The 439,152-nt window shown below is 40.8% G+C and overlaps 5 protein-coding genes and 1 long non-coding RNA gene across 9 annotated transcripts; 5 read left to right on the top strand and 1 right to left on the bottom strand.

The window, feature by feature from the left end:
* Positions 1–9,823: 9,823 nt before the first annotated feature.
* LOC120434813 lies at positions 9,824–16,557 on the top strand. The gene is made up of 2 exons (XR_005609377.1): positions 9,824–10,078; positions 16,465–16,557. It is a non-coding gene; the product is annotated as an uncharacterized LOC120434813 (long non-coding RNA).
* Positions 16,558–27,614: 11,057 nt separating this feature from the next.
* Positions 27,615–34,178, top strand: rpia (ribose 5-phosphate isomerase A (ribose 5-phosphate epimerase)). Its single transcript, XM_031742066.2, has 9 exons — positions 27,615–27,850; positions 28,791–28,851; positions 29,067–29,122; positions 29,257–29,316; positions 29,547–29,611; positions 29,692–29,760; positions 30,923–31,064; positions 32,222–32,321; positions 32,416–34,178. The coding sequence occupies exons 1-9, from the start codon at positions 27,668–27,670 to the stop codon at positions 32,511–32,513; spliced, it is 834 nt and encodes a 277-aa protein (XP_031597926.2). The 5' UTR covers positions 27,615–27,667; the 3' UTR covers positions 32,514–34,178.
* A 1,285-nt stretch (positions 34,179–35,463) lies between these two features.
* On the top strand, positions 35,464–63,879 carry eif2ak3 (eukaryotic translation initiation factor 2-alpha kinase 3). 2 transcript variants are annotated; one of them, XM_031742057.2, is made up of 18 exons: positions 35,464–36,152; positions 44,443–44,572; positions 51,155–51,349; positions 51,479–51,609; positions 51,805–52,072; positions 52,211–52,376; positions 52,731–52,856; positions 53,113–53,235; positions 53,335–53,564; positions 54,960–55,072; positions 56,409–56,531; positions 57,197–57,346; positions 57,826–58,375; positions 58,483–58,656; positions 58,946–59,119; positions 59,217–59,318; positions 59,995–60,057; positions 61,144–63,879. In XM_031742057.2, the coding sequence occupies exons 1-18, from the start codon at positions 35,845–35,847 to the stop codon at positions 61,324–61,326; spliced, it is 3,309 nt and encodes a 1,102-aa protein (XP_031597917.1). In that variant the 5' UTR covers positions 35,464–35,844; the 3' UTR covers positions 61,327–63,879. The 2 variants fall into 2 exon arrangements, with proteins under 2 accessions (XP_031597917.1, XP_039459144.1); XM_039603210.1 differs by lacking the exon at positions 35,464–36,152 and adding an exon at positions 36,507–36,655.
* A 3,175-nt stretch (positions 63,880–67,054) lies between these two features.
* atrn (attractin) lies at positions 67,055–193,783 on the top strand. Of its 3 annotated transcripts, XM_031742051.2 has the most exons (29): positions 67,055–67,538; positions 77,641–77,724; positions 81,529–81,642; positions 81,736–81,864; positions 84,689–84,885; positions 88,182–88,350; positions 89,855–89,945; positions 90,980–91,229; positions 91,615–91,798; positions 92,626–92,780; positions 96,911–96,995; positions 98,936–99,156; positions 101,512–101,633; positions 104,175–104,313; positions 105,354–105,535; positions 107,447–107,666; positions 108,144–108,332; positions 110,432–110,677; positions 111,225–111,362; positions 113,951–114,044; positions 115,120–115,172; positions 117,252–117,346; positions 118,638–118,716; positions 119,277–119,434; positions 127,554–127,615; positions 143,662–143,740; positions 172,789–172,896; positions 183,837–183,951; positions 186,834–193,783. In XM_031742051.2, exons 1-29 carry the CDS (start codon positions 67,300–67,302, stop codon positions 186,956–186,958), a joined length of 4,122 nt encoding a protein of 1,373 aa, XP_031597911.2. In that variant the 5' UTR covers positions 67,055–67,299; the 3' UTR covers positions 186,959–193,783. The 3 variants fall into 3 exon arrangements, with proteins under 3 accessions (XP_031597911.2, XP_031597912.2, XP_031597914.2); XM_031742052.2 differs by lacking the exons at positions 172,789–172,896; positions 183,837–183,951; positions 186,834–193,783 and adding an exon at positions 162,811–163,314; XM_031742054.2 differs by lacking the exons at positions 143,662–143,740; positions 172,789–172,896; positions 183,837–183,951; positions 186,834–193,783 and adding an exon at positions 136,729–137,040.
* A 9,799-nt stretch (positions 193,784–203,582) lies between these two features.
* gfra4a (GDNF family receptor alpha 4a) lies at positions 203,583–361,386 on the bottom strand. The gene is made up of 9 exons (XM_039602997.1): positions 361,105–361,386; positions 360,909–360,986; positions 246,747–247,028; positions 240,326–240,406; positions 228,165–228,504; positions 224,545–224,654; positions 222,710–222,844; positions 211,507–211,676; positions 203,583–207,447 (listed from the first exon to the last, which is right to left on the bottom strand). Exons 2-9 carry the CDS (start codon positions 360,964–360,966, stop codon positions 207,301–207,303), a joined length of 1,323 nt encoding a protein of 440 aa, XP_039458931.1. The 5' UTR covers positions 360,967–360,986; positions 361,105–361,386; the 3' UTR covers positions 203,583–207,300.
* A 30,430-nt stretch (positions 361,387–391,816) lies between these two features.
* Positions 391,817–396,348, top strand: LOC120434981 (uncharacterized protein K02A2.6-like). Its single transcript, XM_039603662.1, has one exon. The coding sequence runs from the start codon at positions 392,091–392,093 to the stop codon at positions 396,099–396,101; it is 4,011 nt and encodes a 1,336-aa protein (XP_039459596.1). The 5' UTR covers positions 391,817–392,090; the 3' UTR covers positions 396,102–396,348.
* Positions 396,349–439,152: the final 42,804 nt, after the last annotated feature.

Raw genomic sequence — 439,152 nt, 5'->3', positions numbered from 1 at the left:
CACCAGAAGGTAGGGGTGCTGGAGTCTATGAGTCTGGGCTGTCACTCACTTTCTTGCAGTGACTTTGGTGAATCCAAGATGGTCTCTCTGCTATCTTACAGGCGGTTGGTGTGGTGATAAGCACTTGGTATGGGCCTTCCCAGCGGGCGAGCTCCAATTTTTTCTCTGGAGAACTCGAATCAGGACCCAATCACCTGGCTTCAACCTGCAAGATACTGGAGAAGATTCAGAAGGCAGTTTATTGTTCAAAACAATATCTTTGTTTTCTAGTAGCTTCGACATCCATTCTGCTAGTGTGGTCTCTCTGATTGATTTATCTAAAGGTTCACTTGTGATTGGCAGTGGAAATGGTCTGCCATGAATGATTTCAAAAGGCGTAAGTTTTTGTGAACCTTGTGTTAATCTCATCCACATTTTTACTAGGCCTATGCACTCTGGCCACGGCCTTCCTGTTTCTTCCATACATTTTCTAAGTCTCTGTTTTATTGTGCCGTTAGTTCTTTCCACTAATCCTGCACTTTGCGGGTGATAAGCACAGTGATTTTTGATGCTGAATCCTAGTGCTTCAGAGACTTTGCTGATTACCTCATTGACAAAATGTGTCCCATTGTCTGATCTTATCAGAGTGGGGATGCCATATGTTGGAACAAAATGGCTGCATAGGCATTTTGCTACAGAAATTGCATCTGCCTTTTTCACAGGATAAATTTCTGGCCATTTTGAGAACACGTCTATAATCACTAGAGCGTATTTTTGAACCTTGGCTTCATTTAGGTCAATAAAATCCATGTGAATGGTATGAAAAGGATGAGGTGGTGTGGGAAAATGACCTCTTCTTGGTCTGAGGTTTCCCTGTGCATTATGTTGTTGGCAAATCATGCATGTTCTGACAAATTCTTTTGCTGAATTTTCGAAATTTTGAGTAAAGAAATTTTTAGAGATTATATCTACCATCTCCCTCCGGTTGACACATGAGTGGAACCGTGTGTCACTAATGCTGCTGTTTTGTGTAGGGATTTTGGTAGTGTTGGATTACCATTACAGGTCATCAAATCATTTTTTAGCTGTGCACCACATTTTAACCATTTCTGTTGTTCTGCAGTTGGTGCGGCTTTTTATTCGTTTTTAAGCACATCAAGTGGTATTTGCATTGAGGATTCAGACATTAATGTGTCTATTATTTGTTGTGCTGCTGCTTTTACGGCTTGATCTGCAAAGTTATTGCCTTTAGTGACCTCTGAGTTGTCTTTCTGGTGTGCAGCACATTTACATAATGCTAACTGTTTTGGCAATGTTATCACTTCCAACAGTGCCTTTAAAAGATTTCCATGTTGCACTGGATTTCCAGTAGAAGTAATCATACCTCTATTCTGCCAAATTTTTGCAAAATGATGTACTGCTGAAAAAACATACTAACTGTCTGTGTGTCTCTCTGTCTGTCTGCGTCCTTGACACAGTCAGCTCCTTTTATGGGCATGTAGTTCCTGTTACACACACACCACAGGCACACATATTTCCTGTTTCTCCAGACTAACCAAACTCTTTGTTGAACTTTCCATATAGCGACAATAAGTGTCCAACATTTGAGAGTTGTCTCACATGTGTCGGGTAAGACAAATTGGCTTAGATTTAAAATTGAAGTCACTGCATGGGGCACTTTGATGATTAAAGTGTGTCCTAAAACAATGTCAGCTGACTTTTTACTGCCTCTGCTGCAGCTACACCGGCCTGCACACAACAGAGTCTAATTTGCAGAAGTAAAATGCAAGCAGACGTTGTTTTTCTCCAAATGCCTGTGTTAAAACAGCTTTCATGTAACCTGCACTTCCATCTACATGTAAGTAGAAAGGCTATTTCCAAGTTACTGAATGCTTCTTTTTTTTTTCCTCTGTAGATACAGCGCTACATATTTTCTTAAGGCATTTTGGACAATTTCTATTTCGTTTTAAAATAATTCATATATCTCATACATGTTACATATGTCAAACTTCTAAGTTGGGAAAAACTTTGCATTGCTTACAGCTCGTAGCTCACAGCTCTAAAACTAGGCATCAGTAAATCATGTGCCTAATCATTTCGTGTCACTGTGATCCACAAGTATGATCACAGATTTGTTTTCCAAACCAACAAAACAAACAAACAAAAGCTTTTAATATCATGCAGCTTCTGCTCTGAAAAAAAAAAAATTAATACAATATAAAAGGTGTGTATCTTGCTCATTAGCTTGGTAGTATAGGTTTGCTCTTCATCTTAACAAAATCTCATCTAGGATGACAGGTTTACAAGCGGGTCAAGTGTCTCTATGCACCTAATTAGATTAGGTATTTTCTTTATTTTCTTCATCTCATATGTCATTGTACTGAGTTTGAGCAAACCTTAAGCTTGATGCAGACTACTTTTAACAATTATCCACCTCACATCACAACTGACTGAGGTGCCTCTTCATATTAATATTATTTCATTATTAATGTTATTATCTTTTTATATAACAGCAATAGTATATTACAATATTTTATTTATATTTTATTTTGCATCCATCGAGGGATGGGGGTGATCTGCAGTTTCACCCCTTCCCAAGCTGGAGACATTTACCTTTTCACACACTTTCCTTGGCTGAACAATGACACAGCCGTAATATACCTTATGCATCTCTCTATTTATTTGTGTGAATTATCTGGTTTCATGCATTCTATCCATTCTAGGCACGGTCGCCCTGCCAACTATGTTTCATTGTTAATATCAGTTTACAGGTTGTTATCCTTCTATTATCAATTTGAATACATTAGATAGGCTCTAATTTAATTTAACCTTTTGTTTATTCCACTTCATTCCTCTTTCCATGCTTTAAAACATTACACCTCTTGTGTACGCTTTGTTTTCTTTTTAGCATCCTTTTCAGTATTTATTTCTGCTTGGAGGGTTTCTTATAATTTAGTTATACATTTTCCCTCCCACGTGGGACATTTAGGTTTTCTTTGGATTTCTCTATCTATATGCACTAATTTGTCCGGGCGCCTGGACATTTTTTTTTTCTCTAACCACTGCTCGTCAGCAGTGAGTTTTGAAGCTTCGTTACCCATTTTAATCCTTTACAACTACACAACTGCGGCACCTTCTCTGGCACGAGAATCGAGAGAGGTAGTTGACACGGCCTTCTACTTTCAAGCTATTCTTGAAAGCGGTGTCATCTTTATGTGATAAAACACGACCTTTTCTCTCTTCACCAGTACTTGGGTAACAGTAAACAAATTAATGGAATAGTTCAGCCTCCTTATTGTGCTGTAAAATCAACTTATTCCATCAACACAAAAATAAAACATATAATACCTTTATGCGCGCGCTGACTTTACCCACTACGGGGGAGCTACCAGTCCCAGACGAGCTCTATCTTTATTTTAAAATGCTACCAGCCTCTCTGGGCGAGCTTACACGGTTTTACGCAACGTGTCTCAGAGTGTCAATATTCACCTGCTTGTTGATTCACTGCCGGTCTCTCAGGTCCGCCTCAACGACCCCCACCGTCGTGGACCACTTCTAAAAACGCTGGCCAGAACCCGAATTCACGTTTCTGGTCTTTTATCCTGCACCTAGACAGGAGCTGTCGACAGACTTCAGCGCGGGCTTCTCACGACGTCAGGACTCGATGAGGTTTTCCCGTAGGATCACACAAAAGTGTTATGTTAAATCCGGCTCGGAGGACCAAGAAATGTAAGGAGTTTTCCTGTAATGCAACTCAGATTGGAATAAATGACACTCAGACAGGTTTTACAAATTAACGTGCACGGGAGAGAACCGGACAGGCGCCGTTCCTTCGCTTGACCTCAGTTGCTCTCGTCCGCTCTCCCGTAACACTGCTCTTTTATTGTGGTTACATGAATATGCATAGGTTCATTAACATATGACGTATACCGTGTGTGTGTGTGTGTGTGTGTGTGTGGGGTCGAGAGCTTGCACAACGTAACTTCTCTAGTAAAAAAGAGCAAACACATCTAGAAAACCTTAAACAAAATGTACTTCTAAACATAAACATAATAAAATCTTTCAACAGCCATACATACTACATAAACAACATATATAAACAGATTTTCCAATATAATATTTACCTTTGAGTTGTTGGTGCTTTGTAAATGGAAATCTCCAGAGACGAGAAGATGGAGCAGGTTTGCAGTCCTGGTTCATTCTGCTCCTGCATTGTGGTCACCAACATACAGCAATGTTAAAGCTGCTGCCTGAGTACTGAAAAACAAATATTAATGCTGCAAATTATTTCTCTTAAAGGATGTAAGCTGTACAGAGTACTGGACATATAACTTTGTGATCATTAACATGAATTCAGATTAGTTTTTTAACCTGAATATTTGAAACAAACTCTGTAAAAATAAAAATACAGAGTCGGTGCTAAAAAAAATAATTAATTAGTGGGAAAATGACATAAGAAACCCCCATAAATTTTAACTTAATCTGCCTGCTCTATCTGCCATTCCCGAACAGAGATAAACAAGTTTCACCGTGAGTGCAGCTGCCAGTCAAAGAATCAAACTTATAGGAAAGGAGACCCCTTGAATATAAATGATGAGAACTATTGATAGTTAAAGAATCTTTGGAGAAATTTTTATTTTAGTCTGACCCCAGTCCCATCTGCTAACATGGAGGAGGTGGGATTTATGACCTATACTGCAGCCAGACACCAGGGGGCGATAGAGACGTTTTGGCTTCATTTTTGGGGAGCTGTCGCGTCGTCCATGTTATGAGTTGTATGAAAGGTCAAGTTAGGCGTGCAATGTGATATGAGGTTGTACTTAAGCTCTCAAGGTTACGTGACAGAACAAATTCATTTTAAATAACTCATGACCAAAACTAGCAAAATTTGGCATACACAATGAAGTCGGTTCCTAGACGATGTATTTGGTGAAAAAACTGATTATGTGAGGGTAGCCAGTAGTAGCCTCAGTGTGGGTACAAAGTTCTCTCCGTGAATACAGTGAAATGACATTAAAGAATCATATAGAAATATCAGTGTTTCTTCGTGTGTATAGAAAATGTACAATGATTTAAAGTAAAACCCAGGGTCAACCCTGAAGTTACCCACATAAGCTTAAAGCCTTTCTTCACAGTATAGAGGCCTATGAAACAGGATTTTTGACTTATCCAGATAACTTCAAAGCTGATCCTAAAGTTATCCAATTTTTTTAACAGCGTGACTTGACACTATACAAGGACATTTTAGGTTTAACATGATCTACTTTCATGTAATGAAAACGCTGAAAGGCGTTTAAAAGGAGGAGGTGCTGAGGAAGCCTCCGTTACTAACGCCGTTAAAACGAGTATTTTCAGCAGCAGACTGAAGGCTGACGCATTGGCTGCTCTCACCGTTGTCGCGCGCCCGCAGGTAAAGTTAATTAGTTAGTTGAACTGAAAACTTTCAAATAATCCGCTTTTCTGTCGCTTGGAACATTTTTGGCGATGTCAACAACAAATCCGGAGGAGCAGTCGCTGGGGGCGGGGCCGATGGAACAGTAATTTCCGGTGACGTCATGGGCTTGCCTTTGAACCTTTGAACTTTCCTTTGACGTCGCCAGCTCCAAACCCCTTAAATACAACAGTCCTGCTTACTTTTTACATGCTTTCACAGTGGAAGGTGCATTTCAGACGCGTTCAACTCAAAACATACCAAATTATCATTTAACTCATCCCACAAAATATATAAAAAATGGAAGACAAATACTTAAATACTGAGGACATTGAGGAAATCACAGCAGCACGTCTTTATCCTCTGATCAAATCTTTTTTTGAAAATTTGACGGCTGTGCAGTGGCATACCATTAGATCAGGAGACTTGGACATTGCCACTAAGAGTCTTCTAGGAGAGCTCATTGTAGGGATAATTGAAATAGGTGTGAAACACTTTGAAATGATGACTCAGAATGCCAACACTGAAATATCAGAAGATGGTGTTTTGAGCAAAATGAGTACCATAGTTCCGCAGGCTTTTGCTGAAGCTTTGGAAACGGTTCCTCAGGCCGACAAGGAAAGTACTGAAAACTTCCAACATCTGCTTGCTAAGGAGGTTGTGCTAAGTATTATATCTGCACAGTCTTCTGACAGCAAAACAAGTTTTGGAGAACGTGAGCACATCCTTCCTCCAAAACGGCTGAACAAAATGATCCATTTTGCTGGGAGAATGATTAGAGCTTTCATCTCCAAGATGAATTATTTCAGCACGAGCACTGATACCAGTAGCTCCAGTAGCTCCAGTGATTCAGATGAGGACACTAAAATGTTAGATAGTCCAAGTGTTCCAAAAGAATATCTGGATCAAGGATATAAAACACCCACGATAGGCCCCCAGGACAGCTTAGATAGTGAATTTCTAGAAACTGTGAAATTTCACATCAAAAATGCTGCTGATAATTTTATGCAAAATTGGAAAAAAATTATGTCTCCTCATTATAACAAGGAGCAACCACAAACAACTGAAGAGATTGAGGAAATTGCAAGACAGCTCACATTCTTAGTTGAGGCAAAGATTCAATGTTCTCTAGAGCGTGGTGAAGTTACCACTCCCGCATCATTTGCAGAGAAATGTAAGCAGTCGCTACAAAACAACGCAGGTAAGCTCAAAACATTCTTTACGAAGCAATTTGCAAAAGCGACAATTCTTCGCATTGCCAAAAACACCAGGGCTAAATTCCAGAGAAAGGAGAAAGTTGAAAGCAGTGAATCGGTGGAGGAGCTTGTTAATGATGTCGACTTGCTGCTTCAGACTGTAAAAGATCGTAATTCAAATGAGTTTGAACTATTTAAACAAATTTCGATCGGCAAATCTCTGGAGTTCACCCAGGCCCTCACAGACATGCTAAATAAATATGCTGTAGGGGACATGGGACCTGAAACTTTACCTGATTGTTTCAGAACAGCACATGTAAACCTACAAGTGAAAGTTTTCTTGGCACTCATGAGATGGTGGTTATGCACCCAAGCTGAGAGCCATAGTCAGAGTGTAATGCTTGCAATACTTGGGACTCAAGAACCACAGACAGAACCACAGACAGAACCACAGACAGAACCACAGACAGAAACACAGACAGAAACACAGACACAACCACAGACACAACCACAGACAGAAACACAGACAGAACCACAGACAGAACCACAGACAGAAACACAGACAGAAACACAGACACAACCACAGACACAACCACAGACAGAAACACAGACACAACCACAGACACAACCACAGACAGAAACACAGACAGAAACACAGACACAACCACAGACACAACCACAGACAGAAACACAGACACAACCACAGACACAACCACAGACAGAAACACAGACACAACCACAGACACAACCACAGACAGAAACACAGACACAACCACAGACAATGGAAAGTATTCCAGTTGTAACGTCCCAACCAAAACCTGAGCCGTTTGTACTAGATGATCCTGTACACAAAGCTTACATTAAAATAGTCCTTCATAAATTATTTAACCGCATAGCTAAAAAATTAAAGATGAAGTGCACTTGTGTAGGCTCACAGAAGATCCACACCTGGCTTTTGGAAGAAGTATGGGGCGAACTCAGGGATAAAAAACTTACTATAACTCCACAAAACCTAAAAAATCTGGAAAAGTACATTCTTAGAGACTTGCGCAATTTCTTTGGGAGTGTCGAAACTGTTCAGGTTGCTCTGGAGTTACAGAAATCCACAGCTGTAAAATCATTACACAATGCTTGACTGAACATCTGTCAGACACAAAAAGAAGCCAAATGCCATTGTCAGGTTTTTCACTGCGTTGACCAAAGCCATCACCAAGCCATTTAGACGCACAACTTGAAGTGGTGGTTTTTAACATCAACTTAGTATTCATCTTGAAGGAAAAACAGTCATCTTTTTCCTTGCAGATGAATACCGAAATACATAACATCAAAAATGTCGTAGCAAGAGAGAAATTTGATTATAACTGGATTCAAATCCCCCAACCGGTCTCGGCAGATGGCCGCCCGCCTGAGCCTGGTTCTGCCGCAGGTTTCCTCCCATTAAAGGGGGTTTTTCCTGCCCACTGTTGCCAAGTGCTTGCTCATAGGGGATCATAAGATTGTTGGGGTTTTCTCTCTTGCATTGTAGGGTCTTTATAATATAAAGCACTTTCAATCAGCTTTTGTTATTGGGCCCTATTTAAATCAAATTGATGAGCAATTTGAGAAAATTTTCCAAATCAATAAAACAAATTCTAAATTTTAACTTGTATTTCTGTCTCTTTTTATTTTCTGACTGTCATTGGATTGTCTTTTAAATGAACATCTACTGTGATTTTTAAATTAAAATGCATTGGTCCTTGTATATAATAAAAATATTGTTTCTTACAAATAAATACTGTTAAATGAATAACTGCTCACTATCAGTTTTCAGGAAATGAATAATGTTGATCATTTTTCTATTAATGGAAAAATGGAAAACTTCTGCTGACATATGAGCTGTTTATTTAAAAAAGGACAAAGCCTTATATGCCATTGTAAGGAGTTTTCCTGTAATGCAACTCAGATTGGAATAAATGACACTCAGACAGGTTTTACAAATTAACGTGCACGGGAGAGAACCGGACAGGCGCCGTTCCTTCGCTTGACCTCAGTTGCTCTCGTCCGCTCCCCCGTAACACCGCTCTTTTATTGTGGTTACATGAATATGCATAGGTTCATTAACATATGACGTATACCTTGTGTGTGTGTGTGTGTGTGTGTGTGTGTGTGTGTGTGTGTGTGGGGTCGAGATATGACCCCGTGAAGACTCCCCAAAGCTGGTGCCAGGAGTCTAGCGGTCCATCTAAACAAAAGGCTCTTAGACTAAAACAGATACAGAGTAGGTGTCCTCCTATACCATAAATCAGTAAGAGGAGGTACAACCTCTCTCATGCTCCCAGGATGTGTGTGTGAAAGTCAGAGAGCTCTGGAATGCACACAAAGCTTGCACAACGTAACTTCTCTAGTAAAAAAGAGCAAACACATCTAGAAAACCTTAAACAAAATGTACTTCTAAACATAAACATAATAAAATCTTTCAACATTCCCTCCTGTTGTTTGATCTTTTCTCCTATATATATATATACATATGTTAAGGGAAAATCCCAAACAGAAATCTGCCAATTGTAAACAGAAACACAGTGAGACAAAATACTTAAACACATGTACATGGGTGAAGTCTCAAGTGAGAATCACACAGTGTACTTCTTTATTCGTGCATTTATAGTCACTGGTGACAACAGTGAATACGTCTATTCATAGGCAGAGGAATGTTAGTGCGTAGGGAGTGAAGATAAGAGTGGTTGAGGTGTGTGTGTGTGTGTTGTGAGATTCAGAAGGACGTGGCCCCTCTTCTTGTTAGGGAGCGCAGATAAAAGTATCCAGCTGTCCTCTTCCTGCTTGTTCAGCTATTATCGCTGTGAGAAAGAATTTATAAAACAGTCTTGTAGTGAACAACAGTCTAAGTCATCAAAAGGTCAACATACAGTATTCTATCATATGCAAACTTATATCATTAAAAGCTTATACTGACTACTAAGTACAATTTTCCATTGACATTCCCTCCTGTTGTCAGTATAACTTTCAAGTGAGATATCAGTATGTAACATCTTGTTGTACAGTTTCTATCACACCATCATTAATCACACAAAGTTTTCATGTTCCAACAGGTCAGAGTCATCATCATCATCATTTGTCACGGCTATGTATGCAGCAACAGTGGAAACAATTATACGGTTAATCATGAGTTTTAGACATGGCAGGATACATGTTACAAAACACAAAATAAAAATGAAAATACAAAAAGGGATAAATAGAATAAATAAGAATAAGAATACAAAGGAATTGCAAGTATTTCAAGTATTTCAAGTATTGAAGTCTATTGCACCGTTGGTTTTTAACAAAAAGTATTGCACAGTGAAAAGGGAGTAGTAGTCTTTTTAGCAGTCACTTGTATTATTTACATAATCCTGATTTTGGTCCTGCTGGATCTGTCTCAAGGCGTTCAGGGCATCAGTCATGTTTGATGAGTGTACATTGTCTGATGTGTGTGTGTGTCATTTCTCACTCAATCAACAAGTGCACATCTGTTCAGGTGTGTGTTTCTCTTCATTTTGAGTCAGTGTGTGTAGATGTGTATGTTTGCGTGTTTATCACTTTCCTGTTCTGGTGTTTTGGGTAAACCATGGCCTGAAGCGTGCCCTGGGGTCCTGCCCTCCTCCTTTTCAGTCCGGTTGCGACCATTGCTGCTGCTGTTCAAAGTTCAGTCTGTCCTGGTCCTGGCCCCAATTGGGGCAGTCCTTTCTCCAGTGTCCATGCTCACCGCAGGTGAAACCTGCATCTTCTTCTGTGTTTTGTCCATTCTGAGGTGCCTTTTGACCTCAGTTGCTCCTCCTGTCTCTAGCACGCCCTTTCTTCTGCTGCCCGATCATCCGGGTGGCAGTATGAAGTAGGCACGTTGTCCACACAGCCAGGCCATTCCCTGCACCCAGTAGGTGCCGTTGCTGGGCGCGGACGTGTTTACAGGTGCGCCCTCTCCGTTGGCTGCGGTTTGGTTACAGTTGGTGGTGTTGCCTAGGGGTCTGTTACCGTTGTCTTGTCGGTAGCACATGGAGTGGTTCTTCCCTGGGGTTTGGTCCAAGAACACTGGGAAGTGAATGGACGTGTTCCGATTCGTCACGTTGAAGTTGATCCAGAAGAGCCGGTCACACGTTCCGTTGTCAAGTCCAGCGTTTTCGACGGTGATTACCTCGTATCGGGGTGGTCCCTGAAAGATACTAAGAAGGTTAAGCGAATAGATGATAGAGCTTGTCTCATCAATGATGATTTTCTTATGCTGATAGCCAACGCCCGAAAAGCTGGCGGCACGTTTGGCTTGTGTTCTGTTCTTTATTGTCCTCGAAAAGTGCGAGGAGTCCTGCTAGGAGCAGGAGGACAGCTGCTAGACGGCGAGTGTCTTCATTCAATTCAAACAATTCAGATCCTCGGGTTTAGATACTGGCGAGAAGTCAGAGGGCGGGAAGTACCCAATCAGCTTTATATTCACCAGGTAGATAGCACCATAAAGGTAGAGGGGTGCAACAATCATATGACCCCCTGGGAGTCAAGCACTTTGGCTTGCAGTGACTTTGGAAGGAAAAAATCCAAGAGGAAGTCTCTCTGCAGAACCAGGCTCAGGAGGGTGCCATCTGATAAGCACTTGGTTGGGGTGAAAGAAGGAAAACAGGATGAAAGACATGCTCTGAAGAGAGACAGAGATCATAACCCAATGACCTGGCTTCAAGGTCTATTGCACAGATAGTGAGAAGTGTTCAAAAGGCAAGATATTGTTCAAAACAATATCTTTGTTTTCTAATAGCTTCGACATCCATTCTGCTAGTGTGGTCTCTCTGATTGATTTATCTAAAGGTTCACTTGTGATTGGCAGTGGAAATGGTCTGCCATGAATGATTTCAAAAGGCGTAAGTTTTTGTGAACCTTGTGTTAATCTCATCCACATTTTTACTAGGCCTATGCACTCTGGCCACGGCCTTCCTGTTTCTTCCATACATTTTCTAAGTCTCTGTTTTATTGTGCCGTTAGTTCTTTCCGCTAATCCTGCACTTTGCGGGTGATAAGCACAGTGATTTTGATGCTGAATCCTAGTGCTTCAGAGACTTTGCTGATTACCTCATTGACAAAGTGTGTCCCATTATCTGATCTTATCAGAGTGGGGATGCCATATGTTGGAATAAAATGGTTACATAAGCATTTTGCTGAAGTTTCGAAATTTAGAGTGTAAAAGTGTTTTGGAGATTATATCTCCTATCCCTCCTGTTGACGCATGGAGAGTAACTCCATGTGTCACTAAAACTGCTGTTTTGTGTAGAGATTTTGGAAGTATTGGTTTTCCTTCACAAATCATCAAGTCATCGCTTAGTTGCGCTCCGCATTTCAGCCATTTCTTTTGCTCAGCTGTGGGAGCTGCTTTTTGTTCATCCTTTGTCAGTAAAATTGTTTCCCTTTGTAATTTCATAGTCATTCTTCTGATGTGCTGCACACTTGCAAACTGCTAAATGTCGCATCACATGAGGAGTTTCCTCCCATGTAAACAGATGTGTGCCATGATAAAACCTTCTCCACACACTAGAAACAAAAACTAATTTCAACCGTTGTTACATCTTATTCACTTATTTTATAATACAGTTATTTTTTCAAATCTAATATCAATCAACTAATTTGCATATCAGCTTATAATGCGCTAAATTGACAGGTCAACAGAAATGCACGTTCAAAAGATTATCACAAAAGAGAATTTCCTCCATACAGTAAATTACTTGTGTTGCATCAATCAAGCAGAAAGCATCTCACAATTTATTGTATTACCAACTAAATTTATTGTCTGATCACTGCTTGGTCATACCAGACTCTCTCTGTGTCTTTATTTTTCCTTCTCTGTTTTCACAAACGTTTCACCTATTGTCCTGCAAGCTGGAGAGTTAAATGTCAGTAGTGGGTAAATTCAGCAGTTGATAACAAAACTATTAAGTTTTTTCCTGTTTTAGCACCAATGTGAGATATAGAGGTGCACATATAGTGTGTGCTCTAGTGTAAGCTGCTCTTCATTGCATGTATGTGTGTTAGTACGCTTGCATGCAGGGCCTCTGGGCCTGTCTCACCCAAAAGGGCATTTTCTTAACAGTTGCCTTTCACTCGCGTGTGTTAAGAAAGGCAAATGTGCTTGTAGCAGTTGTGAGATTATTATGCTGTCATATATTACATTATACCTGTAATCAAAATGAGTGAATCATGATACTGCTGTAGGCCACATCATACTTCTTGTGTAATCATGATGTAGTTTTAGTTTGCATCACACTTCTTAGTTAAAAGAATGTGAAAATCATTAGATTTATTAGATAGGTTTGTATTATCCTATACTGCTGATTTACTGTGAGTGAGTTACACTGTTTCATGACATTTCATACTGCCGAGTTATGAAGAGAATATTGTATTCAGAGAGAAGGCCTCTCTTTTTTTTTTCTTTGTGATAGTAAAGAGAACAGAGCACATGCCACGGGAGCGTCACCCCCACCCTTGGTGGAAGCAGAAAAACAGGGAGCCAAGGTCATAACTCAGGCTCACAAAGAGTCAGAAAGAATGTGAATACTTAGTTTTTTGGCTGTGGCGCATTTTGTATGGCTTCTTTTCTTTGTTTAGTAGCTTTCTGCCTTCACCTGAGGGTGTGCCCTAAAGCATGTGACTTCAGGTCTCCATAATTGGAGTTTATTTAAAGATAAATAAGATGATTTCATATATTGCTCGCAGATCATGCACTAAATGGTATTTTGCAGTATTAGCTGTCTTCACCACTTAGACAAAACATCACTCTTTGTTTTATTATTATTATTACTATTATTTTAAATTCTCCTTTCTCAAAAACATAAAATGAAATTGTAGTTGTTCTTTGCTGAGAAACACAAAACCTCCCTTTTTCCCTTTTTTTTTTGTCAAAACAAGAAACTAAGTTTTAACTTTTCTGCCTTGTCACCTAAAACAAAACAGACAACCCAGCTCTCACCTGGCTCTGGACTTATCATCATCAAGGTCGCATGGTGAGAGCTACTTCAGAAGTTACAGTACTCATCACTCAAGCAACATTTCAAAAAAAACAAAAGAAACAAAAACAAAACTCAGCACACTACACAGAGAACAACAACAATACACAACTGAAGGTGTTGTTCTTGTTTGTTCTCCTTGAATTTTAGAATAAAGTTATTACATCTGCATTAGTAAATCATATGCCTAATCATTATGTGTCACTGTGATCCACAAGTATGATCACAAATTTATTCATTTTTCAACCCAACAAAAAACAAAACAAAACAAAAAACAAGTTACCGATGGCTTGAACGCTTTACACACGAGTCAGGATGCAAAAAGGCTGCTGCCAAAGACAAATCAGAAGCGTGAGGGAAAAAAACTGAGCCCACAGACAGCTTCATGTTTGAGCTTTAATAGCGGTTTCCCTCCCTCTGATGTGTTCTTATGCAGCTCCTGCTCTAAAAAATGTGTAACCTGCTCATCAGCTTAGCAGTGACCGTGTATTTAATTCAGCTTCTCAATTGTGTAGCTTTAGCTGTTGTATACAGGGTTTTTAGGTGTTAGTATAGGTGTGCTCTATATCTCAACAATGTCTCATCTAGGATGACAGGTTTTCAAGCAGGTCAAGTGCCTCTATGCACTTGATTAGTTTAGATATTTTCTTTATTTTCTTCATCTCATATGTCATTGTACTGAATCTGAGCAACCTTAAGCTTGATGCAGATTACTTCTAACAATTATCCACCTCACATCACAACTGACTGAGGTGCCTCTTCATATTAATATTATTTCATTATTAATGTTATTATCTTTTTATATAACAGCAATAGTATATTACAATATTTTATTTATATTTTATTTTGCATCCATCGAGGGATGGGGGTGATCTGCAGTTTCACCCCTTCCCAAGCTGGAGACATTTTCCTTTTCACACACTTTCCTTGGCTGAACAATGACACAACCTTAATATACCTTATGCATCTCTCTATTTCATTTAATATGTGTTTGTGTGAGTTATGTATTTTCTTTCATTCTATTCATTCTGGGCATGGTCTTCATCCTAACTATGTTTCATTGTTAATACCAGTTTACAGGTTGTTATCCTTGCTATCACCAACTTGAATACATTACAGTTAAGTTCTAATTTAATTTAGCCTTTTGCTTATTTTATTTTGTTTTTTCTGTCTCTCTCTTTCATCTGTCTGGCAGCCACAGTGGTTGCAGCTAATCATTCTGTGTCGGGCGTTCTCTGTGTCTTACAATCGCGTGCAAAATGTCCCTTTTTTCCACACTTCCAGCATGTAGTGCTATAATTACTGTTTGGTGTGTATCTAGGTCTGTCTCTACCTCTTGCTCTTCCCCTACGCATTCCTCTCCCTCTCTTTTGGCCTCTGAAACCTCCCCTGTAGCCTCCACTAAAAGCTGTGAGAACAGTGTCAGCATCGAGGGCAAAAACTGAGACCTTCTCTTTCCGTTTCACCACTGTCTGTGCATGGTTAACATATTGAAACGCCTCATCTGCTGTGCCCGTATCTTGCGTTACCCAATTCTTTTCTACATGAGACCTAATGGGTGGTAGTAATCCTTTAATGAAAGTGCGTTTAAATAGTTTTTTATTTTCCTCTTTCTTTTTCTTATTTTCAGTTCTCCTTTCAGCTTCAGTTTCCCATGCTTGGAAAAGTTTATATTCTTCTTCACGTTTTAATTTCTTCTTTGGGTCTTTTTCAGAATTTTTTTTTTCTGTTTTTAAGGCCACTTCTAGTTGTGTTAATGCGGAGGGGCTACATTTCCCCTCCCATGTCGGGCATTTTGTTTTCTTAGGATTTCTCCATCTACATGCACTAATTTGTCCGGCGCCTGGACATTTTTTCTCTAGCCACTGCTCGTCAGCAGTGAGTTTTGTTGTTTTATTTCCCATTTTCTTATTTGTTTTATATGTTTATTTCTACTTATTTTATTTATTTCTTTATGTATTTAGCGCTTAGTAATACACACACACACCTGCGGCGCTTTCACTGGCACGAGAACAGAGAGGTGGCTGACACGCCTTCTACTTTTTGAGCTATTCTCAAAAGCGGTGTCGACTTTATGTGATAAAACACGACCTTCCTCTCAGTTCACCAGTACTTCAGCGACCAACAGTAAACAAATTAGTGGAATAGTTCAGCCTCCTTATTGTGCTGTGAAAATCAACTTATTCCACCAACAAAATGAACAATAAAGACAGACAATTACGCGCGTTCCTTAACCCTTTTGGGGAGCTCTCAATCAAGCTCAATATTTATTTACGTTTTCGATTTCACGCAAACTTTAACCCTTTCGGGGAGCTCTCAATCCGGACAAGCTACTTTTTCGTTTAGGTTTCGTTTTCGATTTCACGCAAACCTCTTTTGTCTCAAAGTTATCTGTCTTACCTTAAGTGGTGGTTTCTTCAGATGCACCCGATCAGCCCCCGACGGTGCGGACCGCTTGTAAAACGTTGGCCAAGACCCGAATTCACGTCCCTGGACTTTATCACACACCTAGTGCGTGAGCTGTCGACAAACTTCAACGTGGGCTTCTCGCACCGACGGGATCTGGTGAGGTGCCTCCTGTGGGAGCTGCTTTAAATAGGCCGTCCCATCCGGCTCGAACGACCAAGAAATGTTAAGGGAAAATCCCAAACAGAAATCTGCCAATTGTAAACAGAAACACAGTGAGACAAAATACTTAAACACATGTACATGGGTGAAGTCTCAAGTGAGAATCACACAGTGTACTTCTTTATTCGTGCATTTATAGTCACTGGTGACAACAGTGAATACGTCTATTCATAGGCAGAGGAATGTTAGTGCGTAGGGAGTGAAGATAAGAGTGGTTGAGGTGTGTGTGTGTGTGTTGTGAGATTCAGAAGGACGCGGCCCCTCTTCTTGTTAGGGAGCGCAGATAAAAGTATCCAGCTGTCCTCTTCCTGCTTGTTCAGCTATTATCGCTGTGAGAAAGAATTTATAAAACAGTCTTGTAGTGAACAACAGTCTAAGTCATCAAAAGGTCAACATACAGTATTCTATCATATGCAAACTTATATCATTAAAAGCTTATACTGACTACTAAGTACAATTTTCCATTGACAACATAGCAACTCACTAACACTGTATCAGTCTATGGCCACTTGTAAAACATTTTTAGCCAGGACATCATTAATTAGTGGGTTTTGTGAATATGTTATATCCAAATGTCTATCTCATTATCATCTTCTTCATTCTGTGGTAGGGTGATGTAAGCATTAATTGAAGCAGTTACCATTTTTGACACGTTCTTCAAACAAGGTATGACGCATGAAGTAAAAAGACACAATAACAATAGTAGAACACCAACTAAAACAAGTCCTTTAAACAGCAGGGATTTCCAAGAGCCGCTTAACAACCACGTGAGCCAGTCTTCTGTGTTTGTGACGTAGTCTTGTTGTTGTGCATCCCTGAGTTGTCTAAGTATGTTCAGAGCATCAGTCATGTTGGATGAGTGTACATTATCTGGAATGTACGTGCAGCATGTGTTGTTAAAGAGGACACATAGTCCTCCTTTTCCGGCCAGTAATATGTCTAGAGCCACTCTGTGCTGCGTTACTGAGATTCTGAAAGCATCTACTTCCTGTGCCCACCCAAGGAAACAGGGCATGAAGTACTTTCTGTCCAGTGGTCCAGAGTTTGAATTCCTGTGGGACATCGGAGCCCCATATTCGATCGTGTGGTTTTGGACCGGTGTCAGTTGAACGCCATCATCTGTTGCGTTGGGGGGCACGCTTAAAAGTCATAGCTGCATCGGCATTGTCCTTCCAGACTATACTGCAGTTCTTGGTTTGACCAAGTTTTGTCCTTCCGTATGAGAAGTCGAAACATATCGGGTGACGTTCTTCACTCTGCAAGAAAGCTGGAAATGTCATTATTCTTTTGTTTGACCCGTTCACCCAGTGCGCTTCATCACACGTCCAGTTTGTAGCTGTTAGGTTATTCACGTCGTAGGTCAGCAGTGAAAACGCTAGGGCTCTCACTATAAACATGTCTCTATGTGAACAAGTTCCATTTATGACTTTCATGTGAATGCACATGCTCGTTTCAAGTGACGGAACCTTCCCATAAATAATTGCATGGACAGAAGTTGCAGGCTTGTGTGAGCAAACAAAGTAGTTCTTTTCTGTCGTGCGGTTGTATACATATCTGTACCACGCGTTGTTCATCCAGGGATGATTGTGGTCCTGCGTCATCTTGTCCAGGTGTGAGTTGTCATGTGTCCAAGCTTTCTTTGTTCGTTCCCTCGGATCCATCTTCAGTGGGATGAGACATCCTGCCACTAGGACTGTCAGAGTTAGTGAGATTAAGAGCGACTTCATGTTTACCTGGCTTACCTCACGTCTCAGGGGACTTAGGCAAGAAGAAAAAGTGCGGGATATACCCAATCGGCACTTCCTTCACCTGACGAATCACCCGAGGGTAAGGAAGTCAGTGTCCGGTTAGTCTATGCTCTCGCTCACTCTTTTACAGTGGCTTTGATGGATCCAGGACGGTCTTTCTGCTATTTTGCAGGCTGTTGGTGTGGTCAGGAGTACTTGGTAGGGTCCTTCCCAACGGGGTGAGCTCCCATTTTTCCTCTGGAGCACCCTTATCAGGATCCAATCACCTGCCTTCAACCTGCAAGATACTGGAGAAGAGTCACACAGCAGTTTGTTGTTCAACACAGTTTCTGTATTTTCTAGCAACTTTGCCATCCACTCTGCTAGAGTAGTCTCTCTAGCTGATTTGTTTACTGGTTCACTCAGTATTAGTAGTGGGAAAAGGTCTTCCATGAATTATTTCAAATGGCGTCAATTTTTGTGAGCCTGCCTTGTGTTAATTTCATCCACATTTTCACTAGACCTTTACATTCAGCCCATAGTCTCCCTGTTTCTTCCATGCATTTTCTCAGTCTCTGTTTTATCGTGCCGTTAGTTCTTTCCACTAGTCCGGCACTTTGAGGATGGTAAGCACAGTGGTGTTTGATACTGAATCCTAGTGCTTCAGAGACCTTGCTGATTACTTCATTAACAAAATGTGTCCCATTGTCTGATCTTATCAGAGTGGGGATGCCATATGTTGGAACAAAATGGCTGCATAGGCATTTTGCTACAGAAATTGCATCTGCCTTTTCACAGGATAAATTTCTGGCCATTTTGAGAACACGTCTATAATCACTAGAGCGTATTTTTGAACCTTGGCTTCATTTAGGTCAATAAAATCCATGTGAATGGTATGAAAAGGATGAGGTGGTGTGGGAAAATGACCTCTTCTTGGTCTGAGGTTTCCCTGTGCATTATGTTGTTGGCAAATCATGCATGTTCTGACAAATTCTTTTGCTGAATTTTCGAAATTTTGAGTAAAGAAATGTTTAGAGATTATATCTACCATATCCTCCGGTTGACACATGAGTGGAACCGTGTGTCACTAATGCTGCTGTTTTGTGTAGGGATTTTGGTAGTGTTGGATTACCATTACAGGTCATCAAATCATTTTTTAGCTGTGCACCACATTTTAACCATTTCAAATCAAAATCAAAATCAAATCAAATCAAATCACCTTTATTGTCACATCACATGTGCAGGTACACTGGTACAGTACATGCGAGTGAAATTCTTGTGTGCAAGCTTCACAAGCAACAGAGTTGTGCAAAATACAATAACGTGCAACAAGCAAAATATAAAATGGTTAATCTAAAAGTAATAAATATATGTACCATATATAAAGGTATATACATTACTGAATGTGTGTACTAAATATGTTTTTTTCACGTGTGTGTGTGTGTGTGTGTGTGAGTGTGTATATACATGTTTTACAAATGAAATAGAGTAAACAATAAAATAAGATATATAAAATATAAAATATACAGAGGTAGGTATGTGCAAAACAGTGGCATTAATGTACAGTATGGAGTGCATAATGTTGAAGTTCCAGTAGTGAGGGTGAGGTGTCTATGACGTGTTCAGCAGTCTGATGGCCTGGTGGAAAAAGCTGTCTCTCAGTCTGCTGGTACGGGACCGGATGCTGCAGAACCTCCTTCCTGATGGAAGTAGTCTGAAGAGTTTATGGCTGGGGTGACTGTTGTTCTGCAGTTGGTGCGGCTTTTTATTCGTTTTTAAGCACATCAAGTGGTATTTGCATTGAGGATTCAGACATTAATGTGTCTATTATTTGTTGTGCTGCTGCTTTTACGGCTTGATCTGCAAAGTTATTGCCTTTAGTGACCTCTGAGTTGTCTTTCTGGTGTGCAGCACATTTACATAATGCTAACTGTTTTGGCAATGTTATCACTTCCAACAGTGCCTTTAAAAGATTTCCATGTTGCACTGGATTTCCAGTAGAAGTAATCATACCTCTATTCTGCCAAATTTTTGCAAAATGATGTACTGCTGAAAAAACATACTAACTGTCTGTGTGTCTCTCTGTCTGTCTGCGTCCTTGACACAGTCAGCTCCTTTTATGGGCATGTAGTTCCTGTTACACACACACCACAGGCACACATATTTCCTGTTTCTCCAGACTAACCAAACTCTTTGTTGAACTTTCCATATAGCGACAATAAGTGTCCAACATTTGAGAGTTGTCTCACATGTGTCGGGTAAGACAAATTGGCTTAGATTTAAAATTGAAGTCACTGCATGGGGCACTTTGATGATTAAAGTGTGTCCTAAAACAATGTCAGCTGACTTTTTACTGCCTCTGCTGCAGCTACACCGGCCTGCACACAACAGAGTCTAATTTGCAGAAGTAAAATGCAAGCAGACGTTGTTTTTCTCCAAATGCCTGTGTTAAAACAGCTTTCATGTAACCTGCACTTCCATCTACATGTAAGTAGAAAGGCTATTTCCAAGTTACTGAATGCTTCTTTTTTTTTTCCTCTGTAGATACAGCACTACATATTTTCTTAAGGCATTTTGGACAATTTCTATTTCGTTTTAAAATAATTCATATATCTCATACATGTTACATATGTCAAACTTCTAAGTTGGGAAAAACTTTGCATTGCTTACAGCTCGTAGCTCACAGCTCTAAAACTAGGCATCAGTAAATCATGTGCCTAATCATTTCGTGTCACTGTGATCCACAAGTATGATCACAGATTTGTTTTCCAAACCAACAAAACAAACAAACAAAAGCTTTTAATATCATGCAGCTTCTGCTCTGAGAAACAAAAAAAAATTAATACAATATAAAAGGTGTGTATCTTGCTCATTAGCTTGGTAGTATAGGTTTGCTCTTCATCTTAACAAAATCTCATCTAGGATGACAGGTTTACAAGCGGGTCAAGTGTCTCTATGCACCTAATTAGATTAGGTATTTTCTTTATTTTCTTCATCTCATATGTCATTGTACTGAGTTTGAGCAAACCTTAAGCTTGATGCAGACTACTTTTAACAATTATCCACCTCACATCACAACTGACTGAGGTGCCTCTTCATATTAATATTATTTCATTATTAATGTTATTATCTTTTTATATAACAGCAATAGTATATTACAATATTTTATTTATATTTTATTTTGCATCCATCGAGGGATGGGGGTGATCTGCAGTTTCACCCCTTCCCAAGCTGGAGACATTTACCTTTTCACACACTTTCCTTGGCTGAACAATGACACAGCCGTAATATACCTTATGCATCTCTCTATTTATTTGTGTGAATTATCTGGTTTCATGCATTCTATCCATTCTAGGAACGGTCGCCCTGCCAACTATGTTTCATTGTTAATACCAGTTTACAGGTTGTTATCCTTCTATTATCAATTTGAATACATTAGATAGGCTCTAATTTAATTTAACCTTTTGTTTATTCCACTTCATTCCTCTTTCCATGCTTTAAAATATTACACCTCTTGTGTACGCTTTGTTTTCTTTTTAGCATCCTTTTCAGTATTTATTTCTGCTTGGAGGGTTTCTTATAATTTAGTTATACATTTTCCCTCCCACGTGGGACATTTAGGTTTTCTTTGGATTTCTCTATCTATATGCACTAATTTGTCCGGTGCCTGGACATTTTTTCTCTAACCACTGCTCGTCAGCAGTGAGTTTTGAAGCTTCGTTACCCATTTTAATCCTTTACAACTACACAACTGCGGCACCTTCTCTGGCACGAGAATCGAGAGAGGTAGTTGACACGGCCTTCTACTTTCAAGCTATTCTTGAAAGCGGTGTCATCTTTATGTGATAAAACACGACCTTTTTCTCTCTTCACCAGTACTTGGGTGTCCAACAGTAAACAAATTAATGGAATAGTTCAGCCTCCTTATTGTGCTGTAAAATCAACTTATTCCATCAACACAAAAATAAAACATATAATACCTTTATGCGCGCGCTGACTTTACCCACTACGGGGGAGCTACCAGTCCCAGACGAGCTCTATCTTTATTTTAAAATGCTACCAGCCTCTCTGGGCGAGCTTACACGGTTTTACATAACGTGTCTCAGAGTGTCAATATTCACCTGCTTGTTGATTCACTGCCGGTCTCTCAGGTCCGCCTCATCGACCCCCACCGTCGTGGACCACTTCTAAAACGCTGGCCAGAACCCGAATTCACGTTTCTGGTCTTTTATCCTGCACCTAGACAGGAGCTGTCGACAGACTTCAGCGCTGGCTTCTCACGACGTCAGGACTCGATGAGGTTTTCCGTAGGATCACACAAAAGTGTTATGTTAAATCCGGCTCGGAGGACCAAGAAATGTAAGGAGTTTTCCTGTAATGCAACTCAGATTGGAATAAATGACACTCAGACAGGTTTTACAAATTAACGTGCACGGGAGAGAACCGGACAGGCGCCGTTCCTTCGCTTGACCTCAGTTGCTCTCGTCCGCTCTCCCGTAACACTGCTCTTTTATTGTGGTTACATGAATATGCATAGGTTCATTAACATATGACGATACCGTGTGTGTGTGTGTGTGTGTGTGTGTGTGGGGGTCGAGAGCTTGCACAACGTAACTTCTCTAGTAAAAAAGAGCAAACACATCTAGAAAACCTTAAACAAAATGTACTTCTAAACATAAACATAATAAAATCTTTCAACAGCCATACATACTACATAAACAACATATATAAACAGATTTTCCAATATAATATTTACCTTTGAGTTGTTGGTGCTTTGTAAATGGAAATCTCCAGAGACGAGAAGATGGAGCAGGTTTGCAGTCCTGGTTCACTCTGCTCCTGCATTGTGGTCACCAACATACAGCAATGTTAAAGCTGCTGCCTGAGTACTGAAAAACAAATATTAATGCTGCAAATTATTTCTCTTAAAGGATGTAAGCTGTACAGAGTACTGCACATGTAACTTTGTGATCATTAACATGAATTCAGATTAGTTTTTTAACCTGAATATTTGAAACAAACTCTGTAAAAATAAAAATACAGAGTCGGTGCTAAAAAAAATAATTAATTAGTGGGAAAATGACATAAGAAACCCCCATAAATTTTAACTTAATCTGCCTGCTCTATCTGCCATTCCCGAACAGAGATAAACAAGTTTCACCGTGAGTGCAGCTGCCAGTCAAAGAATCAAACTTATAGGAAAGGAGACCCCTTGAATATAAATGATGAGAACTATTGATAGTTAAAGAATCTTTGGAGAAATTTTTATTTTAGTCTGACCCCAGTCCCATCTGCTAACATGGAGGAGGTGGGATTTATGACCTATACTGCAGCCAGACACCAGGGGCGATAGAGACGTTTTGGCTTCATTTTTGGGGAGCTGTCGCGTCGTCCATGTTATGAGTTGTATGAAAGGTCAAGTTAGGCGTGCAATGTGATATGAGGTTGTACTTAAGCTCTCAAGGTTACGTGACAGAACAAATTCATTTTTAAATAACTCATGACCAAAACTAGCAAAATTTGGCATACACAATGAAGTCGGTTCCTAGACGATGTATTTGGTGAAAAAACTGATTATGTGAGGGTAGCCAGTAGTAGCCTCCGTGTGGGTACAAAGTTCTCTCCGTGAATACAGTGAAATGACATTAAAGAATCATATAGAAATATCAGTGTTTCTTCGTGTGTATAGAAAATGTACAATGATTTAAAGTAAAACCCAGGGTCAACCCTGAAGTTACCCACATAAGCTTAAAGCCTTTCTTCACAGTATAGAGGCCTATGAAACAGGATTTTTGACTTATCCAGATAACTTCAAAGCTGATCCTAAAGTTATCCAATTTTTTTAACAGCGTGACTTGACACTATACAAGGACATTTTAGGTTTAACATGATCTACTTTCATGTAATGAAAACGCTGAAAGGCGTTTAAAAGGAGGAGGTGCTGAGGAAGCCTCCGTTACTAACGCCGTTAAAACGAGTTTTTCAGCAGCAGACTGAAGGCTGACGCATTGGCTGCTCTCACCGTTGTCGCGCGCCCCGCAGGTAAAGTTAATTAGTTAGTTGAACTGAAAAACTTTCAAATAATCCGCTTTTCTGTCGCTTGGAACATTTTTGGCGATGTCAACAACAAATCCGGAGGAGCAGTCGCTGGGGGCGGGGCCGATGGAACAGTAATTTCCGGTGACGTCATGGGCTTGCCTTTGAACCTTTGAACTTTCCTTTGACGTCGCCAGCTCCAAACCCCTTAAATACAACAGTCCTGCTTACTTTTTACATGCTTTCACAGTGGAAGGTGCATTTCAGACGCGTTCAACTCAACACATACCAAATTATCATTTAACTCATCCCACAAAATATATAAAAAATGGAAGACAAATACTTAAATACTGAGGACATTGAGGAAATCACAGCAGCACATATTTATCCTGTGATCAGATCTTTCTTTGAAAATTTGACGGCTGTGCAGTGGCATACCATTAGATCAGGAGACTTGGACATTGCCACTAAGAGTCTTCTAGGAGAGCTCATTGTAGGGATAACTGAAATAGGTTTGAAACACTTTGAAATGATGACTCAGAATGCCAACACTGAAATATCAGAAGATGTACTTCCACAGGCTTTTGCTAAAGCTTTGGAAATGGTTCCTCAGGGCGACAAGGGAAGTACTGAAAACTTAGAACATCTGCTTGCTAAGGAGGTTGTGCTAAGTATTATATCTGCACAGTCTTCTGACAGCAAAACAAGTTTTGGAGAACGCGAGCACATCCTTCCTCCAAAACGGCTGAACAAAATGATCCATTTTGTTGGGAGAATGATTAGAGCTTTCATCGCCAAGATGAATTATTTCAGCACGAGCACTGATACCAGTAGCTCCAGTAGCTCCAGTGATTCAGATGAGGACACTAAAATGTTAGATAGTCCAAGTGTTCCAAAAGAATATCTGGATCAAGGATATAAAACACCCACGATAGGCTCCCAGGACAGCTTAGATAGTGAATTTCTGGAAACTGCTGAAATTCACATCAAAAATGCTGCTGATAATTTTTTTCCAATTTTGGATCAAACTAAAGATCCTCAATATAACAATGTGCTATCACCAACAACTGAAGAGATTGAGCTACTTGCAAAACATCTCACTCATTCAGCTGAGGCAGTGATTCAATGTTCTCTAGAGCGTGGTGAAGTTATCACTCCCACATCATTTACAGAGAAATGGAAGCAGTCGCTACAAAACAACGCAGGTAAGCTCAAAACATTCTTTGCGAAGCAGTTTGCAAAAGCGACAATTCTTCGCATTGCCAAAAACACCAGGGCTAAATTCCAGAGAAAGGAGAAAGTTGAAAGCAGTGAATCGGTGGAGGAGCTTGTTAATGATGTCGACTTGCTGCTTCAGACTGTAAAAGATCGTAATTCAAATGAGTTTGAAATATTTAAACAAATTTTGATCGGCAAATCTCTGGAGTTCACCCAGGCCCTCACAGACATGCTAAATAAATATGCTGTAGGGGACATGGGACCTGAAACTTTACCTGATTGTTTCAGAACAGCACATGTAAACCTACAAGTGAAAGTTTTCTTGGCACTCATGAGATGGTGGTTATGCACCCAAGCTGAGAGCCATAGTCAGAGTGTAATGCTTGCAATACTTGGGACTCAAGAACCACAGACAGAAACACAGACAGAACCACAGACAGAAACACAGACACAACCACAGACAGAACCACAGACAGAAACACAGACACAACCACAGACAGAAACACAGACAGAAATACAGACACAACCACAGACACAACCACAGACAGAAACACAGACACAACCACAGACAGAAATACAGACACAACCACAGACACAACCACAGACAGAAACACAGACACAACCACAGACAGAAACACAGACACAACCACAGACAGAAACACAGACACAACCACAGACAGAAACACAGACAGAAATACAGACACAACCACAGACACAACCACAGACAGAAACACAGACACAACCACAGACAGAAATACAGACACAACCACAGACACAACCACAGAGAGAAACACAGACACAACCACAGACAGAAACACAGACACAACCACAGACACAACCACAGACACAACCACAGACAGAAACACAGACACAACCACAGACAATGGAAAGTATTCCAGTTGTAACGTCCCAACCAAAACCTGAGCCGTTTGTACTAGATGATCCTGTACACAAAGCTTACATTAAAATAGTCCTTCATAAATTATTTAACCGCATAGCTAAAAAATTAAAGATGAAGTGCACTTGTGTAGGCACACAGAAGATCCACACCTGGCTTTTGGAAGAAGTATGGGGCGAACTCAGGGATAAAAACTTACTATAACTCCACAAAACCTAAAAATCTGGAAAAGTACATTCTTAAAGACTTGCGCAATTTATTTGGGAGTGTCGAAACTGTTCAGGTTGCTCTGGAGTTACAGAAATCCATAGCTGTAAAAATCATTACACAATGCTTGACTGAACATCTGTCAGACACAAAAAAGAAGCCAAATGCCATTGTTAGGTTTTTCACTGCGTTGACCAAAGCCATCACCAAGCCATTTAGACGCACAACTTGAAGTGGTGGTTTTAACATCAACTTAGTATTCATCTTGAAGGAAAAACAGTCATCTTTTTCCTTGCAGATGAATACCGAAATACATAACATCAAAAATGTCGTAGCAAGAGAGAAATTTGATTATAACTGGATTCAAATCCCCCAACCGGTCTCGGCAGATGGCCGCCCGCCTGAGCCTGGTTCTGCCGCAGGTTTCCTCCCATTAAAGGGGGGTTTTTCCTGCCCACTGTTGCCAAGTGCTTGCTCATAGGGGATCATAAGATTGTTGGGGTTTTCTCTCTTGCATTGTAGGGTCTTTATAATATAAAGCACTTTCAATCAGCTTTTGTTATTGGGCCCTATTTAAATCAAATTGATGAGCAATTTGAGAAAATTTTCCAAATCAATAAAACAAATTCTAAATTTTAACTTGTATTTCTGTCTCTTTTTATTTTCTGACTGTCATTGGATTGTCTTTTAAATGAACATCTACTGTGATTTTTAAATTAAAATGCATTGGTCCTTGTATATAATAAAAATATTGTTTCTTACAAATAAATACTGTTAAATGAATAACTGCTCACTATCAGTTTTCAGGAAATGAATAATGTTGATCATTTTTCTATTAATGGAAAAATGGAAAACTTCTGCTGACATATGAGCTGTTTATTTAAAAAAGGACAAAGCCTTATATGCCATACATACTATATAAACAACATATATAAACAGATTTTCCAATATAATATTTACCTTTGAGTTGTTGGTGCTTTGTAAATGGAAATCTCCAGAGACGAGAAGATGGAGCAGGTTTGCAGTCCTGGTTCAGTCTGCTCCTGCATTGTGGTCACCAACATACAGCAATGTTAAAGCTGCTGCCAGAGTACTGAAAAACAAATATTAATGCTGCAGTAATTAGAATCAAACTTATAGCAAAGGAGACCCCTTGAATATAAATGATGATAATTAAAGAAAGAATCTTTGGGAAACAAAAATTCGAGGACAAATTTTTATTTTATCCACTAACATGGAGGAGGCGGGGTTCATGACTTACACTGCAGATCTATTTTGTTTGAGGGGAAAGCTGTCCGCGGCGGATCTGTCTGTCTCCGTGTCTTGTGGGCCGGGTCATGACATTTCAGGGGTGGGTCTCCTTCAAGAAGCACGCAGCTGGATTTGTGTGTGTAGCATCCCGGAGGCTGGTGGTTCCCAATAACTATAAGCACGTGTGTCTGTTCAGTCAGTCTGCAGCTAACATGGCAGAGGAGGCGAAGAAGCTAGCTGCTTACGCCGCCGTGGATAACCACATTCAGGTACAGCAGGCTCTGTTACCGTTCACTCTCTGCTAGTTTGTCGCTTACTATAAACAGGATTTGAAACAGTAGTATATAGTCTTATCTGCGTGTTTAGCAAAGTTGGCTAAATATACAGCTACAAACCAGCTTAGTGATTTGTTACCGTTATCTAACTTGCACGGTTTGGAAGCGAATTAGCTGTGATAGCTAGCTAACTTTGCTTAGCATTAAGCAGTGCATGTTACAACATACAGTAAGTCGCTAGCTAAGCGGTAGCTGTATTTGACAGAGCCGTACACTGCTGATTTAACACGGCATAAGTCTCAGAACTGTAAAGGCTACGTGACTGCCCCATGTGTACATTTCTACATGAACTAACCGCATCATGACCGCTCACCAAATGTCACATTAAAGTCTCGACGGTATCCATTTGGGCCAAACTAATGATGATATGGGGGGTTCCATATTAACCTTTTACTGTTGTGCATTTACACTCCTGCACCTCCCCTCGCCTCTGTGTTCAGGGTTTAGAAAATCAATCTCATGAAGCAAAACGCTGTTGAGCAATATAGAGCAAACAAGTCTGCTTAAGAAGTGAGCTGTCTGCACGTTGGGTTGAATAAAAGACTTGAACAGAAGAGCCAAAACCAGCAGGTCTGAAGCACATGCACGTGTCCAGGCTGTTCTAGTGGGAGAGGCTTAGATGAGACAGGAGAGAGCTTTCTACCTGCTGAAACCTAAAATCTTGGTATCTTGTGTTTTAGTCATTTTTAGTATGCCAATACAGGAAATAAACACTCAGCATTCCTAACAAAGTAGATTCATGATATGATCATTATTATTATGACTGCAGTAAATTAAACTCTTACACATCTTTTGGTGTTGTTTGTTTTTCTCCTCACATGCTCAGGATATTTAGCCTCACTACATTTGTTTAACTTTATTTTTGTTTTTCTAGAATAATCAGGTTGTTGGTGTGGGCAGCGGGTCAACTATCGTCTACGCTGTGGATAGATTAGGTGAGGGAAACATAACCTTTGACTGTACGACACAAGATAATACACCATCTCTACAGGAAGATTTGAAGCTCTGCTCCAGTTGTGACACAGAGCAGAGTTTTTTTTCTGTCTTAACAACACAAGCAAATTCCTAAATGCAGCACCATTTGGGTCTTTATCAGAATTCATCAAATAAAGCACTAATGGCCCTTGTGTTTTATCCCTCCCTCTTCTAGCTGAGAGAGTGCGTCAGGAGAAACTCAATATTGTTTGTGTTCCCACCTCCTTCCAGGTTGGTTTGCATATTTCACAACAGTGTGGAGCAATATGACTTTGAAACATCATTTCCCCTTACTTAAAACTGTGTGTTTTTTCTTTCCTCTGCGCTTTTGTTCTGCTGTTTTTGGGGTTTTTTTTGTCCCACAGGCTCGTCAGCTGATTCTGCAGCATGGCCTCACTCTGTCAGATCTGGACAGGCACCCCGAGGTATGATGAGCTCATTGGAAATCAATCTGAAAGCCCTGATTTCCTGTCTATCTCTGCTTACTATCAATAAAAAAGGGGCAAAACCCAACCAAATAAATAAAACATGATTGGGAGAGCTGACTAAAGCATTTCCTACATTTAGGGAATGGTTCAGGAGTTTCTTTTGTATATACCGGTATCTGTGCTCAGTGGTCTGCTTGCATAAAAAATCGCCGCCTTTGCTTTTGCAGCTGGATGTGGCAATTGATGGAGCAGATGAAGTGGACGAAGACCTCACGCTGATAAAAGGTGGAGGGTGAGTACAGTACAGATGTCTGATTGCAAGCAGCGTCTTTCCTGATTTCTGTCATTCATCTTTTTCTTCTTCTTTCCCAGTGGCTGCCTGACTCAGGAGAAGATTGTAGCCGGCTGTGCTAAACATTTTGTTGTAATTGCCGATTACAGGTGTGTATCGGTGAACCTAAATGTCAGATGTTAGAGAAAGTGTGGTCATTCAGAGGTGTAGTGTTACGTATTGAAGTAGCAGAACACAGGTTTCCATGTGTGCACTGGAGTTGTTGCTTGTTTCCAAGCACATGTAAAGACTGTAATAGCAAAATGGTCAAACTTTAGCAATTCATATTTTATATATTTATGAGATGAACCAGAGTTCTCTACACATAACAGGCAACTTGGCAAAAGATGTATTTTAAATTCTTTCGCTGAATCTGTGATGATGTTTGTACCATCCAAGTGATAACCATTGAGCTTTTAAACGTGGCCTATCTTGCCTAAGAGTTAAGGCTGTTTTGAATGTTGTATGTTTCCATTTTCCCAGCAAAATATAAGGGAATGAAAGGGGGTAGCTCAGTAGTGTACTTTATTTTTACCAGGGTTGATCAAATTACTTTGTTACAACAGAAAAAATGAACCACACAGGACTTAACCTGTGCATGATTCCAAACATCCACCATATAAACCTGACCTGACCTTTAGGATGTACAGGACATAAAACATTATTAATATGAAGATCTTGACTATCTGGGTATAATTAAAGGTGCACACTTGGGCTTTTTAGGGTGATGGGGTCTGGCCACCCTGCCAGGCGGGTGAGTGATATGGAAACCCACGTTTGCAAATTTAACTTGAATGAGGAGATGTAAGACTTTCAAATTCTTACCCAAAAAATCTTGGGACAAGTTTAAATCCTGGTGACTTTGACCTCAGGAACCATGTAATTCTACTATTTATTAAAATATTGTAGAATTCAGACATCTGTTGAGGTGTTATTAATCGTTATGTTTTGGCAGACGGTTCAATATGATAGGAAAGTGTGTTTGTAGAGTTACCGTGTACGAGTGCTTGTAATTCCAAGACAGCACCAGTTTTACCACAGCAATCACAGCTTTGAACCAGTGATGGAAATGTGTCCTTTCATTCTAAGTAAACTGAGACTCGCTGCTGCCACATCAGCTATCACAGCCACATCCGGTACTAAATAAGACACTTTAAGTATTAAATATTTGTGTTTTCTTTTACTAAAATAAAAACGGGTTTTAGACTGATCTGTATCTATGTGAGGATCATTCGTCCAGATTTGATTCATTCCCTTTCTCTACAACTCCAGGAAGGACTCCATAGCTCTGGGCCAACAGTGGAAGAAAGGAGTTCCCATTGAGGTTATCCCCATGGCGCATGTTCCCATCTCCAGAACGATAGCAAAGCGTTTTGGAGGCGAGGCTCACTTAAGAATGGCTGTCAGCAAAGCAGTAAGTGGACTGACTCTAACATCTGTGACATCTCAGCTGCACCTCTTTGTTTCATTGCTCACAGCTTTGCTCTGGTTTTCCTCCTGGATTTTCATTCCGTGGATCTTAAACTTACCATTGAACTTTTAGCATTAATCAACAGTTAAGAATTTAACTTTAAATTTAGCCATAGGCTGTGTATAAAAGAGACATTTCAGTGGCAGCATATTGGTTAATAACCTTTGTTTGCTCTTGGTGACTTGTGCCTGTTGTTTGTCCCGACCAGACTTCCATAGGTGCTACACCGCAGTGACTGATCCCCATTTTCTACTTTTATTAGCAACATTTTAACCCTTCCCATAAAACGGAATCAAAAATGCTGCCGTTTATATCAGCCTGATGTTGCCTGTGTAGCTGGCCTGAGTGTAAAAGGTGATTTGAACCCACAAACAATAACCGTGACTTTACATTTTCTATATGTCATTTACTGGACTTGGTGAAGCGGGCAGCACATGGTTAAAAGGTTTTTGAGTAACTTTGAGGAAGACCTAGTGAAGACTGCTCACATGCTGCTGTGGACCAGATCATTGGCTGCAGTGCCTGTAGTGTCAATCCAGTGCAATTAACTAACTGCGTGGCCTTGTGAGTCGGCTTCATTAGAGGCTTGTGACAACTGTGTGAGACTGAGGAAAGTTTACACTGAAATCGGAGGGCAAAACCGCCTACACAGGCACTGTAACTGCCTCATTAACACTCTGCAGACTTTAATGATTTGCCTCCTACTCGGTTCTTTCAAATGAACAACATCCAGCGAGAGACGGGAGCCTCTGTTTATTATTCCAGCTCTTAATGTTTTCATTGCTCTTTTTTTTTTTCTCCTTTTTTTGTACTGTTGAGCCTGGAAACTGTTTTGAGTGCTAATGAGTGGGACAGTTTGTTTACTCACAGATCCTTGACTCAGACATGCTGTTATTTAATTAAAACTTCCTTTATAATCGTGCACGATCACTTAATAATTACATGTGGCAGACCACGCTCGAGCGTTTTGTAAACTGCTAAAGAGAATAATTATATTTCCAGCACCCGAGATAACACGCTTTGCGTGTGTTCCCTTGCTTTGCTGCTTCACCCCATGAAGGGCTCGTGGAGTGACTTGGTTATGTATTTGTGGCTTTCAGGGTCCCGTGGTCACTGATAATAGCAACTTCATCCTGGACTGGAAGTTTGAGCATGCTCAGAACTGGAAGGAAGTGAACACTGCAATCAAGATGATCCCAGGTGAGGAGCTTGGGACGTGTCTCATTCTTGCTGTAAGTATATTGGTCCATCCATCAGTGTTCAGAGTGCTCAGCCTGTCTCTGTGTGCTTACAGGTGTGGTAGAGACCGGGCTCTTCGTGGGGATGGCTGAAAGGGCCTACTTTGGCATGGAGGACGGAAGCGTGCAGGTTCGGGATCCTCCGGTCAACTGAGTTTTCCACAATTGGCACCATCTCACTGTGCTCCTCTTTCTGAATGACCTCACCGCTCCCACAAGTGCTGCACAGCCAGATTAGGAGTGCCTTGACATTAATAATAAAAAAAAAAAAAAAAAAAAAAAAAGAAGACATTTTTAAAGGAGCGAGAGGGGGGGAGAGAGAGAGGGGGAGAGAGAGAGAGAACACGAACTAGTTTCCCTGCTTTTGGAGGGATGGCAAGAACTACTAATGAATATCCAGATTTAAGCAGCAGGAAGCATAAAATGATCTAGTGCAGCTATGAAGTCTCTGGAACTGTGTTACAAAGATGCACAATATAAAGGTGGGGTGTAATGTAAGTTTCCTTGTTGAAGAAGCCTAACATGACAAAACAACACAAGCTGTTACCTAGTCCCTTTTAGTGACACTATATGGGTGTATTGTATCACTGTAAATACATCAATATTGTGACACTATGTTGATGTATTTCCATGACTGCAGGTTACAGATTACGGACTAGAGGCCACCCTTGTTGAGGTGTATAACGGGTATAAAATCTCTGCATTTCGAGTCCACTGTGTCACAACACTGTAAAGTTGCTTTAGCAGAGCTGTAGGTGTAAGTGTTCATTTCACTGGCTGGTAGGAAGCAGCTATCTGGTTTCCTGTCCTGAATGAAGACAGACTGGGAAATATATGTGGTTTCCTTTGAGGTTCCACAACTGTTCCTGTAAAGTTAGACTAATCATTGAACGTTAAAGTCCTCAGACTCACTGTTTGTCCAGGGAAAAAAAACAAAACTAATGCACGTACACATCTCCTTCCTCTGTGTCTGTTCTTTTTGTGCCTGTATGTCACCTGCATGACGGTTACTTATCCTTTACACGAGTCATCTGGTCACTGAATGCCTCGTCCCACTAACATAACTTGAAGTAGGTAATGATGGTGTACAGTCATGCTATTTAACTTTGGCGTGCTGTAGATTATGTAAATTTCACTAGGACCATGAGTACCTTTTGTGTCTTGTAATACCAAAGTAAGTGTTCTTTATGATTCAAGTAGCAAAAGTTTATTACATTTTCACAGTTGAATGCCTTTAAAATATATTCTTTTAAGACAGAAGTGTTGTCAGTGTTGGTGAAACTGTACATCTTCATAGTTCAGTTTATAGCATGGAGTCTGTCCCTTGAAGAAATGATCCCTTATGTCATTTTGTGGCCAAGTTACTGTCTCTGCCTGCATCAGCCATCACATGTTGTTCTTATGGTTTTCAAATTCAGCTGTTTCTTCGACTTTAGACTCACTATTCCTTACACTGTGGTTTCATTTTTGTGAATGTGTTTTTGTTTTAATGTATAAAACTGAGAGACTCTGGAGATGGGCAGAGCTGTGAAATTCAAGATCAAGTCATGCAAATGCAGTTAGTTGGCAAATATGTTTAAAAGCCACTGTGAAGTGCCCACACTCGGATCCTATTCTAATGTTATTCCAGTCTTATAAATCAAATTCAAGTGGCCTGGAGATGAAAGGTTAAGCAATCTGGGAATGTGTTTGGAATATTTTTGCACCAGCATATTATTTTTTTTCCCCCCATTCTTTTCTTTACCAGTTGACTGTGATTATTATTTTTGCTGCAAAGGTTCTAATTTCTTTGTCAACCAATACAGGACCAAAATTATAACCCAATGTCTTGTTTTATTTTTTTGTGATTTTAGTGTGAGCATAGTTGTTGCCACTTATTTCCCTTTATTTAAAGCTATTAACCAATAAGTGTGATTTCTGAACATGAATTGACTTTGGCCTTGTCAGTCACTGTACAACAGGTATACAAGGAACAAAATTTCATTACAGTTGGTTAAACATGATGAAATATAATAACCATGTTAAAATATGTTAAAATTGCATAGCGGCAGAAATCCTATAACATGCAAGGGTAGGGACAACAGAGCATGAAAGAGGGATGAGGATGCAGTGATGTCTGTGCCTCGAAACAAGCAGCGCTTGGGTGCAATGTCTTAAATGGAGGGAAGACGAGCCTCAGTGATTTTCTTCCACCATCCTCGCCTCTCTTCAGTCTTGGGTGGCCCACAGACTTCATAGTGTGGTTGGTGGTCATGTGTCAGTCATCAGCGTGAACAGCACAGGGCTCAGGGTGGTGTTCTCCAGGTGTGCACGGCTTCAGTAAAGAGCAGAGGAGATTGTGTAGGCAAACTGGAATGAATATAACAACGAGATGTGCTCGAATTTGTGCAGCGTGCAGGAAAGTACCACCATCCTATTTGACCACAGGGAGGCGCTAGAAATTCAACCTGCTTAGTGTGCTTAAGGTAGTTTAATGCCAGCACAACAAAATGTTCTATATACAGACTATGAGCTAATACCCTTATGTACAATAAATAGCTAAACGCGTCTTTTGTATATTGAGCAACTGTAAATGCTTTGACATGTTTACAATAACTTCTTTAATATATATATTTATAACACATAAAACAAAAAAATATATGTTCTGTAATGTCATGGAAAGCTTTGAGCTTTTCTCCTGTGACTGAGTTATAGACGTTATGTCATTGTTATCTCTGTTTAAACGAAACTGAGAGCGATAACTCGTGACCGGGACCAGGAACTGCACCGATCTTGTACACTGAAGCCACGTTGATGCTTTCATGTTGGCTATCTTGACAACAATTCATGAATGACAGCCTAAATATCCAATCTAGTTGTTCCATTCAATCACCCAGGACGCAAACTGACCAATAACGTCCCTGCCTGTCAGACTAACCTCTCTTATTGGTCAGACTACGTCAACTCGGACCAATCACAGACCCGCTATGGAATTCGCCATCGAGGACATTTTTGCGTCACCTTTTGCTCTGGTCGTCGGGCAGCCGTCAATGCGCTTGCGTGGCTGTGACAGACAGCGGATTAGCCAATGCAGTACACTGTTTGGGAGGCTGGGACTTCCTGAGCCCACCTCTTTGAGTGACAGATGGGTGGTGCAATGGTATTCTGCTTAGTGTGCGAGTCTAGATGGTTGACAGCAAATTATCCAACGAGAGGCGGATTCATGAATTTTTAACAAACTCAGGGATTTCACTAACCAATCCTAGTGTAGAAACAAGGCGGGATTTAGCGTTACCAAGGCAAGTCGAGTCCAGTATAAAGGCAATAACATGGTTTCCCAGTGGCTGTTTATGTTTACTTAAAGAACATCTCCGAAAAGGGCGTTTTAGAAGACACAGCTTAGTTTTCTGTTTTAACTACAGTTTTTTGGACCTTAAGTTTTTTTATGTTAAGATTTACAAGGCCAGTGGCATGTAAATCTAATCACTAATGTGCCAGTCTTACAAATGGAAAGGGGGCTTCACTTTGGAAACGTGAGCATTTCCCTGGTGCTCCTCTTGTTGCTGAAAGCGCTCATCGGATTCGGGACTTCGCAAGCTCAGGGCTCCGCCATCGGGAGGGTGCCGCAGTCCACAACCGGGGGTTCAGGTTCGACCGCGGCGGAAGATGGTGCAGGAGTCATGAAGCGTGGCTTGGAGAACGTAGGCACCTCGGTCATTGGAGCAGACGTTACCGTGGAGGACGACGACAATGGGTCAGCGGCGGAGGCAGACGAATCACATGGAGAAAGTAACGGAAGCGTCAGACAGACGAGGTAATTATAAAAAGAGTTAGGCACCAACTGACAGTAAGTAACTACACATTCATTATCTCACAGCGTTTCTCTAGCGCCTACAAAATAAGGACGACCCCTAAAATAACAAACACACAAACTAGTAACGCCTCCCTCCCCCAGTTTATTTGTAAAGTCAGTTTAAACTTTTTACTTTTTTTGTCAAGCGATACTTTTTCATTAGTATTTCTCCGCCGAAGCGGCGCATTCAGAAGTTACTGGGGAACTGTTTGTTTGTGTCCACTTTGCTCATAAACCTGTTTTTACTGCGTGCTATAACAGGCAGCCTTACAAACGGTGCCAAGAAAATAATGCGACAGAAAGGTTAAGTGCAGTGTCATAGCACAGAACAGGAAAATGAAGTGTTTGTGAGCGAGTTTGGTATGGTGTCCGATAATGGACGCACACCGTAGCAGATGCGCTTATGCCCAGCTAACTACAGCTAGCTCTGTGTTCATGTTTTTATCTGGTGTCGGCAGTTTTTGGTAAGTTGCTAACATTTGGGTTACATGTCAGGGCAAAACGCGCTCGAGATAACTGACAGGAAAGTTTGGTGTACGACGAATAGCTTCTTCATGCAGGCTATGGAGAAAGTGGCTTTTCTATAATCTGTTGTTATTTCCAACCGCGAAAGAGGAACACGTTATGAGCTGAAGTGCCATGGTTGCTTTTGGGGGTTCGCTGGAACTTTTGATTATCTCTGAGGAGAAATACAGGCAACTATGAGCACATGCTGTCCTAAGCTCGGTTGAGTTTATCCGAAAAGAGATCTGAAAGCGTCCCCAAGTTACATTGAATGGAATTTATGTTCCAAGTGAAATGCAGCTGCTGCTTTCTTTGCAGATTTAAAATGCAAGATTCGTTTATTATAAAACGATAGAGCAGGAGAACAGTGGTAACTGGTAACCTCCCCTCCTGTCTGTAGATAATCTGCTTCACATTTTCATGCACCAGTCTGTTTATTATGCTCTTAACAGTTGAGTTGGACACTTTGCATAAAGCGTTTGTGTTGATCTTAGCGGTTTAAAGCTGTAGCAAAGTGGCCCCGGAGAAGAGGCATGTAAAAGTATGCAAAATGACAAGCTGTTGTTTGTTTGACAGAATAGGAGTTCAGGTTTGCTACACCTTGCTGCTGCTGCTGCTGCTGCTGGGTGGGTGGGTGGGTGGGGGTTTCAGACACACCTGAGACCATGCTGCATGTCATTGCTTTAACCTCAGACATGAAATACAACCCTAACGTGTTTAGCGCAGTTGCATTTTCACATAACACCTTGAAAAGGCATGCGGCACTGCTGAGAAAGTCCCCTGGAAGCCGCCAGTGAAAAGTTTACAGTCTGACACAGACCACATGTTTACCCAGTCCTGTTAGATTACTGCTGCTGCTGCTGCTTCCCAAAGTGAGATGCAGTTCACACTGCATCTCGCAGTGGGGAGGGCATTGATTTTGTCTTCCTTGGTAAACAGTAGGTTTGACGCCCACCTTAGATGTTTGGCGCAGTGTGTTCCTTTTCTGTTCTTTCATCTTATTTTTACCTTTACAAGTCCATTACACCCACTTTTTGAGTGTAATATAGCTCCTTGAATCAGGATTATATCAGCACGCTTTCTTGCTTTAGGTATCCAAGGTCCTGAGGTCCTGTAATAAATTATTCCCTATGTATTATTCTGAATACGCTGTCTGTTTTCCTGAGGGAGTCATAACATCGAAAACCTTGTTAAGGTCGAACCTTTTGAAGATGCGCGGTGTCGTTTCATCACCTTAATGTTCGAGCTTGCTGCCATTGTATCTACTTGACGGCTGAAACGCAGCGTGCCGCCAATTTTCTGCCAACCTTTTTTACACCTCAGGCTCACTTTAAAGTTTTCTGACAAGACCCGAAGCGCTGCGTGTTAGCCCTGGGTGTTCGATGTGCTATATAAACAATGCTCTTTCACAGCAGGGAGCTACTCGGCATGCTGTGTAGTCTGTCCCACCATACTCAAGTCAAGAGGTGTAGTTACTTGGGTGGGAAAAATGAAGGATTTCACAAAATCTTTCGGCATACTGCCGCACTCTTTTTACACCCTGCGCAAAGCCACAGTTTTACCAGGGTAAACTCTTGGCATGAGGGCAACACAAAGGCTCCTGCCTGGCATCTGCCGTACAATATCAAGACGAACGTAATTAACAGGTAGAAGCAGAATATTCCCCTGCCAGTCACCTCAGCTGCTGCAGGAAAACTCCTGAGCGTTCACCCTGGTGCTGGTCACACCCTTCCACTGCTCGCTTTCTCCCTGCCGTGTCACACTCTCTACTTGCTTTCTGTTTGCTCTCTTACATATTTACAGGCTTTTTCGCCACAAACTACCGGCTTTTTTCTTTTCTTTTTTTTGTCACCTTATATAAATAAGTCTTTTGGGCAGTATGTTTAGAAGTTGTGGACTAATGGTCCCTCGACTTTAATAGTTGTTGTTTGTAAGGTTTTGTTTTTCCGGGGTCACAGCGCAGCAAGCCCGATCACACTGGTCTCTCGTTTGCATTTGTTCTCTTTGTCTCTCACCCTTGAATTTAAGTCTGCCCCTGCTTCTTCTCTGACACCCTCCCCTTATCCTGACACTCACATGCTGTTTTTTAATGTCATCCCTTGAGTATATACACTGCCGAGTGCTCCATTTCCATCTGTCCGCCTACAGAGTTGTTGCTGAACTTTAGAAATGTCACAAGAAACAAAAAAGAGTGATTTTTAGGTAGGTTTCTCTTGTAAAGGGGCTAATTTAACTAAAAAATAAACAAATAACAGTCGCCTTAAATGTCAGAAAACACATTTCCAGGAAGCGTGGAAATTGCCTGTTTTTAAAGGAAGTTGTTTGAAATGTGTTGTTTATATTTATAATAGAGATTTATCCATCCAGTGTAGTGACAGTGAACTGATATTTGGTTAAAAGGAATGTGAAACAGTGAAGTTGAACATCTCTCACCGTTAATTAGGTCAGCTTTTTGAAAACATTCTGCGACCTTTTGAGACTTTTATCTGCTTGACTTTACCTTTCCAAGTCAAACAGACCAGGTCCTGTGGCAATAAGTGGCACCCTGTACTGCTCTGGATGTAACCACTCTTTCTACTTTTCAAGCATCCCAGTAACTTTAGTGCTTTGTTAAAAACATCATAACTCTCACATCTGGATCCCATTTTATATAAAGTATAATAGACCTCAAGTAAAGCCCTGCTTTTCTTTTTGTTGTTGTTGTTGTTTTCTTCTTTCTTCTTCTTCTGATTGAGATTTTGGAGTCGAGCACTTCAAAGACAAACTCTTGAAAACCAGTCAGCGCTCAGATGTCAGCGTTTTTCAATTTCTGTCATTTATAAAAGCCCCTCCTTCCACTTCTCTCTCCTGTAATCTATAAATATTGTAGATGTTTGCTTTGATCCGGCATTCAGCGTACGATGAGCCTGCTGTTGTGTCGGCTGTCGCTTCACCTTTAACGCTTTCATCCTCGTGCTGTAAACGTCGCCCTGGAGACGTGGTGTTTACGTCTGTCTCGGCGCCCGTATATGTGTACATATAGGATTTAACCCTTTAGTGTGTGTAATGTGCGAACGGTGTGTGTGTTTGCCCTGCCAAGTTTAAAGCCTCTGCCAGCAAGTGCTCCACGGGGCCCTTCAGCACCTTCGGGAGCACTTGGAGGTGAGAGGACAGCAGCTTTGTTTGAACGTGCTCCCCCGACTGCCCCCACCCCACCCACCCTCAGGGCCCCGTAGCTGCAACAGCTCTTCTGGGCCGCCGTGCTCGCAGGCTGGCTCCCACCAGCCTACTGCTTAGCAACAGCCAATCGGCCAAGCTGGGCGACTTGGCGGCCAATTGCGTCGTAGACGGGCTGGTGCTCAGAATTTGAGTTGACTGCACGGGTCTGGCTATAGTTAGGTAAAGGATGAAGTGAAGAGTTTTTATTTTTTTAATTTTCCTCACATTGTATCTTTAGTCTGCTCTGTGTAACCAGGGAGCTGCTGAGTGCGTTTTAATAATAGACACTACTGTCCCCAAAAATAACAGGTCGCGATGAAGCTGATTGAACTCCATCACTGGAGAAGCTCGTAATTGATCGCGCAATACTGGCTTCTTTAAACTCAGCACTTGTTTTGCTGCAGAGGTCTGAATATATAACTCCACTTACCAAGCTCACAGTGGCTTTAAACGAGCTTATATAAGATCTTTTTACCTGTTTTATCCTCATTGTCTGTTCCTTATGTAACTATGTTTTGTTTTTTAAGTGCTGTCTGGTGCTTTTTAATGCTGACCTTTAGAGTCTTTGTTTCTGACCTCCTGACTCTCTCTGCACTCGATGAACACAGTCCGAGATCATAGAAGATGCTCACATGTACAGAGGTAGAAACTGTAAACACTCTTTTTAAAGTGTGACTGCTTAACAGCAGTGTTGTTCGAATCCGATTATCAGAATGAGTGAATTTATTAGGTCAGTGGCTATTTCGGTAAGTCGGCAGGACCCCCGTCTAGCAGCACTGCAGTATGGGTGGGGCAGAGGCAAAAAAAAAGGTGCGATACTCTGAGAGAACGGGAGCGAGAAAAGGAGGGAGGGGAGGATGAAAACTCCAGAGTTGGCTGGTAGTTAGCAGGACCACGCTGTCTTGTTTTCACTCTCAACAGCTCCTCACTGCTTAGCAACAACGAATCACATCCGCGGATCGGAGCTGCGCCCCAGCCAATCGGGTGGCAGGAGCGTGGCGCCATAGAGTTTATATTTTACCACGTGTGAGGCTGGAGAGAAGAGCGCACTTGTGCAGGAGAGAAAGGAAAAGAGAGGGAGAGAGATAGTGACACTTTTAAATGGTGTGTGTGTTTTTATGCTTGTACTAGAAGTTGTTTTTTTTCTGTTAAACCACACCCTTTGCTCTCTGTGCTGCACTCGCCATGCATGTATGGCCAACTATTCGCCACAGCTCTTCCACTTGAGGCCACTAAAGGCTTTCTCCTGCTGGGACGAAGACATACAAACATGATCACTTGTTTATTTAGCAGGTCCAGGGGACAGTTATGTAAACCTTCAGATCACATTAATCTGTGATTAAGCTCTGGTGTTATGTGACCTTTCATGAAAGATGTCACCTTTGGGTAAGTGGCATTTTGATGTCATGACAAGCACATTTGCGACACCCTAAAGATGGACTTTGCTGTCTCTTTTAAAGCGGGCAGCTCCGCTTGCGTTGCCGTTGTAATCAACAATGTCATATTTAGAGCTTTTCTGTGGCGTTGCCCGTCAGACAGTGCACTGTTTAAAGGAATGCACATGACCCATTTTTTTTCCTTTCCTCCTGCTGGTGCAGCTGTGGTGGTATTGGGTGCGGCCGGCTCAGAGCCGCATCCATAACTTTCTCACCACGTGCTCCCCATGCTCTCATATTTTTTTTTTTTATTTTTTTTTTTTGCTCTGCCTCTCAGTGGCTGTGGAGTTCTGCTGCTGCGCTGCTGCCGCTCAGCCGAACTCCACAGCCCGGGCTGCTTTGCTGTTGCATGGTTACAAGCATCCGTGCCCCACCATTGGCTCGAAGTCCGCAGAGCTCGCCACCCATTGGCTAAACGAGCAGGGAAAAACAGAGCTTCCATTGGCTGCTGGGACACGCCAGGCTTGCTGGGATTGGCCCGGTTCGGCGGCTCCTCGCATCCTTGGAGACTCAGCCTGTGTAAACATCCTGGTTGTTTCCTTCAATGGGAGTGTGTTTACCAGCAGCTCAGCTTTGCCGGTGTGAGCAGACTGAGGCCGAGCGTCTCTGAGGAGTAGAGTCTGGTGAGAGCGAGGCTAATTGGCTCCCTGCTCCGCCATACGCTCTGTGATTGAAGAAGCAGTCGGGACTATTATGACACTTTTGACAGCATTACAGGCGAGGACGCTAACAACCCTCAGTGTGTTGGCAGCCTCACTGCACTCTCTTTCCCTTTTTTCTCCTTTTTTTAAAAATTTTATTTTGTTCAGTCTCCATTCAAACATCATCTTCAGTGTCTCCACCGCCTGCGTCTGTCACAGCTGGCAGCAGCAGCCCCACAGGCTACATGTTATCCCTTTGGTGATGAGCAGTGCTGCAGCGTCTCAGGGCTCAGACGTGGAAAATAAATTGCCTCCAGCTCTAAATGATACAGTAGGGCTATTTGTTTTGTGTCACAGTTTTTGGTTAACTGCTATTTTCATAGCTGCTCCCTCCCCCACAGCTTGTTTTCTCCATCTCTATCCTGGTACCTAAGTTGTAAAATTAAGTGCCTCCCCCAGCCCGCACCCTCAAACCTACTCATTCTTATCCTTTATCTGGAGTACAAAGAGTCCACAAAAGCCTTTGATCTCCCTCACCGAGTGAAATTCTTATATCTCCTGATTACTCTTCTTCCATCTCTGAAGTTGAACTTGAGCGACTTCTTCATCACTTTCTACATTCACAGCATGACTCCACTGTGGTGGTGGTGGTGGTGGTGGGGGCGGGTCTGGTCGAGCGAAGGCCGTCGAAAGCTTCCGCCCTCTCAGAGAGTCGACTGCTTAGCAACAACCAATCAGCCAAATATTTTTGGCAGGGTCTCGCAGCCAATTGAGAGAGTGAGAGCGGGCTTTAGCACTCTGTTTTTATTGGTGGCTTGGAGGATTTAAAAAAAAAAAAAAAAAAAAAAAAAAAAGAAAGGGGGAAAAAAACCCAATGTTTTTCTCAGTACTCTACTCTTGAGCGCAAGTGGCGAAGCTGATAATGCTCGGAGCAGATTTGGAGGAGATAATCTTGGCTTCGATAGGCCCGAAAGACACATGGCCCATTACTGTTAAGCGATCTTATTTGCATTTTTATGCAGACTTGCAGTCTTGCTGTTCCACGGCAGCGCGTGCAGCTCCCCGTGAATGTGTCAGCGACTGCGGCGTAACAGAAGAGAAACCTTCCTAAAATTGATTTGCACTCTCAGAAACAATCAATTTGTTAGTTGTCCAAAAGCTTTAACATCCTCCAACATGCTCCTTCCCCTTCCTGACTGAAGACTGTTCGATAGCAGAAACCAATAAGGCATTATGGCCAATCATTAGCAGTCTAAGTGATGGATGCAGTGGATGATGCTATTATTAAATGTACTCAAACTAGTTGATAGCTGTCACTGTGCATGTAAATGAACCAAACTGGATGTGACAGCGCAACGTGGGAAAGTGAACACATGTAATATTGTATTCACTAGTTTCCCTCAGCAACTTCTGTCTAGTTGCCCTTGAGGGAGATGGTTGAAATCCCAGTGTGCTCCGGTGGCCAACAGAGGGAAGCTGCCTGGGTCCCAGCTGTGTGGATGTGAGAGCAGTGGGTTCTCAGAAACTGCATGTGTGCACAGCAGACCCTCGCCAGTTAAATAAAGCTAAATGCCCTGTTGACAGCAGCTCCTCGAGACAGATACAGATCAATAGCTGGGATGTAGCCCCCACCGGAGCTCTGGACATGATTGACAAGCAATGCGGCAGAAGACCTAAGAACTGGGTGGAGGGGTGGGGCGGGATGTCTCAATAATGTTTCAGTCAGGCTGTTACTAGCAAAATAAAGAGAGGAAAAGAAAACAGAATTGTTATTAAATATTGCTGCATTTGCACATAAATGGGGAATAAAAGTAATTTTATTATTATTTTTCTTACCTTAGATAAACTAATTTGGTATAGCTATAGAGCTGGGGTAGGATTATAATATTATCATAACAATAATTTATAAAATCTTCTCTCCTGTTGGTGAAAGACTTTAGCCCCTTTGACATACTTGATAGATATGATAAACCATAAAACAGACATCACTGTCAACTGAAAATTCATGGTTTCACACAGTCACAGTGTGTGTGATACATATGGTGATCATCCTCTGTAGTTAGTATGCCCCCCCACCCCACAAAAACTAAAACAAAGGAGTTTGTCATGGCACAGATGTGCTGTTAGCTGCTGTTGAAGGTCACCTTGATTCCTAAACAAGTGCAGACTAGAAAAGAGAAGACACCCCTTCACAGTTTGCCCTTTAGTGTCTTGTCTGTGAAGGGTTAGAATACCCCCCCACACACACACACACACACACACACACTGATAAGACTGCATTAAAGGGCAACGTCGGCTTTAATGTTTTTTCAAATTTAAAATCAGCTCGCAGAGTGCTCACGAGTGCACAGACGAGCCTTAAGCAGTCTTTTCAACAGCGGTATATCGGCGCCTTTATGTTGATGTGCGGTGATAGCTCTATGAACCCTCATTTGGAAAGTATTTGAAAGTATGTGTATGTTCCATCCACAGGTCTCTGGTAATCATCAGTACCCTGGATGGACGGATCTCTGCTTTAGATCCTCACAACCAGGGCAGGAAGCAGTGGGACCTAGATGTCGGTTCAGGTTCCTTAGTGTCCTCCAGCCTCAGCAAACCTGAGGTAAATCAATGTCTTTGTTTCCCTACTTTCTTTTCATTTCAGTGGAAAATAGGAGGAAAACTTGGCTTTAGTCTAAATGCCACTGCATGAATTGAAATTTAAATGCCAGCCTTAAGGAATAAGCAAAGGTCAACTTAAGCCACTTACACAGGTTAAAACACCTTTGTTTGTGTTATTAATATCTACTAAAAGATGATTTCCACAATCTGCATGTCAGAGGGAGGTTAAAGATTCAGTCTCATCTCGGTCTCTTCCTCAGGACAAACACTGTCCCTCCTGGCTCTCTCTCTCTCTGCAGACTCCAAGACTAGTAATTGAACTCTCTGCACTTTAAACAGTCAGCCAAGGGTTGTTGTTGCTTACATACATTTCATATGTACACACACACAGCGCAATAGACACCAGACATGCTTCACACCCCCGCGTAAATCTGAGAGTAGCTGATTCGCCTGGAGGATTAGCCTCTTTGTTGACTGTAGTAGTTTACACATACAAGCGCAGCAAGACCCTCGCCTCTACATGTATACTGAAGCTTAAACCGCCCACACAGACGTGCTGAAAGTGAAGTGGAGCCCAGAGCGAGACCAGAGTGTTGCATGCTAGAAACATGCCCATGGTTCACTTTGATGTGGACTCGCTCTCTGCGAGAGTTTTGCCTCAGGGAAAAAGCCTCTGATACTAACAAGGGTCTGGGTGGCTGCTGAGATCAGTTTAATGTTAGTCTGCTGGTGCTGGTAAAACATGTCTGAATGTAAGGAACTCTGACTGCTTCATTACTGAGGTAACAATAACAGAGCGATCCAGACGTAGTTCATTAAGTTTAAAACATTTCTGATATCCTGTTTTTCTAGGAGTCGCGTTGCAGCTTGCTTTAAATGTTTCCTAGAAATTTCTTTGAGTATGTGGTGTATAGTACAAATATATATATGTATATGTATTTATTTACCAGCTGATAAAGGAAATACAACTGGTGTAACAGTGTGTATAAAATGAAGGTGTAAAATAAGCAGCTGCAGTCCCAAAATAGCAATTCAGAGTTACTCACTGTGGGAGAGTTTCATTCAAATATTTAAGGACCTTCCATAATGAATGGGTGAAGTGATACTCAAGCATGTGTCATTCAGCCTGAAAAGTCTGAATGACACATGCTTATTTTTTATTATTATTTTTGGTTCCAGCTTTTAAAACTACAGCTGCTGACTTCATTGATTAGCAACGCTACAATTAGAAGAAGGGAACTAATCACTGAAATCAGCTGCTATAATGCTGGGTTGCATTTCAAAGGCAGTCTTTAGACTCGAGCATCTCGTGGGCATCTGGTTAAAACATGCCGTCTGTGAGAGTTGGAAAATGAATCGAGCTTCATTACCATTTTCTTTCAAAATCTGGGATTCTTACAAGTGTAGAGAACCTCTAGAGATTCTGTGATGCACATACAGTATGTACAGTATGCATAAGATAGCTTCTCCACCAGCGTCATCGGAATTAACCCTTTTAAATTTGAATGACTAGATGTCCTGCATGGTTCTCTCCACGCTGAGGAGAATCATGAAATTGTTTATTATTCACTTTTAAAACTCAGATACTGGCAAACTATGTAAAGAATGTTTTCCAGCTGGGTTGACGATATATGATGTTAATTTGGTTTAAAGTGTATTGTTTACAACATTATTTGCACAGTTACAAAGGCTTTTAGTTCTCTCATAAATGAATGCAAACTTTTCTAAATATAAAGAATTAAAAGCAGTTATACTCACTGTAACACTATGTCGACACTTCATAAGAAGTGTCATGAAATTCATGGGCATGCACACATGTAACATCCTCCTGTCATCTTCCAGTGTGCTTCTGTTGTGATGGAGTATTGTGTGTGTGTGTGTGCGTGTGTGTGTGCGTGTGTGTGTGCGTGTGTGTGTGCGTGTGTGTGTGCGCGTGTGTGTGTTTTCTTTTTTTCACCTGTTGGCTTTCATTTGGCTGACGGAGCGGAACGAGGAGAGATGCCTGTCAGCTCTGAACTCGGTGACTCGCTGCGATGTGACGTCACTTGTTGTGATCTGTCGAGTGTGGGCTGTTTGTGTTTTTGTTTTGTTTTTCGTTTGTTTGTGTGTGTTGGTGTTGTTTGTTTGTTTTTTGTAGTTTACTTTATATAAGTTTTAATCCAGCCTTACCCTCGCTGTCCTTGTTTACCTGTGATTCCTCTCTCTGTTTTTACCCTGGGGTGAGGGGGTGTGGGTGGGGGCAAAGGCAGGTGGGAAGCATTGCCAGTTGCTCCTGCAACCTCTATCCCCCCACCCTCCCCCCACCTGCCTGCCTGCTGAGTGCTAAGCAACAATTTCAGTGGTGCTTGCCGGGTCCCTGAGACACCACTCTGCTCAGTGATCAGAGGCTGGGGGGGTTGGGTCTCATGCTATGCTATTGGCTGGCCTCCACACACCGGGCCGGAAACAGCCAGTCGCCTGCTGCATCTTGTAGAGTGTCTTTTTTTTTTTCTTTAAGTAATAAAATGAGGGACAGAGCCACAAACAGCATTGTCTGCAGAAAAAGCAGCCATCACTTCAAAAAGCAAAGTTACCCCCGAGCTTAGAGGGGGGTTCAAGTGTGTGTGTGTGTGTGTGTGTGTGTGTGTGTGTGTGTGTGTGTGTGTGTGTGTGTGTGTGTGTGTGTGTGTGTGTGTGTGTGTGTGTGTGTGTGTGTGTGTGTGTGTGTGTGTGTGTGTGTGTGTGTGTGTGTGTGTGTGTGTGTGCGCACATTGGGGGTAGGTTAGACAGTAGAGTCGGTGCCAATGTGGAGTGACTCACGCAGGGGGGGGGGGGCTAAAGGAATGAAGAAAGAAGAGGTTGGGTGATTAGGGAGGTGAGGTAATGCCTCAGTCCAGAGATGATGTCATCACATAATAGACACATGCTCACTCCAACACACACACATTCTCTCTGCTGGCATGCAGTGCGAATGAATGAATTGGGAGAATTTGATTGATTACAACACAGGGACAAATACTCGCAGTAAATCTCCCAGAGCCGCCTTCCAGCTGCTCTGATTTAGTTTTGATTGTTTTGCTTCGTGTGTTTTATCTGAACCCCCGGTGTTAGCGTTTCTCTTGCGCGCTCGGTCTGCCACCTTTAAGTAGAGCAGTAGCCTCGTGGACCAAACATGGCATATTAGCGGTGGGTAAGAGGCGACACTGTTTGACAGGCTCACCGGAGCGTAGGCAGTGACTTACACACACAAACAATTGCGCACATTACGGCTCCCCACACTCCCCCCACCCTTAATCTACCCCCCACGCCCCAAGGGTGGAATATGATGGTATGATCAGTGACATCAAATAATCATCAAGCACATTTGGATGAATGCCTTCATGAAGAAGTGGTTATATAAAGAAAAATGATAACTATAATTTGAGCGTGCACGCTGGAGGCATGGAGTGGATGTTTCTTTTAGCCAGCAGATGAGTATCTTAAATAAGTGAATGGCTCTGGTCTCTCAGTAATGGTGCATATTTTTCTTGAATGAGTCTGACTTACAGCTCTTTAAAGATTAATAAGCTCTTAAAATTCATAGTAAATGAGGCAAAAAGAGAAGGAAAACGTTTGTGCTGAGAAGTCAGTTTTTTGAATTTTTTTTAAAGTTAGACTCTTGAATATTTTATCACATCCTACAAATTAAATGCATTTAATCCAAGACCTTGTTATTTTAATAACCAATAGTTTGACTATAAAAGATACTGAAGTTCTCCCTTTAAAAAAAAAAAAAAGACCAGGGTAAACCAGGAGACAAAGACATGGGAACAAAACAGATTGTGAAGGTGGGATGTTGATCTTACACAATTCATCAACATGAAATGATATCTTTATACTTTGGTGATCATATAATCAAGTAAGGGCTGGCAGAGATTATAAAAATACTTTCCCATCCGTAAAGCTTTTTTTACTTTTCAAATAACCTTATTCTAACTGGTGGAGCGACAGACTGTTGTTTCAATCAAACATATTGTGAGTTATAGCGAGATCTCTGTAATCCTTATGGCTCAGATTTTAATTGGCAAATTTTCCTAACAAATATATATCAAGGTCGACTGAGTGGTGAGTAATACCAGGAATCTCTGATAATGTTATGCAGGTCTGTTGCCAACAACATCAAAATTTGTGACACTGCCAGCTGGTTTGTAGGAAGCTTCCCTTATCAACATCGTGTGTTCATCTAAATCTAAATATTTCCAAATTAAATAATGAAAGCCTATTTTTTTTTTTAAATTACAAATACATTAAAATGTACAGTTTCAGACAGAAGGATCATTGTAGGCAGCATACCCCGGTAATAAAAAGAGAGATGTTAGCAAAGTCACTTAGCTGTAAATACCTTAAGAACCCAGCTCAACTCGTCTTAATCGTTTAACTGCCAGCTTTAAGTGCCATTCATCATTAGAAAGTTGTCAAAGTAAATCACACCACAAAACTTCTGATTCAGTTCAATTTGATTTTATTTATATAGTGCCAAATCACAACAACAGTGCCTCAATGCACTTTAGATTATTAGATAAAGACCCTACAAGACCCTACACCTAATACTGAAAAACACTGAAAACCCCAACAATCAGATGACTCCCCTATGAGCAAGCCCTTTGGTGACAGTGGGAAAGAAAAAACTCCCTTTTAGCAGGAAGAAACATCTAACAGCCAGATATTAATAATAACAAATGATTAAATGTAGCATGGTGCATAAACATGCAGAGTGAAACACAAGGTGCACACTCAGTGATACCTGATAAAGTAACCCTGAAGGAGCTCTAAAACTATACCACTTGAGATCTAATGATTTTTAAGTCCTGTTAAATATTAGTTTAATAAATAATTACATTTCTAAACAATAATTAGGCATCTCAGCTGGGTCCTTAAAGCTAAATTTACTGTGATTAATGCAGAAAAAATATGCTTAAGCACTTTTTATAAAGTTCTTTACAAGTAAAAGCCACTGGAGAAAGTTTTACAATAAGTCTACGATAACGTAATTGACTTGCAGTAATTTGCTGAGCTCGTGGTTTGTAGGGCAGTCACTCGGAGTATAAATGGGGACCGTGTTTCTGACTTGGAGGACATTGGCAAGATGAACAGCTGAGATGAAGCTAACTGGGCTGGATCAGAGAGATGGATTAAAGCATCAGGAGCAGTATGACTCATCCACGGCTATAAGAATACCCCCCACCCCCGGCTGTAAAGCTCTTTGCCCCCCCCCCTCGCCTCAGTAGTACCAGTGTGGTGTGATGTGATGGTCAGATTGCTAACCCTTCCTCCTTTCACTTGCTAAATTTATCCCCATCTTGTGTCTAAACCAACCCCTCCCTCTGAAAGAAAAGATGACATCACCGCTTCTCCTGCCTGTGCTCTCTAATAAATCAAACTGCCACACGTTGCTCCCCGCTGACATTTTTCTTAATCCGCCACAAAGCTCTGACTTTTTTCGAGTCTGATAGGATTTCCGAAGCAAGGCTACTGACTGATTGGTTGTAGTTTTAACCTCAATAGCACCTAATTAGCATCAAGAAGGCCAAGAATTGGACCCCAAACTGCTGTTATGTCACTCATCAGTTTGTTGATAGAAGTGAGTCACAAGTTGGACATCGAATGAAAAAGACTCTTTTGACAGCTAAATCTGCAGAGGTTAAATCAGGATTAGGGTCAGGGTTTTGGCAATGATGTCATCCTTGTTGAACCAGCACCTAATAGAACACACACACACACATACACACACACACACACATACACAGTTGAGGGTAGCACACTTTTATAAAGATTCAAGTTAATTACTGAGGCTTTTAGTTGTATAATGGTTCCACGTCTGTGGATTGAGTCCAAGTGTGTGGAGGCCGAAGCTGCTGCTGTGTGGGTGGATGTGTGTCGGCCAGCACTGTCTGTGTGGCAAGTGTTTTTGTGTTTTTTAAGGATTGTCTTTTTAAGCTGGGAAAAAAGAAATAAAGAAATACATAAAAACTGCAAGTTTAAAACAACCGTATGTACTAAAGGAAAACTGCGTGGGCCAAAAAACCCCAAAACATTTGAAACACAATGTTAGAGGAGTGCTGTTAACTTATGCAGCAGCTGTAGAGCTTTTACAGTATTTGTAAAAAAAACCAAACAAACAAACAAAATTTATTTTTATTATATATATATATATATATATATATATATATATATATATATATATATATATATATATATATATATATATATATATATATATATATATATATATGATCCCTATGAATTTTTATTTTTATTTTGTTTTATTAGTAGTGGTGTTTTGATAAATTGTCACTCATTGTGGTTTTATACAGCAGCCACTTGGGGGCTCACAGGCAGTTATTTTGTTGCCAAATTCATAACAAGTATGAATTTTGATTTTCATTTGCAACGCTGACCTGGCAATTTAGAGATTGAATTTAAGATGCTTATTTTAAAAAATATCAATATAAGTAACTGCCAGATCTTTCCTGTTTTCAGAAGTTCCTTTTATTTTATTTAGAGCGGTCTTCTTCTAGAAACCAAAACTAACCCGACTCTGTGTTTTGCTTTGTTTTTTTTGCAGGTGTTTGGCAATAAGATGGTAATACCTTCCCTGGATGGTGCCTTGTTTCAGTGGAACCGGGACAGAGAGAGCATGGAGGCAGTGCCTTTCAGCGTCGAGTCCCTGCTGGAGTCGTCATATCGCATCGGAGAGGACACAGTCCTGGTCGGGGGGAAATCCCTCACCACCTATGGCCTGGGGGCCTACAGTGGCAAGGTCTGTGAAACAATTTCAAGTACAACCTGATAGGACAGGTTAACACGTGTCAAATCTATTAGCATACTAACCAGTCCGGCGCAGTAGGATAACCGGCTTTTGTAATTTCCCCCCTGTTGCTTTCCTCAGCTTCGGTACATCTGCTCTGCGGGGGGCTGCAGTCGCTGGGAAGAGGATGAGGTGGAGACCGAAGATGTGCTCCTGCTGCAGAGGACTCAGAAGACTGTGCGAGCCATCAGGCCTCGATCGGGGATGGAGAAGTGAGTCAATCAAAGCTAAATCACAGAGCAGCTACTGATGTTGTTTTTATTAACAAAGTTGGCTATTTAGTCACTAACAGTAGCGAACAACAAGTAGTAGTAAGTAGAAGGAAACCACAGGGTAACATGAAACGTGAAAGACCAGAAACGGCAGGGATTTTTATTTAAATCATGCATCTTCGCTGTTTGTGCAAGGTGGAACTTTAGTGTCGGAAACTTTGAGCTGAAACTCGTTCCGGAGATGCAGCCTGGAATTACCTTCCTGGAGGGTGAACTAGCAAATGGTGACAGCTGGAAGGAGAGTCAGTGGGTCATCGCTGATGAGCCAACAGAGAAACGGCAGGCCGAGAACCACCAGAATCAAAACCAGCATTTGGACCTAGTTATCAAAGTGTCTGTTCCTGATTGGAAGGTCATGGCTTTCAGCACCGGGCCTGATGGACAGCTGGTCTGGGAACATCAGGTTAGATGCTTAAAATAAATCCTCTGGTCACTTATTTATTAGCGAGTTTTAGTGCTTTAATGGAGTTCAGTGTTTCGTGACTTTGACTGTGGAGCTCATTAAAGTATTTCTACTCATTCTGTGCCGTGTGTTGTGTAGTTCTGCACTCCCATCGCCTCAGCTTGGCTGGTGGGTGGTGGTAAAGTTACGCCAATCAGCCTGTTCGACGACACCACCTACAGCAGCCAGTCCGAAACAGAGGAAGATGAGGAAGACGAAGATCCAGGGAAAGCGCAGGAATCTGCGGAGTCCAGCGTTTACCTAGGTAACTTCTTACACACGGGCATATTTAAACAAACTGTATACCAGGGGTGTCGAACTCCAGGCCTCGAGGGCCGTTGTCCTGCAGGTTTTAGATCTCACCCTGGGTCAGCACACCTGAATCAAATGATTGGTTCGTTACCAGACCTCTGGAGAACTTCAAGACATGTTGAGGAGGTAATTTAGCCATTTAAATCAGCTGTGTTGGATCAAGGACACATCTAAAACCTGCAGGACACCGGCCCTCGAGGCCTGGAGTTCGACACCTGTGCTGTATACAGATGCTTCACTATTCCTATAAGGGTTAGGAACCAGTGATTGTGGTGCATAGATAACTGTGTTGGCTGTTGGTTTTCAGGGATGTTTCAGGGGCAGCTCTACCTTCAGTCATCAGTAAAAATCACTGAAAAATTCCCCTCCAAAGCCATCGGTTCAGAGAAGGACATAATTCCACTACCCACTGTCAAATGGAAGCCTCTAATACGTAAGTTTGCTACACCAAAGGGACTAAATTCATGATTACATGCAGAGCTAGGGTAGAACGGCCAAAGCCCATCTTTAAGCACAAAGTTACACCGTGTTCCAAGAAGTATTTGATGTCACATGGACACAATCTATCACCATGCTCCCTGTAGCCTGAAGCTTTGCCCTTCGTTCTTCATCGTCCAAAACCTTTTATTCCATTTTGTTCAGTCTTTCTTGTGAGATACAAGAAGTTATTCATCTTGTCCTTGATGCAGATTCTCCATCTCGGACACCGGCTCTGGTCGGCTCTGATGAATTCGACAAGTGTCTGAATAATGACAAGTTCTCCCATGACGAATACAGCAACGGAGCCTTGTCCATCCTCCAGTATCCATACGGTAAGAGTTTAATTGTGCACTGTTACGCCCTACACACATTCTAGCTGTTAGAGTTAAAATGGTTTGAACCAGACTGATTTTTGCTTCTTCTTGCTCCAGACAATGGCTACTACTTCCCCTACGGCAAGCGTTACCGAGAGAAGCGTGAGACCGCCATAAGTCTGATAAATGGAAACGGGGCAGGAGGTGAGAATCGAAGAAGAAAGGATCCCGTGCTGCTATTACCCTGGTGGAAGGAGATTCTGGGCACCATCATCTTTTGCATTGCCACCACCACTTACATTGTACGCAAGTTTTTCCACCCTCCTGCTCCTGTGGCCTACGTGAGGGTAAGAGCCAAGACACAGTCTGCAACATTAATGCCGCACTGACGGTGCCTACTGGTCATTATGTTTTCCGTGTAATGTTTGTGACATTTTAGACCTTTTGTCACAGTTACTGTTGTGATTATGAGCTGGCATGGATGACAAAATTATTTCTTCATCAGGAAATATCCTTCTATCCATGTTCTTCCACTTATCTAGTTCAGGGTTCCGAGGGGGCTGGAGCATGGATGGCTTGATTGCTTAAAAAGTTAGTTTCAAACAAGAAATGGATACTGTTAGTTCTACTGTGTGATCAGAAAGTGTTCAGACTTCCTTATGAAATCTAAAAAAGATTTACTTCCCTTTTAATTTCTCAGAATCACTGTATGTCCCTGTATCTTTATTGAGGTAGACTTGTGGAAATTCATTGGTTGGATATGATTTGGTCAGATACCCTCCTGTCTAATAGGCTCACAAATGCAAAAAGCCAGTCATTAATTTGAAAGAAAAGCCTGCTGAGCTTTGTGTCATCACACAGATCTGGGAAAGGCTGCAATGCAGTTTCAGCTGGATTAAAGGTCCCAAGAGGAATATTTGAAAGAGTAAAAAAAATAAGCAGTGAGGGAGAAGAGCCTTGGTAAAAGAGTTCATGGAGAAATTGATGGTCACTTTGTCTGAACTCCAGTGATCCTATGTGAAAATATGAGAAAAATCAGAAGAACAATCATCACTGCAGCACTCCACCAATCAGGGTTTTTTAGTGATTGGTGGAGTGCTGCAGTGAGTGGCAGGAATTTTGTCATGGTGGAAAGACGCAAGAAAGATTGAAAATGTGACTGACCTCAATTCTGTCACGTATGAAAGGAACCAGTTCATCAACAGTATCACAGCAGGTAAACCCAGTGGTGGCAGCAATGTGCTTCACAGCTGTTTTTCTGCTGAAATGACAGGAAAACTAAAGCTAAACTGTGCAAAGGGCAGCGATACCTTCAAGAAAAAACCAGTTTGCTTCAGTGAGGCCTCGCACCTGACTTGAAACTCCCCTTTAGACAGAACAGTGACCCTAAGCTTGCAGTCAACACATCATTGATTACTCTACCAATGTTCCTCTGCCAGCCCTGATTTGATCCCAGTCAAACTTTTAACACCTGAACCTAGCTGCTCACTCATGATCCCCATCCATGCTATCTGAAAGCAAGAAACTTGATCTAGTGTTTATGTGGGATACTTCTTTTTGTTTTCATGTTTATAGGGGTTAGCTGTATACATTTCCACCCTCTTTTTCTTGTGACTGTTAAATCTTTAAGTGTTTCTTGCCCAATACACCACAAACAAGTTAAGCTTGTTTTTTTTTTCTTGTTGTTTGTTGTTTGTCATGTTTTTAACACGTTGTTTCCGACATCCTCCTGTCCCTAAAAGCAACGGAAAGAGTCGGAGACACAGTGCCAGACAGACAGCAAGTTTGACCTTGAAGTTGTGGAATCCAAAGAGCCGGTTGCCATGGAGACCCGTTCCAGCGAATATGTGTCCAGGTAAGGCGCACCGTTAAACAAAACGTGTCCCGTGTCAAAAATATTTGCAATGACTCGGGAGAACTTCACGTGACAGTGTGCCGGGAGTGCTCTTTACAGTTCAGTCAGATGCGAGCATCACTTTTTCAAGGTGTAGCTACAGATTCGGCACTGTTACCATGGTGACCAGTGGTCTTCCAACCTGCCTTGATAGGACAAGGCAGAGATGGGCGATATGAATCGTAGTAGTTCATGATTGGGTAACTCAGCTGTTTGGCATCAAATGAAAATGGCCTCGGTCCCCTCAGACCGCACCCTACAACAGCAGCATCTGCCTCAGGGTCAGAGTGTCGTTTTACATCACTGTCAGGACATTGTCAGAATTTCTAAATATGATCAGGAGCCGTAATTTATGGGCTGCCGCTGCCCTCCCGCAGTGTGATCGATGAGGGTTTTTTCGTGTTTACATCTGTGAGCCTCACCCTCCTGGAACAGAAGTGAAAAACTGATTTTAAGCTGCAAATTTCTGTCCTCTTGGTGTCACCACTTGCACATTCTCTTCTTTTTGATCCACCCGAAAATGACAAACACCCCACCCCACCCTACCCCCTCCCCTTCCTTCAAAGCTGCTGCTGCTGCTTCTGCAGTCCATGCAAATCACTTTTGCCGAACAACTTTCCTTAAATAAAACCGGCGGCTGTTGCAGCAGCTGCGGCGGGCATGAGTCAGGATCATTAGGAGGCAGATTGGGATCAGGAACCAAGGCTTGAATTGCATGCTGCCCACACACATCCTAATAAGAGCCTTTTAATCCCCCTGAGCAAACTGAGCAGGGATGTTTTGACAGGGTGGAGGGGATGGAGTCGGTGTGCGCCTGTGTCTTACGCAGCAGTAAACACAATGATTTTGCATAAAAAGAACTTTATAATGATGCTTGCTGGAACTGTTTGACATGCCAAACCGTGAGATACATGTAATATGCAACACTGTGACAGCTGTTGCTTTAGTTTAAAGGAAAGCTATGCACACTATTTTGAAAACTTCTGCAACTGCAAATAATGTCTTCTCTTTGGGAGATTAAGTGGGAAGTAAACCTGCCAGAAAGTCATAAAGTATAAGTTTCTCTTTGGTTTGTAGAAATGTATTTTTGCTGACCTTAAAGTGGAGTGTGGCCAAGGCACAGTGTAAAAACAAAGCACTTATCTTACACACTGGTTGAAATTCCCTCTCTGATAATTGGGATTTATAATTTAATAGGGCTTCTTCTTGGTCTTTTTTAAATTATCAGAGATCCAGATGATAATTTTAAAGCCACGAGTCGTCTTTCTACACTGCTAACCAAAGTGTCTCTCCTCAGGTACCTGACAGACTTTGAGCCAGTGCAGTGCCTCGGCCGCGGGGGGTTTGGCGTCGTGTTTGAAGCCCGCAACAAAGTGGACGACTGCAACTACGCCATCAAAAGAATCCGCCTGCCCAATAGGTAGCGCATCTCTTGCTAGGCTGCGCCAGACTTCCTTAGCTGGAGGCTATTAGCTCTTCCTTTATCTCTGTTTTCTCTAAAGCTGTTAAACTGAGTTATGTAAGCAGCAGCCCACTGGTCCAAACACAGAAACCCATGCAGAGGAAGCTGACATTTGAGAACAAATATTATCTGTGCGCTATAATTTATGCTGACAAGCATGGGTAATAAATGTTTAGCTGCAGTAGCTCTGTGTGTGTTTTTCTTTTAGTCCTGTTGTTCACTGATGCAACAAAGCTCAGATGTTAGTCTCCTTCACACAGTCTGTTCCAGCCGGGACTGTTCCACCTGCCTTGCTTGACTTTGACACTTTAAAAAGAATGGGGAGCCATTGTTGTTGTACCTTTTTAGTCAACAGCATAGACACCGTGGTTGCCACAGTGTGCTAGATGCCATGGCTCCTTTTTCCCCGATTGCTGAAACACTATCTGAACGTGCACACTGGGTTTGCTTTACACCATCTTTGCCTGGTTCTACATAAATAAGCAAAAGTGGCACTACAGCTTGATCCTTGTGTGAAAGGGGCTAATTATTTTCAGGCCTGCTGTACTTATTGAACCTTTGGTGGAGACTTGTGGGTTATTACAACCTCAGTGTTTTGTTTTTTTGTTTTTTCTGTCGTTCAGGGAGCTGGCCCGGGAGAAGGTGATGCGAGAGGTGAAGGCTTTAGCAAAGCTGGAGCACCCGGGGATCATTCGCTACTTCAACGCCTGGCAAGAGAGCCCTCCTGAGGGCTGGCAGGAGGAAATGGACCAGAGGTGGCTGAAAGATGCAAGGTGAGGCAGATATTTTTAAACCTTTTGTAGCTCAGCTGGCTGAACCAGCGTGCGGACATCCAATGAAATCTAGCTGTCCCCTCTGGAATCATTAATTAGTGACATTTGTGACAAATGGTGGACCACACATCTTCATCCCACTTGGCTAATTTGATTCACAGATGTTAAAATGCCACGGGATAAAAAAAATCTTGTGCAGATTAAGTATTTAAAATTTAATTTGATGTCTGCTGTGTGCTGCTTTTAATTGCTTTGGTGGATAAGTATTAGAACCATGTCCCCGTGAACTACACCTGTAATATTACTACTGTGCTGTTTTTACAGCTCACATGACAAAAATCTGAAAGAACTCTACACTGAGAGCACCTTCTGCCTGTTGTTCACACGTCCTTATTTAACTGCTGAAATGATTGGCACACATGTCTTCTGTTTGTCTTGCATCAATATTGGGAGAAACAACAATCCTTTTTCCCTTTCAGTACAACTGACTGGCCAATGAGCTTCCTCGATCACATGGAGGCTCTGTCAGTCAAAGTACCCGTGTCCAGCTCAGTGTCCCCTGTCCTTGGGCCTCAAGGAGACGCTCATGAAGCATCAGCCGAAGAACAGGTGCTGTTTTCCAGCAGTGCAGGCAGCATTGTGGGCTTTGGCGCCGACCTGTCCTTCCCCCCGCTGCTGGGTCATGACAGCCTGATGTCCGAGAGGGACAGCCAGGCCGACCCTGACGCATCAGACACCCCCCACTCGTTCGAGCTCTGCCCTCCCCGCGGTCCCAGTGACTGCACTTCCTCTTCCTTTGACATTGTGTTCGAGGATTCGGGCTGCGATCGAGATGCCGATGCAGACACGGACTCTGGCTCTGGCCCAGCCAGTCCTGGCACGGTGACGGAGAAAAACAGTTCGTCCTCGTCACACACCAGACGACAGGAGTCCGTCCCCCCCGCCTCTTCCTCTCCTCCTCGGCCAACCTCGCTCGCCCTGGCTCTCCCCACAACTCCTCCAAGTCAGCGGGTTCAGCCTTCACCAAAGGTTTGTGAATAGTTTTGGGTTGTTGGTTTTTTTTAACAATATATGTACTGTTTTTAAGAGTGCCGTGTGAAATTGTAATGTGCTGAATCCTCTCACCCCGTCTCCAGGTCTACCTGTACATCCAGATGCAGCTCTGTCGGAAGGAGAACCTGAAGGACTGGATGGCTCAGCGCTGCCTGCCGGAGCAAAGGGAGCACAACCAGTGTCTGGACATCTTCCTGCAGATTGCAGAAGCTGTCGACTTTCTGCACAGCAAGGGGCTCATGCACAGGGACCTCAAGGTGAGCATGTACACATTGTCTGTGCGTGTGTGCACGTGTTATGAATGGCAAAATTCTAAATTTAGATCTTCTGTGATTTTGCTGTGTATATAAAGCACAGGGAAAAAATATCCTGATTGCAGCTTCAGTTAGGGAAGAAAAACTTTCCTTCAGACTTGGCTGGATGAGAGTGTTGTGTTACTGTGTTTGTTTTATGGGCAGCATGCGAAGTAGAGTTTTGTAAACCACTCTGCTGTCGTCATTCTTTGTGTGGTGCGCATGATGTAACCTGTAACTGCTGCTCCTGCAGCCCTCCAACATCTTCTTCACTATGGACGACGTAGTGAAAGTGGGAGACTTTGGCCTGGTGACAGCGATGGACCAGGAGGAAGATGAAGATGAACCAAGCGCCCTCACGCCCGCCCCACTCCTCACCCGCCACACAGGCCAGGTCGGCACCAAACTCTACATGAGCCCAGAGCAGGTGAGGAAACGCCGTTCATTTTTAAGAAACTTTTCATTCTTGATCACCTGCTTCTGCAGTCAGGACTAATTATGTGCTTTCCTCTTTGTCCCTGCAGCTCTCTGGAAACTCCTACTCTCATAAAGTGGATATTTACTCTCTGGGTCTGATCCTGTTTGAGCTGCTGTATCCTTTCAGGACTCAGATGGAGAGAGTGAGGGTGAGTCAGAAAACACATAACCTTATAAACCTGGCTTATTATTACTTTATTTTAGGATCTGTAAAAGGGTTGTGAATTACATTGTAATTAGGTTTCTTAAATAACCAAGAGATGATTATTATAGTAGGATGAAATTGTATTTAAGATGATCTAAAACTGGTTTGTTTGAGTTTCTTTGCAAATGCTGCATATTTGTTGTCTGGATCCTGTTAAACATCTCAACATCAAAAACAATTTTGAGATTAAAAAATAATGAAAAACATCTGCTGTTCATCTTATTTACTTGTTCTTACTGAACTGTAGTGCCTGTGAAGGAGATTTTAAAAAACATAAGAAATGATTCAATGACCGGATGATTCGGATTGAAATGAAATGATCTCATTTTGGCTTCAGTAAGAAGCCCAGCTGGCCAATTGTGTGTAAGCTAGTGAGGCCGATTATCTTTCTGCCTCCTGCAATGTCATTATGTGTTGAGAAATCAAGAATTCCCGATTGCTGATTATTGTTATTTCTCTCATCGTTGCTATTAGTTTGTGTTGGCTTTCCCCACGAGTGCTCACGCACAGGCATGCACAGGCAGTTTCTTAGTAGCCATGAAGTCTTTGTCTCAGCAACAAAGGAGCTGGTGAGCCATTAGTACAGCTCCGCTCACAGGTGTTTACATCCTTTCTTCCAGACACTGACAGAAGTGAGAGTACTGCGCTTCCCAGAGGTTTTCTCCAAAAACAATGTTCAGGAGGTGAGTTGCCATCTGCTGCCACCTAGTGGCCGTACATATGCACTGCATCTGCATCAGAAATGTAAGATCTACAGGATTGGGAGGTTTCTTCTCATTAGTGGTGCCAGCAGGACTCCAATTCATAATTTGAGCTCTCTATAATAATATTAAGGGCCCTAAAGCTAATTTTAGCAGTGCTTCATTTTCAAAAGCCTAACAAAGATTCTGTTGTCTGAGCTTATTTGCTTCCAAACACATAAAAGTTACTTTTGTCTAATTCCTTATTCACAAGGGGTCGCCACAGCGGGTCGCTCCCCATGTTTGATTTGGCAGATTTTCACGCTGCATGTCCTTTCCTGACGCAACCCCCAAAGGATGACATCAGCAAAATCCATCACAGCCAGAGTGTCTATTAAGTGCCGGAAATGTTGGCAAATTAATTCGAAACAATCCAGCTTGCAATATATTTGCATCATAGCAGAGGAAGCTGTCAAAATTAATCAATGAAAGAATCCAAGGGAATGTTGTTACAAGTGTTTAAGTGAAAGTCTTCTGCACAATGCCTGCAGGATTATAGCTTCTGTTGCCACTAGCTCTGATAATGAAGTCAGTCACAGATTTAAATAGACTATAAAATAAATGAAAATCAGTTTGCACACTGAAAAGTTAACGGCAGCATGACTCATTTGCTGATTTATATCAATACTCAAATTACAATTAGAATGACTTATTTAATCAAATACACAGATGAGCTTTTTTTTTAATTACCACTCGGTATTAAGCATGGGACTGACCACCGAACTACAAACTGAGGCTGTAATTTGTTGTTTGGTTGGTCCTATGATCTTGTTTACCTGTTTTCTTTGTAATTAGATTAACATAATCCCCGAGCATAATCTGTGATTCTCTGACACTGGAAATTACTTCTTACCTGAGTGTCTCACTGTGCTAGTAGTAGTTGTATGCTGTAGTATTTAAAGTTGTTGTTGTTTTTTAATTATTTCATTTAATATTGTATTATTCTAATGTTTTATAAGCAAACCAGTTGAAGAAATGGATGATAATGTTATGTGACAGATTTTTACTGTCCATTTCCTCTCTGTTTAGCTGGCCATGGTCCACAGCATGCTGTCGCCGAACCCCAACAAGCGTCCCGAGGCGGCTGATATCACAGGGATGCCCCTCTTCCAGGAGCTGGAGCTGCCTTGCCGATTGGCCGTGAGGCAGCGCTCCCGCACTTACAGCGCCTCTTCCATGGGTCGCCCCTCACGCCAGACATCGACTAACTGAAAATCGCACCTTACAACATGTGACACCCACCCCACCCCCACCTTGTGGTCTGCCACCCTACAGAAACCCCTCGGTGCCCTGCCATCCCGTTGCACTTCGGACACAATCACACTGAACACTAAGAACAGCAGATGTGCTGGATGGCGTCACGCTCTCTTTACAGTAGTGAGGCACAAATCCTGCACAGCTACGTTTCTTAGTAAATACACATGCCGTTACAATTTGTCGCCTAGGCTTCCAATTTTAATCTCGCTTACAAATGAAGGGATATTTTAAAAGCGACAGCCGTTCTGTAACGTTCACTGCCAGGCTTGGCTCGAGTGGTACTTAGTACTTGCGAATAATTCTCAGTGGCTATTTTAAAATATCCCTGATTACTTGACGGGCAGTGTTTACTGCATCCAGACAGCTCGGAGTAGACTCGGCTTGTGATTTATTTCGCAATGTTTACCTGTGATTATCCTAAAGCGTTGCTGTTCTCCTGACTTTGACATGGCGCACTTAAGAAATGGAGATGATTGACAGACGAGCTAAGAACATGCTGCTTCCTCCCAACGTTCAGCCAGTGTTCACTCACTCACGCTACACCTCAGGTATCAAAACCAAGAGGACACTCCAAAGGGGCCTTTGATGCTTGATCATCCTATCTACTAGTGATTTGTACTGGTCACTAGTACGAGCACTAATTGGTGTTCTGACACCCAACATGCCTGATACGGGAGACCAAAAAAAAGAGACCACTTTTTTTTTTCTCTATGTTTTTGTTTTGTTTTTTTAATGCAAGAAGGTGATGTGTTGCATAGAAAGAGTTTATGAGTCCTTTCCATCAGAAATGACTTGCCTTTAGAAAGGGCCTTTGGCCCCCTCTGAATGAATGCTGAGCCTGTGGCTCTTGTCCTTTTGCATGTACCTGTTAGGAAAATGAAGGGATGAATGTGAGTTTATCTTAAAGCCAGTGATTGGACAAAGTTTTTTTTTTGTGTGTAAATTCTACACAATGACTCTGAGGTGCTCAATCATTTTCTAACACCTCCTCTTTGCTCTCTGTACAGAACTGAAGAGAAAACCCTGTTTATATGCTTTTCTTTGTAATTCTGAAGACCAATCTTGTACATATTGTTGCTTGTAAATGGCTTTTTCATTAAGCAACTGTAAGATAGTGTGATATACTGTGAGAGAGGAAACAAAGAGGAGACGATCTCTGCCATTAATGGATAGCTGAATGTTACTGCGTGACCTCCAGAGACGAGATGATGGTGGTTGCCTCTTTGAAATTATTCTCAGTGTTTGTTTTCACACGTTAGGGGACCCAAGTGGAAGGGGTTTGCCGTGCTTTGAGCACCGGAGGAGAATCTGCATGAACCAGAGTGCCATTTGAAAGTCAGTTAAGTGTACTTTTCTTCGCCGGATAACTCGCCTCACGTTTTTGGAATTGTGCTACTGTGCTCCAACCCCATCCAGCTGGTGTTCCCAGTGAAGCACAAAAACACAAATACTGAGGTCTGCAGCCCTCCTGTGATGCAGGAAAATAGCATTTAGCTAATAAGTCGATACTGTCGATACCCCTCTACACTGTGTACTGGGGGACCTGGACCTGATGTTGGTTATGTGATCCACATTTTTTTTTATGTGCATTAGAAGTGCTGAATCACATGACCCATTTGTAACTACACACACTCACTAATTGTAACATGCTTTCAATGATTGTACTTTTTTAAGGCTCTTGTCTTTTTTTTTTTTTTTTTTTTTAAAGCACAGTTTTTTGATTATCTTCAGGGTTTTTGATTACTGTAAAATCCTGACTGTTACAGGAAGTCATAGTGATGTTTGCTTATCCATCCACTCAGCTCACTGAAGATGAGCCATTCATGTCCAAGCCCAATTCTCTCTACGATGATTAAAACAAACTGTAAACCCACCGTGACAGAGGTGGAAATTGCTTTAAGGACTGTATAAAGAAAGTGTTCTTTCTTCACACCTTTTGTAGACTAAATGTTTCATATCTGATTCAGACATTTGATTCAGGGCAAATTCTTCTCCCGGAGAAAACGTTTCGTCCCCTGTTTTAATTTCAGAGTGAACTGTGAATATTCATGAGCAAGGACGGGGACTGTAATCACCTACAGCAGGAGGTGGCTTGTCAACCTTATACCATTAATACTGAAAACAGCATTATAGCGTATTGTCAGAGGTTCCACGCATTTCCCTCTTTTCTGTCAATCCAAGAAAATGTGATTACACTGTAGGTCTTCTCTCACGCTTTGTTAAATCGTGTTTCTCCTCCTTCCACTCCAGCCGTCCGGATGGTTCCGTTGAAAAGTCAGACCCTTCTCCTCGGCGTCTGATCTCTCCTCCTCGACATGTAGTTGCGTGTTCTTGTGCACAACTCCCATGTTAAATTGTAAATATGTTCATTTGCTTTATTTATGTTTTTGATGCCGTGATCAATCCTTTTGGGGTTGGTGTTATTACGAATGCGCTTCACGCGATGGAGTGCGTTGGAATATGATGACTTCTTAAAAGTCTAAATTTAATAAACTGTTCTATACCGTTTGTAAAGTTTTGTGTCCTTCGTCTGCAGTCTCTGGGTCAGTGTGTTGTGTGTGTTTTTTTTGTTTGTTTTTTTGTTTGTTTGTTTTTTTTTTTTTTTTAAATAACGATCACCTGTTCATCCGTCGGGATGACTGCTAAGAAATTCATACAAAAACAGGAATATTTCTTGAGGCAGCAGGCCTGTAAATCATTTTGCTGTCTCTTACTTGACATATTTTCTCACATGTATATGATGCACTGGAATAGAAGAGATTACAAAGTGACAGAGCCCACCTAATGATGTGTTTTCATACATTTTACAAAGTGACTCAAAACTGCAAAATAAGAGTGATGACAGTATTATATCAAAGTGACGCCAGCAAGGCTGTAAATCTAATAAAGATGAATTCAATATAGCCTTAAAAGCAGAGACAGACAAAACTGTATGACACCTGAAATATTTTCATGATGCTCCTCCACACCTTATTTGTTGTGCTTTACAAACAGCTAACAGCTGGAATCTCCTGTTTCAGTGCAGCTGGCCAACAAGACAATTACTGCTAAAGAGATGATGAAAGTGGACAGTATATCCTCTGTTTCTTAGTGTAAAACTCATTGTTACAGACGGGTAGCACAAAAGTGATCCCCTCAGTTAATGATTCTCTCACTAGTTAGCTAAAATAAACTAATGTAAGTCTATGAGCCGCAACCAACAAACCATCGCAGTGATGTAACGTTCTCTATGGCATAAGGTGGCGCTACACATGTTCTCAAAATTTAAACATCACCAAGATGTGTGGCCTCTGGTCTTCAGTAAACTTGGGGGTTGCGGATGGCCTCCTGGATCCAGCTCAGTCTGCCTGTGACTCCTGGAGGGCGTTATTGTGGCTTCCCAACCTCATTATCGAGTACATTCGTGATAAAGACATACACACACACACACACACACACCAAAAGGAATTTGTCAAAGTCAAAGTGTCCAGTTCCATTCAGTGCAAAAGAACAACAATAAATATATGAAGAGTAAGAATAAATATACGCTTTGAGACTGAGGTAAGGGGAGTACATAAACCCGATAAAACGGATAGTTTAACAGTCTAAAAATGTACAATTTACAATTGAGATATAAAGTGACCTTGAGTGGTTTTAAATATATGTGGATATATGTATCAGTGCTTTTTCATATTTTTGTGTTCCAGGTGCTTCATCTTTGTTTTTTCTTAAAGGTCCAGCAGTTGGGAAACATTGTGCATTTCTATTTGTACTCTATCCTTTGGTTATATTTCCCCCTATTTTCTCCCCCCCATCTTTTTTCTCTTCTGCCTGTCCTTCCTTAGACATCGTCATAGTATACCACATAACGTAATAACTGAAATAACACAAATAGAAATGAATGAATAAACAGATAAAAGAAATATATGAACAAGAGGAGCCTATAGAGATTTATACAGCTGATCTTGGAAAAACACAATGTGTTTGGCACAACAGTGCATTCAGATCATAAATCTTAATTGCAAAAGCTGCTAGATAGGACAGGATTAAAAACACAAACGAAATTTACCAGGTCATTCCATATAATACAGTGTTAGAAACTAGTTTTGATACAGGACGAACACCTTGAAGATAACCCTTATATCAAATTGTGTATAAAGGGAAGGCCCTTTTTTTGGCGTAACTTGATGTAATCAGCCACCTACAGATAAGGATAACAATGTGCTTTAACTTTGTAATCCTCAACGCTTGTAAAATCAAGTTAAAACTGAAGGTTATCTTCCAATAAAAAATTCAGCAAGGCTTTTTAGCTGTCACTGAGAAAGTATGGTGCCAAAAACAAATCAGGTTAGTCTCAGAAAGAGAATTGTTGATGCTCAGAAAGCAGGGGATGGACATACAAAGTTATCACAAGGTTTCCAAGTGTAAAGAACCGGAGGGAGAAGTATCAACAAGAAACTCAAAGAGAGCCACACATTACAGAAGAAGCCTGGCAGAGGTAGGGAGAAGAAAATTTCAAAGACTCTGGAAACTAGTCAGAAAAAAATGTCAAATAACCCCATAACATCTGCTAAGACATGAGTGAATGATGGGAACTGTAGTCTCAAAGAACACAATCGCTAAAACTCTGCACAGGAATGGACTATGAGGTTATAGACAGAAGAACATGAAGGACAGCCAGGAGAAAGATTATGAGAGATGAAAAGTATACAGCTGTTTGGATACGGAAAATGAATGGAGAGGCTTATCGCCCTAAGAAGACAGTCTTCACAGTGAAGCACGGTGGTAGAAGTATTATGGTGTGTCCAGATCATAAAGCAGAGCTCGCAGGAGGCATTCGCCCATCTGGTCTTTAAATTTCTTTTGGACTTCTTGTTCTTTAGATTATAAATCCAAGTGAAACTTTTGCATTTTGTTTGGGACCATTTATCAGATATACAGAGGCTCACTTGTGGTTTAGGATTCTGCCTTCAGTATCTTGCATCAGCATCCTCTCTCTACCACAGCATGTAAGATGATTTGTGAGATTCCACATCTCGGATTAGAATTCAAGGTTAACAGTTCTCACGAGTCTTAGTTTCACAAGTTATAACTAAAAACGTTGTCCTGTTGTGTGTGCAAAGCATCATGGAAAGTGTAGTTATAGTACTATAACAGTCATAGTGGTATACATTTTTCCTCGTATTCAATGACGCATGACTATAAAGTTTTAAGCTATTGCCAAATAGGGTATTTAGCTTAACTTAAGCTTAGAATATGTCCATAAAATCATAAAATTTAAGAAGCAATATTGTGAAGGCTTATCTGGTACACAATTATCTGATTTAAAAATAAATAAATGAATAAATAAATAAACCCAGGAGATGAATTTAATGTCAACAGCTGCTGTTCTCAGGAGTATAAGCTTTTAAATCGTAAATACTGAGATTTTAAGTGAAATATGAGCTGTAATGGGAGCGAAACATTATAAGGAAAGGTCATATTTCTTATAATATTATTATTTTGTATTAAAAATATTAAAATAAACATCGAGCTACGCTTAGAACACGAGCAGCAAACGGACGACGGTGTTTATTTTAGAGAAAAATAATAATAAAGAGAAAGCCGCTAAAGAGCTGTCTGGGAAAACGAGAGGACTTTTCCTGTCTTCCAACATAAAAGTTTAAAGCCCTGCGCGCTCTGCCTCCTTCCGTTGCGCATTTCCGTTGTCGTGACGTCACTTCTGGATGTAAATATGCGGCTTGGTGCGGCGCTGGGAAACACAACCACTGGAAAGATGTAAACCAAGTAACCGGCGAAAACCAGGTTCAGCGAAGACACTAAACCTTCCCTCCAGGGAAACCGTACCTCTGGTCCAATAAACGGAACTACATCAACAGGTAGCTCGTCGGCTCGCTATCTCCGAAGTCAGCGGAGCGCCTGCATCTAGCAGCCATCTTTTGTGAGAGAATGTACGGGGCGACGCGGCGGGCCTGCTCGGGCTCTGGTCGGGACCGGAGCTTGCTGATGCTGACCACCGCGCTCCTTCTCTCGGTTATCGGGCTGCTGTCCGGCTTGCCTGGCTTCACCGAGGCCAAGGAGTGCGATAAGTCGTGTATGAACGGCCAGTGTAACACCGCCACTGGCGAATGTGTATGTTTCCCCGGCTGGGTTGGGGACCAATGCCAGCACTGCGGAGGGCGATTCAGGTATAGTAAAACACACTGGCAGATTATAGCCTACTGTTAGCAGTGACATAAGCTGAATGTGGAGTCTACGTCTGCCTTGTTTTGCGCCAAATGTTTGCTAATTCAGACCTGACAGTCCTTGTCTGGAGATGGCGAGCAGCCCACACTCGAGGCGTTCAAGTACCGGTCTGCTACTGCCTCTGCCCCAGCTACAAGCGAAGCGGTTCCCCCCAAAGGCCACAGTCCTCCTGGTTTAAATGCAGCATGTGTTTGCTGAATGGTTCAAGTGTGTGGGTTGGACGGCTATGCCTGTGTGAATGTGGTATTTAACATTTGACCAACATTGAGCTTCAGAGCTTTTTAATCCGAATTAGTGTCACATCTTGCCACTCATTCACGCAGATCGGGAGTATTCTGGCCAAACCAAAGTCACATCATCAGCCTGTTTTCGTACACACCATTTCTGGGCTAAGATCACCTACCAGAAAGGACAGAACCATGAGGAGTAGCCGGGCTGCATGTAGAAAATCTGACAGCACAGACAAACGTGTCATCTATTTTTATGTATTATCTGCCCACCAAAACCATTTTGACTTGTAACCACAGTGCACTCTCTGCTAGCCTCTATTTTTTTTTTCCAATCTAACAGAGTAATTTATCTCTAACTGAACTAGACTGCTGTTCTGTTGGTAGTGTCCCACGTTTTCAGGCCAGTAGGTGAGACGCTTTGCATTCTTCAGCTTCACGGGACTCTTTGAAAAGCTGCCTGCATGGTGTTTGGCCCACTGAAACGTTCAGATAACTGATATTGTGTGCTGATGCCAGGACAGCAGCAGCTCAGGGTCAAAGTATAGAGGGTGGGTGCACACTGAAAGCACTTTGTGTTTTTACAGCTGAGCTGCCCAGGTTAGTGCTGTTGGCGAAACTCATGCAAACATCTGAGAGGTGGGAGGAAGGTACCACTTGACAAACCCATTAACGCATCATCTCTCGCTCGCCCCCCACTCCCCCCCTCATATCTGCCCACATCCGTGTTGGCTTTCTTTAACTCCGATTTAAACCATGAGTGCCACTAGTTTGTGTGCGAGTGTGTGAATGCCAAAGCTGTAAATTTGCGAAAGTTGTAAACTGGCAATTATTACCGCTTTGCCCGTCCTCCGTTCCCATTTTACTGTCACTTTGCATTACTGGAGTTTGTCCTCTGATCTGGAAATTATCCTGCAGCATGAGCTTGATGACAGCTTCACTCGGAATCAGTCACGACTATATTATTGATCACTTTCCATAGGATCACGCCCTTCTGCTCATCCTTCAACTATGACATTTAGCAAGCACAGAATAAGAAAAACAAATTATTATCCCCAAATTATTTTTTCCTTGACAGAGCTCAAATGTGACCTCTTGAAGTAATTTTACACTTCTGCTTTCTTTATTTTCGCTGTTAAGCAAGGCGATCATGTTCTGATGTGCAAGCGTGTCTGTGCAGCTAAGAACGTGTGAGCCGGGTCCACCCTGTAGGCAGCTGATTTTCTTCTCTTTTTTCGTAAAGGGAGTCCAGAGCATTTTCTACTCACTTTTATTTAATACTGTGTCATGCTGCCTCTGCTTGTGATCAGTCTTGCCAGGTCATAAAGCAGAGCCAGCGGGAGGCCTGCTGTGTTATGCGTGCTCAGAAGTCGGTCATGATGAAGGGAAGGGAAACTGGAACAATTTCCACATTAGTGCAGCCGATTGGTGAGCACATCTGAGCAGGTGAAATGGAGGCTGAATGGCTGGTGAGCTTCTAATGTTTCAGTACACTGGGCTTAAGTGGTCTCTGGGTGAAATGGCTCATCTTGGCTGTGAATAAAAACTGTGATTCTGTTGCACTTGAGTATCAGCCTCGACAGTCTATCAGTGTGGGAAATCATCGCTGACCACCAGCTGCATTCTGGGTACCCGGCTCTAAGAACGCTGGGTTTGAATGGAGTTAAACTCTGTTTATTAATATTAATGATTTTTTTTTCTCATTAGTTAGTAATGTGTAATAGAGAAGAGGCTAAAGTCAATGGAATTTGCTTATTTTGTCCTAAACAGCTGACAAACCCAATGGTTGGCTTTTATGTAGATCTTTATTTGTACACCGCGCTGTTTTAATGTAGGGTGGTGGTTGACTGGCATGCATTAAAAGTATAAGACATACTCTTTCAGTCGCCCTTGATCAAAATACCAAAGCTTTGGCTTCTTTTTCAGGACTGCTTTAATACAACCCAGGGGGTCAACTGCTAGGATGAACCTCCCTATGGGGCTCATTAAAGTTAATCTGTTTTTTTCTAAGGCTGCTACGTTTGTCTTTTCCAGCTTCTTTTAAAAGCTTCATCCTGGCATGTAAGTGACCATAGCTAAAACTCTGCTGATAAGTGGAAAAAAACAGAGATCTCTCTTTTCTTCACAGTGCTGCCAGACTGGTTGTGGTGCTGCTTGTCTGACCGTGAACTTCGCTAATAGCAGAACAGGGCACTCTTTTACAGTGTAATGTTCAGCGGTCAGCACTCCTGTGTCAGTGGGTCCAGCATTAAAAGCGATACTGAAGCCACATCACCCTAGGCTAATCATCTTGAAGTGGAACGGTAAACGTACTGCTGCTGTGATTCCAGATTTGCTTGGAATCGGCACTGTGTTACTTTGTTAACGCGGTCAAAGGGCTGATAGTTTTTCACGGAGAGCCTGTGGTCTGAGCCCGTGTTTAGCATACAGACAATGCTACCATACAAGGCTCGGTGAATGCTGGTAAAAGCAGCTTTCTGTGGCAGGGCTGCGCCAAAATGGAGTCCCTATTCTAGCTATGAGGGCCAAAAATCAACATGAAGAAGGGGGTCGTTGTTGTTGTTGTTTTGATATACACTACTGCGCAAAAGCCTTGAAGCACCCGTCATTTCTTTCGTTTAGAGTGGTCTTAACATTGGGTCTCCAGGCTTTCTGGGTTTTTCTTTGCACATCCTTTTCACTCATTTTCAGTCCAGTCCTTGTTCATGGACATTTTCAGGGGATTTTTTATTTTTGGAGCCACTTAATGGTGACTTATGAATCATCCAAGTATTAAAAAACCACCCAAAACAAGGGACGCACCACTGTTGTCTGCACATGACGGAAAACTTGATTTGTATCTTTAGGTGCTTTGTTACTAGCAGCCTTCTGGGAAAAAAACACAAAATTAATTCAAATTTCATTACATAAATCTCTGAAAAATCCCAAAGATAACAGTTTGATAGAAACGGAATATTATTTTTGCACAGAGCTTTGAATGTTCTTCAAGAAGCCTTGAAGGACTATTGAAGAACTTGAGACTACTCATTTCCCATTTTCCTAGTTATAATTTAACTTTGTTTTCCATGGACATTTAATTCTGTTATTCCCCTGTTTTGGGTCAGGGAAACTTTAGTAATAATCCTACTGCATCACCAGTTTATGTACATTTTGTTAACCTTTGGTAGTGTTGACTTCAAAGTTTCAGGCAGCCACCTTCTTCCACATGCGTTTTAAATTTCTATCTGAGTTTAGGGCTTTGTGATAGCCACTAACAAAGGACAGGTTCCTTATTTAATTCTTCATATCTGAAATTAAAACATTAAATTACAAATGCTTGCTGTCTTTAAAACACAATAAAATCTATTGTTCAACTATTCTACTGTACGCCCCTGGGTGTGCGAGGTCCACAGAGGATTAAAGCAAATGGATAATTAAAAAAAAGTCTTTTTAAAAATCTGTTAATAGAAGAGTTTTTATCTTTAGCTTGAGACTTTATCACAAACATTTAACTTCTTATTTTTAATAATTTCTTCTCTGGCAATTCACTTCTTACGTGTGGACATCTGCTTATGTTCCTCCTTTGCAAACAGGAGGGACCTGTCAGTTTTTGATAACTGATAGTGAATTAATTTTTCTTTAAAAGTCTTTGGGAAGGTTTTGTTACCCCTACAAGTGTTGATGCTGATAAACCTAATGTTTATTTGTAAGTATCTTATTAATATTTATCAGAATTTTATATTTCAAACACATTAAAAGCTTTTTTCCGCTCAAATTAAATTTCTCCCTAAGTGTTTGTTTTTTCTTGGAGTCCTCTACGTTTGTGTTTTGTAGTGGGCTCATCTCCCACAGCAAGCAGCCCACAGCTTGATAGCACCTTCACCATGCTGGGTTGGTGTTCTCTTTTCTTCTCCAACCATTATGAACGCCGTTATGACCAAACAGTCTAAGTAGTTTCATCAGACGAGCAATAAAAAAAATAATTGTAAGATCTTTGTTTGCATGAAAGGTCATGATACAGGACTTGTTTAATTCTGAACACAGATACCTGTCCACCTGACTTACCGGTATCTGGAATCTTGATAAGGTGCCTTTAAAAATCGTTCTCAGAGACAGATTCGCCTCCTTTCTGAGTACTGTAATGGCTGCAGATTTCTACTTTTATGCTGTTGTTTGCACACCTGGGACCTTCAGTCACTGTAAATTGCTTCTAGGGTTTTTTTCCTCTAGTACATTTTGCTAATTGTATGATTTCATTTAATAGATGAAAGCAAATAGTTGACAGGAAATGAGTGGAGCAAGAGATTCGGAAGATCAGTTCATTAACTGCTGTAGCTGATGGATGGATGGATGGATGTTCTTCCTCTCCTGCCTGACTGGAGCTGTTAAACTAGGATGCAGGCTCACTGTGTTAGAGAAGCTTTAAAAAGCTTTAAAAGCTAATAAAGTGACAGTTATAACTGTAACTGTAAGTTGTAGCTACAATTCTTGCTTGTCATATTAACGACTGTAGCCATGAGGCTGATCTCTATCACATAGTGTCTACAAAAGGCTGCTTCATGCCTGTTGGTTCGAAGACTCTTAGAGTCACACGAATGCGCTTTTTATTAGCATAACATAAAAATGTTGCTGAGATAATTATTTATTTATTTTTCCATAGAATGGGGATTCACAGCCAGTTTTCTTACGCAGCAGGATGGGGTGGTGCATAAAGAGTCTGAGAGTCTGATGCCTGTTCATGTTCTGGCACCGGCTTGAGTACCAGTTTTGGTTTCAATTAATGTGGAACCCACACCAATCAACAGAGTGTCTGAATTGCCTGCTTATTTTTTAATAGTTTTCTGTAAAGAGTGCATATTGAATCCTAAGTGCTCTCATAGTGCCACCCCCCCCTCAGGGTTTGGGAGTTCTTGCTTATTTCTCAACCTGAAAGTGGCTGCTGGAAATGCTTTAATGTAATTTGGGTGAACTGATAGCAGAGTAGTTGGGGAATATATTACGTAGGCTCGGATGCTTGCTTGCTTTCCCCACATTCCTCACGTCTTACTCTACTACACGTATCTAATAAAAGTAAAATGAGAGCAATATTAGTGACTGTGCTATGATTTAGTTTCCTGACCTCCTGCTGTAGTCCTTTGGTTTTTCACTCGTTCTCACGCTAAGCTTTCTCATCAAATAATGACAGTAATGGAACTGCTGAAATGACAGATTAATAGTCGATTGTGTGTTAAAGAGCCCCTTTGAAGTTTTCTTAATAAATGTTTGCAACTGCTTTGTAATAAATGAAACCTTTTTTCTATTTTCCTTTTTTTTCTCCAATTGCTTTTCTCTTCAATTGTATGAGTTGCCATGATCTAAACTGCCCAGTGTGTCCTTTTATGTGTTAGTGACTGAATGAATTTTAAAATTTACATCTATTAGGATTTTGTTTCAAAGAAACAGCAACTTTAAAAAGACTCCCTTCCATTAATGCACTGCTGATGTATGTGTGTATCTTAGTGTTAGCTGTTGGTCATTTTAGTTTCACAGTTCAGTCTCTTGTGTAGCTTAAATATTAGTCGATTAGCCCCTCTTTACAAAAGCCACCTCTCCTCCAGTTAACTAATGGCCACACTGCTGTGCTACTGATTTTTGTTTCCTTTAAATGTCGTGGTAAATTTCTTCCCGATGACATTCAAAGTCATATCAAATTTTTAAATCATGACCACCTTTGTGTAATGACATAATCCAATGAAAATGTGACATCGCCCTTCTAATATTCTGTAATCGATTTAAAATCTCATACAGGCCGCTTTCTTCTCTCCCCACAGAGTCTGGAGGGAAAACCTTTTTGCCTCTGTAGCATTTACACTCTGTCTGAGCATGCCTCTCCAGGCTGTACCACTGAAACACGACTGTTGTCGCCTTTGAATAAGCAGTTGTTTGCTTTGCTGTCAAGCTGCACCACTTTGCCTTTTGCAGACCACTTGGCTCAGCTGCACGAATACCATTTGTATTAGAATAGACTCTGTGAAATGAAGCATTTAATCTAATATCAATTTTTGCCACTAGCAGAAAGCACAGACACCAAGAGACTTTATCTTAAAATCAGGGTGTATTTTGTCTTAAAGTAAAGATAAGGTGTTGTTATTTCTAATATAACTGGATGCTATAATGTGGCCAAGGGCTAAAAGAACCTCAATACTGTTTTTATACTTTTAAACCCCTTTACAGTATAAAAATACCATTTGAAAATATATTTTTTTATTGCAATTTACCAGGTCCTTTTGTATAGTATAAGCTTTAACAAAAACAAGGAATTTATAGTGAAACAACTACCAGTTCAGTTCAGTGTTTTGCTCCCAGGTATGCTTTAGGTACACAGTGGTGTCCTAAATTACCCTTCCCATGTCCCAACATAATACAAACTCAGAGGTCGCAGCTGATAAGCTGTAAATGTGTAACCTAATTCCTGGTATGTCGCTTTTACAGAAGCATCTAATGGGATACAAAATATATGAAAATGTTACATCACAGCCAACAAATCAGTATTTATTAGTTTATTCACCAAATAATTTGACTCTGAAGCTCTTTTAAACAATATTTAAATTTAGAATTTTGTCTCTTTGTTAGCATATTTGGTTGCTAGCTGAATAGCCGGTGATCCTATTTAGAGAGAAGTTTTCCTAATTAATCAGAGATTATGAATATTTGTCACGATTATTCATTAAGTTTATGACAAAATGTAAATGTAACACATCTTCAGATCTATATAAATCTTTGTAAGACAAAATGACTGAGAGGAGCACTGCTTGCACTTTTGGATTATCCTAAATTTTGCAGACAAATAATAATAATATAAGGTTTTTCACTCGACTGAACCTACATGATGAATGTGACTAAAACTCGTAGCAAAGTTCATGCATCAGTTAGACTCCTATTTAGTGTCTTTTCAGCCTTTCAGATATGTTACTTGTGTTGCTTTGAGGTGCAGACGCACAGCTCTCTTTGAATATGATTTCTTCTTGGTTAACTTGCACTAAATCTTGCACTAAAATTTCCAAACAACAGTAATGATCTGCTTCAAGGGGCAAGCTCTTTGCCTTCTACTGTGCCACACATTTGCATTTGTTGTATACTTGTCCAGAAACTTTGCTGTGCAGTGTGGAAACGGCTGTGATTGGCCCATGCATGCATGTGGCTGGGCAGTGATTTAGAGTGCATTTGATTTGCTTTGTGTTTTAAAACAGCAAAAGCATGCTCGATCATGCTCATTTAATTATTAGAAGCCAAAATGGTGATCAGGCCTAAAATCCAATTAATTGTGCAGCTTAATCCTAATATATGTGTTGACCCTCAGTTCCTGTTAGAATTAGTTTCAAGTTGGTCGCTCATTTAGAGGCATAACACAAAGCCAGTCCTATCACTCGGTCACTGAAGTGTCACCCTTCACTTCCTCTAATGTTGTTCGACTGTAAGATTGATGAGTTTCCCTTTGGTTGCAGATTTGTTCCTGTTGTTGTTTTTTTTAAGATATTGTTTGCCTTGTAAGTTGGATAATTGTGTTGTAGCAGCAGTACAGTATGTTAACTGCACATGCATCAGTGTGTTGAGTTCATGACCTTCTAGAGCTTCTCCCCCTGTGAGAGTGATGTTTGTCTGCTAGCTGCGAAAGCTGAAAGTCCCTGTTGGCCTGGCTTTATTATCGCTGATCTGTAATTACAGACATGGTGTACAGGTTTGCAAACCACAGAGACCCGGTCTCTGTTCTGTTGCTGTTTCTGTTAAAAACTTTCATCCACAAGTTGCAGCGACAGCACAAAGAGCATTGTTGTCATATAGTGTCATGCATTTGGCCTGTTAACCGCCCTTAACAACACCCTTAGCCTTGGACCATGAGCCTCCAATTCACACAGCTGGGACTATAGGCCTGCACCTCAGCAGTAATTGGAGCAGGCTTAAGTCTTCAGTAACAAGGACGTGCAGCACTTCTTGTTGCCTAGCTACAAACAAACCTGAGTTGTGCAATACGGAATCTCCCCAAAAGCTCTCAATATAGAGATGATTGTAAAACAAAAACAAAAAAACGTGACGCTGTGAAAGGAGAACATCCTGTTTTTTGGTTTGTTTTGTTTTTTTTAAGTGAAAGGATATAAATACTTCTATTTTCCATTTTAAAAAAAAGACATGAAATTAAAAAAATCACTCATATTATAAGATACAAGTTCAGACCTGTAGCAAAATGTCAAACTTGCTCAGCTGTATCGATTGATGAATTTTGCTAAAAGCGTTTTTTAAAATGTTCCACTTGTGCTGCAGACATCTTTACATCGCTTCTTTAACTGCATGCGGGAGCAGTGTGTTCGCTGCAGCTTCCTCAGCAGACGTCAGTGTGAAATGTTGCTGAGAGACTGTTTTGGAACAAGAGAGCGACTGGGTGTGTTGGCAGACTCCTCGCACCTTGAGACCTACATCAGTAATGATACAATGTCTGTATGCATCTAAGTGTCCCTTGCGTAATTCACCTCCCGACCGGTGCTGTGTCATGAGGCTGCAATTGAATTGGCAATAACAGGCCGTATCCCATACTGTACCATTAGTGCTTGTGCATCCCCGTCATGGTGTTGGCCTCAGACAATAATTTGCTGCGAGCTTTAATCATTCTCAGCCTCTTTGCTGTCCTATTTGTTGCTTGCTCAACCACGGTGCTGCTTGAACTAACGTGAAGAAGTCAGTGTTTATCTGCACACTCTCTGCTTACTGGCTCTTTTCTAACCTCTTGTTTCATGTAGTCATTTCTAATGACTGCAAAGTTTCAATTAGCAATGCATTTGAAGACGTATATCTTAAAAAATAAGAAAAAAAAATGCATCAGTTACATGCATCATTTTCCTTTCCTTTCCGTTGCTCATACCGAGGCTGCTTGTAATTGCTCGTTAAAGTGATACAGAGCCTTTTTTAGCTTCTTTAAAATTCCCATCCACAAACAGTTTACTTTGGAGAGCATTGTATCTTCACTTGCAGTGAAGACCTTCCACGCCAGTGATATATTAGTATGTGTTAGTATGTGAGTGAGCGAGTATTTATCTGTGCTGCTGTAAGTGTGTCGTGCATGCATGAAACGGACCGACATATGGGATCGATGTTGCAAGCCTTATTTACACATTAGTACTGCACTTTTTAAATTGTATATCTACATATGGTACTTTTCCCATACAAACTTGAACCCCAAGTTGAGAACAAGGCAGCAAAAGTTGTGTAAAAATGCTACAAAACGGAAAGGTTATTTGCAACTAGATAAAGGAGAGCTGCTAGAGGGATTGAGTCTTTAAAAAGAAAGATGTAAAGAATAATGTTTTCTCTTGCAAAGAATTTGGATTTTGGAGACAAAGCTGGATAATGCGTGATCTTCAGCACTGCTCAGTTCTGTAGTGGGAATCGCTAAAGAACACTACATAAAGCGGTTATCTGTGAACTATTACCAGGCCCATCCTGAGTCTGTGATGTTAAAAGTCCACCAGAAAAATGTAATGTAGTGCAAAATGTTCACAGCAAATTCCAAACATGCTAAAGTTATGATTCATAACAATACAAAAACATCAATCCTCACATTTTAAAAGCCGGAAATTGAAGCAATTGTTTGATAAGCAATTTTCTTTTCAATTGAAGTTTTCCACGAAGTCTTTCAGCGGCAGATTTTCCTAAGTAATTCAATTCCAGGACAAACATATAGCTATTCTAGGAGTTCCGTGAGGCTGTACATGGGCGCAGCCGTGCTTTCAGCTAAATGTCAGCTACTAAAAAGTTACATGTTCACCAGTAACCTTGGACCTCTCTCTCTTTTTCCTGTTCCTTTCAGACTGACGGGGCCCTCTGGTTATCTGACTGACGGCCCAGGAAACTACAAATACAAGACCAAGTGCACCTGGCTCATTGAGGGACAGTAAGTACAGTGAAAGACAACGCCATGGGAAAGCAAGTTCTTCTTCAGAGGCGCCGAATTAATTAGCACAAGACACATTTGTGCCATGTCCTAAATAGCACTAGCAATAGGAGTACTTTTTCAATTGACGTTGAACAGCTTTGAATACATTATATCATCCTGGACTGAAAAAACAAACAAAAACAACATTGGGAAAACTGGCACAATCCTATTGATCATCGGCTTTTGCCATTAGGGGAAAACAGTGGGAAGGACCCCTAAAAACGTTGAGACTGATGGGATTAGGATTGTGAAAACTGAGGCTGCAACTCAATATTGCAGGCAGTATTTATAATGATTGGTTTGTGCACAGTATACATTGGAGACTCCTGCTGTGCTCCAGCTCTGGTAATGTGGATGAAAATGAATGGCAAAGCAAGTGTAAGAAATCCAATACGCCTCCTTTCTCTATCGTTTTAGTCAGCATATCCACGCCACCGACTATCGATTTAAAGCGACGATTTTGGATTTTTTAATTTATTTTTTGGCTTCAAGCTTATCCAAACTATAAACCCGCCGCTTGCATTTACATTCCAGGCAGATAGCCAGCACGCTCGTTCGGGGGAAGGTGGGGCTAACTAAGAGCGAACACGTAAGGCTCAGGAGATCGCGCTTCTGCTCGCCGCACACATCTTACATGGTTTTGAACTTCTAACCTTCGTTTTCCCGGATGGCTTCTCTAATCACCATGTCACCCTGGCGTCCAGTGTTTCATTACATACTGATGGCTCATTTTATATGCCATCTTGAGACTTCAGCCCATCTTCAACAAGAGGTTAATGTAGTGACATATGCGCTATATGCGTCACACTGACAAGAATATTCTTGAAGAGGTTTTATGAGCTTCAGATATGCTCTCACTTTGAACTTTCAAAAGCTCCCTCTGCAGCTAAGTATATCGAATCCATTTCTAGTGGCTTGAAGTGACTTTATCTCCTGAAAGCCAATGAAATAACTACTAAAATGTGGCTTTGCTCAATGCCTTGCTCAAAGGGGTCCCAGTGCTTCCTACTAAAATAAGGGCTTACATTAGATTAACAATTTACCAGTCACAAGTCCTCTGTACTCGAACCCCAGGGGCTGCTGCCATTCCCCAGTTTGTCTGCTAGGGGATTAAGGAGGAGCCATCGCTTCACTCTAATAAATATAATTATAAAGAGAAAAATGTGACTATTCATAACACATCCTGTATGTCTTAGTTTCTCATCGTAGATGCACTGAATGGGTCTTTGTGTTCTTCCCTCCTCTTTTGAATGATTTCATTTAGTGATGTTTTCCCAAATTTAGAGCAGAGGTTTTTTTTTTTTAAAGAATCTCATGAATGTCTTCAATCAAAAACAGATTAAGACAGCTTGTTTTTTCCTGTTTTGCTGAACACTGCCCGTGCATAAAAACACCCGGCCGCATATACTTGGTTTATTCACTGTCTCTGTAGCACACATTGTGCAACAGCAAAACTTGTCTACCATATCATTCGCTTGATGTAATCGTGTTTTGCTGGCAGACTGAATAACTAGGATGCACGCCGCTGTACGGTTTTTACACTTGATACGGAAAACATGGCCGATTTGTGCAGAACACTGCGATGTGATTCAAATATAAAGGCGTAGCTGGTGGTTGGCCAGTAAAAATGCTGCTGTAGGTGGTAACTGTTTCTACCATATCACCCAGTTAATTATCCACCTTTTATTGTCCTGAAAGTATCATTCAATTTTGGAGTCAATGTGGGTGTAGCCTTTTGCAGTCCACAAGTTCAGCTGTTTGAAGAGTGCAAAGCTAAATGTGACCCAATCAACAAGGATATATTGTTTTTATTGCACATATTAAAACTATGTAAAAAACAAAACAAAGCAAAAACCCTACTGTAGGTCCCATCTAATAAAAAAATTACACGTTTCCTGGAGAAACTGTTTGTTTCCAAACACAATTAAGTGCAATGGACTGGAAACGTTGGGGCACTGCTGGTCAAATGTTCTCTTAGTGTGAAAACCAGAGACAGAACATGATTTCCAGAGGGCTTAAAATTAAAGACGGCGCATTTCGTTAATTGTAAGCAAGATTGATTCTTTATTTCTGTCTTTTACAGTTTTGAATAACAGTGTGCAAAGTTCCCAAAGCGCTACTTCTTTAGTACTTGGAGCCACTTTTCCAAGTATCTGAGCTTGCAGAGACTTTCTGTAGCCAGAAGAGTCACACGATTCTTGTTTAGTTAATTTTTGTCTGGTGGCCTTGAATGCACTTCTCTTTTGTTGTCTGGAAACTCATTTGTTGTTGGGTTTTTTGTTTTTTTTTAATGACATGTAATTCAGGACACTGTGAGAGGCGTGCCAAAACCTTCAGCTTGTGCTTGTTAAGTTGTCCATTCCGGGTTTTTGATGCATTTAAGATTATAATGCTGCTGTTACCCTGTTTTTTATCTTTAGCGATTTTACATTTGGTGTGTTGATGCTGTGATTTTTAGAGGCTAGCCTCAACACAAACCCATAGTTATCTTGCAATGGGATCACAGCACTGAGAAATGCTGCATGCTTCCGTAAACATAACGCAGATAGAAAGCTCTTTAACTGGACACGCCACAGGCCTCGTTAGCGCCAGCGTTTGTATGTGTGCCATTCTGTCTGTCTGTAAACACGATAGCGTAGAGTTTTGGATGAATTCTGAGAAAACTTTGTAGGCGTGTAGAGTGAGCTCATGTTACCAATCTATTCAAATACGGCTGACATCCACCAAGGTCAAATTATTAATTTATTGGTCAAAAATTGACCAAAATCCAGGTCCCCACAGGTCTGAAGGCATTTTTGAGACTCAAAATGTGGTTTTAGTGTCAGGGTTACAATTGGGTTAGGGTTAGTGTTAGTGGCTAGGGAAAGGATTATGTCAATTAGATGTCCCCACAAGATATGAATACCCGACGTGTGTGTGTGTGTGTGTGTGTGTGTGTGTGTGTGTGTGTCATGTTTGACCTCTTCTCGACTTCTTCAAGGTCAAAGTGAAAATAATGGAATGTAGAACTCTTTAAAACCATGTTTTGTATTGACACCATATAGGCATATAGGGGCCGATATATGGGAATTAAATATCCTGTTACTTTGGACCTCTGACGTCTTCTACAAGGTCAAATCAGGTCAAACTTCTTATCTTCAAAACTGCTTAAATGCTGCTGCCTTTGTTTATATTGGCAAGATTTAGGAAGTGATACTGATATATGGGGATTATAAATATAACATTACAGTTTGGATCCAAATATCACCTCAAAATGGGTTCTGTCTTTAAAGAAAGTATTTTTAAGACAAAGAGAATGAGCTGCCTCGTTAGTTAGAACTATACTGTGGAATAATATTATATAATGGGCTGAAATAATTCATGCCCAGTTATCTACAGATCAATACCTCGTATCCATTACCTCCTCCACCTACATAATCTTTGTGTAATCAAAGTAAACATCTGTCATGCTGTACTTGTTTGAGTTTTACTGCACTGCAAACTTCTTAAAGTATATTTTAAAAGAACAAAGAAAACCAAATGAATATATAAAAAATAAAAACTTCTGCCCAGAGAGTGAGCTTCCTTGGCGGAGGTTTGCGCTCAGACAAGTTTGGATCTGCTAACCTAAAAATCTTGCGAGCAGTTCCCGACCTCTGCTCAAAGAAACGGGTATCTGAAAAAGACGGGCTATTTTTTCAGTCTGGTCTGTCTTCGAGTGCTCGGCATAAGGTTTGACATGTATAAAGCTGTGAGGTCTGAGAACTCGTCTGTGTTTTACAGGCCCAACACCATTCTGCGATTACGGTTCAACCACTTTGCTACTGAATGCAGCTGGGACCACCTCTACGTGTACGATGGCGACTCCATCTATGCGCCTCTCCTGGCGGCTTTCAGGTAAAGCTTCAAATATGTGACAGGTTTGGAGTACACTTGAGTATAAATGGTAATAAAAACACCTTAAACTCTTCTTTTGGGTTATTATTGCAGCGGTCTGATTGTTCCTGAGCGATATGGGAACGAGACCGTCCCGGAGGTGGTGTCTCAATCTGGCTACGCCCTGTTGCACTTCTTCAGCGATGCAGCCTACAACCTGACTGGCTTCAACATTTCCTACCGGTGAGAGAATCACTGAAAAAACAAAGTACCACATCCCACATTTTCTTATTTATTTTTAAACAAACAAGGATTCGGCTTTTCGCTTCAGGGAGGTTGAGGTTTCTCCGCTGACTGGCTGGACCACAAAACAAATACAGAAACTGGATGTGTTGTTGGCTTCGTCTGTCATTTCTTTCTTCTTCTTCATTTTTGATATTTTAGCTGGAGTGGCAGCTCCCGCATATCGACTTGTTCATAATCCTCTGAGCTGACTGTGCAGTCCTGTCATGCCTCAGGGTTTGCAACTCTCGGGGTCCGCAAATGCGTTCGTGCTGTCAGTCATTGGATAGAAAGTATCTACTAAATGACAAATGCCTGGATACTGAGCCCTGACAGGAGAGCCTCTGTGCAAATCATTTCTGTTTCACTGGCTGAGATTAATTTAGGTGAAGGACCCACTTCACACCCTTCCTTGGGACACGATGACGCATACAAACCTCTCACTTGCTACATGATTCAGCCGGTGTGCTGGCACGATTAGTGGAGAACATTTTAGCGGAGGATCATGTCGGGTTACTGCCGTCCATTTGCTGCAGTATGTGGTTGCAGCATCAATACTCCTGTAATTGTTCAGACACACTGTGGCACTTTTTCTGTCTTTTTGTTTGTGTAACCAACTATTTGGATCCTCCCTGCTTTCCAGGGACTGGACAGATAGAGTGGCCATACTAACACGCGTGTTATTAGCCACTGAACATCTCATCATGTAATGCAACCATTGATTTTATTTCAGCTTAAGATTTGTTATTGGCATTTTAACCTTTTATTAGACTGTCTCCATATATGTGGTCTTGCAGTATTTCTGTCGTTTGTGGAATTGATAATAAATTTGTCACAAAAAAATAAATAAAATTAATGGAGACCAGTAATTAAAAAGCTTGAATGCCCTTTTTTAATCCACCTAGTTTCCTCTGCTTGTCTAAGCAGAGTCAGATGCGGGATCTCTTGCATGTTTACTTCTTCTTTAGCTGTCTCATGGCTGTGGGTGAGGGTTGGAGCTTGGATTGGCTTGTAAACTGAACTGTTTTCCTCTCAGCTCACCTCCATGTTCAGCATATCTGCCGGGGACATCAATGCTGATGCAGCACCCTGGCTGACTTTTATATCTTTTATCTTATGCTCTAACTCTGTGTTTGGTTGCACTAATTTCAGCTGAAAGTACTGCAAATATTATTATACATAAGTAAAAGGAGTGAACTTTTAAGGCCGCTCTTTGCCTCTGTCGGTACTTTGGGCCTATGCCAGCAGTTCATTTCACTCCTCTTTAACATGCTTTTAATGGCTCCATTTGGTGTAGTGTAATGACGCTGCTCTTTGCACTGCAGTCTGGTATCGACGCTTTGTGCAGGTCCAGTGTTGAGTTGCTGTATTACTTATTGTAACTGTGCTACATTGCATGATTGAATATTATAACCTGAAATAATTCTGTTTTGAGTGAGCTTCCAACCTTCTAAAATAGAAATCATTTTGAAACAGTGCACTGGGCTGACATACCAGCAGACCTGTAATAAACCCTGAATCAGAGGCCAAAATTTAATGGAGACGCACCTAAAAAAATGTATTCAAATTTATAAGAGCAAAAAAACAAAAACAAAACTGTTTTAAACATTGTAAACAATTGTAAATGGCACAGTAGACCCCTGCTACAGTTGCCATAGCAATGGGACTGATGTTGTGCTGAGGACAGTTGGATGAAAGCAAAGTGCCCCCCTTCCAACCCCCCCACCTGCAGTCCTTGGTGTCTGGGAGAGATGGAGGAGCCGAAACATCAAACCATCAGGCACCGCAGGAACATGAAAGAATCACGAGCGCCTTTTGTGTCGTCGCTCTCAACAAGTGTGTTTGCAGGAGGAAAGAAACTAATGCCTCTGTGTCCAGCTTTGACTGGTAATACTTGTTTGTCTTAGTGCTTTTTATTTATTTTTTAAAATTTTTCTGCAGTTAGTAGAGCAATGTTTTAAGTAGTGTCTCATTTTGTGATATGGTGTTTGTGCACGAGCATGGTGCTTATTTCACTGATCTGCAGCTGTGTTGTACAGATGCATTTAATCTGTTTAAGCCTCTGCTGGCCACACAACACAATGTGGTATCACTAGGCTTCGGTGTACACCTGTAATGCTTCAAATGAAGACAGATTTTTATCTTATTAAAACTATATTCTCATTCATTATTTGTTAATACACTGGCCTGCAGCATGCATACTAATATCCAGTTATAGCTATATACCTCTGCACCACCGGACAGGCATTTGCATCTATTCCTGAGCAGCCAGCTGCCACAGTATGAGATACTTGCTTGCTTTTAGTGGATGGAGTGAGTGCTGATTCCTAACTAATTCATATTTTGATGTGACTGAAGAGTTGGCTCAAACTGTCATTGAGCTGTTATAATATAAGGAGCCTGTTTGACATTGAGAGCACCGGTGTTACAGTTCTACTGCAGACTGAGTGTATTTGCCATCTGCTCTGCAGTGCCTGGGGCAACTTTCTTTACCTCAGCTTCTAGCTCAGTGCTGTTTGAGTGTAGATATCCCTCTGAGATGACTGACAAGTGTTGAGACAGGTGCTTGACCACCTGATGAGGGAAGGACGATGCCAATAGCAATACATTCTGCTTTCCTTTGGGGGGTGTTGCATATTTTAGCTTTAAGCCCGGAGACAGCCGAGGCCACAGAATCAGAAGTAATGCAGTTGCTGAAAGGTTTTCCTGTTGTTTTATTCAGGGTTTTTAGATCGAAATTCCAGTTTCTCTCTCTGACTGTTTCCTTCTCTTTCTTCCTTCGAAGAGTGAACACCTGTCCCAACAACTGCTCTGGCCATGGAGAGTGTCAGGTGGGGAACTCCACTTCTTCTGTGTACTGCAAGTGCGAAACCTACTGGAAGGGGGAAGCCTGTGACATCCCGTACTGCCTGGCTGACTGCGGGGAACCTGAAAGAGGCAGTTGCAAGGACAAGACCTGCGTCTGTAAGACTGGGTGGCAAGGTAGGGCTGGCAGCTCGGCGGGAACACTTTAGCAGATGTGCGACTTCATTTTCACATATGCTTTGCTGGTGTTAATATCCACAGCAAGTTGGCTTCAGCATTCTCATACAAGCCAAATCGTCCTCAGGGACTAAAATAAGCCTTTGACTGGCAATCAACAATGCACAAAGGTTGAATCTGTTCATCTGGACGAAGCGTTTTCAGTGGGAGAAACGTTTCAGTCTCAGCTGACTGCAGGTTTCCCCAATCTTATAAACAGGACATTTGCACAATGACTGAAACCAGCCCACTGAAGGAACAATGGGCTGGGAGGTCAGTTCCTTCATCATGATTATGCAAATTCTCATGACCACTGATCAATGGCCATGAGTACCATTCACAGAGAGTTGGGGAATGGCTGCAATCACAGCATAGTAAGATGTTGACAGATGTACCCTTAGGCCCCCTCCTCGATTCAGAGATGGTCTTTCCCTTTTCATGTAAAAGGCCTCCTTGACTCCGCGCTCAAACCAGCGTTCCTCCTTGTCCAGGATGTGTACATCCTCATCATTGAAAGAGTGTCCACTGGCCTGTAGGTGTAACTAGACTGCAGAGTCCTGGCCTGACGAGGTAGCGCTTCTGTGTTGTGCCATCCGCTTCGCCAGAGGTTGTTTGGTTTCCCCGATGTATAAGTCCTGGCAGTCCTCCTGGCACTTAACAGCGTACACTATGTTACTCTGTTTGTGTCGGGGGACCCGATCCTTGGGGTGGACCAGTTTTTGGCGCAGCGTATTTTGGGGTTTAAAAGCCACAGAGACCCGGTGTTTAGAAACTGTTCCGATACTCCTGACACATACGGGATCACTACAGGTTTTCACTTAGTCAGCAGTTGACCTTCTCTCCTGGATTGGCTGGAGCTTTCTTTAGGCACCTTCCCAGCTTTGACATTGGTTCAGGTATGTGGATGACACCTGGGTGAACTCAAATCTCAGGACAGACCATCTCTGAATCAAGGAGGGGGCCTAAGGGTACATCTTTCGCCATCTTACTATGCTGTGATTGCAGCCATTCCCCAACTCTCTGTGAATGGTACTCATGGCCATTGATCAGTGGTCATGAGAATTTGCATAATCATGATGAAGGAACTGACCTCCCAGCCCATTGTTCCTTCAGTGGGCTGATATTGAGAAGGACGGATAAAGACTTCCCCCATGGCTGTTCATACTACACCAAAATAATTAAACTTCTTGGTTAAATACTTAGTTAAATACTGAGCTAAACTTCACACTGTGAGAAAGGAGAGTTTCGCTGGTCTGCATGACAGTTGTTTAGTCTGTTATAGGTAATGAAAAAAACATCTTTGGCTTATATGTTGAGACCTTTAAGGTACTGATGGCTCGTTCCAGTTAATTCTGATTTATGTATTTTTCTAACCTTTTATTTTTTTTTTACCATATCAGGACTTTGTGTTGATTTCTAAAAGCAAACTCAGTGTAAATTAGAGGAAACCTCAGTGCAGTCGAGCACTGAGCAGCTCCAGCAGAGCAGTTGGAGGTTTAGCAAAGAGAGTGTTTTCTTTCATCCGTCCAGATTTTGCCTGTTTATCTGGTGATTCAAACCGGTTCCTCTTTAAGCTTTAAGCCTCCCGCGCTGTTATTGAGGTTTCTGCAGCCCCCACGGCATCCATCTGCCGTCACCCGATGGACTTGAAGTGAACTTTTAGCACGATCAGCTTCCTCATAGTTCTGGTCGAGTCATGACTATTCACTTATTTTATTTGGTCATGACCCGACACCGCTGTATGCTTTTTGAGCCGGACCATATGGCCGCTCTAACCGCTCTGTTAGTTCTTAAACAGCTCCACTGCGCTGCTTTGCACAAGCAGAGACAACGGCTTAATTTAACCGCATTTATATCAGCAGCGCAGTGTGCTCACAATCTAATTACCAAAGCTGAGGGAGTTGAGAAACAGACTGGTGTTTTTCTTTAGCCTTTATTACCCTGTCATGGTGTTTTAGCAGAGGAATAGCACTCTTGGTGTACTTTATGCTGCCAGCTTCCAAATGAACTCATTTTCTACACCAGGCAGTGCAAAAAGCAGAGACAGATGCTTGTTTAGTCAAGCCACCCCAGTCTTTAATCTCTCTTTCACAGACCCATACACTTCAAAAGTAACATGTTTTTAAAGGTGGTAACACCGTGTTTGTTTTTATTTATGGAAATGCCACCGTGGTGTGAAAGTAATGTTGTTATTTAAGCACTGCAGGAAGAGGTTTGAGAATATTAGCTACTGGGAATTCATTTAGCTGCTGAACAAAAAGCAGAACAGGTAAAGTGACCTTGATTGTCGGAGTGAAGCAGAGAACTTCCTTTCCTGGCACACGATTGCATGTGTATTGTTTTTAAATGACCAGTCCAGCTGTGAACATCCGGTTTCTGCTGTGCGGTACAGTGATGTGCGCTAAATGGTTGGTAAATGTTTTATTCCGATGAGGAGTCATCTCATCGGGTAGGATGGACAGACTGTAGATGAAAAGGGTCATCAAAGAGCCCTCGGACCCGACCGCTGCCTGCAGGATTGACAGGAAAAGGCCAATCTTTGTATTCCTGTCCTGGTCTTTGTTTGCCAGAAAACTTTTCCCTTCATTCAGGAGCGATTCCGGTTTATGCTGGTGATATTGTTCTCGTCCATAAACAGAGGAAGGCAGCTCTGGCCACAGCCATCTGTCTTTTTAAAGATTTATTTTAGTGAAAACAATGAAGCTTTAATAGTTATGGTTTCCTCAAAGAATAGCCTCCACCATTAGCTAAAGCGTCTGCATCACGTCAGTGTTTCTCCGTATTGCTGATTCCCCAAAAACTTTATGATCAAGTTTATGGCAGCACGCCTGCTTTAGCCTCTTCCTTGAAATCTCTTTGACAATCAGGTAGATTGAAGCAGAAGTTTTGGCAAAAAATTGGCACGTAAGGCTAACTCTTTTATAGCACAGTCACACTCTTACTGTCAAATAAATAACTAAATGCGAGTACATGTGGGAAAAATATATTGTTCTGCATGTCCCCAATTTTTTTTTCCTTGGCTCTAAAGGAATAAAATCCTTGGAAGTTTTATCCTCTTAATGTGAAGACTTTTTACAAACAAGCAAACAAATTTGTTTTCTGCTTCTTGCTTTATGCTGATTTTATTTTAGTACAGTCATCTTTTTTGTGTCCCTGTAAAAGTAGAAAATAAAGGAATGAACTGAGTTAACCAAGCCTCCTACATCGCCGAGTTTCCTGTGGAGCCTTAACTCTGTGGTTTTTCCCTCCCCTCTCAGGTCCTGACTGCTCCGTCTCGGTTCCTGCCAATTCCTCTTTTTGGAGCCGAGAGGAGTACACTGAGGCCGGGCTGGCCAGGGCTTCCCACAAGGCTGTAGTTGAGCAGGGTGTCATGTGGGTCATAGGAGGCTACGTCTTTAACGCCTCCGACTATCACATGGTCAAAGCGTAAGTTGACTCCCCCAGCGAACATCTTCACTTTGATTTTTAGGCATTGGTTGCAGCTCTCGTCCAAAAGAGCTGCGAGACACTGGTTCTCCTTGTTGCTATGCGACTGCAGGGTTTGTTCTTTTCAAACACAGCGTCTTTTTTGGAGAATATTTGAGTATTTAAAACTTATGCCCAGTGTACTGAGGGCTAAAGCTGTACTTGGCTGTCAGGAAGAAGCCACAGGACTTCCTGCCTGAAAATCGACATGAAGAAGAACACAGCTCCGTACAGACAGTGTGTCTTGGACACAGACGGCATGTTATTAAAACCATAAAAATTACAGCACTGGCTCAAAGTTATCACCCTTAACTCCACCCAGGACAATCACACACATGCCCTCGGCTCAAGTTTTGGTTTATTAGATTGCCTGTAAGCCAAGGTGTGGGTTTTTTTCTTTTTTTCTTAAACTTAGATCATGTGACACTGTAAATGATCATTTTGTCCGCCTTGCACAACCTATTTAATTAGAACACATATATAATCTCCCTAAGTGTAACCGGTTACCTTGTACCCAGTGTAACAATGCTTTCTTACTGTTATACCTGAACATAAGATCCACTTTGACTGCCGGCCTGCTATCAGGCCTTGGCGATTCAGATATTTGTTATACACTGGTATCTTTCAAAGGTGCCGCAATCTTATTTTAATTATTTATTTATTATGACCCTTTAGTTTCCAAAGCAGAGGTCCTAAAACACTGAACTACCAGGTTGCCGAAACATGCACACATTCCTCAAATACTGTTGAATTTTGGAGATTTATTAAATCAAAGCACATTAACATGTGAAGACTTGAAGCCTTATGTTTTTGCCCCATCTCCCATGGCCGCCCCTCCCTGCGCCTGGTTCTGCTGCAGGGTTCTTCCTGTTAAAAGGGAGTTTTTCCTTCCCACTTTCAGCAACTGCTTGCTCATCTAATGGCCTTTACTTTACAGCAAAAGTCCCTTAAAGTGATGTTGTAATTTGGCTCTATATGAAAAAAAGATTTGAATTCAACATTTGGTTTCTTCAGAACTCAAAATGTCATGAACTATCACAAGATTCCAAACAAATATCGTGGGATTGAATGAAGCGATCAGTTTATATTCCGAAGGCCGTCTTACTGCGATGCCCTTACGTGCTGCAAAAACATTGTTTGCCCAGTACTACAACAACATAACTCAGGAACAGAAGGAGAGATTGATGTAAAACTGGAACTTAAAAGGCTGGCAGAGGCAAAAGCAGCGAGGCAGTAACTCTAATCTGTTTGCTGCAGGGCCGGCATTTACGATCACACTTTAAATCAGCTAAATGCATAATCTCATGCAGCGAGTCAAGTGATTAATAGGATCTTTGCTGCGCTCGCTCATGTTTGTTTGGTTACTTTGTGAAAGACTTTGAACAGACACTTTCATATACAATTTTAAAGTGAGCTGGAAAATCCTCCTGTAAATCTGAGCAAAACCGCTTCTTCGTTCCTGCAGGTATAACATCAGCAGCAAGACATGGATGAGCCTCGACCCCTCCGTCAACACTGTCACACCACGATACGGCCACTCGCTAGCCCTGCACGAGGTATGTAAAACGAAAGTCATTGAAAGGACAAAATGAGTGCATGCTCTAAACTACATCTTCGTACTGTGGTAAATTTTACAGACAGCCTTAGTGTGATTTGAACACAATACGTAAGAAGCTGTGAGCGATGAACTTACAACCTCCCTATTCTTTCTGTATGCCTTTTAGATAACCTTTTGTTATCTACAACTTAGATATAAATAAATCTCAGGGAGTTTTTATGCAGAAATGAGGCAGTTTCCTCTCTGCAAAAAGACTTTTAGGGACTCCTGGTGGAATAATAACAAGATGAGGAGGTCCATTAATGCATAACAGACAGAATTTAAATAATTTTAATTTACACGTCATGTACCATGACGTCATGGAACGTGACGTGTACCACCTCTCAGGACATTACTCATAACGGATTTATAGAAAGCTGCACATGATGCCTCAAAAGGTCTCTTTGGTTAAAATTATATGATGCATTAAAAAAATGTTTTGGCCTTTATGTGATAATAAAACAGTGAATACAGACTGGTAGGTGGGGAGAGAGAGAAGGGTAAGACGCACAGCAAAGGGCCACAAGCTGGACTCGAACATGGGCCTTTTACTCTGGCCATGTGTCATATGATTGAGCTAAACTGGCTCCTGCATTAAAATAAAATTCCTAACTTGGCTACACCTACGTAAATGTTCATCATGTCTACTTTTAGTCTGGAGCCAACACTGTCAAATGGCCTGCTCTTAATTTGAAGAGCCATTAGTCTGTGTGACCTCCAGACCATCTTCAGCTTATTCATAGAAGGCGAAACAGCAGGAGGCGTATTGTGTTATTTTTGTTATATCAAACAAGACATGAAAATAGTCATCTATTTGCTGGATTATAATAATTCTTCTTATATGTAACATGCGAGCGATGCAGACTCTGTAGCGTTGTTGCCGTGAGTTATTCCAATGAATTATAAGAAAGTTTAACTTAATTTGTTACCAAAATTCTGCAAAAAGTCCTTGGAGTGTGTATATAATCCTGCTTCACTCTTTGTTCCCTCCAGGGTAAGATCTACATGTATGGCGGAAAGATCGATGCTACAGGAAATGTCTCCAGCCAGCTGTGGGTTTTCCACATCCAGAATCAGACCTGGGTCCTTTTAAGCCCCAGGGCCAAGGAGCAGTACGCCGTGGTGGGACACTCTGCCCACATTGTGCCTCCTGTCCACGAGGGGGACGGTCCCGTCATGCTAGTTCTGTTCGGGCACTGTCCTCTGTACGGTTACATCAGCCAGGTGCAAGAGTACAATATTGGTAGGTTTTGGGCACTGTGAATGTGATCAAACTAAACTAAAAATAAGTGTTTACGAAAAGAGAGTGAAAAAAGATGCTTAAGAGGTCTCATAGTCATCTAAGACGCAATCTGCCTGAGAAAATGGGGTGAATTAATTTGCTGCTGAGGCTGATGGACAAGAGCACATCTCCAATTTGGATGTTATCATTACCTGAGCTATCAGCAATAAGAAGTGATGGCAGTCTGATATGTCTTTCACACTTATAATGGATTTGAGAAACAAATGCAAAGCCCAGCAGTAATGATCTCTAGTAAAAAATCTTGTATTTGAGTATTTCATTACGTTGTGAAAACTTGAATTTAGATTTTTATTGTCCAGTAAAATACTGTCATGTGACCCTCCAGCCAAGAACACATGGAGCATCGTGTCTACAGATGGTGCCCTGGTCCAGGGGGGCTATGGCCACAGCAGTGTGTTTGACCCCAGCACCAGAGCCATCTACATCCACGGTGGCTACAAAGCCTTCAGCGCCAACAAGTATGGCCTAGCAGGAGACCTGTACAAGTTTGATGTGGGCAAGAGGAAATGGTGAGAGATTTTCTGTTGTATCAGAGTTTTGTTATGAAATATGCTCGCTTGCTACAGTAGCAGGGTTTTCACACATGTACTGCAGCTCTGATCATACCCAGCGCAGTTACGTGCGAGAGTGCAAGCAGTTGGATCGGACATAAGCAGTCAAACTACCACCTCCTGAGTACAAAGTCGGCATGATGTGAATGTGTGGGTGTGTGAAAATCCCAGGTAGCAGTCTGGAGCATTTACTGCTAGCAAATGGGCATGACGTGTCCTGCCTGCGTGCACGCTGTACCGCAAAAGTAGCGTGAACACGTCTGAAGCTGACCAGCCACTGCGGAAAATATGTTGACCTGATGAGCCTCCAAATTATTTTTAATTATCACTTTCCAAACCTTTCACTGTAAGCATATGCAGGTACTTAAATGCCATTTACATTACAGTAATAACTTAAATGCACTGCCTTCTTTTACTGGCTGCACCTTTTCTTCAGCTGATACCCTTTTAAAAACTATTTTGGTAATCAGCTCTTTCACCTCGCAGAGATTTCGCCTTATTTTGATAGAATTAGTCACAGAAGTGCCGCGCAACCTTCACATGTCTAAACCTCTGCTAATGGGAGGAGGTTGCACTCTGAGGATGAAGCATCTTTGCACAAGCCAAGGTTCAACAGTCAGTACTTTAGACAAAGTTTGCATGTGTAAGGAAAACAAACTTAACTCTCTTGAGTTGCAAAAAGCGTTCACGTGATGACATTTTAAAATTAAACTCGCTGGTGCTCTGAAACTAAGGGCCGTATGGTGTTCAAGTGCTTAACAACAATCCAAACTGTGGCTGTGCAGGACCATTCTGAGAGACAGCGGCTTCTTCCGGTACCTCCACACAGCAGTGATGGTTAGTGGGATGATGCTGGTGTTTGGTGGAAATACGCACAACGACACATCCATGAGCCACGGCGCCAAGTGCTTCTCATCGGACTTCTTGGCCTACAATTTAGGTCAGTAGCGCACACACACACACAGCCTTTTTCCTTTCACTGAGGCTCTTTGCTGTCACCCATCTGCATGCATTCACACCTGGGAGCTGCTTAGTACAGCAGCAGGGTTCTTGTTGTCACTAGGAAGCTCAACTGGAGCAACAGAAGGTCAGATTTTTGCAACTTGATTTGCGGATTCAATAAAAACACAGCTTCTATTCATAACTGAAAAAAAGAATAAATAAATACTCATAATGTGATGTTGTTAAGCTTTCCAGCACTGTGGTGTTTTTGTCATATTCACACTAGTATTATTATCCTGGATTTCCGTATGAAAAGAGAGAAATTAAAGCTAACTGAGAGAGTGAAGGTGCTTTTTGTCTTCTCACTTTATTTATGTGCATAACAATCCTGTTCTTTATAATTCTTAATGCTTTGGAAAAGCTGAATCCTGTGGGGTTTTGATTTCAAAATAATTATTGTTCCTCCCGATAGCTTTTGATTTTCACTGTTTCAGAAGAAACACTTTGCTTTAAATTACCAGTCGAATGAGTTGGAGCCTGGAATTACTCCTCCGCTAAGGCGAGGGCTCTGGCAGAAGTACGCGATACGCACTCTTTGTTTGTCAGCAAGATCAAAAGCTGTGCAAAACTGCAAACGATATTTCATTAAATCTACCTGCAAAGGGGGAGCATAGGAAGAAGGGAAAAAAAAGAAACGAACCATAAAGTTTTGATGTGGCTCTGGATCATCTTTAAAAGGGGAAAATTGGGAATTTGCCTTGGCTAGGGATGCAAACTTTGTCCGTTTGCCCAGACAGTTTGTTTCTTGAAGTTCAGGCTCTTGAAATAATATCGCCTAAGTATTTGGAAGCTTCTAGCTCTTTCCTTTTGCTCATTTCAACATGACGGTATTAGGAAGTCTGTGGTGTTAGCCCCGCCCCTGGACGTGTGAGCACGAGCAGGTTTTCTTTGTTTTGTTTTGTTTTAACACCTGAGATATGTAGTTAATTGTCATCTGGGATTTTTCTCAGACGCCGTCATACTGGTTTACCAGTGATTGTACTGGAAGGCACACAAAGGTGTTTACTGCAGTTTGCTTTTCGTGTTGCAAAAATAAAGGTGGTTCAGAAGAGGCATCTTCAGCTTACAAGAAGAATAAACACCTGCTTTTGTGTCTAAATAATTAGATATAGGGAAAAAAGAGTTTATTTGGTAGTCTGTTTCCACGTGACCTTTAAAGAGCCACTCCTTTTGACTGGCTTTAAGGGGCTTTCCTGGACAAAACAGGAAGTCGCCCCCAGTAAGATCCAATCCTCTAACCCGGCGGTGCCCAGCCCCCGGGCCACGGGCCAGAGTCGTTTGGTACTGGGCTGCGAGAGTTGAGGCTTGGGTGTGAAATTTATGGTTTTCAGGGTTTTCATCACTAACTCGGTTTCCTTGGGTCTTTTCCTGTGTTGTAGTTGTGTGTCTTATTTTGAAAGAAATATTTACATGATACCATAGCGACCAGAGAGAGGAGGACGTTACTCTCAATGTTGTTGGCGCATTTCAGGAGGACTTTGCTAATAAAGTTACACAATTACACAGTGAATTCGCGTTTATTATTGTATTTACAAAATACCACAGTTTTTGTCTTGGTTGTATCTTTTTATTTTGTTGTATTTATCCGCGACACCTTAAAGGACGGTCTGTGTACATATTGTCTGACATTAAACCAGTCCGTGATGCAAAGGCTGGGGACCGCTGCTCTAACCTACCTGCTGTGAGGGAGTTATGATATTAAATCTGGCAATTTTTAATTAGTACGTCTGATGTGCACTTCTCATACAAATTAGTAATATAAAGGAAAACCTGGGCCTTAGGGTTGAAAACTAGCAAGTCCAATTTCATAGATCTTCCCTTCCAAGCTGCTCTGTGGGGATTTCAGGGTGTAGGTAAAGCAGGGTGGGCATTCCTATTCATAGCTTTGGGGACATAAACTATATTTATTCGTGTTTATTCATGCAGTCTCTTTTCTGAATGCTGTGTTGCAATTCTTCAGGATACCTTAGGTTTGTAAATTGTTACTTGACAGCAGACCCCCTTTGCAGACTTGTGTTGGCAGAGTAGAAAATCAGCTTTCACTTTCCTTTTACAAGTAAAATACTGAGATCCGAGTTGATTTTTGAGAACTAATTATAATCCTGTTTGAAGTTTTCCTCTTTGTCCTAATGTAAGCTAACACAGCTTTGTCACAAACCATCCCGGCTTCCTCATTTTGTTAACTGCCTATAGACGCTGTCGTAAATTGAGTCTGCCTCCTTCCGCAGTGCCGTCGCAAGTTGCTCATTAATAAGAGACTTCACTCTCTCTGGATGGGAGAATTCCCCGGAGGCTGAAAATTGCCCCGGGACATTCGAGGGTTTTCTGTGTCATTTCCATCATGATTGACAAGCAGTGAAACTATCTCTCACACACACACACACACACACACACACACACACACACACACACACACACACACACACACACACACACACACACACACACACACACACACACACACACACACACACACGTCCTCCCATCTCTCCCAGCTTTTGTTCTCGAGAATTGCAGGTTCGGACTAAGACATCCCTTTGTGGTATGAAGAAAAGATGACCAGGCAACGTGTGCCACATATGTTTTAAGTTACCGCATGCTGTGTCTTGCCTGGCGAAATGAGACTAGCTCGTCTGACCGTGGTGACAAATTGTTTTGGGGATTTCCCCAGAGATTATTTGAGTCAAACTTTTAGATTTAATAAACTTTAAGCCCACCAACCCCTCCCCTCCTTGTTTCTGACCTCTGCCTGCCACTCTTCATCGTCTCTATGATTTTGTAATTGGACAGAAAGTACTAGCTCACTATATTACTCCAGCACCAGCCAGCTGTAGGGTCGGTGTCAGCAGCCGCAGTGGTAATTACAGTCAAGATGGCCCCGCGTCGAGAACTAATTGTCTCTCCTTAACAAGCTGAACTCAATTAGAGCATTGAATTCAAGAGCTGTCCACTGTCCTGACATTGGTAAATCGTGTTGTAAAATAACCACCGTGAGGGGCAATGCACCACACCGCCAGCAGTGCCATCTTGTGACACCAGAGGGCACTGTCTGCTCGTGAATGTGGAGCTCTCACAGATGTCCGTCCATCTCCTCTGGGAGACTATGATGACTTGCACTGCATTGTACCGTGTGAATGTGATTTACCGCAGTCACTGTGCTGGCTTCTTAGGCTTTGACTTTCAAGCTCATTCTTTTTTTTCAGTAAGGTTTTATAGCTGCACATACTGCTACTGCTTTCCATTAAAGCAAACATAAAGGAATCAAACCATTCAGTTATTCATTTACCTGCTAAACACCAATATAGAAATTTAAAGGTCAAGACATCGCTACAGCTTTCTAGTGACTGAATTTCAAACTGTAGGTAGGGCTGTGACACAAACATGGGGCAAGATTATTAGAGCAGTAAGAATAGAAACATTTCTGCTTTTTCAATTCGGTGACAGCTGAGTTACAAGTTGCCCTTGCTTCATTTTAGTTACTACCCAAACAAGTTGGGTAGCACTAGTTTGGATAACAACATCCATAAGCATAGCTTCAGACCCACAGATCTGCATATGAACATGCAAAATCTGTGGGTCTGAAGCTTTCTGAGAGCCTAATCGTTTACCAGATTGGGAATTCTTTCACCTGCAAATTGCAGAAAGGACCCAGAATAACTGGTTAGTATGTTGCAGGTTCAAAACACCCCCATTGCAGTTTCCACCACCAAAAATGGAACGGCCAGGCTTAGAGACATACAAGTCAAATGTAGGGGTACCAGTGCAGACTGTGTTTGAACCATCAGACTGTTGGAAACTGGTCACTTACATCTGCTTATGTGGGTCAAACAAAACCATCACTGACTCTCTGTCCCCTCCTGCACCTTTTACCTGCCTTTACAGTCAGCTATGGCATTCCTCTACCTGTGATCAGTGTCTCAGTCACTTCAGCCACTAGCTTGACTGACACCAGAAGATGAGCCTCGCTAACCAGAGCGTGTCAGCGGAGTTTGCCACAGCTGAAGACATGTATGGCATAACGAGTGGGAGCAGGTGAAGAGTTTAACTTCTGTCTTCTTTTCATTGCAGCATGTGATGAGTGGACAGTGTTACCTCGACCGGACCTGTACCACGATGTCAACCGCTTCGGACACTCTGCAGTCTTCAGTGATGGGTACTTACTTACTTAATTGAAAACTCACAGGATTAAAAGTGGAAAATCCTCTGCAGTACATATATGAATCTCCTTAAACATGAGCTCCTGTATGATTTTTCTTCTTCATTCGATTCCTTTCCTGTTTGTTTTATTTATGATTTGACTTGTTAGATGGATGATAGAACAACCACAAAACCTCAGCAGAGGCTAGCAGAGAGGAAATGAGGAACACAAAAACGTAGAAAGCTGCCGTTTGTTGTCGAAAAACGATTAAAAAGGATTGTTGTTAAGAAAGAGAAGCTGAATTCATGAATGGATGCTTTGGCATCCAGAGTGAGAGTTGAGAATAGAACAAGAGATTTTCAAGTATTGGCAGCAGACTTTCTGTTCAAAATGAGTTCCTTTGTTGGCTCAAACCCTTCAAATACACGTCCTTTGCTTGATAGGGGACAATTGCAACACACGTGGGGTTATTGTTGCTTCTTAAATTGTGCTGAATTTATGGTGTAGCATAAGGAAATGGTCTTACACTGTGGCAGCACAGAGCGGGGACAAAGGGGAAACACTTGAAGCAAAGGAAAATGAGCAAACAGTGCATCACAGGGAAAAATCAAACCCTTGTTGCCTTGGGAAAAGCTGTGTGGATCCATACATGACATTTCATTATCAGTCTGCAATATGAATAGATTGTGATGGGGATGGTGCTGCGAGCAGAAGCGATGACTCATCACTAAATATGATCTGCTCTGCCAGCAGAGCAAGACGCTGCGATCCATATTAAATTATACATCCTGTTGTATAGAAGACATTAAATATTAACATTAATCACGACCCCTGTTTGGGGCAGTCCTTATATTACTCATGACTCCACTTCCTTGGGAGCAGTTCAAAGTTTGTTCATGCATTCATTAACTGTTCGAGTTCAGCACGATCAAAAGTTCACAGCAGTCAAACTGAGCTTTTTAAAAAAAAATTTATTAAGCAAAATGACGATAAGCAAGTTTACGAGATGCCGTATTAAGGTTTAAAAAACACGCTCTACTGCTGTAGTCCTGAATGTCAGGTTTGAGTTGTAATATTGTAGACAGAGACTGATGTACCTGCTCCTAACATTAACTTAAGTACTACAGCAAAACTCCACAAGCATCCTTTGGTCTAAACTTTAATGTAAAGGATCTGCATTTGCTTTCAGGCCCCCCCCAAAAAAACCTGGCACAGTCTTTCCTTTGAACTGCGTCTTGCTATCTCAGTGACTTTCTTTAAATTCTCTGTTAAAAAAACAGTTTTCATAATATTTTTTGAAAGAAAATGATTGGGAGGGAAAACACACGCTTTCACTATCCGTAAGACTTTTTCTCTACAATGACTCACATCTTTTAAATGAGAAGGAAAGAAAGTGGCTAACTGATGTAGTCCCCTGCAAGACTACCATGTTCTCCTCCTCCCGATCTAGGCACTCAGCAGGATGTCCTCAGCGTGCAGTTTGAAGTGTGCCCTCCATGATCCGGTGGAGTGGGGGGGGTGGTGGGGGGCTTTTGATCAGACTTGTGCAAATTACCCATCTACCCGGCCGGGCAGCCTGTGAATGGGTAATTGGTGGATGAGTCTGAGAGCATGCATACGCTTAGGCCCACGCTCACAGAGTAATCCCAGTAGCTGAACATAGGCCAGTGGAGAAACATGTTCAGAAACGACCTGGACCCATCATCAAAATGCACTCTAACACGCGCACAGTAGGGGGTCCTGTCAGGTCCATCTGCACAGGAAGGGAGCGCTTGTTGGGGATTTAGCAGACTTAAGAGGCAGGTTGAAGCCCAGAGAAGAGGAGGATCACTTAGAGTGTGCAAAAAGGGTTGAAATTGGGCAAAATAGTAGTAGTAGTAAATTCACTTGTCTTACTTCCTGAATCCCTTCCCTCCTGACGTCTATTTCGCCTCTTTTCATGTGTTCTCCTGCAGCGTTATGTACGTGTTCGGTGGCTTTAACAGTCTACTGCTCAGCGATGTCCTCACGTACACCTCGCCCAGCTGCTCGGCCTTTTCCAGCCCGACGTCCTGCAGCCAGGCCTGGCCAGGAATTCACTGCGTGTGGAACGCCACCCAAGAGGCCTGCCTGCCTTGGGAAAGCGACGTTATCGGCACTGAACAGCAGCAGCAGCCCTCCTGCAACACGAGATCATGTAGGTGACGTTACAGTTGCATTGAAATGCCACATCGGCATGGGAAGTGACACGTGAGGCTAATCCAAGATAATTTGGGGTTCTCGATGCTTTCCTTCAGTGTGTGCAGAACTCATCTGCATTCGCTTCACTGATGTCCGATGAGATGCATAGACTGCCAGAAACGGCATGTTTGTCATGAGCTGCCAACACAGTTCCTCACATCAAAGAGTGAAAATGAGCAAAAAAATATGTCACCTGGGTGTTTCCCTCTGTGTGTGTGATTGTGCGTGTTTGTGTATATGTGGAAAGTTTTGGAATGTGGAAAATATGGCCCTCATGCATCATCCAGAAACAAACAGTTATACCTATAACTTCTGTTCCCTGAAGGAGAGGAATGAGGTACAACACATAAGTATGGAACATATATACACACCCCATAGAGCAGCTAACAAACTGGAGTCGGACCACCAGCATCACCAGTGTGCAGTAGACCCAGCACAAAGGACACCATGAGCCATCAAAGGGGACCACTTTAAAAAAGCGGGACAAAGCGGGATCCTTGGTGCTGTACGCCAGTGAGATAGCTTCTATTATCCAGTGGGACAGCCTCTGTTTAAACAGGGGTCTACCTGTAGCCGGATTAGCGAAGCAGACAACGACTGGTCTCATAAACGCACATTCTGAGTGCTCTTAATGTTTGTACATAGCACACGTGCATCCTCTTCTGCTTCTTAGATGCAAAAGAAGAGGAGATGCTCAAATTCCATTGAGCTATAAGATACAGGAATGACCTTGGGTAAATATGCCGCATTCGGGCACAATACGACCCTGAGGCCATCAGGAGAAAACTCTGTGCAGGAGGGATGCACAGACAGAGCGTGAAGGTCACCTACTCGCTTTCCAGAAGCCAAAGGGAGAAGCAATGCAGTCTTATATGAAAGAAATTTTGTATACATAGACTCAGTGGGTTCAAAGGGGTCCACAAGGGGGCTCCAGCCCCAAAGACCCATGCAGGGACGCTGGACCTAACCACGGGTCTCAGGCGGCAAACCCTTTTACAAAAACTTATGGCAAGGAGATGAGCACCTGGTGTCACCCAGTCAAAACCAATATGATAAGCAGATATTGCTACATCTCCTGCAGGAATGTCAAAATACCCACAACAGAGCACTGGAATGGAGGTTTGCGCCGGTCCTAGCACCACTGCTTGAAGGTTTGGTTGAGGCTCTAGCACAACTGCCAAGGCCTTGGTGCTAACAGACTCATTATATCCAAGTGCCATGACTTTGTTGGCCATCAAGGGGCCACTAGAATCAGAGAGAGCTGCTATCGACACACTCTCTAGAACTGGAGATATTATTTCCACTAGGGGAAATGCATACAGGACTGGCCACTGGTGCGCTAGTGCATCCATGCCCAGGCATGCATTGTGGCCGATTATGGAGAAGAACAAGCATATTATGTAGATGATGAGATATTCAAGGACTTCACAATTTTATGTTGAGAACATTCTGAAATTGTTGTTGACAGTTTTTTGCTAATTGGAGAACCTCTGCCCACCTTCTGAGAAACTCTGGGTATAAAAACAAGAATTGACCTGGTGCTAATTAAATTAATTAGTTGCAAAATGTCCCACCAGCTGTTTCCTTTTAGGACCACTTACTTTTTTACTTTTACTTTTTACCAGTCTTTTTTTTTGCCTCCGTCCCAACTTTTTAAAGATGTATTGCTGCTCAAAAATAGCTAATATTTAGTAGTACATTTTCCCAGTTTCAACACTCGTTATGGTTTCTGTGTTCTGGATCCTGGATTCTGTTTTTGTTTACATTTTGTGTGATGTGCAAACTTGTTTGTTTGTTTTTTAATTGCATTGAGGTTTTATAACATTTTGATTTCTAATAATAAACATCCCCCAACACTAACGCTTGTGACACTGATGCACCCGCACACAGTTTCTTACATGTGAGCGTGCGCGTCAGTGAGGTAATCACGAAGGACAGTCCAACCTTCTCTCTCTGCTTCCCGTTGAGAGTTGTCTTCCCTTTGTTTGTCAATTGTCACACAAAGAGGAAACATCCGCCTTTCTCCTCGACACGGCTGTCTTATTTTCCGGTCTTGCTTCTACAGCAGTGCTGGCAGATGGAAACCGCTCCATGGCATCTCTTTGAGGCACATTAAATACAAGGGATGCTATCATGCAGTCAACACTGGATACCCCGAAAGAGACCGCTAATGTTTTGACTGAGCTGTGGTTATTGGCAGAAATAGTTACTGGTTGCTTTGACTTCTGGACTGACTGGAAGATTTCTGTCTCTGTTCTTATAAATTAATTAGTTTAAAAAAATAATGTGCACCCTGTTCTACATTTTGCAGACGGTGATGCTGAGAGATGTGACCAGTATACCGACTGTTACAGCTGCACTGCCAACACCAACGGTTGCCAGTGGTGTTCGAGCCAATGCGTGTCTCTCGGAAGTAACTGCACCTCTGCATCGGTAAGAAAACTTGCTCTCCACCCTGCTCAGAGCATTTGGGGACATCACATCCAACTCTGTTACATATAGGAGCTGAAGAGGTGCTTCTTATAAGCCTGGGAGGATCCAGAAAGCAGGATATATCAGGTTGTAGAGAAGGGGCCCGCTGGGTTTACTGCCTGCAGTCACCTCATTGCTTGGGGGAGAAAAAAAAACACTTTGTTGGACATTAAACACCGTTCATGGTTTTGTTGGACACCGGTGGTTTCTCTGCATGCTGCAGAACTTTAAAATCTGATGTTTACATGCGTGGATGTGTTTTCACTTCAGCAAACATTGCCTAACATTTTGTTGCCACGCAAGCTGAGTGCAATTTTGCAACTTATTGTAATACATGAATAGGTAGTGTTGTTATGATCCCGAGCAGTCAGAGGCTCTTTGAAGCACAGAGTAATGAATGCTCAGACACAATCGTTTCCCGGAGCCAATTCCAGTGCAGCTTCACTAATTTTGGTAACTTTTTGTTGCTTTCAATGGACCACACAAACGTTATTGTACCGAATCTTTATTTCATTTTTCTCCAAAGGTTATTTCATCTTAAAACACGCATGAGAGGGAAAAATACAGCCTGTCTCAGTCCAGCCCATGTGTCCTTAAAAGAAATCAAAATAACCCCCCCCCCCCAAATCTGATAGGTTATATTATGTTAATGACTCTTGAGGCAAATTACTTTGAGTCTACACTGCCATGCAACATGGCTCCAGCAGAGGACGCTCCATGTATGTGTGCAAACAAACCCTTTTTGGGGATTTTCTGTGATGGTCAGTAGCACCCTTCACACACCGACTGATAAATGTTTTGACTTTCCGTCTTGCAGCTCTGTTATAATGTACACTCACTGGCCGGTTTGTAAATACACCTGTTCAGCTGCTAAGTAATGCAAATATCTTAGTCCGCCAATATAACTGCAAGCTACTCAGTGCATTTAGGCATTTTAGACATGATCAAAATGACCTGCAGAAATTCAAAGTGAGCATAAGTGTGTGAGTGTGTCTGGGTGATTTGAGGGACTTGAATGGCATGCTTGTATGTAAAAGATCCAGTGAGCAGCAGTTTGGGCAAAAATACCTTGTTGATGCCTGAGGTCAGAGAACAGTGGCCACACTGCTTCGATCTGATAGGATGGCAACAGTAACTCAAATAACCAGTCGTTAAAACCAAGGTGGTGTGGCGTAATGGTGTTGGTGATATTTTGTTGGCACACTTTAGGTTCATTCATAGCAAGTGAATATTGTGTGAATGCCAAAGCCTTACCAGAGTATGGCTTCTGATTATAATCATGAGCACACAATGTGGTCCCTTTATGACTACAGTGTGCCCATCATCTGCTGCTTCCAGCAGGATATCACACCATGTCACAAACCTGAAATGATCTCAAACCGCTTTTTTGAACGTGACAGCGAGTTCAGTGTACTCAAGCGGCCTCCACAGTCATCAGATCTCAGTCCAATGGAGCATCTTTGGAGTGAGGTGGAACAAGAGGTTCACAGCAGCTGTGTGATGCTGTCACTGTCAATATGGAATTAAGGCACTTCGTCAACCCAGCACTAGCGGAGCGTGTCTAAGAAAGTGGCTCGAAAATGTGTTTTCATCAAATAGTGATGCTGATCTGTGCTGCGGTGGTATCTCAGCTTCTACAAGTAAAAACATTTCATCCATGATTACCACAATATATTTATTCATAATAAGAAGGTGAACATTAATATTTTCTTCCTTTTTACTGAAGCAGGTATGTCGAGTAATGGTTTTTACAGTTTGCCGTGAGTCCATATTTATAACATAATGTGTTTCATTAGGGACCTGAGCAGTAAGATTTAGGCTAATTTAAATGTTTATATAATATATAAGTGGATTGTTTTATGTAAGTAATGTGGGGGGAAGAAAGAAGAAACAGTTCTAAGATAAAATTCTTGTTTAATAAGAAAAAAAGGACTCGAGCTTTCTGTGCAAGCAAATATACTATTACTAAAATAATCAGCCATGTCTACTAAATGGATAGACTTGAGCATAATTCAGTGCTTTGTGTGAGAACTAATGAAACATTTTCATGTTTGCTGAATCTGGTTTGTCAATCTATGATCAGATTACTCCTCTGTTAGCCGCCGGCAGACTCGCACAGTTCAAATGTCTCTTTCAGCACTCTTATCTGCACAGTATGTGAGAAATGAGTCTCAATATCTCTGACTTCAGTTATTAAATAATCGAATATTTAAATTCAAATAGCTGTGTTGTTGGAAAAAAGAAGACTTTGATATTTTTTTTTTTTTTTTTTTTTTTCAGTACATCCAAATCTTTTTGAAAGAATGTGAAAAGATCTGTCTGGTCCTCGTATATCTGTTCCCCTTTATTCTGCGTGACTAATAAAAAATGCTTCCTTTTTTTTTTGTTTTGTTGTTTTTGTTTCATCTGAATGAAAATCATTTACGCATCATGAAATGTAATTGTTTGGCAGTTTGGAGTCCAAAGTGTTGATGTCTGTTGTTTTCGGGTTTCTTTTCTCAGGGGGCCATAGCCGAGTATGAAGTTTGCCCCAAGGACAACCCGTCGTACGTGTGCAACAAGAAAACAAGCTGCAAGAGCTGTGCTGTGGACCAAAACTGTCAGTGGGATTCTCGCAACCAAGAGTGCATCTCGCTGCCAGGTAACAGGGATGCTTGGAAGAAATAAAGCAGTTTAATTTGAAGAGATTGCAACAGCGCGCGCAGACACACACACACACACACACACACACACACACACACACACACACACACACATACACAGGCAAAAGGCAACACGAATCATGCTTAGTTTCTGAAACCTAGAGGTGCGAAACTGATAACAGAAGTTAAATAGTCAAATATTGATATACAGCACAGATAAGCAGGAAGTGCTGAACATATTCACCAATTTTATCTCTCTAGTTATCAAACCCAAGTTAACTTTTCATTTATCAGATAAAATCTGTCAGAAGGAAAGTCACTCCTACGCATGTTTCTTTACAATTATATTTTATTTTTCAGTGAGAAACTAAATAGATTTACGTAATTACTTCTGAAATCTCCATCCATCCATTCTCTTTGCTGGAGCCTATCCCAGCTGTTTTAGGGCGAGGCAGGGTACACCCTGAACAGGTCGCCAGTCTGTCGCAGGGTTAACACACAGAGCCAGACAACCATTCACACCTATGGGCAATTTAGAGTTACCAATGAATCTATCCCCACTAACAGAAAGACCCTGGCCTGATGTTGGAATTGAACTTCTTGCTTTGAGGCAACAGTGCTAACCACCAAGCCACCGTGCTGCCCCCTCTGAAATCTATTAAAAATTATTAGCCAAATGTTACACAGTGATGAAAGCTCTGTTTTGGTGAATGACAGACGTGTAGACCAAAGACTAAGAACAGAGAATAAAATTAAAAACACAGCAGAAATATTCTTGGTTTTAGTTACCTGATGAGGCATTGACGGACATGTTTGAAACTTTGGATGTCTGCAAGATGGAGAGAACTGCTTTCTAAAAGTTCTGTACTTTTATTATAACGCCTGTACTGCTTCTGACATACAACAATAATTAAAAAGACTGAAACTAATAAGAAAACTAAACTGAAGCTGGCCAGTTTTTCCAGTGGATATACAGTCAGCTTGCATATTAGCCTACCAGCTGTGTCAGAAGTATTGACGTCTACTCTCTCCGCTGCAGAGAACGTGTGTGGTGAAAGCTGGCACCTGGTGGGCAACTCTTGTCTGAAATTCATCACGACCAAGGACTCGTATGATAACGCCAAGCTGACCTGCAGGAACCACAACGCCGTCCTGGCTTCTCTGACCACGCAAAAGAAGGTGGACTTTGTCCTGAAGGAGCTGCAGATAATGAGCGTGGTGGTAAGGAGAAGGGGGCGATTGGAGGGGGAAGTGACCAGGATATTAATTATCGGATTAGAGAAAATGTGATATTCTCCTTGGGGAAATTGGGTCATCAGACCAGCAGAGAGAAAGATACCGATAAGACTTGAGATGCGCGGAGAGTGCCGGAGATAAAAATGGATAATTACAGCAAAAAGATCAAATCAGGCAAAGACTGAAGAATGATACACTACTTAGACAACTAATGATGTCGTCTACAAAGAGCATCTTCTTTGATATACTGTCTTGTTGAAAAAAGCGCATGTACACATTAGAAGAGTAACTCAATAACAGTTACACACTGGTTCAAAAAAAGACCACATCTGAAGTCCACTGTAAAAAAGATTTTTATTTCTCATGTTTTGCTCTGATTGATGAGCATAAATGGACTCTTGTGCACCTTCTCTAGTTTTTGCCCTTGGCTGTCTTTTCAGTAGCTTTTGAAATCTTGTCTTTTCCTTCTTAATGTGAATGAGCTCTGGTTGGATTCTTTTTTTTCTTTTTGTGTGTGTGTGTGTGATTTTTGAACCATTAAGCGTGAAACAAATCTCCCATTAACAGATCTCTTCCTCAGAGCTCAGACATCTCTTACTCGCTCCGTTAGAGCACATGCACAAAAATCTATCCCTGCGATCGATCAACCATCGCAAGCTGCCGTCTTTATTCTGTTCACGTATCCGCAGATATGGACGGACGCACTGTTGGGTATCGGGTTGTAAAGTCTGAATTCAACTTTTAAGTTGGTTGGGGTTAAAACTTCCTTAGGTTTGTAAAAATTTGTGCATTTACCAAACATAAAAGTTAGAAGATTTAACAGAAGTTTTATCTTCTCCAATAATAGAATTATCTGATTTCTTTTCCCCCTCATTTTGAAATGTTTGACATAAAATGATTTTATTACATTTTGCACATTAAACCATTAAGAATTCAATCAGTTCATTCATAAATAGACGAGAAAAAGATGCGTAGATAATGGAGAAAGTATTTTGTAACATCAGGAAAGTCCCTACAAAAAAAAGAAAGAAAAGTTATATAGCTCTTTGTAGTTTCTAATTACATACCAAATGCAAATACTGCCTCCTTTAACTTAGGCCACCCATGCAAAAAAAGCGATCCTGCAAAGTGCCTTGCAGCCACCACACGGCAAATCTAATGCTGAAGCTAAATAAGACAAAAGGGGTCTAAATCACAAAGTCAGGCTGGAATTAAAGAAGGGTCTTTCATCCATTCTAATGAAATCGTGTAGATTTCCCCTGCTGGTCTAAATTTGTTCTGGTGGTTGCTTTTCGGTAATCTTTGTGCTTAAGGGTAGAGAATAATGGAAGCTTAACCGCTCTGGAATAACATTGGTTTTCAATGATACGGGCGCAGAGATTTGGGAACAGGCTTCACGAGTCGCACTCCCTTGTTGTATTGATGGTGTACATCCAGTTCAGCAGTTCCAACGGTTTCCAGGCAGGTTTAATCAATCCGAGAAATGGCGATTGTATTCGATCTCAAAGGTACAGTTATTCCTCTCATGCCTGCGAGAGAGAGAAAAGTATTTTTGTTTACTACTATTGCAATATTAAAGCCATTGATTAGAGATGAGTTGGATAACGGAGCTTCTCAAGTCAACTGAGGTAAAGCTGCCTTTATTGCCACTGCGTCTGGTGCGGTGTGTTGCACGTCAGTATGAATGAAAAGATGCACCGACATTTTCTCTTTGTGTTGTAGTCAACATATGTTTTTTGGACTTGATTTAGTTATGCTGAAGATTAAATCAGTTTAAGTGTAACTGACGCTTAAGTCTGAGATGTTTTCTAGAAAAATCTGGCAGCAAACTGTTACCAAATTCGATCAGAGCAAAGAGCCATCGTGTGAAATCCTCCTTTGGTTTGCTGTTTACAGTACAAGGCCACTGTGACGCCGTGGGTAGGGCTCAGGAAAATCAACGTGTCCTACTGGTGCTGGGAGGACATGTCGCCGTTCACCAACACCACCCTGCAATGGCTGCCGGGCGAGCCAAGCGACGCCGGGTTTTGCGGCTACCTGGCCGAGCCGGCAGCCACCGGACTGAAAGCTCAAACCTGCATAAGCCCGGTGAATGGCAGCCTGTGCGAACGACCAGGTGAGCTCACTATGTTTATATTTTAAAGTCTGTTAATGCACATGTATTTTTAAATAACAGAAAAAAGAAGTTGCATGCATGAGTAATGTCATGTCTAAGAATTAGCTGAAGAGAAAAGGTTTTTTCCTCTGTAACCTTTCTGTCCGTGCTGGTTGAGGCTGCACAAGTAGATTGTCATGCCTGATGCTCATTTTTGTTGCAGATGCCTCATGTCTGCCTGATGAGGCTGTCATTAGGCTGATACTGGGTACACAAAAAGGCAGATGGACGCCTAAATGGATTTGTGAATAGCTATGAGGCTCATTATACCTCTTGCTGTAACAATGACACCTTTTAAAATTCACTTGTGTTCATTTCTGACCCTTTAAAATGAGCTTAAGAGACTTATAGCTGCTGGTTTATAATGCCCTGGAGTTCAGCAGAGGGCTGATGTCCCACAGAGGCATCCGTACTAAAAGAGTTTGTTGCATTGTACAGCCAACCACAGTGCCAAGCAGTGCCGGACACCCTGCGCCATGAGAACCACCTGCAGCGAATGCACCAGCAGCAGCAGCTCAGAGTGCATGTGGTGCAGCAACATGAAGCAGTGCGTCGACTCCAACGCCTATGTAGCCTCCTTCCCCTTCGGCCAATGTATGGAGTGGTACACCATGAACACTTGTCCACGTAAGAGATCATTTTCCCGTTATTGCAATTCGATTTTATTTCATCTGCCTACATGTTATAAAAGTATAGCTCCTCTATAGTTTCACTGTTCCTCCCTTTTTTGCCCAATGCCCTTGTACAGCCTTGGCCTGAGGGTCATTTCGTAACCAAACAATGAAGATGAGAAACCAATTAACCACATTAAAGTGGGACTGAGGATTCCTGACTAAAACCAAGTTTTAAAACCTTTAGCCGTTTAATGTAGCCCTTTACATTTTAAATTCTTAATCTCCTTTTAGTAATACTTTATTTAACAGAGTTATTTCTTAGAATGAAATATGTAATGAATTGAATTTCAAGGGGAGTAAAAGAGTTTCATTTAATTGCTCCACTTAATGACTAATTTATGTTTTAGTCAGCACAGCATGTTGGTGAACATGGGGAACAAAAAAATTAGTGAAATTTTAGGGTGGTTATTGAGCGTGCCATATGGGTGCAAATTGCCTGGTGTTTCCCATATTTCCTGTCTGATTTGACAGATTTATTATTTTTTTTAAATCAGTCATAAAATCATAAAGTGGCAAACAAATAATCTGAAAACAAAAGAAATGGTTAAATGCGTAGATGAGTTAGAAGAAGAGAGTGTAACGTTTTAAAGACTTTGCTTATTTCTTTATTTATCACTGCTGGGGGAGAGTTACTCTAAATGTAGGGAGCAGTAAAATTAGGCGCCCTTACCGTCGTCTTTGCTGCTGCAATTTGTAAATGTTTTGGATTCTTTTTGGAGTCCGATCAGCGGCGCATCACTGATCTCCTCGATCTCGGCGTCTCTCATTTAAAATCCCATTGATCGCACGTAAAATGTTTACTTTTAAGAGTTGCCAGCTCATGCTGGCTGCCCAGTCATTCTCCTACTTACTTTGAACAAATTGCAGCTGCTGCCATAGCAAAACACTCTACAAGAGCCCGACACTTGAAACCGTTGCAGCATTTCATTTAAAGCTCTGAAGCTGCAAGCAGCTACATGTATAACTACCAGCCCTTCAGTCGCGATTCATTAGTTGCAATTTGAGAAACGAGGAAAACCCGACGGAAAATAAAGCAATCTGAAATCTGTGTATGTAGTACTGTAGCTGCAGTTAATATACTCAATCATTCAAGCATATGCTGCTCTGGAGATCTTCACCAAACTTAAAAAAAGGCTTGTTGATTATTAGTCTGTAGAGTAGAGCAACTTTGGACTGTTTCGGGGGGTTTTAACCTCCATTTAGCTGAACAAATAAAATTGTAGCCCTCCACTGAATGGCGATGGGGATCGATAATCTGGTTTGATAGTTTGAAACCTGGTACTTTTTGGATTTCGTCTTTGCAGCAGAGAACAATTTTCTTTTATGAAACCTAGCAGGTGAATCAAGTTATTATAGCCATCGATGGATGAACTGCTCATGGGGTGAGAGATGGAAATTAAAGGCACACATTCATGGGTCTTGAATTGTCTTTATGTGGTAATTGTGCCATGTTGACTGATGATGATTACATGTTAAATGGTTATAGGGCTTATAGATAGCTTTGGAAACTCTCTTCCTTTCCAAATTAAGTGGAAATGAAGCCAGATTTTTTTTTTTTTGAATAGAACACACATTCAGTTTTTCTAAAGAAACTGTTTGACATTTTTGACAACCGCATTCTTGCCGGGTTATAGATGTGAAGATCAATCCAGCTGTTCACTTTGAAGCTAAAAGCAAAGAGGCTAGCTTTGATTTAAAGAGTGAAATCCGGTGAAACCAGCTGGCACAACCCTGCCAAAGGTCAAGAGCTAACATGATGTAACCTGTAATGTGTGAGGAGATGATATTACAGCCATTTCCTTCCAGTTCCAGTGTCTTAGCTTTATTTTAAGCTAACTCAAAAATGATCACACTATTGCTTGCTTCCACTGACGAGTGTTTTATTCTTATATAAGCATAGTTTTGTCGGGAATTCAGAGCTCTGATTGTTGAAATACTGATGGCTTTGTTTGTACCTACCAACAATCATTTTTAAAAGCCATTTTTATTTTTTACATTCTCAAATATAAATACCTTTTTAATCACCTGGTGCTGTGTTGTGTTTCACTTCAGCGGAGAACTGTTCTGGATACAGAACGTGCGGGCAGTGTCTGGACCAGCCGGGCTGCGGTTGGTGCACTGACCCCAGTAACACGGGCAAAGGTCAGTGCATCGAGGGTTCCTACCGCGGGCCCTTCCAGACCTCTGTCCCGGCCCCTTCCACCCTTCCTGGTCTGTCCGCCAATCCTCAGCCGGCCCTCAACGCCAGCATGTGCCCGAGCGAATCAAAGTACAACTGGTCCTTCATTCACTGCCCAGGTGGGAACGTAATCTAAGATATTAGTTCTGTGACATGTGTTTTTAAATGACATCCATGCCAATTATTTCACACACATATGTTGTGGGGATTACAAAAATGCTTGTCTGTTAAATCTGCATTGTAACAAAAAGCTAAATTAGAATTTATCAGACAAAAGGCATCCAAAGAAAGTATGTGTTTATGTTGCATTTTGGGAAAATGTGTTTCTGTATTGTCACTTTGGTTTATAATTGTTCCTCGTTATGTGGTACAGACTGGGGGACTGGCATTTGAAGGAAATACTCACTTAGCTTAATAACCATAGTGATCTTCTCATCTAAAATGATTGAAATGCTGCTTTAAAGAGACTTCTGGCTGCTCTGATGCCTCTTATGACACACTCGAGCACTGGACAACAAACAGCTCTGGACGTTTATTTTACATAAATTTACATAAATTTCTCTGCTCAGAATAATCTACTCATTCCTTCATGTTCTTTCTTTATCGTGCCCCCCTCTCGTCTCGGGGGGTGATGTTTATGCAGTATGTTTGTTTACTCTTTTGCAGCTTGTCAGTGTAATGGTCACAGCCAGTGTGTCAACGAAAGCATCTGTGAGAAGTGCGAGGACCTGACAACCGGCCGACACTGCGAGAGCTGCATCTCCGGCTTCTACGGAGATCCGACCAACGGGGGCAGCTGCCAGCGTGAGTATCCGTGGGCCGTTCGGTGCGGCGCTAAATCAGCCAGTCGGTATTTCGGCACGCGGCTTCATTTAACTTGTCAGTATTTTACAGTCCATTTTTATGTCAGCCATTTTCCTGATTCGTCGCTGCACCGTAAAGCCTTCCCAGGGATATTAAAGATTTACTCCTTTACAGCTAATGCTGACAGTCAGTCAGTCGGACAACAAATCAATTGTCTATTCCTTCGACAGGTTAATTTAGCTTACCGGTATATTACAGCCACAGTGTATGTTGTGTGATTTCTACTTTTTATGCCTCCCTCTGGTATGTACATATATTTATTAAGTTCTGCGTCTGTGACAGTCAATCAATAACCTGTCCTGTCTCCATCCAGCATCGCTATCTTGTCAGCGTGCCCCCTCGGGGACATTAAAGGCATGCTTTACTTCACAGCTAATTGGTTTGACTCAAGAGGCATTATGTGGACAAGTAAAAAGTACACAGTCAGTGCCTCAAAATGGAGATTATTATCAAATAATCAAGATGACACGTGTACCTAAATGATGATAAATCATAAGGTGGCTCTTTTCTTCCAAGTCCCCCACTGTTAGCAGACTTGTATGTATTTCACAGCTGTTTCTACCAAGGGGGTGAGTCATTTTAAGAATGATAAATGATGATGAATTAATGCAAAGGATGATGCGCATTAACGTTTGTGCAGGCGCCTTAAAATGGGTCTTTTAAAAATCACCAAGCCTAACAGACATTTCACACGTGTTCACAAGACGGTTCTCTCTCGGGAGATGGAAAGTTGTTCTTCTCCTGGAGAGTGCTGCCTCGTAGCTATGTGATGGGCCAGATTGCCATAACTGCTGTTGTGCCCGTGTTGTTAACATCATTTCAGAGGATGAGGCCTTTTTTTGAGTCTCTAGGTGGGAATCTTTGAGCTTTTCAGTTAGATTTCAAATCCTGGACTCACGGTGCTTCGTACACCTTCCACCCCCAATCTGATGACAGTGGTGGGAAAAACTGTCGCGTAGCCAATGATGCAAATTATTGGCCACAAGCTAGCTTAAAAAGATGTAAGAATTAGATGTTAAGTCATGGTCGTGGCTCTCAGTATGAGCTTTAAACAGCATGGGGAAGCTGAGAGGTGGTGCTGTGCTATGCTTTAGTTTTTAAAGCACAGATGTTAGACTGAGTAGAGTTACACAAACATGTATGTTCTTAGAACTTTCACATCTAATGCATCGTGTATTTACAAAATTATTATGAACAGCATGAGGTGGCTTCACCGCCTTACTTTGGTGTATTACAGACCAAGGGTAATGTATTTGTCAAATACTGTAAAACTGACTGTAATTCTGGCCTCTGGCTCTAATGCGAGTACTGTTTGGGCAACAACACATAAAGCAAAATCTAGACTTCCTGCTGCAAAACAGTCTAAAGGTAAAAACTATATCCTAAATCTTTGCTGTTTCCCATCCAGTTGTCCAGATTAGACCTTGTAGTAAAGGGCCTGTTCTGGCTCGTGGGACGCATGTTTGACAGCCTGGGTTTAAATGAACTAAATAATGTGCTGGATGCTGTTTAGCTTAATGTGGGTTACTGACCAAATGTTGAAGCTTACATATGTGCAGCTTACATGCACGGACAGCAATGATTCATCTGGAATGATTGTTATCAGAGATATGTTAAACATTCAGTCATTTTGTAAAAAATCAACTGTAGAACTCATAACTGTGTTTAATAGTTAAAATAAGAGCTTTTTCACTTGCGCAATATTATGAGAACTCAAAGGATGGGGACTAAACAGCTGTGTAGCCTTAAGAAAACCACTTCTGTGATATTAATCTGGTTCAGTTTGCCAGTGAGCTTGAAGACTGGACACTAGAGCAATGGAAAAGATCATGCAGTCATTTGTATTATTGTAGTCTTTACCTTACAATATATAGCTCCTTGAGGTGACTGTTGGGATTTAGCAGTCTATAAATTGAATTGAATTAAATTGAACTTTTCCATAGTGGTTTGTACATCAGGGTAAGAAGTGAACCATGAGGTGAACCACCCCTCATGCCTCATGCTCACAGCCTGTGGGGACGGTGTAATTATGCAGGGTCAGCTGGACCACCTGGATATACTGCACGATGGATTCTTTTTTTTCATCCAAGATATCACGGACATATTCCAAGATGACAATGTCAGAATTCATCATCCTCACATTGTTTGGTTCAGAGAGCATGAGACATTGTCACACATGGATTAGCCAGCACAGAGTGCAGACTTTAACCCCACTGAGAATCTTTGGGATGTACATGAGAAGACTTTATGCAGCAAAGCCGGTCCAATGAAATATTAGCATCGGACTTTGAATCCTCATCCTGACCACCAAGCTCACTATTATCAAGCAGGGCAAAATGGTTTAATACAGGAAGAGGCCATTAATGGAGTCTGTAGGTCTTATAGGTTATGAATGTGCTGAATCAAGTTTATCTGTCATTAGATTGTTGATATATGCGTATTATATTCACTGTACTGTACAAGTCTTGTGTGTGGTTGCTGCTGTGATAAGTAAAATAATTTATTTATCTTTTTATTTATTTTTTCAGCCTGCAAGTGTAATGGCCACGCAAGCATGTGCAACCCTAACAATGGCAAGTGCTTCTGTACAACCAAGGGCATCAAAGGAGACCGATGCCACCTGTGAGTTTCACCTTTCATGATGCTCGCCTGTCTCTCTGTCCTCTTTTTCACTCATGCGATGTCTGAAATCTTTACTGTAATATTTTGCACCCCTAGAATTCAGATTGCTTGTGGGGTACCGTAGACTTTATTTTCTAGTTTTTCTCTGTCCAACAGGTCCATTATGTGTTACACTGCATCCAGAGAATCTGACAGCACAAGAGTGGTACTGGTCTATAGCAAACCCTCAAATAGCTCTTTTCAACTTTTCTAGGAGTTTTTTTTCTTCACACGTTTTGAACAAAGGACTCTAACTTGAAGATGGTCCTTTGTGATAGTCCAGGATTATAGCTTAGCACTTTGGGGGTCAAAGCTGGTAACTGGTCAATCACAGCCATCAAGGCTTCTGCAATCTGTGTACCGTGAAAACAGCATTCAGTGACGAGTAAAAATGTGAATCCCTTTCAATGATTTAGTCAACTTCTCCAAAAATTAACAGCATACATGTATTTGTCAGTTGTTGAGCTAACCTAAGAATGAGCCTGTAAAACCATCAGCAGATTGGGAAATGGGTTTCCAATAATCAACAACCTTCATGTGCAAGATTGCTGAACCACATGAACTTCAGTGGGTTTTTTTCCTGCCCCGAAATGTTATTTTCCAGACCTGTAAAGCCACATGTTGAGATTTCAAAATGAAAAACTCTAACCATGGCACAGCGCAGCAGCAGCTGTTCATTAGCGCTTGCAGCTATATTTTTAGTACTTGTCTTAACCCTGGACTTCATTATCAGAGGGTTTTCCAAAATCCATTTAAAAAGTTGAGATAAGGTTTCACAAATGATTGGTCATCAGTATGAAAATGAGGCCTTTTTTTCGCCTTATTAAATTTCTTTAAAGATTTCGTAGGCACAAGTTTCCTGTTAATTCCCATCACGCTCACTCGGTCTCCTTTTAATCTTTTTTTTATTCTTTTACACTGTGGTGTTACTTCCTGACTGAAGGTTAACACTTCTCTCTTTCTTCTGCTCTTCCCTCTTTCCTTTCTTTCTGATGTTTCTACCATCCCTGTTCATCTTTCCCTCGCCTCTCTTCAGGTGTGAAGTCGAGAACCGCTACCAAGGCAACCCCCTCAAAGGAACATGCTATTGTAAGTGGAATTACAATTACTAACGTCAGTAAAGGGGTTTGTGTGTGCGTGCGTGTGCGGTGTCACATTAAGAGAGCACTATAAGGTCTGAATCTCTTCCTTGTTCATGTCAGTGGCAAGACAGCAACATGGCTCCTAAATCAAAGCAATTTGATGTTTAAAAAATAACATCGAGAGCCAGAGCTGCTCTTTTAAACAAGCCGCAGGTGGAAAGAATTGAAAGTGAGACACAGATGAAATTGCCAAAAAAATGCAGGGGAGCTTATAAAGGACCGTCTTGCTCTTTTTCCACCTGTGATAAGTCATTTTGCAGACAGAGTGCAGTACAGCGGTCCTGCCATTTTTAATCTTATTATCTGATGATAATGGAGGCTAAAGTGATGTCACGTTAGTCTAATCATCACTACTTTCTAACCCAAACAAGCTATAGATCATGTTGGACTGTATAGTGTTAAATTTTCACACTGATGGAGGAACTAGGTCATCCATTGTGCTGTTTTTAAAAAAATGTATTTATGTTTTTATTACCCTGTATTCTGCTAAGGTGTGAATATGTTTCTAAGGCATTTCTGTTAAGAGGAACATTAAGTGTTATCCATATTTACGCTGAATTAACTGGATAAGTAATTGGATAGTTTGTTAAAATCAATCAACTGTAAATTTATTCCTCATCAAATTATTAATCTATAATGGAATTTAACAGCCAGTATGCTCCGTGGTTATTCAAACACAGCTTACTTTTGGTAGCACCTGTTGGTATTTGTGGTTGCAGCAAACGCCCCCGTCATCCAAACACACTGCAACTTTAATAAAGAAGTCAGGCAGTAATTTGTAATTGGGAATTTTCAATCAGCCCGTTAGCCGCGGTGATCTGATTTTCTGCTTTGCACAATATGAGTCTATGTCCCCTCTGTGTTCGGTTACCTTGCTGGGAGCTTAGAGGCGTGCTGCCAGTGACTGCCAGCTCACTGTGGCTGCTCCTTCTTGTCCCATTACTCCCTGTAATATTTCAAAACGACCTGCTGTCAAAAAAATGCCAGCAGGGACTGTTGTTTTGTAGGCGCGTTTGTGGGGAGCAGTAGTGGCAAGCGCTCTGTTCCTGACACAAGCTGCATTTCCTGTTACTACCTAATAGTAAAAATAATCTCATGTCTGCCGGTTACATTCCTTTCAATGTGAAGCTGAAGCAGTTGGGAATGTTTCCTGTACTTAGAAGTTAATTACATTAGTGTTTTTTAATGACAGCATCATGTACTATTATTCAAATATCTATAAAGCTTTTGATCATTGTTATCATTGCTGTATGGAGAGGAAACAAACAAACAAATAAAACCCTCCAATTTTTCAAGTTTATCCCGGGATCATAAAATCCTGTTATACTGGTAGTTCAAAGCAGCATTGGGTTGGATTACTCTGATCTAACTGCGACTAAATGTGTTACTTTTTATAATTAATAACAGGTAGAATAGCATGAGGTCACTTTAAAGTAAGACCCTGCTGAGACCCAAAAAAACTCTCCTGCAGTGTCTCAGAATGAGGGACCGACTGGGGGGCGCAGTACGTGATCCAGCTGTTTAAACTGATTTTTGCCTGAAGTTGAACTTTTTGTTTGACTTTGGAAATTATTTGAGGTGGGATTATTTTGTGTTTACTTATTTTCGAGATTTGGCCCCATCTAAATCGCTTTTATCCAGATTATTTGAGTGGAACTGTAACTGCAGAATAACCCATGGCGTCTGAATGCATCCGTCTCCCCTGTTTTGAACTTCGGTGTTTTGTTGCGCTATCCTGAAAGTGACCTTCAGCTGTAATTTACCGCTAGCTGGCAGGCTGTCATGTAACCCATCCTCTGTCCTGACCTTCATCACAGAGCACGCTCCAAAATCTTCAGGTCTATCCAAGAAAGTCAATCCAATGTTTGAAACGGAGAAAGAATGGGAGTAATTTCCCGCCCGGAGCCCTGTCTGAAACCATGTTCTTGTGTGACTTTCAAACTAGACTGATTGAGTTGTTCTTCTGCTTCTTTTTGTAATCCCCACCACATTCCTCTCACGCTGGCGGCTCAACGGCTTCAAACAGACACGCTACTCATCGACTACCAGTTCACCTTCAGCCTGTCGCAGGAAGACGACCGCTACTACACGGCCATCAACTTTGTGGCCACACCTGAGGAGGTACGTGTCTAACAGTGAGCACCCCACCGCCACAGCAGCTGTCACTTCTGTGAGGATTAGAAAGTTTATAGTCGTTGTCGAACAAATAGGCTCACTTCTTTGTCATTTTAGGGATTACTTAGATGGTAGTTCAGTAGTTTACATGCACACTGATCGTACTGGACAGGCAGGAAGCGTGGTGATGGACATGAGCGTGACACCAAAACTAACTTAAATAAGATAAAATAAGATCAGTATTTAATAATCACTCAACAAACTGAGTCAACTGGTTTATTAGGTTCCCTGCAGGAAAGTTTCCTCGCTGATAAGCTCGTCATCAGAGCGAAGAGTAATGTGGCCACTCATCAGAGAGTCAGTCAAGCAGATGTTTTTACGGCAAACAAAAGCTTGTCCGGTCGTGTTTACCTGGCTGCAGCATCTGGGGCCAAAATTGAAACATAAGCATCTGATTAAATGTTCCAGATGGTATTTTTCCCCTGACAAAGCTTCTACTGAAGATTTACAAATGCACAATCAGCTACAGGGGAGGCTCAACTGTTACAATCACAACATATTTCGAGATATATTTATCAAATCCAGGAAACTTGTAATGAAGTTGAATTTTTAGCTGATTGAGTTGTTCCGCAGTTATTTAATAATTCAGAAACAAAAAAATGATCATTTACGAAATATAGAATCGAGCAGAACATTTCAAATTCAAGACAAAGTGGTGATAACATCTGTGATGCATATGTGTAACAATAAATAGTGAAGACATCTGGATTTCTCAGCGTCCAGCTTCAGCCGGCTTCGATGAAGCTGTTGAAATGTTAATTGTTGCCTTTTTTTCCTTAATAAATAATTGATTCATGAACGCTGGCTTTCAGTTAGTGAGTAAACATCAATTACATCTCAGCTTACATCTGTTTGACATTATTTGAGCTTCACTTACAGTGAATGTGATACATGCGGTGTTCAGCTGCGGTGCTTATTCAAACATTTGATTTGTTAATTCGGCCTTCCATTAGCTCTGCAAATTTGCTCTGGTCTGCAATACAGTAACTGCTTGTGCAGCTACAAAGTGATACCGGAGGAGTGAACAAAGTCGCTGCTCTGCAGTTACAGTAAAACGTAAGGGCTTTTCTGGTCTGTGTGTTACGAGCAGTTTGTTTTTCGTTTACTCTGGTGGTTGCAGTAAAAAACGGACTCGCCCATCTTTATTGAATTGTGGTTCGACTGCTATGGGGCACGTGGGGAAAATGACACCAGTAAACTGATGATGATGATGACTTGTCCATGTTTCTGTCCTCAGCCAAACCGAGATCTAGACATGTTCATAAATGCCTCCAAGAACTTCAATCTGAATGTAACCTGGGCCACCAGCTTCACCGGTAAGTCTCAAGAAAGCCCCTTATTAGTGTTGCTCAACCAATTAGTCAATGAGAAAATGATTGGCCAGTGATTTAAATATGTAAGCAAGTGTTTAAATTAAGGTTTAAAATGATAAATATTACTGCTTTTCTCAGACAAAGAAAGTGTGAAGATGGCTGGGTTTATATTCATGTAATAACAAGTTAATAACAAGGTTGTTTTTTTTTTGTCACCGTGTTCACAGCTGTTTAAAAAGGATATGAAAAGTCACTTGTCTTTCCATTGTAGTAATTTCTGGACCAGGAGATTTACAAATGTGAAGTAATGCAGATATTTCACATTTGTTGTGTCAATAAAATTCCACCAGACACTGGAGCAGAAATGAGAAATTCTCCTTTTCTTTTTGTCCTGTTTTGTTTTTTCTTTTTTTAAAATAATTTCCTCCACCATCTATAACTTTTGTATGATTTGACATGTTTGTCCTGTATTCCTGCCTCTTCCTGTTCTCCTTTCTTCTCCTCTTTTCTTTATCTCCCTGTTATTTCTCCCTCCATCTCTGTCCCTTGTTTGTGTCACCCAGCGGGCACCCAGGCCGGAGAGGAGATCCCCATCGTCTCTCGGAGCAACATTAAAGAGTTCAAAGAAAGCTTTTCCAATGAGAACTTTGATTTCCGAAACAGCCCCAACATTACTTTCTTCGTCTACGTCAGTAACTTCACGTGGCCCATCAAGATCCAAGTAAGCAACTCGTACACTAAACGATAACTGGTCCGTTTTTGTTACCATACATATTTGTAAAGCAGGCAGGTAAAGACAGGGTGACTACAGATTAATGCAATACTAAAATTCTGTTCAATTTATAACTCTATATTTATGATAAAGCTCCACTGTGAGCAATACATTTACATAAAAACTGACATGTATTGATGACTCAAATGCCTAAGAAGCGTGATTGATTGTCAGTTTATGGAGTGCTCTTATCTGGGCACATTTACTTCTGCCAGACAGAGTAAGTCATTCATGTGACATCTAAGAATCAGCGTTCATTCACTGGTTTGATGAAAGTGAAAAGAATGTTAGATATGACTCTTAAAGCCTTAAAATGAGAAGCTTGGTGTATGACAAAGTGTGAGAAGTAGAATTAATGGGGATGGCCGGAAACCTTAAATGTGACAGATAGAGAAGGTTGCTTTGTCTCTGTGTCACATAAATGAAAAAGGAGACGTCATCATCCATATTGCACTTAAATACACCACGAGTTTACCAAATGTAGCTTTAAGTTAAGCAGCAGTTCATACTACTCAGGGGATTTAAAAAATCCGGGCTTCTATGGCTCTTTGGAAGTAGTGAAAAAAAGTTGTTAAGATGAGGTCAGAAGTTAATGTATCCCATTGCTTCTGTCCAAAGCAAACCGAACAACTTACAATGAGATAACTCTGTGAAGGTTCTCAGTCATCCAGGTCATCAGCCAAGGTTTCAGGTGAAACCACTGTGAAACCTAGCCCCACCCTATCATGTGATTTACTGAGGTCAAAAGGCCCAGGATGTGAGTGGGTGTTAAGGCGTCTGGGAAGGGATCTCAAAACTGGATTATAGATGGCAGACGGGGTTCACCTGAAACCTTGGCTGGTTGTGATCCATACCTGTTTTCACACCTTGGCTCGTGTGACTAGGTAGAGCAGCGGTCCCCAACCTTTTTTGCGCCACGGACCGGTTTAATGTCAGGTAATATTTTCATGGACCGGCCTTTAAGGTGTCGCGGATAAATACAACAAAATAAAATGATACGACCAAGACAAAAACTGTGGTATTTTGTAAATATAATAATAAAAGAGAATTCACTGTGTAATTGTGTAACTTTATTAGCAGCGTCCTCCTGAAATGCGCCAACAACATTGAGAGTAACATCCTCCTCTCTGCCCCTTAATGCTCTTTAACCAAGTTAACCGAGTTAACGATAAAACCCCAGAAAGCCATAAATTTCACACCCAGGCCTTAATCTCTCTTGGCCCTGTGCTAAACGACTCACGGACCAGTACTGGTCCATGACCCGGGGGTTGGGGACCGCTGACGTAGAGAATCAATACAGGGCGTCCATGACCCTGTTGGGGACACTCCCGTAGGGCTTAAATCCAGGGCTCTTCACCAGTTGCTCTTAGAACTGAAGAAGCTTCTCGGATGAGAGGTGAAACGTCTTTAAGATACTTAAATAAGTCCAGAGGCTTTTCTTTCCAAGCTCCTTAGACAACTCTGAGATAAGCAGTATCCGCAATGCTAAAATAACATACAAACATGACACTTTAAAAGACAAAGACACCTTTATAGAGTTGTAATTTATTATGTGTTAGCTGTGAGTGTGTTGTAGTGGTTACTGACGTTTTTTTTGCCGTGCCTTTTTTAACTTTTACAACAATTATGTATGCCAACTTGAAATTTCCTCTGTCACCAGGACAGAGGAAATTTTGCTGACTTTGTTCCAGGCCTCTGAATTTCTCAGGTGTAAACCTTTCTTAGTTATTAAAATTAAACCAGCTTGGTGTGACTGTATAGACAAAACAGCAATGGTATTTAATTTTTGCACTTGTTTTTGTTATTGTGCAGCATGTAATGGAGCTGCATTGTTTTTTCAGAAAGTAAGCCTTTTCTTTTCACCTGAAATGAGTTCTTATTGGCTTTATTGCTGACATAGTTAGCAAAATGGTAATCAATACAACACTTTACGTCTCAGTACTCAGCAGCTTTCATTCAGATAACACTGTAAGACAGACTTGGCCCTGATTAAAACACAGCTGTACTCAGTTGCCTTACGCTTAACGACTGCGTTGAGTTTGAAATGCCTCATACAGCTCTGTATCGACATCCTTACACGTGTAGTTGTCACTAATGTAGGAAGTGGCTTGTTTTCTCTGTAGATTTGTAGAGTTCTAATAAAGCGTTTCAGGAAATTACATCTGAAAATGCGCCGTGTGCACATGGGTGTTTGTGCAGGGTGGTATAAACTCCTGCATCAATACAACCTGTTGGTGTAATAAATGAATGTTCTGCCAGGACTGCGCGCTGCTGGAGGGGGAGAGGCACTCTGGGCCTGGCTTTCTGTGCCTCTCCAAACAGTTCTGGGAATGATTTTCACTGGTTGCCCCCCTTGCAAGCTTCTTCCCCCACCTCTCGCCCTCCTCCTGTAAAAGAAAAATCCTGCCTCCATGTACCATATCCTGCCTTGTGAGGGCTTTTAGTTCTTTCAGCTTTAGAACACCCAAACTGCTGCCAACCAGCCTCAGGAGGTGCAGCTCCACAGCAGAGCAGAGAGCTTAGCTGACTTAGCTCCCCCCACACCCCACTCGGCCTCTCTAGGTCCACCTCACCTTCTGCCTTCCTGGGTGGGATCATGTAGAAGATCACCCCTATTTTGAAACTAAAACACAGGTCTGTTGCTGTGTTTTTTGGGTTTCTTGCCCCCTACTTTGCACTCATGGAGTTTTATCTTCGTCAGCGAGGTAACAGTTTCTGTTTTTTTCCTTTCTTTTCTTTTTTTTTAACCATTTCTTCTGACTAATAGTTCTTGATTTTTCCTTTGCCTTTTCTCGCTCTCCTCGCATTCAGCGGTCTGCTGCAGTGTGGCACTTGGATACGTGAGCGCGCTTGTGTGTGGAACCGTAGGCGGCGGGTCCTCCGGTGTTGGCAGGCAGAGATCGGCATGCTGGAAAATGGTTCATAAACAGCAACTTAGAAAGAGCAAGGGCAAAGTGGAATGTTAAGTTGAAACACATGCTGCATTCAGAGTGTGCAAACCTAAGCTCTCTCTCTGAGCTATACAGGGCTCTCTGTCTTTCTCTTGCTCCCTCTCTTCACACGCCACCTCAAGGTTGCTTCTGTTTGCTTTCACAGGGTTGGAAGTTGCGCTCGAACAGCAGGCGCATCTTTTCGAAGGGAATTTGTTTTTGCTCGTTTTACTTTCGCTTCACTTTGTCCGAACACACGGTTGAGCTCAAGCTTTTTGGAATTATTACACATTTCTTTACATCAGATCAAAAACTTCTAAAGAGCACTGAATTGGATTACAGGACACACCCCGTTGTAATTACTCTCACTTACCAAATGAGATCTTTCCCAGTGGTCGGAGTGAATTCTGTGATGACTTCATCAACCGTCGAGCTGCTCGGATCATCAAAGCAGAATCAATTGCAGGGAGATTAGTAAGCCCGGAGTTCTCACACACCTCTTTTCTCCCTTTTTTCCTGATGAAGAATAGATCAGATTTTAATGATGTTTGTAATGAAACACAAATCCAAGACTAATTACATTAAAGAGCTGTGATCTCCTGTTCCGTGCCTTAGTGAACATGTCATGATATGGTAGAGATTACAACGGCCTGCAATTTAATACCCCGCCGTGCAGTAGCAGCATCTGTAGCTATCAGCTGACTGCTGCTCTGCATATCTGTACGGACCCGTGTTGTGTTTATCTGGGCCATGCCTCGCTGCCTGGTGGGTGTGTCTTGATAGCGATCGCAGAGAGGTTGGAAAACAGAAGCAGCGGTTTTTGCAGTGACTGATACAACATAAAATTGTTACTGTATAAAAACTAAAGGAAAATGAAAACTTAAAAAGATACCATGCACATTAATATAGTGGTTATATATGAAAGTATTCTACCTTTAAAAAAAAAAATAAACATTTTTAACACTTTTAATTTAATCAGCAATAAAGTGCCTTGTAATCTGAGATGCACTAAGATAACAGTACTTTCCTGAGGAATACCACTTACAGAAATTCAGAATTGTGTCACCTTGCAGTAATTGCATAACTCATTTCTAGTTTGTAAAGCAGGTAATTTAGTCTTAATTTAGATTTAAAGACTAATTGTTAGATTCTTTCTTCCTTTTTAAGTTCCTCCTGGCGTGATCGGAGGTGTGGCTCTGTGTTTCTCTTTAAAATATGCCCAAGTTTCTGAACATATTCCTGTTCAGCTCAGAAGCTTTACTTCTTTTTAAAATCTGTCATTTTGGCAGTATGCTGGAGATCATCGTGCCAAATGTTCATGTGACTTGGAGTCATCTTTTAGGCTTTTTACTTTTTTAGCTTTCCCTTTTTTTAAAATCACATTGTTGCTGCCTCAACTTTCCATTTTGGTGTCTGTTTATCAGTTTAGTCATTCTAAATGATCGTGCTTGTTCATAAAATGGCAGTACTCCTTTGTTTTGGCTCAGAAACATTTTAAAACATTTGACACTGAAGTAAGTTTGCACAGATTTTACTTACAGATTTTGTTGTTTACTGTACATTTGAAAATCAGCCAGCTACTCATCATTTCCCAGCTAATCTAACTTGCTAAATACAGTAAAGTAAAACTGTTTACTGACCTTTGAGGCTTCACTTTGACTGCGCTGTTTTGAGAAAAATGTAAATTTTTCTGCAGTGTATGGCTGCAGTGACAGAGCTGCCATGCTGAGGTTTAGCAGGTATAGTGTTGTTTTGTTGATGATGGTTTTTTTGTGGTGTTGTTTTTGCCCTTGTATCAGGATTAAATCAGTCTGAGTTTGATGGGAGTATTATTACATCTCTAAGTATTTGGTCACAAACACAAAGCGCTGGACACTTGATTGTTCCTCAGAAGATGTCAGATTCATTAGTTGGTTAAGTCATTTCACACCAAAACATGGAAAGAGAGAAAACCCTCTGGTACTGCTACAGCAAAAGTCCAGAGTTCACCAACATCATCATACATCATTTTTCAAAGTATACACCAGGGTTGTCAAACATAAGGCCCTGAGGCCAGAATCAGCCCAGCAAAGACTCCAATGTGGCCCACTTTGACCCCCATCTTTGGAAAATTTGACAGCACCTATTGCCATTCACACTACACCAAATTAAGTAATAGATGAACAACAATTAAAACAGTGAAAAAACAGGAGCTTTCTTATCTCCTGTCAATTTCTATGTCTTTGAGTCCACCGAGTGTAACAAACAAGAAAAACAGGAGTTTTTGGTGAATTAATGTAAATTACTCTCCTGTGTTTGTAATTCCTACCATAAACTTTTCTGCAATTTTCTACATTTAATATTTCTGTTGATAGATTTCTTTTTATTTACTACAGCTGTTTGACGAGCTGAATGACCAGTTATATGTCACGATCAACAGCTGGTTTGTTTTCAGATGTAGTTCACACCGCAGCACGATAAGCATGTAAGCTGCAAGTCCAAAGTTCCACACAGTCCAGCACATTTAAAATGACTTTTCCCTCAGACCCCTTCCTTTATAGCAGAACCTGTTGAGCAGGCATCCCTCGCAATGATAACGACACTTTCCTTCAAAACTCCAATATACTTCAAGCAGCTGTCAGAATCCATTAAGGCAGAATATTTCCAATCCTAATGCCCGGCGGCAGGCTGACAGGCCCTGCTGTGAGATCCTTTACAACCCCTAAAGAGTCACCCTCTGCTGGGCACATAACTAGAGCGTCGCCCAGGCCGCCTGCTGCCACCTTCAGCCTGCCTGTCACTGACAGAGAACCGCACATTGCTGACACTTGAGATTAGCCGCTACAATAACTGTTATCGCACATCTTCCCAGTGCCACAGCCTCCTCGCACTGTTCAGAATCGAGTCGAAGCACTAATGGCATGGGGTGATGTCACTGCTTTTTCTTGCGCTGGACAAGTTAGTGTTGTCCTTGATGGGGTGGGGGGAGAGAATTATGAATCTCTAATCAACGAAAAAGAAAAAAAAGTAGATGGCTTTGTTAGGCCGCTGTCATAAGGCATGCTGGGTTTCAGTGCCCCGACCGACGGGGCTTCTTTGATAATTCTATGTTTCGCTCTTTAAAGAATTCCTGCAATTAGCAGGTTCATAAGCTCTCCGGTGCGTTTTTTTCTCTCAGGCTTTCATTTTTACCCCCTCTTTACATTCATGAAGACGAGGAAGTAAAATATTTCCTCCAAACATTTTTCTCTTAATTGCAAATAACCTAATTGGCTTCTTTAAAAATGGAATAATTTCCTGAAATGTCTCCGCAGGGTTTTTATTGAAGATGCATGGATGAATTTTAAAACTTGCCAAGTTTGACAATGCTGCATTACACTTAGTAAGAATAGCTGGAAGTCATCAGCCTGTATAGAATTTTGTAGGTTGAATAGTTGTACCCCGAATCAAACATTACCACCCACATGCCAATCGCATGTACGGTTCTAGAGATATGAAGGAAAAGGGTGATAACGAGGGGGAACTTTAGCTCATAACCTTGTCAGGAAGGTTGTAGGATGCTAAGTGCAGGAGTACAAGGTGTTTCTGTAGTATCCCAAGTTAATAGATATGTGACAAGACCCACTTTTTTTTTTTTTTTTTTTTTTTTTTGGTCAGTCCTGAGTCAACCTACCGTACTTTGGGGGAGTGCGTTTCAGATCATTCGGAGTCAGCTTGTATAACTTTCCTGGGTAGGTTTTGTGAAACCCAAACAGGGCTTGGAGTGGTTATGTTTCGGATAAAGAAGCTGGTAGGGGGTCGGGTATGTTTACTGATAATGGTTTGAAATGAAGGGGGACTGATAATGCACAGGCGAAAGAAGACATTTGTTGTAGAAAGCGTACATTACTTGTTGAAGGCTCACAGTCAGTGGCCTATTTGTACCTGGATAAACATCAAATCACTGATTTTAAAGCATTAGTGGCACATTTTGTCCATTATAGTTGCTAAACTACTCCAGTGTTGGTCGTCTATCCCGATTTGTGCTGATGTCATCGTTTTAAAACTTTTCCCTGAGTATACCGGTACCCTGAACTTAGCTTCAGTGTTCAACAGTCTGGAGCAAAATGATTACACTGAGGAATCTGTGCTCAACAGTAATCAACAGCAACACATTAGCAATCCAGATGGCGCTGACTCCACAAGTAAATTAGACCCCAGGCCGATCCCACAGCACCCCACACCCCTGTCACCTCACTGTAAAGCCCGGTGCCTTTGGCCTGGTTGAGGTCTGGTGTAAAGACACTGTAGATATTTTTGCAATCTGACCTGTCCGATTTTTTCCCCACCTATTGCATATTCATAGACTAATCTGAGTATGACAGGTGTTTTTTTGTTTTTTTTAAATTTTTTTTTTACCCCCCGAGGAACGCACCAGCTTTTCATACAAATTATAAGCAGTGAGGAGTTTTGGTTCAAGTTCCCACATAACAGAAACATGGCAGCAGCTACATTACCTCTGGTTTGCCAGATAGAGGCAGTGTTGTGTTGTGGTAGGAACAGGTGGATGTGAGGCATTTTGTTTGGTGGGGGGGTGTAGGCGTAAGAAGAGGAGGGGGCATTGGGGAGTTGGTACCTCACTGCCAATGTTACCCCTGGCAACCTTGATTAAGACAGGATTTTGTTAGCACAATTGCTCTTGTGATGATTACATAGTGAATATTTCTGCCCACATGTGCAGGAATGCTTTTTTTTTTGTGCAGGCTGTGGGCAGCTGAGAGGTCCGGCGGCTGGGTCGTTGTCTCTGACAGGCGTGTAGTCGGGAGCACAGATAAGACAACAGACTTGCAACCTCCCAGCAGTCGGGGATAGCTGTGTATGGGTAGCTTCAGCGAAGGAGAAATGTCACTGATTAAATGTTTTAGACACACTATGTCAAGGGATTTTGGGATTTTTATTATGTTATGCTTAAAGTGTTGATCATATACATGGTTCACAGCATGCAATGCAAACATGCATAGTGAGAGCTGCTCTCCTCAGATCTGCAAGGTCAGTTCTGGTCTAAAGCTTGATTTTTATTTTATTTTTTTTTGAATGTATAACGCTGACCTGCTTCAAAATGTCCCTATTAAAGCAGATTTCTGACTCACTCCTGTGCCCTCTGTTTCCTTTTTTAACAGATTGCCTTCTCCCAGCACAGTAACTTCATGGATCTGGTGCAGTTCTTTGTCACATTCTTCAGGTAAGCGGCCCTCCCCTGTCAACTCGCCCGCTCCTCCACCAGAGATACGTGGGCGTTAATGTGGCTGCACTCACCCTTAATGTGTACATACATGTGTCTGTGTTCAGTGTGAACGATGATGATGGATCACCAAAGCTGCTTTCCCCTTTTTATATCAGCCATTACTAGAAGAGGCATCACAGCTGACCTCTTCATAGGAGCTGGTTAGCTGCCAGCACATGCATACAGACACTAGTCATGCAAAAATGCTCATATCCTTTTTATTTTCTTAGCCTTTAACATTACCAAGATTCAAGCTGCTCTCAAACATTTGAAAATGCTTTCATTTTAAATTCTGCAGTGCCTTACACAGCCTGATGTACAGTATACAAACATTATTTTGTGGCAAACGTGTTAGTAAAATCTGCTGTTTGACTCTCCTGTTAATCACTGTGTTAAGCAATTAACAAATGTTCAAGAAACAGTGTAGCACCATTCCCCAAATAACCCACAAAATATGTAATATGATGAACCTCATTATGCCCTGCAAGGTTATTTTTAAAGTATGTGTGAGAAAGAGGCAGTGAGCTCGAGAGGAGTTGAGACGCTGTGGCGCTCTGGCCTGGACTGGTAAGGGCATCACAGGACAGCGGGGCCTGTAGGGAGTGGGGCAGTTATATGTAGGCACGGTACAAGGCAGCCGTGGCTAGTGTGAGATCACCCTTAGTATATGCTGTAAGACGTAATGAGTAAAAAATAAAAAATGGAGTCAACATTATGGTTGAGCCTCATTTCAGTTGGAGACTGAGAAGAACACTCTAAGAAGTGGAGATGACCTCAGTCATTTGGAGAATTGAAGATATTCTGTTGATGCTATTTTAAACTGCAGCTAAATGCTCATGTTTGTACGGCAGCTACTCACTTAAAAGATACATGAGCGTAAAATTCAAAAGAAGCATCGTTAGAATCAGAGTTAATTCCACATTCATAATGTTTGCTTTGCTTTGAAGTCAGCCACATACAGTAGCCCCTGTATCGGCTTACTTCTGCAGTTTATGATGCCGCGTTGACTCAGATGTTAAAATGTACGATGGCACAGAGACGGAACTATTTTTTGCCGTCTTGCACATGAGTTTGCACACATCTTCCTGTGATGTATCTGTTATGTTTGAGTGACTCACCTCTGTGTCTTGACTGGAATTTGAAATGAATTTCTGGAGTATTGTTGGCAGAGTGATGCGCTACTTTGTAATGATGGAGATGCAGTTTGGTTTTTTTTTTTTCCCTGGCAGGTCTAAAAATGTGCATATGTTCGGCTTGGACGAATCCCCGAGTCTGTACTCGACTTCTTCAGAAACTGCTGTAATGTGTTATCGATTCAAAAATGAGATGGAACAAAAATTGGATACACAACTGTGTCCTTGCATGCTCGACTGCATGTATGGTATTTCTCTCGAGTATCCAGCATGCGAGTTTGTGTTTGCGCGCCTCCAACCCAGAGGAGAATTGTAGGACTCTTTTCATGTTTGTGTGCTCGCCACATTGCGTTGAAGAAATTGCCAGCTGTTCTGAGTCGTGCTGTTTTTATTGATCCGGCAGCCATGTAAAGGAGGATAGATTTGATCGAGCTGCTTTGATGGATCCTTTTTTTCATTTTTCTGGCCGGCCGTTCAGCTGTTCAACAACGTGTTTCAGCATCAGCTGAATAAACCGCCTTTCTCTCCTGAGGTTTATTTTGGATGCGTTCGCCATTAAAGGCAGTAGGACAGCATTGTGCACCTCACTTCCTCTGCTTTCACTTAGAAACCCCGCGGTTACTGGATTGTGATGCTGGTACGTTTATTGACATGCGTCAGCATTTGGGTGTTTGCATGTCAGCAAAGCAGCTGTGTGTAGGAAGCAGAGGCACAGCGATTCATAAACAGAACCATCTTCCCGTTGTGCTCCCTATTTCTCTGCTCTTCCCCTTTCTGTCTCTCCTTCATTCGTCATTTTTTATATTCCCCCTCCTTCCTTCTAGCTGCTCTCTTTTCTTTTTTTTCCCTATTCCCTGCTTTTCTTGTCCCCTGCCTCTTTCTTATCCTCCCCATTTCCCACCTTCCCACTATGTTCTCCTCTTTCATGTCTGGCTCTCCCATCTTCCCCTTCTGTTTGCCTCCTCCATTTTCCCCCCTGTCCCTTGCCTAGTTTTCCCTCGTCTGTCTCCACAGCCCTCCCCACCATCCCCTGGCTTGTGTTTTTTTTACTCCTAGCCTCCCACCACTCCCTCTGACTTGCTCTTAATCCCACAGCACTGTCCTTTTTGATGTGTTTTGCCGCCTGCCACTGATTCAGCACAAGATGAGGAGACCTAAAGTTAGCAAGCTCGCAGCACCCGTGTCCCTGTTTGCTTCCCGTTCTGTGGGTGCTGCATTGTTTGCGTTGCGGGGGAGGAGAGGGATGCTAATTAACGTGAAAATTGTTTGCTCTCCTTCGCTCAGTCTTTCTCGGTGTCTTAATCTCTCTTTCTTGCTCCTCTCGCTGCCATGTTCCCTGTGGGGACAGATGAAGGTAGTGCCATTCTGTTATCTGCAGTGCCAGCACAGATACCCCCACGAGCGTTCTCCAGCCACAGAGCTGAACAGAAGAGATGCATTAAACATCAGCGTTAACAGCAAACAGCTGCTTTCACATACTCGTGTCCAGTCGTCCAGCGCTTTCTCACCTTTAGGCTTCCTACGTCGGTGCTCTTTAAAGCGGACAAACACTTTTTTTTCACCCCCCCCAACGTTTCAGATCGAGCAGAGTCAGGGTCTTTTCCAACATTTCTGAATAAGTTTAAGCTTTTTTTTTTTTTTTTTCATGAATGTTTAACAAATATGAATGTTGTCTCTAGCTGTGCAAATTGAATGTTTTCTTCCAGGCCTGGAAAAGCCCTGGAGAATGTGAAATTTCACAAAAACTTTTTTTTTCTTTTGGAAATGCAATGAAAATGTATTCTCACTTTCTCCCGAGCTGTCATGTTTTTAATTTTAAACTTGGCTGCTGCTCAAACAAGCAGTCTTTGAAGTAATAGTGACCTGAATGACAAATTTCTTGGCTACCAAACTGGTCGAGTAGAAGAGGCTAAGAGAACTGTCACAAAAAAATTGCAACATTTTAACATTTGCACACAGGAGCACATTCGTCATGGAAATATTAGTGCAGTTTTGGCTTCTTTTTATTTGGAAGTCTGACACTATACATCATATAACCTACATTTCTCACTCCTGCAAATGGAAAGCAAAAAGTTTTTTCTTAATACTTTATCTTATATACAAAGGAAACGTTCAGCAAAGGTGCGTACGACCCACAGAGGTTACATCTGTGTCTGTGTCTTGGGGAACTGATGGTACTTGAATAGATAATTAGCAAAATTACATAAAACCACTTTAATATCCTATTCAGCCAGATGCAGATATTTCAGTTCTACAGTTCCCAGCTCGCAGCAGAGAGAGAGATGGTGTTTTGAAGTAACTACAATCTGGCATAAAGAACAAGGTCAAGGCACGGCGATGAAACTGTCAGGTGTTTGAGACAACATTCAACTTGTTTAACGTGCAGTGAGATCGCACTTGTTCTGCTCTGGGAGCTGCTTTTTATTTTCGTTCCTGTGGAGACGAGAAAGTAACAGAAGAAAATGTTCTAGAACACTGACTGCACGTCCACCCGGCGCGGTGTTTACTTCTTAAAGAAAAAAAAAAACACGACTTAACCTCATAATGGTCAGTGCGGAACTGAGGCCTGATGTCCTAGAAAATTTGGCTTCCCTTGGGGGAGACTGCAGACATATCTCTCTGTTGCTTGACAGCTAATATTGAAATAACTTGGGCTATCTGGTGGGCACCTCTATCCAGCACTGGTTCTTGCATATATTTTAGCACGTGGCTGTTCCCAGTGGAGGCTAAACCCTGGTGCTAAGAGTGCTTTGCTCCCTTTGCTGCATATGAATAGGTTCACGAAGTCACTGAGTGTGAGTATAGCTAATAATCGCTGCTTTGAGCTCATCTTTTGTGGCACAAATAATATTTGAGCGAGCAGACAATCATCGTCTTGTTTAACCTGTTCACATTTTTCTTATTATAAATATCCTAAGTACCTGTCAAATCCAGTAAAATCAACAGCACCTGGCTCCAAATCTCATTTGTTATTGCTTGTTAAGACACACTTATCTTTGGAAAGTGACACTTGGTTTTTTCCATTGGAAATCCTGCTCGAGGTAAACACATTACAAATTTTGTAAATGACAGGAAACCTGGCTTGTTAAGTGGGGCCAATCGTGTGTTTCATATATTAAAATACGGTGTTCGCTCTGACGTCACTGCCAGCTATGAGATCCCCAATGAAAGGAGGTTTGTGGTGGGTTTCATTGCTGCTTTAATAGCTTAACAAATGCAAGAATTTTCAAACTTGAGCTCTAGAAGGTGTAAAACACTGATACAACCGCCCACTTAGCAACATTAATAGACAAGACTGGCAATATTTGGTATTTTTAATAACAAATTCTTTTGTCAGCTTTTGTCTGTGCAGGGTGACACAGGCTGTTTCTGTCCTACAGACTTGTATTGTTGTCTAAAAATGATTTGGCACATCAGTGAGTGAGTGACATGTTCATATTCAAACTGTTACTGTACTTATTTACACACCAGCACTTAAAAGTCACATGGACATGTCCTTGTTTTTGTTTTTTTAAGTTTAAATTCACCATAAAAGGGGAGAAAGCTGAATGCATGCACAAGGAGAACATGCAGGGTGGATTCAAACCCAGGACCTTCTTGCTGTGATGCAGCAGTGTTAACCACTGTGCTGCCAAGCTGCCCAATTCATGAAATCATTCATTATAAGTCATTAGTGGTATTTAATCAGATGTCTTTATCAATCCACTTTGGTGATGGCACAAAGGCTATTTAATTACTACAGGAATAAAAACAAAAGCATTTCCAATTATCTTAGCACTGCTAACATAATATTATATTATTTGAGAACGGTAAAGTCTAAGAATTGTAAAAGGACAGCTATCATTTCAGTTTGAATGACTGATTGGTGCCAATTTCTCTCTTCAGGAGGACAACAAACTGCAACAAAGTGTCCGTCAAACCAGTGCAGCTTCGTGAAGCAGCAGGGCAAATGTCTCCAGATAACCTTAACAAATTGCTAGCTAGAATGACAAATGCCCTGTTACCAAAAATACTCATTAGAGCACCTAATGCACATCAGTCCACAGCCTGCAGTAGTCTCATTCAGAGTAACATTTGCCTTAGAACGTATCGAGAGAGACTAATCTGTATTGGAGTATGTTGACAAAAAGGAAAGCCGTCTTTGAAAGCACCACAGAAATTCCCAACTTTAAAAATGTTTGCCAACATAACGGTGCAGCAGCAAGGATGACGGATCCACATGGAGCTTATGTGAATCAGCAACACGGAGTCACCCATGCGACATGTCATGCTCGGAGAGATTAATTATTAATATCGCAAAACACATTTTAAAAATCGCATTTCACCTCACTTTGCAGTGTGTTAGCATGGTTGTGCATTTAAAATGATTAGCGATTTGTTTCTTAACAGAGGGGAAATGTAATTTGCTTGGGACTGAGGCATTAAAAGACAGGGTACCAGCAGGCTGCCCACCCTGGGCCAAGTCTGGGTGGATGTGTGGGTGCTGTATGAATCATGCTGCTGCCACCAAGGAGACTTAAATTCTCTCCTCCGAGACAGACGAGTTTGACTGAAAATGCACATCAGAGTGAAGATGAGCTTTCACTCGGGGCTGGGTTTTTTTCTCTTTTTTTCTTCCTCTACATCAGAAACGTTATGTCTTTACAGATGTAACTCTGTCAAGTCACCAGCTGACAGCTTCCTTAGGTTTTGTTTGCTTTCCTGGACGAATATCTCAACACTAGAAATCAAAATCAACCAGAAGTGATTCAGAACAACTGCGAGATCTCGACTTTCAGCACTACCACAATCAGCATGCAGCAGCAGAAAGTGGGCAGCAGTGTTATTTGCACCCGCTGACCTTGTTCTAAACCATTTACCTGATTAAAGCAGAGAGGTGATTTGTGTCGTCAATCCCAGGTCTCTTCGGTCAGTATCTCAACCTTGCGTGTCGCACCGGCTCCCACAGTCAACTGACTCTCTCCTGCTCCCTCTGCCCTCCCTGTCGGGCCTTTACTCTCTTCTGCTGAAGCCGCAGCAGTCTAATCTTTGCATTTCACCACTGGCTCTGTGCTGAGCCTGTCCCAGTCGCACACCAGTTTGTCTGTTCTTTCTTCCCTTCTGCTTTTTTCTTATTTTTTCTCCCCCTCCATTATCAATGCTAACATAACACTCTTGCCTTTCTTGTACCTAAAGTTCTGTGTTTTCAGTATTCAGTAATCAGTTTTATTAATATTTTATTTATGTTTTGTTTGATGCCATGTGCAAACAAAACAAAAAACACCTTTCTTCTTTCATCTCAAGAACTCCTCTAAAATGAAGTGGACCTCAAATGCATGATCCATGCATGCATGTGTGTTGTAGGTGATTTTTGCTTTTGAGGCTTCAGCAGCACATAATTGGAGTTAAGTGTGTTGATGTGTTATTTGATAACTCGTCATATTTCTGTTGTTTCTGTGTATTTTGGTGCCCAGCGTTTAGCGAGTCACAGAAAGAAATAAAAGCAAGACTATCCTCTTAACTTTGGACGCAACCACACACACTCTCTCAGGGTTCTCTGCGTTGGCTCCAGACTTTGATAGGAACCTAATGGCCACTCTTGCATATGTTTGCAGCTGGAAGTGGATTGCAACACATCACAAATGATTCTGTTTTTGTCATCATCATCTCACTATTGAGCCTCTCAAACACATCTGCAGGTTTGGACGCTGGCACAGAAAGTCTCTCAAAGCACACGCTCGGTCTTTCTGTTGCACACTTACACACACGCACGCACACTCAGAAGCACTCATTGTTCATATATGAGGCAGCTGGCTGCTCACTAGCGCTATGTGCCCTCTGAGCTGAGTGATTGTCCTTCAAACCTCACAATGCAACAAGTGGCTGCGCTTTTTCTCCGCTGCGTCTTTAAAGCTTCAGACGGGAGCGCGGATGACTGCACGCGCACGGAGTTGGGTCAATATCATCAAATCCAAATGTCAATTTAAGCTGCAGCCCGTTAACTTAAGACAAATCATTCTCCATTATTATCCTATGACATTTGTCCTCATTGGCTTCACTGTGGAGCCCAGAGCATTTCTGTCTTCAGATTCGATCACTGTAATTGGTTGGAAAAGAATGTGACATTGACCCCAACAGGGATATGCACCGTGCAGAGCGTGCACTCGGCTCTCCCTCTGACACATGTTTGTGTTTGTACACAAATGTCCATCTGGATGAGCGTCTCGCGTCGCATTGACAGGACGGGTGATGGATGATTGACAGAAGCCCAGATTGTGGAAGAGTCTGCAGTGCAAAAACAGAACTTGGGTCATGCAAACTTTTGAAATCATTGAGCTGGATAATAAGGCCCTTTATGAATATTCAGCTATATTAATATAGCAGAAATATCCGGGGTCAGATATGTGTCTTTGGACCTCAGTGGGCTAAATCTTTACCCACATGATTTAATAATTTCTCCCTCATTTTCTAACACTGTAGGCGGCAGGCCAAAGGCTGATTTCTGCTTTAGGTTTGAAAATGAGCAATCCTGAGCGATGGAGTAATTCATTTTTTTCTTTTCTATCGAAACCCTCCAACCAGTCATGTTTTTGAGGAAGAAAAATAATTGTATAAATGAAAATGTTAAACTAATGTCTAGAAAAATAATCAGGCAAACACTAACCATTTCTATACCGCAAACCAATCAAGAGCATTTTCTAGCGTCACTTGAAATGCGCCTTCTAATGACATTAATTCAAATGGAAAGTCACCAAAGGGATCAGAGGAAATTAAAGTCCTTCCACTACCAGGTGAGTTGCCTAATTTAATTGAATCTAATTTAATATTAATTCATATTCACATTAATGTTTTATGTTAATACTCAATTCGTTCACATATTTGCATGAATGTAAAAAACTTGTAATTTTAATAGCAGTTGTAATAGTACAAATTGTGATTTTACCTTAAATGAAATTTAGGTTTGTTTTGCTGGAAGATGTCATGTTATAGTTTTTACTCATAAATGTAATTTATGTTAAATATTTTCGTTTTTTTCAAACAAATAAGTGCCGCTCTGTACGAGTTTTCACAGTACACCCCATGATTCAGTAGCTGCTTTCTGTATAAGTTTATCAATCTCTCACATTACTGTGAAATAATTTAGTCCCAGTGTTTCAGTCTGGTTGATGTTTTCACTTTGATTGTGTGATTGCGACAGCTGGTACAGAGGAGGTCCATTCAGTGACTGCAAAGTGTCCAGGTCCTGTGGTTGCAAACCCAAATCTTCACCCCTCCACCACCATGCTCGATAAAGTGCCAACACCATACATGGCTCTGTGCAATGCACACATTTCCACTTTGTTCCTGTCTGTTCGAAGGACATCTGTCCAGATGTTTTGTAGAAAGTTCGTTGACACTTTTCAACCTCAGCTGTGCTGCCATGTTATTTTAGAGGGAGGAGGAATTTTCCCAACAAGTCATACTTTCTTAGTCTTTTTATCCCATTGTACTGTAAACTTTAACCTTTAACATGCTAACAGAGGCCCGTAGAGACTCATGAGACTCGCTGGAAGATAGTGGCGTTGTGTTAACACATCTGAATGCTTCTGAGCTGCACACTGCCGAAACTTCTGGAGTTATGAACTTGCTCAAAGTTTCTTATGAGCATTTTATTAGCAGCATGCCTGCGACTCCCCCTTGCTATGCAAGTAGCAAGATTGTACTTAGTTTATCACAGGATTGCACAGAGCTCTGTAAAAACTGTACAGCAGTTGAAGTCAAATTGGTATTGATTATTTGCATTACTAGATGGTTCCTGTCTGGTATATCTACCTTGTTTAAAGCTCCTCGCATCTGTTTCCTCAGGCAGTCCTGGAATGAACAGACCTCCTCTGTCCAGACTCATCTGTTAGGCTGAAAAACATGACCATGATCTTATTTATTTATTTTTTTAACTAACTTAATATTCTTATATTTTAGAATCTAATGATGAGTGACGAAACGTTCGTCCCACTGAAAACGCTACGCCCCGATGAACAGAATCAACTTTGGGAGATTTACTTACCTGGGTGAGCGTGCATCAAGACGTCAGCTGAGACTAAAGAAGTCACTTGGATGAGTGAGGAAACGTTTCTCCCACTGAAAACGCTACGTCTAGACGAACAGAATCAACTTCTGGAGATTCCAATTTGAACTAATATCAAACAGTTAAACAGACTAAGGTTGCTTATATACTGTAAAGATGCTGTACTGTCTACATTCATTTATCAATAAAAGAAAAAAGTAAAAGTGCCTGTTTGTATGGTTTTAAACCGTTTGGAAACCAGCTGCTTTCTTGTGTTTCTCTAAACACACACTAACACTGGTTCAGACCCAGTGTAGTGTTTACCCACAGATTACTTCTTGTGGTGTGCACTGACAAGCAGATTCACTTTCACCCTGTAGGAACACCTGAAAAAAAGAAGCAGAGAGAGATACTGAACACGCATCCAAACCCGGCCTGTCTGTCCTAAGGGGCCTCCCCCGGCGCTCAGCAGGTGCTGCTGCCTGTGCTGTGCCAGAAACCCCCCCACTCTCTCCTCTCCGAGCTTTTTAGTCCTCAGTTTCTTTCTGTCTCTGGATTTCTGCCTTCTCATATTCTGAACGTGTGCTGCTGCAAAACTGCCTGTTTACCTCACTGCATTACTGTCTTCTCTTCTGTCTGTGTTATCTCCACATTTCTAACCTTCTCTTAATCTTCACCTCTGCCTCCTTTCCTCACAGCGTTGTTTTCTTAACTTCTCGCCCCTTCTCTCCATCCCGCTCTGCTTTATTTTCTTCCCACCCCTCTCTTGCTTTCTTAGCGATCTTTGCATCGATATTCATCCAGGCCAGGTCATCAGTGAGGAGCGAGAGCGATACAAGTGTAAGATGCAGCAGATAGAGTGCGAGAAGCACCTTGTGGCAAATCCCTCCTGGTATGTCTGTGAGAATCTGAAAGCCCCTCTGCGTCCCATTAATAATAAATCACTGAGATCAGTGAATTTGACTCAAAGCCTCCACTCCTCCTCCTCCTCACCACTTTCCCTCACCTGTAATAAGTTGGGAGGAGGGTACGAGGAATGTGACCGAGGCCACGACACGAGGGAAAAAGTCCCAAGAGGAGGGCAACGTTTTTGTTTGTTTGTTTGTTTCTCCTCCCCATCTGATCAGCCTCGTGTCTACCCCCTTCCTCTACGTCTAGCACATTTGCGTTCAGTGCTGCTTTTTTTCCCATAACAATGAGTTTTGGCAGGGTTATACAAGTAAAAGCAAAAAAGCTCGCAGGACAAAAGATGATGTGGAATTGGAGTTTTCATGCTGCGGGCCTCAGCTCAGGATTGTCTGAAATATAATGCGACTTGTTGAATAGCTCTCATTTCTACAGTTTATTACCTGGTGAGGTTTGATGGTGCAAAAACTCAAACTGCGTAGGTTTTTTCAAAGGAAATATCTTCCCTTTCTATTAATCAATTTCTAAATCCTTCTATTCCCTAAGAAGCTTTTTGTTTTCATCCTTGAGTTTGTCGCTACCACCTTAACCTGAATGACATCTCAGGCAGATGGTACGACACTCCCAAACTCGCATTTAGCAAGTTTGGTGCTGTGGTATTTTCAGTAAATATCAGCCCTCACATTGCAGCCCCAGTGACCAAACGTACAACATTAAATGATTATTTCCGCGGCACAATTAATCATCCTCTTATTGAACTTCCAGTTTCAAAGAAGCACAGTTCTAATTAGCTTCACCCTGTCATCTTAACAAGCTCTAAGAGATGAAACAATAACTGAGGGTGGCCAGTTTAATTATCAATTAATCAGTTAATTCACAATTTGGCATCGGGGAAGTCAACAGGGCTATGTGAAACAAGTGCAGCACACGGCTTTGGTTGCATGCTTCTCATTCTGCTTTCTTAGACCGTATTTGGTTTTGCCCTCGTACCGAAAATAACCGCTGCTTCCAATGTTAGAGCAGAGAGTAAACAAACGATCTGGAGCTGCACAGATTATACCCAAATTTGTATTCTGTGACATGTTCAGGTCCTCATTTTATTTCAGGTAGGTTAGCCTTCCTTTGAAGGGTCCCATCACCCGCAGCGCTGCAGGGTTTAGTGGCGACAAGTGCATGGCAGAATAGGACCTCTGAGCAACTGCTGATTAGTGTGTGTGGTTCAGCGGACAAAACTTATCAGTCATAGCGAAAATGAAATGCTGTTTGGCTAGTGAGCAGGTTTCATTTCCCACCCCGGAGTAAAAGCCAGCAGCAGGCAGACTGCAGGATTAGTATTCAGCTGGCTGTGGACAACAGAACCAGTGTGCTGGTGTTTGCCCTGTGGCTGTTGTCTTGCTGTCAGGTTAGCCAATGACACGTCAGAGCTCACCTCTCTGGCCTCAGCAGCCCATGGCTATAATACACTTCGCCTGGCTCTTTTTCCGCTTTCCACTGCCACTTAAATAGACGGCATCCATCATTTTTTTACCCAAAACACTCCAGAGCTTTGCACACAACTTTTTTTTTTTTTTTTTTTTGCCACCGTTTTAGCATCTTCTGTAATTTCATCAAACTTTGGACTGAGCAGCTAAACTTTTAAATTCAAGCTTGAAATGAGAAAATCCCAAATTTCTAAATGGAACAAAATTAAAAAATGCTCACTATATTCTCATTTTAGAATGCATTTGAAGGTAAAACTGCGATATAAGTAACCTGTTACTCTAGAATAAAATTGATATTATATATACATATATTACTCTTTTGTTATGTTGTTCTCCTTTAGAGGTTTTGCCCAGTATTTGCTTAAGAACTGGAAAAAGAAAAAGAAAGAAGAATGCCATTCCTGTCTGATATTTTTGCCTGAAATGAATCTTGGGTAAAGTAGAAAAAGCATTAACATCATCCAGAAATGCTGAATAATGACATGCTGACACTCTTGCTAAACTCCTGACATAGGGTGCTGTGAAAAAGTGTTTTCCCTCTTCTTGTTTTCTTAGTTTGTTCCGTATTTGTCATATAAATTTTCACTAACATGGTATCAAATATCATAAGAATCCATACCAAATGATCTTTTTAAAGCATTTTATTTTATGTTTTTGGAGCTGTAGTTTACAGTCTGTTCCATAAATCATAGTCAGTGTCAGAATGATACTTTCTGCTGTTTATAAAATTCAACTTAATTACAACTGAATACGATGAGTTTGATGAAACTGGTGATTTTAACTTGAATATTTGGTAAAATGTTGTTTATTAGTTTTGGGTGTTGTTTTAAAGTGACTTTTTGCTCATTGCACTAATTAAATTCAAACGGTTTTGTTTCCGGGAAACTGAAATAATCATTTAATGTGTTTAGAGAGTCAGTTTTTTTTCCTTCGTAAACTTTCAAACTTCGATTCAGTCACTTTTCTTTACACGTTAGATATCTGAGGAAACTGGATAAAAGAAATCGTACTGGTGAGTTCCTGCTACAAAGTTGAGTTTGATCTTTTCCCCATTAGGTATTTTTCAGTAGAGGGAACCTCCCTTGAACATGCCATCAGAGTGATTCTGTTTAACCTGCTTAACCTGGCTAGCTCGGTGCTCTTAAAAAGCATGAAAATAACTGAGACAGATCTCACAGGAAGTAGCAGATATTCAAACTGCGTTGATTTGTATTAATCTCGACAGAAGGAACAGAAATGTTAACACAATTGTGTTGTTAAGGCAACAGAAACTTCCTTGTACGTATGTGTGTGTGTGCACTGTTGAACCTGTAGCTTAGTAGGGTTAAGTTCACCCCACTGTCAGTTGTCTGATGCTTTTTTTTTTTTTTTTTTTTTTTCCCCCACGTGTTTTGTACTTTGTGTCATTTTGTTAATGGTGTTGCTGGAATCTGCTACACAAAGGCAAACAGATGCTCCGGTTAGATCACCATCTTCTAAATGTACGGGAATTCGCATAAATATAACCCCCGAAATTCGTAATCCGTTTGCTCAGAGTTACTTTTATTGAGACGTTAGAGAAGGTGAAGTGCGATTGTCACAGGTGGCTTTGGTGAGGCAGCATCTGCTGGTGAATGCGCTTTTCTATTTTCATTGAAAGTGAGAGATGCTGGTGTGACGTATGGGTTGAGGTGGGAGCTGAAGCTTGACTAACTTTCCCAGTTTCCCTTGCGGAGGTTGAGATCAAATGAAGCACATTTCTCTGTGTCTGTCTCCGTCTGCTTCTCTTAGTGTTTGTCTCTCCGGTGTTACTTTCGATTCCTTCAGTCTTTGTCTCTTGCTCCATTTTCTCCTCCTTAACTCTAAACTTTGTCCATTGTTTAGACTTTAGCTTACACTTTCCAATCTGTCTGTTTCACGTTGTCTTTCACCATCACTGTCCATTTTCTTCATCATTGTCTTTCCTTCTCTTCTTGTCCTTTGTGTCTCTCTCCTTTTCCCCTCCCACCCTGCTGAGCAGGGAAGCCTTTGATGTGAAGCCGATATCTATTCATGCAAGTCATTCATCAGCACCGTGTTGCTTTTAAAGCAATGAGCAGGAAGCCAGATCAATAAGATGGCTGAACGGATGGATCTCTTAAGGGGCTTCTTCAGCCCAGAGAGATAAGGGAATCTTTTTTTTCTTCTTTTTTTTAAATAAATGGCACTTTAAAGAGTCACACAGGGTGGGCGGGGGCTCGGATGTGGTCGGCAGCGATGAATAAAGATCTGACGCATCACAGCCACTATTAAAATAGGCAAAGGCATTTAGATGGAAAAAGTGGAAGAACTTTGGAGAAAACCCTGCGAGGGGTCTGACTGGAAGGCCCTCGTGTCTGAAGAAGTTATGCTTCAATGTGGACTAATTAAATCCACTTCAAAAGCCCAGAAAGTGTATTCACAAATATTCCTTATGTGATAAACAATAGGAAAAAAAACTACACTTGAGACAATAAAGCATAAATGTATTTATGAAAGTCAAAGCCAGTAGTTTTCAGTCTTTCAGACAGTTAGCTCAGAGCCCATTAATCATTGAGGACTCAGTCTTGTGTTGAATACTGCAGTATACAGAGACCTGGAGGCCGATATGCCACGGTATAAACTGGAAACACGGCTTCACTTACTTTGTACTGTTCTGTATTTTTAAATTAGATGTGACACATACTGCCATGAAGCTTGCCAGCTTTGTGTCTCTGATAGAAAATGCCTTTAGCTTTGACAAAACACCAGAGTATGCTCCTTTTTTAAGTTCTAACCTATTGTGACTTTTAAATATATGAAAATCAACATAAATATTACTGTTATTAATGTGCCAGTTTGAGGAAAGATTTATTCCTCATATATGAAAAGTGAGCCGTTCTAAATTACATGAGACTTAGTAATTAATGTCACGTATCTCTTTTTTAAGGGTAGATGGGTTTTTTTGTCTTTTTCTCCCGTCCTGAAGGAAACTGCGTCACGAATCACTCATATTTAGGCATTTTACAGTACACATGTGTCCTGTGCACTGTTTGTTTGTATATGTGTCTTTCTGGCTGCTGTTACAACCAAATTTCCCCTTGTGGGACAATTAAAGGATTATTCTATTCTATTCTATTTTGCCATCGTGCTTCTGATACCTTTGAATCAAGATCAGCAAGAGCCATGACAGGCTGAGAGTGAAGCTGAGTGCTAAAGATGTTGTCCCTGATGTGTTTACACGCACGCGCGCACACACACTCACTCCATCTTGTCTAAGTACACGTCTGGAAGCCGGGGAGAGCAGACACGCACACACACACTGATGCTAACAAACCATGTCACCCAGACATGTCACCACAATCATCATCACCTCAAGGTGTTTTTCTGTAGAGTGCAAATGGCGCTCAGCGTTTTGATTCTTTGTATATTTTATTTGTGTGTGTATGTGTGCGCGTGTGTGGAGGGGGGAGGGCAGTTCTTGAAATGAACCAAGAAAAACACATTATGTGTTCAAGAAAAAACATGAAAAAACATTTCACAAAGTGCTGAAGAATGAAAGGAAGCGAGTGTAGAGTAAAACGGAACAGAAACATAACAGGATGACAAAGATGGTACTTGATGTCAACACTTGGAGCTCGAGGGCATAAAATGGAAGTGTGTGTGTGTGTGTGTGTGTGTGTGTGTGTGTGTGTGTGTGTTGTTTAAAGGTATTTAAGCAGAAAATCATCATGTGTGACCACCCTCCTAAACAACCTGAAGAAAAGCACAAAGTGTACTCATCCATTTTTTGTTAACCTTTTGTTTTTTAGCTTGTTTCTGTTGACATTTAGCACGATCACCTTGTATCTTGTGAAGAAGTGACATCCTCAGCTCTTTTTCTAAAGCTGAGAATATATCTTACATATCGTTTTTGGACATCTATCTGTATCATTTTGATTCTTTTGATCTTGGAAAAAAAGGACAATATTTCCAGTAAAATGAAAATTTGTGTAACTTTATCAGCTGCCCATATTTGTCAAGCAGTTTTCCTGGATTTCCAGTACAGATGGAAAAGGCTGCAGTAATGTGTCAAATTGACTTCAAAGGTTGTGCGTATTGTGGCAGATTCATCGCTTATGATAATTAATCTTACCCTTCGAGTTTCAGACCTGTCGCTCTTTAATGCTGTTCGGTGTGGGCTGGCATCACCTCGTTTTATTTTGGTTTATTTTCCTCCCCTAATTGCTGTCAGTTTAAAATGCACACATGCATATGTTTGATGTCAGAAATCTGTTTGTTAATATATTTATCAGTGACAGAAAATAAAACTCTTAGTCAAATACTTCTTTCCTATAACGTTAACGTCAAATCATCCTTATAGCCTTTGATGAGAAGACAAAAGCTTATTTTTGTCTTCTCATCTCTTCATTTATCTGTTTTTTTTTTTTTTTTTTTTTTCTTTTTTAATATATTTTGGACTTCCTTTGTCTTTTCCCCGCACAGCTGCTTCCTGTCCCTGCTCCTGGTGGCTGCCGTAGTTTGGAAGATCAAACAGAGCTGCTGGGCGTCACGGCGGCGAGAGGTAAGACTGTGACTCCATGCTTACAATTGATTTTAAGCTGCCACAACCACATCACCTCAGTTCTGGTTAAAGTTATGCTGCTGTGAAAGTTGCTTTGTTTTGTGGATTATCCAGTGGAATAAATATATGAAGTTAGTTTTTGTCCACAATCACAAAGAAGTGTGATTGCATTGATTCTGTCATGCACTATATTGCCACAAGTATTCCTCATCCATCTTCACACGCATATAAACTTGAGGGACGTCCCATTCTTGATCCATAGGGTTTTATTATGTCGGCCCAACTCTTCTGGGAAGGCTTTCCACGTGGTTTAGAAGAGTGTTTATGGGAATTTCTGGACATTGTTCCAGAAGTGCATTTGTGAGGTCAGAAACTGATGTTGGACTGGTTCGTAGTCTCCACTCTCCTGTTGGACTGAGGTCAGGATTCTGTGCAGGCCAGTTAAGTTCTTCCACACCAAACTCACTCATGCATGTCTTTATGGACCTTACTCTGTGCACTGGTGCACAGTCATGTTTGAACAGGAAGGGGTCATCCCCAAACTGTTCCCACAAAGTTCAGAATGTCTTGGTATGCTGAAGCATTAACAGTTTCAGTGAAAGGAATTGTTAAGGGGCCCAACTTCTGAAAAACAACCCCATACCATAACCAATCCCTCCACCAAACTTTAAACTTGGCATAGTGCAGTCAGTCAGTCCTGGCACAGGTTCATCTATGAGATTGCCAGACAGAAGTCTGATTCCTCACTCCGGGGAACAGGTCTCCACTGCTCAGTGGTGTAAAGCACATATGATGCTTTGCTTTGCGCTTAGTGATGTCCAGCATGGATGCTGCTGCTTGGCCATGGAAACCCATTCCATGGAGCTGTTTATCCACTGTTCTTGATCTAATCCGAAGGCCACATTAAGTTTGGAGGTCTGCAAATTTATGCATCGCATTGTCAGTCGCTTCCACTTTATTTTTTATAATATCACTAACAGTTGTCTGTGGTATATTTAGTAGTGAGGAAGTTTCACGAATAAACTTTGTTGCACACTTGGCATCCTATCACGGTGCCACACAAGAATTCATTGAGCTCCTGAGAGCGACCCATTCATTCATAAATGTTTGTAGGGGAAGTCTGGATGCCTAGGTGCTTGATTTTATACACCTGTGGCCATGGAAGCGATTGGGACACCTGAATTAAATGATTTGGATGTGTGAATGAATACCTTTGGCAATATAGTGTATTTCAGGCCTGCTTATAGAACAAAATGCCTTGGTGTGCACCGGAAGCTAGTGACGGTGGCCCCTGCCTATGCAGCTACCCTTGGTCGTCTTTATAGGGGAAAGAGTTAAAGCAATCGACTCTACAGACTTTCAGGCAACACTAAACTCTTGGCTCCTTCCGGTATTATCAATGTGCACACTAAGTCATTTGAATCACAACAGCCCTGCAACCATTAAGTCTTTGGTTGTTGTTAATGTATTGAGGCAGACATTCATCAGTGGTCTTTCATAAAGCAGCAGGTATTAGCAGTATTATGACTCCAGTATTTAGAGTCATGCTTACCCCTGTCTCCCCAGGACACAGAAATAATCAGGAGAGAATATTAAAAGAGTCTTGGGTGTAATGCATTTTTAAACTTGACTTCTGTAGTCACTCATATTTCAATTAACCTTGGGTTTTATATCATTATAACATATAACATATCATCACGTGTTGATTGCAATGGTCTTTTTGGTTTAAAGTTACTGCTAAGACTAATGAAAATGTGCAATCATGCTGCAAGTTACAAGTCATTGCAAAGCCATCAGTGTCCTGTTAAGCAACAAGTAATCTCTATAGTTAGAAGGATTAATATATAATGAATACGTTTTCAAAATCATTTTTAAACATCAGACATATAAATCAACTTTCACTAGCTGGCTGAGGAAGAGTTGGATGGCTTACTAGTTAATTATCAGCAAGAATTCAGATTTCTTTTAACTTGTCACATCTCTCTCTGTAAGCTCGGTGTTTGCATGATTAAGACTCAACAAATGCTTAACTAACAGTCTGGCCTGACTAGCTGTTCAGGCAGATTGCCACGCATTGCATTTGCTTTCTGTATGTGGAAAACTAACGCGATGTGAGAAGTATGAAAGGTCAGTGCAGTTTTTGCATGTTGAATACTGCCTCGCTGGGAAAATGACAAAATGCTTTTTCATGTGTGCTTCCAGAAGGGTTTGGACCACCTTTTGAATGAGTGGCTGAAAGGTTGTGTGCTGGTGGCACTGTGTTTCTGCATTTTGTGTGCGTGTGTGCGAGTGCGTATGTGTCAGTGTCTAAGAGCATACACGCTAATGTTGTGCTTAATGTGAACTTTTGGTCTGTGCTTTTTACACTCGCCGTGTCGGTTGAAGTGCCTTTTGCCTGTAACATCGTCCGAAAGTGCTGTAATCAGCCTCACCTCTTGTGCCTCTTATCATCCCCCTTTTACCTGCACCCACTCTGCCCTCTCTTCATCATAAAACCACTGTTGTCCATCTGGATGCTGTACACTCTAACCTTTACACAAAATTAAAACTGGAACTTTGTTAAGAGGATTGGTGGTCACCTGAAAACTGTGGCCAGTGTTAAACTCCCCAACACCTGAAAAAGCTTGTAGGTTTCACTAAAATGCCTTTTGTAGAGTAAACCTGGGCTCATGTCAAAGTGATGGGGAAAATGGACTACTGCACTCACCTGCCTGCACAGTTTAAAGTAACCATCAAGGTACACAATGAGGTTTTTAACATTTGTCTTACAATAGGAAGATAAAGGACCCAATGTATTTACTCACAAAGGCAAAAAAATCTGCAAGTCATCTGCAAAACAGTGAAATGAAAGGTTATGCTGTGAAAAAAAAAAAAGACCCCAGTGATGATGACGTAATTTGCCAGTCATCTATTCATGACAGGCTAACCGGATAAATTATGCTCATTATACAGTACGCATTTGTACTAAATGCCAGGTATTCTTGTTATTAATAATTGTTCTTTTCTATTCATCTATATTAGCAGTTAATCTATTTTTTTTTTTTTTTTTTTTTTTTACCACAGTTATTAACCCTAACCCTATTACAGATATTTTACCAATCAGTAGTTAATGGAAGATGGTAAACATTATACAGTTGTTTTCTTTCTCTTTTTTTCCCTAAACTCATTATAAGCCCAGAGTAAAAAAGAAAAAGAAAAAAAAAGTTGCAATTTCAGCAAATGAAGCTCGGTCCTAGTGCTAGTTGTGAAGTCACATTTTGGTAAAATGCTGTGGGATGAGTGAGATGATATTCCGAGTCATACATCCATCTGTGAAGAATCTGCAGGAAAGATGAGCCAATTTATAAAGCTAGTTGTTGTTGCCAGGCAGAATCACAAATTTAGCTATGACATCACTGACTCAGCAGCCTTTTTATAAACCACTGTGGAGGAAAATCCCCCCAAAACTAGTGTTATATAGTGAGCTCTTCCTAGCACAGATGTCAACTTGAATTAGGATTGGGAAATGCTCAACAGGTTTGGGATCTAATACCCACCTCTCTCCACAACCACTCGGAATAGTAAGAATAGAGATTTCATTATCATCATTATTATTATTATTATGATTATTATTATTATTATTATTATTATTATTCTTCTTCTTCTTATTATTATTATCATTATTATTATTATTATCATTATTATGGATGACTGAGAACCTTCACAGACATCATTATTATTATTATTATTATTGCTTTTACATGAAAAATGTTTGGACATACTATTTTGGAGTCTGTTGACTCGTGGAGTTTATTTTATGCTGCTCATGCACACACTCACATCTCCTAAATTCTTGCCACTTATCTTCATCTAGTATTGCCATAACAAGTATCGTATAAAGAAACCGAAGATGACAAATTTCCATCAAATGTGACTTAATCTAGCAGCACAGGCAACCTGCCTTCATGCACGCTCATGTTCCATGTGAACACAGCGTGACACACAATTCACGCAAACAGAAAGCTAATCATGTTTTTCCACGAGGTCGACTGTCTCCGTTACAGCCGTTCGCTTCCTTGACATCGAGACCGTTCTGTTCTTTTCAGCACTGTCCCTCAAGGCTTGGCTTTCACATTTATCCTTGATTCCTCCATGTTACTTGGTGCTTGCATCAGCTGTACAGTGACACACATTTGCATCTAATTATGCCCACGTTCACCCCACTTAGGCCCGACGCAGTGGAAAGTGGTGGCCGTTGCATTTTATGTGGTCATTGCAGGGTCAGAGGAGTTTAAGCCGATGGCCTCGAGTCCTTTTATTTCCCACCGCTGGCTGCTTGTCATTTGACTTTAAGGAGTTTAAGCTCATTGTGCTGTCACAGGCATTGTAAGTCGCTCGGGATAACAGTGTTAGCTCGAGCCCTATAATGCAAATGTCACTGTGAGACTTTTTTTTCCTTCCTCTTTAAAGATGTGGCTGTAGGCACAGGGATTGAAATCAGCTTTTTTAGAATGACACGTTTGTCGAGGGAAACTGACTTTGAAACATTACATTTATTTTTAAAAATGTGTTTGTTAAGAAGAATTTTATTAACCCCATCCAAAAACTTCAATACAAAATGTATATTAGGATGCGATATTAATAGAGGTTATATATAAAGGTTATAAAAAAGGGAACATTTTAGCAGAAACAGAGTATTTTTCTTTTTATTCTTTAGCATGACCAACTATAATCTCGCAGTTCTCCAAAATTCAGTTTTTTATTCTCATTTGGAAGGCATCCAGGTGTTAATTTGGTGCCAGGAGTATTAATGACTCGAGGACTGTGTCTGAAGTTGTTGTTATTGTAGGCGTAGGCTAACACCTGCTAAGAATGTCGGTTCCACCTGTTGGTCACTGCGTGTGGCTTGTTTGTGCAGGTTTCAAAGTATTCAGATGTATTTCTTTCCTCATGTGTGTCTGCACCCTGCATCTGTTTGCATACATGTGCGTGCTTGCGGTGTGTGGTCTGTAGTGTCTGAATCTAAATCAAAGCCTTCCTTTGAGACCTGACAGTTCCTTTGAAGGAAGCTGGAGCTGCCAGATGGCATTAGATGGACCCGACCACAGCCGGTACCATAGCAGGCTCTGGCATTTTAGTCAGAATAAGCAGGGCTTGAGCAACGCTGTTAATGCAAGTTGATTATTCCTGTGGTAACATTTTAGCAACAGCAGGACTTAAATGGCTGTAGTTCTAAATTGATTCTCACTTTTATCTTTTTGCACTATGTCTATATTTACTGTCCTAAAGTTAATCGAAGCGACAGAGTGCTAAAATGAGAGTTACAGTTTTCTCTTTTGAGTGGCCAACAATTACGGCGTCACAGACAGGTTTCAGGCACAGCTTACGCAGGCCTGTAACAGACGCAAATGATTAAAGTTGTTTCTTCTCTTTTTTTCTATTCTTTTAGCAAGCTGGCTAATTAAAGCGAAAATCCAGCAAGCAGATCTATTGAAAGGGTAATATATCATGATGCAAAATACTGTAATAATGGTGCCACTTTCCCCTTCTTTGCCTAAGGACAGAATATCTAATTTCGCTAGATTGTAGCAGAGATTTTAGGCCAGAATTGGAGGGTTGAAAGACAGAATTTTCTGCACCTGGCTGTGTAAGAGTTGAGTCATATGTTCAGAGATGGAGCCCATTTTGAATAACGTTGTAATGCATATAGAGTGAGCCTTTGATGTTCATTGTCAGTTTTCCCAGTATTCTCTTTTTCACCCTCACTGGGATCTCATACAGTTGTATTCCCCTGGAGATCCTCCTCCACTGTAGCTTCCCAAAAATATCCTCATGATGACAAAGTGTGAATTTATCCAACATCCACTGTTGCACTTAACCAGATATATATCACATATAACTTGACATATATTAGACGCGTATTGCACCCTGAGGTATTGACAGAAATGCAGAGTGTGATAATGTCCCTGATCGTTTGTGCTGTGTTCCACATTTACATTACGCAAGACGCAGGCTGCCTGCAGGAAGAAGGCAGGGAGGGAGCAGAAATGGGATAAACGTCTCTTAGATACCTTCACATATTTATTATCAGCCATTAAGCTGCCCTCCCACTACTACCTCCTCTCAACTATGAAAAAGGAAAAAAGGATGTCAGTCAAGGCGCCGAGGCTCAGGCCCCATCATAAAATGAACCGCAGCTGCTACATAAGCTACAACGTTTAAACCTAAAGTTTCTTTTAGCGTTTTAGGTTACCTGACTCGGGTTAAACATAAATATAGTTTCTTGCTTGAAATGGCCATGGTTTCCCTCATCTCTTTGATGATTCGGTGAGTGGGAAAATACGCCGTCCACACATGAAAGTCTATTTTTTTAAAAAGCAGATCAGAGATGAGATCTGAGACCTTAACAAGACGTGACGATGTGAAAAAGCTATGATCTCTTATGTAAGACTTTTCACTCGTTTTATTGAAGGATATTACCTGTGAGTTGACATGTGAAAAAGCAACAAATGTGGCATTCAAAATATATAAGAAAGGTTCAAAACTGTGTGCATAAAGTTTCAGACGTTCAGATTTTTTGGTCACATTAGAATTTTTGCCTGAGATACCCAAGAGTGTAGCAGGCTATAATTTTTGCACACCTGTATAGATTTTGACCTTGGGCTTCAGGTAATTACATCCTACAACATTTATGTAAATTTTTATGCAATGATGGCTGTGAGCTAAAGAGTATTTCTAAAGTTTAAATACCTAGCTTAGGTAGTTTTACAATGTTTAAGCGCCTGTAGTTATCTAAAGTACTTTTATAGTAATGTTCAGAAAAATCTAACAGGATTTTTCAGGTTTGTTCCTGATTCCTCACACACAGTATGTCACGTTTTCACTGAAGCAGCACAAAATTAGGTTAATTTAAAATGAACTGCTGGCAGATAAAACAAAACAAGAAAAGTGTGAAGTATAAATAGTTTCAGATTCATTCCTAAACCTTTTCCTTACCTGTCTAACCTAACAAGTGCATAGTTCCCCACCTGACATATTTGCACACTATTAAAGTCTGAAGCACGGCTCGCTTGGGACCTTCCCTTGCCATCTCATGCCAGGCGTGAGGATGAAGAGCCAGCAATAAGGTTGTTAAATGGTTCCCTGGCTGTCTCCTTATGGCTGTGCCCTTAGTCACAGCAAACTGCTGACCCACATTTTTTGGGTGGGTGACTTTTTCCACTGGGCCCCCTCGTTTTGTCCTGTCCTCTCCTCTCCAGTCCGCCCCCGTCCGTTCCAAACTCTGTTGATGGAGAGAATGGTGACCTTTTACAGACGCCTTCGCTGACTCTGTCTGAAGCTTTCAGCAATCCCTGCCGCCTGTGCTGCTTCATGTACTTCAACGTGAGCACACTTGTGTACTCTCTTTCACTTTGTCTTCAGAATTGTGCATGAATACACAAACACACACACTCACCCACACACAGACTTACAGTATAATTTGACAGAGAGAGACATTTAAGAGGTTAAGGCCATGTAGCACGTTGAATATCAGCAGTCACCCTGCTACTGTACAAACAAAGGACCTCAGAATGTATTGAAAATCCATAAAACCGCTCTATGCAGTGGTCGCTTAGGGAAAAAAATCATTCGTTCATACTTGCTGCAAAGGTAACATATAGGGAGCTTAAAATCAAAACACTACTATTGTGGCTACTTTTAATTACATCGTAGTTGTCACACGGTTTAAAAATTACACATCAGTGTTGGCTAAATAAATACTGGCATTCATCATTGTCATTAAAACCATATTAAACTCTATGTAACTTCCCAAATTACCGAGTAGGAATGCTTCGGATGAAGGGATGAAATCCCAGATATCACAGTTGTCATTTTTCTTTCAGTGCACTGCATGATTGTGTTTTGTTGTACATGTACCGCAGTGCAGGCTAACAATGAAATACCAACATCATTCCTTAGGAAATATGCATAAAATCTATTCCATTTCTTTGCAGTAAACTAAGGCGGCTTTCTGCATTTTTATGATATAGAACTCTGTTTCTGAACCCAGTCCTGCACATCAAGCAGAACACAAAGGTGTGTGCTGGCAGTTAAGTCTGTAATGAAACTCAGTCTAGTGTACAACATCATCAGGAAGTTTGTAAATTGCATCTCCATAATCAGTCATGCAGTCATTGTTAGAAGCTTTCAAAACAACTCGCTGTTATACATGCGCGGTCACACAAGCCCACAGTCTCAAACACTCACCACCTTCGCTCCACTCTCACCGACGCCTGCGTTGACTCGTACATGCCGGCCTCACGTGCGAAAAAAGGTCTGCAGCAGATGGTTCGGTGTGAAAGTGCAGTAGAGTGGGAGAGATTGGCACACGTATCATCTGAATAGGCAGAAGCCTGGAATACAATGAAGATATCAAGGAGCCACGTAGGCTCCACACATCGGTTTTGTTTCCAGAATCATCTGTAATGATAAATCGGATCCTCTCCGCTGGCATGGCAGCTCCCACACATACACACCCAGGCCCAGAAGCAGATGGCTAGATGTGAATGCGGTTCACACATGAGCAAGGAAGAAAGGAAAAAACAATCTTTCCACCTTTACCTTGCAGCTGTTACCCCCTTACAAAGCACTTCCCGATGATGCTCTGTAATATATTATAATTTTAGAATCGTGGGAATGCACTGTAGCTTGGAGCCTCTTTGCTTCTGCACGCCAGGAGCGGTCCGCAACGCGATCCAGAGAGTATCTGTGCGCGTCCCCTGACGGAGCTTTAATACACAGAGCTTCAAATTAATGTGCCACATGTTTGCATCCAATAATTAGTGTGTAATAAATGAAGACCAAGCTAATAAAACTTAATTATATACTCTTACACTGTCCAGATTACATATGCAGTCTCTGCTGAGGAGAAACGTTCAAGTCAGCCATGTAGTTGTAATGTTGGAAAGCAATCAGAAATTGAGAATATCAAAAATATCTTTAAAAACATGAAGTCTGCATCAGAATTTTGCAACTGTGACAAATATTTATTCTCTCTCTAACTCTGCAACATCAACATGAGCGGGCGTTCTTGTTTATTTTGTTAATTTTCCATTTGTCCGTCACTATCATTCACTGCTAATGCTGACAGACTAGACAATATCTATGTTTGAGTGTTTAATGTCTGCTCTTCTTGGGACCTTCACAGCAGACTGGTTGTGCACAAAGTCACACTTTTTTCCTCTTTAAAAAATACAGTTTATTTTATAAATTCTGTATTCCTTTATGAAGCATTGTTGTTCTATTATTCTTAATAGGTGCGTTTTGTATGTGCAAAACTAAATGCATTAATTTGTTAGTGATGTTTTGCACAGTTTGATAATGAATCATGGGGCATTTGGAAAACATGTTTTCTTTCATTTTTGGCAGGAAATTGGCTCCATAAATATTACTTTTCTGTGTGTTGCTCATATTCTTTCCAAGAAATTTGAATCAATCTGTCAAAGTTATGGGTTCACATTTCGTTTGGGGCACATGTTTTGGTTATGCTGAGCAGGAGATTATTGAGACACCCTGGGCTACCTGCTCTCAGTAATTGTGCTCAGCTCATTATTGTTTTGTGGCACCTGTGCAAAAGGTTAGCGGTTTAGGGTGAACAGCCTCTTATCTTGTTCCGCTTCTGCAAGAATATTCATTTCTAATGCTGATGTTGCTGTTTATTGTTAAAGTGAAGGCTTTCTCTCATTGAAAACTGAGCTGAAATCTGTTGAATAAGATGCAGCATACGGCATCTGTACATCTGGTTTAACCCTTTGACATATAGCCAGGCTACAGGCCACCAGCTACATTGCAGTTTATTGTAATATAAAAACAGGTCTGTGGTGAGAATTTTGGAATGATAAACGCTCCCAAGTTGTAAGAAGATGTTTTTGTGTTGCTGGCAGTGTGGCAGTGTTGCTTGGCTTCAGCATAAGTGGAGTTTGATCCAGCTAAACATTATTAGTGTAGGACTAACATAGCCTGGGGAAAAGCAGAGATGTTTAATAATCAGCTCAGTTTTTTTTATCATCAGCCCAGACACTCAGTAAAAATGAAGCAATTTGAGTTCAACTTGGATCAGAACTTTCAAATCCAGCAAACTTGCATCTGTTACCCCCATCCCCCTCCCCACCTCCTCCTGCAAGGATCAGGAGGAGGAATTAGCAGCACATCCACAGCTCAACATCTGCATCACTCCTGTAATCCACTGACTTGGTCAATAATGTTTAAAGTGTTTAATTAGCCTGATCAGTAGTTTAAATGGTGGAACCTCCAGTACAGATCACCTGCAGTGCTTTGGAAAAGATCCACTGGTAATGTTTAACCAACAAAGACTTTTCAGTTTGTAATTTGGATTCCTCTCTTCATGTGGCAGTAACTGAAATTAAAAGCAGAGGGTTTGGGAACCAAATTATGACAGAGATAAAGGAGAATGGATAAAAAGAAGTCAAGTTGAAATGACTTTATTTATTATTTTGGCTTGAACGTGTTTTTATTGTCATGCTGGTCTCCAGCTACTACCCGCTCACTATGGTGCTAACTGGTATTTTATAGGTAATGAAATTCATACTTTCAGATTAATGCATTAGGCAATTCCAAAGGCTGATGGAGTGAATAGTGGCTGACCCGAATAGCTCTTTGCAAATGCAGATTTGCAGTGTAAACTTGACCACCTGAACTTTTTTGTCAGTGGCAGGTTGAAGATTAAAGATTTCTGCTCGGGTAGCTTAGTGTAGAATCATTTCTGTGTAATTTGTGGAGACTCCAAACAGCATAAGCTTTGTGACTTAAACAATAAAGGAGCGAAAGGCCTCCATGTCAATCACTGTGTTCTCGATGAAAGAAAGTCTGTTACGTTGTTTGAACACAGAGGTAGATTAGTGTTACTTTTGTGTACCCTTGAAAATGGATTCAACCATGCTTGCTCTCAGTAAGAATAATTGTGCCCTTGAAGGCAGACTTTTGAGGCCATGGTCATTGTTATGGCTCTGTGGTAGAGTGAAATGTTCTGGGATTGTGCTCCAGAAGTGCATCTCGGCTTTAGGAAATACAGGGCGCATTCATACGACTACTGTAACAATCCTTTGGGTTAAAAATGCCCCCATGCACGCAAGGAAAAAATTGTCTCTCCTCATGCTACTTCCTCGTGTCTCTGAAAAAACAGAAACACATGTAGAGTGAACAACTGACATCATAGCAGATTGCCACGTGATTCTCCGGGGAGAGTGTCGTGCTCCTGAAACATTAAGGATTGCGTAGGTGATAAATCTACTTTAGTTTAATAGCTCTTTCTGTTGTAAGAGTATTTGTCTGCTCACCGTTGACTACTAACAGAAAAAAACAAAAGAAATAAAAGGCTCGATTTCCCTTCTTTTCCTTTATGTAGCAAACATAGTCTTGTGAAGACAAAGAAGCCAAAGTGTCACCTTTTCCCTTTTTTACAGAATGAAAGCTCATTTCAGCTACAGTGTTGACAGAATTGTGTTGTTTGTCTCGGCTAGTATTGTCTCGCGTTGTTTGTCTCAGCTGTCAAGGATGTCCGGTTATCTCACCTTCCAGCAATTCAGCTGTGGCCATATCCACGCCGGACAAGTTCAGAGAGGGAGAAGGCATTGCCTTGTCTCACTCTCTGCAGAATGCTATTAAGGGGGGGGAACCTGTTCAGTCCTCCCCGCTCCTGCAGTCTGCATCCCTGCTGGAGGTGGGGAGATGGATTGCTCAAGGTGACCCCAACTGGCACACTGTCTGCTCAGCCCGACCGCTCTCATGCCACCATTCTTCACACTTACTCGTTCTCTTCTTTCGTCTCGCACGTTGCCAGTACCCCAGGCGGCATTCTTCAGAGCTGCCTCTAGCAGCTTCTTAGCTGAGAGCCCCCACCCCCGGCTCCCGAACCACGTTTTCCCTCTCTGCTGCCGTACGGCCTTGTGTTTCTCCATGAGCAGATGATGTAAAAGTCTCAGGCTATTCTCCTAATGGGTTAAAGCTGTAATACTGAGTTATGTTAATTACAGTCATTTACCAGCAAATACAAAAATGTCTCCAGACATAAATGAAAACTCTGGAAACTGCTTTTTGAAAAGCAGTGCTGTTCTAGGTTTGTGAGACAACATAAACATTTAAAATCAAAAGGAATTAGGCTATGATAAATAGCATCATACTATAACGAATGCAGCATATGCATGTATATATGTCCTGTACCCAATCTCCTCCTTAACGGGCGGCCCTATTTGAATGAAACTCTGCACAAACATTATCACACATACAGCTTTTAGCATCCACGTGTCCTTTTTTCACCCCAAACATTTGTTATAAATCCTAATACTTTCAATTTGCATACATAGATATATATTATGCTCATTCCTACCCCTGCAAGTGCCATCTAATGTTCTGCTTGTTTCACAGCTCACATTCAAGGCTCGCTGCCTATACATAACTGAACAGTGTTGTTTGATTCACCTCTAAATATGGAATAACTGTTCAGAGAAAGCACTGCAGAGCTGCCCCTGATAATCTAATGAGAAGACTAACTTGAAACTACTGATAATGAATTTTATACCATACAAGTTATAAACTCTTCACAGAAACAAGTTTGAATCCAGCTGCCTGCAGCAGGTTTAAAATGAAACGATAGGAAACCATTGTTATTTTTATGGACCTCAAGTTGTAAACTGTTACAAACATATGCTGTATGTAATAGCTGGCCTGAGCCATTGAGACATCATTGGATGGTTTCATTGCCTTCAATCTGTCTTTTTGCTTTTATCAGCTTTTTTCCCCCTTATTTAAACCAGGTATGACCATATTTGAATGTGACTGGAGACTTTTAAGCTAATGCTAGCTTGGTTGATTAAAAAGGCACTCATATAAATTACTTTGATGTTTAACCCTCTATAGCCCAATAGAATTTGATTACAATGCTCCAGTTTCCCAATAATTTCATAATAGAGGAGAAATCCATTCAATACTTTGAAACTATTGATATGTAAATCATAAATTAGCTTTAAGTTAGCTTAATCTGTATATGATAGATTTTCATCACCTCTTTCTCTTTTTCATTGGTCTCCTCTCGTGCTTATTTATTCCACAGTTACTTATTATTAACAGACCAGACATGTGACCCTTCTGTCTCTGAAAAGCTGACAATGAGCCAATAATAGCAACACCCGCAGCTAGTCCCAAGCTAACGTCATGTCAGCTAGCATAATTGCCAGAGTCTGACAATGTTGGCCCCACTTACCGCTAACAGCAGCTAACAGTAGCAAAATCAGCAGCTCTTACTGACACAGACATTTGGGTTTTCCTCAATAACTGACCTCCGTATCGTGCCAGCAGTCCATTGCGGGCGAAATGGAGAGAGCCCGTCCATGGTTGTTATAGGGTACTTAAAATGCATTAAAATACTAATTTAATTTTATAGTTTTACTGGGTTTTTTTTTATCTCCAAAGATGGTTTTCTAAAGTTTTACTCCTTTTGGGATTTTGTATGTGGAACTGTTTCTTCACAAAGATGTAAAATAAAAATGATTTCTCTTCTATGTTTGACACGAGAGTCTATGCAGATTGACTCACTTTCAGAGCCAGCCTCCGCTGACCATTTGATGAACTACAGATCTCTGCACCTTTTTTCTCAATTCTCTCAATTTTCCAGTCTCAGAGAGTGCTTCTTGGCGCATACTTCATAACGTTTTCAACAAGTAATTGACATTATTTTGACTGCACATTATGATGCAGCGAACCGGGGGCAAGCGGACATGTAGGGAAAATCTGTTTTGTGAGTACTGAGGCAGCAACATCAACTGTGCTCTTCCTTAAAGCACTGCAAGGCCCCTGTAGATTAACTAGAGAGATGCTTTAAGATTCTTTGAGAGATGTCTTCCATCTCCTTTTCTCTCCTGAGGTCAATGTTCGCTGCACCACCGCACAGAACAAAAGGCCTACTTCAGAGGTGATCAATCCTGAAGTGAGAGGTGGAGAGAAAGATGAGGGTGAGAGAGGGTAAGGATGAGTCACGGTCACTCAAAGAGGATTATGAGAATATTTAGGAAAACATGCCTCCCCCTTAAAGGAAAGGTCTCGTTAATGTGTATCCTCCACATAGTCAATCTAAGACTTTCTTTGCACTTGACAGGATGCGGATTCATCAAAATGTGATGAAAAAGAATCAAGAGCAGAGCTGCAGCGCTGGCAGCCAGCTATCTCTGCAACAGTGTTAGAAGACTCCTGCTTTAGCTGTCCGTGCCAACTCCAAAGCAAATATTAGCTTTGGTTTTTAAAAGGAAAATCACTAGCATGCAAATGATAGAGTGTGTGTGCAGAAGTGAAAGAGTACTAATAATACATTTGTGTGTTTGTACAAGTCCTGCATGAGTCCGGGGGCATATTCTGCATTCGTGAACAGATAAGGTTTGTTTCTACAGTGTTCGGGTGCAAGCGAATGAATACCAGATCAGTGTGTGGGTTGGCTGAATTGTATTTCAGCAGTGTATTCTGTGCAGTGCAGATTTTGCCCTCATGTCATTTTCATTTTCTGCGTATGTAGGAAATCTGACTGTTCGTGTGAACACGAGGCTTTTTTGTCTGTCAGTGTTCCCGAGACACTTCTAAATCCTCCTAATCTTAATTCTGCAGAGATGGTGCGTATAATTAGAGTTTGGATCAGTGCCAGTGTCTTATTGCTCACAATATACAGGCTGTCTTAGCATCCCAACCCTACTACACTGTGGGTGACCCCCATTTGATCTAGTAACATCTAGCGCCCCCTCCCACCCCTCAGCCATCCATCATGGCACTGGTACAAGCCCAGAACCTCTGTCAAAGTGCCGCTCCTGCACTTTTTAAATTCTGTTTCATCTTATTACAGGCTGTCTTTGCTTTCTTTACTTTTATCTGTTTCTTCCTCCTGCATCTGTCTCAGCTCCTCCATCTTTGTGCAGTCTTTGTTTTAACCTCCAAGGCACCTCGGTTTACTCTAGTCATCCTAAAGTCAGCAACTTTAATACGTACTGTGGATTCTGAAGTAAGGATGTTCATTAAACACAGAGCTGTGCCTCACCTCGGATGCTCTCCCTCTCTACAGCACATCTTTGCACAGAGCTTGCTGCATCTGTATTAAGGTATAATTTCCTAACATGACACGTCCTGTTTCTGTTTCTATATTGGGAAATCTCTGCTCACCTGTTTCCGTGCGTATGCTGTCTATGCCACTATTCCCATTCTTTCCCTGAAAGTCACTTCTGCACACCGACTGCTTCCCCTGTTCCTTCAATGCGTTGTTGTGTGTGCCATAGCTGTCAGATGATGTGATGTAGTGAAGCTAATCAGATTGCTTTTTCCAGCCATATGGTGTTTTGGTAGGCTTTTAGTCACGTGTTAGGCTATTATTGTGTTGTTCATTTATATTGGTAGTTTTTATTTATGTCTGCTCAAAGTACTTTGTCCTCTGAGCTGAAAGTGCTACAAATAAAATGATTTAATTTCCCTGACAATTTAACCCTGCGCAGTGCAGCATTTCGACATTATAATACTATTTTTTTTTTTTAAAGATGCTTTAGCTGCTTATGCTGACCACAGACGCTAGCCTCTCATAGGTTAAATATTAGCTACGATTAAACATTTGCTTACATTTGAACGAAACCTGTTATAATCTGGCCAATTGGCTGCTCTGCTTGCAAACAGTTAAGAACAGAGTTAACGGTACAGCGTAAAACAAATCCTAATACATAATCAAATCTAATATTCCACGCTAAAATCCAGACAAGTTCCCATTTAGTGCCAGCCAAGTTGCGAAGAGATTGGCCAGAGAAAACAAGTCGTGATGTTTTAAATGGTGTACTTGGCTTTATTGATTTGGTTGTTTACTGGTCAAATCTAATATGGAAAAAGAACGGAGGCATGCTGGAGCTGGGCCCGTTGTTACTCAGCCACCTTGATATACTATGTTCCCAGAACTGCCAATCCTCTGCTTATATACAGATCAAAAAATATTTAGAACCACACCACTGACAACGATTTGATACAAAAATGTCAAATTTGGATTCATCACTGAATAAAACCTGTTGCCACTGATTTTCAGTCCAGTTGTGTAATTCTCGGTGTTTCCCTTCATTAACAATGGCTTCATGACAGCTAATGTTCCACTGAGACCACTTCTGTTGAGGCTTCAGTAAACAGTAAATGGATTAACTGAAGGACCACAGTTCATCTGCTGTACATTGTTTTTGTTTTAGGTCTGCTACTTATTCTTTTGTCCCCTAGCAGTATGGTTTCCTCAAATTTTTATAAGGAGACACTGCACACCACAACAAATTGACAACAAATAAGCTCTTTGGAAAACACCTTGTTGATTTGTATGTGTTTTTCTGCAACAGGCTGCATCGTTAGGAAGAAAGTACCTAAAAAATTGGTTTATTTATGAGTTACATCTAGACACAGTGTTGGTTCAAACCTCGAGCTAGGTGCACTTTATACTTGAACAATTCATAGGTCAGTATTCCTCTGAAAATGGTCAGGTACGAGGACAGAGGGGAAAATGAGTGAAAAAGTAGCCAGTGTCCAGGGCAAAACTTTGAAAGACGGCTTTAAAATAAATTACAACAAAGTCTAGCTCCATAGATGGAAAATAAAAAAAAAAAGAAATGGTGTGTGGCTCAAGACTTTTGCACGTGACTGAATGCATTTTGATAAGTAAACTTGGCTTAGAGCTTTATTTATTGCAGACTCGTATCAAATGCTGTCCCCCTTTCTTCGCAGTAGTCAGTGTTTTGCAGTTAAACACATTTTTGTGATTTTGGTTTGGTTTCAGCACCTCACCATGAGAGTTCACATGAGCTGTTTCAAACAGATCTAGTGTGTGTGTGTGTGTGTGTGTGTGTGTGGTTCCTTTATCGATTGGTTAAATGCTCTTTCAGTGAATCTCAGCCCTTTGATTCTTTTGAAGGTTTCCAATGCTTCCAACACATTAACTTCATCTTTCCATTTCATATCTCAGGTGTCTGTTCAGTTTCCTTTTTTCTTTTCTTTTTCTAAATTTGAAAGGCTGTTCCTTTTTGATGGTGCACGCTGTATGAAGCAGTGCAGTCTTTAACAGTATACCGAGCAAACACTAACTTAGGATTATTTGGATGCGATGGACCAAGAGGAGAAGAACATGGACAGTGGGAGGCCAGGAGTGAGGAACAAGGAAGAGTTGGGTAGCGGGGGAAAAGAAAAGAGAGAAAGATGTACAGAGGGAGGGAGGGGGGGATCAAAGCCTTCTCCCATGTCAGTATTCACAGCGTGCATCTTCTACCCCCCACCTCACCACCGGAGAGATGGAACGATGAAGCGAGAGAGAGAAGCAGCAAGTAGCTAACATTCCTGCGTTGCTAAAGAAATCCCCCTGCCCGCTTTCTACGTTCCTTCCTCCCTCCTCTTCTTCGCTCTCCCTCCCCTCCCCTGCATGCCGCTCACTGCAGTTTTCCTTCAGTGATTCCGAAGGATGATTGAGAACTCTCTCTGTAACTGCGCTTTTTCTTCTTCTTCTTTTTTTAAACAGACGCATCAATAAATAAACGGTTTGGTGTAGTGCTCTACAGTGTGGTGCGGCATGTGTACTGTATGTGCATCTGTGATTGTACACAGTGTGTGTGCCTGTGTGTACGTTCTCTGCACTCGAGCGATCTAACACTCCATCCCCTCCATCTCTTCCCAGGGGCAAACACTTTGTACACCTTTGTCTTTCGTTCTCACCTCACTTCACCTCCCTCCTCCTCTATGTTCACTTCACTTCTGCTTCACCAACAGGCTTAAAATTTCTTTTTAGTCTAATTTCCCTCTTTCTATTCCTCTCCCACATCCTCCTTTTATTTTTTTTCCCGTTGCCCCCTCCCTCCCATATATGCATGCTCTGCTGACGCACTCAATCTCTTTGGCACAGTACTGCTCACTTTGAAAATGCTCAAACACAATTCCCTCAGATAGTTTCCGCGTGTGTGTGATCGAGCAAATACAAGTGTTTCTGAATTGACAGTTTTGTTCCAGAGATGCAATTACCATCTTTTAACAATATTGGTCAGCCAACAGATTATTTTAAAAACTTCTCACTATTTGCATGCGAACAACTGTTCAAGTGTCTGTGCAGTGTGAAAAGGGTTTTGCTCACTGGAATCCAAATGCAATTATAGCCCATTTCATTGGTTTCCCTTAGCTTTAAGAAGTGTTTGTGTCTTTTCAATTCATTAGCCTGCTAATTTAGTCTTTTAGCTCACTCTCATGCCTCTTATTAGTGGTGCTTCTAGCTGTAGCAGGTAGTTAGCTTTCAGAAAAAGAAAAAAAAAACATCCACAATATATTACAAGAGGAGTACAGAGAAGGAAACAAACCTGGCAACTAGAGAGTGGGGTTAGTGGGAGCACCTAAAAGGCCACACATCTCATCAAAAGATGGCTAAAAGAAAGTGAATATTGGACATAAATTCCCTTGCTGGATAGAATCATTGATAGAAACGGAGGGTAAAGTAACTACAGTACTATGGAAAAAATCTATACTTTGTTTTAAAGACACCAGACTCTTGTAGTCTTGAGCAATAGTTCTTCAGGCTTCTGAAAGTCTTTCAGAGCTTTGCTACTAACAGCTTTTTGCAAAATCATATACATCGGTCCCATTTCTTTTGCTGATTCTATAGAAAATGCCACAGATAACAGTATTTGAGAGGGATAATATAGTACTTTTTTAAATTTGGCATGATGTGCAAATAATGGGGAAACTGGACCTGTGAGGGACAAAAGAAGAAGTAGTAGGCCAAAAACGATCTACAGCAGATGAAAAATACATGAAAGCCATATCCTTAAGAAATAGGAAAAGATCTGACACAGGACCCGAGAGATGTGTTTGAAGCTGAAGCCTCATCAGACATTGTTTTTGGAAGGGTGGCTGTCAAGAAGCCATTTGTAATGAAGGGAAACAGGGAGAAAAGGCTGAGGTATACCAAATAAGACAAGAAATATGCTGAAAATCAGTGGAAGCAAGTCTTATGGAGTGGGGAATCTAGGTTTGAATCTTTTGTTTCTAATCATAATTGTTAATTGTTGCAGTCGCCTGGACCTCAACATTATTGAGGGAGTGTGGGATCACCTTGACAGTGAATGGAACAAATGACAGCCAACATCCAAGGAGGAGCTTTGACTGTCGTTCAAGAAGCCTGGAGAACTACTGTATTACTGAAGACTACTTAAAGAAATCATAAACACAGCTCAACACGGCCTGAACTCTTTCAGGCCGTGTTGAGAATAAAAGTGGTCATAAGAAATGTTGATTTTCAAGCTTGTTAGAATTATACAGAATATATTTTTGCATTATAGCTGCAAGCATTTACCATTTACTAGCAAAATATATAGAAATGAGGGGTGGTTGGAGGTTTTGTACAATTCTGCATATGTTTAATCACTAGAATATTGATTTTGGCTGGAAAATACTCTCTTCTGAGTTAATGTTGTACCTTGAGATTGTTTACTCCTACTTACTTACTTGAACTCTAAACAATAACTGTTTAGTTATTGCTCCTTGCTTAGTAAATGATTAATAATAACTGACATGCATCTTGTAAAGTGAATTGTTGGTGACCAGCTGATGAATAATTGTTTCAGTACATGCAGGTCTTACACTCATCCTAGTGCCTGTTGCTTTACTCAGTTGTGACTTTGGAATGAAATTCCCTCTGTGTGCTTGAGATAATTCATTTGCAGCTGAGAAAATACACACACATACATGAGTGGTCATGTGCACGTATCTCCAACCTGTCTGCATGCATGCCTGTGCGTGCCCACCTCTGTGCACTCATCTTATAACTAGGTTTATATATGCATAGTTTGCTCTGCCATAGTCAGATATTGCTCCCATCCACACACACACACTAACTGCCCTGCAGAAAACTAAGAGCCAATTTAAGAAGTAAGCGACTTGCACTGTAACTCCTCTGGCGTCTGGTTATCTTTGGAGTGCTGAGTGTTTGCTGTACAGCGGCTGCCTACTCGCAGCACATAATAAGATTTCTGCAAATTATAACTTCTATAGGACTCCTTCCTGGATGGTTATTTTACATATTCTGCTTTCTGCTTAACCTGATTATAGGTTAGAGACGGGGGCATGGACAGAAAACAATCAAAAAAACCCCAACAAAAAAAAGGGGAAACTCTTCAGAGGTCAGAGAAAATAGATTTAGGTGGAGGACCAAAATGAATAAGTTTTAAAAAATGCATCAAATGTAATTAGATTCAGTTTTATTTATATAGCTCCAAATCACAACAATAGTTGCCTAATAGTTACCTAGTTACCTAATGGAGAGAAAACTCCTAGCTATGAGCAAACACTTTGCAACAGTGGGAAGGAAAAACTCCCTTTTAACAGGAAGAAGCCTCCGGCAGAGCCAGGCTAAGGGAGCAATGGAAGATGACACAAAAGACACAAAATTTGGAAGAACAAAATTATGCCAATAGTCCATTAAGGGTCTGTATAAAATGACAGTACTACTTTTTGGTCATCATTTGAGCTTGATGACAGTAATGAACTCAGAATCACAATTCTAGCAGCTCACAGATCAACTCTTTGTTAGTCATTAGCAAAACAAGTGCAAATACAAAGCAAAGTTGTGAAGACTGAATATTACTTTCATCATGTCAAAACATAATTAAAGCTCGTTCATTTAAAAGATTAAAAAAAAAAAAAAACCCTGAATATTTCAGATGATGAATTGGTGAATACTTTTGTTTTGACAAAAACTGGTCATACAGACTGCCCTCTTAAACCCTAACTAAGCTTTAATAGTCTATTTCTAAAGGAGAATTTTTTTATTCTAATTTCCAACAAAATGTGCTTTAAATCTGGACTGATTAAACTTGTAGAAATCTGATTGTCCTTGAACACGAGCCTTTTGTCCCTGCTGTCATTGTCAAATTTAGATAAAAAAACCTTTGAGTTGCAGCAGCTCATTGCTCACTAGTGAGGCCCATAAATTGTGCATAGTTCCCAGGCGTACAATAGAAAATTCTAATTGTGAATATAATAATAAAACCACATAATTTGAGCTAAATGTCAATTTTTAAACAAAGGTTACCTGCATCTTAGACATGAGAGCAGGGTGTTTGCAGGTCGGTTGAGGGAGGTGGACTGAATCTATAAAGTTTGTTTACCACAACATTCAGATGCTCCTCCATCTGCTTTTTATCCAGTAAATCAATTCTGCTGCTTTGTGCTGTTCAAGGTGTGCTGTGCTTATGAAAAAGGATGTTGTCTGCATGCAGATTCTCACTTTCTCCGCATGCTGTTTACTACGCAGATCCAGACTATGATGTTGCTGCCTGGTTCAGCCAGTTGCATCAGTATGAACTACTTAAAATGTGAGAGAGCAGGGGGGGTATTCAATTTTTAACTTGGCCATGTTTGATTAGCTTTAAGTAGTTGATCCACACTCATTAGCCACTCTCTTAGGCACACCTTGCTAGTACCATGCTAGAACCCTTTTGCCTTCAGAACTCCCTTCATGCTTCATGGCCCAGATTCAACAAATTGCTGGGAACATTCCTCAGAGATTTTGGTCCATATTCACATGATGGCATCAAATAGTTACTGCAGATTTGTCAGCTGCACGTCCATGATTCACCATATCCTGAAGGTGTTCTTAGCTGACACAAATGGCACCTGGTGTGGACCCATCTGCTTCAAGGTTTCTCTTGTTGTGCGTTCAGGGATGCTGGTCTGCATAACTCTGTTATATCCAGTGGTTATTTGAGTTACTGCTGCCTTATCAGCTTTAAGCAGTCTGACCATTCTCCCTTGACTTCTTGTATCAACAAGGCATTTTCACTGCCGCTCACTAGATATTTTCTCTTTTTGGACCGTGCTCTGCAAACCCTAAAGATGGTGGTGTGGGGAAAATCCCAGCAGATCAGCACTTTCTGAAATATTTGGAGCGGACTGTGTTGCACCAACAAACACGCCACGTTCAAAGTCACGTTTATCATCTTTCTTCCCTGTTCTGATGCCTAATTTGAACTTGAGCAGGTTGTCTTTACCATGTCTACAGTATATAAGATAAGATAAGATAAGATAAGATAAGATAAGATAACTCTTTATTGTCATTGCACAGTCATACATAGTACACTAGTACAATGAAATTGGAAAACTGTCCTACGTCGGCAACAACCAACCATGTAACACAACACAACATGACACGATACGACACATCACAACGCAACACAAACAACACAACACAGTATAATAACTTAGTTAAAAAGAAGAAGAAGAAGAAGTGTATTTGTATTACTGTTATTATTGCACATTAATTATTATTGCACCTTGTTATAAATATAAATATTATTATTATTATTACTGTTTTTTTACCGTTGTTAACGGTAAGTCCAGGTAGGTAGCCAGTCAAGTTTAGCTATTTGCATTGACTAGGGCTATTGCCCTGTTGTAAAAGCTGTCCTTGAGTCTATTCGTTCGGGACCTCAGCAGCCTGAACCTCCTGCCAGACGGCAGCAGCTTAAACACCGGTGTCCTGGGTGTGTGCAGTCCCGTAGGATGCTGTGTGCCCTCTTGAGACAGCGAGTGCTGTACAGGTCCTTCAGGGAGGGAAGAGGATGTCCAATGATTTTTTGGGCCATGTTGATGACCCTCTGGAGTGCCTTTCTGTGTGCTGCGGTGCAGCTGGAGAACCACACACTGATGCAATATGTCAGCACACTTTCAATGGAGCAGCGGTAGAAGACGGTCAGCAGCTCCTTCTTCAGGTCATGCCAAAATGTTGTGAGTCAATGCCGTGTGACTGGTTTATTAGACATTTGCATTAACAAGAACAAATAAAGTGGCCAGTGAGTGCATAGTATGGCTGCAACTAACCATTATTGTGATAGTTGACTAATCAACGATATAAGTGTATTGGAATATGACACTGTGGACCCCACACAGCTTTCAGGTGACTGTTTTTCATTTTTATTTCACACACAAAAATGTTTCTTTGTGGTTTGGCAACATTTCTTTTCCAGGCAGTCAGCTTTGCAGCTGCACATTCCAAGCTCTCTCATCTCAGGTCACTAAAAGGAAGGAGACCTCGTTAGCACAATCATCTCCACCTGCCCCATCAGCCTGCACTGCCCCTTAAGCCCGCTGCACCACCCCTCCGCTTCAGCAGAGCCACAGACCACACCCCGTCACAGACGCATTGACTAATTTTTATGGTCGACATCATCGATTATGACCGTAGTGTATAATATAATCGATTTTTTTTTCTATTTGTGGGGTTTGCCGAGGTTTGATGACACAAGGAGCTCTGGTTTCTCCCACCATTGACAGAACACTGTTGGATAATGCTTTCTATGTTAGCCAGAAGACACTCTCACTAAAGAGTTTCTTAATCTCAAGAACAACAATCACAAAAACAAACAAACAACCACACACACACTAATTTAAATGGCTAATTGGCACACAGTTGGCTCTGTTAACAATAATACATGGTTATCATGAGTGTCATTCACTCCTTAATAGGCTCTCTCTCATTGTTTTAGGTAATTTTTTCCATTGCTCACTGATTTGTCGCCAAAAATGGGATCACATTCTCTTCAATTCATTCTAATTAAACCTAAAATGTTCCCATTTCGAAGACAAAATTTCTGGCTGGACTTATGCAGCTGTCAGGAAATACCTCTAAATATTATCTGCACTTCAGAAAGCATCGCGTACGAGTAAAGAAGCTGTGTGACCCTCGCTCACCCCAAAACGCCGTCACAACGAGCAGATGAGCGATTGAAGTGGTGCAACCGTCAAAATGCGTCCCCATCCGTCCATTTTCAGAACCGCCTATCCAGTTCAGAGTTGCGGGGGGCGGAGCCTATCACAACTCCCAGCAGCTGAAACAGCTGCTCACCTGTTTAATCTATAATCATCTTCCATCTCTGCTCTAGTTGCTTGACCAACATACACTTATAGGCTAAACTCACGTTTTCTACACAGGACAAAGTAGTTTTTGTGTTTGTTTATTTTCCTGCGCTGCACAGTTTTACATCTATTGCACACTGAGATGTCCACAGTGAATATAATCCAGGTCTGATAAAAAGCGGTCAGGAGCTGAAGCGAGTATTGCCGTCAGCTGTTTTGTAGTCATTCCTTGCAAGTATATTTAATACCTGCAGCTTCACACTGAAGTAGGATGAGTCTCCAAACACAACAGCAGAAGTGATTTTAATATTCCCTTTTTTGCTAATAAATGAACCCCAGCATGGGGACAGGATAAATGAGAATCTAATAGAAAATTATAATTTTTCTTTTTTTTTAACATCTTAGACAGATGAGCTGTCACTGTGTGTCAGTGTTACAGTTAAAGTATTTGCATTTTGATTTAGCATTTTATTTTTTGTAGAAATTTGATCTATTTACCAAATTCAGAATGTTTTCTTACCTTAAATTTTTTATTCTTGTTACAGTATCACAGCAGGTTACAAGAGCCATGACATTATTGTGCGTATACACTAATCAGCTGCATTAAAAACGCTTACCTAATGTTGTGTACATGATTTAATAATTGTTTTTGCCAAAAAAAGGAAGCAAGAAAACAAAGGTGAATCTGCCTGTCACTGCTCATAATGTGCACAGGCATGTGCACCTGTAACACGCCTACCCTGTGTGGTGAAATGTGAAAAATTCCCCACCTCTCTGCACGTTGCGTCGCCATGGAGCCCGCCATTCATCACACCCACAAAGGCTACATATTTTGGCTCTCAGATGTTTCACACAGCGGGATATCTAATCATGACAAATCGCGACTCAGCACAATGAGTTGCTCGTTTGCGTTCTCATTTGTTCTTGCGCTGTGGCTGCTGCAGTGGCAGTGAAGAGTGGGGGAAACTAAGACTGGGCACATCAGATGCTTAAGCCTGTTCTTTTTATTTGTGTTCATGGTAACGAGGCAACTATCTGCTTTTGTGTTTGGTTTCATTCATACTTTATGGGCGTCAGTCTACGATCATACGGCGCACCATTTCTATTTATAGGATCTGCTTGCAGTTTAGCTTGTCATGATTGTTTCTGGTTTCTTTCTGTTTGATCTGCAAGCTTTTTATAAACCCGCCCTCCTCGATGCTGTACCTCCTCCACAAAACGTCCTTTTATTACCGCCTTTTGTTAAGCAGTTTAATGTTTTTACTAATTTGCTAATATGCAAACTTCCTGTTGCCAGAACTATTTTTAAGCTCCCTTAACAAAGCTGTTTGATAACTTGTATGATAAACGAGCTGCGCCAACACTGTCGATTCATAAAACGTGAATGACCGTGTGGGTAGTTGGGAAATGTGAGGAAAAAAGGAAAACGATGAGTCATTCATGAAGGCAGGATCCAGGTAACTGTTAGGTTGTGTCTATCAGATGAGATGAAACCGTCTGCAGTCATTTCACAGAGTACTTCTGAAAAAGCACGTTCTCACCATCTGGTGTGTTCGTGTGTGTTTGTGCTCATTTGTGTTACATATTAAACTGAGTATGTTTTTAAATACATACCAGCTATTTTCTTTTATGCCAAACTAAAAATTTCTAAAACCAGTTATGATAACACAAAATGACAAGAATCCCAATTTCTCCCTCAACTGAAACCATTAATGTCTTTTTTTATTTAGTCAAAAACAGACTTATGAACTCAAGAAAACAAACAAAGATGAGGAAATTGCACTTTTTTTTTCTTCTTTGATGCATTTCTTAAGACTTGTCACAATTGTGTAACCTTTCTGTTCATTTGTCAGCTGCTCCCTGACTGACTGTAAATGTTACATGAGAAAAATATATTACGGGTGTGTGTCTTTTTAATATAAAGCTAGCGGTAGGCGACGGTTTGAAATGGGCTTTTTCATAAATATTTGAAACCTTGGCTCTGTAAAATGTTAATAAAGGAGAAAATCTACCTGCTAGTTTTTGTAAAGCTCACTTATTAGCATCTTATGTCTTGTTTCTTTGTGTAATAACTGTGGAAAGAGGAAATAGGACAAGTTATGGTTTATGGGGGGATTAATTGCCACAATATTTCCAGGCTGCAAGTCACAGCTTCCTACTTTCTTTCTGCTCGTCTTCAATCGAGAAGCTACCTGTGATAAGAAGGATACAGGAAAATAGACAGTAAAACACGAGCTGTGGGGTAGGTGATGGGTTGAGAAACTCAACATGACAGAGTCAGTGGAGCTGTTGGCTCTTTCTTTAGGTAACTGATTCCTGGCTAGAGCTAAAAATTAAGTAGAGAGTAGAACATTGTTAGTCTCATTTATTAAATGGCAAGAATGCTAATATTTCCAAAATTTTTACCATTTTAAGATAAAACCATTACCTTATAAGATGCAGCTCCCCAAAAATAAAGCTCCTCCCAGCCCAGCTGTTACAGCAGAGGAGATTTGGATATGGGCACACATCCACAGACGCATACGAGAATTTAATGAGCTGGCTTGTGCCACAAAGAGAATCCAGGACATTATATTTAGACCCCGTTTTTCTTCATTTGGCTTTACTATACAAAGAAAGAGACTTTCCCTCAAGCAATTTCTGTATCCCGTGTTAAGAATATCATTATAAGGCGTCGCATTTAGGGAGAAAACGCTAACAATGCCAATAACGAGAATCGACGTCCTCAGAGAGGATGAAAACACTCGGCATATTAATTGAAAGCTGTTGAGGGGTTCACAGAAGGATCAGCATCCTCCTGTCACACCAGCACCATGTGTGATTTCTACTCTGTGTGCGCTTTCAAGTTGAATTGCAGTCCTGCCCTTTACTTGCACCTCTTTTTTGGGGGGGGGACAAGAACCCACTGTAATGAGACAGAAGCCAAACTTCTAACTCCACACACACAAAGCTATGTTGTAGGTGTTTGACTTATTATATCCTGTATATAACAAATACATTTCAAACAATTGATTTTTTTTATCATTAATATTATTTTTGCTCTTACGACAGCTGCAGGTGTTTTTCTTTCACTGGCTTTGCTGCCGGGGTTCAGGTGCCGGTTCCTTGACAGTCGAGGCCGTTTGTTTCTACGCTCGTAGCGCTTTGGCTGCTTTGACAGTCGAAGACATGGGTGCATCACCTTGTTTACTGTTGTCTCTGGCTTTCCTCAACCTCTTGATCTGTATCTCTCCTTGCTTTGACCTACCTTTCTGCTGCTCACACTCTGTATTTTTCGCACCGCTACACTTCCCATCTCTCACCTTCCCTATTTCCTCTTATTGCAATCCTCCTTATTTCCTTGTCCGCTCTCATTCTTTAGCTTCTGTTTCTTGTCCGTTTTCTCCTCCTATTCCTCCTCATAATCACCTCCCTCCTCCTCCTTTCCCTTTGGCCAAGGTCCATGCTATAAATCAGAAGAAAATGAGCCTGTTCCTCTGTTTTGCAGTGGAGGAAAGTTACTGAAAAAGTTCCTCAACTGTACTTTTAAGGTACTCTACTTGTCAGTGATGGCTACCATCATACAATTTGTGCTTTTGACAACTATACGGGGAGATTTAGAAATGTTTTTCACTACCTGCAGTATTCTGCAGGTTTTACGTATAAATTATACTCAAGGATAACAAAGCTTGTTAGAAACCTTCTAATCGAGGGAACTTTACAAATAGTTTAGGCTACAGGCTTCTTGCCTTGTTAAATATTATTTATATAACATTATATGTCAGTTTTAAGATTTTATAAAATCTGCCTTTGGGTTGAAGAGTTCTGAATATTAAAACTTATTGATCAAATCAGCCTGCCGGTCTGGGTAATAAATTCTTTCCATGCTCAAAGATTCACTGATTTAACATTTATATTTACAAATGAATGAATGATGGATGCAACTCTGATTAAACACAGAATCACGCTGGACAAAAGTTCAGGCCTTCCACCAGGCAGCAGACAATTAAAGTTAGAAACCAGATGGTGCAATAGTGATGCATTTAAAAGAGGTAGATATTTCTCTCAAAGTCAGTCTTGTTCTTGTATTTGTGTGTGTGTGATTGAGTAATGTGTCTTCTTGCCTGTTTAATGTTTAAATGAGCTTCTCAGATGCTCGTCACATGAACTTTAAAACCTGATTCGGTGTCTGCTGTCACAGACATGTCAGCATTAAGGTGGATGTCACAGTCAATAAAGGTTTAATCCACGTTATCTGAACTGGTAACATCATTAGAGGTTGTGGTATTCACTGTGAGAATGTTACACCTGCCAAATTCAAAGGTGTAACACTCACAGGTGGATGTTCATGAGATAAATGGAGATCAGTCAAACAGGCATTGATTGATTTTATTGCAGGACTGTAGGATGGATTGCCAGGATTCAATTCAATTTTATTTGTATAGCGCCAAATCACAACAACAGTCGCCTCAAGGCGCTTTATATATACAGGAGATGACTACAAAGTGAAAATAGGTTGAATGAATGATTTAGTGTAAAGTCATTGTGCTAACCTTTACTTCACTGCATGGAAGAAAATGAGAACCTCTGTACTGGTGAAATTCAGCTCCATAGCGAAAAACTCACAGCTTGGTGAGCAGTGCTAGGGTTAGCTGTTATTTGTTACTATCGTACCTATGTTTCACCACAGTGTTTAGATTGACAGTTTCCAATTTTGTTTTGCTGGTGGCGTGGCTACAATTTGCTCGCTGAACAAAACGCACGAACCACTGTTCGAAAAGACCCGCCGAGTGTGAAATCAAACTTCACACAACTAAAGAATACACACAGAGACGTACACAGATCGTGGCTGTTCAACCAAGAGGATACAAATTAAATTAATGGCGGTCAAAGTGGACTTCTCACTCTTTTACTTCAGTGAACGATCTAAATGTTTTCTGCTAGCTCGGTTGTGTGTGTGTGTGTGTGTGTGTGTGTGTGTGTGTGTGTGTGTGTGTGTGTGTGTGTGTGTGTGTGTGTGTGTGTGTGTGTGTGTGTGAAAAAGTCATTTTTAAAAATAAAAAAAGCCCACCTCCTGATGGGCAGTTGTCTGGAGAATGGACAGTAGATGGTATTTATCTGTCACTGACCTTCGCATTACTCTCCTTCCTTTTTCTTAGCAACTGCTGAGGGAGATGCAGCAGATGGCCAGCCGGCCTTTTGCCACCATCAACGTCGCCTTGGAGACTGAGGAGGAGCCGCCTGACCTCATAGGAGGAAACGTCAAGGTGAGCGCAACCTTTTCTTAAAGCAATCAACACAGAACCCCAGAGATCTACTTCTCTTGTCTGGGTTGATGGTTTTACCGCAGGCAGGGAAGTTCCATCTATCTTTGCCCATGTCACTCATCTGCCTTCAAGTGGGAGCTCAGTCTTGTGTCTTTTGGCTGCTTTTTTGATTATGGTCAGTGAGAGATATACTGCTCGTCATCTGCTTTACGTCAATGTCGGCTCTGAAGAATTTTTTTAAGGAGATCTCATTAGTTTTCAGCAAGCCAAGAAGGCCAAATTGAGCTCTCTTATGAAGAAGAGTTTGAAGTGCATTGCAGGTCTAGTACATCTAATGAGGGTCAATGCAGTGTGCATTTGCCGGGACAGTGCGAGGGTTGGATGATGTTGAATGTGGGCTGCCAATGAGTAACACAGCACATTATACCAGTTATATCCAGGTTATGTGGGTAGCCTGTGAATTCTAATGGAAATGAATTGAGTTAACCCAGGAGTTAAACACATGCAGACAAGAATAAGGTTCTGCTGATTAAGACAGTACTTACCTCCCACATTGAGATATTCTTCATTTGATTAAAAAAAAATTTGACACTTCTCGTGCAAAGTGTTTGCAGACATGAAGATAATGAAACAATTAGGGGGTAACAATAAAATCATAATGTTCATCTTAGAAAACACCCTTGTTTCAGTGTGTTTGATGGACAAACAGAAAATAAAGGCAGCAAGTTTACTCATTCATATTTGGAGTGCAGCATAAAATCTGGTAAAGATTTCATTTTTATAAAGCTTTTTCTTTTTTCTATTTTTATTTGGGGGGGGCTTGTTTGTAAAGTCTATATAAATATATATTTATTTTTTTTATTTTGCTCTCTCTTATTTTATTTTACTCTGGCAAGTCACTGCATAGCCATTTTTTGCACATGCATGTACTTCAGCCATGACAGATACTTGTGCGAGAATGCAACCGTCCATTTCAGTTTGATCATCGCTCAACGGACTTCAGCATATGAGCTCTGTTGTACAGAGTCTGTGCGATGCTAGATTGCACCAATTTGTGCCTATATGAGAACATTGGTAATGATTCAGTGTTTTTACTGTTACCAAAGGGTTGCATCCTGCTACTTGCACACTCTCACATAACTCAAATGGCATATTTCCACTAGTGAGATTCCCGCTGATGCAGACCATCTCCTGTTGCGTGCTACATGTGGGAACCGAATACTTCAGACAGAGTCGTGACTTGATTATCCTGACAGTTTTTTGAGTCCATGTGTGAAAACATCACCCCCACCCCTCCAAACACACACACACAACATTCTGAATTATAAGTATGGTGAAAAGAAATCTGTGTAGAGAGAAAGTGCTGAAAGTAGTAGAAGGGTAGATTTAAACATAAAGGTCAAGGTGAGGTAGAGTTGGAGGTTTAGAAGACTTCATTATAGAGAGGAGTTTAACGTGCCGGCAGGAGAAGTCGGAGTGGATTTAAATGCAGATGCCGAGAATAGATGCAGTAGCGGAAAACATTTAAAAGTAGGAATCGTGCACTTATAGAAATTGCAGTTTAGTATACAACGGGCACAGAGCCGCAGGCAGGTATACCTGTGACTGTGCGCTTTGTGATGAATGACCCCTGAATGCAGATGCAGCTCAGAATTATAGGACTGTGCAGCAGGGTAGCTCAGGGCCCCTCGGCTCTGACAGGGTCCATGCATCTCAAGGGGCTTGGATCATGAGCACAAGGTTACTTCTAGCAAAGGCTGCAGGGCCCCTCGGGAAGATCAGCAGCTAATCAAACCCCTGCTTGAACAGAAACTATGCCGCCTCTTCACTTCTCCGCTCCTCTGTCCTCACTTCTTCTCTCCTCTTCTCATCTTTTCTTTCCTTTAAATGTTCCCTTTCCTACTGCCTCCTTCTTCATCCCTCTTTCTTCTTCTCTCCTTCTTTTAACCTCTTTGTCATTTAAAATCTTTTGCTGTTTTCTTTTCTCTTTTCTCTTCATTTTATTCATTTTGCGTTCTTTGCTTTATCATTTGCCCTTTCTTTTCATTTTTTTTAATGTCCTGTTTTCATCTCGTCTGTTAATCTCGGGCTTTTATTATCTTATTTCGTCTTTCTTTTGTCTGCTCTTCATTGTAATTTCCTTGGGTAGCCTCTTCCACTTTTCTCTGTTTTGCAGCCAGGCCTCACTTCCTATTTTTTATGCCCTCTCTCCCCTTTTAATGCATTCTTGCGTTTTCTTCATTTCGATTTTTTCCTTTTTTCCCCTTTACCCAGCAGTGGTTCTCGTCTCTACTTTTACTCTTTTCTTGTTGGCTTCCATTTGTCATTTCTCTTCTCATGTCATTTATTCAAATCTATTCAGTATATTTTCCAATTTCTCTATTTATATTGCTTCTTCTGTTCTTGTCTTCTTATATTTTGCCTCCAGTTTTGTCCTCCTTTGTTTTGTCCTCACTTTTCACTTTTTTCTCCATTTTGGCTCGTTCTGTCCTCTGCTTTGTATCTTGTCTTTTTCTTTTCGTCGCTCTTGTGCCCTGTCTGACATCCTCACTTCACTGTAGTGTTCTCCTCTAATTTACTAGCCCTTAACTGATCCTATCAGCTGTCTAGGATTTTTCTATTGGTCTTATCTATTTTTTTTCTTTTTTGTGTGTGTTTATATGCATTCTGTGTGCACTCCTGTGTGTTGCTGTGGCGGAGAAAAGAAAAGATGCTGCAGAATCAGACCTCTTCCTGCTCTGCATTACCTTTTCTTCTTGCAGCTCTGGTCTTTTTTTCCTGTTTCTTCTATTCTTCCCAGCCTGCTCTCCTCCTCTCCATCAGGGCAGGAGCAGCTCAGGAGCAGAGATCCAATTTAGATCTTCCTCCTCAGCTTTCTGTGCCTTAACCTGCTCAGACAGTGAGTGTGCGCTATCCTATCTCCTCCCAGCTCAGATTGAGCGACTCGGAGCAGGTTCTTCCCCTTGTTTCCATGCTGTTTTATCAGGATGCTACAGTTGTGTATTAAGGCCCACAATCAGAGTATACGGGAGGCCTGGTGCCGCACAGCAAGCTCAAGATCATTAAAGTTGTTTATAGTCGCGATGGGAAGTCCAAACTTGCTCCGCCGATGAGATATATTCACTCAGCTCCTGCCAAATGGAGCCTGCGGTCCCAGCATAGCAGGCAGATGATTACCTTTGTGACGCCTTCTGCTCTGCTTTTATTCATAGATACTGTGGGAAGAGAGGAAATCAGGACATGTGAGGCAAAAAAGTGTTCGCTACTCGGAGGGAAAAGTTTTGTTTTATCTAACATGTTTATGAAATGTTATTCTAAGCTGCAGGTCAGGTGTATTCTGCTAATGTTGGTGTCTTTACCTATTAAAACCCTACTAGAAGTAGTGTTTTCTGATCAGAGGAGAGTCTGTCACATTTCAGGCCTGATTATAGGACAAAATGACTGGTTGTGCATCAGAAGTTATGGAGCTACCCTTCAAATAACCTGGAAACTATTCTAATGGTCATCAACCCATGTCTTTGTTGAGATATACTGAGTTATCAATACTCGCCCTTAAAGGTACAGGTAAGGTCGTCAAATGCTGTCTTAATGAGGCAGAATCAATCAGTGCAGATCAGTGCTCAGTTATTTTTATTTGCTAGGGTTTGTTTGTTGTTTTTTGTTTATGAAAGACAAGATATTCATTGTGTACCTCAGGTCCTTTCTGTATTTCATTGTGACAAAAAAGGACCTTTCCTCCCAGATTCAATTACAATTACACATTTTTGATATCTGAGGTTATATTTCCTGAGGTGTTTTATGTTGTTTTGGCGGTAATCAGTGTTTCTGTTCTGGCACTTATATAAAAACCAACAAACAGAAATGGGCTGAAAGATGAGGGAGCACTAGAAGAAAAAGTATGTGCCTTTTGTTTGTTTGGCCACCACATCAGATACCTCAGTTAGTTTGGGCTTGTGTGTGTATTAAAGATGACAGCCATTGTTGTCTTCCACTGTCTTTAGTCTTCAAATAAAATTAGCATGCAGTTGGCATTACTGCACATACACTTCATTGACAACTGGGGTTGCGCTCTCTCTAATGTGATTTCACATCAGAGTCCTGTTTTAGTTTGAGTTAAGGTATACTCAAATGTAAAGTACTGTGCAGAAGTCTCGACCCACCCCTCATTTCTTTATATTTTGCTGCCAAGGAGCCAGACGTTCTTGTAATATGTTTTTGCAGGTGGTCTGGAGTTGTAATTCAGAAGGTATATCAAAGTGTTTGGATATTGGCTGCTTTTTCATTCTTCTTCAGTTCAGTCCTTGCACCTTGCACATTTTCAGAGTTTGTTGTTTAGGCCACTTTACACCGACAATGCGGATCGAGCAAAAAAAAAAAAGGCATCTAATTCATGGTGTATTTTCAAAAAATCTAAACTGGATCTTTAAATACAAACATAACACTGCCTGATAAGCATGAAAATGTTGCACCAACAAGGTGATTCTCAAAGCGCTGTTAGCCAAAAGTGTTGGTATGGCTACTTTAGATGACAAAAACAAGAAATCCAGCAAAGACGTGACACAGGACCTGAGAGCTGATCCATCTACTGTTTGATGAAGTTAAATAGCGAGAAAAGGCTGAGGTATTCCAGATTAGACAAGAACTGTACTGAAAATTAGTGGCAACAGATCCTATAGTTACATTTTTTGGTTCAAATTCAAATTTAAACCAAATTTAAACTTGGTTCATGTATGTATGGAGGAGGTCAGCAGTGAGGTACATCAGTGAGTGTCTACAGCCATCTGTAAAACACAGTGGAGGCTGTATCATGGTTTGGGGCTGCATTTCAGCCAGGGATGCTGGGAATCTTTTTGAGTTACGAATGCTGAAAAAAAACATCCGAATTGGCTCCACCAAGCAATATTTATTTTTCTGCATGACAATGATCTGACTGTAAGTGCAGTAAAAGCATTTTATGGAAACACAGAATTTAACATTATCAGTCACGGATTGTACTTGAACATTTTTGAAGCACAGTGGGATCAACTTGACAGAGAACCGAACAAAAGGCAGCCGGTTCAAAGGAGAGCTTTGAATCTCCATCAAGAATCTTTTGTATTTACTCATTTTCATTGTGCTCTAATATTAAAACCAGTTTGGGGATCTGAAACATGTAAATGTAACATTGGGAACGGGGCAGGTACTTTTAATTAGTATACTTACATGCTTTTTCCATTTATAATTGCATATTTCAATAAATTGCTGCACACATTGCCTATTTGCCCAGCAAAACATAAAGAAATATGTGTGGTTGGAGGCTTTTGCACAGTACCACACTTACATAAACTTCTCTGGAGGATTTAGTTCAAATCCATCACCATATGTTGCCATTACAGGGTGCCAAATGATTTTTGGTGGAAAGAAACCAACTCACTAAAAACTCAAAGTTGGCTCAGTGGTGCGGCTGTACCTGGTGAGTCACCACAACAGGGAGACTGGTTTGCTCTTGTTGCTGCTAGGGGAAAACTATCCCCTGGCTGCTGCTAAAGTAGAAACGAATGCAGTGGATGAAAGCGCAGCAGCATGCGGCCGCTTTGTATGCCCACATCAATGTGCACGTATGTGTGTTTTTGTGTGTGTGTGGGCAATTCTTCCTACTGGGCTAATTACTGGAGGTAATTTAACAAAACCTTTTGCCGCTCTGCCTGGCCACTCTAGATAACTCTCCAGAGTGGGGGCTGGTGAGGGAGGTTGAGCAAGGGGGAGCCGGCGGAGCTGGGGGAGAGCACTTCAACACCATATAACAAAGGCATCTGCTGGGGAATGTTATTAACATGCAGCTTCTGAAGAAGACCACAGAAAAAGACACCTCCTTTGGGGAACATCTTAGGCTAAGACAAAGCACGCTCAAAGAGTTTGAAAGGATGGATAATTGAATTTTTCAAGGTGTTGTTTTTTGATCCATCCCTTAATTTCTGCATAGGACAAAATAAAATGTATGTTGTGGAAGATAAATTAGGTGTGTTTGTTTGTTTTGGGGCTTTTGTTTTTTTCTGTTTTGTTTTTCTCAAAAATAGAAAGTGAAGCATCTGCCTAGTAGCGTCAAGTTGAAATTGAGGTTGTACACTGGATGCAGTACTGATGAACACCGCAATTGACAATGAAACAAGGCCTGTTGAAATCAAAATGATCCCATTGTCACATCTCACATCAGTCTGATAGCGAGTCTCTTCCAATACCACACTTATTCGCAGTGCCTACTCCCTCTTCGGTCTGAATATGAGATACCGGTGTTATAAAATGAGAAACGACACGAAAACAAGTCACAACCTAAGAGCAGCTTGCAGCTGCTGCGGTGGAAATTGGACTTGGCAGACGAGTCTTACGACGGCTCTAAGCTGTGAAATTAAAAGCTGCCAGTCTTTTTCTTCTTCTTTTTTTTTTGTTTATTTATTTTTACACAGAATACAGATGTGTTCAAGTCATCACGGCGCCACTTATTTTTCAGTTGTAAAAATACTGGATGAGAAATCCATTCTGCCCGAGGCGAAAACAGGCCCGTGGACTGGAGCAAACCCAGCCTGGTTGAAGTGCTTCTGGCAAGGCCAAAATAATTGTTTCATCTCTTCTTGTACCAAGGGATCGAGGAGCAAAATTAGCCAAGTGTGGTATTGCTCTACCTTATGCTGTATTGGTTGTCAGTTGTCGGTATTTTTATTCCCATTTTTTTAGCAATCCGTGTCAGCGGAATATAATGATGTTCTGGCACCGTGATTTTGAAAATGGGAAGAAATGATCCTTATAGTGAGTGCTTTGTTGTCTTATCTCGTTATTGAGTCATCACTCATTTATCACACAAAGCTGTAAGGGATATTAAGGTTGTTTTTTTTTCTTCTTCTTCTCTTTTTGTTGCCTTGAGGGAAAATATTGGCTTTTACTTTAATCAAATGAAAAATAGGATGCTTTTATCTGGTTCTCTCCCACCTCTCTTGTGAGTCTTTAATTTTGCTTTTCTAAAGTGCCTTTGGAGCGCTATAGACACCTCTGACTGCGTCCCACAGCACCCTTCACAAAAAGTAAATTGTCTACTGCATTTAAATCTTGTTTTTTTTTTTTTTGGTTTTCTTAGTATTATTATTATTAGCATTATCATTATTATTATTATTATCATCATCATTTGGCTGTTTTGTTTTAAAATTGTTAAAGTTTTTCTTGGAGCCAAATACAGTGTTTAAGGTGCTCCAGAGAACTGATAGTAATCCAAATCAGACCTGATTTTTATTTATTTATTTCAATAATCTCAACACTAGCTGACAAGGTCATCATACACATGCATTAAACATGATATCTGTGCTGCGAGTTCGACTGTATTTGCCACTGAAATCCACTCTTAGAGCAGGACTTGTACTTTTTTCTCTCAGCCTCTTTTTTTCGTGAACTCACTGAAAGGAAAGAGAGAAAGAGATGTGCCTATAAATAGTGTAATATGTGTAAGGGGAATTCCTTGATGATAAACTGATTGGTTCATACGTGTCATTTCAGACACAAGTGTCAGAAACTTGACAGCTTGCAGAGTTTAGCAGCCTCGTGTCTCACATGGGATGAAGAGTAGCACACTTAGTTTCCCCAGTAACCACAGATGTTGGGAGGCAAGACTGTTTACCAGTTTCAGAAATCATTTTTTCACGTTTAGTGAGCCATTTAGTGCTCGTTTGTAAGAAAAATCTTTTAGTCTTATTAAATGCAAACATATAAAAGGGCTGTGTTATGTGATCGCTATGGTAGCCCTGAGATGTCAAACACACACAGAAAACACCAGTAAAAACAAAAATTATGCAAAAACACAACAGAAATAGAATAAAACACAAAGAAAATGTAAAAGATACACAACACAAGATGAATAAAACACAGGAAGTTGGATAAAACACAAAGTACATAAAACAAAAACACTGCAGTATTTTTGGGGAGGCAATAACGTTACTGAACAGCTGTGACAGTGACATAAACCAAAACATGCAAAGTATTGCGAGACGTGTTTAAAAAACAGAGAGATTAAGCGCAGGTAATATGTTTCTATTCATATAATACTACATGTATCTACTACAGTAGATACATGTTTGCTATTAGCCGTTTACTGTTACCTTGTCACTTTTACAGCTGTTACGTTACATTATCGTCTCCCAAAAACACTTTGCTTGTGTTTTGTGAGATTTTGTAGCATTTTTTTCTATTTGTTGGTGTAGTGCGTTTGACCTTTCAGGGCCACCGTAGATGTCAGTGTAAACACTTTGATTTACTGCAAACAAATTAGAGCGTAGTTAGAATGTTTCATTTGTGGTCTTTTTGATTGCTTTGTTGAAAACGTTAAAAAAACAAACATTTTTTCTTAAAACATGACAGTTTTGGTTGTTTGTGTTTATTATATTTCAAATAATTACACGTCATTCAGTGTTTACATGTTCTTTTAAAACTTAGGGTTGATGTTGAAATGTGACAGTGAGCACCACCAAGGCAAGCGATTTAAAAGACAAACAAATAGCAAAAACAAGGGAGTGAAAGAGTGTTTTTCTTCTTTTTAATAGAAAACATTACATGGAATAAGGAGTTCTGTCTTCACCGTGATAAGCTGTTGTGAAGTTTTCCTTTGTCTGGGTCAAAGGTCATGAAGGAGACACTGTGGCACTCTATATGGATTGTAAAGCATTGTGGGATAAACTCCGTGATTTTAGCCTTTTAAAGTTATCTGTACAAGAGGGGGGTGGGGGTGAAGAAGGAGGCTGAAGGAGAAGAGAATGCAAAACAAAGCAGTGACCCATCCTATTATCTTTGGGCCTCTTTGTCTACATTAGTCAGATTAATTTCTCAAAGCCGTGCCACTGTTACAGTAATTTATTTATTGCATGTCAGAGTTGAGAAGCAGGCCACAGCTTTAGTGTGTAGGAATTTATTTGCTGCTGCTGGTTTGACTGCGGTGTGTCCCCCCCCCCCGCCGTCAGTTCTCAGGAAGGGCTTTAATGCTGTGTGTGTGTAAATGGGAGAGGAGAAAGTGCTGCAAGCTCTCATATACACACATTTTGTATTCTTAAAAAAAATCAGAGATACATGAGAGATACAATGACACACATGATGTTATGCACACACAGTGCAAAATGTAAAGCCAGTTTTTCTGTTTAGCCGGTTGTTATATGAACATAGGCTGAATCCATCTAGGAATACTAACTTATTTCTTGCATTAAATGGTGTAATTTTTAGAGGTGCATTTTGTTGGACAAAAATGATACAAATGACTGTTGAATGTAAGAGAAAGCTTGCAAGCAGGCCGCCATGTTGGTTTTTGCTCAAAATCTAGGAGCAGGGTTTGCGTTTGCATGGTTGCACGAGGCCGTAGAAGAGAGAGAGGCCCTGTCGATTATCTGTTACGACACCGCCCTAGTGGCCTGTCCATCAAGCGTCCAGTGCTGCGAAGCATTGCGATCTCTTGCGTGCAAGAACCCCCTCTTGGGACATCTCCCATAAGAGGGTACAGCTGTGTGAAAATGTTATGGGAGTGCCAGAGTGTCCTACCCAGTCAAATTGCAGTCATTGCTTTTAGAGAAAAACTGATATGATGGTTTATCCATGCATGAGGCCGACGTGTAAAATCACCAGCACATTTATTGAGTGTCTGGAAGGCATGATGGTATCCACTAAGGCGTACTGTATACAGTGCACATAACAGGGCATAAAATGCCCTTCTCTGTCAGGTTGTATCTGAGCACGGCCAATTGCACAGGCACACCTCCGAAAGCACACGTGCCATAAACAGACAGACACACATGTGTGCGGGCATAAACAAATACAGACTCCCTTCTGTTACAGCATCAGCTGAACTGAATCCCTACTCAGACACACACACACATACATACAGACACCCAGAGGCATCCAGGTCTTTGTGCCACTTCCCTAGCTACCTGTGAGACAGCCTGTGTATCCTGCTGGTATGAAAGGTAAGCCTCAGAGAGACGGAGCAGAGAATAAATGTGTAAAATGGGTCAGAGCCTGAATATCATTACTGCCCCGCTCCCCATGTGTATACTTACTGTGCCTGTGTGTGTGTATATCTGTATGTGTGAGAGAGACAAGCTGTGATGAATTTGTGAGTGAAAAGGCAAAAAGAGTGTGTGCCTAGTGCTGTATGTGCGTGTGTGTGTCACTTTAGCTGCATTCCCACTCGGGGAGTTAAACTCAACTCTCCAGAGTATAAAGACTGCCATGGGAAGGATCTCAACTTGTCTGTTTTGGAAGGTTTTGTGTTTGAGCACATTGAGAGGCAGTGTCAGTAGTGTGTGAAGCCATGCCATGGCCCAATTTTTCTTGTCCGGCTCAGGAATTCAAAACACAAAGCCAGAGAGACACAGGAAGTTATCTGTATGCAGGCAAGATGGTGGCATTCTCCATATCCATATCCTCTGTCGAGGTAAAACTATAAATATTGTACGAGGCTAGCATCAGCAGCAGATCCGGACAGTGTTTACAGGGCGGAGGGGGGGGGGACTCATCCCCCACATATGGATGAGTCGCTGATAAAAAGGAGATATTGGTATTAGAGAGTCAGGCGTGTCAGACGGCCTGCAGCGACCGGAGCGCGCCGCCGACTCAAATCTCCATTCAGGCGTCTTCGCTTGATAGCCACTCATTGCCAACGCTGCACACATGCGGCATTGTCATGAAATTGTGCTCAGCTGGGGATTTTGAAGGTTGGAGGGGTGGGCAATTTGTGCCTGCAGATCAGTAGTTGCATCTCAGCACGGGATAGAAAGGTGGGGTTTTTTGTGTTTCTGTGCATGTTGCTGACACAAACAAGAACAGCAACAGTAAAGCCTCTGTTATCCACGGCTTTGAAAATGGTGTGTGTTCACCAGGATTTGAGAGCCTTGTGATGTATAATACTTTTTTCTTCTTTTCCCATTTTCTTTCCACAGTCCGTCCCAAAACCCATCGCCCTCGAGCCTTGCTTTGGCAACAAAGCCGCCGTGCTCTCCATCTTTGTACGGTTACCCAGGGGCACCGGCGGAATCCCTCCTCCAGGACAGTCTGGTAAGACGCAGCCTTTAAAATCCTTCACTTGTTTTTCTTTCCTGACTTGTTTGTTTGATTGAGCCTCACTTTTTTACATCATCTTTCCTTGATCTGACTTCCTCCCCCCTCTGTTATGTACTGTAGCTTTGGTTTTAGTTGGTCCATGACAATTTTGAGCCTTTCAGTCTTTTTTCAACTTGGTTCACTTCCTCTTTCTTTTGTTATCCAACACCAACTTTATGATCCAGCCTCGAAAAAAAGTACTATCAGCATTTAGAAACAGAGCACAGTGAGAAGATGACATGTAAAAATTAAGAATTTAGAGATTTCGTGGTGTTCCTTTTTCAAAATATAAGGAGGAGAGAATATTTAAATCAAGCACGCAAACTGATTTGTGATGTGGTATTTGTGCTGATATTTAACGCTGGAAAAAAGCATGTATTGCGCCCTGTATTAGCTCACTTGCGGCAACAAAACTTCGAGCCACTCTTTAGTTTTTAGCAGTTGGAGAAAGGAGAGAACGGAGTGATCATGATGTGGATTTTGGACCCCATCCTGAAAATAATCAGGCCTGGGATGGACGTCAGTCTGGGCAATACCTTTATGTTAACAAACTTAAAAAAAACCCATTAAACCTTAAATTTAATTACACTCACATTGAACACTTGTGATTTCAGGACCATGGAGAGCACACAAGGTTTCACAGTGATCTCCTGAGCTATACTTGACCACATGACTGATTTTAGTGGTGGACCTACTCAACTTCAGCTGCATGCACTTTGGACCAGTCGCCAGCCTCTCACAGGGCATTCGCACTCTCATTCACACTTATGGGCAATTTAGAATCCCCAATTAACCCGACCTCACTAACTGCCTGTTTTTGGACATCAGCTGACTGTGCCTGTGTTTGGAAAACGGCACAACTGTTGTAAATTACTCGCAGAACTAACCACACCTCTGAGTGCTACTTGGGGATTGTGTGATTTTTAGTCACGGCAAAAATCATGCACATCCATCTCGACAGTGGTCTAACATGTTTACAGTAATTACTTCATGTAGCACCATCGTGTTGATGTGGATGTATTCATTTTTAAAAACGGTACAGTTTTCCTCAGTTACTGCTCTTCACTCCCTCCTTTTTTTTCCTCTTCCTGTAGCGAAATGGAGACTGCTTGTTGCTTTCTTACCTTCATCTACTTGGTGTGTTAGGAAGCATACTGCAGATATATCCATGCAGGCTCATTCTGTGCTTGATTCCTCTCTATACTCTTCTCATCCTCGTTGCTTTAAAGTGCAATCTAGTGTTTTTCCTGTTTCCCTCTGCTCCTTTCTTTCCCTTCCTCCTCCTTTTTTGCCCAACTTCTGACAGCACTGAGAATTGAGTCCATTACTTTCTTTCATCCTCTGCTCTGTCACTTGCTGTCTTTACATTCCCACCCATGCTTCATCTGTTTTCCTTATCTTTCTTTTCAAGATCCTCTGATAAGACCAAGTGCTGCTTCCCTTACCTTTTCTTAGTTTTTCTTTCCTGTTCTCTTTCTTTTACTGTCTCAATAATTCAACTTGCCTTTCTTTCAGTATTTTTTTCCTCCTCTGTGTTGTATAGCTCTTTGCCTCCCACAGTTGCAGTCCCCAGACCATCAGCATGCCTAAGGCCCTTATTAATTACCACATTGTCCTTTTGTCATAACAAAACTGCGGCGGCTCTCGATGGAGCTTTCCCTCGGGCAGCTTTTGTTGAGACCATGTTAGCCGTGTTCCTCCCATCTCCTCGTGCCCTGGGGGGGGGTCTACCGTTCTAATGCTTTTAACTTGTTCCCCATCCGGCCGTGTTGCTATCAGATCTTTAAACTGCTTTCAGTTTTCAGCATCCCAGCCTCACAGCACTCTTTAGCTCATTTCATAGCAACCAAAAGGATATCACCACTACAGATGATCACTGATTTCTATCTTCGGCTCATTTAGGTGATTTGAGCCGTCCTGCACCCTTTTTTATTTCTTTTTCAATCAATAAGAAACTAGTAGTAGCGGTATGATTTCTCAGCGTGCGATCCCTAGCGCAGCCGCTTTCTTTTTTTGCCTTCAGCTATGTTTACTTGATTGCAGTAAATGCATCTAATATTGGTGATAAATGGAGTTTACTGGTATTTCATGGCTCAGAGAATATTATTAAATGTTGATGAAGTGTGGTGTAAGTTAATGATTGCCAGCTCTGCACGTTTGTGTACGTGGTTGTGAGCTGGAACTTGTGTGTTTTACTTTCCACACATCAGCAGCTTTCCCCACATTACGTTGCTGCATTAAGAGTTAGCCTCATATTGCAAGTGTAGCCTAATTAATGCTGGGTTTTTGAGACCGTTACCAGTGCAACATTTCAGTGTCTTAATGTTTTTTCTTAATTATAAACGATCTACTAGCTGTTTTAACATGGCTTAGCATTTAACTTTTCTCCATCTAATGGAACCTATATGTATCGATTCCCTTGTTTATGGGTCAGTTTCTACTTTAATCTTGATCATTTATCCCCATTCCCAGCTCCACATTTGTATTCTTGGAGGTTAAAAGTGCTTACATCACAGTTTATCCTCTCTCTTAAACGTCACAGTGTGTTTTTTAGTTTTTTTTAAGTTGTTTTCTGATTGGCTGCCTCTCGCAAAAAAAAAAAAAAAAGCTCTTTGCTTGAGGTGATCATATTAGGGGCATCCCTTGTCTTTTGTGGAGCAGTGTGATTATTTGCACATGTTTGAAACTTTGGACATGTTTCATATGTTATACGCAGTTCACAGGTTGATATGAATGAAAATAAGGAAAAGCTTAATAAAAGTAATTCATGTTTGTAGTTTTATATCTTTATGTTTTTTAAGCTTTAACTAAATGAGTCCTCTTGTGTGTGTGTGCAGGTTTGGCCGTGGCCAGCGCGCTGGTCGATGTATCTCAGCAGATGTGTGTGGGGTACAAGGAGAAGTCTGGGGGACTGAGGAACCGTAAACAGCAGCCCACAGCGCAGCCATCCACCTGCATCTGACTGCATCCCCTGTCCTCTTCTACCATCCCAACACCAAAAGCTCTCCCATCAGCCTCCCCCACCCTCCCCTCGCCTCAGCCCCATCCTTCAGAGACTCCCACCAGCTCTGTTCTGGCAGGGAGAGGTGCATGCTGGGACGCAGGACTTGAACGTTTTGGTAAAGGGGGCCGAGACATCTGGCAGACTGCAGCTTCAGAGGTCTCCCCCTTCCTGTCCTCCTACAGGAACTTTGATGCTTGGAGTCCCCTCGAACTGATCGACAGAAACTAGACACAGAGAGGGGGGAGGGAGGGAGGGAGGAAGGGACAGAGCGGGTGCTGACCCCTCCCCTCCCCCTCAATGAAACATTTTACATTTGTCGACACCACCTCGTTAGTCGAGGCGGCCACGGCTTGCTGCTAGAAGAGATCCTTGTCTCGTAGTTTTTGACAAAAACAAAAAACAATACAAAAAAATCCAGAGACTTTGCGACCGTCTATGTTCGCATTTTATTTAAGTTATTGTTGTTCTTTGTTTTGTATTGTGTTATTTCAGAGGCAGGAACAAAACTGGACACGCTCGGTTGGACATGCACACACAAAAACGCATAACACACACTTCAGCAAGCCCTTGTACCCATTTGTAGCCCATTGTCACCTGCTGTCATGTTCACAGCTCAGCACTGAGGGCTGTTGTCACTGGAGTCCTGCACAGTTTGGCCTCCGAGCAAGCTAACAGCATGTTCAGTCTTCCTTTAATGAGGATCCACTGTAGGAGGTTGCCTGTGTAGCCAGAGCCCATTTAAAGAGTGTGTGACATTTCAATCGGCCTATGTGTCTTCTCCCGCTGCCCACTCTTGCGGTCTGTCTGGAGCTTCGTCTCTCCGTCTCTGGCCATTTGGCTGCCGAGCTGTCCGCCGTGCAAGGCAAGACCGCTGCAATGCCTCACCCGTGCTGGCCGGCTGGCTGCTGGATCGCCAGTGCAATTGAAGCTTTTCCAGCTAATTACTCTTCCAGTTGTAATGAAAGCCAATGGCAGTATTCAAGGCTCTAACACACACAAACACACACACACACACACAGCCAGTAGTAGTGGTGGGGTGGAGGGAGACCTCTGGCATTTAAAAATGGTCCTCGAAACCCATGTGACACCGGCTTCCTATAGATCTTGTGACTCTGATTGACTGAAATGATTTGGCTGATGTTAGTGACCGCTGCCAGGGCAACTGTTTAGCTCTGCAACTGTTGCCTGAGAAATCCATACCTTCTAATTACTGCTCTCATTTCCCGAAATGCAATGCATCCCTCCTACCCCCGGGATACCAGCATCTCCGCCGCTCTTATCGTGCCATTCGATTGCGATTGTTCCACATCTGTGATCTATCTACAACCTCCCAATTAGCCCATACAGCAGCGACGTCTGTGCCCTTATCGATGCGGCTACAGTGGAGCTGCTAAAGCCCAGCGTTAAAATGGTAAAGTGCGGTGTTTTTTATTTTTGTTAGCAGCCAGAATGCATGAGTCAGTGACTGTTTCTTTAAGAGCATCGTTTTTTAAAAATGGACTTTTGAATCGGCCTCCATGTCACAGAAGACCCTGGTTATTTATTCTGAAAGAAAAAAATTGTCTCTTGAAATTATGTTGTCGTCTGGTCCCTCAGCTGCTTTTCCCTGCACTTGTCTACAGTCTCCATCTAAAATATCGGGCCTGCTTTTAAAGCTGCATTACTTCAAGTGGGAAAATGAGGGAAAATGCAGAATAAAAAACCCCAAGGCAAACACAAAAAAACTGAGATTGGTAGATTAAAAAAGAGTTGTCACAACTTGGGTTTGTGCCATGTTTTGCTTTAGTTTCTCTTTCTTTCTTTGTTCAATTTTGCATATAGCTATACATAGCTATGTATCTTATTGTTCACATTTACAAGATATAGGTTGTGCGCTGCAGCACTTTTAGGCCTTTGACACATTTGTTGGTGTATCAACCTACAGGAAATATGCTGCGTCTCCTGCCGTCTCGGAAGGTTGTAAACTTCCCACTCTCTGGGAAGTGCAGCAATAGAACAATTTAATAGTTTGCATTTTACCCTAAAGAGCTCGTTGTGTTTAGTTCCCGGCTCTCACATGTGCTCAGCATACTAGAACTTCACACCGCCTGGTTAAAGGGCACACTTTTAGCACTGGGAAAAGGTCAGAACAGAAAGCATGAACAAAGCTGACATTCTGTAATTATAGAGTGCCGCGTGCGCTCGCGACTCCGCTTGGCGAGTGTTACGGCGCGGAGAAGCCGGCTCCGTTCGTGCTCATGCTTTGAGGAGTCAAAGCGCTTCACCTGCCGTCTTTATCAGTTTTCTTCTTTCCTCTGCTAGAATAAAGGGTTTGTTTTTTACCCAACATGGGTAGTTTGATGTTTCGTTGGGTTGTTTTTACAGAATAAAATCGTAATAATAATTATTATTTATATTAAACTGAGGCTCTGGATGTTGTAGGGCGTTTTGGTAATTATCAACTATTATTACATGAATGTGATGATCACAAAGAGTCCTTCTGAGTTCCACAGAGTATTTTTATTTAGTACTTTTTCTGTCTTTTTGAAAACACCTACCACGCTGTCTCAGAATGAAGTTCTTTGACCTCCAACCATTTGGAGGTGCAGTTCAGTTCAAGAAATTCTAATAAAATGTGCTATGTTGGCCACTGGAAGAAGAAAATTACGCTTTATGTGAGATTTGGCTTAAAAGTGAGACTTTACAATAACCTGTGAGGCAAAAGTGTGGCAGAGACACGAGAGACACAACAGAAATGCGGCTCGCAAACTCCCATTAACCGCCATCAAAGGTGCCGACGTGCTCCCGACACTAAAATGCCTGAACGGCACATGAACTACATCTCTGTCTTTCCTCTGCAGCGTCAGCAGCTCTGAGATCTGCCAGCACCTTTGCGTTTTTGATTTCTCTGCAGGTTAACTTTTTCACTCCGCAGCAGGCCTGTTTCTGTTTAACATACAACACTAGCTGTTCACGATGCTCAATCGCTTTACTGTACTCTCCAGTGACAGAACCTACAACGGCAGTCGTCTTCATCGTTGCAAATATGATTTTGTTGCATTGAATCTCTCCATACGAGTGTGGTGTACAACTGCTTCGACTGTACTGCAGTAATAATTTCATAAAGATTGTTTGTTTTGTTTTGTTTTCTATCAATGAATGTAAAATCTGTGCAGCCAAGGTAAATCTGTAAACTGTAACTCACCCAGGACGGTTTGTCGCCACTTTCTTTCTTTGGCCATGGGTGACAGGGCGGTGCAGTGGTTAATGCAGACGGCAGAGGAACTGCGGGATGATGGGTTCAGACCATTAAAGAGCCAGTTGTCACTTTGAAGTTTTTTTTTTTCTTCCTTTCTTAAGAAAGACACTGAGCTTGTAAAGAAGATGTGAGCTCTGCATGCCCAGTCAGCCCACTGTGATCTTCTTCTGCTTGATGGTTCAAACGACACGGATCCTGTGTCGGATGCTGATGTCTTTGAGATAATGTTGAATGTTTGTGTTTTTGTTTTTAACCTCTGTGCTGTGATTGGCTTAAAAACTCAAAAGAGACTAAAGTTTTTTGACATGTATATGAAACCTGTTTATCTGTAAACAAGTTTGTTGTCAGCAGCCTCACACCAGACTCCTACACAAGTCCCAAGCATTCAAAGCGATTAGGTAAATTTAGAAGTAATATTGCAGTTTCAACATTTATCCAGGGCAGTTCATCCCTGGTCCACCCACACGGCTGTTTTCATTAATTTTTATTTTGCCGATCAGGCATCTTCTCAGGACTGTGTTGGCGTGTACAGACTCCGAGTTGTGCGTTTGCCCCTGTTAGGAAACGACGGACATACAGCTTAATGGTAGGGCTGGACAGTATGACCTGATATCTAAAGCATGTCATTACTTTTATCACTTTAATAATAAATGTAACGACATGTTTCATGTATCATTAGAGCACGATGCCTCATTCTTGGTCTTGGCTAATTGCAGTTTGTCGGGTTCATAATTCTGGGCTTGTGGCCCAGACTGTATGCTGTAATTGGATAAATTTGGCCTGTGCGCGCATTCAAAGCATATTTAGCTCTACAAAACTTGAAGAGAAGTCCATTCAGCCAACTAATGCTTTAAAAGCCCTACTTAGTGTGCTTCAGCCATGCCGAGCAGCAAACGCATTTGCGCTCAGCAGGGTGAAGCTACGCCCAGCTGCAGCTACTGTTGTCCAGTTAGGCCGCCCCATGATAACCTCATCTCCCCCCAATGATGACTGATGGACAAAAAGGTCTTGCTGTTTTCATCTCAGCTACATTGTATCTTATAAATGACAACTAATAACTATTTTTTGAGATTAGCCACTTTCTGTGGTCTTCTGTCTGCATTTAGCTGCCTTTCGTTAGTGTTAAAAGCACTACCTTGGATGTTTAGTCAGTATCTTGCAAGCATGCTGAAGGATTTTACTTTTTCTTTTGCAAACCAAAATTTTAAAGGTGCAATATGTAGAACACCTTACTTTAGGGTAGCAGTGGGAAGGTTTTGCATTAGCATTAGCAGCTAGTCTAGATCCTAAGCAGCCTTGTTTTTGTTTCTTAGCCTGTCTTTCTTTAAAACTCACAATGGGGCACAAACAGTGCTCATGTCTGCCGTCTGCTGCTAAAAGTTCCCGGTCCTCAGTGTCTGTATAAAAGAAAAGTGTTTTTGTTTTTTGTTTTTTCTCTGATACTGTGCCGAGTGCAGACTGGATTCTTTAGTGCAAAGTGCAATTGTGTAAGAGTACGGGTCAGTGTTGGCAGGTTAGCATGCCAAATTCGGTAGATATGTGTGCTGTATAGACGTCTTTGGAAAAGTTAAATCTATACATATTGCACCTTTAAATGTCTTAACCTGCACAGCATGTTTTTGCTCTGATGCATTGCTGCTTTTTTTGTTTTCCTTTGTTTTTCCCCAGTGGATTAGCATCAAATCACTGGGACAGATGTGTTTGTGTACAGTTAAAAAAAAATAATAATGCTGATGCGTAGGGTACCTTTAAACACGGCTCCTGATGGAAATCGATTGCCTCCTGCAGTCGATGCTTTACAGAAAGGTTTCCACCTGCATACCAGTGGGGGTGGAGCTACTTTGTTGTCTGTGCAATCAGGATAAGCTAGCAGTCATTTCAGCGCAAAACTGGAAACTGTACTCAAAAAATGTTATATATCTGTAGCGGGAAAATTTCAAGTGTAAATACAAAACATAATCGTTCAAATTTCTGCTAAAATGATTTTTGGCAGCAACACGAAAAACATCCCAGATTAAAACCAGTCAAACATAACCGTTCTTTCAAATTACTAAGAAACATACCTGCACATTCATTTTCTTCCTCTCTTATTTACTTTTGAAGTCACATTTTAATCAAAACCTTTACTTGGAATATAATAGTTTGAATCTATCTGTAAGGCATTTATTGTAAAGCAGCTATGGGGGAAAAAGGGCATGCATTTGCTAATTTAGTCTTGCCATCCTTAAATAGTAAATGATTATACCTCTACGGAGCTGGAAGATGGCCTCAGTGTGCCCTATTTTGTTTGGTGGATTAGTGTTAAATATTGCTTGGAGGAGGGTTGTAAAGCTGCAGGAAAGCTGCTTTTTGTTTTCATCGGTCAAACATGGAATCACTGGCTTTTTTTCCTCGCTATGATGTGTTGAGGAATCTTTGCCAGCATTGCAGGAACGGTGGTGGATGCATGAGAATATATATGAAATGCCTTCTTTCTCTTTTTTAAAATCAGAAATCTAGCTCCAGTATGGGTCCCGTGTTTTTTGTAAGACCAAATTGATGCGACAAATCAAAACCTAAGAGCACAATACACTCCGTTTTAACGTCGATGTGGGCAGGCCGAAGCTAAATCTGTTGACTTTCTCCCCTTGGTCTAAACGCATTAAAGCCCAGCCCTGTTGGTAAACATGAACTTTAGCGTGTGCACTCTGCTGATGTCGCATTACGAGATTCCTGGGTCCTAAAGTTCAGATTCTCCAGCCGATTACCTCCCGCTACCATTCGGTGTTACCAGGGTGTGAAGTGCTCCTGAGCAGCTCAAAATATCTTAGAGGGAGTGTGGAAGTTTGCAAAGGGAAACATTTAAAGTGTGTACACTGTCACTGCCCTGTTTACCTGTCCATTTATTTTTGTTTTTGGTTCGAAGAGATGGGCAGCTTCCTCTATTTTGCTCCGCTTTCCAGGCCTCAAACTTTACTAGGGTAACACTGAAACTTTACAGTGGCCTTATTTCACTTTATTAATCTCTGTATTCGCTGGTAGAAATGTACAGCAGATACATGTTCATAAAGTGTGTTTAGTAACTGGAAACGTTCCTAATATTCACAAGTAGACACTAGCAGCATTAACCTGTACTTAAAATGCTGTAACACCTAGGTTTAAGCATCCGAATAAGGTCATTGTAAATTCAGGCATTACCCCCTCTATCGTTTTTCCTCCTCCTTCCTTTTTGTATAGAGGCATTATATATCTTGAGGAAGTAGGTTGTTAATATGTATAATTTAGCAGTTGCTGTTCTTTTGTAAATAATGAGAAAGTATTGTGAATGATATTTGTTGACTGGTTTAAAAAAAATCATTTATGGCGAACCTCTCTCGGCTTTTAAAAATGTGACTACAGTGCATATTTTGTATGTAAGACAGCAGAGTAGGATGAACAAGCATTACTAGAAGCTGATGACAACTACATGTAAAACTTGAGGATAATAGCTTACTGACCTTGTAATTATTGATGTACATAAAAGAATGACAATTTTTTTTGTCTATTATTAAATGTGGAAATCCAGCCATTGCTGTTTGTCTCGATAACTACGAATAATTAATTTCGGGATTCTCCTGCAACGCTTGTTTGAATGTGCTCGTTTGGTGCCAGAGGGATGGTGCTTCAGACTGTGCACAAATTCGGCTAAGATGTCTTTCAAGTAAGTACACTCAACTTGAAATGATTGTCTTTGATGCTGTAATTCCAAAACAAGCCCTTTTTGCATCCCCTAGAGGATGTAATGTTCGCCTCGCAATGAAAGGAGCCGGTATTGAAAAATTTATGTTTACAGCAGGGTGAATTTAAAAGTACTTGAGCTGTGGAAAATATGACAAATCAGCTTAGGGATGGATCAGAGTGAAGGCGGGGGTCCTCCTGTGCTGTAAAATTACAAAATTTCATCTCCACTCCCGTTCTAAGTTCGGAAATTTTAAAATGCTTTCCTGCCTGCGGCTTAATACGGGGTTTGCAAGGTTATTTCTGAACACACCACAACACTTCTTTTGATTACAGTAGAGGCAACGCACAGCGCCGTTCATATGGAAAATCAAACGCGGCATATCGACACAAACACCCCTACCAACTGTCGAGCACGGTGGTGGATGGATGATGATTTGGCTTTGTTTAGCAGCCACAGGATCTTTGCACCTTGCAGTCATTGTGTCAACCATGAGCTCCTCTGTATACCAAAGTATTCAGACTGAGGCCATCTGTCTGACAGCTAAAGCTTGGCCCAAACACTATCATGCAATGATCCCAAGCACAGCAGCAGATCTACAACAGAATGGCTGAAAAAGAAATGAATCAAGTTGTTCCAAAGGCCAAAGTCCAGACTTTAACCTGATTAAAGTGCTGTGGCAGGACTGTAGGAGAGCTGTGCATGAACAAATGCACACAAACGGCAAAGTTCACCGTTGTAAACAAAAGTAGGTCAAAATTCCTCTGCACTGATGCAGGAGTTTGGAAAAGTCGTATAGAAAACAATTCAAGGTATCGGTGCAAAAAGATGGTTTTAAAAAATGTATGTTAGTGCTGTGCAATACTGTAAATGTTGGTATTGATCCACAGGACCACTGCAGCCAATACAGCTGCTATAACCTAAAGACGGTTTGTGGGCTTCACATACTGAAGTTAGAGGATAGAAACAAAGTATTAATCCTACCGTGCTCCAGCCTTGGTATTGATACTATCGATATTTGAATCGATCCACAGGTTTTCCAATAGTTGGTTCTCAAGCTTGGCTTATGTTTTGACATGGTGTCAAATGTCTCGTGTTTGTTTCAGGTTGTCATTTTAAGGTGAATGCTGCCCTGGATTGTAAAATATTCCCCTGTTGGGTAAAAGCTTAGAGTTGACAGGAGGCATGCCTTCTTTTTACCATGGCTGTATGTTGTAAGACAACATATGCTGGTTAACCACGACAAAATACTTGTCCTGAACAAAAGCAAGCACAATTTTAAATTGAGATGAAGCCAATTTTGTCCTCTTTCACACAGTGTCAGTCTCTTTGAGATAAGACTTATGGTTTTTGAAGGGAATCCCACAGAATACAAAGTGCACTGACCAGAACTTCAACTGACTCAAGGTTTGGATGCTAAGTACTTTTATTACTTCAATATGTGGAATATATGTAAGATTTTACATACATAATGTATAAAGAATATAAAGAAAAAAAGAACAATTTTTAAAAGTTTTCAATTGAATTTTTTTTCTTTGAATAATTCTGATGACTTCTGGCTCTTTGGGACTGCTGCTAGCAGACAGAGGGGCATCGATGCTGCAAGGAAAGACCAATCATATAGAACATATGAGCTCGGTGATCCATCGGCTTTTTAAAATATAGCACCATCATCATATTTGACTTGAAAGCAGAACTTGAGTTACAGCATGAAAGTCCAAAAATAGGTGCATGTTCTGGAGAGCCTGGTGTGTTTAGGAACACAAGAAAAGGTAAATAAATCAGAATTTTATATATTTATTTTAACAAACAACCTTTGTTCTGCAGACAGTGCAGAAAATCTGGTTGTGTGCTGTATTTATTGGCAAGGTGGGATTCACCCTGGAAAGAAACCTCCTAAAAAGTCACACTAATGATGTCACACAGCTAGGATTTCCAGTTACAGCAGGATCATCGGACCTCACCCAACCCCAAATCACGAGTTCGTCAGCTCCCAGAAGAGGGGACTTTGGAGCTTCGAAGCAGCTAATATAAAAACCTGCAATACCCACTAAGCCTGTGGAAATGTGGTGAATGCATTCTTAGACAGCGCGTGCCTGTGCAAACCAAATAATCGGGGTGAAGTCGGCTTCCTATTAATAAACAATAATGTGTTCCATAAGTCATTGTGGCAAGAACTTGGTTGGAGAAACAAGCTATACCTCCAGGCAGTGTTAACGACCCCAACACTTACTCAGGTGCACAAATGCATCATAATGTAGCTCTTGCTGGGACAAGAGCTGGTAATAAAGTGACCACTGTACGATTAAAGGACAGATTTCAGTGCTTGAAAATACTTGAGCATGACACATTATGTGCATGTTGCATGCTCTGTCCTATTAGTTGGAGGTAAAGGGGGCTCTGAGGTGGTAGTGCAGACTGATAATGACCTACAGGCAGAGCTGCCACTGACAGGATGATGAGCCTGTATTCCACACACACGGTAATTTAAAGATGGGAACAGATGCGCTGTTTTTCAGCCTGTAATGTAACAGTTTTGTAGATGACCTGTTTGATGTGCATATGTGCGTTTGTGTTTGTCAGCATGCATTTATTTATCAGTCCTTTCTGAAGTGGTTGGATTTGGAGCATTTTTTCCCTCCAGTTTGCTTCCTTTCATGCAAGAATATTCCGTTTTCTAGGAAAGATAACTTTAGTACACAGCTCGCTCATCCTCTCGCAAATTAAAGTGAGTTATTCTTGTTTTAAAGGTTGTGTCTGTAGCGCTGTGTCTCAGTAGTAATGTACAGTATGCTGTATGTTCCTCCCTGCTTCTGCTTTGTGATGATGTAGAGAGTGCACAGGAAGACTCGGTTGGCTTTTAACAGCGTTTCCTCACCTTTTCTCCAGATAACGAGTCCTCGTCCCTTTGCTAAATCACTGGAAATATTCCAACGTTCCCCACAAGCATCGCCAATCATTTCCAAATGAAATTACAAAGCAACACAGCATGCCCTGCGATAATAAACCTATGACACAAACGGCAGGAATGTCCAATCAGCCTACTTTACCGCAAATCAGACCCCTACTGCGCCGCCCTGTCAGTAATTTGGTGGAGAGCCAGCTCTTCAGTTGAAGTCCAGTCCGGCCCAGGTGGCCTGGTCCATTTTTATTTCCTTTCACTTCCACCCTCTGCTGCTATTTGCTTTAAAAAGACAGAGAACATTAAGTGCCCTGTGGCCTATTAACAGTAAGCTGCAACAAAAATCCACAATACCTGTTTGAAGAAGTGTTTGAGTTTTTAAATCTAACCTGTTCTCAGAGTCCGCGGTGTGCTGGTATTTGCACTCAAAGTTAAGGAATAAAAGAAGGCACCATGTAAATGTTAAAATCATTAATGCAGTGAACCAAGCAAGGCTGAAAGAGCGAACTAAAGGCCGCTGTGCCACTTTTTCATTCTTTTTCCTTTGACAGTTTGGATTTTCTCCTACTTTCTTTTAAAAAAATAAATACATAAAGGATATACTTATGATCAGAGTATAGCATCAAGTCAGTCGGACTTCTGGGATATTGATCTGATCAGTTAAGTAGCAGAGGGGGTGTCCATCAGATTCAGCTGGGGACTAGAGAGGCAACAGTGGGACGATCTCAAAATCCAAAGCAGTGCTTTTGCAGGTGAAAAAATTGACATTTTTTCTTCCTCATTTATTCTGACTGTAGTACATCATGGCTCATCAGTCAGTGCCAAAAGGTCTGCTGTGTCTCCCAGCACAGTCTCGAGAGCATGGAGAAGATTCCAGCAGACAGGCAGCTACTCTAGGAGAGCTGGACAGGGCCGCAGAAGGTCCTTAACTCATGATGAGCACTGCCAGAGCTACAAAATGACCTCCAGCAGGACACTGATGTGGATGTCTCCAAAACGATCAGAAACAGACTCGGTGGCTCAACAGTGAGCCCGATTGGCATTTGCCACAGCATAGAAGAATTGGTGCCCCCACTGACCCCTTCTTCTTTTCACAGGTGAGAGCAGGTTCACCCAGAGCTGCCTGCTACATCGTTCAGCATGGCTGGTTTGGTGACTGCTATTAGGTCCACCCATTCTCTTTCACTTGTTCACTTCACAGTTGTGGAGGGCTGGATCCTATCCCAGCTATTGTAGCAAGACACAGGGTAGACCCTGTCACAGGCTAACACAGAGACACAAGCATTCACACTTACAGCTATGGACAATTTACAATCACCAGTTAACCTAACCCCACTAACTAGATGTCTTTGGACTGTAGGAGGGAGCCCATGCAGATGTGCAAACATGCAAACTTCACACAGAAAGATCCAGGACAGATGGTGGAATCGAGCCCAAGAACCATCCTGTTTTAAGGCAGTGCTAGACACTACCCTAGGTATTGGCGTGAAATCCTTCTCAGACCTTCTCAGAGGAACCCAGGACCCACTGGTGCAGTGGGTCCTGGGTTCCTCCTGGTGCACAGCATTGCCTGGCCTCATGTGGCAAAAGTAAGCAGGCAGTAGTAACTGGAACTGCAATGAAAATCCATCATAACAGCCTTTCATGTCACTCTGCTCCGTCAACTTCGACTTATTGTAACACAGATTTGTTACTTTTCCTAGTCTTGACTTGTTTTGCCAGGTCGCATAGTAGAGCATTTGTAGGTCAGGTTAGCTTGCACGTTCAATTCGTATGTCAGTCTAGCAGGTCCTGGATTGTCCAGCCGAGCTCGTATCTTTCAAAGGGGCCTCGCAGGTGTCACGATGTCTGTCTGTGGGTTAAAAGCGTCGCTTTAGAAAGACAAAAAGTTTTCCCCACGTTCAGTTGTCAGATTGTGATCCACCCCTCCCATCTGCTGCTTCAAGTAAGATAAAAACAAATGTTGAGAATTATTATTTGTAAATACACTTTTCCCCGGGCCTGTTTTCAAATAATCACTGCTATTTTTAATGCCGCGGTTGATGTTTCCGAGCCCTCGAGCTAAGCGGCGGCAGGAGAGGCTGAGTGTCGCTGAGCTGCTGTGTTCTCACCAGCAATTATTCATCACCAGTCTTTCTCCATCTCTCCTTTATTCTTTCTCTCCCTTTAATCTCTGTGTCTGCCACTCCCTCCCTCCTTCTCGCTGCTTCCTTCTCACTCACTCCATGTCTCCTTTTGTTGCCATCTCTCACTCTCCTCTTTTCACTTCCTTCCTGATCTGTTTTTTTTTCTTTTTTGAGTCATGGCCCCATCTTCATTTTTCTTCCTTTTCCCCCTCATGTGTTGTTCATCCACTCTTCTCATTTAACCCATTTTTTTGTGTTTTTTCTTGTTGCCACCCCCTTTTAAGATGCAGACGTTCCATGTCCCTTATTTTGTGTCCCTTTCCTTTCCTCTTCTCATCTATTTCTGTCTTTGATCCCTCAACTTTTTCCTCTCTCCTTCTTTTCCTTTCTTCTTTCCATACTTCTCCTTTCCATTTTCTTCTCTTTCATCTCCACGTTCCCTGCATCTTTCTCCCCGTTTCCCCTCCTTTCCCAGTTCCATTCATCTCTCTTCTCCTCTGTCCTCTTTTTTCATTCCTCCCATATTCCCTTTCACACACAGCTCCCTCGTCTCATCTTTCACATCCTTCCCCTTTTTGTTTGTCTTTCCCCTCCCTTCCTTTCTCCTTCTCTTCTCATGTCTGCCTCCCCTCCTTTTTGCTGTCCATCTTTCTTTGATTCTTTCCCTTCCTAATTATTTTCCTCCATACATCACACACTTATGTTCATCTGTCATTTCTCAACTCTCCTGCTCATATCTCCTCTTTCCCTGATTCCTGGCACCACTCTTCCCTTTGATGCTCCGTTCTTCTCACTTTTCTCTGATCTTTCCTTCCCTTAAATCCTTTCCTCGCTCTCTCTCTCTTTTTTTTAATCTCCTTTTCAGTTTCTCTCACTCTTCCTCCCACTACCTTCCTTCCTGTCATCTCACCTTTCCATCTCTCTTTCTCTCTCTCACCTACTCTTGTTTTTAATCCCTGTCACGTCTGTTCTCCTCGTTGTTTCGGTCTTCTCTTGCCTCTCTCTTAATCCTTTTTTTCTTGTTGTCCTCTTTTGCTGTTCCTTCTCTGATTTATTTCTATTTATTCCTTCTCTTTTCTCCCTCTTTCGTTTCCTAAATGTTCCCAGTCCCACTCACTTAATTCCTTTCTCTCTTCTATCCTCCAATGCACCTCCTTTCTGCCCCCTCCTATCTATTCATCTCTCACTCTTTCTCTTCTCCCTCCCTACACCTCTCTCCCGTCTACCTGCTCCGACCCTGTTCTCTCTCCGCCCGAGGAGCTCCTATACGGTGTAAACAGATGATTAGGTGCTGTCCTTTGATTCCAAGTCTTTGACTAAATCCATCCTGATCATTATGACAGGCTGCACACTCTGCTCTGTAGCAGCTGGCTGATAATGAGACTTTTATTTTTCCTCTCTTTCTTTTTTCCTCCTTCACATTACAGCATTGGTGTTTATGAAACCATCCTCCCCTCTCCTCCTCCTCCTCCTTCTCCTCCTCATCATCATCATCTGACTCTAATTCCGAGTAAGCAGATATTGTTTGCAGACTTTACATGCGTCTGCCCATTTTCGGGTCATCCAGACTTTATTGCTTTCATCAAACAGTCTAATGTAATTATCTCTCCTCAGCTTTGATTCGGCTGGTTTTTCAGCAGAGCTGTCAGGGACAATAACGTCTGTGGGGGGGAAAGAAAAAAAATCCCCCCGTCGTGTTTCAGATTTGCTGAACAAAGGTTACACGGTGAGATGGAATTCTCAGAAATGCTGCATTTGTGTTTTTCTGTCACAGACGTCTTTTTTCCCCTTCTTCTCGTGTGTCGTTCTGACACATTATGACAATTAGGAAATGTGTCTCAGGGAAGTTTCTTCCATCAGTCCGTCTTTAGTTTCCTTCTTTATGCTGGCTTGTCAGATTCTGACTGATGATGATACCCACCCTCCCCTCCCCCCTCTTGTTATGTTAAAGGACTTCACTCATTAATAATCTGCAGTAAATCCATCATGTGAGGAAAATCCCTGTTTGCTCATGCGCTGTAGCTCCCAAACAAAAGGCCTTTAATATGATAGCTGTTGTCCAAGATGTTGCCAGTAGTGCAAAAATGCCTGTAAAGTAATATGTCTGCAGCAGTGGATGAGAGGAATTTTCTAAGATCTGTGACGTCTGATTGGCAAAGCTTGCCCTTTGTGATATGACAGAATAACCTACACATAACAGTAGCTACAAGCAGAAATGTGTCATCATAAAATGAATAGAAACAACTCAGCAGTCACAGGTGACTGTGACCAGTGGGAAGCAGCTCAGATCAATCATGGGCTTGTTTGTCTTTATGATGCTGTTTTGTCTTGTAACTAATATGCTGAAAGTGTTTGGAAGCACCAATGGACACTGCAGAGCTCTGATTATCTTTAATACTTACTGCCACCATATTGCAGCACCGTTGCTGGAATGTGAGTGTTCATATTGCACATGTATTTCTTTCTTTATTTAAACATTTCTGTCAGTAAGTGTAGTAACTACCATTGTACATATAGATGTGATTTAATCCTGCGTATGCACATGCGTCATGTAAACAAACTTTTTAATGTGGAAAAATGGCAAAATTTGAAATAAAGATAGCTCTCCACCTGCAAAGCCTTCTTCCCTATAATGCTGCCACATTATGGGTTCAATAGGGTTTAAAAAGGTAAGTAGCAGCCAGGTCCTGCTAATCAAAAGCACTTGATTAATTGCTTATCAGCAAGTGTGAGCGCTTCTGTAAATGAAGATGTTTTGACAGATTTCTGGACTGGACATTCAGGTTTGTGTCAGCACAACGCTCCAATCTTCACTCGACTGGACACGCCAGCAAGTTCATCCTGAGCTCAGACTGTGCAATGATCAGAAACTGCAAAAACTACATCTCAAACTTACATCTCAGACTCTACAGGACTCAGTTAGCACGTTACATGTTAAAGTTCATGTTCAAGTGTGGCTTATTTTTGAAATATTGCAAGGAGAAAGGCTCTCCGCTTTAAAAAGAATCTGCCAACACAGTTTACTTCAAGTACTTCAAGTATCTCAAGTACTTCAAAAGTAGAGATGTTTGGTCAACATGAATAGCACCACATTTGGTGAAAACACAGCATATCAGCATAAACATCCTATAGTAATTTTCAACACAGTAGTAGAGAAGTAATGGTTTGGACTCGTTTGCAGCCACAGGTCCTGAGCACCTTATAGTCACTGAGTTGACCATGAACTCCTCTGTAAAAAGTAATCTAGAATTACATGCGAGGCCTTCTGTCTGACAGCTAAAACTTGGCAGAAATTGTGTCATACAATGATCCTGAGCACAGCAGCCAATCTACAGCAGAATGTCTGGGGTAAAAGGATGAAGGTCAAAACCAGACTTAACTGATTTCAATGAAAGGCTGTGTTGGGACCTTCAGAGAGCTGCGTATAGATGAATGACTGCAAACTTCAGTAAACTAAAGAGTGGGCCAACTTTCATCCACAATGATGTGAGAGACTGAAAGCCGTACTAAAGAAAGAGGCTCAACCTGAAGTGATTGTGCTGAAAGATGCTTCTAGAATCTTTTGAATGACGTTTTCACAGGACTCAAAACAGGATATGAAGCCAACTCTCCCTGGTGAAAGTCCTATACAGCAGTTTATCAAGCTTCTGAGACAGACCTGTCCGAACCAGGTGAGCCATCATTAGAAATATAAATCAGTGACCTCAACAGAAGCAAGATTTCTCCAGCTCAGACTAATTGATAAACAGCATTTTGATATTTCATTATGGATTTTATGGTCCAGTAGCAACAAAAACAGCTTGCTGACCTTTGATTTCAGAGAATCTGTTTCGTCACTTAGCATTTAGTTTGTTTTGAGCTTATTTTGATCTCTTTAAATGTAATAATTCTACAGTTGAGTTTAAGTAGCCATAAAGTGTCACAAGTCAGTAAGCACTCTTGCAGATATTTGTTTCTGCACTTCAGAAGTCAGTTTAGGACATTGTGCAGTACTTAGCTGGGCGTTGGTGGTCAGATTTTTAGCTTTTTATCAGCCTTCAGCACTAGCAGCAGCAGCCACAGACCTAACAGCTCCAGTATGTGGGACAGCAGGAGGTCTGTCCCACATAGCTGCTGACCCAAAACATGGAGAACGGCACCAATTACAGCCGCAATATGCAAAGCACAGGTGGCGCACACGTGCAGCTGGAGTCTCAATTTGGAAGGATGACGGGCTGAGCCTTTTTCTTTAGCCAAACAGCAGCTTTCAGAAGATGTTGTGAGGTGATTTCTAGTTATATTTGGCTACTGTCAGGCTTTATGGTGTGTGTGGGTTGCTGATTTTCCAAAAACCACAGCATCGAGTGTTTCTGTGGCTATTTCCAGCTGCAGTGTGCCTCACCTCGGCTGCCTCACAAACACATCCTTGCATTATAGCCTTAAGGTATAGAGTAGTTTAGAAGAAACACCAATTTGCTCTAGGTTTATTTACACCAGGGGTCTCATTTATTAAAGTTTCCTGATGCTCAAGTTTGGGCTCAAAGTTGTGCTTTGTAAAGTTTTCATGTCAGAATTAGCTCCTCGGTGATTTTCTCTGACATATCAAAAGCAAAACTTTGGATAAAATCCTTTTTTATTTTTACTCAAGGTATGAATTTTATAGACATCATATATATGGTATTCACCGTGTAGTATATACACTGTACTATAACATCTTTACAAATCACGCCCTGTGTGTGATGAAACATGGATTTTTAACTGGATGCCAAGGGGGAATACAGAGAGCTGAACTCAGATCGAGGTCAACAGTCACATCTTGTCAAGGGACCCAGAAATTTCTAGACAGGTGAAAAAAGTCCCCCCTTTTACAAGAAAGTGGTCAGAATTCACCTCCATTTACAATGTCATCTTTATTTCTGGAAGTGACACATGTCACATCAGGGATTCTGCCGGCGCAGACGAACAGGGAGCAGGTTGGTCGGTCACCTCACGGCACCGCGATGCACGCTGACTGATAAAACACAGGACAAATCAAAACAGGGCGCTCGGCTGGTGACACGTCATGATATGAGACAGAGGCTTTGTGCAAAGCAAAGGGGGCCCTCAGACTCGCTGATGTGTTGGAACGTACACAGATGAAGTTTTGGTGATTTTTCTTATGTGAAAACATAAAAGCGCCAGTTCACCCAAACGACAAAACAAACACACCTCACTTGAATGCAGAGAGGTGATTTCATGTGTCTGAGCACTGGGCACACATCTTTTTATCCTCTGCCAGACTCCACAGGAATGTGTCCTTCCATCAGCAGTTAGTCGTCATTAGTTACTGTGGATAATCCCAGATTAAAACAACACCAAACAGATACATTTTCTATCTGTTCATTGCTCCCTTTGCACCAAATTCATTAATGGGGCCTCTGCATATATAATATATAATTATACGACTTTTTTTTACACAACATTTTACTAATTTAAACAATAATAACACATTTTAATTCAACTTAATTAATTGTTAATGTAACATTTAATGGTGCTTAATTAATCATATTCCACTAAAACAGGAACTTTTGAGTTATAGTAAATACTTCCTCAGTAGGAGTCGTTAATTTAGTAGGACTCCTTCACTGACAGTTTGACTACCTGTCTTTAGGAAAAGGGCTGCAGGGCAGCTTTACCAAAATCCATTTATATACTGCTTATTCACAATCCATGGGAGGGTTCTTCTCAGTGAATCCGAAGCAGCTAAAGCGCCAATTGACATGCTCTGTGAGATCTGCCCATCTATAAGATATTTTTGGCTTCTAGTTCATCTTTAAGAAGTCAGTAAAAACAGCAAATAGTTTTTTAACCATTAATAAATCCACTGTAGTACAGTTTGAGTACCTATATCTTTGTCTGAAACTGCTGTCGGCAACACAATGTTTAGCATATTGTGGAGAGAACTGCCTGATGACTGTGCACGAGCTTTTAAGCATCTTCTGTTTGAGCTGACTTTTACCAGAAACTGCCTTCTAAAGTCTTTGTACCCTAACTGCTCAGCTGTAAACAACTGGCAAACATACCGACCAGCTGGTAAATGCAGTGAAGTATTTAGCTTATAAACACATTTCCCTTAAGAGCCACAATATCCCTAAATGACAATTATATGTAATTTAAATTAAAACGTCTTCCAGGGGCCAGACTATACTAGGTATACTTTTAAATGTAATGCAGATGAAATTTCACCCACCACCCTCTTTTACCCTCATAGTAAACTTTTTTTGACAACATCAAGAAAAACTGAAAATGAAGACATGTTTGGAAAGTAGAGTTATCGCAGAGCTGTTATACTGGATTGAAATGGATTTTCACAGGTATCCATAATGAACCGACCAGTGAGTATTCTCTTCTAAAAGCCGAGCATCGCATTAGTTCTGGCAGACTGCTAAGTCGAGCTCAGCTAGTAATCCTGGTTGCAGTGCCTCTGCAAGCTGCTTTGCAACACACCTCCACTGCAGCTCCTCCTTTTCTCCCCGCCTTCTGGCTGTTCAAACCTACGCACCGGAAGGGCAGGGATGTGTGCTCTCCCTGCTTTACGCTTTCCATGTAAGTGCATATAAATGGGCTGCACTATTTTCACTAAAGCGGTCTTCTATATATCCATGTGACTTTTTGAGAGTGAGAATATTTGTGATTTGAGTGAACTGGTTCTTTAAAATAGTACAACTGTTTCCCCACACCTGTTAAAACACATTGAAATGACATGAGCATCACTGAGGAAGTATAAACTTGTGTCCTTCTTGTAGAATTCGCCCGGCAAAGTGGAACGTCCTTATCTGGAGTTTCTTAGGTCCATCATTTCCTCATCGCAGCTGATTTTCATTGTGTAAAAATCAGCATTGTTTAGCAATGCAGGTGAATAAACTGTATTCTGTGGCAGTACTGAAGGTTGTCCCTACACCCCACAATATATTTCTGCTCTCGAGCGCCTCCTGTAGACATGTCTGCTCCACCACGCAGAGCTGTGCTTGTACAGTGCAAATTCTTCACCGTCCCACGCTGAACGTAGATTCCTGCAGGTAGCAGGCGAGTTACTGCTTCCATCCCACAAAGACAGATGCATCCAGCCATCCATTCAAATGTGCACTGACTAAAGCCAACCGTATCCCTCTTTACCAACAAAGCATGAATGGTCACACACTTGTCAATACATATCTGTATTTTCTGCACTTACTTTTGAAAAAATATAAACTTGTCTCAACATCTTTCCACTTCACATGATTGTGTCTTTTTTTTAAGTTCTATAAAAGGATCAGATCCAAGATATTTTGTAGGCCTTCACACTTAAAGCTTAATGAATGACTATATGAAGAGTCCCCTTCCAAAGTGAGGTATCCACCATTTGAAAAAACATGTACAAAGTACATTAAAGTAATGTAGGTCCTTGTGTGATGACATAATACACTTCTATCTTCTTTGAATGGTAAATTTTAAACTTAAATTTCCTATTTTATATATATTTATATATATATATTTATATATTCTTTGTTTTGGAAATGAACTCTTCATACCTGAAACATAGAGCACGACAACGATCAAAGAATTTTCACTGCGATTTGACTCGATGTGCTTCCATCTAACATCCCGGGTAGCAAAACGAACAGTTCGAAATTTAAAATGTGCGTTTCGAAGAAATAAAGAGCGAAGCTGAGCAGCCAGAGTGCCGCATGTGGACGAAAAACACACACACACACACACACTCCAGCTTAAATTTCGTGTAACACGTCATCACAGTTCATCTGCGAGAAAAGTCTTAACATTGAGTATTTTTCTTTTACATCAAGGAATGTTCAAGAACAAAAGAAAAGAAAAAAATTGTGCTGTTTTATATGTATATATTTAATAGTTTTCCTGCACTGGGTCATCAGTGTCTTTTGCTGTACACCTTCTGATCTCGCTGGCCGTTTTCACCGTTTGGATGTTATTTTCAGATGAAGTGAAGTCTGCTTGTATGTGTGTGTGTGTGTTGTGTGGAAAAGTTTATGTTTGGGCAGGTGTGAAGCAGGAAATGAGTTGTGTACTTCCTCTTGATCCCCTCCCCCCTCCACTGTAGTGGTACACACTCAGGTGTTCTTCGCAAGGGTGTGGGCTGCACAACACATCTGCTCTGAGTCATGATTCACAAATAGAGATTAAGTGTGATTTTTGTGACAGAAAGGGAGAGGGGAGTAGGGTAAGACGAAGCTGACCCTTTCCCTCACCGTCACGTGACACATAGAAAATGGCTGTTTTTTTGTTGTGTTTTTTTCATCTGGTGCCCCAACCCCTCCCCCTTGGATCTTGACATTTGTCTTTGGAGGCCGGGCAAACCGAGGCCTCTTACGGACTGGAGAGCACGAGGAACAGCAAGCCCAGGCCGAGCAGCGGCATGGAGAGGCAGACGGGCTCAGCTCCGTGGTCCAAAAGGCCCGGAGAGGGAAGAGTGGAGTCTCCATCGTCGTCCCACAATCTGTCGTTCTCGTTTACCTGAAAGAAAACATGTAAATCTGTGTCTGAAACATCCATTTAGGTTTAACAAGAATACAACAAAATCTGTTGAAACATATCTTCAGCGATTTCATGAGCAGCTATGTGGTTATAATGGCCAAATTTTCCACATCCACAGTTGAAAAATAAGATAAGCAATGCCAAGGACATAGCCACTTATCAACCTGATGCAATTTCACAGCAAGAAATGGCTTTTTTTGGCTGCAGACGTATTCAGAGTAAACTCTTCAATCATCATCATTTTTCCCCCCTTCATTCTCTTGATTTATGCAAACACATAATAGCTGTAACACTACAATTAATATCCTATCTGTGTGGCGTTTGCATATTCTCCTTGAGCCCGTGTGGGTTCCCTCCGGACCCTCCGGCTTCCTCCCACAGTCCACAGACATGCATGTTAGGCTGATTGGTGATTCTAAATTGGCTGTAGGTGGGAATGAGAGCGTGTGTCTGTCTCTCTGCGTTAGCCCTGTGATATACTCGACACCCGATCCACGAATACCCAGCCTTATGACAGCACGCATTAAATTCAAGCCCCACCGTGACCCTGAAACAGATAACTCATCTTGGGGTAAAATACTATTACATTTAAATAAACAAGTTTTAACCTTTCAACATCCATCAGGCCATTAGTGAGCTTATAACAGATAAACTGTGTCACCAATATGTATGAAACTATGTATTAAAAGGAAATTGGATAATAAAATCACAACTTCCTACTTAAGCATAAGCATTTTGAATTTAATCAAACAAACAAACAGGACGAAAACGCGTTAATTAAAATATTTAATTAGAAATTGGGTGTTTTCCCCCCACTCCTACCTCTCGTACCTCATTTGTGAGGTACTAAAGACTGGAGCTGTTTTGCTCAACAGTTTAAAAACAATGTGACAGGATATTGTTTGGTCATATCTGCTGTTACGACTCTGAGGCGGCTGTCCAGAATTAACTTACAGACACAATTAACTTTGACTGGTGTCAAGTCAGTCGTATGTTATCCAAACCTCATTTGACATTCGGCTATCAGGCGACAAAACATTTATGTTCAACAGAGTCTCTTTACCGTACTGTTAGCTCTACTGCGGTGAAAGGATGATACAGACTGTTGAAACAATTGCATGTGGGGCACACCGTTCAGAGGACTCGGGGCAAAAAGATATAATTTGGGTTTTGGCCATTTTTCTGCAGCTTTTCCCCTGGAACTAAGTAAGTGGCCTACTTATAAATTTAGCTTGTGAAGTTTATTTATATCTGTTGCCAGACTGTCAATTATGTTATCTACTGCATTATTTTTTTGGGTTCCCATTTGGAGCATAATGCATGGAACAAATTTCTTTTCCCTGATGTAAATTACATAATTTATAAATTTCTCCTCATTATTAAAATCTGCAATACTGTGTGCATGTTTAATGCAAAACAGGCTGTTCACATTAAAATTTATGTCCAACAGAATTCAGTAGTTGTTTGCTTTATGACTGTATTGTATAGACTTTGTTAATGGGGTTTACAGAACCTGGTAATGGTGTGAATGTAGGAGCAGTTTCTGTATGTTCAAGCTGACGGTGTACACACAGGACGAAAAGAAAACCATCCTGGACACTCCAAAGCCAGGGACAACTCAAACCTCACAGTTATCCGCTCCTTGGATTGTCGGATTTCTAGAGCTGCAAAGTCATTCTGCTGATTTTGCTGCTGTGTCCGTGTGCTATACAGTTGGTATGTAAAAACAACAATGGGCATCTACAGACTTTTTTAAACTCATAAGTATTTAAAAAAACATACAGTGATACAGTCATGATATCCTTCAATTTTAAGTTTCACATATCAGGACATAATAAAAATCAGCTGGTCCTTAGCAGGTTCTGAAGTTGTCTGAATACAAACTAAGAAAAACAGCACAGGACATATTACACTGTTACTGTTTATTCAAGAAAAACTAAACCCAAAAAATCTGCTTGAATCAGTCAAATAACTTAATTTTTTTCTGTATGACTTTTTCAGTCTCCCACATCATTGCAGAGCGATTTTGGCCTAATCTTCATTGCAACTTCCCACAATGGCACAACAAACAGGGTGAAGTCTTTCACATTGCAACATCTTTTTCTTTCTCAGCCATTCTTTTGCAGATTTGCTGCTATGCTTGGTGTGATTGTCTTGTTGCATGACCAAATTTGGGCCAAGCTTTAGCTATGAATTTAACTAACCTTAGCATTCAGAGGAGTTCAGGTCTTACTGTATGGCTGCAAAATAAACCCAAATCACACCCACTCCACCACCGTGCTTTACTGTTCACATGAGGTGTTTTTCCTGATGTATATACATCTCCTCTGTGGTTTCCTCAGATGCAACAAACCTAACCTGTGCTGTGTTCATAATTTGTACTTGTTCAGTCTTTTTCTAGTTTTACTGTCACGAACTTAAACATCTGACATGCTAACCGAGGGCGGTAGAGTACGAGATGAGTAGAGAATGAACAATGCTTGTCTAAGATCATTGCTGATGTCATCTAAATGGTTAGGGGGTGAGGGGGGAAAGAGAAAATAAAGAAAGCGTAGAGAGATAAGAAAAACAGATTAGGGAGCGAGAATAGAAAAATTCAATGACACGCTGCGTTTCTGTGGAAACACTTGGAGAGTGAAAAGTGGTGAGTGGAATTAATCAAGTGCATTTGATTAGCAGCACTGGCTGCTACTTACTCTCTTTAATTCCTATGGAAACAGTAAAGGTGTACTTAGATTTCCACGCACTGCTTTTGTATTTTTCCCTCAGTTTTTGTTAAATAATTAATGACATTCTGTAATACTTCATGTGTTATTGTTCATCTGAAGTTGTTTTTACCAAATGATGTCGATTTTTTTAGTCTCATTAACTAAAACCTTGATGTAGTTTCTTTTTTTTCCACCATGGCTGACCTGTTTGTCAGGATTAATGCTATTAAATGTTTTTATCTATGTGGAAGTGAAAAATGTATCAACAAAGAATTAACAATTAACCAAATGTTTGCTTTAATCTGAGATGTTCTCGCACTTTCTGAGTTTCTGGCTCGATTAAATTTCATTTTGTTTTAGTTGCAAATGAGTTTTTTTTTTGGAGTAATTCCTAAACAACATTACATTTTAAAAAATGTCTTTTTGACATTTTTAAGAACATAATTATTTACGTATAGATGCTTTGATTCACGTTACATGTTAATTCCTTGTTTTACATACATATTTGCACACTATGTCATCTGTAGGTTTGGTATTTTGTGCTCCAGTTTCATTTGTTTACCTTTGTTTAAATCAATTGATATCATTTACTCTCCATGTGTTCTTTTGTTTTGTTTTTTGCTTGGCTATGTGCTCAATCGATCTAATGACAACACTGCAATCAATAAAGTTAAAGCGAATGTTAAAGATGCCTCAGTTCACTCGTACCTCACAGGTTAGTCTCCGCTGAGCTGGAGAGGCCGGTCAGTGTATTGAGTTAATGAGTCAATAATAGCTTGTCACAGGATATAAAGCACATATAAAATAGAAACCGCAGCATGAGCATGCTTTATCGTTTATTGGACTCATATTTCCTGCAAAACTTCATATTTAGACATTAAAAATATCTTTACTCAGTGCCAATTACTATTAGCAGCCAATTTTCAGGCATATAGGGGAAAGGGGCAGTTTTTCCAGAGATTCTGGTATTTACTAAGTAAAAGCAAGCACACAAGTGATTTTAAAAGGCAAAGAAAAGCTTCTTGATTTTCGTTCTTGATGCTTCTTGACCCACTGAGGACACCTAGAATTCGGACGCTCAAATAAAGAAGTGAATTTTCTGCACGAGATGCCAAATAAACTCTCTTCATCTCAACTTCTCTGTGACCCGGTGCTGTGTGAAATATCCAGGCTGTGTAAATCCCATCCATCTGCCGCTCCCACTAAGTTAAAACAAACACTTAAAGATATCTGTGGCTTTATGACCCGACTCTCAGAGAGGCCGTCTCCATTAGCGCGTGTGTTTGGAGAAGGCCGTACATCATATTTTCAGTCTTCCATCTCGTCTCACCTGAGTAGGTATCTGTGCTCGCAGAATGTTCTGCTCTGTTTCCATAGCGATGCCCGGGGCAGTGGTTGCCAAGTGTGGGCTATGGTTGTCCGTTGCTGGACTGGACACTCCAGGCTGACTGGCCCCCGTTTTCACATCCGATCCGTTTCCAAAGGCCTGAATGGCATTTTCTGGAACAAAAGAGCAGCCGCAGATACACTGACACCACTGGAGCTTAATAGATACATTCATGCTGAAAAATCAGGAGACTTTGATCATTTTTACATGAGTCATCACCTCAAGTGTTCTTTTGCTTTTTTTTCCTGCATAACTCTTTTGATTGTGATTGGCCACTTTATAACTACGTACAAGAGGCCCAAAATTGCAAGGTGGTCAACTTTGCATTGTGACTCATCAGGCTTGTTGAGCTGAAGCATTAATTTCACCCTGGATTTGGCAGCTCAACGCAAAAAAAGAAAAAAGAAGCAGCTACCACACACAGGAAGGAAAACCTTAGTAGTTTAAAAAGAAACGTGTAAAATGTCCCTAAATAAGCAATGAATGCTTCAGCCACGGTTCACAGTTTTCAAATTTACACATCTTGGTTCTTTGCTGGGCCACCGGTGTAAGGAGCTACCTGTGTTATTCACACCTGGGGAATCAGTTTCAGTGTGTTATTCCTCAGGCGATCAAAAAAAAGCAAACTTGTGCTCTGTCTGGTGTTAAACAAGACAGAAAGAAAGAAAGTGTGAGCCAAAACTCACTTTTTTATGTAATAGACGTAAACAAACTATGGAAAAATGCCCGAGATACAGATGGAGGCTTTGGTTTTAATTACGTCAATCTGTGAGGCAAGGGCTCCAGCAAGTCAGATGTAATGCAGGAACATGTAACAGCAAAATGAGAACTATAATCACGTTATAAAATAATTATTAATTAATTGCCTGGTTGCTAAGTCTCTTAGCTACCACTTAGCTATTCTAGTGTACTGGTTTTCCTGCTGGTTTTCTCCAAACTAAAGATGTGTCCATAAATCTCACAATATTCACTGCTTATTATAAGGAAATCATTGCAAAATAAATACATGAATAAATAATGTGTTGCTTCTGGTTGCAGTGCAGGTTTGCAAGGCCAAAAAGTACCCACACTACACTATTATCACCTTGGTAAAGTTGTTCGTGTGAGACAGATGACTAAAAAAGAAGGGACTGGTAGTTAGGAAGTTATGGTGCGTGTAAGTGAAACTGACAGTTAGGAACAAATTATGGTGCATGTGGAGAGAACGGTGTTTAAGTAAGAGGCAAAAAATACAGTGTCTGTGAGAAGGAGTCGTATTATGTAGAAAATAGCGGGAGAAGCTGAATAAGGCAGATCTTGAGTAGCAGTGCATAATAACAGTTGTGCATGTGTCTTCTAATAAGTGAAATGATCACCTTTGTTGTTTTGGGGCTGGATATATAAATGATGTTAGCGCACAAAAAACACGTGCATGTTCTTTCTGCCACACAAAGTATTTATGACAGGAATAATGTGCAGACTACACACAACTCAGACCGCACACATGCTTTTTGGAGAGAGTCAGGTCTGAAAGGATGCAGTGGAGCTAGAAATTTAAGACAAAATTTAATATGAAAATAAAACAAACAAGTAGTCAGGGCTCGAGTTTCTTATATATATTATTTTTCTATTTGCAAACACACTTACTTATATTAATATGCATAATTTATCCACATGGACTTTACTGCAAAGAATTTAGTGTTCACTAAATTGTATGAGGCCACTGTTGTTATCATTATTATTGGTAACTGCGACACTATAAATAGCTGAAGCCATACTTAATGCTTCCCTTGTGTGAATGGATGTACTTTTTAGCCTCTCTTTTGTAGCACTCATTTGTTTTCTCTGAATTTACACAGTCTCGCACATCTTTATTGTTTTCATTGCCGTGTTTTATAACTTGTGGCACAAACAATGCAAATAATAGGCGAACGGAGTCTCTACATTTATTTTGAGGCCAGAGATGGGAGTAGAAATGAGGCTTGTGCACAGAATGCATATGCACATGTGACCCCAAGTGTCTGGAGGACTGAAAACACCTCCTGCAGCAATGGTTGGAGCCGGCTAGGAGTTATCTTAGCTTGACTGGCGCGGCTGTGTGTGTTGAATTCATTGAGAGAAAATTTGATTTACAGCATTTTTCTTTGTTGACTCAACGTTTCTGCGCCATATAAATTTAGATTTTTTTGTTTCTCCTTGCAAACATATCCCAGCTCCAACTTCTTAGTTTCACTTAATCAGGCTTCCCATAGCAACAACCCAGAGCCTTGAATCCTTCTGAGTTGTACTTAACATCAGATCTAGTCCTGGAACTAAAAGTCCTTTATGCTTTGTTTAAATTCATGCCTTGTGCAATGTATAATCAAGACGGACTTTATACTCACAATGTTTGATTTTATGCACAGTGATTGATTTTAAAGTAAGGTCAAATTACACAAAATTATGCAGCAGGATTTTCATATTTTCCAGTGTTTTCATTCACTCAGTAAAAACCAAGGACATACACTCTCAGACCCTCTCAACCTGGCAGGATTCTCTCTTTAGTAAAATAAGAGCACCACACAGGGTCATGGGCGGTGGAGCGCCAACGCACACAAACCATCACAATACGTGCTGAAAGTGCTCCACTGCAGTAATACAAGTGAAATGTGGAAATTAATCTCATGGTGAAATGTTAGAAATAGATGAGTGTGTTAGACGGTGGGGTTTTAATGAACAAACTGATTGGACAACATTTGTTTTTAATAAAGGACACACCTGTGGTGACTTGTAGGACAATGTTATGAAAGAGCAGAGCGGTGCTTGTTGATTAGCGAGAACAAGAGGGTTCATTGATTGGCATTGGTGGTTAGTGGCCCCGCACTTAACACTTGAGAGGAGAACGAAGGGCCAACGCTGTGCAAAGTTTCTCTATACGGCATAATTAAACTTGCCTCAGTCCCACTTGAGAATACACTGAAGTGCAGCGTCCTCTGCATGCGGCATCGCAAGTTGGGAATGTGAAGTAATGACTAAACACAGAATAGCAGCTGAGTCATAACATCCAATCACCACACAATGGTGAGGTTAAATAGGTTTTTATGCAGTAGCCGGCAGCAACAGTGAGCAATTATGTTTAACAAAAGCACAAAAAAGAAAAGTAAAAAGGTCTTTGATGCTTTTCTTGTCTTATCGACCACCAAAAGCGCTTTACAATTCAAACCTCATTCACCCACAAAGTGTTTTGATTTCATATTATCTTTATCGATATGGGGGTTCGGTATCGTGCCCCAAAGACGTCCGATTACAGGATGACCCGCTCTGTCATCCACTGACACCACCTGCCACAGCTTGTGTCAGTTCAAATGCAGATTTAATCACAATTGTAATGGTAGCATTTTCTTATAGCTGTAAGCTTTTAAAGTGTGTTTGATAGATGGTTGGGATTCTGAAGTACTGCATATTTATTTGTACTGTATAAATGTTGAATGGCACACAGCATTTTTAACTAGCTCACACCAAGTGGAACATTTAACATCTAAAGAGCCAGATACTGGATGTTAACATCACGTTTTCAGCAACTTCAGATGTGTAAAGTTATCCATCCAGCAAAGAAAAGATGCTGAAAATGATGCGCTAACAATCATAATGTTTAAAAACTGAAATGTGAAAAAGCACATCAGGTCTTAAATGTTATGTCCCTTAATGTGTTGGTTGGTTGAAAAGGGAAACTCAGCATAGGCACAATACCACACTGCTATACAGCTCTAGCATGCAAAAGGTTCTGTCCAAAGCCTAAATCAGCTCCTCATGCAGCAAACAATGAGTCATAATACTATTAGAATCTAAAATTTAGATACAGATTTATATGCATTGCAAAAAATGTATTTTCATTTTTTAAAACCAGTGGCGTGTAACACTGGTCTGTGTAGCTGAAGAGGATGTAGTACAGTATGGATCTCTACTCAGAACATTTTACAAGCCAATAAAACGTCACTCAAATGGAAACCACAGTGGAATGTAAGATTTCTACTAAAATGTAACTTTTGAAACAAATGTAACTTGACTTGAGTGTGGACTGCTACAGTGGTGTGAAAAAGTGTTTCGCCTCTTCCTGACTTTCTATATTTTTTCTATGCTTGTCACACTTAAATGTTTCAGATCATCAAACAAATGTAAATATTAGACAAAGACAGCAGACAAGGTCTATTCCACTTTGTCAGGCAGGTCCTATTTAAGGGATTTCTTGATGGAGAACAGGTGTGGCAGTAATCAGGCCTGGCTGTGGCTAGAGAAATTGTACTTAGCTTTCCAAAGATGTGATAATATGTTAAGACCCTTTTAGTTAAAAACTTTCTCAGTACAGTGTACAGTGTGCCCTAGTGAAGGACAAAGAAAGAGAGGAAAGCTTAAAAAACTATCAGCTGATTAAAAGTATTTTAAGAAGCAGGAAAAAAAACTATGAAAGACCTGACACATGACCTGAGAGATACACCTGGCCCTTCAGTTAATCTATTATTTGCTAAAGCATCACCAGAAAAGGTCTCAGTGGAAGGATGGCAAATGCAGATATGTTAAATTACACAAGAACTGGACTGAAAATCTGTGGAAACAGGTCGTCAGTATGTAAGGAGGCCAAGAAGGTTCAACATTGAGTGTCCAGAGACGTCTATAAAACACTGTGGAGGCTCCGTCATGGTATCAGGATGCATTCAACCAGTGGTTTTGGTAATTTTGTCAACAAGTGATTGAATTATTACTGCAGAAAAAGTATCACCACCCTTTATCCACCATATAATACCTGGAAAACATCAAATCTTTTGAGCACCGTGTATAAATTAATACCTGTAAACCTCAATGAAGTGAAGCAATGCTGTAAAAAAGACTGAGCCACAAAGATAAACTAATAAAATATCAATTACTTCAAAAAACTACTTCAAGTTAGTAGTACCAAAGGTGCTTCTGCAAGCTACTGAGTCATGGGGTGTACTTAGTTTGACAGAAGGCTACGGAGTCGTGTGAAAACTTACTTTTTCACACAAATATACATATCAAAGATCAGGCTTACATTATGTGTACTTCCACAGACTACTGCCTGCCATCCATTGTCATTAAAATCTCTTGTCGGCAAATTTATAATGACTAGAAAAATTCAGAGATCTTTTTCTCTTTTCGCAGGAGGATAGGAAACAGATGTTCAAATTTGGATGTAATTCAATCAAACAGATGCTGTTGATATTTCTGTTTGAATACTCGAGTGATTGAAACAGATAACATTTCCTACCTTCACTGTCTACCAGGAGTATGCAGTAAAATTACAGGAGCGTAAAATACAGACAGAAAAGTTTGGTTAGTAGAGCGTTGACACAGAGCAGGAAGGTGGAGAAAGTCAGAGAAGGCAGACATGGATACTGGACTATGAACTGGTTTCCTTTAATGTATTTAACACCCTCAAAAATCTGTCACCTTTCTCTAAAGGTTTGACAAAATGATGACTGATTATTTAAAAGCACCATAAGAAGCCTGTGACTGCGAGGAACATCACATTATGTTTCCTGTGTACAATTTACTGTCTGCTGGATTTATAAGGAAACTCATTACATCAAGTTGTTAGATTTATAGCAACCAGAATGAATTATGACCATATAATGAATTAATATTCTATAGGCATTCATTCTCATTTGGCTAATGGGTTACTCAGCAGCAATTACGTTTTCATGAAAGTCACTTCAATTAAAATATGCTCAAAATAAAGACATGACTGTGAGATCCATCAATTAATAGCCATAGCTTATACTGTAAGATGAATGTGAGCGTGAGACATGAAAAACCGTCATTTTCCAGCTGTTCCTGAGGGGGAAAAAACCCAGAAGCAACTCAGTGAATTTCAGTGATGTGAATTCAGAGTCTTCAGTGGAGTATCAGCGTGTGACGCACAGACATTGATTTCTCACAGGATCATAAACAAATTGATCGTTCCTCCTGAGATAGTTTGCCTCTGCAAATAAAATTCTGCAGCAGTCAATGCAGAGCCTTGACTCGAGCATCAGCATCGAGCACTGGAGCTGCTGGAAGGGTGACCTGCTTGTTCCTTTAGCCCTGCAGCTAATTAGAGAATGCATGTTGTAACAGAATCCCAATGAATCAACAGTGAGAAGAAATCAAACACTGATCCCATTTGAGGCTATATATACATATATAAGGCTGTGGACTACCATACTAACGGTGCTGTGGGTCATTAGCATTGGTAGGACAGGTGGGAAAGTGTGCCAGTGCGCTCAAAGCGTGCAGTTAGGGTTCGGCAGCGCACAGCAATTCCCTGGCAGGGTGACGGATGAGAGAAGCGAAGGATGCAACTCCAGCTGCTCGCCACCATGCCTCACCACCCGCCATCACGCAGACATGAAGTGCCAATTGATATCTTTAGTGGTAAGCTGTTGTGACAGTTTCTTTGTAAATGTTTGGCCATGGCTGTTTAAGCACAGCCATCTCTTCCACTTTTAAGTTTCCTCCTGAGGGCTTTTTTTACTCTTTCACTGACTTCACAGGTTCCCTGGGGCATTAATGCAGAGCCCATCCTATGCATGCCCCGGTTCTGTCCCCAAACTCCCCAACGTATTGTTGGCCACCCTCACTTTTCCCTCTTATAATACCAATTTAAGTTCCAAAAAAGATTTTACATAATTGCAGAAATAAAATTAGCTTCACCTCCATCTGTCCTCTCTTTTTTTTCCCTGCCACGCACAGCTTTCAGAGAATGAAGAGGTCCAGAGCTGCTGCTCTGCATAGTGATGCGACTATTACCGCCGCGATGAGGAGGTAAGGTGGGGTGACAGCTGTTTTTAAAACCTGACTGAGCTCGCTCCATACAGGGAAGGTTTTTTTTTCCAGCAGTTTCCCCCTCCCCTGTCTGCAAACAACTGTATTCTTCCCTGCCACTATTCTCTCTGTCCGCCTCATTAGTTCGGAGGCAGGAAACCAAATTAGGCTCAATTACAAAGTCATCAAAGGCCATCTGAAGTCCTGTCTCAGCAAGCAGGCCCAGCACAAGGGCGGGGTTGTGCGCAAAATAACGGTGGGTTCAGTTGCAAGAAATTTAAACACAAAAAAGACAAGGAGGATTTATTTAACCGATGATGATGATGATGATGTCGCTGTCCGTTCTGATAACGATCACTGAAGACAGGAGAGTCTTGCTCTGTACTCAAAATGAATAACAATTCTTTACACGCTGTGATTATATGAGAAACAAGGGAGAAAGCAAACACTGAGGAACTCTCCCAGGGCACATTCATTCCCCCAATTATTGGATCCAATCCAAACTCTCTTTGCCAATTCATTACGCACACTTTCTCCCCCCCAAAAGAAGTGTTGTCCGCCCGAGTATTAGAAGAGCGACTAAATTCCAGCTGAGATGAGTGTGACATGCACCGCTGGTCCTTTCCCATTAGAAACTTGTTAATCCTTATCATCGCATGTAGAATGTTTGACTTCAGCCGTTCGCTCAAGCCGTTTCCACTTTGGCCAAGATGCAGGAAAATGAGGCCAGTCACTCTGAGCTCTGTTTTTCTGGGTCTTTAAGGAGCTTACTGTAAACAGCACATGGGAGCTGCTATAGCAAGTCTAACTCCTGACTGCAGGATGCCCATGAGGAGTTTCACTGGACAGCAAGACATCCATCAGCCCGGTCTTACCTTTAATCTAATTCATTCTATGGAGAATTGGTAACTTTGAGTTTTAAAGCAAGATTTTAATAAAGGGCATCATGGTGGCACAGTGGTTAGTACTGTTGCCTAACAAGGTTCTGAATTCCACCATCAGGCCGGGGTCTTTCTGTGTGGAGTTTGCATGTTCTCCCCGTGTTTGCATGTTCTCCCTGGCTACTCCGGCTTCCTCCCACAGTCCAAAGACATGCATTTAGTGGGGATAGGTTAATTGGAAAGACTAAATAGCCCATAGGTGTGAATGCGGGAGCTGTGCGACAGACTGGCGACCTGTCCAGGGTGTACCCTGCCTCTTGCCCTAAGACAGCTGGGATAGGCTCCAGCCCCCGCCCCCCCCCCCCCCGCGACCCTAAAAAAGATACGTGGAAGCGAATGGATGGATTTTAATAAATATCCAAACGCCTGTTTTTTTAAAACTACTGAGCCACAGTGTACCTTGTTTTCTGTTAGTAAGGTTTGTTTGAATCTTCAAGCTGTGCAGTCTGAAACAAGTACATTTACGGGCTTTAATCACAGGTGTTGATGTAAATTTCACACTTAAGACCAAAAGCCAGGAAAAACAGAGCGATCATGTGACGGCAGAGGAGCAGAGATGCTGCAGTAACAGCAGCACAGTTAACACGCCGACATCATTGGATCACTCGTGGCAGGGTTTATGTTGCTGTAGTGTCTGGTTAAATCAGTGGTAAGAGGCCGTTTGTCTGACACCTGATGAGAGTTTGGTACTTGGCTGTTCTGTCACAGTTGAACATATGTATAAACTGACCCTGAATATCAGTTGCAGTTTGCTTTGTAGTGTCACTACAGTCACACAGTCCAACGTCTGGTGTCTGTGGTTTGTCACTGCTGTTGTTATTCACGCTGACAGCTTTGTAAGAACATGTCTGCTTTTGTTGTTAGAAAAAATATAATAACCCCAAATAAATTCCAGTGTGTGTGTGTGTGTGTGTGTGTGTGTGTGTGAGACACCAGCAGCTACAGTTTGTATTACTTTGTCACTAATGTCATTCTTCTGTCACTGGCGCTATCATTCATTCAGAGGGATGGTCCCGTATCATCATAGCTGTTTTGTTGCTGTTGCTGGATGAATAAAAGATTACACCGGATTGGTGGATAATTCGAATGTAACACCAGCTGCAGTTTATCAGCAGAATGCACTGCAATTAAGAAAACATGCTATTATTGTTATTTTTGTTTTCTGGCGTGATAAAACTCCCTGCGAGTCGCATAATCAAACATATGTGATATTTGTGTTAACCCATTACTTTGTGCCACCAGCTGTAGTGTTTCATTAGTGTCACTGGTCTACCGCTGCTATAATTCACAGTGCTGTTTATCTGACAGTTTAATTGTAAAAATAAATAAATGACTATTGACTGAAACGATAACAAGGGGGAAGGAGCGACTCTTTACTTCGTCGCTGATGTGTTCCTAGTATGAGCTTTCCCAAGAATACTTTTCAAACATGGTAAAAGCAAATGTTTAGCAGCACAGATGAGGGTAATAATCTAACAATAGTTTCCTCTATTAAAGGCTGGATGATTCAGATTTTATGTTTTGAAAATAACCAGGAATGACGCACAAATTTAAGAGGACCAAAAATAAAAAAAAACCTTCTTATTCTTAGAGGTACCAAATTTACAACATAAAAATTCTCAGAGATTAAAGTCACAAATTTGTGAGAAAAAACTAATTTTTTCTTCTGTCAATGAAGCAAATGTGATGCAGTTCCTTCGTTGTAACTTTTTTCACAAATATATCACTTTATAAACTCAAAGTACATGCATAGTACAGTAGTAGTATATATTTTTTTTTTAGTAAACTTACAAATGAAGTCTTTAAATGTGTTTTTCTCCCCCAAATATTACTCTTCTAGAAAAAAAAAAATCACACAAATACGCAGCCATAATTTGATGACTCAACTTTTGGCAGGTTGCTATTTCTGCTTCAAATTGCCCCGTTTTTATATTAAATTTTGAATTGTGCTCTGCCCTGTAAAAGTGGCTCTGGTGGTCTGCCGGTTGGCTGCAGTTTGAAAGGTTCATTTGTTTTAAGTCCCAAAGAAGGAGTGGGGAGTGGATAATAGCTGGCACTGTGTTACCAAGTTACACTGGTCAATTTTAAATGGACCATCCAACAGAAAAGTAAATGCATTATCACAACTGCCTTAATTATTCATGGCATTGATCCAACAAGGTGCTGGAAATATTCCTCGCAGATTTTGGTCCATATTAACATGATAGCATCACACAGTTGCTGCAGATTTCATCATCAGATCTCAGCTCTGTTGGACTGACAACTGGTGACCACCTATTTGAATACAGTGAACTCATTGTCATGTTCAAGAATGGTTTTATTGGTGCATTGTGTTCATAATGGGATGGACATGAGCAGCAGTAGTACTCAGGCACACTATGGGATTTTAATTGGCACTAAGTCACCTAAAGTGTGCCAAGAAGTCATTCACCAGATCATTACACCACCAGTAGCCTGAACCATTGACACAAGGCAGGATGGATCCATGTGTTCCTGCTGTTTAAACCAGATTCTGACCCTACCACGTGAATATCGCCACAGAAATTAAGACTCATCAGACCAGTGAACATTTTTCCGTTCATCTATTGTTTGGGTTTGGTGAGCCTGAGCAAATCACAGCCTCAGTTTCCCTTTCTCTGCTGACAGCAATGACACCCAGTGTAGTTTTCTACTGCTGTAGGCGATCTGTTTCAAGGTTTTACCAGTTGTGCATTCAGAGATGCTCTTCTATATACCCTGGTTGAAACACCTAGTTATTTGAGTTATTGTAGCTTTCCTATCAGCTTGAAATAGTCTCCTCTGACCTCTAGCATCAAGAGGGCATTTTCACCCAGAGAACTAACGCTCACTAGACACCTTCTCGTTTTCAGACCATTTTCTTTAAACCCTATAGATCATTGGGTGGGAAGATCCCTGTCGATCAGCAGATTCTGAAATAATCAGACCAGCCTGTCTGGCACCAACAACCATGTCATGTTCAAAATCACTCAAAATCATCATTCTGATACTTAATTTGAACTTCAGCAGGTCATCTTTACATTGCATCAACTCAATGCCTAAAAGTGTTGAGTTGTTGCCATGTGATTGGCTAATTAGATACTTGTTTTTAAGGGCCGTTGAAGAAGTCTACCCAATAAAGTGTATATTTTCACTTCAACAGAGTTCAAGTGAAAACGCAAGTAAGTAAAATACTGACTACCTCTCTGTCTGTTCTGTTTCTCATCTGTGTACAAAACAGCCTGACTCCCGTGTGGGTTGCAGAACATCAAAGGGATTTTTGCACCACAATAAAAGCGTCACAGATTATTCTGTTCACAACTAGACTTTCTTAATTCTCGCACTTGCTCTGGTTCTTAGTCTGGGTTGCAATTGCTTCTCTGTTGCCAGAGGTCTCTCTCTCTCTCTCTCTCTCTGCAGTTGTTACTTACTCAGGCAGATGTTGTCATGGAAAAAAGTGAGAAAGTCGCTGCATTGTTCCCTGTGGTTGCCACTCGCTGCGCAGGAGCACCAGGGTCCCACATTGGAGGTGGAGTTGTCAAGGTAGTTGGGAGTTATTGTGCTTCCTGTTGAGGGGAGGAGAGGTGGAAAACAACACAGTTCTGTATGTTTACAGGCGTACTGAGCCAACACATCTCCTCACATTACTATCTTTACGACGCAGTGATTGAATCTGACCTTAAGCGAGCTCGCATAAAAAGGAAGCGATCTCTTTGATTTAGCCGAACTGAGCGGAATATTTAACATCTTTCGCCGTCTTTTTTGTTATTCAAGCTATTCCGCCTGTCGCCCCGTGCTACACTCTGCTCGTAAGCGCCTCATAAAAACTGCAGTTTCCAAAGAAAAACCCCCAAAACTTGTCTGACTGAGAAGTTTGATGTCATTCGAGCTGAATTCTGGCTGATTTAATCTTGTTACGCTTAGCCTGATTATGACCTTACTCTGATTACGATAATCAAATAAAGGCATTTACATGGCAATTTCTATCATCCCGGCATTGCCCTAATCATGTTAAGACTGAGTTATTAGTGCGTATGTAAATGTATTCATTGAGAGGGAAAGTGAGAGGAATTTAAAAAGAGGAACTGATGAAAACGGAGTGAATGCACACAGGGACGCAGACGGGCAGGTTAGTTAGTGCCGCTGCCTGACACCAGCTGGGACCGAGTCAGGCAAAGAAATCTTACTGTATTATGTCTTGGTTTGAAAATAGCAAACACACAGCTAAAAATACTCTGTCTGTGTAACTGGTGATTATTCAAAAATGTGATTTTCATCGTGGGTGAATTTATCATACATACAGTGCAGCGCTGCTAGCTTATCCTCTTGATCTCTTGCAACCTTCCTACTTTGTTGATGTTACAACAGATCCAAGCATCCAAGTACCGCAGCAGTTGTTTAGGTTTTCTTTTACACTTATGAACTCCCCAAACATGCGCATCCACCACCGTAGGCAGCCTGGCAAACTCTGATAAGAGCAGCGGCCTGAGACACAAAATTCAGGCGCCGTCAGATTCTTTCTTTTCATTTTGAATCTTTTCAACCTTTCAGTGGGAAATGATTGGGAAGTCATTCCCCGGGAAGCCTTCTAGCTTGTATTTTTTAAAGAGGGTGAGGATAAAATTGCTGCACTTTGAGGGAGTGTGGCAAAACAAAACAAAAAAAAGTTCTGATTTACCTCTATTGATTTTTCTGGGACTTCCAAACAACAGCACCTCAGAGTTTCACTTCGTCTTGAGTTGTCTACAATGGCCAATCTGTGCTGCACAGCTTTCTGTCTCTGTCTTCCTTTATCTGTCTACTTCAGTTTCCAGCAAGCCCCCCCACCACCCTTCTTTTTGCAGTACTTCACTTGGGTATTGTTGTCCAATAATGACATGTTTGAACTGAGTGCTTTTTAACAACCTTTTGTGCATTATGTGATCCTTTGTTAAGTTTTTATCCGAAGCACAATAGGCCGTGTTCTGCGCCTCTACCCAGTCCCGCTCATTGTCACGTCAGGGATAATTCTCTCAAAACAGCGGTCAATAGTTGTAATTGCACTACTTATAATGCCAACGATTTGGCTGGGCACGCTGTAGCCACATTAATCAGCACTTCATCGATTCCTAAAGCGCGCTCCTCATCACAATCCTTGATTCATTCTTTTGAGCCCTGTTCAGTGCACTTGTCTGCTCTTGGCCTTCCTCCCTCGAAAACCTTTTGTTCCCAATCTATCACCGAAGGTGGGCGAGCCGGAGCTGGTGCAGAAAGATTTAGTTCTTACCTATCAGGCCGGTGTATGCGAGCAGACATTGCCCGTAGTTCTCCTGCTTGCAGCCACTGGCACTCTGCTCGGAGGGCTGGCAATCATGCTGGAACTGTGCCCAGCGAGACCTGTGGGAGCAATAACATGCCATCCATCATTTACTTGTGCTTGGCTGCCGCACACATCATGTCAATGAGTGGTGGCCAGTGCTGGTGCTTTCTCTCAGCAGCAGAATGTGGTTTTGAAAACCACCACGCTCATCTACCTGCTTGTACTCCCGTAACAACTCCCTCTGCCCTTCAAGATCTCCCGCTCTACAGCACTTCAACCCTACTCCAGTCACCCATGGTGACATTCATCCCCCTTTATTCTTTCTTCCTTCTTTTTTTTCTTCTCCCTGGCAGTCGTCTTCTGGAAGGCTGCCAGGCTGTAAAGAGTCAATGAGGGGCAAAGATAGGCCTTAGCTCTGCTCTCTTAATACTGTGGGTGCTGTCTGGCAGGCCTGGCCACGAGGAGATTAGACAAATATGGATCTTTCATATAAATACTTCCTCCCACAGCAGCTTTGCCTTCCCGCCTTACCTTTCCTGCCAGCCGCACAGACATCCAACCTCATCACCGTCATCGTGCGAGGCTATCGAGGCCATCATATTGCATCATTGGTCCCCGCCGACTGGCATTTGCGACGGGATCCCCTCAGGGCACCACAACTCTCCACTTTGCCCTCATTTGTCATGTCATTGTAATGATGTGCGTAAAACTCATAGGCTGTGCGCTAAGTGAAGGCATCCTCCGCAGGCAGCCAGTTAATGCCGGCTGACTGGTGCGCGATTGGTGGGCCGTGCGGGGGCCTTGAGATGCTCTATCCGTCGGGGCGGCAGTGGAGAATAATGCCTGATCGATAGCCGTGACAGATGAAGCCCTTTGTCTTCCTGACATTTGAAGAGGAACTAGATTAAATGCTGGCGACCATTTGCTGTCAGTAAGAGGAGGCTGACTGGATGCTTCTGAGAACTCCGTGTTCCTGGGAGAAACACGCCCTATGAATCCTAATGACCTCATAAGGCATTGTTAGTTTTCTGACTGGACGCTTTACAACCCATTTAAATTTGAATTAAATCCTTTGGTAGTCGCAGACACGGGGACATAAACGCCGAATAGCTACGCTTCCTCGGATGACTTACCGTGCCAGGAGGGTCACTTTTTCTGCAAACTATTTTCTGATCCTGATGATGTCTTCACTGCTGTTAATAAACATTTTTCTAAGCAACTTGCCAGGAAAACCATGCGTGAATCCCCAGTGAGAAAGACTGTTTCAATAATGACTATTTCACATGGCTGCTTCACTCGGAAAATGAATGCAGAATTTAATTGAGCTAATTAAACACAGTTAATGAGTATAACAATTGCATTAATTAAACACAACTGACTAATTAAATCTAAATGAACATATCACCCCAGCCAGACATATCTTCCAAGATATACACGACGCTATTTATTGTCCTGAGGGAAAGTCAGCGAGCGAGGCCACCATCAACAGAGCACTTCAAATTAAACCAGACAGCGGTGACGATGACGCCACATCTTGTACTCGGTCAAAAAAAATAAATCAACTTGAGGCAACTTGCAACTTAGCTCTCTGGGCTTGTCACCTGTCAGCAAGCTCGTCAGCTTAGTCACTAATGGGACAGTAAACCCTTACAGTTTACACTCAACGCCTCGTGTACTCTGGCAAAGGCGGTGAATAAAGCATGGCTCTGTTTCGTTCCCTCAGTGGTCAATAAGACTGGCTGTTATTGCTCAGTGTCGACCAAATGCACCAACTGTAGAGGTAGTTATGAAGTAAACTGTAGTCGGAATCAAACTTGGCGAGCCTGTTTTGCCGTCATCAGTATTTTCGTCCAATACTCCGTCCGTCGTCTGTGCTCCTTTTGCCCGTCTTTATCTTTTTGCCTTTTATTGGCCGCTCTCAGATATTGCTTTTTATTTGGAACTCTGCCTAGACAACCGGCATCCTGGAGTTACCTCTTCACTGCTGACATTGCGACTGGTGTTTTGCAGCCGCCATTTAATAAAGCTGCCAGTTGAGAACCTATAAAGGGTCTGTTTGTCAAACTGGAGACTCTGACGTACCTTTGTTCTTGCTCAGTTTTCCCACCACAGCCTCTCACTTGTCTTTTCTAGTAAGAGCCAGTTTTCCCAGTTATATAAAGGGAACATTATACATCGTTATGTGAGTTCTTTCCTTTTTTAGTGGGTTCATTACTTGTTTGTTTGGGCATTATGACACTAACTAAAACCACAGCAGGTGATGTTTTCGACACCCAACTAGAAGATGATAATGGTTTTTTCTTATAATAATCAATTAGCCTTTTAACAGGATACAGTTGCATTAGACTAACTGAGCAAGGATACTTACATCTATGTGCATGCTGCACTGAAAACACTGAATGATTTCCATAAATCTCCAATTGTTCTTTACCATTTGTCAACTCAGTTATATTATAAATCTAAACAAAAGTGGCTTCCTTCAAAAACAAAGACCTCCCTAAGTAGCCCCAAACCTTTTGAGCAGTACAATAAATCAGGTGTTACTTTATTCTATTTTAACTGTCTCGTTTTCTTTTTAGGTTAGTGGTCGAGGATCCTCTTTAACAGCACTGCAAATTTGGCTGCAAACGTTCACTGACTCACAGATTTAACCCCTCCACCACCTCGACATCCATCCGTCTGCTCCACACCCTCAGATTTCTGCGTGCAACACTTTTTCTAGGTGGAGGCTAGACACCAAACTTTAATTATATTGATGCTAATGATCATAAATAATAACACTGCTCTATGTCTGCTTGATGTGTGCATGGGGACTGTTTGCTAACACTTTAGCAAATCTCTTTTATGTGCAGCTTGTCTTTCAGCTAGTGGTCAAAAATTAATGGCTACAATTTCCATGTAAGAAACTACCGGTTGCATTATTCTTCTCATGACCTCGCTCGGTTACTGTGTGATTGTTATGGTATTCAGTAGCCCAGTCATTTAAAATGAATCAAGCTTTAAATTTTTCAGCATAAAAAGCAGAAAGTCAAAGAGAAAAAAAAGCTGGTGTTAAAAGCATACGACAAGGCAAGACTCAAATAGTTTCCTCAAGAGCCGACAGATCAAAGAAGATCTGCGATGTGTCAGTAACCTCAGGCGAGTGTTTACCAACAAGTTTAACAAAAGAACTCGATAAGCTGATACAGCCTTTAAAGCCTGTTTCTCCATTTAAGTGGGAATTTACTTTCAGCCTCTAACATGTCAGATAACATTTATCTCGGTTTTAAGTCTTGGAGCATCATTTTTAAGCACCGGCACCTTCTGAATCAATCCGTGTTTCTGTCCTGGATTAGTTATTTCAAGTGTTCTGAATAAGCGTCTGAGCAGGGTGTGATAACCATGACATGAAAAATTTAACAAAGTGATTTTACGTTTAGGTTAAAATATGGAAAAAGACCTTTTGTGAGCCTTTAATAGAAGCTGCAGTTGCTGAAAATGATTCTCCGTTTAGTGTGAAAAGTGATGTCAACTCCAGAAATTATGTGTGAAATGTTTTTAGCAGGAGGCAGCATGTAAGACCAGATTTTTTTCTTTCACATTTCTACCTGCACACATAGTCTGCCTTGCAGATCCGCAGCTGAGCCAAACAGTTGGGCTTTTCCTTGTCTTCGTAGGAGCAGGACGGCACGATGGTTTGCCTGCGGCGCTCTGCGCAGGCCGTGTCGGTGCAGGGACAGAACAGCAGCTCGTTGGTGTATTCAGGGGGGACGCGGTCGAAGAACTTCCTCAGCGCCTTGTTGCACTTTGCTCGATTGCACGGCCCCGAGCGGGCAGACGGCTGGATGCAGGACGAGACGTACTCCGTGCGAAGCTTCTGACACGTGTCATCTATGTTACACGCCTTGGCAGCGTCCAGGCAGCGGTTCACTGTCGTCACTTCAGACTCTGAAAGGAAGAAGGAAGACGTGAGTGAGCGGCAGAAAGGCTTACATCCTCGTGTGCAGAAAATCAAATCCCAAGCAATGTTTACAAATGATTTGAAGCACTAATTGGAGTTAGGATCGACTCGCCGGCCCTCACCTCTACACTTGGATGCAGAGCTGCATTTACAAAAAAAAACCCAAACCAAAACAAAACAAAACAAAACAAACAAACAAAAAAACCCGCATGTCTTGAAGAAGAAAATAAACCAAAATGATGATTGTATGTAATAGGCCTCCCTGTAATGAATAGAACATGAATGGTGTCTAAATGTTGTATGAGTGCGGGCACTGGATGTGTTTCAGCCAAGGCCTAATGGCTGAATATTTCATTCTGCTGGGTTAATGCAGAGTGGCAGCGCTGAAAAAGCTGCTCCTCCATCTCTCCAGCCGCACAACAAGGCCTGTAATTACTGTTCCTTCCCCCCTTCATCCATCTATCCATCTCTCCACCACTCCCTCCCTACATCTGGGCCCATTCCTCACTCACCTGACTCCCTCCTTCCCTCGCCGCCCTCCTCCCTCGCTATGTGCCTGCCACCCGCGATGCCGCTATCGCCCCCACTCCATCTGTCTCATCCCTTCCCCTGCTTAGCTCTCTCTCCCATCCATTCTTCCTCAACTTTGTCCATCTCTGCCTCCCTCAGTGCCCATGCTCCTGCTGACTTCTCGAGTAATGAGCCACCTTCTGTGGAAGCAGTGGAAACCCCTTTCATAAGCACCTTTTTTTCCATTGTATTATTTCCCAATCCATCATTATGTGTGTGCGTGTGTGTTTTTTTCCCAAGCGACCTTCCAGTCAATACGGCCATGATGACGCTCAGCTCCTCTGGCAGATAGTGCTGCTCATTAGTTTGTAAAGTGCCTGTAGTTGCGTCTCCTAGTGAGTTTGACTCTCACCAAGCTGTCATATAAAATATGAATGGCCTCAGTGAGCAGGCAAACAACCCATCGCAAAGCACAGGTTATTCCCAGCTTAACCAAGTAGCCAGCGGAGGGCAAGGGTGGAGTGCAGGTTGGAAAACTGGATCCAGTGTCTGCATACTTGGGGAGGAGAATATTCCCACACGCTTGAGTGTGAAATCCTTCACGCCATGGTTTTGTAACCTGTTATTTATTCAAAGGAGGCTCGCTGAGCATGCAGCACACTTATGTGTCACACACTTGCATCCTTAAGTTACCTACAGCCCGGCGCTGCCACCGGGCCGACTGTAGTTCGAGCATACCGTGGATTATTATCCAGTCTCAGACCAGATTCTGTAATGTTCAGGATTACGCGTCTAAATTTTAATTACGTGGTGCCAGTCTCTCTGTGTTTGGACAGTGACACATTCAGCTGCTTTGGCACCATTCTTCTAGCACAATAGATTTGAAAAATAGAAAGCAACTGAGCTTAAAGTACCTAAGCCTATGAAAATCAAAAAAATTTGTGTCCAAAAAAGAGAAAAGGAAAAAAAAAACACAATTGCAAACTGCATGTGGAAAAAAGTGACGTGGAAATGTCTGCAGTTCAAAGGAAGTAAAAGAAAAAGTGGATTATGCTACGTGAAACTTCTCAACTTCTTTTGTTCTGCGGTGAGCTTTGTTGCTTTTTCTCTCTTTAAAGCCACCAGTGTCTCTGACTGTGGTCAGATCCTTATTACACAAACATCTCACAAACAGAAGCTTTTTTAAAGACCACCCTAAAATATTACACAGTATAACAATGACTGTTCAGCTGATCTGGATGTAAACACAACACAAGCATTTTGTTCTTACCTTTGCTAAGGAGGTTATGTTTTTTGGTAGCGTATGAGTGCATGCATGTCACTTTCTGTAAACACAGTAGCTCAGTTCACTCGCTGGGCCCATGTCCTCATTTTAGATTTGACAGCGTTTTAGTGGTAAAGGTGAACGCTTGGACATGAATTGAGCTGCGGTTTGGGGAAGGCCTTGAAGGGGACTGGCGATGGCTCCCAGGCCTGGCAGATCCCCATGTACTAAATAGAAGTGAAGAAGTTAAAGAATTGAAAAGGGGAGGGAGGGAGGGGCACGTAAACGAGAATGACAGCTTGCAGAACTGGGAGAACCTACATAGATGAGAGCCGGAATGAGCGTGTTTGGAGGTGTGGTCCCGCTCCTGAAATTCCGATACATAATCTCCAAAAAGTTTATAATGGACTCTGATAAAACTTTGTAGGGGTGTAGAGTGGGGTCATATTAACAAGCCATTCAAATTTGGCGTAAATCCACCAAGGTCTTCAAGGTGAACTTAAAGATTTATTGGTGGAAAACAGACAAAAAGCCTCATAACTTAGAAACTATGATTCTTACAGATGTTCAATTCAATTCAATTCAATTCAATTTTATTTATATAGCGCCAAATCACAACAAAAGTCGCCTCAAGGCGCTTTATATTGTACAATAGATCGCACAATAATAAATACAGAAAACCCCAACAATCATATCATATGACCCCTATGAGCAAGCACTTTGGCGACAGTGGGAAGGAAAAACTCCCTTTTAACAGGAAGAAACCTTCGGCAGAACCAGGCTCAGGGAGGGGCGGGGCCATCTGCTGTGATTGGTTGGGGTGAAGAAGGAAAACAGGATGAAAGACATGCTGTGGAAGAGAGACAGAAATTAATAACAGATATGATTCGATGCAGAGAGGTCTATTAACACATAGTGAGTGGCTGGAAAGGAAAAACTCAATGCATCATGGGAATCCCCGGCAGCCTACGTCTATTGCAGCATAACTAAGGGAGGATTCAGGGTCACCTGGTCCAGCCCTAACTATATGCTTTTTAGCAAAAGGAAAGTTTTAAGCCTAATCTTGAAAGTAGAGATAGTGTCTGTCTCCCGAATCCAAACTAGAAGCTGGTTCCACAGAAGAGGGGCCTGAAAACTGAAGGCTCTGCCTCCCATTCTACTTTTAAATACTCTAGGAACCACAAGTAGGCCTGCAGAGCGAGAGCGAAGTGCTCTATTAGGGTAATATGGTACCACAAGGTCATTAAGATAAGATGGGGCCTGATTATTTAAGACCTTGTATGTGAGGAGCAGGATTTTGAATTCAATTCTGGATTTAACAGGAAGCCAATGAAGGGAAGCCAAAACAGGAGAAATATGCTCTCTCTTTCTAGTCCCTGTCAGGACTCTTGCTGCAGCATTTTGGATTAGCTGAAGACTTTTCAGGGAGTTTTTAGGACATCCTGATAATAATGAATTACAGTAGTCCAGCCTGGAAGTAATGAATGCATGAACTAGTTTTTCAGCATCACTCTGAGACAGGATATTTCTAATTTTAGAGATGTTGCGCAAATGGAAGAAAGCAGTCTTACATATTTGTTTAATATGTGCATTGAAGGACATGTCCTGGTCAAAAATGACTCCAAAGTTCCTCACAGTGTTACTGGAGGCCAAGGTAATGCCATCCAGAGTAAGAATCTGATTAGATACCATATTTCTAAGATTTTCAGGGCCGAGTACAATAACCTCAGTTTTATCTGAATTAAGAAGCAGAAAGTTAGCGGCCATCCAGGTCTTTATGTCTTTAAGGCATTCCTGCAGTTTAACTAATTGGTGTGTGTTACCTGGCTTCATGGATAGATAGAGCTGCGTGTCATCTGCATAGCAGTGAAAATTTATGCTATGTCTTCTAATGATGCTGCCTAAGGAAGCATGTATAATGTAAACAGAATTGGTCCTAGCACTGAACCCTGTGGAACACCATAATTGACCTTAGTGTGTGAAGAGGACTCTCCATTTACATGAACAAATTGGAGTCTATTAGATAGATATGATACAAACCACTGCAGTGCAGTACCTGTAATACCTACAGCATGTTCTAATCGCTCTAATAGGATATTATGATCAACAGTATCGAACGCAGCACTGAGGTCTAGCAGGACAAGCACAGAGATGAGTCCACTGTCAGAGGCCATAAGAAGATCATTTGTAACCTTCACTAAAGCTGTTTCTGTGCTGTGATGAGCTCTGAAACCTGACTGAAACTCTTCAAATAAGCCATTCTTCTGCAGATGATCTGTTAGCTGTTTGACAACTACTCTTTCAAGGATTTTTGATATAAAAGGAAGGTTGGAGATTGGCCTATAATTAGCTAAGACAGCTGGGTCTAGAGATGGCTTTTTGAGTAAAGGTTTAACTACAGCCAGCTTGAAGGCCTGTGGTACATAGCCGATTATTAGAGATAGGTTGATCATACTTAAGATCGAAGAATTAATTAATGGCAGGACTTCTTTGAGCAGTTTTGTAGGAATGGGGTCTAAAAGACACGTTGATGGTTTGGAGGAATTAATTATTGAAGTTAACTCAGAAAGATCAATTGGAGAAAAAGAGCCTAACTTAACATCGATGGTACTAAAAGTAGCTGTAGATAAGATTACATCTGTGGGATGATTATTTGTAATTTTTTCTCTAATGATAAAAATTTTATTTGTGAAGAAGTTCATGAAGTCATTACTAGTTAACGTTAAAGGGATTGTTGGCTCAGTAGAGCTCTGACTTTTGTCAGCCTGGCTACAGTGCTGAAGAGAAACCTGGGGTTGTTCTTATTTTCTTCAATCAGTGACGAATAGTAAGATGTTCTGGCTTTATGGAGGGCTTTCTTATAAAGCAGCAAACTATTTCTCCAGGCTAAATGATGATCCTCTAAATTTGTGACACGCCATTTCCTCTCCAGCTTACGAGTTATCTGCTTTAGGCTACGTGTTTGAGAATTATACCACGGAGTCAGGTACTGGATTTGAGGCCTTAGTTTTCACAGGAGCTACAGTATCCAGAGTCGTATGTAGTGAGAAGGTAAAATTATTAACAAGATAATCGACCTCTGTTGGAGTAGCGTTCAGATAGCTGCTCTGCTCTATGTTGGTACAGGGCATTGAAGATGATAACAGTGGGTGGATTATATTCTTAAACTTAGTTACAGCGCTTTCAGAAAGACATCTACTTTGATAAAGTCTACTCTCCACTGCTGTGTAATCAATTATTGTAAATGTAAATGTTATCAGGAAATGATCAGACAGCAGAGGGTTTTCAGGAAACACTGTTAAATATTCAGTTTCTATGCCATATGTTAAAACAAGATCTAGAGTGTGATTAAAGTGGTGGGTGGGTTCTTTTACATTTTGAGAGAAGCCAATTGAGTCTAATAACAGATTAAATGCGATGTTGAGGCTGTCATTTTAGCATCTACATGGATGTTAAAATCACCCACAATAATTATTTTATCTGAGCTGAGCACTAAATCAGATAAAAGTCTGAGAAATCAGAGAGAAACTCTGTGTAAGGCCCAGGTGGACGATAGATGATAACAAGTAAGACTGGTTTCTGAGTTTTACAGCTGGGGTGGACGAGGCTAAGCATCAGGCTTTCAAATGAATTAAAAGTCTGTCTTGGTCTTTCGTTAATTAATAGGCTGGTGTGAAAAATTGCTGCCACACCGCCCCCTCGGCCTGTGCTTCGAGGTTTCTGGTAGTTAGAATGACTCGGGGGTGTTGATTCATTTAAACTAACATAATCATCCTGCTGCAACCAGGTTTCTGTAAGGCAGAGTAAATCGATTTGTTGATCAATTATTAAGTCATGTACTAACAGAGACTTGGAGGAGAGAGACCTAATATTTAATAATCCACATTTCACTGTTTTACTCTTTGGTTCAGATGTGGATACTGTATTGTTCTTTCTTTGTGATTTTCTATGTTTAAGTTGTTTGTTGCTGGTTTTTGGTTTGTTTTTTGTCACATGTGTAATGTCAAAAGTACCATATAAAGAATTAAAATATCATGCCACATTTGACCTCTAACCTTCAAAGTCAATCTATTGATCTGAAGGTCAAAGTGATAATAATGCTAATTACAGTATACAGTGGCTTGCAAAAGTATTCGGCCCCCTTGAACTTTCCCACATTTTGTCACATTACAGCCACAAACATGAATCAATTTTATTGGAATTCCAGGTGAAAGACCAATACAAAGTGGTGTACACGTGAGAAGTGGAACGAAAATCATACATGATTCCAAACATTTTTACAAATAAATAACTGAAAAGTGGGTGTGCGTAATTATTCAGCCCCCTGAGTCAATACTTTGTAGAACCACCTTTTGCTGCCGTTACAGCTGCCAGTCTTTTAGGGTATGTCTCTACCAGCTTTGCACATCTACAGACTGAAATTCTTGCCCATTCTTCTTTGCAAAACAGCTCCAGCTCAGTCAGATTAGATGGACAGCGTTTGTGAACAGCAGTTTTCAGATCTTGCCACAGATTCTCGATTGGATTTAGATCTGGACTTTGACTGGGCCATTCTAACACATGGATATGTTTTGTTTTAAACCGTTCCATTGTTGCCTTGGCTTTATGTTTAGGGTCGTTGTCCTGCTGGAAGGTGAACCTCCGCCCCAGTCTCAAGTCTTTTGCAGGCTCCAAGAGGTTTTCTTCCAAGATTGCCCTGTATTTGGCTCCATCCATCTTCCCATCAACTCTGACCAGCTTCCCTGTCCCTGCTGAAGAGAAGCACCCCAGAGCATGATGCTGCCACCACCATATTTGACAGTGGGGATGGTGTGTTCAGAGTGATGTGCAGTGTTAGTTTTCCGCCACACATAGCGTTTTGCATTTTGGCCAAAAGGTTCCATTTGGTCTCATCTGACCAGAGCACCTTCTTCCACATGTTTGCTGTGTCCCCACATGGCTTGTGGCAAACTGCAAACGGACTTCTTATGGTTTTCGTTAACAATGGCTTTCTTCTTGCCACTCTTCCATAAAGGCCAACTTTGTGCAGTGCACGACTAATAGTTGTCCTATGGACAGATTCCCCCACCTGAGCTGTAGATCTCTGCAGCTCGTCCAGAGTCACCATGGGCCTCTTGGCTGCATTTCTGATCAGCGCTCTCCTTGTTCGGCCTGTGAGTTTAGGTGGACGGCCTTGTCTTGGTAGGTTTACAGTTGTGCCATACTCCTTCCATTTCTGAATGATGGCTTGAACAGTGCTCCGTGGGATGTTCAAGGCTTGGGAAATCTTTTGTAGCCTAAGCCTGCTTTAAATTTCTCAATAACTTTATCCCTGACCTGTCTGGTGTGTTCTTTGGACTTCATGGTGTTGTTGCTCCCAATATTCTCTTAGACAACCTCTGAGGCCGTCACAGAGCAGCTGTATTTGTACTGACATTAGATTACACACAGGTGCACTCTATTTAGTCATTAGCACTCATCAGGCAATGTCTATGGGCAACTGACTGCACTCAGACCAAAGGGGGCTGAATAATTATGCACACCCCACTTTGCAGTTATTTATTTGTAAAAAATGTTTGGAATCATGTATGATTTTCCTTCCACTTCTCACGTGTACACCACTTTGTGTTGGTCTTTCACGTGGAATTCCAATAAAATTGATTCATGTTTGTGGCTGTAATGTGACAAAATGTGGGAAAGTTCAAGGGGGCCGAATACTTTTGCAAGCCACTGTATACACATAGATTTGTATACAAATAAATAGGTATATAGGGAATATAGGGATTCTAAAACTCTGGAACTTTGACCTCTTCTCTCTTCTTCGAAGTCAAGTAAGGACAAACTTTAATAAAACGTCTTTTACTTTTAAAACTGTGTTTAAACGTCTTCTGCTTTGTGTATATTGGCAGGATTTAGGAAATGATACTGGCGTATGAAGATTCACACTATAGTTAACGTCCAAATATCAGATCAAATTTGACCTCTGACCTCAGTTTTACATTTCCCATCTGCCTTTCTTTTAAGTTGGGGTGACTGTAGCTCAGGAGGTAGAGCAGGTCACCCACTGATCGGAAGGTTGGTGGTTCAATCCTTGGCTCCTCCAGTGTGCATGTCAAGTATCCTTGGGCAAGATACTAACCCTAAGTTGCTCTCCGATGCATCCATTGGAGTATGAATGTGTGTGAATGTAGTTAGATTGCACTAAGTATAGATAAAGTGCTTGTGAGAATGGGTGTGAATGTGGCATGTTGTATAGAGCGCTTTGAGTACTCCGAGAGAGTAGAAAAGCGCTATTCCAGAATCAGTCCAAGTTGACCCCAAAATGTGTTTATATCTTTAAAGAAACTTTTGTCAAGACAAAGAGAATGAGCTGCCTTGTTAGTAAGAAATATCCTGTATTATAATAGTAGATAATAGGCTCAAGGTATTCATGTCCAGTTATTTACAAATCACTGCCTGTTATCCATTACCTGCTCCTACATAATGTTTTATAATCAAAGTAATCATCTGTCCCGCCTGTGATCTCGGAGTGCTTCTTGTTCCATTTTGTATCTAAAAGGCTGATTGACTTTACAAAGCTTGTGACAAACTTGAAGCATCACTGTGAGGACAAAAGGACTGCTCACACTCGGGTCAACGACGCATTAAAAAAAGTTTCTTTCTTGTTGCCCTACATCTGCTGCGCTTCAACAGAAAGCCTTTTCTCAGCACCACCGAGTTGACTTTAGTTAACTGATTAATTGTTAAAGGGTGAACTGCTCTGTTATTTGAATACTTCGCTAAATATGATGAGCTGCGACTCTGACTTGCATCTTTAAAAAGGGTCATTACTCTGTCTGAGGAGCGATGCTATAAGGGCAGAAAAACATCCATTAATCACGTCTTTGTTGTTTTGGCAGTTGACTTGTCTAGATGCATGGCACGGATGTCAACTATGACCCCTTGTGGAGGTACTGGAGCGAGATTTACCAGAAGGCGGTACAGTGCGGGCCTGGTGCTGTTGTAATTCACGTCAGCCCAGAACGAGAGGTACTGTTTTAAAAAAGCAGAATATGTATAAGGTCGCAAAACATGTGATCGCGCGTAAAAGGTGACAAGCACGAAACCTGAATTGTTTGGTCTTTCTTATGGTTTTTGTGTGCATTTCTTTACAGTCTTTACAGATGCAAACACAGTTTCGTGCAAACAGGTGAGCTCGGCTTATCCAATTTGCCTAATCTGTGATCTCACTAAATTATGCACAACAAGCCCGAAGAAAATGAATTGGTTAAGGAGATGAAGGTGAATGTTACAGCATGCACTATGCATTTCTGGGAGCCATGAATGCTGCTGAGCTGATATCGCCACTATAATGCACCGCTGAGATCCTTAGTGGGTTTGAAAAAAGCTGGCTGAGATGTTGTGGGAAGATCCATGAAAATGAGAGAAGCTGTGCAGAGTAGCTGTGCTGTGGGGGAGTACATGTCTGGTTACAGTATAGATTTGATACTTTTTTACTTTATACAAGTCACTGCATTCACAGGAGCCAGTAATTACTTAGTATAGTGTTCTTATAATCTTAAACCAGCTTATGTGCTCTGTGGTCTGCACTGTAAAGCTCCATTTAGAGGAAAAGCCATGCTCTGCATCTCTGTATTCAGTTGCATCGTTACCTGTTACATAACCTGAATTTACCTTTAAGGCTATTATGCAAACTATGGCCTGAACTGCCCTCATCTCAACGTTAAATGCGTTCCCATCCATGAAAATAGGATGTACAGTTTACCAGTGTCACCTTGCATTAGTTCAGGTTTGGAAACATGAAATTGGTATTTGACACTGATCCCTCATCGGTATTACTGGGTGCCAAAATATAGAACTATTTTTAATCTCATGATAAATACAATAAATATTACAGCTTGTTTGGTGTGGGAAGAAGAAACCTCCTGTGGCACAGAGTGCTTCCACTCCACACCTCACCTCACCTCACCTCTGTACATGACTAAAGTGTACTCGCCACATACCTAAATAGTACAAAATTGTGTAAAAACATAGAGACTTGTAATATTTATATTAATGTACCGGGCTCACAGGAATTAAAGTAACACTTGAAAAATACATTAGATCTCAATGGGAAACAAAAATCATGCCAGATATCAACATTGATATGGATTGAGTAATGTGTCAGGAACAAAAGAACGCCACATCGGTTAAATGAAATGGAAACCATTAAAGCAAGCAAGTTTAGTTTGCAAAAATTTTATTGCAGCAACTCAAAATTGTAGTCAGTAGTTTGTTTGGCCCCCACACGCTTGTATGCATGCCTGACAATGTCGGAGCATGCTTCTAATGAAACGATGGATGGTGTCCTGTGGGATCTCATCCCAGATCTGGATCAGGACATCACTGAGCTTTCTAAACACTCTGAGGGGTAACCTGGATGGACTGAAACATAAAGTCTCTGGAGGTTTCTTCATCCTCCAGAAGCTTCCTGCATACTCTTGCCACATGAGGCCAGGCAATGTCGTTCCCCAGGAGGGAATCAGGACCCACTGCACCAGTGTAGCGTCTGACAATTTCATCCTAATACCTGATGGCAGCCAGGGTGCCGTTAACTAACCTGTAGAGGTTAGTCAAACGTTCCCTCTGGCTTCTTCTGACCCTTTCACATCTGTCACATGTGCTCAGGGTGAACCTACTCTCATCTGTGAAAAGCACAGGACACCAGTGGTGAATCTTCTACTCTCTGGCAAATGCCAATCAGACACCACGGTGCTGAGCAGTGAGCACAGGGCCCACTAGAGGACATTGGGCCTTCAGGCCACCCTCATGAAGTCTTTTTCTGATTGTTTGGTCAGAGGCATTCACATCAGTGTCCTGCTGGAGGTCATTTTGTAGCTCTGTCAGTGCTAAGCCTGTTCTTTCTTGCACAAAGGAGCAGATACCGGTCTTGGTAATGGGTTAAGGACCTTCTACGTTCCTGTCTAGCCCTCCTAGATTAACTGCCTGCCTGCTGGAATCTACTTCATGCTCTTGAGACTGTGCTGGGAGACACAGCAGACCTTCTGGCACATATTGATGTGTCATCCTGGAAGGGTTGGAGTACCTGTGCAACCTCTGTAAGGTCCAGATATCACCTCAAGCTAACAGCAGTGACACTGAGTCTAGCCAAAATGCAAAAGTAGGTAAAAAAAAAAAAGTCAGATTTTGTGGTTTGTCTCATTGTTGCCACTCTAGTTCACCTGTTATTAATTTCATTAACACCAAAGCAGTGGAAACTGATTAACAATCCCCTCTGCTACTTAACTGACCACATCAATATCACAAAGGTTTAATAGATTTGATGATTGACTTTGATTAAAAAGTGTTCGTTTTATTCAGCAGTGCATATTTAACATTTCTAACATTAACATGTGCTTATTTTGTGGAGGTATTTTTTAAACTTCATTTCAGTCATTACTTAAGATTCACAGACTCTCTGAATATAACTGTTGTCAGAAAAACATAAAACACTTAACTTCACGTCCTCTGCAGTGGAAAAAAAAAGCAGCTTGTCAGTTTTGTGCAACCTCTGTCTTTTCCATTCCTCCAGCAGAAAACAAAGTGTTTTTTATATGAGTCAACAGCTCTGTCTGTCTGCCATTTTCTTTTTCTCGCCTCCTCTGTCTCTTTCTCCATGTAACCTCTTTTCTTTTCTTCCTGTTTCTGTCGTTACTTCACACTCTGGCTTTCAGCTCTTTACCCACCTCAGCTTTGCTGCTTCCAGCTGCATTAAGTAAATAGGTAATTAATCTGTGCCTTGGGGGCTAACAGCAGCACATACCCACCCTGCAGCTTGCACACAGGCTCGGAGGGAAGACAGAAGCAAAGTGAGACTGTTACTCATCAAACGCTTCACAAAACCACCTGCATATCTGCTCTGTCAAAACGACGCAGAATCACAACTTGATCTGTTATTACTCTGACACGTAGTATAGTATAACCCACTTAGCCTTTTTTTGTTCTTAAAAATGGATACTTAACTTACTTAAATGACTTTTTCCCCCTGGCCAGGCAGTAACTGCTCATTTGATTACCTGCAGCAATGGAGGCCAGACGAACGTAGTCAGTGCCCCTCTCCTCTGGTTCATATGGGTAGCTCTCCACCAGGCTGAGTCCTGCCAACACAGAGGAAAGAGAGTAGTTAGCTAAATGGCTTTTCTTCAAAATGTAGATTTTGTTTTTGCAAAGTCCTAAATCCCAGCGTGTAACACTGTTGAAGGATGTAGTGTTACTCATAAAAGCTATAAATGTGCACAAAGCTGCAAAACATGCAAACACCTCACATTTGTGTAAATTACCACAGGCTATTAGAAATTAGCTAGTTAATTTAAATGGCGTTTGTGTTCAGTGAGTGTAGCAATGGCGGGCTTTCTCATCCGGTCCCAAGCCCGGATGAGAAAGGAGGAGGGTTGGGCGTGGGGCTAGCAACCCCACCCTGTAAAAACTCCAACTGCTACGGAAACAGCAAGTGAATCTCATTATCGACTGAATCAGGGCGAAGATGATCGGCAACCCTCAATGACAGCAGTGGAGAAAAGCCCTCGGGTCGTCCACTGCCCAATGCGTCGACCAATTTTCGACCCAAGAGAAACTACTCGTTATGGAATATGGAATGTACGGACTCTGTACCAAACAGGTAAATTGGCCCAGCTTCTATATGAATTTGACTCGTACCGGATGGACATCTTGGGCATCTCAGAAATGCGGTGGGCAGGAAGCGGGAAGATGGTTAGTGATGGAAAGATGGTGCTCTACTCTGGCCATGCCCAAGACCATGCATGCGGCGTGGGCTTCATCCTCTCGCGACATGCAACAACATCATTGCTGTCCTGGAAGCCCATTTCAGACCGCCTAATCTTGGCTCGCTTCCAAGCTAGGCATGTGAAAGTCACAATTCTTCAAGTATACGCTCCAACAGAAGAGGCTGACGATACTGACAAGGATGGTTTCTATGCGATGCTCCAGGATGCCATTGACAACTCCCCGCGTCATGATTTGTTGATCGTGGGCGGAGATTTCAACGCGCAAATAAGCAGTAACCGGGACGGCCTGGAATCGACTATTGGCCCGTTTGGAATCGCAGCAATGACAAATGAAAACAGTGGGCGGCTGATCTCGTTCTGTGCGGCAAACCGGCTGACCATCAAGAACACCTTCTTCAGCCACAAGCGGATACACAAGGCGATGTGGAAGGCCCCCGGTGGCGGATATACAAGCGAGATCGACTACATCTGCATATCATCCCGCTGGGCATCCACCATTAGCGATGTTAGAGTGTGGCGTGGAGCCGACATCGACTCCGATCACTACCTGCTAATTGCCAAATGTAAACTTCACCTGAAGCGCCTCCAACCACGACTGCAGCGGCCAAGTCCTTTTAACGTTCAACGCCTAGATGCAAATACGGCAGCGGAATTTCAACTCGAATTGAGAAACCGCTTCCAGCTCCTTGCTGCGGAAGGAAATAACAACGAAAACCCAGATACACTCTGGGATGAGCTAAAAGAGGCTGTGGTCGGTGCAGCAGAATCAAAGATTGGTCGCCGACGGGGCGGCTTCAAGGAGCGCTGGATCTCCGACCATTCATGGGAACTTATAGATCAACATCGCTTGGCGAAGTCAGTTCGGGACCAGGTGGCCTCTGACCCACATGCTTCTGCAGACCAGCGTGAGAGGGCCATGGCCACCTACCGAGATCTTGCCCGACAGGTCAAACGCAGCTGCCGACGTGACAAGCGTGAATGGATCGAAGCTAAAGGCATCGAAGCCCAAGAAGCAGCCGATCGGAACGATACCCGAACCTTATATTGCATTGTACGAGATCTAACTGGGGCTCGTGGTGGCCGCGGTGTTCCAATCCAAGACAAAAATGGACGTGTCCTCCTTACTGCAGCTGAACAAGACCAACGATGGGTCGAACACTTCCGCGATACTCTGAACCAACCTGAGCCACCCCAACTGTTCGAGGCCGAAGACCTGGCCCCTTCCATGGACCTTCTTCCTGTCAGTATCGGACAAATCAGCATCACTGAAGTCAAGACAGCGATCCGACTCCTCAAGAGTGGAAAGGCCACAGGCCTGGACGAAATCCTCGCCGAAATGCTGAAGCATGGCGGACCCCATCTTGAAGCCGCCCTTACAAGACTCCTAAACGCCTGCTGGTCAACATCACATGTACCCGATGATTGGACAAAAGGCACCATCATCAAACTTCCAAAAAAAGGTGATTTGGGTGACTGTAACAACTAGCGGGGCATCACGTTGCTGTCGGTACCCGGGAAAGTGTTTTGCCTCGCTCTTTTGAATCGGTTACGACACGCAGTGAACGAACGATTGCGAGAAGAGCAGGCTGGGTTTCGGAGTGGCCGGTCATGCGTCGAGCAAATCTTCACCCTCCGCATGATCATTGAACAAACATTGGAATACCAAAGGAAGATTTCTATTAATTTCATTGACTTCGAGAAGGCTTTTGACAGCGTCCACCGGCCGACTCTATGGGCTATCCTACGCCACTATGGAGTCCCTCAGCAGTTTGTAGATGCCTTTCGTTGTCTCTACTCCAACTCCCGTTGCTGCGTCTGGACGGATGACGGCTGCACAGATTTCTTCAAGATCAATACTGGCGTCCGACAAGGATGCGTGCTATCCCTTTCCTCTTCCTGTTGGTAACTGACTTCATCATGCGACGATCAGTTGACCAAGCTGGCATCGGTGTGCCCTGGCACGAAACGCGTAATCTCACTGACTTGGACTTCGCAGATGACATCGTCCTGCTGGGCTCGACTCAGGAAGACCTCCAAAAGTTGACCGCGGCCCTACAGAGGGAGGCGACGAAACTTGGATTAAGAATCAGCGCCAAAAAAACCAAGGTACTCCGAGTTGGCTATGCACATGCCCGCATTCCTGTCATGATCAACCAACAACGTGCTGAAGAGGTGGAGAATTTTACATATCTTGGCAGCATCATCTCGAATGACGGGGTCTCTGATCGGGATGTCGATGCCAGAGTAGGGAAGGCAGTTGGTGTCCTGCGACGTCTCCAACCTATTTGGAACTTGACCTCCCTGAATGTTAGGGTCAAGATCAGAATACTGAACTCTATCGTCTTCCCTACTGCACTTTACGCTAGTGAAACCTGGCGCTCAACAAGTGCAATTATTCAACACCTGAACGTGCTTCAACAACGTGGCCTGCGGCGAATCCTGAGAATTTCCTACCGGGACCGAATAACAAATGAGGAGGTCCTACGAAGAGCAGGCACCCGCCCATTAGCCGATGTTGTTGCAGAAAGGCGCTTCCACTGTGCGGGCCATATTTTACGCCTACCCCCTCATTGCCCAGCTAAGATTGCCATGACATGGCGTCCACGCACTGGCAAGCGAAAGCAAGGCCGACCAAAGACCACATGGCGTCGAACATTCATGGACGATCTGAGAACTGTCGACATTGCCTGGGACGAAGCTGAAGCAGTCGCTGCTGACCGACATCGATGGAGATCACTAGCTGCCCGATGCGCCGCCTGGTGTAGGAGGAACTAAGTGCTAAGTAAGTAAGTTACAGAAGTTGCTAGAAAATCAACCACACGGTGCTCAACAACTTTATTAGACCATCATGCAATGTAAAGCTTAATGCCATAGCTGCCCTGAATGATATTTAAATGGAAAATTTAAATTAAAATAGTAAAAAGGCGACATGACAAAATCTAATGTTTACAAAAAAGGATTTTCTTTTAGTTTGATGCTAACAACACGGACTAGAAAACAATGTATTATGGTTAAGAAACATTCTTCAGCCGATTCAAAAGCAGGACTCCATGAGGGTAGTCGGGCACAGAGCAAAAATAAAAAGAGATTTAAGACCCATGAAAGATAACAACAAGCTAAAAATTCAAACTGAAGGCAAACAGACAAACAAAAAACTCTAAAAGAATAAAATAGGGTAAATGGAACAGGGAAAACAAGGAAAGGACACAAGGAAGGAAAGAGACAAAGTTGAGACAGGACTATAGGTGTAGATGAGGAGTCAAATTTACTTAGGATGGTTTGGGAGGAAGCCCCGGGGCAGACCCAGGACATGCTGGAGACATATCTCTTGACTGGCCTGGGAAAGCCTTGGTGGAGGATGTTTTGTGAGAGGAGGTGGAGGAGGTGGCCGGGGAGAGGGAGGTCTGGGCTTCTCTGCTTAGGCTGCTTGACCCAGCCCCGGATAAGCGGAAGAAGGTGGATGGATGGATGGATGGGTTCTTAACTCAGTGAAGTGACTCATAAGTGCAACTAGTCCAAACAATTTGTGGATTCTGTCGTCTGTGGAATGTAAAGTCTTTGGAAAGATCCAGAAAAACACAAGGAGAAAAAGGACCAAATCTTTGAATAACTGTGATCTTCAGATCCTTGTGTGAAGATTCTTTAGTAGATGTCGCTGCATGGACTCAGGAACATTTTTGGAAGCATCTGTCCTGAGTGCAGATTACTGCTGCATCCACAAGTTAAAACCATAAAGTGAAAACAACAACAATCACATTTTACCACATCTGATCTGATGAGTCTTGATTTCTGCTGTGACACTGGAACCGTAGGATCAGATGTTGGCATGAAGGACATGGTAACCTTGGCTGAAAATCTAATCAGTGGTTCAGGTTGTTGTTGTTGGTGTAATGGTTTTATTGGCCCGCTTTAGACATCTTTAGCATCGTTCACGTGCCACCTAAGTATTCCTGCTAACCCTGACTGTGCCATGTCACAAAGGTCAAATCATCTTAATCTGATTATCTGATGAAGAGTGACCAGATCTCAGTCCAGTAGAGCACTGATTCCCAACCACTGTGCGTGCTGTGAGAAATGATCAGGTGTGCCGTGGAAGATTATCTGGTTCCACCTGGTAAGTACTCGAAGTGACTGGCATGAGTAACGTGCAAAGCAATTACATTCTCTTCCACTAGAGGGCAGTACAACTACCTGCTCTAATTAAATGGGTTGCCAACTGCCAGTTGCATAATAGCAATACATAAATATTTGAAAAGAAAAAGTAGCCAATCTGTCCTGGGTCCTGAAGAAAATTCCGATCCAGATGAAGACCCTAGCATGAGTAGTGGTCAGAAGAAAGCAAAGAAGGTATACTGGGGACAAACTGTTCCAATTCCGCTATGCCTGGTGCGCAGGGGAAAAATGATCAATATGCTTTTAGTGACATTTTTGTTTGGTGGTGTGCTGTGTGATTTTTCTAATGTGAAATATGTGCCGTGGCTCCAAAAGGTTGGGAAACACTGCAGTAGAGCATGTTTGGGATATGGCGGAACAAAAGGTTCACATAATGGATGTGCAGCTGAAAAACCTGCAGGAAGTGCGTGATGCCATCATGTCAATGTGGTTTCAAATCTGTGAGGATTGTTTCCAGCACCTTGTTGAATCGATTTAAGGCACTTCTGAGGTTAAAAGGTGGTCCAGTCGCATACTAGCAAGGCGTTCCTAGGTGAGTAACAGTAAAAGAAGTTCATATATCTATCTATGCTACATAAAATGTTATTGACGTTTAAATAGCAATGAAGCGATGTTCAAGTATAAAGTACATGCAGTTAGAAAAATAAATATTTATCATAAGTTCTGAACTTTAAATGTAATCAATAAATATTTATTGGGGAGGAACAACTGCCCTACTTAAACGGACTTATTAATGTGTGGTTGACCAACACTCCATTACATAAAATGCACAATAGAGGCGTGGTTGCTTGAAAGCATGCATGTTGTTTTGTCTACGTGTTGCATGAAATTGACCTCATAAATGTTTTCTACAGACACTGATGGCTGGTTTATCCGTACTTACATTTACATTGTTGTCAGATTTGTTCTAGAGTTGAACTTTTTCCATTTGGTCTGAATGTAGAAGCATACGGATGTTACAGGGCCTCTGGATTTTAATGTAAACATATGATAAATAAGGGGTTCAGTGTTGGAAATGACAGTGATGTTGTAAAGCATCTGAAATAGCATAAATGTGATCCAGTGTGGGTGGAACAAAAGAAATCTGAGCTTCAGTTTTCGACACAATAATGACTCTTTTCATTTTCGCCTGGAATCTACTGTCAAACCATCTGGAGGTGGAAGTCTAATTCATGTGTACTGGGTGGCACACACTTGATAATCGCAGTAACATGATACCCCGACTTCTGCCCACCTCTTGTAATGCTAGTCAACTGAAGGAAATCCAGTTAGAGAAATTGTCCTCAAAAAATGGTCCAAAAGTATCATGAAGTTCCACATTTAGTATGATTCAAAGCAATACGTTTTAAGTAGCATGGTCTACATAACCAACAGTTCACTGTAACTATATATAGTTACAAGGATATTAATAATGAATAATAAAACAATGATTAAATGCACAGTTTTTGAAACAGCTTCTGGGTCCTGATCTGGATCCTGGTCCAGCTACTGGTGACCTTGGGACTAATGCAAATCTTACCATGCAGCACAGACTGATGCAGACTCCAGTAGATACTCAGGCAGTTCTTCTCCTTCTTCATGCCTCGTTTACATTGGCAGCCATGCAGAGGGGTGGACAGAAGTGCCGTCATGGCGTTCTCACACTGGTTTCGCGCCCCGGGCCCCAGTTTCACACTGCCGTCCCCTGCCACACACTGCCTGAGGGTGCGCAGTCGCGGGCTACAGGTGTCATCGCTGGAACAGGTGTCACCAGCACGCAGACAGTCCCTCCCGCCCACAGACAGGGCCATACGTGGGACTCCTGTGAGACAAGGGAGAGGACAGGTTAGAGTCGTGATGGAGTCTCGAGAGACGTGTAGATCTGTTTTGTCTTTGTTATTCTGTTCATGTACTGATAGCTGTATTAACCAGTTTTTGCTTTGCTAATCTGAAGTTATCAAAGGTGGAAACGCATCAGACAAAAGACTTTGACTTAGTTACTTCGAGGTTAGAGAGTTAACAGACAAAAGGTCAACCAACATATTTTGCCCTCCTGTTTATACAGGTGTAGCCACCATCCCCGTGTTTGTTTAATTATTGATCTCACTGGCTCATTTTCTGTACTCCCCTACAAAGCTGTTTTGATACTTTGTGAATGCATTACTTTCAAATTAAAAGCTAATTTAGTACGCACTCGCAACAGAGGATGACCTTCAGTCCTTAATATGAGTCAAGCTCCCGATAAAAGTCCACTTGTGCGCCCCTCATGTTTGTCATAAACTTGTAGTGCCCGTGTCCCATAATGTGAAACTTGTCGGCACACTATCATGAGGGATAATCAAAAAATGTTCATGGCTAATTTGTGCGCTAGAGTAGTTAAAGCTCTCCAGACTTACAGTGGGGATTCATAACTTTTTATATGCTCCTCCTGTGATGAGAGAGCTGACTTTGACGTGCGTAGCTGATGGGTTTGCTCCTTTAAGCGAATCAAAACAAACTGCCGTAAATAAATGCAAAGTATTTACGACTCGCTGGTTCATCTCTAAGACAAAGCAATTGAGCTGAATTTAATAATTGGATTACATTTTCGCATCCCTCGTCAGCAGCCATCAAACACGGTCAATGATTCCTCTTGCCAGTTAAAAAAAAAACAAAAAAATTACATTCATAAACCCGAGGGGTGCGCTATATTATTCATGAATTCATACACATGTCACATGAAATCCATCTGGTGCCACTGACTAGGTTTTGATGAAACTTGTATCTCACCAATACATTCTGACGTGTTCTAAATTACACTGAAGCGTTTCAGCTCCAGTCAAAACAAAGTGTCATATTTGTTACAGATTGGCCCAGAGAGGAGCTGTATTAGTTGTGGGGGGACAACATTTTTACTGTCTTCGGTTTTATTTCATGTGGCACTAATAACATGCAAGCTTTATTCCCCTAAGGACAATATTTATTTCCAGCTGTCTAAGAGCTCCTGCTTAATATTAAAAATATACAGTGCATGTAACATTAAATGAAACATCTTATTATTAGAGTAAAAACAAAAAACAAAAGCTAGAAGTGAGTGAAAAATGCTAAAAAAAAAAAAGAGCTAAATAAGAGTGTACAGTGGTGCTAGCCTTTTTTTGCCTCTAATTGGGCTCATTAATGAAAGGATCAGTAATGTTTTTGCCATGTAAAGTATCTTAAGCTGCAAATGCTAATGTTAGTCTGCTGACAATGCAAATTTGCAGAGGAACAAGAGGATATGAGTTTAGACATCTCCACTGTCTTATGCAAATTGTTAATTATTATCATGCTAACTGCTAACATGGATGTCATAAGTTTGTCAGGTTTGTAAGCAAAAGTACTGCGAGAGCTGAAACTTTAAATTGGACGATGGTGCAAGGAAACTTAAGAGTACAGCACCAAATTCTTTGACAATCAATTAAATAGTCGAGCTATTTTATTCAGCGGGTCACCATGGCGACTGAAGAGGAGAATGACAGAAGTCTTATTCTGTGGGTGCGACAATTTTTCAAGGCAATCCCTCCAAAAGTCGTCGAGATTCAGATTCCCAAGGATTGGACTTAAGTATTGTAAAGACTGACAATGCCACCTCAACACTTTCTGCAAAAAAAAAAAAAAAAAGATTTAAAATATTGTCTTTTAGTGACATTTTGTGTCTTTATTTGATAGTTGGAGAGAGAAAGGGAAATGTAAGGAGAGAAAGTGGCACATAGTGAAGTAATTGAACCTGGGACTTGCTGAATTTGTGCTCTAGCCACGCTGCTTCTGGGTTTCTCCACAAAACTTCATTTTTAACTGTCGTGGATATCCTGAAGTTTTAAACACTGCATATATGTCAGCCTGGATTTTGGTGAAAAGCATCTAAAACATCTCGATGCACCAAGAACACTTGAATTTCAGGGAATGGTGCAGCTATAAAATATGAACTTTTCCTGTTTGCGTATTCCAAAGTGAAATTTGATGGCCTAAATGAGACATACAGGCCAGTTACAGCTTAATAAAATTTTATTCCATCTCAGAAAAAAGAGGCAGAACTTTGCTAGTTTTTCACTAACTCACAAAACTGTCAGAATTGCTCATCCCTGTTTGACTCAGACTGTCACTCTCCCTGGATGGATCTCGGGGGTCGATCAGATAAAACAAAAGGTTACAACTTCTTTGGCTGAAGCCTTCCACACTCGTGGAGAAAATGGGCTAACTGCCACGTGCCCAGCTGGATACGTCTCAACTGTGCCGAGGAATCAGCTAATCCAGCAGCGGCCTGTCAATAAAAAACTTAGACAGCGAGGCAAGAAGCTTGTTGCTATGGGTTTTGGATGTTTGTGGATGCTGCTGAGAGAAAGCATCTGCCACTCAAGTGAAGAGCTCATTTTTGCTGAGGTCTTGACAGGCAGAACTTATTGTGCCAAACAACAACAACAGCAACTACAAAAGAACCCCCTCCCTCCTCAACAATCAGTTATTTCACTATAGAATCTTAAAATCGGATTTATCTTATGTAAAGCACAGGGAGGTGGGGGGAGAAAAAAAACTGCAGGGTGAGATAATGTCATTCGTTTTTGATGCAAATCAGCTCTGCTCGAGAGTTTTCTTGGATCAAAAGATGGTACCTGGGAAAGAAAAAGTGGAGGAATCTGCCTTATGTCAAGATGTTTCACTCGCTCTAAGAAAACTCTCAAAACGCAGATTCACTTTGGAAACATTACCTCATCCCCGTGGCGGTATTTCTTCACTCGAGGTGAGGAGAAACAATATTTAAACACATTTGGAGTTGCTTCATTTTGCTTCTCTCACGCGAGTGCGTTTGAACTGCAGGTGAGGGCTGGATTCGTGGGTGGTGTTTGTGTGACTGTGTGTGGGTGTTCTGGTTTAGAAGGTGGAGCAGAGAGGAAACTTAAAGCAGAGTTTTCCTTCTCATTGGCTTCAAGTATGGTGGGGGCGGTTGGGGGTGGGGGAGAGCTCCTGTGAGCAGTGGCAGTGCGAATCTTATTAAACTGCAACTAATCCAGTGTGGAGAGAGGTTTGATATTTGTCTGAGGAATTAAGCAGCACTCCAGATTGCCAGAGATAACTGTTTGCCTGGAAACAGAGCCGCGGCGCACCGGCAGTTCAAAGACAGACAGTCAAAACCAATTAGGAGAAATCAGTTGCCTTGTCATTCAAATTCGTTCCATCCTATATCCCTTCCTGTTTACCCCACCGAGGTAAATAAACTATTTGGGCACCCTCTCTCTCTCTCTCTCTCTCTCTGCTTTTTTGTTTCTTTTCCTGCTTTTCCACTGATTCCCTCTTTCACGCCATGCTTTCCCCACACACGCTTTTATCCACCCGCTTTTCTCTGTTTGTGTTCTTCCTGTCGTGGCCCCCTACCCGGCTTGCGCTAAAACACACCTGGTACAGTTCAAGGAGAAGATTCAGAAATTACAGAAACATTTTAGTAAATAAACGGGGTTTTTTTCCATGGAAAAAAATGAAGAAGCAGACAAACACAACATTGAATTTGCTTGTCATTCCTGTGATGTTGGGCCAATTTGGCTTTATTCTTAGAGCCGGAAACAGACACGAAGAATTAACAATGTTTTTTTTGACAGGGAAAGCATGGAAGCGCTCACATTAGCAATAACAGGGGGAGAAATGATCGTGTTTTCCATGGCAGCATGGCGGGCCACGAATTGAAAACAACCGTGGAAAGCACATCACGTGTCAATTCACAAAGCAAAGAATGAATGACTGCCATCAGCCGTTAGCCAGTATCCTTTAAAAATCTATGAGCTCCATCAAAAGCGTCGCGTTCTCTTATGTCACATGAAGGGAGCTCAGAAATGCTTTTTAATAACTGACGTCCATCACGGCAAGCAGTTCATGAAAAGAATGATTATGATTAAAGGGTGTGGAGGACAGCCAAGCCAATAATAAAATGATGTAGTATTCAAAACACGACGTTTGCTTGAACCAGAATCATGTTAGGATTTCCTAATGAGAGAGTCCAAGTAGAGACCACTCGCTGTCTGTTACAGGCGAAGGAATCCTTTTTAATTTCTCTGTGCTCTGAGCTTTTTACATCTTCTAATTTTGTTTTTCCATCTTCAGGGTTTTCATTTTCTTCTTTTTTAAAGTTTTTTTTCTACAAATACAGTGTTTGATCCATTGTTTGAATTATTATGGAAAAACAAAGCCAAAATGATGGTTTCAGGATAGCAAATGTGGGGATATTTTACTTTTATTTTATCCACCCACTTGTACCTGATATTGAACATCTTTTAAACTGGTTGGACGTTACAGGCTTTTGAGGACAATATGTTGGGGATATTTTGGAAACATTTTTTTTTTTATCTCAAGCTCAAGATACTTTCATGTTTTCATTGGGGCTGAAAAATAAAGTAAGCAAAAAGCTGCAGTTCCTTAAATATCATAGAGACTCCAAAGGTTAGTCAGTTCCCATAGAATCTGGTGTTAAAGTGACTAAGTTCAGAGAGAAAAATTAGTTTATGCGGTACAAGACATGTTCAAAATATCAGTAGCTAATAGTCTTTATAACATGTGATTTCTGTATAACTCACTAAAGTTCGGGGTGTAGCTCGTTTAGCTGACAGAGTCCTCACACAGGCAGCTATCAGGCAGAAAATCAGGATGAACGTGGACATAAAGCTGCGGCTTCCACAGACAGAGTTCCAAATACAATGGATGATGTCACGTTGTATATGTTCATCCTTTTGCAAAGTGCACCACTGCAGTCGCGAAACTAGTCACATGCATCGCTCAGGTGTGATTTTGACACCTTCTTCCACACGCAGTCTTCAAATCCTGAAGGTTTCATGGGCTCCTTCTGTGAACTCTGAGCTTTAGTTCTTTCTATAGATTTTCAGGTCAGGTGATTGGCTGGGCCATTCTAGCAGCTTTATTTTCTTTCTCTGAAACCAAATGAGTTTCCTTGGCTGTATGATTGGGATCATCGCCTTGCTTAAACATCCACTCTCTTTTCATCTTCATCATCCTGGTAGATGGCAGCAGATTTTTTTTATTGAGAATGTCTCAGAACATTTTTCCATTTATTCTTCCTTCAGTTACAGAAAGAGTGCCAGTGCCATATACTGAAAAACAGCCCCACCGCCAAACTTCACTGTTGGTCTGGTGTTTCGGGGGTGATATGCAGTGACTTTTGACCTCCAAACACGGAGCTCAGATTATATGTCACAGGCTTGTCTAAATGTTGTACGTCATCATGCTTTATCTTCAGAAAGTTTTGCCTTGTACCTGCTGATTTCAGGTCTTTTTGTAGCTCTCTACAAGTGGTCCTTGACTCTTGGACAACTCTTCTGATAATGTTTTTATCTCTTCTGTCTGAAATCTTGTAGGGAGCATCTGGTTGTGGCCAGTTTTTAGTGAAATAATGTTCTTTCTACTCCTGGATTATGGTCAATGGAACCTTCAGTAGTTCAGAAATTCTTCTGTAATCAATCTCAATATAAAATCAACATTTCTGCTCGAGCTCTCTAGTTTTACTCATCATTAGATGTTTCTAGTGTGACACCTTTTATAGGCTGTCAGTCAGGACTGAACCAGCTGATATGAATTTGCACTCATTGGCAGGATTGCTTTCTAATTACTGACAGATTCCGGCTGGTGTCATGACGTTACGTGCCTTTTTGCACCTCCCGTTCTTCATGTGTTCAATACTTTTTTCCCCTTATCATTGCATATTACTTAATTTATGGACATTATGGTTTGATTTCTTTGCATGTGTGGATTGGATGGGTTTTTACTGTCATCTGGTAAGAACTGTATGCCAATAACACCTTTAAAAATATATTTTAAATTGCTAGCGTGTTCAATACTTATTTTACCTGCAGTATGTTGTGTGTACTCGGTGTACTGTGAATACCGTGTGTGAATACTGTGAAAAAGTTCTGTATAAAAGGCTCTTCCCTCATCCTAGCGGGATGAGATGGACCAATTTCCAGCTTTTAAAAAGCACTTATGTTAATAGAAATGCCAGTGCTAGCTAGCTAACAGCCATTTTCATTCTTTACAATAACTGCATTGTGTTTAACTTCACACAGCTCTACCCTATGGAAGCTCAAGCACTAGTATGTGAGCAGTCTACTAACACAAGTGTCTGAATTAAGATACTCTAGCCATCAAAAACATTAGTGAAGCTTTAGCTGCCACATACAGCTTGCTGGAAAAACATTAATGGTGGAAAAACAAGTCAGCTGCTGTCAGTGCTGCTGCTGTTCCAAAATAGTGATATAAAGCAATAAGACTTATTGCTGCTACACTTGTGGGCCATGAAAGTAAATAGACATTGTGTATGAAACTTAATTTATCGTATTGAACTTGAAACTTTTCATGCCCAAGAGGTAGCAAAAAAAGCTTTCTTTACATACTGTTTAGAAAGACTATTCCCAATATCACCATACAAAACCCCCCACCAGAAACAACTGCCCAGTCTTTAATTCAGTATAAAGCAAGCATTCCACTCTTTGCTAAATGTTCCAGCTACAAGTTTCAAACACTGACGTAACAAAGATCTGGACCTGTAACTGATGACTGAAGTTTGTTTTCTCTATTTGAGCTGATGCAGCCTCCATGCTGCTTGTAGTTTTTTTATGCTTCTGGTTTGACTAGAAAAAATATCTTTTGCTTCATCAGTCGCGCTACAGCTGAGTGACTTTCTATAAGACAATATCATGAATCTTATTAAGGATAACAGCCTCTTGGATTGTTTGGTAAATCTTTGACAGCACTACCAAGGGACAATGCTTTTGTTATTGTATTGTAGCTCCCTATTAGCTAACTGTGCCTCCCTGAACACTTTTTAACCAAGATGACTCACAGTGTCTGCTGGGCTTTTCTGCTCTGTTGTTGCTCTTTTCTTCACAGCTACTAATAATGCCCTCTCTCCTCCCCACCAGTGCTGCCAAAAATGCAATATTCTTCCCATAAATGCATGGACACGTCAGTGTCAAAGATCCAACATGCTTGCATAAATGTCCGCATAGCAGTAAAAAAACCCCAAAAGAATATAAGCATGTTAGCATAACTTTAGTTTGTATTATGTTCTCCTTGGACAACAACTTGGAATGCATGATGAAATTTAGAGAAGATCCAAAGTACTCTGGTTATGATGCGGAATACTAATGCTCTTCCCAGATTCCTCAGTGACTAGTCCATCCCAAAGAATGTCAATATTATTCCACAGCTGTTTCAGAAAAAAAACATGCAAATGCAAGTTGGGCATTTTTGCTCTTTTTTCTCTATTTTTCTGTCTTCTTCAAATTCAAATGTGTATCATTTACCCAGAAAGTATACGGAAAAAAATAGCAAAAAAAATCAATTTTTTCCAGTGAGAAAGTAACTTTACCCCTTTAATATAATGATCATGCTTTTTGCCGAGACATTTATGTTTTGCAAGATAATATTAAATTGATTTTAGACTGAGCTTCAGTGATAGGAATGATGTGAAAGAATTTAATTATTATTATGCTAAAGTTAGATTACAAGATCAGAGTTTGAAAAGATATGGAAAAAAGGCTCAGTACTTCAAAAAGTACTGATACTAATATTGTAATAATGAATGTTGTATTTTTTTTAATGTGAATATGAATTACAGATACAGCATGAGAGAAGAATAATATGTAATAGAATTGACCACATTTAGCACTTTAAAGTAGAAATCAAGCAAACTGTTGAAGCCCAGTGGTAGACCTGAACATTTTACCTGTTTTCCCTCCACCACATTTCAGAGGTAAATGTATTTGCTCTTACATGGAAAGTCTGAAGTGTCCAGGTCCAAGCCAGCTGAGCAAACTCAGTCTGTTGATGATGAGGAGGACTATGTGATTCAGTGAAAATCCCCAGAAAAGCCAGACAGTGTTTGTCGACTACTTTTTCTGTAGGTGGCCAAACAGAAGAAATGAAGGCAATGGTGACTGATTTTGTTTTTAGAATTCTTCTTTTTGAAAGGCCGGTACAAACTGGGGGTAACTTTAAAAAAAAGGTAAAAGAGCAAAGTTGAGTTTGGGAGAACTGAGGGCTTGTGGTAAGACTAAGCAGCAAATTCAGCTGTAGACATTGTGAGGTCTTTGTGGGAGAGCAAAGAATTTCCATTCCCTTTTCCCACAAAAAGTTTTTAGATGTCCAGTGTTGGTCAGTATTTTCTTTTTCAATGGAGCTGAAAAAGCGAATCCTTGGACTACTGAGTGTTTGGTCCAAATTGGCTGTTCAGCCACTAGAGAAGTGATGCCAAGTTCAAAGACTCTATCTTATGCTGAATCCTTTCCATCTCTGGAAGCAGTATTAACTCCACTTGCCTACAGTTCCACCAAAGCAGAGAAGGGAGCAGATTTTCCTGATTGTTTTTTATTTCTGTATAAACCTCTGGTCTTTGACAGGAAATTGACATGAGACAGGCTGTCACTGGCTCTGCTTTCACTGCTCTGAGATCAGCTGCCATCTTTGCATTGTGTGGAAATGGCGCTAGCATTAGCAAGGAAACAAGCCACCTTTTTATTGTCGTAATGGATTAATTTCCTCTTCCTATAATGTAGAGAGTGCAATGTGGTAAGTAGACTTGGGGAGATAGGAGTGTCATTGTTTCTCCTTGCCTTTCTGTAAAAGTCACAGCACATCACAGCTAACAGTGGGTAAAGACTGGGGCTCTATCTTTGATGCAAGGATTAGCATTTGTAGCTATGTGTAGCTGTTTGTGTAGCAACGTCATCATTGCCACAGGATAGCATCATTACCACAGGACAGCACCCCTTGAAAATGTTTTCACAGCTTCAAGATTGTAAAAGGTGCAACTGTATTCACTTTGGCAGTTTCAGGCTAGCTATTTCATCTAAGCTAAGCAAGTTCTGCTTACTCCATCCATCCATCCATCCATCCATTTTCTTCTGCTCCCCTACTTACTGTAGTCATTATTATAAACCTTTCTCCCAGTGATGTTACCTTTAAAGGCTGGATGACATTTGATATTTGCTAATCAGTCTTTATTCTGCTAACTAGCCTATCAAACAATGTCAAGAATAAATAAGACCAATATTTAAAGAGAACAGCCTTTTATAACAAGTTAATGTACTCCCACTTCTGGTCCTAAGCCTGGATAAATGGAAGGTTTGCAGGAAGGGTGTCTGGTGTAATAATCAGCCCCAAACCAAAAACTTTTAACCTAACAATATTATTGTAATTGAGAGAACAACAAAATTGGAGATGCCAGAACTAAATCAAGCTAAAATCAACAACAGTCAAACTCAGAAAGCTACCTTTATATTGAGTTTTCTCAACATTTTCTTTTTTGCAGACTAAAAGGTCTGTTAAATACAGTCTCTTATATGTCCCAAATTTATTCACCAAAACTTTGACATACCCTATATCCCTGATTCTTCTCAGTCCTCCAGCAGCCTGTTTTGGCAGCTATTTGAATAAGATTTGCATCATTCATGACAGCCTGCTCTAACTGGCAAGAGGTGTCGCTCTAAGTTATCCTTCAGCCAATCAGAATACTGCCTAATAAATAATGGAAATTCCCTCACGCCATTTGCAATGCTGCAAGTAATAGCTTCAACTGGAAAGGTAAGACTATGTGGCATTCTATGAACCAGAGTTTGATCCTAAACGGGAAAGGGAAAATTAGAATGATCAGACTTATTTCTTTCAACTGAGATAGAAGTTGCTTTCATGACTAGCTGATAACAAAGGGAAGATTAGTCCATCCTAGCATGAATATTTATCCTCTGAAAAACTATAGAATGAATTTGTAGCTGTTGATCAACCAACAATATTACATGTCCAATGCTCTAACCATCAAATAACTTGGATAACCTCACCTCATCACCTCAATTCACCAAATATTTCAAGCAAAAGTCATAAGCAGGAGTGTGCTGTGGAAAGTGCCAATGATCCTGTGCACACAATAGCTGTCAACAAGACATCCTATGTTTTTTGTTTGTTTGTTTTATAAATGTGCTGCTCGACAAGAAGAAGCTGAACAAGCATGTTCAGAATCTTCTTGTTCATGTTGATTGAGAAAGCCTGGTACAAAGAAGGACCTTAACATCTGTTGCAGACCACGACGCTGGTAGAAAAATACTCTTAAAATGATGTCAGCCTGTGAGTAAAATGCCGCGAGAGGACAGATTGAACAGACAGTGTTTTCTTGAACTGGATATTTTTTGTAGTGCCAGGAAATCCATGAAGTGTCAGTCCAGATGTAATTGTTGCCAATTTTCTCAGTTAGAGAGCAATCTGGGGAAATAAGGCTATTTGTTTCATCTTTTGTCTGGGTGCTGTCACTCTGACCTTACAATCCTTACTGCTTTTTGGCTTTAACACTTGTAGACTTTACTGTGGATTGCTGTAACATATGGGATGTTGGGACAGAACCTTATTTCTACAAATAAAATATAAAATACAGATAAAATAGTGATAAGTTTAGTCCAAATTTCAAGTGAACCCTAAACACCCTACGAGGGCATCCTACGTGGTTGCTGCCCAGAAGTACATGAGAAGATGATCTTGGGGGGTTATGAGCAACAGATTGTGAGAACTTTTGACCACATCATTTATTGTTATGAATAAAACCTTTGAGAGAAAGGCATATTAGTAGACTACTTGGTGGAGAAGTACCAGTCTTTCTTTTCAAGAACCATTTTTGGCAACTTCTGGACAATTCAAGGAAGTTGTTCCCGGGATTTTTGTAAGCCTGTCTACTGTTAGTGTGCTGCCACTGATGAGCATAGTGACTGTAATGATATCATATATCATATTTTTTCCATTTCTAATGGCTTTGTTTTTTTTTCCCAAGCAGAGACTTTTCTAGTTCAACGACATCCACTGTTCTGATGATCACTTCTTGCCACGTGTGGCTAAAAGCCTGGATTTCATCCCTTTTATAAAGTGATAGAATGGCTGTCTAGAAAATCTCAGGTGGCACCTGAAAGACAACCTCAACAGTCTTCCCGAACACCTGCCACACCGAGGTTTTACAATTCCTTATCTGCCCTGAGTGCTAAAGCAAAGCTCAGAAAGCATCGGTCTCCGTCAGAGCTGCTGTTGTTCTTGGGTTCCCATTTATAACAAGCCCCAAACACTTTCTGAGCACAGCACAGGCAAAGACAAGAGTTTCCAAAAGAAAGTTTATTATGACACCCTGTCTCCAACCTCTGTCTGTGAAAAACAAAAAGATCCTTTGCACATTTGGTGTGGTTCATGATCAGTATGGATGGGAATCCATAGGCAGAGGTATTACAGTCTGTTGGCATTATTTTTCTTCCTTGCATCCACCTTTCAGTGCTTCTCTATTATAACTATTGTTCCCACTGGCATTTGGCACATTTTAAGGCGATATATTGTTGCTTTCTCACATAAAGGTTTTCATATTTCTCTAATGATATTTTTATTCTCATGAGCTGCTATATCCTCACCGTCCTCCAGAGACAAGGTGCTATAAAGTCTGATTGGAGCACAGAAGGAAGCATTAAAGAAAAAAAAATACCTACATTCTCTCACTTTCTAAATACACATGCCAAAATAGCTGCACTCCCCTCCTCCTTCCTGCATCATCGCCTATCTCTTCTTCTTTTTGTTATAAGAACACATGAAGCTGTGAATACACACAGACACCGAAATGAACAGAGCTGCTGTTTCTCCACTTGCACACACACACTATGTGCGGATTGCAAATAAACATCAAACACAGCACACTTGTACGCAGTCTCTTGTGTGTCGCACACAACCGCACATTCTTATTATTGTTTCATTTTTTTGCTTCTTCTTCTTCTTTTTTTTTTTTACGCTGCATGCACAGAAAAATAAAACGTCACGGCCAAAATACACAAATACGCCTCAGTATTCCTCACATGCCCTGAACATGCTCTCCGCTGATACCTCACCTCTTCGCTTCATCTCCCCGGGACACCCTACGTATGCATTAACTAGGGTCGAGCCAGAAAACATAGTTGTGTGTGTGCGCATGTTGCTACCTGTCTGCATCCACAGTTTTGTTGCTGAGGATTACAAATGTGCCTCTTTCCTGTCAGCATCCTCCTTGCGTTTTTCTGTTTACAGCATTTTTGTGCGAGCACGCTCTTACACAAATATTTGTGTAAAAACATTTTTTTTGTCTTTTTGTGCAGGTGGAAATAATTTCATTGTTTGAGTTAATCCCAAGTGGGCAGAACAACAGAAACAAAGCTTCTCTGATGCTTTGTTCAGAGTAACTTGAGAGAGCGAGACAAGCAGGGAACTACTTATTAATTTTTTTAAAACATTTTTTTTTTTTTTTTACCACAGGCTCATCATTTATCATCTTGTTGGGTCATCAGGTTAATTAACAAGGTTACCTAGGCAGCCCAAGGCTAGTGTGTCTTGCGTTGAAGCGTTGGTGCCACTGCACTGATTATCTGAACCAGATTTTTACAAGGCTTGAAAATTCATTTTGTCCACATGAGGAATTTTGTCTGCCATTAGCTTTTGCTTCTTACAGAGTTCATTTATGCCTTGGCTGCTATGACTATGTTATGTCACGTCCTGGTTTTGCAAATTAACAGATCCAAATTAACAAATTATAAGGAAAAAAAAGAGAAATTGGGAAAGACATCATGAACATAGGTGTGTCTATGCAGGGCATTAACACTTACTGACTAGTTCAAAGAAAATTGGATTAAAAACAATCTATGGCTTTTGCACAAGTCTAGTAAAGGTCTGCCTGCACTGCTTTATATTTGAGCTCTTCGTGCAGTTCTATTCGTTTCATCACTTCTGCTTCAGTTCTGTTGTCATCTCCCAGATCCAATAATCTTCTGTGAATCAGTCCCCTTTTCTTTAGGACTCAATGATATTCTTTGACTCTGCCTTCCGGACTCTCCTTCACATCCCCACCTGATCCCAGACACCATATTTCCTGTCTTTGTTGGGGGCGCCACTCTGCCATGATGCTTCATTAGAATCTGACCTTAAAATCCTTCATTGTTCAAACTTGATACCGCAGTAAAAACTTTACCTGACATGTGTGTGTCATTGAATCAAGCATAAAGGAGTATTTCCTCAAATCAGAACACACACACCCAGACTGGGAAACAGCTTAATGGAAAAAAAAAGATGTCACAGCACATAGCTTCCTGTATATGTGGGTGCATAGCTGCCCTAAGAGTCCATGCTGACCCCTGTCTGGCATCAAAAGTGCCTTACAATGGGCTTCTGAGTGTCAGAACTGGACCATGAAAGAAGATGCCCCGATGCAATGAATCATATTTTCTTTTACATCCATCATCAGGTGAGATGGCAGCACGGCAGTGTAAAGCTCTCGGCAATGTTCTGCTGCAAAGCCTTAAGCCCTGGCATTCATGGTGATGATACTTTGACACGTGCCTCCTACGACACACATAAAAACCCCCCACTGCAGACCACAGACGTCATTCTTGATGACAGCAGCGGGCAAGATAGCAGGAAAATGCACCCTGCCATATAAACTGCTCAAGAGTAGTTTGAGGAACATCACATAGTGTTTACTTCTGTGGGATGTGCGAGGAAAACAAGCCCATTCCCTGGTGGCCCACCTCACAACTTCCAAGACTTGAAAGATCTGCTGAACCTTGTTGTTGAGACGCTTTAAGAGGCCTTCTGGAGCTGAAGCCTTAACATGTCAGAACAATTTTAATGGCAATTTCCGTTCCCCCTGTCAGTGTTTTTAAAAATATATTTTGACAAATTTGCTAAAGGGCAGATTATTTTAGGAGGGAAGGGTGTTGTTAATCAACAAACATAAGACCTCATAAAAAAAATCTCTTTCATCTGTGTGGAAAAACAACAAGCTAACTGCTTCTAGGAACCAATACAGCACTACCTGTGTCAAACAAAAATAATAACGATGGGACACTCATTACTGGTGATGATGAGAGCAAAACAAAATAAGAGACTCAACATTCTCAAGGAGCAATCAGCCAACGTGAACACAATAACACAACCAAAGTGGTAGTCTGATTGTCACGACAATTTCTTGTGTTCTATTGCCCCCTGAGAAAGCACCTTTGATGACAATGAGTGAGTAGTTACGAGGTAACGCGTGTGTCATTGGTATAAAAGCACTATTTTCAAATGTCAGAAGCACAGTTTGAGGCCATGCTGGAAATGGTACTCCCACACTTAATGATGCAGCATAGTAAATATTCTGACCCAATAAACCCTGAGCTGCACTTCGCAAACCTTTAAAGCTGGGTCTTTTCATCTGATGTGTTGCTTATCAGTACCCTGCCACGTCGCTCATGTGGGCAATAGGCAGCTTATTTTGTGTATCTCTGTTGGTTTGTGCTGTGTGAAGCACTTAGAAGCAATAGAAGCTCCCCCCCCCCCCAAAAAAAAACCCCAGCAGTCGTACAGTACCACTGGTGTGATCCATCTTTTAATCACAAAAATTCAATTCCTCTCAGTCTGACACGTCCTTGTTGATAGGATGGTATGCCCTGGTGCGCTGTCCATGGTGCTGAACCTGGTGCTCACACAAACAAGGCTCTTGAAAAATGTAGCCACTCAGTGCTTCCTATGCATAGCTAAAGCATTCACTTCAGCATGTGCAAAATTCCTCAGTAGCAAGGTGGCCAAATGCTATCAGTCCTGCCAGTGTGTCTATTATAAGGGACAATGTTAATTTAACAGCATAACACATATATTTGTGTCTAAAAAGTGTTTGTGTCTAAAAAGTACCAGAATGAGGCCTTAATTTTTGTCATTTGTTGCTCATGTGGTGTTGAAAATGGAATTTTTCACAGTACTTTCAAGCTGTGACAACCATATTCCTCAATCAAAGGAACGTGCGATACACCTAACAAAACGAACACAACCCAGGCCAGTTCCAGACAAAGTTTCTTTCTGAAAGTCTGCAAAGCTGCTGTAATGCCATGCATTGTGTTTTTTGAGTAGTACATATAAGATGGAAAAAGGGATAGTCAGATAATCAGGCAGGCAGACTGTGATTTAAAGGTATTAACATTCCAGCAGAATGCTTAACATTAGTCCCAGTGACTACACACTGCACTCACAAGCATAGTACTCAGAATTGGCATTGTATTCACAGTAGTTTGAGCCAGTTTGACTTGAGACTGTAGGTATAAACCTCCCAGTGGTTCTTCACTTGTGCTGTGTGCATGTTACTATTTACTGCTGTTCCCACCCATACCACAAAAATGAGCCTGGCCATTTTTCAGTGCTATGTGATAGGTCTGACTATGTGTGACGGGCTAGTTAGTAGGTTACCTAAGTATACACCACACAGATAAAAGAACTACAAGCTAGTTGGCTTTGTATCCTTTTAAGTCATGTGCACCAACAATTTAAGATACAGTACACAGTAGCTGATCAGTTCAGTTACTCGCTATTGAAAAAAGCCATCAGTCAGTTCTTACGGAGAGCCATGAGTGCCAAAATGAATGAAGTAAATACATTATTAAATAACTAATAAATTATTAAACAACTCCTTAAACATGTCATTAATCATTGAACATTGGAAATTAATGAATAAATAATTGATTGCATTGTTTAAATAAAATGAACAGATTTTTAATTTATTATCCATATATTCAATTAATTGATTACTTTTATGAAAAAATTAATTGATGGCACATTTGATTAATTATTTAATGATGTATTTATTTAATTCATTTTTGCACTCGTGGCTCTCCATAATTACTAACTAGTAGCATGTTACCAGCATGTAATCTGCGAGTCCTGGTTTTTAGTTTCAGGATCTGAAGGATTTTATTTTTGAGCCCTTGTTTTCAGTCACTTTTTGTGCCTCACCAACCTTCTGCATTAGTGTGCAATCTTCCATTACACGCTACGAAATAATTATATTTGAAAGTTGCAGATCTTCGTGCTTGGTGTGAAATGGATTTAATACTCCGTGCTGCAGGCTCGAAAATGACTGAGTACATATAGATGTCGGCTTGTGAGTGCTGTGTTTCACTTTTAAATTCAGTGAAACTGATGGAGTATGCTGCGTGTGTGTGTGTGTTTACGTAGCTGGCTGTGTTTAGCTTTTCTGTCTGATCTTTGTAAAAAGTGAGTGCCTGCCCCTGCCTCTACATGTGCCTGGGTCAGATAAGGTAACGCAGCGAGGACACACTGATTGCAGGCACGAGCTGTGACTGCAGCACCGACCCCCAATTATAACTTCTACAAAGAGCTCTCCAAATGTATATTTTAACCTGCGGGGTAAAGGTCAGCAGACAATTAAAATCAGAGAAAAAAAAAAGAAAAACTAACCTTGAAACTGGCAAATGGATCTGTTACACAGTGAAAAATGGTTTTGAGCCGTTTTGATGGTGGCGTCATTACTGAGTTATCGTTTCCGTTCTCCACGGTGGGTGCCCTTATGGGCCAAGAATCTACTCTGCATTAATTACTGATTGTGGATGCCCGCTAATTAACAATGTCATTCCAAAAGATAAAAATAGGAAGGGCTTTTGATGTAAGCGCAAAGGCTCTGTGGTCACACACACTCCTTGGGACATGACCCGTGATGAGGAAGGTTGGTGAGCTGATATTTCATTATGGAAGGCAGCAGATTAAAAGACGCACCGATGGCTCTGGCGTCCCCTTATCTAAGTTAGGAGAGCGTTGTGTTCCATATGAGATCAGCATGAAATGATAATGTGTATTGACAGATTTTGCTTCTGTCTCACTCCAGCTACCTTATGCTCTGTTACACTTTCAGAGCAATATCATTCTGCATGAGCAGATCATCATTTTGAATCTCATGGCAGCATCCAATGGAATAGATTTGAGCTTTGGCTGGATTTGATGTCTCTCTGGAAGAGTGACTTTGAAATTGAATTTTGGCCAATTTTAACTCTGCTTTTTTTTCTTTCTTTCAACTAGTGCTAGTGATGTCAGTATTGTCCTGCAAATGTAGTCCAGTGAGTGGAGGGCGTCGCAGTATTAATGTGGTCCTTGTCACGTCGAGGAGAGCTTTCTCACTTTAGGTCTGTGGTCACGAGTTTGGAGCCCGAGGCATCTTTTTAATGAGGAGGGACACTGTGAGAGGGGCAAGCTGACCTGATACAAGCCTGGACCCAGCCAATACTTTGTCCTGCTACTCTGTATGTACACACTCACAAGGAGCGCAGACACAGAAACCCACAGACACGAATAATGCACGAGCCCCACAGAGACAGATCAAGTCAGACACAAATGACTAGCTAGGCTCTCTTTGTGTCAGAAGCAATTTGAAGTGCCTGTTGTAGACTGCCAGGTCTGGAACACACAGAGAAGCTTCTCCATGTTCACTCATAAAAAACATGCTGAGGGCTTCCATCTGCACCGGGGCTTCATCCACAAATTGCTTGTTGCAAGGGCGAAAAAGACCATTTTGTGAACAGTTAAGGTACAGCACGAGACATTAAATGCTTCGACTAAAATAAATATAGTGGTTTAAATAGAAAGTACGCTCTTGTTGCACGGTCCCTGTGGAGGAAAGTCCCCCTCTCTTTCCTTGTTACACAGGTAATTTGTTGCTACGGATATGATTAGCTGATTAATTGGTTTACCTAATCAAACGTTAAATATTAATCAAGGCGGTTTCAATAACTGATTAATCATTCCTGCGCTTCCATAAGCAAAGGCGTCAAACATTTGGTCGTTGTAGTATCCAAAGTGGAAGAATGTTCCTGTTCCTGCGTTACAGCGCTGTAAACTGAATCCCTTTGAACTTTGACCTGATGTTTACCTAAAGAAAATGAGACTGTTTAGAAGTAATTATTTTTTGTGTCCATATCAGGGCTAAATTTAAATAGAAACATAAACAGAGAAGGCGAACTTGTCAGGTCCCATATGTGTAGTGTTACGTACAGGACTGATTATTTCAGGCTTTTGTTTGCAGCAATTTTAATCTATTGGCAAACAAACAAAATGATCTGGGCAATCAAGGCTACGTGCATATGAAGAACACTGCAGCAAAAAACCCCCCAAAACCCTCCAATAATTAATTACTATATTCCTGCTCATGTAATTAAAAAGAAAAATTTGGCTACCCAGTCTCTCCTGTCCAGTTAGAGAGCTAATTTGAAGACTTTAAAGTAACTGCATTTAAAATATGCTACAGAGTATATTTTTCCAACCATGCTTAAGACACCTGGAGTGTGAATGAATTCAGATGACAGCCTTTAAATCTGTGCCCATAACAGACAACATGCTCTAGAGCAGCTGTGGAAGTGCACAGTGAAACTCAGACCAAAGCAGTGCTAACGATATTCACTGGAGCAGCGTTTGCTGTCGCTGTTGTGACAAAATCCTCTCTTATGGATCCAATAATGATGAAACTCCCTCTGTCAGGCGAGGTAACAGCTCCCTTGGCCTGAGTGCTGTGCTCTAACTATTCACTAGCAGGAGAGAAACGGGTCCACACTGACTCGACACGCAGTGCAGGAGAGGAATTGGAAGTGAGCTCTTTCTTGGCGCGGATGTGAGTGTGTAGGCGGCGCAGAGCTGCTGCTGTAGCTTAAGTCAGGCAGGGCACAGCATGCAGAGCTGCCTTACTTTACTCAGAGCCTATGAAAAGTCTTGTTTCCCAATCAAATATGTGCTTTTGAAAAAAAGGCAGCAAAATTGTAGAAGTGCATTTAAGGAACTCCAGTGAAAAGTCTCGTTAAAACTGTGCTTTTCTCTTTTAACATCAACTTCCTGTATAGCAGCCCTGCTGTATATATTTGCTGTGGCACTTGGCTTGTTTCATTGGCTCTTATGTGACGTCCCATAAACTATTACCGTATATCAAGGTGCGCTGTGGTTGTCTGCAGACACTGGTAAAGTGTTGCTGTCTGAAAACTGAGTGTTTCTAATGTCATCATCATCTTTATGTTTTGACTGAGATACTAAGGGACTTGTCACAGCCATATGATAGCAACTTGTAAGTCTCAAAGTAGACCCACCTCAAAGCCCAATTCTGTTATCCTCCATTTCTGACTCTGATGGGGACAATAATTTACAAAATAAGCCACGTTTTGTATTAAGAATGGAAACTAATAAGCTAATGAAACCATAAACTCATAAGGAAAGTCCTTATTGAAGTTACAGACAAAGAGTTGTTTTCCCATAGACTATACTACAGGCTCCTTTTGAACACCAGGGATCTTAAAGTCTAAGGAGCTTGGAAAGAAAAGCGTCTGGACTTCTTAAAGTTGCTTGAAGATGTTTCACCTCTCATCCGAGAAGCTTCTTCAGTTCTAGGCTCAAATGGTGGAGATTCCCAGATTTAAGCCCTGTGGGAGTGTCCCCCCCAGAGGGACAATGGACCCCCTAATGATCCTCTACCTAATCACATGAGCCCGGGTGTGAAAATGGGTGTAGGTCACAATCAGCCAAGGTTTCAGGTGAGCTCATTGTGAAACCTAGCCCCACCCTATCATGTGATTTCATGAGGTCAAATGGCCCAGGATGTGAGTGGGTGTTAAGGTGTAATGTGTCAGCAAAAAATGACAAAGTTTTGACGTCTTTGAAACTATTTGGATATTATTAAGAAAGTTTATAAAAACTGGAAAAAAGCAAGACACGTTTTATTAGTATTATAATAATATATGAACGAATAAATAAGGTTTGTTTCACTAACTTGCATATGAAACACTTAAGCAGCAGCAGTATGTAATCTGCGGAGCAGCTGAGCACATAGATCAAGTGAGCTTTTAAGAGCAGTGGTAGCGCTGGCTTTGCTCTGGAAAACAGTTTGGTGTTTGTCAGGATCTGTGTTGAGTCAGCGATCCACTAACTGCAAAAACACTTGTATTCAGCGATTACTGTCGGGTCTTTACGCATTACAATGTCTTATTTTATCATTTATATTTTATGCTTGTATTTAAAGTCCTTTCACACCCACTCGGTGCTTTCAAATTCCAGCTGATCTGTCTCTGATGTTGAATTACCGGAAAGATGTGGGGGTTTAATACCCAGTTCTCGAGCGGCTGACAAGAACGCTTTTGCCAAAACATCCTCTTTAGTGTATAACAGTGATTGGGAACTTTTGGACAGATAGATGTAGCATGAGAGAAAACACCTGTTATTTGGTGGTAAAGGGTTGTTAGAAGAATTAAAGCAGAAACATTAGGTTTTAACACCTCGATGCACATTTGATCCTTTCATAGATGAGTACAAATAACCCTTATGCCCCTTTTCTTTTTGTAATCTTCCACCCAAATATGACCCCAAACTCTCAGCTATGAAAAGCCTCATTGAGTCAATCATTTCCTTCTGTTTAAACAGTAAAGATTGCCTTCTGTGCACCACAAAGAGATAAAACTTTGATTATCTTTTCTATTGTGAATGCAGCTTTAGTTTATGTATGCAGATGCCTCACGGAAGCAATTCATGAGCTTGGAATTACGAGGTCCCATCTGCATGCGGAGGAGCTCTGCCATTACCAAGAGCGGGGGAAAAAAACGGAGTTTTGCACGTGAATGTTTTAATCATAAGTGGATATTTTCATCCTGGGTCTCTTTTTGCTGGACTTTGCCAAGGGGACATAGGAGACCAAGCCAGAAATAAAATACTTCAGCTCTTTTCCAAAGAAGAAGACAAAAACTAGAAAAGTAAATATTTCATTTTAAAGAGTAAATGAATGTGAAAATTGAACCTTTAACGTCCCTTGTGAATATCAATTTTTAAATTCATATCACAATGAGGAATCAATTTTGAATAAAATGCCAGCTGCCTTACGACGGCTCAGTTCATGTGGGAAAGGCAGATTGGATCAAGCTCTGGCTCCGAGGTGAAGTGAGAAAGCGGAACCCTGGACACCCTCTCCCACATCGACTCTTCTGTGCTGTGTGTCAACACAGAGAGCAGACTGGAGGCGATTATCCCACAGAGCCAAGCTGTGCTTGTGTTATTTAACAAGGTCTGCAGTTTCGATTCTCTGTTAGGACGCTGTCTGTGTTTTTATTTTATTTTATTGACTCTTATTTTCTGCATGTATAGGTTTGTAAAAAAATGATTAATCTCACGAAGGATTTGACAAATCATAACTACAAAGGAACACACACACACACAAAGACTGTTTCTATATTCCTGTATCAATGATTTGACATGAACATCTTTAGCAATGTGTCTATTTAGATTAGAAATTTTGGATAAAGACTTCACTCTTCTCGGCCACTCTGCATACTTCAGTCTTCATGGCCCGTAACGGAAGATTTTCTACTGAAGACGTCTGGCTTCAAAGTAGATCTCGGGGTGAAAATATGGGAGGATTAACGACTCCAAGGGTTTGAATGCCATATTTAATGCTTTACATTTCTGTGATGTTTTAGCCTGTAGCCTTTGTGTTGCATCGTAACAGGCCAGCAGTTATTGCTCATGCAGTGACAATGGATAAACAGACAACAGTTACATGGATTTTTTTTCTTTCTTTCTTTCTTTTTTTTTTTTTTTTTTTTACAGCTGCAGGAAATGCACGAGTCTGCTTGATATGAGGAAGCAGCTGAGGTTATAAGAAGCTGCTTTATGATTCCTGCACGGATTACTGACACCGCCAGAGAAATAAGGATAACAAGGATGTCGGTGATATGGGCCGTTGTTGCTGCTCTACTTTCTCTGTCACTTATGTTATCCAACGTGATCAAAATTACGTCAATCAAGATTTCATCTTTACTTAAGCCTAGAAAACTGAACAAAAATCTGTTTTTGTTGACACTTCTTAAAATGTGTGATCTGTCACTCTGCCTTTCCGGCTGTCTATTGTGAATCCCCCCCCTCTTGTCACCCTTGCTCAGGGTGTCTCATCCAAAGTCTCTATCAGCCATCTGCAGACTCCAGGGGTCCAGTCACTATCTCTTACTTTTATCTGGGACTCGGTTTTATGATGTCGCTTCTCATCAGAGTCTAACTGCCAAACATACTTCATTTCTGCATCTTCATATTTTTTTTAAAACAGATTTAGCTCTTTTCTTCCAACCGATCTCTCTCTCTCCTCCTCTCTCCTCCCGCCTGAATGCACTTTTGTGTGTGTTTTTGCTGCCATAGTATTTCCATATATAACCACATATTACTAGCACATACAGCATACAGAGGAAGAGTCTGGGGGCTGTGATCCTGCTGTGCTCATACACAACACAAGAGAGCTGCTGTATAAGAATTTGTTTTGGGTTTTTTTCAGGAAAAGGAAATATAGACCTATATTGGCCTGCTCGCTGTGACAAATGTTCTCCATTTATTGTGGAAAATATATGAAGAACAGTGGTTTTTCATAAGAGCTTATCTTTGAGACCAAACATTTTGTGTAATAGTGGAGGGAAACTTTCTGAAAAAGTGTAGACAAAGGCTTTGCGCTGCCATATAATGCATTTTTTTTTCTTGCAAAGTATATTAGAACCTTTGCACTTTCAGCTCCAAAGGAAAATAACTGATTTAATGCACTCAATTTACAAGAGTTAGTAGGGAAGTCTGATAAAATGTTCCCAAAAGATTTGACTGAAATAAGCTCTTAAAAGTGCTCCATGCATGTTTATTTATTTATCTTCCCCCTCACACATACACACATGCTCACATGCACACCCCAGCCCCAAAAAGGATGTTAGTTGCCGCTGACCCGAATAAAGCTTAAAGTTAATATTTTTACTATGAGGCCATGCCATGGGCTTATTCAAAGGAGTCCCATGGGCAAGCAATTTTTTCTACACTTATATAATTCAGGGATATGTAACTTTGATCTAAATGGTCAGAGGCAAACGTTGTGGTGAGATTGTGCTGAGCAGAAAATGGCTCGAGTGTGTGTTCATGTGTGTGTGTATCTTTACAGCCCCTGAACCGACATGCGTTTAGCTCATACAGATTTATATATGATGTAATGTCCCTGTAATAAGCATTTGTAGCGCTGAGGTGCCATTCTGTATGGCATTTTAGATCGTTTTAAATCAGGCGCTTAAATTGAAAAGGTTGGGCAAGGTTTGTGTCCTGGTGTTCATGTCACGGAGGCTGCCATTCCACATGAACGGGCATGTGGACTCTCTGCCGTTGGGGACTCCGTGTCAGTTTTGTTTGGCTTTGACTATCTGTGCAATTTGGGATATAGAGAGGTAGTTTTAAGTTAACCATAAACATAAAGGAAAAGTAGTATATGATGATAGGCAAATTAATTAGTTCAAATTGTCCTCTTGATACTTACAAGTTACTATGTAGCTTGCAAGTATCATGTATATATCATTCTGTTGCTAAGTTCTGTACACGAACGAAGTGGAAAAAATGCCACAGGCCTGGCAAAAGTCACCTGTAAGGCTGATTGATTGATTGCTATGGTTGATGATATTTGCTAGTAAAAACAATAGTGATTCAGACCTGCAAACTTCACGTAGCCTTCAGATTAGCTTAAGAACAGTGCATAGAGGGCTTCATAGAATGGGTTTCATTGCTGAGCAGCTGCATCCAAGCCTTACAACACCAAGCATAATGCACAGTGTCAACAGTCAGTAGTAATGCAGTAGTGTAGTACTGGTCTATAGAGCAGTGAAGATGTGTTTTCTGAAGTGACAAATCGTGCTTCTCTGTCTGGCAATTGGATGGAAGTGTTCAAGTTTGACGGCTGCTACTAGAACCATACTTGTCTCACTGCACTGTGCCAAGTGTAAAGTTTGCTGGACGGGTATTTTGTTGCATGGTTGTTTTTTAGGAGTTGGGCTCCCTCAGTTCCAGTGAAAAAAAACTCCTATCAAGACATTTTGGACAATTTCATGCTTTGTGGGAACAGTTTAGGGATGACCCCTTCCTGGTCCAACATGACTGCACACCAGTAAACAAAATAAGGTGCATAAAGACACGGATGAGTGAGTTTGGTGTGGAAGAACTTGACTGGCCTGCACAGAGTCCTGACCTCAACCCAACAGAAAACCTTTAGCATGAATTAGGGGAGAGACTGTAAGCTAGTCCTTTTTGTTGAACATCAGTGTCTGACGCACATTTGTGAGTGCCCCATTAACACATCCGTAAACATTGTGGAAAGCCTTCCCAGAAGACTTCAAGCTGTTATAGCTGCAAAAGATGGGTCAACATCATATTAAACCCTATGGATTAAGAATAAGATATCACTCAAATTTCTGTGCGTGTGAAGACAGATGAGAGAACACTGCTTGGAAAACAAAGCAATATATATATTTTATATATTTCAGGTTGCCTGAAAATTAAACAGTGTTAAACTGTGTTACTCACCGGCTCTTATTTTCATTCACACAAACTTTGAACAACTTTGAAAGCAGAGTCAAAGTTTCCATCAAGCAGGTGTAAGCAGCCTTAACACAACAACAGCAAACACAGAAAGATTATTTACAGAGAGAAAAAGCTGAAAAAAGAAATAAAGAAAGAGCAATTGATTTCCTTTTTTTTTCCAAGACGAGAAAATGTTCAGCCTGCTTGAGTTTTGTGATGATTTCAAACACCCGAGCACAGTTTAGAAACTTAAATCTTTGTCACTCTGGAAATTTTAGGAGCGAAAACTGATTGAAGTTCCTTGAATTTTTATGGGCACGGAACAGTTACGGATACTCAGGGAAGAGCACACAGAAAATGTTATCAGTTTCACCCCTATGGGTTTTCAGGAAAGCTCAAAATAAATGTGATGAATGTGATGCAGCGAGAGTCCATTGACCGCAGCCTGCAGCAAAACAGGTTTTTACAGCGAGGAGGAAGTAAACCGGCATCACTTACTGTCCCCGAAATAGCAGGAATAAAATTGCCCCATTTAGAATGCATGGATGTTCAATATCAACAATCATTCTCTTGTTTAAAATCGTTTTCCAATATAGGGTCGTAAATACCGACACTGTCACCCTCCCCCCTTCTCTCCTTGACACAAAGCAATATCGACTGTGAGCTATCGACCCCGACTTGGTCCCAAATCTGAGCGGGAGACAGACTTGTGCTCCTGCCAAAGCAATTAAAACCCCGGCTAGACTTTCGATGCTTTGTCTTTACAGGCTGGGGTATTGATACAAACACCAGAAAAAGTTCATTAAAAAAGATGCAACAAGACAGTGAGAGTAAAGAGTCTAAATCACACACAGAGACGCTTCTTAAAAGCTCACTATCTTGTCTTGAGAACGAGCCAAGATACTGCCGCAGGGCACTTCGGTTTAGAAGCGTGCACTGAAGCGCTGTACTGTGAGTTTAATATCAATCAATCCACAGCATATGTTTGATGCCTCCTGGGATTTTTAGCTGCTGTTTTATCTTCAACTGATTTAAACTGCTACGTCTGAGGCAACATTAAAAACATGCAGAATTATTGTTCATATGTTTCAGTCACCTGACATCACAGACGAACCTACAGAGGCCATGAACAGGGACCTCTGGAACTAGTTTTCATAGCGTATTGATCTGTGTTGTCTCTATGATATGGACTCCTGGGAGCCACAGGCTCATTAATCAAGCTGACACTTGGAGTGACACACGGAGCTGAGGCAGCAGCACCGCAGCACTGGGGCGCCACTATGAACACCTTTTCTTCTTTCTCCCCCTTGTCTTAATTTTTCTAGAAGCCTGTGAGCTGGAAGAAATGCCGATGTTGTAAATGGATACATGTCTCCAAATACTGCAAACCCCCTGCACCCTCCTCTCTCGTTTCACTACTCCTAACACCTTCAAGTACCTCTACCCTTTTTTGCACAAGGGCGATACAAAGAATTTAAAAGTTTATTCAACCTCATAAAAAAAAAAAAGGAAATTAACAACACTGTGCATGCTTCTGTATTCTTTCTTTATGGGTGTTTACAGCATCACACTTAAATATTGATACAGTGTTAATGGGGCAAGTTTATCAGGACTGGATGTGTTTTCTCTAAGAGCAGATCAAGTTTGAATCAAGATCAGTTTTATTATATCCTGCAAGTAAATCTTGCAAAAGCCTAGTTTTTTATGAACCATCTGAACAATTGTTATGCAGCAAAGTTGAAACTGGCTTACACTAATTCACATCCATAGTAAAGGCATTAAAGGATGGACATCATGTATGAAACTGAGACATAATAGTTACAGCTGTAGAAGATCACCACATTTGCAGTTATAATTCTGCACATCTGATTTACGTTCAGTGCCAGCATTCAGTTTCAATGCAGTGCAGCAGACAGAATTTGGATTCTGTCACAGATGTCACTGCTGATCCCATCCCCACTTCAACCAAATGAATTTGCCTAAATCACTCTTCTATTCATCCCTAAATTTAACCATCCTCTAGTTAAAGCAAAGTAAAATGACTGAGTGTCATCTGTTAAAACTGCCTGCTTACAGTGTCCCACCCACGCTGCTGCTTGAACTTAGAGGCCAGACTAAAGAATAAGGACCAAGTATTAAAAAAAATCCTCTGTAAACATCAGCGTGAGTCTATATTTTCTAACTGGAACTTCACCAGCAAAGAGCAACCTCAAATATAATTTAACAATGTTTACTGAAAGAGAACGGCAGGAGTGAGCAAAGATCTAGGCCAGAGACTGCGATTTGGGGAAGGACTCAGTGAGAACCCGGGCCAGACAGCTCCCCTGGGATTAACAAGAGGAAGCGAGAAACTGAGAAAGGTGGAGGGATGGTGGGGCATGAAAACAAGAACAAACTGGCATGTAGGACAGGAAGGCATTTATAGACACCCAACTGGAAGTGTATGCATTGTTGTCCTGCTCCTGAAATTCTCATTTCTGGTCATTTATTTTGAACTGGTTTTATTTCCTACAACATTAAAAACAGTAAATACACTGTTTATCCTATTGTCAACACGTGAAGTAATAAAACTGCATTGTATGTTTGTTGTATGTGGAAACTGGCCTACTACAAACAGATATTAGCTAAGCTGCTGTTTGATAAAAACATGAAAGTAAATTATGTTCAGATGAATGCTGCAGAGATTAAAACCCACACATGCATGTAGTCCCGATGTATATCACATTCACAGTTAGAATACGGTAGTCTATTGCTTATCTGTGCTTTTCTAATCTGTGAGCCACCAAAAATCAAAAGGAGCAAAGCCAAGATGAAGGTGAGGATTTCTCCCCTATAAACCTGCAAGATGAGGACAGCTATGGTTGCTAGGAGACAAATGACAAATCCCTCTGCATGTAGCTTTTTGTGTCTATAACACCCTTTTTTCTAGTCATCCCACACCCACACCCACGCATATACAGGTGTACGTATTCAATCTGGCTGACATTACCAGATGCCATCCTCAATCTTCCACCATCTCCCGTCCGACCATCATCCTTTTTTTGCATTTTATTCATTTTTATTTGTTCTCTGTCATTTCTTCTCCTTTTGTGAAGCGCTTTGGGACAAACCTGGTTGTTAAAAGCACTTTATAAATAGATTTGACTTGACTTGACTCTGCGAGGGAGTCACCGATATGAAGGAACATTGTTGGCTGTCACAACCGAGAGGCAGCTAGAGAGGGAAGTTTGGAAATCATCCGCGTAGTTTTGACAACTATGTAAAGCCTAAGAAGCAGCCACATCGAATGTACCACAAATCAGAAGTTAGAGGACAATATAAGCAAAGATTGAGGGCTAAAGAGTTGCATGAAGTTTGATGCAGATCTAATGAATACACAGTGAAGCTAAGTAGCCCTCCTTAAAGACTTCTTTCCAAGTACAGAATAACTCGGTGATAACTGGTGATGACTAAAATGTAAATAAAGACTTGTTAAGCGAAATAGATAGACATTAACTGCAACAGTGCGTATGTTTATTAGGAACAGGCCTAAAAAACTGTTGAGCCATAATTAGGGTTGGAAAATTCACAGGAAAAGGCATGAAGTTTCATGCTGTGCTAATTATGTTTATCTTATTGGCATAATTACTTTTAATACCTCCTGGTTTAAAAGAAAGAAAGAAAGAAGGAAAGAAACAGGCATATCTAAATCCCTGGTAGAAAAGCTTTTCTTAAAACAGCACCACAGTAGAATGACTCCATTCGGAATCTCTTGAGAGAAACGTCATTATAAACAACTGCGATCTTGCTTGTTTATTTCTACCCATCTGCAGCACAATGGGGTCCTGCAATGCAGAGACCATGCAGAGCCATGAAAATGCAAGTCTAAAATAGGCTGTTTTGTGCTTATTGATGCCGCGTCATGTTTCATCCCCATTCCCCATCTGTTTACAATATGACAATGAGAAGATTGTGTTCTGCTATGGTATCCGGCGCATCATGATTCACTGAATCACAATCTAGCAGAATCTATTGGAGGGGAGGATTTTAGCTAAAATCCTCCCCTCAAGAAATGTACAGATTTTATGCATCACAAGGCAGCGCGCAGGCTTTTTTTTTTGAGTCAGCCTGGAACAGCGGTTATTACTGACCTGAAATGGAGTACATCTCAAAATTGCTGCACAACAGATAAACAGAGTTTGGTTGGTGGACAAATAAGTAACTGGTGGTTTTGGCCCCAGAATTGACAAAGTTACGGTTTGCACTCTTTACTCTGCTGACAGTGCAGACAGCACAGAGAGAGCAATTTTGTTGAAAGGAAAAGGCAACGATGAAGAAGTAAAATGACTTGCTGGTACACTCATAAAACTCATGCGCAGTCTGTTTAAAGTTTATGCTGTTTTCTTCTCCACTTAAGCCACACCGCTGTCTGTTTATTTACAGATTCGGATCCCCACAGATGAAGTTATTGTTGGAGGATACTTTTAAAGCTGACAACTCTAACGCTGAACAATAAGGCTAATACTATCAATGCACCATGGTCCACAGACAGGGTAAGAAATTCACAAAGGACTGAGAAATGTACTTACAAATTACAAATTACAATAAGAAAGCATATAATAATACTGGGCTCTGAAATGATACAGTGTTATATTGGTTTGCTTCAGAGAGGGTTGACGCTTCAACAGACAATATTCCCAAACCAGTAAATGTAATAATTAAAATATCTGGGGTACATAATACTATCTGATATGAACATTAACATATTAAATGCAGTATGTTCAGGATATGTGCTTTTTTGCCATGTGATTGCCGATAGCACCAGTTTGAGAATCGAGCAGGTAACTATTAAACTCACAGTGAGAAAGTGGCTGTCGTGTGTGGTGGCCTCCCAGCTCTCCACCCACCTTTTTCTTGGTGTTTTTGTAAATGTATCTGTACAAAGCTGCGTTTGTACCAACAGGCAGGACTAAATGGACCCAATACTTTACTGGGGTTGCTGTGGCTCTGAGGATAGAGCAGGTCATCTATTAATCGGAAGGTTGGTGGTTCTGCATTTGGCATGCAGACTGTCTGCTCCGGTCTGCATGCCAAATAAGGTATTAGCAAGATATTAACCCCAAGCTGCTCTCTGATCCATCCATTGGGGTATGAATGTGCGTGAATATTAGATAGAAAGCACTTAGATACAAAACACAAGGAAATAAAGTGATTTTATTAATGGGTGAATGAGGCAAGTTGCATAAAAGCACTTTGAGTACTCAGGTATAGTAGAAGCGTTATATAAGAACCAGTCTATTTACCATTTACCACTGACATAAATGATCTAACTAAATTGGCTAGATAACAGTACCAAATATTTGAATTTCCATAACGTAGTTTAAACTTAACTACATGTAAAGCTCCTGGAACTTAACCTCATTTACTGTATGAGTTATACTTACCTCTGTAAGTACAGGGAGTGCAGAATTATTAGGCAAATGAGTATTTTGTCCACATCATCCTCTTCATGCATGTTGTCTTACTCCAAGCTGTATAGGCTCAAAAGCCTACTACCAATTAAGCATATTAGGTGATGTGCATCTCTGTAATGAGAAGGGGTGTGGTCTAATGACATCAACACCCTATATCAGGTGTGCATAATTATTAGGCAACTTCCTTTCCTTTGGCAAAATGGGTCAAAAGAAGGACTTGACAGGCTCAGAAAAGTCAAAAATAGTGAGATATCTTGCAGAGGGATGCAGCAGTCTTAAAATTGCAAAGCTTCTGAAGCGTGATCATCGAACAATCAAGCGTTTCATTCAAAATAGTCAACAGGGTCGCAAGAAGCGTGTGGAAAAACCAAGGCGCAAAATAACTGCCCATGAACTGAGAAAAGTCAAGCGTGCAGCTGCCAAGATGCCACTTGCCACCAGTTTGGCCATATTTCAGAGCTGCAACATCACTGGAGTGCCCAAAAGCACAAGGTGTGCAATACTCAGAGACATGGCCAAGGTAAGAAAGGCTGAAAGAGCGACCACCACTGAACAAGACACACAAGCTGAAACGTCAAGACTGGGCCAAGAAATATCTCAAGACTGATTTTTCTAAGGTTTTATGGACTGATGAAATGAGAGTGAGTCTTGATGGGCCAGATGGATGGGCCCGTGGCTGGATTGGTAAGGGCAGAGAGCTCCAGTCCCACTCAGACGCCAGCAAGGTGGAGGTGGAGTACTGGTTTGGGCTGGTATCATCAAAGATGAGCTTGTGGGGCCTTTTCGGGTTGAGGATGGAGTCAAGCTCAACTCCCAGTCCTACTGCCAGTTTCTGGAAGACACCTTCTTCAAGCAGTGGTACAGGAAGAAGTCTGCATCCTTCAAGAAAACATGATTTTCATGCAGGACAATGCTCCATCACACGCGTCCAAGTACTCCACAGCGTGGCTGGCAAGAAAGGGTATAAAAGAAGAACAACTAATGACATGGCCTCCTTGTTCACCTGATCTGAACCCCATTGAGAACCTGTGGTCCATCATCAAATGTGAGATTTACAAGGAGGGAAAACAGTACACCTCTCTGAACAGTGTCTGGGAGGCTGTGGTTGCTGCTGCACGCAATGTTGATGGTGAACAGATCAAAACACTGACAGAATCCATGGATGGCAGGCTTTTGAGTGTCCTTGCAAAGAAAGGTGGCTATATTGGTCGCTGATTTGTTTTTGTTTTGTTTTTGAATGTCAGAAATGTATATTTGTGAATGTGGAGATGTTATATTGGTTTCACTGGTAAAATAAATAATTGAAATGGGTATATATTTGTTTTTGTTAAGTTGCCTAATAATTATGCACAGTAATAGTCACCTGCACACACAGATATCCCCTAAAATAGCTAAAACTAAAAACAAACTAAAAACTACTTCCAAAAACATTCAGCTTTGATATTAATGAGTTTTTTGGGTTCATTGAGAACATGGTTGTTGTTCAATAATAAAATTATTCCTCAAAAATACAACTTGCCTAATAATTCTGCACTCCCTGTATAACTCATACTATGATTCCTTGAAACTGCTATATTACTTTTTTATTATTATTTTATTTTATTTTTCTGCCCATCTTATTTATGGACATGGCCCATTGCTCACATTACTGTCCAGCTATGACACACAACATCAACTCTTTATAGGTGAGGCACATTGATCTAATTCAATGGTCAAGTTATTAAAGCTGCACTTTGCAGTAATTTGAAACCTTGACAAATAACTCTCTTTCAACAGGCTGAAGTATTCAGTTTGTCAGCAACAGCACAGCTATTTTCCAAATATGATGACTATCTATCTCCTCTTTTTCTGGGAAAAGAAATGGGAAAGAATATTGGAGAGTTGTTTGTAAAGGAAATCTATTATAGACATTTTTATGTCCATCACTTTAAAATGTTTAAAGTTTAAAATGTCATGGGCTGGGACTTTTGATCCAGCATTTTGAGTTTCATGCCTTTTTGTATTCTTATGTTCTTTTGTTTATAGTTTAGACTTCATTCAGTTCTGTTGATATTGAGCTCTGTTTCCCTATTTAGTTCTTGTCTGTCGAGGTTCCTCCCATGTCTGTCATCTCCACTATGTTATAGTGTCGTGTGCAAGTCTGTCATGTCCCCTGTCTTAGTCTCCCTTGGGCTTTGTGTGTCTCAGTGTGTCTTTGTCCTCTGTGTCCCTCTCTGTGTGTCTGTGTTTATGTGCGCGTGTCCCTTTCCTGTTTACGTTTCCTTCCCGCGCTGTTTCATGTCTTCCCTGTCTGTCATGTGTATCCATGTATGTTTCTTCAGCCCGTCATGTCTAGTTTCCTCTTTCTCGTGTCCTCTGTGGTTAAGCTTCCCTCTACCTCTCTCTGTCTCGTGTCAAGCTTGCGCGTCTAAATTTACATCTCCGTGTCCTGTTTTATTTTGAAAGTCTTGTGTTTCATGTTCAATGTGTTTAGTTTCGCGTCCCCTGTGGTGTCATGTTCATTTGTATCAGCTGTGATCCCCGTGTGTTTCCTTTTCCCTCGTCACCCTCGTGCGTATTTATGTGGTCTGCTGTCATGCATTCATTGTCAGCTCGTCTGTTGTTTCACGTTTAGTTTTTTTTTTCCATGTTTTTGTTTAGTGTTCCCAGTTTAGGTTATTGATTATTCTCATCTCGGTTTGCCTTGTGCATTGTTTTGTACCTTTACATCACCCTTATTAAGCGGCTCGTCTTTTGTTAAATTATATTTTTGTTTCCAAGTGTCTGTGTTTGGGTCCACTATTCACACTCCACACAGTCTGCTTCCGCTCACTGTGACACAAAAGTCCTAATGTCACCTTTCCAGCATGCACAGACTGTAGATGCTCAGTGGGGTTGAACTCAGTAGAAGGTGCAGGACAATCCTTGACCTTTTTTTGTCTTCGAGTACCTCTTCCAAAGGTGAGGTCATTTGGATGCTTAAATTGGTGCATTTGTCCCAGCACAGAAGACTTTACCACATCTTATATACCCATGGCTGTATTTTGCTTTGTGTTTGATCTATGTATGCAGGTATCATTCTCTCTTGTTTGTCTCCTTACATACACGCTTATGTTACTTGGATCATCAGTCAATAGGACTTTCAGTCACCCACTGTAAAATGCTGGTATGTCTGAGGCTTTGTTCCCTCCTGAGAATTGGTTTAGAGGAGACACCGCTTATCCCCTGAGAGCACAAAGTCTGCTTATCCCCTGAGACAGGCCCTTCTTTTCACAGGACTCTTAATTGGAGAGTTGTTATCTTCAAAAAGCAAATTCTGCACCAAAGTTGTTTTTCTATCTCTCTGTGAATGAAGCTTGATGTATTGATCTTCTGATAGGGCGGTCACTTTTTGCTTGCCTGATTGTGCTTTGGATACAACTGATCCACTTTCCACAAAATGTTTCAGAGATCCATCCACTGCCCCCTAAGAAACCTTCAGTCTAGCCACAGGTTCACACTGCAGAAAGCCTTTCTTTACTCACAAAATCAATTTGACGCATGATACTTCTGCTGAATTCCAAAGCCATGTTTACCACTACAATGTCATTTAGTGCACAATGTTCTGCTGAAAATTTGAAGCACAATGAGATTTTTAACGAGTTAAAAATGGTTAACAGGTTTTTTACATATCAACAAATATTTAGACACAGTTTCCTGTAGAATTGGCAAAATTATCTTTGAATAGAATAACTATTAAAACCAAACAAACAAGCAGATGATAAAACAAGATGATAACAAGATGATGATAAACACTTGTCAACTAATCTGATTGATTATACTGAGTTTTGCTATTAATGGTAAAAAAAGGGGGCATTATAAGGGAAAATCTTTTCCAGAGGTAATATATACAGTGTCGCCTCTAAACCTGTGTTACAGTGTTAAGGCTTGAAAAAGAAAGTACATCCATATTAGGTGAGAGTCTTATGCACACTGACAGGAAAAGGATTAGGTGGGTTGCTCGAGGACATCTTTGACCTTTTGGTGATGTGACAGTCTCTCTGATCTACCGGTAGTCAAGTAAGTTCACCATTTTAGACAAGAGCATCTAAGTTGGCTGATTTTTTTTTTTTTTTTTTTTTGAAAAGACAGCACTTTGTTTTTTGGGGTTGCAAGCAAAAAAGTTTCTGCTCAACAGGAACTCCTTGTGAGGCGTTTCCCATGGGCTCCAAACAAACACACGAAGGCTTCCCACAGCAAGTATGCAGAGTTGTGATGAATAATGCAAATTAACTGAGCCTTTGCGTCACAACACCTTTTCTTAGAATACTAATTAGCCTGACAGCGAAATATTAGATTCCCGTGTATCTCATGTGAGATGCTTATCTTAAGCCTAGTGCGCCATGCAATTGTGTACACGGACTGGTTGTTTGTGCTCATTTCACATCACCCTTAGGACTCAGAAAAGGCCACTTTGAGTGACCCCTGATGCCAACGTGCCAATAGGCCTGGGGTCCCCATTGCCTTCCACCGCATTTCAGGACAAACCCTTATCAGAGTAGTTCAGGTCCATGAGTAAACATGTTTACAAACTTGCGCTCTCTCATGAAATTTACTCCTCTTGTTCCCGACGACTGGTAAATATGTTTTCCCAGCTAAGACACTTCACGTCTCCTCATTTGCTCACTAGGAAAACACGTACAGGTAATTTTTTTGATGCATAGCCTCATATTTATCTGGAAGCATGGCCCCAGTATTACATGAACACATGTCACTTTGCGTTGCCGTCATAGTTAGGCTAGGAGAAAACACACTATGTTCTCTTTAAAACTGGGAGTGCCACACTTGACCTTGTCCATTCCAGTTACAGCCGCCCTGCAGCCACCGTAATGCAGCGTGTCTATTGTCATCGGCTTGATAAGACCATAATATGCACATCGAAAACCTGCAGCTGTACTGCATGGAGGTTATATACAGTCACCCATGCAACTCATATATTTTCATCTGGCATGAACAGAAGTCAGTTAGTAATTAAACATTCAATTATCTTCCTTAGAAAGTGAAAGGGTGTCATTATCAAAGGGATTTAGAAAGGCCGCCTTTGAAAAGGGAAGCCTTAATGTTTCCATGTTTGGTACTTGTAAGTAATCTTTTTAGCAACACCAGGTCTTTTTCTTCACTAGAAAAACAGCGTATATGAATTATGTCTGTATTATTCTTATTTATATCAGTTAAATAAAGCAGTGTGCTGAGGTCAGCTTTGTATAAACAGGAAATGTCATATTGTTTGTAATCTCTGTTCTTATGTTCCCTCTTCAATTTTTCTTTCCACTGTCATCAAGTGCTTGTTTGTAAGGAACTGTGGGATTTTTTGAGGTGTTCATGTTTGCAGAACAGTAGTGTTTCATGTGGCTTGATCATGGTAACAAAGGCTATATTTATACCTTTGTTACCATAATCAACAGAGCCTGTATGAGCTTGAGGTTGTGAATTCAAACTTGTGCACCTAATTCTTATTTTTTAAGTAAGTAAGTAAAGATGTATGATGTACAATACTTCCCCTAGAACACTTCAAGGAAAGGCACAATATTTTGAAACAGAAATGTGAAATTTATTCAAGTCTGATCGCGTGTGAAGGTCACACTTATCTGCATCCAGTTGAGAATAGTCTCCTGCACTCCACAAACTCCCAGACATGTATCCACACTTCGAATCTGTCAGGTGACCTTTGCTTCATCCCATCATTCTCTCTCTCTCCTTTTCATGTTATTTATTGTCATTACTCTAAAGACTCTCATTGAATGGAGGCAAAATGTGTAAAGAAAGTAACTGTATTAAGCAACACCACTGACATACAGTAGTTAGAGTTGGGGAACCTGAAGAAGCTTGAGGAAATCTTTGTTTTTAGGAATGAAGAGGCCATAAATCATGGCAGTATGGATGGACATCCCTAAGATGAAGAAGACTTCAGGAAGTCAATAATCAGACAAGCACTAAAGCCCAAGAGCACATGTACAGACTACACTGTTCGCTGCTTGGTCTTTTGAGATTTTATTAATATTATTAATAATAGTATTAATAGTTATTAACTGTTAAATTTTGATAGCAAAAAAGATACAACTGGAGAACATTGTTAGGGCAGCTGTACAGATCACTGAATAATCAGAAGCTGGAAAACCTCCAGGTGTTTAAAATAGCAAAGATAAAGAAAAAAAACTGTTTTTAAAATGAATAATATTTGCTGTTTTAACATGTTTCTATCTTTTTTTTTTAAACAATATGAATGTAGTATATAAAATGTGACTGATAAATAAAATATACCTGTTAATTTTAATGTTTTCGGTCATATCTTTTTATGTTTATGTTAAACTAACTTTTGATCCCACTGAAGCATTTAAGGCAGATATTTCTCAGGGGTTGTTGGACAGGAAATAGATAATTCATTAATTACATTTTTTTTAAATTACACTTTTCCGCTTGTTTTATAAAGCTACTCATCTAAGTTGTGCACTCGGTGGTTAACAATGAGCTCATATCAAATTAAGAGTCCTCATAACTTTGTCTTGACACATAAAACCTTCCTACACAGCGCTTACTGTTCACTGGCTAAATGTAGCGCTGGTCAAATTTAATTTGCCTTCCTTTCAACAGAATACATCAACTAAATGGGAAAAGTCATTTGGCCTTGGAGGATGAATTTTAATTAAGCTGTATGGGTAAACTCAAAAAGGTCATCTCTTGCTCTTATCTAGTCACACACCTTTCAGACTCTTTTAAAAGGTGAAAACAGTCCTGCCATTCTAACAAACTTACTTTTTCAAATCTGCATTTCAATTAAATGTCTGTGGTTCACTGGGCAAATGCATGTATTTAATTAGCTCTGAGCGAAGACAAATGCAACATTTAACAGCCTAATTCACAAGTAGAGGAGATCAAGTGCCTTAGTGACACCTTCCTTATCTTGGCTGGCCAAGTGGTGCGATATGATCGATTGTGCTTTGCGTCTGGGATTCCCAAAAGTATTAAAAATGTATTTTAATTCTTTTTCAGCCTAATTCAGTTTAAGTGCCTTAACCTTTATTCATACTGGGAAAGTTTGCCAGGCTCACACACACACACACACACTCCTTCAACAACCACCGGCTTTATATTCATTTGGTTAAAGCTATAAATTCACAAGAGGGAGCCTGCAAAGAGGCTTTTACTGTGGGTATAGAGCACTGTTGGCTCACAGGCACCATGAAAATAGTTGAAGGAAGGGAAAGTGTTAATATTTAAACAGAAAGAATTTTCTACCTTTTTAAAATACTGCTGACTACTAAACCCAAGTATTTTCAAAATTAAACTAGCTCCATGTTCTCAGGGACAGAGAGTTTCTTACTTTAAGAAAGATCTGAGAAGAATATGTTTGCGGGTGGGGCTCATGCTCGGCTGCAGACCAGAGATGAGTGAGTCTATTTGGGCCTGAGATGAGAAACATTTAGATGTCAAAGTGTAATCATATCTGTTATCAGTGTACGCTGTGCTTTCGGCAGCACGAGAAAAAGTGACGGCTCAATCTGCAAGCAAGAGCTCGCTGTGTATTGTCAGGAGTTAAGATAAAAGGCAGAAATGATTTCAGGATGCATTTGACTATGCTGACATAAAAAGAGAGAAATCGTGGATAAACCCAACATTTCTCACTAAAGTCTGGACAGTCTGGTTGGATTTATGGTATTTCAAACATATTACCCTCCATCTAGTAGGAGGTGAGATCTTCTAAAATATACCTTTTCTGTGCAAGTCACATGGCGCTCTACAGTACCATCTGATGTGATTTATAGTAATACATCTCTGGTCTCTTCATCATCCACTGTGCAATGTCATCATTCAGTGCCACGTGTATCCAAAGAGCAGTGGGATATAAAACACAATTACAATGGATTTTCACTCCTCGAGTGGAGTCCTTGTTCTTGGATCCGTGTACAGCTTGGCATTAGCCGTACAATTACACAGTTATACCGTTCTGCATTGTATCATGCACTGCAAAAAACAAAAACCACACAGGAAATTTCCAGCAGATGCTTGTGCTTAGTCCAGAAGGAGCCAGCGGGAAAGAAAGGGTGCAGAAATGTGGGGATAAAACACAAAGAATCCAAGGGGACAGGCTCTCTATTACAGACCGCAATGACAGCCACTCTCTCCTCAGAGCCAAGGAACAAAAAGCTGGTTAGATGCTGCTGTCTGTCGCTTTGTTGCTGCAGTCAGAGAGCTCATCCTTCACAGACATGGATGGAAGGACAGACCGACTCTGTGCAGCTGAGCAGAAATCAATTGTGGACGTTGGTTTGACTGAAACTCTTTGTTAAAAGTTCCTCCTCTTCGCTCAGAGCTCGACAGCCTCAAAATCAAGCGATGCAAGGGGCTCAGACTCTGCGGCCTCTCGTCTTCCTTAGATGAGACACATTTTTCAATTATGCACACGAGGGAAGGGAATTAGAGGCCTAATCCCAGCCTAATCCCCAAACAAACAGATCTATGGCCTCCATTTCCAGCAAAGCCACCCTGGCTGCCCTCACTACCCCCACCTCTGTCTAGTTCTGTTAAATCTCTGGCCCTCCACTAACCCGGTCATAGATGGCACTCCTTTCAGCTCTAATAGTTCCTTAAATTGAGCTCTGGAAGCATTAGCCATGTTTGAATAGTACTTTGAATTACTTGAAACTACCACTTGTGACTGTTCTTAGTTTTCGGCTCGTCATTAAAATGAAAAAGGCTCAAAATGTACTTTTATAATGTAGCTCACCCACTTATAGGTACTAATTTGATGTCCAGGGAGACCTAATTGAATTACTTGCCCCTCTTTAGTTTATCTAGTTCATCTCTTTATTCGCAGGTATCTTAACAGGCATTTGCAGATTCCTTTTCAGCGCTGATCACTTTACAATCCTCCAACAAAAGAGAACCTTTTAAACTGTTCTCATTCATTTTTACTCAGTCAGCATCAATCTGCAGTAAATACCAGTCAGCAGAAACAGTAGTGCCTAGTTCAGGGACAAAATAATTTTTAACACAGAGCGTGGTAACCATAATCTCATACCGTGGCTGAAAAAATAGAGCTCCCTCTATCACAGATACATCCGATATTGGTCATTATATTTATTCGTTTGTTTATGCTGTCAGCAAAGCCAGCAGCACATGTAGCAGACTGTGCAATGCAGCTCAGCAGGTGGTGTTGCTGAATCAAGCTTGGGTCTTTTAGGCCTGCAAAATACACATACTGGCCACTCTTGCAGGTACATCTTGATAATATCGGGTTGGACTTTGGTGCTGGAGACATTCCTCTGGGATTTTGTTCCACGTTGATGTGATAGCATCACTCAACTGCTGCAGATGTGTTGGCTGCACATCCAAGATGTGAATATCACATTCCACCACATCACAAAGATGCTCTGTTAGACTGAGATCTGCTGAGGCCATTTGAGTATGTCATTTTCAAGAAACCAGTTTGAGATGATTTGAGTTTTGTGACATGAAACAGATGATTCAGAAGATGGACATGGTCAGCAACAACACTCAGGCAGACTCTCAGCTGGTACTAAGCGGTACTAAGAAAATATCTCCCACATCGTTACATCCCCAGCAGTAGACTGAACCACTGACAGAAGGCAGGATAGTGTTGATTTTGCCAAATTTGGACACTTATCTGAATGTTGCAGCAAAAATAAAGACTCATCAGACCTCACAATATTTTTCAGTCTTCCATTGTCTAATTTTACTGACCCTGTGCTAAGTGAGCTCTTGTGAGCTGGTATGGTCTTCTGTTGCTGTACACCTTTGTCGACGTAACATGCCTGTTCAGACATGCTCTTCTGCATAGTATGGTTGTAACTAACTGTTATTTGAATTATTGTTGCATCACATAGAAGCAGTCTGACCTTTGGCAACAACAAAGGTCAGAGCATATAGTGCATAGTTTCTACTTTTTTTCCGGCCATTGTCTGTAAACCCTGGAAAATCCCAGTAAATTAGCAGTTTCTGAAACACAGATCAGCCTGTTTGGCACCAACAACTGTGTTCAATCAATATAGTGGCTGGTGAGTATATATTGCAGAAACGTTAACAGACAGCGATCTGTTAATTTCCACTTTTAAACACATCTTTTACATAGTCTGTGTACACTCTATGTATAAAATAATTTTTAAATCAATTTTTAAAAACGACTTATAAACCAGAATAAGCTCTAGCTTACTAAAAGGCAGGAAAAATTAAAGGAGCTATCACGATGTGCTGACTGCTATTAAAATAGAGTCCAAGGAGAAAATTGCAGAGCCTGTAAAATGCTCAAGGACTTTCTTTTTAAATAACTGATCTGTTGTAAGTCACATTTAAATCAAAGCCCATTTAATGACATCTTAGACATATATTATCACAACAAATAAAAAAAAAAACCTACTGACTAATGGTTAACTAATTTTGTTTTACACTGTTGGTAAGGGACACTGCAATGTTAAGGTCAATGCAGCTTTAAAGCTCTACATCCGTGTTACACTGCTGCCATCTTTGGCTTTAAAGAATAGTTATTACACAACTGCAAGACTTAAACCTAGGAGGATGCATGTATTTGAGTAAATTACCCATATTAGTTGGATTTGTACTCAATTGTTCACCTAGAATTATTTAAATAAAAATGAATGGTCTCTTTCAAACAACCTTCTGTTGAATGCTTTCATAGTGTTTTCATTGAACTGTGTACATAAAAGCGAGGAAGTCAAATTAGAGAGTGCTTGGGAGAGAATCAAACATCCCTCTTTCTCACCACTTCATATCTGGCAAATCCTCGCACAAAGTGGGGAGGTCTTCCCATTATGATATGGGATTTCAAACACTGCTTGATAACCCAAACGGCTCCTAGGCTGATGCATGCTAACAATTTTAATTTCACAGTATTAAGAATGCTGATGCAATCATTTACTTCTGTGAATTCGATTGGTCATGCACACACTTATCCTGCACAATCCAACAATCTTAAAATGACTTCAATCAGAAATGTGATGTCTTATTTACATATTTCAAAACATTTTATGCTCAACCAGTAAATCTCTCCCCATAACCATGCATGTACACCTGATCGATCTAAAACACAAACACACACTCGGGCCATAAGCTCTCTCACTTGTTATGATTCTGTCTGTGAGTGATCTACCCAATCCAAGGGTGGTCAGATCTCTTTCATTTCCCTTGACTTGTACAAGCAATCGATTCCACTCAAAGATGAAGGCCGCTGCTCATTGCCCCTGCCAGACCGCTTCTAACTTCACTTGCCATATCGCTCCATCACCTTCTGAATGCAGATGGGTTCTGGGGTTGTTAGAAGTGAAAAGAGAGACACGGAATGTTTTATCTGTAAAGGTTCAGGCAACACGCATCATTGTAAGAGCCTCTCAAAAGATATGTCTCCAATTAAAGAACATGCTGTAGTAGGTATCATCTGTAAGTGAGTCATTTAGTCTTTCTAAATTGCAGAGACCAATACTAAAAAAAGAAATATATATATATATATATATATATATACAAAAGACCAAATAGTTTTTTGTGAATAGAGTTTTTTGAGCTACAAACTGGTAGGTCTGGTTGGGAGATGGTTGTACTTTATACACTTTGTCAAAATCTTAATGGCTGTGACATATTTACAAGTCAAATAGTCAGAATGTCTTTCTTATTTATTACTTGTTATTTGTCCACAACCTCGATCTGAGTGCTGCGCACTTCACTCTCACAAACAGGTAGTGGGGTTGCCAGAGAAATTTTATTGGGTGGTTTAAAAAAAATATCACTACCAAGAGTCACTAAACCTATCAACAAAGTTGCTAAGTTGGCAAAAAAGCAGGGTCAGCATAATGATCACTACTTTACGCAACACGTTTGCGAAGGACTGAAACTCAGATGGTTCTTTATTTTAACACAATTTTAAAGGAAAAACATTAAACAAAAAACAAATATCCAAATCCCCAAACTGAAAAATCTCCACTTTCTAGGGAACTTATTGGTGAGTTGTTCCCTAGCTGAAGTTGCTTCCAACGAAGTGAATTTTGTTACACGAAAAACCTCCTTGCAATTGCTTTGGCTGTTAGAATATTGTGTTGGTCGCCTGTAGATTGAATGGAAGATGCCAACTTCTCTGCAAACACTCACCAACTACTTGCTGCTAAAGTCAGCTTCTTTCATGCAAACTATGGACAAAAGCAATCACAAGGTTTTTGCTGCAGCCATGTCTTTGTGACTGATTTCACTTAGCAACAGGCAGGGACATCCAGCAACCAGTCATCTTGTAAGATATTTTCCCCCTAGCAACCAGAGGTTACCTGGGGTTCACTGACTGTTCTCTAGGCCTGTAGGCAATAACCCTCTTAAAGCAAGAAAAAAATCTACAGCAGGATTACGCACACGCACACACACACACACACACACACACACACGCACACACACACACACATTCTCGTTTTGATATCTTAGTGAGGACATAATGCTTTTCCTACCCGCTTACCCCAACTTTAAATATCCAAAATGAATGCCTAATTCTAACCCTTAGCCTAAACCTAATCATAATCTAACCATAACCCTGACACTAAAATCACATTTTGAGTCTCAAAAATGCCTTCAAACTTGTGAGGACAGGCACTTTTGTCCTCACAAGTGACTGTTGGTCCCCACAATTATAGTAACATTCCATTTTTTGGTCCCCACAAAGGTGTCTACACAGGTACACACACACACGTTTTTATTATAGTATGGCACTAGCAAAAACCATGTTGAGTTTTGATAACTTTTCCAACTAAAACAAAAGAAACATTTTAAAGGGTATAATTAATATCGTTAAAATAAACTTATGAAAAAATCTATTTGGTTTTACGAAAGATATTTAAAAAAATTAGTGGGTTTTCCACTATTGTACACCCACTCAAAGCCAAAACATTTAAAGACAAAAATTAACAATCTCACACTTTTTATAGTAGAGATGTGATTTAGTCATTGAAGGCAAAAACTTTAGACAAAAATTCAGTTTTGTTTTGGTTTTTTTTTGTCTTACTTTCTTTTTCTTTCTGTTGAGGAAACTCAATAGAAAATAGAACATCTTACAAGTTTGCTTTGTCAATTTTATAATAATAGTTCTTTTAACAAATTCTCATGTAGTTTGAAAGAGACTTCTCAAGATGGTACACCACCAACTGCACTTGCAGGTTAAGTTGATGGAGTGTTTTAAGAAGATGAAACATTTTATTATTATGAAAATCCTTCAGCGAGAGAAATATATCAAAGGAACTTAAGACACTGAATATATTTTGTGAAGGTAAAGTTCAGGGCATATAAGTTCACATTTGGCACAATGGGCTCATATCTCAATAATGTGCAACAGTGTGAATATATCAAGCGATTACTGCAATGCTGGTTAATGACTTTCTTCCTGATTTCGTGATGATGATAGTGTTTATGAGCTTTAAATCTGCTGTGAGTTCTAACACAATCAGCCTCATCACAGTGTGCGGTGTGTTCTGCTGAAGTTAAGATAAACGATCAGTCCTTATTTTACTGATAAACTCTGCATTCTCCAGAAAGCTTCGGTGCTTGGCTAGATTTATGACCATATTCCAAGCAAATTACTTCCACCTTGTACGCAGGCAGACCTCTACATATCTCAGAAGGGGAAATGAAGTTGGTAGAAGACGGGGTGAGAGTTGAGCAGGCAGTACGTGTCACTATCACTATCAAGCGATCGTCTTGAATTCAGCAGTGTCAGCCATTCAAAAAAGAGCTTTCTATTCAGGTGAGTTTATCCAGCGTGCTTACGAATAGATTTTGATAAAGTCATATCCTGATAGGCTTTTCTTGAATGGCAGAGGATAAAATCGTTTAATTAAAGTCTCTAAATAACCAAATTTGGAGTTGCAGTTGCAATTGGAGTTACCTTGACAGCAATTTGTTTATTCTTGTAATAGTAAGCCATTTTTCTTGTAAAAATCCCCCCTGATCACAGAGAGGAGGTGACTATTTCTTCCTGTTTTTCTAACTTAGTACCACTTAAAGCCCTCAAAGCCTTCAAAACACTGACATCGCAGTTGGTTTTTTCGATTCCCAAGCTGCTGGAAGGAAATACCTTGACATCTGTGAATATGAATGACGTAGGCAGGTTTTCATTTAATTTGTTTCAAGGGGAACTAATAAAGGATGAGTTTGAAATTAGCTTGACACGTTGCAAGAACATGACATGAAAAAAATCTGCTGCTGTGTCCTCTGAGCAGCATTGCACCAATGCATACAGCAAAGATTTGTTTTTAACGTTGTCATGGCATAGCTTTATGTAAGCCATAATTGCTGCATCGGTTAATCATTGCTGACACAGTATTTTCACATGGGAACAGCAAACATGAAAGAGTCAGTGCTGTCAATAAAAGCACAGATTTTTATATGAGACGTTATACTGTTATGATATCACATTTGTTTCATCTCCTGTCAAGATGCTGCGGCTTTCAGTTGTAGTTTTTAAAGTCAGCTGCTATTCTAAGAATCGAAGCTAATTCTAGTAACTTATTATAAAAGGCTTTTCATTCAGGGTAAATTACTGTATCTGCCAGTTCAATATTCCATTCTCTTCAACGCGGTTTGTGCAACGCTCTTACAAATTACTAGTTAATGTCAACGATTTTGACTAGAATCTGAATCAACCAGTCTGTTTGAGCAATCGAACTATTTCTTTGATATCACCCCTGCAGTGGTTTTTAAGCGCAGATTTAGTCTATCCAGAGCTAGGACTACAAAGAGAACGCATATATTATATATGAGATTGAGATTTTATAGCAGCTGCAATACTACACGTGGAAGAATGTGTTTTAAAATGATATTTTCATAATAAAAATGTACCTGTGCAGATGAGGATCACCCATGCTCTAATTATATTCCCCCTGAACAAGCACTGTGTGTGGAATGAGAAATCATTCCTGTCATTTCATTTCTACTTGTACTGCTTCTTTATTAGTTCTACTTAATATCCCCAAGGTCATAACATTTGATAGATCATAATGTCAGCAGGGCTGGTCATAAACCCCCCGCTATCCCTCCGATCCAGCAGCTACAGTCTGCTCACATCACACCTTAATTGACGGGGAGAGGGGCAGACAGCACGCTCAGGCCAAAGCAATCGATTGTGACAAACAAATTAGAAACAAGTTTGAATGATTAAGTTATGTATTGATTTTGATTTAAACATTAACGGCTCGTGTACCCGGCGGGATTAAACGAAAAGACAAAATGTAATCGATGCTTCCTTGTACATATCAATGGGATTTAGTGCCGATGTGAAGGGTTGAGTGAATAAGGTAATACTGCCGTTTGATCGTGGCCGGAAGGTCATGGATTATATGGAATAACACAGAATTAGAGGGAGTGTGATTAAAAACATTTTAATTTGATAATTCTTTTTATTAGCCACACTCAGTTGCAGTCAGTTATGTTTAATTCCATTTCCTTTTCAGTTCAATTCAAAGTGCTACTTAATTTCTTTCAGCACGAGAGGAATTTTTTTCTACTTAGTAACCTCAAGGGAAACAGATTTAAAGATTAAAACCAAGAGAATTTAACTTACTCTTTACTTTTGCTACAAAATGTCCGTAATATATCTGCAAGAGGCTGATAGGGTCCTTGATCAAAACTAATGACTCAATTACTCTGTGCTCGCAGGTGCTGAAAATTCTGGTTTTAAAGGCCACTTCTTGGCTCGCTTTGGTAAAACACCCACGTTACATGAACTGTAACAGAAGTTATACATATTCTCTCTGTGAAGAGGCATGCAAGTTTTATTGCACTTACATGTGTTGAGCATTTGTATCAACATAAACAACTGAACAATTTTTAAAAAGAAAACAGAACAAAATTAACATATCACCGGCTCGTCCCCTGTTTAATCCCCGTTTTAAGATCTCTTTAATGCTGAATCGATCAGACCACAGCTGGAGGGATCTCGTGCTACTTCCTCTAACAGATTGTTTCCATGCTTTTTGTGTCACTCATAACTCTGTTTGTTTTTCCGATATATAAAACAAAAAAGACAGCTACCGACTGAGTTACAAAAGACTTTCAGCATTCGATGTTTCTGATACAGTCCTCGTGGGGGAACAACATTCGGATCTTGATAAAGCTAATTGGCTCTGTTTCCAAGGCGCGTCTCTCTTGCTCTCTCTCTCTCTGTACATAAATATATAAAGTGTGTACACTGTTTAGATAGCTGTTATGCTTATGTCTTCTCTTTTGTTTATGGCTACTTAATATAATAGCAACTTTATTACTTTTTATGAGTAATTACCCCAACACTGATCACAACAAAGATGGGAGATGCCTCCCACATGAACAATCATTTGACCACAGAGCAATTAATTTGCATGAATGTAATGTCTTTGATATGTTGCTTAGAGATGGTGGTGACTCTCAAAGTGGTGAGGACCCAATGAGAATCAAATTGATGAGTGATATCGACAATGGAATTGGAATCATTAAATTCTTATCAATTCCCATTTCCATCCTTATTCATTAATCACCATTACTATTACAAAAAGACATCGACAGTCTATCGATGTCAAGTTTAATTTATTTATGAGACAGTGCCGGCTCAGTGTAGGAAACGAACCAATGACAGGGAATAGTTACTGCAGTTATTTCACTGGAAAAACTTTGATTAGTCACAGGACTTTCAACAGCTTGTTGAAAAAAACGAATAAAATGTATTATTTGTAGGATATTTTAATATGCTTAAAAAAGTTTTGAAAAGTTCCTGTTACCAAATCCACAGTCAGAGTAAACATCCAAAGCTCAACAACAGCTAATATGACAAATTTGAAATTTTACAGTTGTATTTCATCATGTTTCAACTTCTTCAAGTATAATCAAAACAGTTTTGGAAGAGTAACTGTGAAAATTAGCAGGTACTCTTACATGGAAAACAAACAAAGTTTGTCTAAATTTATTTCTGAAGCACTTTGGCAGTAGACCAGTGCCTCCCTGGTCATTTAGTTTTGGCAAAAACAAGCACAGTTTGGACAGATGACCATTTCAAGGCAGCTAAGCATTACTGTGCTTCTCCTGCAAATCGCTGTTGACTCACTTCAGGAAAAGCCATATTTTGTTTGTCCACCAATTACTGCACTCCATTTCCCATAAATGTCTAGTGCAAAAAATTATTTTGAACTGAGGTAAACAATACACTTGATTTCATGCAGGTAACCACGTTACCCCTGAAATTTAACGACTAATTTCTATCACTTGTCTATTTTACTGAGGAGTTTCTCTGTGCGCATGATTTAAACTTTAGAAATTCATTGCAAAGAAAACCATGTTGAACTGGAGGTAACATGGCAACGCAAGAGAAATTAAACAAACAGTGGAGACATAAAATACCAGACTCCAGGTGAATCATCATGTACAGTGTCTCTGTAACATGGGCACAGCTGGAAAAAAAATGTCAAATTGGTTAACGTTGACTAATGCTAAATTTACAAGTTCAAGTTGCAGTTAAAACAAATTTGAATGTATTTTAGAGCACTGCACTATACACATGGAAAAATGTCTACATCCATTCAACTGTCAAGACATAGACAGCAACTGTGAACTATAGAGGGACAATTAGTTTTTGAAGGATTTAAAAGAGAGAGTTTTAAGTTTTACTAAACATTTATCTTTGGCTGACTCTGTATGAGTCCTAAAACCCTGCATCACAGTCTGGATTGCCACAGATTCCTGTGATAAAACTTCAGTAACAGATGGTGAATAATCAATTATCTTTTGAGAGATTCCCACAAACATCCTGCTTTGCAATATGGATAAAGGAATCCTACTGCTGTGAGCTGGCAGCAGGTACTACGCTGTGTTACCAGTAAAGTGACTGCCCTCGACTAAAAATAAGTGCTTGATGAATTCCCATTAAAATAGACTCCTTAAACCATGTGTAGGTATATGTGAATATGTGTGTGTGTGTGTGTGTGTGTGTGTGTGTGTGTGTGTGCATTCCTCAGAGAATTCAGCGACCTGGTTTCCATGAAACATCTGAGCACTGACGCCATCAGCTCACAATAAAATGAAGGTGGTTTGCACAAAGGCTCTTTTGGGAAATCAGATGGTACAGTCTGAGAAATCACTAACAGAGGCAAGATAGGTATATGAGAGAGAAGTAAAGGCCTTAACACAAAGTGACTAGTATACAGTGTTAATAATGTGCACTAATTCTGTCTTGAGACCGGATAGAAAAGGCTGAAGAGGTGAGTTACAATGTTTTTGTCTTCCCCGGATACAAAAGACTTTCTTACATTATTACTCTTTGCTAGTAAGTCAAAATGAAAAGCTTCATTATCAAAAAAGAAGAAGAAAAATGAAATCTTTAGAAACCTTTATACAGAAACAAGCTGTGATTACAGAGAAGACTGTAAAGCAGCTTTCACAGTGGACGTGAGTTGTTAATTGTGCATTGTTTTGAAGCTGAGGGCCGGTCACTTGCATACATTCCAAACTCCAGATACCTAAACAACCATCTATAGTTTTTACTACCAGCACATTTGCCAAACAAAACTGTCCTGTGCTTTCTTTTGCAGTCACCAGTGATTATTTCTGCAGACTATCACTGATCTATGAATAATGTGCTTGAAATGTCATTCACTTTCTATGGTTCCTGGTTGCCATATTGAGATGAATTGCTTCCAGCGTGTACCTCTAAAATCAGCTTTTAGAGGTAGGAAATTATTCAAAGACAGTTGTGTACTACATGCTCCGAAATCTGACATGGTTGCGATGACATAGTTAACCTGTTTTTGTAAGTTAACATTTGCTGTCATTAGTTTCTGCTTCATATTTGACCATAAACCAAAAAAAAGAAAAATAAATTGTCTTTTTTATCTGTTGATAATTTCATCAATATACGTCCTTGTAGTACACCAATTCCCCTAACTGTTTGTGTTAGCATTTATTTTGAGACAGTGATGATTGTTGTGCTAGTTACAGTTCTTTTGCAAGTTGTTAAGCCCCCAATTTTACATAATACAAAATTGCTCCACAGTGATAATGACAAATTAATATGGCATAACAACAGCACATCACATTTAACGTCAATGAAAAGCTGCTATGATTTGCTAGGAAACTAGCAGTAGCTTCAGCAGTAATTGCGTGTGCTCTTCTTTGTGATTAGATATGAGTTCGGTCAGATGAAAACTATTTAAGGCCAGAACAGAGTGTCAGTGTTAGCATATACAGCATCACCCCGGTCATCATTTTCCTTGTTATATATACACATTCTGCATACTTGAAGTGCATTGAATGCCGCCATACGCTCAGCGTGAAAACACCAACTGAATGAATTTACATTAAGGAGTGTAAACACTGAAATGCACACCAGTAACTGCTAAACAGAAAGCGAGGGATCGCAAAAGTTAATACAAAGTCATCCTGAGGGGGCCATGAATGTCTGTTCTGTATGAAATTTCATGGCAGTGAAGTAGTGGTAAGGAGATATTTTATTGGAGAAATAGTAATGTCAAAGTAATGGCACTAGAGGGAAAGGTGAAAATCAACGGATGCCCAAAGTCATTTAGATGCATGCTATGGGAACTATGAATGTTTGTGCTAGTTTTTGCTCCGATCCATCCCGGAGATATCGAGATATTTTACGGGCATTTTGACCTGTCTGCAGATGAAAAGTTAGGGGATCACAAAACCCATTAGACTTCAACCTCTGGAAGCCATGGGTGGCTCATATTAAGCCATTAACTAGTTTAGTCTGGAACCAAATGATGAACAGACAAACATACCTTTAGGCACGCTATTAAAATAGACGATGTCCAAATGTTTAAAGCTATCTAAGTGTTTGCCGACCCTGATGTGTGTGAAACGTCTAAGCAATAGCAAAGTTGATTTTTATCTTCAATTTAAAACTACTGTTTCGATGCATGATGTTAGCTGATGATGCCACATGAATGTTAACATAGGGCTGCTCGATTATGGCAAAAATGATAATCACGATTATTTTCACTGAAATTGAGATCTCGATTATTTGACGATATTTATTTAACAATAACAATGTATTGAATGATGGCTTTAAAGATGTAAAAAAAAATATAAAATAGTGTGCAAATACTGATAACAGTGCAAATGTTTGCAATATAAAAAAATAAATGAAAAATGTAAACATCTATGTTTAGTGAACTTCAAAATACTGCATAATACTGGTTGTTCACTGTGTTAATTGAGCAGTGGTCTTTGGCGAGGAAAAACGTTACCGCGTTTGTTATCTCTGGGAGCTGGTGGGATATTTATTCGCGTTGTACAGGGCAGCGTGAATGGAAGTCTGTGAGGATGAAGCAGGTGTTGTCGAGAGTTTTTCTCTATGTTCCTTCATTGTTTGATCGTATGTCACTTTGTGAGCGGTCTTCAAATGATTGAATAAATTTGTAGTGTTGCTCTGTGGTGCAGCTACGACACCGTAGCAAAGTTTCCACACTATGTCTACTTGATCCACGTCTGACTCCGCGAACCCATAATGTTTCCACACCACTTAAGTCGTTTTACCTCTCTTTTCAACCAACGGCATTCTTTCTTCAGCAGCCGTTATCCTCTCCTCTCCAAATAACTTCTGCTTAGCTTTCCGAGCTTTCCAAGCTTCCCTCGGGTCCTCTTAATTGTTGTGACGCGTGTTCGAAACGCAGAGAGGTGCGCTCGATTTGCCACACGGAGTAGCGCCAGAGTAAAGCACGAGAGAGGTGCTAATAATCGGCTCAGTCATTTTTAATGATCGTTGAAAGCCCAGATCGTAATCTAGATTAAAATTCGATTAATTGAGCAGCCCTATGTTAACATGTTAAGGTTTGACCTTTTTTTTTAAAACAATCAAAGTTAATCGAGCATCACATTATTCCGAGATCAATGATAGGCCGTAGCTTTGCCCACAGCAGGTCAGGACGATTAACACACAGACAAAAGGTAATTTCACTGGAGTAATTAGTTACTCACCACTATCCCTGCACACCAACAGGGGGGAGGGGGTCAGACTAAAAGCTGCCAGGCAGTTGGTGAATGGCAGCGGGACAAGGAAATGTGGTGAGCTGTCCGTCTGGGGACATGATGAGGAGTGACACCGTGTGCCAGCAGTGGCAGGCCCGCGAGAGGAGTCAGCGCTGATGCAGGATTTACACTCATCACACACTGAAGTGGCCTGCCATGGACTGCAATGATGACAATGACACAGACCGCTGGCCTGTCAGCTGCAGCTGTGGAGTGAGGGAATCTGTGTATGTGATGCAAGTGTAACATCAGTTACTAATGAGGGACTCTGGACAAATAAATAAATATGGGGCGAAGCATGTGTGTACATGGATTTTTGCACATAGGTATATGTGTGTATATGTGTGCACATGCAAGACAGAAGTTTTATTCATCCTACAGTGGGACATTTTGTGTTACAGAAGCACCTAATACACAAGCTGTGTACATACATTATGCATATATATATATATATATGAAAAAATATATATACACATATATATGTTAATTATATAATTACTCATGTTGTCCTTTGAAGCTTTTATTTTGGTGAGCTGTCACACTGGATCTACAAAAATTCAGAGTTGGCTTTGAATACAGGCATCCTCTCTCTTACAGCTTAAACTGGGTAATATCTCATAAATGATGGCTTGTAAGGCCAGTGTAATGATGAGGAATATGAAATACCAACAGGCATGTATCATCATAAGCATCAACCAGCTCGAGTGGCTGTGATAAAATATCCTGTAGGTCAGGACTGACTTATCAGATCTTGATTTGGGGGGAGGACATGTCTCGTAAACAATGACGAATGGCATCATGTGCCTTCATACATTATCCTCAGTTTCTGTCTTGAACTGGGTAAACCATTTATTTTTCCAGAAATTTTCTTCTAGGGTGAGTTTGCTGAAAGCACTCATCTGCAACAGCAGCTTGCTTCATATTGACACAGCTGCAGACAGAAGCCTGAGGTGCCACTGAGTACAGTCAAAACTTATGCAAGTGCGAGTTAAATTCTTTTCTCCCATCAGCATGACCTCAGCAAAGGTCACGCTGATGGGAGTTCTTCTTTAAGTGGATTTTCTTAACCAGACTTTTGATACTTTTGATAAATGTAATAATTTCATGTCATTTGACAGCATTTGGAGGGCTGCTAATCCTCATTTACAAACCAAACAACTAACTTCCAGAATTACAAGCTTTAAAGATGTTTCTTCTCATCTGCCTTTAAAGGTTATGCTCTGTATTTGATTTTTTCCATTATGAGGCAGCTCTATATGCTGGCACCACAGTTCTGCTAAATTAGTTGCCAGGCAGCTACTTCCAAGACAGGAATATGGTGATGATTTAGTCTCTCAAGTCGAGGTTTAGTTATCACGATGGGCTAATTATTAGCATACCTAACAAATTAAGGTTTTAGCAAAGGTTATTGGGTAAATGTTTTCTACTACTTTCAGGCCAGCTTTGGCCTCCGTAAAATATTCAGTGTTTTACGTTGCTCGGTATGTCACTAACATTTTGCTGTTGGCACATTGTGGGTGTGAATCCATTTATCGGTCTTTTCCCTTGTTGAAAACAGCCACCTGTTGGGTCAAAGAGTAAATTTGCATCCCAAAAATCTAAAACAATTAGTTAAAAGTTAAAAGCTTCAGAAAGCAGCAGAGTTGAATGTTAATCCTCTTACTTTAAATGTTATCATGAATTATATTATTAATAAATTACATACCGGTGAGTCATGTTTATTCAAAAGGAATAATTTCTACATTGTACTGCTCAACCACAGCGGCACGAGAAATACGGAAAATCAGATTCAGGTGAGTGGGAGGAGAATTAGCGCTCACAGGCAGCGCTAGGTCCATTTCAATCTGTTACTGGTAGTTGCTGCAAATCAATATCTTCCTTGCAGGCCTGGCTTCAAACTGCTGAAGTGTATGAGACTTCACACCTTGGGACCCAAAACTGTGCAAACAGCCTAAAGTAGCACTCCAGAAATGGACATTAATGGGTCTCAATGCTGAAAAGGTGGCAGAAAGTCATAGACTGTGCAAGAGAAATGATTTGAATTGCAAAGGAGATGTAATTACAAATCCAAATGTTTCAAGCATTCAAGCCATTCCCTGCCAGTGTCACTGTCACTTCTTATTTATAATTCCTGCCTCTTTGCAATTCAAATCCTTTCCCCCCACACACGATACTCAACACTTAGTATTCTTCGGTTGAAGTGATCATATTTTTTATTTTTTTGTGACGAGACAGAAACAGAGCGAGCGGGTGGAAATGACACTCCTCAGACACACACGCGAGCCATCTGGTCACATACAGTGCATATGTACTGATGAATACATGCATTAAAGATGAAAGGAGATTTATAGGTTTCTGTAGAAGATTGCTGTAACTCTGTGCTAGCTGCATATTCAGGCCAGAGATGGAACACCCAGCACAGTCCACATGCTGTCAGTTCTCATTTATGCCGTGCAGCATTGTGGTGTTGATTCCACTACATTAGAACCAGCGACTGTATATACAGTAATTAAACTAATAGAATTTCACTCAACAGAACTGGAGCACAGAGTTTTTTGGATGGGCTGCACCATGTAGCAATGCACATTATTTGTTAGACAACAGCATTAAAATGCTCCAAACACATCAACATGACAGACACAGCAGTAAAGGTGATCCAGTTCACTAACTCAAATTAGCCGAACTTACACCAAGCAGACAGCTGTTGCCTATTTCGGCAAACCTGCCACATGCCCAGTAATGCATGTTAAATTATTAGTTGTATTAGATGTGTGAGAAATTCACTCACTGTACCGCTGTCATGAAAAGGATCTATTACCCAGAGCGAGAGAGAGGGACTTGGTTTTTACTATAATGTGCCTTGAAGCGACTGCTGGTACAATTTGCTATTATATGAATAAAACTGAATAAAAAAAAATGAATTGAATAGTTATGTTGCTAATGTCATGCCAAATACAGTAGATTTTGTTCAAATCCATTAATTTTAGAATTGAATATAGTGGTATAGTGGTAAAAACTATTTGTGAAACCAAGAGAGAACGCAAAAGTTTCCAGTGAAACCCAGAATTTATTTCATAGTATTGGGATAGTGAGGTTTTTTAGGCAAATTAACCCATTCAGGCTTTCATCGCTAAATGGTGAAGACAACTCTGGGATGCATGACAAAGTGAAATAAACACCCAAATCTAACGCATGAATGCGTAGGCTACAGTAGAGCAAAACGGGCAAGCAAAATGCCGAGATTGATCTTACCGATACTCTTGACACAAGAATGGTCACACCGTGACTCTATAGAAAAAGTGCCACCTTTTCAAACACTTGGGTTCGATGCTCAAGCACATCAGTCACAGCCAGTGATTTATTGACTAAAGCTTGGGCTCTGCATTCACCTCAGGATTGTCACTGCTGTCCTTGCATCCCTGAATGGCCAGGGTGCAGCAGGATATCCTGGCCCAGGGCAAAAGCCTGGAGGGTTACTGGCCTCCCTTCTGGAGGCAATATAGACAAATGAGAAATGTCTTTTAAATTGCTTTACTTATCACTGTTACTTCTTCTCGCCCATTCAGTCAACTTCTCGCTAACTCTGTTATTTACACACTCATTTATTAACACACACATTGACAGACTTTTTTGCTTATAGCTTATTAACTACAATCTCAGTAACTTGTTCTTTACTTTAACTACCTGGTTCAGGATAGTAACATCACAATACAAGAAAAGTTAGAAGTTGGTGCCAATACCAGTAGAATTACCATCGTCAAGACCCCACGTACTTCAACATGAAGGCTAGCATAAATGGTTGCAGAGTAGCCTGCTAATGTTGCAGTTATATTATGTTAGCGTAAGCATTTAGTGTTAGCAATTGCAAACATTGCTAATGTTTCAGCCTATGGAACAATGTCAGCTGTCACAAAGAAAATGTTAACATGTATTTCATTGCAAGAAGATCAGGATAACACTTTGGATGTTGTTACTGTCAACCTAAACTTAGTGAACTTCAATTCTTTGAGCAAATGTGGATGCTGGTCTTTTAAATGCTTTGCCCCGAACGCCTCTTTCTTATGAATGACTTGAAAGGAAGATATATTGACACTTGTCACCATCTTCCATTTGCAGTTTTTCCTGTGCTCGTGGACCTTCTTCTTCTGCAGCATGTAAAGACCGACTAAAACACTTGCTGCCCCTTTCAGTTCTCGAGGTACTGGAGGTACTGGCACCTTTGTACATATGTTGCCTACAGTTCAGCACGTTACCACATAAAAAAATCAGATATTTTGGTACTGAATGGTATCATAAGTATTTGTTCAGGTGCAGCAATAATGGTATCCTTTTGAGCAAAAACTCACAAGTTAGCCATGAAATGTTAAGTAGTATAATTAAAGGCAACTGCAACTAAAAAAAATTTGATAAAAGAAAATCTCATCTCTGTGGCGTCTACCCCTGCAGGTCGTTTCAGTGACACGTTGCCTTGTCAGTGTTTGTGTTCTAAAAACTAAAAGAGAAGAATAGAAATGAATTGACTTCAAAAGTAGCCATTCTTCCTAGAAACACAACAAAATGAAGAGGGGGATCACAATCAGCTGTTGTTGTTGTTTTGGTTTATGGCAATGAAAATACAAGCTTTTAAGCCACTGGCAGAAACTTTATAGCAAACAGTTTTCATTGGCAACCTGCGTGTCAGAGAATCTTCACCACGTCAAGGGCATTTGACACATTTCAGGAAATGCCTGCGTCTTTTATTGGCTGCTTTTTTTCACAGATATCTATCACGGTGTTTCGAAGCAAACGCTTCCCATTGCTAATTCGAGCTGCCTGGAGCCAGTCCACGGGGATGTGGCTGGTTGTTCAGTATGCACCTCTACAGTGTTGCAGGGATTCATAGGGGCCGAAAGATGTGAAAACAGCATGAACAGAAGGCCAGGTCAAGTGTGTGTGTTCTCTCCTGGGTTTGCTATCTCTCATGGGGGTACAGTTTCATTTGTGGCTGTGAATAATGCAGCCTGGTTCCCTCGCTTTGCCAAAGGTCTCTCGATGGGGCATGCCTTGCGATAAGGTCTACATGCATTTACATTCATAGTGCTGCCTGCTTTACGTACGTGACTAGACACACTGGAAGAGGATAAGAATGAAAAAGACATGAAGACTGGAAATGTCCCGGTGGCCTCTAAGTGTTGATATGTTTCTGCAGCAGCGTTATCTCATATGTAGCCAGCTGGCAAAAAACATTCAACTTGTCTTTTCAAATAAAGGAAAAGGACAAAATGCCTTTGAGGCTGAATCACATTTTGGAGTTACTTCCATCTGTGACGTCTCTGTATGGACAGGCTGAAGAAATCATGCATATCAATGTGTCTCTTATTGAAGTTGTGATAAATTACTGAATTCTGTGCTGTAATTATGACTATCCTAATCAAATCAGTCATTTGAGTGCAACTTTCAGTCATTATTTTGTAACACTATTGAAAATTGCGTAATTAAAGATGATTTGACAAGCGGAATAAAACTTAATATCCTTTTTGTTATTTTACTTTGATTCTCAACAATAGAAAACCACATTACTGCAGACCTAGAGGTAAAGATACTCAGTTTTTGTGGTTATCAAAGAATTCTGAAATAAACTTGTGGGAGCACTATATCACTTTATCTCCCAAGTGTATGACAGCATGCAACTAACCCCAAGGCTGACCTTATATCCAGCATCACATAATGCCACAATAACTTTAGAGCAGAATGGGATAATGATGCATGTGTTGTAGAGAGACAGAATCAGGGTTTGAACCAGAGTGTGCCATTGTGATAACGACCTCCATAAAACACAATATGCACTATCACTATATGCAAAGTTTTTCCAATTTTTACATTTAAGTTTCAGTGGCTAATTTATATCAGGAGCGGAAGTACAAAATTTTTATTGGTGTTATCTGGGCATGAACATGTGTTACATCCTAGTTTGTGTTAAGCCATCCCTCATTTCTTTATATTTAGCTTCCAAGGAGCCAGACTTTTAATTTTTTAAGTGGCCTTGAGTAATAGTTCTCCAGGCTTACACTCACTTAATGCTGACCTATCAATCAATCAAGCATAATACCTGGTGTATCAAAATGAATCATTCCATTTCAAAGCGCTTTAATTCTGCAGCTGTTAGAAAGAGGGGATTTGTGAGTTTCTCATGGTTGTCTGTGGCTACAGTAACTCCAGAGTTGCAGACCAATTTGATGATCGTATGGACTTATGTTGTGCATCTGGAGGGGAGTTTTATGTGTAAAAATTCATAGTCAACAATGTAAATTTTATAATTTACCCCAAGCTTCTATGTCCATTACTTTAAAAAAATACATCCTCCTGAAATCAGATGATTCTTTTTGATATACCCTGTGCAATAAAAACACTTATCTCAAAGAACTAGTATGTTGTAGCAAAGAGACGATTTGAAATTGTACCTCTTGGCACTATCTGGTTCTGGACGAAATGTTTCAGTGGGAGAAACGTTTCATCACTCATCCAAGTGACTTCTTCAGTCTGAAGAACAGAAGCAACTTTTGGGGAGTTCCTTACCTGAATTTGTTTGTAGCAATCTGTCACAAAAGCACATACTTTGATCCCATTGCTTCTGTAACACAGTTTGACAGATATAAAACAGCACCAACAAGTTCATTCCCAAAAAGCTAAACTCTGTCAGCATGGTGTGCAGTGTGTCCTTAAAAACAGTGAGGAAACTGGACAGGTGGAGGAATAAGGTAGGCCTCTGCAGCAGATAACCAGTATCAGAAAGTCATGTCCTTAAGAAACAGGAAAATAAATCAGCAAAGTATTAACACAGGATCTGAGGGATAAATCTGCCCTTTCACGTGATCCATGTACTGTTTCCAGAAGCCTCATCCGAAATGGTCTCAGTGGAAGGTTGTCAAGAAGCCGTTCTTAAGGAAGGCGAATAGGGAGAAAAGGCTGACGTATGCAGAATTACACAAGAACATGACTGAAAATCAGTGGGAACAGGTATCGAGGAGTGATAATTCAAAACAAAAATCCTTGGTTCCAATTGTTGTCAATATATGCAGAGCAGGTCAGGAGAAAGGTACAACAGCGAGTGCCTACAGCATCTGTGGAGGCTCTCACACCATGTACTGCAGTGGTGTAACGGCAACACTGCAACAGCTTATGTTATTCATCTTCGTGACAATAATTCCCAACACACTGCCAATGCAGTAGAAACATACAATGGAACACTATCAGTCATGGATTGGCCTCCCCAGAGCCCAGACTTCAACATTACTGAAGCAGCATGGGAACAAAGCTCTGTCTCTTCCTTAGGTATCTTTATGTCCAACAACAACAGCAGTGCTGTGTTGAGAAATTATAAAAACATTAAGTGACTGCACAATGCTTTCCAATTACTAACTGACAGCTAACCCTTGTACAGATCAAACACACCTTGCCATGCTGCACACTTCACATCGCTATTTTAATCACCTTACCTAGAAACTCCAGCAGGTTGTCCAGCTAAATACACTTATTTTTATAATGAGTGCTATTCAACAACAACATGACAGGTACAGTTACATATTTTAATTTAATGACTGTTTTTGATGATATACAAGTAGTATTGGGTAACCCAGACAGTATCAGCGAAAAAACAAACGCCTGGCTGTTTGATCTTCTTCGTACGACAAATGAAAAGATTTTCCTGTCTCGCAAATTTTGCAGAACCAAGCTTATCACCAATTACATTTGAGCAGTTTAATTAACAGATGTTTTTACCATTATGATATGTAGCTTGTGGAATAATGAATACATCGTATCCATCAGGTGCAATCTTGCATTTTGGATAATAATATCTTTAAAAGATGCTCTTAATAAAAGTTATAACATTCCCGTGCACAGGGCTACTTCCTGAACTCAAACTCCTGTAAGTAATATATAGTCATATATTTAACTGGCTCATAAAATGACTTATTCAAGCTGAAATTTGCTCCTATATCACGCAATCCTTATCTTATCTTTGAAATCTAGTCAAATCGACAAGTCTAACGTGGGTCTGCCTTGACAGTGATGAACAGTCAGGTAAAGACTGGGACAGTCGGAGCCCTGCAGGGAGGCGGGGGGAGAGCGTTTTATCTGAAAAGATTACTGAAGGCAGCCGTGGCCTCTCTCCTCAGCTGCCAGGGTGCCCTCGCTTTGATCCTAACTCCTTCTGAATGGTAATCACCTGAGAAAAGGTCCCAATTATCTCCCAGAAACTCTCAGACGTACAGTGTCCCTGTCGCTCTCCCACAGCCATGGATTAGACACAGACACAGAGATACAGACAGGGACAGACAGTCTTACATACTGTAGATTCAAGTAATAACACACATACTTTATTGCTAAAAATTAACTGACTACATACATTCCCTAACCAGTGAGCCAAAAGTTAAATAAATAGGTTCTTTAAAAAAAAAAGTGTTTGCTTGTTGTCTTACTAGGACTAGAAGGAGTATTACATTTCATCTTTGTGTGTTCAGGAAGGAGGTTTGTGCAGAATACTTACATAGGCTGAGCTTACTAGAAACACTTAAGCTCATCTTATTTACATGTTTTCGCTTATTAGCTACTGAACTATTCAAGAAAATAATTAAAGCAATGAAATTATTTTTAGAAAAACAAACTCCCTTGCAAAAATACCCCGCGCCTTCAGTTCTAAGACATAACTGTCTTCTCACATTGGAAGTGTCTTCGACCGGACTATCAAGCTGTGCTGTGTTTACCCTGAAGGCAGGTGAAATATACTCTGCTGTGCCTAACCAGGAAATTACATGTTGTTCTCAAATACAAATAATCTCATCAAAGCACAGTGGTTGAAAAGCAAAGGCATGGCCAAGCTGATGGGTCTGAGCGTGGGTCAGCAGGTGGTTATGTCAGCAGGGGCTGGGAATACATACATAAAATATGGCATCTAATTTTGTAGAGGAGGTCCATAGATGGTGTCAGTGATAGTGGAGGAGAGAATGGTTGATTGAGATAAAAAACCCTCCCTTGCCTTTGAGGGCTGGCTGATTATGATAGGGTAGCAGATCAGAGAAGCTACAGAGAGTAAAATGGATGGGTGGAAGGAGAGATGGGTAGATAAATTGGCACGGCTGGGTAGGTGTGCAGAGACTAGATGGATAGTGTGTGGGCATGGATATAGCTGGGCAGTCACACTTTACATAACAGTACCTTTTCACCGCGGGATCTCAGGATGAGATAGAAACACAATTCCAGTGAGCAAGGAGCTGTGTGATCGGCCGGGTGTTTCGCCGTGGATAAACTGTTTTCCTGACAAAACGTTACAAATCTCTACACAGCCAAAGGCCTCAGAAATATTCAGAGTTTCGCTGCACCATCGCCTGGTACATCGGGGACAAGGCTTTTCCCTGAGTCACTTCTCGTAATGTGATTTTCGCCCTTGAAAATGCAATCGTGCCCTTAAAATAAGGCTCGTAGTACACTAATCCCCTCCAGTGCGCCTAAGTGCTCCAATGAGATTAAAAAACAACACTGAATCGCTCATCTTTTTTTTAATGACCGTGTTAATTAGCCTAGATCTTTCAACACTATCATGATATAAGCTGTAATGTATCAAAAATAAAATAAAATAAATGAACAATCATATTTTCACCTATACCTAAGTGTGTAGTGTCTGAATGCTTGGCCCCAAATATGATAAATGATTTTGTAAATTCAAAAAATATATAAGTTGGCCACCTGACTTAGAAACTGTTCATACAGTATGGATTTTGATGTGGATATATACGTGCCATTTTTATGTTAATGCATGTTATTTATCTAAAACAAAGTTCCAAATATATCAATGGATATGCCAAAAAGTGCACCAACCTAACTTTCTTAAGTAACTTACCTTCTGGTACCTGTAAAACTGACTGTGCTTAAGTGTGAAATCCTGACAATATGAGCATTGCAATGTCCAAGAGAGCACTTTGACTGCTGATAATTATTTTTGGTTTGTCCGTTCTATAACTGACAAACACGTTTTGCCTCTATAAGAAGCTGTGTCTGATAGTGAATAAATTGTATTTAAGATATTTTGTTTTATACAAATTAAAACAAAGCTGCCCATTATTTTATATAAGAAAATGTCAGTTTCTCACCTTGCAGTTGAAAATACATGTTTTGTAATGCCTTAAATTTACAGTAGAATCTGCTTTTAATTTCAAATTTAAACTAAACTGGGAGCAACAGACTATTAGAAATCATTAAGGAACCACTAACAACTTATTTCTGGACCTGAAGATAATTTAGTGTTGAAAACTGTTTACACTGTATGAATAATTTATATTTTTGAATATCTTGATAAGGCTGTGTTTAGACTACACAAAACTACCTAGCAAAATAAATGAAAACATTTACATAATTATGAGATGGGATTACTGAAATAAATGTCTTGCAGCCTTCCCAAAAACTGTTGAATGAATGTATGTATAGTTTGTATAATGAATATATTATACAAACTATACACACTATCACTGGAGTTTATCTGTAGAGTAGGTGGTGAGATGAGAGTGGAGACATTTCAGCCTCTGGGCAAATTAGTCATGTAACACTCCACTGTACTACTCAAAGTTTTAGTGAATCAAGCCCTCAAATGTAAATAGATGAGTATGTATATATGAGTATGGTAACACAACAATGCACTAAGGCAGGTTTTCTGATCATGACTTATTGTTGAATTTACAATTACCATATTACCACTTTAAAGGTTCACATGTCAACATTTTTTAAAAAGTGACACTGAATTGTATGATAACAATGTACAAATTCTTTGTTTTAATTATCTTTGAATGTATAAAAAGGCAATCTAAAAGCTCAGGTGCTTTAACATCTAGTTCCTTTATGTAATTTGTTGCTCATGGGCGTCCCAACTGTGTGACTAAAGTGACTAAATTGCTGGAGTTCCTTCTACAGCAACTATGCACAGCACATTACGTATATTTTGTAAATAGACATATTTTTTAAGTTTTGCTTGTAATTACAAACAGGCATAGACAGTTTATAACAACCTACACACAGTAAGTCTGAATCCAGTTCAAACTTTTTTTAGACACTTTGGTAAACTGATTGAGAAAAAGGATTATAAATCATAAATCCAGCTATATTACAGCCGTCATGCAATTAGAGCACCTTGAAAATCCCTCTTGCTCGCATTACACTGAATACTAAGCAACGTAAGTGCTAGAGAGTGTATAGGTGTGAGAGATAGATGTCTGTCATTGATATAATGAACTGTCAGTTTGCCTTAAACATTCTGCAGTCATCGTCTTATGTGGTGGGCGGGTTCCCTGCGGAGGACGAGTGATGGTGCACAATCTGCATAGCTGGCAGCGCTGGCCTTGTTAGCTGTACCTGACGCCTCGGCTCCTCTATTGTAATTCCCCTCCCTTCAGATCAGCTCATCTCTCCTGCGATTACACCCAGGGCTCGTAAGAATCCTTGGATTCTTATTTACATACCCATGATCATAAAGGCAAATAAAATATTCACAAAACACTCAGTGATCTTATGTTTATGCACAGAGGATCTCATATGCTGCAGATTTATATGTACGCACTTTGGGTAGCGCAAATCCACATATACGTGCTCGCACATTCATGCGACACAGACCAAGGGCCACTCAGTCACCCAAGCGCACACACAAGTTCTGTATTGTGTTCTTTTTATTTTTATCTTCTTTTGACTCCTGGATGCTCTTTTGTTGCGATTATAGTATTGATTTTTAGGTGTTGTAGGGAAACACTCTTTGAGATTCCTGTGTTGGTTACTTTTCCAACAAATAGATACATATGTGCTCGGTGAGGCGGGTTGCCGCTGTGTTACGCTTCTATTTGGCTGAACCCAGCTGTCTGAAACAGGGCGCCCTGCCAGAGCACACCTGCCCTCTGAACCCCTGGACAGCAAGGCTAGCACCAATCACAGTCCCTCAGTGCATCATTAGTAAATGGAATGACCTTTACATCAAAATACAAACAACAACTTATTCAGGTCAAGTCCCCTTAAAGGCGTCTGCACTGCGTTGAATTAAAAGCATTGACAGGATGATGGATAATCCACATAAGCAAGCTGGCCCAGACTTAGTCTGCTAACCAGTGCTCTTTGCCTCTGGGTGGAGGTAGACTGCTGGCACGGAGATGCCCTATTTATACAGGAAACAGTGGAAGGAGAGTGAACAGAAACAAAAAGGGAAGGGCTGGATTTGATCACCTTGATGGCACTGAAAGCTGGGAAGGGTAGATATTAATATGAAGAGGACAGTAAAGGCTGTGGTTTTAATAGAGATTTACCACCCCAGTAGAGCACCTGAGCCCCTCCAACAGCCCCAAATGAGCCTCTCTAATTGGACTGATTTGGCTGACCAGTGCAGCCTCTGCCAGCTTACAGCCCTGGAGGAAAGAGAAGAAAAGGGGTAAGGAGGGAAGAGGAGGAGGAGATGGTGAGTATGGAGGGAGAGCAGGAGCAGGAGATGCTGTCTGGCTGCAAATGAGCTCAAGTTACAAGAGCCGTTAGCCACCATGTTAAACTGTTCTTCTTATCTTAACTCCAGGAAATGGATCACTAAATTCCTTTGTTTAAATTGGATTCTGGGGCAAGAAATCATTACATGAGAAATGTCTCTCAAGAACACTGCTGCTTTATCCTTAAGTCCTAACGTGGCATGGAACTTATCTCCACGAGTGCTGTTGTCTGGCTTTGAAAACCTGTTGAGAGGCACCGATGCTTTGAAAGAGTTGTTTCAACGCTGCAGTGCAGCTTTGTGAACATTTCATTTCCCTGTTTAACAAAGGTAAAAGATCATAACACTCCACTCTGACAGCATCAAATTGGAAATCCTTTGTTCCTGTGAGAAATATTGCATCATGTTTCGCAGTGATTTATTTCAGTTTCTCTGTTTTATTGTTATTTCAAATCAAATTAAATGACAGAGTAAGTCAATTAACCTATTTTGTCTAAAGATTCACTGCTTAAACCAATACCAGAACAGGTGCTGTATTATTGTAGGGTCTACCTTACAATCTAAAGTGCCTTGAGGCAACTGTTATTGTTATTTGGTGCTGTACAAACAAAACTGAATTCAATTGAAAATTAAATTACACTAAATAATCCAACAGCAGTGTGACGAGTGACTGATTCCAAACTACCAGTCACATAAAATATACAATGAACTTTATATTCTCTTTTCATATAAATTATGTTTGATTGCCATTCTGCAGTCATCGTCAACTAAGTTAACCAGTTTACCTATTTAAACTTTGGATAACTCATGCTGTATTTAGAAATCAATCTCATAGTAAAGTAAGTTTACTTTTTCCTCTTTATTTTTGCAAGTCTAATAGCTTAATAAAAATCCTTTCAACCGGTGATACTTTCATAATAAAAACACAGTAATGTCACCAATGGGGCTATTTAGCAGGTCACGACTAACTGTATATAGCCACGCTGGCAGATCTGTGAGGCTGCTTTGTTTGTTTTGATGGATTTTGGCAGTGACTCAAATTACTGGGCATGAGAAAGCACGACTAAAAGAGGTTTAACCCCTGAAGCGGTTAAAAAGACTACAACAACAACTGTTTTAGACTTGTAACACAGAATTCCCATCCAAACCTTTCCTTCTGCTAAAAAACTTGGAATTTGCCATTCATTCATCAATTCACATCCAGCTAGACTGCAGTCACTCACTCTTCAGAAAACATAACCGATCCAAAGAAATCAGCTGCCAGACTCCTTACTAACTTCCCAAATAGGTCCACATAGCCCAAAAGCTGGCAACTTGTAATCTCAGAATAGGATTTTAAGGCCCAATTTGGGACCGGCCTCTGAATATGTCTATACATGTTTAATATCATATGATTCCAAAGTTGTGGTTAAAAAACACAGTAGCTATCCATTACTATAGGGACTCATTACTTTGGAGTTTCTCGCCAGCAGAGATCTGGCAAGCCACGTCTTTATCCTCTCTTTATCCCGTCATCACCGCTCTATAGCTTTAAAGTGGGACACAAGTCTTGAGCAATATTTGTAATTAGTTTACTAAATCATAAATTACACTGAAAAAACGTGCAAATAAAATACAGCACTGTGGGGCAGGTTTACTCAACTGAATATGAATAAACCCAAATACAGGTCTGCATAGTTTTATGGGCGATGTACAAACGTTGCACTGTTTCCTAAACACGTAGTCTGTCCATTGGAAAATCAAGTGCAATATATATATCAAGATAAGGCACGGTTTTTCTGGTGTTAATTTTGGTGCAATTTGTAGTAAACCGCATGTGGCAAAGGTTGGTTAATTAGTTAGCATGCCTGATTGAAAAATTCCCCTTAATAAATTTTGCACTTTAAGAAAGGAACAGAAATACATATGAAACAGGGTGAGCCACAACAATCTGCATGGATTCAGGTCACTATGCTCTCTTTGTAAATACCAACAGTTTAGCAATAGCATACTTTTTTTTAACACAAACAGATTTTCAGTGTTAATTTTTTTTCTGGATATTTTTTGATATTTGTAATCATCCGTAGACAATTTATAGAAAATCCCATAAACATCCATTAAAATGGATAATATCATGGCTGAAAATGAGCAGAATACTGTTGTTGTTGTTGTTGTTGTGTTTTTTAGTATAAAAGGCAGGAAAATTGGGTGATTACAGGGATGACAGTTAAGGCAAAAGAAAGAAAACAAAGAACGTCTACAGGTATTATTAAACTGCATATACTGTAACGCATGTCCCTCGGAGTAAGCATGGATAGACACATTGTTTACAATGGAGTCTTATCTTCTCCACAAGACAGATGACTAACAATGCATCACTCAAGCTTTAGTGAGTAGTATAAGCGTGGGTTGGCCTTGAGGTTATAAAACTTCCATCATTGTCAGGTTACACAATGTGACTTCAAATCAGGGAAGTTTTTGTACCGCTAAAAGTTTGCACACAATTCTGAAATAACAGAGGCCCTTTTTTTGTCAAAAACTCAAGGAAATGACAGCAGCTTAAATGACACCTACTTGTAGGCAAACTTCCACATTTTGTAGCTTTGTCACTTGTACTTCTGAGATGCCATTAGTGAGTTGTTTTGTTTGTTTGTTTACTTTAGTGGGTCATTTTTGTTGTCTTGATATCATGCATGTCTATGTTGACATTTTTCCTACTTCAGCTGTCAACAGACTCCACTTACACTAGATGACAGGAAGCAAGAGAGAGTTGTAGCAATGCCCACAGGTTCGTGGATTTGTGTGTTAAAACACACACACACAAACAAAACCCCTTCAACTAGCTTTGCTTGTAACTTGTACCTGGCAGCTAGCAAACTGCTAAGCACTCTCTTGTATTCATTAGTGGGCCATTTTGTGCCGTCTCTGGCTGAGGGCCTGGCTGAGCTGTATGCGGCTGGCGAGTGACAGGTTGGTGACAAGGCCTTCATCACCATCATGGGCACGGCAAGCCCAAGTCGCGGCATGTCCCAATCCGCTCGGTGTGTGTTGTGCAGCCCAGATCTGTCCCAGCCGTCTCACTGCTTCTCAGCTGTGACTGGGTACCGAATCCAGTGCCAGACATGATAAATATTCCATCTGCTGAGAGGCCGTTTCCCTCCCCTGATCTCTTGCAGAATGAGCCATGAAAAGACCAGCCTGTCTGCTGTCTGTCTCTATGCATGTGTGTTTTCCTCAGAGTCTTATCACTCTGTCTTTAAGTTTGTCAGTCTATCCCATCTATCTCCTCTTCTGGGCACTGTCCATCCTGCTGTTTGTCTCCTCTCTTCATGCCTGTATGTTTCCCTTTCTTTGTACATGTGTTTTTGCCCCAAGGCATTTCAGTCTGTCTAGTTTGAATCCACTACATCTATCTTACATATTAGCCAAGGCTTACGGAGATGGAAATGTGAATAACTCTATGTAATATTAGCTTGTCTTTGCGCATTGGAGAAAAACTCTCTCTGCCATATAACTTCACCTTAACTTTTCTTCACTCTATTATTTTAGTATGCTGCACTTTGAGGGACATGGGAATATTTATTACATCTATATTCATGCTGCTGCTTTGACCTTTGAGGTCTCTTCCTTTGATGGCTTGTCATATTGTTGATCGAGGAATTTAAGCTTATTCTGGTTGGAAAACTCAATGAAAGTCATTGTGGATAAATCTGTCAGCTAAAATGTCTCTGACATGTCCTCTGTATGACTTCTTACCCTTTCCTGTTTACCTGTTTGCATGTCCGGTCCGTCTATACAAGTTGCTCCTTAGTTATTTGTCTGTTGCGTTTTGCCCCACTGCCTGAAAACCATGCCCTTATTTCCACAGCATATCTCTGGAAAAAGGCCCTTGCAGCCAGCAGGGAAATCTGAGGGGGGACTAAAAGTCATTTGACATTACAAAGACATAGAGGGATGTACAGCAGTGCAGGGATACCATATTCCTTCAAGCTGACCACGATGAGTGGATGACCTTAAACGCTTTTAGTGTAAGTCCTTATGTTCATCTGGTGCACAACCTATTTCAATGTGACAGAGAGCTTGAGCTTTGATAGTGACTTCTATTTAAATTTTGATGACCATGAGGGCTCAGACTAAATCCTGGGATGGAGCCGTGGCCCTAACCTGTACTCACACTCCTGATCTTGATGTACTGGGGCTCAAGGAGGAAATGTACTAAAAAAAAGGGACTTGACTCACTGAGCTGTGGGGGTTACAAAAGTTGATCCAGCAGCCCAGGCTGAACACATTAGGTATTTCCACAGTCCCTGAGGTTAGCTGGGTTTCACTTGACCAGTTTTATTGCAAATGAAGATCTCTGCCATTTATAAAGATTGGGTGCCAAGTCTTTTAAAAGAAGAAATAGGTAGTATTTTTACTTTCTCATATACTGAAATGTCTGTGTAATATCTGCGGGGGGTTAATGAGGTCGGTGGGAATGCTACAAGGTGCAGTGTCAGAGATTTTCTTTAAAAAAATGTGTAGGTTGAGCTCGGTCAGTGCAGCTACTATTTCTATTCAAATTATGATTAGAAATCCAAAAAGACTGAGCTTTTGGGCTGCTTGTGAGCATAATTTACTGTAACAAACAATTTAATCTTCTCAGAAATCATTTTTGATAATCCACTTTTTTTTTTTTTTTTTTTTAGCAAATCTATACTTCTCTCCAAGGAAAAAAAATTAAACATGTTTTTTCCCACAAGCAAAAGCAAACTTAGTCTCAAAGTGAGAAGGAAAGAAGATACAGTTAGTCAGTCTGCCTTTGACTCGCTAACATTTAGTTTTAAAATGGAAGAAACTTCTTGGGCGAGAGGTCTAACCTCGTCTTCAAGAGTGGCTTTTTTTGAGGCTCCTTAGTCTACCAGGTACAACCAGTCTGTACATTTACTTAGATCTAAACTTTTTATTATGCTACGTTAAAAAAAATAACTAAGCATAATGTGGATTGGTCATATACATTGTCCTTCTTATAGGTTACTTCGAATGCAAAACTAATTCTTGACTTTAAAAAACGTTTTTCTACAAGCCAAATATTCATACCAGTGCCATTTCTTACTAAAATGAGACACGGTACAACTGTAATGGAATACAAGCTGTGAGTAAAAATGTTATTTCTACAGGTAGAAAACTGTGTGTTCCAAACCATATGTACTGTAGGCAGTGTGAGTGAAAACAACCGTTACCTCTCACACCAATTAACGGGTTTCACAGTCATTTATCAGTTTGTTCAGGTGATGGAAAATTCTTTGCTGTTTTCTTGGTCACTTGTTACAAGCACTGCTTTCTCTTTTTTGGCTTTTTATGTCATCCAGCCAAAAAACAAAAACAAAGTGGATTTTCTTCTTCTTCTTCGGCAGCATTCACGCAAGCATGTGTGCCCGAACCCAATTGCGGTTTGCATATAAGCCAATGTAAATCTACAGTTTTAAGTTCAAGTCAGCAGCTGTCTGTGGGCACGTTTGCATATGACTTGGCCTAAACGTTAGCTGTAGCTAACGTTACAGTTGATGCCCTGCTATACGAGCGCAAAGGCAAAACTACACATCTAACTCACAGAGATATCAGCATGCCTGAGTGACTTGCTCAATTTCAGCAGTGGAAGAGCATTCGCTTAATGCACTCAGTGCCAATGGGAGGTCTGGTGGCTTAGATTGCCTCCGAGTCGGTGAGAAGACAACAAAAGGTTTTTCTAACAATACGGTGATGTTAATTATTCAACAATGACAAATAAGTGTTCTTTTATGCCCACCATCCCCACATTTGCCACATAAAACATCAGGGAGATATCATTATATTTTAAATTCACAGTGACGTTGTATCCCCCACGCTGTGCCAAGTGGTAGAAAAGCTTTCATCATATCAGTGTCTCTGTTTCTGTCCAAGTGCCTGTTTGCCTCCATTAAACATAGATCCTGCTGGTTGGTAGCACAAGAGAAGAAAATGAGCTTCTATCTGTGTGTTCTCTTTCAGCTGCGGAGCAGTCAAGTATCTGTGGAAAGCACCACTTTCAACTCTGTGCTTTAACTCAGCCCAAAAGTCCTTATATGGCTGAGCAACGAAGAGGACTCCCCTGAGAACATATTTGGAGTAATATTCGAGAATTTTGGTTAATTAACTTTGAAACAATAGAAAGTATGATAAAAGAAAATGTTACCCACAAAGTGTTTAACTTTCACATCAATGAGAACATATTTCAAAGGCACACACTCCTATTTATTATCCTATTTTTGTAGAAAGGTCTTTGTTTTTCCTGCAGGGAAAAAACCGTGAAACAAAGTTTGTAGATTTGTTCCTGACTGGCTACAAAATCTCCTGAGAGGAGCTATTTTCTTCTCTTATTTACCTGTGGGCAGTTATTGTGGTTTTGACTATTATTCCTCTCAGTTATGAAGTTTACTCACACACCTAATTTGCATGAGTGGTATAAAACAAAAACGAAAACATTTTTTATGGATTTACCAGAAATTAGAAGACTAGAAAGCTGAAACTGCAAATTCAGCTGTAAAATTTGTTTCATCATTGAGGACACTTAGAAACTGCCAGCAGGGATTGTTGCAGAGTTTTTATGTTTTTTCCTGGATACTTGCAGCAATAAAGACATGTTGTTAAAAACTTAATAAATGATTAAAGCCTAATCTAAAACAAGGATCAGAATTTTAGCATTAAAAACAGCAGATTAATATGAATTTTAATTTGGGGGCTAAGCATATGCGTAGTATTCACCACCATTGAACTGTTCTGCCACAACTATAAGAATAATCATGTTTTCATGAGAATAATAAAAAATTGGGTCACTGGACTTTAATTGTTGACACAGTTTTTGTAGTGATGTATATATATCCCATAATGGCTGCAGTTCATCCATAGTTAAGTGAAGCGTGTCTTTCTGCTTATACCTCATTTGTCAAAATGCTTTGTGTGAAGCATTCACATCTGTTTACTCTTGAGGAGACTGTACAGTTCAATACAGGGAGTGCAGAATTATTAGGCAAGTTGTATTTTTGAGGAATAATTTTATTATTGAACAACAACCATGTTCTCAATGAACCCAAAAACTCATTAATATCAAAGCTGAATGTTTTGGAAGTAGTTTTTAGTTTGTTTTAGTTTTAGCTATTTTAGGGGATATCTGTGTGTGCAGGTGACTATTACTGTGCATAATTATTAGGCAACTTAACAAAAAACAAATATATACCCATTTCAATTATTTATTTTACCAGTGAAACCAATATAACATCTCCACATTCACAAATATACATTTCTGACATTCAAAAACAAAACAAAAACAAATCAGCGACCAATATAGCCACCTTTCTTTGCAAGGACACTCAAAAGCCTGCCATCCATGGATTCTGTCAGTGTTTTGATCTGTTCACCATCAACATTGCGTGCAGCAGCAACCACAGCCTCCCAGACACTGTTCAGAGAGGTGTACTGTTTTCCTCCTTGTAAATCTCACATTTGATGATGGACCACAGGTTCTCAATGGGGTTCAGATCAGGTGAACAAGGAGGCCATGTCAATAGTTTTTCTTCTTTTATACCCTTTCTTGCCAGCCACGCTGTGGAGTACTTGGACGCTGCGTGTGATGGAGCATTGTCCTGCATGAAAATCATGTTTTTCTTGAAGGATGCAGACTTCTTCCTGTACCACTGCTTGAAGAAGGTGTCTTCCAGAAACTGGCAGTAGGACTGGGAGTTAAGCTTGACTCCATCCTCAACCCGAAAAGGCCCCACAAGCTCATCTTTGATGATACCAGCCCAAACCGGTACTCCACCTCCACCTTGCTGGCGTCTGAGTCGGACTGGAGCTCTCTGCCCTTTACCAATCCAGCCACGGGCCCATCCATCTGGCCCATCAAGACTCACTCTCATTTCATCAGTCCATAAAACCTTAGAAAATCGGTCTTGAGATATTTCTTGGCCCAGTCTTGACGTTTCAGCTTGTGTGTCTTGTTCAGTGGTGGTCGTCTTTCAGCCTTTCTTACCTTGGCCATGTCTCTGAGTATTGCACACCTTGTGCTTTTGGGCACTCCAGTGATGTTGCAGCTCTGAAATATGGCCAAACTGGTGGCAAGTGGCATCTTGGCAGCTGCACGCTTGACTTTTCTCAGTTCATGGGCAGTTATTTTGCGCCTTGGTTTTTCCACACGCTTCTTGCGACCCTGTTGACTATTTTGAATGAAACGCTTGATTGTTCGATGATCACGCTTCAGAAGCTTTGCAATTTTAAGACTGCTGCATCCCTCTGCAAGATATCTCACTATTTTTGACTTTTCTGAGCCTGTCAAGTCCTTCTTTTGACCCATTTTGCCAAAGGAAAGGAAGTTGCCTAATAATTATGCACACCTGATATAGGGTGTTGATGTCATTAGACCACACCCCTTCTCATTACAGAGATGCACATCACCTAATATGCTTAATTGGTAGTGGGCTTTCGAGCCTATACAGCTTGGAGTAAGACAACATGCATGAAGAGGATGATGTGGACAAAATACTCATTTGCCTAATAATTCTGCACTCCCTGTACAAGTTGACAAGTCAATATAGCTCATGATATCCTGAAATTTTCTCTTGGTAAGGGCTGCAATTGGTGTTAGCTTCTGTTAGCACCACCATTAGCCACTGTTAGGGCTCCTTTATGCCCACAGCATGAACTTTGGCGAACGTATCGTACACCAAAGTTGACGTCAAATTATGATGTCATATCTGCTGTTGCCAGCCATAAATGGATATGGCTGTGTGATTACATTACCTGTGGTACGCAATGTGAGCAATGTGACAGGTATTGAGGTCTTTACTGAAACTTTCTTAGAGGTGGCTCTAACATTGTCAGACTGAGGCAATTATCTAATAAAGTCTAATACAAAGTGAGAATGTAATCACACTGTTTATCAGACGATGTGATTTGCTAATGTTAGCTAGCATAATGTTAGCTTATAACCAGCTAACTGTCATGGTCCTGGGTCGAGCGACCCAGTGTTCGAGTTTTATGTATCTTTTGTGTTCATTTGTGCTTAGCTTAGTTCACCTAGTTAATTTCTAGATTGCTGTTTATGTCATCTCCCCCTGTACTCAGTCTCCCTGGTTCATGCATCATGTCTGCGTGGTTATGTTTAGTTCATGTCTAGTCTCCATGTTTCCTGTTTTACTTTGAAAGTCTGTATTCAATGTCAGTGTATTTAGTTTCACTTCTCCTGTCCTGTCGTTAGGTTCATGTGTGTCAGCTGTGTTCCCATGTGTGGCCACTTCCCCTGATCATCCCTTATGTGTATTTAGTCGCTGTGTTTCATTCAGTCGGTGTCGCGTCGTCTGTGTTATCTCCCCTACCCCTTGTCACAGTTTCCCAGCCATAGTCAGTCATCGTTTGTATATTGTTTAGTCATAGTCTAACTTCTCAGTAAGTGTCCTAGTTTCCTAGTCTTTGTTCAGGTTTTCCCTCAGTTACTTTGTTGCTTTTTTCTGTGAGTTTTCGGCCCTCAATAAAAGGCTCGCTTTTTGTTAAGTCCAGTTTCGTCTCCTCGCCTCTGTCTGCTCTTGGGTCCTCTACTCACTCCACACGGTCTGCCCCGGCAGTCCGTGACACTAACGTTGTTATGGCCAGCTCTTCAGGTTTGTATGTCTAATCTGCTAGCAAAATGTAACGGCGACAATATCTGGATGAATAACCATGTTTACGTATGGTTTCTTTTATTATAGAGTTAATTTCAGTTTGGGAGATGAGGCTTCAGGTGTGGAGGAAGAGGGTAAGGTGAAGATGAGGGAAGAAAGAGCTGATGGAGAAAGAGATAATGGAAAAACAATGCAGAAAATCTAAATGTTTAAAAGAGCCATTTGCGTTCTTTAAATTAACACTAAGTTGTAATTGGCACTTTTGAATAATTTGTTAGCTAAATTTAGGTGTTTAGAATGCTAATCAGGTTTAGCCTTGAGGGTTAATAGATATTTACTGTTTGATTCTGTATTGTGTGGACAAAGTAACTTAAGCTGCCAAGTAAATGTATTTGAGAAAACAGTATTTGCCAATTATACCAGTACCCCAAACTGTATTGAAGAGCAAAGTAATTGGAATACATTACATCCACCAAATCAAGATTCAATCCAAAATTAAAATTCTTTTCTGTTTTAGACACTTTCTGCTTGGTGCTAAGAACAGCACTACTGTTAGTGGCCAAACGAGCCTTTATGAACTTCACTATGCAGCCTTGCAAGCTCCTTGCCTTGGAAGCAGCATTATAAGCCTTCCTTCAATAAGAGTTTCAAGTAGCACGATAACACCCACTCTTACAAAATGTCTGTTAGCGAACAAACAAAACAAATTGTGTACTTTTTCCCTTGCACCAATAGATAACACGCCTTTGAACGATTTCCAAAATGCATATCTTGCACTTTGGAAGTGAACTCTTCAAGCAGAATATTGTGCATCTGCTGCGTGTAGGCAGCTGAGTTGCAGAGCGTCATCTGTGTTTTCATACTGAAGAATAAGCAGGAAGAGGGTGGAAGACTTCAAAGCAGCTTTTTCGTGCCACCAGAGTATTCCATGGATAATAGACTTAAGGGGAAGATTTATCAAACAGCACACTTGGGGACTCTAATGTGAAACGCGAATATGAGTGAGAGAGAGTTTGAGTGTGGCAAAGATGTGTATAAGTGTGCATGTAGTGTCTGTGTTAAGAGTGTGTGATTTAAGGAGTGTCTCTGTGTTGACAGGACTGTGTGGCTTTTGTGTTTGCATGCATGCCGAGGAATGCGTGCGTGCGTGTGCGTGCACACTTTCTAGGTGTGATTAAGAGCGAAAGCAGGTTCACGGGTGCCATCTTTAGTTCTGAATTTCTGAAGTGAATATGCTAATGAGCGGTCTGCCTGCCCACGCAAACACACACACGCGCACATACGCACCATCTCCCTCACAAGCCGTCCACCTACAAACAGACTCAGAGTAGGCACCGGGGGCCGCGGGGAATAGCTTATTTATTTAAACCTCTCCTGTTGACTTGCCAACTTTGATACATGTTGAATAATTTCCATCAGCACACAGTCATCATCCAATCCACTGCCCGATCAGTCACACTGAACCATATTGAAAAAGCATTAGGCGTGTACCCATGCCCCACCATCAAGCTACAAATATAAATATTTGAATTGACTTGATGATTAAGCATGGCTGACTGGTGGTGCTCAGTAGAATAATGGCCTAACACATATCAATATTAAGCAGGGGGTCTTTCCTATTACAGCCTCACAGCAAAGTCATTAATTGAGCAGAGTTCATGAAAAATATGCAAATACCCTGTTGACATTCTGATATGTAAATGATGTCACTCTTTTTTTTAAATAATGAAGAGTGCAGATTATGCACTTGCTCATAGGCCAAGCACCACAAGAGCAGCGCAAAGGAGTTACACTAACTGTTAGATTTTATTATGAATTCAATACTGGATTAGCGTCATTTGAAAGTCTGCATATATCCAAAAGACAATAAAAAAAAAAGGCAATATCATTTCACGGGAACCAATTTTTCAATTTCATCTTTTTCTTGAGAGCATATTTCAGTCAAAGGCATTTTATTATTTAAGGGCATTTTCATGCTCATGCTACAGTTGGCGCAGACAATTGTGCTGATGCTCAAGCATGCACAGGCTTTCTGTGTGAAACACGAACACAAGCTGTGACCAACTGTGCAGGCTACATGGAACCTGACATTTTGTTAGAGGCAGGGTAGACCCAGGAAAAGATGCCAGTGTATCAGTCCAGGGCTACCACATGCGCGCGCACACACACACGCACACACACACACACACGCACACACACACACACACACACACACACACACACACACACACACACACACACACACACACACACACACACACACACACACACACACACACACACACACACACACACACACACACACACACACACACAAATAGACCGGCATTCACATGCCCAACCACATCTATGGCCAATTAACCTAACATGCTCATCTTTGGATGGGGCAGGAAGCTGAAGCACCTGGAGGAAATCCACACAGACACAGGGAGAACATGCAAAAGGAAAAAATGATTTCAAGATGTATCAGCTTCACACAAAGCCACAGTTATAAAGCCTAAGGAATTATAATGGAAATACAAGAACTGATCCATGCATAACTTAGAAGATTTAAAAGACATATTAAGAAATTATTAAAATCAACTTCACTTGACAGTTGATCCAGCTTTGCATCATGCCATAACCACAGTATATAAAAAAAGGACCCACAGGGATGCCACCGATTACTTTTGGTACTCTGTATTCTGAAGCTTCAGACATCAGTGGTTTGGCTGCTCCCACGCTGGGTTTTTGGAGTCAGAAGCTATGTTTAGTAGCCTGATCACCAAAGTACATCTACAAACAGGTGCAGGTGCAATGTGCAAAAACACATGTTGTCTATTTAAGAATAAAACAGTAATATTTCACTCACCAGAACTGAACCAAATATTTCTTGCACGCTCTATTCTAGACAACAAGTTATAATAATAATAATATCTAGATAATCCATTAAAAATGCTCCAAAAGGGACCAACATAAGCACAGTATAGAGGCCCAGTTAATGACTCAAAGTAGTGGAGGTGAGCAGACAGCAAACACTGATCGCCTCCAGCTGGCTGTGTTGGAAACCTGTCAGTTTCCAACACAGCCAGCCCCCCCCCCACCCCACAAAACATTTTATGAGCCAAAGCTCCGGTGGTACCCAGAGCCCACAGGCTTCATTTTTCAGCTCTTGGTCATAGCTAACTGATGTAGCTTAAGATTAACATTGTAGAAGAAACATATTCTTATTTTGCAGCACATATTCCAGCTGGGAGGAGCTAAGAGGCAAGGACGAGATGCAAGTGAAGGAAGGGAAGAGATGCATTAGCACAAAGAAAGCATCCTCTCTATGACTTCTACTGAGGTGCACTCGAACATGGAACAGGGCTCTAAACTGCTTAGAAACTTCCTTGATGTCCAACAGTTAAAAACTGCTTTTATATCCAAAGTTTTCCACTTTAAATGTGAGTAAACTTCACACGGCGAGGCTGCAGGGGTGAGGTCAACCATCTCTGGAGGTCTTCTGTGTAAATTCCAGACTTGCGGGGTGTTTGAATCTCTTTCATATGTATATGTAGGAAGCTACTGGGAATGTTTATGGAGTGTGCAGTGCTGCAATAGTCTGGATAAAATGGGACACAAAACCAGGCACCGGGAAGCAACAGGAGGTAACTACTCGAAGAACTTCATTACCCATAAATTACAATGCTCTCCTCACATCTCAATTCCCTCTCAGTGGCTGCTTAGAGTAATGATGACAATAAAAGATCCCCTGCTAGTGTCCAACTCTTCAATTTCATCTGGGCAAACGGGATGAGCCTGCGCATCTCAGTGAGGAAGAATGAGACTCGGCTACAACAGCCAGCCTGCAATTTTGCCTGATAAAACTGCCAGTCTATTATTTGCATAAATACAAATCTCAGAAAGGGTTTAAGGGGGAAAGAAAATTGAGGAAAAGACAATCTGACAGGAAAGAATGGAACATGGGGAAATAAAGAGAAAAGGCACTGAGAGGAAGGAAGAGAAAGACAAAGAAGAAGAAGGTGGAGGGGACCAAAGGTGAGAAGAGGAATGATAGCACCAGGCCTTAATTACAGGTCCGTCCCCTGTTCTCCAGGTCAGACCATGATTCACAGCCGATGCTCGAGCAGTCGTGCGTGAGTGTTTGTGTGTCTGCGTCTGTGTGTGTTCTGGCGGGGGTGGGCAACCAGCCACCTGCGCAGAAAGCCCATAACCTTATCACTGCTGGGAGGGTCAACGATATGAACTCAAACAACTGTAAATAATATTGTCATTGTGAGGGAACAGAGGGAACAGAGGTAAAAAAGTTGAAGGAGAAAATGGAATAGAGAAAGATGGACACAAGGTTCAAGTGACAGAAAGGGCACAAGATAGAGAAAAAGTTATAGATGGTGAGTAAATACAACTTTATTTCTGCGTGACACTAGAGAGAGACAACATGCGGCATTTCAGATTGTATCACTGGATGAATGTTCTTACTTTGACCTTGATCGTAACCTTAAATTTGACATCATGCACTAAACTGACTTTACTCTGGCTTCTTAAATTCTCTCACTGGAAAAGTTTTATTAGTTGCTTAAAATGTGATAACATCCACAGATGAATATTTGAGTGTTAAACTGTAACTTTCTGACTGTTCTGCACAGCAGAGGACAAATTGTACATAAAAGATCGATACAGTATCCATGCTTGAAAAGTAAGGCCAATGCAGCAGTGACTTCAGCTGGCATGTAAGACACTTCTGACTCCTCCGGTTGCAAAAAGATATCTGATTTTATAGAGTCTGGAAGAAAATAACCTTACGGATCTCTTAATCTAATCAGTAAACATCGTTGTAATGATGTGATGATCAACTGCTGGATTCAACTCTTACTCAGCTCAACATAATGTAGACTTTTATAAATTAATGTCCCAATTGGAAAGGAGGTGTAAAAGTAGTGTATGATTTAAAGTAGGCCTAATCGCATTACTGTGATCACATTACATTCTTCAGTAATGCAGTAATGTAGTGTGTTGCTGTGTTAAACTCAGTAATTACATTACAGTGACACTTATGTCGTTACTTGTGACACAAATGTTCTTCAGTTATCTGTACGCTGGGCGGATAGGAAGGAAAAATAAAAACATCAAACAAACAAATTTGCTTTTTGTTTGTCCTGGTAGCACATTGTCCAGACTGTCCTGTAATTATAAAACTGACATTTTTGGTTAATTAGCAGAAAATATATAGTTATATATATATATATATTTTTTTTTTACTGTGAACCCATTGTAAATATAATTATAGGAGACTGTGAAAAACACTGAACTTTTCTGTTATTTGTTTATGTATGAATTAATTACTTGTGGTAGTAGATGTAGTACGGCCATGGGAGATGTTATCAGTAGGAGAAGCTGTAAAACTTATGAAAAATGCAATTAAAAGTCTAAAATGTATGCCCTCCTTCACAGTTTCCAGCAGTCCAGTGGGCCGGATGGGCCGGACAGGAGTCTCTGTTGGGCCGATTCTGGCCCACAGGCTTTTGAAGCCCAGTGGTACGGACATTACTTTTATTTCTGTTGCATGGAAGCAAAAGAGCACAAGCATCTGCACAGACAGCATGCCAACACAAAGCTAGCAAAGAACCCAGAATCATATTAAAGCTGTTAAAGATTCCAGACCAGAGCCTGAGCCTGATCCTGAACAGGTAATAACGGCAGCGATAAGCAGTCAGCCTTGTGGCATTGCAGCATCCATTTTTATCAATCCTACAGCAGAATCACTGTGGCGATCGCTTTGAAGTCCCTTGGTATTGGCTTTCTGTTATTTTGCCTGTTTTCTTTTGTAAATAGAAAAAGATTCTGTGTGTGTCTTCATTAGGATATGGATTTGTGTGTGGAACTGGTAATTTTATGACAATACATTTCAGGTCATTTGACAGAGTAACACAAAAGTAAAGTAGCGAGTAGTGTAACGAATTACTGTCTTACTGTAATGTGTAACACATTACCTTTTTGAGTAACGATCCCAACATTACTCCCAGCTGACAAGCTGCTACCGTCACCCTTTCATCCTCCGATTGTCACGTCCAGTTCAAATTCAGCTGAACTAAATTTATAGTCCAAGTTCAACACAGCTGTCTTTTCAAGATCCTTCATATTTTAAAGGTAAGACCCAACCATAATAGACAGAGAACCAGGTCAGGCTATTCTCTATGAGTAAGTGCACTCCACCAGGACCAGAGAGTTGGGGAGGGGTGTGTTCAATATGTTCAAATCACCAACATGGTCAATGAAAACACTCATATTAAGGCTCCCAGTGGGACTTCACCAACCAACGGGTGACAGTTCATCTTTTATATGCAGTCAGTGCATAAGAAACACCATCTTCTGTTATTAAAATAAAGCAGTTACACTTACAAAAAAATGTTTGATATTTGATTACTGTCCTGCTCTATGTATGAAGAAATTTATAGGTTATTGCGTGAACGTATTCTTCTTTGGTTCATACACCATTCTTCCACTCTGCTACTCCATACCAGCTTTATAATTTTTATATTACAGCACTGCACATTCTAACATTTCAAGCTGCTTTTTCACATTAAATGTCCCCAACAGTCAACCCAGCACAGGCTTGAGGGAAATGGAACCAGAACAGCAGCCATATTTGTCTCCTCTCAGTTAAGCAACCATGAATTGTTGATTATGGTTTAGTAAAATAAAAAACTGATTGACAATTTACAATACTTTCAGATGAAGAGTAGCATGCAGTGAGTACTTTAGAGGCTTTCATTCATGTCAACAAGGTGAAAAACTGTTTATCAAACGCTGTCCTGTTAATGTAAAAGCACTTGAGCCTTATCCGCATCAGTTAATCAGTAACACTCACAGTGTAGCACAGCAACCAAATGGAAATATAGCAGCACTGACGTGGATAAGATTAAAATCCAACCCTTTAACCCCACTCATCCTCCTTCATCCTTCTTAAACCCTCCTGCAAAAGTACTTTTCGGCACATTTACACTTCTAACAGAAGTCTATGAGTCTTCTTCTTTTTGGGTAGTTTAACATTAACTCTGTTGCAAATTAGGGAAGAAGCGTATAGAGAGGAAAGGGTTGATGGAAAGATTAAGCTTATACTTGGAGAGAGGTTTGGAATTTGGCTCCTATACTGTAAGTTGAAAGAGAAAGATAAAGTGTCTCAAAATATAAGGCAGAAGAGGGGAAGGGTGAGATTAACTGTGCTCTAACTTCAGGGAGGGAAGGATAGAGGTACACGTATTATGATATAGTGGAGAAGAAGAGAATTCTTACACAGCACAACCAGAGGGACAATGATAGGAGGACGGACACGCTATAAGAGCAGCCATTAGAAAAAAAAATAGAATATACTATATACTGTAGCTTTAACTTTAAACTGATGAGTAGCTGTGATATACAGTGAGTAACCATGGTAACACTGCATGTTGAGTGAAAGAGACTAAACACTGCTTTCACAAGACGCGTACAGTATAAGTTTCGTTAGTGAGAGTGACAAAGAGATTACATTTCCAGAATAGATGCAGTCACAGGAGGGTTAATCTTCATCATGAAACACACCTTAAGCTCCAGAGGTGCTGCGGAGTCTTCAAAACACCACCCACCTCCATCGTTTGTCCTTCAGATGTCTCATCTCTCCACCATCTGACGAGCTACAACTGCAAATCCTCACTCGTTCATAACAGACTGTAGTAAGCCAAGAGCTTAAAGGTTTTTGAAATTCTAGCACTTCCACTGTGAGACAGAGTGCAGTATTATACCAGATTAGTCATCATCAGACAAATGCCACAAGTGTAACTGTAATATTTATTTGACCTTTTTCTTTAAAAAAAATCGCATTGCTGGGATCACACTATTTTTACCTTTTGATTTTCATGAAAACTGCATCAGATTAGGCAGTCACTGAGTGATAGGTACTAAAGACAGCAGAAACGCGTTACTAATGAATGATCCGGGGCAGACCCAGGACACGTTGGAGAGGTTATATCTCTCGGCTGGCCTGGGAACGCCTTGGTGTTACCCCGGACAAGCTGGAGGAGGTGGACGGGGAGAGGGAGGGCTGGGCTTCTCTGCTTAGGCTGCTGCCCCCGCGACCCGGCCCTGGATAAGCGGAAGAAGATGGATGCTGGATTCCTGGATGGATGGATGGATGGATGTTATGCTAGCTGTAGTGAGGGAGGGGCTAGGAGCCTATGTGTCACAAGGCCGTGTGAAGTTATTCATCAACTGGAGGAGGCGAAGATAGTATTGGTGGTATAGTTAAGGTTTTAATTTTTAGTATTGATTAGCACCTGAGCACAGTTTTCTTTATCAATCCTTGTTGCCAACTTGGGTGATATGAGGAACTGAGAACAGCTGACTAACTGATCTTAGGTTTTCTGGTTTGAGTCCACCTTCAGATGCTGACATCTCTGAGATGAGAGTTTTTGTGCCTTATCCATGAAAAAGATAAGAAGACAAATTGACTAAGCTAATATTAAAAAACATTAATTTGTTCCAGTGTAGCAGCTGTGTGATGTCACTGAACATCTGTCACTGTTCTAACATCTGCACATTTATTCGCAGTGAATGTCCCTGAGGTCCTCACCTGCATGCCATGCATATTATTTGGAGAGCAGAGAGTGTATGTGGAGATACAGTCTCACCTGATGTGTGGATTCTATGAGGTCAGCTCATTCAAATTGAGTCAAAATTATTCACTGGAGCAAAAACAAGGTTTGGGCCACCAGGAAATGTCATGATACTGAAAGTGCTCATATGGAGCTTATTTTCCAGTTGTTAGGGTTCTCGTTCGATGGAGTCTGTGAGTAAAAGCACACGAGACAATTGAAAAATCAAAATTCAACACCATAATGTGCATCCATCTCTCAGTGCAGCCAGTCAGAAAAGATGCAAATAGGTGAAACCCTCAGAGAGGTTTAACAGAAGTAATCACCATTTTTACCAACCAGAGAAGACAGGTAATGATTTATCCACACATCAAATGTGTTAACCTGAGAGCACAGGAACAGCAGGTGAAGCTAAACTAGACAGAAATATTGAAAGCAGAGAATATTGTCATAAACAATAACCAACAATGATTGATTCATCTTGGAGTTATTCATCTATAGTTTTCTTTTTTTAAACATGGACTGTTTATAGGTCCATGTGTATAAGTTTATACTGGCTATTTGTTGGGATCTCTGTACCATCTGAAACTCACAGCAGTCTGCTTCTTTGTGTGCTTGTACCTCAAGTCTAAACAGCTGTGCAGGGGAAGGGCTTTGTAGGTGATCAGCAGACTACTGGCTGGATTGGGTGGGTAAAACAAGTCATTTGGCTGGACTGAGCCCTCCCTTGCCCATAGGTATTCTGTTCAATTCAATTCTATTTATATAGCGCCAAATCACAACAACAGTCGTTTCAAGGCACTTTATAATGTGAGGTAAACTGCCTACAGTAACATGAAGCTAGAACAAACTTAGCTTAAAATCATAGCAAAAATGTATTTTTTTGGGCTGCTTCATTTTATCCATATGTCTTAGTAAGTAAAATTTTATTCATATAGCACCTTTGAAGATAAAAATCGCAAAGTGCTTCACAGAAAGCTAAAACATAAAAACAAAAATGAACCTGAAGCAAGTTTTAAAAGATGAGTTTTTAGCTGTTTTTTTAAAAGTCCACAGATCTCAGGCTCAAAGGGAGAAAGTCCCAGAGTCTGGGGCCACAGTTTCAAAGGCTCTGTCACCTTTCGTTTTCAGCCTCTTATGATGGATAAACAGCAAACCCTGATCACATGACCTCAGGGACCTGCTGGGGATGTACGGATGTAAAAGATCACTGATGTATGTTGGTGCTTGTCCATGCAGTGCCCTGAATGCCAAAGTCATAATCTAAAAGTGGACTGAATTTAATGGGGAGCCAGTGCGGCTGGATCAGCAGCGGTGCGACATGCGAGTACTTGGGAGACTTGGACAGGAGCCTTGCAGCAACGTTCTGAAAAACCTGCAGACGTTCCAAGGAGGCCTTACATAAACAAGTGAACAAATAATGACAATAGTCTGAATGAGATGAAATAAATGAATGTATGACAATTTCCAATTCAGAGCGTGACACAGTGGGACTCAGCTTAGCAATGTTTCTCAAGTGATAAAAACAGGAGTGAACCAGAGATTTAACATGAGCGTCCAAAGTCAGACCTACAGAGTCTACACGTTTACCTTATTCACCCCTATTCATCAAGCAAATACAATTATCCTGTGTAACACCTGTTTCACACTTTCTGTTGGCGCAAATGCAAGAACCTGCTTAATTTATGTAAAATGTATAACTTGCAAAACCATATAAATAAAGTAAAAAACAAAATGAAATGAAAATGAAAAATTACATTGTACTGAATCAAAATTGAATCTATCCCATTTAGATACAACAGCTTTAACCATCTGCAGTATAAATATAAATTCCTTGAGCACACATCACTAAGCAGAAAGTGAGAAAATTGTGTTAAGGTAGATTTATTCGCCTTTCTCTATGCAGGTAACTGTGTGTAGAGGAACGAAAATGCTTGTTTCCTTGTTAACAGCTGTGTTTCTGTGAACTTTAAACCAAGATGCTGAGTGGATTTCACAGGTCCTACAACACCATGACATGCACTCCTCCTTGGATACATAACCACTTGTGGCATAAGGAGGCTCGATAATCACTACTGCACCTGCTAGATTTTTCAGCAGTCCTCGGGATTATATCCACGGGATATATGTTGGAAAGAAACCAGTAAGGGTGCTTTTTTGTTTCTGTCCAATTTCAGTTTACATCTGAAATAATTACATTACGTCATAATTTCACACAGAAAAATTCTTTGTACAGTATATTTTTGGGTTTTTTTTTTTTTTTTTGGGCGGGGGGGTTATGTCAGAAAGAAGGCACAAATGAAAATGAAAAACATCCAACACTGCCTCCCCATCCACGTCACAAAAAGTGCATCTTTGATCTCCCACAGAGCCGTCTGCAATGTTGGATGCCCTTTTAGACTGCAGTGAATACACCACGTGTGAGGCTTCTGCAGGGTGTAAATTAAAAGCCTTTTTTCTATAGCAGTGTCACACCATTACTCATTTTGGCAGCTATTTAAAAGTGTGCTTCTGTGATTTATTGTGTATTTTAATGTGTATGATTTATATAGTATGTAGTACTATGCATATACACATGTCTATTAAGATTCTATGCACACTGACTCTGTGTAGTAATGTGCTATTGATGGGAATGTCTGTCCTCGTGCACATCACAGACACATGTTTGTCAGCTGCAAGAAACTTTACACAATAATGTTCAGATACTGTCTGTTATTAATCTCTGTCTCTCTTCCACAGCATGTCTTTCATCCTGTTTTCCTTCTTCACCCCAACCGGTCGCAGCAGATGGCCGTCTCTCCCTGAGCCTGGTTCTGCCGGAGGTTTCTTCCTGTTAAAAGGGAGTTTTTCCTTCCCACTGTCGCCAAAGTGCTTGCTCATAGGGGGTCATATGATATGATTGTTGGGGTTTTCTCTGTATTTATTATTGTGCGATCTATTGTACAATATAAAGCGCCTTGAGGCGACTTTTGTTGTGATTTGGCGCTGTATAAATAAAATTGAATTGAATTGAATTGAATTGAATACTAGTGTGTGAAAATTATGTATTTATTAAATTGTTTTCAGGCAATTAATTGTCAACAAATATTATTCCAAAACCTTATATATTAATATATTATATATATTATAATATATAATATATGTAATATATATAATTATATTATATAACATTATTATATAATTATATAACCTTATATATTAATACGCAAAGTATGCTAATCACAAACATAACCATTAGCAAGAGATCAGGAAGCTGGTATTTCCCAAGTTACCGGAAAGGAGACATCCTTGAGAAATACACAGGGTGAAAACTTTTAATTAAGACAATCTTTTTAATGCTCTGACACCCTATATTTTGTCTTAACCTTTGAATCCCAATGTAAAGGGCGAACATGGTTACACAGGTTGGGCTACCAGGTCATTTATTTAAATGTAGACATGTATTGTATCCACAGAAACGTCAAGAATCTCCCCTAAAAGCTCAGAAAACCATTTCCACGACCACCGAATATAACAACAAAAAATTCAAAAGCAGGTAAACAGATTCCACGAAAAGATTTAAACACAATGTGCGGATTCACCTGTTCACCGGACGGCATGTACGTGGACAAACAATGTCTCTGTTCAAAGCACAAATCTTGGATTCCAAGCAAAATTCACCGAACCAGCAGCAAAAGAAGACCAATATTACGCCTCGAGTTTGAAAAATATTAGCATGAATTCTGTCTTGCCTTTGCAGTCTTGCTTCTTAAAAAATCCACCGCAATAAAACCACATTTCCTGCACAGCTCCATCTCCCAGTGTGCTTCAAGACCAGTTTCCCATCATGAATCACTATTTTCTGCCTTATCTGCCTGTTTACGCACCAGTAAACTGTTGTGTAATTGTCCGATAAGTAAGGCTAACAACTAAAACTGACATTTACTTAAAATTTTTGAGGCAACACTTTTACACTTAAAAATATTGAGTAGATTGCAAACCAGTCAAATCTGTTCAATATGCTTGATCAATTGAATAACTAAAGCTTAAACATATTTAGTTGAAATGAATAATTGTAGTTGTTACACAAACATGAAAATATTGAGTAAATAAAACTGACATGCTTGGTCAATGTAAGTGAAATATAGATGGTCAGTTAATCCAAAATTTTGCTCCATTTACTTAATATTGTAAACTGAACCTAATCAAAATTGTACTTAATTATAAATAAATATGAAACATGGTAAATGGCCTGTATTTGTATAGCGCTTTACTTAGTCCCTGTGGACCCCAAAGCGCTTTACACTACATTCAGTCATCCTGAATGTGTGTGTGAATCATTCAGTCATTCACACACAGGTGATGGCAAGCTACATTGCAGCCACAGCTGCCCTGGGGCTGCTGTGGATGTATGAAAAATGACCACATGTTAAACATTTTTCGAAATGAAAATTTCATTTTCATAAACATGACAATAACTCGAAATAAACAAGCACTAAAAAGACAAGAGCCTTTTCCCTTTTAGCTCAAAGCCTTACATACTTGAAGGATAAATGGCAAACCAGGAGAGCAAACACAGAAGTTCAGAGTATTTAAAAAACAAAATGAACAAAACAATGAAAAAGGCTCAAGGTACTCAATTACTCTACGTTATAGTGTTTTACTTACACTTTTCAGTTGTAGTTGCTGACAATAAATAATATTGATTTGAATAATTAATGATTTTAGTACAAGATACTGATGAGTATAGATACCTATTTCTCAAATATTTTGATTCAATTTTAAACAAAAATATTAAGTACATGCAAAGAAGTTATTCTGTGAACCACATACTGAATTTTTTGTCTGAGATAAATGTAAATAAATACCTTAATTTAACACAAACACATACGTTAACATTTTAGACATTTATTTCAACTTATCAAACTCAAATAATTACTAAAAGGATATTCATAGATTTTATCAGGCTCATCTAACTTATATTTATAGTGATATTTACTAAGCCTCTGAATTACTTTTTAGAATGTATTGAATACCTAAGAAATTTCAACTTTTGTTTTTCTGTCTTCCATCCTCAGTTACTTTGATACAGTGGCATCTGCTGTGATGCTTACACCTATTACTAAGCCTCACACGTGTTAGCTTATTTTGATACCAAGATGGTTGATAGTTTGTAATTGTAGAGAAATAATCAATTCCTTTTAGGATTGTCATTTTCAAGCAGGCATCCCCCTGAGATTTAAAAGATTAAAATCAAATTAGCTTACTATTGACATTTTGTTAACGCTTTGCCTGTGAATACTTAAAGGTATAATTGTGTCAGTGGTCATAATTATCAGCAAGATATTTTGCAAATGGTTGCCAAGCTTTGTGGTTGTTGGAGATACGTTTGCTTTTCCAGTAAAACTGGTGTCCGCGTTTCATTATCACTTAAATAAGACTTTCCTGTGTACCAGCATATGCTTAGGGCATGTGTAGCTGATGTTTTTTCCATGATTATCTTTCCACAGAGAAACACTGTTTTTATTAAGCTGAGCTTATTTTTCAGAACTGTAATGCTATAGGAAAACACGCATAGCCCGCGTGCATTTTACAGCATTTCAATAGATCGCTACGCAGGGCTGTCGATGAGTCTACCACCAACTCACACATAGCTGCATCCCCAAAGCAACAACCATGTGAAACACATGATGAAGACTCTGTAGACCTAATTAATATACAGCACATAGACCACAACTATGGTAAATGGACTGGTTCTTAAATTGCTTTCTCCCACTCCCTTTCCTTTGAGCACTCAAAGCACTTATTTCACCTATTGCTTTTTACCAAACACTCAAACTCAAATGAGCGCATCAGGAGCAACTTCATGAGATCAGTATCTTGCCCAAGGATACTTTGGCATGCAGACTGGAGCAGCCAAGGATTCAACCACCATCCTTCCAATTAGTAGATGACCTGGTCTACATCATCACAATATTGTCCAACCCTATGGCTGTATTGATATTTTGTTCTATTGTAGATATACAGTATATCAGTATCTGTGTGGGGGTTTTTTTTAATTAAATTTTTTCAGATATGTGGTGCCATGAAAATGTTTTGATTTATTTACACAAATAAAAAACCTATCTTGGGCATGTTATAAGTGGTGTCATCACAACCTCACATTTGTAAAGGAGAGCATCTCCAAGTCTGTTGTTTACAATACGCTCAACCTTGTCTAGAAGCACATGTAGAGGAGAACACAAGAGACATGCAGTGGTGATGTGGAGTCATGTGGTGCCTTCTGGTAAGTTTCTAACTAGTTAGTGAAATACACTGCTGAAAAGTTAACAATGACCCTAATCATTTTCTGTTTTAAATGCTATTCTAACAGTACACAGCCTTTTCTTTATGGCCAATAGTCTCAGTAACCAAGAATGCCCAAAATGGCCAGAGGATAGTTCTTGTAAGGCTGTAGTTTACTGGAAACAAACACGCCCTGGCGTTGACAGATATTAATAACAGTGCTATCATTATCAAAAAAAAAGCAAGCAACAAGTCCAGACTCATTCTTTAGAAGTTGGAATTGTAGTAGAAGTAATAAATCACTAAAGTTATGTGGTGGTGGTGGTGGGGTGGGTGAATTATAACAGTTTGTTAGGAACCAATTCCTGGAATCTCCTGGCAATCAGAGACAATTTTTTAACACTTAACATTTAAAAAGGCCTAAAGAATATTTTTATTCTAAGAGGTTTGATTAAAGGCACCTTGGAAGCACGACAGGGAATTTATAAAATTCTTAATTTGCTCTCTCCAACCACACTTGCCTGAGTTGAACCTGCAAACTGATAACCACAGATGCACCTGGTTCTTGCATCCTGCTTCTTTATTGTAAATTTCACGTGATCCATTATATACGTTCCCACGGAAGCTCTAAAGAGGACATAGTAGGAAGTGAAAAACAATGTGCAGACTGACATAGAGTCCAATTACGGTTTTTAGATTGTGTTAAATGGAACTGAGTGGAAAAATCAATTATGTGAAATTAGCACTTACTGCTAACTATCATTCTCACTATTAGGAATGCATGTGAGAGCTGAACAGTGGCGAGATGCCTTTTTAAGTGTCAGAAAAGCTTTGTCACAGTGAGATCAAACCCCACATGGTTTTAAATGAGAAGCAGTGCAGGGGACTGAAGGAAGCTGTAAAAGATCAAATGGTGCTGCAGTAAATATGAAGGAAGGTGAAGATTCACACCCAGAGGCGCTATTGTCATTGTGCTTGATGATGCTGACAGATATAATAGAGTTCTACAAATGTTTAAAAAGCCTCAGCGGGCCATGGCTGCTTTGAACAATACAAAAAAAAAAAGATTTATATTATATATGGTTCTTGGTGCCAGACAGGATGGTCTGAATATTTCGGAATATGCTCACCTACTGGGATTTTCCCACAGTACTATCTCCAGGGTGTACACACAATGGACTGAAAAAAAGAGAGCAGCTTTTCTGAGTGCTTGTTTGATGCCAGAGGTCAGAGGAGAACCAGGCGGCTGCTTCAAGCTGAAAGGAAGGCAAAGGTAACTCAAATAACAACTTGTTATAACCCAAAGTGTGCAGAAGAGCATCTCTGAACGCACAAAACTTCAAACATAAAAACAATTGGTCTTCTACAGCAGCAGAAGACCACTCCAAGTGTCACTCCTGCCAGCTGAGAATAGGAATGTGAGGGTACAATTACCTGAACTAACCAAAATTAGAAATGGGAAGACGTTCTGTCCTGCCTCGTATAAACAGTTTAGGGTGCTGATGGCGGTCTAATAGTGTGGGGCAGGGGTCGGCAACCTGCGGCTCCGGAGCCGCATGCGGCTCTTTAGTCCTTATAGTGCGGCTCCGCCTGGTTTGGGCAAATAAATTAGAAGCATTTAGCTGAAGTGTATTTTATTTATGTTAGTTCTTTTTAACTCGTAGTTCTAAATTGGAAGATTATTGTGATATTGAAATATAAAAATAAAATTATATTCTATTATTTTTTCATCGCTCAAAATAAGAGTCACACTCGCGGAAGCCGGTATTCCCGCCGAAACGCCGTGCATTTATCGAGACTTTCAACCCCAGGTAGGCCAATTATGGATCTTCGGATCCACATTATGTCAGCAGCTGTTCTCCACCGTGAACTATGTGAACTATGTTAAAGACAAACACCGTTCACGCCTGACAGATGACAGCTTACAGTCCTGCATTAACTGACTTCGTATAGCCCCGATTTGCGGACTCTGTGCGCAGAGGTTCAGGAGCAGAAGTCCCATTGTAAACAAATCACGGCAGACCCGACGATGTTTCCATGAGCATGCTTTTGAGCATCTCTTTATTGAGCACTTTTCACACACGGTTGCTGTACGCATACAGCCGGCTGTAGCTTTTCAGCTCACAGCCCGACATACACCACCAACAACGCAACAGCACAGATAGCGTAGACGTAAAGGCAGCGAGGCGCGATTGCGGGTGTCGCTCAGGTGCGTCTGCCTCCCGCGCTGCAAACCACGCCCCGCCGCACGCATTAACCAGGTAAAATACATATTTAGGCAGAATTTTGCAAATATCCATTTTTCAGCAGCATAGTGCTTTTTTCCAATTATTTTTTAAGAGTCAGGTCAAGGCTCCAACAGCCCAAAGGCGATATAAGGGTGGCGGCTGACAACAGTTTTTGTTTGCTACATGGATCATTTTAGTTCAGCTCGGTGTCTTTGCTTTTGTTATATTTCTTTAAGAGTTCAAAATGTGTTGATTACATAAATATAATTTAATTTTCTCTGTAGCACTTCATGGATTTCATAAGCAGCACACCTTAGTTGTTCACAAAAAGCACAAAGATAAAAAACAATATATACAGTGTTATCTTCATTTTAGATGTCAAAAAGTATTTGCGGCTCCCAGTGTTTTCTTTTGCGTGGAAACCAGGTCCAAATGGCTCTTTGGGTGTAAAAGGTTGCAGACCCCTGGTGTGGGGGATATTTTCTTAAACTCTGCATGTCATCGTCTCCCCACACACCAAAGAAAACAATAAATTACCCAGCTGTGATCCCTGTGACTGTTCTTGGTCAGCTTTTTTAATAGTCATTATCTAGACATTTGTTTCTGTAATTTGAGGTCATCACATTTTTTATTTTACTTTTATATGTTAGAATTACAAAAGAGCACCTTTTTAATTTCAATTGCTTTATTTTGTCTCATGAATTATTGCTTGATGTACTTTTTTGTTGCTATGATCTTTCGTTAAAGGTCAGTGTTGACCACAGAAAGAGACTTTCTGCAACAGTAGTGTCATTTTGGAAAAATCTCTGTGCACAACTGATGGTTAAACAAACATTTCAATTCATTCTGATTTTGTTTATAGTATATATGGAATGGGTAATTTGAGTGACTATACCAGTGCAATTTTAGGCACTATATGGTTAAATATAACATTTGTTTTTGGAGGTTATTCAAACATATCGCCATATCTATCATGCATTGTGATCAGAGATGGGCAGTAACGCATAATCCGATTACTTTTTTCAAGTATTGAGTGAAGTAGGGGATTACTATTGCAAAAAGTATTAGATTACTGTTACTTTCCCATAAGCATGCTGCGTTACTGCGTTACTAAACCGTGATTTTGTTTGTGAGAGTTTCCCATGACAGTGAGATACGAGCATGCGACGTCCGTGGCAGCAACAGACGTGTGTAGATCAACAATGGAAAATATGGAGTGCAAGAGAGAGTACAACCGTGCAGCGTTTAAAGCGTGGAAGTACTGACCTTACTTTGAGTTTGATTCCGTAAAAAGGGACAAAAACATTAGCGTCCGCTGTTCACTCTGAATGGTAAGAAAACTTACAGCAAAAAATTCAACTTCAAATCTGAGCAAGCAGCCAGCACACTGCTGCGGGAATGTGAAATTCACAGAGAAACCCCCGGATCCCCTCACCGCAGCGACACCGGGCAAACCTCCACTGGCCCCACTCCTGCTAAACAGGTGAAAATAGACTTAAGAGGGACAGGACTTAGTGCTGCTGAATCTTTGATTTTATTTATTTTCTGCTGTGTTTTACTTTCATCTATTTGAAAGAGTGAGTGTAAACACAAAACTTATATGGTATTTTAGATGCTGGAATATGCAGAAAATACGTTTAATGTTAAACAAATTTCTTCATGTCAAACACTTTTGCATATAATTTAATTTTTGCTTGATGCAATGTACATAAATTAAAAGATTTATACTAATAAACTAATAAAACAAGTTCCATTTGATTCAATTTTATATGATGGTTTATGGAGAAAAAAATAGAATTGGGCTGAAAGGTCTGTTGCCTTATTATGTATTCAGGTTGTGTATCGTTTTTTAAAAGTAACTAAGAAACTAATTACTTTTAAAATAAGTAATTGGTAAAGTAATGGAATTACTTTCTTGGAGAAGTAATCAGTAATTGGTAGCTAATTACTATTTTTAAGTAACTTGACCAACACTGATCGCAATATAGCCAATAAAAATTTGCGATATTAGGTTTTTCTCATATTCTCCAGCCCTACTATCATATCAGTGCAGAGAAGTGTTTTAAGGACTTTGTTGAATCTGTGCAATGAAGAATTACGGCAGTTCTGAAGGCAAAAGTGGGTCCAACCCCAGTACTAGCAAAGTGGCCCTAATAAAGTGTCCATTAAGTATATATATATATGTAAAACAAAAACACTCTCCTAAGTATTCCACAGAGAGAAAAATTATTAAAACACTACCATGGGAAGGTATTAGAGTGTTACTAGAGTCCACCAGGTAAAAAAACAACAGCCCACTCTCCTAAGCTGAGACTTCCTGCTGCCCCAGCTCAGCTTCATTCTCTTCTCTGAGATTTTCTTTCTCCCGAGTACTGAAAAGAAAAGAAAAAAATCTGAACTGAGGAGGTGAGAAGGTGAGGATGAGGTCCCACCCTCTCTCAGAACTGAGATCTCACCTTGAAAAGGCATCTGCCTCCTTGATCAATCTTTCATCGCTGTCTCCCGGCAGCTGGCCTCTCACCCCGCACGCCACCTCCTCCTCTCTGACTCCATCGCTCTTTGGTATTATACACCTGGAGAAATGCCTGCTATACTGAATCACTCAGATGTTCTGTTTACAGATCTACCTGCCATTTTGCTATCTGCTGCGCTCTGTAATAGTGTAGCAACAGATACCTGACCGCTGCTGGAGCAATCTCAGGAAAGCCATAAAAGAATACAGCAAACAGCATGCAGACAATGCCCGGCTTGATCACGTGGCAGAACCTAAAAACACAGCTCATAAAGTATTGAGTCTCAGTGAGAACAAGTCAGTGAGTGCTGACAGCAACTTTAATGGGATCTGTTGTTGGAAATAAGTTAATTAATCTTGTCCACTTTCTCTCAACTTCGTCTTTCTTCATCTTGCCGTTTCTTTGTGTCCTTTTCACCCTCTGTGTCACCTTTTAATCTTTCTCTCAGCTCTTCATTTGGTGCTGAATTCACTATTTCAGTGTCCCATCTCCTCTATTTTTGTCTCTGTGCATATCTCTAGGACCAGTGCATGAAGAATGATGGCCAGTGGGGGATATTTCTCATGGGACTCTGAGCCAAAAAGCCAAAATGTAGTGTTTCATGCATCTTCACACTTTCTTGCCTTTTTCCCGCACCGTTCGACATACTTTGCATTTTGAAACAATTCAGTTTCTGCCACTGTGCCAGCTGACTTATGGCTTGAGGTTTTACACCAGCTATTTTCAGAGCAGGTGGCTACAATGGGTGTGCTTTCCATTCGCAAGAGCATCAGGAGATGAGGGAATAAACACTGGAAGCTGCGGCTTTGTTCGCAAACATTACCTGCTGTTAATGAAAGTCACTGAGCAAAGACAGAGATAAAACTGTGCCAGCTACAGGTAACATCTATTTGATGAAGTGTGCAGTGAGGAGAGTGAAATTAATCACACACGAGCTGTTATAAAGAAATGTCCAGATGGGTTTATCAAAGCGAGAAAAAAAAATAAAGGAAGTTAAACAGCAAAGATCGTGAATAAATATTAAAAAACACACCTTTGAAAAATAAACATGTTTTTTTTCACTTTTCAGGCTTCATTAAATATCAAGTCACATGTGCACACCGTCCTTAACACGTATTGGCTTTACACACATATCGAATGGGAATTTTTTGTCAGTAATTAATGGTGTTGATCTTGTAAAGATTTCCCATGAGGTCAAATACATCTTCATCTCCTCGGGTAAATTGTTTTTCCAGTGTTTTTGTCTGGTAAACATCACCGACAAAACTGATTCCACCAGGGGTAATTACAACAACCGCTGGAAACAAATCAGCATAGCCAGCAGTGAAATGTACTGATTTAACAAACCAGGATATTAAAGCCAGCAGACCTGGATGCAATAAAGCAGTACTAGAGGACAGCTGGAGATTATAGGGCTGAGAAACGGTACCAGTTCATTGCTTTTATTGAGCAATGCACACATAGGCCATTACTGTGGGGTCATTACACAAAATGATTCTGATACAATCCAACATTGTCAATACAAGAGAGCGCGCAAAACAGGTTTTAAAACTCAAAAGGAAGAATCAGACATGAGGGAATACGGATTTGTTTATCTATTTTAGGTTGACACGAGTTCAGCTTTTGCTAACAGTGTCAGTAATGAATTGAGAGAGATGCTGGGCTTAAAGCCACCCCATCCAACAGCTGTGTAAAGCCCTGGTTCGCTAATACCTCTCCACCTTTGCACAGGTTTATGGCCATGGATCAGTAGGCTCAGTAACAAGGCTGACAGAGGCTTCTAACAAGTCAGGAGACAGGCAAACAGATGAACCTGGCAGCTCTTGTCTTCCCAGACAGCAGGGAGGATAAGAAAGTTAGGAATAAATGGGAATCATCCAGTCAAGCGTAGCTGAACATGCTAGCAGATCTCAATGGCCCCTAATAACACGGTTGGGGATTATTGCAACATTACTCTGGTCAGAGGATTTAATATGCAAAGAGGGAAATTTCAGCTGTCCTGTTAAAGAAAGCGAGGAGTGCATAGGAACATGGCGCCAGATCATAGGATTGACCATAAATGTCGGACATGATCAAGGAGGACAGTCATGCATGTCTTCCTTATGTGTCTGCGGCAGCACAAATATAGATGGAAGCAGGAACCATAACAATGTGTGAATAAAGTAGACCTAAATCATTCTATCTAAATACATCTGGGGATGCTTTCATTGACTGGCAGAACATTTAACTGATACTGAGTCTATGAAAGCATTTCCATTTGCCGTCTGAAACACCCAGTGTCAAGCAGCTGTTTTCTGCTGCCTGTCAAAATTAGCTTTTCCCTAAAAGCTAGTTTCCCCTAGTGGAAGGCTCTGCCTTGGTTTGATTCCAGGCCAGCAGAAAAACATAATTTTTAGTTTATGTAGACTATTTAATCACTAAACCATTTCATGCAACAAACTGGGTCGTTAATCTGAGCAGAACACTCACCACAATGCCCCAAACTGAAATTATAAAGAGGGGACTTCAACAGGGGTGGGCGATATAGCCTCAAAATTATATCAAGGCAATTCCAAAAAAATATGCAACAATGATACATGCGATGAAAAGGAAAATAAAATTCCAAATAATGTTTTATCGGTGATTGTGGCTCGCAGGCAGCAGCATTTATTAGTGCAAACAAAATAAGGGGCATGTTCCATCTCTCTTCTCCAAAAAGCTATTCTCATTGATGACAGACAACATGATTCAAATATTGAATCTAGTATCACAAGGTGCCAACAGCAGCAGCAGTAATGTGGTCCAATATAGGAGTGACACGGCATAAGTCAATTATAAGCACAAACGTAGCATAGGCAATTCAATTCAATTCAATTCAACATCATTTATATAGCGCCAAATCCCAACAGGAGTTGCTTCAAGGTGTTTTATATTGTAAGGTAAGGACCCTACAATAATACAGAAAACCCAAACACTTATGTGACCCTCTGTGAGCAAGCACTTGGCGATAGTGGGGAGGAAAAACTCCCTTTTACAGGAAGAAACATCCGGCAGAACCAGGCTCAGTGGGGAGCAGTCATATATATATATATACATATATATATATATATATATATATATATATATGTAGGGAGAGAGATATAGAGATAGAGAGAGAGAGCACATCAGTACTTTCTACCCACGGTTTTGGAGTACAGTTAGCTCCACCCATCCTCATTTCAGACATTTCTTTACATTTTGGTCGCTCACCACCAGTGTTGGTCAAATTACTTGAAAAAAGTAATTAGTAACTAATTACTGATTACTTCTCCAAAAAATAATCCCATTACTGTACTGATTACTTATTTTCAAAAGTAATTAGTTACTTAGTTACTTTTTAAAAACATGACACACAACCTGAATATGTAATAAAGCAATAGACCTTTCAGCCCAATTTTATTTTTTATGCATAATACAGATATAAAATTGAATCAAATGGAAAGTCTCTTTTTAAAAATTGTTTTATGAGTTTTAATCTTGATATAATCTTGATATACAAACGTCTGTTGCTGCTACGGGCGTCGCACATGCTTGTGTCATTGTCATGAGACACTCTCAAAAACAAAATCACGACGGCTTAGTAACGCAGTAACGCAGCGTGCTTATGGGAAAGTAAGAGTAATCTAATTATTTTTTTGCAATGGCAATCCCTTACATTACTCGTTACTTGAAAAAAGTAATCGGATTACAGTAACGCGTTATTGCCCTTCTCTGCTCATCACCAGCTACTAGTATCTACTTCTCACATGGCTGGTTGCACTCAGCAGTGTGTGCTTTGATGGAAGGTGTTGCAGTAGCTCCTTTGGCTTGTCTCATCGTTGTGTGCACTAGGAAACTAGGCGCATGGAGTTTTGCTATATCGTGATATGACACTTTTATATCACAGTTGACCAGTTTTATCACAGATGATGTGACCATATCAATATGAAAATTGAAGCCTAAAGTTGTGGCTGAGGCTTGTCCAGAGACTGCAGCTGTATGTCATGTTCTGAATGATTCTTATGTCTGTCTTTATATTGTTAAAAGATATGACGCCCAAAATCAATTACTCAAAGGAAGTTTCTGGAAAAAGAGTGGTAGTGAGCCATGAAGTAAATTTACTTGTTTAATGTAACTGAGTGCAAATTTGAGGGACTGTACATCCGCCTTACTTGAGTGTTTGCATTTATGTATAAGATATCTCTACTCCACTGCAATTCAAGTTATTTTTCAAATATTACAATAAAAACATATAAATAAGGATATGTTGTTGAATGGTTAGAACGGTTGCCAGCCTTGTTGGTTTGCTGCCTCTTGTTCCATGCCAATGAACAGCATTTATGTAGTACAGCATTAGCTGTACTTTTTTTTTTGTACAATTTACACCTGCATCCCAGCTGAAAAGGCAACTCCTTTGATTAATGGAAGCCCTACTGTGCCTTTTGAACTACAGCCATTCCTTGTTGGAGCACACTTCAGATAAGTGAGGAAAATTAAAGAGACCTTTATAAAACTTCTTTCAGTCCTTAGAGCTATTTTAACTCCATCAGTGTAAAGTTAGCCAATATTTCCCAACAAGCATTAGGCTCAAACTCCAAAACCACACTGTATACTTTATATTAATAAAACTAGCTAAAGGACAAGAAGCTGAACAGTAAAAAGGCAAACATGCTCACAAGCTTGTCTTTACATAATACATCAGTGGAAGGCTGGGACGGGGTTAGCGAACAGACACTCCATTAAGCATTCATGTTATTGACAAACACACCTCAGCATAATGGCATATTGTCTACTATACAATATACAAATTCATGTAAGCAATCCCTGCTAAATTAGAAAAAGACCGCATGGTTAATACGCCAGTGATTATAGAAAAAACTCTAATCACTGTATGCAAATACCATCATACTGTGAGTAGCGGGGAGGGTGGATTTATCATTTAACTAATCAAGAGGACCAGCAGAGAACCGCTACAGTCAAGATGTGTGTTCACATATTTCCATATGTTTTCTTCCCTTCACTGGTGTAAAACAGTTCCAGGGAGCGAAGGCAGGCTGTAAATATCCTCAGCATAGTAGTGGTGATTAGCTGCCATCCCCACTTTTTTTTGTTGCATAATTCACTGTTTAAGAGCCAAGGTTGCAAATTGATAGCAGCAGAAATTACACCAACATTATTGCTGTACGTGAATAAGTAATAATAAAAATGGGACCGGAGGGGTGACAGTGCCCAGAGATGCCAAGGATCTCATTCATTCTGGTTGTCACGACAAGCTGCGCTACAGCCTCAATAAAACCTTCGTAACACCTCATCATCTATCATGGCTCTGGCCCTGGCAGATTCTTGGCTCCGCGTCTTAGGCCAGCCTCTTGGTCTTTTAATGCGTTTTGGGCTCTTAGCACCCTCGGCTCGGGAGCGTAGTACTACACGGCTCCCAGAACACTGGAGTACTGGTACACTGTGTAAGTCCTTAAGCGATATTGATGGGAACTAAAACCTCGTGAACCCTGTGAAAGCTGGGGTCCACAGAAGAGTATTCTTCTGTGACTCAATGGCTTTCATCCAATCTAGTGGTTATCAAGATTGGACAGCATTTTGTTCTGTTCTGTGAACACGTAACCTCGGGTTTGTTCGGGTTGCTGATCAGACATGAGGTCATGGCAGCTGACGGGGGAGGAGGGGCTTTTACTTTATCTGCCGCCTTGTAGGAGCTGATGATAACCAACCTGCTATGCTGCTGGCCAAGCTTCACTTTTAGGAAGGCTGTGTCTATTACCTTACTTAGATATCATCAAGCAGTATCTGAGTAAGTCAAGTGGTTTTGACCACAGAGGCTATCTCCTCATAATCCTTCATCTTCACGATAGCAGCACTATTAGGTAAAGCAGAAAAAGGCTAAAAAAAGTAGCAGTACTTTGATGGTGTTCAAAGAGTTAAGAATCCTCCAAAAGCTGGGTTTCATGTAGCTACTTGAGCACTGGGGAGAAATCTAATACCTGACTCATCTGAGGGATGAATGATGCGGCAGATTATCAAGTAATTGGAATCTGTGAAATGTCACTGGCGTGACGGCGAGTGACCTAAGATCAATGGCACTAAGGTTGGGTCACACTTCAGTAGCTTCAGTGATCGTGACGCAGCTCAGTAGCGAGGCCTAAAGCCATGCAGGGCAAGGATCCATGATCACACGGAAAGGCCGATGGGCTGAGTTAAAAGCAACTAAAGATAAGACATGTAGTGACCAAGGGGACAAAGGCGAGCCAGCAGTCATCTGGAAAAGATTTCCAATATTTTCCCTCACTCTTTTTTTTTCTCCTTTCCACCTCTCCGTCTCTCCAATCCTTTTCCCTTCGCTCTGTTGTTTGATCTCGTCATGGCCCAAAGTCACCAGGCAGACGGGTCTTATATTTTATATTCAGTGTTCCACATGAGGGAGCGTGTCATAAAAAAAAGTCTACTCAAAATAAATGAGGCTCTCTGAAGGCAAACGCAGATGATGGTTGAGGCCGAGCCGACGCTGGCCATCGTAACAGGCATCAGTAATTTGATTTGAAGAAAATCTGTGTGTGTATCTGTAAGTGTGTGTCTGTGGTTTGAGGCAGCAGTGGTGTGGAACTATGGTCTCCCTTTCTTTCGCGTACTCCTGCTCCAAAGGCTCAGTCAGATTAAGTCGAGTGTGGGTGTTGACTGCTCTCCCCCACATTAGTAGGTGCTTTCATTGCTTTTACAGTTTGTCAGATTACATTAATTAAAAACAAAAGCTCCTTGTTGGCAGACTGTAAAACCACCGGCATCCATAACGATGACGTGGAAAAAAATATTTTCAGTTTCAAAAGTCGTGAAAATCACTTTAGCGGGAGGCGCTAGTGTTAATTGCCTGGAGAAACTGCAACACTACAAAACAGCTGTGTGAGTGTTATCAATATTTCTGAGGAACCCTAAGAGCAATGAGGGAGAGCAGCTAATAGCCAGTCTCTAAATGAACCGAGTCTCCTCCTCAACAAGCATATAAAAAGAAATCAATATCTCTGTTAACTGTCTATTGTTCTAAACAAGAGTCTCCAAAAGCCTTATAGTCTGTATATATTGCCACTGTCATCATCTTTAAAACATGGGCTTTGACTGTGATTGACTGGCAAGCCAACATACACCCACCACCTAATTGCAATTTGCTCAGAGGAAGACAAAGAGAAGCAGCTCTCTTGTCACTGACAGGATGCCGTGAGGGCTGGGGAAATTGAATTCACATCGAGAGGGATTTAATTAGACCACTTTGTACCTTTCATCGCCACAGAATCCTATTTACATTCATTCTTGTGTTACTAAGCTTACCTTACCATACCTTAGTTATATTGGTTCAACTAATCTTCAACGTATAATATATTCAAGGCAAAAAGGCAAAAAGATCAGGGTTTCATCTAATCCCTATGCACCATCTAGAATGCAGCAGAATGGCTAATCACAAACTCAAATTCAAACTCAAATACTCCCTTGACCGTTTATGAGACACTGCAAACCAAGTTTCCGATCCCGCTGGTGAAATGGGCACATGTACCACATGAAACAAGAATGAAAAGATACTGATTCCTTATTATATTGTGTGCAGAGTGTCAATCAAGATACTCTAAAATCCCTTCTGAAATAAATCTAAAAAAAAAAAAAAGTATTTAGATGTGCTAGGACAAAAAGACCTTGAAGGCAGGATTTATCAGCTTAGCTAAAGGGAGATGATCCACTGAGCGGAGATAGGACGGGGTTGCCCCGTCTTATTCTCAGCTTATGTGGAGACTGGCAAAAAGCTGCATATGATTTTCACATGGAATCCATCTCAAGGCCTGCAGGACATAAACGTATTAATATTTTAAAAAGAACAGTTTAACGCAACAAAACTGCCATAAACACAACTCCTTTATTGCTGACACGTTGTGGCCCTGTTTATGCATTCTGCCTAACTCCATTATTTATTGTTAGCCTTGCCATCTTAACACCCAGCTATCAAAGTTTGTGAAGCTATTTGTGCCCTGTGAAAGGGGTCACTTATGTTGAAGAACCAACAGAGTTTTACAGGCGTTACCAATATTTGTTTCTCTTGATAGGAGGGATTATTTTATTGTATTTACAAACACAATTCATTACCAAGTATCTCCACTTAGATGACCTTATATGGAGACTGGCAAAAACCGTTATGCTTTCCAATCCCAGTCATGCAGATTTACATTTACCCTGCAAAGGAGAGAGTGTGCAAAGGACAGAGAGCAACTGATTGTAGTTAATGAAAAGTGCATTAGCCCTACTGATGCCACACCACCATAAGCTACCAGCCAATGGGCAAACCGCTAGCTAAACATTTTAGCATTTTAACACCAATATGTAATATAGTTTAGATACATGTGTGCTAAAAGACACATTAAGCAGGAATCCCTGTGTAAACAGTTAGGCACAAGGACAATATAAGGTAAAGCCAGACCAAATCGAGCTGTTAATAATTAAATTAAATTAAATTAAAGTAAATTGAATTAAATACTATTTCAAGGAATCGGAAATTCATTTTGACTCTCCAACTTCATATTATAGCAAAAAGGATTTTATCAGCATGCTCAGGCAATCCTTTGTCAGCTATCATTCAGATATATACTCAAGCATGATAAACAGCTGCAGAAGTGCACTAGTGGTAGCTATATGCATCCTTATTGGAAAGTCAGAACTTTCACGGTTCAACATTGTAATGCTAGCAGCACTAACTTTTGCAGACTCTAAGCAAAGTACCTTTATGACTATTGTCAAAACTGTAACCCTGATTTAATTTGCTCCTTTCAAAGTCACTTATTTGCTTGCTGACACAATGTAATGTAAGCAAACTCCACCATCGCCAAAGTGCCAATTAAGTACCAAAAATGTTGAATGTGCAATGACTTATTTCCAGTGACGTTAGTTCCAGTGATGTTATTGACCTTTAGGTTTATTTGTGTCATTACAGACGATGCAGCTAAATATGCATCCAAGCATATGCATTTAAAAAATTGCATACAGGATTATACCTGTTGTACATCGTTCCACGCTGGCGCCAACTGTCACCACCAATGGTTGACATTTTGGCTACACAGCAGAAGGACCAACAATCAATGTTCAGCCAGGCTATGTCATCACTGGTGATAAAAATGTTGGCTACATTTTTTATTAGGGATTGCTGTCCTTAATTTGAAATAATTTGTGTGTATTGAATGCAACTTATAAACTTGTAAACGCTTTTTAAATCTGTTTGTGCACAACCTGCCATGTCTAGTTTCAGACAGCACTATCATGTTGACATTCATTATCCACACATGCAAGTAGTTTACGTTCAAGTCTATAAAAGAAAGGATTAAAAATGAAACGCAGTTCATTTCCTACAACAGTCACATCCACAAATGTGTAGGCAACGGAAATGTAACTTTTTTGTTTACAGGTCAGCTTGAGAGACCTTTTGTGCTGCAAATACTGTAGCTTCTCCTCATTATCTAATGCACGCTAACTTTATCAAATACTATTTTATTATTTATTGCACTCAGTTTTACTAATCACTCAAACACCCCAACTTCAGGTCAACTAAAGTGCTAATTTAGAGAGATAATGAACCTATAGAAACAAATTCTACATGAAACTATGGTTCGCCTGAAATACCAACTCCTTCTTCACTTACTAGTATACTTAAATTGTTCCATATCCCTCATATGATTTGTTTGGCTATTCACAGGGTCGTCCCTGCAGATTGCAAAGTTTTTGAGTTTTTTCCCTCTTTAACAAATATTGAACATTTTTCCGATTTAATTTCCCCCCTATCGCTCTTTTTTTTCCATGTGCACATGTGATGAGTGTAAATCAGCTGGGTGGCCCGCTGCAGACAACAGAGTGGAAACCTTGTAAGAGTGTTGAGTTGCAAGCTCTTTCATTAGCCCTCATAAATGCTATTTGGCACACATCTGAGACTGCCTTGTTAGATAGCCTGCAGCGATTTGGCCCATTGCTACACATCCCCATCCTCTTCTACCTCTCCATGGTTTAGTCAGTTGACAGCCTGGCACTGAACCTGATTCCTGAATCTCGATTTCACACTTTTCCTCTATTTCTATCTCGACAGACTGAGCAGAACGCCACCACAGAAACCGAAGCCCTGATTAGAAACCAATTAGCTCCTCAGATCCCGGTGCAGGATATCATCACGATTCGCCTGCTGCTCTGGATGAAGCAGTCTGCTCTCATTTGCCGGGGGTTCACAGGGAAACGTAAGATGACAAGTGGAAGAGCTACTTCTTTAACACAACCTGAGTTAAATGTGAGCTGTAGTAGGAAAAGATTAATAAAGATTGCTTTTCTTTGGGTACTTGTTTGTGTCTCGCATGTATATTTTTTTTCTTGCTTAGTCGCGGATTGATGATTACGTTTAAGGTCAAATTTCAGTTCAAGGATCAGCAAAGTTCAAATTTGCTGCTGCTGGGTGAAAGAGTTTTTTTTAAACATCTTTGATTAGTTGAGTTTGACACCAAACAAACATAACTACCTACCGGAAACCTGGCAGCAGAGGATTCAGCCTTTTGATAATTTCCCCAAACTTTTAACCACTTACAAACTTTCTGTCAGGTTCTAACAAGCGTTCTGTTTCAGCACCACAGAGAAATCTACTGACTTTTGGTCTAACTGCACTTGACAGACATTTTATGCTGTTCATTTTTTTTAAATAACATGTCATTGAATTGCTACACTAATTGACAGGTGATGCTGTAAAGCTGATGTCTATAATAAAGAGGTTCACTCTTATTATGCACTCATGTCCTCTATGGGAAAGCTGGCTGACTGGTTCAGTGGAGACACAGTCGACACACAGAATAAAAAGACTTAAGACATTTGGGTTCAAGCAGTTTCTGGTATATGTTAAGAAAACTAATGGCTCTATACCATGCAACTGTGACAATCTATGGTATTAAAGTTATTGAAACCACATGGAAAGTACATGTGCACCTTCTTTCATATTACACAGGCTGTCAGACATGTGAACAATTACTGCTATATGAGAAAAAAGAAAATGGCTTCAAGTTTCTAATATATTTGGTAGGAGTGAAAAAACAGAATTACAGCACAGTATAACATATTTTGTGTATTATTTCAAGACCGGGACAAACATTAGCAAATACTGATAGTTTGTTAGCTAAATTCAAATATTCTGGAATATTATGAACAAGACGGCTCATCTCATACTGCACCATCCTGAGACAATGTTACCTGAACAAACGTTCACTAAATTGGCTCAACTAAATAACACTGGACACACTTAGCTTGACAAACCTTTCTACTAACTCAGAGCACACTGATGGCTCAGTCACATTAGTAAAAAGGGCAGCAACCTTCTTATATATACAAAAAAAGAAGTATTTTTTAATACATTTTGCGACCAACTGCATCTCCAAAGGTTGAAGGTGTCACTTCTGATCACAAGGCAATTTCACAGGTCGCATGATAGGTGGCAACCTTTCTATAAACAGTTGCAGTCTGATGTGAAGTGACATTTGATATACCATCAATACCTTTGTCAGTCTAAGAGAGACTGACAAAGGTACTGATTCAGTTCAACTGTATTTATATATGACACCAAATCACAACAATAGTTACCTCAAGGTGCTTTATATTGTAAGGTAAACAGCCTACAATTTGCAAATACTTGCCAACAAAAATTAAAAAATGCAAACAGGGACAAAATGTTTCCATCGGTCTTTAAGCACAGCTTGTTGTTTTCTGCTTATATTGCTATAGAGCAGGAAGGGTACTGACCAAAAATGTAATAAATAAATAAATTTCTTTTAAGTGTGAATTTCAGTCCATGTAGACAACAATAGATATGTGATTTTCACTAACAAAGATACAGTTGTCACAGATAATTACTATATTATCAGAAACAGATTGCATGTAATTGTCAATTTGACCTCATTCAGTTGCAGACTGATAGCAGACTGTTTTATAGAAAACATTTATGGTGACAGCGGATGCTTGACAATCTCATTTTGCAGTTAAATAAATAAAGAAATAACTGAAATGAGACAAATTTATCTTAAACAGATACTAAAAAAAGTTTGAAAAACATTTTAAAAAGTCAGTGAATCACAATATGTGTTATGGCAATGTTCATCATATCACAAAATGTTAAAAATCACAATAATATCATATTGCGAGTGAAGTATACTGGCTTAAGGTGCTGGACTGGATATTGGCGGCACAACAGCTCGATCCAGGGACGATTCATTTAGTTCAGTTCTGTGTTGTTTACTAGCTAACGCGTTGGTGCGTCAGACAAGTATCGTAGCATGGAGGAAGACGTGTAACAGCGAAACGACAGCAGTTTGGAGATATCAGATCTAAAACTTAAAACACTTTTAGTTTTTTATCTTTTTTTTTAATTTGGTGTTTGAGTCCCAGTTTCTTCCTCACAGTTGGGATGAAAGTCTATTGGATCAGTACTCAGTATTGGCAGATAACCTTTGGATCAGGTTGGGTCAGTGCACCACCTTGAAAGTAGTTTTCCCACTGACCAAAAAAACAAACAAAAAAAAACATGTAAAATTGTCCAATTTCCATTTTTGTCAGGTAGAAGAGAGGTAGCAGGCTCCCTTTCCATGCGACAACCATATTCTCTATAGTGTCTATAGTCTGTGCTGTGTTCACACTGGAAAAGTGACAAAAATAAATATGTATGCTCAGTCTCTCAGACAGGCACTGGCACAGCATGTGTGATTAATGTGTGGGATCATGGGAATGGAAGCTGAGGCCTCATGATAATCAGATATATTCTTGCCGGCCCTGTCTGTGTGAAATGAGAATATGTGAGAATGTTTGAAACGGCTGTCACCTCTCTCAATAAAATTGTGGAGTGATAAGAGCCTTTATTGTACGGGATCGAATAATGGTTTGCACCAGCTGCAATGAGACACTTAAAGTTCCTTATACTTAAATAAGCACTGACAGACACACTTACAGGCTTTAAGTACTGTGAGCATTTGATGAAGGGCCTTGGAGCCTTGCTAGCTTGTTTCATTACCACCTCTCATTCTCTCTGCCTTGCCAACTCAACGCCACCCCCCAAACTAAGGAAAAAAAAACTTTTCCTTCTGATTAATTGCAGCCTTTTAGGCTTTCTTACAATCTGCTTGGACCATTCTGCAGCCTTTTCATTACAAACTTACAGAATACAGTGAAAGTAAATGCCATATCCTTTTAGCTCACAAGGGCAGGGTAATTTTCTATGTGGTATAATCATCCCTCGACAAAAGCAAATGGAAATGACAGGGTTTTAATATTAGAAGTCATTTTGGTCTCTACCAGGAGTTTGATTCATTCTATTCCAGGGAATGTTTATCTCCATCCAGTACCTCCATTGCCTGTAACTGCATCCACGTACTCTTAAAATCATACTTTTTCTGTCAGAAATAGCAGAGAGCAGTGAGAAAATCATCAAGACAGCTGGCGATAAACGTCAACTGGCCATCGATGAAACACACCTACAAGTATCCGAGTGTGTCACTATCACTGAGTCATAATGAGAGTCCCTAAAGCACTTTTCCCCCCCCATGTGACTCCAAAGCATTATCACAGCAACTAGACAAATGAAACCAATAAATCACACAAGACAGAGTGAGCGTCAAAAATCGTATCTGCAAATGGGAAGATTGGGCGTGCAGATTTGGGAAAGCCATCTCTAAATCTCCACTTTAGGGATGCGGAGCAACAGGTGCTCTGCATGAAAAACAATCGCAAGTGTATAAACAGATTTTGAAGGGCCAGCTGAGTAAATTTGAGGCTTAGAACTGAGCCGATGTGCCGGGAATCCAAAGAGAAAGTCAGTTAGGGTGAGACTCTCTACAGAGACTACGTATCTCCTCTATGTTAGATGCCCAACGACAGCTCCATCCTCACAGAAAAATAAATCCCTTCTCTGGCTGTCACATGGCTTATTCACATTCACATCCTCCTCTCTCTGCTGTGTTTGCTCCTGTAATTTCTCCGACAATATTCTCTCGCTTTTCTCTGTCAGTGGAACTTGAAGGCACAGAGAAGTATCCACAAGTAAGGGAAATCAGGAAACTATGCAACGCCACGCCAGCTACAGAGACCTGGAGAGAGAGGAGGGTGAGTATGAATTATACATGTTTCAGGGGCGGGCTTCAGATTTGTCCGAATAAATGCACGGGGGGAAATGACTGCGATATTAGCAGTTACAATGCAAGGTTACTAAACATGCAGGGAGCAAATTATTCATTCCCTTTCAAAGCAAAGTGATTAGTCTGAAAAACTGCTGACAGCAACAGTAGGAGTTTGGTTTGTATACACCGGAGGACGTTCAGTGTGTCTGCGTGTGAGACTGAGCGTGGGTTAATTTGGCCAAGACTGTGCGTGGGCTGATAATTAGGAAGCTATTTGCGTGGAGTGAAATGTTCAGCTTATCTTCTGTGGAATCTCTTCCACTGTCCCTCTACACTTGAATATTTGTCCTGTGAAACTTTCTAAAAGCTGTGATTATGTTCCCCACAGCTAAACTCTTTACATTTACTCTTCATTACAGGTGTGATAATTAACAACATTACATAACTGTGAATTAAACGGCAACGTGGGTTTTTAGTAACGGAGATAAAAAATAAAATGTCGACGCACTGCAGCTTTTTCCCACAAACTTTTCAAATGTATTTCATCTCTTTACTTTTTTGTTGTTTTTTTCTTTTAAACAAAACTTTTCTTTAACTGTTTAAGAAACTGGCTGATGTGCAGAGGTGCAGACCCCATCTACATGTGGAATAACCAGCAGTCTGTGCTGGTCTTAGCTTAGCCCCATCATGTAAAAGACCATATACATAAAACATGTTTTTAGCAGATTTGAAATTTAATATTGATTGTTGAATTGATTTTTGTTGTTTTTCATACTTCTTACTTTCCTATTCATGCTAAATTTTCAGCCACACAGCATTCAATCTAAGCATCGATGGACAGCGGGCAAGCACAGCCCTAGAGCCTCCAATTAGAGCTGCAACGATCGACCAGCCAGGGACCAGAATTGGATGATGTTCAGTATCCTCAGCCCGGACCATCCAGTCAGCTTCCCATATGTTGAGATGGTCCATTTCATGTATGCAAAAAATCACCCTCACCAAGCTGAATGTGGAAATTTTAAAGAAACTAACAAAGACAAAGTGTGCCAAAGCTAGCACCAAAGCTGGAGCTAGGAACTAGCCGCAAGCCAGCAGCTTCAGTATAAGCCTCGGTATGAGCAGTAAGGATCACGGGTCAGAACAGTTAAAAAAAAAAATCTGTTCCACTTGCTTTTGTTTGTTAAGGTCAGACATGTCAGGTAAAGATGGGTGTACAGTAACTCATTTTCATTTAGTTCTTTATACCTCTTTCCAGTGAAGAAGCACTTTATTTTCAGTTGTTTAGGTGAGTGAAGATCCAGTAACTTACTGCAGTTTGGGAGGAATTTCAAGGGAACCAAGAAAATAAAATTGTTGCATTGAAGGTAAGTTGATTTTTTGTTTGTATGTGCTGTCAGGCATAGTTTTTTAGAAAGAAAATCAGACTCTGCAAAAGAAAAAGAAAGAAAAAAACAGTATCAGCGGGCCACAAAATGGTTATTGGAGCATTTTTGCCTCCCAGTAGGTTCAATTCCCATAATTTGTCTGGAAAGGTGGAGAGCGACGCAAACAGCCACCAACGCTGTGCCATAAAAGACCGTTTGGCTGTAGGACTCACGTTTAGCAGCTAGCATGTTTGACAAGCATTTGGTCTAATAAATGTTAATGCACCCATGTATCCCCGCTTGCCCAGGATGAGGGAAGGTACTGTGGAGACCAAACCACCACTAAAAGTAGAAAGAATAACAGGCATGCATTCATCAGGGAGGCACAAACACAACAATAACAGTTTTTCCAATTTTGTGTGCAGCTTCAATCGGCACGGGCACAGTACTAAGTATGTGACTGATTTACTTTTTTGAGTACACATATTGTTCCCTTTCATTGCTTCTGGGAGACCAATCAGGCAAAGGCTTGAACAGCAGCTGTAGGGTCTTAATAATGTTGGCTAGAATTCTGTCCTCCTACAGCATGGCTTCTTTTCAGCTTTCCTTTTATAGAATTTATTTAATACTGAAACAAAGGCAGTCACTGAATGTAAGGTGTGATGTCCAGAGACCGGTGTAGCCCTCGATGTGATGATATAACTGACAGTGGAAATACTATAATGATAATTCACAAAGAAGGTAAGTTGTTTACTTCTATTCAGATCTCCTAATAAAAGGCCGACATACATAAGAGGTTCAAGGTGAATTACTACCTTTGACAGCTTTGATACTTAAAGTCTCCACCTACCCCTTACATTCAGTAATCACACAGATCAGAAAAAGCAGAGGAACCTGTTTCTTTACACAAAAAGTACTCTCAAATGTAGAGAGGCTGGACCTGTTGTGCTCATTTCCAGCTCTATATTTATATTATTTACTCTAAAAGGGTAACTTTTCATAACTGAGAGTTCTTATACATGCCTGTCACTTAAAAGTGTTTTTAAGGCAACATTTTTTAGACTGATTGCGATTAGCAAAAAATAAATTAATTATAAAAAAGGCAAGACAGCATAAAAACTTATTGTATCTTTCAGTGTTCCTCCTTACCTCCCCATGATCAGATTATAATGGCTGTGAATACTAATCTGAGGTAAGGAAGCACTACTTTAAAAAATCTGTTCAACTGGACTGGAAAGTTAATCAGTAAATAATTACCTAGCAGGAAATGGGAATCAGCAGGTTTACTTTCAGTAGCCTCAATGCTGTAATTACTTTTGGGAAACTTTGATCTAGAACACTCAAAATATGAAATCAAAATATGTGTTTTGTTCCAATCAGTGATTTGTAAGGCTGCACTGACACGATCAACAACCGTACCGTGATTAGCTACAGTACAGAACGGCTGATGGCGTAAACACAGTTAAATATTATCGGTTGCTGTGTTTATTGTGAGATTGTGTGATTATGACAGATCTAATTCCATGCTACAATTTCAGAATCAAACATTTGAACATTTTGTTAGAGTCCCCAGGCCACCTATGTCGGGAAATCAAATGTTACTGAGTGATCACAAGATTGCCACCACGAAATTAGTAGTGTGCGGCCACAAGATCAAAAAATCATGACCATTTTTTTCTTCTTTCAGATGGTCCAGTTTGGGGGTCACCACAGTGGATCATCTGTCTCTATATCACCTGCTGCTTATTCTCCTTCACTACATCTTTTCCTCCTGCCTGGCAGCTCAAAATTATTTGTCCATTATATACACTGCCCCATGTCCAAACCTTCTCAGTCTTGTTTCTCCACCTTTGTCTCCAAACTGCTCAACCTACGCTGTCCCTCTGATGTAGTAATTTCTAATCTTCTCCATGCTGGTCACTCCTAAAGAAAAGCTCCTTTTTTGTCCGTGTTAGTGTCTCCAAACCATACATGACAGCAGGTCTCACTACAATCTTGTAAAGCTTCTCTTTCACTCTCGCCGCTGTCCTTGTGAGACAAATCACCCCTGACACTTGTCTACACTCGCTCCACCCTGCCTGCAGTCTCTTCTTCACCTCTCTTGAGCACCTTCCATTGCTTTGGATGGCTTCACCTTCATTTTATCTCTTTCTTGCATCTTCACCTTTCCACCTGTCTCCCTCCCATTAACACACATGTATTCTGTCTTGCTTCTCCTTACTTTCTTCCCTCTTCTCTCCAGAGCATACCTCCACCTCTCCAGGCCCTCTTCCTCCTCCTCACAATGTCAAAGTCTACTGCCTGATCTCATCTATCAAGAATCAGGACCACCAGCTACTAATGTGCTGGAATGAGATAAATGAGTAAACTTAATCAGGGGCAAGGCAGTGAGATCTATACTTTGCTCTGTTGTTTACCATCAACACTTGACGATTATTATCGGGACACTGATTTGCTTTTTAATTAGATTTTATTTTCATTTTGGGATGAATTATAACGACACTGTTTGACAAACACTGTTACATATGCACTGCAATCAGCAGGTCCCCAGAGAGGGTGCTGTTTTGGCAGGTAGAGGCAGGGAGAAAGGGACAAACCAAAGTGATATCCACATTGGACAATGGCCAAGTGCATGCTGTTAAAACTAAATAAAACTGTCATGGCATACAAAGCTTAAGCTGATGTTTCATTTATGTTTCTGCACTTTATATGGACAGTGTTGACTAGGCCTGTGTAAGAGTATGAAAATCTGTCACATGCAATACCATTGTCAAGACTGCAAAGATAACATTACTTGTAATTAATAAATATTAAAATGCATATATTAGCTATACAGTTCCAGTGTCTTTCTGCTTTAACGGGTAATCTACTAGCACAACCACGACTAACCTACACCCACTGAACTATTTTCAACATGCTTTTGAGGTACAAGGTCAAACATTCTCATGCTGCTGATCATTCTTACTGATGAGTTTCAGGCAAGTTTCAATATTTTTTAATAGCGGATGTTCCTGTTGTGATGAGGAAAATTATTAATTCCCACAAATTACCAACATTCAGCAAAGCAATAATATCTTGTGGTTTTGCATTACTTTCAGAAATAGTTTTTTATGTATGCAAATTCTTATCTTATTCTTTTTGTGGAGCTGACTAACACTATGACAGCTACTGTACTAAAAAAGATTAAACTTATTCAGCCATTAGACAAAGCAGGCTGATAAAACAAAGTGCCAGTGGATGGATGCCCTTCTTCTTAATCTGCTGCTTCTCTTTACAGGATGTGACACTGTCCTCCCAGCCAGCCCCCTCACCTTGACACATCTTATCTATAGTTTCCTCCACCGCTGCGAGAATCAGTCGCTACAAACACATGTTAGGCAAAAACATAGCCACTTGAGTTTACCATCATTATTATTTGCCAGCTAAGCACTGCCATGTATAAAAGATTAGACCACACAGTATGCTAAGCACTACAAACCCTCTCCCATGTCAGAAATGGCAAGGCAGGGCATGTTCATTTACTCCACACCACTTAGAGAAGAATAATATGCAGATAAACCTGGTCAACTAATTGCAGTAATGATTGCAAAATGTTCAGAGCTGTGCGGGCAGATAATCAGTGAAGCATCACAAGACTGAGCGGTAAATATGCTAATTTAAAGCTGAAGTAAATAGATGCTTGTTTCTCCCCCAGTCGTTTTTTATGCCACGAGTTTAGCCCTGCAAAGTTAACAAAATGCAAAAACACAGCACACTAATCTTGCATACATCCACTTCACACAGCACGCTTCGTAAGAGAGAAACATTCATTAGATTGGAAGGATATTAGTACAGCCCTGGACACCACAGGCAGCTTTTAAAGCTTGGGTTTGGCACAGCAAGTTGTAGAGAAGCATGCTTTTATATGCAAGGGAGCTCCAGGAAAAAAGCTGCATGCAATCCCACATAGCCGATGTGTCCTCCTAAACTGAAAAAAAGAAAAAATCCTCATAAAGTCTGCTGGTCTTCTTAAGTTCAGTTAAGCCACTCCACGCCTCAGGATTCAAACCAGCCACCTTCCTTTTCCCTTTTCTAACCTTCAGGCATAAACTGCTTTTCCTGCCTTTCATCTCCCCTCCGTCTCTCCCTGTGTGGCTGATGGACGGGATCATGAGGCCCCGGCTAAGTGACTCTGCCGTTTTGACACATCTTTTTGACAAGGTGAGAATATCTGCAGAGAAAAGACGAGGAGTGACTATTCCACCGAGCACATATTGCTTCCAGTTACCCACCCTGCTCATATCTTGACTGACAGCAGTGTGGTGACACAGGTTTTACATATGATGGGAAAAGTGAAGGAAGACAGCAAGGGGGGCGGGGGGTATTAGCACCGCTGAAAGTGTTTGTTAAGGATTCATGGTGGTGGAAGCTCTTGTCTAGGACTCCCCGAGTTTCCAGTTCACTCCCAGTGTATAAGGCTGCTGTCAGTGCACCAGGAGTGTGGCTTAAATCACATCTGCAGCAAAAAGGAAATGAACTCCGGGATGGAGAGCTGTCAACACTGAGGCTATAAATCTAACAAACACAAATCCGTCCGTCTGTACATCCTGTTTCCAGCCAGCATTCGTTCTGCAGGAAGTTTTTTTCCCTCCATAGAATATTTTTTTCACAATAGAATGCAATAAAAAAAAAAAAACTCAGGGTGTCTACTCTTGTGTTTGGCAAACACAAAACAAAGCTGGCACTGAAACTGACTTGCACCACCTGGCCCAAGTAAGTGTGGAGGAATGGAAAAAAGCTGAGTGTCCGTGTGTGCGTGCGTGTGTGCGTCTGCAGTGCTGGTGGTCATTTCTCATGATTTCAGCGTTTGATGTGATCACGCACGCCCTGTTTCACTGGCTCGTTTCAATCTTCTTATACACAAATACCGTGTGCGCGCTCACACGCACGCCTCTCCCGCCACCACGCACGCATGCACGCACGCAAACCACCACCACGTTGTTTTTTCCTCCCTATACACGCACAGACAACACAATTCACCTGCAAAGGCAGGTGCACAAGCGCGTAACCCCCCCACCACCACCATGCCCTGTCCTCCAACACGCACGCTCACAACGAACCGTGAGAAGTGGCACATGCGGGCGCGCACGCCAACAGTTTGACACACACTTGTCTGCATTGGCATTTTCGCAGCGAAGCTGGAGAACAGCAGCAGCGGCGGCTTGGTGGCATCTTTATCTTTTCTTTGGTAATCTATCATCACATCCATCTACCGGTGCTGGGACACGGTTTAAATACATGGGATGTACAAAGGGGATTTCTGCCCGCAGGGTGGGAAAAAGAAAAAAGAACAAAATAAGACTGCGAAAAAACACAAGCGAGCATCTCTCGAGAGGAGAAAATGTGAGCAGCCTGTCAGAGTCCCGCTGTTTCATCACTCCCCAGTCACACATAGGATGTTACTTGCGGGCTTTCTGTGTGGTCTTTAAAAGAAAATTACAATCTCTCCTCTTTTTGTGACCCTGTCGTGCATCCGTGTATCTCATTAACAAACCGGCTTATTCTGCAAAGGGGTTAAAAAAACAAAAGAATGATCTCATGATGCAACTTTGACACAAGCAAGCGAATATGGACCTTTAAAGATCATTCGCACTAAGGAAGACTTAACAAAAGCTAGTAACAACAGAATAATAGAAAAAAAAATCAAGCCGAATGCGAGCTGCAGTGGGCAGTCACAGGACGGCGCATTTGTTTCGACCACGATCAATTGTTCAAGTGTTGATCAACTTACCGATGAGAGCCAGCTGTAAAAAGTACAGTCCGAGGAAGTCCATTATGGAGTGCGACATTAATTCAAACGGATGCAATCCTGGGCGAGAGATGATGTGCGGAGAATAAAAGCCCGCTGTTTTTGTTTAAACTGGCACTGAAATTAAGAGCGGAAAAAAAAATCGCAGCTATTTCTCAAGTGATGACTGTCCACTTACGCTGACGCCGGAATCCACAACACTGCGTGAAAAAACATTAGCGGACCAGAACATCATTTTTCTTTTCTTTTTTTAGCAGGCAAACTTTTGTCTTGGAGGGGAAATGGGTTACAGCTGAGCCAGACCAAGACACCGCTTCCAAAATCACACCGCGGAGGGAGAAGAAGAAAACGAAGGAGAGAAAAAAAAGAAGCAGTTCGGTCTTTACGTGGAACAAATCGTGTGCGTATTGAACATCCCCGTGCGGTTCATCAGTACGTCCTGAGCGGCTGCTTCCTCTCCTCGTCGCCTCCACCTGCGCGCCGTCTGGAAACTGCGGCTGAATCACTGGCGCGCTGCTTTGCGCACTCCGACCGAGAGTCAGTCCCCGCTGTGATCCTCAGCTCCCAGACGGGCCGGCCGGAGATGCCCAACCCAGCTCGTTTAAAAAATCCAATCTTGACCAAAGTTGAAATAGGACAACTTAAATCGATAGGCTATTTCGTTACTGCCATAAAATGGAAACAACAACTCCGCGTAAAATGGTGCATAGCCTGCATGGGTGGGTAAACCATATCCACACTTTTCTGAAAGTAGGTTATCCCCCCCACACTCACATACACACACACACACCTTCAAGAAAAAAAAAAAAAAAAAAAAGAGTAACTACCACAATCAACTTAAACGAGAATCAGTGAGGCAGCTGAGAAAATCTTTTTAAGGGCCCCCACGGAGGCAGAAGGAGCAGCAGTGAAAACAGAGCCAGGCTGACTCACGGTGTCTGTCTCCTAATGGTAAAAATGAAGAGACCATCTTGCAGCCAGCGTGAGCTGTTTGAGGCTACCTGCTGTCTAATGTGCTCATGCTGGTCCTTTTTTTTCTTTTTTAAAAAACAGAACAAAGAATATCTATTTTGATCTGGGTTTTGAGGACAGTGAGTCTGATTGGCGCTTCAGACATGTACTATTATTATTTTTAAGACACAGCCTAGTTTTTTTTTTAATCTGAAGGAAATTTATTTTTCACACACCCAGAATCACCGAATTAGACCAGACAAAAGTTACACTGCACAAGTTCTGGAGAATATTCGCACTCTACAGTACATACTGATAGCTGATAGCTTGCCCCCTCCCTCCCTCCTTCCCTCCTCGAAGCCCACACTCTAGATGAGAAACAAATTTTTGAGCAGGTTCTCTTCGGGGAGTTGTTTTGCCTCTTTAAGCTTATTTTGCGGCATTTTACAGCATCCCAGGGACACTTTCATCCAAAAAATGTGTCTGTGCAGTATGCAAAGGATCATGCCCAATAAATCGATGAATCAATAAATCAATAAAAATGGAAACACAACCTCATCCTCTTTTTCACTGTTCTACTTTTTCCCCTCAAAGAGAGTGGGCAGTTTGCTCCTCTTAGGATTATACGGAGGCTACAGGGAGGGTGAGAAGAAAGATACCGCAGGAGGTGAGATGTTTCAAGGAGCATTTATGCTTCGAGGCCAATAGCATGTACTGCTCAGGGACCACAGCAGACTCCGTTGTTGATTTTTTTCCCACATTGCTTTCTCAAGTTTTTTTTTTTTAAACTATATTTGCATAGATTCTTCTTTAGCCTGAAGTGAGTTTTAATTACTTACCGCTCATTGTGTTGTACAAATATACAACACGCTGTAAGTATAAAAATCATCATGATAATCACGGGAAGCAAAACAGTAAACTGAACAGTGACGCGTTGAGTATTTGCACCACTGTAAAATAATACATTTTAAATATATCATAAAAAATAAATGCCATCGAGGTGCAGTAAGTTTATAAAAAAATCATTTAGAGATGCTGAACAGTCCTGTTGTATGCTGTGACCTGATTTGTCAGGTTGTTAGTTATCTCAGTAAACAATCATTTTAAAATGCGCTAGTGGTCACTCGGTGGCATTCTCTGTTGTCTCCACACACGAAAAGAAAACAACATTCAGCACAAATTGGATTTCGCTATTCAATCTGAAGCTTTTGTCTGTGGCAGCTACTGTGAATGTGCATATTTAACAAGAAATAAAACTCAGTTTTAACTTTTCTTTTCTTTTCTTTTTTGATAGGGACAATGGAAAGTCTGAGGTTTGGATTTGTACCCTGGCAGCTGTCTAGCAGTGCATTAACTGATTGCTCCACAGCAGCAACAGCTGGTGGTTAACTGCCTTGCTCAAGGGTGAGTTGGCTGGGAACACAGAACAATCCTTTTAGGGTCGTCGTGTCTTTCCATTTCCGACATTTCCAAAGTTCAACACAACCTCAACCCCTCTCCAACAACCCCTGAATTACAGTTTGTGGCCACTGATTCCCACCTCTCCCCTTTGAATCAAGCGCCCCCCTCCCCACGTTGGATCCAATCTTCCTAGTGAAATATCTGCGTCCCCGCCTCCGCTCCAGCTCTTGATGTGACTCAAAAAGCCGCCTTGCCCTCCAAATATTTGCAACACTGATGTCATAATCCTGGAGAGGATGTGGAACAAGCTCCTGCTGTGTTGGCCATGCAACAGCAGAAAAAAATCTTATAGGTTGATTGAGAGGTGTTAATGCATTCAAATTAATGCCAGCTCCTGAGTTGTTGTTGTTGTTTTTTTGTTTTTTTTTCTGTGACTGCCTACTGCTACACAATCTTGCTTAGACACATGGAGAGAGAAATTAGAGGGTGAGACTGAGGAGGAAAGAAAGAGAGAATACACAGAGAGAGATGTGGTGCTGCACCACCTACACACCGCCATTTCAGTGCGACTCCACAATTGTGATGGAGTCACTTTGTAGTTGTGTTATTGACCAGCGATGGAGCTGAATCAGACGCTGGAACGGCTTTCAAGGCCGTAGAACATAAACAAAGACTTGCCGGGCAAGGTACAGCTACACGATGATGACACAAGGCCACTGCAGTGCAACACTCTGCTCCGTGTCCGTGAAATCTCGTCTCCATCTCACGCGCTTTTCTCTCGTTTCTCTCACCTTCTCGTTTAACCCTTACATAACTGCTTTGCATTTTTGCAAGCAATTTACATAATTATCTCAGATGGATAATTACCAGAGTCGGCCCAATTACACAGAACTGAGACGGGCATTTAGAGAAGCCACACCAAACCAAAGTCTTATATGCCAGGACATGCTCTTGGTAAGATGGTTTAGTGCCTTTGATCATAATCTGTCACGTAGAAACAGATTTGCCAAGAAAAACGATTAGTAAGTAGTTGTTGTTCATACGTGTGCAGAAGTCTTGAGTCACCCCTCAGTTCTTTATATTTTGCTTTCAGCCACATCTTCTTGTAATTTTTTAAATTGGTCCTGAGCAATATTTGTGGAGGCTTTCTCAAGCTCCGTTCTTTTTTCAGTCATGCCCGGTCCTTATCCCGGATCATTTTAGTAAGAATGTTTTTTGTTTGTTTGTTTTTTCTAAAGCCACCTAACACTGATCTATGGATCACTCAATCATAAAAAAGGCACCTAACTAAAGAGATGAACCTGGCTACGCATAACAGACAGCTTAACAAGGAACCAATTTTCAGTTGTATCTTTGGCACTTTGTTCCTAGCTGCCTGTCATAAAAACACATAGTATAACAGATTGACAGACATAAAATATTATTTTTCCACAAACAAGATACCAAAAAACTATAAGACAAACTCTCGGCATATCTCACCATGGTATGAAGTGTGTTCATAAAAAAAGAAGAAGAGGAAACTGGACAAGTGCGGGACAAAAGAAGTGGTGGGTCTAAAAAACAATCTTGCTTAGACACATGGAGAGAGAAAAAATACTAGGTGAACAGTACATGAAAGTCATGTCTTTAAGAAACAGGGAAATATCCAGTAAAACTCTGACACAGAACCTGAGAAATGACTGGTCCTTCAGGTGATCCATCTACTGCTCGCTGAAGCTTCAGCAGAAATGGTCTGTGTAATTATCAATGTAAAAAAGTACCAGCAGATGTGACTCCACCATGCAGTACTATCTGGAAAGCATTTGATTGGCACCAGCTTCATTTTTCAGCACAACGATGATCCGAAACACACTGCCAATGCAGTCAAAGCATACCTGGATAGAGAAAGACACACAGTGGAACGCTATCAGTCCGGGAATGGCCTCTCCAGAACCAGATTTCAGCATTCAAAAAGCCAAAGAACAGCTTTGGAATCCCTTTAGGAAACTATTCCTAAAGCCTACATGAAGAAATTACCTTAGATTTTGCCTTTTCAGAGTTCAGCCTGTGTTGAAGAAAAAAGTTACTCACACCAAATATTGATTTCGAAGCTAGTCAGAACTGCACAAACTCAGCTTTATGTTGCATTTCCATGTGTGGGCTATTATGGGGACTATTTCCCATTTTCCTAGTAAAACATGAAAATAACGGGGGTGACTCAAGACTTTTACACAGTACTGTATATGACACCCTATCATGCTCCAGAGTTCTTAGCACTTAAACTGTTCTGCAGTAAGGAAGTTTAACCTACTGCCTTTCAGCAACATAGTTGAGGGCAGTGGGGCAGCAAGAAGAAATGAGGGTCAAAAAACCTCTCTGTATCGCACTGACTTTCTATTTAGCCCAAAACACTTTTCACTTCCTGCTCTTGGGCAGAGGCATAACTGAAACAACTGACAATTTGGACTGATGACACTTTTTCTTTGCTGTCACACTGATTTTGGCCCATTTTCAAATTCTGTCCCTGCTGTGGGCAATATTATCAAGCTGTAGCACTACAAAATATTTCCCGCATGCTGTAGCCTTTAACGGCAGTGCAGACATCGTTTGTGAGCAGTGATTTGAAATCTGAGTCGAATGAAACTCAGCACGTCTCATTTGATGTCCAAGCAACTTTTCAGCGGTGAGCGTCTCAGTTGATAGATTTCTGTGAAAAGGAGAGACAATGAACTGAAAAATGTTTTCTCAGTATTAATGTGCATCGTACTGCATTTTATCTTTGGAATAAAGAAAAAATTATGTAAAGGGATGTGAAGTTGAAAGGCACATTTATTTTTAGTCACATACTTCAGAACTGTACTGAATGTATCTGAGTAGTTACTGCACAGTTCCAGCAGAAAGTTACCTGATGTCTCTCCAAACAAATATTCTGTGTATCTGCAGTTGGTTTGAATAATATTGTGAAGTTGAATTTTATCCATATATTTCTCCATACTATAATTTAACTTTCGACCATGTCCCCTGTGCTGTATTAACAACCTTTTTTTGAAATCTCTCTGGTTTTTTAAACTGTATAGCAGTTTTATAAAAAGCTTACAAAAATATGACACAATGCTTTAGATAAATCCAGCCAACAAAAAATCTAATCACATAATTAGGATTTGTCCACACATTAAGAAAGGAATAATTTAAAAAAGGCTAAATATAGTGCACACCCTATGCTTTAAAACACTGTCAGACTGACTCACTGCTACTGATGGTTTCCTCTTTCTTAACCTGAGTGAAGTCAGCTGTCCCCAACTCACGCACAAGAAAGGCAGAGGAGAGAGAGCACAGTGGTGATAAAAAAAGAAAAAGACAAAAACAAAAAACCTATCACTTTTTTTCTGAGCCCTTTGCTTCATCTTGTTAGTCAAAGAAAGATGTGATGAGCTGGGGAAAAGTGAAAGTCGGGGGTCGGAGAACCTGACTGCACTGCTTGATAATGTGATGGTGGATGTTGTTGACATGAGACTGCCATGTTGCAACTATCTTCCTACAAAAGACTACAAAAAGTGCATCTCATATACTTCACCTGCTTCACCATGTTGATTCATGCAGAATGTATAGATGAGGATAACTCAGTTAGAAATGTGACTTTATTGCCATCCATATATTTTCTTCCTCTTATCCAAATCGGTGTTGCAGTGGAGCTGGAGTCTATCTCAGCTGTCACGAGGTAAAAGGTGGGGGTACACCCTGAACAGATCGCCTACTGCAGGCTAACAGAGACAGACAACCTTTCACCCTCACATTCACACTCATCAGCAGTTAACCTAACATGTCTGCCTTTGAACTGTGGGAGGGAATCCACACAGGCACGGGGAGAACACGCTCCATACCAGGAGCTGGCCAGCACCCAGGACCTTCATGCTGTTAGGTGACAGCACCAGCCAGTCTCCCACCCGACAAATAAATGAAGATAATACTGCATATAAAATACTTCCTCTTCCTGCTGAGGTGATTTTCCAAATTCAGCTTTATTAAGGCTTTCTATGACTGAAGTAAAACTGGGAATACTTATGCAAACTTAAGTTACTGTAAACCTTAATTTCACTCTGATAATTTTCATTGCTCATAATCTTTGTTTATAGAACTAAAAAAAATCTACATTCTTCATCTAAGTAGAAGATTTTATTACACTAAGATAATTTTAACCACTGGTTTTAGCGTAGCTTGTCATTGATGGTTCCAAACGGCAGATTATAGCATGAAATTGAAAGTGCACTCTTAATTAATGATGGATCATTCATCTTTCATAAAGGATGTTCCATTTTATCCTATGCTAAAGGAGGTAATAAAAGCAAGCTTGAAGCTCCTTCCTAGTATTTCATGAATTCAGTCAGCATGAGATACATCCGATTTAATTCACTCTGTGACAGGGGAGTTACATTTCTAAGACTAATTTTTCATACTTAAATGATGAAGACTAGATTGTACCATTTTTTTATATACACAGTATGAAATAATCAAAACGCACTGAAGCATAAGCCTTGGGACTTTGTGTTATGGCATCAGTGTTGATGTGAAGCTTTCCATTCTGGCTGCAAAACCAGGAGTGAAGATGCTCTGGAAGTGGCAGGTGCACTCTCGATTGAAAGTAATGTCCTTGCTCTGCACATTGTTGCACTGGACTGGCTTGAGAGCAAGGTCAACTCTAATGCCACCTGCACAGTGACAGCATTTAAATGCTCCATATACCGTGCGTACATAAATGAATCAGTAACTTTTTGCACTCTGACTTCAAGGATATTTTGCTGCTGTACTTTTACCAGTTTAATACATACCGAACTTTTAACTGAGATGGATGGTTTTTCATATTCACCACAGCCTGTATCTCATTTGAGACACTGTCTATCCTTAAGGTTAGATAAGCTTCCCGCCACCGGCTACAGCAATGATTAGAGTTTGTGGCGGGCAACATATTTCCGCTTTGCCCCTCCAGCGTGGGTGCATGTCATCGAAATGCCAGCTCGTCACCCAGTCTTTCCAGCAACAATGAAAACCCTTTGAAGATGAAGCTGAATATGAGAAGCCTCGCCTGCAGTGGTGCCAGCGTACTGCAGCATCAGCTTCTGCTCTCATTGCGGGCTCGAGCTGTAACCAGAAACTGGCAGGAATAAAAAAGCTGCCAAATGAGTCTGTGGTGTGTTTGGGCTTTTCGAGGCAGGCCTGTGGCGTAATTACAATCATATCTGCCCATCTCAGTGGGCAGGTGATGAGAAGGATTTGCACCAAAAAATAAAAAAAAGTGCAAAGCACAGAGACCAAAAGACCCACACGCCCTTGGCAACTCGTGGCTTTTTTTTTTTTTGCGTGATGTGTTTGCAGGGGCATATTTCAGATGCACAGCGAGGATGCGTGGAAATGGATAAATCAATGAGGCCATCTGGGGAGAGGAAGTCAAGATGAGAAATGGTTTAATGCTGACGTTCATTCGACAGTAGCCTCACAGACCTAATTATTTCATTCATTACTGAGATGAAAAAAGGAGACAGACTCTTGTTATTTTCATGGCACAAATGAAAGAAATTTCCCTTTAAATATGTCTTGAAGGAAGCTATAGGTATTGGAATATTTGTTAAAGTTTATGCAACCAAAAAAAGGACTGATTTTTATGTATTTTTTCATTATCTGACACAGTTGCATTTACAGATCAGGGTCTGAATGATAAATCTGGCACAATTAGCAAAGGTACAAAAAAGAACGTGTAATAAAATGACCTTGTACTTTGCTGGTAACTGCTGCATGTCTAAATTAAGGCCCCAGTTGCCATGTGCATTACTAAATATCATCATTGTCATTGTCTGCCCTCTCCAGCTGAGTCAGTAGTCATCAGACACGCACACACACGCGCACATACACACACACACAGGCATACACGACGACACCTCTCACTGTCTCCCTCACACTCAAGGTGCAGCCTTGATTAGAAAGCGGTGCAACAGCGGGCCATTTAAAACATCCCACTGACTTAAAAATGTAACCAACGCTAAGGTTTCTCAAACAAAGTGTGTCATCTGGTTAAACTGACTGTGTGACACACATTACGCGTGCCAAACAGCAAAAGCATCGATTTCGTTGTCTGATAAATTAAACCGTCGGCACGATTTGTTGATCAAACGCAGAGGATGCGAGGCTTTGTTTCACCGGTTTAATGACAGATTAGAGGTTGGGTAAACACACATATATCTATACACGCCAGCCACAGAGAACAATCAAGTTACACATCTAGATGTAACACTGTTATTGCTACTGAGCATCTGACTCATTATGAAGAGCAGACAACAAATTTGAGCTAATAGGCTACATGCTATAATGCTTAATGTAGACAACATCCATGAGATGACTGAATAAATAACCCCTTACCATTTGAACTCAAGCTATTTGCTTCATTAAATGAAAGGCACTACATTTTGCTGCAATCAGGAATAGAAATCCATGTGCCCGTATTATCTGCCTGCATGCTGCTGATTGAGACTGCCTGCTTATAGTGTCCAAGTCTGCTGGGTATAAACTAGTTGCAGGACATATTAGATAATCACTAAACTGTATGCATTACTTTCAAACTTATTGGAATACAAGCCCATTACCGACAATCAAATGCATAAACTGGACGTATGAGAAAAGTGTTTGTGCTCTCCTTCGCTATCATATATATATATATATTACAGAGAATGAATGTGCTATTCATCATTTCTAAATGAGTGCTCATTTAACTACAGTGCGGAGGAAATGGAGTGCAAATGTCGCAGTAGCATTTAACTTTCAGCTGACTTTTATCTTTACAGAGACGGACACTAATGTTTCCACTGCAATGTCTGTAACTTGTGACGAGGTATCTCCTAGCACCTAAAATTTGCAAACCTTTTCATGGATTCAGACTGTGTTTTGATATGTTTCATGATTAGCACCTCTTTGTACTTAGCAGTTACATGTGATTGCCTCGCTGCGTGCACTTTTCAGTGAAGCCTGGCCTTTTTGCACCAAATTTCCCACTCAGAGGAAATGATGCATCCATGTAATTCAGTATAAATGTAATCACATTAATATCAGTCTCACTGTTCTATCTCTGCACATCATATTTGTGCTACTCCTGCTTCACATTATATGCCCTGCATGGGTGTGCTGTGAAGCCACATGTGTCAAAAAAAAGAGAGAGAATGGCTTCCAGACTTGTCATCGCATACCTGAAGAAGATCCTGTGGCCTGAATTGCTGCATTTAAAATAATAATTTAAAATGGACTTAAATTATTAAAATGGAGCTCTACAGTATCTTTTTTATGATATCTTGTGTCATTTCTGTCTTGCACCTGGATATTTTGTTTTTGCCTAGATGTGCACAAACCTGGTCTCCTACATACAGTATATGTCAGCGAGGTATGCGCATACTGTCCATCAAAAATGTGCCAACAAAACAAGACAACACTGGATCAGATACCACAGGGAGTAAAGGGAAGGAAGTGTAGGGAGGCATGAGAAGGACTAGTTGCAATGAGCCGTCTAGATGAAGAGCTGCAGGTGACAGGCTCCACAGCTCTTCAGCGAGGTAACCGACTTTCCTGCGTCCCACTGCGGCAGGAAAAACAATGGGCGCTATGTGGAGCATTAATCGGATGTCTGATGCAGCCACTGATGGACTTTGGTTTGTTTAGCTGTACTATAAACAGGTACAGTGGGGGGTTTTTCACATGACACTGATAACCTCTGTAACTATCTGTGCCACCAAAGAAGGTGGCTGCACCTTGCCAACTTGCCTATTTTATGGACATGGGCAGACCTGCCGTCCCTTCTCCATCACCGTTAGAACTTTCCTTAAAAATGCACTAGAGGAGTTATTACCAACTTTTTCACCCTCCACCTTGTCTACATCACATATCTTAGCCAAGGTGGTTAAAAATACAAAAGTTATTTGTTATGATGCTACATCATTAATGCTAGTTTACTTGCTAATGCTAGCTGTGTTCCCATACGAAGCTCAGGTCATAATTGATCTCAGAGCAGTGAAAGCTGAGCCAGCAGCTTGGTCTCTGATTAGTTTAGTACAAAAGACCAGAGGTTTATCCACACTACGGATGACAAATAAACCAGAAAAAGCTTCTGGCCTATCAGCTTCCCCAGCTCCAGTCATTGTTAATGGGAGACAGACATGCTGGTATGAGAGAGCTACAGTCTCTGGTGAGAAAGGAATAAACGCAGCTTTCAGCGACTGTGTTCACAACATAATTTAACGGACGGATGGAAACAGGTGAGGAGCTTTACATGTATGACAGCGGTACCTGAGATGAAAGGAGAGCGGTCACTTTGCTTTGGCACATTTTAATTTTTGTCTAGTTTTAGATTTGACAAGCCAAGCACTCCCTGCCTTGCTTGTCCTGAGAGAACAGCACTGGTACAGATGCACAATGCTACACTGAGTCACAGCAACCTTTGACATGACAAATGCAGTTAAACAAAGATACTTTACTTAATGTGAAGACAGATGACAAACAAACCTTTAATAAAGATCACTGTTCACATTTTTCAGTTCTCTTCTCCAAGAAATTAAATCTTCGCTGCTACGTGTCTCTATGACAAACATAAAGTAATAGACTTACTCTTTTAGATGACCGTCAGTTCAAGTAATTATTGAAGATTATAGGAATTATTAGTCTGAAAACACATACATAATCCTTTAATATAACAAGTTTAACTCTAAACGTAGATGTAGAGAGGAAAACAAAAGTTACTACATCAAACTGCAATCAGAATCCGAAACTTTTTTAGCATCAACACCTCCAAAAACACTTCAGAAGCAGTCAACCTGCAAATGTGTTGCCAGGGGGCCTGATGTCATTTCAGGAAATAGGGCTTTCTCCTCCAGTTCTGATATCAGTTATTACTAACTGGCAACATTATCTTTCAGACCAGAGGAGCAAGAAGACATCAACTTGTTTCTAAATGCAAGCCTGAGTTTTTCCTGCGGTATAGCCCGAGCTAAAAAGCAGCCAAAGGTGCTGAATTCCTTAACAGGCAAATGTAGCAAAAATATAAAAATGCTACTTTTCTTCAGAACTGAATGATTGCTTTTAGTATTTTCCTCGCTGTGCCAGAGGAGACACTGCAGCCAAAATCTGATATCTTGTTCCAAGTTTTATCGGCAGTGACTTTGAGCAGTGGACATTTTCAATTTTGTCCACTGGAAAAGTAAGAAATGAAGCAGAGTGAGGGGTACAGAAAGGGACAGATATATGTGCAGCTGTAAACTTCAACTTTAAACTCAAGTGCATATTTCAAATTGCTGGGCTCATTTCAAACACTCCTTTGGAAAAAAATGAAAGAGAACACATTTTCCTATAAGAAAAAACAAACAAAAACAAAACCTGAAAAGCTGAAAAAAGTTGCATTAAGTGTTCAGGAATCCCTCATGTTCAGATTCTCAAAAGTAATTGGATAAACACATCATAGGTATAAGGATAGTTTTTAGTACTTGGATGAGAAGTTGAATGTCACTAAATGCTGCCTTTACTGCAGTCACTGTTAGTTGCTACTTGTTTGTGGGACTCTCTGCCTTTAGTTTTGTCTTCAGTAACAGTAAAGCAGTAAAGCTCTATTGGGTTGAGATCAGGTGACTTACTTGGCCATCGAAGAATATCTCATTTCTTTGTTTTGAGAAGTTCTTGGGTTGCTTTTGCAGTTTGCTTCAGGTCACTGTTAAACTCTTTCCGATCAATTTTGCAGCATTTGGCTGAATCTGAGGAGAGAGTAATCTAAACTTGAGAATGTATTAATAAACACTAAGTGACCTGGTTCCACTGTCAGCCATACATCCCCATGCACAACACCGGCTGCACCATGTTTGACAGATGATGTGTTATGCTTCGCATCATGAGCAGTGTCCATCCTCCCCCTTCATACTTTTCTCTTCCCATCATTGTAGTTCAAGTTAAACTTGGTTTCGTCTGTCTAAAGAACTTTATTTTTACAGAACTGTGCCAGTTCATTTAGTTGTTTTATTTCAAGGCTAATTTGACCTTGTTTTCCAGTGTAAGTAGTGCTTCTTTTGTTCAAAGCCGTCTGTATTTCCATTCATGAAGGTGTTGTTTGACTGTAAACCTTGACAACATTTTGAATCAACTTCAGATATTTTATCTGCCTCATTGGCATGAAATAACAAGAGGACTGGCCATAAACCTGCTTTGTCAGCCAATTTTCCAATTACTTGAGCCTCTGAAAATGAGGCCCTGTGTATAAATATTGCTGTAATTCCTAAACAGTCAATGTAATCCTTTTATATGCCATGAATTAGTCTGCACTTTTTTATGGGATGCATTACAAAATACGTCTTTATACAACAAATTATGGACACAACTGCAATCGTGGAAGTTATATTTAGATTCTAAGAGTTTCTAATAATTAATTCTAATAAAAATTAGCCTGAACATGATAAAGGAACAAACATAGATACATTTTCTGTATACATTAAAATATTTGTTAAAAAAAAAAAAGCTGTCTGATAAATGTGTGGAGCAAAAACTGCAGTTTATTAGCACCAACATTGTAATTTAACTTGACAATTAGTGAAACTAAATAAATAACAGCTGCTGTGCTTTAGTACAGCAGTTGACTAAATATGTATTAATTACCTTTTACACTTTTTGCTGCTCCAGTCTAACCTCAGTTGATCAGAAGCAAAAATTCCTTGGATTGTTTAATGACTTTATATCTTTATTTGTGCCACAGTCACACAGTGTTTTAGCATTTGCTGTTACTCTGTTGTCACTTGCACTGTTTAACAGAAGCTCTGTAATCTGCACAAATGCTATTAAATGACAAATCCACTTGTCATATCACTATTTTTTATACAGCTTTAAACCAATTAGCTTTCATTGTGTCCTGGTCTTGTATATCATATCACGACTGGCGAAATTTGGTCCAAATCTCAACAAAAGACATAGCAAAGAGGAAAACACAGAGATCATGTGGGCTTGTTAAAATTCATTTAAATGTAATCAGAGCCAACATAAATCCCTTAATTTCACTTCATATTTAATTTTAGAATTCATTTATTCAACAAATTCATTTTCTTTTTTTTAAATCAACTGCTTAATATGAGGGTGACAAATTTAAATTTATGCAATACAAATACAATCTCTGCTGGCACTAATCTCTTTCCATATTATTTATCTTGGGGAACTTGATTGAGCATGCATGCTCTGTTCCAGAAAGCTCCCAGATTCACACACACACACACACACACACACACACACACACACACACACACACACACACACACACACACACACACACACACACACACACACACGGCTGGGAGCTCCCCAGTATAACCACAGAGTCATACTAGTGAACACCGAGCAGCTGCACTGGAGCAGTGTGGGGTTGAGGCAATGTCAACACTAGCAATTTAAATACTCATTAATTTTCCTCACATCTACTCTGCGGTCGCAGTGTTTTTGTTACTATGCTACAATGGTCACCCTTTATTTTCAGATTGTCACGTCTTATTCAAGCAACACCTCACCATTATTAAATCCTAATTTAAGACCTGATAGAATAACACGCCAAAGCAAATTAAGCAGCCTTTACAGTTCTAAGAAAAAGAAAAAACAACTTTGCTCAGTGTCATGTAAAGTTGTAAATGAAATGTTTTTCTTATGCAGACTGAGTTCTTTATTCTGAAGCTTAAAGGTAAAACAGTAGCCTAGTGTGGTGTGCAACATTTTTATGTTTACCGCTTGAAATTAGATTTAACGGCTTTCTGTTGTTAAGTCTTGCTATCAGCCCTTACTGTATTAATACAGCAAGGTGAAATAAATCTAATTCTTATATACTGTTCATATTTCATGCCTTAACAGAATAGCCCAGGGTCAGTTTTGACTTGGGCCAAGAATTCCCTCATTATAAGTTTCTATAAAGAATTCTATACTACAGATCTTTTCAAAATGTATAAATAACCTATCATTAATACATGGATGATTTAATTTTAATTAATGTTTCAGAGACCAGGGGGAGTATATTTATTAAGGTTTTACAACACTCATTTTTGGAGAAAAAACATCAACGTGCTGTTTTACCTGAGACATGGAAACATAACAGCCATAATGACTTCAATGTGTCTTTAATTGCAATTGAAAATGGCAAAAAACAAAAACCTTTTGGAACTGCTGGGACCATAAAAATTTGTTCTCTTCCCCAGATCCCCCTGTTCTCTGTTTTAATCTTACTTAGATAGAATAAATTGATTCTGATTTGGCTTTAGGGTACTTTGTTACATTGCAGGTGTAAAGGTAGTGCAATGTACTGAGATTTAAATCGTACTTTTCTAGTCTTCCTTACCACTCAAAGCCCTTTTAAAGGTTCAGCGTGTAAAACTTCACTACTAGCTGTCAGTAGATTGCAGATTGCAGTCAGCTGAGTTCTCTTTTCTTACCCTTTCCAATTCAAGTCCATAACCCTATCTACGATGGACAAACAACCCCAGCTGCCGATCATCTGTAGTGAGTGTAGGCTGTCAGTCTGCCGTTTACCTCAGCTGTCAATATGTGTCCATGAGTGTGAGGCCTTTGTGGAATGAGTCTGATATGAGCTGTCTGATGACAGTCATACTGAGTTGAGTTGTTGAAGATATCCTGAACTTTTCTGTAAGCGCTGCAGTTTTTGCAACTGTTAGCTGCTGTTATTCTACATTAGTGAAACTTCCTTTGAAGTGGCTCTAACATTGTTGGACTCAGAGGGAAAGTGTGATTTTTAGGACACTTGAGCCTAACATTAGCTGACATAGCATTAGCTTATAACCAGCTGTTGTTGTTTAGCAGGCTTGTTGTTAGCTGCAATGGGAGAATTGCATCTAATCTGCTGACAATAAATAATTACAAAAATAAATAACTGTGACAATGTCAGAAATAAGTAAGCATGCTTACGCACATTATTGTGTGATAGAGCCCTAACTACCGTTGACCAAACATTTATACAGTGGTCTCTCGTTTATCGCGGGAGTTACGTTCTAAGAATAACCCGCGATAGGTGAAATCTGCGAAGTAGCCATCTTTCTTTTTTACAATTATTATAGATGTTTTAAGGCTGTAAAAGTTCATACCTTGGTAGAAAAATAAGTCCAGTATTATAGAATGAAACCAAAGATCAAACCCTGTTTTCAGGTCCAGAACATGAGAATAGAGCAGCTGCGAGAGAATTCAACATTAATGAGTCAATGGTACGGAAGTGGAGGATGCAAGAAGAATGAGTTGAGTAAAGTTTGACTTATCTGACTGTTTTGATTCGCTTAATGCGCCTTATAATGCGGTGTGCCTTATGGTCCGAAAAATATGGTAACTTCTACCTTCCTTTAGCATATCCAGAAGTCCAACTTTTTGTGCAATGATTAGCATCTTCCTCTGCCTTTTGGGTGCTACCGCAGCTGCCTTTGACGGTGCAAAACGTTTCGTCAACATTGTTGTGCTTGTTGGGGAGAAAACTTACAAACATACAGTACAGCACTTCAGAGTCACACTGCTAGCGATCAAAGATTTATGTAAATTTGACAAGCTGAACACATTGTGTACTGTACAGGAGACACGGCACGGAGGAGATTGGTTGACAATTGGCTACAGCCAATCAGGATGCAGAACACAAAATAGCATGCAAAATTGCACCAAAAAAAAAAAAAAAATCAGCGAAACAGCAAGGCTGCGAAAGGTGAACCGCATTATAGCGAGGAACCACTGTACACCACTTTTCTATTCGGTTGTATTAAAATTCAAGGACTTTGTCTACTTCATATCCACAGCCAGGATAGAATCACTAATTACCAGAAGGTGGCCAGAAGACCAGAAGGTGCCTGTCTTTGGGCGAACCTGGGCAATTGTAATGGGAACACAGACAGTTCTCGCAACAAAGACAAGGTCCTGCCTTAACTGTGTCAGCACTGTCCTGTACAAAATACATACAGACATGGCATGTACAGTTTAACAGTTTTGACTCACACTGGTTTATCAAAAAAGCCATTTGAATTAATATGGGTCAAATCTGACCTGGAACAGCCTCAAACCAGTAGCTCCTCTATAACAGTACAATTTTTAAAAAATGTTTTCAATTTCTGTATTTTGGGTCACTTTTTCAGGCTAAAAGAATGACAAAAAAAAAAGATATTACAATGATTTCACTGTACCTATTGCTAAATAGGTAGAAAGAAGTGGTATGATTTCCAAAAAGATTAGATTCCATTTGTCCATTTAAGTGCACTGCAAATGAAAACAGTTACTGTGAAATCAAGCCCATTTTCTTCATCTTTTCCTGAATCTGCATGCTTCAAACAGATGTGCAACTTCCAGCTTGTCAATGTCTCTTTTGAGCAAAGCCAACCTTGCATCTGTGCAATGTTTTCTGCATCACAGATCTTGTTGACAGCAGTTGTAACGAGGATGTTCTGTTCTCACGTCACAGTGCTGATGTCAGACGAATGTGCTGAAAGCGACTAACCTTTAAAAGGTCATAAACCTCACACTAAAGGTGAAGATGCTTTTATTCTGGCTTCAGTTTTTTAGGGTTGGTTAGCTAAAAAAGAGCTAAATGAGTTAATGATCTACATTAAAAAAAAAGAGGATCTGGATCTTATCCAAGTACCACACATAAACACACTGCATATGTCATTTTTCTATAGATTTCTTACTGGGAAAAGAATGACTGAGAGCCACAATAAATATAGTGGATCATAGTAGAGTTTGATCACAGCACTAGTGTGAAATGTGCAGGATGTTGCTGTGCAAACAAAGAAGGCAAAGAAGTAGAATACAGAAACCCCCCCACTACATAATAAATATGTTGTATAACTGTGGAGCGCAGCTTTCAGCAGCACACTAATGAGCCCATTGGGGGAGAAGAAGTGTGGAAGAGAAATGGTTTAGTGCTGACGTTTATTCGACAGCAGCCTCACTGAGATGATTATTCCATTCATTACAGAGATGAGGAACAGAACCTCGTTATCAGTGTCGCCACACTGATCGCACCTATTTGTTTTTGTAATGAACTTTTGACTACAATCATGCAGAATTGTGTCCAAAAGGTGCACGTGTGGAATCGGAGCGCATTAGAGTTGGTCGAAAATTGTATGGTGAAATTAGAGTATATTCATCTTCACTAGGCGTGCTGCTTAGGTCAGTGACATTAAGGTAAAGGTGATTTCAAAAACCTAGTAGTGGTAAACACAGCTTAGACTTCAAGCCAAAATGAAATCACTATACCAGAGATGAACAGGTTAAACTAAGAAAGTAAGATTGCAAAGTTTGTAAAAAACTGCATTTACCTGCTGTGGATTGACATATGTCTCAGCTTATCACGCTAAACAGCTTTTCCTCAACTCTCCAAGGGGAAGGCCAAATAAATGTGAGATATATCTGACAATGGCTAAACACAAGAGACCTGAACGTGTGTGTGTTTTTTTTCTGTGTTTATACCACTAAAATCATCTTGACTTTATTTGAATTCTAGTGGATATCCCCCAGATTTCCAGAGATACAAATACACTAGGCTGACTTCCAGGAGGATGTGAATAAAATTATGCTCAATACGTCTAACAGATTTCAGCATGATTTAATGCCGCAGCCATAAAAACACAGTTTCTTGGGTCTGGATGCTTAACTCACTGTCAGCATTTTATACTGTCACTTTGTTTAAACGCTGTAACAAGCAGATACAGAATATGTGAAATACTGTTGTACACAGGGTGAACGATTTTTTTAGTCTTTGGAATATTTTCATTTTTATTTAAAAAGGGATTTTTTTTTTTTTTTTACTGTGAATGATGATTTTCACAGCTTAAAAATACATAAAGAAATATACAAGTAGAATCAGAGCATCTCACTCGACTGCCCTCAGTTCATTTTGTTCTTTCCAGGGTTTGATATAAGATATCATCATGTGTTCTCTAATACCTCTCTCCTACTGCTGGTTTGTATTACATTGTCAGGGTTACTGACCTGCACTGTTTGAAAAGCATTCTTTGCACCTGTCCAACTGATACAGACTGAAGGAGAAAAACACAGCAAACTTTGAATAAATTGCTCCAAACATCCTTTAACTGAATGTGGACTGCCATGGTTAAGGGTTCTTTTAACGCCAGTGTTTGACGACCGTAAAAAAGCTCCGGATGAAAGCATCAGCCAAACGAAACAGCATTTGGTCATAGTCACACAGTTGGAAAATCATCTTTTTGGACTTTTGGCATTTTGTGGCTCAAGTGTCACTGCTGCATATAATGAAGTTGGACCACTTGCAGAACCATGAAGACGAAGGCTTTTCCTGTCACTCTCAAAGTAGAGCTGGAGGCAGAGAAGTGACAGCATATAATATCAAGTCCACTTTTCTAATAAGACACTCCTCTCTCCTCCTCCCGATGTGCACAGACCATTTCATTTGTGATGAAGCCCATGCCTCCCACACCTTAATGGATTAGGGACTCGTGAATCGTGAACAGCACAAGGAGTTAAAGGTGGCAGGTAGCCTAGCTCTCACAAAGTCGTCCCGTAATAAAAAAAGGATCACAGGTTAGGTCTCAGGAGGAGGCACGCTATTCAGAGTCCCCTTGAGAAACACTCCATACTAGTTAAATCATTCAAAGTCATTCTGGTTAATGGCCTCAGCCAAATGCCTCCGACTCAAGACATTCAGTGTTTAATAAAAACAAATCTGCCTCTCATTTTTGATTATTACTAGACTTTCTAAAATCTTCAAACAAAAGATGCTATTAGTGACATCAGGTATGCAACGGGTTTTCCTATGGGCCAAATAATTTGCTGTTTAGAGAGTTTATAGTCCTGTCTATGCCTAACCTTTCTCTTCCGTTTGCAGACAATCATGATCCTTGGTCTTCAGTCCAATAATGCTTTGCAGATGTTTATGGTAAATGGACTGGTTCTTATATAGCGCGTTTCCACTCTTCTGAGCACTCAAAGCGCTTTTCACACCAGCACATTTTCCAAGTGCTTTCTAACTAACATTCACACACACACACATTCATACGCCGATGAATGTGTGTGTATGAATTTGGGGTTAGTATCTTGCCTGGCTTCCCCACGCAGACTAGGGGAAGCCAGGAATCGAACCACCAACCTTCCGATCAGTAGATGACCTGCTCTACCGCCAGAGCTACAGCTACCCCAATGCAGTAAGTATCTAGAACAGCATGCGTGTATACCAAAGGAAGATCCACACTTCTATGTTTCTGAACAGGTAGAAGATCATAAATCTTACTAACAAGATCAGTGACAGAGAAAAACGCTTTCTAATGTCTGCTGCAAGATAGCACACATGGATGGAAGATTTTAAAAGTCTTTCACAATAACCGTTGTAACAATTTATTTATTGTGTGACACACACACTCAGTCTCCAATACTGGAAATATGAAACCAACACGAAGTGCCAAAAATGTCCACTCATCCAGTTTCTTTGACTATTTTTTAGACTATATATACACAGTTGACCTTGACCAGATGCTTTTGATAGCAATCAACAAGCCAAATTACCATGACATTCATGGCCATGTTCCAAATACAACTTCATGTCACTTCCTTTTAATCCTAAAATTTTATTCATTATTATTAGTTTTTTTTTCTTTTTTGTGTGCTTTTGTTTGTTTCTTATGTCCTAACAATGTATGGCCCACCTTTCCAACATTTCCAATAAAGGCTGCAGTCCTGATGGTTGTCAGGTGCCTTTAACGTTTTCATATCCAGACCGGGTAACTAGCTAAAGTGAGCAGACAGCAAGCAATCTGTATGCTGGCATCTTTTGCATTTGCACCGGTCAATAGGCCTGTATGTGCATTTAATAGCAATACTGTAACTAAGCAGATGGCTATACAGCACTGCAGTTTTCGGCTGTATACATGCTCAGGTGCAATGATGATGCATAATTTATTTTTCTACATCATCTGTTTGTACACCCATAGGTGACAGCAAGTATGTCCTCATTAGTAAAATATACTCCCCCAACTTTACCGCGTCTGCCCACCCCACCTGATCTCCACCACACGCCCACACACCTCAGACATCCACAGACACCCTTGAGAAGATGAGGCGGTCAGTTTCCTGTTTCATTTGCCTCTGGTCATGCAAGGCTGCGCCAGTGTCTCTGCCTGTCTCGCTGCACTAAATCAAAGATGAAGCCGAGCGCCCAGCCGTGGCGGTGACTCCATTTATGATCTTCTATAGGATCTCGGTCATTGAAAGGAACAAAATGTATGGCCACTAAGACTTACAGATCCTCGCAGAGGTCAAAGGATTTGGCTTCCTTTGTGAATCACATTCACAACTGCCAGTCGCTTCTTTCCATCTCAGTGAATTGTATCATTGAAAACCTCATTAAGCAGCAACACTAGAGAGCTTAGTGTTTATTCTGCTCCACCTCCTCTAGGTTTGTTATCAAGCTGTGACAGTTTCCATTTGCAGGTGTTAGATACTGTTTCGGCTTCCTCTCTTCTCTACCTCTCTTCTCTGTTTCTCATTGCAAACATGACAGAGAGTGTCACCAGCCGCTGATTTGCAATTTCGTGCAACCACAGCAAACGGCTGATGTTAAAAAGAGCGAGTTAGCTTGATGGCTTGAACTGCATTGCAGCAAAATCAATTTCAAGAAGTGCCCTAAATCACCAAAAAGACAGTTGTGTGGGAGAGTTTTACCATTTGCATGAAAGCCATTCCAGATTCCTAAAATAACATCAGAAAGACTTTAATGCAAATCTGAGGCACTGTCAGGTTACTCCGTGTTCGTGTACACCCCGATGGGCAGAGCGTGACACCACCAGTTTTCATGGTTAAAAACTAAATTCTCTGTGCAGCTCAGTAAGAACCAGGAGAACCACACACAGTGCAATTATTCAAATCAACAAGTTACTAAAGGATGCTACGTTTATGGATTTGGACAAAAAAAAAAAAGGTGGTTCAGCCAACGTGCAGACCCCCAAAAAGCTTTTTATAAGAGAAAATTTTGTAGGGCTAGAACATTTTGCTGTTACCAAATGTTAAGAACCAATTGAAATTTTGAGTAGTCCTACTTACTATTCAATGAATGCCATTTATTTCATTTGTTAAGTGCAAAAAAAGCAAACATTACACTGAGAATTGTTGCTTTGTCAGTAGGTACAGCAAAACTCTTAATTCATAGGGTGGCACCATAAACAGGTTGGACAGGTTTACTGGGTTAGAAAATGTGCCTAAAATCTGAATTCTGTCTAAAGACCACCAAAAAGACTTCTGGTCTTTCTGAATCGATGACACAACAGCTTTCTGTCTTGACTGCTGAGTTTATGGGCTCACTCACTCATGTTGGGCCATATTGAATACAAAAATTAAGTGTGTTTTGGAAATCTTAGCCATGTTTCAAAATGAAGGATTATCTGTGGAATGAAGCTGATTTGCTGATCACAAGTCATTAGCCAATCAGTGTGAGGTGTCACAGTCAGACCTGCCCTTCTTCGCCACATCTGTTTATTTTTGCAACCAAGATGGTGACGGTGTAAAAGCTGAAGACGAAACTTCAGAAACCGTTTATACTGTGCACTAAGTGCCTCATGAACTGAATGAACAGAATTTGGGTTTTTTTTTTTTTTTTTTTTAAAGAGAATTAAGTATATGTGTACAGTTATACTTTAAGGATTTTCTAGTAATAGCACTGGAGACTTGTAAGAAAAAAGTACAATATAAGAAATAATCTTTAAAGCTTAATCGAAAGCGGTTGAAAATGTCTGGCTATCCTCTCAGCTCTGCTCTCACACAGCCCAGACCAAGAGAAAAAAAAGTTGTTCACAGAGTGAATTTGGTGTCCAGCAGGGCGTCATTTCAATCCTGAAAAAAAAAATCTATAAACTCGTGTTGCGGTAAAGTGCTCTGCTTAGAAGTATGTTATGAGGATTTGATTATGTTGGCCAGTTCGGAGGCACACAACCACACACATCCTCACACACTTAGACACACCTGTGGTGAGAGGGGAGGCTCAGTGCTCACTACTCACCCTCACTGTTTGGGGTCATAAATATTCATTTAGCATCTATCAGCCTTTAGGGATTAATCCCAGTAAGGTGGATAAAATTCAGAACACAAAGCTACACGACCAGCATGTTAAGTCCATTATATACTGTAAAGTACCAGGTATTGCCCACAGGAGACTAATGGCTTTTTATCAAGGATCCCTGGAGGGCTGCAGACCCGCACCTCCAGCAGCACAGCTTCCATTAACGCAAGGCAGGTTTAGTTCAAGAGCACATTTTCCAAAAATGCACCTGCTTTAAAAGTAAAATGAGTGACATTAGTGAGACAAACAACCCACACGTTTGCTCTTTTATTTTCACAGAGAGCTACCTTTAAGACTGTGATTCTGGTTGAAACAGAAGCATTCTCTCTGTTGTGGCTCTAATTGACATAGTTGACACGGTTGCTGTTTTTTTGTGTCTTGACAATAACGCTGTTAAATGTCACAGCAAAAAGGAACTAAAGAAAATGTGTCGGACTATTAGGATCCAAAACTGGCAGCGTTGAAAAGGGAAATTATGTCCAACAGCATCCGGGCTCTAGTTTACAACATGCCGCCTTAATACAAGGTCATCCAAATCGACGTCCTTGTTAAAGCACAAGTACAAACAGACTACACATTAAACAGCTGCTTTCAAGTGAGCCCCATTTACATTTCAATCTAGTTCATTAAGCGCATACACTGTAATCTACAGCGTGCTTTAACAGAATAGATCGGTATTAACTGTACTGCCAGCGCTTCAGAATAAAAGGTTTAGTGTTTATATTCTTCTGCCCAAGCAAAACTCACAACACAACACTGCTGCAGTCGGGCCACGGCTAAGGTAAGGCACCTTGAACAATAAAGTCAAGAAAAACTTATTTTTCCAGCAACAGAAGAAAAGGACTCTGTGTAGTTTACAGCAGTTGAAATGACATTTGAAAAAAGTCGCTCTGCCGTCAGCATCATTTTATTTTAGTCCGACTTAAAGCAGCGTATGCTCAGTAATGACCAACCTACACTTTTGTGCACATGAGCTCTTTACTGGCTGTAAAATAACATTTTACACTCCAATTTTATTCTCGTATCAATTCCACCCTGGTTGGTGGAACTGTCTGCAGAGGCATCTCATACTTAACGCAGTTAATATCTCAGGCTGGAAAACACATTTACAATTTTTTGTCTTCAGCACTTGGCTAATATAATTGATTTAGATTTTTAGATTTGTCATCGCATGCAGCTTTGGCTTTGTACTTCCCCCCTTTATCTGCTTTTTTATTGTTTTATCTATGGTATTGCTTTAGAGGGTTTTTTTAAGTGTTGGTTGCCCCTTAAGTATTGTTGTGTAAGTGTGTTATGATGTTGATTATGGATTTCTGTTGCTATCTGCGGTAAAGTACTATCTTTTTGCTCTATGCGTTTTCATTTTATTATCTTTGTTGTAGCCCAGTTTTGTTTGCTTCATATTGTTATATGCTATATGTTATATGCATTTTATGTCCTGAAATGATTGGTCGTTTTTGTATAAATCCATTAATGAATGCTTTTATTTTTATTGTGTTTTACTTTCTGCAGCAGTATTGTCTGAATTCTACTATTCTAGTATTTTCTGGGATTCACCATGTTTTTAAAATCACAAATCAAAAATTGCCAGAGAAAAGAAAACCTGTCACCTCAGCACACATCAGACAACACGCTACATCTACATCATTACAAGGCAAATTTAAAAGGGTATGTCAAACCTATGGTGGCACACTGTCATCATCAAAACAGCAGGAGCAGATGAGGTGTGAAGAAGAAACACAACAGCATTCCACTTTCCTTACAAGCGCTACGCTTCCCTCGCCACCATAACTAAGAGGGTCCTCTATTTTGTTCTCGGTGGTGTGAGCCCAGCACCAGCAGTGTCCAATCTATCCACCACTTTCCTTTCTACCTCTGACGGCACCTTTCCGCCTTGATTGTGCTGGCTGCGGTGTCGTAATTATGTCCCATAGTTTAGTTTAACACCCCCCTGCCCCCTCTCTCTCCAAAAAAAAACACAAAAAACAAACAGAGGTAGGAAGACTTTGGGAAACAAAAACAAGATTCTCTATATTACATCTTTCGTTATTTATTCAACAAAAACTAAGCAGAATTTCCTCTGCTTTATGTCATTGAGGTTTGTGGTAAAGGAGTTTATGACCAACTCAATGACTGCATAGTATCCAAATCCTGTGGCTGCAAAACAAGCTCAAATCAGCACTCCTCCACCACCGTCTTTGACAGCTGGTATGTGGATTTGTGTGTAAAATGTTTGTATGTGTGATTTATGCACTGTTAGTAAAGCCCCTTTTCCATTAGTACCTACTCTGATGGACTCGGCATGGATCGCCACGACTAGACTTGGATCGGCTGGTTTTCCATTACATTCCAGTCCTAATGTCCGTGGTTGTCATCATGGCAACCCTGCAGCGCATCCTGTGACGAAATGCGACACGAATGCGAGGAGATATACCTGCTGCTCAGTCTTTGGCTTTTCAGCAGAGTCAGGGAGCATGGTGTTGTTTTTTGTAGCCATTTCCCTCGTTGGTTTGATTTTCGTGAACGGGACATTCTCACAACTCATCGAGTGATGCTGGCCAACCAGTCGGAGGCCTGCAGTGTGACGACATCACATTTTAGTACATACTCGGATCGCTTGGAAACCTGGCTGAGCAGATACTAAAAAAAATACCTGGTCTCAGGTACTGTGACCTAATGGAAAACCCAGAAAATCATGGTGAACCGTGCTGAGGAGGTACTAATGGAAAAGTTGCTAAAATGACAATTTGCAGTTTTGCAAATTTAAGCTGTGCTGCCATGTTCTTTTTAGAGAGTAGAGTCTTTCTCCTGAACCTCTTTCAAACAAGCCTTTTTCTAATTATAGAACTTGATATTTAATTTGATATTTATCATGCTAACTGAGGCCGGTGGAGTCTGATTTGTAACATTTGCTTATTTTCTCCAGTTTCTCTGAGCAACGCACAGCCTGACCTTGGGGTTAATTTGCTAGGATGTCCACTCTTGGTAAGACTGGCATCTGTCTTGAATGCTTTTCACTTGTGAATAATCTTTCTCCCTGTAGAATAATGGACTTCAAATTGTTTGAAAATGACTTTATGACCTTTCCCAGACTGATGGGCAGCAACAATTGCTGATGTCTTTCCTCCTTGGCGTTGTGTTAACACACATCTAAAGGCTCCAGACCTGCAAACTGCCAAAACGTCTGGTCTTATAGAGGTGCTCACACTTGTTGATGATCAGTTAATCAAGTACATTTGATTAGCAGCACCTGGCAGGGACTTACCCTCTTCTTCCTGATGGAACACTAAGGGTGTACTTGGTTTTTCCCATTACTGCTTCTGCATTTTTACTTATATAATAATATAATAATAATGACACATGTGATGGTTGTATATTGTTAATCTGAGGTTTTATTTACCTTATTTTAAGACCTGCCCAGGATCAAATTCTGATACATTGTATCTTAGAACTGACAGAGAGTAAGTGTTCTTTTTTACCACAAATGTAGGTCTTAGTATGCAAGACTAGTTTTGCATGAGTAAAAGCCAGTGCAAAACTTTTTAAAAATAGCTCATTCCTCATTTTGAAAAGAAGCTAATTTATTTGACTCGTCCTTTTGTTCAGAACCACATGAATTGGTGTAATCTTAGAAAATGTCAGCAAAAACTACCATCAGCTAAAATCACATTCTTTTGGTTCATGTGTGGATGATAACAGCTTACATTACAGTATTTTTAATGAAGTTCCTTTTTTCTAACCACTTACTTGAATCAAACACGGCACAATGAGCCATGAAGTCCATCAATTAACACCTGAAAAGAAAAATTATTCATTTTTCAGATCACTTTGTCACTCAAGGTCCTCTCTTAAAAAGCTACAGTGCTGTGAAAATGTATTTGCCCTCTTCCTGATTTCTTAGCATTTTGCATATTTGTCACATCTAAACGATTCAAATCATCAAGCAAATTTTAATATTAGACAACGATAACAGGAGGAAATATAAAATGCAGTTTTTAAATTAAATTCGTTTGATGATCTAAATCATTTAAGTGTGAAAAATACATAAAAACTAAGAAACCAGAAAGGGTGAAAATACTTTTTCACAGTTTAATAAAAAAAGATCACTTAGAAGAATTTGAACATGATTTATTGAGATAGTGAAGACCCCATCATGGCAGAAAGGACTCCCAGTGGTGATAGGATTTAGGATAGGACCCCCCTGGAGTGTAGATGGGTGGTGAGGATGAAGACTGAGGCCAAGGTGGGGAGGAGGTGGATGGCAAGGGAGAATGACTGAGGGCAAAGATTTAAACTACACAAAGTCAAGGCTGATTGACCCAAAGAAGGTTGGCAATAAGTTGACTGAACTAGAGTAAGGACAACAGTACAGTCAACCCCAGTATTTGTGGGAGTTGTTGACCACAACCGCCTGCGAATGGCTAAAATTTGAAAAATGAAACCCTCTCTTAAAACGCTTAAAAGTGCTTATTGTAATAGTTCAAACATCAAGAATACCTTAAACTATCAACCTAACACACTTTAATATCATTTCAAAGCCATCTTACAACATTATCCTTAAAAATATATGACTTACATACACTCGAACACTCGTGTGGATAGAATGAAAATACGTAGCGAACATTTTAGATGCTCTACGAAAAAATCTGCGAATAGGCGAATTTTCCACAAATAATTTGGAGTTACATTCCACAGAAAAAAAGGGAAATAGGTAAACCTGTGAATACTGAACCACAAATAGTCGGGGGTCAACTGTATTGAGACTGACAGCATAGGAAAGAGGAAGTGATGTAGCGAAATGAACCGGAGACTAATGCCCAGGAAAGCAGGCAGATGACTGATTAAAGATGTTCCTAACTGAACTGACACATAAGCTTCATCACTGTATGTCACAAGAAGCATTTCCCCTTCACTTTTTCCCCTCATTTTCTGAGGAAAAAAAAGCATTTTGGCTAACATCAAAAAGAACAAAACTCTTAAAATGGAAAGAAACTTAGCGTAGACAAACTATCACAGTCTGTCTGTGAAGGGTAAGAGCTTTACTATAGAAGGATAGGGCATGATATCATTTACTCATGTCCACCTGTTTCTTGCTACTGAGTCGCAGGAGATAATTGAGTTTTTAGCTGCGTTCTGGGTCTATCTTTTTTAATTTGCACATCTACGATCAAGTCGAGTGGAAAGGTGCCCCCAAAGGATGTCAACTGAGTATAATTATTTTCCTCTCTAATTAGCAAGGCATCAGAATAACAGCTAATTGAATAAACTTCTATACTGCTGGAGTGAAGGCAACTGCTTTATATACATTACAGCTGTGCATTACAGCTATACATCCTTGTATACATTTAAAACTGAATAATGAATTATGTTCCAGCTAGATGTGCAGAAAAAAATATCTTCAGTTTTTATAAAAAAAAAAAAATCTGTTTAATCTAGATATTTACAACAGGTTTATTTGGTTGTTTTAAACTTAGCAGCAATAAAACCATCCATCTGTTATTGTCTCTGAAATGTAACCAGGCTCGGTCTCCACAGCTATGCAAGCAGCCCTCTGAAGCTGCTCTGTAACTTGCTTCTTATATCAGCAGTTGAATTATGAGAGTGGTGCGTACTGTAATGAATAACCATTTTATTACATCTCTAAGAACTTTAATAGCTATTGACAAAAACTGCGGTTAGCTCACTCCGCCCTCGGCCAACAATTACCAGACAAATTAGACTCTGTTGTACTGAGCAGCACAGATGTTTGTTGTCTATTAAAAAGCACAGATGATTCTTATTGGAAAAATGTCACAGAAATTGAGGGAAAGCCTCATTATCAGCTTGGTTTATTTGTTTTCAGCTCACTCCCATTACGTGAAAACAGCATTTTAGATGAGCCAAGGATTCTGTCTTGGTTCTGCTGCCGGCAGAACGGTGTCCTTGGTATTGTCATGGGATGCGGCGTATTTGGCCTTCATGCTCTGTGAAACTCGCTCCCCACCCAACCTGCATGAAACTTTCCTCTCCAAACCCACTAATGAGGCTGAGCCTGGAGTCAATCAGCTGTAAGGGTTTAAATATGCTTCTGTGGGGTTGCAAGCAAACCTGTGCTGCCTGCTGGTTTAACATTCCCCACATCTTTGTGCACCCACAAGCCTCTTTTCATTTTATTCGAGCTAAGGCAACCATAAGTGGCAGGAATGCATGTCAAGCTCTAGCTGATACCTCAAAAAAATGGAGCTTTCACAGTACGTGGCTATCATACCTAAAAATATTTCCTTGACATCTTAAGAAAAAAAAAAGTCTAATTTCTTTTGAAAGTAAAACCACACTGCAATTAAATGAAATATTGGACTCCAGCACAATGAGCTCCTGAATTCTGACTTTGAACCATCAGAGTGCCTTAATTGGAAGCCATTATGGCTTTGACCCCCTCATTTCACAGCATTCGCATTTATTATTCTTTGCCAGTGTGTGTACAAAATCTTCCTACCTGCAGATATGCAATGCCCTAAAGGTAGCTGGGAATTTCATGGTGTCTAAACTACACAGCTGACACTCCTGTTTCACTGGTCCACCATTCTCCCTATAAACGTAGCGCCATTATGCTCAATAAACCAAATACTTTACGATCCATCATCGCCCTGTTCCTATTTTTGCCCTCTGTTGCCAAACATCCACGAGCATCATTCCAGTGAAAACTGTGCAAGTGAATCAGCAAGCAGAACAGCAGTTAGTGTTGCCTTTTAATGTATGGCGAGGTCGCAGAGGTCCTGGAAATGTCGAGGTGTTCATAGCAGTGTGGGGGAGAGAGAGGTGACAGAGTGGCTGCACTTTATATCAGAGGAATAATTCATGTAGCACAAAAAAATAAAATAACAATCTGTGACATCTGCCTCTGCTTGTGATTACTGTCGATATTCTCAGTGGTGCCACCTCCACTGAGCAGCCTGGCGTCTCTCTCAAAACACATCTCGGAGACGTAAGAGTAAGAGCATTTGATTGATATTCTCAGCGTGGTGGTGCTTACTGCAAAATTGCAAGTCTAAACAAAAATGGGGTCTATTGAAATTCTGATTCAGGCTTGCCCTAGTTTTCCCTCATATACATTTATATTGTTTGGGGCGGGGCTTGGGAATGGGGACTTATCGTAAAAAGATATTATCTTATAAACAAGTACGCGCAAGGCAAGTGCCTTTCTCTGTTCTCTGGCGCTATGATATCTTTGGATGCTAAAAGAGACAGGTAATCTAGATAATTCTGCCCTGCAATCAGCTTTTCTTTTGTTTGCACTGCTGACAGCAGCATCACTGGTGAAGAACTTCCTCTCTACATGGCAAAGATAAACTGATACATTTTTTTTTTGCAAAAACCTGTGATAGGGAAATCTGTGTGATCATGCAGGGAAAATGACACTGCGGGTAATTCCTTGTGCTGGATTCATTTTAAGGGGGGAAATTGTGGCGTTATCGCGGGCAAAGCGGAGGATGGCTGAACACTGTGTTCACTTTTTTAACTGCATATCTGCACAGACTTAATTCTACTGATGTGATTTCGCAAAAGGTGGCAAAATTAATTGAGAAGCTCAGCAGGTGGTGGTGCATAACAGGCTTATGAGTTCATGTCTTGAGATTGAATGTGACTCATGATGTGTAGTGAAGACATTATGTAGATGAATTAAATATCGGGAAAATATTATTCTTGTACGAAAAGATTTTTCTCCCTTTCTCCTCGCACTTAAGAGGCTTTAAAATGCCGCTAACTGATTCGTCATAGAGACAGTTCAACTGTGGGATATGCTGTGTCCTAATGTTCTTATCAGTTTTATTCAAAATCAGGCACACAATTAGCCTTAGATGAATGTCAAACCAACCATGTTCAACCAGGTGTGAACATGTAAGAGCCAATCATCTGCACTGCTCGTTCCTGAAGGCAGCAATATACTGCAAATGGACTCAAGCTTGCACAAAATTAAACTGCTGGTGAACTGGTTTCAAAAAGTGCTTCGAGCAAATATCTATGTGCGCAATGTGACTGATGTCCGCTCCTTTTGAGACACTCGATGAATTTATACCAGATAGAGCTGCTTGAAAATTACAACTATGTGATGGGAGGACAAAAATAGCATATTTCTTGTGATACTAATGTTGAATTCATAATTCAAACTGTTGATCATTAGGTCACATGTTAAACACAGGTAAAAAAAAAAAAAGTGACCTTACCAGTTAGAATTACGTATTTCTTTATATCCATTGATCCATGTTTCTTAACCACTTATATAGTTGAGTGTCACGTCCATCACAGGCCTAGTTCTTCCTCTAATAACCGACAATGTTAAAACAGCAGACCTGTAGTTATACTATCTTAAAGTTCAACCCTCTGCAGCTGCTCTCTTTGGAATATTTCGAAACACATTCACCATCACACAATGACAATGCACACATAAACTGTTATAGACAGTGTTGTTGTTAATGTATGTTTGGGGGCGTTGCACCCCGGAACCTTCAGAGGGTTTTCAGGGTTCTCCCTGCCGGAATGTTATGTGTGGGACAGTTTCCTGTATGTGTCACGACTAGCTGTGATTGTTTAACAAAGTGGTCAGTAAACGTCCTGAAACTGGCACTTGAGTTTCCGAGCATTTTTATCCTGAGGTTATAACACCTTTTTGGCGACGAGGATAAAAGCCGAACGCGGACAGTTTTGAGTTTTTGCTACGGATTTTGCCGTCGGACTACCACTTCGCATCTATGGCTACGATCGGATCGCTCACGGAGTTCGCCGAGGGAGACGGCGACTGGATTGAATATGTCGAGAGGCTGGAACACTTTTTCTTGGCAAACGACATTTCGGACGAAGGAAAAAAAAGGTCAGTTCTTCTCAGTGCGTGCGGAGCGAGGACCTACAAGTTGATACGCAACCTGACGACGCCTAGGAAACCCGGGGACTTTAGTTTCAAAGAACTGGTGACGTTGGTGCAAAATCATCACTGCCCGAAACCCTCCGTGATTGTTCAGCGGTTCAAATTCCACACTCATTCACGCAAGCCGGGAGTTTCGGTGGCTGCGTATGTGACGGAGCTGAGACAGCTGTCGGAGCACTGTGAGTTTGGAGGCGTGCTGGATGACATGCTCCGCGACAGGTTGGTGTGTGGTATAAATGATGATGGCATGCAGCGTCGGTTGTTAGGGGAGCCCACACTGGACTTTAAGAAAGCTTTGGAAATTGCTCAGGCAATAGAAACGGCAGCTAATAACACTAAAGACATTCGGAAAGCTAACACCAATATGCACTCAACTGAGATGCATCATGTATCTCAGAGTGTGAGGGGCAAACCGAGGGAGCTTTTGGAGTGTTACAGGTGTGGGGGAGCACACTTTGCCAAGGACTGTGTTTTCAAAGACAGTACCTGCCATAACTGCAAGAAAAAGGGGCACTTAGCCAAGAAATGCAGGGGCACTAAGGAGAAATCAAAGAAGGAATGGAAGACAAAACACAAACTAAACACACATCACCTGCAGAGCATGGCGCCTGAGGAGGATGAGCGTGTTTTCAACATGTTTAATCTAGTTGGCTTTAATAAGTGCCATGCGGAGCCCATCTATGCCACTATCCAGGTAAATGGGAAGGAGCTACAAATGGAGGTGGATACAGGGGCCTCAGCTTCCGTGATCAGCCAAGCCACCTACCACAGCTTGTGGCACTCGGGCGGGGCACCAGCTCTCCAAGCGACTGAGATAAGCCTGAGACAGTACACGGGTGAATGCATTCCCCTGCTTGGTGCCATAGAGGTGCATGCAGCCTATCAGGGTCAAGAAGCTGCAGCAACACTACTGGTGGTGGAAGGGGAGGGGCCTAGTCTGCTGGGTCGTGACCTTCTGCAGAAAATCCGCCTGAACTGGAGGGAAATCAGGTATGTAACTGTAATAGCAGAATTACTGGGAAAGTATGCTGATGTGTTCAAGAATGAATTGGGCACTCTCCGGGGCACCACTGTGAAGCTGTGTGTGGATCCTTTTGCCCGGCCACGCTTTTTCAAACCACGCACTGTACCATACGCCATGAAGGCCAAGGTGGAAGCAGAGTTGGAGAGACTACAACAGATAGGGGTCATTGAGCCAATAGAGTTCTCGGACTGGGCAGCCCCGATTGTACCAGTGTTGAAGGAGGACGGAGGGGTGCGTATATGCGGTGATTACAAACTGACAGTAAACCAAGCCTCTCAGCTCGACGCCTACCCTCTGCCTCGAGTGGATGACCTGTTTGCCACACTGGCAGGTGGTCAGACATTCACAAAGTTGGATATGAGTCATGCTTACCAGCAGTTGCTGCTGGATGAGGAATCAAAAAAATATGTGACAATAAACACACACAAGGGGCTGTTCAAGTACAACCGCCTGGTGTTTGGCGTTGCATCCAGTCCGGCTATCTTTCAGCGCACCATGGACAATCTTCTGCAAAACATTCCTGGTGTTGCTGTTTACTTGGATGACATTTTAGTTACAGGTAAAACAGAAGAGGAGCATCTGCGTAACCTTGAGCAGGTGTTGAAGAAGCTCTCAGAAGCTGGGTTGCGGTTGAAGCGCAGTAAGTGTGTTTTCCAAGCCCCTAGTGTGACATACCTGGGTCATCGCATCTCTGCTCAGGGCCTGTCCCCGCTGGAAGAGAAAGTGAGGGCAGTAAAGGAAGCCCCGAGTCCAAAGAATGTAACTGAACTAAGATCATTCTTGGGCTTAGTGAACTATTATGGGAAGTTTTTGCCTGACCTCTCCAGCATGCTTGCTCCCCTGTATGGGCTACTGCACAAAGACAGTCAGTGGAGGTGGTCCCAAGCACAGGAGAAGGCCTTCAGACAGGTGAAAGAACTGTTACAATCGGCACCGCTCCTGGTGCATTTTGATCCGGAGAAGGAGGTGGTCCTGTCCTGTGATGCCTCCCCGTATGGCATAGGAGCTGTTCTTTCACATCGCATGGAAGAAGGGGAAGAGAAACCGGTCGGATATGCGTCACGCACGCTCACAGCAGCAGAAAAGGGCTATTCACAGCTTGAGAAGGAAGGCTTAGCAATAGTTTTTGCTGTGAAACGCTTTCATCAGTACCTGTATGGCCGCCCATTTACTGTTGTTACAGACCATAAGCCCCTCCTGAGTCTTTTTAGTGAAACAAAAGGCATCCCACCCATGGCTTCAGCCCGGGTTCAGCGCTGGGCATTAACACTGTCGGCATACCAGTATCGCATTGTTTATAAGGCGGGACCTGAAAATGCGAATGCAGATGCTTTTAGCCGCCTCCCCCTCTCAGAGGTCCCCGACCAGTCGAACATGCCCCCAGAAACTGTGTTTTTGCTGGACAGGCTGGCGAACACTCCGGTCTGTGCTAAAAACATCAAAGCATGGACTGAACGGGATCCAGAGTTATCTCAGGTTAAACAGTGGCTATTACAGGGCTGGCCAGCAACAGTGGAGCAGGATCAGCTCAAACCGTATGCCAAGCGTCAGCAGGAGCTCAGTGTTCAAGATGGCTGCATCCTGTGGGGTTCCAGAGTCATTGTTCCGCCTCCAGGTCGGTCACAGATTATTGAAGTGTTGCATGAGGCTCATCCAGGGATTTCTCGAATGAAAAGTCTGGCAAGGTCATTCGTGTGGTGGCCGGGAATGGACAGTGCTTTGGAAGACAAGGTAAAAGCCTGTTCTCAATGTCAGTCAAACCAAAAAATGCCACCACCTGCCCCACTCCACCCATGGGAGTGGCCTGGCCGTCCATGGTCCAGGCTTCATCTAGATTTTGCCGGCCCCTTTTTGGGCCACATGTTCCTGGTGTTGGTGGATGCGCATTCAAAATGGCTGGATGCCCACATAACGCCAACCATCACAGCCCCAGTCGTCACAGACACACTCCGGAGAATCTTTGCAACACATGGATTACCTGAGGCAGTGGTCACGGACAATGGGCCCACGTTCACAAGTGGGGTTTTCCAAGAATTTATGGAGAGAAATGGGATCCGACATATCCGCACCGCCCCCTACCACCCTGCCTCCAATGGCTTAGCGGAGCGCGCCGTGGAGACACTGAAAGACGGTCTGAAAAAAATGCCAGGTCTTTCAATAGAAAAGAGGCTCTGCCGTTTCCTGTTTCAGTATCGCATCACGCCTCATACAACCACAGGCTTGTCCCCAGCGGAGTTGCTGATGGGGAGGAAGCCCAGATCTCATCTGGATCTTCTTCGCCCAGATGTGGGAGCCAGGGTCACCCAGTCACAAAGTGGGCAGAAGGTGAGACATGATCTACATGCCAGAGGCTGTGTTTTCAAGCAGGGAGACTGTGTGTATATCAAAAACTTTACGGGTGGCTCACAGTGGCTGCCTGGCGTCATTCACCACAGTTCGGGTCCAGTATCTTTTGTGGTGGAGTTATTGGATGGCAGACGAGTTCGCAGACACAAGGATCATGTGAGAGCCCGCACGGACGGAGCTGAGAAGAGGGCTCAGAGTGGTTCGCATGCACATGGTGCACATGGTGGAAACAGGGCTGTGGACATCGTGGGGCCTCAGAGTGGTTCACCCGGAGGGGAAGTCATGTCAGCAGCCCCTGAGATCGGGATTGGTTCTTCAGTATCACCAGAAGGGCTGGTGGAGCAATCTAAGTCACCTGAGCCGAACCCGGCCACAGGAGCTCAGCAGGCTCCTAGCCTGGAGAACCCAGCAGCAGGACTGAGAAGGTCAAAGAGACAGCACAAGCCCCCTGATAGACTGACTTGTTAAAATAATGGGGTGTTGTATTCTCCCTCTCTTTTCGTACTTATGCATAATTGCTATGTTGTGGGTTTTTGCTTAAGGGGAGGGAAGTGTTATAGACAGTGTTGTTGTTAATGTATGTTTGGGGGCGTTGCACCCCGGAACCTTCAGAGGGTTTTCAGGGTTCTCCCTGCCGGAATGTTATGTGTGGGACAGTTTCCTGTATGTGTCACGACTAGCTGTGATTGTTTAACAAAGTGGTCAGTAAACGTCCTGAAACTGGCACTTGAGTTTCCGAGCATTTTTATCCTGAGGTTATAACATAAACTTCACAACATATCATCTTGGTTTACATCCCTCATTTTCACACCCTGTGCTTGTGCATCCTCATGCCGTATAACAAATTTTGGGCAAACCTAATCTTAATCTGGGAATATCCCAGATTAATTTGGGAATTAATTGCTACCTTATCATGGTGGAGGTGGTTTGTGTGTCCCAGGGATCCAGGGGCTATGTTGTCTGGGGGCTTTTGCCCCCTGGTAGGGTCTCCCATGGGAAATTGGTCCTGGGTGAGGGATCAGACAAAGAGCGATTCAAAAGACCTCTTTGAGTGAAAGATTAAGGGAACAGTTCACCCTGCCCAGGATAGGGTTACAGGGGCCCTGCCCTGGAGCAGGCCCGAGGTGGGGGTGCCCAAGGGCGAGCGTCTGGTGACCGGGCCTTATACCATTTTGCCTGGCCGGGCACAGCCTGAAAAAGGAACATGGGCCCATCCTCCTGCAGGCCCACCACCCACAGGAGACACTGTTAGGGTCGAAAGCAATGTGTGCTGGGTGGTGGCCAGGAGTGGAGGCGGACTGATCCCTGGCTACCAAGACTAGCAATTGGGACAGGGAATGTCACCTCTCTGGTGCAAGTGGAGGGGAGCCAGTTGAGGTGGTTCGGGCATTTGACAACGATGCCTCCTTATCAGATGCCCACTGAGGCATGTCCCACCGGGAGGAGGCCCCAGGGCAGACCCAGGACACACTGGTGAGATTATATCTCTCGGCTGGCCTGGGAGTGCCTTGGTTTTCCCCTGGACAAGCTGGAGGAGGTGGCCTGGGAGAGGGAGGTCTGGGCTTCTCTGCTTAGGCTGCTGCCTATCCTTGGCTGCCTTGCGGCCAAGGATAGGCAGCAGAAGATGGATGGATGGATGGATTTGAAACGGCAAAATTACTGACTAGCTTAACTACCATTAACATGCTGTTTATGCCTTCACAATATGGGGTAAGTCAACATCATCGTCCCATAATAATTGTCTAAACTGAATTCTGAACTACAGCTCTATTAGAATGTTTAAATAACCCATCTGGCATTAATGAATGGGCGATTAAACCCTAATTAATTATTTCAGACAGCTAGGAAGAGTGTATTTTTAGGATTTACCAGAGCTGATTTTAGAGAAAAACATCTACTATCACACAAATTTCAGTCTTAAAAGAATTACATTTAAAATATTTTTTACTGCTGTCAAATGTTAAAAACGTAGGTCATGATGCAATGAGACACTTTGTCCACGGCCATTTTGAAGGTCAAGAACAGACTTTGTAAAATCAACTTTAATACTAACCTGGCAAAATAACAAAAAAACATTCACAACAACTGGGTAAACTCCTCCCACTGATGAAGAACATGTCACATGCTCCATTACTACATAATGCTACATGTTGTTATTGCCTGGTGGGCAAACATCTCAAGCCAGGAATGCGAGACTGAGCAATCGACTCAGGAAGGGTAGTTGTTACTGAATGTGTACTAAGGATGGCCCTGGTAGAGAATACGATTTCAGTGTCCTTATGCATTAGCATACAATAACAAAAGATGTTTTGTGGTTTTATGGCACTTCAGTAAAGCACTAATAATGTTACTGTGTGTTGATGTGCATAAATGCGTGACCAGTGACCTGGCGATCACAGCGGTTAAGTCAAAAGCAGGGTTGGACTCTGTGGCTGTACCTGCCTTGTAATTTACCAGTTATGCATTTTTAACACTGCTGTCGTATTACAGGCCAATCAGCTGACCAGGTCACAAGGAATTCTGCTGGTGCTCGCAATAGCCATTCTACGCCCACTGGAATGTGACTGGTTAGTTTTACTGCCACAGCACAAACAGAGCAGAGATAAAATTGTTCACAATTCTGTTTTTCAGCTAGCGATATTCCTCCAACACACAACACATTTGAGTTGGTCGGTAATTATATATTCAGGGACGATGAGCAAAGCATTTGCAAAAATTCAAGAGATTTTGGCAGTTTTGTTTGAACTCGTGTTGTTCTAGACACTGTGTTTCATTACCCACTGGCAATGCTCTTGAGCTTCATTCCCTTATACACTATAGTATTACATATATAATGTTGCTTAAATTTGTTGTGAGCGGATGACACTTTTCTGAAATAGACAACCAGTGCCACAGCATCGCCTGCATTGGTAAACAAAGCTATTACATGTATATTTAATAGAGAGTGGCATTTGTAGATTTGGATATAAATAAATTATTGGTCTCAAAAGCAAACGTTGAAATGGAATATAAATACTGAAATAAACACACACACTTACCAGTCACTTTATTAGGTACACCTTTTCAGCTGCTCATTAATGCAAGTATCTAATCAGCCAATTAAATGACAGCAACTCAGGGAATTTATGCGTGGTCAAGATAAGTTTTATTTCAAACGATTTTGGCCATTGTTTAAACACTATAACCTGATGTGGTGTAACAAGAGGCTTGCTTCATGGATCTGTATTCAAAAAATCTGAAGCAACTGTTTGATGCTATCATGGACCAAACTCTTCTAGGCTAAGACTTAGCACCTTGTGGAACCTGTGCCACTATGAATGCGGTAGGCAAATGTACTTAATAAAGTGGCTGGTAAGCGTATATATACCTGCTCAATGTTATTTTTCTTTAGCAAGGCACCATAGCCTTGCATGGCCTAGTGTGGTGGAGAAGCACACTTGTAGGCATGCATCTCACTGCATGTATTTTTGCTAAACACGGGTGTGTGCAATTATCTTGCCTAGGGATGGGTATCGAAACCCGGTTCTTGCTGAGAACCGGTTCCCACTGTTTCAATTCCTTGGAATCGTTTGCCAGTTTTGCAAACGATTCCCTTATCGATTCCAGTCGTCCCGAATGACGTCACCACGATTGCGGAGCGTCATTTACCTGGCAGGGCGCCTAAGCGGCTCAAACGCTCAAAAGTTTGGTTATACTTTACGAGAACGGATGACAACAGGGCAACTTGCAATACTTGCAAAGTAGATATTTCATTTAAGGGAGGAAGGAAGCATTTGCTCACAAAACACGCGATAACCTTAAATGAATGTCGTGTTTTTAATTCCGCTCCGGACTCGTGAATCTCAACCCAGCAGCAGCAGTAACGTTTGCACGTCCTCTTCCGTTAATGCGGCAGGTAAATAATCAGCTAACAGTGCATATTATGTTAGTGCGATCTGCCTTATTACAAAACCTGCCATTACTGTGCGCTGCATTTAGGTGACCATGATGAGAGAGACAGTCTGGCTGGTAGTTGTCGCTGCAGTCTACCGTTAGCGTCTCCTTTCAGGCCAGGATAGACGAATGTCACCGAGCAGTGACTAAGTTTGTGATAAAAGGCTTGCACCCATTTGCCACAGCAGATGCCCCCGATTTTCGGTAATTGAATGTGTTTAATTGTAGGCAGGGACATTACTGGATATTCTTGTGTAATTGCTACAGAATAATTTATGTTATACTTTGTTATTGCTGCAGAAGAATATTTATTTTATTATTTTACATTTACAATTTTTTTTCCTGGGGACCCTGTGACACCCCATTGAAGAGCCGTAGGCTGTGGATCTCTTAAGAGCTCACTGTTGGGTTTGTAAGGCCATGTTACTCCTAAATTTCTATCTTGTTCAAAGAGAAGATATAAAACAAAGTTCTAAGCTAATCGACCTTAGTGTTCTCCTTTTTTAAAAACAAGAATCGATAAAGAATCGAATCGTTAAACAGAATCGAAAATGGAATCGGAATCGTGAAAACCTTATCAATATCCATCCATAAACTTGCCTCTGATTAAGTCATGACAAAATAAATGGTTTTCATAAATAATCTTATCAATGCCACTGACAGACTATGAGCGTTTGTGTGAGATGGAGTAAGTGGAACTGAAAAGAACAAATTCAATTTAATCCAGCTGGCATCAAGGTCGTGAAAGCAGTTCAGGCTTTAGACACTTGTCCTTGAGTTTTTATGAGCTTCTTTAAGAGCAATCAGTCAAACTCTGACCACCACTTGCGTGTTTTTCTGCAAATAATCTCTCCATATGTGCTTCTATTGAAACACGTGCAATAGGTTGATTTCAAAGGAATGCTTTTTTTTTTTTTTTACATCATCTTAGAGCTCGGTTCTGCAGATCAAGGATAAAAAAAAAAGATCTCCAATGTCTAGCGAATCTAGAGATAAAGAGGGAATTTAACGGTCTGCAGGAAATACTCATAAAACTCATCTTTATACAGCTGCACTATAAGAAGGTTTGCTGTAGGACTGCTGCTCCAGGTGACTGCAACAGGGCAGCATTACCACTGCATTTAAAAAGAATTGCAGAAAATAACAATCTAAATGAGCGTTCGGAAGTGTTACCATGGTTTCACAGTTGTGAGACTTGCTTTTATTAGGAACAACGCCTGACATCAGTTTCATTTGTTTGCTATCTACTGTACAGCTATGAAATCTGGTTAATTGTAGCTGCTACTGCTATCAGTGTAAACTGAATATGTGCAATATGAAAGTGGAAAGCTAACAAATGTAAGCGTGAATACTGGTATGACTACTGCTTAATGGATCTGCATCTGGCCAATCGTGTCTCAGCTGAGGCCAAGCGTTCACAGCAGCTGTCTGGGATGGGAGGGGGGGGTAGAGCAAACAGCTGACTGGAGCAATGCAGCAGACAGGTGCAGAGATAATTTGAAAACAATTGTCTTCCTTACAGAGACTAAACAAACATGCCCGTCTGCCGTCGCCATTAAGGTGTCAGATATGTTTAGCGGTGAAGGTGCTCCGGCTCGAGCCCACGATGCAGGTAGATTCAATCGAAACGCTCCAAACTGAAGTTGTTCATGAGCAGCCTCATGTTCCCTGTCTCTCTTCGTTCGTCATCACTCTCAACCAAGATGTATGGCTACATTTGAACAAACTGGTGTTGTTGGGGCAAAACCAGACACCGGCAGAAATTATCCTCATTTTTCCATCGCACCTGCTTCAAGGAACTCGATCTCACGTTTACACTGGTTCCTCAGCCAAAAATACAACAAAAATAACAAACTCACTCACCATTTAATTTACTGTGTTTGAAGGAAAATTGTATGTCTCAAAAAAAATCTTGCAATCTCCAAATAAATCGGTGTTATCCCTCCCATATCTCACATATACATCACTGCCTTGCTTTCATGTTGATCACCAAGGGACACAAATGAAAAGGGAATACATAAATTTGTTTGTCTCGTATTAAAAAGTAGAAAACTTTGCTACATTAGTAATGCATTGATTAAGTGAAATTTAAAAGGGAATCAATCTGTGTATCCGTCCACTCTGTTTAAAACCTGGATACAAGGATGTACACATGGTTTGAAGTGTAACTACATCACTCTGCTTTTGTCCAAAGGTCACTTGGAGACAAATGATTGCCAGCTGTGTCACCACTGGTGTCACAGTGATTAGTGGGAGAAATAACAAAAGAACACAACATGGAACACAAGGGCCTTAAGGTAAAGAGATACCTTCCTCTGTCTTAAGAGGCAATGCTGACCTACCTCCCTGTGAAGGCTTGTTTCAAGGCCTGTGACAACCCTAATATTGCTTAATGTTACTTGACAGTTGTTCCATAAAAATATACACTTACACTTTACAACTTAAAAACTGCTTACAGGCTTTGGAAAGCATTGCGTTTATGACAGGAATAATAAAGTCTTCAGTGGATTTAAATGGAGCTTCCTGAAATGTGACAAAGCACATAAAGTGCTCCCTGGAGTTAAAAAGTCAAATAAAATTAACTCAAGGTCATCATTGGAAAAAACCCCACAAAATATTTACACACCAGATACCTCATATAGTGAACTGCAGTTAGCACCGTAGCACAATGTTTATTTTCACACAGGAAGTGCTGTTAGAGTCATTGGATCAAGCTGGGTTCTGCTATAGTGGATAGTCGACCATTAGATTTTATGACAAACTTTGAAGTTATTTCCAATACCGCAGATTTTTTCATTTCATTTTTCATTCAGCTAAACTACCACAGATGATATTCAATCCCAGCCTTGTCTATCGCAAAAGTGTTTTCAGTAACATGGAAACATTTTGAAGAACAGTTTTATGGCGTTTTACCATCACTGAATACAACAAAAAGGAAAATGTGTGTTTGTCCAATAATGCTGATATTTTATCCATAAATGAATCACGTGGCAAGGCTCTGTATATCATTGTGGACTATTGCCTCCACCAAAGGCAACAGTCTGAATGCCATTCTAGTTTACAATTGGTTCAGACTGTGCATCAGGCTGAAAGAATTTCACTCTTTCTCGACTCAGACTGAAAATATTCTCATTGCATGGTAAAGAATGTTTTTAATGAACACATTTCAGGCAACAACAGCAGCAGGAAAACATGGCGATTCACCCAGACCTTGACACAAGTAAAAATTAATTATTTAGTCATGTGTCTGGGTTGGTAGCAGAACAGCTGTGCTGGATGTCCGGCTTTCAGTAATGAATCCAGAGAAAGATTCCACAAAACTTTACTGTGTATGAAAGAAATATCTGACCTCGAGAACTCTTACATTGATAGATCTGTAATGTTTGGAGTCTTCTGGGAGGCACTGATTTTGTGATGTAAATGTTCTAGATGTATCTTTCCATTGTCCTTCAACCTGATTTACCTGCTTTAAGTCTGCTTTTACATTTAGTAGAACAGCTATGAACTTTGCATAAAGTTGCATAAAGGGCTAAAAGAAGCAAATGCAAAAGACAAGCTGACAGAGAATTTTTCTCTAATGGCTGACGTAGCTACAGTCTCTCTCACTGGAGCTAAACGGGGGATTGCAGTGATAGAATATCATTAGTATCATTATATCCAAATGTTGCCTCTCAAAAGAATGCTGGTTGTAGGTGAAGTTCGGGTTTGTAGTTAGGGTTGGATGATTTGGGGTTGAAAAGTTAACTCAAGTGATAGAGACAGACAATCAGTTTAGACAAATATATATGTATCATGTTCTTTTTTGCTCTACCTTCCAGAAAAAAAGTTTGTGGAAAAAATTTTATTCTGACAACAGAAGTTAAATACTAAACAGCTATAAACAGTGGTAGTTATTGACTCAGTGGGCCAAGAAAACTATCAATGCATATATACCTGTTGACGACTGATTTGACATCAAAATTAATTTATTTCACAGAGAACTCTTAGGAGTTTCTGTCTGGTGTTCCAAACTGGCAGATCACAGCTTTTCAGAAGGCTCATTATTGCAGAGTAGCTTTATTACTTTTAGTTAGGGCACCAACGTCTTAAAAGTATATCTGCATATATATCCAGGGGTTAAAGTGGGATTTAGCAGGTGGGGAACCCTATGATCAGGTGTAGCAATGCACAATGTGTGTACTCAGAAATAAGTCACATTATAGCTTGTTTTATCAGCTATAGATACTTGTATATGTGTGTGTCTGTGTGTGCTGGGAGAGGCACAACCAAGTGGCTGGGATTCTCCCCAAGGACAAAATGGGACATGCCACCAAAAGTGGTTGAGAACAACAGGGCTAAGATCCTGTGGGACTGTGAGTTCCAGACAGAGAAGCAGCTGCCAAAAAACCAACCAGACAGAGTGGTGGTTCACAGGGAACAGAATACAAGAACAGTACATCACAGTGTGATAGATGTCGCAGTCCCTGGAGACAGCAACATCAGGAAGAAGGCGCGCAAGGAAATAGTACTAGGGAGCTGAAGGAACCACTGGAGCAGATGTGGAAGGTAAAGTCCAAAGTGGTTCTTAGTGGTACTAGGAGCATTTCACTGCTACCCTTGATGTAAGCCAAAAGGTTCCCAAAGTGTGGGGCCCGCCCCCTAGGGGGGCGCACAGAGCCATAGCAGGGGGGCGCGGTATGAAAAGAAAAAAAAAAAAAGAACGTTTGGACACTGCTAGCATAATGGACAAGTTTTTTGACGGGGCTCCCACACAAACGCAAAGCAGGAGATGAAGCATCGCCAAATATGTTTCCAAACAAACTTCCTTTCAAGCCAAAGACTAGAAAATATGGTGAAGCATATCTTCCCTTTGGTAGGTCTCCCCTGCAAAATTAGTTTTCCCTGCGTCGGGAGCAGTGCTGGGCTCGCCAAATCACGGACAAACAGTATCCCACACTCTTGATTTTTAGTTCACAAACACTTCTTGTAATGACTAACTACTCCTGACATTTTGGACATGTTAGCTCTTTATATAGTAAAGTTACAGCAGGATACAAATAATATCAGGCTGATCCTGCCGTAATTTGTTCCCCCGGTTCAAATCACGGACAAACAGTATCCCACAGCTGTTTATGTGTTTAAACCCATTTTGCACAGAGAGGCATTTTTGAAAAATGTATTGACAGCAGTGTTGAATATTATTACACAGGGAAAAAAACAACTACACGTAAAATAATTACACTATGACGCCTCTGCCTTTGTAAATGGAGGGACAGTAACTGTGTGTGTATATGTAAGCGTGTAAAAACTCAAGATAGTCAGATTAACAGTATTTTGTCTCTATCTGCCATTCTGCAATTCATCTCACGTAAACAATAATGTGGCGCACAGCTTGAACTGAAGAAAGGCACATACCTTTGAACTCCCTTTTCTGTCATTTCTTTAAGTAGTCTTTAGGAATAGTTCTCCAGGCTTCTTGAAGGACATTCAAAGCTCTTCTTTGGATGTTGGCTGTCTTTTGTTCTTTTCTCTGTCACGATGATCTCACTGCTTCAATAATGTTGAGGTCTGGGCTCTGGGGAGGCCAATCCATGACTGCCCCATTATGTGTTTTTCTATTTAGGGGTGCTTTTACGGTATTGGCAGTGTGTTTAGAATCATTTTCATGCTGAAAATTGAAGCTGTTGCCAATCAGATGCTTTCCAGATGCATTTGCATGGTGGATCAAATTCTGATCATACTTTTCTGTATTTTGCTACTGATTTTCAGCATACTTCAGCTTCTACAGCCTTTAAAATGAGCCTTTGATAAACAATAGATGGATCAATTGAAGCGCCAGATGCATCTCTCAGGTCCTGTGTCAGATCTTGCTGGAGTTTTTGCTGTTTCCTAAAGACATGATTTTCACAGTTGTACAGTTCATCCTCTGTCGATGTTTTTTTGTCAAGCGTGCTACTTCTCCCTTTGTCCTCCATTTGTCCAATTTCCTCACAAATTATGCATGTTTGCAACTAAAGGAAAAAGTGCCTAAAGATAAAATTTGAAATAGGTTCTTTGCAAAGTTGAACTTATTATGTAGGCACTGTTTAATTTGATGACTTGGGTTTCTTTTGATGCTTGACTGATTCACAGGTCAGAGCTAAATTGCTTAAAAAGGAAAAATCATTCATTTGAAAATGAGAAGGTACAAGGACTGGACTGCAAATGACTGAAAAAACAGCCAGTGTCCAAAGAAAAACTCTGAATGATCTCCAGAAAGCCTGGAGGACTCAAGATGATTAAAAAATTACATGAAAGTCTGGCTCCTTGGAAGCAGAATATGAAGAAATGAGGGGTGATCCAAGATCTGTGCACAGTATTGTGTATATTGTATGTGTACAGATTCTGCACAGAGGCATGGCAACAACAACAGAAAAATAAGAACCTGTGTTTCCAATGTCATGGCTTTTGAATGGATCCTATGACCCTCTCCTATCGCTCTCAAGCTTCCTTTCTCTTCCTATTTTGTCTCTAAACAGAATCTTATGAAGCAGAAATGCCACAAAAATTTTCCTTAAAACAGCAAGCCTAGTATTCCCTGGGACTTTCTTCAAGGGTTGAGTGAAACGTCACCCAAATGAAGAATGGCAGCGATATCAAGCCAGAGGACAGCTTCTTCACTCTCCTTGTTTTTCTGAGCTCGATAAATCAGCTCAAGGTTCCTCAGTGATCCTCTGTGTGGCAGTGGAGAGGGATTTATCATTCTCAGATAAAGGTTCAGTCCTCGTCAACGTTCACTCTCACCCTCGGCTGGGAATTTATGAGAACTGGTGGCATTGTGTGTGCAGTCTACCTAGTAGCACAGCAGAGTGCAAAGGGTTACACAAGACAATCTATTAGCAGTGCTCTCGCTATTAATTTCAACCCCAAGGATGTCGTCTACACACATGAAAAATCGTGTTTTTCACAGCCATTTGTAGCAGTGCAAATACAACGTGAAGCAGTTTCACAACAGTACAGTTCATCTTTCAAAGACAAGCACAATTAAAATCTATTTAATAGAAACAAATGGCGCCATTGCATTGCGAAACAATGTGATTTGATTGGTATTTTTTAATGAATTTGCAAAAAGCACTTTACAGAGTAAAAGTTATCAAGGAGTTACTGCTGTGGAATAAAAAATGTTATTTTCCTCACTTACCACAGAGCTGCAAATGGTTTCATATGTGAAACCATACTCTAACACTGTCCCTTATGCCTCACCTTATCTACTGTTACCTCTTTTCTGCAGTGTAAATACAATAAATGCTGGCTACACATCTGAAAAAGAAACAAATAAACAAAAAAGAACATTAAATGAATGTTGTTGTCAGAACTTTACATTCACTCATTATGACCATGAATGTCATGGTAATTATGAAAGTTTAAATAGGGATGTTCCTGGTGACTAATTCGTTAGTCAAATAAACAAGGAACAACAATTAGACAAACTGACTAGAGTTACAGTCAGATTTCAAGTTAAATTTCAGAACCATCAGTTCTTTGCCAGCCCGTCATCTACCTATGGTGGTAACCAGGCCCTACACTCCTTGTTCTTGTGCTTCGCTATCAGTTGTTGTACTTACCATGTTTCCCTGTGTCCGTATTTTCTTCATCGTGCCTTCACTACCATCCTGCAGTCTACCACCTACGCACTGGTCTCTTGACAACAATCTCAAGCAACTCCGCTGTTCCACTTCTGGAAACTGGATATTCACCGTTTTCACCTGCCCGTCCTCCTGCCTGCCGTCTTCTCTGGAACATCAGTAACTCAAGGTTGGAAACACACTCACCTGTTGAACGCTCACTCAGCATCCCCCACACCAAGCTTGAATGACTTCCAATTGCAAGTAAGCCCTTCAATCCAACATTCCTCTTGGTGTTCTGGTGCTCACTCCTCATTCGTCTTTAACCATCTCTCCCTCTGTTGCAGTGCCAAGTGATTCCCTGCTCAGGGCTCCCTTGTTATTTTCCTCCAGTGTTTACAGTTACATCTGTAAATCTGATCGCTGTCTTGTTTTGGTGTCTTTGGGTCCACCTTCATGTACCAGCCTCTGGGCTTTCTGACAAATAATGAATCATGCTGCTTAGCTGTGAGCCACCTCGCATTGTGAACAATGCATTGCTTTGCTTTGTCGTGTTGGAATTGCATCCAAGTTTCAATCATCTAGCTGTGGATTTGAGGTAAGGTTGAAGAATCCTTCTTCATTTATCCATCCCCTTCTGCTATAATGTAACAGAAAACAGCCCCAGAGCATGATGCTACCACCACCATACTTGATAGTAGGTACAGCGTTTGAGTCTCACCTTACGCCTCCAAACATACCTCTTGTCATTGTGGCCAGATACTGTAGCTTAACCTTCGTCTCCCTAACAAAGTTTAAAAACTAAAGGCATTTGGTGCATGTTAGTAGCTGTAAATCTGAGTTGAGCTTGAAGGTGTAAAGTTTCACACTTCTTGGTCAGCACCCTCTTTGTTTATGCTAATGTCCTACCCAATTTACTCTCATCTGAGGACAGTTGGGATCTTCTTTTAAACCTCTGCAAAGTAGTGACAGATCCAAACAAATAAACTGAACTGATGATCTTAGAAACTGCATTTGTTTAGAAATGGCCACAAGAGACCTTTTCAACTTGTGCAAATCTACATTTCTCCTTTGTAGATCTTCATGGAGGTCATTGGTCTTTCCCATTGTTCCGAGTACTGGTTAATCCAGTGTTTGAACTTCTGACCAGAACTGTAAGTCACACATCAGATGATGATGTGTATTCATGTTGGAAATGTTTAAAGGTACCCACTGTGTTTTTTATAACAAAATAACAATGATCAGTGGAAATCAAAAGTAAACCTACATTCAAAAATACCCCCAAAAATCAAGTATTTAGCATTTTGAGCAACAGTTAATATCACTATATCATCTGCCAGTGCTATTAATAGAATACAATGATATACATAAAATGTACATTAATTATTATAACGCTGAACTAAATAGTTTCAATGTAAACTAAGACAATCAATTAATATAATAAATATTTAAGATAGGAGATGATTAGACAAAGCTGAACCAAGTCCAGTCTAACAGGGGCCAGGTAGGGTTAACAGATAAAATAGATATGTATATAAGGCATATGTAAAGAGTCACATATTCAGTTCTTCGCAGCCAGTGTCATTTATATTTCTAATAACTTTTTTGTTTGTTTGTTTTTCCGTGGAAATCACTTGCATGCTTAGATTAATAATGAAGGGATTTGAGTTTTGAGTCTACTGCAAAACTAAACACACTATTACTGGCAGATAAAATGCACTTGCAGCAGTTGTGTTATTATGGTTAAAGACCTTTAATATATCTCTTCTAAAATCCCAAATCCCTGCATCATAGACTTCTGCTGTTGTCCTACAATGTTTGCAAAAAACCTGCAGTGCCCAGATGTTATATGATTTTTTTTCTGTTTGTCTGTTTTGATACAATAACACAGTATAATTAACTGATTTTAAAGAATTATAACAATAACTTTCACTGGGTTTAAGTTTGAGTGCCAGCAGCTTGCTGGGAAGTTGATTATTAACAGCAATGCTGTGTTCAGGCCTTATCTTTTAAGTAAACGTAAATTGGCTGCCTGTGGTGTATTTTAGAAAAGGGGCATGGGTACACAAACTTTTTTTTTTTTTTTTGCAGTGCGATGAGGTGATCACCCCCTAAACTGTAGTATACTCACACAAAATTTTTGCTGGCATGAAAGTCAAGGACATAATTAAAGCATTACTGAAGATTCTGCCAAGAAGCGGCTTTGATGATCACTTGTGCTTTTTCGATGTTGTGCTTATTTTATGATTAATGTAGTCTTGGAAATAAAACATTCCCCGAAATACAGCTGTACTTTTGGCATAAAAGCCCTCATTTAAAAAACATTTGATTATTCATTATGGGTTTTTTTGTCTTTCTAATAATGATCATTTGCCACAGACCATCACCCGCTCCTATGGCCTCGACTTCATAACATGTGCTCCTGAATTCTTGAAAGAAGTGCATTCCATGCTCATTAGTTGATATCCTGAGGCACAGCTGTCTCTATTTTTGCCCGTGAAGCGTTTGTTGTTGACCTCCGGGTGCTTTAGCCACCCCTGTCTTTTTATTCACTTACCATTCTTCTCCTCCGTCTCACATGCTCACTTCATCCCTTGATGCCTTTTGATTGCCTGTGGCCACACAGTGGATCTTTTTGTTGCTCTAATAAATTTCTATTTATGGTGCTGTGTTTTGAATGTTTAAAGTTGTATCCTTATTGGGTAAAATGCTGGTAAGGGAAATAGTGTGAATTCATTAGGTTTGTTCTCTCAGGATTCCCAGATCTGATGTGCTTTTGCTCGCATGTAACTTAATCTTTTTTATACAAGGTAATTTGTGAAATAAAGACAGTCTCCTGGGCGTATAGAGCATTTTATTCAGGATGTGTTACTGTAGCTGTCATCACTGTTTTCCTCGGGTTTGGTCAGCTAAATGTTTCATTTTCCCTGCCGCTCCTATTGTTATGACAGCAGAGTCTTTGTTTTCAGCTGAGTCAGGTTACTCTCTGCCTCATTGAGTCATATCTGCTTTGTCACTATAGGACTGGAGGCCCTCGATTCATGTCTTATGATCAAAGAGGCTTGGCCATCAGCAAAACAGCAACTTTGGTCAACTCCAGCAGGCTGACATAAGGTGGAGAGATCTATTTAAACTTGTACTGACACCTCTGTGAGCGAGGACTGAGCGAGGATACAGTAGTGAAGCTAAATGCATAAAATCTGCTTCCTTGTCTTCTTTGTGGGAATGTCAAAACTCTGCCACAGCTCTGGTTCTCTGAGGTTTAGCTTTGTATGCTTTTCATTCTGTTAATTAACTTTAGTTTTAATACTATAGGGCAATTCAGTCAAATTTCAATTCAAGTGTGATGTGAAATCTCAGAGGTGAAATAAAATCTGCTTGCTCAACTGATACATATCAGCTAAACACGTAATCTTAGGCTTTTTTTTAAACGGATTTTTGTTCAATTAACCCCTCACCTATATTAATGTAATGTAATAACCTCAAGGGATCTAACATAAATGATGCCTGAGCTAAAAAAGTGCATTGTGACCTTTAAGCTGTTGTAAAAAGGATCACTTTGAAATGAGATTCAGTGATGAGTGAGCTCTCATTTACTCTTACCGTTCTTTCTTTACCTCGAAATACCTTTAAACATTTCACTGCACAGCAACTAACTAGCTAGAAACATTTACCTAACCATTCAGTCCGTTGCCATATTTGGGTCACTTTACTCTATCACACAATCAGGCATTTCATGTACAGCTGAAAGAAAAAGTCTGCAAACCTCTACAATAAGCATGATTGTTGCAGTGACGCAGTCATAAAAATGTGGTCTGATCAAGAAAATCAGTTTGAACTTGACACGAAGGCTGGTGTACTTTTCATTACTCCGTGAAAGCTGATGTAAGTAGACCTCGGTGCTAACAACGTTTTTCAAAAGTTATTAGGAGTTAGGCATTCCAATTAAAAGAGATGAGATTGGAAGTACTGGTTGTAGACGTTTCCCTATATCAGAAATAAATTCATACAAACTGTGGTTATCGTTAAGTCCGCTCTTGTTGAGAAACATTGACTGCAGTTTGGAGGAAATTCAGGAATGCTGCGCTACTCTCCCTGGATGACCTGACTTTCTCGAAAGAGCACAGTCTGCAGTCTTGAGAGTTTGACAGAACCCAAGAGTAACTGTAAGTGTAAAAAAGTAACAGCCTTAGAAATCGCTAAAACTTGCATAAGTCTTTACACCTGCCTACAATAAACAAGTTGCAACCAAACAAGGAGAAATTCAGCTTAGGTGATGATGTTTTTCCTACTTTCTAAAAGGCCAATTTCAGATGGTATGATACTGGCCTATTATTTGTTTTAAAGAGATAAGTATAAGAGTTAGAACTAAAGGGGATGTCAAGTAAGCTATAACAGTCACTGGAATTGACATTTTTAAAAAATGTCTCTACCATGAATTGTGTCTGACTTCAAGGATATTCTGTCAACAAACACTGAACTCTAGTATAGAACAACAGGATGGCTCTAATAATGAAAAAAAAAAGAATGAATTACAACATGGGAGTCACCATACAAAGTTGCGTATCCACACATACTATAACTTTACTCAGCCAATAGTCCGGGAATGGTTCTCTCTGCTTTCCTCTTCTCTTGCTCTCTCATACCTTCAAAGTAAGAATTGTGTTATTTTTCTCTTTGTGTCTTGGATGTTTATGCACTTAACTCTATATGACTTTATTTACATCAAACCAAATTAAATGTGAGTGTATGCCAAGCGAAGTAGCAAGAGCCTGGTCTTCAACATGTAATAAAAGCAGAAATAAGCTAAAAGCAGAAATAAGCTAATTAGTAGCATGTCTACCTGTACATGTTTCTACAGTAAAGTTGTGGTGGTGATATTCCTGAAGTGCTTCTCACCCCCTTTTTAAAAAAAATGTATTTGTTGATTATGTGTTCATAACATGTTTCTTCTTTAAGATTGAGTTTCATGACAGTTTGTAGGAATCAGCTAATTTCCAGCACTCTCAGCTGTGACCAGGTAGTTAGCATGATGTATTTTCAATAATGAACCAGTTTATTTCACAATGGACAAGGTGCGCACAACTGCACAGGCAAATATGCGAGCTCACATGAACAGGCTAACATGTTGTTAGCTTGTTGTTAGCATAGAGCATTCTTAAATTACCCTCACCTAGCTGAACATTGACATTTTAAAGAAGCTAATGAAAAGAAAATGGCTAAATATAAAGCTATAGTGCTCAGAAGCAGCCGCAAGCTAGCAGGCTGATTAAGCAGTCAAAGCAGTCTGAGGAAAATTATGGAGATGAGTGAAAAGAGAAAAGATCAGAGTTATACTATCTAGTGTAGTTATACAGTGGCTTGCAAAAGTATTTGGCCCCCTTGAACTTTTCCACATTTTGTCACATTACAGCCACAAACATAAATCAATTTTATTGGAATTCCAGGTGAAAGATCAATACAAAGTGGTGTACATGTGAGAAGTGGAACGAAAATCATACATGATTCCAAACATTTTTTACAAATAAATAACTGAAAAGTGGGGTGTGCGTAATTATTCAGCCCCCTGAGTCAATACTTTGTAGAACCACCTTTTGCTGCAACTACAGCTGCCAGTCTTTTAGGGTATGTCTCTACCAGCTTTGCACATCTACAGACTGAAATCCTTGCCCATTCTTCTTTGCAAAACAGCTCCAGCTCAGTCAGATTAGATGGACAGCATTTGTGAACAGCAGTTTTCAGATCTTGCCACAGATTCTCGATTGGATTTAGATCTGGACTTTGACTGGGCCATTCTAACACATGGATATGTTTTGTTTTAAACCATTCCATTGTTGCCCTGGCTTTATGTTTAGGGTCGTTGTCCTGCTGGAAGGTGAACCTCCGTCCCAGTCTCTAGTCTTTTGCAGACTCCAAGAGGTATTCTTCCAAGATTCCCTTGTATTTGGCACCATCCATCTTCCCATCAACTCTGACCAGCTTCCCTGTCCCTGCTGAAGAGAAGCACCCCCAGAGCATGATGCTGCCACCACCATATTTGACAGTGGGGATGGTGTGTTCAGAGTGATGTGCAGTGTTAGTTTTCCGCCACACATAGCGTTTTGCATTTTAGCCAAAAAGTTCTATTTTGGTCTCATCTGACCAGAGCACCTTCTTCCACATGTTTGCTGTGTCCCCCACATGGCTTGTGGCAAACTGCAAACGGGACTTCTTATGGTTTTCTGTTAACAATGGCTTTCTTCTTGCCACTCTTCCATAAAGGCCAACTTTGTGCAGTGCACGACTAATAGTTGTCCCTATGGACAGATTCCCCACCTGAGCTGTAGATCTCTGCAGCTCGTCCAGAGTCACCATGGGCCTCTTGGCTGCATTTCTGATCAGCGCTCTCCTTGTTCGGCCTGTGAGTTTAGGTGGACGGCCTTGTCTTGGTAGGTTTACAGTTGTGCCATACTCCTTCCATTTCTGAATGATGGCTTGAACAGTGCTCCGTGGGATGTTCAAGGCTTGGGAAATCTTTTTGTAGGCTAAGCCTGCTTTAAATTTCTCAATAACTTTATCCCTGACCTGTCTGCTGTGTTCTTTGGACTTCATGGTGTTGTTGCTCCCAATATTCTCTTAGACAACCTCTGAGGCCGTCACAGAGCAGCTGTATTTGTACTGACATTAGATTACACACAGGTGCACTCTATTTAGTCATTAGCACTCATCAGGCAATGTCTATGGGCAACTGACTGCACTCAGACCAAAGGGGGCTGAATAATTATGCACACCCCACTTTGCAGTTATTTATTTGTAAAAAATGTTTGGAATCATGTATGATTTTCGTTCCACTTCTCACGTGTACACCACTTTGTATTGGTCTTTCACCTGGAATTCCAATAAAATTGATTCATGTTTGTGGCCGTAATGTGACAAAGTGTGCAGGCCACTGTAGGTTATACTGGAAAATGTTATAAGTTTACCTAATTATACATTGTTATCATTATCTATCAATGTCATCATGATCTATTATTTCAGTAGTTAAAGTCAGTGGAGGTCATGCAACTTACTGCAGTTTGGGGGAATTGTAATGTTGAATGATTTCTTTTGTCATGAAAACAATACTTTGCATTAAAAAAAGTAGCTTTTTTGTATATGCTGTGTATGTTATAGTTCTAAAGAAAATTTGTATCGGCAGGTCACACTTAAAAACAAAACTGGAAATGCCTTTACGTGGCAATGCATCTCACCATGTTACAGAGTAACACAAAAGTCATCAAACAAGTGCTGCAAGAAATGAATTTCTCATAATAATACTTATGTAACATTATTTTTCGAGTAATGATCTCAACACTGACCATATACGTCAGATATGTAAGCAAATTTCTAAACATGGTAACTTTTAAACAGCTGGGCAATGAAAGATAGTGTTGAGTCCTGTTTCCCTGGTCAGAAATTTTAAACCAGCAACCTTCAAGCAACAAGCCCATTGTTCTCACCTTCAGGTTACTTCTGCCCTCATTTAATGACCCAGTGCTATTTGTAGCTCTGTTCATACCCACTGTCAGCCACAGTAAATGGGAATATATTGGCCTCGGGATGATGAGGGCATATAAAGGAGATAGCGAGATAGGAGACAGAGGATAAGGTGGTGTGGGAAGGGCAGACCTGACTCAGCTGAACGGACCAACAGTGACACAGACTCCATCGACTGGGTCAAGAATCTCCACCTCCACCCAAACAATGCAGTCGGAGCTTATTAATTCACAAAAGCGAATAAGGAAAGCGCCATATGACTCACAAATTATCATAATATGTAAATTGATCTTAAGTAATTATGGTAGGCTAAAGGAGTGCAGCATTTTAAACCAGTTTTACTTTAGTTACTAACATTAGCTCAGCACGGCATTCCCCCCAGCTCACGATAATAATAATGACAATAAATAATTCCTCCCCATTAGATTCAGAAACTTTCTTCCTCTGGCAATTCTAAAACAGGTAACAGACTCAGCTGTTAATCCGTTAAACGTTAGGAAGAGGTGCTTACATACATATTCATGCATATAAATGCACTGCTGCACCCCAACCTGACAGCGGAGCTTATTAAATTCAGTTCTTTAAAGTCGTCATGACATTCAGGAGTCTAAATTCTGTCCTAACCTTGTTAGCTTGCGTAAATAACAAGGATGTTCGGGAATCCTAACACCACGCTCCTCGTTAGAACAGGCAAAATGAAGATATTTTTTGACATTTTCACACGGGACAATAAGTCAAACCCTAAGGGGGAGGGTGTAGCTGCACCCATGAAAATCAGCCAGCAAATACAAATAATAAAAGCAATACTGGCTCCTCTCAGTAGAGTAGAAAATGGTGCTGAAATGGTAATGTTCTGATAATATAATAATATTACAAAATGTTATCAACAACCGAAACACAACACAAATGAAGAACCAAGCACTCATCCAGAAACTGAACTTCACAGACTCTCCTCTCGCTCCTGAAGATGAGGTCACTGAGTTTCAAGGAGCTGTATGAGTCACACATGCTTAAACTTAATGGAAGACATTAAAGAGAGACTGTGTGTCCCACTAGTTTGTTTTGTGTAAGCCATGTTATCAGGCAGCGCACACAAAGACCCTGATTCTGAACCTAATAAACTATAATAACATGCTTTATAATGAGGAGGAACTTCCTGAGGGCACTTCATAAATTATGCAAATCTGCAGGCCAATAAAGCCCTAAAGTTTAATTGAGATAGTGTGAGGTCAAGAGCAACCAGGGAAGTTTGCGCCCCCCATTTCACTTTGATCCCCCAGATACCACAGTTGAGCTTCTTCACTGGCTCTAAAGCAACTAATGATAAAGATACTGCGGTTAAATTTGATGACATGTGCTGGGGTGAGTCGAAAGAAAATCGCTTTACACAAATAAATCTTTACATGCAAGGCTGGAGGAACTGCTCAGAGCGAAGTAATTACATTCACTGAGACTTCTGCCTCATTCTTTTGCTCCACAAGGTCAAAAGGCTTTGCAAAGCCTACGGGGGATCTTCAGATTGCAATTGTACACTTCCAAATCTCCGCATTCATCAGGGCACTGAAATCCAAACTGAGTCAATGAGTATGTGAGTAGTCCTCCCCAACTAGAAAATACAAGCAGTGGTTTATTTCGCCTTACACTTTGCAGAGCACTGTGGCTTTTAGGAACTCTTAGGTTGAGCCAATGCTCAAAAGCATTTATGTAACTAGAAATAAGAAGCGAGAGAAAACCTTGAGGGCATACTAGTGAATTAGGAGGTTCAAATTAGAGGCCTTTAAATTAGACTTATAATTTGCATACTGAGAACAATCGCAATCTAGTTATTTTGTGCTGGACTCACTGTTATCTCTGATCACATGACACACTATTTCTTTTTTTTCTTCATCACTGAGTCAGAGTATTTATGTCAATATTCAGGTTAGGTTATTTGGTGGAGCACCATTTTTTGCTACTCTTAGATCTGTTGGGATCAGCTGCATTTGCACTATATTCTGCAGTAGCTTCCTGGTAGTTCAACTTCACCTGTGCTTTTTCTACTACTGCTTTGGGGGCCGGCCTTCCTCCCTGAAGGTAAGTGGAAGCAGTTCAGAGTACTTTTACAACATAACTGCTCAGCAGCTTTGAAAGTAAATGTGCCATAGTTCAGCTTCTTTCAGTGTGAAGTCAGTGGTTTACAAAGCTATGCTTTTAGTGAAACACTGTCCAACAGTGTGATGGTCCTTGTGTACCTTTTAGAGCAGGTTTTATAATAACATTAAATTAGTCTATATTCCTAAAGGTGCAGCTTTGAATGGGCAAAATTTTGTGGTTAGGATGGAGGGAAGTCTTTTTTCTATACGTGGCACCACCTTTCCACTCTACAAGGCGGTATAGTGGTGTGGTAGTGGTCCCACTTCATGGCAAAAAACCCCCAGTCCTGGGTTGAATATTCTTCTTTGCGGACTTTGCCTGTTCTTCCTATGCCTGCGTGGGTACTCCAGCATCCTCCCAAAGACATGCTAGTTAGGTTAACTGTTGATTCTAAATTGCCCATAGTTGTGAATGTGATCGTGAATGGCTATCTGTCGATAGGAAGCTGGTAAGGATAAGGAAGCTGTTTGACGGAACCCACTGGGTGTTAATTATTTTCATTTCCTTCCACTTTAGGATCGCAGGTGGTCGGAGCCTATCCTAGCTGCCATACAACGAGAGGCAGGGTGCACCCTTGACAGGCCTGTTGCAGGGGTAAAACAGAGAGACCGACAATCACTCACATTCACACCTGTGTCCAATTTAGACTCACCAGTTAATCCAACTCTACTAACTGCATGTGTTTGGACTATGAGAAGAAAACAAAGTACCTGGAGAGACCCCACGCAGACACTGGGAGAATATTCACAGAGAAAGGCCCTTGAAGCCAGGGCCCAGTTGCTGTGAGGCAAAAGTGCTAACCACTGCTCCACCGTGATGCAGTGGGTACTAATCGTTAATCAATATTTCTTACTGACAATAACAAACTACAGAATGTCACCAGGCTTGTGATTTAAAAATATGTTTGGTGACATTGTGACAAAAACATCTAAATCACGTTGGGATAGTTCTTGCTATTGTAGTCCCCAGAGACACATGTTTTCTTAAAAATCCCTTTTGTGCAGGCTTTGTGAACTCTGTCTGAACTTCCACGAACCTCTAACATACAGAGCGCCTTTCATTTTTTTTTTGCAGTGAGGCATCCTCAGGCATCCTTGCTTTGTTGGGATCAATAAAAAAAGGAAAAAGAGGCTCCCAGTGAAGCCCTCGCTTTGAAAGTGCCAAATCAAGACACATCTGCAATCATGGTATCTACAAATGAAATACAATAGTTGTCCCAGTAGCTCAAGAATCATTACAGTTTGTAATTTGCAGACTATAATTGCATTTTGCAGGGGGGCTTTGCTTTCATTACTCCTGTTAAAGCCACATTTGACATGCCTGTGAAACAGAAAGGGATTTGTACAACTTCACAATGAAAAGGATATTAACTATTCAGTGGATTTGATGGCTGTTACGCTATAATGAGCCCAATTTTAGTAGGCAAATTGACAGCAGAAGCATTACATTTGTCCCAGTCTGGTGTCATTCCTACAGCCAATTCTCAGGACATCTGTAACACAGTGTTGCATAATGTGACACCTTGTTGAGCACTGAATTACCTTACTAAGAATCTCACAAGCAGCATTACTGATTCTGCTTTCATAAGATTTTCAGCTGCACTACCCACATTTTCACTTCAGCTTAAAAAATTTATTGAGACTTACAAACAAACAAATAAACAAATGCCAAGCAGTCCTACGTTCAGGGTCCACTTGAAGTCAGCCTAATTGTAGTTTACATTAAAGCTGATCTAGGAAACAGGATATCTCTGACAGATATCCACAGCAGCGACCTCTCAGCAAAATTCCCTGCTGAGTCTGAAAAACGCTGACTTACAGTACATTTAACTGTTATTTAGCATGGTAGGTTGACTCAGAACACATTCTAATTTACAACATTATGGCCTAAGGGAGAAACACGTTTACAGACACATACTCACAGCTATGGGCTGTGTAGCACGATAGAAGCATTATAATGTTAGCGGCCAAGCACGAACTCAGTATAGTGTCATTTCAGGGCTTTATGAAACAAAACAAGTGTTCATGAGTAACCGATCAATATTATTAGTTTGATATTTTCCTTTCCTTAAATTAAAGAAAATCTCACATTTACTCATGTGTGTAAGACCACAGTTTGATGTCAAACTTTTTCCTTCTTTACCTGAACCACAGTCCTTGTCTCAGAGCATAAAACATTTATTGAAGCCAGAGCCTTGAATTTTAAAAAAAAAACTATTATCACTTGTAGGTAAAAAAAGGTGCCTTCTCAGACATAATTTTTTAGTTTTTTCAGTTGGACAGTCTGCACGGCTTTCTTCACTGTACCTTGAGGTAAACGTGCTTCCTTAAACAGAAAAATGGGCGTGGCAGTATGCAGATTGCAGATGATGAGCAAAAGCATGCCGAAGATTCTGATTCACCAACATGTGCACAATGTTGACTACTGAAATGTGTCATGTGCACAGTTCGTGACTTAAATTTCTACGCTGGCACTTCTTTTTGTGAAAAATGTGGATGTTGTGATTCAAAAGCATAAACTAACTACTACAACTAACTAAACTAACTAACTACAAATGTTTACAATGTGTAGTTTGGAGAATTCACAAATGGGTGCACACACAAATGCAAAGTAATGTGAGGATATGTATAACATGTAAGACATGTTTTTTTTAAAATTATTATTATTTTTTTTAACAAACTTACATGTTAAAACCAGATATAGTAATCGTTTACAGGCAACTTTTTAAGTTTGGTATTTCAGTATCAGAACTATCTCTTTTATTTGTATTTAGCTGACAGCAGAAAGCTGTTAACCTGGTGATGAATTCAGATGACAAAATGCTGATAGTTCAGGAACAGCAGGCACTCTCTTAATAAGACAGTCTCAAAACTGTACTGCTGAGTAAAATTTGAGAAGGATGAGCACTGATACCAACTGTTTATTAGTCATCAGGCAAACATTAATGTTAGTCTGTTGATACCAGAGAATTGTAAGATGGCAAGTGTCAGATGTAATTATCCCAAATTACCGGGATTATATCTATATTCAAAGTGGACATGAAATTATTTAGCATATACTCGCTTCAGAGCCACAGGGATGTATGACCATGGTTTTCTTTCATCTGCACGCTCTGTTTTCCAAACAGAAGAATGGCCACCATATATTTAAATCATATATTAAACTTCATATGCTACTTTATCATCTATATACACTGAAGTTGAAATAACAAAGGAATGTTCTGGAAGCTCAGATGTCCCAGTTTTCAACTAGCAGCTGAACACAGGTTACATGTGTGGAGCTTTGTGAAGAGTCTCAAAACTCCACATGAAATGTAATGTGAACTGTGAATTTCAGGCAATTTGTGCATCTTTATTCATATTTCTGTAAGTGAGCAAAAAAGTTTTAGGCATTTCTACATAAAGGAAGCTTTATGAAAGTGAAAATGATTACATTTGTGAAGTTAAACTTAAAAATCTGTTTGTAAATGATTATTGTTAATGGCAAGATCCTGTCATGGAAATCACTGCATGGCCTTAAAAGGACACTGCCAGTCAACCCAGTTTGCCATGCCATCCATATGCAAGTTAAAGCTCTGTCATGCAAAGAAAAACCAATGTGTGAATATGGAAAAGTGGAAAACAGACAAGTCAAAAATTTCACGAAACAAAAAATATGATAAAGAAGACCCATGAATGTTGAGCAGCTGTAACACAGAAAAACGGGACAACATCCCCCCCCTAAAAAAAGTCCAGCAGCTTGTCTAATGTGTGCCCAGACATTTACAGATCGTTGTTAAAAGAAGAGGGGAGACTCCACAGTGGTAAAGAAGACACTGTCCTAACATTTTTATAGACAGGTGGCTGCTATCTAATATAAAATTAGCCAATACGTTTCATAAAATGATTTCCATGTTATTTTTCTATTGTGAATAAAATATGATTTGGTAGATTTGCTAATCATCATGTTCTGATCTTATATAGAGTTGACATATCTTCCCAATGCTTTTGGAATTGGGTTGCATGTTAGTGCAGATGCACAATATAACTCTGCCAAACAATGCAGAGCAGCATGTGAGGTTTTAATCATGATAGCTCATCCATGTTTTCTTCCTTTGCACTTCCTTGTACAAACTTTAAGTCAAGAAAGTAGGTGTTTCCTACTTTACCTGGAAAAGAAGAAACTGGTAAATGGACTAGTACTTAGCACTTCTATAATCAATTAAAACTGCTTAAAGTAAGAAAACGCAATCAATGTGCTTTATTACTACAAGCCTCATTCACCCACTCACACAAGTGTGTTTTTTTTTCTTTTCTACACTAAACACCTTAACCTAACATTCACTCATCCACTGTGATGGATACATTGGGGGCAACTCTGGGGTTCAGTATCAAACCACAGACCTTCTGATTTGCACACTATCTCCTGGGTCACAGTTCCCCTCAAGCCGCTGAGTCAGACTGTACTCATATTAAAACTTACTTTTTGTGATGTAAACATTTAGAGCAACATCTTTCTTTTACTATGTACAGATTCCCTATAGCACTATGGACATATGACATATAAATGAGTGAGTGTAACTTTTTCCCCTATAATATATAAAACTTTCTGAACCAGTTTTTTGTCTCTTTTTGTTGAACTGACACTACAGTGTGTCAGAAAATGTCATGATACTAGACATTTTTGATTCCTGCTTTGACATGTAGTCTTGCATCATCAGATGCTTACCCTCTGTTACCTGTAACATCTTCCATTACTTCCTGTGCATAAGAGACAAAGATTCATGGAAATGTTTCGCTGGCAAACCAAAAAGCCTGACTGTTCTCAGATACATTAGACACCTCATTAGGCACAAACAGCCGTGGGTTGCCTCAGCTTCACAAATGCTGCAGAGGCAAATTCATACATTTATGACAGTAAACAAGAATGTTTGCATCCCACTATTGTTCTTAAAAAATATTACTACTGGATTAGGTGCACTCCTATTTCATCACAGCTTTGACCAAGCCAGCATTATGCTGGGTCAACAAAGTGATTTAAATACTTGTCACTGATTCTTTGATGCACTAGGTTATTGGATGGGTGCCAGTGGTATTACACACTTATTTAAGTTAAGCTGAGCTTAATGTACTTAGACATAAACATACTGTAAAGTGGCCATTCTATAAAAATGCTAAATGTTTAAAACACAACCACAGTTTTATTGGAATTTGTGTTTTCTTACCTTCATCAAAGAGGTTACTGTTTTTGGTAATGTTTGTGTGCATCTCTTTCTGTCTCTAAATATGATAGCTTGAAAATCTTTGAACTAATTCTCATAAAACTTTGTAGGGGTTTAGTGAGGGGTCATATGTTAAGGTGGACTGTTAACAATCCATTAAAATTTGCCTTCAAGGTCAGCTTAATGACAAATAAAAAAAGCCTGCAGTTTGCCCTTTTTTTTTTACTGCACCACAAGTCTTTTAAGGTATGTTTGAAAAGACGAAAGAAAACAAAATGAATATATAATGATGACTATATGAGTGAATATATAAAAACCACAATACTATTCCTTTAAAAGTGAATACTGTCCAATGAGTGAGCTGCCTTGTTGGAGGTTTGCACTCTCGGATTCCTTCTTGTCCTTTCTTTGGCATTTCCTTGGTATTGCTAAAAGTCAAGCTGCCAAACCATTGCTGTGTTAAAAGAAAAGCACAAAAATGTAACAACTAAAATAAAGTTAGTCCAAAAAAATGTTCAGCAAATCATTTAGTGCCCAGAAACTCACCAAGGTCAGCAGCTCGCATATGAACTGGGAAGTCAAAGTCCAGTCTGGATGCGGACCAAAGTCTCCATGCTGATAAACCTGTGAGTAATGCCACTGCCACCCATCCAACAACCTAATGTATCAAATGATCCATCACAATAGACACCTTGTGTGCAACAGCAAGATGCATACAGCACCTGACAAAACAGTGAGATCGGCTGTGGGAGGAGCACTTCTTCCTCTTCTGTAGTCTTAAGTGGTCTGCTGCCAAATTAATATTTGTGAAAGTAGACCTGTATTTACTAGAAGCCATACACTTTCTATACACTAATGCGCTGTGAGAAATTTTACATAAATGCATGTACCTGTAAACCAATTGGTATTGTGGTATGAGATTCCAAAAAATCCCCCCCTGACTGCCAATTACAGAACTTTCCAGATTTTATCTAATGGTTCATTCACCCAGGTATACAATGCTTAGGGAAATACATTTGAACTTCATGTATCATAATGAAAGAATCCAACACAAGTGCTCCAATGGGGCAAGGCAAGCAAGGTGAAAAAATTGAAAACAGATGCAAATCATCCGTTAAAATGCAACAGACATAGCTGTGCAGAATCCAACTGGGTATTTGCACTTTATCCTTTTCAGTGATGCAGTTTGCAGCAGTAACCCCACGCTCCAAACCAGCCTCCACAGTGTTAAATCTGCCTTGGCTTTCTGCATTGGCGAAACCTTGACTGTCTTGATGTGGTGAAATCCCTGAGTTTGAATCTCCAGTCTGAAACAAGTGCAAGTATTTAAACCTGCCTTTATCCAGGTCTGTTATTCTATCATTAAACCTGCTGTCTGCTTTGAATTTTTCTCCTTGGCTGTGTGTTAAGAAAGCTGCTAGCCCAAGCTTAGTGAGATATGGTCTGCCTGCCTATTGAGAAGCACTTATAAGCACATACTTATAAGCTGTGTGCTGTTCTCAAATCAGAAAAACATTTTTAGGATTTTTGCACAGGAGCATTTTTTTTGCCTATAAAGTCCCAAATCCATTGCAAACATGAAAATTCCCAGGACTGAGGTTCTAAGATTTTCCTGTTAAACCTACAGCATTGCATTTGTCACAGCCAGGCCCCAACCTCTGTCAGGGTGCCAGATCAAGACTGCGATGTTCATAGTTTGTGGGCAAGGCAGAGCCAGGGAAGATGAATAAATCAATCAGATGTCACAAACATCAGTGGAACGCCAACGCATTCATTCAGCAGCAGTCAGCTCCATTTCCACACAGAACGTTGGCTTTGGAGATTCTGGAACACAAAGAGTGGCAGTGTGGTGATGCACATGAAGCCATGCATTTTTAAAAATGCAGCAGCCCTGTTTTGCAACTGATGACAAGAAATTTCTTCACCTATTCTCCTGCAGATTTTGTGATATTCCTAAATAGGTTTGGAGAAAAAAAACATACGAGAGGAAATGTACTCAACAACACTGCTGAAATCTTTTTCTCCAAGTTACTTCAACACTAAAACACATTAATTATAAACACAGACTAAAAGTAGAACTTTTTTTTATTTAACTGTATATAAGATCCATTCACTTCTCTCATACTGTAACTTTGTGTGGTACACATTGCATTTACATTTATTTTCAATTCCAACTATGCATTTGCAAGAAATGCAAGTAGACATGACCTGCTTTAACAGAACATGTCTACTGGCTTCAGAAAGACTTACCATAAGTAATAACTTTCACATCTACCTGTTGTGTAGACACTGACTGGCCCACCTCTAGCTGGAGCTAATATAAGAGTGAGGTACACACAAAAGCAAACATGCTACATCAATGGCCATGAGTACCATTCACTGAGAGTTGGGGAATGGCTGCAATCACAGCATTGTAAGATTGCAGCCATTCCCCAACTCTCAGTGAATGGTACTCATGGCCATTGATCAGTGTTCTTTGATCAGTGGGTTTTGGTCAGTGATTGTTGATCAATGGTCATGGGAATTTGCATAATTATGATTAAGGAACTGACCTCACAGCCCATTGTTCCTTCAGTGGGCTGGTTTCAGTCATTATGCAAATGTACTGTTTATAAGGGTTGGGGAAAACTGCAGTCAGCTGAGACTGAAGAAGTCACTTGGATGAGTGACGAAACGTTTCTCCCACAAAACGCTACGTCCAGATGAACAGATTCAACTTTTGGAGATTTACTTTCCTGGATGATTGAGAATGCATCAAGATATATTAACTAATATTCTGTGATTGTTCTGATTTAAAATGACATTTTTTTTTGTTGTTGATGTGGAAATGGCCTGATCATGATAAATGGAATGGAGCAGAGTTCACAATGTCATTATAGTAGAAAATACATGTAGGCCATCCTAGCTGAAGCAAACAGCAAACAGGTATCAGCTGCTCAACTGTTGAGTTTAATAACGACTGAAGTAAAAAAGGTTTTCCATCCCTCTGTAGAGGGTCAGACTTGCTGAATCAATGCAATGATCTATGTTTTCTCAGCATGTGGTGACATCTCAAAATTTTTGTTTTTATTAAACAGGAGTGAACGCTGAACTTCATTTGGTTAATTCACATCACGTTAGAAGCACTGTAATGTGCTGTGGACACGGCCAGCATCTGTCAATACTGCCGGAAAACTTACTGTTATGTTGGTAATGTTATAAAAAATTGAAGCTAATGTGATAGCCAACATTTTATGTATTACAAGACTGGAACATGTTATCTGGAATTTCACAATCATTTAAGTATTGGATTCAGACTGCTATTATGACAAGATGGCAAATCATTCTCAGGAACTGGAAGGCGCAGAGAGAGCCTCCTTATCAACACTGGGTGATTGAATTCAGAAAAGTAGCAGCACATGAAAAAAATGTCATATGATGCAGGATGTGAAAAACATGAGTACTGCTTGATTTTTTTTTTCTCCTTTTCATTCGTAATTGTTTTCTTGGTAAAAGCTGTTCGAGTGACTCTATATGGAGCCTGACCCCTCCTGTTGTCCATGTTGGGTGGGGACAAGGGGGCATTTGAGCTATCATCTGCTGTGTGACTGTGGAACAGGAACACAGCTGCTAAATGGCAAGAAGCCATTTGGTGTGCACTTTTTTCAGACATTTTAGCTGCATGAAACAGACGGAAATGTCCACTGATTAGCTAACTCTACATGGCTGACCAGGGAAGTGTGAGTATTATGCTAAATGATAACCATTGCTTAGTTTATGGGCTTTTCAGCCTGCTGAGATACATTGGCATGACATATGTTAAGGTTCAAAAATATAGGGAAGGAAACACAGGAGGAATGCAAGTAACCACACTGGTCCAAAGGGTAAAGACGATGATTTTAATGAAATGACACGCGTGGGAGAATGAGCGGACTCTGTAAGCAGACAGCCCCACAATCTCATCCTCCTAACATCAAAATACAGTTTTATATGCATCAGAGTATATTTAGTGACGCCCCCTCATTGCGTCATCACATACATCAGCTTCAAAACCACAAATGTTCTATTTGACAACTTAAGGCACAATTAAAAGTACACTGGCTTCCATCTTCTCCCCGGTTTCCGTGAAGCCAGCTCAGCTCTCGCATCGTGCATCTACTGCTTCATCAGTCAACTCTCACCTACACCCTAACAGTGTGTGTGTGTATGTCTCTCGCGCGTGCACAGAGTGTGCATCTGCTTTCTGAACCTTAGTTGACCTCACGTAGGCAACCAGGCTAAGGCCATCCTGTGTTGTGATGATCTTAACTTCTATGTAAAATGTATAAAACAAATATTTCAATCTACTACAACTACTTAAAACTTAATCAAAGCTTAATCAGACGTATAAATGCATAAAAGATGATAATAGCATCATCAAAACTCTGGTTTTGGTTTCACTTTTGCAAAAAGCACACCGTTTCCTGTCAGCCTGCAATCAGCTTCTCCCCACTGAAGACTATGTGTAAGAATATAAAACATTCAGAAACCTTTAAATTATAGATTCAACTGATTATAACTGAACCTGTAATAAAGACTAATATAATACCAATATATTTTGAACATCTGAGTGCATCTGAATGCAACATCCCTATTAACATGAAATGTTAATGATGATTATAAAATAGCAGCAACTAATAGCAGGACAATATTTCTATTCCTGACACTCCCTCTCTTGACCTCTTGACCACAAGAGGTCACCATACTGTGTGTTGGGTCACTCCTTGGCCCATTCAACTGCTTCCCTGTCCACCCCTGACGTCATGGACATTTAGGATCACTGTTCTTAGCTCTGACCTCTCTTGGCATCCTGTGACTTAACAAATCAGACAACCTCATGTCATCTAGGTGGTCTTAGTTATAAAATGCCCTCTCCCACTTGAGAACACTTCATGCTTAAGTGGTCTCTGCTCCTCTTCTGGGTCCCTCTCTTCTGGGCCTCCTGCAAAGGATAGAAAACACTTTCTCCCTACTATGCTCTAAGTTACTCTGTTCCTCGATTGTTCTCAAAACATGAACCTAATTTCGTATTTGGTTTTTGACTTTTATTCCTATATAATCTTAAACATCACTCATCTCAATCTACAGCTTTCTAACAGTCTTACAGCACTGCTGTCATACGTTTCCTGTTTTTCCTTATCTGATCATCAACATCCTGTACACAAAACTGCCACTGCTGCAAGGGCCTCTCATCTAAAGTCACCTTTCACAAGCAAAATCATCATAAAATCATTATAAGGGCTTATTCTACTAAAAGGATCAAAGAAAAACAACCATTTTAATCAACTAAGTTTAAGCATATAATCAATTACTCCTAAATAACTTTCATCATAGCTAAAAGCTGAACTCTAACAGTATTTTGAACTCCCATTTCCTGGGTGATAACCTGTTTGAATATATCATTTTATTTCATTTTGCTGCTTTTAATGTAATGGTACATTCTAATTATATTTTATCAGTTTTAACCAAAATACATAAGCTTTTCCCCCCTTGGACCTGGTTTAAAGCAAAAACTTGATCCCTTCAACAAGTATTTGTTATTCTGTAACTGCATTTTATATAAGAGGACTAATTTAGAACTGCATGTGTTATCTCCATATTTTACATGTCACCCAATTTAGTTACAAACGAAACTCCTATTCAGTTAAATGCTAAATGGGTTTCAGGCCTTTTGCCTGGAATCAATACTGTCAGGTCTTAATGAACTCTATATGTCTGTAAGCGTGTGCAATCCTTCAATAACTCAGGTCATTCTCACAGTAGATTGGCTAATCATAACGTTAACCAAAAGTTTATGACCCTCAAGAGACGACTCTCTGAGCCACAAAAATGCACAAAATGCAATGTGTATGAAAAATCATTTCTACATATATAATCTCCAACATTATTCATTTGAGTCAGCGAGACTTTTAACATCCTCATAAAAAGCTCTCCTCTACCCTAAAAATAAATCTATTTACTATCTGTTCAAAAAGAAATCCCACATTTTCTACTCATAAAATCTTCACTATTTTCCCCAAAGCATATCCTTTATTCCCACAGTTTCCCCTTTAAGTTTGGTGTACAACTTCTTATTAACCCCAGCAATTTATCTTCTAAACAGAATTCAGTTCATTTTAATCCTTTCTTTTAACAAGTCCTCAGTTTTACTATATCTAGATTATCAAACAACCCCAATCATTATAAAATCCTAGTAAAACCCCTTTCAAATTAAACAAATTAAATCTTAAATCCCTCTTTTTTGACACATCTCATGTGGCAAAAACTCAACATGCTTCACCCAAGCTTAACAAATCAAAAGGAAAAAGGTTAGTCATTTCATTTCTCAGAACAGCTCAGCAATTCTCCTCTCCGGTGTTTTGCTCCAGCCCTGAAAACCTGTGTTTAAGGAACAAAATCAATTTAATCATCATGTCAAATCTTCTCCAACTCGTTGCTCCATGCAAGGTCTGGATCCTTGGAATTTCCTGAAAACAAAACCTGTGCCTTACATTTCATACTCAACTCTCCCTTTATGATCTAGTCTGTGTCATGACACAAAATAAACTTAAACAAAACAGTTATTAATCATGTGTTACCTCAGTTAATGGTAACTTAAGTTACATCAATGTTTCCCTTTTAGCATTTTATAATGTATTAATATGGTCTAACCCAAATCAACAAAACAGAAATTCACTCAAAGGAACATCAGCATCCCCAGATTTAAGTCTTCCACTTCTCCTGTTTGTCAACCTTTTATTTATTTCCCCCCTTGGTCCAACCACTCACATTCACTCCCATGCATTCACACATGATATTTTTTGCTGATCTGCAGCCTTCAAGACGTCATCAGATGCTCCACATCAGCAAAATGAGCTCAATCATTTGTTTTATTTCGTTTTCTTTTTTTTAGGAAAATAGTTCTCTATACTTTTGACTGGATTGAATCGATACAATCCATTTTTAGACAGAGACTCGCCGCCGATCAGTCTCTGATTGTAATCAATTATAATTCCGTAATGCCCACCTGATTTTCGTACTTGGTAATTTTGTCAGCGCCGTCCATTCACTCTCTTCCAGGCCTGCTTAGAACAAAAATGAAAAAGAGAGCTGATTATTAGCTCATCAAAGTACAAAACAAAATCACCTGACAGGTTTTTCTCTAAGTGCACTGTTACAAAACTATGGGCCCTTTTAGACATGTCCATGTTTATCAAAACTCCTCTCTTGAAATAGAAACAACAGCCTCAAAAATCTAAAACAATCTTAAATTTCACCCATTCAACACACGAAAACCTCGTCAAAAGATCAAAGACCGTTTTCATTCAGCACAAGATAAAACCAATTTCAACAACGTATCATCCTTAAATTATAAATTTCCTGTCCAAATCTGCCCCTCTGAACAGACCTGACCACCGTAATCAAATATCCTGATACTTTACCATTATATATTTCTCCCCATACTCTTCATCAGCCCCGATCTCTCTTGAACTGAAAGCCTCCGACACACACGCACACAGGAAGTGTCTTTGTCACTCACTCACTCCAGCTAATTTGCATAAACCCACAGCTCAACAGCCAACTTAACAAGAGGAATACATGTTTAAACCTTATCACATTATTGAATTATTTTCATTTTCTTTCTATACTAATCACTTACTTTGATCAATCAGTGCAAGAGCACTCCTGAGTCACTCTTATAGAGACTTTTCTTTTGTTTTTTCCATCTTTTTTAAATCTTTCCATCAATTGTATTAACCATTCACACCATTTTAACCCTCATGAAATTAGCAGGCTGATTTAATTACGTATGTTTGTGTTCTTAGCCAGGTTTTAAGTCATTATCTGTTCATTAATCTTCATGAGCTTGTCTCTGTAAGGTTAGTGCATTTTCTGTTTGTATGTGTGGTTTTTATAAATGTTTCTTTTGCAGTGTTTCAAACTCCTTTTGACAGGGTGTATTTTCTCTCTCTGGTTCATCACTGGTCATTGTTAATGACATTTCCCCTCCGCCTGTGCCCAGTGGCCTTACCTGTTAAATCCCGTCTCCTCCAGTGACTCCAAGGTCACTCCGGGACTTAGGTTCGAGCAATCGTGACTGCGCCTTGCCTTAGGTTGTCCCAGGGTTTCGAGGTGGGATCTTACCCGTCATGGGCTGTCCAGCCTTCCATGCCCGCCTACTACAGGAGCCAACTGGGCAAGGGTGTTATCAGACCTAGGGGACACACTGGTTCTGGAAATTAAAGGAGTGTAAACTGCTTTCTTTATTAAACTTTCCAACAATAATTTCACATGTAACAGTTGGTGTACGTGCATTTTCAATTCCTTAATGTAATTGTTAGTTCCTGTATTTATTTCTCTCAGTCTGTCTCTTTTCTAAAACCTGTAATTAATATAATTTTATTACTTTATTACTTTTTCTTAAAACATGCATTCGCTTCATCTTCTTAGAATTTAACTCTGTCTATTTCTCTGGGTGCTCCCCTGACATCATCAGTCACACACACACCTTCCTCTCACACACACTTTTAAATAGAGCTCTTCCAAACATCAGGACAACTAACACTTCTCCACGGACAGGACCATTCTTTAGGTCAGTTTTATAGCATCAGTCACCCAATAATCTCTTAACTGGGTTTCCCAAGTACATATACTTATGTATTTTCAATCGGAAAAATACACTCAACCTGTCATAACATCTCTCATGGATTTCTTGAATTAAAAGCACTTTCAAACTTTAAAACATCCTACTTTTCCTCACACAAGAAATATATTTCACACTCCTTTATTCCATACACACCTTTAAAAGTTCTAACCTCTTTAGTCATTCAGTAATCGTCTCACACACTGCCTTTTCTCTCTCAAACTGCCATTTTCCACTCACTCAGACAAATCATGCAGAGTCACTCAAATCAAATACTGACAGCATTCACACAGTTAAAATCACGCAAAATACGCTTTCATACGAGTATTTTGGACATGCCTTCCATGATCAGAAAGAGCAAGTCAAAAGAAAAAAGAAAAAGAAAACTGAAACCTCTCATCGTCTCACCGCTTCTCCCCACACACACATAACTGAAAATAAAACACACCAACCTTTATGGCTCACGAAATATACATCTATCAAAATTCAGTCATTTACTATACATCCACACTAATATATTCACACTGTATTTACACTCTCATAATAAGCAAAACCAACCTCTTATATACAGGCATTTAGCAAAAGCTCAATTCTGTCGAAGCTGAAACCACCCTCTCTGCGCGTCCCCGCTGCTCATTTGCATTTACACACACCATCAGTGCACATCCGGTAGTGCACTGGTGGTGCAGAGACGGATCTCCACATAGATCTCATATTATTATATTTACACAAGACGTCTTTATATTTACACTGCACAGATTTTTAGGCCTTTACAACTCCTACAAATTTCGACAAATTTATCCATAACGGTCCAACCGATAAAAGTCCCTGACTTTTTGCGACCAATTTTAGCCAGTATTCCGTCCCCTGACGGTGGCCCGATTGCTAATGCCCTAACCAAATTTATCGTAGCCAAAAAGCGCAAATAGGAGACTCTAACTCCTAGCAATTTCAGAGGTTCCCAAGTTCTCTCCCGCTGTCGACGGTACTATCCCTACTGTCCTAGTAGGTCTAAGATCAGCGTCCTGTCTTAGCGCAAGCGTTACCAAGGAGAAAATGCGCTTCTTAAGGGTCCCAGACTCCTCGTCCTCAAGTAATTTTAGAATAATTTGAAACAACAATCTACACCCAAAACAGGATTAAGATTAAGGACAACCCTCAACAGTTTTGGAGATTCCCGAGTCCTCCTCGAATGTTGCCCGAAACTATCCCTAGTCATCGCTAGGTGAAGGATAAATTTCTCTATCCAGCAGGGAGCGTCACCTCCGAGAAAGTTCTTAAGGGTTGCATAACCAATGGGACTTGAACCCACACAATGACCAAATTCCCTATCATTCTAAAGTTCACTTCGCAGTCCAACTGCTTTAATTCTCTTTTCATTCCTTTATTCTCATTACTCAGTACTGTCACTTATACTTCCTTATCATTATCATTACTTCAACCTTCAACTTTTCACCAAAATCAAAGCAGACATCTACCAGTAGTTTCAGTGAGTAGACTTTCAATTTACACAGCCCAATTTGACACACTTTGGTTCATCAGATCAACAGGTGGTGCCTACCTTTTGTTATATGCCGGCTTGTCACTCACTTTGACCACTGACCAATGCCTGAGCGCCTGACGCCCGGACCTTTCTCCGTCCTGTCTCACTTCCCCTCGGACGAGCCCCCAAATGTTAAGGTTCAAAAATATAGGGAAGGAAACACAGGAGGAATGCAAGTAACCACACTGGTCCAAAGGGTAAAGACGATGATTTTAATGAAATGACACGCGTGGGAGAATGAGCGGACTCTGTAAGCAGACAGCCCCACAATCTCATCCTCCTAACATCAAAATACAGTTTTATATGCATCAGAGTATATTTAGTGACGCCCCCTCATTGCGTCATCACATACATCAGCTTCAAAACCACAAATGTTCTATTTGACAACTTAAGGCACAATTAAAAGTACACTGGCTTCCATCTTCTCCCGGTGGTTTCCGTAAGCCAGCTCAGCTCTCGCATCGTGCATCTACTGCTTCATCAGTCAACTCTCACCTACACCCCTAACAGTGTGTGTGTGTATGTCTCTGCGCGTGCACAGAGTGTGCATCTGCTTTCTGAACCTTAGTTGACCTCACGTAGGCAACCAGGCTAAGGCCATCCTGTGTTGTGATGATCTTAACTTCTATGTAAAATGTATAAAACAAATATTTCAATCTACTACAACTACTTAAAACTTAATCAAAGCTTAATCAGACGTATAAATGCATAAAAGATGATAATAGCATCATCAAAACTCTGGTTTTGGTTTCACTTTTGCAAAAGCACACCGTTTCCTGTCAGCCTGCAATCAGCTTCTCCCCCACTGAAGACTATGTGTAAGAATATAAAACATTCAGAAACCTTTAAATTATAGATTCAACTGATTATAACTGAACCTGTAATAAAGACTAATATAATACCAATATATTTTGAACATCTGAGTGCATCTGAATGCAACATCCCTATTAACATGAAATGTTAATGATGATTATAAAATAGCAGCAACTAATAGCAGGACAATATTTCTATTCCTGACACATACCATGCTACCAAAACGCAGCCTGTACATTCCAATAAAGACAGAAAAATCTGAGCATGTCGTGTTTAAAATGTAGTGTTGTAGCAATATTTCTGGCTGGGCCACAACAGCAGGTGCCAGTGCATTCACAGCAATTCACAGGGCATTTGAGAGTGAGTTGCTAGCTGGTGTTCAGAACAGTAAAAGGGATCTTTCACGTCTCTCTGTATCCACGCATCTGTGCTCCCGTCACTGTCAGAACTCTTGTTACTTCTTCTGTCAGTAAAAGGGTGTTTTCAGAACTTAATGTTGCACCCTTGAGCAAAGCACCACCAAAGGAAGCTTGTATACGACTGTGGTGAAAGAGGAAAAATTGTAAAAAGGTTAGCCCATCGATCCCATCTGCTGCGACCGGTTGGGGTGAGAGAAGGAAGACAGGATAAAGACATGCTGTGGAAGAGAGACAGAGATTAATAACAGATATGATTCGATGCAGAGAGGTCTATTAACACATAGTGAGTGAGAAAGGTGACTGGAAAGGAAAAACTCAATGCATCATGGGAATCCCCAGCAGCCTCACGTCTATTGCAGCATAACTAAGGGAGGATTCAGGGTCACCTGGTCCAGCCCTAACTATATGCTTTAGCAAAAGGAAAGTTTTAAGCCTAATCTTGAAAGTAGAGATAGTGTCTGTCTCCGAATCCAAACTGGAAGCTGGTTCCACAGAAGAGGGGCCTGAAAACTGAAGGCTCTCCCTCCCATTCTACTTTTAAATACTCTAGGAACAACAAGTAGGCCTGCAGAGCGAGAGCGAAGTGCTCTAATGGGGTGATATGGTACCACAAGGTCATTAAGATAAGATGGGGCCTGATTATTTAAGACCTTGTATGTGAGGAGCAGGATTTTGAATTCAATTCTGGATTTAACAGGAAGCCAATGAAGGGAAGCCAAAACAGGAGAAATATGCTCTCTCTTTCTAGTCCCCGTCAGTACTCTTGCTGCAGCATTTTGGATCAGCTGAAGACTTTTCTGCGAGTTTTTAGGACATCCTGATAATAAAGAATTACAGTAGTCCAGCCTGGAAGTAATAAATGCATGAACTAGTTTTTCAGCATCACTCTGAGACAGGATATTTCTAATTTTAGAGATGTTGCACAAATGGAAGAAAGCAGTCTTACATATTTGTTTAATATGTGCGTTGAAGGACATGTCCTGGTCAAAAATGAGTCCAAGGTTCCTCACAGCATTACTGGAGGCCAAGGTAACGCCATCCAGAGTAAGAATCTGGTTAGATACCATATTTCTAAGATTTTCAGGGCCGAGTACAATAACCTCAGTTTTATCTGAATTAAGAAGCAGAAAGTTAGCGGCCATCCAGGTCTTTATGTCTTTTGGGGCAATCGTGGCTCAAGAGTTGGGAGTTCGCCTTGTAATCGGAAGGTTGCCGGTTCGAGCCCCAGCTTGGACAGTCTCGGTCGTTGTGTCCTTGGGCAAGACACTTCACCCGTTGCCTACTGGTGGTGGTCAGAGGGCCCGGTGGCGCCAGTGTTCGGCAGCCTCGCCTCTGTCAGTGCGCCCCAGGGTGGCTGTGCCTACAACGTAGCTTGCCATCACCAGTGTGTGAATGTGTGTGTGAATGGGTGGATGTCTGGATATGTAAAGCGCTTTGGGGTCCTTAGGGACTAGTAAAGCGCTATATAAATACAGGCCATTTAAGACATTCCTGCAGTTTAAGTAATTGGTGTGTGTTTTATGGCTTCATGGATAGATAGAGCTGCGTGTCATCTGCATAGCAGTGAAAATGTATGTTATGTCTTCTAATGATGCTGCCTAAAGGAAGCATGTATAATGTAAATAGAATTGGTCCTAGCACTGAACCCTGTGGAACACCATAATTGACCTTAGTGTGTGAAGAGGACTCTCCATTTACATGTACAAATTGGAGTCTATTAGATAGATATGATACAAACCACTGCAGTGCAGTACCTTTAATACCTACAGCATGTTCTAATCGCTCTAATAGGATATTATGGTCAACAGTATCGAACGCAGCACTAAGGTCTAGCAGGACAAGCACAGAGATGAGTCCACTGTCAGAGGCCATAAGAAGATCATTTGTAACCTTAACTAAAGCTGTTTCTGTGCTGTGATGAGCTCTGAAACCTGACTGAAACGCTTCAAATAAGCCATTCCTCTGCAGATGATCTGTTAGCTGTTTGACAACTACTCTTTCAAGGATTTTTGATATGAAAGGAAGGTTGGAGATTGGCCTATAATTAGCTAAGACAGCTGGGTCTAGAGATGGCTTTTTGAGTAAAGGTTTAACTACAGCCAGCTTGAAGGCCTGTGGTACATAGCCGATTATTAGAGATAGGTTGATCATATTTAAGATTGAAGAATTAATTAATGGCAGGACTTCTTTGAGCAGTTTTGTAGGAATGGGGTCTAAAAGACACGTTGATGGTTTGGAGGAATTAATTATTGAAGTTAACTCAGAAAGATCAATTGGAGAAAAAGAGTCTAACTTAACATCAATGGTACTAAAAGTAGCTGTAGATAATATTACATCTGTGACCAATACTGACCATTTATTTATTAACAAAATTTAGTTTCCAAATTTGCACTGTTGCACAGTACTGCTGCACACGGGTCATGTTTCCAGTTGGTGCCAATAAATACCTGTGCTTACTGCATAGTCGGTTCACCTGGAAATGAATGCCAACACTTTGCAGCTGATGAGAAAAGGGCGGATGTTTGTGTGGTATATGTTGGTGGGTGCTTTTGTCCAGTGTAAAAGCTGGAGCTTAAATCTACGTCTTAGTCCCTGACAGCTTGAGTGATGCTGTCTATGTCTTGACTCAGTGAACTGAACCCACCTGGGAAAAAGGGATGAGGGGAAATGTTTAAAAAAAAAGTATTTGTCACAACCCTGGCGTCATGCACACATGTACTTCTCTGAGTGATCGTCTCACTGCAATCCAAAAAAGTCATATATCGAGGCACTCTCCAGGTCACCATTACAGTTTAGGATAAAACAGTCCTTTGAATAACTTTGTTCAACAATTTCTGCGAGTATCAGGACACTGCTCCTTCAACATCAACAACATCCTAAAAATAGCTCTGATTTCCACCAAACATTTACTCACCATATGTGTGAATAATCCGCGGAACTGCTCGGGGTGATAGTTGGAGATATAGAGGCAATTACACAGTAATAGATTCAATCTCAGGCCAAGAGAAACATAATTGGAGAGGGAGCTCTCGCCTACGGGCCAGAATATTGTATACTGTCACTGTGATTATAGACACTTGGCACAGCATGGTGCTGTAGCAATTTAAAATCAGCATATGAATGGCTGACGTTAAATAGAACACTTTAGATCATGGCTTCGATTGCGCCGTAATGTTTGTCTGTGTCAATTTAAAAATACCCTATTTGTTTTCCTGCACGGCCAGTTGGCTGTGATTAAAAGAAAAGAACAATCTACGCTATGATGTTGTGTTTGTACGAAAATGCAAATGTGATAGACAGGTTGCATAGCCAAAAGAAAATGAGGTATTCAAAGAAAACGCTGAGGGCTTTGGTACATTTTAATTTCACATTCCAAGCACTTAACTGATGTTGTCCAGTGGCCCTGCGCAAAATAACAAGATTTGCAATTTTGAAATTATTGATTATGCAAACAAGCAGAGAAGAAGAAGACTTGGTGTTAAGAAAACCGAGGTTTACCTAAAGTTTCAGATAAGGATCCAGAAAATCTGGTATCCAGGAAACGTGATGAAGATTTAAACTGTAGAGACTACAGAAGAGAGACTGAGGTAAGGTCATGCTAGAAGTTCGTGAAATAGTTACCTTTCGTTGCTCACATCAGAAACCCAAGTTCGACTCATCATCAGTTTTGAATACATTATTCATTAGAGGTATCTCTCTTGGTGACGTTTAAGCATTGCAATTATTTAAAATTTGAAAAAACGAAATCATGGTTTGGGTTAAATACACGTTTAAAATTGTTGTTCCTGCTTTCTTGACACAAAAAAGTGCAAACATGCTCACTCAACATGATTAGTCGAATTGGGATTTATGTTGATAAATATAAGTGGAAAAGTGTTTGAACCTGAGCAACAATCGGTCTGCATATGAACAACCTAGCATGCATGTTTTTGGGATGAGGTTGGTGAACGTACCCAAGGAGAACCCCATGCACTTAAGCTGGGCATACACTGTGCGCCTTTTGGCCCATTTTGAGACGATTTTTCAGTCGTGCAACTGTTTTGGGGATCGGCCCGAGCGTGTCCTGCATCGTGTAGTATACGTGGGGTAACGAGAAGCGATTAACACCTCACGACCAGCTCTCGATCATCAATCGTATCGTCGCAAGAAAATCAAACCTGTTTGAAATCCGCCCCTCGTGAGGGTGTCAAAGCAGCCTCTCACACTGCGCACGCGCAAACACAGAAATGGAAGTGAAAAAGACGGAGTAGCATGTCAGTGCAGTGTGTGATCTCGACACAAGCGATGGAGGCACAACTTGTAGAACTTTGGCGAGCTCATCCGAGCCTTTTCGATGTGGCCACACAAAATTATCACGACCACAACAACTGTGAAAAGAGTTGGATGGACATTGCTGGTCAATTGCAGCTGCCTGGTCAATGTTTTTTATTAGCAATTTAGCAAAGTTGATGGTGGTGGTGTGTGTCTGTGTGAGTGAAAGACAGAGAGGGAGAGTGAGAGACAGATTTTGTGTTATAAGCTTCATGTTATGGACGCACAATGTGTGCACTCAGGTCACATCAGAGCATCAGGCCGTATAGTGTGAGACCCTGCATCGTAACCTATGAACTCCTAACTCCTGCAATTCAATCATACAGTTTGAGCAGGAGCTGAATAACACGACTGAAAAAATCGCACAGTGTATGCCCAGCTTTAGGTACACAACTTTCAAATTCCACACAGAAATGTAGCAATTGTTGGCAGACATCTTTTCCATTAATACGGAATTGTTAATATATCCCTGAATAACTACAAGCTGCATTTACTTGTGTTCAATATCAGTGCCCAAGTAAAGAACAACTAAAAATATCTATCCTTGGACAAAGAGACTGTAAGTGCACCGCAGCAGAAGTTAAAACTGGATCTATTCTAGTACAAAAAAAGAAAACCGTCACCCACACACTACTTTCATTCTGCAAAGAGAAGTGCTTGCAGGCCACACTGTGCAACACTGCATATTGTGAGAAAGCAACAGCATGACAATCAGCAAGAAGTGCGGGCAACATTGCTACAGGATCAGTGTACACACAGCTGCAGGATAGTTGTTTCCTAGAGTTCACGGCGGCGTACGGTGCAGAGGGGACAGACGTGACAGACTGCGGAGGTGGAGAAGGAGAACAGATGGATTTCGCGTTGCCCTTGTGTTTGAAGTTGTCTTTCCTCATGGCTATGCAGTATATTCGGACCGGAATGGGCATCATTAACCTAAATTACTATTTTTTTTTTTATTTATTTCAAAGTGATTGGCCAACAGCAGGACAGCTGGTCAACCCGCTGAGAATCTCAATGTAATACTAATAATAAACATGTGTTCAGGTGGACTGTAACATTAAAGGTGGTGTGCTCTTAAATAACACAAACAGCACATTAAGAAAAGCACAAAACACACTCTTGTTACAATTCAATCTGTCTTTTGCTACTTTCATAAACCATCAAACTGAAACTACAGTGTGTGTGTGTGTGGGTTGAAGGTGGGGGTGCAGTTTACGCAGCTGACCTGATTGGTAGTTGAAAAGCACCAGAATATTGCGGTGTGAAATAACATTCCCCGTTGAGAAAATTACAGCCTTATGGTATCCTCGGTGGTGAACATTACATTTTTGATACTTATTGTTTATGTAATATTTATGCTGTATTTGCCCAGCCCTGATTTCAGCATTGCGAGTCACAAGAGTTACATTAGAGCTACACCAACAATAA

This window comes from Oreochromis aureus, linkage group 19 (genome assembly GCF_013358895.1).
Source record: "Oreochromis aureus strain Israel breed Guangdong linkage group 19, ZZ_aureus, whole genome shotgun sequence".
NCBI lineage: Eukaryota > Metazoa > Chordata > Actinopteri > Cichliformes > Cichlidae > Oreochromis > Oreochromis aureus.
This window is presented reverse-complemented; position numbering and strand designations above follow the sequence as displayed.

Excerpts from the sequence above, each read along its gene's own strand:
- gfra4a (XM_039602997.1), bottom strand. The coding sequence starts at position 360,966 with ATGTCGCACTCCATAATGGACTTCCTCGGACTGTACTTTTTACAGCTG. Across the intron at positions 247,029-360,908 it reads TTTACAGCTGGCTCTCATCG|GAGTCCCACGTATGGCCCTG; the intron begins GTAAGTTGATCA and ends CTTGTCTCACAG. Across the intron at positions 207,448-211,506 it reads GAGCACAGATACCTACTCAG|GTAAACGAGAACGACAGATT; the intron begins GTGAGACGAGAT and ends GTTTTCTTTCAG.
- atrn (XM_031742051.2), top strand. The coding sequence starts at position 67,300 with ATGTACGGGGCGACGCGGCGGGCCTGCTCGGGCTCTGGTCGGGACCGG. Across the intron at positions 89,946-90,979 it reads ACTCGCTAGCCCTGCACGAG|GGTAAGATCTACATGTATGG; the intron begins GTATGTAAAACG and ends TGTTCCCTCCAG. Across the intron at positions 99,157-101,511 it reads CTCCTGCAACACGAGATCAT|ACGGTGATGCTGAGAGATGT; the intron begins GTAGGTGACGTT and ends TACATTTTGCAG.
- rpia (XM_031742066.2), top strand. The coding sequence starts at position 27,668 with ATGACATTTCAGGGGTGGGTCTCCTTCAAGAAGCACGCAGCTGGATTT. Across the intron at positions 29,317-29,546 it reads ATCTGGACAGGCACCCCGAG|CTGGATGTGGCAATTGATGG; the intron begins GTATGATGAGCT and ends TTGCTTTTGCAG. Across the intron at positions 29,612-29,691 it reads ACGCTGATAAAAGGTGGAGG|TGGCTGCCTGACTCAGGAGA; the intron begins GTGAGTACAGTA and ends CTTCTTTCCCAG.
- eif2ak3 (XM_031742057.2), top strand. The coding sequence starts at position 35,845 with ATGGAAAGGGGGCTTCACTTTGGAAACGTGAGCATTTCCCTGGTGCTC. Across the intron at positions 57,347-57,825 it reads AGGTGGCTGAAAGATGCAAG|TACAACTGACTGGCCAATGA; the intron begins GTGAGGCAGATA and ends TTTCCCTTTCAG. Across the intron at positions 60,058-61,143 it reads CCAAAAACAATGTTCAGGAG|CTGGCCATGGTCCACAGCAT; the intron begins GTGAGTTGCCAT and ends CTCTCTGTTTAG.
- LOC120434981 (XM_039603662.1), top strand. The coding sequence starts at position 392,091 with ATGGCTACGATCGGATCGCTCACGGAGTTCGCCGAGGGAGACGGCGAC.